This window comes from Pan troglodytes, chromosome 1 (genome assembly GCF_028858775.2).
Source record: "Pan troglodytes isolate AG18354 chromosome 1, NHGRI_mPanTro3-v2.0_pri, whole genome shotgun sequence".
Classification (NCBI taxonomy): Eukaryota; Metazoa; Chordata; class Mammalia; order Primates; family Hominidae; genus Pan; species Pan troglodytes.
Window position 1 is genome coordinate 79,601,598 of NC_072398.2, and position 422,226 is coordinate 80,023,823.

General features: G+C 37.8%; 5 protein-coding genes and 2 long non-coding RNA genes across 26 annotated transcripts; 4 read left to right on the forward strand and 3 right to left on the reverse strand.

The window, feature by feature from the left end:
* Positions 1-27,150: 27,150 nt before the first annotated feature.
* On the forward strand, positions 27,151-49,463 carry SLC19A2 (solute carrier family 19 member 2). Its single transcript, XM_524958.8, has 6 exons — positions 27,151-27,789; positions 35,616-36,218; positions 43,201-43,423; positions 44,559-44,751; positions 45,144-45,285; positions 47,418-49,463. The coding sequence occupies exons 1-6, from the start codon at positions 27,586-27,588 to the stop codon at positions 47,544-47,546; spliced, it is 1,494 nt and encodes a 497-aa protein (XP_524958.2). The 5' UTR covers positions 27,151-27,585; the 3' UTR covers positions 47,547-49,463.
* A 3,441-nt stretch (positions 49,464-52,904) lies between these two features.
* Positions 52,905-62,427, forward strand: LOC134808591 (uncharacterized). The gene is made up of 4 exons (XR_010151877.1): positions 52,905-53,152; positions 53,541-53,757; positions 58,797-58,877; positions 60,624-62,427. It is a non-coding gene; the product is annotated as an uncharacterized LOC134808591 (long non-coding RNA).
* Positions 62,428-86,320: 23,893 nt separating this feature from the next.
* CCDC181 (coiled-coil domain containing 181) lies at positions 86,321-119,060 on the forward strand. Of its 10 annotated transcripts, none has more exons than XM_009437656.5 (6): positions 86,321-86,589; positions 88,948-89,067; positions 91,557-92,507; positions 94,712-94,858; positions 116,538-116,692; positions 118,724-119,060. In XM_009437656.5, exons 2-6 carry the CDS (start codon positions 88,951-88,953, stop codon positions 118,881-118,883), a joined length of 1,530 nt encoding a protein of 509 aa, XP_009435931.4. In that variant the 5' UTR covers positions 86,321-86,589; positions 88,948-88,950; the 3' UTR covers positions 118,884-119,060.
* Positions 117,885-146,096, reverse strand: BLZF1 (basic leucine zipper nuclear factor 1). 2 transcript variants are annotated; one of them, XM_009437822.4, is made up of 8 exons: positions 145,710-145,921; positions 144,507-144,584; positions 137,022-137,461; positions 135,466-135,665; positions 133,344-133,472; positions 131,671-131,890; positions 126,731-126,943; positions 117,885-118,038 (listed from the first exon to the last, which is right to left on the reverse strand). In XM_009437822.4, exons 2-7 carry the CDS (start codon positions 144,532-144,534, stop codon positions 126,758-126,760), a joined length of 1,203 nt encoding a protein of 400 aa, XP_009436097.1. In that variant the 5' UTR covers positions 144,535-144,584; positions 145,710-145,921; the 3' UTR covers positions 117,885-118,038; positions 126,731-126,757. The 2 variants fall into 2 exon arrangements, with proteins under 2 accessions (XP_009436097.1, NP_001233389.1); NM_001246460.1 differs by lacking the exon at positions 117,885-118,038 and having other exon boundaries at positions 126,489-126,943; positions 145,710-146,096.
* Positions 146,097-146,105: 9 nt separating this feature from the next.
* On the forward strand, positions 146,106-375,720 carry NME7 (NME/NM23 family member 7). Of its 10 annotated transcripts, none has more exons than XM_063787333.1 (13): positions 146,246-146,344; positions 189,059-189,166; positions 190,266-190,432; positions 203,554-203,664; positions 210,419-210,469; positions 214,846-215,053; positions 226,182-226,287; positions 269,975-270,039; positions 273,667-273,735; positions 278,031-278,132; positions 300,769-300,872; positions 338,708-338,815; positions 375,434-375,720. In XM_063787333.1, exons 1-12 carry the CDS (start codon positions 146,342-146,344, stop codon positions 338,811-338,813), a joined length of 1,200 nt encoding a protein of 399 aa, XP_063643403.1. In that variant the 5' UTR covers positions 146,246-146,341; the 3' UTR covers positions 338,814-338,815; positions 375,434-375,720.
* Positions 375,532-404,503, reverse strand: ATP1B1 (ATPase Na+/K+ transporting subunit beta 1). The gene is given in 6 exon segments (NM_001098555.1): positions 375,532-376,948; positions 378,158-378,238; positions 383,916-384,100; positions 386,291-386,446; positions 399,729-399,857; positions 404,298-404,503. Coding segments are annotated over 6 exon segments (912 nt in total). The 5' UTR covers positions 404,395-404,503; the 3' UTR covers positions 375,532-376,684.
* A 1,847-nt stretch (positions 404,504-406,350) lies between these two features.
* On the reverse strand, positions 406,351-407,134 carry LOC134808595 (uncharacterized). The gene is made up of 2 exons (XR_010151881.1): positions 406,765-407,134; positions 406,351-406,548 (listed from the first exon to the last, which is right to left on the reverse strand). It is a non-coding gene; the product is annotated as an uncharacterized LOC134808595 (long non-coding RNA).
* Between the last annotated feature and the right edge of the window lie 15,092 nt (positions 407,135-422,226).

Genomic DNA, 422,226 nt, shown 5'->3' on the forward strand with positions numbered 1-422,226 from the left:
CCTCAACTTCCTCCTCTCTCTTCTTCCAGCAACTTCCCCTTTCATCATTCCTTTCCCTGGGGACTTGGCATTCAGTGATCCTGTAGACATTGCACAACTGGGGAACCTTTAGACATCCTTAAAATCACATGAGCTAGACAGTCATTTGGGGTGTCTGAAATAAACCACCCCAAAACTTAGTGTTAAAACAGCAACCAAAAAAAAATGTATGTGAGATTATGGATATGTTACTTAGCTTGATTTAATCATCCTGTAACGTGTACATATATCAAAATGTTATGTATACCATAAATATATAAAATTTTATCAATGAAATACATAACAATCTCTCAGACCACAGAGCAATCAAATTAGAACTGAGGACTAAGAAACTCACTCAAAACCACACAACTACATGGAAACTGAACAACCTGCTCCTGAATGACTACTGGGTAAATAATGAAATTAAGGCAGAAATAAATAAGTTCCTTAAAACCAATGAGAACAAAGAGACAACATACCAGAATCTCTAGGAGACAGGGCTTTGCTTTTGCTGCATTCTGTTCGTTGTGAACACAAATTACAGGCCAGTCTAGATTCAACGTAGAAGGGAACTGCATAAGGACCACATAACAGGAGGCATAATTCACTGGGAGCATCTTTAGAAACTACCAGAGTCACCTGTTGCCCATACCAGTAGGGTAAGCCCTATGAATGTATATGACAGTTTCAAACATCCACAAAACATTGGCTTTCTAATATTTGTATTCCCACTATTCCTTTCTTTTCATGATTCATGTCATTGTCCCATCAACATTTCTAAGATTTCCATTCCGTTAAGAGCAAAAGAGAATGTTGGAAGGTGGGGGGAAACATTTCTTTGTTTTCTACAGGGCCAGCTTCTTGGATGTGTGTGATCTGTTCAGTTGCAAAGCGTCCCATGCTCAGAAGGACCACATGCTAAATTTAATGCTTTGCAGTTACCCTCTTGAAATCCTTTATTTTTTAAGAAGGAATTCGACATTTCCATTTTTCAATGAGCCCCACAAATTATGCAGCTAGTCCTGGGCTTCTCTACTCTGAAATTGGGCAGGATCTCTCTTGATCTAGAATTTACTAAGGCATAATAGGGGCAAGAAAATCTTATGAAATGATGGGGGGTAGGGAAGAGATGGGAATGGAGCATGAGATCCAGCTTCGTTCTTCTCTACTTGAGAAAAATAAGGCCCCAAAGATTAAACAACTTGCCCAAGGATATTGCTTGTTAGTGTCAGAACTGAAACCAGAAACCAAATGATCATATCCCTAGACTTTTAGTCTGGTTTCTCTTCCATAAAATGAAAATTATAATGTTTCTAATCCATTGCTCAGACAGGTAGACATGAATATTAATTGATAATGACTATTAATTGATCTGGAAAATGCTTGTTTGGGGATCAATAATATGTTTGGGCTATTATCTAATGCTGTGTAGAAATATTAAAACCCCTCTTATTTTGAAATAAAAAAGATACCCACTTTTTATTTCTCTCTCTGAACTCACTTAGATGAAATTACAAGTTTGACTACATAGTACGTCTCCAGTGACATAATCCACTGTTTGTTATAACTGGGTGCTATGGAAAGAAGTTAAATGACTCACGGTAGAATCATGACTTAAGAGAAACCAACAGATAAAATTCTAAACATTATTAGTCATTCTAATTGCAATTTGGAAAAGAATAGCTGTGAATGTATCAAAAATATGAAAGGACTAGAAGAAACATGAAATTATTTCTCCAGAATTCCTTCAAGTTATTAAAAGAAATAAAAAACTTCTTGCCATTTTTATAATCATTTTGAATAAACACCATATTTTGAGTTCAGGGCCATTTTGGCAAACCCAGGGAAAAGCTCTTGCCAAATAGCTTGGATGTTCCCAAGAGCCATGAATATTTCACCATTTACTTCTCTGGACAGACCAGGAAGGAACAATTTACTAGGCAGTGAATTTTGGTTTTACAAAATATTGGCACATGCCCCAGTGCAGTGGGCCTAACACATACTTAAAAATATCTGATAGCTCCATGTTAGCATTTTTCTTGTTTTATATTTCCTAATGGAGAAGTATTTTATGGAAAATTCTGAATGCCTAATTCTCCCAAGTTCATATATTCTCATAGCCTAGAGATAAGGAAAGCTGTAGACAAAGACAAAATGATTATGTGTGGAATAATATTTACATGGTCAATGCCCAGATAACAAGGTTTTTCATTTCCAAGTACTTAAATTGTTGGGAGAGACTACAGAGCTTTAAGATTTTATTATCTCTGGCTTGTATGAACTGTCCCCACCAAAACATATACATGTATTTTACATTTGGTACATGTAAAGAAAACTTGATATTAACCTCTCTACATGTACTATCATTTTAATTTTTTAAAAAGTATTAAGCTCATTCTATCTACACAGCAAACCACTATGACAGGCATTGTAGGGGAGAGTATATAAAGGAAATAAAAGACACTTCTCTGGCTTATTCAAATACATCATCTAGTTGCATAGAGAAACAAACATAAGAAGCAAATAGACACTATGAGCCTATTAAGCCTAACAGATTACACCCTGAGTAGTAAAGAAAAAGACAATTAGATGAGTAGCCTTGTGGGATGGAATCAGACTGTGAAAACTTTTGGAGATGATTTAACCTAGGTCATCTGACATTAGATGTGTATGAAGGCAACCTGTGCAGAACTCCAAAGAAGAGACGACTGGGATAAGGATCAATAAAAACCAGGATAAATAAGAGCTTTATGCTCAAATTCAGGGCCCAGTTAAGCTTTCTCTGACATACCTACTCATTTTCCCTACCCTCTCTATACAGTCTAATAATGACTTATCCACCTCCCTCCATCTCCTGTACCATGCCCATAAATCCAGTGTATGTGCAAGGTCAAAACAAATAAGAATTACCTGGGTAGAACTGATGATGTGAGGGTGGGGAAAGACACAAAAACAGATACAATACATATCCCTAATCTCCAAATCGTGAATTACAGATGGTAATGACCAGATTAAAAGTGGGTCACCTTTGGAAATATTATAGAAGACGCCCATGAGGAACAGGATTCTGACTTGCTTAGGGTGATAGGAGAATGACACTGGAGTGGGGAGAAGACGGGTAAAAGTATGTTGTATGTGAGAAATTGACTAATGGAGAGATGAGACAATCATTGAGGATGTTTGGACAATGACAAGAGTTCAAAGTTCTTATGCGATGGTTTTATTTTTACCACTGGTCCACATCTAAACCACTTCTAACTCATCTGTACTTTCATGTTTTACACTTAGAAGAAGCTTCTCAATGTCTTAGGAATGGTGTGCAGTTAATTTCATACCCCACCTGCTTTTTATTGACAGGAAATTTGGTAATGGCTTTACCGTCTTAGTTATCTACACCTTGTATTGAAGTTCCTTCCTGCTGATTAAAAAGACTTTCTGAAAGTCTGGAATGTGGCAACCTTGTTTACAGATGTGACAAGTAAAAATGTTTAAAAAGCTTTTCTTTTATGAATAGACTGGGAGAAATAGTGACAAAGGCTATAATTCTATGATTGCAATAGTATTGGTACATAGTAAGCATTCTATCAGTATTTATTATTAGCATTATAATGAAAATATGATATACTATGAATATAATGGTATTAATTACTAATATCAATTCCTACTATTCTCTAATGCTTTTTAATACTGCTCATTACCTCTTTAGAAATTGTAGTAAAATACACGTAAAAGTTACTCTTTAAGTGTACAATTCAGCGGCATTAAGTACATTCTCATTGTTGTGCAGCCATCACCACCATCCACTGCTCATTACTTTTTATTGCAGCTCTATTTTCTACCCATACTTGATGCTCTTCCCAGTAGGTGGCACGTCTGGTTCAACTGTACTTAGCCAGAGTTCTGAAGACATTCACATAGAGGTCAAGCTTTAATTATTCAGGCTAAACAAATAATTGAACAGCTTGCATGGACTTTTTTCAGTGGGTTTAACTGACCTAATTATGTTTTTCTCAGGGGTAGGGACTATTGGCATTAGTTTACATCCTGATCCCACAGGCCTAGTATAGGATTCAGAAATTATCAAACTATCCACAAATTTGAAGATTTAAATAAAATCAAGTAAAAATTTTCTCTCCAAAAAAAAAAATCAATTAGTTGCCAATGAAGGAGTTTAAATGGGAGAGGTAAATAAATTGTGCCAGAAAATAAACTAGAAAGAACAGTCAGCATGCTAGGTTATAGTAGATATTGTGAAAACTGTACTTCTCTGCAATACACAAAGTAGGTTATTAAAAATTATTGGCTGGTGATGATAGTTTGGTTTGATATTTGCCAGCATTATGAATAATCTTCTCTGCACTCCTGACAGCTAGAATTTTAAATAAAAAGTTATCATATTTCTTCAGGTGGCAAAATAATTGTGAAACACAATGTTCTTAGCAGAAAATAAAACCCAAATGACTAAATACAACATATTTTTAGGCATGTGTGAATGAATATATTTCTCTCTCATCTTGTCCCCCCAAGACTTAAGGCTGCTTAAAAAAAATAAAAAATACTACTAGATGACATATGTTAGAAGTAGGGAAGAAAGCAAAACCGGAGGTAGAAACATAAACAGGAAGCAGAAAAAAGCTAACAGGAAAATGCATATCATAATGCTATCGACCTTGCTATGGGTGAACTTGGGTTTAAGTGAACTTTTTAAACAGCCAATGCACAAAAAAACCTTATCAGTTATACCATATGGTGTCCCCAAAAAATGTACAAAAGGAGCACACTTTTATTGAGACTGAAGTTAAAAATAAACTTCTCCCAAAGGTCCGCAGAAAGAGGTCACTATGTAATGAGCAGAATGCCTCTAACAAGAGCAAATTACATAGGCTGCTTTCTGTGTAGAAGGTGCTGAGAACTTCCCACCAAAGCACAGTTCAGTAAAAACAAGTCTTCAGAGGCCACTGCTGTGTGGTCCATGTGCAGGGGCTCTTTGCTGGTCTGGCTTAAGCCAAAGGTAGATTTTACAGCCTCTAAAAATCATTTTCCTTCAGGCAAAGGCTCATATCATAAATACTGTTTCTCTAAGGCATGATTTTGTTAGCTACTCTGTGACAATGAGCTCAAGATTGTGTATTCTGCAAGGTGTAACAACTGCATTTTTACAAAATTGTTATGTTCTTGCACAAGATTCTATCATAAGCAAATGGCAATAGAAGGCAAATGTTTCAGAACAATTAATGGAATAAAACGTAAATAGAGAAAATTATTTTTATTAATCTAATTTCTTTCCTGCTATTTTGGAAAACAGCATCTTTCTGTTCTGGGGGTAGAACACCTTAATCCAATTCACAGAATAGATGGCAAAGATATCAAGATTCAAACATATGTACAATCTAGTTCTTATTTATACTTCATTTAGCATAAATTAACTTTCTAATAATCATCTTTCTTAAAAGTGAACATAGCATGTTTGGAGTTTTTCAAGTCAATTAAACAAATATTTCTTGTTAATCATTTATAGAAAAGGAAGTTTTAGCTACTGCAAAGAACAGTCCCTGGCAGAGCCCTCAAAGATCTAACAAACTTATTTACACATTTTCAGTTATTAAGTCTTGGTTTGAATAATTACCTATTATTTTCTTCATAATTACTGGCTTCTTAATATTTTGTGGTTTGTTGTCATATTAACACTAAGTACAATGGACTCTAAAAAAAGTTTCTCTCAGATTTGAAATCGTTTGGACTATAACCTAGATTTTGAAACACAAATATGAGCTCCCTATATAAGATATTTGCTTTAAGAAGGTCCCGTTTATCAAGATTAAAGCTTTGCAAATAAAACCAGGTTTATATTTAACTACCTTCCCCATCCTCCTCCTCAATGCACTCATTTCCCTAATACTTTACTCATTATGCTTTTTCAACACTCACAAAAAAACACAACCTTTTCTCCTTTTTTATACTAAGATAACTTCTTTTTTATTTTATTTTACTTTAAGTTCTGGGATACATGTGCAGGTTTGTTACAAAGGCATAAATGTGCCATGGTGGTTTGCTGCACCTATCAACCCGTCATCAAGGTTTTAAGCTCTGCATGCATTAGGTATTTGTCCTAATGCTCTGCCTCCCTTTGCCCCCCAATCCCTAACAGGACTTGGTGTGTGATGTTCCCCTCCCTGTGTCTATGTGTTCTCATTATTCAACTCCCACTTATGAGTGAGAACATGGGGTGTTTGGTATTCTGTTCCTATGTTAGTTTGCTGAGAATGATGGCTTCCAGCTTCATCTGTGTCCCTGCAAAGGACATGAACTCATTCTTTTTTATGTCTACATAGTATTCCATGGTGCATATGTGCCACATTTTCTTTATCCAGTCTATCATTGATGGGCATTTGTGTTGGTTCCAAGTCTTTGCTATTGTAAATAGTGATGCAATAAACATATATGTGCATGTGTCTTTATAGTAGAATGATTTATATTCCTTTGGGTATATACCCAGTAATGGGATTGCTGGGGCCAATGGTATTTCTGATTCTATATCCTTGAGGAATCACCACACTGTCTTCCACAATGGTGGAATTAATTTACACCCCTACCCACAGTGTAAAAGCGTTCCTATTTCTCCACGGCCTTGCCAGCATCTGTTTCCTGACTTTTTAATAATCACAGTTCTAACTGGTATGAGATGGTATCTCATTGTGGTTTTGATTTGCATTTCTCTAATAACCAGTGATGATGAGCTTTTTTTCCATATGTTTGTTGGCTGCGTAAATGTCTTCTTTTGAGAAGTATCTGTCCATTTCCTTCGCCCATGTTTTGATGGTGTTGTTTTTTTCTTGTAAATTTAAGTTGCTTGTAGATTCTGGATATTAGACCTTTGTCAGATGGGTAGATTGCAAAAATTTTCTCCCATTCTGAGGTTGCCTGTTTACCCTGATAGTTTCTTTTGCTGTGCAGAAGCTCTTTAGTTTAATTCGATCCCATTTGTCAATTTTGCCTTTTGTTGCAGTTGCTTTTGTTGTTTTAGTCATGAATTCTTTGCTCATGCCTATGTCCTGAATAGTATTACCTAGGTTTTCTTCTAGGGTTTTTATGGTTTTGGGTTTAACATTTAAGTATTTAATCCATCTTGAGTTAATTTTTGTATAAGATGTAAGGAAGGGGTCCAGTTTTTGCTTTCCACATATGGCTAGCTAGTTTTCCCAGCACCATTTATTAAATAGGGAATCCTTTCCCCATTTCTTGTTTTTGGCAGGTTTGTCGAAGATCAGATGGTTGTAGATGTGTGGTGTTATTTCTGAGGTCTCTGTTCTGTTCCATTGGTCTATATATCTGTTTTGGTACCAGTACCATGCTGTTTTGGTTACTGTAGGCTTGTGGTATAGTTTGGAGTCAGGTAGGGTGATGCCTCCAGTTCTGTTCTTTTTGCTTAGAAGTCTCTTGGCTATACAGGCTTTTTGTTCCATATGCAATTTAAAGTAGTTTTTTCTAATTCTGAGAAGAAAGTCAATGGTAGCTTGATGGAAATAACATTGAATCTATACATTACCTTGGGCAGTATGGCCATTTTCACGATATTGATTCTTCCTATCCATGAGCATGGAATGTTTTTCCATTTGTTTGTGTCCTTTCTTATTTCCTTGAGCAGTGGTTTGTAGTTCTTGAAGAGGTCCTTTATGTCCCTTCTAAGTTGTATTCCGAGGTATTTTATTCTCTTTATAGCAATTTTGAATGGGAGTGCATTCATAATTTGGCTCTCTGCTTGTCTATTATTGGCGTATAGGAATGCTTGTTATTTTTGCACATCAATTTTGTATCCTGAGACTTTGCTGAAATTGCTTATCAGCATAAGGAGATTTTGGGGCTGAGACTATGGGGTTTTCTAAATATTCAGTCACGTCATCTGCAAACAGAGACAATTTGACTTCCTCTCTTCCTATTTAAATACCCTTTATTTCTTTCTTTTGCTTGATTGCCCTGGCCAGAACTTCCAAAACTATGTTGAATAGGAGTGGTGAGAGAGGTCATCCTTGTCTTGTGCCAGATTTCAAAAGGAATGCTTCTAGCTTTTGCCCATTCAGTATGATATTGGCTATGGATTTGTCATAAATAGCTCTTATTATTTTGAGATATGTTCCATCAATACCTAGTTTATTGAGAGTTTTTAACATGAAGGGCTGTTGAATATTATTGAAGGCCTTTTCTGCATCTATTGAGGTAATCATGTGGTTTCTGTCATTGGTTCTGTTTGTGTGATGGATAACATTTATTGATTTGCGCATGTTGAACCCAGCCTTCCACCCCAGAGATGAAGTCAACTCGATTGTGGTAGATAAGCTTTTTGATGTGCTGCTGGACTCGGTTTGACAGCATTTTATTGAGGATTTTGGATACTGGCCTGAAATTTTCTTTTTTTGTTGTGTCTCTGCCAGGTTTTGGTATCAGGATGATGCTGGCCTCATAAATTGTGTTAGGGAGGAATCCCTCTTTTTCTATTGTTTGGAATAGTTTCAGGGTACCAGCTCCCCTTTTTGTCTCTAGTAGAATTTTGCTGTGAATCAGTCTGGTCCTGGGCTTTTTTTGGTTGGTAGGCTATTAATTACTCCCTCAATTTCAGAACTTGTTATTGGCCTATTCAGGGACTTGACTTCTTCCTGGTTTAGTTTTGGGAAGATGTATGTGTCCAGGAATTTATCCATTTCTTCTAGATTTTCTAGTTTATTTGCATACAGGTGTTTATAGTATAAGAAAACTTCTTTTGAAGTAATCATTTTCATGAACTATTTTGCTAAAACACATCTTGTCATCCTGTTTAGCTCCCTTTAGCATCCTGGCCTATTTAACCTAATGCCATGCTTTTTAAACACCCTTTCTAATGATATTCTGCAGTTCCTTACAACCTAAATTTTCACAAATGTGGAGAGATGTTAAATTAGATTATGGCTTTTCCTAGAATATGTACTTAGAATACAAGGCCTCCCAGTGATTTCTTAAATCCATATCCTACTTCTTTATTTTCTGTCTCTGACCTTTGACCTGTCTCAGTTTTTGAACGATTAAGGAGCTAATAGTTAATTAATAATTAAACAGCAGCAGCTTTAGTTCTTCCTTTCTTCTTTTTTTCATTTTCTTTCTTTTTTCCCCAGAGGAAATTATCTTTTTTTTTTTTAAATCATGGCTTGTTATCCTTTTTCTTAGTATCTAAGCCCACATTCAATTAAAATTTTGCTTTATAGTCAAGGCAAATATCTTTTTTATTATCATTATACTTTAAGTTCTAGGGTCCATGTGCACAACGTGCAGGTTTGATACATAGGTATACATGTGCCATGTTGGTTTGCTGCACCAATCAACTCATCGTTTACATTAGGTATTTCTCCTAATGCTATCCCTCCCCCAGGCACCCCACCCTCCGACAGGCCCCAGTGTGTAATGGTCCCGGCTCTGTGTCCAAGTGATCTCATTGTTCAGTTCCCACCTATGAGTGAGAACATGCAGTGTTTGGTTTTCTGTCCTTGTAAGAGTTTGCTGAGAATGATAGTTTCCAGCTTCATCCATGTCCCTGCAAGGGACATGAACTCATCCTTTTTTATGGCTGCATAGTATTCCATGGTGTATATGTGCCACATTTTCTTAATCCAGTCTATCATTGATGGACATCTGGTTGGTTCTAAGTCTTTGCTATTGTGAATAGTGCTGCAATAAACATACGTGTGCCTGTGTCTTTATAGGAGCACGATTTATAATCCTTTGGGTATATACCCTGTAACAGGACCGCTGGGTCAAATGGTAATTCTAGTTCTAGATCTTTGAGGAATCACCACAGTGTCTTCCACAATGGTTGAACTAATTTACACTCCCACCAACACTGTAAAAGAGTTCCCATTTCTCCACGTCCTCTCCCGCATCTGTTGTTTCCTGACTTTTCAATGATTGCCATTCTAACTGGTGTGAGATGGTATCTCATTGTGGTTTTGATTTGCATTTCTCTGATGACCAGTGATGATGAGCATTTTTTCATGTGACTGTTGGCTGCATAGATGTCTTCTTTTGAGAAGTGTCTGCTCATATCCTTTGCCAACTTTTTGATGGGGTTGTTTTTTTCTTGTAAATTTGTTTGAGTTCTTTGTAGATTCTGGATATTAGCCCTTTGTCAGATGGGTAGATTGCAAAAATTTTCTCCCATTCTGTAGGTTGCCTGTTCACTCTGATGGTAGTTTCTTTTGCTGTGCAGAAGCTCTTTAGTTTAATTAGATCCCATTTGTCTATTTTGGCTTTTGTTGCCATTGCTTTTGGTGTTTTAGTCATGAAGGCTTTGCCCATGCCTATGTCCTGAATGGTATTGCCTAGGATTTCTTCTAGGCTTTTTATGGTTTTAAGTCTATCATTTAAGTCTTTAATTCATCTTGAATTAATTTTTGTATAAGGTGTAAGGAAGGGATCTAGTTTCAGCTTTCTACATATGGCTAGTCAGTTTTCTACATATGGCTAGTCAGTCACCCATGGCTGGCCGGGGACCTTGGCACAGCTGCCTCCTCCCTCGGTCACTCCTTAGGCAACACTCCAAGCTGAAAAGGCCCTTGGAGATCATCTCCTCTGATCCACGACAGTCAGCCAGATGAAGAAACTGAGGCCTGGAGAGCCCAAGATCCCATAGCAGTTCCTTTTTGGAGCTGACAATGTACCAATTATGCAGTACATTAGTCAGCTTTCTACATATGGCTAGCATCATTTGTTAAATAGGGAATCCTTTCCCCATTGCTTTTTTTGGTCAGGTTTGTCAAAGATCAGATGTTTGTAGATGTTTGGTGTAATTTCTGAGGCCTCTGTTCTGTTCCATTGGTCTATATATGTTTTGGTACCAGCACCATGCTGTTTTGGTTATTGTAACCTTGTAGTATAGTTTGAAGTCAGGTAGCATGATGCCTCCAGCTTTGTTCTTTTTGCTTAGGATTGTCTTGGCAATGTAGGCTCTTTTTTGGTTCCATATGAACTTTAAAGTAGTTTTTTCCAATTCTGTGAAGAAAGTCATTGGTAGCTTGATGGGGATTACATTGAATCTATAAATTACTTTGGGCAGTATGGCCATTTTCATGATATTGATTTTTCCTATCCATGAGCATGGAATTTTCTTCCATTTGTTTGTGTCCTCTTTTATTTCCTTGAGCAGTGGTTTGTAGTTTTACTTGAAGAGATCCTTCACATCCCTTGTAAGTTGGATTCCTAGGTATCTTATTCTCTTTGTAGCAATTGTGAATGGGAGTTCACTCATGATTTGCCTCCCTGTTTGTCTGTTGATGGTGTATAGGAATGCTTGTGATTTTTGCACATTGATTTTGTATCCTGAGACTTTGCTGAAGTTGCTTATCAGCTTAAGGAGGTTTTGGGCTCAGACAATGGGGTTTTCTAAATATACAATCATGCCATCTGCAAACAGGGACAGTTTGACTTCCTCATTTCCTAATTGAATATCCTTTATTTCTTTCTCTTGCCTGATTGCCCTGGCCAGAACTTCAAACACTATGTTGAATAGGAGTGGTGAGAGAGGGCATCCCTGTCTTGTGCCAGTTTTCAAAGGGAATGCTTCCACTTTTTGCCCATTCATTATGATATTGGCTGTGGGTTTGTCTTAAATAGCTCTTATTATTTTGAGATACGTTCCACCAATACCTAGTTTATTCAGAGTTTTTAGCATGAAGGGCTGTTGAATTTTTTCAAAGGCCTTTTCTGCCTCTATTGAGATAATCATGTGGTTTTTGTCATTGGTTCTGTTTATGTGATCAATTACGTTTATTGACTTGCGTATTTTGAACCAGCCTTGCATCCCAAGGATGAAGCTGACTTGATTGTGGTGGATAAGCTTTTCGATGTGCTGCTGGATTCAGTTTGCCAGTATTTTACTGAGGATTTTCACATCGACATTCATCAGGGATATTGGTCTGAAATTCTCTTTTTTGTGTGTGTCTCTGCCAGGCTTTGGTATCAGGATGATGTTTGCCTCATAAAATGAGTTAGGGAGGATTCTCTCTTTTTCTATTGATTGAAACAGTTTCAGAAGGAGTGGTACCACCTCCTCCTTGTACCTCTGGTGAATTTGGCTGTGAATCTGTCTGGTTCTGGACATATTTTGGTTGGTAGGCTATTAATTATTGCCTCAATTTCAGAGCCTGTTATTGGTCTATTCAGAGATTCAGCTTCTTCCTGGTTTAGTCTTGGGAGGATGTATGTGTCCAGGAATTTATCCATTTCTTCTAGATTTTCTAGTTTATTTGCATAGAGGTGTTTATAGTATTCTCTGATGGTAGTTTGTATTTCTGTGGGATCAGTGGTGATATCCCCTTTATCATTTTTTATTGCGTCTATTTGATTCTTCTCTATTTTCTTCTTTATTAGTCTTGCTAGTGGTCTATCAATTTTGTTGATCTTTTCAAAAAACCAGCTCCTAGATTCATTGATTTTTTGAAGGGTTTTTTTGTGTCTCTATCTCTTTCAGGTCTGCTCTGATCTTAGTTATTTCTTGCCTTCCGCTAGCTTTTGAATGTGTTTGCTCTTGCTTCTCCAGTTCTTTTAATTGTGATGTTAGGGTGTCGATTTTAGATCTTTCCTCTTTCTCTTGTGGGCATTTAGTGCTATAACTTTCACTCTAAACACTGCTTTAAATGTGTCCCAGAGATTCTGGTATGTTGTGTCTCTGTTCTCATTGGTTTCAAAGAACATCTTTATTTCTGCCTTCATTTCGTTATTTACCCAGCAGTCATTCAGGAGCAAGTTGTTCAGTTTCCATGTAGTTGCGTGGTTTTGAGTGAGTTTCTTAATCCTGAATTCTAATTTGATTGCACTGTGGTCTGAGAGACAGTTTGTTGTGATTTCTGTTCTTTTACATTTGCTGAGGAGTGCTTTACTTCCAATTATGTGGTCAGTTTTAGAATAAGTGCGATGTGGTGCTGAAAAGAATGTATATTCTGTTGATTTGGGGTGGAAAATTCTATAGATGTCTATTAGGTCTGCTTGTTGCAGAGCTGAGTTCAGGTCCTGGATATCCTTGTTAACCTTCTGAGTCAGGACAAATATCCTTACAGTCAATTCATTTATTGATTGCCTATTAAGTGCTAGGTACTGCTCAGGTACTGAAGATAACAAAACAGACAAAATTCCTACTTGAATGGAGTTTATTCACAAGTTGAAAGAAAGAGACAATAATCCATAATAAAAATATATAAGATATTAGATAATAAGTCCTATGGCAAAAATAAATCAATAGCAGGAGCTGAATATTTGTAGTAGGGAGGAAGTCAACATTAAAAAGGATGGTCAGGGGAGGCCCTAGCTTGATGTTTGAGCAAAGAGCAGAGGAAGTGAGGAAGTAAATACCACAGACATATAGGAAAAAAAAAAAAACTTAGAAAGCAGAAAGAACCATGAATAAACATTTTGTAGTAAAAATATGCAGGTAGTGATCCAGGATTGACAAGGAGAACCAGGTGGCTGAAGCCAAATGAGCAAGGGGGAGAGCAGAAGTTGAGATCAAAGAATAAAATGGGTGGGGAAAGGTGGAGAGAGATGGAGGGTGGGGAATAGAGTGGCTATTTAGGTCTAGCAGCCCTTGGGCTCATTTGCTGAATGAGATGGGAAGTTATTGGACAGTACTGAATGGAGAAGAATATCATCTGACTTGTGCTTTAAAAGAATCTTTGTGACAGCTATAACAAGAAGAGACTATAGGGGATCAAGGATGTTAGCAGGAAGTCCAATTTAGCTGCAATTACAGATATTCATATCAACTGTGGTAGCAATAAAAATGGTGAGAGTGGTGGAATTCCGGCCGTATTTTGAAGGCAAAGTCAATAGGATTTGCTAATGAATTAAGCAGTATGCAATGTAATAGTTGTCTCCCAAGACTATGGGTAAGAACACTACCCACTGAAACACTGGCAGTGCTTTTTAAAAGCCCAGTGTTGGGCCAGGCATTGTGGCTCATGCCTGTAATCCTAGCACTTTGGGAGGCCGAGGCAGTGGATCACCTGAAGTCAGGAGACCAGCCTGGCCAACATTGTGAAACCCCATCTCTACTAAAAAATACAAAAATTAGCCAGACATGGTGGCAGGCACCTATAATCCCAGCTACTCAGGAGGCTGAGGCAGGAGAATCGCTTGAACCCTGGGGGCGGAGGTTGCAGTGAGCAGAGATTGCACCACTTCACTCTAGCCTGGGCGACAAAGCGAAACTCCATCTCAAAAAAAAAAAAAAAAAAAGCTTAGTGTTGTCAAAATTATTCTTTCTTTTCTATCCATTATTGACAATTTAACTTTGCATTCCACTATATGTGAAGAGCTGATTTCTGTGAGCACAACATGAACTTTGTTATCTGATATGATTAGGCTTTGTGTACCCACCCAAATCTCATCTTGAATTATACTCCCCAGCTGTTGAGGGAGAGGCCTGGTGGGAGGTGATTGAATCATATGGGTGATTTTCTCCAGTGCTATTCTCATGATAGTGAGAGGGTTCTCACAAGATCTGATGGTTTTATAAATGGCAGTTTCCCCTGGACTTCTCTCTCTCTCTGTCACCTACTGCCATGTGAGACGTGCCTGCTTCCCCTTCTGCCATGATTGTAAGTTTCCTGAGGCCTCCCCAGCCACGTGCAATGTGTCAATTAAATATCTTTCCTTTAAAAATCACTCAGTCTTCAGTTGTATCTTTATAGCAGTGTGAAAACTAATACATCATCCTTCAGGATATGTCCTCCATGGAATGTTAAATCCAACTAGCAAGAAACTCCCTGTGCATCTCAGCTCGTGTGAACTCCCACCCCACCCACTCTCACATTTCATGGAGATACCCAGCTCTCTCAATCCCTTCATTACATCATACCTCTGGGTCCCCTCATGGCTTCCCTTCCTTCTCTAAGCAGCATACACCCATGGTTCATCAACAATACTTACAAACCCTGGGGAAAACTCTTGTCTCCAGCCTTCTGCTCCTCATTCTTACCCCCTGAGAAGTCCCCAACCTTGAATTAGTCTAGCACTCACACTCTCCATGCTACACCCAGGCTGTAACATATACACAGACCTAGCTGGGCAATTTCTATTCACATTCCTTGTCAGTCGCTCCCCACATATGCTATTTAAACTTTCATATTCTAAGGTAGAACCTGTCTCATCCTTGTTTACCTTTTCTTCAGCAAGTACCTTGCCTCTTATCACATAGGAGAAATAGATAACATTAGAGAATGTTTTCAATGTCATCTCCTACCCCCTCCTAGTGCCTATTTATCTACATTTTCATCCACCTTAACTCCTTCCCTGGGGTGCCTGAGGCCATTACAGGAAAGGGGTCCCAATCCAGACCCCAAGAAAGGGTTCTTGGATCTTGTGCAAGAAAGAATTCAGGGTGAGTCCTCAGTGCAAAGAGAAAGCAAGTTTATTAAGGAAGTAAAGTGGTGGAAGAACAGCTATTCTATAGACAGAGTAGGACATTCCTGAAAGTAAGAGGAGGAACGCACTCACCCTAGGTACAATGCTTGTATTATATGGGGAGATGTGTTCTGCTACTAGGGTTTGTGATAAAGGATGAATTTTCTTAATTACTATATTTTGCAAGAATTGATACTACTGTCTTTAAAGCAAAATTAGGAATGCCTTTATTCTCCAGATATCGGGATACCCGGACACTCCTAAATCTGGGTGTGTTTAGTAAACATTATTAATTTGTCCCCTTAACCATAAACATCTAAAAGCTAGGATTGCCTAACTTTTTTAGAATGCAGCCCAGCAAGTCTCAGCCTCATTTTCCTAGCCCTCACTCAAAATGGAGTCATTCTGGTTTGACCACCTGACAGGGTGAATTTTCCTTTCTTAGTCAGGTCACACCTTACATTTCTGTTTTGGATCCCAGTACCTCCATACCTCAGGGACTTGTTTCATATGTGTGATTACATATGTTTGTCAAAACTTATCAAATATATATTTAATATATACTTAAAATGGGTGATATTGGACAAAAATTATACCTCAATAAAGTTGTTTAAGGAAAATTTTGTATACTCTGGATCTCTTCTTTTTCCTCTGCTCATGAATATGCTCTAGTCTCTGACAAAATAAACAAAAGCCAAATTTGAAAATGTAACTGGCATTTGCTGCCTGCACAGTATTTAAAGAGCTCCTACTTTGTGCAAGGATCTTTCCTAAGTACTTGGAAGCTGGCCCACTATGGTACTTAGATAATAATAGATCTCCTTTTTTTAAAGATTAATTTTGTGCTAGGTACTATGCAGAACATTTATCATATATAATCTTATTTAATCCTCCCAACTACCCCAAGAAGTGGATATTATTATCTCCATTTTACATGAGAAAACTGAGCCTTAGAAGGGAACGATACCTTGTCCTAAGCTGCCAAAAGTTATAATGGTGGCTAGGTCCTAAACCTAGGTCAGCCTGATGTATCCCACCATTAAGCTCTTTATATGCTAAGCCAGGTGATGAGGTTTTAGATAGGGTGAGAGTGGGGAGGTAAGATATCAGAATATTCAGATGCTCACAAGTTTCATTAATTTCTCTTTCTTGTACAAAGTCCCTGTCCTCACTGATGGGGACATATCAAAGTATCCTTTGGAGAATAAAGAACTGAGGTTCAGAGTTCTTGGTGGACCTCCCAGACACAAAGTCTTGAATCTGTAGATCTTCTCTTGTATTTCACATTAGGAAGAGCTTCTGCTATGGAATGCCAATGGAAAGCTAAAGAAGAGGTTAGAAATTAAACTGATATGAGTTATATGCAAAAGCATGAATGTAGACCTCTCCTGAAAGGATGTTCATACTGTAATACAGATAGGTCTTTTTCACCCTGTGGTTCATGACAGACTCTAAAGATGGTTTCACCTAAAGATCTCTACACCACAATAGAAGAACTTGGCTAACTATAAGGATGGAATGCTTCATCTATAGCTAAATGGAATGTTATAATACCTGTAAATGAGCTGCAAAAAAGCATTAGTGAAGGTTGAAAGTATAATTCATGAGGACTCAGAAATGTGTCCACCAAACACTTACTGGACAACTCTTATATTTAAAACACCACAGGAGACACCAGGAAAGATAAAGACCACACTTAGTTTCTAATCACAAAAATTCCTACAGTTAGTGGGAGAGGAAGTCATGTATATAAAAACCAGAAATTGTTTACCAGGCAGGATGTGACAAGCATGCACACACACGGCTTAAATAGTCATGTTCTGTAATACCTGAATGCCTCACCAAGAACTGAAGATGTCTTCTCACTGTTAGCAAATATTCCAGCCAAGAACTCTCATCTTGAAAATCAGAATTGAGAAGGAGACAAAAGCTGAACAGCATACTGGGAATTTGCAGTTATGAGAACCTGGACGGGGGTCCTGAATCAGTATTGTATTCAGATTGAGACTTGGAAAGAATATTTCTTTACTAATCTCTTCTATCTGGGAGAATTTTACATAAAATTTTTTGAACCTTTAATTATCCACTGAAGAGTATTTTAAAATATCTCACCAAACCACATGGAGAACACATAACTGAGAGGAGATAAAATAAATGTGTGATTGTGTGTTTGAATGCATTTATACATCATTAAGAGGGAAGGAGGGAGGAGAGTGACATATCAGAAACATTCATAGATATGGCCTGTCTTTGTGGCTTTGAGAATTTCAAAGCACTTAATATCTGTGCCTTGAGTCCATTATGTTGCCAAAAATGAATATTTGATGAGAGAAATCAACATACCCTTATTTCAGATCATTCAACATTTCTTAGTTTATGACTCATTCACATGTGATTGTAAATGCTGCTTTGGAGATTACCATAAGAGGTGACATGCTTTTACAAATCAAGACTCATCACTCTTTCCCAAAAAAGTTCTGATACATTCTCTAAGAAAGATAAAGTATATCAGAAAATAAATTATTTCACCACCTGTCTTGGCTAAATATATAGTCCAGCCCCTTCTGGTCTCACATGAACCCCATTCTTAATGGAAGTCTGTCTGATGTGAGGAAACAAGGAGGCTGCTTTGAGTCACAGACAGGGCTTGCAGAACTGCCACCTCATAGGTAACTGTGACTGCTCCCAGTGTGCCTCTGGCAATCTCTGGAAGCCCCATGGGAACTCCCAAAGGAGACACCCTGAATGCTGGGCCACATTCATTCTCATTCTCAGAGAAAAATCCAACAGCAGAGCTTAGCCAATCACTACAATGCTGGCAAGTTTGCAGTCTCCTTCCTAAGACCTCAGCTAAACATATCTCTCAAATCCAGCTAGTGTCTCAAACCCTTTCCCTCTTCCATCTTTTTTTTTTTTTTTTTTTGAGACGGAGTCTCACTTGTCCCCAGGCTGGAGTGCAGTGGCGAGATCTCGGCTCACTGCAACCTCCGCCTCCCAGGTTCAAGCGATTCTCCTGCCTCAGCCTCTCGAGTAGCTGGGACTACAGGCACGTGCCACCACACCCAGCAAATTTTTGTATTTTTAGGAGAGACAGGGTTTCACCATGTTGGCCACGATGGTCTTGATCTCTTGACCTCGTGATCTGCCCGCCTCGGCCTCCCAAAGTGCTGGAATTACAGGTGTGAGCCACCGCGGCCGGCACCCTCTTTCATCTTCATGGGAGTCCAGTTTCTGCAAGTTTGGGAAAAGCAGTTGTGTCTATAGGAGCAGGAGTACAAACAGGATTTGAGACCTGGGTCCAGGCACTGCTAGGTGTCAAAACTCTGTAATCACTCTCACATTCAAGGTCATTGATGTTGAGAGAGAATACATTCCTCTTCCAGTACTCAGTCTGTTCCTGTTACTTAGGTACAGTCTCCCAGCTGAATCAATAGAGTCAGTGAACTTTATAGCTAGAAGGCTTATGGAGATCATCTACTCCTAACACCCATGTTAGAGGAACCTCAGATACAACATGCAGCCATTTATCTGAAGTCATGTAGCCTATTTATAGAAAAACCTGAGTGAGAATTTAGGGTTCTCAATTCCTAATCCAGTGACATTTTTGGATCACAACAAAATTTCCCCTAGATTGGCTCCTAGAGTCTGTATGAGGGAGGTCCACAGAACTCATGGCATCCAGATGGATAATGTGTTAAAGTCTTTTTTCTATGAACATCTATTTCATTTTCCTATTGAATTCCACATGTTATCACTGTTTGTGATATGGCCTTATGACGGAACTGTTACATATTAGCTTGTTTTTTTTTTCTTTTTGAGACGGAGTCTCGCTCTGTTGCCCAGTCTGGAGTGCAGTAGCACGATCTCGGCTCACTGCAAGCTCCGCCTCCCGGGTTCACGCCATTCTCCTGCCTCAGCCTGCCGAGTAGCTGGGACTACAGGCGCCGCCACCATGCCCGGCTAATTTTTTGTATTTTTAGTAGAGACGGGGTTGCTCCGTGTTAGCCAGGATGCTTGTTTTTAAAGCTTCAGCCACTCAAGTAGTTTACGGGATAATACCCAAGTATTTTCCTAAAGGAAATTTGGGAACTTGCAGACCAGTAAAATATCGTTTTTGCCTTGAGCATCTCTATTGAAATAAATGCCACATATAGTACCAATGCAGCCTCCTGAAGATGGGATTAATGAGGGCTCAAACATGTCCATCCTCGAATCTGCGAGTGGCTGTATTGCTATTCTTCTTCTACCTTCATTCACTCTACTCGTTTTCACCAAATTTGTGTTAGGAAGGATATGATAAGACATCTGCTTTTAAGGATTCTATAGACTGATGAGGAAAAAAAGTTACAATAAAATGTGATAGCTATAGTAGAGGTATATACATAGTTCCAAGGGAACAGAAAACAGAGCAATTGCCCAAGAGGCATCAGAGAAGTGTGCAGAGAGGAATTGACACTTACTTCATTCATTCAACAAATATGTGTCAAGTATGAGTATGTTGCCAAGCACTGTTCTAGAACAGTAAACAAAAACAAAGCCATTGCTTTTATGGAGCTCTTATTGTAGTGCTTATTCTCAGAAACAGGCAAAATAAATAAATATATAATATAGCAAGTGGGGACGAGTGCTAAGATGAAGAAAGCAGGGTAGAAGAATAGAAGGTGGCCAGGATGGGAATGTGTGCTATTTTAAGTAGAATAAGGTGATAATTAGGCAGAAACCTGAAAGTAGTGAGGGAGGGCATCATACTAATATCTAAGAAGAGACTGTTCTAGGCAGACAGAATAGCAAGGGCCAAGGTCCTGATGTAGAAGTGTGCTTTGTACATACAAGAAACAATGAAGAAGCCAGCGTGAATAGCCCAGAGTGGGAAGGTGGACAGTCATAGGAGATGAGATTAGAGATATACTGAGATGGAGTGAGTATATCAGGTAGGGCCTTACAGACCACAGTAAAAACTTAGGATTTAATTCAAAATTTGATGGGAAGCCACTGGAGGAATCTGAGCAGAAGAGTGGCATAATTCAATTTAGGCTTTAGGGAGGTCAATCCACCTGCTGGGCAAATAGACTAGTAGGGGAAGGCTGTGGTCAGAGAAATGGGTTAGGAGCTAGGGTAACAGCTCAGAAGATAAATAATGATGGCCTGAACTAGGGTGGTAGTGGTGAAGGAGATAAGACATCTGAATGACAATTTGAGAAACTGGTGAGCATTAATGGACATTAGTAGAAAATGAGATTGAAGCAGTTAGCAGAAGTCAGAAATAAGAAGTTTCTACTTTATTTATTAAGCACCAGAGATTCCTAAACAATCAGAGATCAGGGCAAGGGTAATATCAGATTTGAGGAAGATTCTTCTTACTGTGGTATAAAGATTGGCCTGGGCTAGGGTGAGACTAGAGGCAAGAAACTACAATCAAATAAATGCAAGTCAGAGGATGAAGATAGTGGTTTAATAATAACTGAATTATGGTTAATAACCAGTTTGTTCTTCCAGAGTGCACTAACTTTTCACATAGGATGACATTTTTGAGATCAATAGGTGATGACAGTTTTCCAATTTACACATCAAAGGATGGCAGAAGACAGGCAGAGTCAGGAGGGAGGAATGGTGCCACAGAGTGTTTATGGGGCAGGCATAGAGCTCTTTCCCAAAGGGTATGTGGTACCATGCAAGGGGGGGAATGCCTCCCCTGCATGGCACCACATTCCCAGCCCACACAGGCTGAGCAGGCTGATGAGTAGGCAGCCTTTTAGATGGGCTGGCTGTTCCATGACACAGCTCAGCTGTGGGGCGATGTCTTGATGACTACATGCAAAATTCTGGGTCAAGCATGTAAGAAACAAAGAAGAGAGTCACTTGTGAGCTGAACTAGCATTTTACTGGATGGCACAGCAAGTCATTTCATCTGTGATTATTGTCAGAACAGAACTTGGTTCTGTTTGTGAAATAAGTTATCAGTTTAGGAGCATTTCAGGGGCATAGCCTGGAGTGGTTCTTGGGTGACTGATTCACCGTATGAGCTCTCTGAGGTTGGGGACTGTCTTATCTTTGCTGTAGTACCAAGTGCAAGGCCTTGAACAACAGGCTGTCAATATACTCATGTTGAGGAAATAAATGTGACCTAGAAGGACTAAGATTCTTTGTCCCTCAGTGTTCCCACCTATAAATTGAGAAAAAATGTGTATTTGTACCTATCATACTTACAGGGATGAAGTAAGAATCCAAGTTCTAGTAAATATCTTTGAAAGGCGTTTCAATACTCTGTTTTTCCAGGAGAACTGCTTTGTGGTACCAGTATATTGAAAGTAAAGAAACATTAACTAGGCAAGCACTTAAGAGGTTACATGGCATGGAGGAATAGTATTGAATTGTAAGTTTGCATGACCAAAGACTATTTAGAATTTGCTGCTAACTCTCTAGGTTATTCTGGTAAGCTGATTTACATTTCTTGGTCTCAACTTCAATGTTTTTTTCTAAAATTAACAGTTTATGATTATAATTATTTTTTATTGAATTCCATCATTTCTAGAACAAAGTTCAAATTGGGCTAACCAGAATGTTTCCAATTTTAGCATATCATATGTCCCTTAACTCCTCTGTAACTTAGTGTCTTCCTCAGAAAAGTAATGCAATGGACAGACCGATCTTAATGCTTCTTTTTGCTCTAAAATTGTACATGTCACACAATAGGTATGAATCAATGCTCCTTTCTAGCCTGCACTAGTCCATAGATTAAAAACATCTGACTTGTACATCCAGTTGGAATTGTGTTAAAGTTACAGATTAACTTTAGGAAAAGGACATTTTTATGATGCTTCTTTTCTCATCCAAAGACACAGTATGTCTGACCATTTTTTCAGACCTTGTTTTAATGTCTACAATAATATTTTACCATCTAGCAAAGATACTACAAAAGTCAATAAAAAGTATATTTGAAAAATAAATGTTTTCGAATAGGAAAAATAAATGATTAAAAAATATAAAAAGCTTTTTAGAATAAATTAATGAGAGGGATAAGCCACCAAAAGAAAAAATGGACAAATAATATGGATAGGCTATTTGCAGAAGGGTAAATCCAAGTAGCTGACAAACATATGGAAAAAAGTGCTCAAACTCATTCATAAAGATTTTCAAATTGAAGATACAATGAGGTACCTTTTTTTTTTTTTTTTTTTTTGAGACGGAGTCCAGTCTCAGGCTGGAGTGCAGTCGCGTCGATCTCTGCTCACTGCAACCTCTGCCTCCCGGGTTCAAGTGATTCTCCTGCCTCAGGCTCCCGAGTAGATGGGACTACAGGCGTGCGCCACCACACCCAGCTAATTTTTGTATTTTTAGTAGAGACAGGGTTTCACCGTGTTGGCCAGGATGGTCTTGATCTCTTGACCTCGTGATCCGCCCACCTTGGCCTCCCAAAATGCTGGGATTACAGGCATGAGCCACCGCACCCAGCCACAATGAGGTATCTTTATACCATGGTTTCTTATCTTTCTCACTAGTGGCATTCTGGGATGGACAACTCTGTTGTGGGTGATGCCTCGAGTATATTGCAGGATATTTAACAGAATCCCTGGTTCCGCCCACAGAAGCTAGTAGCACTACCCGCCCCGACCCCACCCCGCCATTGTGACAATCAAAAATGTCTCCAAACATTGCCAAATGTCCCCTGTGGGACAAAATCATTACCGATTGAGAACCACTGATTTATACCTATTAGATAAGCAAAAATTGTAAAGTTTGATTATAACTGTAATCAAGGATGCAGTGCAGAAAGAATGTTTTCATATATTGCTAGTAAAAATGTAAGTTATTAATGTAAAACAATTGAGCAATATCTATTAAAATTAAAAACACATATACTCTTTAAACCAGAAATACTACTCCTCAGAATAAATCCTTTTAAACTGAAATTTAAAATACATAAACATATATTGTACAAGGATGTTAACTGCAGCATTGTTGGCAGTGGCCAAAAACTAGAAACAGAATGAATAACCATAAGTAGGGGCTGAATAGCACACCCATGCAATAGGATATTATGTAGGCATTAGAAAGAATTAGAGGTATACCTTAACACATGGAATGTTCTTCATGAGTTATTCCTTAGAGAGAAAACCAAGAGCCAAAGTGTATAACATAGTTGTATAATACTGTGTAATCTTACTTTTTGCAAAACACATCCCTTCATGCTTTTTTATATTACTATATAAAAAGTCTCTCAATATTCTATTTACCCCTACTGAATGGAAGAAAATATATTTGCAAATCATATCTGACAAAGGTCTAGTATCTAGAATTTATAAAGAACTCTTCTAACTCAACAACAAAAAGACAAACAACTGAATCAAAGAGGGGCAAAGGACTTGAATAGGCATTTCTCCAAAGAAGTTATATGATTGGCCAACAAATACATGAGAAGATGCTCAACATCAGTCATTAGAGACGTACAAATCAAAACCACAATGAGATACCACTTCACACCCACCAGGATGGCTACTATAAAAAGGAAAATAAGTGTTGGCAACGATGTGGAGAAATTGGAACCTTTGTACATTACTTATGAGAATGTGAAATCATGCAACCTGTGGAAAACAGTTTGGCAGTTTCTTAGATAAACACAGAATTACCAAATGACGCAACAATTCTACTCCTAGGTATATACCCCAAAGAAATAAAAATAAATATTCAAATACACACTTGCATACAAATGTTCATAGCAGCACTATTCACAATAGACAAAAGTAAAAATAATCCAAATGTTATCAATTGATGGATAAACAAAATGTTGTATATACACATATTACTTAGCCATAAAAAGGAACGAAGTACTGATACATGCTACAATGTGGATGAATCTTTAAAACATTAAACTAAGTGAAAGAAGCTAGACACAAAAGGTCACAAATTGTATGTAACCTCCAGAATAGACAAATCCATAGGCAGAAAGCATATTAGTGTTTCCCAGGGACTAAGGGGAGGAGGGAACAGGGAGTGACTGCTTAATGGGTATCAGTTTCCTGTAGGGTGGTGAAAATGTCTTGGAATTAGACAGAAGTGATGGTTTCACAATATTATGAATGTAGTAATGCCACTGAGTTGTACACTTAATTAATGGTTAATTTTATGTTATGTGAATATTGCCTCGATTTAAAAAATATATTCTATTTACCTTTGTGTTAGATTCCTATTGCTGCACAACAAATGAACAAAAATTTAGCGGCTTTAAAATATTACCACATCAGCTTAGCTCACAGTTCTGTAGATCCAGGTGGGCTTGAGTGGATTCTCTGCTTACGGTTTCGCAGACCAAAATTAAGATGGTGACCCGGCTGGGCTCTTCTCGGAAGAATCCCACTTCCAAGCTCATTTAGGTTTTTTAGCAGAATTCAGTTCCTTATGATTCTGGGACTGATATCCTGATTCTCTGCTGGCTGTCAGCCAGGAGCCAGTTTCAGTTGCTATAGGATGCCCACATTTCTTGGCATGTAGCCCCCTCCAACAGCAGCACGTCAAATTCTTCTCATCCTTCAAATCTCTCTGACTTCCTCTTCTGCTATTAGCAGACGGAAAATCTCTGCTTTTAAAGGGCCCTTGTGATTAGATTGGGCCCACCTGGAAAATCTCACATCTGTCATAAAATGTAACATAATAACAGGAGTATTGCCTCATCAAATTCATAGGTTTCACCTCACACTCAAATGGGTGGGGGTTATACAAGGGCAAGCGTCACTGGGGATCATTCTTAGAATTCTGCCTATCGCAATGACCTCTTAGACAAAAATAATAAGAAAACATCTACCCAATTCAAGGACAATTACTGTTTATACCCAACCTCATTGCCTATGTGATTTATACCAAGGAAAAGTTACAGAAGCAGTGATTTACAGATTAACGTGGTTCAGGTACCCAAGCCTCAGGGAAGGAATGGAAAACTGTTTTTGTTATTGTTGTTTTGTTTTTTGAGACGAGTACTTGCGAGTCTCGCGCTCCGCTCACTGCAACCTCCGCCTCCTGGGTTCAAGTGGTTCTCCTGCCTCTGCCTCCCAAGTAGCTGGGACTACAGGCGTGCATGCCACTATGCCCGGCTAATTTTTGCATTTTTAGTAGAGACGTGTTTTCGCCATGTTTGCCAGGCTGGTCTGAGACTCCTGACCTCAAGTGATCCGCCCGTCTCGGCCTCCCAAAGTGCTGGGATTACAGGAGTGAGCCACCGTGACCAGCCAGAAAGCTATTTTTAATAAGTAGGCTTCTCTTTCCGAGGCCTCTCTGGCTTGCTTTCTCTTTCTTTCTTCTCTTCTACTAAAGCACTGAATGTAAATACAAAGCAATTGTCAAGAAGACCACCTGTTTTCTCTCTGTAGTCCTGACAAGAAGGGTTGGAGTTTAGGGGACTAGACAATTGAATAATATCGATTAGCAGTCCTCAAACATTTTGGTCTTAGGACCCTTGTTAGAGGTGCCCCAAAAATCTGTTGGGTTTTGTGGGTTATACCTATTGATAATTGCCATATGGTAATAAATTAAACCTGGAAAGTCTTACAAACACAAGAATATACAAGCACGTATTCTCTCATCCTATAAAGTGATGATGTCATCAGACATTATATAGCCTCTGGAGTGGAAAAGGAAATAAAGACTTAGCATGGTTATGAAAATAGATTTGAACTCGTGGAACCTCTGAAAGGGTCCCAAGGACCCCCAGGGCTTCCTCGACCACACTTTGAGACTCATTGAGATATGTAAATACTGCCAGTTGTATTTCTTCACAGATTAATCAACTCACAGATTTGGGTGCATTCATTTGTGCAGTCTTAGAAACAAATCTTTCCCTTTACCAGTATCTTATTCCATCTGGTAGACTCATTTCTGCTGCTGATGCTTGAAAAAAGTGTCATTTGCTACCACAGGAGGAAAACGGCGCTAGATGGATCATAACATACAGAAAAGCAAGATAGTTCCAAAATGTTTCCAAGAGCTTCTGGCAGGATCTGTCATTCTACAAATACTGCACAGGAAAAATTGCTTTAAATGCTGCATCTTTGCAGTAGAAAGATTAGGATTGAGCCAGGCTGTGAGTCAGGCAGAAAAAGGCACACAGAGGGGGATGAAAGAAAGCACTGGAGAGTCTTGTCATGCTTTGCCCTTGAAAACTATGCCAAGACCTCTTTTTTGTTTTTAAATGAAGAAATCCATCATGTTTCGTGATTGCTGTAATGACTCAGGATCTTCCACCTTCCTTTTAACTATAAACCGTAGCGTAGTTAGGTGTTTGTTTTCTTTGTATCATGCTTGCAAAAAGTGACGAAATAAAGTTAAAACCCTTTAATTGGGACTCCATTACGGTTCCGCTGTTCAGTGACCAGCTTGTTCATTATTCTCACAATATTATCTACTTTCTTCATTTCAGTCTGTCTCTTAGATCCTGGGCTTCTGATGTCTTTCCATGGCGGATGAATACAATTTAAAACACGAAAGCTGCTGGAGGAAAGGTTTAACATTCCCCCTCCCCAAGGTGAAATCTTTGCCTGGCCTCAGTCACTAAGTCTCTCAGGAGCGGAAACTGAATGGACATTCCAGAGACGGTGAATAAGAATGATAAACGGTGGTTGGGGAGAACAGCGCGTTTCTTCCAGCGGAGGACTAGGCCCACAGGACGCATTCCCAACAGATGAGCGGAGCCGACAGCAAGTGTGACACGAACGCTAGCTGGCCGCCTGACTAGAGAGAGCTCCGCCGCAAGCCGCCGCTTTTGGAGTGGAGTTCCACATGTCCTCCGCGCTTGAGCCCTGGGACGTCAGAGGCCTGGCGTGCTGCCACCGCCCCAGTTCACGTCGTGTGACCCACAACCAATGGAAGAGCAGCCAAGTATTCCCGGCGTCCGCTGTGATTGGTTCCCGGAGTGGAGGCGGTGGCAGAGGGTGGGCCTTAGGACGGGTCTCCCTTAAACTGGGCGATCAGGCGGCGACCCTAGAGGCGTCTGTAGGGTAAAGCTGGGGGTTCTGTAGCTGGAGGGGGCGGCGAGTCCAGAACGTCCTGGCCTTACAGGGAGAAGGCGTCACTCGCGGTTACAAGTGCCTGACCCTCACTCCAGTTGGCGGAGGAGGAGAAGGAAGGGGCCGGGCCGGGTCCCCTCCCCTCGCGCCCCGGATGGATGTGCCCGGCCCGGTGTCTCGGCGGGCGGCGGCGGCGGCGGCCACTGTGCTCCTGCGGACGGCTCGGGTCCGTCGCGAGTGCTGGTTCTTGCCCACCGCGCTGCTCTGCGCCTACGGCTTCTTCGCCAGCCTCAGGCCGTCCGAGCCCTTCCTGACCCCGTACCTGCTGGGGCCGGACAAGAACCTGACGGAGAGGGAGGTACGCGCGGCGGACGCGGGGCGCGGGAAGGGCGGGCGACCGGCCTGCGGGTGGGCAGCGGAGGAAGAGAGGACCGAGAAAAGCGCTCGAGCCATTCTCGGCAGAGATTTCTGATTTTTCCAGTTGGAGGTCGGCTTCGTGCTCTTCTTTGTGTTCATGATTTTCTGTTTTCTTCGGCTCTGTAGGGCGAGTCTCCTGCGAAGGGCTCAGAACACGCGTCCAGAGGCCCCGTGCCTTGTGCGTCAGGCAGTATGCTGATCGTGTTGTAATGTGGCTTAGCGTGACTGCCCAGACTGGTCCAGCAGTTCCTGCTGGGGGCGAGGGGGCAATATTTTGACAAAGAAGTGAAAACAGCAAAGTGTACTTTGGACATGGCTTAGTAAATATTCATTGACTGAAAGTAGGCAACCACTGCTTTTCTGAAAGGATCTTCCCTCTACCTCCTTCACCTGCTTCCTGTCCATACCTTACTTTGTTTGCATTTGGCAGAATGGATGGGCTTAATCAAGTAAGGACAGGACAGAAGTACAGAACATCTTAATTTGTCTTGATTTTTAATTGGGTGAGGTTGTGTCCAAGGATATCCTGCCCCTCTCTACCTTAAGACCAACCTCCAGGGATAAAGGCAGATGGTGAAACATAATTGACTTTTAATTATAGTGTTTCTTGTATTGCGAATTGTTGCTTCACAGATGTTAGTTTTGCTTCTCAGATACAAGGTGATGTCTTTGAAGGCCTTCTGTGATGTTCAGGGTAATTGAGAGCACGTAGTCCATCAAGAGTTTCTTGCTGATTGATTTTTCCCTAGATGAGGGCTTACAAATAAAGTACTTCAGAAGCGCATAGTGTACTTTAGAAATGTGCTGACCTATTTAAGTGCATGGTCAAAACCAGCACTTGATTTTTGCAGAAGAAAGACAATATATAAACTGAGAAAGAAATTAAACCCAAAGTACTTCCACAAAACCGAAATAAAGCCGATTCAACACCCTCTTCCTTGAATACAACAAAGGGTGAAAGCTGAGGTCTCAGGTTCTTTTTCCTACTATCAGTCAAGGGGCCACTTGAGAGCTTTTTCTTTTTTCCTACACCTGTTCCTTCCACCCTGCCTCCTTGCCCCAGGTGCTGTAAAATACTCCTCCCATTTAAACCTTACTCTTCTCTATGTGGGTAGTAGTCAGTCACTTCTTTTGAGTAGCAACTCAGTAACCCTGCATAACAGGTCAGAACAAGAGATGGCACTACCGGAATCATTTGCACACTGGCGGGATATAGTTACTCACAGTTTGTTGTTTGCAGTTTGTTTGTTGCAGTGCTCCGTCATTTTCAAGGGCACTTGAGAGAGAATTAAGAATCAGTATTGACTTGCGTATTGAGGGTTTCACTTGAGAGTCTGACATTTGTTCACTTCTAGCAAGTATCACTGACTTTTTGCCTGGCCTTAAATTACCCTATTGACCTGCCAGTTGTGGGATGGAGTGGCTGGGCCGTTTCTCAGTCTTGTGGATCATTACATAAGCGACCGTAACAGTTATTCATAACCTATTTGAGTTTTAATACTGATTTAAAGCAATAATGTCAAAACAGCCAAATTTCATGACAGAATGATTTTACAAGAAAATTACTGCACTGATATGAGAAAGTATGATTCTGGAGACCCAAAACAACCACTGAATCTGAGGTGTAGCCACTGAGGCAGAATTGATACTGCTGTGAACAGCTGACCATTAAAGTTTCATGTGAACTGCCATGTGATCTGCACAGTTTGTGCGCCTTTCCTGATAGTGAAACACAGGGAGAGAAACATGTTCCCAGTGTTGATATTTGAAAGCTGATCTGTTTTGTCATGTGCTCTGGGTAGAAGGTTGCTGTGTGATGTGCTACCAAGATCATGTGCTCTGTCCTATCAGAAAGCTTTTCAAGGTGAGTGAAGTGTGTTCAGGGGGCACAGAAATAAAGCAGAGTTGCCAGGCGTAGTAACTATTTGCTGATTGTGTAACAAAAAACATAAGTGTACTTCTCTTATTGCAAATTAGTTGAGGAAAAGGGTGGGATTTGAAGAGAAATCTAGTAGTCTGGGGGAAGGGGTGTCTTCTCAGAGGACCACCAAATCATGGCTGATTCTCCTCTGCTTACCTTGTGGCAAACCCTACGTTTTTTGTATAACTAATAATTGAAATAAATAGAACAACTTATTCATTACTTACTGAATGCTTGTTTTTTGCCATGGACAGTTAAATAAAAAACATGATTTTTAAGCAAAGCTAATGCTAAGTCATATTCAGCGACATTTGTATTAAAGTTTGTGTTTGCTCTTAGAAGACTGCAGAAGGGCCAAGTTGGTTTGAATAGAGCTATTGTTAACTAAATCCTAAAACAAAAGGAGAGGAGAAAAAGATTTCTTCTGTCTACTCTCAACAGTTTTTTTCTTAGATTTCAGGAAAAGCATTAATTTTAAAACAGATACCAGTGTGTAAGTTTTAAGCAGGCTAAAATTTGACTGTAAGTTAATAGTTGAAGGCCAGACTTTCAGTAAAACAGATCTTTATCTCTAAAAACTTTTTTATCCTTTCATCATTGTAGCATGTGTTTTGACAGACATTTACTACCTTTCTTAGATTTTTTTAAACATTCCACCTATTTTGCCTAATATTCAGAGCCTCACAAAGTTTGGTTTTTACCTCCTTGACAGCCTTATATCCTACTACAAACCTTCTTCCCCTTACCACTTCCACATAACCAAGCTCCATTCATATTAATCTAATAGTCTTAAGTCCAGCATATCCACAGTCTGTCATCTGTTGACATGTACTCAAAGACTTATTCTCTTCTTGGAATAATCTTCCCATATATATCTGTTGATATCTTTGTTAGCCTTTAGGTTTCTCATCCTTCAAGGTCCATTTTGAAGAAACAACCCTGTATTTCCTATTTCCATTATAAATACTGCATATATTATATATTCCTCACTAGGTTCAATACTCCTGGAGAGCTGAGGATCTCAGTTTATTTATTTAGAGACAGTCTTGCTCTGTTGCCCAGGCTGGAGTGCAGTGGTGCGATCTCGGCTCACTGCAACGTCTACCTCCCAGGTTTAAGTGATTCTCATGCCTCAGTTTCCTGAGTAGCCAGGATTATAGGCTTGTGCCACTACACTCGGCTAATTTTTTATATTTTTAGTAGAGTTGGGGTTTTGCCATGTTGGCCAGGCTGGTTTTGAACCCCTGGCCTCAAGTGATCTGTCCAACTTGGCCTCCCAAAGTGCTAGGATTACAGGCATGAGCTACAGTGCCTAGCCTTATTTTATTCTTTTTTTTTTTTAATTTTTTAATTTTAATTTTAATTTTTATTTTTTGAGATGGAGTTTCGCTCTTGTTGCCCAGGCTGGAGTGCAATGGCGTGATCTCGGCTCACTGCAATCTCTGCCTCCCAGATTCAAGTGATTCTCCTGGCTCAGCCTCCCAAGTAGCTGGGACTACAGGCACACGCCACCATGCCCAGCTAATTTTTTTGTAATTTTAGTAGAGATGGGGTTTTGCCATGTTGGCCAGGCTGGTCTCGAACGCCTGACCTCAGGTAATCTACCCACCTCGGCTTCCCAAAGTGCTGGGATTACAGGCATGAGCCACTGCGCCTGGCCATTTTATTCTTTTTGTCACCTCTGTGCTGGTTGAAAACAATGTTGTGCAAATAACTGCCTATTAGTTGTTTAATTGAAACTTGATTCTAATTTAAAGCCTAAATCTAAATTAGAACTTAAAAATGAACATCTGTTTTCCCTTGACTTTGTAGCTCAAGAAAACACAAGCACTGATCCAAAGAGTTGTAAAAGGCACCTTGGTCATAATAAAATCAATTCCCGTTGCTCACATAGCAGATGTTACCTGAAGTGAGAAGTTGGAGTATGGACAATTAATAAGGGTCTGTAATTGGTACATTTTTGCCTGTAGGATGTTTCCCTTCAAGATTCAAAATATCAAGGAAGCATTTTTTGCTGTCATTGGAAACACTGAAAAAGAAAAGGATCTGCCTTGGAGACCCATTAGTTAAGTGCTGGAGACTGTAGTCTTTATCTCTTCATGAATGCCCTGTAAAAGCACCTCAGTGCAGATTGGAAAAGCTACTGCAAGCATTAGAATTAACCTGGAAGATAGTAGATGATTAATAGCAGTTTTCTGATTGAAGAAACCAGGCATTTTAGTGTGGCGGATTCAGAATGTATGAATTCAGATCCTTCTTCTGCCAATCCTGTGATAACTTGGGACAATTCACTTAACCTTTCTTTAAGGCCAAGTTTCCTTGTTTGTAAAATAGAGATGATAGAAGCATTTACCTTAGGTTTGTGGTTTGGATTAAATAGAGAGAATTTAGAGAAAGTGCTTAGCGTGGTGTGTAACACAGCAGTAGAGGTTTGTTATTATGATGCTGATAATAGTGTGAGTGGGGCATTCCCCCTGGGTTGATGTCTTTTAAAGGAGAAAATGCAGGTTTCTTATTTAGAATAAGTTAAAGAGAACCTGTCTGGTCTTCCCCCTCTCCCCTATTTGCCTTTCTTTTTGTTTTTAGTTGTTATTGCAAGGTTGGCAGTGTTACTCTCCTTCATCTTCATTATCTAAATTGTAGTTTTGTAATAGTAGAATTAGACTCATGAGTAAAGATACGTTAAATTGATCATTTAAAGGATGAAACTTAGACAATGAAAACTTAGCAGTTAATCATTTTGGGACAACTATGGTTAAAAGTTATGTAACATGTCTAAGCACAGACAATATTATTGGAGTGAAGAAGTCATCCAAAATCCCAAAACAAAGGAAGATGAACTATTGAAGGGAGCAGTAGAGGACATTTTTAAAGGAAAGGTTTAATGGCTAGTACTTCATGGTGCTATGTTGGGGAAATTGTGAAGGTGACACTTAGTCAAACAGAGGAGGCAGTTTCAAACTTTAGAAAATGGACAGGCTGGGCGCGGTGGTTCACAGCACTTTGGGAGGCTGAGGCGGGCGGATCATGAGGTCAGGAGTTCGAGACCAGCCTGGCCAACATATTGAAACCCTGTCTCTCCCAAAAATACAAAAAATTGGCCTGGCATGGTGACAGGCACCTGTAATTCCAGCTACTCGGGAGGCTGAGGCAGGAGAATCGCTTGAACTCGGGAGGCAGAGGTTGCAGTGAGCCGAGATCACGCCATTGCACTCCAGCCTGGGTGACAAGAGTGAAACTCCGTCTCAAAAAAAAAAAGAAAGCTGACAGATAGTATCTGTAAAAGTATAGGCCACAAAGGAATGACAAGTTGTTAATTAGAACACAACTGGAAATCTCAAGATTACCCTTACTTGCTTTGGTTTTCTACTTAGAGTTATCTAATGCAGCTAAGGGCACTTTTTTCCTCATTTGCTAAAATTTCCACAGTTTTGAATAAGAATCATTTCTACATTTCTTGATTATTCGTTTAGGCACATAGTCAGGTGCAACAAAATTTCCTGATCAAGTGGAGCTTGCTAACTGATTGACCAACACAAATTAGACCAAAATTCATGAAGGTGAGGCCATTAAACAGATCACTTTTGTCTGGAATGTATTTCAGAAAACAGGGATTATGTTTTACTTTTATAGCTATGCTCTGCACTGGCAAGAGATTTTGCAACAATTTTTTATTGTTTGCCTAAAACCTTAGAACCTTAGCTCATATTAGACTTGAGTGAACTGAGATGTACAGGAAAGATAAAAAGAAAGTTACTATTGGTCTCAGAATGTAAAAGTCTGGGATTAGGTTGCTTCATCACAAAGTATTCAGCCTTTTACCAAAACTACCTTGCAAAAAGCACTTAAAAGTTGAGGCCACTGACAAAAGGAAGGAAAAATCTCCTACAGTGATTGTTGTTGGAAGAATGGGAATGATAGCTCAATTAATTTAGCTATCATTAATTAATAATCTGGGACATACTGCCCCAGATGTCCTTGTCAGCTTGTCCTCTAGTCTTCAGACTTTGTGAATAAATCAGGTGGAGTAAGTAATTTACATGTTGTGTCTCATTTACTTTTTGCAACAAACAACCGCCCTTTACTGATAATGGAGATTAAGGCTAAGGGGAACTAAAAGAATGTTGTCTACAATCACACAGCAAGTGATGGAACTGAAATTCCTGCTGGGGTCTTTCTGGTTTAAAGTTTATTTTAAAGATCATTTCTACTATATCCCAATTTTAAAATATGCATTAGAAAGAAAACAGCAAAAACTTCTATTTTTTTTTCTATTTAAAAACAAGCAAAAAGAAGGACATAAAAGTTGCCTATATTCCTGCCATCTAGAGAGACTTAATTCCGTCAAGACTGTAGGACAGATTGACCATCTTTATTTGTTCCTCTGCCCCAAAAGAAACAAAACTTAAAGTCAGAGAAGCTTAATGAAACAGTAGGATAAAGGCTCCCTATCTTGTGTCTACAAGTAAGAATTGACAGTGATTCAGTTTTCAAAGCATTTATTGAATAGTATCTTCCAAACAGTATGCTGGCTTTTAGACAGGTTATACAGGTGAATGTAGGGGTCTATCCTTAAAAAGCCTATAAGGCAGTTGTTCTCAACTCTGGCTCATTTAAAACTCTATTGGGAAGTTTTTAGAAAATATCTGTGGCTGGGCTTTTTTTTTTTTTTAAAGAGACAGAGTCTTGCTCTGTCATACAGGCTGGAGTGTAGTGGTGTGATCATAAGTCACTGCAGCCCCAAACTCCTGGGCTCAAGCAATTCTCCCACCTCAGCCTCCTGAGTAGCAGCCATAGGCATGTGCCACAACGCTTGGCTAACAAATTTTTTTAAAGCTTCTTAGGAGATGCAGCCATGGTGAAGAGCCAGTATTATGAATTAATTGGGGAAACTGATGCATATAGATCAGTATTAGGAGAGTTTGAGGCTAGGCCAGATGGCTCACATGTCTGTAATCCCAGCAGTTTGGGAGGCTGAGGCTGGTGGATTGCTTTGAGCCCAGGAGTTTGAGACCAGCCTGGGTAACGTGGTGAAACCCTATCTCTACCAAAAAAAAAAAAAAAAAAAAAAAAATTAGCTGGTTGTGGTAGTACAGGCCTGTAGTCCCAGCTACTGGGGAGGCTGAGGTGGAAGGATCACCTGAGCCTCACCTGAGGCAGAGGTTGCAGTGAACCATGATTCTGCCATTGCATTCCAGCCTAGGTGACAGAGGGAGACCCTGTCTCAAAAAAACAAAAAACAAACCCCCCCCCCCAAAAAAAAGGGTTTGAATGTTGTAATACAAGTACTTTTGGCTTCCGCAAAGTCTTTCTGAATAAGGAAGTCTTTGAACTAGGCCTTGATTAATGGGAAGAATTTATTAGGAAAAAGATGATGGTATTGGGGATAGGAAAGGATATTTCAGGCTGGGCGAGGTGGCTCACCCTTGTAATCCTAGCGCTTTGGGAGGCTCCTCATTTGAGGTCAGGAGTTTGAGACCAGCCTGGCCAACATGGTGAAACCGCACCTCTACTAAAAATACAAAAATTAGCCAGGCGTGATGGTGGGTCCCTGTAATCTCAGCTATTCGGGAGGCTGAGGCAGGAGAATCACTTGAACCCGGGAGGCAGAGGTTGCAGTGAGCCAAGATCGTACCACTGCACTCCAGCCTGGGCGCAGAGCAAGACTCCATCTCAAACAAAAAAAAGAGAAAAGACATTTTCAAAGTTATCTGAACTGCTGTTGTCAAGGTTGAGATCTTTGAGGTATTTGTAGGTTGTTTTTTATGAATAAATTCTTTATGAGTATTCCAGGTCCTTTCATCACTAATGTTTTTTGTTTTTGTTTTTTTTTCTCTTTCTACCAGGTCTTCAATGAAATTTATCCAGTATGGACTTACTCTTACCTGGTGCTACTGTTTCCTGTGTTCCTTGCCACAGACTACCTCCGTTATAAACCTGTTGTTCTACTGCAGGGGCTCAGCCTTATTGTTACATGGTTTATGCTGCTCTATGCCCAGGGACTGCTGGCCATTCAATTTCTAGAATTTTTTTATGGCATCGCCACAGCCACTGAAATTGCCTATTACTCTTATATCTACAGTGTGGTGGACCTGGGCATGTACCAGAAAGTCACAAGTTACTGTCGAAGTGCCACTTTGGTGGGCTTTACAGTGGGCTCTGTCCTAGGGCAAATCCTTGTCTCAGTGGCAGGCTGGTCGCTGTTCAGCCTGAATGTCATCTCTCTTACCTGTGTTTCAGTGGCTTTTGCTGTGGCCTGGTTTTTACCTATGCCACAGAAGAGCCTCTTCTTTCACCACATTCCTTCTACCTGCCAGAGAGTGAATGGCATCAAGGTACAAAATGGTGGCATTGTTACTGACACCCCAGCTTCTAACCACCTTCCTGGCTGGGAGGACATTGAGTCAAAAATCCCTCTAAATATGGAGGAGCCTCCCGTGGAGGAACCGGTAAGCTCAGCCTTAAATATCTTGTAATTGCTACTATGGGGGCTGGACCAGTGGTGAAAAAAAAAGCAAACTCCCTCTTGGTAGATCTTGTATTTATTTGGATTCATGTTTTATCCTGAGTTGGTTTATTGCTTGCTTCATTCATTCATTCATTCAAGCTATGGTTTATTTATATTAGGGATGACACATTTATTTTTTCCTGGAGTGCGTGACCTCCAAAGTCAGACTGATACAGCATTATATTGTTCATGTCAGAGATGCCTTGGATTGCAAGGGCTGTGTCTTCATCTTTTGAGTGTTTGGCATATAAATAAAGCACTCAGAAAATTGTTGCTAAATGAGTAGATGAAATGATTCTAATAAATGATTAAGTATCTACTTCTAGTTTCTGAATTGAAGCCCAAATTATTATTATTATTATTATTTTTGAGACAGAGTCTTGCTCTATTGCTGAGGCTGGAGAACAGTGGTGCGATCTCGATTCACTGCAACCTCCGCCTCCAGAGTTCAAGCAGTTCTCCTGCCCCAGCCTCTCCCTAGCAGCTGGGATTACGGGCGCTCGCCACCACGCCCAGCTAATTTTTGTATTTTAGTAGAGATGGGGTTTCATCATGTGGGCCAGGCTGGTCTCGAACTCCTGACCTCAAGCAGTCCACCAGCCTCAGCCTCCCAAAGTGCTGGGATTACAGGCGTGAGCCACCGCACCCAGTCATGAAGCCCACAGTATTTAAGGGTAAGAAGTTATTTTCCTCTTCTGTGCTAGAAGGGATATCTGTTATTTATTTTTCAAATGACAATTTGCTGAAGTGAAGTAGTAATGAATAATACAGACGAGATCACAAGAGGACAGTTTGAGGTGGTGATGGAATAAATAGTAAAAGTGTGTTATGAAGCTGTCTCTTGGAAGAGAGAGGTATGGCATTAAAATAATTTATCCATCTGTTCTGTCTAGCCAGGAAGATGAATTCCTTTCCCTAGACACCCACCCTTTTTTTTTTTTTTTTTAATATTCAAGTGTTTTTTTTGTTTCTATTAGGTTATAAGCTGTGAGGAACAAAGTTAATTCCAGCCACACTGTAGTCTTAGTTTTCCTGGGACATGTTTGGAAATAAGCCTATTAACATTCCAGCTTTGTAGGTGGCCTCAGTCGGACTGAGCTCCATAAGCTTTGTAGGCTGGCTGATAATAAAGATCCATTATGAGTAAAGTCTTTCATTCTCTACTGAGAGTTAACTGAATTGTTTAAATGTGGCATCTAATGTCCTCATTGAAAATTACTCTCTTTTCTCTATCCCCGTTCTTCAGCTCTCAAATTACTACTTGAAATTTAGGTTATCATCCCAGAGAGCCTGGGTAGACTTGTAGAGCCTGGGCAACCCTCATCATGAAACTCACCTTGATTACCAGGGCACCTGTGAGCACCTTTTGTCAGAATGACCAAGGATTAAGTGGCAATGAAATGCTGATTTTTTTCATAGTTTGTTAGGTGATATTAGAGAGTCAACAGAGGGTTGATGGGGGAGGGAAGGAGGTGTGTAATCATTTCATAGATTTTATGAAGTGGAAAAAAAATAAAGACGCTTCTTTATCTGTTTTGAATGTGTTACAGTGGCTTTAGCTAAAATTAACGTATATACAGATAATATGTGTATAAATATATATTTTAGATATTAACGTATTGACCATAGTTCTAAAGATTTTTATAGACAGTTTCAAACTTTTTTGAATATAAGTAAGAAACATAGAAAACATTTTACATAGAAAACCTGTACATACATAGGTATGTATATATTTTATATATAACAGAAACAAGTTTTACAACAGTGTTTTATTCTGATACATTCTTTTATTTTTTTTAAATTCAGTTCACTGTCCTCTAAATCAATTTTATTGCCAACTTATGGGTGATGACCTATAGTTTTAAAAACTGTTCTAGATCAACTTGAAATACTTGTTTATAGATACACAGTGTGTCAGTATTTTATATACTGAAGAATTGTAGAATTTTAGAGTTAGAAATGACTCTAATCACAAGTCATAGAAAAAGCAGAGCATTTTAAAAAGAGATTAGATTTCATCAAGACTGTCCTTTTAGAGATAAGGATTAGGATCAGAGATTAGCAACTTACGCAGAATTGTACAAGTATACTCTTGAACATAATTTAAAAGTGTGTATGAGATCCAGTTCTTTCTAAACCTTTCTCGGTGAAGTCTTTTAACTAGGGTAACAATGTCAGAACCATCATGTCAGTTACACTGTTTTCAGAATTAGGATTCAAGTCAGTTCCCTAATATCCTACGCTCTGCTACTGATACCATAGCAGATGGGCAGTGCTGCTTGGTATTGGCACTGACTGGCCCTAAAATGCTGCTGTTTTTCTTTGGCAAGCATGAAGAAAATTCAGAATATGGATATTAGGGATCACAGAGCTATTTTAAGTTGACAAGACCTATAATTAAACCATAAATTATAATTGTGGTAATTATTGAAGAGTAGGTAGGTAGGTGGTTTTATCTTGATTTTTATAGAAAGAAAAAATGAAGTAAGAGGAGTCTAAGTGATAGCTCATTCTACAAGTTACCTTAGAGTATTTGTGAGTTATTTTTAAAGAGAGTCTATTGCATTGGGGCAAAGGGTGCTGATCTTGCAGAAAGAAGAACCAAAGCTGGTGACTTTCTTTTACAAGCAGAGCTGGATTCATTATATAGTTGGCTGATTGGTGAAACTGATTTATTTTGAGTTCTTCATCTATTAGAAATGACATAAATTAAACCACTTCTTTAGCACAGGTTCTGACATGTAATTAATACCTAGTAAATGATTCTCTTAATATAGCCATGCTTTTATTTGTAGTTTGATATCTTTTACTACTAGTAAGTGTTCTTTCTGTGTCTGCATGTCTAAGGTCTATAAACAATGACAACAGTGAAATTAATGCTTCCACTTTGGTATTAAATAATGTCATTTCTAGCAGCAGGGTGTAGTGAGTTACCACCTACCTCCCTCACCAAAACCCATAAAAATAAAAAACTACAATAAACCCTGAGAACCAAAATGAACGAAAATCTATTCGCTTCATTCATTGTGAGTTTTGAAGAAAGTGAAGTCCAAACCCTAGTTCTAATACTTGGGCGAGTTACTTAATTCTGTGAGATTTAGTTTCCTTATGTACATATCTACCTTATATGGTTATTTTGAGTATTTAAAGCTTTCAAATGAGTTTACATAGTAGGTTTCCAATAAATGGTAATTGCTATTATTACTATTATCATTATCATTACACGTGAATAATCCGGAACAGCTCTGTACTTTTATGGTAGATAGTCATGTATTTGTGAGGTTGTAAATAGAGCAATCTTTCCTTTTCTCTTTGAATTAATCACCCCTAGTCATCTTCATCATCATCATCATTATCACACCTCCCGTTTATTTTGACCTGGGTATCAGATACTGTGCTAAGAACTTTAGAGTCAGTATGTTATTTGATTCTTATTAAAACTCAATAATGTAGATATTTGCTCATTTTACAGAAGAGGAAACTAAATTTAGTTAACTGACTTGCGCAAAGGCACATAGGAAGTGGCACTTTAAAACTTTCCAACTCAGGCCGGGCATGGTGACTCACACCTGTAATCCCAGCACTTTGGGTGGGCAAGGCAGGCAGATCACTTGAGGTCAGGAGTTCGAGACGAGCCTTGCCAACATAGTGAAACACGATGTCTGCTAAAAAAAAAAAAAAAAAAAAATACAAAAACTAGCTGGGCGTGGTGGTGCATGCCTGTAATCCCAGCTACTTGGGAGGCTGAGGTAGGAGAGTTGCTTTAACCCGGGAGGCAGAGGTTGCAGTGGGCTGAGATAGTGCCACTGTACTCTAGCCTGGGCAACAGAGACTCTGTCTCAAAAAAATAAATAAATAAATAAAATTTCCACCCATATCTAGTTGACTCAAAAACCACCACTACAGTAGAAACTTCCATTCCCTGATAGAGGGAAGTAATTGTTAAAGATTTTTAAATTTATAAAACAGCGTCAAAATCTTATGTTCAAATGAAATCTGAAACTAGATGCCCGTTATGATAAGTAAATAAAAATTGAGCCTTTCTGATTGAAACAGGAATGCAGGTCTGATAATTTTACATACTTGAGCCTGTTATTCATCCCACATGAAACTCTTAAAGCTCCATGGAACACAGTGAAGGCCACTTATTAAATTAGAGCATGCATGATTAACTATGAGCAGCTCAGAGTTTTGATGTAATAGAAATAAACCTTTGTTTGTAGATGTAATTTAACAAGAAACATAAAAGGTAATATGTCAAATGCTACTTTATGAAGTGTGATTCATATAAGCTTAACATTTGAAGCCTAGAAAACAGCATAGAAGGAAGCCTGCAGATTATAGCAAGAGGTGCTGATTTTATAAACAGGACCTGCCATCTTTTCTTTTTGGCATGGCCAGATAATAGATTGAGTAGTTATTAACCTCTGTGTGCGGAATTCATTATTATGTAATAGATCTAAAGTTCTCAAATGCATTATACTGGGCATTATTTTATGTATGCCATGACTTTTTAAGCTATGCAATAAAAATAACACTAATTGAGCCCCTCTATAATAAATATATACATTATCTAGTGTAACTCTGTATAATCTTTTGTGGATAGGTTTTATTGTTATTTTCATTTTCTAGATGAGAAAAGTAAGGCTTTCTTATCAGTTTATGGTAGGATTTCTAATAGAAACTTGTGAATCCTTTTAATAGTTCCATTCTTCCAGGAATATACTTTCTTTTCTTACAATCCTTCCAGCATCCTTGAAAGTTTTAGATATCACAGTTGTTTTCCAAGTTATATTGGTTAAGCAACTGAAGCTAAATAGTAAAATTCTGATGTAGTTCAATAAAACTGGTGGATCTTGAATAAAGACTTATGAAAATGTGCTTGGTACCATTCACTCACTCTTAGCAAATTCACATTATATATGATTAACAATTGTCTTGTGATTTGTTTAAATTCACAAGGTTTGCTCTCATATACAGTGCCAAGAAATCAATCTTGTAACAGCAGTATTTTGTACTTCTAGGTGGTTATCATATGCAAATTCATCAAGTAGAATTTTCAAGTGTCAGCACTTCTTTCTCTGAGTTATTTTGATTAACCTCAGTACTCCTCCCTGAATTTTGGAAAGGGGCTGTAGTAATGGTACTTGAAGGATATCCCCCTCTGGGCTAAACAGCACAAAGAAGGAAGCACCACACTGGGGTTGCTTTGGGATGGTATGAGAAGGTAAAACAACGATGAAACTCGGATTCTCAGTCCAGTGAGGTTTTCTAGCCTCTGAGGGAGAAAATGGCCTTTATTTAACTAATGTTGATGGTCACTGTTACTGTATATAAGAGGAGAAAATATCTATTAATTTTATAAAAATGATATATATGGTGTGTGTGTGTATATATATATATATATATATATATATATACACACATACGTTTGTTTTTTGAGACAGAGTCTGTCTCTGTCGCCCAGGCTGGAGTGCAGTGGCGTGATCACAGCTCACTGCAGCCTTGATCTTCTAGGTTCAAGTGATCCTCCCACCTCAGTCTCCTGAGTAGCAGGGACTACATGTGTACACCCCCACACCCAGCTAATTAAATTGTGTGTGTGTGTGTGTGTGTGTGTGTGTGTGTGTGTGTGTGTGTGTGTGGAGACGGGATCTTACTATGTTGCCCAGCTTGATCTTGAACTTCTGGGTTCAAGCATTTCTCCTGCCACGGCCTCCTGAAGTGTGATGATTCCAGGTGTGAGCCACTGTGCCTGGCATCTACTTATTTTTTTAAATTAAATGTTACAGAAAGCTATATAAAAAATAAAAAATCACCTGAACTACTACCACCCAAAGATTAGTGAACTTCTTTTCAAACATCTCTTTTCCTATATACATATGTACGTATACATTTTATAGTAAATGAAATTGGGATCTGCATGTAGTCTTGTAACTTGCTGTTATTTTACTCAGTGGTATATCGTACTCATCTTTCCATGGCTCTCATTTTGCCTTTCCATGTTAGCCACAAAAGTAAAATTTTCTGTGGGGGTTTTTTTTTTGGTAGAGATAGGATCTCACTTTCTTGCCCAGGCTGGTCTTGAACTCCTGGGCTCAAGCAATCCTTCTGTCTTGGCCTCCCAAAGTGCTGAGATTATAGACATGAGTCACTACACCCGGCCTTCTCGTGTTCTGAGCAAGGCCCAGGGATTACAGTAACCTTTGGTAGATTAGTCCTTTCATACAGTTGAAATCAGAGATATCTCACAGAGTGTCTGACATCTCATATTGACTTCTTGGGATAGTGCGTAGCTCAGTAATGTCTTGCTTCGCTCAATTATAAGCCCAGTAGCTTTATTTATTACTTTATTATAAAATACTATTTCTCATTGTTTAAATATTAAGTAATATAAAAAGTTTAAGGAAGAAAATTTAAATCACTAAGAACCCACCACCTAGAGAGAACTGCTAATATTTTGGTCTACTTCTTTCCAATATTTCTATCTTAACTGTTGGATCAATCTGTCAATTATAACGATAGGAGGCCTTAACTGAATAGTGATTTATTAGGGTTGCTAGTCTGTTGCTTATTATTATTCTTGTTATGTTGTTTGCCAGTTTATGGGAGATGTAGATTACAGACTCCCATTGGCTGAAGCCTGCGGTCTCTTTTCATCATCTTCATTTTGTAAACAGTACATCTTTTGCTGGGTTGATTACATACAGCTGTGTTAATGCTATAGTGCATTTAAAGCAAAAATCCTATGAGAACATATTTTTCGCCAGAGGGGATAAATGTATTTGTTAATAAGTTTATGAAGTAAGCAGTTAGTTTTCACAAGGAAAAAAGTCTGTTAGGTAAGTAATTGGGCCTGTAAATTGCTTTACTATATAATTGCCTTCATCAGAGTTTGAGCATTGTTCCCTTTTGCTATGTAGGAACCCAAGCCAGACCGTCTCCTTGTATTGAAAGTACTATGGAATGATTTCCTGATGTGCTACTCCTCTCGCCCTCTTCTCTGCTGGTCTGTGTGGTGGGCCCTCTCTACCTGTGGCTATTTTCAAGTTGTGAACTACACACAGGGCCTGTGGGAGAAAGTGATGCCTTCTCGCTATGCTGCTATCTATAATGGTGGCGTGGAGGCCGTTTCAACCTTACTGGGTAAGCAATGCAGGATAATAGAGGGTCGTGGTGGGGAAGGGATTCCTCTGGTAGTTAAGCCAGCCATAATCAGATTTACTCACCCCTCCCAAATTTGAAATAGCCTCAAAAAATGATTTACTTATTTTGAGCTCGATTTTACAATTTAGGAGGACAACTTAGAAGTACTCAAGTGGAGCAGGACTATGACTAACAAACTGGAATTTTTTTATAAGCTTTGAGTAAACCTAATATAATAATTTTCAAGATTGTTTATCCAAGTTTCCATTATCTCTGTATTTACTGGGTAGTTTTGTCACTTGATGTGAAATTTTGAATAGCAATATATAATAGTTTATAACAATAGTATCTAATATTTGTTGAATGTTAATATGTGCTAGGTACTGTTCTATGGACATTATATACATTAACTCAATCCTCACAAAATTCCTGAGATAGGTAGAATTTATCCCCATTTTGCAATGGAAACTTGGGACTGGTAGGTTAATAACTTGCTCAAGGTCATATGGATGGTAAGTAGTAAAGTCAAGACTTGAACTCAGGCAGGATGGCTTCAGAGCCTGTGTATTTGACCATCTTACTCTATTGTTCATTTCTAATTTGTTGACCTACCTCCTGAGGTTGCTGGATGGTGTTATATGATTTCTGTAAACACTTATTATCTGTCTTGGCCCTCAGAAAACACTTCATAGATTTTAGCTATCCTTATCATCATCACTGTTTTACCAAAAGGCAGAGAAGCCCTTTTGCCATGTTCTAGACTGCTCCTTGGTTTGAAGGAGAGATGACTCATCCTGCCATGATGCCAAATTAGAAGCTATGGTTCTTTTTGACTCTTGCCTCTGCTTCAGCTGCAGCATTTTTTTTTCCTTAGCAATGTCCCTGTGTCTTTGTCCTGCATTTTCATCTCATTGCCACCTCTCCTAATTCAGTCTGTCATCTCAGTGGCTCCATTTTATTGATTCCATCAAGTTCAGAAATTTCTGTGTGAGTTTCAAGGCCCTCCGTAATCTTGAGCTATCCTATTTATAAGTTTGCAGATTTTAAAATTTAATAATCTAAGCTGAGTTTTTAATTTATTGCAACAGCATTTGTGTAGCAAAATAACTGGATTTTTTTTTTGTTTGTTCTGTAGGTGCTGTTGCTGTGTTTGCAGTTGGTTATATAAAAATATCCTGGTCAACTTGGGGAGAAATGACATTATCTCTCTTTTCTCTCCTGATTGCTGCTGCAGTGTATATCATGGACACTGTGGGTAACATTTGGGTGTGCTATGCATCCTATGTTGTCTTCAGAATCATCTACATGTTACTCATCACGATAGCAACGTATGTATTTTGGCTCATAGAAGCCTTAGGAAAAATTGTAACAGGATAAATTTTTTGGTTTCTTTACAAACCAAAATATTCAAGTTTCTAGTTAAATGAAGCAAATGGGAGGAAGCATTGTATTATATGTGCATTATCAGTTTTTCTCCTGAGGAAGCATTTAGGCGAGTTTTGTTTATTCCCATGTTTGTATGTTCCTACTGTTTTCAGATGTTTGCATGAGATTTATATCATTTAGTTGCAAAATGTTTTCATTTGGTTGGAAAGGCAATTGACAGTAGAAAGAAGGACTCTTCATGTTTAAAGATAAATGTTTACTTTTATTTAGAATAAATATTATAAGTACTCCAGAAGTAATTCTTATTTATTCACTCTTTTATTTTTTTTTTAAGTTTTCAAATTGCTGCAAACCTCAGCATGGAACGCTATGCCCTAGTATTTGGTGTAAATACCTTCATTGCCCTGGCACTGCAGACGCTGCTCACTCTAATTGTGGTAGATGCCAGTGGCCTTGGATTAGAAATTACCACTCAGGTAAGATCTCTCCTTTGGCATCGAAGGTAGTATGTGTGACTTGATCAGGGTGACAGAAGTATATGTATGCTTAATGAAAACAAATCCAAACAATAGGGAACAGATGTAAAGTAAAAGCATACCCTCCTTCCTTCATTCAACATCTTCTCCCCTATCCTTAGTTCTTTTCTCCTGGGAGGGTGTTGGGATTGTCAGGTCTTAGAACATTCCCGAGTGTAACTCATCAGCCCAATGGGGCTGTTTCAGCTGAGAGGTAATATTGATTCCTTACAGGCCAAGACCTTCTGCTTCCTCATCCATTATTTCCCTCTATACTTAAATCTATGCTTGGAATACTGTATCCCATGTTTGAGATTCCCTGCTTCATCTCACAACTCTTTAAGTCTCCTCCCTTCTTTATTTAAAACACCCCTCACCCAAATACCACGGTAATGCCTTGCTGCTGATGAACAACATTATGATTTGTAACATATGACTATTGAGAAACTTGCACCAACACCCAACAACAATGTGAATACTTTTTACGTTCAGGAATTGTATAGCTGTATATGCCTTCATGCATTGTGAGTTTTAAGTACATCTTGTTTTGTACTTTGGTAAAATGGGCAACTGAATGAATCAAGAAATATTTACTCCCACCCCCATCCCAACCCAAATGATTTCTTCCCAACATATTAGCCGTAATTAACTTTGTTTTTACTGAAGCGATCTAAGAGAGAAATAGTAATAATAGACAATGTGCATTGAGTGCCTCTACATGTCAAGTGCTTTATATAGGATTTGTAGGGTTGCTGTATTAGACGTGAAGAAGATGAGTCTGAGAGATGTTAAGTGACTTGTCCATACCATCACTAGTAGTGTTCCAGAGCTTAGAGTTAAACCAACATCTAACCCCAAAACTTATTTCAGGATGGAAAGTAGGAGAGAAACTTAAGTGCTTGCCATCCTCCCTGTATAAGGGAGAGTTCCCAGGACTATTACAGTTGAGGGAAACATGGCTGTCATTGGAAGTGGAAATTTGTCAGCAGATTCTTATAGAAATGGTGGATTTAAACACGTGGAATAATAGGATTTTATGGGTGGTGCTGAAACCCTAACTGCCATGATTGATTAATGGCTTCCTGCAGAAGTGTAGCCAACATTGAAAGAAACTGGCTCAGTGATTTAAGGCCATACTCTCATTATACTTTTGAACCAGTTTGTAAGTATTTAGTATGTTATTTTAAGAAGATGATGATGATGATGATGTTAATAAACCATATAGTCACATTAAAATTTGGCTTAGGGCATCATCCGCCGCAAACTAACACAGGAACAGAAAACCAAACACTGCATGTTCTCACTCATAAGTCGGTGTTGGACAATGAGAACACATGGACACAGGGAGGGGAACAACACACATTGGGGCCTGTTGGGGGGTGGGAGGCAAGGGAAGGGAGAGCATTAGGACAAATACCTAATGTATGCAGGGCTTAAAACCTAGATGATGGGTTGATACGTGCAGCAAACCACCATGGCACACGTATACCTATATAACAAATCTGCACATTCTGCACATGTACCCCAGAACTTAAAAAAAAAAATTGTCTTAGGGAAGAATTCTTACATTAAGTAATCCTGTAATGGAATATAGTTGACCTGCTGCTGCCCTCTTCTGGGGAAAAATAGAGAAGTTCTTGATCTTCAGAATTTGGCCTATTTGTACCCACCTATCAGCTTGAAGGCAGAGACCAGGACTGAATTATAACAATAACAGCAACAACAATAAAAGTAATACTAACAGCATTAGCATTGTGCTAATAAGCATTTATGATCTCACTGATGGGTACCAACATCGCTGTAAAGTGAGAACTACTATGAATTCCATTTTGTAAGTGAAGAAGGGCTCAGAGATGAAGTATCTCAATCAAGTTCACGCAGCTTGTAAGGGATGAAGTCAGGATTCACACTCAGGCAGTCAGGCTTTATTTAGTACCACCGTGCTGTGATGCTGCTTTGTGTCTTCAGGGTCTGGCACATGGTGTAAGTATGCAATATTTTTTGAGGCTTTATGGACAAATTCTGAATATACTTTATTATAGAGTAATCCTCTTGTCATTGATAATTCAATAAACTGCTTTTCCCCCTTCTAGTTTTTGATCTATGCCAGTTATTTTGCACTCATCGCTGTGGTTTTCCTGGCCAGTGGTGCAGTCAGTGTTATGAAGAAATGTAGAAAGCTGGAAGATCCACAATCAAGTTCTCAAGTAACCACTTCATAATATACTGCTGAAGGGCTTCTTCTTATAGCAAGAACTCTGCACAGCAACTGCCTGGATGTATTTGATTTTTTAAAGTGTAGACATATATTTATGAATGTGCATTTCTTGACTTCACAGCAGCCACTTGACTAATACCTTGTGTTCCGGGAATAACATGATACTATTCAGAGGAGCCAGAAGTAAAGTTTATTTCATGGATTATTTATGAGAGCTAATTTAAGGATGACTTTTTTTCTGATTCAAAAGTGAACTTGATTTTAAAAACCAGTCAAGAGCAATCAAAGCAGCACATGGTGTTGTATACTTCATTAGCAAGTGAGTTTGGTGTTTTATAGGTCGCATATGTCTGTATCTACTTAGCCAGATGCTTGGCCTGGTGGGACCAGGGCTTCACAGAGGCCACAAAATGTTGCAAGTCATGATGGATGGAAATATGTTCTAACAGCATCTGCCTCTATTCAATTTAATTCTTATTTCTGTGTTACTCATGTACATTGGTCTTTCTACATAGTTATTCTATCACTGGCAATATTTGTTCTGGTTTAGTGTTCTGTATTTTAAGGTGTACATATCATTTCTAATTTTAAGTTATTTTAAAAAATTCATCGTATGAATGTTCTTGGTTCCCATTGTGACGATTATGTATTTCTGTAAAATTTGTTTAGAAGTACGTTTTTGCATTATTCATATGCTTCCCAGAGAAGCTCATTTAGTTAGAAAATAAGGCAAGTTTTGAAGCCTGCTAAATGAAGAGACTTAAGAAAGCTTAAGGTACGCTTGCTTGTCTTTAAATCTTCAATATGAAGGACTATTAATTCCAAGATTAAAAGTTCATATATAGGCTAAAGATGTAACTAGGCCATTTGTATTTGTATTCCCTTTTATTTCCAAAATAAAATGAAAAATCTTTTTTTAATAATTTCATCCCTATTTATAGTTTTTATATTAATTTGTTTTTCTTATCCAAGTAAAGATGTCAATAGGAATTGCATTAGTCCAAGGCCTTTTTCATAAACTGAGCCTCTTTTCAATTATTTCAATGGGACAGGAACTAGGATAGATGTGATTCCTGCATTTTTTTACCTTAAATCTGCCTTTGTTTCTAAAGGTAGATCATCTTGAATATTTGCTTAAAATTGCTAGTGATTTCATTACCAAGTTACTTGAAAAAATGTTCTATATGCATTTAATTCTGAAATCAGTCTACCAAGGGGCTGCTAGTATATGTCAGACATGAAAACTATTTTAAAGCTGACTTTGTTGCCTTATCTTGAAAAGAATCTAGATAGGTGCTTTTAACTGGGGTATTAACTTTTTTAGAATGACACAGCTGAACAGTGTTAATAATAGTGTGTCAAGATTGCAAAGTCGACATACTCATTTGGTTTAAGCAGGAATCCTAGAAGCAAATGGATGGGGATAGGAATAGGTCATTTTCTATTCACCATCCTTTACTATTAAGGGAAAGGAAAAGAACACTAGCTAAGGAAGGGAAAGGGAAGTGATATCATAAAAGTAGCAACCTTCATTTTACATTCTGTCTGTTTTTCTTTTTTTGCTTTGTTTTGTTTGTGCTAATTTGGGAATTGTGTACTCCGAAACAAGTAGAAAAGTGCTGTTTGAGGGATTTTATTAAATCTTTTTTTAATGGAATGTGGTACAAATTGTTCATGTTACCAAAGCAATATTTCCCTGGAATTTAATTCAAAGTTTGTGGCATACAACCTGAGCCTTTTCTTATATAAGACAAGAATATGTTCACATCTTGGTATGTGGCCATATTTATAGAATGCTGAACTCAATGTGCAAGTTGTACTGTATGCAGTTTTGCAAATAAGTGAAAATAATTTGTTGTACTTTTTATTCAATTCTGTATAGATTATAAAATTATTTTTATTAAATAAATATTTTACAGTATATTTTCTCTTTTTAATCAAAATTGTTTTAAATTTATCTTCTATTTCAGTAGAAGCTTTAGATTATATCTTTAAATATTTTAATAATTTATCCTAGGACAAATTTCATATTAAGTCTTCCCCTGGTCTAACTTGCCTAGTTAACCTTTTGTTATCTTTTTAATTATTCCATTGCTTTGTGATTTTTACCTTTGACTCTTCCCCCTTATTTCAGATGTTTTCCCCCCTTTTTTTGGCACCCCGTTGCACTGTTTTTTGTTTTTTGTTTTTTGTTTTTTTTGGTTTTCATGTTGGCACTGCTCTTATCTCTTTTTAAAGCATTCTTCCTTAAAAAAAAAAAAAGACACTCTCTTTGATGTTAACTGAATTTTTACAATAAAGGAAATTAAAGCAAGAGCAGAAAATACCACCTTGTTCTGAAACTTCATAGCCTCTTTGTTCCACCTCAAATTATTCTGATACCCAGGGAGGAATCTTCTTGCCATGAGTTGAGAATCATTTGTCCATTATATCCCAGAAACCTAATCAGTATTTTCTTACAGTATCCAAATGAGTACCATTTTTTAATATACCATTTCAAAATCTACTTAAGGCATTGATTTCGCTGCTTATCACCAAAGTCCTGGAAATTTTTCATGCAAAAATAAATTTTTTTTTTTTTGAGACAGAGTCTTGCACTGTTGCCCAGGCTGCAGTGCAGTGGCAATCTCGGCTCACTGCAAACTCTGCCTCCTGGGTTCACGCCATTCTCCTGCCTCAGCTTCCCGAGTAGCTGGGACTACAGGCACCTGCCACCACGCCCGGCTAATGTTTTGTACTTTTAGTAGAGATGGGGTTTCACGGTGTTAGCCAGGATGGTCTCGATCTCCTGACCTCGTGATCCGCCCGCCTCGGCCTCCCAAAGTGCTGGGATTACAGGCATGAGCCACTGCGCCCGGCCAAAAATTTTTTAAAATATAGTTTTATAGCCCTATAGTTTCATTGCCTGTGTCTTATTACCTTTCAGATTGGAAGCCTTCAGACCAGGGACCATGTCTTATTTTTGTTTTTTGTTGCAAAACAGATTCTGGTGTCATGTGAACATTTAATTATATAAATGGTATGTGATGGACTCAGCCACCTGCCAATACAATAGTTAAATGCTCATCTTTTAAAATTTTTATTTTAAAGAGTCAGTGTTCCTAGGCTGGAGTAAAGTGGCACAACCACAGCTCACTGCAGCCTTGAACTCCTGGGCTCAAGCAGTCTTCCTGCCTCAGCCTCCTAAGTAGCTGGAAATCACAGGCGGGTACCAACACACCCAGTGAATTGTTATTTTGTAGAGATGGGGTCTCACTATGTTGTCCAGGCTGGTCTTGAACTGACCTCAAGCGATCCTCCTACCTTTGCCTCCCAAATTATTGGGATTACAGGCATGAGCCACCTTGCCCAGCCTTATTCTTACTGTATTTTTAAATGCAGCCTACAAAATTGGAGTTGTCATTTTTAAAAAGCACATCAGACTGCGGTGGCTCACGGAATCTCAGCACTTTGGGAGGCCAAGGCGGGTGGGTCACCTGAGGGCGGGAGGTCGAGATCAGCCTGGCCAACATGGCGAAACCCCGTCTCTAGAAAAAATACAAAAATTAGCCCAGCTATTTGGGAGGCTGAATCGCTTGAACCTGGGAGGCGGAGGTTGCAGTGTGCTGATATCATACCACTGCACTCCTGCGTGGGATAGAGAGACTGTCTCAGAAAAAAAAAAGCACATCAGTGTAAAATATTAAGATTAAAATGCCTGTTGATCTCTAGTCCACTGGATGCCTTATTCAAGGTACTGTTGTGCTTAAATGATAGAAATGGTATGATATCTATTTGTTTTACCTATTATGTCATATTCCCCATAATTAATACCTTATATTTATAATACTTTAGGAAGGGCATTTATTAACATCATCTCCTTTGATTCTTGAAAAGGACCTTGTAGGAATACTAGTTCCTCTACTTTTTTCAGTAAGTAATACTACAGAAGGGGGTTCAAAATGTTAGGTTTGCCACTCAAAGCTGTGATACGTTAGCAGAGTCACTCTATTGAGCCTCAGTTTTCTCATCTGTAAATGGTATACCACCTCACAGAATTGTGAAGAAATGAGCAAACATAAGTGAAAGCACCTGTCACATTGCAAGTACTGAGCAGGGATTTAAGAAATGAGTTTCCTTCCCCTTGCTCTCCATTTACAACTAATTTGTAGCTACCAATTTCAACATTGCACTCTCAAAAGAAACTTTGAATGTTTCAATCAAAATGAAAATGATCAGCAGCTTTCTAAATCCTCCCCTTATTTTTAGTTCATATTTTGGAAAGCACCTGTGAGGATACAGAGATGAAAAAGTCGTGGTTCTTTCCCTCAAGGACCCTAAGATGTATAATTGGAAAAGATAAGCAGAAAGGATAACAGAGGTACACAACTGCAATACAAGATAGGTATCATAACAAAAGGCTTCGGTCTGGAAGAGAGAATGAGGACACTGGGAAAATCAGGAGTGGCTTCCTGAAGATGGCATTTAAGTTGACCATGCAGGATGGGTAGGATTTTAACAGAAATGTGGAAAGGGGAACTGTGTAGTGGAGAAAGGGCCACAAGTGAAGATATGAATGCCAGAAAGTGCAGGAGATGGGTACAGTCAACAAGGAATATGTGTAGAAGAGTAGGATGAGATAGAGTTGGGAAGACAGCGTGAGTCATTTTGTAATGATTATTAATTGGAGATGGGGATGGGGAGTAATGACTAAGCTTATTTTTAAGAAATTTAATCTGGCAAAGATGGATATGATGAATTGTATGGGAAGATACTACCTAAAATTGCTAGCTGGATTGCCATTGCAATTGGCTGGTGTAGTAGGTAAGGAAGCCCTTTTATGACTTAAGGCAGTGGAAATAACGAAAACAGGACTGATCTGAGGTTGCTAAATTAACATTCTACAATGTGTGTTTACGTTTCAAAAAGTAGCTTAGAAAGTTTAAATAACCTGCCAAGATTACACATCTATGAAGCGGATAAACCAGGATTCTGATTCCCACCCTACCCGGCAAATTAATGGTCACTTTGGCCCCAGTTCCACTATCAAGTTTGTAAGATATTAACCGCAGTGGGGAAGGGTTGGGGGAGTAGGCCTTGCTCAGAAAGCAGAGCTCAGAAAACAATGCCAGGCAGGGCAAGAGCAGCCGTCAGATGGGTGTGCTGAGTATGTCCCACGATGGGTGGGTAAGTGGCAAAGGAGTGAGGTGTCTTGGGGTCCAATTTGTGCGCGTGGAGTGAGACAGAAAACCTGGAGCCCGATCTCCCGGCCAGCGACTCCCTCCTTCTGGGCGTGCGGCTGAAGACTGGAAGCAGGTTGCCTTGCCTGCTGCAAGCCCGCCGTACCTACCCCTTCTCCGCGCGCGCCCCTCCCTGTGCCTGCGCATTACCGGCTAGCCGGCGGCGGGCGCTGCAGCCCCTACGTGATTCTGCGGCTCACTCCCCTCGGATAGTGTTTCCACCCGAGTTTTTCCCGGGAAGAGGCTCTCAAGACTAGCCAGTGCAGGAGGAGGAGTCGAACTCTGGATAGCCTGTTTATAAAGCCCTAACTGTGCCGATGTTGACCGTTTTCTGAAACTCCTCCTCCAAAACCCACGCCAAACCACAAGATGAAGGAAATTCACACATCAGGTATTGGGAAGGGCGTTGGCTGCTGTCTGTGACGTTTTAAACGTCTTCAGTAAACGGTACTGACCGCTACAAATCACCCACTGAAATAGTTTATTATCGAATTGTCTTCCTTTAAAATAAGTAAATAAAAGGGGGTAACAACCCTTTCCAAAGGAAAATCTTACCCTCCAGAAAAGTCTTTCAGAGGAATCACAGGCCCAAGTGCTGTCCCAAATGCTGAAAAGTTAACAAAAACTATTTAATATTTAAATATTTAAAACCTCTAAGTTTGCTCATCTGTTTGATATAGTTCTATCTGCTCCTGCCTCCCCTCCGCCTCTTCCTTTTTTTTTTTTTTTTTTTTTTTTCCTAATTTCAAACTGCGTAACTTGACCATTATTCCCCACAGGATGCCAAAAACCATGGAAGACTTCTGATGTTCTGGGAGGGTTGACAAAGATGGACCTTAAATTCTAGGTCAGTACTAATCTCTAGGATCGAGCACTTGGAGAAAACAGCTACCTGGAAATTCTTGCTTGTGTCTTATGCTTGACTAAGTAAAAGGCCATATCCCAGAGAATAGCCATAGTGGGAAATTATCCAAGTAACCAACAATAGGCCTCAAGGTCTGTTTTTATCTCCAACCCTTGTAATTAACTCCCAGTTATAGTTTTTTCTTTTTTATTCTGTGCTCCTCACCCTGCTATTTTCTCTGCATTTTGGGCTCCTTTCCTTAGGTATAAATACCATACCTAAATATGCTTACCCGTAAGTCATGTCTCTATATCCATTTTAATAACAAGACATGGTTATGTCTAATGATGAAAGGATTCCAGCATTGAGCCAGGGATTCTGGACCGGGGCTAAGGTGCTCCCAGATGGGTAGAAATTCTAGCTTCTATCAGAAGCAATATTTCAAAAATCATCTCGAGAAATCATTTCCTCTTAAGCCTCTGCATTGATAGAGTTATCCACAGTGTGGAATAGGAAAGCACAAAGAAGGGGACACCTTAATTTTGAATAACTAGCCTCTTAGGAAGTGACCTAAAATCCTATTTCATAATGCAAATAAAATTTTGCTACTTGATTTTGTGTTTGGCAAATATTCTGGTTCCATGATTATTTTATTATTTCATAGTTTTAAAAGCATTATGTGTTTATGGTAGGAAATTTGGAGAAATAAAAAAGCATAATAAATAATTATTGCCCTTTTTATTTTATTTTATTTTTTACTCACTGCTGTACAAACGAGAATGAATAATTATTTTAATATTTGTCAACTGCAATCCCATATGCATGATTTTTATCCTCTTACAACCCCCAAGAAACCACAGTAGAGTATAAGAAGTTAATAGGACGTTTGGTGGACTATTACTCTCAGATCAAATAAATATGTAAAATATTTACTATTAGAAATTAATTATTAAAAATTAAAGATTATTAAAAATCACCAAAGACATAAATAAATAAGCAACTGCAAGTAAGAGTCAGCAGAACAACAAACAGATTAAGAGTCTAATGATTTCAGATATTGGAATTATAAGAGATATACAGTATAAAATAAATATGTATAAAATTTAGATACAAAAGATGAAATCACAGAAATGAGCAAGTACCAAGAAAGTAACAATATGACAAGACTGACTTGAAAAAGAACCTAAAGAGATATTTTAGAATTTAAAAATAGAAATGTTGGGAAGCTTCCAAATTGGTGAACACATCTCTGTGCCAGTAGAGTGCCTACCCCAACTCCATGGGGACAGGAGCTCCTGCACTCAGGACCCTTCTAGATTTCCCCTGTGTGCCTTTTTATCAAATTGTTCATTTATATCATTTATAAGAAACTGGTAAACATTTAAAAAAACAGAAATGTTGAAGTTAAAATTCCATGGATAAGATCTCATAAATTGCTGGTGGGAATGTAAATTGGTACAATCCCTTTGAATAACATGTTGGCATTATCCTTTAAAGTCAAATATATGCATTTCCTATGACCGAGCAATTCACCTCCTATTTATATTTATAGGTTGGTGCAAAAGTAATTGCGATTTTGGCCATACTTTTAAACGGCAAAAAAAAAACCCCAAAAAACAAAAATTACTTTTGCCCCAGCCTTTGGTTGGAGCAGCACTTTTCAATATGGTAGCCACTAGATGCTTGTGACTAGTGAGTACTTAAAATATGACTATACAGGAATGAAAATGAATAAGCCAGAACCACAAGCAATAATTTTAGTCAATCTTAAATAAAACAGAAAGACACAAAAGAACTAAGACACAAAAGAATCTATCAATACAATTTGTTCAAACTATTGTCTAAATATTTATATATAGGTGACAAAAATATAAAACAATTATCATAAAAGTCTAGCAAATGTTTATTTCTAGAAAGATGAAGAAAGGTATACTTAAGAAGGGGCACACAGATTTCTATGGTACTTGTGTTGTTGACTTGGAATATTGTACATGTATATTTACTATATAATTACATATTTATGTTCTTTTTTGTATATTTATTAAATTTAGCACTAAAACACTTTAAAAAGCTCAATGGCTAGGTTAAACAGCAGATTAAATACAGTTAAAGATAAAATTAGTGAAGTGGAAAGTAAAACTGAAGAAATTACCTAGTATAGTGATTCCTCAATGTCATGGATAGGTTCTTAGAAACCGCATCTTTAAGTGAAATGATATACTGTATGCTATAGGAACTTAACTCTTGTTTGTATCAATTAGCCTATGGTAAAATTGGTTTGATTATACAGTACATCATTTTTCTTAAAGTTGCAGTTTCCAAGAACCTGTTAATGATGTTAAGTGAGGACTTACTGTATGTAGCAATGAGATAGGAGATTAAAAAATATAAGAAGAGGTTAAGATATAAGGTGAACAGAATGAGAAGATCTTATAGCCTCAGAAGGAATGAATAGATAGAATGGAGGAGAAGCAATATTCTATGTTAAGAATGAGAATTTAGCAAAACTGATGAAAAACATGAATCCACAGATACAGGAATCAGAGTGTATCCCAAGCCAGATATCTAAAAACTACTAGACACATAATAGTTAAATTACAATTAACTTAGGACAAGGAGAAGATCATAAAAGCAGCCAGAGAGAAAAGACATCATATATAAAAAAAGAATCAGTTAGCTAACAGCCATTTCTCAAGAGCAACAATGGAAGCTAGAAGGCAACAGTAATGAAATTACTGAAGGAAAATAACTTCCTACCTAAAATTGTGTACCCAGAAGAGTGATCTGTTAAGAACTAGAATAAAAACAGTCACAGATTTTAAAAATGGAAAAAGTCCATGCCAGCAATGGATTATCCAGGAGAAACGAACAAGACCCTAATAGGAAGGTCTCACATACAAGAAGTGAGGATGAGATAAAAGGATAAGCATTTAGATAAATCCAGATGTCTGAGTCCAGTTTCTTTTGTTTATAACAGAATACCTAAAACTGGGTAATTTATAAAGAAAAGGGATTTATTTCTTACCATTTTTGACTGCATGTGGTGAAAGCCTTCTTTCCAGTGGGAACTCTACAGAGTTCAGAGTTCAGAGTTCCAAGGCCGTGTGGGGTATCACATAGCAAGAGGACTGAGCATGATAATGTGCTAACTTAGATCTCTCTTTTATTATAAAGCCACCATTTCCCCTCCCATGATAACTCATTAATCTGTTAATGGATACATTTTTTCATGAGTGCAGGCCCCATCTCTCAATAACTGCCACATTGGGGATTAAGTTTCAATATGGGTTTTGGAGGGAACATTGAAACCACAGCACCAAACAGTCATTAGCTTTACTAATTAATAATGATTATTTATTTTGTGGTTTATATTTTAAAATACTATACATGAAGAGTATACAAACTGGGCTTATGCGAGGTACTTAGATACAGCAACAATGCAACCTGGCTTTGTGAAGGGTTGCACAGTGCATCTGTGCTCCCCACCACAAACCACTGCCAGGAAACTCAAGATGATGATCACATTAGCTAAGTGAGAGTTAAGGAGGAGCTCTTGAATAGTTCGGCAAGGTTCCTAGCCACTTCCTACAAAAATTGAAACTAAGCTGAAAAGGGAGGAAGAAAGGATAAATCTTCAGCCAAAAAACTGCAAAGGAAAATGGGGAGCAAAAGGCAAACAGGCTGAAATGGCCATCTAAGAAACTAAAGACAACTTTCCTACAGAAAGTAGAGAAACTAAAACTGAGGAGGGTCTAGTCTTTAATTAAGGAGAGAAAAAAAATCAAATCTGATTAATATAGTTACCAAGTCTTATGGTTCCTGTATCTTCTTCATTATAATCTGGATAAATATTTTTATTACCTATGTTGTAAATAAAAGATTGTTTAAATAGCTCTAAAAACACATATTTTAGAAGGAAGTTGTGTGTATGCACAAGTGTGCATGTGTGAGTGCACACCTGCATGTATGTACTTTCTTTAAAAAAAGAAATGATATGCCTGCAATTTTTCTGTACAACCTAAAATGTGAAGATGTCAACATAAGGGAGGATTTGACAGTCTTGGGTGTTAACTGTATTGGCTGCTAGGAAGGGCAGTTTTTGTATCTTATGAATTTAACAAAATGGCCATTAGGAGTCACAATTATCCACTAATATCTCTGAATATTTTAAATTACTTAAAGCCTATCTCCATGTTCTTGCTTTAAAAACAAATAGAATTGCTCCTAAAGAAAAATGCTCCCTCATTTTGGCTCTCCATATATCAGAATTGTTAAAGTTTGGAAATTTTGAAGTATAGCAGTATGATACTAAATTGTTAATTAGTGGGGCTTTAAACCTAACAGTTTATCAATATTTGAAATTACTAGGGCCTGATATATTTTCTTAAGGAAAGTTTGCCTCTAGCTTTAAGTTGGAAAGTCACTACAATTACTGTTTAGAAAAGAATGGAATAATTAATACTTTAGAAAACTTACATTAGGACTTGTTTACAAATTATCCATAATGGCTATGTACTGATTGAATAAAATCTCAATTATGAAAGAAAAAATTTAAATGAAAACATACGAGCCTTGAAAAAACCCAAATATTCATTTTCCTGTCAATAGACAGGAAAATTAAAACAAAACATAAATGCAAATTAAATATATTACTAATTTAACTCTCATTTAGTCAATAGACAGGAAAATGAATAGAAAAAATTTGGTATTTTGTGATAGTGGAATGTTATACAGTGGCAAAAAACAAATGAATATAATTGCATACAGTAGCATTTATAAATTTTAGAGAATAATTAAACTGTTGAGAAAAAAACAAGTAGCTGTCTATGTTGTATTGTACCATTTCAAAAATAAAGCTCAAAATCAAGTATGTAAATCAAACAACATATTGGTTAAGAATAACACACATAACGGATAAAACTTTTTCTTTAAAGGTATGTAATAATATACTTAAAATTTGTGATAGTGGTTACCTTTTTTGGTAAGACAGGGAGATGGAATAGGTAGGTCATGAACTTTGGTAATGTTTTTAATTTGATAGGTAAGTTTTATTATTTTATACTTTTAAATTTATATGCCAATATATTCTTTTGTATGTATCAAATACAACATTTTTTAAAAGAAAAAGCAGTGTGAACGTCCTGTGAATTTTGATTAGTATTTCTATTATACTCCTGATTTCCCTGCCCAGAATTTAGGCATTCATGGTTGAGACCCTGAAGAAAACATTTTCTGCTGAGCAGAAGCAATTTAATAATTGCCTCCCTTCATTGTAAGTTTTTTATTTCTTCCTTATGTCTGATTAATCCCCCAATATAAACTTCAATTAATTGAGCAGGTCTGCAAAATATATGAATAAAACACCACATATTAAGATATTATATCTTTTGTAAAATCTTTTTTGAGTTGGCAAATAGTTTTGTGTTGAATTATCTATACATAACTTTACATTATTTAAAGAGGGAAAATGAGTGGGAGTATTTTTATTCCATGGCGTAATAAGGCAAGGAATAGCCATTCCACCCATGTTGCCTATATATATTCCAATAGTGTTGAAATATAGATTTCATTTTTTCCTTATTAAAAACATGAAGTGTTTAAAAAATACATCTAAAAGAAGGAGGCTGTGCCTTTGTCTGACTACCGCAAAAATAGCCTTGTTTTATAATGAGTACATTCTAAAAATGGGAAAAAGTCAGTTCTTGGTTTAAAATTGTTTCAAGAATGCATCTATTTGGTCCTGAAGAAGGAGGGGACATCAAAAGCAACAAGTTGATTAAGACTGTTGAGAATCCACATGTGTCATACAGATGGCAGTATCTGGTGTCCCTTTGAAAAGAAGCCCACCACAAGTAAGGTGGAGGTAATTTCAAAATTCATTTAACTGGGATTTGTCAGCTATGCAAGTGTCTTAATAGACTTGAAACTATTGTGGCAATTGTGATCCCAGGAACACATTTTCTCTCTGATGCCCACTGGTAGGGAGGGACATTCACTTTATGCTCTTTTAAATGCCTTTTGTTAATGCCAAAAAAAAAAAAAGAATTATGTGTAGATGTGTAGAGAATGAAAAGTGAGAAGTGTGGAGAATCGTTGAGGAAGGATGACAGCAAAGAGCAAAAACGAAAATAAAGGTGAACTTGGGGGCAATATTTCCAAGATGAGAGGCTCTGATCCATGTTTGTAGTCAGGGAGGTCCTTGCTGTATTATGAAGCAGAATAAACCAAAAAATATGGCCTCCCCATTAGAGTGGCAGATTCTGTGTCATTCACATTCTTCTAGGAGAGACTGAATGACCATATATTTGTATATTAGACTAGGAAAGGGTTGTATGAAAATCTAGCAGCTTATATAAAATCATTTAGGGGGTCTTGGGAAATAAAGAGAAGTTTCATATACATTACTATTTAGTGTGCATCAAGATGTAGTTACATTGTAGTGTCCATACAATATTTTTCAGACATGATGACTTGCTGCTGTTTCAGATTAATATTAATCAAATTATGGCTGTCTTGACATTTCAGAAAAGTCTAAAGAATTCCAATAGAAATACAATGTCCTTTTGAATTCTGTTTTACCCTGTGTAATAAGGAGGTTTTGTTCTTGGATATAGTAGGTATCTACTGTAAAAGAGTGCATATTTTGCTGATTCATCTTCCTATCTCATAGCGTTTCTTTTTTTTTGTCATTTCAATTCTTTCTGAAGTCTATTTTGCTTCACATTGATTATGTATTTCTTCAAAAAATGAAAAAAACAAGTAGACTACAGCCAAAAATAACTATATTAGTTCATAAATTAATGACTAGAAATGTATAATTATTGGTACTTTTCATAGTGCTTTAGACTTGAATGGGTCATATTTTGTCATTCCAGTTCTTCAGGATTTAAGAGAAAAAGGAAAATAATTTTTAATTCAATTTAATTATTTTTGTTATACTTGAAAATAATGTTTTGTTCAAAATTAAAACAAAACATAAATGCAAATTAAATATATTACTAATTTAACTCTCATTTAGTCAGAATCCAGAAGTGTCTGCAGCCAACCAAAGAGGGAATGTTTGATGGACAGAAGTTGGAATGGAAGGAGAAAATGGCTTATTTTAGTTAAAATGTTTTACTTTTGGAAATTTTTTTAAAAACTTATTTTCACATGTCACATAAATACATTGTTAGGACCCCTCCCAGGGCCATAGAAGTGGCCTGCACAGGTGAGAAGCCCTGAAACTTAGACTTCATTAGCTTCATGATAAATCCTCCTCTACTTGAATTCCTGTGCCATTCTACCTCCTGCCCCATTTCTTTTTTCCCCTTTAGAGTAAAACTCCTTGAAAAGAACTATCAGTACTGCTGTCTACTTTCTCTTCTCCTATTTAGTTTAGAATCCCCATCATTCCACTTAAACTACTGTCAAAACAGTGATTCCTAATCCTCTTTGTATTTCACCTGTCAACAGCAGGTTTGATATAGCTGAGTATTTTTTATTGAAACATGTTCTTCCTATGGCTTCTGGAACATACCCCTTTCTGGTTCTTTTTCTTTACCTCACTGGTTACTCCTGGATCTCCTTTGCTGGTTCTTCCTCTTCTTCCTGACAGCTAAACTTAAGTGTAACCTAAGGTGTAATCCTGAAGCTAAGTTCTCCAATCTCTCTCTTTTTTTCTTCTCATCTACATTTCCTCTCTGTCTTCACCCTGCCCCATGGCTTTATGAACCATGTCTACGCTGATCACTTTCAAATTTATATATATCTAGTCCTTTATTATCTGAATTCTAAACTTACATATTCAACTACCTAGTTCCATATTTACTTGATTGCTTAATTAATCATAACATAGTCAAAAAACAACTTATCGAGTTCCGGTCACCCACGCTGGTTCTCTTGGATCTCAGTAAACTGCCGTTCTTTCATTTGCACAAGCTAAAATCCATAAGTCATCTTTGACTCCTCTGTCCTTTCACTCACTCCTTACCCTATTAGCACATTATCTTGACAAAATTTCTCTACAATTTTCATGTCATCTTTTTTTTTTAATTGCGCCAGCTTGGGTATTGTATAATTCTTTGTGATGTTATTTATTTATGCTTGTTACCTGGGTATTGTTTAGCCTGGAACCAGGGAAAGGGGTAGAGTCTGAAACAGAACTATTTGTTCTGCTCTGCATTTTCCTGCTTCCTCAAAAAGAAGACAAAAGGGAGTGGCAATCATTATAACACTTTGCTGTCACTTTGTCAAAACATATTTGGTTTACTGCCATGTTAGACCAGATAAAGACAGGCATAAAAGTAGTTGTGATTTTACATGTTCAGCCTTTAGGATTTCTATTTATGTGCCACTCCCTATCAACCCCATTTACAAATTGTGCTACTATGGTTATCTTTGTGGCTTACAATGGTCCTAAAAGCAAATTTTATGCTAATTATTACCATTAAAATAAAAATTTTTTGGCAGACATCTGGTTTTAAAGTGGCAGTACAGAAGCAAGCTGGTTTCACTGTCCCCACAGAAAACCAAAAATATACAGAGCTGTGATTTTCCCCAGCAACAGGCCAGAACTCATATATGAGGATGAGACAGATCCTAGGGCCATAAAGAAAAAAACTTCTTTGGAAAAAAACTCCAAGCAGATGGTAAGAGAATTGGACTTCCACATCTGTAATGTTCCCCCAGTCATTCTGCCCAGCAACAATTGTATGAAAAGGAAATGCTCATTGGAGCATTTTGGATTTCAGATTTTTGGATTAGGAATACTTACGTGGTATGTATTCTGCAAACATTTAAAAACCTGAGAAAAATAAAAATCCAAAATACTTAGGTTCCTAGCATTTTGGATAAGAGGTGTTCAATCTGAATATGAAAAGTTCTTAACAGTATTTGTCATTCGGGAAATGCAAATTAATGCCAATGAGATAGCAGTATACATTCACTAGAATGGCTGTAACAAAAAAAGCGGAAAATACCAAGTATTAACAGCTGTAGAGAAACTGGAATTCTCATACATTGCTGATGGGAACATAACACGGTACAGCTACTTTTGAAAACAGATTGTTAGCTTCTTAAAAATTACGTACAAACCAACAATTCTATGCACAGAAATCTAACCAATATAAATAAACACATAGGTTGACACAGACTTGTATGCACATTCTTATAGCAATAATATTTATAATAGTCAAAGGTAGAAACAACCCAAATGTCTATCAGCTACTGAGTAGATAAATAAAATGTGGTATATTCATACAATGAATTCTATTCTGTGATAAAAAGGAATGAAATACTGATACATACCATAACATGGAGAAACCTCAAAAACATTATGGCAAATGCAAAAGACTCCATTGTTAGGAGGCAGGATGGTGGTTTCCAGGAGCTGAAGGGAAGGGAAAATGGGAAATTTGTGTTTAGTGTGCATAGTTTCAGTTGGGAGACATGAAAATGTTCTGTAGATAGAGGGGGAAAGTAACCATTATAAAAGTAGGCCTAGAACATTCTCATAACAAAGGCCTACTCTCCAGGGAAAAATACATTATCACGCCCTTATCCTCTGTAGGGGAAGGACAGTTTCTTCAACTCTAGCTTCCTCTTGAGCCCTTCTGTTTCACCTACTGGGATGGAGGGAGAACCTAAGAAACACTTGTAAAAGTCACAGCCCAGGGACACAGGCCAACTAAAAAATTGAAATTTAATCATAAGATTCTAGAATGAATGATTCTCTTCATACTTCACCCCCATATCAATCGGGCTCTATTGTCATAACTGAATTATAGCTGAAGGAGCTGAAAAACAGACTCTCTTGAAGAGGAGTCCTTAGGAAGTGTGATAGTTAATATTGAGTGTCAACTTGATTGGACTGAAGGATGCAAAGTATTGATCCTAGGTGTATCTGTGAGGGTGCAGCCAAAGGAAATTAACACTGGAGTCAGAGGACTGGGAGAGGCAGACCCACACTCAATCTGGGTGGGCACAATCTAATCAGCTGCCATCGCAGCTAGAATAAAAGCAGGCAGAAGAAGGTGGAAAGACCAGACTGGCTGAGTCTTCCAGCCTTCATCTTTCTCCCATGCTGGATGCTTCCTGCCCTCGAACATCAGACTCCAAGTTCTTCAGCTTTTGGATTCTTGGACCTACACCATTGGTTTGCCAGGGGCTCTTAGGCCTTCGGCCACAGACTGAAGACTGATATTGGCTTCCCTGCTTTTGAGGTTTTGGGACTCGAACTGGCTTCCTTGCTCCTCAGTTTGCAGATGGCCTGTTGTGGGACTTCACCTTGTGATTGTGTGAGCCAATACTCTTTAATAAACTAACTTTCATATATACATCTATCCTATTAGTCCTGTCCCTTTAGTGAACACTGACTAATACAGGGAGGCCCAAATACTATAGGAAGGAAAACGGATACTAGAGAAATTGGAAGCTTATGGCATGTGCAACTTCAGCAAACATCAAATACAACCCACCTCCTAGCCATATTAAAACAAAACCTCACACTTAAGGCCTATTTACCTCAGTTCCTATTATCTGATCATGTCTAGCTTTCAACAAAAATTTACAAGATATGCTAAAAGACAAACAAAAACAGTCTGAAGAGATAAAGCAAGCATAAGAATCAAACTCAGATATGACACAGACATTGGAATTATCAAACCAGGAAGTTATGGTTAATATTTAAGGGTTCTAGTGGAAAAATATAGACAATAGGCATGAACAGAAGGGGAATGTAAGCAGAGAAATGGAAACTCTAAGAAAGAATCAAAGGGAAATGCTAAAAGTCAGAGACACTATCTTAAATGTGAAGAATGCCTTTGATGGGATCATCAGTACACATGGCATAACAGAAGAAAAAATCCACTAAGCTAGAAGATAGGGAAACAGAAAACTCCCTAACTGAAATAAAACAGATAAGTGAATTTAAAAAAGGAACACAACACCCAAGAACTGTGGAACAATTTCAAAAGATGTAACATACACATTGTTGAAATACCAAAAGAGAAGAAGGAGTGAATGGGACAGAAGAAACATTTGAATTAATAATGGCACAAGAACATTTCAGAATTAATTATAGACAGGAAACAACAGATCCAGAAAGCTCAGAGAACACCAAGCAGGATAATTACGAAAAATCGACACCAGGGCATATCATATTCAAATTTCAAAAAACCAAAGGCAAAAATATATTGAAAGCCACCAGATGGGAGATTAAGGACAAGAATTGCAGCAGATTTCTTGCCAGAAACCATACAAAAAAGAATAAAATAGAGTGAGATATTTAAAGCATTGTAAAAGAAAAAAAAAAGCCCTGTAACCTATAATTCTACATCCAGTGAAATTATCTCTCACAAGTGAAGAAAAATTACTTTCTCAGAAAAACAAAAACTGAAGGAATTCATTGCAAGCAGATCTACCCTGTAAGAAATATTAAAAGAAGTTCTTCGGGGAGAAGGAAAATGACATAGGTCAGAAACTTAGTTTTATATTTAAAAAAGGAATGTTAGAGAAGGAATAAATGAAGATAAAATAAAATATTTTATTTTTCTTATTCTTAACACTAAACTTTAAACTGTTTAAAGTAATAATAGAAACAATATCTAGCATATGGATAAGTGGAGTGGATGACAACTGGGACAACTCTGTTATTAGGTACCTGCACTACATGTGAAACAGTATACTGTTATTTGAAGTTAGTTTTCAGTTAGTTTTAAGTTTGTTAAAAATATATATTGCAAACTCTGGAGCAACTAACTTTTTTCAAAAAGAGGAGAGGAGATAAAATGGATAGTATAAAATGTTCAAAAACAAGACAAGGCAGAAAAAGATATGAAAAAAGTAACAATGTTACAAAAAGCCCACTTTAAATATGAAGACATATATAGATTAAAGGGATGGAAAAAGATATACCATGCTAACACTTAACAAAAGAAAGATGAAGTAGCTATATTGATTTCAGACAATACAAAATTCAGAACAAGGAAAATGATCGAGATAGAGAGGCATTACATAATAAGGAAATCAATTCTCCAAGAAGATATAATGACTATAAATCATGCTGCTATAAAGACACATGCACACGTATGTTTATTGCGGCATTATTCACAATAGCAAAGACTTGGAACCAACCCAAATGTCCAACAATGATAGACTGGATTAAGAAAATGTGGCACATATACACCATGGAATACTATGCAGCCATAAAAAATGATGAGTTCATATCCTTTGTAGGGACATGGATGAAATTGGAAACCATCATTCTCAGTAAACTATCGCAAGAACAAAAAACCAAACACCGCATATTCTCACTCATAGGTGGGAATTGAACAATGAGATCACATGGACACAAGAAGGGGAATATCATACTCTGGGGACTGTGGTGGGGAGGGGGGAGGGGGGAGGGATAGCATTGGGAGATATACCTAATGCTAGATGACGAGTTAGTGGGTGCAGCGCATCAGCATGGCACATGTATACATATGTAACTAACCTGCACAATGTGCACATGTACCCTAAAACTTAAAGTATAATAAAAAAAAAAAAAAAAAAAAAAAAGAATCCTTAGCATGCATCTAACAACAAAGGGTTAAATTACGTGAGACATATAGGCAAATCTACTGTAATAGTTACAAACTTCAACACCTTTCAGTAAGTAATTCATAAGTCAAACAGGCAGAAAGTCAGTAAGGATATAGTTGACCTGAATAGTACTATCAATTTGATCTAGATGAACTTGATGTAATTGAAATTTATAGAATACTTCAACAATGGCAGAATACACATTCTTCTCAAGCTTGAATAGGTATGTATTAAAATAGGTTACATTTGAGCTACAAAATACAACTTTACAGGTCAGGCACCGTGGCTCATTCCTACATTGTAATCCCAGCATTTTGGGAGGCTGAGGCGGGTGGATCACCTGAGGTCAGGAGTTCGAGACCAATCTGGCCATTGTGGCGAAACCTTGTCTCTACTAAAACTTCAAAAATTATCTGGGTGTGATGGTGGGTACCTGTAATTCCAGCTACTCGGGAGGCTAAGGCAGGAGAATTTCTTGAACCTGGGAGGCAGAGGTTGCAGTGAGCCAAGATTGCATCACTGTACTCCAGCCTAGGTGACAGAGCAAGACTCTGTCTCAAAAAAATAAACCAAAAACAACTTTTAAGAGTATAGAGATTACACAAATTGTGTTCACAGACTATACAGGAATTAAACTAGAAATAAGTAACAAAAAGATTGCTCGAAAGTCTCCAAATATTTGGAGATTAAGCAAAATACTTCTAAATAACATGTGTCAAAGTCTCAAGATAAATTAGAAAATATTCAAAATAAATGAAAATGTAACTTATCAAAATTCGTGGGATGCAACAAAAGCAATGTTTAGAGGGAAATTTATAACATTAAGTACACATGGTCATTTCTCAGTATCCATGGGGATTGGTTCCAGGGCCTCCTGCAGAGACCAAAATCTGCAGAAGTTCAAGTTCCTTTTATAAAATGGTGTCATATTTGCATATAACCTACATACATTCTTCTGTATACTTTAAATCATCTCTAGATTACTTATAATATCTAATACACTGTAAATGCTATGTAAATAGTTGTTATAGAGCATTGGTATTTAATTTGTATTATTTTTATTGGTTTTACTTTTTCAAACATTTTTGACCTGCATTTGGCTGAATCTGCAGATGCAGAACCCATGGGTATATGGAGGGATGATTGTTTATTAGCAAAGAAGAAATACTCAAAGCCAGTAATCTAAGCTTTCATTTTAGGAAGCTAAATGAAGAAGGGCAATTTATTTACTTATTAATTTTTTTTTGAGACAGAGTCTTGCTTTGTCACCAGGCTGTAGTGCAGTGGTGCCATCTCACCTCACTACAATCTCTGCCTTCTGGGTTCAAGCAGTTCTCCTGTCTCAGCCTCCCAAGTAGCTGGGACTACAGGCGTGCACCACCATGCCCAGCTAATTTTTGTATTTTTAGTAGAGATGAGGTTTCATGATGTTGGCCAAGATGGTCTTGATCTCTTGACCTCATGATCCGCCTGCCTCGGCCTCCCAAAGTGCTGGGATTATAGGTGTGAGCCACCGCACCCGGCCTAAGAAGGTCAATTTAAACCTAAAGTAAGCAGAAAAGAAACATAAAAATTAGAGGAGAAATCAACGAAATTGATAACAGGAAAACAATAGAGAAAATCAATGACACCAAACAGCTGGTTCTTTGAAAAGATCAATAAAATCAATAAACTTCAAGCCAAACCAACCAAGGACAAAAGAGAGAAAACACAAATTACCAGTATCAGAAATGAGAGAGGAATCATGACTATTGATCCCATGAATGTTTTAGGATAATAAAGAAGTAATATGAACAGCTCTATGCGCACAGATTTGATAACTTAGATAAAATGCACTACCTCCTTGAAAAACAATCTGAATAGACCTATATCTATTAAAAAAAATAGTGTCACTAATTAATAACCTTCCAAGAAAGAAAGCACTAAGCCCAGATTGTTTCACTGGTGAAATGTACCAAATATTTAAGCAAGAAATGATGCCAATTCTCCACAATCTCTTCTAGAAAATAGAAGCAAAGGGAACACTTCCTGACTCATTCTATAAGGACATCATTATCCTAATGCCAAAAACAGACATTATAAGAAAGAAAAACTACAGACTCTGATCTCTCATGAACATTGATGCAAAACTCCTCAACAAGATTAGTGAATCAAATCCACCAATGTATAAAAAGGATTATATGCCACTACGAAATGAGATTTATTCCAGGTAGGCAAGGTAGTTCAACATTTCAAAATCAATAAATGTAATCAATGACATCCACAGGCTAAAGAAGAAAAAATAATGTGATCATTTTAATAGATGTAGAAAAAGCATTTGACAAAACCCAACACTCATTCATGACAAAATCTCTCAGCAAACGAGGAATAAAGGGGAATTTCCTCAAACTTTCTAAAGAGCATCTACAAAAACGCTACACCTAAAATCATAGTGAATGATGAGAAACTGGGCATTTTGTTCCCCCTAAGATCAGGAACAAGATAAAAATATCCACTCTCATCTGAATGATAGGAAGGAGCCAGCAATGAAAATATCTGCAGAAGATCGTTCCAGGCAGGAGGAAATATCAAACATAGGAAAGACCTTGTTATACTTGAGGAAAAAACATGGCTAGGATGATTGGTGCATAATGAATGAACTGGAAAGTGGTAGGAGGTGAGATCACAGGGTGAGAAGGGGCCTGATTATGTAGGACCTTGGAAGTAAGGTAAGGAGTTTGTATTTTATTCTAATAGCATTGGAAAGTCATGAAAGGATATAATCTGATTTACATTTTTGAGAATATTCTGGTTGCTGACACGAACCTCTCAATTGTGGCAATCTGTAATCTTGGGAGATAGTCTCTCTTTGCATCTGGATCCAGAGAAAAGATGTGCTCATTATTTGCTAATGCCAAAGGTACTCTTGCATATCTAAGTTTTGTAATTAGCTTAAGAAATGTGCCAAGGCCAGAGAAGAAAAATATGTAGCCACCACTGCTTTTGTATCGTCACTACAAGACATGAGGCATTCAAGAGGCAAAGGTGAAGATAAAATATTTGGAAGAATTCAAATTTTAAAAAATCCCAATTTTTAAAAGCATGTGGTTTTTGAAGTGTAGTTTGTCAAACTATTACCAAGAAAATGTGACAATGCAGAATCATCTTTACTGAGATTTACAGTTATGCTTTTAAAAAAGTTTAAGGTCATTGTAGGAAACAACCATTAGGAACGTGTCTGGACTTTGCTGTAAAAATGCTACTGAAGGCCCTGTCACTTACATCACTCACTACCCCTAATAAAAATGCCACCTGAGAAATTACTTTAAAAATTAATGCGAGGATAACAAGTTTTTCCTGAGGAACACCCGTGATTTCTTCTTCCTCGCGCAAGAGCTAGGTATTGTAGTACTGTATTTTCTTTTTAAAACTGGCTGCTTAAAACCTGAAGCTCTACACGATTATAGGTGTCAAATAAAAAAGCACTATCCTGATTTAAAGGTTCAAGAGAGGAAGTTTTCCCAATGAAGGGTGTTGGCACTTTTGCTGGATCTGTTTACTGCCTGGCTTTTTGCCATAAAGGTATCTTCAGAAACTGAGCAAACTTAGGGTTAGCATATTGACTTCCTCTTCGTCTGTATTTACCACTCATATCAATGTTACTGCAAGCAGCCTCAGATCTGTTTGAGAATAAGTTGAGTATAAATTTAACCACAGGCAAATTTTATAACTATGTCTATTACTGTTAATAAACCAAAATGTACTTTTAGTCTTTCTGTGAAGTGATATTAACAGTACAGAATATAAGTGAATATGAATATGAGAGACTTAAAAGAACTTTTATAACAACAGAGCAAATTGAAGAGCATTTTCCTTGTGTATGTGAGTCAGTTATTCTTTGCTTTAGCACAGCACATGAGCAGAAGATGATTATTCTCATCGCTAATCATCAATACTATTTATATACCTTAAATGGAGGCTTGATGATTAGCTTCCTTATTTCTTAATTTTTGCTTTTGATGTTAAATATTTTTGTCTGGATGAAGTACAGCTTCTGCTATTAATCTGCACTGAGAAAAGCTAAAACTATAGGACATCTTAGTAAATGGCACTTAGATTCAATGATATGGGTAGATATTTTCAAGGAGTAATTATTAGCCAATGAGGCACCACTTATAAACAGAGGGTTTTCTTATTGATAATTTAAAAAGTAAATTATGTTTGTTGATTTCTCAAAAGCTAAATTCTGATTCATTTCGTTTCTTTTCCATAATTTATTCCTATTAAATCCTTCTTCAGTTAAGGTCGATCACAAGACTTCTAATCACATACTGAGAAAACAAAAGCATCACTGCAGGAAATCCCTTTAAATTTTTGCCTTATGGCAAATGGACATATGCTCAAAGGTGCTGAACACATGAAATAAGTGCTGTAAAAATCTACTAAACAAATGAAAATAGTTACATTGCAAATGCTTTTTTCCTTAGAGCACTTGTTTTAAGAAATGTATTTCTGGAATACAAGCTAGAAGTGGTTTTGTCCTGCTGCTCAGGGTTAAAGGCAAACTTAAGGTCTCCAGCCTTTGGTGTGACACATGAGAGTGAATAACAAAAAAGAAGGTCTTGAGTTTTTTGATAGTTAGGCATATTTTCATTATAATGGTATCCAGATATGTGATATATCTGATATATAATACACATATAGACACATATATGTCTCTCTATATATTTGTATATAGGTAGATTTTATTATATGTGAAATCTGCATATAACTATAATGAAAGTCTCAACTGTTACCTCAATAACCTTTAACCTGACTACAATATTTAAAAGTTCAATCTCACTACCAGAACACACCCTGACACTTCTGATTCTATTTTGCTTTATGTTTTGCATATTGTTTGTCATCTTCTATCATATGACTTAGTATGTTTATTATTTATTGTCCTCTCTCTCCATTGAAGAGAATTTTTGATTCCTTAAAGAAAATATTTCTCACATGATCAGTTTTTTAATTTACAAAATATCTCAATGTCAATGTACCCATTTCAAATATATGTGTGTTAAACATTACAATTATAAAGTCTTTGTGTTCTATAAATGAATGTGCATTAACAATAGCATGTACAGGTGTAAAATTCGAAAAGTAATCTACTTAAAACATCTCACCTCTTTTCTTTCCCTTCCTTTCAAGTTATCACATTCTACTTTCTGGACTAGAAATTCAGAGATCTGAGCTTATTAGAATAAAGTAAATCAAAGGACTGTGAGAGATTTTCACAAAAATTGCTCAAACTTAACTCACAAAACTTTTTAATGGCTTCATATTATTGTTTTCAAGACATTTGTACTTTTTTTTTGCAACTGGGTTCTAGGTGGTTGAAGTAATTGACTCCTAAGGAATATATTAGTTTGCTGATATATTCCAAATATATAAAAACAGTGTTTTGCACATATGTGCTGAATAACTATTTTTAAGTGATTTAAAATTTCATGACTCTATGTAGAATCTGAACATTTTTTATAAAGTGTGTTACTTTGAACAGTTTTATAGGAGATGTGCATGGTCACATGTTCTCAATTCTTGGCACTCAACTTATTTAAATTTTCTTCTTGGTTACCTATATTAAATAAATATTGCTTTTCTAAGTGAAATCATTTATTCAAAACGTAGAGAGTTGCCCAACTTTATACTGTTCTCTTCCTCATATTGTTTACTTATTTATTTCTATACATAGTATAGTAAATGATGACAGATAATTGGGAAGATTATCTATTTCCGGGATCATATTTCAGACTATGCACATTTAAAATTTATACATGTAACTAGTATTAAACAGTGGAGAGGGAAGACACATGGCACTGTTTACATATATTGATCTTATATTTGTAAAATCTCATAGTCCTTGATGAGTCATAAATTCTAAATACATTTTTCAATGCCTATAGTTGAAATACAGTCATCTATTGATATCTAGTATCGTCAGAGTTTAAAAAGCATAAAGCCCATCAAAGGAAAAGTCCTTGAATAAGAACCAGCTTCCTTTGCTTCATGTACCTACTTCTTGCTAAATCACCCTGTTCTTACATGTTCTTAATTTTCTTCCCTTGTATAGTTATCGATAGCCAGAGGGTACTCACTTCAGAGGGGAGAAGGAAGAAGACGTTAAATGGAATGTGTAGGGAGAGGGAGAGGGTACCTAGAACTGCTGTATTCTATAAAATTGCAAAGTATGTCATTAACATCCCCTCATCATTCCTTCCTCACCTACATGCAAGTTCTGTGTTTTCATGGTGCCTCTCATTATCCTAATTTACTAGAGTTCTGCACTTTCCCAAAATGCCCCATTTTAGAAATTTATTCCTCTCTCTTCCCTGATCAAAAACACTAATTTCTTCAGTAACTTCCATTTTCGCGATTAAGTATCAGAAAAAGTGATGAACTTAATAGCATAAAGCACGTAAGTTACTCACAAATTATTAGTTCATGAGTTCAGTTATGTGAACTCAATAAATATTCATTAAAGACTTAAATATATATACTACTAAGTGTACAGAAATGCCTAAAATGCCGTTGCTGCTCTTAAAGAACTCACAGTTTAGCAGAAATATGCTTAACTAGCCGAAGGTTAGTATTAGTTTTAATGGAAACTTTTGTTCACAGATCAGAATTGCATTAGTTTTCACAGTATGTTTGTAGTATTTCAGAGGCTGCCATGGGCAATAAAAAATAGATTTCATGTTACGCCATACCTCATGTTACGCCTTGCCTTTTTTTTTTTTTTTTTAAGACAGTCTTGCTCTGTCGCCTGGGCTGGAGTGCAGTGGCATGATCATGACTCATTGTAGCCTCCTGCCTCCTGGGTTCAAGTGATTCTCGTGCCTCAGCTTCCCAAGTAGCTGGGATTACAGGTGTGCTCCACCATGCCTGGCTATTTTTTTGTTTTGTTTTGTTTCTGTATTTTTAGTAGAGATGGGGTTTTGCCATGTTGGCCAAGCTGGTCTTGAATTCCTGGCCTCAAGTAATCCGCCTACCTCAATGTCCCAAAGTGCTGGGATTACAGGTGTGAGCCACTGTGCCTGGCCCCATCTTGCATGTTTTGAGCCAGCAATTCTGAATTACCTAAAGATCCTGGAGTTAACTAGTTGATGCCTCTATGTCTTGGCAAATGCTATCATCTCTATGTACAATGCCTTATCCTTTTTGCACAATTCTTTTTATTCTTCAAAACTCAGCTCTGGGAGGCTTGAGTGATAATAAAACTCCAGTCTCCCATACAGCCGGCTCTGTGTGAATTACTCTTTCTCTATTGGAATTCTCCTGTCTTGATAAATCAGGCTCTGTCTAGGCAGTGGGCAAGGTGAACCTACTGGGCAGTTACAAATTTGGGGGCTCCTCTGGGATTACCCTTGTTGCTACCTGCCTGTGGTTTGGTATCCGCCTCCAGCGATGGATCCAGAGGTCAGCCCAAGTGGGCCTAGTTCTCTTGGACTGGGGGCTGACTCTGGTACTCTCTCTACTGGTGGGGTGCTGCCAACCCAACTGATATGGACAGGAGGCAAGGAAATAGCGGGTAGAAGAGAGCAGTTCCCCAGAAAAGGCCCCACCCTCAAGCCTGGAAACCCACGGCTCTAAATGGGAACAGGCATTCCTGTTTTCACATCCCAGTGTTGCCTTTTCCAAGACCACTCTTGCTCACCATGCCCCTATCCTGTACCCATAAAAAGCCCAAACCCCGGGATCCACAATCAGAAGAGCAGCAGAGTGGAGCAGCAGAGAAGAAGAGAAGAGAAGAGAAGGAGCATCTGAACGTTGAGAGGAGTTCGGCTGGGGATGGTCAGAGAGGAGATGGGATGGCTGAACTTCAGGGAAAGATCATCTTATCACTCTATTCCCTTTCCAGCTTCCCACCTATCCCTCTGAGAACCACCTCCATCACTCAATAAAATCCCTGCATTCACCATCCTTTAAGTCCATGTGACCTGATTCTTCCTGGATATGGGACAAGGACCCGGATACCAAGAGGGCAGGGTGTAAAAGGCTGTCACCCTGACTCCACTGAGCCGGTGTAACACTTAGCTGTCTGTGGATGGCAACTGCTAAAAGAGCATTAATTGTAACACACCCCGAGATGCTACTGTGGGTCCTGAGACCAAACGCGCTCACCCTGGCTCCTGCACCTGCCTGTCTGCATGCTCCCCATCCTGTAAGGTATTTGAGCGCAGTGGCTGAGCTAATGAGCTGCACCCCTGTCGCAAGTTCCACGAGGGAGGGGGTCAGGGAACTCTCCCATTTCATAATATGAATGGATTTAATTGCAAGAGAGAAATAGTTCTGGGGAGACATCTCATAACAGTAGCCCTATCACAGGGTGTCTCTCTGTAGCCCCATGGTGGGGTGTCTGTAGCCCTATGTATGGTAGGGTGTCTGTCTGCAGCCCCATTGTGGGGTGTCTGGGTTGGTGAGTATCCTAGGAGCTGCAAACACCTTCTTCCTTCTCCCAGCTGGTCTTGTAGCCCCATGGTGGGGTGTCTGTCCATAGCCCCAATGCAGGGTGTCTGTAGCTCAACCATGGGGTGTCTGTCTCAGTTCAGCTCCTTTGGGGGTCTTGGTTTGGATATAGCCCCACTGTGGGGTGTCTGTCTCAGTTCAGCTCCTGGGGGGGTCTCAGTTGGCTCTCCCTAACTAGTAGGAAGAGTGTTGGTTAAGGAGACTTCTCAATCAGGAAGATTTCGGGGAGATTTCTCAGATGGAGAATAGGAGGATAGTTTGGAAGGGATACTCTTGGAGTTGTTGGTTAGGGATCAGATTTGGAATCCTTCTGTCTGTCTCATCTTTGTGTGTTTTTGTATATGTGAAGGGGACCTCTGAAGAAATTGCTTATGGAAGTCCAGCAGACTTAACTCAGAAACCCCCCTTATTTATCTGGTCACATTTGGTGAGCCCTAAAGAAAGCTCAACAGGCCTGTCTCAGGGTGGCTATTCGCTCTTCACCTTGACCAGAGATCCCAATGTGAATTATCATCTGGAGGTGATCCCTTCCCATCTGGAGTGGATCAAAGACAACAGGGACCAACAGGAGAAAGTTTGGGCTTTGTCAGGTTGATATTGGGTGCTGAACAAGGTGACTAGTGTCTGTTTTGTTGTATGTATTTTGCTGGGATGAAAAATGTTAATTCGGTTCCCCATGCAGACCACTGGGCAGCATCTTGCAAAACTGAGAATCTTTTGCCTATGGCTTCATAAAACAGAAAAGGATGATTTTCTTTTGTTAAGTGGCTTGACCCTCACAGCTATGGCACAACAAGCAGGGTCATCAAAAACTGCTCCATTCTTATGGAAGCTGCAGAGAAAGGGAACCTGAAAACCTAGTATGCCGGCAGAAAGGGTAAGAAATTCTTACCACACAAGTTTCTGGTCTCTCTGTGTGAGTCTGTTTGTGGGTGTGTTTGTAAATGTAAGTGTAACTGGTTGTCTCCTCTGTAAGGGTTTGATTAATATATTAAAAAAAAAAAGGATTTGTGAGGCTAGTCTTAGGCTGTAGCAAATCTGGTACACTTTGTGCTAAAAATTTGTCTTTCTATAATGGAAAGAGGGATATCACAGGATAGAACATGGGTTTAGGACACCTACAAGCCTGCTTTTCAAGCCAGCCTGGCAGGCTGGTGAGGTACAAACTTTGCTGCAGGTCCGTGAAACCAATACCAGATGAATTTTCTCTATTTAGTTTTGTATCCTTAAGAGCTTAACCTTGTGACCATGTGGAAATACTTTCTTTTGGTCTCCAGAGGACAGGAATTTTGGGGTTCATGTCATAGTTAGCCCTAAACGTTATCTTGCAAATGTTTACTTTTAAAACTGGGCATTGCACTACTTACCCTAGTAGTCAGTATTTACCTTATAGTACACTGTTCCTTTAAATGTGGTACTAAAACTATACATGACAATACTAATGCCTTTGTCATGCAAGCCTTGGAACCACAGCCAGGTCTGCATGAGTATGCTCAGACAGTTGCAAAGTGGTTCCACTCCTCTCTTCTTGGGTCAACACCTACCACCACTATGCCCCTGATCAGCAGGAAGAAGTTAGAATGGTCTTCACCCCTTTTCCATCTTCATTAGCCAACACATTAAGGTTAACATGTTATAAAACCCAAAGGGAGGGATTGAAACTGCCATTGCAAAATTGTAACTGAGACAGTGAAAGGGATGTGACCTAACCAACTCCACCTTGTTTCTAACCTCCAAGCTGTCCTTGTTCATTCCTGGGCATAGGCTGAACTAACTTTGGGAGGAACTTAGTTTATAGTTTATCCCTTTCCCAAAACAAATTTCCTTCTTGCCTGGGCGCTAGACTGCCTTTGTAGGACTAACATTAGCCACAGGATTAGAAATTATGGTTTAGGAGTCATGCAGCTAGAGGCTACAATATTTAAGGATACACTGCCCTTAAGATCAGTACCTGAGACATTTTGCAGACCCTGCACTTGATGGATCAGCTGGCACCACCCAGATCAATAAACTGGCTCATCTGATCTTGTGGCTCCCACCCAGGAACTCAGTGCAAGGAGACACCTTCGACTCCCTATGATTACATCTCTGACCTAACCAATCAGCATTCCTGGCTCACTGGCTTACCCCCACCCACCAAATTGTCCTTAAAAACTCTGATCCCTGAACGCTTGGGGAGACTGATTTGAGTAATAATAAAACTCAGGTCTCCCTCCCGCCAAAAAAAAAAATGTCAGCTCTGATGTCAACACTTTGTAGAAATCATTTTATTGTCACTCTCCTCCTAATTAATTCCTCCATTTTTCAAGCTAAATCTGTACCTTGTGTGTCACACTGTGCTCCCTTTGTTTAAGCCTATTTTCTTTTTCAGTCTGTGAGCTCTTTCATGTAGAAGTTATGAATTATTCACCTCCCAGTGGGCCCAGAAGTTAAGGAGCTTAACAGGCTAAATTGAGTGAAATTATTGAAAACTAATAGTGCTCTGCCTTATTAAAGAGGTAATAGTGAAATCAACCTTTTTTAGAAGCTCAAGATTGTCACTATAGATGGTGAATTACAGATGGTGAATGATTGTACGATATTGCAATTTAATGTTTGTCTCTGCTTGCCGTTAGAAGAGACAAAAAAATTTTCTTTCAGTCTAGGTCGTCTTTGCTTTTCATTCTTTTTATTTTTTGTTTTCTGCATGTCAGTCTGTCAACCTTTGAGAATCACTTGAACTCAGGAGGCAAGGTTTCAGTGAGCCATGACTGTGCCACAGCACTCCAGCTTGGGTGACAGAGCCAGACTGCTAAAAAACAAAAGCAAGATGGGGTATGGCATAAGATGAAATCTATTCCTCACTGTGCATGGCAGCCTCTGAAATACCACAAACATACCGTGAAAACTAATACAATCCTGATCTGTGAACGAAAGTTTCCACTGAAACTTATACTGTCTTTGGGATAGTTAAGCATATTTCTGCTGAGCTGTGAGTTCTTTAAAAGCATTTTTTTTTTCTGGCGTCAGAGTACCTACTTTTAACAACACAACTGTTTTTCTTTTTTGAAATTATCACGTCCTAATTTCTGGGCTGGGAATTCAGAGACCTGAGTTTATGAGACTAAAGTAAGTGAAAGAACTGTGAAAGACTGTCCTAAAAATGGCTCAAGCTTAGTTCACAAACTGTATTAGCTTTGCATTATTGCTTTCACATCTTTTACACTTGTTTTTGTTTACAGCTTGGTTTTAGGTGGTTGAGATAACTGGAACTCTGACTTCCATTTAAGTGGGGATGTTATTATGATTTTTACACTATCCATTTCACCTTTAATGCTCAGTTATATCGCACAAGGTTTCTATAATTGTAATATTTAACATTTATTTGAAATTGATACATTAATATCTAAACCTTTCATAAGTTAAAAAATGTTTGATAATGTAGCAACTATTTTTCTTATAGAATTCCACACATAATTTAAAAAATTTTCTTATTTTCATTTTGGAATATCAATAAAGATACTCCAGAACCTACTTTCATCCTTTTGGAAAACTATGTAATGTAATAGTCCCTGTTAAGCACTTTGTATGCATCAGGCACTGGGCTAAGTACATGGATTAACTCACTTAATCTTCACAAAAATAAGGCACATATTATGATCTCTATGTTATTGATGGGGAAATTGGCCAGAAATTAAAATCTTCTACAGGCTAGTTAAACATAGGAGATATGAGCCATATATCAATCAGTCCTGGAAAACCCATTTTTCTTACATGTTCAACTCCACAGTTATGGTTTGCCCACCATTCCATTAATACTTCTTGTAACATCTTTTTTGTTGACATATAATTCATATACTAATACCATACAATTCAACTTTTAGTGGTCACACACCCATTTCCTCTCAACAACTCCTTTGTTCCAGCCCTAGGCAAACACTAGTTCATTTTCAATCTCTATAGATTTACCTATTCTGGACATTTCATATTAATGGAATTATACAATATGTGATCTTTTGTGTCTGGCTTCTTTCATAACATAATATTTATGTTTTCAAGGTTCATCAATGTTGTAGCATCTATCAGTACTTCATTCCTTTTTTTGTCTAAAACTTTTTATTGTGGTAAAAAAACACCTATCATAAAACTTATTATCTTAACCATTTTTAAGTGTACATTACCATGATATTAAACACATTCACACTGCTATGCAAACATCATTACCATCCATCTCCAGAACACTTTATTTTTTAAAACTGACACCTTGTACCCATTAAACAATAACCTCTCATTTCCCCTGCCTTAACAGGCTCTGGAAAACACGATTCTACTTTCTGTCTCTAAGATTTTGACTGTTCTGGGCACTTCATATAAGTGGAATGACACAATATTGTGTTTTTATAACTTTTTCTTGCCTAATTGCTCTGGCTAGGACTTCCAGTATTATGTTTAATAGCAGTAGTGAAAGCAGGCATCCTTGCTTTGTACCTGATTTTAGATGAAAAGCTTTCAGTCCTTCACTATTGAATATGATGTTTGCTGTGGGTTTTTCATACATGGCTTTATTATTATTTTACCTAGCGTAATGTCTTCAAAGGTTCATCCCATTGTAGCATATGTTAGAATTTCCTTCCTTTTAAAGGCTGAATAATATTCCATTGTGCATATATACTACATTTGCTTATCCATTCATCTGTCAATGGTCACTTGGGTTGCTTCAACATTTTAGCAATTGTGAAGAATGCTTCTATGAACATGACTGTACAAATATTTTTTTCAAGATCCTGCTTGTGATTATTTTGGGTATATGCTCGGAAATGGGATTGCTGGATCATATGGTAATTCAATTTTTAATTTTTTGAGGAATTGCCATACTGTTTTCCATAGCAGTTGTACCATTTTACATTCCCACATACAGTGCATAAGGGTTTCAATTTATCCACATCCTTGCCAATATTTATTTTGTCTTAATAGTAATCTTCCTAATGAGGGTGGTATCTCATAGTGGTTTTGATTTGCATGTCTCTAATAATTAGTGATAGCATCTTTTCATATGTTTCCTGGCAATTCATGTATTTTTGGAGAAATGTCTAATCAAGTTGTTTGTCCATTTTTTGAATTGGAGTGTTTGTTTTTATAACTGTTGTTGAGTTTAGAAGGTCTCTATTTGTTATGGATATTAATACCTTGGATACCTATGAACATTAGATATATCATTTGCGAATATTTTCTCCCATTTCATAGGTTGCCTTTTCATTCTGCTGATAATGTCTAGTGAGCAAAAGTATTTAAAATGCAATAGTACTTAATATTTGTGCAGTCCAATTTGTTTACTTTTGCATGTGCTTTTGCTGTCATATCTAAGAAATTATTGTCAAATCCAATGTGGCAAAGCTATTGCTCTGTTTCCTTATAAGAGTTCATAGTTTTAGTTCTTACATTTACATCTTTGATCCATTTTATTTTTGAATATGGTGCGAGGTAAGGGTCCAACCTAATTCATTTGCATGTGGATATCCAGTTTTCCCAGAACCGTTTGTTGAAAGATGATATCCTTTCCCCTTGGAGTTTCATAAAAATCTTGTGAAAAATCATTTGACCATATATGTGAGAGTTTATTTATGACCTCTAAATTTGATTCCATTGGTTTATAAAGCTGTCTTTATGCAGTACCACATAGTTTAAATTATTTTAGCCTTATAGTAAGTTTTGAAATCAGGAAGTATTAGTGCTCCAACTTTGTTCTTTTTCAAGACTATTTTGGCTTTTGGGGTTCCTTGAAATTACATACAAATTTTAGGATGGATTTATTTCTGCTTTTCTGAGATTTTGATAGGTATTACATTGAATCTGCATATCTACTTTGGGTAATACTGACATCTTAATAATATTGGCCTCCAATCCATTAACATGGGATAGCTTTCCATTTGTCTGTTTTATGGTTTGCATTGTATGCATCTTTCATCCATTTAGTTAATTCTTAAGTATTTTATTTTTTATATTATAAATTGAATTGTTTTCTTAATTTCCTTTTAGACTGTTCATTAGTGTATAGAAATACAACTGACTTTATGTGCTGACTTTGTCTCTTGCAATTTTTGCTGAATGTATTAATTCTAATAGTTTTAAAAATGATATCTTTAGGGTTTTCTACATACAAGACCTGTCATTTGCAAACAGAGATAATTTCACTTCTTCCTTTCTAATCTGGCTGCCTTATATTTCTTTTTCTTGCCTAATTGCTCTGGCTTGTACTTCCAGTACTATGTTTAATAGCAGTAGTGAAAGCCAGCATCCTCATCTTATACCTGATCTTAGATGAAAAGCTTTCTGTCTTTCAGAATTGAGCATGATGTTTGGTGCGGGTTTTTCATATATGCCTTTTATTAAGTTGAGGCAGTATCCTTCTATTCCTAGTCTGTTTGTTTTTTATCATGAAAGAGTGCTGAATTGAATGCTTTTTCTGCATCAATTAAAATGATCATTCAGTTTTTCTCTTTCCTTCTGTTAATGTAGAATACTGCATCGATTTTTGTATGTTAAACCATCCTTACATTCTAGGAATAAATCACTTTTGGCCATGGTGCAGTATCTTTGTAATATGCTGCTGAAATCAGGTATTTTGTAGAGGATTTTTGCAAATCCCTTGCATGTGATGAGTTGCTTCTTTCCTGTCTTTTGACAGTTTGATGGATAATATGCTTCAGTGGAGGTTTGTTTGAATTCATACTACTTGGAGTACATTGAGCTTCTGTGATGATCATATTCATATCCTTTATTAAACTTGGGAAGTTTTCAGCCATTATTTCTTCAAATTATCACACTACTTCTTTCTCTTTTCTCAAGGACTCCCACAATGCAGACTGTGGTCCATTTGGTGGTGTTCTACAGGTCCCCTAGGCTCTCTTCACTTTTAACTTTTTAATTTTTTTGTTTCTCAGATACAACAATTTCAATTGTCTTATCTTTAAGTTCACTGATTCTTTCTTCGGCCTGACCAAATATGCTTTTGAATCCCAACAGTAAGATTTTCATTTCAGTTGTACTTTTCAGCTCTAGAATTTCTTTGATTTCTTTTTTAGTTTTCAATTTATTGATATTTCCATTTTGTTTATATATTATTTTCTTCACTTTCTCCACATCTTTCCTTAGTTATTTGAGCATCTTTACGATTTAAGGTCTTCTCAGGTATTTTTCTGAGTTTATGCCTTTCTCTGGGTGTTCAATTTAACTTTATACTTTTCTCTGTAAATGTAGTTGCTTTTTAATGTCTTAGTTTTTAATGTTTGTCTTCCAAAAGGAAGAAAACAAGGAAAATTCCCTGGAAGTTGCTTCAGCTGGAGGAGTAAAAGTTACAATGGTGGGGGAAGGTGCAACAACAATGGTGGCTACCTCTGTGTTTGCATCTCCTTGATCAGAAGCAGTAATCGATTATCAGAACATAGACCCTCATCAATAGGAGGACAGGGTCCTTACTGCTCATTGACTCTCATGAACTATGTTCAAGCTGCTCCTGCAAGTAATACAGACTGCCTGCTAGGGAGCTGGGGTTTGGGGTTGGGTAGATGATACTGAACTAAGAGCTGAAATTCAACAAAATAAGTTCAGTTTTCTGTCCAAGCCTTCCCTTGAAAGTTGCAAGTCTTTAATAGACTCCACAGTTCCAAAATAGTTACAAGAGATAGGTTTTGACAGTGCAATTGTTTTTCCAGGTGGGGAGATAGATTCCTGGTGCTTCCTATTCCACCATCTTTTTAGAATCCTCCAGCAGTACTTCATTTATTTTTATTGCAGAATAATATTCCATTGTATAGATATATAACATTTATCCATTCATCATTTGATGGACATTTGAGTCATTTCCACTTTTGGCTACCAATCATGCTGCTATATCCCAACCAGGCAAGAGAAAGAAATAAAGGGCATCCACATTGGTAAAGAGGAAATCAAACTGTTGCTGTTTGCCAGTGACATAATCATATACTAGAAAACCATCCAAAAAGATTCTAGAACTGATAAATTAATTCAGTAAAGTTTCAGGATATAAAATCAATGTACACAAATCAGTAGTGAGGCAGGAGAATAGGGTCTGGAGTCGGTGAACCTAAGGCCATTTCACACTGACTTCCTAGAATGCAGTTGAAAGGAAAATCCTAACTTGCCATGTTTAAGTAACAAAAGGACCAGAGGCTACTTCCTTGGCAAATCCTCTTTCCTGCAGATGGGAAATTGAAAGTACCCCTGATTGGCTGCAAAGAGCATAGGAGTGTAATGTTTGCACAGGAGTGTAACTTTGTAACTTCACTTCAACCTCTGATTGGTTGCTTTCCACAACCAATCAGACTGATTGCGGGCCACCACTTCATTTACATGGGGTGAACCAATGTAAAGTGTCCAATGGGAAACCTCTAGGGGGTATTTGGACCCAAGAAGATTCTGTATCTGGAGCCCTTGAGCCACTGCTCATGCCTGTTGCCACATTGTGGAGTGTACTTTCATTTTCAATAAAAATCTCTGCTTTTGTTGCTTCACTCTTTCCTTGCTTTATTTGTGGGTTTTTTTTCCAATTCTTTGTTCAAAATACCAAGAACATGGACACCCTCCACCGGTAACAGTAGCACTGCTATATACCAACATCAACCAAGATGAGAATCAAATCAAGAACTCAACCCCATTTACAATAGCTGTAAAAAATAAAATACTTAGGAATATACCTAACCAAGGAGGTGAAAGATCTCTACAAGGAAAACTAAAAAACACTGATGAAAGAAATCATAGATGACACAAACAAATGGAAGCAAATCCCATGCTCATAGATGGGTAGAATCACTATTGTGAAAATGACTATACTGCCAAAAGCAATCTACAAACTCAATGCAATTCCCATCAAAATACCATTATCATTCTTCACAGAACTAGAAAAAACAACCCTCAAATTCATATAAAACCAAAAAGGAGCCTGCAGAGCCAAAGGAAAACTAAGCAAGAAGAACAAATCTGGAGGCATTACATTACCCAACTTCAAACTATACTACAAGGCTATAGTCACTAAAACATCATGGTACTGGCATAAAAACAGGCACATAGACTAATGAAACAGAATAGAGAACCAAGAAATGAAGCTAACTGATCTCTGACAAAGCACACACAAATATAAAGTGAGGAAAAGGACACCCTATTCAACAAATGGTGCTGGGATAATTGGCAAGCAACATGTAGAAAAATGAAACTGGATCCTCATCTCTCACCTTATACAAAAATCAACTCAAGATGGATCAAATACTTAAATCTAAGACCTGAAACCATAAAAATTCTAGAAGATAGCATTGGAAAAACCCTTCTAGACATTGGCTTTGGCAAAGACTTCATGACCAAGAATCTAAAAGCAAACGCAACAAAAACAAAGGTAGGTAGATGGGACTTAATTAAACTAAAAAGCTTCTGCATAGCAAAAGAAATAATCAGCAGAGTAAACAGACAACCCACAGAGTGGGAGAAAATCTTCACAAACTATGCATCTAACTAAGGACTAATATCCACAATCTTCAAGGAACTCAAACAAATCAGCAAGGAAAAAACGAATAATCTCATCAAAAAGTGGGCTAAGGACATGAATAGACAGTTCTCAAAATAAGATATTCAAATGGCCAATAAAGAGATGAAAAAATGCTCAACATCACTAATGATCAGGGAAATGCAAATCAAAACCTCAATACGATACCACCTTACTCCTGCAAGAATGGTCATAAGCAAAAAATAAAAAAAAAAAACAACAGATGTTGGCATGGATGTGGTGAACGGGGAACACTTTTATACTGGTGATGGGAATGTAAACTAGTACAATCACTATGGAAAACAGTGTGGAGATTCTTTAAAGAACTAAAAGTAGATCTACCATTTGATGCAGCAATCCCACTACCGTGTATCTACCCAGAGGAAAAGAAGTCATTATGTGAAAAAGACACTTGCACACGTTTATCGCAGCACAATTCACAATTACAAAAACAAAGAACCAAACCAAATGCCCATCAACCAACGAGTGGATAAAGAAAATGTGGTACATATACATACCATGGAATACTACTCAGTCATACGAAGGAATGAAATTGTGGCATCGTAGCTACCTGGATGGAAATGGAGGTTATTTCATCATTATTCTAAGTGAAGTAACTCAGGAATGGAAAACCAAACATCATATGTTCTCACTTGTAAGTGGGAGCTAAGCTATGAGGATGCAAAGGCGTAAAGATGATACAGTGGACTTTGGGGACTTGGGAGAAAGGGTGGGAGCAGGATGAGGCATAAAAAAACTACATATTGGTTAAGAGGCCCAGGTGGGCGGACTGCCTGAGCTCAGTTGTTGGAGAACAGCTTGGGCAACATGGTGAAAACCCATCTCTACTAAAAAATACAAAAACTTAGCCAGGTGTGGTGGCGTGCCTGTAGTTTCAGCTACTCTGGGGGCTAAGGCACAAGAATCGCTTGAACCCGGGAGATGGAGGTTAAAGTGAGCCCAGATCGTGCCACTTCACTCCAGCCTGGGTGACAGAGCGAGACTCTGTCTCAAAAACAAAACAAACAAACAAAGAAACAAACAAAAAAACTCTACATATTGGGTACAGTGTACACTGCTCAGGTGATGGGTGCACCAAAATCTCAGAAATCACCGCTAAAGAACTTATCCATGTAACCAAACACCACCTGTTCCCCCAAAACCTGATACTTAAAAAAAAAGCTGCTATCACCCATTATTTAAAAAATACAAATTTAGGAGGATGGTCAGAGGAAAAAACTATTAACCTAGGAGTTCTGAAACCTAGGGTCTACTTCCAGCTTTGGTAAGTAACTCTACAACTCTACATCCATTAAAGGAGATTTGACTAAAATTCCTTCAACCTTTAGCAGTGAATAACCTTTTTTGGGAGCGTCTTTTTTCAAGCGCTGAAGCAGTAGCAACATTAGGTCATTACAACTACACCACATCTAGGAAGTGCACTCAATATTACAATTCATTTTAACCTTCCATTTTAAAAGACCTTAAGTCTATAACTTGAAGAATATCTAAAAATTTAATTTTACATTGCCTCTCTTGGAGAAAAGGTGCTCTCCATCACATCAAGTGATAGAAATCCTAATAATAAACAATTTAAAAATAATCCGAACACACTGGATTGTACTGAGGAAATATTTTTACTTCTCCCAGTTCTTATTTATTTCTGGCTGGGAATGGATAGTTGTTAAAATCATCTCAACTTTCACCACAATCTAAATTCATCTTGCTTTGCCTTTATACATAAAGAGAAGCAGAATTTGAGAAAATTCTAGTTGACCATTTTGACGTGCCTCAAAGCTAGAGCAAAAATCCTATTTTCTTTGGCAACTCTCTTGGGTAAAGTTTTGGTTTTGATTAGGAAAAAAAGAAGCTGAGGGTCAAAAATATGGTAACTAATTAGCAATTTGCTTATCTACTAATGAAAACTAAAAACTACTTTTCTACGTTAAATGTGAAGCACATAACATATAGAAATATAGTTTTAGAAGTTGTCCTAAGAAATTCTAAATCTGACGAGAGACAGCTACAAGAGGGAAATTTCACAACCAACACAGCGGCACTTCGCGAGTCTCTATAACGTTAGTGATGCGTGGATTCCTTAGTCGTCCCCTTAGAAACCTCAGCTTCACGGGCCCTTCGCAAGCACCGGGATGGGTGCCGGGAGGGGTCGGTGTTCTGAGGATATTGCATGCGCCTGCGCGGGTTTTTGTCGCTCTCGTAGTTAGAGAGGCCCGGATGGAGGACGCAGAGGCACGCTGTTGCCATGGCAGTGTGGTCCTGGCTGCCGCGGAGGCAGGTGCCGGGGTCTCCTTTGCCTCAACGTGAAGAGCTTAGAAAGAGGAGGAGAGGAGAACTCCCCCGGCCATCTCTGTGATCCCAGCCGCCGCATTTTACACAGGCAGGAGGGATATAGAGGGAGAGAAGGGAAGGACGATGCGGAGATGTTAATGGTGGGATAGAGGGTAAAGGTATAAACGTCTGGTATAGCTGGGAGGGAGGGTAGGTAGTGAGGGAAGAAGCTTTCTGGTGGCGCCTTATCCTCTGGAGTCCGAGGTCCACCGAGTCTGGCACTGGTGGGGAAGTCTGGTAACACCTTGCTTCACTATGTATGAAGGATACTCGTCTGAGGGTAGCTTCGACTAAGTTTTTGTCATATTCTTTCCCCTCTCAAAGTTCTTGAACGTGGAAAGTAATAATTTTGTCCCTGGGAGAAAAAGTCACTCCCGAAATTGTAGCTTCCATGAGGAGGCAATGGTATTCATTTCGTTGGTGGTACCTTGGGATCCTGAATACAGATTAAAATTATCACCTAAAGTCCATAAAATATTTATCATCATACTTTGTGACAGTTTATGATTTTTTAAAAACTTACTTATAGGATCACAGTCTTGGCAGGATACACAGGAATAATGGGCCAGATGGTTTCATGATGTATGGATTAGTTTTTGCTTAAGTACTTACTTTATATTAAAAGGCATTCTCTTTGACATGCTTTCAGTTCTTAGATTTTTAAGCAAGCATATGTTTAAAACGCTGTAAGATGGGACCCAATTATTTAAACTATTTTTGAATATCCTGAATTCTGGAAGAAAGTTATCAAAATTATGTATACATATGGACTTGGTTTAAGACTCCTACTGAAAGATCAGCAGTTCACCTATCCACATGGGATTTACCAGACACTCAGGGAGGAAGGAATTTATTTCCGTCTCTTACTACAGTTCCGTATTAAGAGAGTAGAGCTGGTCTAAGCCGCTTACCTAGATTTTTACTGATGATAAATGTTGAAATTTAAATGTGTGAAACTCACAAGCATAAAGTAGGAAGTGTTAAGTGATTTTGTTTGTATAAGATGTATTTTTGTTCTAGCTTGTTGATTCTGTACCATATGGACAGTACCCTGGAGATGAAGATTAAAAGAATTGAAGGGGTTGAATATCCTGTGACGCATTTGAAAAAGGCTTAAGGGATTTGATAACCAGAGTTTGTAATTTATGTTCTTTGTTTACTTAAGAACCGGCCATGAGGGTTTTTTTTTTTGTTTTTAAGTTACAACAAAAGAATTGCACTTCAGATTTGATGCGACTTAATTTACTTCTCAGAGTTACCTTAACTATGGCTTTTTTTTCCTTTGAATTATGGCATAATAGTATGACTTAAAGACCCCTAACCTGTTAAATTTTTAATTACTGTGCTTTTATTATACAGATTTTATGTTTTCATTTTAAATTTTAGTTTTCATGTGTGTGGGATTCTCTGTAAACAATAAAACATATCTACTAAAGTCTTCAGGCAACCATTTATTTATAAGTTCAGAACTATGTTTATCATAAAATAAGGGAAAGCACTGAAGAGTTCCAAAGAAATAGTCTTATAATATTTATGTAACTCAAACATCTTAAAATAATAAATTTCAAGATCCCTGCTCTGAAAAGAAAACTGATTATTCCAAGGCATTGTGACTGTGAAAAGTACTATTTTTACTGTAAGTATTTCGGATTACAGTGAGTTTTATTCTGTATCATTCATGGTGCCCTTGCTTTTAATTGGTAGGTAGTTAGATATAATAGCTTAAGCAATTTAGCTTGTCTTGCAGTTAGGAAGTGAAACTCACTCTGAAGTGTTGACTTGGTTTCTCCAGATCACTTCAAAATTTGTGCTCAACCTGATTTAGAAATTATTGAAGGGCTTACTTTTGAGTCCTTTAGCAAATCTATTTTGTGTTTTTAGTTTAAAATAAATAAGTATCTGGAAAGAATTATAGTCCAATGAATAGTTTAGAAAAAACAATAATTATCCAGTTGAACAATTAACAGTTATTTTTGAATAATAATTAAGTTGAATAACAGTTATTATTCAGTAATAACTTAGTCTGGCCAAAGGTTTGGGGAGAACAAAGCGAAGCTAATGGCTAAAACAGCTGGTGGATTATTTATTAATTCGGCATACCTAAAGTGTACCAAAAATTAACTTTATCTTAAGAGGGAAAAGGAACCAACATCAATAACTATTTGGGGAACAGGGGGAAGGTGGGAGAGTTTTTAGGAATGTTTACCTATGGAAATGTCTTGCCATTGCAGATCTCTCTTTCATGGTGTATTCAAGTGCATGTTCATTTTGAACATTCTATTTTGTGTTTCTCTGTGTTAATTAGCTTACCTACAGCATTAATCTCCATACTCCATTCCTCCTCTAGAGCGGGCATAACATATACCTTATCTTTTAAAATCTTACAGCATATTTCCTTCACAAACAGAAAATGAATGAAAATAAAGATACTGATTCAAAGAAAAGTGAAGAATACGAAGATGACTTTGAAAAGGACCTGGAGTGGTTAATTAATGAAAATGAAAAAAGTGATGCCAGCATAATAGAGGTATATATTGCCAACAGCATTCATAATAATTATATTACAAAGTGCTTTGCAATTCTTTAAGGTTTTCACATTATTATCTCATCTAAACATCACAAAATTTCTTTGATCTACATTGGGCAAATTACTATTATCCTCATCTTAAAGATAAGAAAAATGAGGCGTAGATTGCTTAAATGTTGTATCCTAAGGCATAGGGCAGGTTAGTGAGAGAACAGTTATTACGCTAGCATTTAATAAACTAAAGTGACCATTATAAAATTATAATTTAAATAATATAAATAAATAGTAAAATCATGATTTATTGCATCGAAAGTAAAAAATACAGTTAATTCCTACTTTCTGTGAACTTGGGTAAAATCATGGGGTTATGCTATTAAAATAAATGAAAAATAAAGCAAATCCTCTAAACACATGACCTTTTAGCTAATATTTAAAACTTTAAGACTGAATTAGCTCTTCTTGGCAATGAATATAGAGAACAAAGTAAAGGGTCAAAGTCTGAGTCACAGGAATACTCCTAGGAAAAGTGGATGCATTAAGCATGGTCATATACTATTTATCAGAGATGAAGAAAGGAACTCCAGGAAAATTAACCAGTTCCTGCATCAAGGTAGGTTATTTCTCTCTCTCTTTACATGTGTATAATGTGTATATGTATTTCTGTAAAACATATATATGTATATATGCATATGTATGTGTGTATATATATGTATATACATAAGTTAGTGTCAATAAGTAGAAAAAGGAATAACACTGGGATATAAATAGGTGACTTTGGAGGGATAATGATCAGAGTTATAGCAGAAGCCAGTTTTAAAGGTGTTAAGGAAAAGACTATGAGGAAATGCAGGTTTTATATTACAGATTTCTTAGTTCCATTTTGCTTTCTTATATAATGGAAAAGACAAATGGAATACACAATGTTTGAAGATGGAAACAGAGTCAAAAGTGAAGATTTTTCTAAGATGGCTTTTAAATGGGAGTTTTATGCATCCTAACAGAAAAATAAGCAGAATGAGTAGAGGCAGATACCCAGAGTGGTAAGGTTGAACCAATTTCTCAAGACTGGAAGGGTGTGAGATCCAAAGCACAGTGTGATAGAATTAGAGAGGTAATAGGGATGATTTATTGTTTTATTTTCTAATTCAACAAGTATTAATGATCACCTATCATATCAGAGGCTGTTCTAGGTGCTAGGGATATATATAGCAGGAATAAAATAAAAGTGCTGTTATGAATCTTACACATTCCAGCGGATGATTATAATAACCTCTTCTTTTGAGGCTTTTGAGAAAAGGGGATGACTGAGCTAGAGACACATAAGAGGGTCAGGGGAAGATTTTTTTGTAAGAAGTGGGTTTTCAAAAGAAAAGAAAAGCTAAAGGAGAGTTGAGAAACAGAGACTATAAGAATGAACCAGAGATCTGCCATCCTCATGATATTGGAAAAATAAAAAAGAATCAACTAGAGAAACAAATAAGGCTAAAATGAACACTTGTGATACAGAGCTCTTAGTTAAATCATAGTTATTTGGCAGTCATTTAAATGGGCCAGGTTTATTTGCTTATTAGACATCTGACTATCAGACAAGATGACCTTCACTATCACACAGGATGACCTATGAGCAAATGAAGGAGGAAAGTGATTTTAAGGGGTTGAAGAGAGAAGCATGTAGTAGCTCCCATAGAACTGCTTTAGGAGGGAGAGAACTTTGACAAAGAGAAAAAAATATATATATATAAAATATTTATATACATTTATATATTATATCATATTTTTTATATATATAAGCTTTTAGTTAGATACAGCAGAAGTGGAGTTTTGTGCTGCACTGATACTGGTTTATGGTTCATGTGGAATTAACTTTTTTTAATTTAAGGCCAAGTTATCTGATGGTGGTTAGCATGGTTTTCTGAAATCTCTTGAGTATAGTTGAAGAAGGGAAATCCGATCTAGAGGTAAAAATTGACCTGGAATTTAGATAGGTCCTGCAGATTATAGTGATAATAATAGTCTGAAAAGATTAAAAGAACCTCAAGTTATTAGGACCTGACCAAATAATTCATCCTTGAAATGGTCTGGGGAGAAAGCTGTTTGATTAAAGAATGCAAATATTACAAGGAGGAAAGATTTTTGAACATTGTTTTTCTGAAAATGTAAAGAGAGGAAAATTTTATAAGGGAAGGAATATTAATATTGTTATTTGTAGTTACCTTTTGATACATTAGCATAAAAATGTTTAAAAATCAATGTAGCACTTAGCTACATCAAATTCAAATTTAAAGTTGAATTTTTCCTGCATTGCTGTCACATTATTTCCCTTGGATACTCATAAGTATGAATTAGAATGTTATGAGCAAATTATGAGCAATAAACACTTAAATTTTCCCATTCATAAAATAAATTACATGAACAGGAAAAATCCCATTTTGTATGTCTACTTATAAATGAAGAATCTCAATTTTGACTGAAAAATATCTTGTTTTTAGATGGCTTGTGAGAAGGAAGAGAATATTAACCAAGACTTAAAAGAGAATGAGACAGTAATGGAGCACACCAAACGACATTCTGATCCTGACAAATCTTTGCAGGATGAGGTCTCACCAAGAAGAAATGACATCATTTCTGTACCAGGTATTCAACCTTTGGATCCCATATCAGATTCAGATAGTGAAAACTCTTTCCAGGAATCCAAACTAGAAAGCCAGAAAGACTTGGAGGAGGAAGAGGATGAGGAAGTAAGGAGATATATTATGGAGAAAATTGTACAAGCTAACAAGCTTCTACAGAATCAAGAACCGGTGAATGATAAAAGGGAGCGAAAACTTAAGTTCAAGGACCAGTTAGTTGATTTGGAAGTTCCTCCACTAGAAGACACTACTACTTCTAAAAATTATTTTGAAAACGAAAGGAATATGTTTGGGAAACTGTCACAATTATGTATTTCCAATGATTTTGGACAAGAAGATGTACTCCTGTCACTTACTAATGGAAGCTGTGAAGAAAACAAGGATAGGACAATACTGGTAGAGAGAGATGGAAAATTTGAACTTCTGAATTTACAAGACATTGCCAGTCAGGGGTTTTTGCCTCCCATTAATAATGCAAATAGTACAGAAAATGACCCTCAGCAGTTGTTACCCAGATCTTCCAACTCCTCTGTCAGTGGCACCAAGAAAGAAGATTCTACAGCAAAGATTCATGCTGTCACTCACTCATCAACAGGAGAGCCGCTGGCTTATATCGCTCAGCCACCACTCAACCGCAAGACTTGTCCAAGCTCTGCTGTCAACTCAGATCGAAGTAAAGGGAATGGGAAATCTAATCACAGGACACAGTCTGCACATATCTCACCAGTGACTTCAACATACTGTCTTTCCCCTCGACAGAAAGAACTACAAAAACAACTAGAACAAAAGAGAGAAAAACTGAAAAGAGAGGTGAGAACCTAAGTGGGCATTATATTAAAAGTAGAGTATGTTTTACTGTTTTATAAATGCAATGGGAATTAAAACAGTTGTTCAAACCATTGGAGACTTTTTTTGATTGCTTTATTTATCTATTGTTAGATTGATTAAGTGTTAAGAATGTGCATTTATGGAATGAACACAGTGATGACTTTGGTCCTTGTAAGGATCACAAAGAATAGTAGACTGATCTGTGTTAGCGGAGATCTCAGTGATGACTTCATCTGATCCTTTCATTTTAAAGGTGAGACTCATGAGACGTTAAGTGACTGCTGAAAGTAATCTTGATATGATAGGTAAAAATAAAATGTCAGATGGAAAAATGAAGGCATAAAGTGTAGAGGTTTAGGAGGCAACAGGAAGACTTGGACTATAATTCTTTTATTTGCATGTGTTTCATGTTATGTTCTATGCTTACAATTCTTTTATTTCCAGGACTTTAGTTTCAGATTAAGAATATAGGCTAATATTCTTAATGAAATGTCTCCAAAATGCCATATAGAATCCCAAATTAATTTTTTTTGTTTTTCATATTTGTTCTTATGTGAAACTCTATGTATCTTATAATTGAAAATTCCAGGACTTAAACTGGTGAGTTTTCTCAGAATTACTTATGTCAGTGCTCCAATTCTTTGTTTTACTGGAAACCTAATGGTATTAAGCTGAGCCATACAAAATGTCTAATTCTAAATACAAAGCTCAGCAGATAATACATGAGAAGTGACCTTACAGATCATTTTGCAGATAAGAAAACCTTAGAAAGTTTAAATAACTTTACCAAGGTATATCTGTACTTGTTAGTAGCAAACTGGAATAAAAATTTCCAGTTCTCTGGCACCCTTGAGAAATGGTGTGTTATCTACTTTATATGGGAAATTATCAGGGAAATATCTGGCATTTAAATCAGGAATTGGCATTAGCAAAAAAAAAAAAAAAAGTGAAACATGACTTCGTAAGAACGTGTAACCTCTAGCACACTCAGATAAGAACCTAAAAGGGTGCAAGCTTATAGAGCTTCGTTCACTTGGTCACTAATAGCTCTAATAGTCAAACTAAGTTTACTTGATTCAGGTATAAAAACACTTGAAAGTATAGGAATTTGGTGACAGTACAAAATAATTTTTTGAGAATGACATCTATATGTTTGCTATACACAAATGTGTAGGTATGTGTGTATATTTTTACAGAAGTTATACAGGTGATTTTATATAGTTGTCACTGCCTTTTTATTAATGAACTGATGTTAGTCTTTAACTGGTGTGAAGGATGGATAATTCTGTTTTCATTTGGATTCTCTTTTCTGAATGTCACACACTCTTTGTTCTGAAATACAGTTTTATTGTATCCTATAACTAAGTTGGCTCAAGGCATGGTCTTCAAGTACTAAGGCTTTTAACATGTTTTAGTTGGTTTCAGGGGAAGGCTTTGCTTTTTTATGCCCATATTTTCTGGGTTGGGCTGCTATACTCTGTCTTTCTAACCTAAGTGCATCATTTCAGTGTTCTCTTTGGCAACTCCGTTATCAGTGCTTTGGCTGATAGCTTCTGTGTAATATACCTGAATGTTCCCCTTGGAAAGATAATCATCGTTTGTCATACTGTATTCATGCAAGGCATCCAAAGTCCTTTGTGTGAAATGGAAATGTATAAATAATGTAAAATTTAATTCTTAATAAATTCATTTATATTTCCTATAATACAGGGTACTTTAGGGCTCAGAAAATAGTATATAGATATTCTCAAATATATTTTATGCTGTTTGGTAGAATTTTCCTTTCCTCCCTTCCTTCTGTTCAATCAAAAGGAATTAGAAAGTCTTGCTATATTGTCAAAATGTAAGGAAAACACTTAGAATTCCATTATTTGAAGAAAATTTTACTATGAACTTGTTAAATTAGCCCAGCTAATTTTTGTATTTTGGGTAGAGATGGGTTTTCACCACGTTGGCCAGTCTGGTCTCGAACTCCTGACCTCAAGTGATCTGCCTGCCTCGGCCCCCCAGAGTGCTGGGATTACAGGCATGAGCCACCGTGTCTGGCCTAGAAGGACCAATTTTCTGATGGAAAGTTTTAGGGTCAGGGAATCCTAATTTCAGATCTCAAAATATATCTCTCTACTCTGATAACTCATACAATTTTATTAATCTTCCATTAATGTCTTTTCATATTCTTTTACTAGGAAGAGCGACGAAAAATAGAAGAAGAGAAAGAAAAAAAGAGAGAGAATGACACAGTATTTAAAGCGTGGTTGCAAAAGAAAAGAGAGCAGGTCTTAGAAATGAGGAGAATTCAGCGAGCAAAGGAAATTGAAGACATGAACAGTAGAGTAAGTAAAACTTCTCTGAAAAATAAGTTCATACAGATATGAAAGCTGAACTTATTTATAGAAGGGAGTCTGGATATCAGACTAACAGCCTATGGAAGAAGTAGAAAAGTTGTTCAAGAACTACCCTTGCAAAAGATGCAACATGCAGATAACTACAATTAGGTTCTAAGAGGTCTTGTGAAAATAAAATGATTCCTATTTTGTTCAGACTTTGATGGAACAGAAAACAGAAAACTATCAATTCGTTTTTTCAAGGTGTAACTTTGTTATTCAAACAGGGCAAAGATACACACACACCCCCCCACAAAACCCTAGAGACTGGTCTCACTTAAGACTAGACGTATAGAAATATTATGTAAATCTTTAGCAAATTAAAGACACCAAATTATTTAATTTAAAAGAATTAAAAAAACTAAAACAGAAAATACAGAGAAAATTTAAAAATCATCCATATCCTTACTAAAAAAAGATATATATGTAAAGTAAAGTCGAAAGTATAATAATAATAAAATTTAAAAAAAAAGAAAAAAAGAAAATTTAACCCTAAGCTCCTCCAGGCTCATCTCCAGTGATAACCACTTTTAACAGCGTGGTGCAAATCCTTTTATATCTTATTTATATTTATATATTTACATGTCAAAAGTATTATTCAGTTTTTTTTCACTTCATCATGGAACTCTTTCTAAGCCATTACATTTAAATCTCTCTTTTTCAAATAGCTGCGTGGTATTACAGTGTTAATTTATTAAGCCATTCTTCATTTGTAGATATTTAGGTTGGTTCCAATGTTGCATTAGTTAACAGTGCTATAGTGAAGAGGTACATTCTATGGGAACATCAGTAATCTGTAGGAGAAGTTCTTCAGAGGTGAATTTATAATGTTTGAAGGCTTAGAGTGAAATGTTTGGTTAAAGATGCAAAAGTAACCTCCCAAAAGATAATATGAATTTATAGTTCCTCCAACAGTGTGTGAGAGTAAATGTTATACCTGTTCCTCCAACGGTGTGTGAGAGTGAATGACTAACACTGTATGTGGGTTATCATCTTATTTTTCCTTCAAATTAATAATATACATGCTTGTATATGAGCATGTGTGAGAAATAATAAGAGATAGATATAGGTCTCTACCCCTAGTTTTTGGCACACAGCTCCTAAAACCTTTTTAATTTCTTGAGTGATGGGGGTTCTACATGTATCTCTTGTTCTAATAACTGAGCTTTTATCCTGGCTTCTGACAAACAGCTGCTAATTCCTTGGAACTTCTTAGGTGATAGGACTCTCTTTGTTCTAATAAGATGACTCTTGGTGGGCTCCTGGTTAGGTGCTGGCTGCCAGAAAGACTAAGCCATGATTAGAAGCCCGGAACTTTCAGTTCTAACTCCTTTCTTCTAGGAAGGGGGAAGGGGCTAGAGATTGAGTTAATAATCTCAATAACTATGTGATGAAGCCTTTATAAAAATCCCCAAGCTGCAGGGTTCAGAGAGCTTCTAGGGTATGGGAAATGTGGTGTTGGGGGGGTGGTGTGCCCCCAAGAGGGCATGGAAGCTTCACACCCCTTCCCAAATACTTTGCCTTGTGTAGCTCTTCATCTGTGTCTTTTATTATATTCTTTATTAATAAACTTGTAAATGTGTTTCCCCGAGTTATGTGAGTTGCTCTAGCAAATTAATCAAACCTGAGGAGAGGGTCATGTTCCCACCACTCCCCACCCTGGCAATATATAGCTGGTCAGACAGAAGCTCTGGTCACAATCTAGGCTTTTGATTGCTATCTGAAGTGGAGGCAATCTTGAGGGATTGAGCCCTTAACCCATGGGATTTGATGCTAACTCCAGGGATATATTATCAGAATTGGATTAAATTGTAGGATACCCAGCTGGTGTTAAACTTGTCAGTGTGGGAAGTGGGAACCCTTCCCCATTTTGGTAACCAGAGGTGAAGTATTCTGTGTTGAGTGTGAATGAGAAGGAAAAACAATTGGTTTTTCTATTTATATAGCGTGTGTATTCTTCTGTGAATTTCCTGTTTATAATCTTTTTCCTTTTTTAGTTTGGTTTTTATTATCGAAGTGGTATATGAGAGATTTTGATCCTTTGTCTATTATATATGTTATATATTTTCCTAGTCTGACAATATATTTTTTGTTACAGTGTTTATTATGCCATTTGTGGAAGTTTTTAGCTTTTTAAAATCTTGGGATGGGCAGTACTTTCACAGGCAAGGCAGAAAAAACATAAACTAAAAGAGGAAATATGGAGAAATTTGACTGATACCATATAGTAAAATAATAATACACTGAGTAAGATTTAGGAAGGAAATTGTGGATCAGTAATAACATGTACTAATATCATTCATCACATCAGTAAGTAGATAAAAGAATATTATCTTGAAAGATATAGCAAAGGTATAATTTCTTTTTAAAAATTCCTAATAAAATGCGGATTATAAACACTATAATGGGGAAATACTCTAGGCATACCTGTTATAATCAGAAACATGTAAGGTTCTATATTAAATAACTGTATTCTGGTGTTTCAATCCAATTCATTAAGAAAAGGAAACGAGGTAAAAATAATAGGAGTGACGGGGCCAAGATGGCTGACTAGAAGCAGTGGGGCTCAGAGGCTCCTATCGGAAAAAAACATAATAAGCATGTGAATCCTTCACTGGCAACCAAGGTATCCAGGTTCTCTCGTCAAACTTGACTAGAAGGCTGGCGTGACCCATGGACAGAAGGAAGAGCAGTGTAGTGCGTGGCCCACCTGAGAGCTACATGGGAAAGGAGAACCCCCTACCCCCAGCAAAGGGAGGCAGTGAATGAGCACGCTACCCAGAAGGGGAAACTGTGCTTTTTCCACAGAACTGTGCAACCCATGGATCAGAAGATCCCACTACAAAATCCAGGCCACTGGGGCCTAGCGTCCCAACCCTAGAACACGATTCTTACAGCTTCTCAGCTGGAATCTACTTAAGCCTACTGAAAACTCCTCGTGGGAGGGGTGACCAATTTAAGTTGTTGAGTTTCAGGTATGCACAAAATATCCAGATGAAGATATTGAAGATTAGTTGGAGAAATTTATCCAGTTTTCAGGAGAAAAGTTGGGACTGGAGATAGGAAATTAGCGATTTCAGAGGTGGAGTAGTTTGTGTGATGAGGATATGGCCATAGAAATACGTGGCAAGTGTACTGGAGAAAGACGTAGAAGATGAGAGAATCAAAGGTCTTTGGGGGTGGATGTTCAATGGCTCTTCTATGTAGTTATAAATATACCTTGGGACTGGCATGGAGAGGAATATTGAGTCAGGAGTGATCAGAGGTGGTTACATAACTATTTTTAATAGAGCCAAATGATACAAATATCAAAGGAGGATGGGTTTTCTCAGGAAAACAGAAATACAATTCAGAAGACGTATGGGGGAAGGAAGAGAATATTAATTTATTTGTCTGACCACCGAAGTACTTGAAGTATGGCAGAAAATGCAGCCTCTGTTTCAGAGAAGATGTGGCTTGGGGGAGAATCAGAATTTGCATAAGATAGGAAATTTAGGGCCAGATCCCTTTCAGTGACTTGGGAGGATGGATGTTATTTGGGAGTTTTTATATCATTGAGTAGGAATTACAGAGAACTAACAAGGGTTATGAAGGACAGGAGGAATGTGGGATTGGGTGAAGAAGCAGCACAGCATATTGCTGTAGTGATTACAGGTATAGAAGACAAGAGGAGTTTATGTTTCAGTCAGTGACCACGGAAAACACAGCTATGGCCATACTGCTGATAGCTTCTTGGACGATGATGGGCCTTCAGGCCTCATGGCATTCCGAGTATTATAATTTTTTAAATGGGGTATTTGCAAAAATAAATGTACAGTATATTGTGCAATATTTGTACATAATTGTGCTATATTTGTACATAGTAAATAGTAATCTTGGATTGTATTCTCAGAAAACATGAGTCATATTGAACATAATTTATTTCAAAAAATTTTATGTAGAAGACATCATGGTTATATATTTCCCTTTGAATATTTATTTTGAATATGTAGTATTTTTTTGCTACATTTCAAGTTTGTCTCAAAAATAGATTTTAATGAGAAATAGTATCACAAACTAATAGTATTCTGAAGTACTTTTATGAGCTTTGTCTCTACTCAAGCTGAAATATAGCACAATTTGGTAGTTGATTAATTTGGCTTATTAATACATTGCTATAATAAGTGCATTATGTTGATTATTTCTGTGGGACATTGTGTATAATGTGAGTCATAGTTTCCAGAAAATATCTTTAGATTTATAGATTGTGGAATGACCTTTTTTACATTAGATGAATAAAAGATCTTAGGTGATGTAATTTTTATTGCCATTTTTAGGAAAAATAGCTAAAAATGTCTTTCCAACATTGTTTTGAAATTTGCTTCTCTTGCTCAGTGATATATATGTATACACACACATGAAAATGTATGTATGTATATAGTCTATCTATGTTAACCGTCCATGGGTACTTGTGTACCTTGTGTATTCTGCATTGGATGTAGTGCTGTATTAATGTCAATATAGTCTAGTTGGTTGATAGTGTTGTTAAGATCTTCTGCATGCTTATTGTCTTCCCCCATTTTTCCTATGAATTACTTAGAAAATAGTGTTAATAATTTCATCTATCATTGTGCCCTTGCCTATTTCTCCTTTGGTTCTGTTGAGTTTTGCTTCATGTATTTTCAAGTGTTGTGGGTATACATTTAGGACTTTATGTCTTCCTGATAATGACCTTTTCCCATTATGAAATGTCCCTCATATCCTGAAGTCTGTTTTGGCTGAGGTTAATGTAGCCACATCAGTGTTGTTATGCTTACCATTTGCATGGTATAACTTTTTTCATATTTTACTTTCAATGTATCTGTGGCTTTATATTTAAAGTGGCTTGTGCAGACGTCATATATTTGAATCTTCCAGTCCAGCAGTCCACTCCTTATACTTAGTATTCACTTGTATTTAATTACGTTTTTAAATTATACTTTAAGTTCTGGGATACCTGTGCAGAAATTGCAGGTTTGTTACATAGGTAGACACGTGCCATGGTGATTTGCTGTACCCATCAACCCGTCATCTACATTAGGTATTTCTCCTAATGCTATCCCTCCCCTAGCCCCCCACCCTCCGAAAGGCCCCAGTGTGTGATGTTCCCCTCCCTGTGTCCATGTGTTCTCATTGTTCAACTTCCACTTACGAGTGAGAACATGCAGTGTTTGGTTTTCTATTCCTGTGTTAGTTTGTTGAGAATGATGGCTTCCAGCTTCATCGATGTCCCTGCAAAGGACATGAACTCATCCTTTTTTATAGCTGCATACTATTCCATGGTATATAACTGCCACATTTTCTTTCTCCAGTCTGTCATTTATGGGCATTTGGGTTGGTTTCAAGTATTTGTTATTGTGAATAGCGCCTCAATAAACATACATGTGCATGTGTCTTTATAGTAGAATAATTTATAATCCTTTGGGTATATAATCCAGTAATGGGATTGCTGGGTCAAATGGTATTTCTGGTTCTAGAGCCTTGAGGAATCACCACACTGTCTTCCACAGTGGTTGAACTAATTTACACTCCCACCAACTGTAAAAGAATTCCTATTTCTCCACATCCTCTCCAGCATCTATTGTTTCCTGACTTTTTAATGATCGCCATTCTAACTGGTGTGAGATGGTATCTCATTGTGGTTTTGATTTGCATTTCTCTAATACCAGTGATGATGACCTTTCTTTCATATGTCTATTGGCTGCATAAATGTCTTCTTAGAGAATTGTCTGTTCATATCCTTTGCCCACTTTTTGATGGGGTTGTTTGTTTTTTGTTGTAAATTTAAGTTCCTTGTAGATTCTGGATATTAGCCCTTTGTCTAGTGGATAGATTGCAAAAATTTTCTCCCATTCTGTAGGTCGCCTGTTCACTCTGATGATAGTTTCTTTTGCTGTGCAGAAGCTCTTTAGTTTAATTAGATCCCATTTGTCAATGTTGGCTTTTGTTGCCATTGCTGTTGGTGTTTTAGTCATAAAGTCTTTGCCCATGCCTGTGTCCTGAATGGTATTGCCTAGGTTTTCTTCTAGGGTTTTTATAGTTTTAGGTCTTCTGTTTAAATCTTTAATCCATCTTGAGTTAATTTTTGTATAAGATGTAAGGAAGGGGTACAGTTTCAGTTTTCTGCATATGGCTAGCCAGTTTTCCCAGCACCATTTATTAAATAAGGAATCCTTTCCCCATTTCTTGTTTTTGTCAGGTTTGTCGAAGATCAGGTGGTTGTAGATGTGTGGCATTATTTCTGAGTCCTCTGTTCTGTTCCACTGGTCTATATATCTGTTTTGGTACCAGTACCATGCTGTTTGGGTTACTGTACCCTTGTAGTATAGTTTGAAGTCAGGTCCATGATGCCTCCAGCTTTGTTCTTTTTGCTTTAGATTATCTTGGCTATGCAGGCTCTTTTTTTGTTCCATATGAACTTTAAAGAAGTTTTTTCTAATTCTGTGAAGAACGTCAATGGTAGCTTGATGGGGATAGCATTGAATCAGTAAATTACTTTGGGCAGTATGGCCATTTTCATAATATTGATTCTTCCTGTCCATGAGCATGGAATGTTTTTCCATTTGTTTGTGTCATCTCTTATTTCCTTGAGCGGTGGTTTGTAGGTCTCCTTGAAGAGGTCCTTCACATCCCTTGTAAGTTGTATTGCTAGGTATTTTATTCTCTTTGTAGCAATGTGAATGGGAATTCACTCATGATTTGGCTCTGTTTGTACTACTGCTGTATCGTAATGCTTGTTATTTTTGCACGTTGATTTTGTATCCTGAGACTTTGCTGAAGTTGCTTATCAGCTTAAGGAGATTTTGGGCTAAGATGATGGGGTTTTCTAAACATACAATAATATCATCTGCAAACAGAGACAATTTGACTTCCTCCTTTCCTATTTGAATACCCTGTATTTCTTTCTCTTGCCTGATTGCCCTGGCCAGAACTTCCAATACTATGTTGAATAGGAGTGGTGAGAGAGGGCATCCTTGTCTTATGCCAGTTTTCAAAGGGAATGCTTCCAGCTTTTGCCCATTCAGTATGATATTGGCTATGGATTTGTCATAAATAGCTCTTATTATTTTGAGATACGTGCCATCAGTACCTAGTTTATTGAGAGTTTTTTAGCATGAAGTGCTGTTGAATTTTATCGAAGGCCTTTTCTGCAACTATTGAGATAATTGTGTGGTTTTTGTCATTGTTTCTGTTTATATGATGGATTATGTTTATCGATTTGCATATGTTGAACCAGCCTTGCATCCCAGGGATGAAGTTGACTTGATGTTGAACTTTTTCATGTGCTGCTGGATTTGGTTTGCTGGTATTTTATTGCGAATTTTCACATCGATGTTCATCAGGGATATTGGCTTGAAATTTTCTTTTCTTGTGTCTCTGCCAGGCTTTGGTATCAGGATGATGCTGGCCTCATAAAATAAGTTAGGTAGGAGTCCCTCTTTTTCTGTTGTTTGGAATAGTTTCAGAAGTAATGGTACCGGCTCCTCTTTGTACTGCTGATAGAATTCAGCTGTGAATCTGTCTGGTCCTTGGCTTTTTTTGGTTGGTAGGCTATTAATTACTGCCTCAATTTCAGAACTTGCTATTGGTCTATACAGAGATTTGACTTATTTCTGGTTTAGTCTTGGGAGGGTGTATGTGTCCAGGAATTTATCCATTTCTTCTAGACTTTCTAGTTTATTTGCATAAAGATGTTTATAGTATTATATGATGGTAGTTTGTATTTCTGTGAGATCAGTGGTGATATCCCCTTTATTATTTTTTTATTGTGTCTATTTGATCTTCTCTCTTTTATTCTTTATTAGTCTGGATAGCGGTCTATGTATTTTGTTAATCTTTTCAAAAAACCAGCTCCTGGATTGATTTTTTGAAGGGTTTTTCATTTGTCTATCTCCTTCATTTCTGCTCTGATCTTAGTTATTTCTTGCTTTCTGCTAGCTTTTGAATGTGTTTGCTCTTGCTTCTCTAGTTCTTTTAATTGCGATGTTAAAATGTTGATTTTAGATGTTTCCCGCTTTCTCCTGTGGGCATTTAGTGCTGTAAATTTCCCTTTAAACACTGCTTTAGCTGTATCCTAGAGATCTGGTACATTGTGTCTTTGTTCTCATTGGTTTCAAAGAACTTATTTATTTCTCCCTTAATTTCGTTATTTACCCAGTAGTCATTCAGGAGCAGGTTGTTCAGTTTCCATGTAGTTGTGCAGTTTTGAGTGAGTTTCTTAATCCTGAGTTCTAATTTGATTGCACTGTGGTCTGAGAGACTGTTTGTTATGATTTGCATTCTTTTGCATTTGCTGAGGAGTGTTTTACTTCCAATATGTGGTCAATTTTAGAATAAGTGCAATGTGATGCTGAGAAGAATGTATATTTTATTGATTTAAGGTGGAGAGTTCTATAGATGTCTATTAGGTCCGCTTGGTCCAGAGCTGAGTTCAAGTCCTGAATATCCTTGTAAATTTTCTGTCTTGTCGATCTGTCTAATATTGACAGCAGGGTGTTAAAGTCTCCCACTATTATTGTGTGGGAGTCTAAGTCTCTTTATAGGTCTCTAAGGGCTTGCTTTATGCATCTGGGTGCTCCTGTATTGGGTGCATATATATTTAGGATAGTTAGCTCTTCTTGTTGCATTGATCCCTTTACGATTATGTAATGCCCTTCTTTGTCTTTTTTGATCTTTGTTGGTTTAAAGTATGTTTTATCAGAGACTAGTATTGCAACCCCTGCTTTTTTTTTTTTTTTTTTTGCTTTCCATTTGCTTGGTAAATGTTCCTCCATCCCTTTATTTTGAGCCTATGTGTGTCTCTGCATATGAGATGTGTCTCCTGAATACAGCACACCTATGGGTCTTGACTCTATCCGATTTGCCAGTCTGTGTCTCTTAATTGGGGCATTTATCCCGTTTACAGTAAAGGTCAATATTGTTATGTGTGAATTTGATCCTGTCATTATGATGGTAGTTGGTTATTTTGCCTGTTAGTTGATGCAGTTTCTTCATAGTGTCAATGGTCTTTACAATTGGCATGTTTCGGCAGTGGTTGGTACCTGTTTTTCCTTTACATATTTAGTCCTTCCTTCAGGAGCTCTTGTAAGTCAGGCCTGGTGGTGACAAAATCTCTCAGCATTTGCTTGTCTGTAAAGGATTTTATTTCTCCTTCACTTATGAAGCTTAGTTTGGCTGGATATGAAATTCTGGGTTGAAAATTCTTTAAGAATGTTGAATATTGGGCCCCTACTCTCTTCTGGCTTGTAGGGTTTCTGCAGAGAGATCTGCTGTTAGTCTGATGAGCTTCCCTTTATAAGTAACCCGACCTTTCTCTCTGGCTGCCCTTAACATTTTTTTCTTCATTTCAAACTTGGTGAATCTGGCGATTATGTGTCTTGGTGTTGTTCTTCTTGAGGAGTATCTTTGTGGTGTTCTCTGTATTTTCTAAATTTGAATGTTTGCCTGCCTTGGTAGGTTGGGGAAGTTCTCTGGGGTAATATCCTGAAGAGTGTTTTCCAACTTGGTTCCATTCTCTCTGTCACTTTCAGGTACACCAATCAAACGTAGGTTTGGTCTTTTCACATAGTTCCATATTTCTTGGAGGCCAACTTTGTGCCTTTTCATTCTTTTTTCTCTGATCTTGTCTTCACACTTTATTTCATTATGTTGATCTTCAATCTCTGATATCCTTTCTTCCACTTCATTGATTTGGCTATTGATAGTTGTGTATGTTTCACGAAGTTCTCATGCTGTGTTTTTCAGCTCCATCAGGTCATTTATGTTCTTCTCTGAACTGGTTATTCTAGTTAGCAACTCATCTAACCTTTTTTGAAGGTTCTTAGCTTCCTTGCATTGTGTTAGAACATGCTCCTTTAGCTCAGAGAAGTTTGTTATTACCCACCTTCTGAAGCCTACTTCCGTCAATTCGTCAAACTCATTCTCTGTCCAGTTTTGTTCCCTTGCTGGTGAGGAGTTGTGATCCTTTGGAGGAGAAGAGGCATTCTGGTTTTTGGAATTTTCAGCCTTTTTGTGCGGGGCTTTCCTCATCTTTATGGATTTATCTACCTTTTGTCTTTGATGTTGGTGACCTTTGGATGGGGTTTTTGTGTGGATATCCTTTTTGTTGATGTTGATGCTATTCCTTTCTGTTTGTTAGTTTTCCTTCTAACAGTCAGGCCCCTCTCCTTCAACTCTGCTGGAGTTTGCTGGAGGTCCTCTCCAGACCTTGTTTGCTTAGGTATCACCAGCGGAGGCTGCAGAACAGCAAAGATTGCTTCCTGTTCCTTCCTCTGGAAGCTTTGTCCCAGAGGGGCACCCTCCAGAGCTCTCCTGTGTGAGGTGTCTCTCGACCCCTGCTGGGAGGTGTCTCCCAGTCAGGAGGCGCGGGGGTTAGGGACCCACTGGAGGAGGCAGTCTGTCCCTTAGCAGAGCTCAAGCACTGTGCTGGGAAATCCGCTGCTCTCTTCAGAGCTGGCAGGCAGGGACATTTAAGTCTGCTGAAGCTGCGCCCGCAGCCACCCCTTCCCCCAGGTGCTCTGTCCCAGGGTGATGGGAGTTTTATCTATAAGCCCCTGACTGGGGCTGCTGCCTTTCTTTCAGAGATGCCCTGCCCAGAGAGGAGTAATCTAGAGAGGCAGTCTGGCTTTGCCGAGATGTGGTGGGCTCTGCCCAGTTCCAACTTCCTGGCTGTGAGGGGAAAACTGCCTACTCAAGCCTCAGTAATGGTGGACACCCCTTCCCACAAGAAGCTCGAGCGTCCCAGGTCGACTTCAGACTGCTGTGCTGGCAGTGAGAATTTCAAGCAAGTGGATCTTAGCTTGCTGGGCTTTGTGGGGGTGAGATCTGCTGAGCTAGATCACTTGGCTCCCTGGCTTTAGCCCCCTTTCCAGGGGAGTGAATGGTTCTCTCTCACTGGCATTCCAGTATGATGAAAAACTCCTGCAGCTAGCTTGGTGTCTTCCCAAATGGCCACCCAGTTTTGTGCTTGAAACCCAGGGCCCTGGTGGTGTAGGCATTCAAGGGAATCTCCTGGTCTCCTGGTTGTGAAGACCCTGGGAAAGGGGTGGTATTTGGGCCATAATGCACAGTTCCTCGTAGCACAGTCCCTCACAGCTTCCCTTGGCTAGGGGAGGGAGTTCCCTGACCCCTTGAGCTTCCCAGGTGAGGCGACGCTTCACCCTGCCTCGGCTCACCCTCTGTGGGTTGCACCCACTGTCTAACCAGTCCTAGTGAGATGAGCCGAGTGCCTCAGTTACAAACGCAGAAATCACCTGCCTTCTGTGTTGGTCTCACTGAGAGCTGCAGATTGGAGCTGTTCCTATTTGGCCATCTTGCCAGCCACCCCTGTATTTAATTATAATTATTGATCAATAGTTTTTAAATCTGTCATCTTGATATTTGTTATCTGTTCAATTACTCATCCTTTTCTGCCTTATAATCAAGTATTTAAAAAACAGTCCTTTTTCTTTTCTTATATACTTTTTAAGTATGCCTCTGCATGCTTTTTTTAAGGCGTTGCTCTGATTATTTTATATATATATATATATATATATATATATATATATATATATATATATACACACATACACACACACTGAATGTGTGGAAAATCACCGAAGAATTTTTTTTTCCTTTTACTTGGTATAGAATTTGAGGCTGACAGGTATTTTTCCCCTGCAGCATTTTAAAGATGATGTTCAATTGTTTTACAATGTCCTTTGTTTCTATTCAGAGGTTGGCTATCATTCTTATCATTGTTCTGGTGTATATAATAAATCTTTTTCCTCTGGCTTCTTTAAAATTTTCCTGGCTTTGGTTTTTAGAAGTGTATTACATGTGTGATTTTCTTTGAATTTACCTAACCTGGGTTTTGCTGAGCTTCTTGAATCTTTATGTTCATGTTTTGTACCAGATTTGGGAAATTCTCAGCCACTGTTTCTTCAAAGGTTTTTTTTTTTTTTTCTGCCTCATCATTTTTCTCTTCTCCTTCTGGAAATCCAATTTTACGTATGTTAGAAGACTTGCTATTATCTCATGTTACTAAACGTCTGTTTACTGAAAATTTTTTTCATTTGTTCAGTTTACATCATTTCTATTGATCCATCTTGAGGCATCAGTACTTCTGCAATGTTCATTCCACTGTTAAGCCCATTCAGGGAATTTAGGTTGTGTTTGTTTGTTGGATTATTTTTTTTTATTTTTTTGTGGTGGGTATTTTTTCTTTTTTTTTAATTATGCTTTAAGTTCTAGGGTACATGTGCCACAACGTGCAGGTTTGTTACATATGTATACATGTGCCATGTTGGTGTGCTGCACCCGTTAACTCATCCTTTACATTAGGTATATCGCTTAATGCTCTCTCTCCACCCCACAACAGGCCCTGGTGTGTGATGTTCCCCACCCTGTGTCTAAGTGTTCTCATTGTTCAATGCCCACCTGTGAGTGAGAACATGCGGTGTTTGGTTTTCTGTCCTTGCGATAGTTTGCTCAGAATGATGGTCTCCAGCTTCATCCATGTCCCTAAAAAGGATATGAACTCATCCTTTTTTATGGCTGCATAGTATTCCATGGTGTATATGTGCAACATTTACTTAATCCAGTCTATCATTGTTGGACGTTTGGGTTGGTTCCGAGTCTTTGCTATTGTGAATAGTGCTGCCATAAACATATGTGTGCATGTGTCTTTATAGCAGCATGATTTATAATCCTTTGGGTATATACCCAGTAATGGGATGGCTGGGTCAAATGGTATTTCTAGTTCTAGATACTTGAGGAATTGCCACACTGTCTTTCACAGTGGTTGAAGTACTTTACACTCCCACCAACACTGTAAAAGAGTTCCTATTTCTCCACATCCTCTCCAGCACCTGTTGTGTCCTGACTTTTTAATGATTGCCATTCTAACTGGTGTGAGATGGTATCTTGTTGTGGTTTTGATTTGCATTTCTCTGATGGCCAGTGATGATGAGCATTTTTTCGTGTGTATGTTGGCTGCATAAATGTCTTCTTTTGAGAAGTGTCTGTTCATATCCTTCACTCACTTTTTGATGGGGTTGTTTTTTTCTTGTAAATTTGTTTAAGCTCTTTGTAAATTCTGGATATTAGCCCTTTGTCAGATGGGTAGATTGTAAAAATTTTCCCCCATTCTGTAGGTTGCCTGTTCACTCTGATGGTAGTTTCTTTTGCTATGCAGAAGCTCTTTAGTTTAATTAGATCCCATTTGTCAATTTTGGCTTTTGTTGCCATTGCTTTTGTTTTAGTCATGAAGTCTTTGCCCATGCCTGTGGCCTGAATGGTATTTCCTAGCTTTTCTTCTAGGGTTTTTATGGTTTTAGGTCTAACATTTAAGTCTTTAATCCATCTTGAATTAATTTTTGTATAAGGTGTAAGGAAGGAATCCAGTTTCAGCTTTCTACATATGGCTAGCCAGTTTTCCCAGCACCATTTATTAAATAGGGAATCCTTCTGCCGTTTCTTGTTTTTGTGAGGTTTGTCAAAGATCAGATGGTTGTAGATATGTGATATCATTTCTGAGGGTTCTGTTCTGTTCCACTGGTCTATATCTCTGTTTTGGTACCAGTACCATGCTGTTTTGCTTACTGTATCCTTGCAGTGTAGTTTGCAGTCAGGTAGCGTGATGCCTCCAGCTTTGTTCTTTTTGCTTAGGATTGTCTTGGCAATGTGGGCTCTTTTTTGGTTCCATATGAACTTTAAAGTAGTTTTTTCCAATTCTGTGAAGAAAGTCATTGATAGCTTGATGGGGATGGCATTGAATCTATAAATTACCTTGGGCAGCATGGCCATTTTCACGATATTGATTCTTACTATCTATGAACATGGAATGTTCTTCCATTTGTTTATGTCCTCTTTTATTTCATTGAGCAGTGGTTTGTAGTTCTCCTTGAAGAGGTCCTTCACATCCCTTGTAAGTTGGATTCCTAGGTATTTTATTCTCTTTGAAGCAATTATGAATGAGAATTCACTCATGATTTGGCTCTCTGTTTGTCTGTTATTGGTGTATAAGAATGCTTGTGATTTTTGTACATTGATTTTGTGTCCTGAGATTTTGCTGAAGTTGCTTATCAGCTTAAGGAGATTTTGGGCTGAGACGATGGGGTTTCTAAATATACAATCATGTCATCTGCAAACAGGGACAATTTGACTTCCTCTTTTCCTAATTGAATACACTTTATTTCTTTCTCCTGCCTGATTCCCCTGTCCAGAACTTCCAACACTATGTTGAATAGGAGTGGCGAGAGAGGGCATTCCTGTCTTGTGCCAGTTTTCAAAGGGAATGCTTCCAGTTTTGCCCATTCACTATGATATTGGCTGTGGATTTCTCATAAATAGCTCTCATTATTTTGAGATACGTCCCATCAATACTTAGTTCATTGAGAGTTTTTAGGATAAAGGGCTGTTGAATTTTTTCGAAGGCCTTTTCTGCATCTATTGAGATAATCATGTGGTTTTTGTCTTTGGTTCTGTTTAGATGATGGATTACGTTTATTGACTTGCATACGTTGAACCAGGCTTGCATCCCAGGGATGAAGCCCACTTGATCATGGTGGATAAGCTTTTTGATGTGCTGCTGGATTTGGTTTGCCAGTATTTTATTGAGGATTTTTGCATCGATGTTCATCAGGGGTATTGGTCAAAAATTCTCTTTTTTTGTTGTGTCTCTGCCAGGCTTTGGTATCAGGATGATGCTGGCCTCATAACGAGTTAGGGAGGATTCCCTCTTTTTCTGATGATTGGAATAGTTTCAGAAGGAATGCTACCTGCTCCTCTTTGTACCTCTGGTAGAATTTGGCTGTGAATCTGTCTGGTCCTGGACTTTTTTTGGTTGGTAGGCTATTAATTATTGCCTCAATTTCAGAGCCTGTTATTCATCTATTCAGGGATTCAACTTCTTCCTGGTTTAGTCTTGGGAGGGTGTATGTGTCCAGGAGTTTATCCATTTCTTCTAGATTTTCTAGTTTATTTGCATAGAGGTGTTTATAGTATTCTCTGATGGTAGTTTGTATTTCTGTGGGATCGGTGGTGATATCCCCTTTATCAATTTTTATTGCATCTATTTGATTCTTCTCTCTTTTCTTCTTTATTAGTCTTGGTAGCAGTCTATCGATTTTGTTGATCTTTTCAAAAAACCAGCTCCTGGATTCATTGATTTTTTTGAAGGGTTTCTTTTGTCTCCATCTCCTTCAGTTCTGCTCTGATCTTAGTTATTTCTTGCCTTCTGCTAGCTTTTGAATGTGTTTGCTCTTGCTTCTCCAGTTCTTTTAATTGTGATGTTAGGGTATCAATTTTAGATCTTTCCTGCTTTCTCTTGTGGGCATTTAGTGCTATAAATTTCACTCTACACACTGCTTTAAATGTGTCCCAGAGATTCTGGTATGTTGTGTCTTTGTTCTCATTGGTTTCAAAGAACATCTTTATTTCTGCCTTCATTTTGTTATCTACCCAGTAGTCATTCAGGAGCAGGTTGTTCAGTTTCCATGTAGTTGAGCGGTTTTGAGTGAGTTTCTTAAGCCTGCGTTCTAGTTTGATTGCACTGTGGTCTGAGAGACAGTTTGTTATAATTTCTGTGTTTTTATATTTGCTGAGGAGTGCTTTACTTTCACCTATGTGGTCAATTTTGGAATAAGTGTGATGTGGTGCTGAGAAGAATGTATATTCTGTTGATTTGGGGTGGAGTTCTGTAGATGTCTATTAGGTCCGCTTGGTGCAGAGCTGAGTTCAATTCCTTGATATCCTTGTTAATTTTCTGTCTCGTTGATCTGTCTAATGTTAACAGTGGGATGTTAAAGTCTCCCATTATTAATGTGTGGGAGTCTAAGTCTCTTTGTAGGTCTCTAAGGGTTTGCTTTATGAATCTGGGTGCTCCTGTATTGGGTGCATATATATTTAGGATAGTTCGCTCTTCTCATTGGATTGATCCCCCATCATTATATAATGGCCTTTTTTGTATCTTTTGATCTTTGTTGGTTTAAAGTCTGTTTTTTCAGAGACTAGGATTGCAACCCCTGCTTTTTGTTTTGTTTTGTTTTCCATTTGCTTGGTAGATCTTCCTCCTTCCCTTTATTTTGAGCCTATGTGTGTCTCTGCACATGGGTATCCTGAATACAGCACACTGATGGGTCTTGACTCTTTATCCAATGTGCCAGTCTGTGTCTTTTAATTGGAGGATTTAGCCCATTTACATTTAAAGTTAATATTGTTATGTGTGTATTTGGTCCTGTCATTATGATGTTAGCTGGTTATTTTGCTCGTTAGTTGATGCAGTTTCTTCCTAGCCTTGATGGTCTTTACATTTTGGCATGTTTTTGCGGTGGCTGGTACTGGTTGTTCCTTTCCATGTTTAGTGCTTCCTTCAGGAGCTCTTTTAGGGCAGGCCTGGTGGTGACAAAATCTCTCAGCATTTGCTTGTCTCTAAGGTATTTTATTTCTCCTTCACTTATGAAGCTTAGTTTGGCTGGATATGAAATTCTGGGTAGAAAATTCTTTTCTTTAAGAATGTTGAATATTGGCCCCCACTCTCTTCTGGCTTGTAGAGTTTCTGCCGAGAGATCCGCTGTTAGTCTGATGGGCTTCCCTTTGTGGGTAACCCAACCTTTCTCTCTGGCTGCCCTTAACATTTTTTCCTTCATTTCAACTTTAGTAAATCTGACAATTATGTGTCTTGGAGTTGCTCTTCTTGAGGAGTATCTTTGTGGTATTTGCTGTATTTCCTGAATTTGAATGTTGGCCTGCCTTGCTAGCTTGGGGAAGTTCTCCTGGATCATATCCAGAAGAGTGTTTTCTAACTTGGTTCCATTCTCCCTGTCACTTTCAGGTACACCAATCAGACGTAGATTTGGTCTTTTCACATAGTCCCATATTTCTTGGAGGCTTTGTTCATTTCTTTTTACCCTTTTTTCTCTAAACTTCTCTTCTCACTTCATTTCATTCATTTGATCTTCAATCACAGACACCCTTTCTTCCACTTGATCAAATTGGCTACTGAAGGTTGTGCATGCATTGCGTAGTTCTTGTGCCATGGTTTTCAGCTCCATCGGGTCATTTAAGGTCTCCTCTACACTGTTTATTCTAGTTAGCCATTCGTCTAATCTTTTTTTCAAGGTTTTTAGCTTCTTTGTGATGGGTTCAAACATCCTTCTTTAGCTCGGAGAAGTTTGTTATTACCGATTGTCTGAAGCCTTCTTCTCTCAACTCATCAAAGTCATTCTCCATCCAGCTTTGTTCCATTGCTGGGGAAGAGCTGCGTTCCTTTGGAGAAGAGGCACTCTGATTTTTAGAATTTTCAGCTTTTCTGCTCTGGTTTCTCCCCATCTTTGTGGTCTTATCTACCTTTGGTCTTTGATGATGGTGATGTACAGATGGGGTTTTGGTGTGGATGTCCTTTCTGTTTGTTAGTTTTCCTTCTAACAGTCAGGACCCTCACCTGTGGGTCTATTGGAGTTTGCTGGAGGTCCACTCCAGACCCTGGTTTGCTTGGGTCTCACCAGCAGAGGCTGCAGAACAGCAAATATTGCAGAACAGCAAATGTTGCTGCCTGATCCTTCCTCTGGAAGCTTCGTCTCAGAGGGGCACCTGGCTGTATGAGGTGTCAGTTGGCCCCTACTGGGAGGTGTCTCCCAGTTAGCCTACTTGGGCGTCAGGGACCCACTTGAGGAGGCAGTCTGTCCTTTCTTAGATCTCAAACTCCGTGCTGGGAAAACCACTACTCTCTTCAAAGCTGTCAGACTGGGACGTTTAAGTCTGCAGAAGTTTCTGCTGCCTTTTGTTCAGCTGTGTCTTGCCCCCAGAGGTAGAGTCTACAGAGGCAGGCAGGCCTCCTTGAGCTGTGGTCAGCTCCACCCAGTTGGAGCTTCTCAGCTGCTTTGTTTACCTACTTAAGCCTCAGCAATGGCAGACATCCCTCCCCTAGCCTTGCTGTGGCATTGCAGTTTGATCTCAGACTGCTGTGTTAGCAGTGAGTGAGGCTCTGTGGGAGTGGGACCCTCTGAGCCAGGTGCGGGATATAATCTTCTGGTGTGCCGTTTGCTAAGACCGTTGGAAAAGTGTAGTATTCGGGTGGGAGTGTCCCAGTTTTCCAGGTACCATCTGTCATAGCTTCCCTTGGCTAGGAAAGGGAATTCCCCGACCCCTTGTGCTTCCTGGGTGAGGCGATGCCTCACTGTGCTCTGTGGGCTGCACCCACTGTCTGACAAGCCCCAGTGAGATGAACCTGGTACCTCAGTTGGAAATGCAGAAATCACCTGTCTTCTGCATCACTCACGCTGGGAGCTATAGACTGGAGCTGTTCCTATTTGGCCATCTTGGATCCTCCTATCAGTTTATTTTTTTAAATTTCCATTTCTTTACTGAGATTCTCTGTTTATTCATTATATTCACCTTTTCATTTCTTACATATTAGACCTTTTTTATATTCATCTTTTCATTTCTTAAATATTAGACCTGTTTGTATCTAAATGCCAATATCTATGTCATCTTAGGATCGATCTGTTGAAGGCCTCTTTCTCTGGATTATGGGTCACATTTTCTTGTTTCTTTAGATATCCAGTGATTTTTTTTAAATTGGTTAATAGACTGTGGATCTTTTCAATATAAAAGTTGTAAGGAAATATAGAATACACTGTTTTCCTTTAAAGGGTATTGAATTTTTTTCTTGTAGGCAGTTAGATTAGTAAGGAATACTCTTGATCCTGTCAAACTTTGTTTTATGCTTTGTTAGGATGGGTTTATTTTGCTTTTGTCCTTAGTCCTAGAGCATGGTCCTTACTCTAGGACATGACCCTTACTTCCAAAGCATGGCCTTTTTAGGGTTGTAAGTGGTTGACCAAGGTAAGCAATGAAGTATTCCCACTATAGTTGGATTGGAACTCCAATGTCTCCAAAACTATGCAACCTTTATTATCTTCTTCATTAACAGCAGCTACTCTCTGTTAGACCTTACAGAGCCTCACTCTACACATGTGCAGCCCAGGCCTTGCCAAGACCCAAGGGAAACCCCCACACAGACTCTTGGAGCATTCCTCCACATGACTGCTTCATTTCTAGTACCCTGCCCTGGAAATTCAGCTGTCTCAGCAGCCCCAGACTCCTATCTGTTTCATGAGCCCAGTGAGACTAGTGACTGCTTGATGCTATGACTCCTCCTTCCTATACCGTTGTCTGGAAAGTGTCACCAAGTACAGAGCCAGGGTGAATATGGGGGTTATATCATGTTTTTTCTTACTCTCAGTTATCAAGCTGCTGCATACATTTTGTCTAGCTTTATGGCTAATTAGGGCAGAAGGGTAAATCTGATACCAATTATGATATCATGGATAGATGCAAAAGTCTCCAATTCAGTCATTTATCCTTTTTTATAATCAGATAATTTAACCGATTACTAATTATGTGTATAATTCATATTTTATCTTTATAATTTTTTATTTTCCTCTAATTTTTTATTTTGGTTCCCTCCACTATTGAGAGTTATTTGCTATGATCTTATGCAGTGACATATTTGCATACCAATGCAGTCTATCATTCTGATGATAGTTCTGCTGTAATTTACCTTAAGTTTTAAAAATATATTTTCTTGAATTTTTATTATACTAATAAACCTGGAATAATTTAAAAAATAATCATTTAAAGCATGACATAAAACTATCCATTCAATTTTTGAGCAAATTATGTTGGTTCTATCTTCAGTGCATATACAGAGTCCCACTACCCTAATCTAAACCACTATTTTCTTCTGTTGGCTGGGCTGTTACAAAAGCCTAATAACCCAGCCCCCTTCTACCTTGCCTCTCCCTCATTCAGTTTTCCACATAGCAGCCAGAATGATATTTCTAAAATGGTGAATAAACTGTGTCACTTATGCTCAGAAACCCCCAATGGCTTCTCATCTCAAAATGAAATCCAAAGGTCCTACCACGGCCAGCAAGGTTATACATTACCTGATCCCTGCTACTTCCCTGACTTCATCTTCCACTCTTCAGCTACTTTGCTACAGCTTCACTTTGACTTCTTTGCTATTTATTGATCATGCCAAACACAATCCCTTCTTAGCTCCTTTGCTCTTATTGTTACCACTGTTTTTCTCCAGATATCCCATAACTTCCTCCCTTTCTATTTAAATACCATCCTTTCTCCTCACTGCTGCGTTTATTACCCTCCTTCCCATATTTTCTTTTGAATCAGACAGATCAGTCAATCAATCAGTCAATCACTTATTTTTATCCTGTCTGTGCAGAACACTGTCCAATAGAACTTTCTGGGATGACGGAAATTTTCTGTATTTGCACTGTCCATTAGAGTAGCTGCTAGCCATGTGTGTCTGTTAAGCACTTGAAATGTAGCTAGTATGACTGAGAAACTGAATTTTAAATTTTATTTAAATAGCCACTTATGACTTGTGGCTACTGTATTGTACAGTACAGAATGTGTGAGAGAGGGAACCTTAATTTTATTAATGCAACCCAGTACTTTAGTGCCTGCTATGTAGTAAATACTATGAATATCTGTTGAAAGAACAAAAGAATGGGGATACCCATGTATCCTGTTACTCCCTGAATCCTTGACTCTTTAAAAATATTTTAACTTTAAAATTGTATTTAATTGACACATAATTTCACATATTTATGGAGTACAGTGTGATGTTTTGATACATGTACACATTGTGTAATTAGCATATTACCTCAAACACTTGTCATTTCTTTATGATGAGAACATTCAAAAATCCTCTCCTCATTATTTTGAAATATACGGTATTGTTAACTGTAGTCACTCTACTGTGTAATAGAACACCAGAACTTATTCCTCCTATCTATTACTTTGTATCTGGACTCTTTTGATCTGTAACTCCCGATTGAACATTTTTATGTCATCTCTAGCAATTCCCAGACTTCCAGGTGTTTGGCAATGATTCTTTAGATCCAGGGGTCTTCTCCACAAAGTTCAGTTGTGCATCAAAGATCCTGAATAATCTTCTAAATTAGACTAGAGCATATTTGGCAATGTGGGTTACAAACAAGGGAAAAAATGCAAGATATAGGAAACAGATGAGGGAAATCCAAGATATAAGCTCGATCACAAAGCTTATATTTGGGGGAAGTATTAAATGAATGTATCTTTTCCTTTTGCATTCTAGCCAGGAATCCACATGAGGTGACACTTTTCCCAAGGGTAAAGAGTACCAAATCTGTCCTCTTTCTCTCCTTTATTCCTCCAAATAAGAGCTCTTTGAACTTTTGAAAATTCCCTGAAGATACTATCCATCATGAACTTTGAGGGACCACGAAATAAGCCACTCCTAGTAGCTTTTTCTTATGTTAAAATTATCATGGCTGCTATCTTTATAAGAAAATTCTTATGACTGAAAATCCTTATGGCCACCCTTTACAATAGGAACTACAGTTTTGAAAAATGGGCTTAGCCATTAAGTAACTGCTGAAAGATATTCTTAAAACTTAAGCGTGATGTATTTGGTTTGGATACTAGGAATGCAGGTAATGAGGCTGGCATTATTATGAAAAATTGAAGAGTAGGAAATATATTCTTGTAGGATCCCATAAGCAGGGCTTCAAAACGTAGTTCTTGTTTATCTAAACTAAGTAAAGCTTGTTTTTCTAATCAGCAGGAAAACAGAGATCCACAACAAGCTTTTCGATTATGGCTTAAAAAAAAGCACGAAGAGCAGATGAAAGAAAGACAGACAGAAGAACTAAGAAAGCAAGAGGAATGTTTATTCTTCCTTAAAGGAACAGAAGGCCGGGAAAGGGCCTTTAAACAGTAAGTTAAAGGCAGGGCATTTCCCCCCTCCTTCTTCCTCATGTTCATTTTAAAAGTTATATGATCAATTAAGATTGGAAAAAAAAAACCCTCAAAATGTTTTCTCTTACAGCACGTACCTATTCAATTTTAAATTCATGCTTTTAAAAATGTATAATTCTTTAACTCTATTATATATATTATATATATGGAGTTATATATATATATGCATACCAATTTTTCTTCAAGATACTTTTCAATACTTAAATTATTTCTTATGGCACCAGTGTGATAGCCTTTGATACCTTATCATTTATTGTTTACTTATTTCTTTGAGAAATGGGTCGAAGATTGGTTACAGCTTCTCCTACATAGCCCTCAGAAAAACTGAATTTACAAATAAATGCAACCAATAAAAGTTGCATTTACCAGTAAAAGGAAGGCAGGTGGACTAAGGAGGAAAATCCGTATAGACCAAAGGAGATTTGGGTACATATTTTGGTAATTTAAGGCAAACCTGGTATTTTTTAGTTATTTGGGTAAGACACTGCATTGCCTAATTCTGACAATACAGATGTGGCTTCATATTTTTGCTAGCAAGTGTGGGGAGAGTTGGGGGACCAAATGTGAATATTGAGTCCAATTGTTTGAAGTTCATTTCATTCTTTCGTCTCTTTTGCTCTTTCCTTCGTTTTTCTCTTCCTTCCTTTTTCTTTTCCTGTCACCCAGGCTGGAGTGCAGTGGCACGATCTCAGCTCACTGCAACCTCACCCTCCCAGGTTCAAGTGATTTTCCCACCTCAGCCTCCCAAGTAGCTGGGACCACAGGTGTGCACCACCACACCTGGCTAATTTTTATATTTTTTTTGTAGAGATGGGGTCTCACCATGTTGCTCAGGCTGGTCTCAAACTCCAGACCTCAAGTGATCCGCCCACCTTGGCCTCCCAAAGTGCTGAGATTAGAGGCGTGAGCCACCATGCCCAGCCTCCTTTTTCTTTTTCTAACATACCCTTTTATTATAACAGAAACAGTAAATGTGCATTGTAGAAATGGAGCGGTTTCAAGTTACATTTTCATCACCCAGAAATTGTGACTGTTAACACCAGTATGCATACTGTCTAAGTATTTGTCTGTACATGTATTTACAATTTCAAAATACTGAGATCATACTGTATTTCTGCAATCTCCTTTTCATTAATGATATTACCGAATATCCAGCCCATATCCATTTATTCCCCAACTAACCCATAAATGACTTACAGTTTATTTGCTTAAACTAGTAGCCAATTCAGGACCACATATCATCAGATTATGATATTTAGTAAGTTTCTTTTTTTTCTAATACAGTTATTTAGTTGTTTAGATTTCTGAAAAAAAAACAACAACAAAACCAGGTGTATGTATGTGCATACACACACACACACACACAAACATACCACATACACACTTACATACCAGGTATATATGTATATGCAGTTATTTTTGCTATAATTTAAACAAGGTTTAAGACTTGAATTTGTTAGAATGTGGACTTTTCCTTTCCTGCTTTTGACATTTTCATGTTTGGCTTACTTTTCATTTTAAGAACTATTTTGTGGACTTAAAAGCTCTATAATTTACCTATAAGAAGAGTAAGGCAGCATTTCTGCATGATAGTATTCTTAACCTAGCTAAGTAATGTTTTAGAATACAGCTAGTTACAAAGAGTAAGTTATTTGGAATCTACCAAATAGTAAGAAATCCTGTTTCTAAAAAAAGAATAGGATCTACAGCACACATAAAATAGTGTTTATTATTAAAAAACCAATTAAGTTGGCAGTTTCATTGTAAGACAGACAATTTCAAACATTTGACCCCAAATCTAACGGTCCTTTCTTGTATGAGCCTTGGGTGTAATCTTTACATTTTTCAGTTAATACTTAAAAATTTGTGTTGTGACAGTATTTCATTGTAAAGAAATGTCCATTTGTTTTGTCTATAATAGTAACTTTATAGCATGAAGAGTGTATTCAGGTTGATACTCACCAAATCTGATCATGCCTGTTTCTACAGATGGTTAAGAAGGAAACGGATAGAAAAAATGGCAGAGCAACAAGCTGTCAGAGAGAGAACTAGACAGCTCCGACTAGAAGCTAAGCGTTCTAAACAGTTACAGCACCACCTATATATGTCAGAAGCCAAACCTTTTCGTTTTACTGATCATTATAACTGAAAGTTTCTATTAAATATTTCAGTGGGCAGCTGCTATCAAAATTTTGGATATGATTTCTTATGGTCTGTGTACTTTGGTTGTATTCTAAATTATGGAAATGGTATTTATCTTTTATTGACAGTGAATTTGTTTTCTTAACACTAGAACAAAATAAATTTTTTTCTCACAGTGTTGTAATGTGTTGTGCCATCTCTTAGTCTGTGCAACAAATTGAACAACGAATGAATTCTATGTCCTTCTACTTCTAAATTATTTTATTAACGTTTCTAGCAGAAAACACAAGAAAGGTACAGATTTCTATTCATACTTCCTATTATTTTAAAAAATTACAATGGAACATTTCATAAGGCTGAAGGAGTGACTCTTTAACCAAGCCTGGTTCAAGGCCTTAAAGTCCTATTTATGTCAACTTTGGATTTGAATAATCACGGCAAGCTAAGCAATAGGGTAGGCCTAATTCCACCCGTTAGTACCTTAAAAAATACACCCTATATGTGAGAGCTAAACATTGTGTATTCATGGACATAAAGATGTCCCCAGTAGACACTGGGGACTCCTGGGGGTGAGGGAAGGGAGCAAGGGTTGAAAAACTAACTATTGGGTACTATGTTCTCTACCTGGGTGATGGGACCAATCATACCCGGACCCTCAGCAACATGCAACATACCCATGTAACTAACGCACATATGTATCCCCGAATCTGAAATAAAACTTGAAATGATAAAATAGCAATTATGTGTAATACTATTTTAGGTAGGTATGTTACAAAATTAGCCAACTTTTATTGAGAGCTTAAAACATTTTAAAATGTATTATAAATGCTTTATATAAATAATGTAATCATATGACAACCCTATTAGTGTCGTTCTGCAGAGAAGGAAACTATATAGACATGAACATTTTGTTCACATAGACTGATCTGTATGGTTGCAAAATCCTTTCTCACAGTTATATTATAAAGATTACATTCCTTGGTAGAATATGTGATATTTAAGAGTATACAAGAATCCAGTGTGTAGAGGAATAGTACTTCTGATACATGTAAGAGCATGTAAGGGGTGAAGGACAAAGGTAAGCATACAAGTGTGATGGAGAATGGACAGTCACTGTAAGCATTCTGGCAAAGTTTAAAAGACAAACTTCTGGCTGGGCGCGGTGGCTCACGCCTGTAATCCTAGCACTTTGGGAGGTTGAGGCAGGAGGATCACTTGAGGCCAGGAGTTTGAGACCGGCCTGGCCAACATGGCGAAACCCCGTCTCTACTAAAAATACAAAAATTAGTTGGGCATGGTGCCATGCACCTGTAGTCCCAGCTACTCAGGAGGCTGAGGCACGAGAATCGCTTGAACCCCAGAAGTGGAGGTTGCAGTGAGCCAAGATTGCATCACTGCACTCCAGCCTGGGTGATAGAGTGAGACTGTATCTCAAAAAAAAGAGACAAAGTTTTTTTTTTTTTTTTTTCCTTAGACAGTCTCACAGTCACCCAGGCTGGAGTGCCGTGGCACATCTCAGCTCACTGCAACCTCCACCTCCCGGGTTCAAGTGATTCTCCTGCCTCAGCCTGCTGAGTAGCTGGGATTACAGGCACCCGCCACCATGCCCAGCTAATTTTTTTTTTATTTTTAGTAGAGATGGGGTTTCGCCATGTTGGTCAGGCTGGTCTCAAACTCCTGACCTCAGCTGATCCACCTGCCTCAGCCTCCCAAAGTGCTGGGATTACAGGTGTAAGTCACTGCACCTGGCCAGTTTGATTCATTTTTACTTAATTTTTATATATGGCGTGAGGTAGAGTAAGAAAAAACAAACTTTTTCCTTGTATACTCTCAATACTCAGTACATCACTTCTGACACCAGATGTTTAGGTTGTTTTCCCCAAGACCAACCAATTTCCCCATTCTCTGAAGACACCAAGTAGGTATTCTACAATTCAATTCTGACGCTAACCAGAGTTAATGCAGACCATACACCCAGGCTCAGTCCCATGAAACTGCCCCCCACTTCAGACATCAATTGCAAATAATAGGCCCCCTGGTTACAGTTCCCACAGTACTTTGCTAGAATCGCTCACAGAACTCAGAGAAACACTTCTGTTTCTCTTTTTAAAAGGATACAACTCAGGAATAGCCAGATTGAAGAGATTCGTGGGGCAAGGTATGGAGGAAGGGTCGTGGAACTTCCATGCTCTCGGTACCTGCACATGTTCAGCAACCTAGAAAGCTGTCTAAACCTTTTGGGTTTTTATGGAGGGGCTTCATTATGAAGGCATGACTGATTAAATCATTGGCTACTGGTAATCAACTTAACCTTCAGGACTTCCCCCTCCCCTGGAGGTCTACTCTCTAATTACTTGGTTGGTTCCTCCTGGCAACTTCCCCCCATCCAGATCCCCCAGACATTAGTCATTTCATTAGCATACAAAGATACTCACAGCTTGGGGACTTGGGATGTTGCAAGGGTTTTAGGAGCTATGTGCCAGGAAACTGGTACAAGACCAAAATATGTATTTCTTCTATCGCAATATCACATAGAGGTTCAACTTTTTTTTTGCATGTGTACATTCAGTTATTGCAGCATCATTTGTTGAAAGTCAGTTGGCCATAGATGTATGGGTTTATTTCTGAAGCCTCAATTCTATTCTATTGATCTGTATGTTAGTATCATCTGTACTTGTGCCAACAGCCCACTGTTTAGATCACTGTAGCTTTATAGTAAGTTTTGAAATTGGGAAGTGTCAGTCCTCCAACTTTGGCCTTTTCCGCATTGTTTTGGCTATTCACGGCGTTTACAATTCCATATGAGTTTGATGGTAAGCTTTTCCATTTTTCAGAAAGGCTGTTGGAATTTTGATAGGGCTCTCAGTGAATCTGTAGACTGCTTTGGGTAGTACTGCCATCTTAATAATACAGTCTTTCAATACATGAACACAGGATTGTGGCAGGCCAGGTCTCACTAATGCAGGCCTCCATAATGACTGTTTCACTACTGACTGAAGGGTTAAGTTAAATATTGAAAGTCAGTCTCCTTATACAAAGGCTGGGATGCCACATAAGCCCATCAAGAGTTTTGCTTGGGTCTTTCCTGGGCCTTAAAGCATGACAAAATAATACAGGAATTCTTAACAGGGCCCATTTAGGATTGAACAAGTTTTATTGTGGGTCTGAAGAAACTCCCCAGGCCTCCACAAACAAGTTTATTGGGGGTCTGAAGGAACTCCCCAAACCTCCGTGATTTAGCAGGAGACAAGGGTAACTGCCCCAGCACCTGGACCCATTTAGATTAAGTAAATTTACTGAGGCTCCAGAGGAAGGCCTTCAGGACTCAGACCTTAGTTATAGATTAAAAGAAGTTAATCACTTACATCCTTAGATGAATGCACACTTACACATGGACATATAGCTTAGAAGGTATATAAGCTCTGGAAAACTTTGTAATTTTGAATTGGTCTGGTGATAATTTCCAGGCCTTCTCCCTGTAACCGGTTGCAGAAATGAAAACTCCCTTCCTCCCCAGTTCATTTGCATCTCGTTATTGGGCCACGAGAAACAGCAGCCCGAACCTCAGTTTGGTCTGGGAACAAAATTTGGCGTGCCAGCCAGGAGAGACTGGAATGGTGCTGCATTCAGTGGCCAGTGGCTTGCAAGGAGACAGTCTTTAGGGGGATCCCAGCAGCTGCAGGTGAGATTTTCCCAGGGACCCCCTTGAAGGCTGTCCTGTGCTCAAAAGTGCACAACCCTTACAATGCTGGGTTAGAATGGAGATCAGGAGTGGACGAAGTCAAAGGGTGAGTTAACTGAATGGTATGCTGGGAGCCTATTGTTTTCCCATCTAGGCTTGTTAAACCATTTGTCTGGCAGTGCCACGGGAAGCAATAATAAGGCTTGGTTATACACCTGCTTTGCATTTTGATTGAGATCAGGTTTTGAATCTGTTTTGCCCGAGTGCACTTCCCCTTGTGTTGTCCAAAATTTGTCTCCACTTGTTTTGAGTATCTGTCTTACTCCTTTTGATACCATGTAAACTTAAAAATGGAAGGTATTGGGTCCATTCCTGCTGAGAGGCCTCTGGGAAGGAAAATATAATTTTTAGGAGCTCAATGGTTAAGTCAGCTTAATTAAAAGCTAACATCCAAGATATGTAAATGTATGTGTGCATGTGTGCATGCTTGTATTTAAAAGGCCTTTATGTTTTTGTTTATTTCTTAGGACCTTGTCTTTTTGAGCAAAAGTTTTTTTCTTCTCAGTTGACTGAATTCTGTTTTCTTCATTAATAGCTATTGCAACAGAAGCTACTCTGGGTTTTTTAAGAAAAAGTGTAATTTAGACACTTAGAAATCTCTTGTGTGGGAAAAAAAATTTTTTTTTAAGTGCACTGTAAAAGCATCACATGGTCTAGCCTCAGAATAATTCTCCCTTTTTGAAAACCTCTTTCCTTTATAAATTACTCAGGTTTCTTTGTAGCACCATGAGAGTGGACTAATACATGTCTTTCTAGGAATTTGTCTGTAAACTAGTTTACCTAGTTTATTGGTGTACAGTTTTTCTTTATGTAAGGTGACTAATAATGTCCCCACTTTCATTTCTGATTTTAAGTTTTACCTGTTTTATTTTTCTTAGTCAGTATGGCTACAGATTTGTCAATTTGGTCTTTCTTTTTAAAGAACTAACTGTTGACTTTGATTATCTCTCTTGTTTTTCTATTCTCTATTTGTCTGCACTCTAATCTTAATTTCCTTCCTTCTTCTCACATTGGGTTTAGTTCTTCTTTTTTTATTTCCTTAAGGTGTTATGTTAGATTGCTGATTTGAGATCTTTTTTATTTTTTAAATTTAGCTCACTAACTCTTATCTTTATTATTGTTATTGACACTGTTAAACCAACAGTTGCAGAAGTGTGCCACTAGTTTGTGGTTACAAAAGTGTATATAATTTTTTTTTAGTTTTTTAATTGTAACGTGTAAAATTTACCATTTTAAATATTTTTTAAATGTACAATGCAGTAGCATTAAGTAGACTGACATTGTTGTACAACCATCATCACTGTTTATCTCCAGAACATTTTTGTCATCCCAATCTCTAATTCTATACCCACTAAATAAAAACTTCCCATTCTACACTCTTTCCAGTCCCTGATAACCACTATTCTGCTTTCCGTCTCTACAAATTTGTCTCTTCTAGGAACTCATATAAATGGAATCATTTGACATTTGACTTTTTGTGTCTGACTTATTTCACTTAGTATAATATTCTAAAGGTTCATCTACATTGTAGCATCAAATTTCATTCCTTAAGGCTGAATAGTATTTCTTCACATGTATATACCAGATTTTGTTTATCTATTCATCCATCGATGGACACTGGGTTACATCCACCTTTTGGCTATTGTGAATAATGCAGCTGTGAACACTGTTGTACAAATATCTATTCTAGTTTCTGCTTTCTTTTGGGAATCTACCTAGAATCAGAATTGCTAGGCCATATGGTAACTGTATGTTTAATATTTTGAGGATCTGCCACACTGTTTTCAACATTTTACATTCCCACAAACAATGCATAAGGGTTCCAATTTCTCCACATCTTTGACATTTATAATTTGCTTTTTTGATAACTGCCATCCTAATGGATGTGAAGTGGTATTAATTTGCATTTCCTTAATGAGTAGTTATGCTGAGCATCTTTTGATGTGCTTATTGGCCATCTATATATCCTTTTTGGAGAAATGTCTATTCAGGTCCTTTGCTAATTTTTTTTGTTTTTGTTTTTGTTTGAGAGGAAGTTTCACTCTTGTTGCCCAGGCTGGAGCACAATGGCGCGATCTCGGCTCACTGCAGCCTCCACCTCCCGGGTTCAAGCAATTCGCCTGCCTCACCCTCTCCAGTAGCTGGGTATACAGGCGTCCACTACCACACACGGCTTATTTTTTGTATTCTTTTTTTTTTTGAGACAGAGTTTCGCTCTGTCACCCAGGCTGGAGTGCAGTGGCGCGATCTCGGCTCACTACAACCTCCGCCTCCCAGGTTCAAGCAATTCTCTGTCTCAGCCTCCCGAGTAGCTGGGAGTACAGGTGCCCGCCACCATGCCCAACTAATTTTTTGTATTTTTAGTAGAGACGGGGGTTTCACCATCTTGGCCAGGCTGATCTTGAACTCCTAACCTCTGGTGATCCACCCACCTCGGCCTCCCAAAGTGCTCAGATTACAGGCGTGAGCCACTGCGCCAGGCCAATTTTTTGTATTCTTAGTAGAGATGGGGTTTCGCCATCTTGGCTCGGCTGGTCTTGAACTCCTGGCCTCAGGTGATCTGACTGCCTCAGCCTCCCAAAGTGCTAGGATTACAGGCATGAGCCACCATGCCCAGCCCCTTTGCTAATTTTTATTGGGTTGTTTTTTGGTGGTTGAGTTGTAGGAGTGCTTTATATATTCTGGACACTAGACGGTTATCAGATATATGATTTGCAAATATTTTCTCCCATTCTCTGTGTTGCCTTTTCACTGCATCTTTTGATGCACAAAAATTTGAAATTTTGATGAAATTCAATTTATCTATTTTTTCTTTTGTTGCCTGTGCTTCTGTTGTCATATTCAAGAAATCATTGCCAAATACAATGTCATGAAGCTTTCCCCTTATGCTTTCTTCTGAGACTTTTATAGTAAGTAAACCTAAAAGAAAAGGCTGAAGAATCAATTGGAAGTAGTTAAGCTAGACAAAGACCTAAACCAAAGCACTAATTCTGGGGGAAAAAAGGAATAGTCACAATAAAGAAGGTAGATAAATTTATTGCCACTTGAAAACTAAATATAACTCAGATGAGTCAGACAAAAAAAATCATTGACATTAAAATTATTATTATTTGACCAGGTTTGTCTTTTGAAGATTTCTCTGACAGGCACTTCTGCAACAAATTTGTATAATTTAATATAAATATTTTGTGATTATTCTTAAAGGCCAAGCAATGGGCATTTATGATGGCTAATCATAAATACACAATAATATATATTACATAGTATATATTAATTGACAGGTTGCATTTTTTCTTTGAGCTTATACACTTTTGGAAAAAGTCCACCTTTTATAAATATCAAGTTGGATATTCTTGTCTGTTGCATTTGCTAAATAAGAGTCAATAGTTAAGAATCTGTTTCTTTTATATATGTCGGATTGTGTCCATTTGGAATACAGAATCCCCTGCATAAAACTAGCATGTTTTGCTGAAGTACTTGTTAACTTGGCTCTAAAATATTTTTTATTTTCCTAATATATAGCATTTATTTTTAAAAGATTAATCCCTTCACCCATTTCTGCAAGGCCCTTTTGTAGCTCAAAAAATTACCATAAAGGGAAAGGAAGTCCTCCAGCTCCCTACTACAATTACTTTAGAGTTGAGGTCAGAAAACTTTTTCTGTAAAGGATCTGCTGCATCTATTCAACTCTGCAGTTGTAGTGCAAAACCAACTTAGACAATAGCAAATGAATGGGTGTGGCCATGTTTGACTCATGGTTGTAGTTTGCCTACCTTTGCTTTAGTGCATCTAAATTAACACTGTTCATATAAAATATCCAGCAAGATAAACAATAATTTGGTGCTAAAAGAGAGTTACAGAATCTTTTTCTTTTAGAGTCTTTTAGGAAAAGTATCATGTATTGCTTGGAAAGTATTCTCTATTTTAAATATATCTATATAGTTTCTTTCTTTCCTTACCCTGAGATATTGATTAAGAAAGGGTAATCTGGAGTCTAGTACATAAAATATCTTTGGGTGTATACATTATGGAAATAGGAAGTGATATTACTTCTAGCATTGTAAGAACCCCAGCTCCCAAATAATAATGACTCTTGGGTAATAAGGAAGTACCTTAGCATGCCTCCAAAATATTGACTGTTAAAGGGCAATCAGTTCTCCCTGGCAGTGATTGCAGCAATTGAAAGTTATATTTTCATATCTAGTATAGGGATGAAATCGTCCAATATTTTTCTTTGTAGCAAGTAAGGTGGTTGGTGAAGACTCAAAAAATGGATTATCAGGTGAACTCTCTGTACAGGTAACTGGATCTAAAATTCTTAGAACCTAAGGAAAATAAGATATAATGTCAGAAGTATGCAATATAGATGGTAAAAGCCTGAGATTTCATTGATGTATACCTACCTATAAAGTTTCACTTCATCAATATGTAACTATTACTAAAAAAACAGAATGACTAATCTGATTGAAAAGACAACTTACTTCCTTAAGCTGTAAATTTAACAATGATGTCTGATTACTATATTATCTAGGTTACATATTTTTTTAAATAATGACGTTAATGTTTTACAGATATTGGTAGGAAAGCAGGAAAACATAGAAGAAAATGAGGTTATATCATTATGTCTTTTTTTTTTTTTTTTGAGACGGAGTCTCGCTCTGTGGCCCAGGCTGGAATGCAGTGGCACGATCTCGGCTCACTGAAAGCTCTGCCTCCCGGGTTCACGCCATTCTCCTGCCTCTGCCTCCCGAGTAGCTGGGACTACAGGCGCCCGCCAACATGCCCGGCTAATTTTTTGTATTTTTAATAGAGATGGGGTTTCACTGTGTTAGCTAGGATGGTCTCGATCTCCTGACCTTGTGATCTGCCTGCCTCGGCCCCCCAAGATGTCAGTTTTTTAATATGTCAATTATATCATTAAGTGATGTCAATTTCTTTTCCTTAACCAAAATGGACTTACTACTTCCCCTCTTCAATCTTTCATTCAACTGCTCAGAATCAGGATTTTGTTTTTATTCTTCTATGGAAACGATATTTCAAAATCCTTGATAACTTTTTATTTGTAGTATCAATGGCTTTTCATTTCTCTTTTTCTAATTTATATGCAGTATTTTATGATTACAGCCACTTTTTGTTTCCTGGGTTCCACAACACAATGCTCTCCTAATTCTTCTTCTGCTCTGATTTTTCCTAATCTGTCTCCTTTACTGAGACCCAAAACAGGAACTCTTGAGCTGAAAAAATTTCTCCAGTTAAGGGCAGGGATAACGTGCCTGGCTCACAGCTCTTGATTCTCATGTTCCTATTTTCCCAGTCATCACCACATGATGTGTTTGGGTTATGGTACAAAGGTAGCAAGCACTGCAATTGGAAAGAATTCTGAAATGAATTGGGAAAAGTGCTTTCTCTATTTCTTATATAAGGCTTGTTCAAAGCAGCTTTCTGGAATGGTTGGTGATGCCTGTTTCCCTAGCGGTCATGTGGTCCTGCAGATTTTTTTTTTCCCTTCTAAGTTACCACCAAACCCAAAGAGCCATCACTACTCTAAGAATGTCCTGGCATCATTTAAGAGCCATCAACTTACTTTATTACTTTAGCACCTCTATTTTTCAACTAGACTGCTTTTTCAATTTAGTTTTTGAGATCCTTCTATTTTTATGGAAGTTTGTTTGGTGTTAGAGGATAAGCAAAGATGAAGGGCTTACCTTAACATTGCTTATAAATTTAGAAGAGAAAATAAGTTCTCAAATACTATAAAGATGTTATTACATTATAGGTCTTTACAGAGCGAGAAACAAAATGCTAAGGGAATTCAGGAGCAGGAGACTGACTCACTAATATGAACAGAAAGGTTTCTGTATTTTAGCCTGAAAGTGATGGGGAAGGATTTTATGCAGGGTGCCTTTCAGAGAGATCATTCTATACACAGTGTGGGGGATGGGGGAAGCAGTATGCATAAGCAGACATAAGAACAGGAAAAGGGAGGTTATTGTAATAATCTAGCTAAGAAATGATGGCACCTTGAAGCAATGGGACTGAAAAGTTTAAGAGACACTAAGGAAGAAGGGCTGTCAGTTTTGTTAAACAGGAGAATGTGGTGGATAAAGGTCTGGGAGAAGAAGGGGATCTAAATCAAGCCCTGAGGATACCTAACATTGTATAGTGAAATAAAATGGTTGGATAAAGGGAAAAGCCTGTAAGCTATAAAGTTATATAAACCTCGGAAAGAGTAGTTCGAGAAAGAGGGAGTGGTCAACTATACCAAATGCTACTGGCAGCAACTAAGTAGGCAGTGACACAATTTCCCAACAAAGAGAATAGAAAAGGAGAAACAAAATTTTGGATAAAAATGATTAATTTTAGGTACTGACTCATTCAGTAAATAGCTGAGCACTTAGTATGTGCAAGGGATTATGCCAGACCTTGAGGAAACATAAAAACACAAAGTCCCCAGCCCTTTAGGAGTTTACAGTTTGGGAGAGGGATGGAAAATAAAACTATTATAATTTAATATGGTAAAGAGCAGTTATAGATATAAGTGCAAAGTACAATGGAAGGATGGAGAAGGAACACTTCAGATTGCCAGCAAGATTCAGAGAAGGCAGGTTCTTAAAGGTGGTACAGAGGTTGGGCAACAAAAGAGGTGTGGGGAGGGCAGTCCAGACAAGAAAAAGTATGTACAGAGGCATGAGATACAATGGCCTATGTGCATCATGAAAAGTGGTTAAACCCTGCTGGAATGTGAAGTGCAGTGGGTAGTGACACTTGGGAAATGATTCTTGAGAAGGGGAGATGGAAGAAAGATTATAAAAAGCCTTCTATACAATATGAATGAATTCTGATTCAATAATGAGGGAGACTGGGAACTGTTTGATGACTGAATTGGCCTTCTGAAATAACTCTCTGCCAGTAGTGGGTGGGCAGGAGCAGCTAAGAAGGAGGGCAGGGATATCAGTGAGGGAGCAACTGCAGTGGGCTAGGCTGGAAGTCAGGTGTTTGAACTTGGGAGGGGATAAATTAGAAAAAAACTGGTAAGATCTGTAAAATCAACAGGACTAGGGGAATGAAGGAAATAGTAAAAATGATAGCTACCATTTATTGAGAAATTACAATATATTGGAAACTGCTGCAGGCTTTATATGTGTTTTTTATCGAAATCTGAAAACAGCACTATAGAGTAGGTATAATTCATCAAGATAGGGAATACAGGAAAAGGAGGAGATTTTTAGGGGAGGGGGGTTGTACAAATGCAAAAGCAAGGAGAAAAGAGGTTATATTTTTAGCCATCTGTGGAACAAGTAGATGGAAATACCTGGCTGGATATAAATCTCTCAGACTCAGAAAAAAGTCTGAGATGGAAAAGTCACAAGCATAAAGCTATGGTAAACAGAATAACACCAAGAGAATAGAGAAAGTATGTTATGTAAAGAAAGCTCAAGAGGGGTCACAGGAAGAGGATGCCCCTCCCCCTCAAAAACTTAGAAACAATGGTCACAAAAGTAGTGAATCGTTGCAAGAGTATGGTGTTTAGGAACGAAGAGATTTTGAAAAGGGGAACACAGATTCCTATAAAACATGAACATCTAAAGGAGGAAAAAAGTCTATGAAGAAGAGCTCAGAGAGGTAGCATCAGGGCCAAGAAAGAGTGATGTTACAAAGGTCCAGGGAGTTTCCAGGAAGGAATGCTCGATACAGTATAATATGATAGTAAATGTTCATGACCTTTTTAAGAGTACTTACTGAGAATAGTGGGGCGGGAAGTCTACAGATTTAAGTGACGGTAGGAATTGAGGAAATGGATGGTGTTTAAGTACAAACATGTCTGGACAACTTGTCCAAGATTCTTGGATGTGAAAGGAAGGTGATAAAGCCATATCCAGACATCTTATAATAGAGGGAAGATTTTTCTTTTTTAGATGAATGATGCTTGGACATGTTCTTAAGCCAAAAGGAAAGAGCCAACAGAGAGAAGGAATAACTGTTGAGGGGGAAGCCAGGGCCTAGAGGGGAGGTATGCTTAGGAGAAGAGGAAGGACACCTTTTCCTCTGAGAGAAATGTATGCTGCCATGCAGATAGGCTTCTAGATATCAAATGAGACCTTCAGGCAGTTTTCTGCCTCTGTCGCCTTTTTCTTCTGTGGATTAGGAAGGAAAGTCATCTGCTGAATGTGAGGTAGTATTTGATGGGTACTGAAATAAAAAGGCAAACAGCTGAACTGACACAGGACTGGGGTTTGCAGCATACTCGGAGAGGAAGATAAGGCAATAAGGCACTTATGAATAGAGTCTAGGAAAGCTATGTGGGAAGAGAAACTAAAAGAGTGAGCTGATGAGATACAGAAAAAAATATAGGGACCAAGGGAATAAAAACAATTATATGATCAAAGATGTGTTCACATCCAGGGAGTCAGAATGAAGAATCAGAGTTGGAAAGAAAAAAAGTTGAGATCACAGATCACAGAGACAGAGATGTTGAGTTGAAGATTTTAATAGTGCAAGAGTTATGGCGACAGGCAGGGACCCAGATGGACACATGGGAGTTGTAACGAAGGTGAACTTGGTTGTTGTCAGAGAAATGTGAGATGAGTATTTGACAAGCCAGCTGCATGGACCCTGAATTCATCCAGGACTATACTATCTGTACTGTAGTATTTGATACATTTCCATCTATATGTGGAAATTAAGTAATTTCTTAGATCAGAAGTAATCTAATCTATGAATCTACTAATTTAATCTACATTAAAAATTCTACGCAGTGGTTTTTATATCAACATGAACTCATGAAAAGGATTATCAGTGACTCAATAGCTAAAACATAGGACCTCTTTCAAAACAATTACTTTTTTTGTCCTTAAAAATAGAACAGTAGTGTTAGAAAATATTAAAGCGCAGAAGAGGAAATAATTTTCTCCAAGATAACACACTCAATAGCATCAGTGGTTTAGATCCCACATTTCCTAATTCCTAATGCCAAACGCTTTCCATGATATGTCACCTTTCAGTAAAAGGACAGTCTTAGAAGTTCCATAGATCACAAAAGAAAATATTTTACCGTTTCAGCCATTTTCTCAGCTGGGGTGCTGCAGAATTCAACTGTTGATGGAATCTTTTTTTGATTGTTAATGCCAACATTTCCCAGAAGATGAGAATTTACTGCTTTTGCCAACTTGTGATTTGTTAATGCTAGCTCTGCTGTGCTGTGGGGTTGTACACTAGGGGAGTAAGTTTGCTCTCTTCCCCATTGCAAGGAAACTAAGAGCTCCTCCAATAATCTGCATAGAACACACATGAACACCGGACATTAGTAAGAGAGCAAAATGTAAAAATTAATAATAGTAAATAGGTAATACAAATATTTCTGAAATTATATAACATCTTTCTCTGATCCCTTTCTCTCTCAGAGTTCCATAAATTCGGATGTCTTAGTCAAGTAAGTTAGACTACAGAAAGCATATGTTAACCTACTAGGTTGTTGTCTGAAAATCATTTAACAAACAGTACTTTTCTTTGTTCTCACCTTTTAGTATAGGAACTACTTACATAATTTGTGCAACTATGGGGATATTCATACGGTTTTTCTTTTTTGGTGAGTTACATTAATTGATTCTTGAATGCTAAACCAATCTACAATTCCTGGGATTCACTTTACTTGGTCAAAATGTATAAAACTTTTTCTGTATTGTTGGACTTGATTCACTGAAATTCTGTTAAGGATTTTTGCATTTATGTTCATTAGAGATATTAGTTGGTGGTTTTTGGCTAATGGTTCTGATATCAAGACAATGCTGGTCTCATGAAATGAGTTGGAAATTGTTTCCTTCTCTTCTGTTTTCTAGAATAATTTTTGTAAGTTTGGTTTTATGTCTTCCTTAGATGTTTACTAGCATTCATCAGTGAATCCATCTAGACCTGGAATTTCCTTTACTGGAAAATATTTAATTTTTAACTATAAATTATATTTGCTTTAATAGGTTAGGGCTATTCAGGTTATCTACTTGTTCTTGAGTAACCTTTGGTAGTTTGTCTTTCATGGAGTTTGTCCATTTCATCTAAATTACTGAATTTATTGACATGGATTTGTTCATAACATTTCTGTATTATCTTTTTTATGTGTATAGAGTCTATATTGTACCCCCCCCTTCATTCCTGATACTGGTAATGTATATCTTCTCTTTTTTTCCTGATTAAACTGGTTAGACGTTTCTTGTGTTTTCATTCTTCTAATTTCCCCTATAATTTGCTCTTTGACACTTACTGATTCTATGTGTAATAAATCAACTATATAAAAATGCAAAAGGCTTTTAAGGAAGACCATCAATTTTGATAGTTCTGGAGTATATGGACATGAAAACAAGCTCTAATACTGTAGGAAGTCTTCAAAAAGATCTCTTTCCACAGGAGAGACAGGTACACTCCTTGGCTTCTACCGAAAACCGTACGACTACAACTATAACCAGCAATTGCTTTTAAATCCAGAGAATCCTTCTACTACAGATATAACTAATTATTTCCCCAATTAAGAATGTGAAAAGCATGCCTTCTATTTTTTCAGTCCTCTTCCCTCCCAGAGCATCTATTTTAAAATGCTACTAAAAGTATATGCTCAGTAAGTTATCAAATGTAGACACACCCAAAACAAAAACAAACAAACAAAAAAACCAAAACTACAATAACTTAATTTGCAGGAGAAAGCAGAAGAGTTCAGAATGTAAACAAGTGCCATACTTCTGGGTAGCTATCATTTCTTGACGAAACTGTTCCCGTTCACTTAGGAGATCTTGTATAGCCCCGTGTGCATCACGGTTTTGACGCTGTAAAACTGCTCTTGAGTTGGTTAACTCATCTGCCATTACCCTGAAAAAGATTAAAATCTTACATATAAATTTGCTGACAATAATACAGTGTAAAAAATTGAATATACTACTTTGTGACTGTCACTTTCAGAAGCTAACAAAGATTTAACATAGTATAGTTACTTCACAGTTTTTAAATTTTGGCTAAAGAACATTAAAAATGCTTATTAGCTTAGAGTTCATTAAAGGGATTCAGTTAAAATATTCATTTAGACAATGACAAAGGCAAGAGTTATTCAACTTTCCTATATAATGACTTTTGGAGTACATCTCAATCTTACTCTAGATTGACCAAAATTTGAAAGAAAAAATTATTAAATATTTTTAAATACAGAAAAACTTAAAGAGACAAACAAAACTAAATTATCTTCTTCACTCAATTACCTCTTTGCCCCCAGAAAAATATTAATATAAAAAGATTTATATAGTCTTTTGTCATGCCCAGCATCCCTATCCTCTTATATGCAGTCAACAAAGTTTTTTACACTTCTCAAAAAAAAATTTATATATATTTCAACATATACATATGTGTTAAAAATAAATTTATCCACTTTATTTACAAAAAGAGATACTGAATACGAACTTTTCTAAATCTTAGTTTTTCATTTAATAATTTATCTTAGAGACTTATCCATATAGTTTTTCATTTAATAATTTATCTTAGAGACTTATCCATATTAGCACATATACAGCTATCTCATTCCCTTTTTTCAAAAATTAGCTTCATGTTTTCTACTGATTGGATACACAAAATTTTATTTAACCAGTTTTCTATTGATGGAATTGAAGCAAAATGTTCAAGTATGGTTAATCGGCTGAAAAATTTAAAATTAAAATTTAAGTCTGAGACTGCAGTTACTACCAAATTCCTCAAAATGAAAACAATGTTGACATTAGAAGATTACATCAATTAAAATACCAATAAAGTCATATTTAATTTTTATTTAAAAATCGAATGAAATGTTACTATTGGTGTTGATCAGGATGTTAAAAAGTTGCATATTGCAAAAATTTGTACAATATATTCATGATTTGCCTCTTAAAATGTACAATGAGAATTAACTCAATTAACTTTCATTCTAAGTGAATAAATAGTTCATTTTTCCAAATAGCATAATGAACTAGCACAATTAGGAGAGAAACAAAAGACTGTTAAAGAGAGTGAACTACTACTACAAAATGTCAGAGATATTAAGACATGAAAAAACATTTTCCTAAAAATGTATTCATCAAAATCAATGGTTCTTCAAATACAACCTGTAAACCTTTGGTTGTTTTATGAGAAATCTCCAGATGATTCAATTTAAATCAACAGTTATGAAACATACTCTATAAAGTATTTTGCTAAGTTCCAGAAATACACAGATGGATAACATCCAGATCTTGTTATCTGGTAACTATCAGTTGAGGCAGGGAGGGGATAAACAGACAAAGAGTCATACTATATAGCAGTTTCCCAACCACCAGTGTGTTGAGAGGCCTGGATGAGAACCCCAGGGTTTTTGCTGCCATATGAGAGTAGCCTCATCCAGTATGTCATAAAAATGTTATAATTTTCTATTTGTGCATAGAGAGAAAAAGGTTGGGAAGCTTTATTATATAGTTAAAAGAACAATGAGAAAAGCGCATTTAGAATGAATAATATTATCTTGGGGAGTCCAAATATTTGAATGGGGAAAAATAATTTAGTTTGGCTTTTTGTGATTTTAATGTTTACTACATGTCTGAGTTTACAGTTTTGTTTCAGTCTTAAACATTATATTTTTACTATACAGTAAACTAGAACTCAGGAATAAGGGATGATCCTTATATCACTTCTTCATTTAGGGAGACTGTGTGACTATCCAGATGAGAGAGAGTCCACATCTTAAATGAAGTACTCTGATGACCTTAGTCAGAAATTTTCACACTACAATCTACTTTCTTGTGTTATAGATCAAAAACCTGATGGAGCAAAAACTAGGAAGTGAAATACTATTTGCTGTAGAAAATACCTGCTTGCAAGGAATTTACTTCGCCATACATCACACTGTATTGACATACGTTCTAACTGTTCAGAAAGCTGAGCTGTGTTTCGACCTAGGGCTTCATTTTCTAAAATAAGCTGATTTTTCTCACGGGCTAGACGTTCAAAGTGATACTGAAGATCATCCCCAACAGAAGCCACCAGTAACTTTTTTAACTCACGATTTACCTAGAAGAGAACGTAATCAATACAACAAGCTCAAAGTAATATCACTAACTTTAATGTAACAAAATTAACAAAAAGAGACTGTGTTTCTGTGTAATTTTGGACCTCCGTGACTTAAAGTTTCTATCAAAAAGTAAAATTAAATATTTAAGTTCCATACGATATACAAACCATCTCTCTCTACTTCTCTCCATACATCTATATCCACAGTCCATGTGGTAATAAACTGAGCCTCTTGTAGTAAGAGTAAAAAGAATTATGAAAATAACAAATTGCTTCTAGTCAACACTTAAAGGAAAAAAAATTAAAACAAAACCAATATATTTTGATAAAAAATATGACAGAGAATGTTTTATGTTTTTTATTAAACATTTATAAGTTAGTGTATTGCATCCTAAGAATTTACTTTTAAAAAATAAAGCAAAGTAAGTAATCCAGTATGTTTCTAAGTATGTTCTTTACATCATTACTGAAAAGAGCAAAAAATTAAAACAGATATCCAGTAACAGTTATTGGTATATGGTATAGCTATTGAAGAACACTGTTGCTATTAACAATGACACTGTAATAGAATATTCTGTGACATGGCAGAACATTAATAACTGAAAAAAGTGGGTTGTGACACTAAATGAACTCAATGTATATGGTTATGCACGTATAGCTGGATGAAATGATTCAGGTGGCACTATTTTCATTGTGTTTTTCTGTATTTTCTAAAATTTTTACACATAAATTTGTACTACATTTTGTAATGAGAAATTAGTTATTTAAAAATATATTTGTATAAAAACACTAACCATGGTCTCACTTATGAAGACTTGTATCTAGCCAAAAGATGCATGGTCTAATAGAGAAACAAGGGAAGGGGCAAGGCAATTTTTACTAAGATGCAAAGATTAAAGCAACACACTTAAGGGCTACAGATTTTTTTCATTTACAATGAAGACACAGTAAGTTATACCACCATTCTCTTTATTCCAAGTATCCCGTATACACAAGCAAAAATACTTGGAATTTACGGATCCTTAAAACAAGGACTGCTGGTCAATTACTATGCCTGACTTGGTCAATCTTTGGTCTGGCAGTTTATAATTGTAACCTACTTTTACAACTTATTGGTGGTCTTGTCCAAAGCACCTCACACCTCCATCTTCAATGAGGTTTAGAGTATAAGTTCCCAATATAAAGTATCCCTAGAGAACTGAGAAAGAATGAGAAATTTAAGAGGAAGCATTTTAGAGAACTGACAAGCTAGGATGAATGACATTCCCATAAAGAAATGTAGTTTTCTAACAGGCAGGTTTAAAAGGTCCAGACGTAAAGAGTAGTACTCATTTTATCAATTAAGGCTCTTCTTACCTCTGTCTGTACACGGAGCTGGTTTGAAAGACCTTCTTTGTCCTGTAGTAACCTTCTTTCAGAATTCTTGAGCTTTTCCAATACATTCTTTACCTCTGAGAGTTCCTTATTAGGTTCTATAACTCCCTCTGACTGACCAAGGAATTCTCCTTTATGATGTCCCAGAGACTTAACCTTTGTATTTTTGTTGGGGATATCATGAGTTATAGCAGCTTTGGGAACTAATATTCTTACAGCTTTAACTTCCATTGCTTTTTCAGTGAGCATTTTCCCTAGCTGAAGAACTCCTGGGCTCTCTGATGGAACTGCTTTCTTCCATGGACTCTGAAGACTATGATGCTTTCTAGATTGGACTCCGGAGGTAACTTCAACAGATTTAGGTGGTTCCTCAGTTTCCATTCCATCTCCTGCTCCTCGGATTGGGGATGAAGTAACGGTGACTAACAAAAAGGAAACAAAACAGAAACTACTTACCAAGAAGAAATGCCAAGAAAATGCTAAGACATGCTATACCCTATATTCAAAATTACTGGCACTAAAAAGAATGCAAAAAAAAATCAGAGAAAAAGTAATTTTCAAAACAATCATGTGTCAACAAAAGATACATGTTTAAACTTTCCTTCAGTAGACAAGAGATTTGGAATCAGAATATTTGGTTCTGACTTTTACTTTCTAGTATAACCCTGGGTAAATAATTTAATCTTCCATGAATCTCTATTTCCTAATTTGCAAAACGGAGATCATAACAACTTTGGTATAGAATTTTGGTAAGAAAAAATGTAATAAGATGAAATGCTTGGCATACTGTAGACACTCAATAATGTTAGTTAAAAATAAATGTCAGCTATATAGATGCATATTTGAAACCATCTACATCATAAGAGATTCATCTGTTTTGTGAACTCTTGGAGTAAGAGGAAGCAACATATATGTTACACTGAAAAATTTATTAAGAAAAGATTCAATCCTATTCTTAGGCCTAACAGTTTATGTCCTGCTTACACAAGTGAAACTACACTGGATTGTCAGATTAAACATCCTTATACCTCACTTTTACCATATCATACCCAAATTCTTTTATTGTTCTCTCATTCCCTCTAGTGGCTTTCAATTTATTTTGAGTGCACTGTATTCCCAATAAAATGCCTTGCATGTAGTGTGTGTGTATATATATATATGTATATATGTTATAAACAATAAATGAATGATAACAAGGGGAGGGACAAAAGACGAGCACACAGATCAGTAACAATGGTTATAATGATGAACTCTGAGTGGTCACGGGCAGCAAACATGGTGCTGGGTACCTAATGAAGGCTAGACATTCTATGAGGTAAGACCACTATGCTTAAGAAATTTACTACCTAATTTAGGGGACAGAACATACATATAAAAAGATAAAATGTATTACAGGATAATATATAATAAGTGTGCAGGTAAGTGGTATAAAAATATTTCAATAGAAATTTTATGTCTATAGAAACATTAAGGACAATCATGAACTACTGATTGGTCTTCAGTGAATTCATCACTGTCCAGCCAGACCATATATATATATATATATATATATATATATATATATATATATATATGTTTTATATATATGTTTTATATGTATATGTTTTTATATATATGTTTTATATATATATGTGTGTGTGTAATGTAATCTCCTAAAACAAAGACTTAAAACAGAATTCCTTTTATACTTGTAACAGTAATAAATTTCATAAGCTTAACATATTTTTTATTTTATGGCTAGAATATATTCCCTTCAAGTTAATATAGCATTTACTTTCTTATTATTCTACTGTTGAATATTTAGACTCTTTACAATTTTTCACTATAATAAATAAGGCTTTATTGAACACTTTTATGCCTACATATTTTTCTTAACTTCTGAGTTATTTTTTCAAATAAATTCCCAAGCATAAAATTAATGGGTTTGGTGAAGATCTGTACGGCCGAAATGCCTTCGAAAATCACTCTACCAGTGTATCTGTGGATCTATGCCTAATATCCTTACTATTTATTTATTTGCATGCTCAATACCTATGATTTATATGGTACTTAAAAATAAATAAGAATACATGTAAACTGTTTAGAATGGTATTTGACACAGTAAGCACTCATTAAATGTTAGGTCCTATTGCTTTTATTATTCTTTAAATAAATTCCTAATAAACTTTGGATGTTGATATGGACAGAAATAAAGTTAATTTATTTAATGCCATAAAATACAATTCTGACTTTCATTCTGTTATGTAAATCTTAAAGTTATATTGCTAGACTATAGGACTATTTATTCAAGTAACAGATTTACTTTTTTCAAATTTTTCCCATGTAGAAATGTTCTGGGAACCTCGAGTTATGTTAATTAGACAGGAGGTGGAAACATAGCTGAGGTATAATTAATGTGTTCTATTTTACAAAACATTTTACATTAGAATAAAATCGTGTCATTTCCATATGAAATGTAAACTAAGTTTAAACACCCCTTGGGCCTTGGGATTGACTCTACTTTTAAAAAGATAAACAAAGGAATACTTCAGAAAGTGAAATAAAGGCCTAACATGCTGGGTTTGGTAAATTAGTTAAAACAAAGCATGGTAGCACTGACAAGGAGAACTTCCACTGAATCATTTAAAAACAGCTTACTGCAGCCTTGACTTCCTGGGCTCAGGTGATCCTCCCACCTCAGCCTCCCAAGTAGCTGGGACTACAGGCATATGCCACCATGACCAAATAATTTTTTGTATTTTTTTTTGTATTTTTTTTTTTGTAGAGACAGGGTTTCATCATGTTGTCCAGAATGGTCTTGAAATCCTAGGCTCAAGCAATTCTCTGGCCTCAGCCTCCCAAAGTGCTTGGATTACAGATGTGAGCCATCACACCCAGCTACCTGTATTCTTAAAATCTGATTTTAAGTTTGTCTAAACTTAACTAACTTGTCTAATCTTGTCAATAAGACATTCTGGCATTTAAGAAGTAACACAGAATCATGTATTAACTATAAATTAATAAAAACCATCAACAATAAAAATACACACTACAGCCATGGTTCAGGCCCACTGAGGCTGAGGAAATAAAAAACAGGTGTGATACTTCCATTATGGTCAAATAAAATTTCTAGGCAAGCTGTAACATTTTTGAGTTGGAATTTTAAGTAACAGAGATTCAAGAACAAATTACAAAATGATTAAAGTTAAATTTAAAAGGCAAAGAACCATTAATAGGTATTTAACAGAAATCTCTTTTTGAACAAAATACCTTGTTGGAAAATCAAGAAGTTCAACCAACTTGTTTCCACCCCAATTTACTCTTAACTTTATTTAAACTGTTCTACTTACTCAAGCATTTATGAATATCAAAGTATTATATATTATATATAATTATATATATAAATTATATATTATATATAATTTATATATATATTATATATTACGTGAGAGCTCCCGCTCAGTAATAACTATGATTCTAGCTAATGTGCATAGGTAAACAGGCCGTAAGAGCCAGAGCTTAACATTTTCTCACCTGGTAACTTTCGTAATTCTATTTTTCCTTGTGACATACCTAGAAACCTTTATTACATATGCAGTAGGCACAATCCAGGACACATTTACGAATAATTACCTTCTCTCAATTGGGAAGACAAGGACCTATGGTAACAGCTCCATAATTATGAGTAACGCTTAAGTCAAGAAAAACACCAATCCTTATTCTTCCCCACTATTTGAAGGGAACCAACAAAACAATCCTTAAATTATTCATCATCATTACTTCCACCTGTGATCAATTATCAATGAATTAAAACATATCTAAGGTTTGCTCATTCGTATTGCCTACCAGGATTGGTGAAATGTAGGGAAAGAACAAAGAAGGTCACTAGTCTAACATTCTAGAATGGGAGCTGGCAAACTTTTTCTGTAAAGGACCAGAGAGTAAATATTTTAGGCTTTGTGAACCAAAAGGTAAAATTGAGGATACCACGTAAGTATTTAATAAGAGAAAAAAAATTTATTGATGAAATTCAAACTATAACAACAATAATTGAAAACAATTTTTGATAACATAGGTCTAATAATGGGAAGAACAGATTTTTTTTAAATTCAGGATAATGTTTGGCTTAAATAGTGTTAATGTCCACTATTATCAAACTGATTGCAGATATTCTCAGGAGGCTGAGGGCCACAATTTGCCAACCCTTGCTCTAGAATATTGAGGCAAAAAAAAATTTATTGTCTGTCATTGAACAAATATTTCTCTTTTATTCATAAAACTTCAATCTATGATGAGAGGTACTCTAAGTCAGCAGAATGGGGTAGTGAAAAGAAATCTAACTCACTAGAGCCTGAGTTAAAATAACTTAAGTCCCTACTGCCATGTATTGTGTGACCTTGGACAAAGCACTTAACCTCATCCTCCTCCCATCCCTTGGTGCTTTCAGAGTAATGCAAACATGGTAGTATATATTTTAAAAATAATTTGTTTCTCTTGTAGACTAGACTGTTGGGAGCTCTTCAGGGTATGGACCACCTCCTAATCTTTGTGTCATGAACTAATAAAATGGTCCTTGTCACAGAGAAAATGAATAAATGCTTACTGAAGTTCATTAGTCTGTTAATACACTACCTAGAGTGTTTCATTTTTAACATCCAAAAACTAACCCATTTAAAAACTGCTTTATTTTTTTTCCTCTACCCTAAATCATTAATTCCTAACTTGGTTATAGTCTGAAAGACTTTCCAGAACATATACAAATTCAGCTACGATACAGTTAAACAAATTAGGGATTGTCATGTGGTAATTTTAAATCAAGAGTCTTTTTAAATGTCACCCATATCACCTAATAAAGTTTAGTTATTATTAAATTAGTAAAATAAGTTACATACAATGGACTTAAGAGTAACATCAAGATTTACTGAAGTGGAATCTAAGCATTCTTCTTACCACAGGCTCTATGGATAGCGTTCCCTGGTCAAATAAGTGTGGGCAATGTTGCATACTGCATCTCTACAGAGTTTCAGTGTACATTAGTATTAAAGTTATACTATAGGACTCTGAGAGGTCCCATAGTATAGCCTCTCTTTTAATACAGCATTTCTCAAATTTATCTGCTCATGGAATATCTTTTTTACCTAACACTTATTATTCTACAGAACTAGTGTTAGACTATCTTATGGAATCAAAAATATTTAAATGTCTCAGACCTTTCTATTTGGTCTACTATTACTAAACTATTTGACTTTAATAGCTTTATTTTCAATTTTAATCCCACTTCCAAGAAAAGCTTTGGATTTTAAGTTTCTAATTGTTACTATTTACTGTATGTTTCCTTTTCAGAAACAGCACTAGCAGCCATGATACAACCCTCTTATGATGACAGTGCTGCTCAAATGTCTTCTGAGAGGAAGTTCTGTTGCTATACCAAACAACTGTACTTATCTCCTGAGGCAGTTACAGGAAGCACAGACAACTGACAAATGTCAACCAAGTACACCTTTTCACAGGCCATGCAATACAAGTAACTTTTGTTCACTAACATCAGATGACAGATTAAATAGAAATATGGCTAATAGAATTATTTTCCTTACTGGATAATTAAGATCACACAAAATAATGTTTGTTAAAGTGCCTTATAACTCTAATCCTCATTAAAAACAAGTAATAATAAATATTAAAAAGTAATTTAATTTCACAGAGAACTTGCCAGTACTTCTAATGACTAATCATAATATTGTATTTAGTTTTTGCTTTTTGACAAGCACCATGTTGGTTGCTTTCACATTAATTATTTAACTGCTCTTATTTCCCATTAATCCCCAGTTTATTACTTTCATTACAGTCTCTGACTTGCTTATCTAATGGTATAAAAGCCTTCTGGTGACTTATGAAATGCTGTTGCAAAGCTGAATTAAATTCAATTAAATATTTATTAGCATGATCTTTCTTCCTTGTTTCTTAAACTTATTTCAACCTGCTTTTAGAGAGGGTTTGTGGCTGGAGGTCAGTTTGCTGAAAAATTGGCATCTAGAAAACAGTTTTCCATCTTTAACTGATGGTTCTAGCATGCAGAACTCAACCCATCCAAAGAATAAGCTGGGTCAGGAGAAGTTCACTATGGGACATGTTAAAATTGTTGCCTATAGCTACGTGAAGATGGCCAGTAGGCAGTAGTCTATAAGGGTATGAATCATAAGGAAGGAGATTAGGGATATAGATAGATTTGGAAGTCATTTATATAGATAATTACTGAAGTCATGAGAGTAGAAAAGAAACAGTGGTGGAAAGTGTTGATACTTAAAAGATAAATAAGAAGGAGAAGAGGCTGAAAAAGAAAGAGAGAAGATACAGCTACAGCAGGGCTGTCCAACAGAATTTTCTTCAATGATTGAAATAGCCACTAGCCATATTTGCCTACCGACCACTTGAAGTTTGGCAAGCGTCATTGAGAAACTGAATTTTTAATTTTTAAAAAATATTAATTTAAATTCAAATAGCCACATGTAATTACCGCATTGGACAGTGAAAGGCTACAGAGTAGACTGAAAATAAAAGTGATGTCATGGAAGTCATCAAAAGAACGTATCTCAAAAGGCAGGGAATGGTCAACAGTATTAAATATTAGAGAGGACAAATCAGCTAGGACTAAAAAGTGACTACTGTATTTAGCAATTTAGGGGTTGAATTGTGTCCCCCAAATCTTTATTTGTTGAAGTACTAACCCCCCACTACCTCAGAATGAGACTTCATTTGGAAACAGGATCACTGCAGATGTAATTAGTTAAGATGAAATCATACAGGAGTAGACTGGGTTCCTTTTTTCAATATGAGTGCTGTCTTTATAAAAAGGGTAAATTTAGACACAAAAACATGCACATAGGGAGAATGCCATGTGAATACGAAGGCGGAGATAAGGGTGGTACGTCTACAAGACAAGGAGCACCAAAGACTGCCAGCAAGCCGCTGGAAGCTAGGAGAGTGTCTCTAATGCCTTCCGAAGGAGCATAGCCTTGTTGACATTTTCATCTTGGACTTCTAGCCTCCAGAACTGAGAGAATACATTTTGTTGTTCAAGCCATGCAGTTTGTGGTACTTTGTTACAGCAACCCCAGCAAACTAATACAACATGAAAGAGATCTTTGATACACCCTAGTTGCTTTGTCTATCTACTTAAATCTTTAAAAGGTGTATTCTTATTTAAATCGTAATCTTCTAGTGTATAGGGAATATAGCTGTTAAAAACTTTGCATTAACATTAAATGTTTAAGAGTAGTCACCTAATAAATTCTAACTAATGATGTTAAATTTCACTTGTACATCTAAAGTACTGAAATATAAACACTGCACTAAAAAATAAACATAAAGGGATCTGAAATAACAAATGATTCCCAAGGGGATCCATGAGATCTAGTTATCTGGCTCAAACGTTCCTTCACATCGTCATAAATGTCATGTTTTAAAAACAATTATAAAAAAGCCACTTACCTTTGGTTTCTAAATTTTTAGTAGTCATTTTTTCACCTTAACCACTGAAAATGCACTCCAAGACTTCTGCTGAACAACCTAGAAATATATGCATATGAAATAATTTTTAAAATATCATATAAACACATAGAGTACCTCCAATTTAAAAGTTATGATATTTTAATTGCTTCTGTATTTAGTACGCATGCATTTAGAAAGAGAAATGTCCCTTATATCCCATTCTCACAGAAGGCATTGTTATGTCTACTAAAAGTCTCAAAAAAAAATTAGGGGTGGTTTACTTCTAAATACTCCGTTTCACCATCCTCACCAATACACTCTAAATTGTCAGAAGTATGTCCTGAATTTTAGCCAAGCAAAGGGAATGAAGTTACTGTGGTGGTTTTGTCATCCATATGACAAGAGGAATTTTAAAGTAATTACTTTCTTAGGAGACATACCGACACAATTTGTATACACACACACACATATCAAAAAGGAGCTTCTGTTTAGATGTTTAACAAACGACAAAAAATATTACTCAAGATAACATAATTTATACTTTTTTGGTAATAAAAAGTTAAAATAGTGTAGCTCCAAAAGTAAAAAGAGAAACATATCGAGCCCATGCTTTCAGAAATGTATACATTGTCTTACAGTACAGACTCAGATTTACCAGAGAACATATAAGAAGGTGATGCTACTGCAATGATATAAATATGACAAACTGTACACTAGATGACAACTGGTTTCACTACAAAAAAAGATCGTTCTCAGTACTAGATACAACTCAGTTCAATTAGTGAACCCGACGACTAACTTTCTTAACAGTCACAAACTTTTCTACACTTACACTCTACTGCTCCGAAAAGAGGTATCCAAAAAACCCTTCGTAAGAGTAAGGATCCCTGAAACTGCCCTTGATAGCTGCTCTGCGAAACGTACAGGCACAGCGAGTGCCTGCTGGCAAATGCCAAATGAAGCGGAGGGGGTGAAGAAGTAAGTAGGGGGAGTGAGCAGGTATGAAAGCGATAGGCTGGGAAGCGACAAGCCTGTCAACTTTGCTGTCCGGGGAAGTCGAAACCTAAGTTTCATCCCTGTCTGAAAAAGTCTTCCCGGAACAACAATCTTTCCCTAAATCCAAAGCTACTGGCCACCGAGCTCCAGCCAGACCTCCGTCCCTTTCCAACATCCTTAGTTATACCTGCTTGTCCTCGGATTTACCTCTAAGATTCTTATTCTCCGTATTTCAGGGGGCTTCACTTGATAGGCTCTTCGGATCGGTATCACCAGGTTAACTTCTCACAGACCTCTTCCATTCAGAAGCCGACCCGCCCAGTCCCTCCGCATATCCAGCAGCTCTCTCACTCCTAACCACTTCCGATTACTCAGGGTTTCGCTTCCGGAATACGTTTCCAAAAGAGCAGGGTAAACAAATTCTGCAGTGCGTATAAACTCAAGTAACACAGAACACACACTGTAAGGCCTCCGTAAGTGAAAAGCGGACAGATTTCTACTTTAAAATAAAATACCGTACAGCAACTTTTAGAGCCCAAGCCGCATATTCACTTAAACTTCCGGGCCAGCTGTTAAACAAACGGAAGTAAAACTGCCGGAAACAGAATAATGGCGTCTCGTAGCCCCAGGCGACAGCGTGGAGGGGCGGGTCTGTCGATTGGATGAACGCAGCTGAGATTACTCCCAGCCACTAAGGACGAAGAGGTGGGGCGGTGGCGTCCCACGCCTCGTGCGACAGTGGGCGGGGCTTTGTTGCCTGAGTAACCGTATGATGGTGGTGGTGGTGGTGTCTTCCTGTCTCAACGATACCTATTTTCTAGTGCTGAGATCCTGAGACAATGGTGAGTGCCAGGGGATGCCCCAAGAACGGCTCTGGGGTCCTACTTACTTAGCTTTCCAAGTCTTCGGGCGGATGGGCACTTAAAGTTGTCCCGTCCTCCCGACCTTCTCCCCATTATCTCTTTCCCCCTTCCCACGGGCTGTTCCTGCAGTCTCCTCGCTCTCCGTATTTCTTACAGCACCCTGAATTCCACTAACGTTACTAAGTCTCTAGAGTAATGAAACAGAACATTTAGGGTAAGGCATCGAATCTAATAACCTGTTTTGAACAAACATTATGTGTTTGCATTGTTCATCATGGCATTTTTCATGTTCACAGATTCACATTAACGCGCTTTATTAAGAATATGGGGTGGTGTGCATGTGACTGTCTCAACACTGATCTGAATCTCCCTAGATCTTGGAGTCTTTTTGCTTTTCTGAGTGGCAGAGCACTGCCCCACGCCCCCACGAGAGCCATTAACAGGTGTATGTTGGATCAGCGCTCTTCTATCCAGTTGGTTACCTTCTAGGTCTGTGCTTGCTTTTCTTTTCTCTTTTCTTTTCTTTCTTCTTCTTCTTTTTTTTAAACAGAAATTTCTCCTGGGATTGCTTGGAGAGCTTCTGGAATTCACTGTTTGGGCTTCACCCCTGGAAATTCTGAATGAAAGGAATGGAGCTCGGTATTTGCATTTTAAATAAGCCTATAGGTTATTTTAATTCACCCCCATGTTTGAGAGGGTTCTAGTTAATTCACTTAACTACCATATCTTTTAAGCACTTATGGATAACGGACTGGAGGATAGAAAGATCTTTAGATAGTTATAGCTATGAATTTAGAAACAGAGCCCTCACCCACCACCCCTTGTTTCTTCATACTACTCAGCAATCCTTTTGGTTACCCCAGTTTTCCCCTGACCCATTCTCTGTAAAGACATTTTCAAACCTTCCCTTTACAAACCCTGTCTTTTGCCCTCTTCATTTCTCCTTTCTAAACATGATGGAGTATAACAGGCCATTTCTTCAACCTCATGCCCCCAACCTACACATTGCTCTATATTTTTGCCGAGCCTTTAGTCTTGTATTTCTAGTGTAGAGAAAGGGATATTAAAGGATAATCCATCCATCTTTGCTCTTGATCTCATTTGCTTCCATCTGTTACATTTCGCTTCCAGTTGTTTTTTTTCTTTCCTGTGTGTTCAGCCTTTTCCTCTCCAGTTTCTTCTCTTCAGTGCTCAAGTCACACATCTTATGAAAATTAAATAAAGCAAAACCATGTCCTCCATCCTGTGTTTATCCAGTTATTTCCTAGTCCTCCTATCTATCAGTAAACTTCTTGAAAGGATATTATTTTTACTTATATCAAACAGACCAAAGTCTTTTGTCTGGCTTCTTTAATGGCTTCAAGAAAGTTGTTCTTGCTTAAGTTTCTAATGGCCTTTTAAATACCAAATACAGTAATTACTTCTCAAAATTTACATTACTTAGTCTCTTTGTGACAACTGAGGTTCATAGTCATTAATTCCTTTTACTGGCTGTGCCTGGTTTTTGAATGTCATTCTTTGGAATTAACTCCTTGATTACTTTCATTTCTTAGTCTAGACATTTTCCTTGGGTGATTTTGTCCACTCACATGGATTCTACTAACACCTTTGATTTTGCTTCTAAATTTCAATTTTCCTCTCAGATCTACTAATGCCTAACTCAGTTGCTTCCTGGACACATCTGTCTCAAAGGTCCTTCAAACTTAATATGACCAAAACTGAACTTGCTATCTTTCCTCCTGGTTTCTCCTATTTTCACCAAGTTAAATAATACTACTACTATATTATAACCTAAACTAGAAATCAGAGTTATCCTACATTCCTCCCTCTTCTATTTCTCCCATATTCAGTTGTTTGCTAGATCGAATTTTAGTTTGTCATCTCCTCATTTCGTGATTATTTTAATAGTGACTTTTACAGTCTGGTCTGGAAATTCTCCAATCCATTATTTTCTCTGCCACAAGAAGGAATTTTTAAAAACCCAACCTGTTGATTTACTCACCTCCTTAAAACTCTAGATTCCCTATTTCCTACAGTAAAATGTCTAGAATGGCACACAAGTTCCTCCATGAACAAGCACTTTTCTGTCTAGCTTTTGCCTTTCCCTTTCCATACTTAAAAAAAAAAATTCTCTTGCCTTTTAGCTACTTGCTTTTCATTGAACATACCAAGCAACTTCAAACTGGTAGTATGCCTCCTCTTTCTACTTTGCACTTGCAATTCCTTCTACACAGAATACTTGCACCCTCTTGTTGCTTGCCAAACTCTTATTTATTCTCCTATTACAGGCCAACGTGTTCTTCTTGCCCACTTCCCAGAAAGGCCAAACATTGAGAATGCAGGAGTTGCAGCAGAGAAAGAGTTTAATGGAGGCAAGGCAGTTGAGTGGAAGGATGGGAAATATTTCTAAAATCCGCCTCCCTGACAGCTTGGAAGTTGTGGTTTTCAAGGATAATTTTGTGGGCAGGTTGGTAGGGAATGGGCGCTGCTGATTGGTTGGGGATGAATTTATAGGTGTTTCCAAACTGTCTTCCTGTGCTGAGTCAGTTGTCTAGGTGAGAGTCATAGGACTAGTAGAGTCAGTTTCTTGGTATGAGGCATGTATCTGGGTGGCATCAGGAGGTTTGCCAGAATGCAGAAGCCTGAAAAATATCTCAAGACCAATCTTAGGTTTTACAATAGTGATGTTATCTAAAGGAGCAATTGGTGAAGTTACAAATCTTGTGACCTCTGGCTACATGACTTCTGAATAGTAAGAAATTATAGAAAAGCAAGGAACAGTAGCTGGTTATTGCTTACCTATGCCTATATTTTAGCAGATTTTAGGTCCCTCCCATAATCCTAACCTTGCGGCCTTCTATTAGTCTTACAAGGCTGTTTTAGTCCCTAGAGGGGGTCAGTTTTGGAAGGGACTATTACCATCCTTGCTTCAAAGTTAAACTATACATTTCTCCCATAGTTAGCTTGCCTATGCCCAGGTATGAGCAAGGGCAGTTAGCTTTGTGAGGTTAGAAGCAATATGGAGTCAGTTAGGTTAGATTTCTCTCACTGTTATAATTTTTGCAAAGGTGGATTCACTTCCAGACCCAGTGTAGGTGTCTCTTCTGTGATGCCTTCCTTCCCTACTCAAAGAGGGTTGAGTCGAGTCAGGTGCGGTGGCATATGTGTGTAGTCCCAGCTATTGAAGAGGCTGAGGCCAGAGGATTGCTTGAGGCCAAGAGTTCAAGGCCAGCCTGAGCAACATAGCGAGACCTTGTCTCTAAAAAAGTATAAACAAATACAAATTTAAAATCTATGCAGATATTCAGAGCTTTCCCCTCCACACTGTGAAATCAAGAAAAAAAGAAAAAGAAAGAGGTTGGTTGTTCATTCTTTTTGTCACCATTTTATGTAGTATACATCTCTCCTATTGTACTTGCCTCATTCGGTTGAAATTATTTGTTTATAGATCTGTCACTCTTACTAAAATGTGAACTGTTGGAGGAATTCATGCCTATGTTGTTCACAGTATTGCCTAGATCATATTAGGCACTCAAATGTTTGCGGAATGAATACAAAATAAGAAAGAATGCGCTAAGTGGTCTGAGAGAATACAAAGTAATTGGGGGCAGATTGTACAATTTAGTCCCTGCTTCTCAGTCAGAGTCAGAAAAGTTGTCATGAAGAAAATGGAATAGAATTTCAATAGTTAGAATTCTATGACCTGTGCAATGGCATAGGGAGGTAGAAAGTGACATTTGCTCAATACTGTTTTTGTTTTTTGCCTGTCTTACATTATGTTATCAAACTTCCCAGGAATGCTAAGGGCAATGAATGAACTCCTGTTCCCACTCCTCCTGCTGGGATTGCAGGCTGGGGCTCTTTCAAATTAGGTGGTCAATGAAGGCATCTCTGTGGAAAGAACTTTTATATTGAGACCTGCATAATATAATACAAAGTGCAGTTATCTGGAGGAGTCCAGGCCACGCTAACAACAAGATCAAATACCCTGAGGCAGAAAAGAGATTGGTATATTTTAGGAACTTATGGTTCAATGTAATAAAATAATAGAAACTGGGTGGTGGGATGGTGCAGGGGTGGCTGCAGTAGGGAAAATATGGTACAAAATACCATGAAATGTGGTTAGGGAGGTAGGCAGAGGCCAGACCACACGTATACATATAGCAGTGTTTCTCAAACTGTACCTGATGACTCATTACTCAAATTTGTGGTATGTAGCCAGCATTAAAAAGATGACATAAAATAGCAACTTAACATATTCACTACATGTTGTAAGGGTAACGTTCATGAACTTTTGTTTAATTGTATATGTATTGGATGTGTACTGGATTCTGATGTAAAACATATTTCTTACTGTGAGTCCTGATCCACAAAGTTCAAGACACAGGGTACTTTGAATAATATATACTTTATTTGTTTTATCTTATTATTATTTTTATTTATTTATTTATTTTGAGATAGGATATTGCCCTGTCACCCAGCAGGAATGTAGTGGTGAGATCATGGCTCACTGCAGCCTCAACCTCCCAAGTTCAAGTGATCCTCCAGCCTCAGCCTTCCGAGCAGCTAGGATAATAGGTGTGTGCCATGATGCCCAGCTAATTTTTTTTTTTTTTTTTAGAGACAGGGTCTCACTATGCTGCCCAGCCTGGTCTTGGACCCCTGGGCTCAAGTGATCCTCCCACCTTGGCCTCTCAAAGTGTTGGGATTATGTTTATGTTAGCCACCACGTTCAGCTAATATATAGTTCAAAAGGCAAAATAGTTGAAATCTCAAGGCCTGCAGATATTCTTATTCCTCTTTTGATCTAGTGAAAATGTTCTTGTTGTGTGGAAGATACAGCTTTGAATTAACAAAAGCCTAAAATTGGCTAGAATAAAATTTTCAAGTTTCTTTGTGCATCCAGATCACTCTCCTCCATATTTGCCATCAATCATTTATGAGAAAGAACAGGCCTAAGAAACAGATGTCCCTTCTCTGTGTTCAGTCTAGCCACTGTTGTATGTATTGCAGCAAAGGATTATGGCCTCTCAATAAGCAGCTGAAGATGGAGGTTGTTTGCTCTGTTGGTGAGGCTTCCTGAGCACTGCAGTTTATCTAATCAGCTTCTGTCTTCATCTAGTTTGTTACAGTTGAGGCTTCCAAATTCTGGAATCACCTTTATATTGTGAAGCAGAGATAGGGAACCATAGTTTAGCATGTTTCTCATACACCTCATTTAAGATGAAGCGTATGCTGGACTCATCAATTTCTTTTATGTATTATAAAGAGGACAGAGAAGGTAATTCTAAGATACATTTGACGAAGATATTAATATTATATATCTTCTAAAATATAGCATTTATTGGAATATCATTACTCCAGATGAACTGTTAGTGTAAGAAAGGACTTGAAAGATTATTAGCTATGTTCCATAAGAACTAATCTAAACCTTTGAAGTAAAATGTCTCAAAGTTGTTTGTTTGTTTATGTATTTATTTATTTTTGAGACACAGTCTCACTCTATCACCCTGGCTGGAGTGCAGTGGTGTGATCTCGGGTCACTGCAACCTCTGCCTCCTGGGTTCAAGCGATTCTCCTGCCTCCACCTTGTGAGTAACTTGGATTACAGGCATGTGCCACCATGCCTGGCTAATTTTTGTGTTTTTAGTGGAGACAGGGTTTCACCATGTTGGCCAGGCTGGTCTCGAACTCCTGACCTCAAGTGATCCACTTGCCTCAGCTTCCCCAAGTGCTGGGATTACAGGCATGAGTCAAAGTTGTTTTTAACAGAGCTTTCAAAGACAGTTTCATAATTACTGAAGAACAAAATTTTATTCCATGAAATGAAATGCTTTTCAGTTTCCAACTTTATGACGTTTCTCCTAATAGCTTTTCTGGTTTTGTTTTTAGCACCTGCCTTTTTTTTTTTAGACAAGAGTTTTGTTCTGTCGACCCGGCTGTGGAGTGCAGTGGCGCGATTTCCACTCACTGCAACCTCTGCCTCCTGGGTTCAAGCAATTCTTGTGCCCCAGCCTCCCGAGTAGCTGGGACTACTGGCGCATGCCACCACGCCTGGCTAACTTTTGTATTTTTAGTAGAGACGGGGTTTCGCCATTTTGGCCAGGCTAGTCTCAAACTCCTGATCTCAGGCCATCCGCCTGCCTCGGCCTTCCAAAGTGCTGGGATTATAGGCATGAAGCTTGGCACCCAGACAGCATCTGCTTTTTATTCATCCAGAATTCCTTTTGTTACTTGAATTGCTGATTTGGAAGAATTGCAGTTCCAAAGATCCACAGGATTTTATTTACAAAAAATGAATCAGAAAGCACAGGGCATAAATTGCAGATATGAAACTCTTAAAAGTTTATTTTCCTATATATTGTATTACAAATGCAGTTTAGAGCCTGTTATATTCTTGTTTAGTAGGAAACAGTGGTATTTGGAGAACGGAATAGTAAGTGGTTAATATAATGCCATAATTTTTTTCATGTAGCTTTTTATTTATTTTTGCTTTCCTTTTTCTGCCTTTTTATTCCCAATTCTTTCTCATTCACCAGTTATTCTTCTATTCGAGAAAGTATTTATTGAGTACTTTCCATATACTGGTAACTGGTGGGTATACATTGATTAATAAGATAGCACACAGTGGCCCCTACCTCATGGAATTTATGGAGAAAAACAGATATTGGAAAATAAATTACAAGTATAAGTTGGATTACAAAAGAAAAATGACAAGGTGAGGTGGAAGTTAGTAATAAAATAGAGTGATCTGAACTAGCCTGGGGTGGTGAGGGAAAGTCTCTTTGATGATAAAACTCTTTAATTGTTTTTTTCCTTAGTTTGAGAGAAAAACAGTTTACATGAATAAATAAACGAATGATGACCTTATATGATGATAAGTACTATGAGGAAAATTAAACTAAGTAATGCAATATTGGTTGGTTCCAAGAGCAAGTAGCCTTGAGTAGGACAATCAGGGACGGTCCTCATGAGGATGTGACCTTTAAGCTGAGATGTCAATGATAGAAAGCAGCTTGCCAGGTGAAACCTAGGAGAAGAGCATTCCAGGCAGAGTCAATAGTGAGCACAGAGGTGCATTAGAGGAACAGGAGGGAGCTAGTGTGGCTGGGGCCTAGGGAATGAGAGGACAGCTGGAGGAGAAGAGATCTGAGAGGCAGGAAGGAGCCAGGAATACTGAGACTTATGGAACTTGGGAGGGATTTTGGATTTTATTCTAAATGCAGTAGTATTATACATCTTATATATTTTACCTATTCCATCAAAATATTTTATTTTCCTTGGATTTGCCTTAAACTTTTGCCATATTAATTTGGTCTCTTGGTGCTTATTTTTATCTTATCTATAAAATTTATGATCTTATAAGCTTTGGGAAATATTTTTCTGAGCTTCTTTTGTCTTTGAACTTCAGAGACTCCTAATTTCATCCCTTATAGTTGCCATTTCATAATTTATTTTCCCATTTCTGGACTTATTTTTTGTTTCTATAATATCTACTCTAAGGTGTGGCGAGCAGAGCTACATATTCCAAATGGGTATGCATTATAGTTTCAACATGGGAATTATGTTTGCTGCTGTGATCTTCACCTAGTACCTTTCTTGATGCTGCTATAGCATATGATTGAAGTATCTTACTTTCCAGAAGTATCTCCAGCATTCCCAATGAACTTTGTATTCACATTTTTTTTCAAAAACTGCCTAAACTTGTTCACTTCCAAAGTTGTCAATATTTAAAACTTTCTGTTAATTAGATGTGAGAAACTGTAGCTATTAAAATGTACTGCTTAATTCACATTTATTTTCTGATACTGGACACTTTGCCTTAATAAGTTGCTGTTGTTCTCTCTCCTGACTCATCTTATGTGCTGTGCCTTCTTCATATTTCTATACTCTTTAAAATGTATCTTCATATGCACACATAATGGCTCTAGAGCTCTCTGATAGATGTAAATTCAACTTTTATCCTTTGTTTTCCATAGTTTCAATATTTACATGATAAATATATATGCTATATATGTTTTATATATATTTATAAAGATATTTAACTTATTCTGTTGTAGAAATATAGGGAAATTACTTAGTCATTTTTAGAAATGAGAAAATATAAAAGTAAAAGTAATAAAATTACATTTATCTATAATAACACTGCCTGTATACAGTCGCTATTAATATTTTTGTGTAATATCCTGGTCACATATATACTCATACATATATACACACACACACAGAGATACATATCCTTTAAAATATGATTCTATTATATTCATTGTTTAGAAATCTGTTTTATCCCACTAATATATCTTTTGCATTTTTCCAGAATAGTTTTAAGAACTACAGCCAGCCCTGGGTAGCCATGGGTTCTGCATCCAGATTCAACCAATTGAGGATTGAAAATATTTGAAAAAAAAAATAACAATACAATGATAAAAAATACAAATAAAAACAAAGCACTATAACAAGTATTTACATAGCATTTGCATTGTATTAGGTGTTGTAAGTAATTTAGAGATGAATTAAAATATACTGGAGGATATGCATAGGTTATATGCAAATGCTATATCATTGTATGTAAGGGACTTGAGCGTCTAAGGATTCTGGTATCTGTAGGAGTCCTGGAACCAATCCCCTGCAAATACTGAGGGACAGCTCTACGTTTTATTCTTTCATTTACTCTGATTTAACCAATCCATTTATTAATTTGTTCTGTTAACACAATACTAACATATTTTTGGGAGCACATTTTTATAGACATCCATAATTATTTCCTTACAATAAATTAAAAAGGAAATAACTAGGTGTGAGAGGTCATGTGCATTTTTAGGCTTTCAATATACATTGCCAGACTACTCCCAAAATAGCTTTGCCAGTGAATACTCTGCTAGCAGTATACCATGGTGCCTGTTTCTTCTAAACTCTAAACTGGTATTTCTGTACATTACATACATATGTCTAACAATAGATTTGAACTTTTAATAAAACTGTCACCTGCTTTGCTCAGAATATTGAGAGAAATATAAATTACTGTACGTTCTATAGATGAAAGGCACTGTTAATACTTACCTACAATATTTCTTTGTAATTATTGTTTTACATCTATTATAAATTGTTAAAATTCAAGGTTTATTGTCTGACTGTAGTGAAGAATATTAAGTTGGCCTTTTTTAAACTATTATTTGTAGACAGATTTTCCAGTCCTCTCTTGTGTACTTATTTTCAAGATGTAGCTTGTTGAAGTACAAAAAACTGATGTAGAGCTAGAAATCTAAAATTTCAGTCTTTATTCCAGTCCTGGCTTAAGCACTTATGAGCTGTGTGTTATGTAATCTTTTTGGATAGTTATTTTCTCATCCATAAAATCAAAATAATACTTTCTGTTTAGATTACCTTAAAGCATTTTTTGTGAAGATCAAATAAGTTAATATGAAAGTAATTTATAAACTGTAATATACATATGAAATGTGTTATTTTCATATTAACCAGATTGCTGCCTAATGAGAAGATAGTTGAGGAAAATGGAAGAGATTAAAATATCAAACTTCAAAAATAAATATTTGAGGTTAATGGTGTTATGCAATTTTGTGGCTATTGAAAAATTTACTTTTATATATTAAATTCCCTCTTCCTAAATTTCTCTTATAGATTCATTTTCCTAATGGAAATAAGAAAAAGCTGGTAAAAGGGAGGGAAATGGCAGAGATTGGTCTAGAGACCAGTTTCAATAATTGTCATATACTTTTGTGGATAGGGGCAGCCAAACATCTGTGATATGTATTAAGCAGTTATTAGGTGTGAGATCCCTGAATATCTACTCAATTTAAATGGATTAGCTGGGAACATTTACTTTTATTGCTGGTCATGTGAGATTTTATTATTCAGTAATTTGACTGTGAAAGTACAATGAGACCGTTCAGGCCCAGTCTGTTTCTTGCCACTTAGACTCAGAAATTCGGCTCTGGAAAAACTGAAAATCCCTTCATCTAGTGGCAAGTACAGTTTTATCATTTATGTTAAACCATATTGCCTTTTAGGTACCTTATTGGATTTTACTGCATGCACTGAAATCTCTAAAAGGTGAATATCTATCTTAGATATCTGAATATTTTTCATAATTAAACATTTTCAAGTTTTTATGCAAAGAAAGAATGGCTTCTATAATATTATGATCACTTTTTCTAGCATTTCCACATAAAAATTAGTATTGGCCTGATGATTTTATCTTGTCTCCCAATACCCTTAACACCTAGGTTGTGGCATGCATTATTAGAACACTTTTAGAATCAAACTTGACATAATAAGCATTTATATTCAGATATAGAGCAGAGGCTCTTGAACTCATCTTTCTGCCCACTTTTGGGTTCTTGCAACATGCTATATATATGAGATACAAAGATGAACAAGACTAGATTTCTTCTTTAAAAAGCTCACAGTCTTGGAGGAAGAAAAAAGACAAGAAGAGAAATACATGATACACTGTAACATTGTAATACTAACTTAGAGAAATTCAATTTCTTCATTTGTAAAATGAGGATAATAATAATAATAATACTAGTTCCCTTATAGGGATATTATTATAATTAAATGATAAACTGTTTAGCCCAATGCTTTATACACTGTAAGCATCCAATAAATGTTTGCTGTTATTGCTGTTACTACTGCTGTTGTTATTTCCAAGTGTTAAGATAGAGACCTACTGAATGTGGGAACACAGAAGAGAGACTAATGACTGAAAGAATGCTAATTAAAAACAAGATTAGTTGACTTTACTGCTTTTTCTCTGCAATTTTTCATTCAGTGAGCTTCAGGTTTTCTTTAACATGTGAATATGTATAAATCCAAAATTAAACTTATGCATATTAATGTCAACATTGATTCCCTAAAGTTACTGGAACGCATTTGGAAATGAAGTAGGAAACTCCGTCATTGTGGTTCATTCTTCAGGGTTCAGCCTAGTGTCCTGTACAATTAAGTGCTTCACAGATGCTGCCCCCTACCCCACTTTCTTTTAAACATTTTTGTTCATTGACCCAGATGTCCCTTTGGGTGAGTTTTGAGAGGACACAAGATACACAGAGTTGGTGACTATTCAGAATTATTTGAGGTAGTTCTTATTCATATAATTTTTAAGCAATTCTTTTTGGTTTAGCCTTCTGAGATATACATTTTCAAAGTTTACATCTTTTTTTCCCCAATTTTACATACACTTCAGCTGCACTTGCTATTCCATTTGCCTGAAATGCTCCTCCACGTTTTTTCAGACGTATGTTCAAATGACGCCTCATCAGAGAGGACTTCCTTGTCCACCTTTCTAAAGTAACACCTCCAGTTGCTCTCTGTCCCCCTACCAGCTTCACCTTCTTTTTTCACTTTAGCACCTGACAAAAAGCTTTGCAAATCTGCTATTGTAACGATAGTGCCTGACACTTAGAGAATGTTTTCTATTTTTAAAGGTATTTAAGATTCTTAACTAATTGATAGTGTCCTTGGAAGTAGGTATTGTATTTACAGAGAAAAGATATCAATATCATCAGGGAGCAGAAAGGCACAAACATCCAAGGAAGAAAGATAATCCTCTGAAAAGATAGTTGAGAAGAAAGAAAGGTAACTTTCCACTGAATTTCCCTGCTAGTTACTTGGTAGAGACCAGGAGTGGACAAACAGTTTTGATCAAGGGCTGTTCACCTCTAGAGAAAAATCTAGAATTCTGGGTCAAAAACAGTGGACTCTTATTCTGAGAGAGAGCTCTAGCTTCATTCATTCAACAATTATTTTTAAGTTTCTCTTGAGTGCCAGGCACTGTTCTGAGCAATCACTGACAAAGTCCCACCCTTATGGAGCTAAAATTTCTGGGGAGATGCAGAATAAACAAATATGTAGTATAATTTGAGGTTTTGGTAAGTGTTATGGAAAAAAAATCAAACAAGACAGAGAGTGAAGAAGTTGGTATTTAGTTGGCTGGTCAGAGAAGCCTCCTTACATTGCTGACATATGAGTGGAGACCTGAATGAAGTGATGATGTGGAGAGCCCTGGGAATCCTAGCCCTAGAGCTGTCTAGGTAGAGGAAATAGTACATCCAAAGACCCTGAGGTGGGAGCCTGCTTGGTTTATTTAGTAACCAGCAAGAAGGCCGGTGTAACTGGAGTAGAGAAGGTGAGGGAGAGGGTGGCAGAGGCAGGTGAGGCAGATGAGATAGAGGTAGCCTGAGACCAGATCATACAAGGCTTATGTGGCATGAAGTCAGTCTTTTTTAAACAAAATTAAACAAAATTTTTGTGGGTACATAGCAAGTATATGTGTGTGTGTGTGTATAATATAGATCTAATATATCTAATGTATATTATATATAAATATATAATATATAATAGATATATAATATATACAATATATTATACATTATATCTATAATATATCTATAATATATAATTATATTATATATAAAACATATAATATATAATTATATATAAAACATATATAATATATAATTATATTATATATAAAACATATATAATATATAATTATATTATATATAAAACATATATAATACATAATATACATAATATATAATATATATTTTATATTTATTTTATATTATATTTATTGTATGTTATATTTATAATTATATATTATATTATATCTATTATATATAATAGATATGTGTACACACCCATATATATATAACATATATATACACACCCGTAGTATACTAGGTATGTGTATGTGTGTATATATGTATACATTTATATATACCCACTATATATAATATTTATAAATATATAAGTATATATTTAATACTTTAATATATAAGTATGTACATCAGATATTTTGGTACAGGCATGCAATGCATAATATATTATGGAAAATTTGGTATCCATTTCCTCAAGTATTTATCCTTTGTGTTAACAATCACGTTACACTCTTTTAGTTATTTTAAAATGTATAATTAAATTATTATTGACTATCGTCACCCTGTTATGCTATTGAATACTAGGTCTTACTCACTCTTTCTGTTTTTTTCATACCCATTAACCATCCTCACCTCCACAACCCCCTACTACCTTTCCCAGCCTTCTACTCTCTATCTCCATGAGTTCAATTGTTTTGATTTTCACATCTCACAAGTAAGGGAGAACATGCAATGTTTGTGTTTTTGTGCCTAGCTTATTTCACTTAACATAATGACCTTTAATTCCATTATGTTGTTGCAAATGACAGAATCACATTTTTTTTATGGCTGAATAGTACTTCATTTGGTATATGTACCATATTTTCCTTATCCATTCTTTTGATGGACACTTAGGTTGCTTCCAAATTTTGACTGTTGTCAATAGTGCTACAATAAACATGGGAGTGCAGATATCTCTTTGTTGTACTGATTTCTTTGGGTATAGACCCGGTGGTGGGATTGTTGGATTATAAAGTAGCTCTATTTTTAGTTTTTTGAAGAAGCTCTAAACTGTTCTCCATAGTGGTTGTACTAATTTACATTCCCAACAACAATGTATGAGTGTTCCCTTTTCTCCATATCCTTGCCAGCATTTGTTACTGCCTGTCCTTTGGATAAAACTTTTTTAAAATGGGGTGAGGTGATACCTCATTGTAGTTTTGATTTGCATTTTTCTCATGATCAATGATATTGAGCAACTTTTCATATCCCTGTTTGCCACTGGTTGTCCTCTTTTGAGAAACGTATATTGAGATCTTTTGCCCAATTTTTAGTCAGATTATTAGATTTTTTTCTTGTAGAGTTGTTTGAGCTCCTTGTGTATTCTGATTATTAATGTCTTGTTAGATGGTTGGTTAGTTTGCAAATATTTTGTCCCATTCTGTGGGTTGTCTCTTGACTTTGTTGATTGTTTCCTTTGCTATGCAGAAGGTTTTTAACTTGATGTGCCCCAATTTATCCATGATTGCTTTGGTTGCCTGTGCCTGTGTGGTGGTGTTCAAGAAATTTTTGCCCAGACCAATATCTTGGGAATTTTCCTCAATGTTTTCTTGTAGTAGTTTCATAGTTAGAGGTCTTAAATTTAAGTCTTTAATCCAAATCCATTTTGATTTTATTTTTGTATATGGCCAGAGAAAGGGGTCTGGTTCCATTCTTCTGCATATAAATACCCAGTTTTTCCAGTACCATTTATTGAAGAGGCTGTCTTCTCCAATATATGTTCTTGGAAACTTTGTTGAAAATGAGTTCATTGTAGATGTATGGATTTGTTTCAGGGTTCTCTATTTTGTTCCATTGATCTATGTGTCTGTTTTTATGCCAGTACCATGCTGTTTTGGTTACTATAGCTCTGTAGTATAATTTGAAGTCAGATAATGTGATTTTTTTCAGTTTTCATCTTTTTGCTTAGGATGGTTTTGGCTATTCTGAGTCTTTTATAAATTTTAGGATTGTTTTTTCTATTTCTACTCTTTGAAGAATGTCATTGATATTTTGATAGTGATTGCATTGAATCTGTAGATTGCTTTAGGTAGTATGGACATTTTAACAATATTGATTCTTTCTATAAACATGGAAATCTTTCAATTTTTTAGTGGCTTTTTCAATTTCTTTTATCTGTGTTTTAAAGTTTTCATTGTATAAATCTTTCACTTCTTTTGTTAATTCCTATGTATTTTATTTTGTTCATGACTATTGTAAATAGGATAACTTAAAAAAGGTTTTTACAGATTGTTCACTGTTGGCATATAGAAATGCTACTGATATTTGTATGATTTTGTATCCTGCAACTTTACTGGATTTATCAGTTCTAAGAGTCTTTTGGTGGAGTCTTTAGGTTTTTCCAAAGGTAAGCTCATATCATCTGCAAACAAAGATGCTTTGACTTCTTCCTTTCCAATTTGGATGCCCTTTCTCTCACCTGATTGCCATAGCTAGGACCTCCTATGTTGAATAACAGTGGTGAAAGTGTGTAACCTTGTCGTGTTCCAGATCTGAGAGGAAATGCTTTCAGTTTTTCCCCTTTCATTGTGATACTAGCTGTGGGGCTGTCATATGTGGCTTTTATTATGTTGAGGTGTGTTCCTCCTATATCCAATTTTTTGATGTTTTTAACAAGAAGGGATGTTGAATTTTATCAAATGCTTTTTTGGCATCAATGGAAATGATTGTATGGTTTCTGTTCTACATTCTGTTGATATGATGTATCACATTGATTGATTTGCATGTGTTGTACCATCCCTGCATCTCAGGGATAAATCCCACTTGGTCATGATGAATGATATTTTTAACGTGTTACTGAATTAAGTTTTCTAGCATTTTTGAAGATTTCTGCATCAATATTAGAGATATTGTTCTGTAGTTTTCTTTTTCTTTCTTTCTTTTTTTTTTTTGATGTGTTGTTGTCTGGTTTTGGTATCAGGGTAATACTGAGCTCATAGAATGAGCTTGGAAATATTACCTCTTCCTCTATTTTTTGGAATAGTTTGAATAGGATTGGTATTAGTTCTTTATATGTTTGGTAGAATTCAGCAGTGAAGCCATCAGGTCCTGGGCTTTTCTTTACTCAGAGACTTTTTATTATGGCTTTGATCTTGTTACTCATTATTGGTGTTTTCATGTTTTGGATTTCTTCCCAGTTCGATCTTGGTAGGTTTTATGTGTCTAGGAAGTTTTTGATTTTTTACAGATTTTTTAATTTATTGGCATATAGTTGCTCATAGTAGCCATGAATGATCTTTTGAATTTCTGCAGTATCATTTGTAGTGTTTCCTTTTTCATCTCTGATTTTATTTGTTTGGGCCTTCTCTCTATTTTTCTTACTCTGACTAAAGGATTATCAATTGTGTTTATCTTTTCAAGGAACCAACTTTTTGTTTCATTGATCTTTTGTATTTTTTTTCATTTCAAATTCATTTATTTCTGCCATGATCTTATTATTTCTTTTCTTCTAATTTTGGTTTCAGTTTGCTCCAGGTTTTGTAATTTTCTAAGGTCCATCATTAGGCTATTTATTTGAAGTTTTTCTCTTTTTTTTTTTTATGTAGGCACTTAGAGCTATAAATTTCCCTCTTAATACTGCTTTCACTGAATTCCCTAGCTAGTACCATTCCATAACTAATACTATATTGTGTTTCCTTTATCGTTTGTATCAGGAAAATTTGCAATTTTCTTTTTAATTTCTTCATTGACCCACTGGTCATTCAAGTCATAAAGTCTTAGATCTGAAAGAGACCTTTGATTTTTGTTAACATCAGTGATTATGAAATTGAGGTTATGATGTATCACTGGATTGTAGGCGCTAAATTGTAAGTAATAGACAGCTTTTAAAAAAAGGTATAAAAATATCAGTACATTTCACATATTGAGAATAAGAATTGTTTTTGAGAACTTTTTTCCAGTTGTAGGGCATATGTGTGTGTGGTTGTGGGTGGATGTGGGTGTGGGTGTGTATTGGTCCCAATGGAAACTGTGGTTCTTACTATAGGTTAAGAAATAGGGGAAAAAGAAAAAAAAAAGGGAACAGGAAAATGTTTATGAACTATTGATCTAGTCTTATTCCCAAATTTTATAGCTAAAGAAACTAGTTGGGACATACTGAAAGGCCCACATGTCTTCTACCTCAGTGTGATGATCCCATTTACATGTGATGTGCATGTCTGTATGTGTATATGACTGTTCCACACTGAAGTAATTCTAATTTCCAAACGAAGGAAAGAAATTACAAAGTTTATTTAGTTAATACCATATCAGTAAGTGCTCACATCACTTCTGTATTTTTAATCTCTTTTATGTTTGTCTTATTTTTCTTTTTTCCCCTCTTTTCTTAAATATCCTTCTATTTCTCTAGGAAAGAAAGATATACAACGTGAAGCTAGAGAGAGGGAGAGAAAGAAATCCAGGACCAATAAAGAGGGAGAGGGACAGACATCCAAAATCTAGGAGACAAAAGAGAGAAACATCCAGGGCCAAGCAGAAGTAGAGGCATCTCTGCCCCTATCGCTCCTGCTTTCTTCAAGATCCCCTCTGCATCTTGCACAGGGTGTAGTCTTCTGGGAAGGCAGTGCTAGTGAAGAATGGGTCCATCTACTTTCAAAGACATGCATTGGGAATTTATTAATACCTCTATATCCTGCTGTCTGGCTCTCTGAGTTGGGACTTAGTAATGTACTAAGGAGAGTGAGCTCCTTGAGAGCAGGGCTTTCTTGCTTGCTTGCTTGCTTGCTTGCTTTTCTTTCTTTTCTTTTCTCTTTCTTTCTTTCTTTCTTTCTTTCTTTCTTTCTTTCTTTCTTTCTTTCTTTCTTTATTCCTTCCTTCCTTCCTTTTCTTCCTTTCCTTCCTTTCTTTCTTCTTTCTTTCTTTCTTGGCACGATCTTGGCTCACTGCAACCTCCACCTTCCAGGTTCAAGTGATTCTCCTGCCTCAGCCTCCTGAGTAGCTGAGATTACAGGCACCCACCACCACACTCAGCTATGTTTTTGTACTTTTAGTAGAGGCAGGGTGTCACTATGTTGGCCAGGCTGGTCTCGAACTCCTGTCCTCAGGCAATCCACCTGCCTCGGCCTCCCAAAGTTCTGGGATTACAGGCATGAGACACCGCAGAGGTAGGGCTTATTTCTTACTCACTCTTGTAGTCCCTCAGTAATAGTTTCCTTAGAAAACTATCCTAACTAATACACTGAGCTTTTGAGATACTGTTCCTTTTATACAGTTACATTCTTACTAATACAAATGAGAAATCTGTAGCCTTAAAGAAAGGATTAGGCTAAAAAGAGACTTAATTTTGGAAAATTTGTAAGGAGCTTGATAAAATGAATCCAAGGTTTTAAAAAAAGAGGTTCTGTTACACACACAACACACACACACACTAAATAGACATACATCGTGGATTAAACCTTTTTTAAAAATGTCATGAGAAGGATATTCTTGAAATGATTTAATAGCATTTTTTAAATTATTGTTTTTAATTGTTTAAGATACTGTTATGTAATTTGTTAGATGTTAGAAAGCAAGCGAAGGGAATTTATTAGATGTTAGAAAGCAATGGAAGAGAATTCACTGAATGTCACGCATATTCCGTAAGAGTGGCTGTTTGAATCTGATAATTTCACCAATAAATTTTAAAACTTTAAACTTATTTGGGGCTGACTGAGCAAAGGATAACCCCCCCACCCCAGATTGGGTCCTCTTTTATGCAAGGAATTAGAGAGAAATGAAATTGTTGACCTGGCACAAGCTATCCTTTCATTAAAATGTTTCCTAAAGTCCTGATGACTGGAGGGGATATATTAAAAACAAAAGGAGGCTGCTCTTCCTATGGAGTAGGCATTCTTTTATTCCTTTCTTAATAAACTTGCTCTCGCTTTTCTTTTAAAAAAAGAAACTTATTAACTTATTCTTTAAAAAAGAATGGGAAATCTCTTTTTCTTAATAGTTAATATCTATCACTTATTGAATGCCTACTGTATATTCTTTTCACATAAGGAAACCTCAGTTTTTTAAAATACCCAAGATTATACGCTAGAAAGCGGTAGGGCCCAAATTTGAACCTATTTAGCCTAGAACCTCATGTTCTTTCTAGCCTACTACTTAGGGTCATGATGTTTAAATTTTTTTTTTTTTTTTTGAGTAACTCTTTTTTTTGCTTTTATGTAGCTATAGAAATTTAACTTCCTTTTCAAAAACTCAGTTTCTAGTGGATATAGGTGATATACATTTTTTTCAGGAATTCACAATTCATATTTTGATACTTGACTAGGGCTCTGCAAAATTACTATGGTTTAATGAATAACTACAGGGCTAAAATTGAGGGTATTTGTGAAATGGCTTTGTGAAATGGCTTTGTGAAATGGCTTTTTGGGCAGGATATGTTAAATCCACATTGAACACTAGGTGGCACTCTTCCATCATTGGACACTTTCAGGAAAAGCTATCCTTTATGGATTTTATTAGTTGCTTATTAATTTTAATCATATTGAAGTGGCATTCGAATGCTGTTCATCTAGAAATCACAGATGTACACAGTATCACAGATTATTTCTCATAAAGTCAAAGACACACGTTTTTCTTTCCTAAATTAGAAAACTTTAGCCTAAATGATGAAACGAATGGTCATCTTTGGGATTAAGCTTGAAAATGTGGGTTTTTTTTTTTTTTTTTGCTTTTTTTTGGAATCTGTTACTTTACCAAAATATCCTTTGACTTATTTTTAAAAACTTATTCAGGAAACTACAAAATAAAAACAATGTTTGAATTACATGAGGTAATATAGGCAAATGCATTCCAAAGAAAACACTGTCTTAATATCTTCTTCAGATAGACTGTCTGATGATCACTACTTCTAACACTTGTGGATGTATTTAAGACTTTTACCACTTTTATAAAGGTACATTAGTGGTTACAGCCACTTAAGTCTGTATCACTTTACTGTAAACACAGTATTTTCTCCATTGACTAATATTCAAAAAGACTCATTCTTTTTCTCATGATGAAAATGCTATCAGAATCAGTAGCCAACTGTAGCTAATGCAGAATAGTAGTAATTTGCAATGCATGTAAATCTATATGTATATTTAGCATCTGCAGCATTTGGTATATGACATACAGGAAAAAATGGAACCATTTTGGTTTGCATATTTTGCATAGAGCTACTTTTCTCTATCTCTGCAACCAGGGCTGCTACATACTACATATAGGACATTGTACAATTATGAGTGAGTTGCTGATATTCTTATTTATTACGTATTTTTCTAACACGTGGCAGTAAAATGTTCTGAGGAAGGCACAACTTTTTCTGTTTGCACAGGAGTACTAGATGGACTAAAGAATAGTCTTTTCAGATTTCTTAGCAATGATACTGCTCGTCTATGCCATTGGCTTTTATTCTTGAAAGAAAAAAGAATACGAGAGGAGGGAGCACGGGAGAGAGAAGGTGATATAAAAGTACCATTCCAGGATGCATCTAATTTACTACAAATGTCAGGATGGGTTTAGGGCCTCTACAATGGACAGATGCCACAGGATGCCATCCCACTGTATCTTCTCCTCATACTCTACCTTCAAATCATACTGGCTTTGTTTGTTAAACTTGCCAAGGTCCATCTTCCTCCCAAAGCTTTATACTTTTTGTCTACCTGGAATGTTTTTTTACCCCAGGTTTCTGCATGACTGGCTTTTCCTCATCCCGTTTTGACATCTCAGATCAAGTGTAGTTGTTATTCTAGTTGAAGGGATACTCCCTAGCTCACTACCCCAATAACTGGCATGTTTACTTATTTATCCTATTTTTGTAACACAATTTATTTATTTACTTACATTTTTAGAGATGGGGTCTCACTGTGTCGGTCAGGCTGGAATGCAGGGGTATGGTCATAACTCCAACTCCTGGGCTCAAGTGATCTTCGTGCCTCAGCCTCCTGAGTAGCTGCAATTACAGGCACGAGCTATGATGCCTGGCTATAACACATATTATTACAAGAATTATATATATTTTTTATTTTTACATTCTATAAGGAGAGACAGAAAATTAGTAAGTAAGCTCCATGTCAACAGGGCCTTGTCTGTCTTCTGTCTTGAATATCCCCAGTGTCTGTTGCAGTGCCTGGCAAAGAGATGCCACTCAGTATTTGTTGAATGAATGAAGGCATGAATAAATTCAACTTTTAAGGCATAACTAATATTTCAATTGATGATAGCTAGTAGAGTTCTGCTTTCTAAATTTATTCATTCAACAAATACTTAATAGATATCTGATATATGCAATGCATATACCTAGTCCCTTGGGATGCATCCATAAATAAAACAGACAAAAGTCTCTGCCCTAAAAGGGCTTGCATTCTTTTGGGGCAGATATGCAATAAGCAATAAACATATGAAGTATAGTATACATTATATTTGAAGGTAAATAAGTGCTACAGGAAAAAAATGAGCAGGGTAATGAATGTTGGGGGTACTGATAGTGGCGTTGAATGTAATTTAAAGGGAAGTGGCCAGAGTTAGTCTTGTGGAGAAGATGATGATACCTGAGCAAGTCTTGAGGGTGAGAAAAGATAAGCCCTGTAAATATTGGGGAAAAAGTATTCCAGGAAATAAGACAGTCAGCGGACAGACTTTTTTAGGTGGGAGCATGCCGTATGTTCAAGAAACAGTGTGGCTAAGGCAAAGTAAGCAAGAGTGACAGTTGTGGGAGATGAAGTCAATCGGATCCCTGGAGGCCAGATCTTGGAGGGCTATGTGGGCTATTGAAAGTGGGTTGACATTATTCTCATAGGCTGAGTTGGCAAATTTTAAGCAGAGGAATGAGGTGATACAATTTATATTTTTACAGAATCCTCTCTGGCTGTATTTTTTTGAGAGAAGCTGTAGGGGGCAAAGATGGAAGTAGAGAGGTTAGTTATGAGGCTATAATCTAGGTGAAGGGAGTATGGTGGCTTGGAGTAGGGGGTTTGCAGTGGAGGTAGTAAAGTGGCTAGAATGTGTATATGTTTTGGAGGTAGATCTAATAGGATTTCCTGATGAATTAGATCTATGCTCTGAGAGAAAATGAGTCAAGGATAGAGTTAAAAGATGACCCTAGGATTTTGTCCTGAGCAATGGTAAGGATAGCGTTGCTGTTAACTAAGATGCGGAAGACTGGTGAAGAAGCCAATTTGTGTTAGGGGGCTGGGAGCAGGATTTCAACTTGGGGCTTGTTAAACTAGAGCTGTCTAACATCTAAGATAAAAGGCAGTTGGATAGATATATGCAACTAAAATTTAGAGGGAGTGGTCTGGCCTGAGCACTGTCAATATGTAGATTATATTTAAAGCCATGAGACTAGATAAGATGATAACAGAGTGAGTGTAGCTAAAGATTAAGTGTCCAAAGACCAAGTTGTAGAGTATGCTGACACTCTAACATCAAGAAAACAAGGAGAAATGCCTGTGCTGGAATAGAAGAGAGGTTTCAAATCAGCAACTTAAGGTTCTACCTTAAAACAAAAAAACAAAAAAAGGCAGAGTGTGATGGTTCACTCATGTAATCCCAGCACTTAGGGAGGCAAAGTTAGAGAATCACTTGAGGCCAGGAGTTTGAAACTAGCCTAGACAACATAGTGAGACCCCCTCATCTCTACTAGAAAATAAAAAGAGAACAGAAAAAGAAAAATAAGAACAAATTAAACCTAAAGGAAATAGAAAAGAAAGGAAATAAGTATTGGAGTAGAAAACAGTAAAATAGAAAATGGAGAAAATCAGTGAAACTAAAAATTAGTTATTGGAAACAATTAACACAGGCAAAACTTTGGTTAGACTGACCAAGAAAAAAGACTGAAGATACAAATTATCAAAATCGGGAATGAAAGAGGAGACATCGCTCCTATCCCTGCAGAAATTAAAAGGATTATAAGGGAATACTATGAACAACTTTATCCCATTAAATTAGACAGCTTAGAGGAAATGGGCAAAATCATTGAAAGACATAACTACTAAAACTCAAGAAGAAATAGAGAATCTGAATAGAGTTATACTAAATAAAGCAATTGAATTAGTAACTCAAAATCATTCTACAAAGCTCATACCCAGATGACTACTCTCATGAATTCTATTCAACATTTAAATAATAAATAAAAGCAGTCTTTCACAAACTTTTCTGGAAAATAGAGGAGGAAGTACAACTCACTCAGCGAAGCCAGTATTGTCCTATACCAAGCCAGATGAAGACATTGCAAGAAAAGAAAACTGCAGACCAACATCATGAATAGAGGTGAAAAAATCTTCAGTAAAATATCAGCAATATTAGCAACACATAGAATGGATTATATACCATGATCCAGTGGGATTTATGCCAAAAAGATTTAACATCAAAAATCAATGAATATAACACAAAAAATAGTGAAATAAAGGATAAAACACATATAATTATCGTTAGACACAGAAAAACACTTTACAAAATCCAATACCATTCATAATAAAAATTCTCAACAAATTAGAAGTAGAAGTGAACTTTGAACTAAGGGGATTCATGAAAAAGCTGCAGCTAGCAACATATTTAAATGGCAATTGTGAATGCTTTCTTCCTGAGATTGGGAACAAGGCTAGGATATCTGCTCTCACAATTTTATACAACACTGGACTGGAAGTTCTAGCTGGTACAGTCAGGCAAGAAATAAATGAAAGACATCTAGACTGGAGAGGATAAAACTGCCTTTATTCACAGAGGATGTGACCCTGTATATAGAAAATCCTAAGGATTCCACAAAAAAGTTACTACAACTAATGTGTTCATCAAAGTTGCAGAATACAAGACCAATTGATTTCACAAAAATTAATTATATTTCCATATACTATAATGAACACTCTGAAAAAGAGATTAAGAAATTAACTCCACTTACAATGACACCAAAAGAATACTCAGGAATAACTGAAAGAATTGTACACTGAAAACTACAAAACATTGCTGAGTAAAATTAAAGACCTAAATAAATGGAAACATTCAACCTTCATGGATTAGAAGACTTAATATGGTTAAGGTGGCGATTCTCTCTAAATTAGTAGATAGATTTAGTGCAATTCCTATCAAAATCCCAGTGGGCATTTTTGCAGAAATTGACGAACTGATCCTAAATTTGATATGGAAATGTGAAGGGCCCAGATTAGCCAAGATGTTTTAAACAAGAACAACAAAACTGGAAGACTTATACTTTCTGGTTTCAAAACTTACTATAAAGCTACAGTAATCAATTCAATGTGGGCCAAGTGCAGTGGCTCATGCCTGTAATCCCAGCACTTTGGGAGGCCAAGGCAGGAGGATCACTTGAGGTCAGGAGTTTGAGACCAGCCCGGCCAACATGGTGAAACCCTGTCTGCTATAAAAATACAAAAAAAAATTAGCCAGGCATGATGGCATGTGCCTGTAGTCCCAGCTACTCGGGAAGCTGAGGCAGGAGAATTGCTTGAACTGGGGAGGCAGAGGTTGCAGTGAACCAAGATCATGCCATTGCACTCCAGCCTGGGCAACAAGAGTGAAACTCCATCTCAAAAAAAAAAAAAAAAAAAGAGACAATGTAATGGCATAGCATAGGGATAGACATATAGATTAGTGGAACAGAATTGAGAGTCTAGAAATAAACCCTTCATGGTAAATTGATTTTTGACAAAAATGTCAATACCATTCAATGAGGGAGTAGTCTTTTCAACAGATGGTGCTAGGGCAATTATATATCTACAGGTAGAAAGAGCAATTTCAACTAATCTCACATCATGCATGAAAAGGAATTCAAAATGGATCATAGACCTAAATGTAAGGGCTATAACTATAAAGCTCTGAGCAGAAACTATAGAAATATATATATCTCTGTATCCTTGGGTCAGGCAAAGCCTTCTTAGATATGACACCAAAACACAAGTGACCAAAGGTTGCCATTCCCTCCCCAACAAAAAATCGTGTGGAACTGGCAATGTGAGACAGGAAGGACCTCTATCCCAAAGGATCATTCTGAGTCCTAGCTGGACACAGGTATATATATATATATATATATGCATATATATATACTAATACAAGTATATATATGTACTTGTATTAGTCCATGTTCACACTGCTATAAAGGTACTACGTGAGACTGAGTAATTTATAAAGAAAAGAAGTTTAATTGACTCACAGTTCCACATGGCTGCGGAGGCCTCAGGAAACTTACAATCATGTCAGAAGGCAAAGGGGAAGCAGGCATCTTTTTCACAAGGTGGCAGGAGAGAGAGAATGTGCAGGGGAAGCTTCCACTTTTAAAACCATTAGATCTCATGAGGACTCCCTCACTATCATGAGAACAGCATGGGGGAAACTGCCCCTGTGATCCAGTCACCTCCCACTGGGTCCCTGCCTCAACATGTGGGGATTACAATTCGAAATGAGATTTGGGTGGGGATACAGAGCCAAACCATATTATTCCACCCCTGGCCCCTCCCAAATCTCATGTCCTTTTCAAATTTCAAAACCAATCATGCCTTTCCAACAGTCCCCCAAAGCCTTAACTCATTCCAGCATTAACTCAAGAGTCAAAGTCCAAAGTCTCATCTGAGACAAGGCAAGTCTCTTCTACCTGTGAGCCTATAAAATCAAAAGCAAGTTAGTTACTTCTAAGATACAGTGGGGGCACAGGCATTGGGTAAATGTACCCATTCGAAATGGGAGATATTGGCCAAACCAAAGAGGCCACAGGCCCTATGCAAGTCCAAAACCTGGCAGGGTACTTGTTAAAAAAAATTTTTTTTAATTCATTAAAGCTCCAGAGTGGTCTCTTCTGATTCCATGTCTCACACCCAGGGTATGCTGATGGAAGAGGTGAGCTCCCAGGGCATTGGCAGCTCCTTCCCTGTGGATCTGTAGGGGACAGTCCCCATGGCTGCTTTCAAAGGCTGGCATCGAGTGCCCCTGGCTTTTCCAGGCACATGGTGCAAGCTGTAAGTGGATCTACCATTCTGGGGTCTGGAGGACATTGGCCCTCTTCTCACAGCCCCACAAGGCAGTGCCCCAGTGGGGACTCTGTGTGGGCACCCTGACCCCACATTTTCCCTCTGCATTGCCCTAGTAGAGGCTCTCCATGAGGGCTCTGCCCCAGCAGCAGACTTTTGCCTGGACATCCAGGTGTTTTCATACATCCTCTGAAATCTAGGTGGAGGCTCCCAAAGCTCAGCTCTTGTCTTCTGCATACCTGCAAGCCCGACACCATGTGTTGGCTGCCAAGGCTTGGGGCTTGCACCCTTTAAAGCAATGCCCCGAGCTGTATCTTGGCCCCTTTTAGCCTCAGCTTGAGCTGGAGTGACTGAGACTTAGGGTGTCATGCCCCAGGGCCACACAGAGCAGTGGGGCCCCAGGCCCAGCCCACAAAACCATTTTTCTCTCCTAGCCTTCCAGGTCTGTGATAGGAGGGGCTGCCATGAAGATCTCTGACATGGCCTGGAGGCATTTTCCCCATTGTCTTGGTATTAACATTCTGTTCCTCATTTTTTATGCAAATTTATTTAGCCAGCTTGAATTCCTCCCTAGAAAATGGGTTTTTCTTTTCTACCACAGGGCCAGGCTGCAAGTTTTCCAAACCTTTGTTCTCTGCTTCTTTTTTAAACATTAAGTTCCAATCTCAAACCATCTCTGTGAATACATCTGACTGAATGCTTTCAGAAAATGCCAGGTCACCTCTTGAATGCTTTTCTGCTTAGAAATTTCTTCTGCCAGATACCCTGAATCATCTTTTGAGTTCAAAGCTCCACAGATCTCTAGGGCAGAGGCAAAATGCCGCCAGTCTCTTTGCTAAAGCATAGCATGAGTGACCTTCATTCCAGTTCCCACTAAGTTTCTCATCTTCATCTGAGACCACCTCAGCCTGGACTTCATTGTCCATATCACTGTCAGCATTTTGGTCAAAACCATTCAACAATTCTTTAGGAAGCCCACAACTTTCCCACATCTTCTTTTCTTCTGAGCCTTCCAAACTTTTCCAACCCCTGCCTGTTACCCAGTTCCAAAGATGCTTCCACATTGTCAGGTTATCTTTATAGCAGTACCCCACTCTGCTGGTACCAATTCTCTGAATTAGTCCATTTTCACACTGCTGTAAAGAATACCTGAAACTGGGTAATTTTTGAAGGAAAGAGGTTTAACTGACTCACAGTTCTGCATGGCTGTGGAGGCCTCAGGAAAGTTAACAATCATGGCAGTAGGCAAAAGGGAAGCAGGCATCTTCCTCACAAGGCGGTAGGAGAGAGAGAATGTGCAGGGGAAACTGCCACTTTTAAAACCATCAGATCTCGTGAGAACTCGCTATCACAAGAACAGCATGGGGGAAACTGCCCCTGTAATCCAATCACCTTCCACCAGGCCCCTGTCTTGACACATGGGGATTATAATTCAAGAGGAGATTTGGCTGGGGACCCAGAGCCAAACCATGTCAATACTCAAATGGGATAACTGAAGAGTTTACTGAAGGGACTAGTTACAAAGGTATGGGCAGAGTAAGAGAAACTAACAAGGGATGGTACAGGAAGCAGAAGTCAGGGTTAGTGACAACAGGGAGCCTTTACTACTTCTTGACCTATCAGGGAAAATGGAGAGAACTACCAGAGAGCAGCTGTAATGGAAAGGCTGATATGAGCTGTGGTCTTCATTGCAGAGGAGAAACTTAACCAATGTGATCTGGCAAGGAGGAGGAGGTAGAATAAATATTTTGGCCTCTCTGTTCTTCCTTTGATTTGTAGCCACTGGCTTCTACTGGCCAAACCCATGTAAAAGTCCAAGGGCAAGGGGGTCCTTTGATGAAGTTCATGGAGGTCAGCTGACCAGGCTTAAAACAGGATGGAGAAGAGCAGAGTGAAGGTCTGGAGAGACAAATGGAAAATGACAAATGGAAAATATCTAGCACATCCACTTTCAGACCAAGTAGTACAATAGCTATGGGATAAAGGAATAACAAGACTTGGCTCAGTGTGTTTGTGACCTTGACAACAGTTGCTTTTTTGGAAAAACTCAAGGTTAGCATTTATATTGTTATTTTCTGTGTTATCATTTGATTTCTAGCTCAATAATAAAGTCAATTTTCTAGCTGAACATTGAGTAGTTTATAATTGCTTAAATATTTTCATGCCATTATAATTAGACCCAGAATTTATTTATTGATTAAGAGCCATCTCTCTTTTTGGAATATTGTGGTTCAGTTAATTGTTGGCAAGTGATCTCTCATGGGTAACTCATGTCCTGGAGTTACTTAATACTTTATCAAGTATATTCTTTTAAGATGGTAGTCAGAGAAGCCCGTACTTACCAAAAAAGTAAGAAAAGATGTCCTCTTTGAGAATCTTTCTGGAAATATAAGTAAACAGACTTACAAACAAATATTAGAGTTTGGGGGGGAGTTTTTTGAATATGGAAGGGTGGATTTTTGCCATTTTGTCAAGATCTATTGCTGTGCACATTTATTTACTCCTTTAGATCTTTATTTTGGTAAATATTTATTTGAGTATTTTATGGTCCCAGAACTAGGAGAGCCACCTTGAAGTTTCAAGAGAAATAAATGTTACAGCTTCTGTCTTTGAGAATTTCATAATTTTATTAGAGAGATAATTTGTATTGTATAATACAAAATTAGATGACAACCCAGTGTTCTACTGTGGGAACATCAGTCTGCCTGTGAAGAAACAAGGGTCCTTGTTAAACTATGCCAATTAACAAGTCAACATCATTTTTGCCAAGTCATTTAACTTATCTGACCTTCTGTTTCCTCATTGTTAATGTTCCTTTGATCTCTGAAATTCTGTGAAAATCAAATTCCAAGTAACAGAAATATACATTGGCTGGGGTTGGTCTGGGAAGACTTCATAATAACTGTGTTTTCTTTGAGATGTCTAAAGGAAAGTTCAACCTTGCTTTTTAGAGAGGTTTCCCTTGATAGATGGTGTGTGGCATTGTTTTTTCACTGGGGAGTGATCTGCAGAAGTCAGAGAGCAAAAATTTTCAAGATTATGGGGCCCAAGGTGAAGAAGTTTAAAAAGCTGTTTCTCCCCTGAAACTGGATGTGTGCCTTTTTAAACGATTCCATCTTGTTTGACCAGCTTCCTGCTATATATTCATACTGTGGAAATGTTTCTTTTCTGGCATTTTTCACTAACAAAATTTAGCAGGAGTTAAGTTGAAAGTGCATCTTAAACATCACAGTTGGGGAAATACAGGTGTTTGTGTTCTGTTCATTGCATCACTGACTTTTTTCTGTAAACACAAAAACAATGCATTCTATTTCTGAGATATTGTCTTGAAGTAACATTAAAAAACACAATCTTGGAAATATGTGGAATTCTGTTGAAAATATTTTTTCAAAAGGAATTTTAAACTGTAATTTTTTAAAAGCAAAAAATGATTGCAATGGTATACTTAGTGTTTAAAGAATTTAAGTGAAATAGGATAGCTAACTAAATTTAATAATTCACCTAACTTTTCCTTCTGTTATAATTTGTTTTCCTTTATTAATGAGAAATGCTAAGTTGGAGTTGACAAATTAGATTCTTCACATGTGAAGAACCGTTTTACTTGAGTTTGCCTTCTGTCTGTCTTTACAAGACAGATTTATGAAGAAGGAATAGGTCTCTGTGAACAACCTGGACAGGCTCAAAACTAGTTATGGTCACACTAAAGTAAGGTTAATATTTGACACTATTCAATGTAAGAAAATTTCTTGGTCTTTGAAGGAAGCCCTGGAGGAAGACTATTTGATAAAGGATAGGTACAAAACAAGTTAGTGCTTAAAATCTAGCCTCTGGCAATGGGATAATATAAACCTTTTCTTTGTGTTTTTATTTCTATTGTACTTATCACTGTGACATCTAAGTAAAGCAATGTGAATTACTATGCTTGTTTGCCTACTGTGTAGATAATACATTTTTAATGATCTGCTATTGAGAGGTGACAGCATGCTGGCAGTCCTCACAGTCCTCAGTCACTCTCGGCGCCTCCTCTGCATGGGCTCCCACTTTGGCGGCACTTGAGGAGCCCTTCAGCCCACCGCTACGCTGTGGGAGCCCCTTTCTGGGCTGGCCAAGGCCGGAGCCCACTCCCTCAGCTTGCAGGGAGGTGTGGAGGGAGAGGCGTGAGCGGGAACCAGGGCTGTGTGCGGCACTTGCGGGCCAGCTGGAGTTCCAGGTGGGCGTGGGCTTGGCGGGCCCCACACTCGGAGCAGTCGGCCAGCCCTGCTGGCCCCGGGCAATGAGGGCCTTAGCACCCGGGCCAGCAGCTGCGGAGGGTGTACTGGGTCCCCCAGCAGTGCCAGCCCACCGGCGCTGCGCTCGATTTCTCACCGAGCCTTAGCTGCCTTCCCGCGGGGCACGGCTCGGGACCTGCAGCCTGCCATGCCTGAGCCTCCCACCCACTCCGTGGGTTCCTGTGCAGCCCGAGCCTCCCTGACAAGCGCTGCCCCCTGCTCCATGGCGCCCAGTCCCATAGACCACCCAAGGGCTGAGGAGTGTGGGCGCATGGCACCGGGACTGGCAGGCAGCTCCACCTGCAGCCCCTGTGGGGGATCCACTGGGTGAAGCCAGCTGGGTTCCTGAGTCTGGTGGGGCCTTGGAGGACCTTTATGTCTAGCTCAAGGATTGTAAATACACCAAAATCTAGCTCAAGATTTGTAAACACACCAATCAGCACCCTGTGTCTAGCTCAGGGTTTGTGAGTGCACCAATCGACACTCTGTATCTAGCTGCTCTGGTGGGGCCTTGGAGAACCTTTATGTCTAGCTCAGGGATTGTAAATACACCAATCAGCACCCTGTGTTTAGCTCAAGGTTTGTGACTGCACCAATGGACACACTGTATCTAGCTGCTCTGATGGGGCCTTGGAGAACCTTTATGTCTAGCTCAGGGATTATAAATACACCAATCGGCACTCTGTATCTAGCTCAAGGTTTGTAAACACACCAATCAGCACCCTGTGTTTAGCTCAAGGTTTGTGAATGCACCAGTCGACACTCTGTATCTAGCTGCTCTGGTGGGGCCTTGGAGAACCTGTGTGTCCAAACTCTGTATCTAACTAATCTGATGGGGACGTGGAGAACCTTTGTATCTAGCTCAGGGATTGTAAACGCACCAATCAGCGCCCTGGCAAAACAGGCCACTCGGCTCTACCAATCAGCAGGATGTGGGTGGGGCCGGAAAAGAGAATAAAAGCAGGCTGCCCGAGGCAGTATTGGCAACCTGCTGGGGTCCCCTTCCACACTGTGGAAGCTTTGTTATTTGGCTCTTTGCAATAAATCTTGCTACTGCTCACTCTTTGGGTCCACGCTGCTTTTATGAGCTGTAACACTCACCGCGAAGATCTGCAGCTTCACTCCTGAGCCCAGCGAGACCACGAGCCCACCGGGAGGAACGAACAACTCCGGAGGCACTGCCTTAAGAGCTGTAACACTCACCGCGAAGGTCTGCAGCTTCACTCCTGAGCCAGCGAGACCACGAACCCACCAGAAGGAAGAAACTCCGAACACATCTGAACATCAGAAGGGACAGACTCCAGATGCGCCACCTTAAGAGCTGTAACACTCACCGCCAGGGTCCGCGGCTTCATTCTTGAAGTCAGTGAGACCGAGAACCCACCAATTCCGGACACACTATGTTCTCAGAATGTTCAAGGCAAAGTGAAAATTTCCTTGTTTAGAAGCCGCTTTTCACTCACCCTTACTGGAAGCAGCTGGCTTGAGGGGGCAGGTTCTTAGATGGTGTTGATTTCTTTCTATATATATGTGTGTATATATATATATCTTCTAAAACATATATATATAATATATATTTAATATATAAAAGTATATATAAAATATATATTTAATATATAAAAGTATATATAAAATATATATTTTATATATAAAAGTATATATTAAATATATATTTTATATATAAAAGTATATATAAAATATATATTTAATATATAAAAGTATATATAAAATATATATTTATTTTATATATGAAGAATATATATATATTATAAATATATATATATAATATATATATTTCTTCTAAAAAAATCAGGATACATGTGCAGAACGTGCAGGTTTGTCACATAGGTACACGTGTGCCATGGTGATTTGCTGCACCTATTGACTCGTCCCCTAAGTTCCCTCCCCTCATCCCCCACCCCGCAACAGGCCCTGGTATGTGTTATTCCCCTCTCTATGTGTTCTCATTGTTCAACTCCCACTTATGAGTGAGAACGTGTAGTATTTGGTTTTCTGTTCGTGTGCTAGTTTGCTGAAGATGATGGCTTCCAGCTTCATCCATGTCCCTGCAAAGGACATGATCTCATTCGTTGTTATGGCTGCATAGTATTCCATGGTGTATATGTAGCACATTTTCTTTATCCAGTCTATCATTGATGGGCATTTGGGTTGGTTCCATGTCTTTGCTATTGTAAATAGTGCTGCAGGAAACATATGTGTGCATGTGTCTTTATGGTAGAATGATTTATATTTCTTTGGGTATATACCCAGTAATGGGATTACTGGGTCAACTGGTATTTCTGATTCTACATCCTTGAGGAATTGCCATACTGTCTTCCACAATGGCTGAACTAATTTACATTCCCACCAACAACGTAAAAGCGTTCCTATTTCTCCACAGCCTTGCCAGCACCTTGTTTCCTACTTTTTAATCGTCATTCTAACTGGTGTGAGATGGTATCTCATTGTGGTTTTGATTTGCATTTCTCTGATGATCAGTGATGCTGAGCTTTTTTTCATGTTTGTTGGCCACATAAATGTCTTCTTTTGAGAAGTGTCTGTTCATATCCTTTGCCCACTTTTGGATGGGGTTGTTTATTTTTTTCTTATAAATATGTTTAAGTTCCTTGTAAATTCTGGCTATTAGACCTTTTCAGATGGGTAGATTGCAAAAATTTTCTCCCATTCTATAGGTTGCCTGTTCACTCTGATGATAGTTTATTTTGCTGTGCAGAAGCCCTTTAGTTTAATTAATTAGATCCTATTGTCAATTTTTGCTTTTGTTGCAATTGCATTTGGCCTTTTTGTCATGAAGTCTTTGCCCATGCCTATGTCCTGAATGGTATTGCCTAGGTTTTCCTCTAGGGTTTTTATGGTTTTGGGTTTTACATTTAAGTCTTTAATCCATCTTGAGTTAATTTTTCTATAAAGTGTAAGGAAGGGTTCCAGTTTCATTTTTCTGCATATGGCTGGTCAGTTTTCCCAGCACCATTTACTGAATAGGAGATCCTTTCCCCATTGCTTGTTTTTGTCAGGTTTGTCAAAGATGAGTTGGTTGTAGATGTGTGGTATTATTTGTGAGGTCTCTATTCTGCACCATTGGTCTATGTGTCTGTTTTTCTACCCATACCATGCTGTTTTGGTTACTGATGCTGTTGATTTCTATTATAATGTCATTCAAGGTGAATGTGGGTTCATGGAGACTCAGACTAAACTTTAGAAGCTTGTTGAACTGTAACCTTTATCATCTACATAATTTACTCCAGAATGTCTTTGAAGTCAAACAGAAGCAGATATTTGGCTTGAAATAGATTGAGACTAGTTACTGACCCTTCAACATGCAAATCATGAAAATAAGACTTCCAGTTAGTTTAAGATATTTCTCCATCATGCATTATGTAATCCATTTAGTATGATTTAAAGAAGGGAGCACTTTTGTATGAACAAAAATGTTTTGCTGCCTATTGTGAAGTAATTTTTCCTAAAATACAGCATTACAAAAATGCAATGTACATTTTTTTCAGTGCACTGTTAGAATTACAAGTCTGATAAGTATGGCCTGATTTTTATTGTTGTGGTTGTGTTGGTTTTTAAAACCTGATTTGTCTTAATAGGGGGTTAAATTGAAAGAATATATTTGCTCTTTCTAGAAATCGAGCAAACACTGCAGCTTATATAGGCTGCTTAGTCCAGTGTCTCTCAGAAGGGAGTTTCCATCCCTTCTTGCCACAGTTAAGGAGAGTGGCTAAGAGCAGAAGATCTGGAGTCAAGCTGCCTGGGTTCACCTCTGTTTATAAGCTGTGTGATCTTGGCAAATTTTTTTTTTTAAATATTAAATGTTTATGGGTACATAGTAGATATATATATTTATGGGGTTCATGAGATAGTTTGATACAGGAATGCAATGTGAAATAAGCACATCATGGTGAATATGCTCTGTCCCCTCAAGCATTTATCCTTTTGATACATTTATGCTTTTGATATCCTTTTGATATCCTTTTGTTACAAACAATGCAGTTACACTCTTTAAGTTATTTTAAAATGTACAATTAAGTTATTATTGGCTACAGTCACCCTACTCTGCTATCAAATATTAGGTCTTAGTCATTCTTTTTATTTTTATTTTTTTGTACCTATTATTCACCCCCACCTTCCTTACAGCCTCCCACTACTCTTCCCAACTTCTGATAACCATCTTTCTACTCTCCATGTCCATGAGTTCAATTTTTTTTCATTTTTTAGAACCCACAGATAAGTGAGAACATGCGATGTTTGTCTTTCTGTGCCTAGCTTATTTCACTTAACATAATGATCTCCAGTTCCATCCCTGTGGTTGCAAATGACTGGATCTCATTCTTTTGTATGGCTTAATGGTACTTCATTGTGTATATGTACCACATTTTCTTTATCTGTTCATCTGTTGATGGACATTTAGGTTGCTTTCAAATCTTAGCTATTGTAAACAGTGCTGCAACAAACATAGAAGTGCAGATAACTCTTCAATATACTGATTCCCTTTTATTTGGGTATATACCCTGCAGTGGGATTGCTGGATCATATGGTAGCCCAATTTTTAGTTCTGTGAGAAACCTTCAAACTGTTCTCCATAGTGGTTGTGCTAATTTACATTCCTAACAACAGTGTACAAGGGTCCCCTGTTCTCCACATCCTCACCAGCATTTTTTATTGCCTGTCTTTTGGATAAGAGCCATTTTAATTGGGATAAGATGATATCTCATTGTAGTTTTGATGACATTTCTCTGATGATCAGTGATGTTGAACACCTTTTCATATGCCTATTTTCCATTTGTATGTCTTCTTTTAAGAAATATCTATTCAGATCTTTTGCCCATTTTGTAGCCAGATTATTAGATTTCTTCCTGTAGAGTTGTTTGAGTTCCTTAGGTGTTCTGGTTATTAATCCCTTGTCACATTGGTAGTTTGCAAATATTTTTCCCATTCTGTGAGTTGTCTCTTCACTTTGTTGATTGTTTTATTTGCTGTGCAGAAGGTTTTTAACGTGATGTGATCCTGTTTGTCCGTTTTTGCTTTGGTTGCCTATGTTTGTGGGGCATTGCTCAAGAAATTTTTGCCCAGACCAATGTCCTAGAGATTTTCTCCCATGTTTTCTTGTAGTAGTTTCATAGTTTGAGGTCTTAGATTTAAGACTTTAATCCATTTTTATTTTATTTTTGTATATGGCTGGAGATAGGGGATCTAGTTTCATTCTTCTGCATATAGACATCTAGTTTTCCCAGCACCATTTATTAAAGAGGCTGTCTTTTCCCCAGTGTATCTTGTTTGCACTTTTGTTGAAAATGGGTTCGCTGTAGGTGTGTGGATTTTTTCTGGGTTCTCTATTCTGTTCCATTGGTCTATGTGTCTGTTTTTATGTCAGTACCATGATGTTTGGGTTACTATAGCTCTGTAGTATAATTTGAAGTCAGTTAATGTGATTTTTTCAGTTTTGTTCTTTTTGCTTAGGATGGTTTTGGCTATTCTGAGTTTTTTGTGGTTCCATATAAATTCTAGAATGGTTTTTTCTATTTCTATTCTTTGAAGAACGACATTGGTATTTTGATAGGGATTGCATTGAATCTGTAGATTGCTTTAGGTAGTGTGGACATTTTAACAATATTCATTCTTTCAATTCCATGAACATGGAATAGCTTCCCATTTTTTTTTTTTTTTGGTCTTTTTCAAATTATTTCGTTAGTGTTTCATAGTTTTCATTGTAGAGATCTTCATTTCTTTTGTTAATTCTTAGGTATTTTATTTGATTTGTGGCTATTGTAAATGGGATAACTTTTTTACATTTCTTTTTAAGATTGTTCACTGTTGGCATATAGAAATACCACTGATATTTGTATGATTTCGTATCCTGCAACTTTACTGAATTTATCAGTTCTAAGAGTCTTTCAGTGGAGTCTTTAGGCTTTTCCAAATATAAAGTCATATCATCTGTAAACAAGGATAATTTGACTTCTTCCTTTTCAATTTGGATGCCCTTTATATCATTCTCTTGTCTGATTGTTCTAGCTAGGACTTCCATTATTATGTTGAACAACAGTAGTGATAATGGGCAGCCTCGTCATGTTTCAGATCTCAGAGGAAAGGCTTTTAGTTTTTCCCCATTCAGTATGATAGTAGCTGTGGGTCTGTCATATGTGTCAAATATGCTTTTATTATGTTGAGTTATGTTACTTCTATATTCAGTTTTTTGAGAGTTTTCATCATGAAGGTATGTTGAGTTTTATCAAATGCTTTTACAACATCAATGGAAATGATTGTATGGTTTTTATCTTTCATTCTTTTGATATGACATATCACATTGATTGATTTGCTTATGTTGAGCCATGCTTGCATCCCAGGGATATATCCCACTCGGTCATAATGAATGATCTTTCTAATGTATTGCTGAATTCAGTTTGCTAGTATTTTGTTGACAAGTTTTGCATCAATATTTATCAGAGATATTGACCTGTAGTTTTATTTATTTATTTATTTTGATGTGTCATTGTCTGGTTTTGGTATCAGGGTAATACTGGCCTCGTAGAATGAGTTTGGAAGTAGTCCCTCCTCCTCTATTTTTTGGACTTTTCTTTACTGGGAGACTTTATTATGGCTTTGATCTCATTACTTGTTATTGGTCTCTTTAGGTTTTGAATTTCTTCCTGGTTCAGTCTTGGTAGATTGTATATATCTAGTTATTTTTCTGTTTCTTCTAGAGTTTTCAGTTTATTGGCATATAGTTGCTTGTAGTAGCCACTAAAGATTTTTTGAATTTCTCCAGTAACATTTGTAATGGATTTTATTTATTTATTTATTTAGAGACAGAGTCTTGCTCTGTCACCAGACTGGAGTGCAGTGGCGCGATCTCGGCTCACTGCAATCTCCTCCTCCCGGGTTCAAGCAATTCTCCTGTCTCAGACTCTCAAGTAGCTGGGACTACAGGCGCCTGCCACCATGCCTGGCTAATTTTTGTATTTTTAGTAGAGATGGGGGTTTCACTATGTTGGCCAGGCTGGTCTTGAACTCCTGACCTCGTGATCCTTCTGCCTCAACCTCCCAAAGTGCTGGGATTGCAGGTGTGAGCCACCACGCCCAGCCATTTTGACTTCTTAATAGCCATTGTGACTGGTGTGAGATGGCACCACATCGTGGTTTTGATTTGCATTTCTCTATACGCCACAGTTACAGTGTTATAATATCCTGTGTTTTTCTGTGTACTTACTATTACCAGTGAGTTTTGTACCTTCAGGTGATTATTTGTTGCTCATTAATGTCTTTTTCTTTCTGATTGAAGTACTCCCTTTAATATTTCGCATAGAACAGGTCTGGTGTTGATGAAATTTCTCAGCTTCTGTTTGTCTGGGAAAGTCTTTATTTCTCCCTGATGTTTGAAGGATATTTTAACTAAATATACTATTATAGGGTAAAAGTCTTTTTTTCCTTCACCACTGTAAATATGTAATGCCACTCTCTCCTGGCCTGTAAGGTTCCCATTGAAAAGTCTGTTGCTAGACGTATTGGAGCTCCATTGTTTATTTGCTTCTTTACTCTTGCTGCTTTTAGAATTCTTTCTTTATCCTTGACCTTTGAGAGTTAGATTATTAAATGCCTTGAGGTGGTCTTCTTTGGATTAAATCTGTTTAATGTTTTCTATAATCGTCTTGTATTTGGATATTGATATCTTTCTCTAGGTTTGGGAAGGTCTCTGTTATTAGCCCTTTGAATAAACTTTCTACCCCTATCTCTTTCTCTACTTCTTCTTTAAGACCAATAACTTAGATTTGCCCCTTCCAGCTTATTTGCTAGATCCTATAGGTGTGCTTCATGTTTTTTATTATTTTTTTGTCTCCTCTGTGTATTTTCAAATAACCTGTCTTCAAGCTCACTAATTCTTCTGCTTGATCAATTCTGCTATTAAAGGACTCTTATGCCTTCTTCAGTATGCTTTTTGCATTTTTCAGCTCCAGAATTTCTGCTTGATTCTTTTTAATTATTTCAATCTCATTGTTAAATTTATCTGATGGAATTCTGAATTTCTTCTCTGTGTTATCTTGAATTTCTTGGGTTTCCTTAGCAGAGGTTTTTTTTTTTTTTCAGGAAGCACAAATTTTCATGAAATTTGAAAATTCAAACCACAGCATGAGATTAAGAAAACACAAATATTACTTATCCAGAAGAAAAAGTGTTTTGAACTTTTTCATAAAATATTTAGGAACAAAGAAGTTGAGGCTTGGAGCGGTAGAGTAAGAAATAAGGAATATGTGGGAGAGAAAGTAAAGTGAAAAAAATTAGATCAGATTTTTTTTTTTCTTTGTTAGCACTAAACTGGTTTGCTTCAGGCGCCTAGCCTTGTTAGCACTAAACTGGTTTGCTTCAGGTCCCTAGCCAGGGTTGATTTTGAAACCTATAGCAGAGCTATTTTGAATACTCTGAAAGGTCACATATCTCTGTTTCTTCAGGATTGGTCCCTTGGGCCTTATTTGGTTTATTTGGTAAGTTCATATTTTCCTGGATGATCTTGATACTTGTGGATGTTCATCTGTGTCTGGGCACTGAAAAGTTAGGTATTTACTGTAGTCTGCAATCTTGGCATGTTTGTACCCATCCTTCTTAGGAAGGCTTTCCATGTATTTGAAAAGACTTGGGTATTATGATCTAAGCTATATCTGCTTTAAGGGGCACCCTAAGTCCATTATAAAACTAATGATGAATGTGCAACAGATAGTGTTATAAAATTTAAAAAGAAAATTGTTACTAAAATTTTTATTGACAAAAACAGATCTATAACTGTTTGAACTCCCCAAAACGTAAGAATTGTACTTTGGCTCTGATTTATTAATATGATATATCCTTTACAAAAAAATTTACCTAGTATTATATGTTCAATAGTTTTTATTTTCATTTATAAATATAATTTTAGTCATTTTCTGTCCATCATAAATCCCTTTTTCCTTCATACTGATTTTTTTCTGCAAAGACCTTTAAAAAACTATTTACCTAGGATTAGTTGCAGCTGAGGCTGCATCATCACAAATCCAGAGTTGCTCCTCTTGTCTGTCAGAAAAAGATCAGTGAGGGAGATGAGTGTGTGCAATGCAGTTCTAAAGTCACAGGTGGACCTATAAGCCACCATCATTGCTTTGGGAGACATAGGCAACAGAAATCCTAAGTGCTTCATGTAAACTAAGTCATTTAATCCCCAAAACTACCTTATGAAGAAAGTACTGTTTCCATTTTTCAAATGGGGAAAATGAGAGTTAGAGAGATTAAGTCTTGCCCAGGTCTTTCGGACTCTCACAAATATTCCTCCATAATCCCCCCCCAAAAAACCCCTTTATAGTTTCCTGGATCTTCTCTTTCAGCAACACATTTCAGGGCCATGTCTCTTGCTGTAGGCTGCCAGCAAATGACAACAGCAGTAGCACCAGCAGCAGCAGACTTATCAGATTGGTGTGCTCGTTGCACTCAGCTTGCTAGTAGTACCAGGCCCAGTTGGCATTTGTTGATTGATGATCATAGTATCATCAGGAATGGAATAGCTTTCTGATCAGTATCATTGAAATGAGGCCAAGGTACAATTTTGCTTGGTAACATAAGCTTAAACTTACCCTTGAACTGAGAGATTGGATTTTTAAAAGTATATCTGTATGGAAAAGATTGTTAATTTCATATGATCCACTGTAAAGCTGGACCTTCCTTTAAACAGTAGCAGAGAGAGGTGGTGGTGTGATTTATTTCTCCAAAGACTTGTTTAATCTTCAAATATAATTTCACTTGCAATTCCAATATTGGTCAATATTTCCATAAAATCACCTATTTTATGTTATAAAACTTATATGAACTTTACATTCCACTCAATAACATATTTATATACACATATATGCATGTTGCAATGTAAAAATTGTTTACATTACTTACCATCGAGTAAGACTGGTGCTCTAGGAAAGTTCTCTCTGTATAGACAGAGACCTTAAGACTTTAAGATACTAAGGCTTCTGGGTATAATAATACCACATTGTCCAGTTCAAGTCACTTCAAGACTTCTGGGTATAATAATACACATTTTCCTTTAAGACTTTAAGATTTCTGGAACAAAGTGTGATTATGTGTGAGGGATCAACTCTTTTATTATGTATAACTTATATTTAAAATGTTCAAAAGAGGAAAAATGATTTGGCTTCTTTAAGAAAGTCTCTTTTTGATGCAGTGTAATCTTTAAATGCTCCTCATAAAGTACTTTTGATAGAAGTTGGAATCTTCAAGGAAGAAGGAACTAATGATTGTCTATGTAATCATTAGGTTGTGGCATTCTCATCAGAGCATCTGTGACAGACAACTCAAGGTGTATCTATGTGCTACTAAAGTGTTAGTTTCTCTCTCTTGAGTTGGCCCTGGAAGGCTAGTGATATGGAAATATCTGAGTCATAGGAAATGTAGTTTCCAGTTTTGGCTCAGTTATTAACCAGCTCTGTGACCTTATGCTAGTCATTTATATTATCTGGAGTTCAGTTTCTTTATCCATAAAGTGAAGAGTTAAAACAAAATGATATATAGCTTTAATAGCATTTGAGGAAGGAAACCAAGTTCCTCTTTTTTTTTAGATTTGGCTCAACAAAGCTGAAAAGTAAATTTTCTTTAAATTTTAAGGGTGGCTTTTGTCTGGATGGTGTGTGTATGTGCATGTGTGTCAGGCAGGTAGCTGAAAGGCCAACCTCACAGTGATGTTTTATCCCAAGTCCAGATGTACCACTGTTATATCTCCAGGTACATCTTTTAACTCTAAGAAGTAAACACATTTTTTACTGTAAAGGTAAACCAGAAAGTTAAGTTTAAATCAAGTTTGAATATAATTTGTACTTGGAATAATAAACCTTTTCCCACAGAGGAAACAGCACTGGCTTGGGAGTTCGTTTCCAAAAACTCTACTGAACAAGCACAGGTTTCAGCTCACTTTTGTACCTGTTTCTCTGTCCCTTGGTGGGCTCCCTCTACCAGCTTCTTAGGCTTCTCAGTCACTTGTCTGCTTGACTTGAGACTCAGCACATGTCTTACGAGTAAAAACAACGCAATGAATGTTGGTTTCACTTCAATAGGCTTCCTGTCTTTCTGGATCTTGGATCCTCAGATCCTGGCTGCCTTAAAAGCTCTCCAAATCTTTGATATCCTACTTTTCTAGTTGTTCTTAGAAGTAGCATTGGTTTGCTATGAGCTACTTTGTCATAGCCAGAAGCAACAGTTCCTCAGTTTATTTTCTTTGTATTAAAACTCTTTTCTGGATAGAGTATAGTGCAAAATTCTGCTGCCCAATTCAGAATTAAAGAGTGTGGTTGGCAGGTTTGGTGGATAGGCTACATGGATAAATGGAAGTACCAGGTTTCGTGGATTTTTCATTTGCTTTAGTTAGATGTGTCATTTCTTCTATTTTATTTCTATTTTATATTTATTTTAGTGAAGGCAACATTTCAATTATGTATTTAAATAAATATTTTATTATGGATAGTAAAAATTTTAATAATCTACTAATATTTAAATTTTTATTTGTAGGTGAGTACAATACTAGAATGCACAGTGAAACCTAAACTCAAAAAAGCTGTATTGTTATAATCAATATGAAAAATATATATGACGAAAGGCTTTTACAAATGTCATAGTATGTCTCTTATTTTACATTTATTTTCTCTTGAGTAATCAGCATGGTTTAAATATGTCTTTGGATGATTGTGGGAAAAATAAAAGTGTCTTAAAAATAAAAGTGTCATCTACGTTATAGTTTATGGATATATTATAAACATAATTAGACACAACTTCTACCATTAGAATTTATAAGTCAATTATTAACTTAAAAAGAACCCCCAAATTTTCCCTAACCAGAGCATCAGATGGCAAATCCAGAATTAGCAATAAAACTCCTAGATTCCCTTCTTCCCTATACTTTTATTTGCTTATTATAATGAAGATCTTTGGGGCGAGGGTATTTTTACTAACATATATGATGGGAAGTCCTGCTCAATAGTCAAGGGAAAAGGACCCATCTTTGACTTATTTTTTTTCATTTTTAGCTCTCTGTGGTAGCCCTAAGAGTGTACTTCACAGACCTCCAACTACAGGCAACCTAAGTGACCAAGGGTCCCAGCTGCTGTTCTCTGAAATCCACTGCTGCTTTTGTGCTGAGCACTTGCTTCCCAAAGGCTGCTCCCAGCCAGTGATTGAGAGGAGCAGGGATACTAAAGCTGGCCCCTCCCTGTCCTTGGGAGTCACCTGGCTCTAGCACTTCCTGATGGGATTACTGAACCTTCCTTAGAGGGTGTAGCAATGTGGGATGATTCCACTTAACCTTCCTTGCATCTCTCCACCACTCTGTGTCAAACTTCTATTGTTTTTGTCGGCTTTTCTAGTCTTCCTTGGCTCCCTCATCATTTTATATTACGGGAATTTTCCTTAATGAAATTCTTGTATGTTCAATCTTGGCTTCACATTCATTTTCAGAGGTCCTAGACTAACACATTCTCTATTTCTATAAAAAGATACTATCATATGAAATTACTAAGGAAAAAAAGATGTTTGCTATAATTTTAATGGTAATATTCTGATACTACTAGATTCTCAAATTTAGGGAAGTCAAAACTTCATATAATTGAGAGCTCTCCTCAGAAATTTATTCTTATATTAGTTTATTGATAGTCTGTATGTAAACTTGCTTTCAGAAGGACTGAATTGTTACAGTAGTAAAATCAGGAGCTCATGTTCTCAGAAAACGTTAATTTACTCAGGATGATTAGATGGCTGTAAAGTAAAAAGCAATCCATAAGTCATCTTTGAGATATCTAAGGGTATTTAGTGAGAAATTAAAAGGAAATATTTCTGAGGGTGTGTTGATAACTGATACTTTGTTGAAAAGCAGAAACATTCAATATAATAGGTAGAAGTAATTTTGTTTATTTCATATTGGTAATTTCATTTTGTGTGACTTACAGAAGAGTGCTTGTTCTTTATATGTTAGTGTTAAAATTCTTCTGTCTTTCTTTGCAGAATCATAGTGAAAGATTCGTTTTCATTGCAGAGTGGTATGATCCAAATGCTTCACTTCTTCGACGTTATGAGCTTTTATTTTACCCAGGGGATGGATCTGTTGAAATGGTAAATAAGCCTTTCTTTGCTTGAATGTTGGCAAAGGGGGTGAACATGGGAACCATTGCCTTTTATATAATTGCTTTTTAAAAACACATTTATATGTGTGTGTGTGTGTATATATACATATGGAAATTCTTTTTAAACTTATTCATTATAATTCCAATATAAGAAGTTAACTTGTGCCTTTATTTTTAATGTCAAAAATAGGAATTTTTTATTGTTGTTGTTAGAAGACTGAAGTGGGGGCTGGGCGCGGTGGCTCATGCCTGTAATCCCAGCACTTTGGGAGGCCGAGGCGGGCAGATTACTTGAGGTCAGGAGTTCGAGACTAGCCTGGCCAACATGGTGAAAACCGATTTCTACTAAAGATACAAAAAATTAGCCGGGCGTGGTGGCACATGCCTGTAATCCCAGCTACTTGGGAGGCTGAGGCAGGAGAATAGCTTGAACTCAGGAGGTGGAGGTTGCAGTGAGCTGAGATCACGCCACTGCACTCCTGCCTGGGCGACTGCATGAGACTCTGTCTCAAAAAAAAAAAAAAAAAAAAAAAGACTGAAATGTGATTATTCATGTTTTGGATAAGAAATAAACAATAAGTGATTATAGATAAGGATTATTATGGTCATAAATACGTCCTCATTATTGAAAGCTGTTATTGCTACAAAAAGTCAAATTGAAGAGGCTCAAGCTAAGAGACTTCTGTTTCTTTGTGTTCTTTCACTGGCAACACAATTTTAACAAGTAGATCTTTTTGGTATTGGGATTTTGTGTACACAAGAAAGCAGAAATTTGGGTGTATGACTCTTTCTTTAGCATTTTGTAAGGACTACTTTGCTGAAATGATTTGGTAATAAACAAATCTTTCTATTCAGGTTTTTAAGAGTATTAAATTTGTAATAAGAAGCTTTTATGTTATTACCAGATTGGATTAGGAAATATGGAAGTTATTAAAAATTATGATTTATATTTGTAACAAAAAAGAAACAGAATATAACCTATCTTTGATAAGACAGAATTAAGAATTATTTCTACCTTATGATAAGATTAACTTTCCTTATTCATAACTTTTTTTGTTTGTTTGTTATATTGTTGTGTCTGGTTCTAGCATGATGTAAAGAATCATCGCACCTTTTTAAAGCGGACCAAATATGATAACCTGCACTTGGAAGATTTATTTATAGGCAACAAAGTGAATGTCTTTTCTCGACAATTGGTATTAATTGACTATGGGGATCAATATACAGCTCGCCAGCTGGGCAGTAGGAAAGAAAAGTAAGAAAACAATTATATAATCTTTTTACATGCTCTAACTTTGGGTTCAAAGTCAATCTGAATCAAGACTGGGAGTATGTAACCATATGAGGATGGATAGGACCTGGAAAATGGTTGTCTTCATTCTGTCTTTTTCTTTTTTTCAATTAAAAAAAAATTGATAATACCATAGTTGTGCATGTCTCATCTGACTTAATTCATGTTTATGTCTCCTGTGGCACTTAGCACATCTCCATCCACACTGCAAGCACCTTGTCTGTATTAGCTGAACGAATTAATGAATCACAATTTAAAATCTATGATCTATTCTTTCCTTTTTCCATTTTCTCCCTGTTTTCAAATGATGATCTTTGATCTAGTTGACCAGGAAGTTTTTGCCTAGATTGTTTGTAACTAATGCTGCCTATTCTCAAGTTTTGTTAACAGATATATATATATATATTTATATCTAATAGATGTTGACCAACGGATCAATTGAAAAATGACAATGTGAGTGTTGTAAAAAGGAAAAAAGAAAGAAACCATATAAAGAAATTGTGATACAGGGAGACTGATGTATCTTATTCATAACTGTATCCCTAAAAACTGTTGTAGTGATACCTCAAACAGTAAATTATTCACAGAATGTGACCCACAAAAGTTTGTTAAATATATGAATGAATAAATTTATGTCATCGAAATGTCTGGAGGTACGGTATGTCTAAAGGAAGAGTTTCCCACTGGCTGGCATCCCCGCCTCCCTATCTTCCTCCCACTGCATGTAGCTCTTTCTGTGAGAGAAACTGTGACATGGTGCCTCCACATGTGTCCCTGTTCTTCTCTCTATTGTTTGTCAAAGCTGCATTCATCATTCTTTTTCTCAGTTTTGATTTAGAAGAGATACAGTCATCTGTAAAAGAGGCTAAGAAAAAAAATGGAAGAGAAAGAACAACTTGTAGATACAGCTGAAAATTAGACTTATAGAAAACAAGAAAACAAGGATTTTTGATGTTTTCCTTCTGAATACTGATTTTCAGTATTAGCAAGATGACATTTTAATTTTCAGTCTCTACATTTATGAATTTCAACTTTCTGAGACTAGAATTAATTATATTTGAAATGAAATTTTAATTACTTTGTCATCTTTCTTGGCTCTAGTTTCTGTAGCTTATATTTTGTATGGTTTGGGGAGATTTTTTTTTCCTGTAGAGTGATTGGTGCTGTAATTAAAATAGGGATTATTTGTAGAAGTTAAGGCTGTATGTATAAAAGGCCCCAAAAATGATTTAATTCAATAGGGAAAACAAATCAATCAAACTGTTTTTTGAGATCTACTACTCAAATGACTAGCTGATTGCCTAACGTCTGAGTCACTCTTATAGTAATATGATATCTCTTTCTGTGACTTCCATAGTCTTTCTATATAAGCACTTTATAGCTCTTGAGGTGATTGGATTCTTAGTGTGGGTGTTAGTACACAAATGGTGATGGATCAGAGGGGTGGTGAATGCCTCATTAAAAAGGAAGACCAACGACTCTCTTTGAAATAGGACAGAAATTTCAGGTATTAGATAAATAAATAGGAATCTTTTAATGTTATGAGATCTTATGTAAAAGTCTTTGGGATTAAAGAAATGCCAACCATAATTCCTTTATTTAAAACTCATAAATATGTGTAGCATTCATTTATGGAGCACATACTATATGCCAGACACTATGATATGCACTTTACATACACCTCAGTTCAAGACTACTTTATTTTATTTAATTATTATTATTTTTGAGGTGGGGTCTGGCTCTGTCACGCAGGCTGAAGTGAAGTGGCATGATCATAGCCCACTGCACCCTTGACTTCCCACGCTCAAGTGATCCTCCCATCTAAGCCTCCCAGGTAGCTGGAACTACAGCCATGCACCACTATTCCTGGCTAATTTTTTGGTATTTTGCTAGAGATGGAGTTTGGCCTTCTTGCCCAGGCTGGAAGACTGCTTTAAATTTTTATTTAAACTAGCAAAATAAGTGAGTTAGGGAGTCAGGGTTAACAGTCTGACCTAAGAAAAATAAAATAACAACCATAAAAATTATAATTTATGTATTTTAACTATGATTTGACTGAAGCGAATGTTGTTAAATCTATTTTATAGAATGGGTAAGTAACTTGTCCACAGTAACACAGCTAGAAAGTAAAGGGAAACCAGAAAACCATGTTTTGTTTTTCCCTAAAATTCATTCTCTTTCTACTAAACCTCTAATTAATATGCTGGCAAATACTGTTGAATGGGACTGATTTTAAAACAGGATGAACAGAAGAATTCTATTTTAATGTAAAAACAAATTGGAAGTATTTGGGCTTTATATAGTTAATGAAAATGAAAATATATGTAGTATATATTTTACTGACTCAAATTGATTCACCATTTTCTCTTCTTATTCTTTCTTAATTGCATATGGGTTAGTAAATCCAACAACCATTTGGGTGATTTAAATAAACTTCTTCCAAACCAAAGAGTTTCAAAAATTTATTGTTTTATTTAAATGGCAAAAAGTAAGCATATGGAAATATGTGTGTATGTCTATCAGCGTTCCACAGAAACACCTTCTGTGTAACAACTGATTTAGTCTAGTTCTCAGTTTTGTATAGTGTTGAGAAAAATTTATGAACCAATTACATTTTCAACTCTTTTCTTTCTATAGTAAAGCCTGTAGTGGGGAGGATGAGTGAAATTGATCCCCATGGAACCTATCAGCTAATTGGGGAGCAGTTATCCAGATAATTTAATATAATTCAGCTTAACTCATAAACTAGCTTCAGCTTTCCAATTCCCTTTGACTGTAGATAGAAATCTGACATTTGATTCACATTTTTATCCTCTCTTTATAAAGATCCTCTAATCAAATGGATAAAGGTTACAAGTTGTCAATGAGTCAGTCTTTGATTTTAATTTTAGCTAGTAATTAATTGATGCTTTATGATTGTTGTTTAGATGTAGAGACACGATACAATTTGTGTCTTTCTAAAAATTTATTACCTCAAACCAGAAATAATTAAAGTTTTCATATGATGAGTCAATATGTATATGTATGCATGTGTATGAATGATAAAGGAATTTTATATGAATAGACAGCTATTCCCCATGTGATAAGTGAGGTATTAAATGTTTACTTTGATAGCTTATATCTTTAGTAAGAAGTTTATAAAAATCAATGAAAAATAATGCCAGTATCCTATTTAAAAATCCATTAATTTTAAGTACTGAGCCACATATTTACATTCAGCAATCCTCATTCCTTTTGAGTCTCAGCCAGAAAGCAAGCCATCTAATCAAATTAAAGGGAGAAAGGCATCAGTAGGTTGGGTGAACAACATTATAGTAGATGTTAAATACATGAAATTCTTGTGCCCATCTATTAACTTTCAGTGAAAGGAAGACCCCACTGTTTTTCAGAAGAAAAATTATGAAGTCAACTGTGTGTATAATCTTTGATCCCAAGGTCTAAGCCCAAGTTATTTGAGGCTCCATCACAGCAGGAACTCAGTCACAGTATGCATTTTCCTGTCCTCTTGGAGATGTACTGAAATGGTATGTGGATAAAAAAACAAGCCATATTTTAGGTGAGACCTGTGCTTGGAAGGGGCTTAAGAATACTTCTCCCTGGAGGTAGGGAGATTGACCTAAATAATTTTGAACTAAATCACCTTTTGAATTTTTAAATACAGCCCCAAAATTCCAAGCATTTGCTTAATTGATAATTTTTTAAAAGCTACTGAAATAATACTTTATATATTTTCTAGACTTATGTAGTTTAACAATTCTTATGGATGAACATACATTTTCTAATATTAGAATTTGACTCATATGAACTATACATTTTTTATACGTGAAGATTTGGCAGTATCATCAGATATATGTTTGAAGAAATTTCATTGGAAGGAAATGTCATAAAATCTTGGCTATATCAAGTTTGAAATAACTTCAGTGTTCAGGTATTATATAGTTTAGCAGGATTACAGTATTGGGATATCATAATGTATGAATGACTTAAAAGACATTTTAATTTTAATTAAAATTAAATTTAAAAATTTAATTTTAATTAAAATTAAATTTAAAAATTTAATTTTAATTAAAATTAAATTTAAAAATTTAAAATTTTTAATTTTAATTTCATTAAAATTAGTTTCAATTAAAATTAAATTAAAATTAATTTTAATAATTGTAATTTTAATAAATACAAAAATGTACCTCTTCTGTTCTTCCATCCCAACTGGAATAAATTAAGTTTAGAATACTTTAAAAATTATTATTCTGTCTTCCTCTGGTTGTTATGGCACTTCACCACCGCTACCCCCACCACTGCTTCCATCTCTATCTCTCTGGCAATTTTTCTGAGTCATTCCTTCTCAGAGGCAAAAAAGACTCCTGGTATTCCCCAGGGTTCTGTTCACGGCCCTTTTTTTCTCATTCTATATACTCTCCCAGGGGATTCTATGTACTCCATGACTTCAACAATGTGTTGCTTTCCAAATTTATGTCATCACCCCAGCTGTAAAACCATATGTTTAAGCTTTTTCCTGAACGTTTCTATGTAGATTTTTCACAGGAACTTAAAAATCAAAAATTGAATTAATTGACAAATTCAAAATTAAATTAATTCTCTTTCATTGAAAAACCTACTTCTGTATGCACTAACACAACATTCACCTAATTATATACTTACAAAATTGGTGGCTGTCCTTGAGTTCCATATGTATTTTATCCCTAAATCCACATGGGGACCTAATCTTACCAATTTACTTGTCTCCTTCATAAATCTCTCTTATTTCTCTTCTCTTTTTTATCTTTTACATTCCTCCTTAAAACAGCTTCTTGTCATCTCTTGAGCTCAGTTAGTCTCCATTCTTCCCTCCAAATTACTAACTGATGAAGAACTAACACAGGAGACAGATGTAGATCAAAATATTAAGTATTAATTTTACTTAGGCTGTCTTGTGAAAGCTGTGTTTGAGAATGGTTGAGGCTTTCTTTCTATTCCTATTTCCTCTATCCCTTACACTGATCTGGAACTTGAGGCCTGCCTGAGGAAAAGTTGGATCTACAGAACAAACTAAGGGCATACTTGCCCAGGGTTCTCATCCTGCCTCCCAGCCCATGGAGCACAGGAGAGAGAGCACTAGAGAGAAACAGGCTTCCACTGCAGGTGCCGGACTCTGATTCCAATGTGCTTAACATGTGAAAGCAGGAGAACAATACGCTATCCCTTACTTGTACACTATCCCCTACTTGAGGGCCTGCAGGTCTGAGAAAAAAGAGGTAGGGCCACATATAACCAGAAACCCTTAAATATGGCCAGACATGGAGAAGCAAATGGAAGAAGTAGAGAGAGAGAGCACTTTCTTATGGGAACAGGGATAGAAGTTACTTTACTCATGAGGAGCAAGGGTACACATTCCTAGTTGTTTTCTGGGTTTTATACCTTTAAGCCAATTGGCTGCCATGCTCTAGTAGACTATGGCTACTTCTCGGGGAACAGACCAGATGAATATTAGTTTAGTCTTGCTCTCACCTTTGGGAAACCTTTCCCTCGATACCAATTACTGTTGCTTTGTATATTGTCCTAGGACCAGTGGTGAGCAGTTGAGTTTTGGCTGCGGAAAGGCCCTCTAATGCCTTAGAGGAATACCTTAGTTCAGTAACAGAGGCCTTGCTAAAAACTCACCCCCAATCTTTCTCTCATCTTTACTTATCTATAGTATCATTGTCTAAGATGGCATGCTACTGATTATACGATAGACCCAACAACAGTGTAACTGCCTCCCAAATAATACAATGAAGAATGCCTTCTCATTATTAAATTCCCAGGGAGAAATTGATATTTTTTTCTGTAAAATAAGAATTCTGCCTTTCCATTCTACAATTCTCAGTCATATGGTCCTTGGTCAGTTAACAGATTAGAATTGGATTTCCTTTTCAGCTCCAGCTTGAGCCATCTTTCCTTAGAAAGGGTTTGATTGATAGTGTATTTGGGTTAATTAATATCTTTTTGCCATCTCTTTTATACTTGCCCTGTTATGCTTTAGATATGTCTCTTGTAAATAACATATAGGTTTTTTTTCAATTTAACCTGGAATGCTTATATTTTCATTGGTAAAGTTAATACATGTACATTGAAATATGCTGTGATTATTGTTATTTTTGTATATGTTTCTATTTTACTGTTTTCCTGTTTTTCTATTTTTTCTTCTTGCCTTTTCTTTGGATTAGTTGAAGAAATTTTTCTTCCTCTCTTCAGTTTTTTTTCTATTATATGGTTTTCTATTGAAGTTATAACAAATTACCACCAAGTTAGTCACGTAAACAATACAAATTTATGATCTTACAGTTCTGTCAGAAGTCCAGTCAGATCTCATCAGGTAAAGATCAGGTGTTGATAAGACTGCATTTCTCTTGAGGCTCTAGGAACGAATCAATTTCCTTGCACATTCCAACATCTTGAAGCCATCCACATTCCTTGGTTTGGGGCCACCTTTCTCCATCTTCAAAGCCACCAATAGCAGGCTTGAGTCCTCCTCACACTGACATCTCTCTGGTTCTCTAAAGCTAGGAAAGATTCTCTGACTTTAGGGACTCATGTGATGAGATTGGGCCCAGGGGAATAATCCAGAATAATCTCTACTATCTCAAGGCCTGTAATCTTAATCACATCTGTAAAGTCCTTTTTGGCAGGTGAGGTAATATATTTATACGTTCTGGAGATTATAATGTGGACATTTTTGAGGGGTAGTGTTATTCTGCCTACTATATTCTGTTGCTTTAGAGGTTATGTGATTTTTATACTTGTTCTTTATTGGTTAGGCTTGAAATTTTTTCATATATTTAACTTACAGTTCTATAAGAATATGGCTCTCTCCCAAGTCATACAACAAGATTAGGACACTTTAGCTCTAATCTTCTCTCTTAAATCTTACATAGTTTTGTTATTATTGTTGTTTTTGGACATTCAGTTTTTTTGCCTGCATGTTAGACATTCTTTTATTTATTTATTTATTTATTTTGATAGAAACAACATTTGCTTAGATTTACCTAAACATTTGTTCACCAATTTTTCTTGCATATCAACCTGTCCTTTTAGAATATTTTCTCTTCTTGTTATTCTTCATTTCTTCATTGTAAACTACCTGTTTCTTTTTAATCTGCACGTTTTTTATTTTACCCTCTTTCTTTAATGATACTGTTGCTAGACACACAATTCTAAGTTGATGGTTATTGACCAATTTTCTTTATTCCCCTTTTCTGCTATTAGTAGTTACAGAATTATATATTCTATCAATTTTTAATATTTTTAATATATGCAATTAAGGGTATAAATTTCCTTCTAACTGCTTATAACTATATCCTATTATTTTTGATATGTAATTTTTATTCAATTTGAAACATTTTTTACTTTCTTTGTGTTGTCTTCTTTGGTTTATTATTTATTTAGAATTATGTTTATTTCCAAACATATGGAGATTTGTTTATTCTCTTTTTGTATTGGAATCTAGCTGAATTGCATGTGTCTAGAGGACATATTCTTCATGATTTTTGCCTTTCAAACTGGTTAAGATTTGCCTCTGGCTTAGAATAGTCAATTATTAATGATCTATGTGTGTTAGAAAAGAATGTTTAGGCCAGGTGTGGTGGCTCACGCTTGTAATCCCAGCACTTTGGGAGGCTGAGGCGGGTGGATCAGTTGAGGTCAGGAGTTGGAGACCAGCCTGGCCAATGTGGTGAAACCTTGTCTCTACTAAAAAATTACAAAAATTAGCCGGCCGTGGAGGCGTGTGCCTATAGTCCCAGCTGCTTGGGAGGCTGAGTGGGAGAATTGCTTGAACCCGGGAGGTGGAGGTTGTAGTGAGCTGAGATGGCACCACTGCACTCCAGCCTGGGTGACACAGCGAGACTCCATCTCAAAAAAAAAGAAAAAAAAAAAAGAAAGAAAAGAAAGGAATGTTTAGTCTGCAGTTGTTTTGTATAGTTTTATATATTTATTCATTAGGTGAAGTCTGTGAATTGTGATGTTCAAATCTTTCACATATTTACTAATTTTTGGGCAGCTTATTCTATCAATTGCCAAGGTTTTATTAAAATTTTCTAATGTAATTATCATTTGTCTATTTCTTCTTGTAGTTATGTTAGTCTTTATATTATAATTTTAAGGGTATGTTACTAGGTGATTTAAATTGTTATATCTTCTTGGTAAGTTGAATCTTTTATTACTATGAAGAGACCATCTTCATCTCTAGCAATGCCTTTTACTTTAAACTGTACTTTCTCTGATATTACTATAGCTGCACTGGCTTTCTTTTAGTTAACATTCGCATGGTATACCTTTTCCATTCTTTTTACTTTAGATTTTCAGTATTCTCTTCTACGTGTGCCTTTCATTAGTTTTTGTTTTTGTTTGTTTGTTTTTTATATCTTTTTTTTTCTTTAAGTTCCGGGATACGTGTGCAGAATGTACAGGTTTATTACATAGGTATACATGTGCCATGGTGGTTTGCTGCACCTTTCAACCTGTCATCTAGGCTTTAAAATCCAATCAGATTATCTTTTTAAAAAAATTTTTTTATAAATACAGTTTTATAACCTGCATCTACTGTAGAGCACTTATTTGTAACGTAACTACTAATATACTTGGCTTTAACTCTGACAGCTTATCCTGAGCTTTCTTCTCCTGCCTGTTTTATTATCTTATTTTTGATTGTTCGGATTGCTTGAGGATTTTTTTCATCTATTTTTTTTCTATATACAGTTAGTATTTACACTAGAAACTACAACATATGTACTTAACTTGGTAAAGCTTAAATCTAATTAATATTTTCACCTTCCTTCTTTAAAATCTAAGAATCTCAGAAGACTTTAGCTCAATTTTTGTTGGGATTTTTGCTGAATTATATGCTGTTTTTGTTGTGTATTTTTTTTGTTTTTTTTCCATGAACCTAATGATTTACTATTATTGTTTTATGTAATGAGTATTCATTTAGGTTTCTTCACTTTTTGCTTTTTATCCTTTCTTTTATCTCAAACATTCTGTTTGGGATTATTTTACCTTTGCTTAAATTACATTTTTAAAAAATATTTTCCTTTTGAGTGTGTTTACTAATAGAAAACTCTTCCAGTTTGCACTCATCTGAAAATGTCTTTATTTCACTTACATTCATGAAACTATTTTCTTATCTCTGTTGTATCTTTTTGTTTCTCTGTGCTTCATTCTGAATTTGCTTTCTTCTGTCAAACCCTTTATCTAGTACTCATTTTCATTATTGTATTTTCATCACAAGATATTCTAATATATTCTTTTTCAGATCTGCTTATTCCATTTTGTAGCTTACAGTTTTCTATTACCTGATAATGTTTTGTAGCTTGTCTTTTAGTCCTTTAACCATAGTTTGCACAGATATTTTACAGTTTTTCTCTGATTATCCTAGTATCTGAAGTATTTGTGGGTCTCTCTCTTTTCTTGTTTCTCCTGGTTTTCCCTCATGTTGGCCTTTTCCCTCTATGTGTGTATGTGTCTGTGTGATTATCTTTCTGTATGATTGCCATGTGTGTATGTGTGGGTGTATTGCATATATGTAAATAATATATGTGAGATATGCATTTTCATATGAATTATTTGAGGTACAGGATGACATTACTTTCCTACTAGGAGGGAATTAATTGTCTTTGCTTCTGTCTTTTTCCCATAGGCATTAGCAGTCTGTATGATTGGTAGTTCAAAAATTCTAAGTTTTGAGACTGCTTAGATGATGTGAACTTGTATTGCCATTCAAGACCTGGTTGTTTCTGATTCACCTTAAGCGGGGGTGGTGTAGCCTTTGGGTCCAAATTGTTTTAGGAAGGATCATCTCTTGGGTTCTGTTACCCTTTCCCAATGATGTACTGCAAATCAAAGTTCAGATTTTCCAGATAGGCAATGCTGTCAAGTCAAAAACAACTTTCATTCTTACTTTTCATTCTTTTGGGTTTTTTTTTTTTTTTCACTTTTGTCCCAGTAATTATTTATGATCTAGTCAATTTATCTTTAATTTTTAAAAGATTTTTAAAAATATCAACTTTTTTAGTTTTTGGTGGAAGAATTGTTCTGAATAATTTTGCTGTTGTTGCCAAGCAAAAGTCTTGATCACTGAATTTTCCACCAAATTACAGGTGCCTCATTTGAGACAGTTTTCCTTTATCCATGGGGCAGATACACACTTTATGCTTGTAAACGAAGTATGAGAAAAACCAAAAATTTAGCCTTGATGTTTAGAATAGGTTTACTTTTAGAATAGGTTTAGAATAGAATATTTACTTAAGACAAATATGAATCCCATATAGATTAAAGTTTACATATTTATTCTTTTTGGTCAATGGCATTTAAAGAGTCCATAGCACTGCACTATCTAAGATGTTTAATAGCACTGTACTATCTAAGACTTTATTACATAGCAATAGCACTATACTGTCTGGGACATTTATTGTACTGCAGTCAGTCATCTTTCTCAGAAATATATTTGCTGCAATTTTTGCTCAGAACCTGATGGTATATGAAGACATTTATTGCATAGCTCTGTGAGAATTGTTATTTTCTGGAAATCTATATTCTGGGTTCGTGAAGGCTGGCCATACTGTTTTTTCACAAGAAGTAGTTACCGTGTATTGCTAAGAAGTTTTAATCTTAAATAGTGGTTTTTATAATGTTTTGTTTTCTTTTGAGAATATCTCACGCTGCATCTTACAGTGCTTGCCTCAGTGCAGGCAAGAGGATTACTAAGTGGTAGATTGTTACACTGATGGTTCTCAATGAATCATACCTTGTGGTTTTCTCTCACAATGACTCTGAGCTTGACCACGTGACTTGCATTGGCCAAAGAGATGTCAGCAAAAATGACTCAAGGGGACACTTGATAATTGCCTGTACATTGGTTGATGTGTGGTGGTATTTGAAGAGGCCTGCTCTAGCCTCCTTAAGGACCACAGGAAAGAAAAGCCTAGTTGTCTCAGCTGAGCACAGCCCCCAGCTGGCCCACTAGCTGAATACAGCTGTGTGAATGATCCTAGGTGAAACCATTGCACAGCCTACCTACAGAACCTTGAGAAATTGTTGTTTTACGCCACTACATATGTGGATGGTTTGTTCTGCAGTTACAGATAACAGAGATACTACTGATATATCTTTGTCACCCTATTGTTTCTTCATGTGCTATCTTTATTTTTAAATTAACACATATGATGCCGATCTCTCTCTTATTTTCCCTCCAAAATACAATTTACTATTACTTACTGAAAAATTAAGCAGCAAAGACATGACAGAGGAATTTATTTAGAGTTATTTATCACATAGTCAATCCTTTGTCTCTTGTAGGCATTTAAGAGAAAATCAGATTACATTTTAAGCTGTTTGTCAATTTTAGACTTTTCACATTGCTTCTTGTTTATAGACATTGATGACTACTGCCATGTTTTATTTTTTCTTTAAGAGCCATGGTCAGTGAAATGTTCTTCCAGAGTTTAGCATAAACAGTTTATAGGTTAGTCTGGATTAAAATATTTAAATAATATGAATTAAAAAGTGAAGAGTTTTAAGAGTGTTTTCAATGAAGCCAGACAATATAAAGTAATATAACTGACTCATCTGCTTTAAAATAAAGAAAAACATTATCTGGTATAATTTGTAATAAACACACTAAGATGAACAATTTCTTTTGTTATTACAGTTTTAAAACTCAGCCATAAGCTATATCCAATTTAAGTAAGGATATTTGATTTTTTTTTTTTTTTTTTTTTGAGATGGAGTCTCGCTGTCGCCCAGGCTGGAGTGCAGTGGCGCTATCTTGGCTCACTGCAGGCTCCGACCCCCGGATTCACATCATTCTCCTGCCTCAGCCTCCTTAGTAGCTGGGACTAGTAGTAGCCCGCCACCTTGCCCGGCTAATTTTTTGTATTTTTAGTAGAGACGGGGTTTCACCGTGTTAGCCAGGATGGTCTCGATCTCCTAACCTTGTGATCTGCCTGCCTCGGCCTCCCAAAGTGCTGGGATTACAGGCGTGAGCCACCGCACCCGGCCAGGATATTTGAATTTTATCCTGAGCTAAGTTTGTCTTATTGGTGAAAAAAATCCAACAATGAAAAGACCAACCTTTCTCCTTTTATGGATTCCTTGAATTAATGCCAGTGTTATAAGAACAATTGGAAATGCAGAGGGGAAAGTAGCAGCAATTCTTTATCACAAAAGCAGAATTACTCCAGCTAATATAGTTTTTATGTTGCATTTGCAAATAGTATTCTTGAGGATTTGGTGATGATGCCCCTTTTTAATAATATTAATAGTAACATTATTTGTGATGTGGAAGGACAGACCTAGGAGTCTGGTAAACTGGGTGTTTTGTCCTGAAAATGTTGCTGAGCAGCTGTGTAACCTTTGTCATGTTACCTTGGTAGGCCTAGTTTCCTCATTAGTAAAATGAGGACACTCAGGTGATCTTCATCTCCAAATTTCTCTTAATTCTGAATCTTCAGAGGGGGAGAGTGGAGAGTGCATTGTTCTGATGTGTCCTCCTGGAGAAGAACATGATTTTAAAAGTTAGCATGTTGTTACGTATTCATATACACTGTTGTATAAGAAGACATTTGATTCTTCATGCGGTCACCCATGTTATGAATAAAGAGTCAATAGAAGAATTTATAATTATTTCCAAATCAATGTTGAACTGACTATATAGCATACATATGTTGAAGTCTAAGAGACCAAAAACCAAGCTCATAATATATTTAATGCAATGTTTTAGAGATTAGTCCCTTGTATAAAATGTATTCTAAGAAATGGAGATTCTAAATGCCTGTGTTTTCTCATTTGGATATATTAAAAATAACAATTTTAGTGCTTTTTTTCCTAAGCTTCTCCCTCCCCCAAGTTTAGTATCTAATTTTGATGTTCATGGGAAAAATACTAAGCTTACTTTGTGTAAGTTTTTAAGGGATGTCTTTAATACACTTTTCTATACAATTAATTTCAAATTTTGATGATCTAGGATGATTGTTGAGAATACTGCTGCTTGGGAATTATAAATAAAAACTGTTGAACTATTTTTATTTGCAAACTTATTTTTTGTTTCCTTATAGAACGCTAGCCCTAATTAAACCAGATGCAATATCAAAGGCTGGAGAAATAATTGAAATAATAAACAAAGCTGGATTTACTATAACCAAACTCAAAATGATGATGCTTTCAAGGTAATTTTTTTTTATCATTTTCAGTTATGTAATGTCTGATTCCTTTTTAAAAAATCATTTTCTGTCTTTCTTGTCATTGTTTAAAATTAAAAAACCTCCTATTGAATGACAAAGAATAGAATAGTAACTTAACCAAAATGGGAACTGACAGGAGTTCATCTAGAATGTTACTGACAAAGCCGGCCCCCTAAAAGATTTGATCTTTTCCTATTCAGTGTCATGAAGCCCATATACAAAACCGAAAGTGAGTATTAAGCAGTGCAGGCTTTATTCAGTGTCTGTGGAATTGAGAAACAGGAGCGTGGCTCACAAATCAACTTCTCAACTAGTGAGGGGTGAGGGGGTTAAAATAAAGGATTTCTCTAATAAAGGACATGGAAAGCAAGAGGAGCAATATGCATGTCTTTTCTGGAAATTGGTGGTGAACTTCCACCAGTTTCACAATTGATGGTGAATCGCAGTGCTGCTTTCCTTTTTGTCTTTTTATGGCCTCTTCCGGTCATTGTCATGGCGATTTTCAGCTGTCATGGTGCTGGTGGGAGTGCCATATAGTATGAAAATGAGATTATAATGAAGCCCGAGGTCTTTTTGATGTCATTTGGTTGCATATCTTGGTTCTAACCAGTCTTAACTGGTCTGGTTGTAAAGGGAACCTTTTATTGCAGAAGTCCTGTTTCTTAAAGATAAGCAAAGTTAGGACAGGGTAGAAATTCAGCTGTCATGTAGGCATTACACCAGGCAACAAAAAGAAAAAGAAGAAAGAAAAGAACAATAAGACACCAAGTAATCAGATGCATAAATAACCACTGAAGTCTAAGTAATTAGGAGTTGTCAAATTATGCATGCCTCATTTAATTATTATTGTCTTTCAAAACCCCATCTGCTTTTATAACACCAGTGCTTGATAATTATAATCATTTCTTAATATATAAGGATAACACACTGTATAAAATTAATAGAGGAAATGATGTCTGATTATTTTTATTTGACAAGAGGATTTACTGTTGAGATTTCCAAAGATGATGCATTTGGAAATGTTTACATTTAGCTCTTCTTATTATAAATAATAGGCAAATATACCTATTTATTTTTTACCTAGATAGGTAAATATACCTTTCTAACAAGCAATCCAACCTGTTTGACCAGATATTTTCTAAGTTATTTAGTGAAAATAAGACTTATACATTTACTTATCCCTTTCTATCATGAAGTAAGTAACTCTAACCCCATAAGAATGGCAAGGAGAATATTAACAACGTACAAACAAAGGATAGGGAAAACCTTCTCTTCAGTTTTTTTTAGAGATCCTTTAGAAAAAAAACTAATGATTTTTCCATGATATTGGACATTTGTTTTTAAAAAATTTCCTACCAAATGGACAAAGCAAAGACTGAAACATTCTGGAAGATGAAGAAGGGAGATGAGTATAGGACAGAGGCCTTTGTTTCCTGGGATCACCCTCTGGTTGGCTGAGTGTAACACAGAGTGTCTCTAGGGACAGGAATGTAGCAGTTAGGCAGATCTGGCTCCAATAGTGTTCTTATGTTTCTCCACTAGTTTTTGTTTGTTTTTGGTCAGATATCTTCTTAATGCTTCAATAAATCATTCATTTCTGGATTTATTCCATGGGTCAGTTGCATTTTTGTTTCTGTGAGAGCAGGGACAATGGGGAGCAGTAGACATTCAAGTCAGCTTCAATACATCTGATTCCGAGAAACTTTAACACAAAACCCTCCATTTTACCCTGACAATGACATGTTTAATTGGAATTTTTCTCTTATGTATGATCTCCTAGTTTACATATTTTCTAGAGAGACAGGAGGCTTACATTTCAGAGCACAGTATTTAGACCAGATTGCTTGTAACTGTGCTACTTACTAGGTGTGTGACTGAACAGTTGACCACTGTGTTTATTTCTTCATTTGCAAAATGGGATTTTTTTTTTTTTTGAGGTGGAGTCTTGCTCTGTTGCCCAGGCTGGAGTGTAGTGGTACGATTTCGGCTCACTGCAACCTCCACCTCCCAGGTTCAAGCAATTCTCCTGCCTCGGCCTCCCAAGTAGCTGGAACTACAGGAGCACGCCACCACGCCCGGGTAATTTTTGTATTTTTAGTAGAGACGGAGTTTCGCCATGTTGGCCAAGCTAGTCTTGAACTCCTGACCTCAAATGATTCACCCGCCTCAGCCTCCCAAAGTGCTGGGATTACAGGCATGAGCCACCGCGCCTGGCTTAAAATGGGATTTATAATACTACCTATCTCATAAAGTTGTTGTGAGGGTTACATGAGTTTAGTGTCTCTATACTTCTAGTGTCTAATGACTTGGTATCTAACTTCCTGTGGTAAAGATGCTACTTGTTTATCATAATGGCCCTATAGCACATGAAGAAAGATGCTAAAACCAGCAAACACTTCAAGAGCACCATAGGGCGTACATTTGCTAGTTTCTTTGAAACCTTAAGTCTTGTTAATTCCACCCATGCCTTTTGAAATACTTCATTCTTTGGAGTACCACAGATGCAAGCCCTTCTAATTACTTGTTGACACACCTGTTCATTTGTAGTTATGCACTTCCTTTTCCCATAGTCTTCTGAACACAAATCTCTTACCAAACCATTTTCACTGGCCCCTCTGGAAATCAAGTTTCATTGTGAACAAATATCCCTATGTCCATAGTGTCTTAACAGAGTGTATCTTTGCCCGCACATTTTTAGTTTAGTTGAAATCTGACCCTTCTCCAGGGATATTCCTTTCCTTTTAGCCCTGTAGGCTGCTCACTCACAAATGTTTCTTGTGTCACAGGGTCATGATATAGCGTATTTTAGCTCTCTCCTAAAAATCTCTACTCTTCTTCATCCTTGGAAATTCATGTTATTTAGTTGTTTTACCATCCACTGAGCCTCATTGCCATTCTACAGTTCACAAACTCCACATTTGTTAAAGATTTGGGCACTTTGTTTATAGTCTCCTTCTATTCCAGTGTCTCCTGACAGTTGGGATGACTTCAACATCTCTGTCAGTGATCATCCAGGGCTCTACTCTATTTGCTTTCCCATCTCAGTGACGGTCACTATGATTTCAATTAGGTATTCCTCCAGATCCTTGCTTTTTGTTTTTTAAAAAAACGTGGTCTCGCTTTGTTGCCCAGGCTAGTCTCGAACTGGCCTCAAGTGAGTCTCCTGCCTTGTACTCCCAAAGTGCTAGAATTATAGGCATGAGCCACTGCATCCAGCTTGTTGTATGTTATTTTCTTTACAACTTTACTTGAGTAGTCCCATGCATGTCCATATGATCACCTACCACTTACTTATAGATGAATTCCAAATACATCTTCAGCCTTGACTTCTCTCTACAACTGTCAATCTGAAAGTGATCCTAGATTCATCTTGCTGCTCCCCCATTCCTCATACCTACCTGATATATAAATATTTTTACTTCTGCTTTCTGTATATCTCTGGGAGCAATTCTCTCCTTATAATTCCTATTGCAGCCCCTTAGTTTAGGCATCTTATAGGCTCATATTCAGACTTTCAACGTATCAACATAGGCTACTGACTGATTTGTCTACTTCTTGACTTACTACCTTCTATTCCTTGATGGCTCATTTCCTACCTCAAGATTGCTCCATGCTATTTTCTTATTGCCATTAGAATGAACCTCATAAAATGAAAATTTGAACATGTTACCATTCCCTTCCTTAAATCCGTCAGTGGTTTCCCATATGCAGGAAAATATGGTCAAGCAGACAAGCTCTTTGATAGAGTATACAAGACTCTTAGTCATCTGTACTCACCTACTGTAATAGCTCTAAGAGGATACTTAGGTTTCAGTTCCCTAAACATGTTGTGCTTTATCGCATCTCAGTTTTCTTGTACATAATATTGTACTGTCTTGAATGCTCTGCCTTGTCTTCTGTCTCATCCATTCCTATTCATCGTTCAGAACCAACTCAAATGTCTCATGGAAACTAATTCCCAAGAAAACTTAACTGCTTATCTAATCATTCATATCACTTCATATATTTTTATTAGTATGTTGAGCTTGAGATTTCATCCAATTTATAAGCTAGGAAGTTACCTGTAACTCTTCGATGGATGTTAGCAGATGACATGAGACTTCTGGGTCAGAGACAAAAGACTTTATAATGGTAGAGCAAGCAGCATGAGCATTGTGTTTATATTGGTTCTCCTTGCCTCCATATCCTACAGGAATAAAATGACCAATGCCCAGGTGTATACTGTGTATCTAGAGGGTGGCATCACAACTGAGGAGGAGTGAGCTTGGGTTACCAGCTGTTCCATTAGCAAGCAATAAACAGGCCTACTCTTTATACTGAAGAGAGGCTTTACCTTATCCCTCAAGGTTTCTTGTTGCAAACACAATCCTGAGAAACGACACCGATGAAGATCAGTCAGGTCCTTGCATTCTTGGCATACCCGATAAGACAAGTTAGAAGAGAGAAACTCACCTGGAGGAATTTCTCACAATGTATGCATCTTTTCTAAAATTGTTTGTTCAAATGTTGGTTCCCCCATGATGACAATATCCAGAAGATAGCTGCTGAGTTCTGTATGACTTTGTATTTCTAGTTCTTGGATCAGTGCCTCAATCAAGGTTGGCATTAAGTAAATATTTCTTGAAAGGGTTAACGGATAGATCTTTGTGAAAGAATGGTTAGTTTCTTCATAAAAACACAACAAAACATAACAAAACAACAAAAAACTTCTCTAGATAGTGATTCGCTTGTTAATACCTATTTCCTTCTAAACCTTTAAAGCAAAGAATTAGATAAGAATGATGGGAAAAAATTTATGAACTCTCATCGTGGTTTCAATTTTAGATTTTGAATGGAGATAACTATGGAATCAGGGACATGTTGGATGAAAACAATGAAACATTTTTAGTAATGGATTGAGGTTTTTCTTTTCAATGATGTTAAAGATTATGATTGCTTTTTCCTTTCTTGTAGTTCAGTTTTTTGCGTTTGAAAAGCTTAGAATTGGTTGTTTTAGTATTCTTCTGCTAACTCTTCTAATTTACTCTCCATGTAAGTTTTTCAGTTATTCAGTTTTACCCCATTTTAGGCTGTAATGCAGTATATACATATCTCTTTTTTTGTGAGTTTTTCTCTTTACCCTCTAGAATGTTGTTCTGCAGTTAGTAGTAGCAAGAGCATAAGCAGTCAGAAATTTGCAATCAGAGAGCTTTGGGTTCAAATCTTCTTGTCTTGTCCTTACTAGCTTTGTGAACTGGACAACTTATGTAACCATGCTGAACTTTATTCTTTTCCAATGTAAAAAAAGGTGATCACACCTATTTCAATATATTGTTGTAAGGAATAAATATAATAATTTAATCATGGCTATAATTGGCTCTAGAAAAATTTGATTTTTTCTCCTTTCCATGTCTCGGGATGAATTTTATTCTCTATATTGGCATTACATATTTCATAATCTCTTCATAGCCAAATGAATGTTTAAGTACATTTGGTTAGAATGAGAGTATGCATGATATAACTTGTTATGTAAATTCATTTTGTAATATCCTGATAAAATCTTAAAAGCATTGCATATCAAATGAATTCTCAAGCCTGAAAGGTTGATTCTTTGCTAGGGAACAGTTTCCAGTTTTAAAAGTAGTTAATGTTTACATATATTTGTCACATACTGTGAACCCAGTTCAAAGCCTTTAAGAAAACTACACAGTGTTAGGAGAGTCATCTGGTTTGCTTTTAAAAAAAGCTTTTTAGACTTTTTAGCTAATCAATTTGAAGTGCATTCTTTTATTGCCGCTGTAGATATTCTTTAGTGGTGATATAAATGTAAAAATAAATCCCTGTTACAATTAATAAACTCTGAATTCTAAATGTTTCCATATTCTCCCCTTTTTTAGTGATGTCAGTTAAAGCATTAGTAACCAATAAAATAAAAACATATTAAGATACATAATTTCTCAGGCAGCTTTTAAAAACATGACTGTAGTCTTTCCTTTGGAGAGACCTAGCTAAGAAAAAAAGCTATAAACATTAAATTAAAATTCTAGCCTAAGCTCTTAAATTTAAAGCCTGTGGAAAAAAGTGACAAATTTTTAATTAGAAGATGGCTTTGCATTTTTTTGATGCAACTTATTTAGACTTTAAAGAACAAATATTCTCACTGGTCAAATATTAACCTTTGTTTCTAGAATGTTCAGGATGCTGTGTAAAAAGATGGATAAGGCCAGGTGCGGTGGCTCATGCCTGTAATCCCAGCACTTTGAGAGGCCGAGGTGGGTGGATCACCTGAGGTCAGGAGTTTGAGACCAGCCTGGCCAGCATGGTGAAACCCCATCTCTAGTAAAAGTACAAAAATTAGCTGGTCATTGTGGCACACGCCTGTAATTCCAGTGACTTGGGAGGCTAAAACAGGAGAACTGCTTGAACCCAGGAGGTGGAGGTTGTAGCGAGCGCCAAGATCGTGCCACTGCACTCTGGCCTGGGTAACTCAATCTGAAAAAAAAGAAGAAGATAGACGATATATAACATAAGTAGAAAAGTAAATATTGCCTCCTACATTAATTTTTATTTACATTGATATTACTCATACTTAAAAAATATTTTGAAAGAGTGGCTTTGACAGAATATTTGGTGAAAAATTATTAATTAAAATATAAATTAGTATAAATTGAGAGGATTTTATCTTAATTTTATTAATGTAAGCTAAAATAAGTGTTTTCTTTTATAATTCTTAACTATTGTCATTTTGATTATTTTATAGGAAAGAAGCATTGGATTTTCATGTAGATCACCAATCAAGACCCTTTTTCAAGTAGGTCCTTAATTTGGGGATTAGTGGTATGTAAAGGAGGATATCCTAGAAAACTATGGAGTTACATTTGTAAAATTTATTACATGAGAATAATCTGTCAAAAGGGCCATAGCAACATCTTGCAACTGCGCAGAATTCTAAGAATTACATTCTCTTTTTATTAAGTAAGAATTCCTATATTTTATCATTAAAAATCTTAAAGTTTAATCAGTTGCAAATAGAAAGATTTGTTTACATTACAAGAAGGATAACTTTTAAAATTTTTGGTTGATTAAAAATGGAGTGATAATTATATTTGATGTTCAATATTTTTATTATGCTTTTGTGTTTGTGGGGCTTTTAATTTTTTTAATTTTTATTTTTTATGTCAACTTTTACTTTAGATTCAGGGGGTACATGTGCAGGTTTGTTACCTGGGTATATTGTGTGATGCTGAGGTTTGGGGTACAATTGATCCCATTACCCAGGTACTGAGCATAATACCCAATAGTTAGTTTTTCAACCCTTGCTCCCTTCCCTTTCTCCCACTCTAGTAGTCCCCAGTGTCTGTTTTTGCCATCAATAGATATTATTGTCCATGAGTAGCCATTATTTAGTTCCCACTTATAAGTAAGAACATGTGGTATTTGGTTTTCTGTTCTGCGTTAATTTGCTTAGGATAATGGCCTCCATCTCCATTCATGTTGTTGCAGAGGCCATGATTTCATTCTTTTTTATTGCAGCATGGTATTCCATGGTGTATATGTACCACATTTTTTTAATCCAGTTCACCACTGATGGGCGCCTGGGTTGATTCCATGTCTTTGCTATTTTGTATAGTGCTGCAGTGAACAGGCAAGTGCATGTATCTTTTTGGTAGAAAGGTTTGTTTTCTTTTGGATATATAGCAGTAATGGGATTTAAGGTTCAAATGGTAGTTCTGTTTTAAGTCCTTTGAAAAAACTCCAAACTATTTTCTACAGTGGTTGAGGTACTAATTTGCATTTCCATCAACAGTGTATAAGTGTTCCCTTTCTCTACAGACTTGCCAGCATATCTGTCGTTTTTTGACTTTTTTTAAAAAAAAAATTCAACTTCTATTTTAGATACAGGGGGTACACATGCAGATTTGTTACGTGGGAATATTGTGTGATGCTGAGGTTTGGAGTATGGATCCCATCATCCAGGTAGTGAGTATAGTACCCAATAGGTAGTTTTTCAAACCACCTGCCTTCTCTCCTCTAGTAGTCCACAGTGTCTATTATCCCCAAATTTGTGTCTATGTGTGTTTAATGTTTAGCTCCTACTTGTAAGTGCGAACATGCAGCATTTGGTTTTATGTTTGTGGATTAATTTGTTTAGGATTATGGCCTCCAACTGTGTCCATATTATTGCCAAGGACATGATTTTATTTTTTTATGGCTGTGTAGAATTCTGTGTTATATATATATACCACATTTTCTTTATCCAATCTGCCACTGATGGGCACTTGAGTTATTTCCATGTATTTGCTATTGTGAATAGCACAGCAATGAGTGTATGAGGGCATGTGTCTTTTTGGCAGAATTTCTTTTCCTTTGGGTATATACCCGGTAATGGAATTGCTAGGTTAAGTGGTAGCTCTGTTTTAAGTTCTTTGAGAAATATCCACACTGCTTTCCACAATGGCTGGAGTAATTAATATTCCCACCAACTGTGTACAAGCATTCTCTTTTCTCTACAGTCTTGCCAGCATGTTATTTTTTGACTTTTTAATAATAGCCATTCTGACTGGTGTGAAATGGTATCTCATTGTGGTTTTGATTTGCATTTCTCTGATGATTAGTGATATTGAGCGTTTTTTCATATGCTTATTGGCTGCTTGTATGTTCTTTTGAGAAGTGTGTATTTATGTCTTTTGCTCTTTTTTTAGTGGGGTTGTTTCATGCTTGTTTGATTATTTAAGGTCGTTACAGATTCTGCATATTAGTCCTTTGTTGAACGCATAGTTTGTGAATATTTTCTCCCATTCTGTGGATTGTCTTTTTACTCTGTTGCTAGTGCAGAAGCTTTCTGTGCAGAAGCTCTTTAGTCCCACTCGTCAATTTTTGTTTTTGTTGCCATTACTTTTGAGGACTTAGTCATAAATTCTTTCCCCAGGCCAATGTCCAGAATGGTGTTTCCTAGGTTTTCTTCTAGGATTCTTATAGTTTGAGGTCTTACTTTTAAATCTTTAATCCATCTTGAGTAAAGTTTTGTATATGGTTAAAGTTAAGGGGCCAGTTTCTTTCTTCTGCTTATGGCTAGACAGGTATCCCAGCACCATTTATTGAATAGAGAATCCTTTCTCCATTGCTTATTTTTGTTGACTTTGTCAAAGTTCAGATGGCTGTAGATGTGTGGCTTTATTTCTGGGTTCTCTATTATGTTCCAGTGATCTATGTGTCTGTTTTTGTACCAGTACCATGATGTTTTGGTTACTGTAGCCTGTTTTACTTTTAAACTATTTTGGTAGTCTTGTATACATAAAGCAATGTTCATGGAACCTTTCTATTTTAACTAGTTTGATATATATTTTGTTCCTTGACATGGAACAGATAATATATGTTACACTTTATATATTCTAAATATTTGACATGTAATTAAATTTAAGTGAATATTTTGCATGCTCATATTACTATTACTGTTGCCAAAGAGTGTTTACACTTCTAATAAGAAAGAATGTTATATCAACCAAACTAAATGGCCACAGTAGACATGTTATTTGATATCCTGCACTGAGTAGTGGGTTTTTAAAAAACGTTTTATGTAAGAAAATTATTATGCTATAGATTATTTCAAATCAAGCATTATAAAATATTCCTAAGCCTTCTTAGAATAGCTATATACACTTTTCTAGAAAATTGGTGGAAATTATCTTTTGGTATAAACTTTGTATATGTTTACAGCATTAACTTACAACTCCTAGTCTAATGATTTATGTGTGATTTGCATGCAGTAAATTTTATTAAAGGAATGAATTAACTAGTTGCCTGTTAATGAGAATGATGTAACAAAAGACTAGGTGAAGTAATTAAATTTTCATGAAGCAGTATCTATGATCAGGCACATCCTTCCCTATATTGTTACATGCCATATTCATAGGCTTATTCGATTGTGTGTTTTGAGAATTTTGTATTAATAGGGCGTTAGATTGTAAGTGTCTTGAAGGGGGATCTTTTTTGTGGCACAGACGCTGATATGTTATAGGCAATTATTAAATGCTTATTGAGTGAATAAACATGGTTTGCTCCTTTGATTTGGGTTTTTTAAAATCTAATGGTTGGTCTTGGGGGTTTTGTTTGTTTTGGCAGCAAAGGTCTGGCAGAAAATGTATGAGGAGGTATTATAGACCTCTTAGGATAGAAGATAAGAATACTTTTTTGTACATGCTGTTTCTTAGAAATATTCTTCAAAATGAATGGGAGTGTTTTAAAAAGGAAGTACTGAGGGGAGCTGACATATAACATGCAGGGTGGAAGGAAGTATGTAAAAAATAGTCATAAGTTAGGGGGCACAAAAGAGCCTGTCACACCATGCTCCTTTCTCCAGGAGGATCTCTTCTCTCTACTTTGGATGAGAGAAAACCATGGGCTTACTCTAAAAAGTACTGTGTCCCTGCTTAATACAGTCAGAGGGAGGATGCCACTTATTTCATAGTTAAACTTGTCATTGCATCCTGTGCACATATAAAAGTAGAAAATAAAATGAAGTATTATTTTTTATACCTTGGGGGACTGTGACTCAGTGCTGGATTTTTAATCAAGAACCTGTGCGTACACTTTAATAATTTAATACAGAAATAACCCAGAGTAGTTTTTACACTAATAAAAGGATATTTCTTGAAGCCTGCTGGGGATTTTTTTTTTTAATCACCAAACCAGCTCAGTGTTTATTGATTAAGAGAGTTCTTTGTCAGTCTTTGAATTCTAATAGTTTTACACAAAAATAAATAAATTCTTACTAAAAATATGTTACAAGGCATCCATCCCTATATATTGTGAAATTGTACTTGACTGCAGTGGTAAACACATGTAAACAAAAAGGAAAATCCTCTGTACCTGTTAGAGCACTGGGAAAAGCATAGGTCAACAATATGCATTTTAAGTCATGAAATAGTCTTAATTCAACAGAACAGTGATTTTTCTGGTAACAGTAATTTGACATTACTAGTGATTTGAAGTGAATTGAGCCACTGCAAGACACTCAATTTATGAAAAATTTCTCCTGCCCATGTAAAACTAACTATGCTTAATGGTTCTAAGATTATAATATTCATGTCTATGTTGAAATAATCCAATTTAAATATATCCTGTGGTTAAGACAAATACCTAGTTGACAGAAAAAAGAAGCAAACTAATCTTCTATCTGTTTTGTAGTGAGCTGATCCAGTTTATTACAACTGGTCCTATTATTGCCATGGAGATTTTAAGAGATGATGCTATATGTGAATGGAAAAGACTGCTGGGACCTGCAAACTCTGGAGTGGCACGCACAGATGCTTCTGAAAGCATTAGAGCCCTCTTTGGAACAGATGGCATAAGAAATGCAGCGCATGGCCCTGATTCTTTTGCTTCTGCGGCCAGAGTAAGGTGTTTTAAAAATATTTTAATGCTCTTCTAGTTCTGTTAAATGTTTTATATCAAAGGAAAGCATTTCTATCACTGGTGACTTAGGGTGGATTTATGCCACTGCTCTAGTAGTAGAGAAAACCTTTGACATCTTGCCTACTATCAAACAGTGATTCAGTGTGTCTCCTTTGTGAACTGGTAACCTGATCATGATCAACATAAGTTTTCTCCAATTAAAACACTTCTCATCCTGTTTCTTCTTCCCAAGACTTAAATTACTGAGGCTCCTAAATGTTTGAATTATTGAATTCATGTAAGAATACCAGTTTATGGCTAGTAGATATTAAAAAGAAGATATAATTTGAGATATTTCCTTTTGATTCAGACCTAACACTGTGCTTTCAAGCTTAACATCCTATTATTTTCCTATATATAGCTAGTGTTTATGAAAGTTTCTCTACTCCTTATTTTTAAATCCATATAAATAAAGCATTTATTGGATTTATACTGAGGTTGAATTAAAGAAGTGTAAGTTTATTTTTAGCATCGTGAGAAGTGTCTCACTTAAATTAAGGTAGTTTTTAATCTGGTTGTGTTTGCAATGAAACAATATTAGACAGTTTTATAATTGATTTCTTTCTTTTTCCTACCATTTCATCAGCAAGTCCCTTCAGCTCTTTCAAAATAAACCCTGAATCCGATCATTGTGGTCTGAATCACTATTATATTTTGCCAGAACTGCTACAATAGCCTCCAAATTCTTTTTTCCTCTTTTCTTACACTCAATTAATGAAAATTTTACCTTACCCAAGTAAAATCAACTATGCCCAGTGATCTTTTAAAGACAAATCAGATTAACATTCACCTGCTGAAAACCCTTCAGTGAATTTCTGTCTCTTCTAGAATAAAATCTAAAGTCTTTATTGTGGCCTCCAATGCTCTATCTAGTCTGGCCCATATCTATCTCTAACTGTATCTTTGATCAATCTCTATCTTAATCATTGTGTTCCAGGCACACTAACCATCTCGCTATTCCTTGAATAGCATATTTCTGTCTGGAATGGTCAACTAACAGCAAAGAGGACAGTGTGGTTGGATAGGAATGAGAGAGGGAGGAAGAGGGAGATGAGGTTACAGAGGTAATTAGGGGAAAGATTATATGGTCTTATAGGCCGTAGTAGTACTTTTAGATTTTTCTCTGAAAAAATAGAGAGCCATTTTAGGGTTTTGAACAAAGGACTGATATCTTCCACTTGCCATTTAAAAGGATCATTCTGGCTGTTGCATTAAGAATGACTATAGAGGCTGGGAGTGGTGGCTCACACCTGTAATCCCAGCACTTTGGGAGGCTGAGGCAGACAGATCATTTGAGGCCGGGAGTTCAAGACCAGCCTGGCCAATATGGTAAAACCCTGTTTCTACTAAAAATACAAAAATTAGCTGGGTGTGGTGGCGCCCACCTGTAATCCCAGCTACTCCAGAGGCTAAGGTGGGAGAATTGCTTGAACCAGGGAGGTGGAGGTTGCAGTGAACTGAGATCATGCCACTGTGCTGTAGCCTGGGTGACAGAGTGAGACTCCATCTTGGGGGAAAAAAAAAAAGAATGACTATAGAGGGCAAAAACAGCAACAGGGAGCCTAATCAGGAATCTGTTGGAATAACCCAGTGAGATGATGGCTTGGACCCAGGTGGTAATAATGAAAGAAGTATACAAATATATTTTAAAATATATATTAACGGTTGAAGATTTTCTGCTAGATTGAATGTAGAGTATGAGAAAAAGATACCAAGTATTACTCCAAAGTTCTTAGCCTGATTATCAGAAGGATAGAATTTACGTAAACTGAAATGAGGAAAACCGTGGCTAGAGTCAGAATGAATGGACAATCAGGAGTTAACGTTTTGGACGTTTATAAACTTAACCTGTTTGTTAGTTTTCCAATTAGACTGATGAAAAAAATTAGTATGACAGCTTAGAGTTATCAGCACATAAATGGTATTTAAAGCCGGGAGACTGGTTGAGATTACCAAGGAGAAGGTATAGATAGAGAAGTAAAGAGGACCAAAGATGAAGCTACATCTTGATAAAAGGTTAAGGAGAAGAAGGCAGCAAAGGAGGTTGAAGAGGAGCCACCAGAGAGGTAAGAGGAAAAACTGAGAGATAATTATGTCCTGGAGGCCAAGTGAATCAAATACTCTAAAATGAGAGAATGACCAGTGGTGTCAAATAAGGCAAGTAAGAAGAGGACTGAGAATGGATTGTTAAATTTTGGAATGTGGATATCATTGGTGAACTTTGTAAGGTGAATGTTGATGGGGAGGTGGAGGCAAAACCCTGTGTGGAGTAGACTTAAAAGAAAATTGTGGGACAGGAATTGTAGTTAGTGAATATAGACAACTTTTTTTTTGAGGAGTTTTTTTGAGGAGTTTTCCTGCAAAGAGTTGAGGTGGTAGCTGTCAAGAAAAGTAGTATCAATTTTTTTTAAGAGGAGAGGTATTGGGTAAAAAATTGATGATGTAGGAAAAAGAGGAAGACTTATTGGAGCAATTTCATTAATTAGGCAAAAGGAAATGGAAATTAGAACCCAGGTGGAGAGATTAGGCAGGTGTGCCTCTCAGGTACTCGTCTATAGCAACAGATGGGAAGGGAGAATATGTGAACACAGATGCAGATTCTTAAGTAGGAAGCAAGATCAAAACAGCTGAAAGTGAGGATGAGGTATAAGGTATTGGTTGGTCTGAAGGGAGAGAAGAATATGTGAAATGGTGATCTGGAAAAGGAATAGATCAGGGAAATGTGGTGTGTGATTGCTATACTGAATTAATGGCCCATCTAGTGTTCATGGCCATGAATTATGGGTGTGGTTCTCCAGCCTGTTCAACTGCATGGCTGAAGGTAAGGAGTAGGTGGAGAGCTGGCTTTTAACCATGGCTGTGGTTTTGTGAAACAAATGTGACGAAAGTGTTAAGGAAGTTAAAGATACATGCAAGAGAGCAATTATAGTCTTTGACCATATCTTAGTAGTAGACATTTATTGTAAATGTGGTATTGTTTTGTATAGTTAAATTTCCAATCATATTTTAAAGCATTATAAAAACAATAAACATATCTAATTAATGAAGGAAATAATTGAGGCTGAACTGAAAGTCACTACCATGTTTACTGATATTTCCTGCCTATTTCACCCTATTACCGCCTTATGCCATCCATTTCTTTTTTATTTCTACTAGATCATTTAATAAATTTGAGCATAAATATACTTGTTGGATTTTAGCATATCTTGTAGTGGAGCAATTTTTGTTAAGTTAGCTACTGTCTCAGTCCATTTTGTGTTGCTGTGAAGGAATACCTGAGGCTGGGTCATTTATAAAGGAAAAAGGTTTATTTGGCTCATAGTCCTGATGGCTGGGACATCAAGATTGGGCATCTGCATCTCGTGAGGGTCTCAGGCAGCTTCCACTCATGGTGGAAGGTAAAAGGGAGCCTGCGTGTGCACAGATCACATGGTAAGAGAAGAAGCAAGCCACCGGGAGAGGTGTCAGGCTGTTTTTAACAACCAGCTTTCAGAGGAACTAATAGAGGGAAAATTCGCTCACCTTGGAGGGAGGGCATTAATCTATTCATGGGATTTACCCCTACTATCCAAACCTCCCATTAGGCCCTATCTCCAACATTGGGGATCAAATTTCAACGTGAGATTTGGAAGGAACAAACATCCAATCCAGAGCAGCTACCATTGCCATTTCACCTAAAGAAATGTCTTAAACATATTCGTTTATATTTTGTGCATTTAATTTTTTTAACCTCTTTCTGCCGTTAGTTCCTGAAATATCCTATTATTTGTATGAACCCTTTAGGATATATATTTTTTTACCCTTGTCTGGGGAAGAGTGAGTGTTGTTGACATTATGTTAGGTGGCTCTAGGAATTAAGGAAAAATATTGTAGCTGGAAAATGAGCTTATGTGAAGAAGCAAAGACCATAGGTCTTAAAAAATTGAAAAACATCACAGCCCCAAACTTATGCAGCCCCAAACAGCCTCTTCTTTACCTTGAATTCCTATTAGTTATTGTCTAATTTTTCATTCCATCTTTCCAGATTTTACCAAAACATAGACTTATACTCACTATTTTCATTCCTCAGCTATCTTTGACTACTCATTTGTGAGCAATTGTTAAAATTTAGCATTATTTTCATCATTCCTGAAAATACTGTCTTTGGAGACCATGACTTGTGTCTTACTAATTGGTTTTTCTTCCTTCACTTGTCCTTTCAGATGCTGGTATTGTGCAGGCTTCTTTTCTTGGTTTACTGCTTTTCTTGCTCTAATTTTCAGTTTCCTAGTCTGTAAAATAAGATAATGATTGAACCTGCATTATAGAGGTCTTTGAGGATTAAATGAAATTATTTCAGTGCTTAGTATAGTACCTAGAACATAGTATTTAATGAATGGATGTTATCTTTTATTATTAATATTTTACTTGCATGGTGCTTCCCAAACCTGTATCTGTAATTTGTACTGGATGTAATATTAATATACAAAAATCAATAGTAATCTTGATATACTTGAAATAACCAGTTAGAAAATGTAATTTTAGAAGAGATTTCCATTCATACGGTTAAAAAAAAGTCTATGACACCTAGAATAAATTGAACAAAAGATGTGGGAGATCTTTATGGAGAAAATTATAAATATTTATTGTAGAGAATAAGAAAAGACATAAATAAATGAAGATATATGCCATGTTTATGAATGGGAAGAGTCAGTATCCTGAAGATATCAGTTCTTTCCAAGTTGATCTATAAATTGGGTAATTTCATTCAAAATCTTAGCACAGATTTTCATGAAGTTTAACAAACTTATGAAACAGCCAAGGGTCCAAAACAGTTAAGACAGTTTTGAAGAGGGAGAAAAAGATGTGGTGATGATAAGGTGAGACTTATTTTAAGGATATCATGACTTTTTATAAAGCTTTAGTAGGAAAAACTGTGGTATTAGCATGGGAGTAGGTAAGTATATCAGTGTAACAGTCTAGAGTGCTCAAGAGATGACCCAAATATAATGAGAAGTTGGTGCCATTATAAATCAGTGGACAAGGGATAGATTGATTAGTCAATAAATTGTGTGAGATAATTTTATATGGAAAAATGTAAATTAACTTCTTAAGTTTCTATCTAGGATTCTCCTTAGAGTTTCAGACTTATATAGAAATAATACATTTGAAACTGAACTGACTACAGTTTTTTTTTTTTTTTTGGAGACAAGAGTCTCACTCTGCTGCCCAAGCTGGAGTACAGTGGTTGGTGTGATAATAGTTCTCTATAACTTTGAACCCATGGGCTCAAGCCATCCACTTGCCTCAGCCTCCCAAGTAGCTAGGACTACAGGCATGTACCACCATGTCCAGCTATTTTTTTTTATTTTTTCTAAAGACAGGGTCTTGTGATGTTGCCCAGTCTGGTCTCAAACTCCTGGTCTCCAGTGAGCCTCCTTCTTGGCCTCCCAAAATGCTGGGATTACAGGCATAAGCCACCATGCCCAGCCTGCACTGATTATAATTTACCAAAGTATTCCTTTTGTATTCTGTACATCTCTAGGAAAGAAATTTGGGAGCCAGTATTCTTTCTTCTGCCCTGTTTATCCCCTTAATAGAATCAGCAAAAGATCTTGTAGGTTTTTCCTTCTGAACATTTTCTTGAATTATTCCCTTTCTCTCTATTCCTACCATCACTCTTCTAGTTCTGACCTGGGCTGCTGCAAGAGTCCTGGAATATACTTTTCTACCTCAAATATATCTTCCACATAGGCTTCAGAACAAGTTATCTAAAAATATTAATCTGTCAATCTCATGACTATTAAAAATTTTTAAAGTACTCCATTATTCCCAGAATCAAGTTCAAGCTCCTTGACATGGTTTCCAAGGCGTTCCACTGATCTGTCTCCCAGCCCCTCCTCCAGCCTTATATCCTGCCTCACCTTCTGTATACTGTGGGATTCTTACTTTGTTGCTTTTACTCATTCTACCCCTCTGCCTTGGAATTCCAATTCTGCCTTTGCCCAGGTAATTTTTATTTGCCTTTTAACACTCAGCTCAGAGTTCTTTATATTATGCATACAAATTCTTTATCCAGAGATATGATTTGCAAGTATTTTCTCATGGTATGTGGTTTGCATTTTCATTCTCTTTAACAATATCTTTGGATGAGCAATTTTTACTTCTGATGAAGTCCAGTATCAGTTGTTCTTTAATGTATTGTGCTTTAGGTGTCAAGTCTAACAAACTGTTCCCACACCTAAGGTCACCAATATTTCATTATTTGCTTCTAGAAGTTTTATAGTTTTAGTTTTTATACTTAACTCTATGATGCATTTTGAGTTAATTTTTATGTAAGGTGCAAGGTATGATCACAATTTGTTGTTCTTTAGACATATATTCTTCTAGCATTATGCTGAAAAGACCTTATTTCTTTAATTAATTGCTTTTGCACCTTTGTTGAAAATGTATTGAATATATATATCTGGGTCAATTTCAGCGATTTGTTGTGTTCTATTCATCTACAAGCATACCTCAGAGATAATGTAGATTTGGTTCAGACCACCACAGTGGAGTGAATATGGCTATACAGGGAGTCCCATGAATTTTTTGGTTTCCTGGTATATAAAAGTTATGTTTATACTGTAGGCTACTAAATGCAATAGCATTGTGTCTAAAAAAAACTATGAATATATCAATTAAAAATACTTCATTGCTAAAAAATGCATGCTAACAATCATCTGAGCCTTCAGCGAGTCATAATCTTTTTGCTGATCTTACTTTGGTGTTGATGTCTGCTGATTGATCAGGGTTGTTTTTGCCAAAGGTTGAAGTGGCTGTGTCTATTTCTTTTTATTATTATTATTATTATTATACTTTAAGTTCTGGGATACATGTGCGTAACGTGCAGGTTTATTATGTAGGTATACACGTGCCATGGTGGTTTGCTGCACCCATCACCCCATCATCTACATTAGGTATTTCTCCCAATGCTATCCTTCCCCTAGCCCCCCACCCCGCAACATGCCACGGTGTGTGATGTTCCCCTCCTTGTGTTCTCATTGTTCAACTCCCACATATGAGTGAGAACATACAGTGTTTGGTTTTCTCTTCCTGTGTTAGTTTGCTGAGAATGATGGTTTCCAGCTTCATCCATGTCCATGCAAAGGACATGAACTCATCCATTTTTATGGTTGCATAGTATTCTATGCTGTATATGTGCCCCATTTTCTTTATCCAGTCTATCACTGATGGGCATTTGGGTTGGTTCCAAGTCTTTGCTATTGTGAATAGTGCTGCAGTAAACATACGTGTGCATGTGTCTTTACAATAGAATGGTTTATAATCCTTTGGGTGTATATCCAGAAATGGGATTGCTGGGTCAAATGCTATTTCTGGTTCTAGATCCTTGAGGAATTACCACACTGTCTTCCACAAAGGTTGAACTAATTTACACTCTCACCAACAGTGTAAAAGCGTTTCTATTTCTCCACATCCTCTCCAGCATCTGTTGTTTCCTGATTTTTTAATGATCATCATTCCAACTGGCATGAGATGGTATCTCATTGTGGTTTTGATTTGCATTTCTCTAATGACCAGTGATGAGCTTTTTTTCATATGTTGGCTGCATAAATGTCTTCATTTGAGAAGTGTCTGTTCATATACTTTGCCCACTTTTTGATGGGGTTGTTTTTTTCTTGTAAATGTGTTTAAGTTCCTTGTAGATTCTGGACAGTAGCCCTTTGTCAGATGAACAGATTGCAAAAATTTTCTCCCATTCTGTAGGTTGCCTGTTCACTCTGATGATAATTTCTCTTTTGCTATGCAGAAGCTTTTTAGTTTAATTAGATCGCATTTGTCAATTTTGGCTTTTGTTGCCATTGCTTTTGGTCTTTTAGTCATGAAGTCTTTGCCTATGCCTATATCCTGAATGATATTGCTGAGGTTTTCTTCTAGAGTTTTTATGGTTTTAGGTCTTACATTTATGTCTTTATCCATCTTGAGTTAATTTTTGTATAAGATGAAAGGAAGGGGTCCAGTTTCTGTTTTCTGCATATGGCTAGCCAGTTTTCCCAATACTATTTATTAAATAGGGAATCCTTTCACCATTGCTTGTTTTTGTCAGGTTTGTCAAAGATCAGATGGTTGGAGATGTGTGCCTTTACTTGTGAGGCCTCTGTTCTGTTCCATTGATCTATACTGTTTTAATTTGGGACATTTACAGAAATGATATTCATTTTAAATTACTATTACAAGTAAAAAGTTTTGGAGAAACTTTTAACTTGCCACCATTTAGCCATACTTTTTTTATCATAATAAAATTATTAGTATAGATTAATTACAAATGCTTTAGTGAAATTACCAGGAAATCCTATCAGCGTGAAAATTTATGAAGTAGTACAACTATATACTTTATAATATGTTTAAAAATTTAAAAATTATATACCTAAAGCTTTCGAATTCAGTCTGAATTTTTAATTTTTTGTAAAGCTATAAATATTTATTCTTTCCTACTAGGGAATTTAGGAAAATGTAAAAGGCCAAGAGTAATAGCAGGAATCTTTGGAAGAACAGGATCTTTATACAAAATATTTTAGCCCCTCAAATCCCAAAGAAGCCTGGATATTATTTTTGTGACTTTGTTTTATAAAGACTTTGAATTAATTGCCATAACAATGACCTAGTAAAAGCGCTCTTATTCACGTTTCACTAAGAAGATATATTTATGTAAAATCTTTATGCTTTATAAATAAATATTTATTCAGCATAGGTAAATATGGTACTTGAAAATCTGGGTACTTGGAAAGCTGGCATTTTTATTTTTAAAAATTGAGCGAGAAAAGAAATCAAAGGAAAGTTGAGACAAAAATAATTGGTCAATTAATTGTTAAATAATTTGTTAAACTAGAGATAGAACAATTTAGCACTGCTTTTTACTTTGGAAAGACAGATAATAGAAAAAGTACATGGTTTTTGCAGCTACAGTCACTTGGATTTGAATCCTGGCTTTGCCACTTGCTAACTTGTAAGGGCTTGTTACTTAAGCTTTCTGAGTCTCATTTTTCTCATTTGTACACTGTGGATATATTTATTTTGTTTAGCACATGCAGAATTTATTAGCTGCTGAATTTCAGTCATTCCCAAATATTCATTGAGAAACTGCTAGTGAACAAGTAATAAAGATGGACTAAGCCCTGGTGCTCTCCAACACATAGAGGTCAGCTAGATAGGAGAAAACCATCGAAGGAGACTGAGAGGGAGTAGCCAGTGAGGTAGGAAGAAAGGCAAGTAATGAAAGCATTCCAGAGTGTAGGATGTGACAAACTGTGTCAAATACTGTTGGTCAGGTAAGGTGAGGGCTGAGAATAATTAACCAGTGGACTTAGCAACATGGAGGTAGTAAGGGATTTTAATGAGCAGCTTTGGTGGAATGAAAACCTAATTGGTTATGGGTTTAAAAGAGACTGTAGGAGAGGAAGTAAAAATGGAAATGGAAAAGAAAGACATTTCTTTTGAATTTTGTTGTGAAGGGAACAGATCAATGGGAACTCTCGAAAGAGCATGCCCTTTCTAGTTTGCTACTCTATCATATTCTCTTGTCACACCACTTCTACTTCATTCCTTCATTGATCATCTGCCAGGTCCCTGTAGGTATTTGAATTTTCATCTGTACCATAAAGGTTCTCTCGGACCATGCAATCAAAGCATCTGGTATAGGACTAAAAGGGGTAGTTGCTGTTGTTATTGATTAAAAAGAATAATAAATAATGGCAGCAATATGATAGAAAGGCACTTGGTATCTTAGGAATAGAACACTTTTTATTCTAGTGTCTTACCACTGGAAATGCTCAGGTGTATACACTACTATTTGAATAATTCCTCATCATCCTTGTGTTTAAAAAAATGCTCATCAGTGTGGCACATTAACACATTCTATAATCTTTTCATTTTAAATGTAATGAAAAATAAATACAGTTGATCCATAAACAACACAGGTTTGAACTGCACGAGTCTACTTATATGTGGATTTTTTTCAACAGAAGGATTGAAAATGCAGTATTTGCAAGAGGTGAAACTCACATCTACAGAGATTTGACTTTTCCTATAAGCAGGTTCCACAGGGCTGACTGCAGGACTTGAGCATGCATGGATTTGAGTACACACAGGGATTTGAGTACCAATCCCTTGTGTATACCAAGGGCTATTTGCATTGAGCCAGACATTGTTTTAGGTGCTAGGGGTCCTACAGAGCTATACAACTTAGTTCCCTCTTTTTCAAATTTATGATTTGATGGAAGATAAGTACCCAAATAACCATAACTTTGGGGGAGCAAAGGTTGCCGGAAGGAGGCATCAGGAAATGCCTCCTAGTGGAAAGTGGTATTTGAGGTGGCTCTTTACACATTGGTAAGATTCTTTGGAGCTTGAGTCAGAGGGTTTTATAGGAAATAGTAGAAATAATAGCAGTGAAAGCTTAGAGACAGGAAAGCATCTAAATAATTAAAAGAACTGATTAGCGTGAACATCTTTGTGGCTAGTTCAAATTGTTGTGTTGTCATTTTAGTGAACCACATGCAAAGTGAATAACACAGCCTGAATCTGTTTATAAAACATGGTTCATTTGATTTTATTTTATACTAGGCCTATAGTTAGTTTTAAGTAGCTGTAGTTCTCAGATTCCTGATATTAATCTCTGTTCCTATAAAATTTCCTAGTTTTAAATTTTATTTTACATATTTTAATGAAAAATTTTAAATTAAATTTGTGTCTAATTAACTAATGCTTTGGGGAGAATAAGAACTTTATATTGGTATTTCCAATATTCAAAATTTATTAAATCTTTGTCCACTATATTCCTGGAACAAAATGACACATATTCTCATTGCTTTGATTGATACTTCTTTATATGCTCTTCTGGTTCTAAGTCTTGAAACAGGATTAATTTAATCAGTGTGTCTTTGTAAAACTCATTTTTAGAAAATCTGAAACAAAAAATTTATATGATGAAACTCTAAAAGTAATTGCATGATTCTCCTCCCCCACAGAAATATCTTGTAAGTTAAAGATAAGAGATCACATTTGTCAAAATCATTTCTCTCTGTCTTTAGGAAATGGAGTTGTTTTTTCCTTCAAGTGGAGGTTGTGGGCCGGCAAACACTGCTAAATTTACTAATTGTACCTGTTGCATTGTTAAACCCCATGCTGTCAGTGAAGGTAAGTGCTATGTTGAATACACTATATTCAGTACATTTTGTTAATAGGAGAGCAATGTTTATTTTCTTGATGTACTTTATGTATAGAAATTAAAGTATACTTTTAGTATTTCCATTTTTTTTCTTTGAAGGCACTTGAGTAAAGGTGACAAAATATAAGGGAAAATCTGTCTAAATCTCTATTTGTCTTTTTCTTTGTGCATTTTTAGGAGGTGTTCTTTGAGTTGCTGATCATGCTCAGGCTCAGTCATACTGTTACAGATCTTGGTTAATTGACTTTTAGTCTGCCTCCTCTCTTTCTAATCACAAATTGTGATTCACTTAATTTACTTCAATAGCACTTTTTTTTTTTTTTTTTTTTTGAGACAGAGTCTAGTTCTGTTGTCCAAGCTGGAGTGCAGTGGCATGATCTCGAGTTACTGCAACCTCAGCCTCCCGAGTAGCTGGGACTACAGGCACATGCCACCATGCCCAGCTAATTTTTGTATTTTTAGTAGAGACAGGGTTTCACCATATTGGTCAGGCTGGTCTCAAACTCCTGACCTCAGATGATCTACCCACCTCGGCCTCCCAAAGTGCTGGGATTACGGGCATGAGCCACTGTGCCCAGCCAATAGCACTCCTGTTGTACAAATTAAAACAACGTCTGCCATACCTCTAGTATACCCTTTCTGAGAAGGCTGGAGAAATTTCCTTCAGTTCTTTGTATCTGAAACAGTTCTTTGACATATGTATGTATATACATGTTTGCATATATATACATATATAAAGAGAAAGAGTTTGCAAGTTCTTTTCTTATTTTTGTCTCAATTTCTTTATTTTATTTATTTTAGTCTGGTATATATATTTTTGTTAAGTATCCCAAATCTTTTTGGAAGTAAGTTGGGGTATGGTTAAAAAGATCACCCTTAAAAAACTAGAATATACTAAATAATATACAGAAGTGATTGGATTTTAAAATTTTATGTCTCCTAAGTATCCAAGTAATCCATGTATATAGTAGAAAATTGGAAATAAAAAACCATTAAAAATGAAGTAAAAAAATACTGAATTCCCATCACCTGAAGATAGTCATTGTTAATGTTTTGATGCATTTCCTCCAAATCATTTTTTTCTGCATTTGTATGTGCATGTGTGTACACTGCTACACATGAATGTAATGGTTGAGATGTAGGTCTATAGGCTGTTGTTTAAATATAATTTTTGTGAGCATTTCTGGCTGCTGTTAAGTCCTCATTAATATTTTAATAGATTCTTTAATATTTAACAGCAATTGTATAGATGTAGTATGGTATTTGGATACTTAGGTTGTTTTCAGTGTTTTGATATTAAAATTAAAACTTTGAAGAATATCTTTATACATAAATATTTGATGATATCTCTAATCTTTTCCTCTGGCTAGTTTCCTAGAAATAGAATTACTTGTTGGAAGGATATGAGCCTTAAAGATCTTGCTGCATAATTAATACTTCTTTAATTTTTTAGGAAGTATTTTAGTATATTGTAAATCCTTAGGACCATGATTATAAGTAACTAACATGCAGCATGGATAACAAACACTTATGGAGAATATACCATTATGTGCCAGGTGGCAGACTGGTTCCTTATACATTATTTTTAATCTTCACAGCAAGTATGTCAAGTAGGTAAATTTGTTGCTCTTTTCCAGATAGGCAAGCTAAGGTTCCATGAGATTAAGTTGTTTATCCTAATTTGGAATGGAAATTGAGAATGCAAACCCTGTTTGTTTGTTTGTTTGTTTTTAATCTCCATTCTGTTCCCTCTATACTCTATTGCCCCAATAGCAATAGCCACAAAAAAGTCACATGGCACATGATTAGTAACAATTCCATAGGAAGTGATAGTAATATTTGAAATGGCTGGTGTTGAAAATTTATGGAAAAAAACCTGGGATTTTATGTTTCACTCATTTTTCTTAGCTGGGGAGATTGTGTATGTGTATGTGAGTGTCTACACAGGTGTGGTATCCCTAATCCAAAAATCTGAAACCCAAATTACTCCAAACTCCAAAACTTTTTGAGCACAGACATGAAGCTCAAAGGAAATGGTCATTGTAGCATTTTCAACCACTGGTTTATGTTTATTGGATTTTTGAATTGGGGATGCTCCACAAATACGTATCTACAGATATTTCAAAATAAAAAAAAATTGAAATCCAAAACACTGCTTGTCACAAGCATTTCTGTAAGGAATATTCAACCTGTACACACACACATGCACATACATACACCCGTGTATATTTGTGTACATATACATATATACATAAACACACGTAGTACACTCACATTTTGAAAAATTCTTGTTTATAGGCATCAACTTTTTAAAAAGCTTATCCTTGACACCCTAAAATGTTTTATTCAATTTACCTGATCTAATCCTTTTCAAGGAAAAATATGTTGCAAGGAGAGTGAAATAAAATAAAGTGGTACTAGAATAAATACTAGTTGTATACCTTAATAATTGCACATATAGCTGGGAGAACTGATAGCCACATGGAGAAAATTGACACGGGACCCCTTCCTTACACCGTATACAAAAATTAACTCAAGATGAATTAAAGACTTAAATGTAAAACCCAAAACTATAAAAACCCTAGTAGAAAATCTAGTCAATAGCATTCAGGACATAGGCATGGGCAACAATTTCGTGAACAAAATGTGAAAAGCAATTACAACAAAAACAAAAATTGCCAGATTGGATCTAATTAAACTAAAGAGCTTCTGTACAGCAAAATGAACTATCATCAGAGTGAACAGACAACCTACAGAATGAGAGAAAATTTTTGCAATCTATCCATTTCACAAAGGTTTAATATCTGGAATCTACAAGGGACTTAAATTTACAAGAAAAAACAACCTCATTAAAAAGTGGTCAAAGGACATGGACAGACCCTTCTCAAAAGAAGACATTCATGCACCCAACAAACACATGAAAAAAAGCTGAAGTCAAATTGCTAACTAGAATAACCAATGCAGAGAAGAACATGAATGACCTGATGGAGCTGAAAAGCACAGCACAAGAACTTTGTGAAGAATACACAACTATCAATAGTCAAATCGATCAAGTAGAAGAAAGGATGTCAGTGACTGAAGATCAACTTAATGAAATAAAAAGAGAAGACCAGATTAGAGAAAAAAGAATAAAAATAAATGAACAAAGCCTCCAAGAAATATGGGAATATGTGAAAAGACAAATCTGCGTTTGATTGGTGTAACCTGAAAGTTATGGGGAGAATGGGACCAAGTCGGAAAACACTCTTCAGGATATTATCCAGGAGAACTTCCCCAAACTAGCAAAACAGACCAACATTCAAATTCAGGAAATACAGAGAACACCACAAAGATGCTCCTCGAGAAGAGCAACCCCAAGACACATAATCGTTAGATTCACCAAGGTTGAAATGAACAAAAAAATGTTAAGGGCAGCCAGAGATAAAGGTTGGGTTACCCACAAAGAGAAGCCCATTCAGACTAACAGCAGATATCTTTGCAGAAACCCTACAAGCCAGAAGAGAGTGGGGGCCAATATTCAACATTCTTTTTTCTTTTTTTTTTTTTTTTTTTTTTGAGACGGAGTCTCGCTCTGTCGCCCAGGCTGGAGTGCAGTGGCGCGATCTCGGCTCACTGCAAGCTCCGCCTCCCGGGTTCACGCCATTCTCCTGCCTCAGCCTCCCGAGTAGCTGGGACTACAGGCGCCCGCTACCACGCCCGGCTAATTTTTTGTATTTTTAGTAGAGACGGGGTTTCACCGTGTTAGCCAGGATGGTCTCGATCTCCTGACCTCGTGATCCGCCCGCCTCGGCCTCCCAAAGTGCTGGGATTACAGGCGTGAGCCACCGCGCCCGGCCTCAACATTCTTAAAGAAAAGAATTTTCAACCCAGAATTTCATATCCAGCCAAACTAAGCTTCATAAGTGAAGGAGAAATAAAATCCTTTACAGACAAGCAAATGCTGAGGGATTTTGTCACCACCAGACCTGCCTTATGAGAGCTCTTGAAAGAAGCACTAAATATGAAAAGGAACAACCAGTACCAGCCACTGCAAAAACATACCAAATTGTAAAGAACATCGACACTATGAAGAAACTGCATTAACTAATGGGCAAAACAACCAGCTAACATCATAATGACAGGATCAAATTCACAACTAACAGTATTAACCTTAAATGTAAACAAGCTAAATGCCCCAGTTAAAAGACACAGACTGGCAAATTGGGTAAAGAGTCAAGACCCATCAGTGTGCTGTATTCAGGAGACCCATCTCACTTGCAAAGACACATATAGGCTCAAAGTAAAGGGATGGAGGAATATTTACCAAGCAAATGGAAAGCAAAAAAAGCAGGAGTTGTAATCCGAATCTCTGATAAAACAGACTTTAAACCAACAAAGATAAAAAGAGACAAAGAAGGGCATTACGTTAATGGTAAAGGGAACAATGCAGCAAGAAGTACTGACTATCCTAAATATGTATGCACCCAATACAAGAGCACCCAGATTCATAAAGTACATGCTTAGAGGCCTACAAAGTGACTTAGACTCCCACACAATAAAAGTGGGAGAATTTAACACCCCAGTGTCAATATTAGACAGATCAACGAGATAGAAAAATAACAAGGATATTCAGGACTTGAACTCAGCTCTAAACCAAGCAGACCTAATAGACCTCCACAGAACTCTCCACCTCAAATCAACAGAATATACATTCTTCTCAGCACCTCATCACACTTATTCTAAAATTGACCACATAATTGGAAGTAAAACACTCCTGACCAAGTGCAAAAGAATAGAAATTATAACAAACAGTCTCTCAGACCACAGTGCAATCAAATTAGAACTCAGGATTAATAAACTCACTCAAAACTGCACAAAATACATGGAAACTGAACAACCTGCTCCTGAATGACTACTGGATAAATAACAAAATAAAGGCAGAAATAAAGATGTTCTTTGAAACCAATGAGAACGAAGATACATCATACCAGAATCTCAGGGACACATTTAAAGTAGTCTTTAGATGGAAAATTATAGCACTAAATGCCCACAAGAGAAAGCAGGAAAGATCTAAAATTGATACCCTAACATCAAAATTAAAAGAACTAGAGAAGCAACAGCAAACAAATTCAAAAGCTAGCAGAAGACATGAAATAACTAACATCAGAGCAGAACTGAAGGAGATAGAGACACAAAAAACCCTTCAAAAAATCAATGAATCCGTGAGCTGGTTTTTTGAAAAAATCAACAAAATAGATAGACTGCTATCCAGACTAATAAAGAAGAAAAGAGAGAAGAATCAAATAGATTCAATAAAAAATGATATAGAGGATATCACCACTGATCCTGTAGAAACACAAACTACCATCAGAGAATATTTTAAACACCTCTACGCAAATAAACTAGAAAATCTAGAAGAAATGGATAAATTCCTCGACACATACATCCTCCCAAGTCTAAGCCAGGAAGAAGTAGAACCCCTGAACAGACCAATAACAGGTTCTGAAATTGAGGCAATAATTAATAGCTTACCAACCAAAAAAAGTCCAGGACCAGACAGATTCACAGCCAAATTCTACCAGAGGTACAAAGAGGAGCTGGTACCATTCCTTCTGAAACTGTTTCAAACAATAGAAAAAGAGGGAATCCTTCCTAACTCATAAAATGAGGCCAGCATCATCCTGATACCAAAACCTGGAAGAGACACAACAAAAAAAGAAAATTTCAGGCCAATATCCCTGATGAACATCTATGAGAAAATCCGCAATAAAATACTGGCAAACCGAATCCAGCAGCACATCAAAAAGCTTATCCACTACAATCAAGTGGCTTCATTGCTGGAATGCAAGGCTGGTTCAACATACACAAATCAATAAACGTAATTCATCACATAAACAAAACCACTGACAAAAAACACATACCTCAATAGATGCAGAAAAGGCCTTCAATAAAATTCAGCACCCCTTCATGCTAAAACCTCTCAATAAACTAGGTATTGATGGAACATATCTCAAAATAATAAGAGCTATTTATGAGAAACCCACAGCCAATATCATACTGAATGGGCAAAAGCTTGAAGCATTCCCTTTGAAAACCGGCACAAGACAAGGATGCCCTCTCTCACCACTCCTGTTTAGCATAGTATTGGATGTTCTGGCCAGGGCAATAAGGCAAGAGAAAGCAATAAAGGGTATTCAGATAGGAAGAGAAGAAGTCAAATTGTCTCTGTTTACAGATGACATTATTGTATATTTAGAAAACCCCATTGTCTTAGCCCAAAACCTCCTTATGCTGATAAGCAACTTCAGCAAAGTCTCAGGATACAAAATCAGTGTGCAAAAATTACAAGCATTCTTACACACCAATAACGGACAAACAGAGAGCCAAATCGTGCATCAACTCCCATTCACAGTTGCTACTAAGAGAATAAAATACCTAGGAATACAACTTACAAGGGATATGAAGGACGTCTTCAGGGAGAACTATAAACCACTGCTCAAGGAAATAAGAGAGGACACAAACAAATGGGAAAACATTCCATGCTCATGGGTAGGAAGAATCAGTATCACGAAAATGGCCACATTGCTGAAAGTAATTTATAGATTCAATGCTATCCCCATCAAGCTACCATTGACTTTCTTCACAGAATTGGAAAAAAACTACTTTAAACTTCATATGGAACCAAAAAAGAGCCCGCGTAGCCAAGACAATCTTGGGCATGAAGAACAAAGCTGAAGGCATTATGCTACCTGACTTCTAACTATACTACAAGTCTACAGTAACCAAAACAGCATGGTACTTATACCAAAACAGATATATAGACAAAAGTAACAGAATGTAGGCCTCAGAAATAACACCACACAGCTACAACCATCTGATCTTTGACAAACCTGACACACACAAGCAATGGGGAAAAGAGTCCCTATTTAATAAATGGTGTTGGGAAAACTGGCTAGCCATATGCAGAAAACTGAAACTGGACCCCTTCCTTACACCTTTTACAAAAATCAACTCAAGATGGATCAAAGACTTCAATAAGACCTAGGACCATAAAAATCTTAGAAGAAATCCTTGGCAATACCATTCAGGACATAGGAATGGGCAAAGACTTCATGTCTAAAACACCAAAAGCAATGGCAACAAAAGCCATAATTGACATATGGGATCTAATTAAACTAAAGAGTTTCTGCACAGCAAAAGAAACTATCATCAGAGTGAACAGGCAACCTACAGAATGGGAGAAAATTTTTGCAATCTATCCATCTGACAAAGGGCTAATATCTAGACTCTACAAAGAATGTAAACAAACTTACAAGAAAAAAACAAACAACCCCATCAAAAAATGGGCAAAGGATATGAACAGACACTTCTCAAAAGAAGTGCAGCCAACAGACATATGAAAAAATGCTCCTCATCCCTGGTCATTAGAGAAATGCAAATCAAAATTACAATGAGATACCATCTTACGCCAGTTAGATTGGTGATTATTAAAAAGTCAGGACATGACAGATGCTGGAGAGGTTGTGGAAAAATGGGAACGCTTTTACACTGTTGGTGGGAGTATAAATTAGTTCAACCATTGTGGAAAACAGTGTGGTGATTCCTCAAGGATCTAGAATTGGAAATACCATTTGGCCCAGCAATCCCATTACTAGGCATATACCCAAAGGGTTATAAATCATTCTGCTGTAAAGACAGATTCACATGTATGTTAACGCAGCACTATTCACAATAGCACAGACTTGGAACCAAGCCAAATGCCCATCAATGATAGACGAATTAAGAAAATGTGGGGAGGAGCCAAGATGGCCGAATAGGAACAGCTCCAGTCTACAGCTCCCAGCGTGAGTGACGCAGAAGATGGGTGATTTCTGCATTTCCATCTGAGGTACCGGGTTCATCTCACTAGGGAGTGCCAGACAGTGGGCGCAGGACAGTGGGTGCAGCGCATCGTGTGCGAGCCGAAGCAGGGCGAGGCATTGCCTCACTCGGGAAGTGCAAGGGGTCAGGGAGTTCCCTTTCCTGGTCAAGGAAAGGGGTGACAGACGGCACCTGGAAAATCGGGTCACTCCCACCCAAATACTGCGCTTTTCTGATGGCTTAGGAAATGGCGCACCAGAAGGTCATATCCCGCACCTGGCTTGGAGGGTCCTATGCCCACAGAGTCTCATTGATTGCTAGCACAGCAGTCTGAGATCAAACTGCAAGGTGGCAGCGAGGCTGGGGGAGGGGATCCTGCCATTGCCCAGGCTTGCTTAGGTAAACAAAGCAGCCTGGAAGCTCGAACTGGGTGGAGCCCACCACAGCTCAAGGAGGCCTGCCTGCCTCTGTAGGCTCCACCTCTGGGGGCTGGGCACAGACAAACAAAAAGACAGCAGTAACCTCTGCAGACTTAAATGTCCCTGTCTGACAGCTTTGAAGAGATCAGTGGTTCTCCCAGCACCCAGGTGGAGATCTGAGAATGGGCAGACTGCCTCCTCAAGTGGGTCCCTGACCCCTGACCCCCAAGCAGCCTAACTGGGAGGCACCCTCACAGGAGGGGCAGACTGACACCTCACACGGCCAGGTACTCCTCTGAGACAAAACTTCCAGAGGAACAATCAGTCAGCAGCATTCACAGTTCACGAAAATCTGCTGTTCTGCAGACACCGCTGCTGATACCCAGGCAAACAGGGTCTGGAGTGGACCTCTAGCAAACTCCAACAGACCTGCAGCTGAGGGTCCTGTCTGTTAGAAGGAAAACTAACAAACAGAAAGGACATCCACACCAAAAACCCATCTGTACATCACCATCATCAAAGACCAAAAGTAGATAAAACCACAAAGATGGAGAAAAAACACAGCAGAAAAACTGGAAACTCTAAAAAGCAGAGCGCCTCTCCTCCTCCAAAGGAACGCAGTTCCTCACCAGCAATGGAACAAAGCTGGACAGAGAATGACTTTGACGAGTTGAGAGATGGCTTCACATGATCAAACTACTGCGAGCTACAGGAGGAAATTCAAATCAAAGGCAAAGAAGTTGAAAACTTTGAAAAAAATTTCGACGAATGTATAACTAGAATAACCAATACAGAGAAGTGCTTAAAGGAGCTGATGGAGCTGAAAGCCAAAGCTCGAGAACTACGTGAAGAATGCAGAAGCCTCAGGAGTTGATGCAATCAACTGGAAGAAAGGGTTTCAGTGATGGAAGATGAAATGAATGAAATGAAGTGAGAAGGGAAGTTTAGAGAGAAAAGAATAAAAAGAAACAAACAAAGCCTCCAAGAAATATGGGACTATGTGAAAAGACCAAATCTACGTCTGATTGGTGTACCTGAAAGTGACGGGGAGAATGGAACGAAGTTGGAAAACACTCTGCAGGATATTATCCAGGAGAACTTCCCCAAACTAGCAAGGCAGGCCAACATTCAGATTCAGGAAATACAGAGAACGCCACAAAGATACTCCTCGAGAAGAGCAACTCCAAGACACATAATTGTCAGATTCACCAAAGTTGAAATGAAGGAAAAAATGTTAAGGGCAGCCAGAGAGAAAGGTCGGGTTACCCACAAAGGGAAGCCCATCAGACTAACAGCGGATCTCTCGGCAGAAACTCTACAAGCCAGAAGAGAGTGGGGGCCAATATTCACCATTCTTAAAGAAAAGAATTTTCAACCCAGAATTTCATATCCAGCCAAACTAAGCTTCATAAGCGAAGGAGAAATAAACTCCTTTACAGACAAGCAAATGCTGAGAGATTTTGTCACCACCAGGCCTGCCCTAAAAGACCTCCTGAAAGAAGCACTAAACATGGAAAGGCACAACCAGTACCAGCCGCTGCAAAATCATGCCAAAATGTAAAGACCATCAAGACTAGGAAGAAACTGCATCAACTAACGAACAAAATAACCAGCTAACATCATAATGACAGGATCAAATTCACACATAACAATATTAACTTGAAATGTAAATGGACTAAATGCTCCAATTAAAAGACACAGACTGGCAAATTGGATAAAGAGTCAAGACCCATCAGTGTGCTGTATTCAGGAAACCCATCTCACGTGCAGAGACACACATAGGCTCAAAATAAAAGGATGGAGAAAGATCTACCAAGCAAATGGAAAACAAAAAAAGGCAAGGGTTGCAATCCTAGTCTCTGATAAAACAGACTTTAAACCAACAAAGATCAAAAGAGACAAAGAAGGCCATTACATAATGGTAAAGGGATCAATTCAACAAGAAGAGCTAACTATCCTAAATATATATGCACCCAATACAGGAGCACCCAGATTCATAAAGCAAGTCCTGAGTGACCTACAAAGAGACTTAGACTCCCACACATTAATAATGAGAGAATTTAACACCCCACTGTCAACATTAGACAGATCAACGAGACAGAAAGTCAACAAGGATACCCAGGAATTGAACTTAGCTCTGCATCAAGTGGACCTAATAGACATCTACAGAACTCTCCACCCCAAATCAACAGAATATACATATTTTCAGCACCACCCCACACCTATTCCAAAATTGACCACATAGTTGGAAGTAAAGCTCTCCTCAGCAAGTGTAAAAGAACAGAAATTATAACAAACTGTCTCTCAGACCACAGTGCAATCAAACTAGAACTCAGGATTAAGAAAATCACTCAAAACCGCTCAACTACATGGAAACTGAACAGTCTGCTCCTGAATGACTACTGGGTACATAACAAAATGAAGGCAGAAATAAAGATGTTCTTTGAAACCATCGAGAACAAAGAGACAACATACCAGAATCTCTGGGACACATTCAAAGCAGTGTGTAGAGGGAAATTTATAGCACTAAATGCCCACAAGAGAAAGCAGGAAAGATCCAAAATTGACACCCTAACATCACAATTAAAAGAACTAGAAAAGCAAGAGCAAACAACATTCAAAAGCTAGCAGAAGGCAAGAAATAACTAAAATCAGAGCAGAACTGAAGGAAATAGAGACCAAAAAACCCTTCAAAAAATCAACGAATCCAGGAGCTGGTTTTTTGAAAGGATCAGCAAAATTGATAGACTGCTAGCAAGACTAATAAAGAAAAAAAGAGAGAAGAATCAAATAGATGCAATAAAAACTGATAAAGGGGCTATCACCACCGATCCCACAGAAATACAAACTACCATCAGAGAATACTACAAACACCTCTACACAAATAAACTAGAAAATCTAGAAGAAATGGATAAATTCCTCGACACATACACTCTCCCAAGACTAAACGAGGAAGAAGTTGAATCTCTGAATAGACCAATAACAGGCTCTGAAATTGTAGCAATAATCAATAGCTTACCAACCAAAAAGAGTCCAGGACCAGATGGATTCACAGCCGAATTCTACCAGAGGTACAAGGAGGAACTGGTACCATTCCTTCTGAAACTATTCCACTGAATAAAAAAAGAGGGAATCCTCCCTAACTCATTTTATGAGGCCAGCATCATCCTGATACCAAAGCCGGGAAGAGACACAACCAAAAAAGAGAATTTTAGACCAATATCCTTGATGAACATTGATGCAAAAATCCTCAATAAAATACTGGCAAACCGAATCCAGCAAGCACATCAAAAAGCTTATCCACCATGATCAAGTGGGCTTCATCCCTGGGATGTAAGGCCGGTTCAATATACGCAAATCAATAAATGTAATCCAGCATATAAACAGAACCAAAGACAAAAACCACATGATTATCTCAATAGATGCAAAAAAGGCCTTTGACAAAATTCAACAACCCTTCATGCTAAAAACTCTCAATAAATTAGGTATTGATGGGATGGATCTCAAAATAATAAGAGCTATCTATGACAAACCCACAGCCAGTATCACACTGAATGGGCAAAAACTGGAAGCATTCCCTTTGAAAACTGGCACAAGACAGGGATGCCCTCTCTCACCACTCCTATTCAACATAGTGTTGGAAGTTCTGGCCAGGGCAATTAGGCAGGAGAAGGAAATAAAGGGTATTCAATTAGGAAAAGAGGAAGTCAAATTGTCCCTGTTTGCAGGCGACATGATTGTATATCTAGAAATCCCCATTATCTCAGCCCAAAATCTCCTTAAGCTGATAAGCAACTTCAGCAAAGTCTCAGGATACAAAATCAATGTACAAAAATCACAAGCATTCTTATACACCAATAACAGACAAACAGAGAGCCAAATCATGAGTGAGCTCCCATTCACAATTGCTTCAAAGAGAATAAAATACGTAGGAATCCAACTTATAAGGGACGTGAAGGACCTCTTCAAGGAGAACTACAAACCATTGCTCAATGAAATAAAAGAGGATACAAACAAGTGGAAGAACATTCCATGCTCATGGGTAGGAAGAATCAATATCGTGAAAATGGCCATACTGCCCAAGGTAATTTATAGATTCAGTGCCATCCCCATCAAGCTACCAATGACTTTCTTCACAGAATTGGAAAAAACTACTTTAAATTTCATATGGAACCAAAAAAGATCCCGCATCGCCAAGTCAATCCTAAGCCAAAAGAACAAAGCTGGAGGCATCATGCTACCTGACTTCAAACTATACTACAAGGCTACAGTAACCAAAACAGCATGGTACTGGTACCAAAACAGAGATATAGATCAATGGAACAGAACAGAGCCCTCAGAAATAATGCCGCATATCTACAACTATCTGATCTTTGACAAACCTGAGAAAAACAAGCAATGGGAAAAGGATTCCCTATTTAATAAATGGTGCTGGGAAAACTGGCTAGCCATATGTAGAAAGCTGAAACTGGATCCCTTCCTTACACCTTATACAAAAATTAATTCAAAATGGATTAAAGACTTAAACGTTAGACCTAAAACCATAAAAACCCTAGAAGAAAACCTAGGCAATACCATTCAGGACATAGGCATAGGCAACGACTTCATGTCTTAAACACCAAAAGCAATGTCAACAAAAGCCAAAATTGACAGATGGGATCTAATTAAACTAAAGAGCTTCTGCACAGCAAAAGAAACTACCATCAGAGTGAACAGGCAACCTACAAAATGGGAGAAAATTTTCGCAACCTACTCATCTGACAAAGGGCGAATATCCAGAATCTACAATGAACTCAAACAAATTTACAAGAAAAAAACAACCCCATCAAAAAGTGGACAAAGAATATGAACAGACACTTCTCAAAAGAAGACATTTATGCAGCCAAAAGACACATGAAAAAATGCTCATCATCACTGGCCCTCAGAGAAATGCAAATCAAAACCACAATGAGATACCATCTCACACCAGTTAGAATGGCAATCATTAAAAAGTCAGGAAAGAACAGGTGCTGGAGAGGATGTGGAGAAATAGGAACACTTTGACACTGTTGGTGGGACTGTAAACTAGTTCAACCATTGTGGAAGTCAGTGTGGCGATTCCTCAGGGATCTAGAACTAGAAATACCATTTGACCCAGCAATCCCATTACTGGTATAATATATACCCAAAGGACTATAAATCATGCTGCTATAAAGACACATGCACACGTATGTTTATTGCGGCACTATTCACAATAGCAAAGACTTGGAACCAACCCAAATGTCCAACAATGATAGACTGGATTAAGAAAATGTGGCACATATACACCATGGAATACTATGCAGCCATGAAAAATGATGAGTTCATGTCCTTTGTAGGGACATGGATGAAATTGGAAATCATCATTCTCAGTAAACTATCGCAAGGACAAAAAACCAAACACCGCATGTTCTCACTCATAGATGGGAATTGAACAATGAGAACACATGATCACAGGAAGGGGAACATCACACTCTGGGGACTGTTGTGGGGTAGGGGGAGGGGGGAGGGATAGCATTAGGAGATATACCTAATGCTAAATGACGAGTCAATGGGTGCAGCACACCAGCATGGCACATGTATACATATGTAACTAACCTGCACGTTGTGCGCATGTACCCTAAAACTTAAAGTATAATAATAAAAAAAAATTGAGAAAAAAAATAAAAAAGAAAGTGTGGTGCATATACACCATGGAATACTATGCGGCCTTAAAAAATGATGACTTCATGCCCTTTGATTGGACATAGATGAAGCTGGAAACTGTCATTCTCAGCAAACTATCACAAGATCAGAAAACTAAACACTGCTGTTCTCACTCATAAGTCTGAGTTGAACAATGAAAACACATGGACACAGGGAGGGGAACATCACACACTGGGGCCTGTCGGGGTGGGAGGCTAGGGGAAGGATGACATTAGGAGAAATACCTAATTATATGTGATAGGTTGATGGGTGCAGCTAACCAGCAGGGCACGTGTATACCTATGTAACAAAACTGCACAATCTGCACATGTAACTTAGAACTTAAAGTATAATAATTTTAAAAAAACTCAACATCACTGATCATTAAAGAAATGCAAGTCAAAACCACAATGAGATACCATCTCACGCCAGTCAGAATGGTGATCATTGAAAAGTCAAGAAACAACCGTTGCTGGTGAGGCTGTGGAGAAAAAGGAACACTTTTACACTGTTACTGGGAGAGTAAAATTAGTTCCTTCATTGTGGATGACAGTGTGGTGATTCCTCAAAGATCTAGAGGCAGAAATACCATTTGACCCAGCAATGCCATTACTGGGTATATACCCAAAGGAATGTAAATCGTTCTATTATAAAAATACATGCACGTGTATGTTCATTGCAGCACGGTTCACAATAGCAAAGACATGGAATCAACCCAAATGCCCATCAATGATAGACTGGATATAGAAAATGTGGTGCATATATATGATAGAATACTATGTAGCCATAAAAAGGAACAAGATCATATCCTTTGCAGGGACATGGATGGAGCTGGAAGCCATTATCCTCAGCAAACTGACTCAGGAACAGAAAACCAAACACTGCATGTTTTCACTTACCAGTGGCAGCTGAACAATAGGAATACATGGACACATGGTCAGGGAACAACACATGCTGTGGCCTGTCATGGGGGGCGGGGGGAGGGAGAGCATCAGAAAGAATAGCTAATGGATGCTGGGGTTAATACCTAGATAATGAGTTGATATGTGCAGCAAACCACCATAGCACACATTTACCTATGTAACAAACTTGCACATCATGCACATGTGTCCCAGAAGTTAAAATAAAAGTTGAAGAATAAAAATTGCACATGTAACTAAAACCAAAAAATAATGTATGTAAGTGAAAGTTGATATCAATATAACTACTAATAATTTTAATATATTATTTTTCTGTTTATACAGGATTTAATGGTTTTTAGAGCTATTTATAGATTATATTTTATATATTTATATTTGATATATAACATTAGGTCATATAACTTAATTAAGGCAAAGAAATTTTTGTAAAAATCTACTCAGATGGCAGAATAAACTTTGGCAACCCAAGGCTTTTTTTTCCTTTTATTTCTAAACCTGTATTTTTGGAATAATTTAAGACCATTTTGAAGTATGTAATTAACCCAGTTCAGATTAAACTGTCATTTTAATGAAATATAGTTTGAAGTCTCATATTGAATTTATTATTAGGTTCACATGGCCCCCTTTCATTTGCTGGTTTATGTTTATCTGTTTCTATAATAATCCCATCTCCTGGTATTAATATATTTAATTTTACCTGTAATATAGTATAGGCATGAAAGAAGATTTTTATTTTTATTTTTAAAGATTTTTATTTTAAAAAAGGAGTTGCTGATAAGAGAGCAGCTGAAATGGAATAGGATTATCCCTTCTGTTGACTGCTGACTTCCCAAAAAAAGGCCAGAATATCCTGCTGATGAAGCAAAGCTAAGTTTATTCCTTAATACAATAAAGGGCAAGCACAACCTTGATAGAGCCTTAGTAGACTCTGCAAGGGAGAGTTCAGGGGTAGATATTGCAAAACCTTGAGATGTTTAAGAGCTTTCAATGCAGTCGTCTGATTGAGACGACAGCGTTCATGATATAATAATGGTTGAAGGTTCGTAGCAACAGCAGGCTAAGGATCTTAACCAAGTCTTGTAAATACACAGTTGTTTGATAAATGAGTTGTTTGAGCAGTAGAGGGAGTACTGTAAAAGGGTACTGTTTGAGTACTCTATTGTTGGGGTAAATGGATTTTTGGGAAGTTCCTGAAGCCAACAGTGAAGTTATTTACTGATTTACTGCCTTATCTTTCTGGGCAAGAAACTTCTTGGCACAAGTAGTAGTCATGTGTATGTAGGCGGCCTTAGTTCATAGACCTATAGTTAATCTATGTGGATGCAGTGGTTTCACTTCTCATTTCTAAGAGAGCTAGAACATAAAGAGTTCTTGGTCTGTGAGATAAATTGTGGGAAAAAATAAGGTATATTTGAGGCATCTGTGGTCTTTTTAGATATGCAGATTAAAATATATTGTCATTTTAGGACTCAGGTTTTAAAAGGAAAGAAAAACAAGGTGAATGTTCTTGTGTTCTTTTTACTTTAAAAATTATGCAATGTGTTTATTATGTTCTCAGTATTGTTTATAGGTTATAGTTATTAATTCCATCCATAAAATAAATTACTTTTACTCTGAAATCAGACTGTTTAGGTTTGAATTCTGGCTCTGCCACTTACTAGCCATGGGATATTGGATTAATTACTTCATCTCTTTCTACCTTGTTTCCTTATTTCTAAAATGAGAATAATTCTATACATTTTTCATGGGGTAACTAAGGATTAAGTGCATTAGTGTATGGAAGGTGCTCTAGACAGTTCCCAGCACGTAGTTTAGTGCTGTATAAGTGTTAACACATTTTTAGTATTATGATTACTACTCTATTACTACTACTACTGCTGCTGCCACTAATATCATTATCTTTTAATTTTTAAGCAAAGTTGAATGACTGTCTTGTAACAAAGTAATAGTTTTATAATGCTAACAAAAATCCAACATTTACATTCATCATCTACAGGGAGAAAAATGTCGTCATTGTTAAAGGAATAAAGTGCTTTAATTTTTTTCCCCAGTTAAAGCCTAGGTCTGATTTAAGTGCATGAAGTAGGTTTATTGCTTACATCTGGTTGATTCAGTAGCTATTTTTTGATTGCCTATTATGGTTGACACTGGGCAAGAGGAGGTAGCCAAATCTGGGAGAGTGGCTTTTATACTTGTAATGGCGAAACAATTTAGTCTTTTTATTGAGTAGTAGAACCCTGAAATTTTGTTAGAAATTTTCCTTATAACAGATTTATGCATTAAACAATTTTACTGCATTGTTTATAACAGTCCTTTTTGAAGTTTAGTTTCATCAGTAAAATGAGTTAAGATTGTTTTAAAGTTTTATCTGAGCATTTAAACCCAGTTATTCTATTATTCTGTGAAACTGTGTAGAAAATTCTTATGAAGGAAAATTTTGGCCAGGCATGGTGGCTCATGCCAGTAATCCCAGTACTCTAGGAGGCCGAGGTAGGAGGATTGCTTGAGGCCAGGGGTTTGAAATCAGCCAGGCCGGCATAGCAAGACCCTGTCTATATTAAAAAGAGAGAGAGATAGAGAAAAATAAATAAATTGGAAATTGTATTCTGTATCTTGATGTTGTGTTTTGGTTGTAAAAAATAATTCTATTTTCATGGAGAGTGTTTCAAAGAAAGTTTAGATATTTTGTGGTTGTCTGCATTTAATTTACTAGGAAGCAAATTATTTATTAGAATATTGACCAATTTGTAAATTTAACATCAGAATTGGCTCTGGTATAAGAATTAAAATGAGACTGGTAGGCACTAGGTCTTATTTATCATGTCCTCACTTTTAGAAATTGGGTTATTCTTACTCAGAGCCTCTTTCAGAGTTTTACTATCCACTGTAATGGTAGCTTTGGTGCTGTGTAAGCCAAGAGCCCTGGTAGATGCATGCAACCTCCTAAATTTGGGCCGATTGAATCAGTTAAGTGCTCAGCTTTTTCATATTTGATTTCCTTCATGCAGTTCATCCTCTAGGATACTGTGAAAGAGGCATGACATTTTTTGGTGTAAAGAGAGCTAAACATTGTATATTTAACTCAGTTTTAACAAAAATTCCAGAAGTGGTCCCAGTTTTGCTTAGAATGTCACCATTTTGGAGTTTTGTGAATGTGTTCTGTTCTATCTGAAAAAGTAAACAGTTGGACGGAATTTTATCAATTGCACCAAGTACACTGAACTACATGTTAGGACCCTGACTTTGAATGCACAGAGCTTAGCATACATTTTTGAAACATAAAATTATAGGCAGTGAAAATATCCTAAGGATCTGTAAGTTTTAGGGACTTTAAATAAAACTGGTGATTTATTGATTTAGAAGGAATCTCAAGAGTTCTGTTAGTCCCTACAAAAGAATCCTAATTTTGAGGAAGGATTGCATTTAATGGCCCTGAAGAGGTAAGTATGTATTAAGCTTAAGAAAAATCATTTACAAATAGTGAAATTTAGATATTATTGCTGTATAACAAACTATCCTAAAATATTTTTTAAATTTAATTTAACTCAAAAATATTTTAACTTTTATTTTAGGTTCAGGGGTACATGTGCAGTTTTGTTATGTAGGCAAACTCTTGACTCGGGGTTTAGTTAACAGATTATTTCGTCACCCCAGTACCAAGCACAGTACTCTGTAGGTATTTTTTTTCTTCCAAACCTATCCCTTCTCCAATCCTCCACCCTTAAGAAGGCTCCAGTGTCTGTTTTTCACCTTCTGTCCATGTCTTTTCATTATTTAGCTTCCACTTGTAAGTGAGAACATGTGGTATTTGGTTTTCTGTTCCTTCATTAGTTTGCTAAGGATAATGGCCTCCAGTTCCATTCATGTTCCTATAAAGGACATGATCTCATTTTTTTTTTAATGGCTGCAGAGTATTCCATGGTGTATATGTACCATGTTTTCTTTATCCAGTCTACCAGTGATGGGCATTTAGGTTACTTTTATGTCTTTACTATTGTGAATAGTGCTTCAGTGAACATTTGCATGCGTGTTTATGGTAGAATGATTTATATTCCTCTGGGTATGTACCCAGTAATGGGATTGCTGTGTCAAATGGTATTTATGGCTTTAGGTCTTTGAGGAATCACCACACTGTCTTCCACAATAGCTGAACTAATTTACACTTCCCCCATATAAGTGTTCCTTTTTCTCCACCACCTAACCAGCATCTGTTATTTTTTGACTTTTTAGTAATAGCCATTCTGACTGGTGTGAGATGGTATCTCACTGTGGTTTTGATTTGCATTTCTCTAATGATCAGTGATATTGAGCTTTTTTTCATGGTTGTTGGCTGCATGTGTGTCTTCTTTTGAAAATTGTCTGTTCATGTCCTTCACCCACTGTGTTATGGGGTTGTTTTTATTTTTTTCCTGTAAATTTGTTTAAGTTCCTCATAGATTCTGGATGTTAGACCTCTGTCAGACGTATAGTTAGCAAATATTTTCTCTCATTCTGTAGGTTGTCTGTTTACTCTGTTCATAGTTTCTTTTGCTGTGCAAAAGCTCTTTAGCTTATTTTTGATTTATCAATTTTTGCTTTTGTTGCAATTGCTTTTGGCATTTTTGTCATGAAATCTTTGCCAGTTCCTATGTACAAAATGATATTTCCTAGGTTATCTTTTAGGGTTTTTATTTCGGTTTTAGGTTTTATTTAGGTTTTAGGTTTTACATTTAGGTCTTTCATCCATCTTGAGTTGATTTTTGTATATGGTGTAAGGAAGGGGTCCAGTTTTAGTCTTCTGTATATAGCTAGCCCGTTATCCCAGAATCATTTATTGAATAGGGAGTCCTTTCCCCATTGCTTGTTTTTGTCAGTTTTGTCAAAGATCAGATGGTTGTAGGTGTGTGGCTTTATATCTGGGCTCTCTATCCTGCTCCATTGGTCTGTGTGTCTGTTTTTGTACCAGTACCATGTTGTTTTTGGTTACTGTAGCCTTGTACTACAGTGTGAAGTTGGACAATATGATTCCTCCAGCTTTGATCTTTTTGCTTAGGGTTCCCTTGGCAATTCAGGCTCTTTTTTGGTTCAATATGAACATTAAAATAGTTTTTTTCCAGTTTGTGAAGAATGTCACTGGTACATGGAAAGGAATAGCATTGAATCTGTAAATTGCTTTAGGCAGTATGACCATTTTAATGATATTGATTCTTCCCATCTAAGAGCATGGAATGTTCTTACATTTGTTTGTGTTATCTCTGATTTCTTTGAGCAGTGTTTTGTAATTTTCATTATAGAGATCTTTAACCTCCTTGGTTAGCCGTATTCCTAGATATTTTACTCTTTTTGTGGCAATTGTAAATGGGATTGTATTCCTGATTTGGCTCTCAGCTTGGGCGCTGTGTAAGAATGCTACTGATTTTTATAAATTGTTTTTGTTTGTTCGTTTGTTTTTTGAGACACAGTTTCACTTTGTCACTCAGGCTGGAGTGCAGTGGCATGATCTCGGCTCACGGCAACCTCCACCTCCGAGGTTCAGGCGATTCTTTTGCCTCAGCCTCCCAAGTAGCTGGGATTACAGGCACGCACCACCATGCTCAGCTAATTTTTATATTATTAATAGAGACAGAGTTTCACTATGTTGGCCAGGCTGGTCTCGAACTCCTGACCTCAAGTGATCCACCCGTCTCGGCCTCCCAAAGTCCTGGGATTACAGGTGTGAGCCACTGCACCTGGCCCTGATTTTTATAAATTGATTTTGTATCCTGAAACTTCGCTGAAGTTGCTTGTCATCTCAAGAAGCTTTTGGGCAGAGACTAATGGGGTTTTTTAGATATAGAATCATGTCATCTTCAAACAGGGATAGGTTGACTTCCTTTCTCTCTATTTGGATGCCTTTTGTATCTTTCTCTTGCCTGATTGCTCTGGCCAGGACTTCCAATACTATGTTCAATAGATTTGGTGATAGAGGGCATCCTTGTCTTGTTTTGGTTTTCAAGGAGAATGCTTTCAGCTTTTGCTCATTCAGCATGATGTTGACTGTGGGTTTGTCATTGATGACTATTATTATATTGAAGTATGTTCCTTCAATGCCTAGTTTATTTGAGGGTTTTTAACATGAGGGGATGCTGAATTTTATCAAAGGCTTTTTCTGCATCTGTGGTTCCTGTCTTTAGTTCTGTTTATGTGATGAGTCACATTTATTGATTTGTCTATGTTGAACTAACCTTGTATCCCAAGGATAAAGCCTACTTGATCATGGTGGATTCGCTTTTTGATGTGCTGCTGGATTTGGCTTGCGAGTATTTTGTTGAAAATTTTTATATAGATGTACATCAAGGACATTGGCCTGAAGTTTTCTTTTTTTGTTGTGTCTCTGTCATATTTTGGTATCAGGATAATGATGGCCTCATAGAATGAGTTGAGGAGGATTCCCTCCTCCTCAATTTTTTGGAATAGCTTCTGTAGGAATGATCCTAGCTCTTCTTTGTACATCTGGTAGAATATGGCTATGAATCCATCTGGTCCTGGGCCTTTTTTTTGATTGGTAGGCTTTTAGTGATTCAGTTTCAGAGGTCACTATTGGTCTGCTTGAGGATTCAATTTCTTCTTGGTTCAGTGTTGGGAGGATGTACATGTCCAGGAATTACTCATTATTTTAGATTTTCTAGCTTATGTGCATAACGGTGTTCATAGTAGTCTCTGATGGTTCTTTGTATTTCTGTGGGGTCAGTGGTAATGTCTCCTTTGTCATTTCTGATTGTGTTTATTTGTATCTTTTTTCTTTATTTGTCTAGCTGTCAATTTATCTTACTTTAAAAAAAAAAAAAAACTCCTGGATTCATTGACCTTTTGTATGATTTTTTTGTCTCTATCTCCTCCATTTTAGCTCTGATTTTGGTTATTTCTTGTCTTCTGCTAGCTTTGGGGTTGGTTTGTTCTTGGTTCTCAAGTTCTACTAGTTGTGATGTTTGATTGTTAACTTGAGATCTTTCCAACTTTTTGATGTGGGTGTTTAGTGCTATAATTTCCCTCTTAACACTGCCTTAGCTGTGTCCCAGAGATACCGATTTGTTGTGTCTTTGTTCTCATTCGTTTCAAAGAACTTCTTGATTTCTGCTTTAATTTCATTATTTACCTAAGAGTCATTCAGGAGCAGGTTGTTTAATTTCCATGCAATTGTATGGCTTTGAGCAATTTTCATGGCCTTGATTTCTGTTTTAATTGCACAGAAGAGTATGGTTGGTTATGATTTCAGTTTTCTTGAGTTTGCTGAGGGTTGTCTTATGTCTGATTCCGTGGTTGATTTTAGAGTATGTATCATGTGGTGATATGGTTTGGCGTGTCCCCAACCAAATCTCATCTTGAATTGTGGTTCCTATAATTCTGACATGTCATGGGAGGGACCTGGTAGGAGATATTTGAATCTTGGTAGCAGTTACCCCCACACTGCTGTTCTCATGATAATTAGTGAGTTCTCACGAGATCTGATGGTTTTATAAGGGGCTTTTCCCTCTTTTACTCTGCACTTCTCTTTGTTGCCGCCATGTGAAGAAGGACATGTTTGCTTCCCCTTCTGCCATGATTGTAAGTTTCCTGAGGCCTCCCCAGCCATGCTGAACTGTGAGTCAATTAAACTTCTTTCCTTTATAAATTACACAGTCTCAGATATGTCTTTATTAGCAGCATGAGTACGGACTAATACATGTGATAATGAAAAGAATATATATTCTGTCTTCTTAGGGTGATGAGTTCTGTAGATGTCTATTAGATCCATTTGGTCAAGAGTTTAGTTCAGATCCTGAAACTATTAATTTTCTGCCTCAATGATCTATTACTGTCAGTAGGGTGTTGATGCCTCCCACTATTATTGTGTATGAATCTAAGTCTCTTCATAGGTCTCTAAGAACTTGTTTTTTGAATCTGGGTGCACCTGTATTGGGTGCCTATAGATTTAGGATAGTTGAATCCTAAATTTTTAGGATTTAAGAATTGTTGAATTGGACCCTTTACCATTATGTAATGTCATTCTCTGGCTTTTAAAAATCTATTTGGCTTAAAGATTGTTTGGTCTGAAATTAGGCTTGCAACTCCTGCTTTTTTCTGTTTTCCGTTTGTTTGGTAGATTTGTCTCTATTTCTGTTTTGAGCCTGTGGGTGCCATTGCATGTGAGATGGGTTACCTGAAGACAGCATACCATGTATCTTGCATCTTTATCCAACTTGCTACTCTGTGCCTTTTAATTGGGGCATTTAGCCCATTTATATTCAAGGTTAGTATTGATATGTGTGAATTTGATCCTGTCATTGTGTTCTTAGCTGGTAATTATGCAGACTTCTTTGTGTGGTTGCTTCATAGTATCACTTGTCTGTGTACTTAAGTGTGTTTTGTAGTGGCTGGTAATGGTCTTCCCTTTCCATATCTAGTGCTTCTCTCAGGAGCTCTTGTAAGGCAGGTCTAGCATTAATGAATTCCCTCAGCATTTTCTTGTCTGAAAGGATCTTATTTTTCCTTTGCTTTTGAAGCTTAGTTTGACTGGATATGAAATTTTTGGTTGGAATTCCTTTTCTTAAAGAATGTTGCATATAGGCCCTCAGTCTCTTCTGGCTTGTAGGGTTTCTGCTGATAGGTACACTATTATTCTGATGGGCTTCTTTTTTTAGGTGACCTGTCCTTTCTCTCTAGCTGCTTTTAACATTTTTTCTTTCATTTTGAACTTGGAAAATTTGATGATTATGTGTCTTGGGGGTGATCTTGAAGTATCTTGTGGTGGTTCTCCACATTTCCTGAATTTGAGTGTTGGACTCTCTAGCTAGGTTGAGGAAATTCTCATGGATGATATCCTGAAATATGTTTTTCAACTTGTTTTCTTTCTTCCCATTTCTTTCAGGTATGCCAGAGAGTCATAGATTTGGTCTTTTACATAATTCCATATTTCTCAGAGGTTTTATTCATTCCTTTTTGTTCTGTTTTCTTCCTGTCTGACTGTATTATTTCAGAAAGCCAGTCTTCAATCTCTGAGATTCTTTTCTCCACTTGTTCTATTCTGCTGTTAATATTTGTGGTTGCATTATGAAATTCTTGTAGTGTGTTTTTCAGCTCTATCAGATTGGTTGTATTATTTTCTATATGAGCTATTTTGACTTTCATCTCCTGTATTGTTTTATTGTGATTCTTAGCTTCCTTGGATTGGGTTTCAACATTCTTCTGAATCTTGATGATCTTCATTCCTATCCACATTCTGAATTCTGTTTCTGTCATTTCAGCCATCTCAACCCAGTTAAGAACCCTTAACTGGAGAACTAGTGTGGTTGTTTGGAAGAAAGAAGGCACTTCAGCTTTTTCCATTGTAAGAGTTCTTGTACTGGTTCTTTCTCATTTGTGTGGGCTGATATTCCTTCAGTTTTTGAAGTTGATGTCTTCTGGATGGATTGTTTTGCTTTTTTTTTATTTGATGCCCTTGGGGGTTTGATTGTGGTATAAGGTGGGTTTGATTGTCTGGCTTCAATTCTAGTCTGCTCCTGGGTCTTGCAGGAGGCCCCAGTTATTACTGCCTTTGTGTCTGCATTTCTTTTGTTGGTTATTCTGGTCCAAGGGGGCTCCCTCAGACTGGGGCTGCAGTTGAGTGACAAGCCCTATCCTAGCCAAGTTGCCCTAATCTACTATCTGTGTGCTTCCTGGGGGGACATGGGAGTTGCCTCTGCAAAACATCTGAGTGGCTCACTGCCTCAATCTAGAAGTATGTTGGGGAATTGTGGGGAAGCCAGGTTGATTCTCTCCTTCTCAGTCTTGCATGGGTCCATGTGGTAAGGGTGAGTCCCCTTGGGGGCTGTCACTCACTCACCCTTTCCCGTGTTGAAGAGGTTCTCCTGGCTCTGCACTGAGCCCCGACAGACCGGTGCCCAGCTTTGCCCCTCTTTGTTCTCTGTGTTCCCCTGCTGCCTTGATGTATCTCATCATGGTTTCTCAGATGATCAGCCTGCAGAACCCGTGTTCACTAGCACTTTTGTTTTCTCCCCCTGGGAGTGGCACACATGAACTACTTCCAGTCTACCATCTTAGCCCTGCCCCCAGATATCCAGTCAAAAACTTAGTTTCTTAAAAACAATGATTTATCTCATCATTAAGAAATAGAGTCTAAAAAGAAAAAGGGAAAAATGATGTATTATTTTTCACAATTCTGTGGGTTATCAATTGATGATTCTTCTGTGCTATGCCTTGCTTGAGTCATTCATGTGGCTTCATTCATCTGGGAGCTGTACTGGAGCTGGAGTGTACAAGACTGAATCTCATTCTCAAAAGACTCTTTCCATGTGGCCTCTCATCATTCAGTAGTATAGCCTGAGCTTCTTTACCGGATGGTTTCTGGCTTCTAAGAGTAACATTCCAAGATAATCCTCAATGGAAAAGTGCTCATCATGTCTCTGTTTGCATCACAGCTAAGGAAAGTCACATGGCCAGGTCCAGAGTCAGTATAGGAGGAGACTCTACAAGCACATGAATACCAGGAATTATGGTTCACTGGACCACCAATGTATCATTCTACCTCAAGTGGTATAAGGCATCTTAAGTCCTTCATGTGGTTGGGATGTGAGACTAGAACCTGAACCAGTAGTATTGTGACACTAAGATGCTAGATAGTGCTTCTCAAACTTTAGTGTGCAACAGAACCACTTGGGGAGACTGTTTAAAATTCTTATTCATGGACCCTAATTTTAGAATCTTTTTTCAGTATATCTGGAGTAGAGCCCAAGAATATGCATTTTTAAAAGAATCCCTGGGTTTTCCCAATAAACACCCAGTACAAGAGCTACTTATGAGAAATTCTGGGCAGGGACCATCTTGCATTTCCTCTAGTAATCTGCCATCATCAGAGTCAAGCCTTATAAAAGTTGATACATGATTGAAGATTCCTAGTTTGTTCACTATGGCAGGTCAATAGCAACCAAGGAGATGGTTAGGGAAGAGTCACCTTTTGATTTTCAGCTGTTCTTATAACTCAGATCCCTGTGCTGGATTTTAGGTTGGTGAGAATTTTTTGGAATAATGGAAAATGTGAGTAATTGGGACACTCTGCTTTACACAAGTAGCTTCTGTAATGCACGTTTACTTCTTTATAGCAGTTGTTTAATGAAAATAACGGTAAATCTTGATCTGTTGCTAGACAGTGCTTAGATTGATCTTTCTCTAGTGAGATTGGAATGAAACCCAGTTTCATGGAAAGAAATAGCACTGGCAAAAATGTAACATGGGGTTTTCTCAAAAGTCATAGCACAGTTTTAAGCTTTAATAACTTCAGAACTATAAATACCACAAACAATAAATATCACTTATAAGCTTAATTATCTAAATTTCTTTATACCTTTTCAGTTTTTTATTTTGAATAATATTTAATTTCAGTGTTTTGTTTCAGTAAACATTTATAAAAGAAATTTAGATAATTCCTATTTTTCACTTTTTTTTCTCTATTTTAAGATTCAGAGTCACGGTGATTCAGGGAATGATGTTATCGAGGCAACCTGACACACATGCCTTTGGAATATTCATTTGTTGACCCAGTAGGTTCTATGTATGCACAGATACTTCTAGGAGGAACAACATTAATGTAAGCTTTATGCAGAATTTTGATGACAGTGCCACTCCTCTTGCCTGTTTTTCATTCACTTGTCTGTTAGAGGACCATGCCATTTTAGAACTCATGGTAACTAATGCTGAGCATAGCTACACATGATTTAGACCTGAGGAAAACATATCTTAAAAAAGAGTTTGTAGCAAAGATAGAATGTGCCCACTCCTCTGCTTTGGAGGATCCTCTGGTACTGGTTTTCTATGTCTCCTCCTAACCCTTTCCTCTGCAGATTAAACATCTGTGTAATTGCACAATGACAAAAGGAAGACAAGAGTTTCCTCCTACCATGCTGTGGTTCTGCTTTTCAGGCTTTTTTTTTTTTTCTTCTACCCACGAGCTGGGCTAATCTTTATGAATCTGTGATCCAGGATTCAGGACACATGATGTTGCTTTATCAAGATATGTTTTAAAACATGAAAACCCAAAGTAGCATGATCTCATTTTATAAGACTTTAAAAGATGATTCAAGTTACACGGCAGATTATAAATGCTGACATTCTGGCAAGATAATTATAATTGATTCTTAGGAGGAAGAAAGAGGGACGATTTCTAAAGAAAAGGTAGTATCTTTCAGAAAAGTCTATGAAAAGCTTGGGCTTCCAAATAATAAGTTAAAACATGGGAGGAGTTGACATGAAAAATATTGAAGGGACATGGTCAGTGTAATGGATTTTTGAATGGATTAATAAATGGTACCCTTCTTTGCTTTTCTATATATTCACACATCTTACTTACTCTAGAAAACCTATGGTTCAAAGTTCTAACTTATTTTAGTTATTAGTTCTTTTCTAAACTATCACCAACTTACATCTACTACGTCTCTTTTAACACTTAGCATACGTACTGTGACTTCTATGTGTGCAAAATAGGAAATGAGTTACTCCTCCCAGTTATTTCACCAGAGCAGTTTCATGGTGGTTATTGAAGAACAGCCTTGTTATCAAAGGGAGGGTAGTCTCTAGGATAATGTTAAGGATTTCAATTTAAGCAGATTGGAAGGAACTAAAATGACTCTAGTGTGCTTAAAAATGACTCTTGAAATTGTGGTTACAGGTCTGTACCACAGACTTTCTTCTCTGTTTTTAAAAGTTATTCTTCAGAATATCCTGAATTTGAGGTCAGAAAATCTTTAAGCCAAATCTTATTTAAGTATTGGGCTCAATCAGAATATGAAGTTTCATATATGAAATGAAAGTTTCATAAATGAAACAAGGTTTGGCTTTGCATCATAGATTTTTATTTAATCTGTTAATGTGATTCAAAACATGCACCTCAAATTATTTGATACAGAGGTGGGAAATGCTAAGTTTTACTCAGGAATTCATCTTAGTAGAAAAATTTAGAAATACAGACAAATGTCTATTTTAAAAATCACTTACTCCTACCATCCAGAGATTCTGTTTACATTGTTGCATTTTCTTCCTTCCCTTTCAAATAGAAGGAAACACAACAAAATGAATGAATTTCATAGTAATGAACTTGAGCAAAATAAGAAAGACATGAAGCATATGTGCTGTATTACTCTAATCACATAAAGTTCAAATATAGGCAAAAATCAACCACATATTTCAAGAATTCATATGTAGGTGGTAAACTATAAAGAAAAGGTTATTCCAAAGTCAGGTAGGTGTCTCCCCTAAGAGGAGAAAGGGTCATGATTGGGAGGCATATAGAGAGGGCTTCGAGGGTGGGCTTTTGATGTGGGTGATGATAACCGTAGATGTTCACTTTAAAATTATTTAATCTGAGCATATCTGTTATATATTTTACCATAAAAGTATATTTTATATTTTACAATGTAAAATGTATTCAATATTTTACAATTTAAAATATAAAAATTTTCAGCTATATCACCTTTTCCATGGCCAAAGGAGTAGTTGTGATGCTTTGTTGTTCTCAGAGACCTTACTCGCAGTAATGATTCTGAAACGTTAGTGTGCATCAGGATCACTTGGATTAAATATAGATTCCTGGGCCCTGACTCCAAAGTATCTGATTTGGAATATCTGGTTTAGAGCCTAAGAATCTGCATTTGTAACAAGTTCCCAGGTCATGCTAAAGATATTTTTGCATGGACCACACTTTGAGAACCACCAGATAGCAAAGCTGTACCTATCTATAGAACCATGCTGGGGAATAGCAGAAGAAAATGGAGGCCCATATTCAGTGTATATAGTATATGCTTACAACAGAAAAGGAGCAAGAATTATATACCTTGTGACCCATGTTGTGGTATTAGTCTATTTTTAAGCCTATCTATGAATGGCAATATAAGCCTTGCCAGTGCTGAGGGAATCAGAGCCATTTAAAACAAACAAAAGAAACAGTGTTCTTATAATAAGATGTCTAAATTTGTGAATTTCCTTAACTGTGACTTTGGAAAGTTAGAATAAGTAAAAATCAACGTACCTGTTTATTAAAAAAAATGTTGTGCAAAGGCTAACTTTGAGAATGAGAAGATATATGTGTGTGTGTGTGTGTATGTGTGTGTGTATATATATACATATATATTTTTTTATTTTATTTTATTTTATTTTATTTTTTTTTGAGACAAGGTCTTACTCTGTCATCCAGACTGAGTGCAGTGACCTGATCATAGCTCACTGCAACCTCAACCACAACCTCCTGCAGTCAAGTGATCCTTCCACCTCAGCCTCCCAAGCAGAGCAGCTGGCACTACAGACACGTGCCACAACATCTAGCTAATTTCTTATTTTTTGTAGAGACGTGATCTCACTATGTTTCCCAGGCTGGCCACAAACTCCTGGACTCAAGGAGTCCTCCTGACTTGGCCCCTCAAAGTGTTGGAATTATAGGTATGAGCCACTGTGCCAGGCCTATGTCTTTTTAAAATAGAAACAAACACTAGAACTAATTATAGGTAAGGAACAACATTTATTTACTTTGTGCTGTTCATGTTAAAGTTAATGGATCCATGGTTTTGAATTATCATTTCAGTCTTCTTTCATTTTGTTTGCTTGAAAAACTAAGAGATTTCCTCAGCAGAAACCTTTTAAGCCAGAAGGGATTGGAGTTCTATCTTTAGCCTTCTTAAAGAGAATAACTGTCAGTCAAGAATTTTGTATCCAGAACAAAACTAAGTTTCATAAATGAAGGAGAATTAAAGTCATTTTCAGACAAACAAATGCTGAGATAATTTGTTACTACTAGACCAGCTCTATTGAAAATGCTAAAAGGAGTTCTAAACTTTAAAACAAAAAGGCCATTATGAACCAGAATAGAACTTCTTGAAAGCATAAAACTAATGGGGCCTATAAAACAATAACAATAAAGAAACCAGAGTATCTAGGTAACAAGTAACAGGATAACTGGAACAGTACCTCACATCTCAATATTAACATTGAATATAAATTACTTAAATTCTCCACTTAAATGATACAGATTGGCAGAATGGATTTTAAAAATCACAAACCAAATATATACTGTCTTCAAGAGACTCACCTAATACATAAAGATTCATATAAACTCAAGGTATAGGAGTGCAAAAAGATATTCCACTCCAAATGGAAACCAAAAGTGAGCAGGAGTAGGTAGTCTTTTATCAGATAAAACAGATTTTAAAGCAACAACAGTGAAAAAAGACAAAGAACGTCATTATATGATGATAAAAGGATCAATCCAACAAGAAGATATTATAATCCTAAATTTATATACACTTAACACTGGAGCTCCCAGATTCATAAAACAATTACTATTAGACCTAAGACATGAGATAGACATGACATAATAATAGTATGAGACTGCAACAGTCCACCGACAACACTAGACAGATCATCAAGACAGAAAGTCAACAAAGAAATAATGGACCTAAAGTGCACTCTAGAACAAATGGACCTGACAAATATTTGCCAAACATTCTACCCAATAACTGCAGATTATACATTCTTTTAATCAGCACACAGAACATTCTCCACAATAGACCATATGATAGGCCACAAAACAAGTCTCTATAAATTTTTAAAAATCGAAATTTTATCAGGTATCTTCTCAGACCACAGTGGAATAAAACTACAAATCAACTCCAAAAGTAACCCTCAAAACTATACAAATACACAGAAATTAAACAATCTGCTCCTGGATGATTTTTGAGTTAACAGTGAAATCAAGATGGAATTTTAAAAATTCTTTGAAAGGAATGATAATATTGACACAAGTTATCAAAATCTCTGGAATATAGTAAAAGCAGTACTAAAAGGAAAATTTATAGTGCTAAATACCTACATTTAAAAATCTGAAAGATGATAAATTGACAACCTAACGTCATACCTCAAGGAGCTAGAGAAAGAACAAACTAAACCCAAAGCTAGCAGAAGAAAAGAAATAACAAAGATCAGAGCAGATCTAAATGAATTTGAAACAGCAGCAACAACAACAACAAAAATACCAAAGATCAATGACACAAAAAGTTGGTTTTTCAAAAAGATAAACAAAGTTGATAGACCATTAGCTAGATTAACCAGGAGAGGTTAAAGTAAGTTCAATTAGAAATGAAACTGGAGACTTTACAACCAACCCCACAGAAATAAAAAAGATCATTTGAGACCACTGTGAACACCTCTATGCACACAAACTAAAAAATCTAGAGGAAATGGATAAATTCCAGGAAACAGAAACACTCCTAGATTAAGCCAGGAAGAAATAGAAACCCCGAACAGACCAAGAACAAGCAGTGAGATTGAATCACTAATCAAAACAATTGCCAAGAAAAAAAATAGCCTAGGGCCAGATGGACTCACAACTGAATCCTACCAGACATTCAGAGAACTGGGACCAATCCTACTGAAACTATTCCAAAAGATTAAGAAAGAGGGATCCTCCCTAACTCATTCTATGAAGCCAGTATCATTCTGATACCACAATCAGGAAAAGACATAAGAAAAAAAGAAAACTACAGACGAATACCCCTGATGAACATAGATGCAAAAATCCTCAACAAAATACTAGCTAATTCAAGCAGCACATCAAAAAGATAATACACCATGACCAAGTAGGTTTCATTCCAGGGATGCAGGGATGGTTTAAAATATGCAAGTCAATAAATGGGATACATCCAATAAAAGGAATTAAAAAGAAAAACTCTATGATCATCTGAATAGATGCAGAAAAAGCATTTCATAAAATCCAGCATCCCTGTATAAAAAAACTCAACAAACAGATATAAAAGGAACTTTACCTAAAACTAATAAAAGCCATATATGACAGACCCACAGCTAACATCATAATAAATGGGGAAAAGTTGAAAGCATTCCCCTTGAGAACTGGAACAAGACAAGGATGCCACTTTCACCACTTCTATTCAGCATAGTGCTGGAAGTCCTAACCAGAGCAATCAGGCAAGGATAAGAAACAAAGGGCATCCAAATTGAAAAAGAGGACATCAAGCTCTTGCTGTTCATGAGTAATATGACTGTATACCTAGAAAACCCTAAATACTCCTCCAAAAGACTCCTGGATTTGAAAAATGAATTCCGTAGTCTCAGGTCACAAAATCAATATACACAAATCAGTAGCAGTGCTATACACCAACAATGACCATGCTGAGAATCAGATCAAGAACTCAGTCCTTTTCACAACAGCTGGAAAAAAATAAATTACCTAGGAATATATTTAACCAAGGAGGTAAAAGATCTCTACAAGGAGAACTACAAAACACTGCTGATAGAAATCATAGATGACACAAACAAATGGAAACACATCCCATGCTCATGGATTGGAAGAATCAATATCATGAAAATGACCATACTACCCAAAGCAATCCACTGATTCAGTGCAATTCCTATCAAAATACCAACATCATTTTTCACAGAATTAGAAAAAACAATTCTAAAATTCATATGAAACCAGAAAAAGAACCTGAATAGCCAAAGCAATCCTATGCAAAAAACAAACAAACAAACAAAAAAACAGACGTAGAGACATCACATTACCAGATGTTAAATTTTGCCACAAGGCTGTAGTTACAAAAATAGTGCTGGTATAAAAGTAGGCACATAGACCAGTGGAACAGAATAGAGAACCCAGAAATAAATCCAAATACTTACAACCAACTGATCTTCAACAAAGCATAGAGAAACACAGGCTGAGGAAAGGACACCTTATTTAATAAATAATGCTGGGAAAACTGGATAACCACATGTAGAAGAATGAAACTGGATGCTTATCCCTTACCTTATACAAAAATCATCTCAAGATGGTTCAAAGATGTAAATCTAAGACATGAAACTATAAAAATTATAGAAGATAACCTAGGAAAAACTATTCTGGACATTGGCTTAGGCAAATAATTCGTGAGTAGGACCCCAAAAGCAAATGCAACTAAAATAAAAATAAATAAATGGGACCTAATTAAATAGAAGAAACTTGAGTACATTAAAAGAAATAACTATCAGAATAAATAGACACCCCACAGAGTGGGAGAAAATATTTGCAAACTATACATCTAGCAAAGGACTAATATCTAGAATCTACAATGAACTCAAGTACATCAACAAGAAAAAAAAATCCCTTCAAAATGTGGGCAAATAACATGAATAGACATTTCTCAAAAGAGGATATAAAAATGGTAAAGAACATATGAAAAATGCTAAACATCACTGATCATCAGGAATATGCAAATTAAAAATACAATGAGATACTGCCTTACTCCTGCAAAAATAGCCATTATTAAAAAGTCAAAAAATAATAGATGTTGGCGTAGATGTGGTGAAAAGGGAACACCTATACACTGCTGGTAGGAATGTAAATTAGTACAAACTGTACGAAAAACAATATGGAGATTTCTTCTAAAAGTAGATCTGCCATTTGATTCAGCAATCCCACTACTCAGTATCTACCCAAAGGAAAATAAGTCATTATATTAAAGACACTTGCACGCATATGTTTATTGCAACACAATTCACAGTTGCAAACATATGGGACCAACCTAAGTGTCCATTAACGAATGAGTGGATAAAGAAAATGTGATATATATACACCATGGAATACTACTCAGCCATAAAAATAATGAAATAATGTGTTTTGCAGTAACTTGGATGGAGCTAGAAGCCATTATTCTAAGTGAAGTACTCAGGAATGGAAAAACCAAAAACCGTATGTTCTCACTTATAAGTGGGAACGAAGATACGGGTATGCAAAGGCATACAGAATTCTATGATGGACTTTGGCGACTCAGAAGAGGGAGGGTTGAGGGGGGTGAGGGATTAAAAAACTACTTATTGGGTACAATGTACACTACTTGGATGATGGGTGCACTAAAATCTCAGACTTCACCACTATATAATTCATCCGTGTGACCAAAACCACTTGTACCCCAAAAACTATTGAAATAAAAAAATTTTTTAAACTGAGATTTTCATATAATGAGAATAGTCCCTGCATAATAACATTCATGAAAATCTCCTAGAAACATGGATTTGGCTTCTAATGGGACATTTGCTTACTCCAACCACATAGAGACTGGCCTCTTAAGATTAGGAAGCAGCTCACTCTATCCATAGCTGGCAGTACCCTGTGCTGTAGAAACTTAATTTTACTTTGTGATTGTGTGGTTAACTTTTCTGTATTAACCTGGCTTTGACTTTAGACTTCATATGATCTATTTACCCAGTCTTACACAGTTTTCAGTTTCCAGCCTATCTACTCAGTACCCTACTTTATTTTGTTTTTCTTAGACTGTCCTTGTTTTAAAACTGTGATCTTATTTCAACCAAGGTATAGCTGTTCTTAGCTTCCTTTGCATGCTGAGCCTGTCTTTCTTCACAGTGAGGAGGAACCCCTGACTACTCTTTTTTGGAAATCTTCATTCCCATAGGTCTTCTCTGCTGTCCCTATGATGGTATGGAGCCTGTTTTTATTATTCTCTACTCACTTAATTGCATCTTGATGAATTTCAGTACACAAAGTCACCATACTGTAGGTATATCTACAAAGCTGTTGTTATACTGGACCAGATGCAGTGGCTTATGCCTGTAATCCCAGCACTTTGGGAGGCTGAGGTGGGAAGATCACTTCAGGCCAGGAGTTTGATACCAGTCTGGGCAACAGTGAGACCCTGTCTCTACAAATAATTTTTAATAATTAGCTGGGCATGGTGGCACATGCCTGTAGTCCTAGCTGCTTGGGAGGCTGAGGTAGTTGAATCACTTTAAGCCCAGGAGTTCAAGTCCAGCTTGAGTAACATAGCAAGGCCCCACCTCTAAAAAAAATACAAATAAAATAAAGTTCTATTGGTTACTCTTTTTACTACCTTGTAAGGAATGTACAGCTTGTTCTTGTTAGGAAATTGGTAAGGAAAAATGTGAATTTCAGATTTGGGTATGTGGTGTTAGTGGAGGATCAGAAATCTATTGGATGAATTAAATCTGTCTTTTAAAAGCTACTTTCTACTAATGTGGGTTTTATGATCACCTGATGGATTAATTTGAGATCCATTAAGACCTAAGTGCCTTACTGGTTCCCAATTTAACAATTCTGTGGAATCCAAACTCTTATTTATTTTGATTTGTTTTTACTTTTTTGAGACACGGTCTCGCTCTGTCACCCAGGCTGGATTGCAGTTGTGCCATCTCAGCTCACTGCAACCTTGGCCTCCTGAGCCCTAGTGGTCCTCCCACCTTAGCCTCCTGAGTATCTGGGACTACAGGCACACACCATCATACCTGGCTAATTTTTTTTTTCATATTTTTTGTAGACATGAAGTTTTACCATGTTGCCCAGGATGGTCTGGAATCCAGACTCTTGTCTGCAATTGATTTAATATAATTCTACAATATTTTTCCTTATTGCAAGGCAGAAAACCATAGACATTTGTAGCTTAAACCAATCTGAGTGCTTCCATTAAAAATTACAGGAAGATTATCAGTGAAGTGGTATTGCCTAGTAACATATTGCTCTCTAGGAGACAGAAAGCTTTTCCACCTGGTTTTTGTGCCTAAGGTTATTTGTTATGCATGTTGGCCAAGATTAGTATTAAATTCCTTCTGTTGACTTTAGTAACACTTGTGATTTCTTTTATACGTTAGCATTGAACATTAAACTCTCATAATCTCTAGTTTTTTTATTTGTCTTTACACTAATCATATTTTAAAGATACACGTCTATTTTTTAGTTAAAATGGCTTTGAATTTTATTTCACTAGATTTAAATTTTAAAGGAAATCATATCCTTCCAATTTGATTTAAATTGGTTATGGTTATTAATATTAAACATGTCTATTTTAGGCACCAGTTTTATTAGTTCGTGTACTGTTGGCTACATCACGATTAAAACTTTTCTTTCAGTTTCTTTCCAAAATAAACTGCAAGATTTCCTTGTTGACATTTTTTCATTTTTAAAAATCGTTTCGTTTTATTTCCCACCACCCCTGTTTATTATATGGATTGTGAAGCAAAGCATACAGGTGATAGTGAATTATCTTGTACAACAGCCTGGTCGCTTCTTTAAATTTCAGTTTTGTAAGTTGTTTTGCTCACCAAAGTGTCCTTTTCATGGGCTCTCATGCTCGTGGGTAGGGTTTTGTTGTCTTCTGTATCTTGCTGTTACATCCAGTAAGTTTAACATTCATGGTAACGATATTTTTCAAGTGTTTCTACAGTGTAAGGGGCTCATTGGCTGCAAGATTGCTGTGAGGTATACTATAGATGATAGATACTATGATTTTCTGTTTATTTGTTTTATTTTTGTTGTTGTTGTTCTAAGACAGAATCTTGTTCTGTCACCCAGGCTGGAGGACAGTGGCATAATCTTGGCTCACTGTAAGCTCTGCCTCCTGGGTTCAAGCAATTCTTGTGCCTCAGCCTCCCAGGTAGCTGGGATTATAGGCATGTGGCACTACGTCTGGCTAATTTTTGTATTTTTAGTAGAGATAAGGTTTCTCCATGTTGGCCAGGCTGGGCTTGAACTCAGGACCTCAAGTGATCCACCCACCTTGTCCTCCCAAAGTGCTAGGATTACAGGCATGAGCCACCGCACCCAGGTGGTAGATATTGTGATATCAAGGGAAAATATTGATGCCAGGAAAGACCTTAACATCAGAATAAGTTATTTTCACAAGAAATATTTTTGATATAGATACATGTGGCAAAATAAAACTATTAGATTATTAACTATGAAAACCAATTTTGTTAGAATTTTGAAGAATACTATGCATCTACTTTTTAACAACTTAATTTTTTTTTTTTTTTTTCGAGATAGAGTCTCGGTCTGTGGTCCAGGCTGCAGTGCAGTGGTGCAATCTCGGCTCACCGAAAGCTCCGCCTCCCAGGTTCACGCCATCCTCCTTCCTCAGCCTCCCGAGTAGCTGGGACTACCGGCGCCTGCCACCATGCCCAGCTAATTTTTTGTATTTTGTTTAGTTGAGATGAGGTTTCACCGTGTTAGCCAGGATGGTCTCGATCTCCTGATCTCATCATCCTCCCGCCTTTGGCCTCCCAAAGTGCTGGGATTACAGGCGTGAGCCACCGCACCCGGCCAACAACTTAATTTTTAATGATGTTCTCTCTATTAAGCAGTTTTCTACAACTATTAATAAACAATAAAGTGATCTTTTTTTCCTCCTTTTTCTGCCAAATTGATAAGAATCAGAATGGTAAGAAGGAAAGAAATCTTAAAGTCTGAATAATCAGTAAGTTAAATTAAGTGATGATCTTCTGAACAATTCAGAATTTACTAGATATACATTCTATAACCATCTCTGTTAAAGATTTTATGGTATATATTCAGAAGATCAAAAAGATGTTTCATAGCTGTGTATATACATATATACACATATGTATATTTTTGCATATACATAAATTATTTGATTATTTAATTGAGGTACATACATATGCCAACTAAATATTTTGATTATTTATTTTATTATAATATAATCTTAGGCTCTGGGGCAAGCAAAACTGGGTTTGAAATTCAGTTCTATCACTTACTAGCTATTAAGGCATATTGTTTAATCCTTGAATATAGATACTCAACGTCTATAAAATGAAGATTATAATAGTACTTTCCTCGTAGGCATTATCTTAGTTCATTTGAGCTGCTACAATATAAATACCATAGACTGGATGTCTTAAACAACAAACATGTATTTCCCACAATTCTCCATAGTGGGAAGTCCAAGATCAGGTCCTGCAGGTTCAGTTTCAGGTCAGGGCCCATGGTTTTCTTCATAGATGACACCTTCTCACTGTGCCTTTACATGGTGAAAGAGGCAAGAGAACTCTCTGGAGCTTCTTTTATAAGGGCACTAATGCCATTCACATGGGCTTTGTTCTTGCTGTCTAATCACCTCTTCCCCACAAAGGCCCTACCTTTATCACATTGGGAGTTAGGATCTTAATTTCAGAGGGTCACAAATACTCAGTCCATAGCAGCGTTGTGAGGATTATGTGTAATAATATGTGACTAGCTTATACAATGTGTAGATGAGAAAAAACTAGCTGTTTCCCCAAATTTGTGTTATCCTTTCATTGTGTAGACTTCCTTCTGGGAAGTAACTCTTTTTTCTTGGAGACTTTATTTCCTAACTTTACTGAGTTTGTTGAAAAGTTATCTCTCTAATTTGAATTGCTTTTGCACTTTTGTAAAAAATCAGTTGGACATATTTGTGTGGTTCTATTTTGGGTTTTTTTTTGTTCTGTTCCATTGATCTCTATCACTGACAATACTACACCATCTTTTGGTTATTGCAGTTAATAATGAACCATGAAATTGAGTAGACTGATTACCTCACATTTTTCTTTTTTGAAATTGTTTTAGTTATTCTAGTTCCTTTATCTTACCATATAATTTTAGAATAATCTTATCTATTGCTACAAAAAAAACCTTGCTGGTATTTTGATAACAATTTTGTTAAACTTATTTGTCAATTTAGGGAGAATTGACATCTTTATTGTGTGAAGTATTCCCTGAACACTGTATGCTCTTCATTTATTTAGCTCTTTCATCCAGCATTTTGTAGTTTTCATACACAAGTTCTATGCATTTTTGGTTAGATTCACACCCAATTTTATTTTCTTTTTGAGTGATTATAAATGCTATTATATTTTTAGTTTCAGTGTTCAAGTATTTATTGCCAGTGTGTAAAAATACAACTGATCTAGTATGTTTACCTTGTTATCTTTCAACCTTGCTGAAATAATTAGTTCTAGATTTTTTTTTAGGATATTTGGGATTTTCTATATAGACAGTCATGTCATATGCAAATAGAGACAGTTATATTTCTGCCTTTCTTGTCTGTATACTTTTTATCTCCTTTTCTTGTCTGGTTGCACTGACTTGAATTTTCCAGCACCATATTGAATCAGGGCAATGAGAATGGACATTCTTGCCTTGTTCACTGTCTTGCATGGAAAGCATTCAGTCTTTCACTATTATGTTAGTTGTAGGTTTCTGTAGATGCTGTTTATGAAGATGGGGAAGTTGCCCTCTATTCCTATTTTTTTCTTACAGTTTTTTTTATTTATGAGTGTTATATTTTTTCAAATGTTTTTTTCCGTATCAATATATGCAGATATATATCTATAGACAGATATGTGATCAACATATATTGATGTGTTCATGTGATTTTTCTTCCTTAGCCTGTTAATATATTGGTTGATAGTTTGAATAATGTACCAGGCTTGCATATCTGAAATTAACATCTCTTGGTCATGGTGTGTAATTCTTTGTATATGTTGCTAAATTTATAAAATTTAAAATTTATTGGAAATCATAAAATTTCTAAAATTTTAACATTTGGAAATAATTTTTATGTTTAGCCAGACACAGTGGTATGTGCCTGTAATCCCAGATATTTAGGAGGCTGAGGCAGGAATATTGTTTGAGCCTAGGAGTTCAAGACCAGGCTAGTCAACATAGTAAGACCCTTTCTCATATTAAGTAAATAAATTATTGTTTTAAAATTTTTTAAAAAGAATTTTTATATTTATATTTATAAGGGCTATTGGAGTGTAGTTTCGTTTTTTGTACTGTCTTCGTATGATTTCAATATCAGGATAATACTAGTTTTATAAAGTGAATTGGGAATTATCCTATGTATACAATTTTGAATAGCACTAACATTGTACTTTGAATTTTTTTCTATGCAATTAAATAATATTTGAAAATGTGATTTTTAAAGTCTGAGTAAAAAGTTAGTTGTAGGAACTTATTCTTCTTTATCTAACTTTTTCCTGTTTTTTATTATTTAGAACTTAAAATTTTTTTATTACTAATAATTCTATGGTGAGCATCTTCCTATATATCGTGTGAACTTGTCCTATTTATTCTTAGAATTTGTAATAGATATAGATTATAAATTTCTTTTCATATTGATTAAAGCATAGTGTTTAATATTTAGATTAGATTAAATTTCATATTTAGATTAGGGTTAATATGTAATCATTTTTTTATTATCATTAATGAGACCCTTTTATGGATCTGCAAGACCAAAGCTGATTTCATACTTAATTGCCTTTCTTAATGTGTTGTCATTTGCACTGATGGTGCAAAAGCGATGGTGAATAAAACTGCCACTGCCTTAGAATGAATCAAGGCAGTGGCACCAAACTGTGCTAGTAGTTATTGTATTTTTAACCATCATGCATCTGCAGGGGGAAAAAAAAAGCCATACTTAGTTAAGAATATCTTAGATGCAGTAAAAATAATTTTATTACTTTTTGATCCTCAAATATAGGTCTTTTTAATACTCTGTGTGAAGTAATGTGAAGTACACATAAAGCTCCATATAATGGTTTTAAGGAAAAGCATTTGTGAGTAATCCTATTCACAATTGTTTGCACTGTCAGCTCAATTAGATGCTTTTTCTTTTATGGAATACCATTTTTACTTGAAAGAATGACTGACAGACAAATTGTGCTTATTCAGACTTGGGTATTTGGCAGGCGTTGTCTTTCAAATTAAGTAAGCCTATCATATCAAAAAAAAACAACTGACAATAGCCTTTGCCAAAGATAAAATCCAAGTGAAGATAAACTACAAAGGAAAACTAAACTTAGAACCTTGGAAAACTGTATTCACCACTTTCAGTTTGACAACTTCCCAATACATTGTATAACAGAATAGAAAGACTATTCTGATGAAATTGGTGATGATATTAACAAATTTTTAATTGATTTTTGACGTATAATGAAATGAATCAGCATTTGGAAAATCTGCATAACTCAGTGAGCTGGTATTTGCCAAATGATTAATGTGTGATGTTAAAAATCATGTCTGAGTCATATCATAGTTTCATTCGAAGTACATACAAGATAGACCAGTGGATTTTAATGTAACAGGGTAAAAAAAAGTTTATTGATAAAGGTTTTAGATTATACATTGCAACAAACTTTTAAGAAGCTACCACTTATCAAGTAAAGGAAAATATACACAGTTATTGTAAAAGATTATTAAAATATTCCACTATTTTTCAACTAAATATACTCCAACCAAAACAACATATGGCAACAGATTGAAAGCTGAAGTAAATGTGAGAGTCCAGCTGCCTTTTATTAAATGAGACATTAAAGAGATTTTTTAAAAATGTAAAACAATATCTCTCTTCTCACTAATTAAAAAAAATACTATAATCTCTTCCTGGCCTTTTGGCTTAGATCACATTTTTAAAAAATTATAATTTTTTCCTCACAAAATGTTATTTATGTTAACATTTAAAGGATTTTTGTTATATTTAAATATTTTAAAATTTTGTTTTAACTCATATCATAATAAATATGGATAGAGATAACCTATATAAAGGCTAAGAAACTACCACTTGTCAAATAAAGGAGAATAAGCACACTTTAACTTATATTATAGTAAATATTGATAGAGATAACCTATATAAAGGTCTTCAGTACTATCTAAGAGCTAAAGGGTCTATGTGACCAAAATGTTTGAGAACTTCTGGCCTACAGGATAAAATCCAAACCTCTGTATATGGTCCATAAGTCCTTCTATCATGGCTTCTGCCACCTCTGCTCCCTTCTCTTCTGTCTCATTTCCTTTCCACTCTATTATTCAGTAAGATGAAGATACTTTTATTCCAGAACTATGGTGTTTTACATCTCCTTACCTTTGCTTAATGTTCCTTTTGCCTTGAATATGTATTCTTCTCCAGCTCTTTATATAAAGTACTGTCTCCAAATGCCTCTTGGCATCATTTCAGTTCTAACCTCTCTGTACCTCTTATTCTGTCTTTATAACTCTATCTGTTGGTATGCAATCCCATGTCACTAATTTTGTGCAGGGAGTTTATTTTACTCATTCAGCCATTGGATATGCCGCATCCTCAAGATCTGATCAGTTTCCTACTCTATAAATGCTATTTAGTGTGTTTTGGGTTTCTATGTCCAAAATAATTCAGTGTCTTTCCCCTTATTAATTTGGTTTCATCATTATTTGTTTTCTTCTTAAAAGTACTGTCATTCTTCCATTCACTTGGATTCAAAATCTTGAAATCATCTTTTATCCTTCTTTCATCTTCATACTCTGTATCCAGTTTAATCCCATTGCTTCTTGTTTGAAAATATCTTATATTCACTACCTCCTTTCTCTACTGCTGCCATCCACGCTTTGAAGTTCAAAATAAGAGAGAAAATATTTAAATATATCATGGCCTATTTTTTTCCAATCAGCATTCTAAATGATTTCAAAAGCTTTTGCTATTCTTTCCACTACTTATTCTTTTCTTCAGACCAGCTTGCTCATCACTATTGCATTAGTGACCTTCCTAAAATACTACTTTAGTTTTGTATTTTCTCACTCAACATTTTTGTTGACTTCTCATTTCTTTTGGCAGTGTTTCTTTTTGAAGGAAAACTATTCTCATGGATGCTCAGTGTTGACATAAATTATTTTAATTTTTAGTAATACAACTTAAATATGTCCAAATATAAAACTAAATACAAACTTTTGCACATACAAGTGCATAGCTAAAATAATTTGCAAATTCATAGCAAGGAAAATATAAAACAGAATTTAACATAATAGCATTAATGTGACAGAAGATGTTATTTGCCATAAAAACAAGCTTAACGTGAATATAGTACAGACTCCGAGTTAGGCATGAGCCTGTTCTACTGTGATGACTCAGTTAATCCACCGCTTTTCTGTCTTCGAGCTTCTGAGAACCTTTGTTTCTACAGCATGCTATGATATCATTCCTTCATTTGGTACAGATGTATCATTTGAGAAACAGATCCACCTCTGGCTTTTTCTCACCCCTCAGCCTGCTACAATTAAAATAGCACTACTTGGCTATGGTAAGATAGTAAATACAAATGCACATTCAGACACTAATAGTACATGGTGATTTAGGGTCACTCGGTAAGATCCAGATGATCCAGAATATGGTGTGTGTGTGTGTGTGTGTGTGTGTGCCTTTGTGCATGTATGTGTAAGAGACAGAGTTTTAGTTGACTTGAAAAAAAGAAACTTAGACTTCTATAGGAAACAAATGGAATCTCAAAGTCAGCCCCATTCGCCCAGAGACTATAGACTCCAATATAGAAATCACTCATCTGTAGGATAAAGACTATATTCCTCATGTTGGTATCCAAGGCCTTTATCAATTTGAATTCAATCTCTTTTCCTTTTTTATTTGTTTTTCTTTTCTGTCTTCTTACTGTCTTTTAAATATGCTCACACTTTCCCAGATGTGTGCCTTCTCTCCTATCCCTGTATAAGCCCATCTGTCCTTTAAGGACAGCCTTTAAGGACCATTCATGCTTTTCATTTCCCCTTGAAGCTTCTTCCTATCTCTTCAGTTACAATTTGATTTTTCTCCTTCTTTGAACTCTTGTTTGAATTCCTTCTGTATCTGGTACTTTGGCATTTCGTTTCTTTGTATTAAATAATGCCATTTATAATTGCTTGATTTTTATGTTCTCTATATCACCTAGACTTCAGGGGCTTTAAAGGCAAAATATTATCTTAAAAGTTTTTTGCATAAACCTCAGAACCATTGTTGATATTCCTGAAGCACTTACTAAGGAAATCGAATGATTAGATTTAATGCTCAGTATTAGGGATTTAATTTAGTTTCTCTTGCAAAATATGTGTTTTTTTAAATATAGAGTATAAACAAAAAGTACTTTGCTGTAAAAAATTTGCATTTCTAAGAAACTAAAATGTCTTAAAATTTTGTATTTTTTCACTCATTGTCCTTCATTTTCAGGACTGTTGGGAAAGATCCTGATGGCTATCCGAGATGCAGGTTTTGAAATCTCAGCTATGCAGATGGTAGGTAGTTTACAATGAACCATAATATTTGTGAGGATTTTTTTCAAAAATAGTTATAAAATGCTTTACATTGAATGTTCCCTGTGTACTCATGAACCACATTAAAAATAAAAGACATACTTACTGAACTCAGTAACCTTCCTGTAGTCAAAAAATGGTTTTTGAAATGATTTTTCCCATATAATATTTTACTGAGAGAAGTAATATTCAATGATACACCTAATTTAAGCTTATAAGGTAAGTTTATACAATTCTGGAAACTTTAGTTGCAAAATAAATAAGGACCAAAAACTGTATTTTGTTCTTATAAACAAAAAGTAGAATCAAAGTGAGAAATTGTGATGAGTTTTCTGTCTTCTGGATTCTTCACTAAACAAATAATGAAGGAAGAGAATCAGTTCAGATTTTTTTTCCCTAACCAGTGCCTTTTGCTGGTTTTTGGACTTCCTCTCAAGACTGTCTTTGGAGTTAGTGTATTCTAGCAACTCTGTTGGCACTTGTACCGCTGCACCTTCAGAGCCCATGCTTGTTCAAAATTGCATTGTTCATACATTCCTAGGAAACCTTTCAGTGAGAAACAACACCCACTTTGGTAGAGGTCATACCTTTGTGCTGTACTCATCGGTACATTTGACTAGAAATTGGGCAACAGATTATTATATAAATCAGATAAACAATTTGGTTTTTACAGTGTTTGAAGCCCAGCAAGTTTATGCTTTTTTGATAGTGAAATACCAAAATAGCCATTTTGAAGCTGAGAATTTTCTTACTGGTATTATTTGTATTTTATTTTCTGAAAAGAAACAGCTTTCTAAAGTCTTAAGATTACCCAAAATCAAGGACCAGGACACAAACTGGAGTTTTATTTTGTGCCAATAAGCCAAAAAAAAAAAAAAAAAAAAAAGGGAAATAGTTTACAAAGTCATTGAGCAAAACTTAAAGACTAATGAGAAAATTGATATTTGAAGAATCTTACCTAGAATTATAAAGTAATTGTCAGCCAAAACTTTCTAAAAGTATTAGCTTGGTGATATATTAACAAGATTGTAGGATGACATGTAAGCCTATTTAAAAAAATATAGAAATGTTAGTTTTAAACACTGACCTAATTCTAGATCTACAGTTTAGCATAGTGATTGGTGATTGGGTATAGTTTGTACTAATGAAAAAAATAATTTTAAAAATGATTAATTGAGCCTATAGGTAAGGCATGGTAGTGTAGTAGCAAACACAGTCATGGACTTGTGGAGTCAGAAAGATCTATTTCTGAATCTTGGGTCAGCTGTTTTCTTTTTTTTTCTTTTTTTTTTTTTTTTTTTAAGTTTAGCATGATTGAATAGGACCAGTACTTTATTAACACTGTTTACTGCTGGATTCTCTCTGCTCACCTTTGCATCTTCACAGTATTGCATTTTCACTTTCTTTTTATTTTTATTTTTTATTTTTTTATTTTTTATTTTTTATTGATCATTCTTGGGTGTTTCTCGCAGAGGGGGATTTGGCAGGGTCACAGGACAATAGTGGAGGGAAGGTCAGCAGATAAAACAAGTGAACAAAGTTCTCTGGTTTTCCTAGGCAGAGGACCCTGCAGCCTTCCGCAGTGTTTGTGTCCCTGGGTACTTGAGATTAGGGAGTGGTGATGACTCTTAACCAACATGCTGCCTTCAAGCATCTGTTTAACAAAGCACATCTTGCACCGCCCTTAATCCATTCAACCCTGGGTGGATACAGCACATGTTTCAGAGAGCACAGGGTTGGGGGTAAGGTCACAGATCAACAGGATCCCAAGGCAGAAGAATTTTTCTTAGTACAGAACAAAATGAAAAGTCTCCCATGTCTACCTCTTTCTACACAGACATGGCAACCATCCGATTTCTCAATCTTTTCCCCACCTTTCCCCCCTTTCTATTCCACAAAACCGCTATTGTCTTCATGGCCCATTCTCAATGAGCTGTTGAGTACACCTCCCAGATGGGGTGGTGGCCGGGCAGAGGAGCTCCTCACTTCCCAGTAGGGGCGGCTGGGCAGAAGTGCCCCTCACCTCCCGGACGGGGCGGCTGGCTGGGCGGGGGGCTGACCCCCCCCACCTCCCTCCCGGACGGGGCAGCTGGCCGGGCGGGGGGCTGACCCCCCACCTCCCTCCCGGACAGGGCGGCTGGCCGGGCAGAGGGGCTCCTCACTTCCCAGTAGGGGCGGCCGGGCAGAGGCGCCCCTCACTTCCCCGACGGGGCGGCTGGCCCGGTGGGGGGCTGACCCCCCCACCTCCCTCCTGGACGGGGCGGCTGGCCGGGCAGAGGGGCTCCTCACTTCCCGGTAGGGGTGGCCGGGCAGAGGCGCCCCTCACCTCCCGGACAGGGTGGCTGGCCGGGCGGGGGGCTGATCCCCCCACCTCCCTCCCGGACGGGGCGGCTGGCCAGGCGGGGGGCTGACCCCCCCCACCTCCCTCCCGGACGTGGCGGCTGGCCGGGCAGGGCGCGGGTCAGCTGTTTTCTAGGCATGTGGCCTTGGCCAAATGTCAAGCATTCTTATTCTCAGTTTTCTCATCTAGGCAATGAAAGCATTATTATTTGCCTAAATGGGTTACTCAGCAGATTAAATAAAATAATCATTTCTGGCTCAAATTCTAAGTATTTAATAAATGATATCTTCTATTAGTATTTTGTTGCATTTAGCAAAACATATGTGAATGTTGGATAAAACACTGAAATCCAACAGAATTTCCGCCCTATGGTAGTAATGTTGCCCATAAAAATAAATCCTCCTAGCTTAAATGGTTGTCCATATTGGCAGAAATTTCTCAGTGGGTCTTCAACCCTGACAACAATAAACAAGCAAAATGGAGGGAAAATAAAACTGGGAATTCTGAGGCTACTTTTTTTAAAAAATAAGGTCTTAGTTTTTGAGAACCTTAGAATTTAACGAAATTTTATTCCTAACTAAATTTAAATTCAGCCTTGATAAGAATAAGTCCTTCTAGACTTACTTTGTAAGCATACTTTTACAGTTCTTTTTGAAGAGTAGCAGGAAGTCCACATGACTTGTATAAATGCTTTAACACAAACCAGACTAACTAGGGATTTTTCCAAATGCTTGGGAGGAAAATGGTATTGTTTTCTGTTTCCTCTAAAAGTCTGAACTACTTTTCTTTAGTAATATTTCTTTCTTGTGCCACTAATCTATCAATAGTATAATTAATATTGCATATAAATCTTCTTTTGTATCAAGAATGAGGTTTTATTCAGAGAGAGGTGTAGTGTAGTAGGTAAAAGTATGATCAATGGGGTCAGACTGCTTGAGATAGGATGCCAGTTTGAGGAAGTTGTATGACTCCTCTGAGTCTTAGTAGTCTCATCTGTAAGTTGGAGCCATTAATACTACCTATGCAGTAAGGTGGTTGTGAGGGCTAAATGAGATGATGCACGTACAGAACCTAGAGTGATGCTGTTATCCATTATTATTCTTGATGAGTTGATGTTTAATAACACTTTTTCTTCAAAGAGTAATCTATGTAAAGTTTATGTTTTAGAGTAAAGAAGAGATTACAAGTGTTAAGTGCTAAGTGTGGCTTATTTATTTCCCTTTTGTTGGTTGGTTTATGGTTTTGTTTTGTTTTATTTTTTAATATAGTTCAATATGGATCGGGTTAATGTTGAGGAATTCTATGAAGTTTATAAAGGAGTAGTGACCGAATATCATGTAAGTATAAAAGTAAATGTAAAACATTTGTACTGTTAAGTAAAAAGTATAGGATGCAGTGTTTTGGACTAAGCTCCTGTACTAGGTCCCAAATGGCCAGACTGAAAATCAATACAGAGTCTTCATACTAAAGTTCTGTGTCAACGACCTAGGTTGTTATCTGACCTTCTGAGAAATCAGGAGAGAGCGAGCCAAATTTCCCAAACAGGCTAATTTTGTTTGGTATAATAATGAAGTTTTCTCTGTCTTTCATCCATACAACAAAAAGTAACCTGAGGTAACCTGATGTTAACCAGTCAGTTATTTCCACATTACATTCTTCAAACTGTATACCTTTCATATCTCCCAAAATTCATTGCAACCAGCCTGCAGCTTCCTAAATTCAGTTCTCTTCTTTTTTCTTCCCCCTCTGTAGAGTCAGATGCTAGGTTCAGATCTTAAGTCTTCTAGTTATATGACCATCGACAATTTATTTACCTTCTTTAAACCTTGATTAACCCATTTATAAAATGGGAATAATGCTATTACCTACCTTATGAGATTGTTGTGGGAATTAAATGAAATAAATTATGTAAAACTGTCTCACATATTAAAAGTACTCAGTAAATATTACCTGCTATTATTGTTGTTTTTATTATTATTTAGTCTGACATAATTCTTTGGTAGGAGATTCCATGTTGATTATTTACACCTGTATTTTCTGCTTCAACATGTACAGTCATAAAAAGGTGATAATTCCTATCTCATGCTGTTACTATGATCCACACTTATTGTATATATTGAGTATCTGCTATAAGCCAAATAATCGGTGATGAACAAAAAACATACTGCCTGCATTTATGGAGCTTATGCTCTGGAGAAGATAGACATGAAATCAAATGATCCTACACATAGCTACTTAAGGACAGCAGTCAAAAGGCTGTAAAGGAAACAGAAAGGTTGTTTTTTTGTTTAAAAAATTTGTGACTTAATTAAAAACTAGGGTGACTTAAAAATTCTGAGTCAATTTTTGAAGGAACATGTTATGCTTTTGATGAAGTTCTTTGTTTAACATGTTTTTTCTTTCCATTTTATACATTTTGACAGCCTTGTATGTCTATTTTCAGTGGTATCTGTAATCAACACTGAAAGAGAATGAGTGAGAGAGACAAAGAAAGGAAAAAGGAAGGAGGGAGAGAGAAAAAGAAAGAAAGAAACAAAGGAAAAAAAGGAGGGAGAGGAAAAGGAAGGAAACAAGGAAGGGAGGGAGAAGAGCAGACAAAATTTACTCTTCTGTTTTTGGAAAACTTGTTCATGCCTTCTGCTCCTTCTGAAAATTTGGCTTTGACATTTATATGTAGGCAGTACTTCAATATCAGAGACAGAAAATCAGACTCAATATAATTATCCATAAAAAATCAATTACATATGACCTTTGTGAAATAGCAAAATGGCTTTGGGGGATACACTCAGGAACTCTAATGAGTAGAGTTATGAGTACCGTATAAATTTTGAAGTCCTTTTCCTCCTCTTTTAGCTTCTGTAGTTTGTATTAGCTGAGATGACTGCTTTTGGATCAATATTCAAATATATTCTGTAATAAATTATTTTACTTTGATGTTGTGTATCGTAAATCCTCAAAGTCATGAAAATGGTTTACATGACCCTGCATGGTCTGGCCTCATCTCTTACTACTTTGCCGTAGTCTCACTCAGCTCCTAGCCTCTAAGCTGATCTTCATATATCCCTACTGTACTTCTGCCTCAAAGTCTTTATATCCATTTTCACTTCTGCCTAAAGTATTCTTTCCTATTCAAGAGGGTGAAAAAAATTATTTTTGAGTGTTCTAGACACTGTGAGAGGCATTTTTCTTGGATCATGTTTTTCATTATACAGCTTTATATAGAGAGCTAAGAATCTTAAAACAGTATACTTATATTTTTCCCCTATTATTCTGTGTGCTGTTGTTCTCATACATTTTACATCTATATATGCTATAAACCCAACAATACACTGCATTTGCTTTGAACAATTATGTTTGAAAGCAACTGAAAATACAAAAATTAGCTAGATGTGGTGGTGGGTGCCTGTAGTCCCAGCTACTCAGGAGGCTGAAGCATGAGAATAGCTTGAACCCTGGAGGCTGAGGTTGCAGTGAGCCAAGATCGTGCCACTGTGCTCCAGCTGGGCAACAGAGAAAAACTCTGTCTCAAAAAAGAAAAGAAAAGAAAACAACAGAAAGGAAAAAAAAGAAAAATAAAGCAACTAAAAATTAAAAATGCATTTTGTGTTTATACTCGACATGTTTACTGTTGCTTTGTATAGATTTATATTTTTGTCTGGCATTTTTTTCCTTCTGCCTAAAGAACTTCCTTTAATATTTCTTATTATATAATGCTTCTGATGGTGAATTGTATCAGGTCTTTTTTGTCTTAAAACATCTTCCTTTTTTCTTCATTTTTGAAAAATGTTTTCCCACCTGGGTATAGAATACAGATTTACATTTTTTGGTCATCGTTGTTGTCATCCTTATCTTTTTCCCACTGTTATATAATGTTCTTTCCCCCGCCCCCCCCCCAACACCCTGGCTGCTTATAAAGCTTTTTGTTTTTGTTTTTAGCTAATTTTATTATTATGCATCCTAGTGTACTTCTCTTTACATTTATTATCCTTGGGTTCTGTTGGATCTATAGGTTTATGGGTTTCAGCAAATTTGGAAAGTTTTTAGCACTTATTTTTAAAAATATATTTTATGTTTATCACCTTTTCTTCTCTTCTGAGATTCTAATTACACATATAATAGACAGCTTGACATGGTTGCACAGCAGGGCTTTTTTCTTCTTCTTCATTTTTCTTTCTCTCCATGCTTATATTTGAATAGTTTCTATTGAATGTCTTCAAATTTATTGCTCTTCTGCAGTGTCGTATCCTGTTCACCCCATTCAGTGTATTTTTAAATTTAGATGTCTTAGATTATATCTCTAGACGTTGTATTTGGATCTTTTAAATATTTTTTATTTTCTCCTCACCAAGTTTATATTTCCTTGTATAATTTGAGGATGTGGAGCTTATAATAGCTGTTTGGATATCCTTTTTATGTCATTTATTTAATTGCTGGGTCTATTTATTGAGTTTTCTTCTGGTAATGGTTAGTATTTTCCTACATATTTGCCTGCCTGGTAATTTTTTTACTGGATACTGTATATTGTAAAATTTACATTGTTACATGGTAGATTTGTAAAGAGTGCTCAATTTTGGTCTGGCACCTAGTTAAATCACTTGGAATCAATTTGAAACTTTTGAGTCTTGCTTTTAATCTTTGTAGGATGGGTATAGAGCATCTTACAATCTAGGGCTAATTTAGGCCAACTGCTATGGTGCAGTACCCTTCTGAGGACTCTCCTTGATGCTCCATATATCATATAAAAAGGCCTTTCACTCTGGCTGGTAGAAACATAAACTCTTCTCAGCCTTGTGCTGTCTCTGAGTTGTTTGGTCTACTTTCTGGCAATTCTTTCCCCAGCCTCAAGTAGTTTGCTGTACACATGTGACAGATTAGTAGCCAAAGACTCATGGGAACTCCTCTGCAGATCCTGTAGCTTATTTTCTGCATACTCCCCTCATCTCTCCAGTATTCTTTCCTGAAAATAAGGCTACATTGGCCTCCCCGAAGTGCAATCTTTGTCTTTTCAACTCAGAGAACGTTGGGCTCTGTTGTGTTTCCTCTACCTGGTCTACTGGTCTGGAAACTGCCTCTAGACAGTAAGACAGAGCAATTCTACAGCTCACCTAATCTGTTTCCATACTTTCAGGGGTCATAGACCTGTGCTGCCCATCACCCAGTGTATGAAAACTATTGTTTCGTGTATTTTATCTAGTTTCTAGATGTTTAATATGGGAGAATAAATCTGGTCCTATTATTTCTTGTTGCTAGAATGCATTATGATTTTTAAAAGGTTTTTTAGGATAAAACCTTTGAAATTTATATATATATATTTAGTAATGTGAATTCAACAACATTGTATTCAAGAAGGCCTTTGCAAGGAAGATATACTAGAAGATCATTCCAAATAATGAAAGTGTCGGATGATAAAGCATTACATTAAAATGTGATAGGAATGGAGAAGAGAGAGCATATCTAAAAAATATTCTTCAAGGAAAAATGGACAGAATTTGGGAACTGCTTGATATGTGGGATATGAGTGGGGAAGAAGTCACAGATGACTTTAAGGACATTAGTGGAACAGTGAAACAATTAAAAGAGGAGAGTTAAAAATTGTTAAATTCTTTTCATTCTTTTATATTACATATCATAGAACATGGTGACAGAAATGTATTCTGGCCCTTGTGTAGCAATGGAGATTCAACAGAATAATGCTACAAAGACATTTCGAGAATTTTGTGGACCTGCTGATCCTGTAAGTTATTGTTTAAAATATTATCCTAGTTTGTGTTATCTATTCACTATTTTAACAGGTTTAAAATTTTTCGTTTGTTCCTTTAAGTAAATAATATAAAAATGAATATAATATACAAAGTTTTAATTCAAAATGGCACTTCACAAAATTTATTTTTACATAACATTCCAAGAAAGATAATTTTTTTTGTTAACTTAGTGACAATATAGAATAGGCAGAAGCATTTACGATCGCATTTTCTTTTTTTCTTTCTTCTTGCTAAATTGTCCAGGTAAATACATTTTGCAAGCTTCATAATAGAAATTATCTAAGGTATTACATATCCTTTGACATAGGGGGGCCATAAATAAAGCTCTTATAATACAGTGGCAACATACCAATACATAAATAAATATGGGCAATGAGACTTATGTGAAATTTGGTATTCACTAGTATACCTTTCAGTTTCTTTGGGTTTTCTTCCTAAAGCAAACTACTTTTTCTTGGACATTTAACAGTGCATGTATGTATGTGTGTATAGGTGTAGGGGGGTGACAAGTAGAAGTAGCATTAGAATGCTATGATAAAGCTCTATGCAAATATTAGAAACTTGATAGGATTATGGGAAGTATTAATGATTTAAACACTAACCTTAATGTAAATGTACTGTTTCCTGTACTTTACTATTATTTATAAGTAGTTTATTGAAGATGAGCAGCCAATTCAATTTAATTTTATTCAGGGCATTATTTATTATTTTTAAATTTTTTTTTTTTTTTTAGTTGGAGTCTCACTCTGTTGCCCAGTGTAGAGTGCAGCGGTGCAATCTCGGCTCACTGCAAACTCCACCTCCCAGGCTCTAGTGATTCTCCTGCCTCAGCCGTCTGAGTAGCTGGGACTACAGGTGTGTGCCACCCTGCCTGGCTAATCTTTTGTATTTTTAGTAGAGACAGGGTTTTATCCTCTTGGCCAGGCTGGTCTTGAACTCCTGACCTCAGGTGATCAGCCTCTCTCGGCCTCCCAAAGTGTTGAGATTACAGGCGTGAGCCGCTATGCCTGGCCATTTATTGAACACCCTTAGATGTAAGACAATAAATCCACAGCATCTATTAAGAAATCATCTTGTGTCAAAGTGCTGCTAGATTAAGCCCAGTAAGGGAGAACAACACTCCTGTTGTCAGTGATCTAAAAGTATATACATAAAGATCTTTTAGAACACTTACAGTGCCACATGCAAATAAGGATATTGTTATTTCAGTAAAATCCAAATGTTGGATTGTGTAGCAACAGAGCAGTTAATATGACCTGAAAGTAGTTAAGAAAACTTAAAGGAAGAGAGATATAAGCAGGGGTATGAAAGACAAATTAGGGCACAAAGAGAATGAGAAAAGATCTGAAGCATGTGCAAAAACACCAATGAAGGAATTTGCAAATTTACTGTGGTATACAGCAAGAATATTTTCTTGACTTCAGTGGGAAATACATAGCTGGAAGCATAAGGAAATACATTTTCTTAGATAGAGGAAATATGGTAGAGAATTCTGGTAGAGATGGGTGTGATTTTAGCCTTAGAAGCCAGGATAAAAATTGTAATTCTATTTAGTTTGAATCCCATATCATAGGAAATTGGAATTCCTTGTATGCAGCTTAATTTTGACTATACTGAATTGTTACTTTGATGCAACTAGGTCAAACTAAATTGGAAGAGATTAAAGGCAGAGGCTCTAGAAATAGAAAGAGACAGACCTGATGACATCAATAGAGAAAGTCGGCAGGACCTCCTTTATATCTTTTCAGGGAGAAAGAATAGATACTTAAATAATACATGTGGTTGTGATAGAGTAATGATTACAAGGTGACTCTGTTGCAAAGGCCATTGAGAGAAATTGGTAATGATGCTGTTTACTGAAAATTAATTATAATAAATTAAGAAGGGATTGCTTTTTGGCTAGATGAGTAAAGGTAACAGTTTTTGCCATTTTTAACATTTTAAATTTCTGATTTCTGTTTGATGGGCAAGAGGGGTTTTTGTACTTTTTTTTAAGGTAAGTAAAACTGTGAGTGATCAGCTTGACCTAACAAACAGAAGTAAATTAAAGAGATAAAAACTAAAACAAAAAAGGAAAGAAATAAGATGATTCATTCTTTTGTTCTCTCATTTATTCAATAAATATTTATTGAGCCCATGTCAGTATTTGTGAATATATAGAAGCCCAGGCTGGGCATGGTGGCACACACCTGTAATCCCAGCATTTTGGGAGGATAAGGCAGGAGGATTGCTTGAGGCCAGGAGTTGGAGACCTGCCTTGGCAATATAGTGAGACCCTATTGCTATAAAATTACACGTATATGTGTGTGTGTGTGTGTGTGTGTGTATACACACATAATTATATATTTTTTTCTATCTTTATTTTTGTTATATATATATTATGTAATAAAGTTGATATAATATAATCCTCAAAGATCTTAGCCTGTGAGTAAACAACTGTAAGTGGCTAATTTCCATGCAATATGGCAATTGCATTGTTAGATATCTGCAGGTACTCTAGGAACCCAGAAATATAGCACTTAGCTCAGCCTGGGAATGTGTGACACAGTGGTTTGAATGTGTCCCCGAAAAGTTCATGTGTTGGAAACTTAATCCCCATGTGTATATGTTGATGGTATTTGGAAGTGGGGCCTTTGGGAGGTAATAGGATTAGATAAGGTCATCATGGTGAGGCCCACATGGTGAGACTAGTGGCTTTATGAGAAGAGGAAGGGAGACCTGAGCTGACATGCACACTCTTGCCCTATCACCATGTGATATCATGCATCATGTTATGACACAGTAAGGCCTTCACCAAATGCTAGTGCCATGCTCTCAGACCTTCCAGCCTTCAGAACTTAGTTATTTCTTACAGAAATAACTTTTAAAAAATATTTTCAAATGCTCTCACCCAGCAGAAATACATTTATTTTCTCCATAAATTGCCTAGTCTCAGATATTGTAGCAAAAGAAAATGGACTAAGATATGTGACAAATGTCAGGGGAGACATGGCTTCTGAGCTGAATTGTAAGGAATTAGAACTTATCTTAGTGATGAAGGTGGCAAATGATATGGTTAAAGTTTTGAATGCCTAAAACAACAACACTTTGGGGCTACAGCAAGCTCTTTATTACTGCTGGAACTAATGTTCAGCGCAAGGAATGATAAAGGATGGGGTCATTCGGGAGGAGCTGGGGAGTGAGCAGGTTCACGATCATAGAAGAGTCCCGAAAAGAAAACAATGCTGATTCCCATTTTTTTTCTAGGTATTTATTCAAGGAACATTTATTGAGTGAATAGTATGTGCAAGGCTCACTCCTGGGTCCTATTGCTGGGGCATAAAAAAGATGACTAGAATACGTTATATTTCCTTAAGGACCTCGTAACCTCATGATAGCTCAATCTTGAAACTCTTTCAGGGCCCTGAATCTTGTCTCATTAAGTATGGATGGCATTACTCTACTGTGTTTTTTTGGTTCATTTTAGTTGTCTATAAGTTCCTCATAGCATTATAGAAAGTTGCACCACAGGGATTTTAAAATTTGGAACTGATTTAACGTGTAAAATGTTAACAGTGGTTATCTTTAGGAGGTGGAAATATGATAATGTTTCAGTTCTGTTTTCCTATATTTTGCAAAATTTCTTTAAAGTACTTATATTACTTTTATAATAACAAAAATACTTTTTATCTTAAAACCTGAAAGTTAATGAACTTTTGAATGAGGAGGCATATACTTCTAAGAACTGATTATCTTGTGTCTCAGACTCCTGAGTTACATTCTGTTTCTAAGTGGAGATCCAGGATGTCAGGCAGGACTGTATGCCTTTGATGGGGGTTTTCAAATCAGAAGAAATACTATAGTAGTTACAATCAAGCTATGTTTTGAGGGCAATAAAATGGCTCTTTCCCTTTGGTCTCAGAATTTCAAAATCCATTTGATTCCTTTTCTCCATTCTTTTCTTTCCCCCTTTTCTCTCCACCTCACCAACAAATGGATATTGAATGCTTACTGCATGCCAGTAACTGCTAGGTGCTACTAGGTTTATATTAATGATCAAACCAATACAGGTTTGTTTCTTGAAGAATGTATGATCTAGCTCTAGGAAGAGATAGAATTGATAATTAAATAGTAATCTTACCTTAAAGTGCAGATGTGCCAGTCTATTCATGTATTATATTATCTTAAAATAATTTAGAAATTCATTTCTTCATTGCCTAGTCACTCCCATATCTAAAGAAAGACCCTTGGTGATGAGATGTGCAAATATAATTAGTGCTTGGAAGATGGCCAGGTACCTAATGGCCATGCAATAAATATTTGATGAACTAATGAATAAACTGGCTATATTATATATATATATACCTAACATCTGGTACTAACTTATTATTTAAATATTTTTTCTATCGAAATGGGTCCTGCTTCTTACAAATTATTTTCTAAGATATAGAGCTATTTTATAAAGTGATTCACAAGAAAGTTCAGCCTAACAGTGACCATTAAATCAGTTTGTAACTATATATGTTGCAGATTGATATGATTTCATCATTGATGTCTGTGCTTTTGGCATATTCTTCCCCTTCCAGTTCTTATAGCTGGAAGGAATGCTCATTATGTATTAACAAAATTTCTTTCGGTCTCTCTAGAAGTGGTGTCCAAAGAGGAGAGGGTGCACAAGACAATTCATTAGGGAGGGGGGAAATATTAGACTTGCAATTGCTATTTACTATCTACAAAGTAATAATGAGATTAAGTTTTAATAAAATATAATGTGTGGACTGATAAGACTGCATTTCTATAATTTATTTAAAATATCTGCTTAAAGCCCTGCAGTGGCTCCCTATTACCTTCCATAGGAAGGCTTTCAAAGTCCTCCATGAAACAGCCATTCCTACTTCTAGCCTCATTTCTTGCTGCATTTTGTGCCTTTCCTCTGTCCTCTGCATTTGCACTTTACCCTCCACTAACGTCAAACTGGACCGGGCAGGGTGGTTCCACCTGTAATCCCAGCACTTTGGAAGGCTGAGGTAGGCAGATCACTTGAGGTCAGGAGTTCAAGATCAGCCTGGCCAACATGGCGAAACCCCATCTCTGCTAAAAGCATAAAAATTAGCCAGGCATGGTGGCGGGCGCCTGTAATCCTAACTACTCAGGAGGCAGAGGCAGGAGAATTGCTTGAACGGGAGGTGGAGGTTGCAGTGAGCTGAGATTGCACCACTGCACTCCAGCTTGGACAAAAAAGTGATACTCTCTCTGTCTAAAGAAAAAAAAATTATATATTATATCACATTGTTTATTCTTCCTTAATAAACCAGTGTCTTTCTTCTTTCTTTCTTCTGTTTCTATATCCTTCTCTTATTGTCTTATTGACAGAGAAACTTCCTCAGCTATTGAAACTTTGCCCAAGCACCTGAGAATTAAATATTGGTCCCACCACCCTCAGACAGAATGGCTACTTCCTCTTTTGTGGCCTCATTTTACCCCATATATACTATTTTTATATCACCTGTTAAATTTTACTGTACTTATTTATTTACCGTCTGTCTACTTCCTGAAATTGTTCCCCAAGATCATGTTTTATTCATCTTAGTATTTCTAGCATGTAGCAGAGTACCTAGAATGTGGAAAACACTTGATAAATAGTTGATGGTGGAACAAATGAATGGAAGAATACATCTAGAGTCATGTACTGGACAAATGAATAGATTTTTCGAAATAGAATATGGTCCTATTAAAAAGTCCAGGATTTCCCCCAGACTTTTGAATTTGCCTTGTTTTCACCACTCATATTGTAGTATGACATGATATGTAAAATATTACAGATCTGTTAAATATATATGTATAAACGTGTGTATATATGTATATATTCATATATCTATATTCATATATACACATATATGAATATCCAAAATCTATTAAACAGGAAATCTCAGAAGAAGAGAGCATCCACACCTGAAGACAGCTTAGCGTAAGATGAGGAAGGTTCAGACTTGGAAAGACAACCTAGTATGGGGTTTTAGAGCCCAGGTGGGGTAAGCATGGTTTCCCTGTAGAAGGAATGGCCCGGCATAGGGTGCCTGATCTTATGCACAGAGAGGAGGGCCTGTGATCCTGGGGAGCAGCCTGGCATGGGCAGTCAGAACCTGAGTGAGGTAAAGAGAGCATTCACACTTGGAGGCAGCCCGGTGCCAGATGGGCATTGATACAGAAGGGAGATCTGGCCTGGTGTGTCAGAGCCTGATTGGCATGACCAAGGCATCCAGGTGAGAGGCATCGCCTCGGTCAGGATATTGAAGCCTGTGTGAGATGAGAAGAGCATCTTCATGGGGAATAGGTGATGACAGATATGGGAGGTTGGTTATATGTGGTAGAATTCATCAAATAACTAGATAAATTAAAGACAATAGGAGCCAGATTTCTCTCAGAGGAGAGATATACAAATACAGAAAATGAGAAAACTGCAATGAACTTTGTGTTCGAATTGAAATTGGAGATATGATATGAAGGCATGGCTTTCAATATACAGAGATTAAATGTAGAAATAAAAGATATAAATGTGTGTATGTGTACACACTCAGAAAAATACATCTCTCTCTCTCTCTGTCTCTCTCTCTCTCTCTATATATATATATATATGCATGTATTCCCATACACATATTCCATAGCGAAGAACATACCTAGTTTCCAGATCTTGACTTCTAAATACCATTCTTCACTCTAGGAAATGAAGATCCTCAGAGAAGTGAAATGGCAAATTCCAGAACTGGGGGAAGCAAAATACAATATGATCTTGGAAAATCTTTTTATGCTAGAGTAATGGTGACATGTCAATAGGACACAGAAGCCAGCTTGAAGGGGTTCCACTAGTTGAATCGAAACCAATTTGAGCATCTAAGTAAATCATGATAGCAACATGTTATAATCTATTCATTGTTACTAAAATAGGAAACCAAGACTTTAGACAAATAGTAATTAATTAATCAAAATTTTGTTTAAAATGGGATATGTATAGTTTCAAAATCCCTTCCCACAAAATATTTATTAATTTAAAAAAAACCCTTAACATTATAGTTAATAATGTTAACGTAGGCTGGCAGACAATAAGAAATATTTTAAAAATGTAGTGATCAAAGTGAATATCATAGATTGGAGGAAAATTAAATCATATACCACAAGATAGGATGAAATAAAAAGAATATAACATTATTTCTGTGATATTCCTGCCAAATATTTATAACTGAATTCAATTATACAGAAATATGACATGCCCATGGCCTCTAATCTTTAGAAATATAAAGGTCACAAAGTTGAATAAAGACTGAGGAACTGTTCGGGACTGAAAAACACTGAAGAGACATGATATCTAAATGCAGCATGTGATTCCAAGTCAGGATACTTTGGCCATAAATGACATTATTGAGATAATTAGTGAAACCTCACCAGGGTCTAAGTATGAAGACTGTATCGTGGTTATATAGGAGGCTGTAGTTGTTGGTAAGAAATATAAACTAAAATATTTGGAGGTAGTGGAGCATCAGGTTAGCAACTTATTTTTGAACGATTCATAGCAAAAACAAATTATCTGTAGTCTATTAGTAACTTTTCTATAAATTTACAATTCTTTCAAAATAAAACTTAAAATGTCAAGTTTTTACAACTCAAAAATAAGTAAATAAATAAAATGTCATTGTCTGTGAAGTCAAGGCCAGCTCCACTGAAAATGTGAAAGAAATAGATTATATTGTTTAGCTCCTTCCTCTCCTCACCATAGTCCTGAGATCTCAGCCCTGGGTTCCTCTATTGTCTTAACAGAACAAAGTCTCTAAGCAGGTCTGGTCAATTTGGTCACACTGAGACACAAATTACTATTCAGAATCAATATATTACCATTTCCTTGGGGATTTTTCCTTTTCCTTTACTTTTTAAACAGATTTCATTATTTTTATTTAAAAAAAATTTCAATTTTGGAATTTTAGTTTCCAGGAAGCTAATAAAAGCTGACTTACAGGACTTCATAGTTGCCCTTCAATCATTCATGCATTCATAAATGTTTGAGTGCCTACTGTGTGCCAGGCAGTATTCTAGGCACCAAGGATACACCAGTGAACAAAACAAATGAGAAAGTGAGAGAGACAGAGAGATAAAATCTCCTCACAGGGCACCAAGCTTACATTCTAGTTGGAGACAGATAATAAACAAATAAAAAATAGAATACGTAGTATTTCATATGATGGAAAATGAAGAAAGGAAGCGACCTGAGTTAAGGAAGTGTAGATAGGATTTGATTATAAGTTGGAGTCATCAGAGAAGGGCTCACTAAGAAAGTGATATTTAAGAAAAGATTTAGCTAGGGACAGTGGCTCATGCTTGTAATCCCAGCACTTTGGAAGGTTGACGTGGGAGGATTGTTTGAGGCCAGGAGTTCAAGACTAGCCTGGTCAATATAGCAAGACCCTGTCTCTATTTAAAAACAAACAAACAAACAAAAATAAAACAAACAAACAACAACAACAGACCAGACTGGGCAACAAGGTAAAACTTCATCTCTACAAAAAATACAAAAGTTGCCAGGCATGGTGGCACATGCCTGTAATAGGTTAAGGCTGCAGTGAGCCATGATCGCACCGCTGCACTCCAGCCTGACTGACAGAGTGAGACTCTGTCTCAAAAAAATTTGGGTGTGTGCACATGTGTGTTCAAGTTTATGTGTATATAAATATATATAAATATATTTATATATTCTACTGGCACATATACTACCTGGCACACAGTATATAGGTATACAAATATATTTCCATATATTTGTATGCATATAAAGACTTGAATATGTATAAATATATGTAAACATATATACATATAAAGCTCTTGAAAAAGCCAGCCATGCCGATTTCTCAGTGAAGAGCATCCTAGGCAGAAGGAACAGCCAGTGCAAAGGCCTTGGGAGAGGAGCTTGCTTGAGGTAATCTAAAAACACCATGTAATGAGCAAGGTAGAAGATAAGGTCAGAGAGATGAGGGACAGGGCAGATCTCATAGGTCCTCATAATGACTTTAGCTTTTACTCTAACTGGGACCATAAGTTATTGAAGAGTTTGGAGAGAAGAGTGACATAATTTGATTTTAAAAGAATCATTGTTACTAGTGTATTGAGAATAGTCTAAAGACAAGAGTAGAAGTTATAATCCAGGTACAAGATGATGGTGAGTTGGACCAGGATGGTGGTAATAGACATGGTGAGAAATAGTCGGGTGTTATTTACCATGTGTTTACCTTTTTTCTGTTTATCTCAAGTGGATGAGTAGATGAAGGTTAAATTGATGAAATAGAAAAAGGGAAATGGAAGAATCCTTAGTTCTACGGAGTACAAATGGAATAAAACAGAATTCTCTCTACTCTGTTATGATTTTATCTCACTCTATTGATGAGAAAATGGAAGGTGAATTCATATTCCTGCCTGTCAATTTAGTACATAACAACACTTAGAGAAGGCATTTATACCTAACCAGAGATAAAAGGCATATCCACAGATTAACATGTGCCAAGCATTTCTATTACTAGTTTATAGTAAAAGAAACATTTTTTCTTAGGTAATCAACTTAATTTATTTTATAAGCATTTTGTTAACTTTAGCAAATGTAAAAATAATTTAAAAATACATTTTCAGGAAAGTATTAAGTGGTTTAAATGCATTTTAACATAAGAAAATTGAAAGTAATCCAAGTACAGTGAGTATATATAAAAAAGGTTATGTGTTAGTAATTTATTTTCTTTGAAGTGATTTGCATGCAATAACTTGTAATACCTATTAAGTGATTCAGTGATTACAAAATAATCCTGGAGAAAATGATCATGTGTTTAATGAAGAAACATTTGTCTAACCGAGAAAAAGGAAGAAAACCCTCATCTCAATGTCATATATTAGTTGGAGTGACCAACACCGTTCCCAATTTGGCCAGGACTGTCACAGGTTTCACACTGAAAGACCAGCATCCTGAGAAATCCCCCAATCCCAGGAAAAGTGGGATGGTTAATCACTCTAAATAATTTACCTTTTAATTGTATACCTCTTAAAATTGAACTGTAATAAAGTTTATTTATATTCACTTATAATTTTTAAATAGATGTTATATTAAGTTATAAAAGCTTAGAAGTACAGTTAAACTACTTCCACCCACATCCACAAAAGGTCAATTAGATTTATTTTTTAATTAACTTTCCATTTGCTTTATAAGTTATCCTTTCATTGGAATTATTTACAGGTAGGGGTATTAAGTACAGGCCCACTTCTCAAAACAACATATGGGTTGAAAGCTAAAGTATAGAGGTTGGGGAAAACATGCGTAACTGAAATGTAAGTCCGTATTCAAACTCATGATTTGTGAAAATCTTTCATGAAGGAGGCAAACCAAAATGATAAAAAAATGAGGAAAAGCTGTCTTGGAAGGTCTCCTTAGCCTTCCTTCCATCAAGTTTCTGTAGCTTCTTCATCATATAAGGTATATTGGAACGCATTTCAGAATAGGAGATTTAGAGTAAATATTTATTTATTTCAACTGTCGTTATCTATTCATAAATTCAGGCATTTATTAAAGACTTGCTATGAACCTGATATCATGTTTATTTATTGGGGATTCAAAGAGGAGTTGAGACCCTTAAGAAGCTCTCAGTATACTGGGAGAATCAGACAAATAAATTGCAATAATGTATTGTAGGCTGGGTACAGTGACACATACCTATAGTCCCAGCTACTTCAGATGCTGAGGTGTAAGGATCACTTGAGCTCAGGAGCTCGAGACTAGCCTGGGCAACACAGTGAGATCCTATCTCAAGTCATAATAATTATAATAAGATATGATAAAGGCTATCTTAGTGAGAAGTACAGAATGCTCAGGAAATACAGCCATCCTCTGGTATCTTGGGGGCTTGGTTCCAGTACCCCCTCAGACACCAAAATCTGAGCATAGTTAAGTCCCTTATATAAAATGGTATAGTATTTGCATGGAACCTATTCACATCCAGATTACTATTACTACTTAATACAATGCCTACACATCACTTAATTTGTGTGGACTCAATGTAGTACTTAGCACATGGCAAATTCAAATTTTGCTTTTTGCAACTTTGTACAATTTTTTTATTTTTCCAAATATTTTTGATCCGTGGTTGGTTGACTTTGCAGATGCATTAACTCATGGATATGGAGGACTGATTTTACTCTGAAAGAACCCAACCCAGTCTGTGTTGAGTGGGGTGGGGCTGAGGCCTAGGGAATAGGCTATTCAGAAAAGGCTTCCCTGAGGAAATGATGCCTGGAGCTATAATTTAAAGAAGGAGTTAAATTTGGCTTGGCAAAGAAGGAAAGTTCCAGAGAAATGAAGAGCTCCTACTTATAGCAAATTAAAGCTCCTCCCATCTGCCTTCAAGTTTCCCTAAGGAAAGTCTGGATCTTTAGCAAGAAGTTTCACCCTTATAGGAGAAAAAGTTGTATTTAAGATCCAGGGCATTTATCTTAAGGATGGAGTTGCATTCAAAAGTGGTATCTCACATCATCTGAAATCTTAGTCTCTTATTTTTGTTGTTTTTTCCTACTTCCAGTGAAATTAATGATAAACGCTGAGATTACTTCTAATGGGAACGGGTATTTTCTGCAAAGGATTTTTCCTCTTTCCCAGGGCTACTGTAGATGAAGACTTTTGGCAGGCTGCATTGATTTGCATTGGGGTATATTACTAAAAAAAAAAAAAAAAAAAAAAAAATTCAAAATTGGAAAAAAATTTTAAATGCCTTAACAGGAAATACTATTATTTTTTCTTTGCTTTGCTTTGTTTGTTTGTTTTTCTGTTTTTCTGAGACAGGGTTTTGGTCTATCACCCAGGCTGGTGTGCAGTGGCAGCCTGAATCTCCCCATCTCAAGCAATCCTCCCATCTCAGCATCCCAAGTAGCTGGGACTATAGGCATGTGCTACATGGCTGGCTAATTTTTAAAATATTTTGTAGAGAGGAGGTACCACCATGTTGCCCAGGCTGGTCTCCTGAGTTCAAGTGATCCTCCTGCCTCAGTATCCGGTGTGCTGGGATTACAAGCATGAGTCACTGCACCTGGTCCAGTAGTTCTTTTCAAGCAGGAAAAGTTTTGTATAGACAAATGTAGGCAAAGTCATTTAGGATACAGAGGGAAGTAGGTGAGGCTCTAGGGGAATAAGTTGTACTAAGGTAAGAAACTAAAAGTGTAGCTAAACTGTTCTACATAAGAAATAAAAGGGAAAAAAGCAGTTAAGCCACCAGCAGAGGCTGAGCCTGGGGAAAGAGAATTTAGCATCTGGGTGGGTGAAGGAATTTTCAGAACATAATTTCTAAAATTTAAGTCTGAGATATTTGTGTTTCTGGGGCATAAATCCTCTATATCCCAAAACTTTAGGAAATTTAGTACATATTAAAGCTTTGGGTGGTGGTGGTGTGGGTAGAAAAGGGAAGTATAAATGTGTAACACATTTACCACTACTGCTGGTGCCTAGAGGAAGGAGTGGCATCATATTGAAAAGCATAGTGCAGCTTATAGTGCTGCTTTAAGCTGTGGCAGGTGAGGGAGTAAGCAGTGAAGCCGCAACCAGCACAAAAAGGCTACACCATGCAATTGATTCCAATGTACATAACAGTCTTGTTTTCCTAAATATATCAAAGCGGAGAAGGCAATGGGGTAAATACTTTTCCTTTCTTTGACTTTTTTCTTATATGACTTTTTATCCTACTGTTGTGTTAAGTTCTGAGACTAAAGGAATACAATGGAAGGGGGGCTGCAAATAGAATAGATTTTACAATTTGGATAGTTTTCAGTCAGCGCTATCCAATACGAATGTAATACAAGCTACATATAATGTAATACATTTGAAATTTTCTAGTAGCCACATCAAAGAGAAACAGATGGCATTAATTTTAACAATATGTTAATTTAATGTATCCAAAATATTTTAAGGATATAATCAATACAAAAATTATTAATGGAATATTTTATAATCTTTTTCCTTTTTTGCACTAAACCTTTGAGGTCTGTCATGCATTTTACACTTGGAGTGCATCCCAATTCTAACTAGCCAAATATCAAATGCTTAATGGCCACATGTGGCTACCATATTGGACAGTGAAAGTCGAGACCATTTCAACAGACATTGCTTAGGAATATAGAAGTCTTCTCCATTGTTTATTATTATTGGAGTGCTATACTTGGGTTTGTTGTCAGAATAAACAATAAAGTATAATATTGCTTAGTTTTGATTTCTTTGCATATATTTCTCTCTGGTTTATTATTATTTTCAACTTTATTGACAAAATTGACAAATATAACTATAAAAATTTAAGGTGTACAAATGATGATTTGATATACATATATTGTGAAAGGATTATCACCGTCAAGTTATTTAGTACATCCATCACCTCACATAGTTACAACTTTTGTGTATGTGGTGAGGACATTGAAGAGCTACTCTCTACAAAAACAAAAACAAAAACAAATCTGTTATTCTTCTGCTTTTATATCACAACAGTCAACAGAAAAGACCTCTGTGACTTTTGGTCACCAAGAAGTGTGTGGGGATTTTTCCCTACCAACAACAACCAATCAGTTCTATAGCGGATTCTTCAACAGACACCAGCTAGGTGCCCTCTAATTCAATTCAATTCAATTCAATTCTTACATTATCTACGTAGAGATCCCATAGGTTGAGGGTTCAATTCCACAAGACTGCCCCCACTTCCTGTGCTAATTGCAATTCCCAGATTGTTTTGCTTGTGCTTCTACTGACTTGCTATAAATAAATTGGAGTTTCCACAACCCCCACTTTGAGTTTGATTAATTTGCTAGAGCAACTCACAGAACTAAGGGAAACACTTACGTTTACTGCTTTATTATAAAGGATATTACAAAGGATATAAAGGTGCAAAGGAAATGTATAAGAAGGGGTGTGGAGTTTCCATGCTGTCTCTGGGTGCACCACCCTTTAGGGACTTTCATTTGCTCAGCTATCTGGAAGCTCTCTGAACCCTGTCCTTTTGTATTTTTATGAAGGTCTCATGACATAGTCATGGTTGGTGAAATTATTGGCCACTGATGATTGACTTTAACCTTCAGCTTCTCTTCCCTCCCCAAAAGTTAGGAAGTAGAGCTGAAAGTCCCTTCTGATCATACATTGATCTTTCTGGTGAACAGCTCTCATTCTGAAGCTACCTGGGTGGTGTCAGCCATCAGTCAACTCATTAGCATACAAAAAGGTACTTATCACTTTGAAGATTCCAAAGATTCTAGGAGTTGTATCCCAGGACTAAGACCAAATGTGTTTGGACAAAGATCAAATGTATATTTCACAATATCACAACTCTTTTAGCAAATTTCAGGTACAGTATGTATGCTCTACTTTAGATTCCCAGAAGTTAGAACTTTTTTATCTTATACCTGAAAGTTTATACCCTTGACCATCATCTCTCCATTTCCTCCATCTGCCAAGCCCTGGCAACTACTATTCTACTCTCAATTTCTATGAATTTGACTTGTTTAGATTGCACACATAGGTGAGATCATTTAGTACTTGTCTTTCTCTGACTTATTTCACTTAGCATAGTGTCCTCCATGTTCATATTGTCACAAATGGCAGGATTTCCTTCTTTTTATGATTTAATAATATTCTCTTGTGTATGTATACCACATTTTCTTTAACCGTTCATCACTTATCCATTCATCTGCCTTAGCCTACCTTTAAAACTAACTGTTTTCTGGCTTCCCAGGTGGGCCTTGCTTTCTAAAGCTCAAATAAGATGCTAAGCTAGTATTTAGCAACCTTGAAAAAATGAGTCACCTCTCTTTTTTGTTTGTTTGTTTCATTTTGACATTAGTACCTGTCACTTCTCTTTACAACAAAATAAATAATAATAGAGGTAGGAGGCAGAGAAACTCTAGGCAGACAGGGGTGAGTCCCTGGTGAAGCCTCACCTTCAAGCCAAAAAACCTGAAACCCGTGGCCCAAAGTGAGAACTTCTATCCCTATTTGCCTGGTCTTTCCTGATTGGTTCTTTCTGAATAATGTATTTTTACAAATTGAATGTTGCCTTTTTCAAAACTACCTATGGCTTACCCTGCCCCCCATCCTGTGCCTATAAAGACCCCAGACTCAGCAGTAGAGGGGAGAAGCAGCTGGATGTCTAGAAGAGGTGAGTTGACTTCAGAGATGATGGCTGGATGTCAGAAGGAGGCAGCTTGACTTCAAGGAGAGAGGGAGAGAGGCAACCTGACTTCAGGGGAGAGACCTGCCCTTCCCTTCCCCTCCAGCTCCCCTCTCCACTGAGAGCTACTTTCATTGCTCAGTGAAATTATCTGCATTCACCATCCTTCAATTCATTTGTGTGACTTCATTCTTCTTGGGCACCAGACAAGAATTCGGGGCCCACCAAGTGTGAATACCCAAAAAGGCTGTCACACTGGCCCTTTGCCCTCACTGGCAGAGGGCAGCTGCCCCACATAAGGCAAAGGGCCCACTGAGCTGGTAACACACTGCTGTCCACAGGTGGTGGAGCTAAGAGAGCATTGTAACACACCCTCTGGGGTCTTGGCATTGCAGGCACCCCCACTTGGATGCTGCCACAGGGCCTGCATGGAGTTTGCTTCTGCCGGTGCCAAAGTGGCCAGCTGGTTCCTGCATTTGCTCACCTACGCATGCCCTCCCACAAGGCATTGAGCATGGCAGGCTGAGTAAATGGGGCACCCCTGTCATGGGTCTCATGAAGGGATCAAGAAAATATCCTGCATTATCAATACCTTCGTTTCTTGACATGGTCCTGGAGAAAGTTACAAAGCCTTTTTCTTTTCTCTTTCCTCTCTTTTTAAATAAAGTTATCCTAAGAAGGAAATTATACCAGATGTTTAGTGTCTTCTAGTCAGAAAATCTTTGATGTTCTTATGAGAATTTAACAATAACTTGGACCTATTATCATTTTTTGAAATGGCAAAAATTCAAACAAAAGCCTTCATGGTTTTGAAATCAATAAAGGAACTCAGGGGACTCAGAAGAGCCACACGGGTTCTATAGTCATGTTTCAAACAAGGCTGTTCCCTTCTTTTCTTCAGCAGGCTCAGAGAGCAGGTTAGGAAAGGAAAGACCAGTCTTTTCAAAGGGGCTAACAATGGAGATCAATATTGAGACTTTTTTCTCGGATGTCTACTCATCTAATTTTAATCCATGATATAAGCTCCCTTTTCAAACCACTTGCTTCTAACATGTCTTCCTACGTTTTATCTTGAAGAGCATTTTCTCATTCTTTATACTTGGTTTGTCCCCTAAACTACAAAGCCTGAAGAGGACTAAGGTTTTCCTTTCTCATAATTCACTTTTGAAATTCCAAGATCAGTATAATTAACTGTATAGATCTTCAAAAGATATGCATACTAGAAAGCTTACTGCTGTGGACATCTGTGGGCTCATTACCACCAATCAATATGTATTACAAAGAGAATGAATGTATAGCACTGGGTAATCTGGAGCATCTATTAACTGGAAATTAGCTCAACAAGCTTACACCCTGTATGTGTGTGTATGTATGTATGTGTGTATATATATATATATATATATATATATTTATTTTATTTTTATTTTTTTCCCCAAGATTATTGTTTTTATGAGACAGCTCAACTGCTGTCTGACCAGGATGGGTCTCTTTTGGCCAGAGCTAAACACTGACCCAAATCTCTTTGGACAATCAACCAGCTAAAGACCAGGAAAATTTTTCAGTTCTTGTTCTCTTCCTTCCTTTAGCATTTGGCATGTTTAAAGATTAGTTGGTTATAATTCTGTACTTAAGAAAGACAAAAAAGAGAAAAAATTAATGGGGAGTGATACACAGGAAAGATGCCTATTTCATATATGTTCAGCCTTATTGATCAGGGAAATGCATATTAAAGGGGAATAATACAACTTTTTAAACCAGTGAGGTTGGCAAAATTTAAAAAAATAGATAAAATCCAGCATTGGCAACCATGTGGTGGAAGAGGTACTCGAGGCTGTAGTACTATGGGTGAGATTTTTTTTTTTTACTCCTTTGCAGTTCATTCTCATTATTTACAGTAGTTATGTTCTATAAAGTTACCATGAACACTGACTTGGTGAATACTGAACTATTGTTCCTAGGAGAAATACAGAGTTAGGTTCCTGTGAGCCTGTGGTCACAACATATATATTAATGATCAATATGTAACCTTGTTTTATGTGTATTTCTGTTTAAAGACACTATACTTAATAAATATCGTTGATCTAGTAACATTGAACTCATGGCCAGCATGACTGTAACTCATGCCTGAATGATGCCTGCATTACATATATATTTTCTTTATAAGGCACATCACAGCACTGTTACACTTAGGACTCTTGACAGCTCTTTGGCACTATGCTCAGGGACTGTTTTAAATAGTAAAGTCACCAACAGAAAATACAAAAATGCAAAAAATGTAACACCAAGTACACTGCAAAAAGGACACCTGTATAGCCAGGTATAGTGGCTCACAACCTATAATCCCAGCAACTTGGGAGGATGAGGTGGGAGGATCACTTGAGGCCAGGAGTTTGAGACCAACTTGTGTAACATAGTGAGACCCTGTCTCTAAAAATATTTAAAACAAAAACAAAAACAAAAAAACCTTAGGCGGGCATGATGGCCTGTGCCTGTAGTCCTAGCTACTCAGTACTCAAGAGGCTAAGATGGAAGAATCACTTGAGCCCAGGACTTAAAAGCTGTAGTGAGCCATGATAGTACCACTACACTCCGGCTAGGGCAACAGAGCAAGACCTTGACTTAAAAAAAAAAATAAATAAATAAATAAGACATTTGTTTTAAAGTGTGAAGTGTGAGAGTTAAAATAAGAAGGCAGAGAGTGTCACCTTGTTCACCCTCATTTGGGAACTTGTACTCATTTGAGTGACTCAAATTTTTGCTGCTCTGCACATGTCTACCAATGGCCATACATGTGCTATTAATATTGATTTTGGGGTTACAAATAAATTTCAGTGAGTAGGTAAATTCACAAACATGGAATCTACAAACAGTGGGGATTGACTATATTTTCTATGTTTTTTAACAATGAATTTAAATGACTTTTTAAAAAGTATTTAATAGCAATTTATTAAATAATTTATTAAGTAAAGTTATTAAGTAAAACAAATTTATTAAGTAAATAGCAAAGTAAATAGCAACTAATTTTTAAAATAAATATTTTCATTTAATAAAATATTCTGGCTAAAGAAAAGAATTTCTCTTGAAGAGGAGGTGGCTGAAAGGGGTTTAATACAATTATTAAAAATTACATACTAGAAAATACTTAGATTTCAGAATAACTGTGTGTCTTGGATTTCTTTTCCTTTGGTGTTAAATAATGCTCAATCCCCAAATTTGTTGAAAATAATTACTCTCTTTGTGAATATAAAAAGAAGAAACATTGCAACCTAATAAGAGAGTAACAAACAGCAGTTGACATTAAACTACTGTATAAAACAATATTGTATCATATTTTTCTATGAAAATTAAAATTTTATTCAAATATAATAGTATTGAATCAACGGCAATCTTTTCCTGAAAAAGCAGAAGATGTAATTCAAATTTACAAGTCAGAGGTTTGGAATTTTATATATCCTTTTCTTGTAATGCGTGGATTTTTTAACTAAATTTTTTAAATGAAGATTTTTCTCTTTTCTGTTTGTTCCTGCCATTAAGTATCATAACTGGGATTCAAATCTTCACATTGTTGCTCTCAACTGCATGCCTTTAACCATTATATCATATTGTTTTATTACATGTTCATGATCCTATCACAATATTACCAGGGCATAAAACATGTGCAAATCTAATGACTTTTGAAAATTAAATAGAAAAGTATTCTCTGTTAAGTTTTAAAAGTAGAGATTGCATAATATTTTTTCCAGGTGATTTAGCTGTAAGCTGATCCAAAAGCAACAAGATAGATGACAGTTTTTACCTTATATTTCCTATATCATGATTACTTGTATTATGGATAGAAAGTCAAAACCCAGAGAAACATTAACTGATTGGATTAAAGGCAAAAAGACCTTTATACTATCTCAGCCTCCTAGGTATGACATACTGTAAATATAGGAACAAAATAATGTTTTCCCCTATAAAACCATTTAAACAGCATTTTTAACAGATACATGATAAATAGTGCTGTGGTACATTATTTAACAAAAATGTTTATTATGTTTCCAGATTTATTTTAAACATTACTTCATCATATAGTTCACCAAATATGGTAATTGTATCCTCTCATACAGTCTTCCAAGCAAAACATTATGCTTTGATAAACTGGAATTTAAAAAAGAAAGGGAAAACATGAGATATGTTCTTTGATCTGAAAGAACTAATGATCTGGAGCTGAACTGGAGCTTGCAAAAGAAAAATTTTAAAAAAAAAGCTTATGATCTATATGAGGGATTCAATAGACTCTGGTAGGAATATGATAGTCCTGTGACCTGGAATATACCTAAAAGTCTTATTTAATGTGGCCTGCAAACAAAGGGGAAGGAAGCCCCGATGAGGCCAGGGGAATGAAGCAGAAATGGGAGAGAATGATTGGGGCAGGGTAGCTGATAATTGTTCAGTGTGTGATTCTCTAAAGGTATTATATTACCTCTGATTACAGAACCTCCTCCCCATCCCCTGCTTTCTTTTTTCCCCATTTTATTTGTGATTATGACGTAACTGGCAAATTTGTAGTAACTGTCATTTTGTAGTAACATATTGTTCTTGTTTTGGCACATTGCATTTACAGTGTACTCCTTCATTCTGATGGAGTGTGTGTGTGTGTGTGTGTGTGTATTTAAATATTATGAATGATTTGTTCTAGATCATCTGAAACTACCACAGAAGGACTATCTAAACAACAAACTTAGAACATAGTTTCTAGATGAATACCAATGTTCCAACCCCCATGGGGCACCAACACATCTGATACAGAATTATTTTGCCACAATAATGTTTACTATTACCTCACTTAGGAACCAAGCATTGGGATGCTCTCTAGGTTCTAGGTTGACACATACATTTCTGGAATGGAGGCTTCAGTCTCAAGCAATAATTGGAATAATATCAACAATACTTTCATATATTCAGGCATATCTTCTAGTGTAGTGGAGAATATAGAAAAGTCTTAGGAATAAAACTCTCAGAGATTCCCTATGGTATACAGACTTGGGTAAACTAGAAATAAATTTCACTTTAAGGGATTTTTGCCCTTTTACCTCCATTTTTGTTAGATTGGGATTTACTCAGTTTTATTTGACTAAAATTATTAAATACACTGTGGGTGTTGGGTATTGAGGACTGAGCATGATAGACATTGGCTCTGTCCACATGGAATTTATAGTCTAGTGAGGAATATTGTTATTAAACAAATGATTACATAGTTGTATATATTACAACTATGCCAAGTCTTTTAGAAGAATCTGATAATTGTGCAAGAAATTATATTAATAACAGGAGGCTCTAGCTTAGCTGAAGTAGAGGAATTCCTGAAAGATTTTCATTTATTCTGAAACCTGTAGAGGCCCTAAATCTGGGGAGAACCTAGCATATTCTAGGAATTCAAGGAAGTCTAGTTTGGCTCTAGCCTACAATGCAAAGAAGAAAGTAGCCTACAAGGTAACTAAAGAGATTGTTTAGGCCAGAGTATGAAGGCCACATTAACTAGTTTATATTTACTCTAAGTGCAACAGGAAGCTCCATGGAAAATTTAAATAAAGGATTAATGACATCTAGGTTGTATTTTTAAAAAGCTCTGTGGCTATGATGTGGAAAATTTGTTGGAGGAAAATAAAGGAAATCAGACTAGAAATAATGGGACCTTGGGCTTGGATGGTAACAGTGGAAGGTTTTGAAATATATTTTGGAAGGAGAACTGGAAGAACTTGGTAATTTGGACATGGGCACAAGCAAGTACATAGTTTATTTACTATAGATGAAGAAATTCTTGATAGAAATGTTTGTTTTATTTTGGAATATATACAGTAACAGTAATTAAAACACCAAAGCCTTTATTCATTGTTTCAATGTTTCTCTGGAGCTTTTCCAGAGATTTAAATATTACGTACATATAAATAGTGTTTACTCTCAAAAGCAGGAGGTAGAAATAGCAAAAATGCATGCAATCTTGAATTTAAACTATTTTAACTTTGGCATCTATTAGGTTTTAGTAAATTTGGACCCCCTAGTCTTTGATGAAAAAGGTCTTGAGTATGTCTGGTTTTGTTCTTAAAGTAGTGGTGTGGCAATAATGAGGTCTTATGCTGCTCCTTCAGTGTTAATTTTAATTTTGTAGATTTTTTAAAAACTCAAGTTTTGTAAAAACAAAAAATGCTATATTTCACCCTACTATAACCAGCAGATGTTGCTTTCTTATTAGTTCTGCTGTGGAGATTCATGTGTGGATGGAATTAATTGACTAAAATCTAAAAACAGATGGACTATGGAAACACATTCTTTATAACCTTACAGGATCGAAATCCAACCAATATATATGTATTTTTCCAAACCTGTAAATCTATGGATCTTTGTATTACTTTATTATCACCCATAAACTTGATCTAAGTAATTAAAGGTAACATTTAGAGACTTTTTGGGATTATTTCCAGTTTTGGCCTTTAAGCCTTCCTACTAATTAATTAACATAATTTACTTCTAGGAATTGTGACACTTGCTGAGATGTTACACTTATTACTACACAGAATGCAAATGAAATGGCTCTTTGAATTATTAACACTATAATCTCTACTTTCAGAGCTACAGAAATGATTAGAATAGAAATATACCTTTCTTCTGTAAAGTTTTACTATTATTTTGGTTTAAATATAAGTATGTATGTAGATTTCCACTGGGGAGTTAGCTGATAACAGCCATTTTTTCTTTGTTATCCTTTTCACTGTTAAACTTACTTCAAAAGGCTTCTAAAGGTTCCTGACATGTTACAGAGATAATATACACAGTAAAGTTGGCCTGAAGTATTTTTGTCTCTGATTTATTCATTTATTCAGTCAGCCAACCCACCAACCACTAACCAACCAAACATTTACAGACTTTCAAAGTGCATATGAAGTATTAATAGTTCTTAGAACTAGCAATGAAAACATGAACAAGACACCTTTGCTGAGCCAGAGGAATTTATGTCCTAGTTGAAGAAAAGAATTATATTGTCAATAATTGCAATAAAGTCTTATAATTGCAATAATAGACATATATTAAATGGAAAAAAATTTACGATCAAATAAGATTGAGAAATACTGGTTTAAATGAAGTTAAGCAGATTTGTGTACTAAAGGACTCTAGAACATGTCAAATGCTGACATGCATCGTGAATCTCCAAAAGAGGGCATCTGGTATGAAGTATTTTCCAATTTTGTTGCCAAAAGTTACAGATGACAACCAGGATAAGGAGAAATTCCTGACCATAATTCTTGCTAAGCTGCTTTCAGGGACCTTGAAGAGAACATAAAGAACTTTGAAACATAGCTTTTACTTTTTAGGGAAGAGAAAAAAGATAAACAGGACTCCATAAATCTAGCCTTCATTATTTTGTTTTCTTTATTTCCAGCCTATTCACTCCAGCACCCTCCCTTCCCCACCGCATCAGATCTTTGCACTGATTTGGAGGCTTCTATGCTTTCCTGCTTTTGAATTTCTCATCAATGTTAGAAAGTAACATTGTCCTGTTATTAAAACTTATTCATACTGATACACCAAAACTCATAAATACTTGCATTTTTCAGACTATTTTCTAGTTATAAGGTGAAAAAGATTGCCTTTAGTTAAAGGAATTTGGAAAAAAATCATTTTGTTTTGTTTTTCTTTGTTGTCTCTTTTTGTCCTTCTGCTTCCGTGATAGTGAAGGTGTAGTTAATTTTGATCCTCTTCCCCCTTGGGTGTACCCTGAGACTAATCCTAGAGCAAGGTTCTTATCCTGATGTCTACAGACCCCTATGGCTTTTGGGAATAGAATTCAGGGGTGCTCTAGTTTGGTTTGCTTGACTCCCCCAAATCTCATATTGAAATGTGATTCTCAGCGTTGGAGGTAGGGCCTAGTGGGAGGCATTTGGGTCCTGGGGGCAGATCCCTCATGAATGGCTTGGTGGCATCCTCAGGGTAGTGACTGAGTTCTCACTGTGTTAGTTTCCTTGAGAACTGTTTGTTAAAAAGAGCCTGGCATCGTTCCCTTCTTCCTCTTGCTTCCACCCTTACCCTGTGATCTCTGCATGCCACTTCCCCTTCACCTTCCACCATGAGTAGAAACAGCCTGAGGCCCTCATCAGAAGCAGATGCTGGTACCATGCTTCTGGTATAGCCTGCAGAACCATGAGCCAAATAAACGTCTTTTCCTTATAAATTACCTATCCTCAGATATTTCTTTATAGCAATGCAAACGGACTAAGACAAGGGGTCTGTGAACTTGGATGAGAAAAAAAGAATCGTGTTTATTTTCACTAATATCTGACTGAATATTAGAATTCCATAAATATAAACAACTAATCACTGTTATAGCTATGTAAGTTAATATAGTAGTTAACTTAGCAACCACCAGAAATTGCAAACATTTTCACATTGCATTACAATTGTACATATCTTAAAACATCATTTACAGTCATTGCTATTTTAAAATTATAAGAGTTATTAAATCAGCTGCTACATTTTAATAAATATGCACATTATATCACAAAATGTAAAATATTCTGATAATTTTATTTTAGAGTAATTAATTTCCTGCAATTCTATGTATTTTATGCATTTAAAAACATTGCTTTGAGAAGGGTTCATAGGCTCCATCAGGCTGCCAAAAGAGGTTCTTAACTTTGTCTTTGCATAAGACAAAATTATGAACCCTAGTCCTAAAGGAAGATACACAAAGGTCAAATAAGAATCCCTGGAGTTGAAGACCAAGCATTAACCCAAGACAGCTTCTTCCTCTTTATTCCTTGTCCTAGTATTAATCCTCCCTACCCTCCATGTTCCAGGCCTCTGAGGTATTCCTCCTTGTAAGACTTGTAGTCATCCATTCTTTTTAGTCTCTCAACATCAGCTCCAACTTCCATATAGATATTTGAATTAATTAATTAGTTAATTCATCAAATATTTTCTGGGGACTTACTACATACTAAGTACTATTCTAGATACAGTAGAGATACAGTGGCAAAAGAACAAACAATAAAATCTATCTTCACAGAGGACGTTCTAGTTGGGGGGAAACAGATCAGGAGCGGAATAAATAAGTAAAATATATAATATGATGGTAAGTGTGCAGGGGAAAATAAAGCAGGGGAGGGAAATAGGGTTTTCCAGAAAAGGGAGGGATTTATAGTTTTTAAGTAGAATGGACAGAGAAGGCTGCACTGAAAAGTTAACATTGGATACAGACTTGAAGGAGGTGAGGGTGAGAGTCACCTAGCAATCCAGGCTGGAGGAACAGCAAGTGCCAAAGCTGGAGTATGCTTAGTATATTGGAAGAAGTCAGGAGGCCAGTGTGGCCAGAGTGGAGTGAATGTGTGAGGTGAGGTCAAAGAGATACAGGATGGGAAAGAAGATCACATAGAGCGTGGAAAGCTGCTGAAAATACTTTAGCTTTTACTCTGAGTAAGAAGGGGACCATTGCAGAGTTTGAGCAGAGGGCCAACATAACCTAACATGTTTTAACACAATAATGCTGGCTTCCATGTGGTGAATAGACAAAGTGGGGCCGGAGTAGAAGCAGGAAGAATGAATACTGAATGCCAGTACTTGACATGTGGTGCTTTGCAGTGGGCTCTAGAGCCAGGCCGCCTGAGATTCTTCATCTGTAAAATATAATCTGTTTCTTCACCAATAAAACGGAAAAAGAATAAGCCGGATGTGAGGATTATATCAGCTAATATGGGCAAACTTCTTAGAATATTCCATAAATATGGATTTTTCTTACTTTTCTCAGAGCCTAGGATACATGCTGTGAGGGTACCACACAACTATTTGACACATAATGGGCAAGATGGGAAGACTTGAATGAGTTTTGGGCAACCTTGTTCCTATGTCTTGATTTTAGGAGAGTAATTGGGGAAAGGAAGCACCAGATGTTGCCTTTAGATATGGAACCTTATTCTTTTCATACGTATATGTGATGATGGTGCTAAAGCTCAGATTACATAAGATCATGGGAAAACAATTGACACTGACTCTGATTATAGAAAGTAGTGAATTAGTAAATGAAAAAACTAAAAGTGTGGTTATAATAGTAAGTATTGTTTTTTAAGTAAACTGCAACATTACATTGTCAGTTTATCCTAAAGAACAGTAACATAAGCATACTATTTTGCTAGACTAATTATTAATGTGACAATAGTAAATATATATTTATAGGCTTCCTGCTTTGGTCTTATAGAATAATCTTATAGTTGATCAAAAAATTAGATGGAAAACTGTTTTCAGTATGAGATGTTGGGCCATCCTTGTTTTATGACCTTCAAGAAAGAAAAGAAACTTCCAATGGAATTACACCATCTGTAAAGATAGTAAGCTTGCCCAAAGAACACAGATACCAAATTTGAGAGCTTTGATAAGAGTTCAAAATTGAATAAAATTGAGTCAATAATTATTTATTGAAATGTAGTGGTAGTCAAGGCATTACTAGATTTTGCTTGCAAACTGTTGTAAGAAAAGATAAGTTTACAGACAATGGCAAAATAAATCTGACAGTAAGATAAATGCTTTAAGAGAGGTACAGGTTGTGAATAAGATTTTCAAGGAAAGTGCTTACATCTCTGGAGTAAGTGCGTAAGGTTTCAGAGAGTGTGACATCTGAAAGAAGGTGAACCCTGTGGAATACTTAGAATTTCTATAATCTGAAATGGGAATCTGTACTTTTAAAATGAGAGATTATGTCACATAGGCATTGAGATTGCAAGGCTGAGTAATTTAGTTTGAAGCATTGGATATAGTAGATTGGATATAGTAGTTTGAAGCATTGGATAAAGCTAGAGAGATATTAGCATCATAATGAGTCCAAGGCTGGGAATTTTGTTATTTAATAAACATGAAAAACCATTGAAGGTTACTGACAAAGTAGCACTGTCATGTGATCAAAGTAAGAGTTATGTGACAATATCTAGTATGGATTGAGTGAAAGTTTAGGAGGAGAGGCAGCCAGTACTAAGGCATTTGAGAAATAAAAATAAAATCCCAAGCTCCCTACTGACTGAACAGATCCCCCACTTGGACAAGGGGACCCCAGAGAAACCTTAAAAGCTAAATTCCCTGGCCTGGTGTGGTGACTCACTCCTGCAATCCCAGCACTTTGGGATGCTAAGGTGGGAGGACTGCTTGAAGCCAGGAGTTCAAGACAAAACTGGGCAACATTATGAGATCTTGTCTTTTCAAAAAATAAAAAATCAACCAGACATGGTGGTGCATACCTGTAGTCCCAGCTACTTGGGAGACTGAGGAAGGAAGATCACTTGAGTCCAGGAGGTCAAGGCTGCACTGAGCTTTGATCAAACTACTGCACTCCAGCCTGGTTGACAGAGCAAGACCCTGTCTCAAAAACAAAACACGAAAATAAACGAGTTCCCAGCCATGAGGGGATGCGGGATCAGACACATCTCATTATACCTACTCCTTTGCTAACCATCATTAGCCTTCCCTAAGGGTTAAAGAGAAACTAGCCCTTTTGAAAAACTTGCTCCACTGCTGATATCAACCATATAAACCATTGCTGCCCTCCCTTCTGTAGTTTTGACAGGGCAACCCACCAGCATTCCTTCCTGATTAGAGACCACCAACCACAGAGTGGTTCTGGCCATTCTACGGAGACTGAGCACAGAGGGCTTTTATGTCCTCTGCTTTACCTTTTGATTTATAAGGCCTAATTGTAATACATTCAAATGTTAAATCTTCACCCTAGAGTGAACATGGTGTTGCAGTCTCACCAGTGCACCACAGTGTAGCAGTCTCTCATTGTGAGGTATCACCCAGAAGTCTTTGTCTCACAACCAAGAGAATTAAGGAGCGTGGACACAAAGAGTGAGGTTGGAGTGAAAGTTTAATAAGCACAAGAAGAAAGCTCTCTGACAGGGAGAGAGGGCCCAGAAGAGGGTTACCATTTGTACAGTTGAATACAAAGACTTTTATAAGAAAACTTTGAGGGCTGGGTGTCTCATTTGCATAAGGCATGAATTTCTGGTAGCTCCAGCTCATCCTCCTAATGTGCATACAGTCTTTAGCTTGAGTTACTCCATATTTCTTTGTTCCCCTTACTGCACATGTGTCAGGGGATGGAATTTTCCATTGCAGGCCTGACTGGGCAAGTCACTTGTGTAGCCTTTCTTATCAGTGGGGCTGTGGGCATGTCTTAGGCAAGCCACCCTGTGCAGTTCCCTTACCTGTGCCTGCAGGCTGTTCTTTTGTTTGAAAGGATTCAACTGAGGACCCACCCTCCCTGCCCGCCTGCCTGACCAGCTTCTTCCTTTCTCTTCTCTCAATGGGACACATGTTTCATACACATTGGCCTACTGTGCATACCCATGCCATTACTTCATGAATATTCATAGCTCCTCCTATAACCCATTGAATATTTATACTTAGCCAAACTGCTCAGCATAAATTTCTGTTCCCTTTACCCCTCCCTCCAATTGCCTGTTTCTGGCTTCTGGCCAGAGATTATGCTTCCTAGCCTGTTGGTATGGCCACCCTTCAGACTACAACCCTTAATGAGAAATAAGCTCTCCTTTTCAAAGTTATTAACCTCATCATTCTTCAATGGACACATTATAGCAGTTTAAGAAGCCATGCTTTAGAGAGATTGCAAAGGAGAACAATTTTATAGGCCTTACTTAACTTCTGTAGGCCTATGTCATCATCTCTTAAACCTCACTGAGTTACTGTGTTAGGCTGTTCTTACATTACTATAAAGAAATACGTGAGACTGGGTAATTTATAAATAAGAGATTTAATTGGCTCATGGTTTTATAGGGAGGCATCAGGAAGCTTAGTGTTATGTCAGAAGGCAAAGCAAGAGCAGGCATGTCACATGGCAAAAGCAGGAGCAAGCAAAGGAGTTGGTGGCGGGGAGGGGGGTGCCATACACTGTTAAGCCACCAGATCACCTTTGAACTCAGAGTGAGAGCTCACTTATCACCAAAGGGATGGCCCAAGCCATTCATGAGGGATCTGCCCCATGATTCAAACACCTCCTACCAGACCTCACCTCCAGCGTTGGAGATTACAATTCAACATGAGATTTGGGCAGGGACAAATATCCAAACTATCAGTTACTATGTGCAGCAAATGAACTATACATCTAAAACACATGACATAATGTGGGAAACATAGTAATGCTGAAGAAATATTAGCCATCTGGTGATGATGCTGATGATTATGCCATTGTAGCTGCTGCTGCTGCCAGACTCCCCAGATTATCTTACCACATCCATTTTCTTTTGCAAACACCATTTCCTTACCTGCCTTTTAAGTTATGGTGTTTCTTGGAATTCTGTTTTCAACCTGAACTTTGATATTTTTCTGCATGTCTTCCTTTGATAATTCTATCCATTTTTATGACCTTAACCACCACCAGTAGGCTGGTAACTCTCAAATCTTGTTTCCAGTCTAAGAACACCTCCTGAGCACCAGATCCATGTTTCTAACTGGCTGTTAGTATCTCTACAAGAACAATCCTACAGGCAAGCAGATCCCATTCTCCTTCCTTGCAAACTTGCTTCTGTGCTTCTTATCTCCATAAATTCATTACCAGCCACAGTCAGCTAAGCCAGAAACCTTGAAGTGTGTCTTTACTTTTGCCTTTCCCCAACCCATTATAGTCAATCAAGTCCTTCAAGATACCTTCTCACCATCTCGTAAATATTCCTTTCTGTCCATTTCCAGTTCCCCTACCTTAATTGAGATTTTCATCACTTCCCGACTGTTTTATACCATAACCTCCTAATTAGTCTCCATACCTTCAGAATTACTTCACTGCAATTCTGTAACCACACTGCTGCCTGAGTAATCTTTTTAAAATGTAAATCTAGTCATATTATGCCCCTGCTTAACACTGTTCTGTGGCTTCCAATGTCTCCTGAGTAGTTAAAACTCCTCAGACAACACTTTACATGGTCTTGCCCCTTTCTGTCTATGTAGCAGAATTTACTGAATCTTTGTTTTATTTAATTATTTATTTATTTATTGAGACAGTCTCGCTCTGTCACCCAGGCTGGAGTGCAGTGATATTATCATAGCTTGCTACAGCCTCTACCTCCTAGACTCAAGTGATCCTCCTGCCTCAGCCTGCCAAGTAGCTGGGACTACAAGTGCGTGCCGCCACACCTGGCCCATGTTTTAAATTTTTGTAGTGATAGGGTCTCCCTATGTTGCCCAGGCTGGTCTCAAACTCCTGAGTTCAAGGGATCCTCCTGTCTCAGCCTTCCAAAATGCTGGGATTACAGATGTGAACCATGGCACCCAGGCTTGAATCTTTGTTTATAATGTCGGTTTTATTATCATTCAGGGATGGTGAGGCCAATGCATCAGATGATTGCCATTGAAAAGATAGCTACAATCCCCAAGAGGACAGTGCACACTGCACATGCAGGGCCACACAGGGAAACATGAGGGTGGGTCAGAAAACAGAAGAATAGGGGGAAATATGGGCAAGAGCTTCTATTGTGATTTCCTTGGGAAGGAATGGGTGAGGAAGGGCTAACAAGTTCAGGATTGGCTAGTTTGAATAATTTCAGTGGACTGTAGGGTGTACAGGGCTGTTCTAAGTTGTCTGACCCTGTCCCTGAGGAAATTAGGGCAGGGGAATATTGATCCAGATTGTAAGAGCCTGATAGAGGAGGTTGGAGTGGATGGGGTCTGACCTGGTTGGTTTGCATATGAAAGGCAATCTCACAGGGGAGCCCTTTATTATCTCTAGAAGATGGCTGGCCTTGGGAGGGACAGTCTCCTCAGGGTCAATAAGGCCCCAGATGTTAAAACATCAGAATAAAAAGATGTGCTTAACACAGTCTCTTACCCTCACTGGCTATGCTCCAAGCAATTCTAAATGACTTGAATTTCCAACCACTCAAGGCTAAATTCCTCTACCCTCTTCCTGGAGGGAAGATATCTTCTTGGAAATAATTGCTTATCTCTTAATTTAATGATATTCTTGGTAAAGCCCTCCCGGATGTTTCCAACAGAATAACTCCCTGCCATGTTTATTGAGTATTGCTTATCACGTTATATAGTGATATATAAAATAAGAATTTTTATTTTACACCTTTTCCCCCACCCCCACCAGTCCAGACCATAAGCCCCTTGAGGAATGGGACCGTCATACTCATTTTTTACTTTCTAGAGTTTGTAGCCTAGCAGGGTGCTTGGTGTGTAGTTGACTTTCAGTATATATTTGTTGACTGAGATGAAAAATAACTAATGAATAGGTGAATGAATTAATAATGAATTAATAAGTTCTATATCAGTCATACCTGTGGAAAACTCATCATCATTGAATTTCCTTTATTTCCTAAAACCTGAAGAGTTAGGCCAAAGTCTTTCAGTTTTATCATTTGCACTAAGTTGTCATCAAACTAAATGATTTATGCTTCTCCTTCCAACTCTAAAATTCTGAATTTTGGCTGAGTAAACTTTTAGTACTTTTGGTGAATTATACCTTTTCCTTTTACCTTTATATGGCTTAGAGGTATAATGTGCAGTTTTGAAAGTTGCAGCTCTGGGAAATGTGGTACATGATTTTCATTTTTGTAGATAATAGGAACCAACAAGTATAGCAAAGTGGTTAAGACCCTGGGTGCTGTTGGGCATGGTGAAATACACTTTAGTCTCAGCTACTTGGGAGGCTGAGGCGGGAGGATCACTTGAGCCCAGGAGTTTGAGACCAGCTTGGGCAACATAGTGAGGCGCCATCTCGATTTAAAAATAATAATAATAATAATAATAATAATAATAATAAAGACCCTGGGTTCTGTTATCTATCTAAGTTCAAATCCTACCTCCACCACTCAGTAGCTTTGCTCTTGGCAAGTGTGGTATCCTTTGAAAACCTTAGTTTCTTTATTTGTAAAATTGTAATAATAATGATATCTACCTCATGGAATTATTATTGTAAAGAATAAGTGAGATAATTTATGTAAACTTTCTAGAACATAGTGAATACTTAATAAGTGTTAGCTAACATTATTGTCACTCTTGTAATAGAGGTTATTATAATTATCACTATTTAATGATACTCTGCACTCTTACAGTATGATACTGGCCAAGGTTTCAAGGTTCAGTGGCCTTATTTGTGATAAATGAAAAAAAGACATAATATGATGTAGACACATGTAGCTTTAAGTACGTTTAAGTATTATTATTATTATTATTAGTCACATTTTATGAACTCGAAATACAAGTCAATGTAAGAACATCTTTTTTGTTTTATAATTACCTAGGTGGCCTGTCTGGTAATTTAATTCTTTCAGAGAAGTCTTTTTAAAAAGGAAAATAAGAAAATCTTTGTGTAAAAATTGAGCAAGGTCTATACATGTGATTTGTAACAGCTTTATTGAGGTGTAATTCACATACCAATATGATTCACTTGTTTAAAAACATATAGCTCAGTGGTTTCCATCACCACAATTTTAGAATATTTTCATCACTTCAAAAACAAAGCCCTATACCTTTTGGCTATCATTTGCCTACTTCCCACCTCACCCTCAGCCCTAGGCAATCACTAATCTACTTTCTATCTCTATAGATTTTCCTGTTCTGGACATTTCATATGAATGAGATCACATAATATGTGGTCTTTCATGACTGGCCTTTTTCATGTAGCATAATATTTTTAAGGTTCATCCACATTGTATCACGCATTCAGTACTTTATTCCTTTTTATGGCAAAATCATAATCCATTGTATGGATATACCAGATTTTGTTTATTCTTTCATCAAATGATAGACGTTTGGGTTGTTTCTATCTTTTGGCTATTATGACTAATGCTGCTGTAAACACTGTGTACAAGTTTTTGTGGGAATATATGTTTTCAATTATCTTGAGTATATTCTTAGTAGTAGTATTGCTGAGTTATATGGTAACTGTGGTTAATCATTTGAAAAACTAGTAGTTTTTTCCAAAATGGCTGCACCATTTACCATTTTACATTACCACTAGCAGTATTTGAGGGTTCTCACTTCTCCATATTCTCACCAGTATATGTTAGTATGACTTTTTAATTCTAGCCATCTCAGTGGGTGTGAAGTGATGTCTGATTGTGGTTTTAATTTGCATTTCCCTATTGACTAGTGATATCGAGTATCTTTTTATGTGCTTGTTGGCCATTTGTATATCTTCCATGGAGAAATACCTATTCAGTTCTTTGCCTATTTTTAAATTAAGTCATTTTTATTATTGACTTGTAAGAGTTATATGTTATCAATAAAAGTCCCTTATCAGAGATATAATTTGCAAATATTTTCTCCCATTCTGTGGGCTGTCTGTTACTTTTCTTGTTGGTGTCCTTTGAAGCAGGAAGTTTTTAAACTTAGATTAAGTCTAATTTATCTATTTTTTGCTTTTATTGCTTATACTTTTGGTGTCATATCCGAGAATCCTTTGCCAAATCCAGCATCATAAAGGTTTTACTCCTATGTTGTCTTCTAAGAGTTTTAAAATTGTAGGTCTTGCTTTTAGGCCTTTTATTCATTTTGAGTGAATTTTTGTATATGGTGTGAGGTAAGGATTGAACTGCATTTTTTTGCACATTGCTATCCAGCTGTTGAAACATTATTTGTTGAAAAGATTATTATTTCCCCCATTGGTTGGCCTTGGCAACTTTGTTGAAAATCAGTTGAAAGTAGATGTATATATTTATTTCTGAGCTCTCAATTCTACTCCATTAATCCATATGTCTATCTTTGTGCCATATGTACATTTGATCTTTAGGTATTTTCTTGTTTTGTCTTATTTTTCTCCTAGAGAATGTTGACATCTAAGAATACACACACACACAGAGTAGTTTTTAATTAATACACAGTTTTTAGTCATGATTATAGAGCTAACTAGACATCAGAAACGAATCATCCAGAATTACACACTTAAGTATGAATATGAATAGAAATTTCATAAATAAATTTCCTAAACCTGAAATTTTTCTAAATAAAATCTAAAAGTATAGTTTTTATTTTGACAAGTATTATGTTTTTCCAAAAATCTTTTTCAATTTATAAAGCAGTTAAATATAGAACATTTCATTTTGGTCCTGAGGCTAATATGGTGAAATATAGGTACTCTTATTTGCTTATATTATTGTAACTCCATTTTATCTATGAAAAAACAGAATCATGAAAACATGAAGTGATCTGTCCAGGTCACTCACTCAGCTTAAGACAAATCTGCACAAATTTCCTAACCCCGTTCTGTACTCTGGCTACTCTATCAGGCTACCTCTATACTGTTAGATTAGGAATCAGCATCTTATTATATAAAATATTTTCTCTAATTATAACAAGTATATCAAAGGCTTTTATATACAAGAGGACTGCATCCTGGGATCTTGAATCTCCAGTTTTCATACCATTCTAGCAAATAACTTGCTGCGTAGCAGTATGCTCAGTCGTCAGTAGAGAATGACAGAGCCTCATGTTATGTGAGCAGCTTGGTAGGATGCACTCACTAGCTGAGTGATTTGCTCCCACTCACCAGCCTCTGCAGTATTACAAATTAGTGCACATCACATACTTTTAGAATTTCTCTTAAGTAGTTGAAGTTGCAAATATTAAATCTCTAAATTTCAAGCCTTTATTAATTGTGAAAGTATCCTAATGATTTTCTACACTGTGGTTCTTTTCTAAAACTAATTTTTACTTACCGCTTTTATTTATTCAACCATGTATCAAGTGCTTTTTATGTGTCAGACAATGCCAAGCATGCGGATACTGCAGTAATGGCACAAAAAAAATCCCTTTTCTCACAAAGTTTTTGTTCTAATAGAAAGACAGACAACAAATGAGTAAAATAAGTACTGTGAGAATAAGGAAGCAATATGAGAGATGGGGAGTGCTTTGAGAAGGAAGCCTGTCTGAAGATTGATAACCTTGAACATGGCATTAATGAGTGCTGCTGCTACATGGTCAAAAGAAATGGTTGTGCTTTAAACAAATACTGTTCTGTGATAGGCCAAAGAGAAGTTAAGAATAGCGTGAAGAATAGAATATAGTTGTAAGAATATTTCAAGATAAGATTCTTCCAGCAAATTTAGCTTTCTTATGCCTTTGGATAACAGTAACAACAATGAAACACCATCCATATAGCATCCACAATTTATTCTCAGAAATCCAAATTGGTACTTAGTTACCTCAGTTATTTGTGCTTAGTAGTATTTGTGCTTGAATGTCTCATTCTCAAAGAGATCAAAGCCTACCTTTTCCCACCCACATTTATAGTTGTAACAGCCTAACACTCAATTACTTATCCTACTATATTTGGTTTTACCTTCTTCTGTAACAAGTAAGTATTAGCGTCTAAACATACTATACCATTTACTATTGAACACATTTATTTTTTGTTTCCTTTCACTAGCATGCAAGCTCTTGGAAGGAAAGGATGTTTGGTTTTTCACTGATATATTCAGAAAAGTGTCTGGTACATAGTAAGAACTCAGTATATATATTTGAAAGAATGAGTGTTAGTAAAAGATGAATGAAATGTCCATTCTGTACTGTTTAAATACACATCTCATGAACTATTTGTTATGACTGCTATATCCAGTTAATGACCCAGAAACTTGATAACGATTTGCTCTAATCCTCAATTCCCTTCAAAGTAAACTTTCTGATGTTCATCTTATAGTTGGAGAAATGAGGCTCAAAGAACCTAATTTTAAAACCTTTTTAAAAAAGTATCTTTTGACCAGACATAGTGGCTCATGCCTGTAATCCCAGTACTTTGGAAGGCTGAGATGGGATGATCACTTGAGGCCAGGAATTCAAAACCAGCTGGGAAAAATAAATATAAAAATAAATAAATAAGTAGATAAATAAATAAGCCAGGTGTGGTGGCACATGCCTGTGGTCCCAGCGACTCAGGAAGCTGAGGTGGGAGGATCCCTTGAGCTCAGGAGTTTGAGGCTGCAGTGAGCTATGATTGTGCCTGGGTGACAGAGCAAGATTCTTGTCTCTAAAATAAAATTACAGAATTTTAAAAGTATCTTTTTATTGTTTCCAAAAGACATATTCTTATTAAAAAGCCAGGATCTTAACTCTGTTCTACCTGATTCCATCTTGAATTGTTTGTGTTTTAAAATGTCAAGAATATATTTCCAAATTATAATTGCATATAATGCAAAAAACATGTTTTGAATGCCCTTAAAGCATTTAAGAATATAATTCTGCTGCTGAGTTAGTCTCTGGTCTGTTTTCCATGATTTCTGTCTGTGATAATAGTACTAATATATATGTTGTAGATGAGAGTGGTAACATTCTAAACACCAACCTCAAAAGATTAGTTGTATGATATTCCAGTTAACTTCAGTAACCAATCATGAAACTGTCACCCATGGAATTTTAACTCTTTGAGGATATTTGCCTAAGTATCTTTTTGAATTAGGTACTTTTTCTGACTCTGCCCCTAACATTTTGAATTTAGTTTTGACTTTGCCTGCTTCTCTGTCCTTAGCATCTTCTATTACAGCTAAGAATTGTCAAAAGACAAAATTACAACAAATTTAGTTTAAAGATCTTAATTGACTTTTATTTATGATACTAGAATTGGGCAACACCTCATTCTGTAAAATAGAATGAGTGCCCCAATAAGCTGAGCAGTTGGTTTTATAGTCACAAAAGGACTGAGGAAAGCAGAAACAGAAAACAAAAAGTGGGTTGGTTATTTCAAAATTAATTTCCTTGTAAAGGTTAAAGCAGAGAGGATTTTCTTATCATGCCAGCTAAAACTTGAAGATTTTACTATTATCTCTCACTCTCCTGATCTCTCAGAAAGTCAGATAAACTGAGTTTTGGCTTGGTAACATGGAACTTTACGATCTGTGACTCCATTTTGGTTTGGTATGTTGGGCCTCTTGCAGGAAGGAGTTCAGTCCAGACCAGTGGGCTCCTATCAATATTATTTAAACAGAACTATGTCGCCCTGTCTACTTCCAAACCCACCTTCTTGTCCCTTGCCTTCCATTCCATGTGTGCCACCTTAGTCCCCATAGGGACTGAGAAATTTTGATAGCTATCTTCTTCCATAGTGTACTTTTTCTTTTTTTAATCTCTATGTTTTTATTTCATTTTGGAATTCAACTGGTTTTTGTTTCCCCATTCCTTAACTCATTTTCATTTCCCTGCTCCTTGTATCAGTCTTTTTTGCCTCGCTATTTTTCAGTATGTTTATCTGAATGATTCTCATAAAAAGTGCCTTTCAGTTCCTTCATTTTTTCTTTTTTCTTTTTAAAACTATTCTTCCCTAGTGATTTTTTTTTAACTGCTCTTTGGCTGCATTCACTATTTTTCTTTTTTTAACAAGTGATACTGTTTTCTTTAAGATCTCAGCTTAACATTTTACCTCTTTTATTTCTTTCCACTCTCTTTTTATTCTTAGAATAAATATGTTCGTTGTTCTGAATATCTTTAAAAATAACCCTATTCCAATCAGACATGTCCCTATCACAGTCAGAAGGAGGGGCTCAAGTTTCCCTAAAAAGTGCACATTAGGAATGGAGCATAGCCACCAGCTGGAGCTGCTAGCATTTCAAAATCTCAGGAGGCTGCAGCAACATGTGCCAGGCCTTATCTCCATAATACACATGTGCTGCTTGTCAGTTTCAAATGTTAACCCTCAGCAGCATTACTTAAAGTCAGTAGGCTTTGTGTTGTGATGGAAGGAAAATATTTTTAAATCTTCTTGAGACCCTGGGAAACTACCGCTTTTGGACATGAAAGAGCCTGCCACCTTACAAATCCATCAATAAGTAAAAGCCACTGACACCAGTGCCATGTTTCAGTTCAGTTAAGTTGGCATGAATAGTACTGAGCCATGGTGTTCTCAGGATGTAGTTACTAAGGCGTTTTATTTATATCCCAGTGAAACAATCCTACCACTTGCAAGGACAAAAAGAGAGACTTTGGGGGCCCTTAAATGTAATCAGCAGACATGTGCCACCCTTTCACCTTTGTATGTTGATTTTTGTTTAGTGACACTGTAGCAAAACAATAACCATTAGCTCCATATAGTAAGTATGTACAAGCATGATCTTTATTATTATTATTATTTGTGGAGATGGGGTCTCACTGTATTGCCCAGGCTGGTCTCAAACTCCTGGCCTTAAGTGATCCTCCTGCCTCAGCTCCCAAAATGTTGGGATTACAGGTATGAACTACTGCACCTGGCCAAGCATGATCTTTTTAAAAGCACTTAATTGAAATATAATGAAAATATTAACTCACGGTATATATATTTCAGGAATTGACTATTCATATTATAAAAGAATTCTATATTTTCCAAAAGAATTCCTTTCAGGAGTGCTTCAAAAAGGAGTTTTCCTGCATTCTAAATAAATCCTAAATTTAATATATTTGTTTAAAAAATGAAATACACACAGTTTGGGGAAAACAGCCTGGCCTTATTCACAGAAGGTTGTATATTTGTACATCATGCATACTGTTTTCAAGTTACCATAACTAAGTTGTTCAGACCAAATAGTTTTTCTCAGCACAATAACCATACCAAGAGCTCTAGGTATATAAAATTTACAGAACTGTTACAGAGTAAACTTATGCAAAGGAGGGTTGAGTATACCATACTCCCTTTTTTCTTATTTTCCAAGTAAAATACTCCTCGGTATTTGAGGGAGATTGGTTCCAGGACCCCTCAGATACCAAAATCTGAGATGCTCAAGTCCCTGATATAAAATAGTGTAGTAATTGCATATGATCTATGCACATCTTCCTTTATCACCTCTAGTTTACTTATACCTAATACAATGTAAATGCTATGTAAATTTTGTTATACTATATTGTTCAGGGAATAATAAGAAAAAAGTTTGTACATGTTCTATATAGGTGCAATTTTTTTTCAAAATATTTTTTGATCCCAGATTGTTTGTGTTCACGGATACAGAATCTGCGGATACAGAGGGCCAACTCTACTGTCTTTCCTTTAAGATGTCTCCAGCTGCCCCAATCTTGAGTGACCTTTGCCTTCCTTCAAACTCCTATGCCGTTAATTGTCTACACCTCTCACCTGGCGGTTGTCATATGCTTCTTGTATAGTTTATCTTTTATGTATATTTACTTCCTAGTCTAGGAACTAACTAGAGAAGTCTCTTTACACCTTTTTGGTATCTCCAATACTTGAAAAATGCTCTTAAAACAGTGCTTCTCAAACATCCATGTACTGTGCGTAGAAAACACCTGGGGATCTTGTTGAATTGAAAATTGTGATTCAGCTGGTCTGGGGTGGGGCCTGAGATTCTACATTTATGACAGACTCCCATGTGATGTGATGCAGCTGGACCACAGACCACATTCTGAGTGACCAGTGTCTGTCAAACCTTCAGCAAATGTTTATTGATGATGCCATTTTTTTTTCAGAAAAAGGATAAGAGATTTAAATTTGTTAAGTGCTGCATTTTTATGTAATATGCAAATAGCACTAAGACTGAACTGAGATATTGATTGAAAAAATACGCTGAATGATTGAAGATGTTAGATGTCTTTTTTTCTGATTTCTCCATCTGATCAATAGGAATGGACTTTAGCTTATCCATTTTCATTAATACCAGACTGGATGAGATTATACGTGAATAACTTCTACTTCTGTCTTCACTAGATTCAGGCTGAAAAGCAAAAGTCTTTATAACACATTTCTAGTCACGTAAATAATACAAACTTTTTCTAACTTTTCTCTGATTTGGGACACCTAGCTTTGAGAAGCAGACGGTTTTCCCAGTAAACTCTTAGATTCCATAGGTATCACATTTCAGGGTCAAGAATTACGCATATACCCAGTATAAACTCTGTAAAGACTTTTTTTCTCTTGTTTGATGGAACTCAAAAATGGAGCAATAATAGTTATCAACAAGCAATGAGTCTGAGTCCTCAGGCTTTAATGGCAACCAACAAACCCATGCTCCTTATTGCAGAGGAAGAGTGCATTGTTGATTCGCTTTATATCCCCAAATAGAAAACACATTAAGGGTAATCCTGGGAAATTATGCTTACTTCAAACCTTGATTGCCAACACTGAAGTGTCTAAATAGCACTTCACCATTTTTCTGGTTGTTTTCTTAGAAACAGTTCACTTGCTTCCTTCCTGTGATAAATGCCATATTTATTTTAGTATGAGTCAACCTACACTTTTTTTATATTGCCTCTCTCCCCAGACCCCCAAATCTCCAATTTCTCACAAGTGAATTTAGGCAAACTAAAGAAGACATCTCTGTTCCACGAGTATTAAAATAAAACATTTTAAAATATAAGTTATAAAAATAACACTTTCATTGTTTTCTTCCTAATTACTAAAGTAGTCCATGTTTATTACCCCTATTCCACCTCCAAAAAAAAAAGAAGAAAAATTATGGAAAAGAGTCAAGACCTAATAGACTAAAAATTTTAAAACTATTCTTGTTTGCCTACTTCTCAGAAATAAACACTGTAAAATAAACATTTTGACCTGACCTCAAACCATTGTCTTTTTATATATATTATAAAAATAAAATTAAGATTATACAATCGTTACTACTTTGTAACATCCTTTTTAAATTAAAAAATATATTGTGGTCTTCTCTAATATCATTAAATATATTTCCATAACATGGTTGTTAACAGCTGCATAGTGTTCCAGCATATGGATTAACTAACCATTCCCCTACTGTTGATTTTTTTCTAATTTTTATATAAGAGGATGTTGCAGAGACCAGACTTATACATAAATGTTTGTACAAGTTTTTACCTTGGAACTAATTTCTAGAGGTAAAATTGCTAGGTCAGAGGATAAAAGATGTTCATTTATAATTTGTTTCATCTTGCCCTTTCTAAAACGACAGAAGTAGTTTAATAGAACTTTGACTTATATTATTTCATAGTTTCTTTTGAAAATTATTTTCTCTCAATAGCAAAACTTTTGTTGGCTCCTGACGTACATTAATATACAAAAGAGCTACTTAATATTTGGAACACGAATTAACCTGAGGAGTTCATAAACAGTAGGCATTGCACTGAACAGCATTTATCAACTTGACTTACCAGCTTACACTGCCATAGTTCTGTTATAGTCATGTCACATTTGAGACATTAGTTGTGCAAACAGTACATAAAGCAACTCACCTGAATTTTAATTGAGAATTAATATTTGCCAAAACAGTAATTTGTCTTTTTAAGTCTTTGTTTCATATGCAGAGAATTTTATTTGTTAAGCATACTGTACTCAGAGTCAGGCCAATCAAAAATAATATGAGAAAAGAAAAACTGGTTAACTCTTTCTATCTATATTAGTCTAAGGAGTACCAGGGCTAACAAATCTTGATAGTATGTTAATTTGTTGTGTTTCAAAACTTGCTCTTTATCCTGTTGCGAAAGCTGAATTCAATAGAAAAATGATTATATTTTTAAAATAAATGAATTACATGAGCCCACAGCACTGATTTTAAAGTAGGACTTGTATTGATACAGTTTATTGAATAAAGCAAAAATTTTTACAAGTATCTTATAAGTTTAAATAGCAAATTGAAATTGTGCGAAAATAGTGATTTTGTGATTATTAAACATTCATTGTTTAAGAGTGCCTGTAACAAAAAGTATCTGTAGTTACCTAACACTATAATAGTTAAAATACCTGTTAATATGTATAAGTGAACTCTACATTTTTGTAAAAGTTTACAACATTGTCATTGTTGTGTTCATTTATTTATTTTAAACTTCCTTTTTTAGTAAAAATGTGAGGCCATTTATAAAATTTATGCAATATAATAAAATAAAGTGAATGAGGAAATCAGGACAGAGAGCAAATGAGGCTCTAAACAATAAAACGCATGCCATGAAATCCTGTACTTTTGTTATGGGTAGCCACATTATTACTCAGCTTTTAGACTTCCACCCAATCAAATTATATGACTGACAGTGTCCATGACAAGCAAATTAGTTGCTCACAAAAAGCCCAACTTTTCCTGATACCTAATAGAAAATTCCCTCATGGATCTCAAATGAAGACACTATGTGATCCAGCATTCACTGTCCTCAATAACTACCAGTTTCTTAGAATATTCCTTTTAAGATGCTTATGGTATCACCTCAGTGTGTAACAATTATATGAGAAGTCAAAATGATCTGATCCCACAGCTGGTGCAATATAGGAAGAGAGTTTTAAAGGAAAAGATGTGTTTGTTGTGTTCCCTTAAGCAATCTTCTATACCTGTTCTTTAAGTCAAGGTTTTGATTAATACCGAATGACAATAGGTTCAGAGTTAAACTTTCTGAAAAATAGCTGGAATGTGGTTATTGTATGTCCACATGCAAGTGCAGAGCAGTGTGCTTCACCTCTTAGCCAAGCCAGGTGTGCTCTTTGTGGAGATTCAGAATAGCATGGACGTTCAGTTGAATGGATGGATACCCGTAATGAGGGAGTACCCAGGCAGGACCTGAACTCATTCCCAATAATTTGTTGCATAGACGTGATTGAACAATCAAGTTTCCAAAGCTCTGTAGTATAGATCATGATTGTACAGCTTTAGCCTGAAATTTATAAAATAAGCAGGTGTGATCAGTTGCTTGCCCCATGCCATGAAATAAAACACCCACACATTCAAACAAAGCAAAACAAAAACCATCAATAAAATACTTATAGACATTTGTCTTTGAAGCTGTTATTTTCTGATGTACTCTCCAAGATGAACTTCGTACAAAATATACCTTAAGGGCAGCCAGAGAGAAAGGTCGGGTTACCAACAAAGGGAAGCCTATCAAACTAACAGCGGATCTCTCTGCAGAAACCCTACAAGCCAGAAGAGAGTAGGGGCCAATATTCAACATTCTTAAAGAAAAGAGTTTTCAACCCAGGATTTCATATCCAGCCAAACTAAGCTTCATAAGCGAAGGAGAAATAAAATCCTTTTCAGACAAGCAAATGCTGAGAGATTTTGTCACCACCAGGCCTACCTTACAAGAGCTCCTGAAGAAAGCACTAAATATGGAAAGGAAAAACCAGTACCAGCCACTGCAAAAACATACCAAATTGTAAAGACCACTGACACTATGAAAAAGCTGCATCAACTAACGGGTAAAAACCCCAGCTAGCTAATGACAGGATCAAATTCACACATAACAATATTAACCTTAAATGTAAATGGGCTAAATGCCCCAATTAAAAGACATAGACTGGCAAATTGGATAAAGAGTCAAGACCCATCAGTGTGCTGTATTCAGGAGACCCATCTCACATGCAAAGACACACATAGGCTCAAAATAAAGGGATGGAGGAATATTTACCAAGCAAATGGAAAGAAAAAAATAAAAAAGCAGGGGTCGCAATCCTAGTCTCTGATAAAACAGACTTTAAACCAACAAAGATCAAAAAAGACAAAGAAGGGCATTACATAATGATAAAGAGATCAGTGCAGCAAGAAGAGCTAACTATCCTAAATATATATGCACCCAATACAGGAGCACCAAGATTCATAAAGCAAGTTCTTAGAGACCTACAAAGAGACTTAGACTCCCACACAATAATAGTGGGAGACTTTAACACTCTACTCTCAATATTAGACAGATCAACGAGACAGAAAATTAACAAGGATATTCAGGACTTGAACTCAGCTCTGGACCAAGCAGACCCAATAGACATCTACAGAACTCTCCACCCGAAATCATTCTTCTCAGCACCCACATCGCACTTATTCTAAAATTGACCACATAATTAGACATAAAACACTCCTCAGCAAATGCAGAAGAATGAAAATCATAACAGTCTCTCAGACCACAGTGCCATCAAATTAGAACTCAGGATTAAGAAACTCACTCAAAACTGCACAACTACATGGAAACTGAACAACCTGCTCCTGAATGACTACTGGGTAAATAACAAAATTAAGGCAGAAATAAATAAGATAAATAAGTTCTTTGAAACCAATGAGAACAAAGACACAGCATACCAAAATCTCTTCAACACAGCTAAAACAGTGTTTAGAGGGAAATTGATAGCACTAAATGCCCACATCAGAAAGCTGGAAAGATCTAAAATTGACAGCCTAACATCACAATTTAAAAAACCAGAGAAGCAAGAGCAAACAAATTCAAAAGCTAGCAGAAGACAAGATATAAGTAAGATCAGAGCAGAACTGAAAGAGATAGAGACACGAAAATCCCTTCAAAAAATCAGTGAATCCAGGAGCTGGTTTTTGGAAAGATTAACAAAATAGACTGCTAGCCAGACTAATAAAGAAAAAAAGAAGATTCAAATAGACACAATAAAAAATGATAAAGGGGATATCACCTACTAATCCCACAGAAATACAAACTACCATCAGAGAATACTGTAAACATCTCTACTCAAATAAACTAGAAAATCTAGAGGAAATGGATAAATTCCTGGACACATACACCCTCCCAAGACTAAACCAGAAAGAAGTTGAATCCCTGAATAGACCAATAACAAGTTCTGAAATTGAGGTTTTTAAATGAATCTTAAGTATGAAATGTATTGTACATAGTCAAACCCCTCAGAGCAATAGAGCATTCAGATCCTTAGCCTGTGTGTTCCTATGAAGCCTGTCCAAATAAGTTGCAAAATAGTGTCTAGAGCCTGCAATCCTGTCCGTGGTGCTATTTTGTTATTTGTGTGAGTCTCAGGTTTCAATTCTCAACCTAATGAAGTACCATTTAAAAGCAACAATTAGAGAAGCAGCCACATCTCTTCCCTTTTGCAGTAGAAATACTCTAATTTTATTACAATTCCCCAATGTAAATTCTGGTTGGTCTTCCTGTATTGCCTAGAGTTCATCTTTACCCATTTTGCAATTCAATCTGTTTGGTGCATTTCTACTTATATATTTTTAAAAATACGTGTATTTTATAAATACTGGTGTATAGTTTTTGAATGCTCAGAAGATTGAAAGGCCTAGAGAAGATTCAGTCCAATGCAAACATCATATATTAAGTACTTCCTTGGTCAGAGGTACTGAATGCTGTAAGGGATACTAAGATGAGTAAGACACAATCTCTAATTCTAATGTATTTATCAACTCTAGGAAGAGACATTCACAATTAAGTTTTTGCATGCTAAATAAATATTAATTGAACAATTTGACACCTATTATGTACCTGGCACTGTTCTTGGCATCTGGATATAGCAGGGAATAATACAGTTCTGATCTGTGCTCTTACAGAGGGACAGACAACATAAAATTTTAGTTACAATATAAATCACTGTGCTAAAATACCCTTTGTAGCACAGAGGTTTATTAACTCTAGCTATGGATTGAGAAATGCTTCATGGAAGTGACAATTTTTCTAGAGTCTTAGAGTTTCATTGACCAGAAAAGAAGAGGAAAAACAAGCTAAGGGAAAGCACAGCATAAACACATAATGGCAAGATGTGAAAGTATTAATAAGCTTCACCCCATTCTGTTTGACAGGGATTTTGAGTATCACAGAGAAAATACACAGGACTCAGTGGAAGTTTTGTAAAGTGGTTTACTGTTATGACAAATGTGTATGTTCTCTTTTTTATCCTGGGTCAAATTTCATCTGCCTTTTTCACTTCTAAATATTTTCTAAAGCATAAATCATGTAGAAGTGTATGAAGGAATGATGAGGCTGAAAGAGTAGCTCAAGCAAGATGAAAAAGTTCCTTGAATTGTCGTGTCTTATTTTGGACTTATTAATTGTTGGACTTACAAACAGTGGAGGCCCATCAGAGGTGTTTGAGTCAGGAAGAAATTGTATCATGCTGACTCTCAATTGCATTTTGCTGAACTAAAGTAGTAGCTTTAGTTCAGAATGGAAAGAAGTTCACAGAACCAAGAGGATCCTGTGAAACGTTGCATGGGTACCCTAGAGTTCCCTCTTTTGTGCTCCCCTTATAGCACTTTGCATATATCTCTAGTAGAGCTCTTGTTACACTGTGAGTGCTTTTAGAGTGTTGTGTTGAAGTCAGCTTGCACCAGCTTGCAAGATCTAGTTGTTAGTATCACTTTCCAATTCTGTGCTCTGCCTTGGTAGGAATATTTACACCATGAAAATGAGCAAACAATACAAATCCATTTTTTATTGTTGTTTTTTGAAAACTGTTAAACAGTTACTAGCACATCACCGACTGTTTATTAACATGTCTGACTTCTTATAAGACTGTGACCATTTAGAATAAAAATACCATCTTATTTTTATTTCCTTATTTCTAGCCCAGTACCTCACAAATTATAGGTATCAATAAATATTTATTGAATACATAGAGGGACAGATTAACAAATGAGATCAACAAATTAGGTAATGACCAATTGATTTTGGGAATGGATGAAATGGTTGGAAATAGCCCTATATTATGTAGCCTGAACATTTGGTAATAGTGATATTACTAGAAACTGAAGAAGAAAAACTGAGTTGAGAGGGAGAGGCAGAGGGAGGGATCATAGGGGAAGATAATTGTTTTGATTTGGGACATGTTGTGTTTGAGGTACTATCAAAAGACCAGGATTAGAGATGCCCAGCATTCACTCCAGTTACTATCAAATGACAGTTTTGAAATTACTTTTCCTGTGACTTTCTAAAATACTTAACTATACAGACTAGTTGAAGTTCAAAGTTATTTATTTTTTTAAAAGATTGCCTCATTTCAATAGTATAAGAGAAAATTGCATTTTTATAATACATTCTGAACACTACGTTTGCAGGGAAAAGCAGAGATCAGATAGCTTAGAAGAGAATGACTAAGGAAATGGAATGTTTTTTTTTTTTTGAAAAACAATGTAAGTGTGTTTCAAGATCATAGTCACAGTTTACAATTCTATTAGGAAGAGAAAAATGAATTTTGGGGGAGGATAAAGTTAAAGTTACCTTTTAGAATATAACTCCTAATAAAAAGTTTTTCTTTTCAAAAAAGCTATTATAATGAGACCATGAGAAAAAAATCTTTTTACAATAAAGTGTTAGGGAAGTAAAAACAATATACTTTCAGAAGGCAATAACTTTACATTATCTAAGAAATGGCATATTCTGATTTAGTAAATGTTCTCATTAATAGGATAATACAGTATAATCTGTACACATAGGGCTTTTCTTTTTTTTTTTTTTCTTTTTTTCTGAGATGGAGTCTCGCTCTGTCGCCTAGGCTGGAGCACAGTGGCGTGATCTCGGCTCACTGCAAGTTCTACCTCCCAGGTTCACGCCATTCTCCTGCCTCAGCCTCCCGAGTAGCTGGGACTACAGGCGCCTGCCACCATGCCCGGCTAATTTTTTTGTATTTTCAGTAGAGATGGGGTTTCACCATGTTAGCCAGGATGGTCTCAATCTCCTGACCTCGTGATCCGCCCACCTCAGCCTCCCAAAGTGCTGGGATTACAGGCGTGAGCCACTGTGCCCGGCCAGGGCTTTTCTTAAGAAATATATAACCAAGAAAATATACTTGACTTGCAACTATAGTGAACAGAGTTTATTCTTTTCTTTATAAATGGGAGTCTTGCCTCAAGATCATATATAAAGATGTGAGTTATTGCTTATAGAGGTGTATATATTTAAAATATAGTAATAGACGAGTCTAACATAAGATGAAAGATTATTTATTATATGTGATCTCTCATGTTTAGAGTGAATTGGTCTTTTCTATGCTATGGATATTCACCAGAAGATTAAATAGTTCTTTGGGGAATAGTCTTAATATCTCAACTGGAAAAGTCATTTATGAGCATGCACTTATAAACTTAATGCTATTCTAGTGGATTAGTCCAATTCCACATATTTGTCACATGGCATTTTATATCTGTGATGAAACAGTAATATTATCCTCAATCAAAGTCACAGAGCAAGTTACTTTCAGAGCTATGGATTAGAGCTTAGAGTTCTCATTTCCATTCTCAGGCAGGTGTGTCCTAGTTTGAGAAAATGTGATATACAAAACCACCACCTCACAAAATAGATAAATGGTGGTTACTTAGATTTCAAAAGGATGTTCTTCGGGGTTCCTTAAAATAGGCACTTCTGAAGGATCTAATATAGCCTAAGGAGCCCAGACTATTGGTAACCAAGAGGCCTAGTTTCTCTACCCTATCATTAACAAAGTTAATGGGGTATATAAATTTGAGCATGTTAGTCATTCCATTCATCCATTCACTTATCCACTAAATCATCAATATTTTATTCAATGAATCTTTCATGAGGATTCTGTGTGTTGGATATAAAAAGGTTGTAGTCCTTGTTTTTAAGGAGTTAAGACAGAAGGGTAAACAAACAGTACATTTTTAATGGTAGAGGTAATGCAGCCTGTTAGCAGACCACTAAAACCTAAACAAGATGTGAAGGTGAACTGTGATAGTAGGAGTAGACTTGGAAAGTAAGGAAAGAATGCTATGCTAAAGAAATAGAATCTGTGTGACTTGGTAACAAATTAGGTGGGGGGCCCAAAAGGGAGAGAGAGGAGTCTTAGGATGACTCCCAAGCTGTTGGCCTAGGTAACTTGGTGTAAGAGTGGTGCCATTTATGAAGAGAGGGAATTTAGGAAGAGGGGGAGTTTTGGGAGGAAGACAATGAGGTTAGTTTTGTGCAAGCTGAGTATAAGAGCCCTGTGGGGGCCAGGCACATTATAGCTCATGCCTGTAATCCCAGCACTTTGGGAGGCCAAGGCAGGAGATCTCTGAGGCCAGGACTTCAAAACTAGCCTGGTTAATACAGCAAGACTTTATCTCTACAGAGTTGTTTTTTTTTTTTTTTTTTAAATTAGCTAGTTGTGGTGGCATGCACCTGTAGTCCGAGCTACTCTGGAAGCTGAGGCAGGAAGGTCACTTGAGCCCAGGAGTTCAAGGCTGCAGTGAGCATTAGGCAGTTGTATAGTCCAGCCTGCAACTCAGAAAAGAGAACTGGACAGTAGTTAAAGAGTCGTCTAAAGATATATGATAGTAGTGAATGAAATTGCCCAGGGAGAGCCAGAAGATAAGAGGAGAATATGGAGTGGACCCTAGGCAGTAGGAAGGTGGAAATAAAGGAGCCTGAGAGGAACAGTCAGGAGGAGATCCTGGACTGTGGTATCATGTGGGCTGAGTAAATGGAGGGCTTCAGGAATAATGGAATGGTCCAGAGTAATAAATGCTGAAGACAAGTCACAAATTGAGAGAATCTATGGGCAATTAGGAGAATATCAGTGTCCTTTGCCAAAGCGGTTTAGATAGTGTTGTGAGGCAAAAGGCTGAAGAGTAAATGAAAGTGGAGCTTATTAAGACTTCTAAAAAGGAGGGGAAGAGGTAGGACAGTAATTAAAATTGTCTATTTGTTAAGTGATGGGAGAGACATGAGCATTTTGATAGGATGCATAAAATAAACTATTGAAAAGAGAAAGGTTGAAAACACAGGCGAAAGGTAATTATAATGAAGGAAGTTTCCTGACCTAGAGTTGCAAAGAGATGGGAGGGTTAATTATCAAAAGAAGAAGAAATGGCACTTTCTTTGGCACTGAATGGAAAGGGGGAAGGGAAGGATAATGTGTGTGTGTATATATGTGTGTGTGTGTGTGTGTGTGTGTGTGTGTAGGAATTTGAGGGAGCTGAATCTCTTGATATCAGTCTTAGTTTTTTTTTCTGTGAAGCAGGAAACAAAATTGCTGAGAGAAAACATGTAATTGAGGATGGAGCCTTGAGGATAATGACGAACATTGGCAATGCCAGCTGTGGAGGATAAGTGGGCAACAGACATGATAAACTATAGATAGGTAGGTAGATAGATGATAGATAGATAGATAGATAGATAGATAGATAGATAGATAGATAAATAGGTAGGATTATAGCCTAGGATGGCAGCATGAGAAACATGGTTAGATTGACTGCCCTCAAGCTTATGCTCAAGGTTTCCATTAGCATGAGAGAAGTTAATACTGCGGATATTATTAGTCTTGGCTCAGCCCTTAACGTAGAATGTTGCTCAGAAGTTAAACCTCGGTCCTGGGAGAGAGCTACTATTCTCTAGGTCTCTACTGTCCAATATGATGGCCATTAGCCGCATATAGCTCTCCAGCACCTGAAACATGGCTGGTTCTAACTGAGATGTATTATACACAAAATACACACCCAGGACTTGAAAATTTAGCATAAATTAAGAATGTAAAAAAGCTCACTAATAATTTTTATTAAGTACCTACTGAAATAGTATTTTGAATATATAGGGTTAAATAAATTATTTTGTTAAAATTAATTTAACTTCTTATTAATGTGGCCACTAGACAATTTTAAATTACATAGGTGGCTCACATTACATTTCTTTTGGACAACATTGCTATTGGTAATTATAGGAGAAGATTAGATGGTTTCAAAAAATGCTCACCTTGGTCTGGAATCTTAGCTGCTTACTGCAACTTTAAAGGGAATCATAGAAGACATGCGGCAGTTTAGGAAATTAACCTTTAAAGAGAGTTTGCCCCAAGTGGTTGGATCTTTGGATATCCTCTTTCTTCAGTGCTGGATAGGAGGTCTGAGACTGTCCGTAGAACCAAGTTACCCATATCTGTAAAAGGCAAAAACTGTCTGCCTCGTCAGCAATTGTGCTGACAAGGGGATTTGTGGGATTCCTGTGAAATAGTACATGCTTTTAAAAACACAAGTACTATATAAGTGCCTCATTGTTAGCTATGAGTTTATTTATAATGTTATGAAGACAATGATTATATCTACTAAATGCCTCCAGTTTGGCCCAACACCATTAGACATTTTATGGGCATTATCTTAATTAATTCAGCCAGATAACGCTGAAGCTAGGCCTTTAAAGGCACCAAAATCTTTCTACTAACTGCTGAGACTAATGTTGCTACTCTAGGACAAATAAACCTAAATTTTATAAAATCTCTGTGTTATTTTATAAATTGGATATACCTGTACTAAGATCAGTTTGTTAGACCCACTGTTTCTTTCTTTGACTGACATGCCTTTTTTTTTTTTCCAACTTTTATTTTAAGTTCAGGGGTAAATGTTCGTGTTACATGGGTAAATGTGTTCCATGGTGGTTTGCTGCACAGATCATCCCACCACCCAGGTATTAAATCCAGCATCCACTAGCTATTCTTCCTGATCTTCTCCCTCCTCCCACCCCTGGTCCTCTGACAGGCCCCAGTGTGTGTTGCTCCCCTCCTCCCCTCCATGTGTCCATGTGTTTTCATCATTTAGCTCTCACTTATGAATGAGAACATGCAGGTATTTGGTTTTCTGTTCCTGCATTAGTTTGCTAAGGATAATGGCCTCCAGCTCCATCCATGTTTCTGCAATGGACATGATCTTGTTCCTTTTTATGGCAGCATAGTATTCCATGGTGTATATGTACCACATTTTCTTTATCCAGTCTATAATTGATGGGCATTTAGATTGATTCCATGTCTTTGCTATTGTGAATAGTGTTGCAGTGAACATACAGGTGCATATGTCTTTATAATAGAACAGTTTATATTCCTTTGAGTATATACCCAGTAATGGGATTGCTGGGTCAAACGGTATTTCTGCCTCTAGGTCTTTGAGGAATCACCACACTGTCTTCCACAATGGTTGAACTAATTTACATTCCCACCAACAGTGTAAAAGCATTCCTATTTCTCTGCAACCTCACCAGCATCTGTTGTTTTTTGACTTTTTAATAATAGCCATTCTGACTGGTGTGAGATGGTATCACATTGTGGTTTTGATTTGCATTTCTCTAATGATCAGTGATGCTGAGCTTTATTTCATATGTTTTTTGGCCACATGTATTAGATCCATTATTTCTGATGGTACTTTTATAACTTCACTGCTATACAAGAGGTTTTAGGCCAGGTGCGGTGGCTCACGCCTGTAATCCCAGCACTTTGGGAGGCCGAGGTGGGCAGATTATCTGAAGTCAGGAGTTTGAGACCAGTTTGGCCAACATGGTGAAACCCCATCTCTACTAAAAATACAAAAATTAGCCGGGTGTGGTGGCACATGCCTGTAATCCCAGCTACTCAGGAGACTGAGGCAGGAGAATTGTTTCAACCCACGAGGTGGAGGTTGCAGTGAGCTGAGATTGTGCCACTGCACTCCAGCCTGGGTGACAGAGCAAGTCTCTGTCTCAAAAAAAAAAAAAAAAAAAAAGAAGAGGTTTCAGCTAGAAGTCTAATTGATTATAGGTTACTTTGGAGGGAGCAATTTCAATAGAGCGGTAAAGCTGAAAACCAGATAGCAAAAAGGTACTTACTAAGTGGGAACAGGGAAAACAGCTTTCTGTAGAGATGAGGAAGAAAGATGGAGCCTCAGAATATCACTGAGAGTTCAGCTCAAGAAACAGAAACCAGCTTAGGGATGTTTTTTAAAGGAGTTCGATTCAAGGAAGTAGCTATTTACGAACTTAAGTTTCTTAAGTGTTGCAGGGCCTTAAGTCAGGAGTTGCCACTGGAGCTATTGATTTCAAGAGTACCTTCCCATACCTAGAATCCTGAAGTTGCTGCTGCCTCCACTGCTACTACCATGGCAGTGACTTAGGCATTGAGTCTGCCACAACTCAAACACTTGTGTCTCCTACCTTGTCTGCCTGTAGCAACATTAGCAAGAAGGTAGCTTCTGCTTTGTCCTGTCTTCCAAATCTCATTTAGGACTTCCACATTGCAAGAACTCTAGCCAAAAATGTGTCTGGGGAATGTAGTTTTTAGATTTCTAATTTCCATCTAGAAGGAGGATAGAATAAAGAGTTGAGAGAGTCACTCTGTAGAATCGATCACATCTGATTTCTGTTGCTTATTGTAAGCCATTTGTAAGGCAATTATTAAGAAAGAGGAGAGGCCGGGCACGGTGGCTCACGCCTGTAATCCCAGCACTTTGGGAGGCCGAGGCGGGCAGATCACGAGGTTAGGAGATCAAGACCATCCTGGCTAACACGGTGAAACCTCGTCTCTACTAAAAATACAAAAAAAATTTAGCCGGGTGTGGTAGCGGGTGCCTGTAGTCCCAGCTGCTGAGGAGGCTGAGGCAGGAGAATGGTGTGAACCTGGGAGGTGGAGCTTGCAGTGAGCCGTGATCACACCACTGCACTCCAGCCTGGGCGACAGAGCTAGACTCTGTCTCAAAAAAAAAAAAAAGAAAAAAGAAAAAAAAAAGAATTGCCGAGCCAAGGGAAATACTGTGTGTTTTCATGCTTGAGGTAGGAAAGAGCTTGGTGCCTTTGAAAAGTTGGAAGGGGTTGATGTGACTAGTTTGAAAAGTTGGAAGGGGTTGATGTGACTAGTTCATTTCAGGTGGGGTTGGAGAGGTAAGCAGGAGCCAGAGCATGCAGGACTATAGGTTATGTTGAGAAGTTTTTCTTTAAGAGATAGGGTCTTGCTGTGTTGGCCATGATGATCTTAAACACCTGGCCTCAAATGATCCTTCCACCTTAGCCTCCCAAAGTGCTGGGGTTATAGGGATGAGCCACCACACCCAGCCCAAGAATTTTGCATTTTCTCTTAATGAAAGCATCAGAGATTCTGCAGCAGGAAAGTGGTATGATTCAACTTATGTTTTTTTAAAGCTTATTCTAACTGCTTTTTGGACAATATGTTTACTAGGAGTAGAGGTATCTAGGAAACCAGATAGACCAGCAAGTATAAAATCTAAAAGCCCAATATTCTAGGCAGGAGAATATGGTGCTAGAGTGGATATAGAAGCCGACTGATACAGGGTATATATCAGTAGTTGTATTGACAGGATTTGCCAAGAATTGGATGTTAGAAGTGCCAAGAGTGGGTCCCAGCTATTTCATTATTTTATTCCTTTGGGGAAGTTTCTGAGCATTGAATTGTAGGATTCTTTAAAATAGTAAAGCAAGACTGGATAGTAATTATGTTATAGGGGTGGAGTAGAATGTGGAACGATTCTTTTGCAGGGAGATATTAAGAATGCCTCTCTTGCTTTCAGGTCCATGGTGTTAAAAAAAAAGAATGCCTCTTAAATTTTTTAGTAGTAATGTGAGTATACATTAAAGGTTAAATGTCTTAAAATGTATTTAGAAAAAAAGAAATAGGAAAATATTTACCAAAAAACCCAATCCTCTATGCTAATGTTTATGTTCTTAAATTTTACTTGTATATGTGAATCTTTGTAGTTTTTGCTAAAATACTAAGTAATTTATATAAAAGTGAGTTAAGAGATTTTTCTGACTCTTCTTTTTTAGTTGAGCTCATCCTTCTGAAGAATGCCCAATTCTTTTAAAAAAGGAGAACCAAGAGATCATAATTTTTACTTTTAAAAGTAACACCTGTGTCAAATAAGACTTCATTTTCACTTCAGCCAGTTCCTATTGTTGGCTGAAACAGCAAACAGATCAGTAAGAGGCAATAGTTAACGATGCCATGTGGTCTATTGAAACCTAATGAAAAAGACAGGATTGAATTATCTAAATATTTCACCTGAAATAACATTTAATTGTGACCCTCTTCAGGTTCTATAAATTTACATTACAGCTATTTTTTATCTAATGAAAAGTGAGATGTGAAGCCTGTCAGAGTCCACAAGCCTGATGTTTTAGTGATTCCTCATATACAAACAATTTATGTATTTTCCAGTGCCAATAAGTGTATTTACCGTGAACCTGCAAGTGGCTCATTCAATGAGATTAGTATTATATAAATAAGTAGTTGAGTTTAATTTTGCAATTACTCTTTCTAAAGCCTATGCATAGGTTCTAGAAGGATCCTTAGACTTAGCAGAAAGTAGCCTCTGGGTCTCTCCCTGGCTTCCTTTTCTACTTCCAATTCCTTCCCCATCTTTCATTATCTCGTTTTAGTTTGAATTCATCTGACATTGCTTATCTCCCAGGAATATAAAACTGCATAACTGTATTAGTACAAAGTTGCATACTACTGGGAAAAGCTGTTTGATGCGTCAGTTTTGGTAAGATATTTTTGAAGTGCCGGAGGAGTCAAGAGAGCACTTAGCATGTGCTGTTTAGTATTACAAGACTTGTTGCAGAAGAATACTAGTAATGGATAGAAATGAAAATATTTGCTGTTTTAGTTATGGTGGTCCCCTCACTGGCACTTGATATTAAGTTTTATTACCCTCATTGCCTGTGAAAGGAGGACAATGATTGTAACATTGTTTCACAGCTATTTTAGGGTTACTAGGACTTGAGCTATACTAGCTCCTCTTTTAATGTTTATCCACATATGTATATCACTGCTAACATAGTTATCCTGTAGTCTAGAGAATATTTTTTTCCTTGTACTTAGATTTTCCTGGAATTAGACTAGTGACCTCGTGATAAACCACCATATGCTACTCATTACAGTCATGCACTGCATAACAATATTTCCATCAACACCTGACTGCATATAGGATGCTGATCCTATAAGATTATAATGGAGCTGAAAAATTCCTGTTGTGAGGTAGTCACACAATGCATTACTCACGTGTTTGTGGTGATGTTGGCATAAATAAACCTACTGTACTGCCACTTGTATTAAAGTATACTACATACAATTATGTATAGTACATAATACTTGATAATGATAATAAATGACTATGTTACTGGTTTACATATTTACTATACTTTTTATCGTTGTTTTAGAGTATACTTTTTCTACTTATTAGAAAAAAAGTTAACTGTAAAAGAGCCTGAGGCAGGTCCTTCAGGAGGTATTCCAGAACAAGGCATTTTATCAGAGGAGATGACAGCTCTATGTGTGTTATTGTCCCTAAAGACCTTCCAGTGGGGCAAGATATAGAGGTGGAAGACAGTGATTTTGATGATTCTGACCCTGCGTAAGCCTAGGCTAATGCATGTGTTTGTGTCTTCCTTTTTAACAGAAAGGTTTCAAAAGAAAAAAACTTAAAAAATAGAAAAAGCTTATAGAATAATGATGTAAAGAAAGAAAAGATTTTTGTACAGCTGTACAATGTGTTTGTGTTTTAATCTGTGTTATTACAAGAGTCAAAAAAAGTTAAAAAATACTTAGAAGTTTATAAAATGAAATAGTTACAGTAAGCTAAGGTTAATTTACTATTGAAGAAATAAAAATATTTTTATAAATTTAGTGTAGCCCAAGTGTACAGTGTTTTATAAAGTCTGCAGTAGTGTACAGTAATGTCCTAGGCCCTCACACTCACTCACCACTCACTCACTGACTCACCTAGAGCAACTGCCAGTCCTACAAGCTCCATTCATGGTAAGTGCCCTCTATAGGTCTACATCATTTTTTACCATATTTTTACTGTACCTTTTCTGTTTAGATATGTGTAGATACACAAATATTTATCAATGTGTTACAGTTGCCTACAATATTCAGTATACCAACATGCTATACAAGTTTATAGCCTAGTAGCAAATTATATAGCCTAGATGTGTAGTAGGCTATATCATCTAGGTTTGTGTAAGTACACTCTATGATGTTCACACAATGAGGAAGTCACCTAATGATGCATTTCTTAGACTATATCTCTGTTGTTAAGCAATGCATGACTGTATCTGAATATATTCTATAGTTGATCTTTTTCTGTAATTAGTAAATCTCATAAATCTTTTTCTAGTTTAATTTGTTTCTTAAATAGAAGGGCATTTTCAATTCTTACATATCTTTTCTGTGTTGTGGAGAACTGAAACTGAGTGGCTTTATTATGGAAGTAAGTTATTCTTTGTCCAGACATATTTTATCAATCTGATAGACCTATTCAATAAACAGTGACATTCTTTACAATAACACAGCCATAGAATAATTAAATAAATATTCCCTTCTTTATTTTCAGTATTTTGCCAATCACTATTCTATATTTGGTGCATTTTTTTGATATCTTAGATTTAGAAGTCATTCTATAAGTCAGAATTCTTCCTCCCACAGCAGGATTACCTGAGCAGAATTTTTAGTACTTATGATGAGCTGTAACATAGCCAAGAATTTGACTTGATGGGACTCAGCATGCAAGGTTTTAGGGGAGGATGAATATGCCTGGGATTTTGTGGAATTTGAAAGACTGCTGACCCTCCAAGTACAAATAAGTATCGCTCTTTAATGAGTCTGATTTTCTCAGCATAACCTGTTATTTATAAATACTGCAATAACTTTTTAAGAATTATTTATGGTATTAGATGAAATTATATGTTGGTACTTTGTGTTGCTTTTATGATCTCATAATTGCTTCTGCTCCTTGAAGGGAGGGGAACTATGCGTGGTAGTATGGTCTTCACCAGAGTTTAAGCAGCAAGAGGAATGTAAATCTGTTGGAAAAAATTAGGAGCAATCCATCAGGAAATGGAGGGGGGAAGTGCTGTTATTATTTCACTCTCACTTTTAGTATTTTTTAATATTTTTGTATTTTTTAGTATTTCAGTATTTTTCACTTTATAAGCATATGTGATATTTTATACTAATCAAAACTAAAATTAATTTATCAATACCTTTTTTAAAGAGGATCTAACATGAAAGCCTAGATTTTAAGAGCAGGTATGAAGAAAATACCTATTGTTTTATATCTTTAACTTTCATTGTTATCATTTACCTAAATAAAACATTTTATATCAGTAAAAATACTTCATGTTTTCTGAGGTTTATTAATGGATAATAATAGGTCATAATTAGCTTATGATCTAATCTAAACTTATACCTTTATTCTAAAACTATGACGATTACAACTCTTAAGAGATGTTATATATTTATTTAAAGATAATATAATATTTGGTTAGATTATCTTTGATATTTGTCAAAACATACCTTTCTGTCTCTTTAAGAATTGTCTTAATCTCCTTAAGACAGATTCTATTTTATCCTTGTCTTAACAAATAAGAACATTAAAGCAGGCACAGAGAGGTTAAATAATGTGGTGTGGTCACACAACTGTTAAGTGGCAGAGGCAAAATTCAAATCCAGAGAGCCTTTTTCCACAGCCCCCACTCTTATTTGCTACTCCATCCTGACACTCTGAATAGAAGTACTGTCATTTTATATCAGTCAACAAATATTTACCAAACATTTACTGTGTGTTCATTAGTAAGATACAGAATATAAGGGAAGTTTTATATTGTGTTCAGGGATTGAAATCTAATGGGATCTTACTAAAATAGGCTCACAAAACAACTATATAAATTGCAAGTCAAGAAGGCCTATATTGGAAGTGTAAACTACTGTAGGAACATTGAAGAAGCAAGGATTACTCTGATTGGGAAGGCTTAATCTGCTTTTATAGAGGAAACAGTGTTTTCACTGGGATGTGTAAGCTTTCAAGGCAGGTGTGAGTGAGGTAGATTTAGGCAAGAGTGGGGAGGACCTTGAATGCCACACTGAGGAGTTTAGACATTTGGCCATAGGCAATTATGAGCCTTCAAAGATTTTTTGAGCAAGTAAATAACATGATCATATTGGCATTTAGGTACAAAATTATAGCAGCATGAAAAATGAATTAAAGATGGTTTGTTGTGTTGGAGAAATAGAGAATGTCAGTAAGATGAAGTGTCATGAAGATGGCAGAAGACCATATGTGCCCATCATCCCCTTGCTTACCAAGTCCTTACAGGAATTTACAGGAGATACTGTTTCACTGTGTGTTGTTTTAAAGAGTAAATCTCCAGTGATGCTGGAAAACAAGGAAGAGTACACACATACACACACACACACACACACACACACACGTATGTTTTTGTTTTTGTGGGTTTGTTTTTTTTTTTGTTTTTTTTTAGTTTTGTTACAGGCCATAAACTTCGAAAGACTCAAAGCAGATAGGATTGTATCGTTGAGGAAAACCAACACTCTAAAACGTGCAGGAGAGAACTGCTCCAGAAGGGGTAGGGGTACTGGGTGGGCTGCACATCAGACATATGGATGCAAGGCTGAGGAAGGGCATGGGGCCTTAAGCAGGGTGGTTAGTTGGAGGGCTGCATGAAGAGCCGCAGAGTAAATCAGCGCCTTCACATTTGCTTGCTTACATTGAGCAGAAGGCAGTTGATACTTTCAGCCACAGCCTAAGGCACTGAATGTGGAGCTTGAGCTAAAGAGGCAGAGCAATGGGAAGGCAGCTAATAACACTCGGGAAAAATGGTAGCACCCCCTTCTGAAAGGAAGGCAACCAGAATACCTCATCTAGCAGCATGTGCCTGGCATCTATGACAAGCAAATAGAGAACTCATAAAAAAAAAAGAAAAAAAAAAAAAACAGCCAGGAATTACCAACCATTTTTGTTGTTGTTGTTGTTTTTGAGATGGAATCTCGCTCTTTCACCCAGGCTGGAGTGCAGTGGCGTGATCTCGGCTCACTGCAACCTCCGCACCGCCGGGTTCAAGCCATTTTCTGCCTCAGTCCCCCAAGTAACTGAGACTACAGGTGCGTGCCACCATGCCCTGCTAATTTTTGTATTTTTAGTAGAAACAGGGTTTCACCATGTTGATCAGGCTGGTCTCTAACTCCTGACCTCAGGTGATCCACCCGCCTCGGCCTCCCAAAGTGCTGGGATTACAGGCATGAGCCACCGCGCTAGGCCAACACACATGAACCTCTTCAGATTTCAAGTGCTGTAGCAGACACTTATATGAAAGTAATCTTTTAATGAATGTAGTGCAAGTTAAATAAAATTTTCTTTTTTTGAGACAGGGTCCTACTCTGTCTGACAACCCAGGCTGGAGTGCAGTGGTGTCATCTTGGCTCACTGTAGCCTCGACCTCACAGGCTCAAGCCATCCTCCCACACAGCCTCCCAAGTAGCTGGGACTACAGGCGTGCACCACTACACCCGGCTAATTTTTGTATTTTTTGTAGCAACGGGGTCTCTCTGTGTTGCCGAGGCTGCTCTCAAACTCCTCCCAAAGTGCCGATTATAGGTATGAGCCTGGCCATCAAACAAAATTTGATAGAGAATAGGTTCTAATAAAACAGTTTACTGAAACTGAGTAATTTAAAAGTGTTTTTTTCCCTGACCGGAAATAAAAAGAACGTTAGTACTCACTTTTCACAATTTCATAAATTACATCTTATGTCACAAAATGACAGCTTCCCACTATATAAGCAGAGTAAGGCTTCTGCTTGTTTTCTGAGATGGAGTCTGATCTGTCGTCCAGGCTGGAGTGCAGTGCACAGTCTCGGTTCACTGCAACCTCCATCTCCCAGGTTCAGGTGATTCTCCTGCCTGAGCCTCCTAAATATCTGGTATTACAGGCATGCACCACCATGCCCAGCTAATTTTTGTAGAGACAGGGTTTCACCATGTTGAGACACGGCTTCACCATGTTAGCCAGGCTGGTCTCAAACTCCTGACCACAAATGATTCACTCACCTCTACCTCTGAAAGTGTTGGGATTACAGGTGTGGGCCACCACGCCCAGCTGAGTAGGTTTTTAATATTGGATACTTACTTGCTAGAAAAATTACGGAGAACAGAATGAAAGTAATAAATATGAAATAAAATTTAAAGACATTCTTATTTTCTACTTTATCAAAATGTTTTTCCTAAACATAATACATTTATAGCTGACATTTGATGGAAACCTGGCAAATAAAACTTAAGTAATTAAATAAATGCATGTCTTTAAAACATCCTTAAGTGATGGAACCACAAATGTGAGTGCTGCTCAGAATCTTTGCACCCTAAGCTACACCTGTCATGATTCTTTCTGATTTCCACTTTCATAGAGGTGATCCACTTACGACCTTGGCGTCTCAATCTGTTGTTCTTCTTTCTTCTAACATTCTTGCCCTCAAACTAACCTTAGCCATGGTTATGCCTTAAAACTGATCATTATCAATCACTATAGCCCCCTCTCCTCCCACCCACAGTAATCTCAGTCTCGAGTATCTTTTAACTTTCCAGCTCTCTTCTTCTAACATGCTGATCTCAATAATTATCCCATACCACTAGGAGCTCAAATTCATTGATCCACCTTTTCATTGTCAATTACCTCTTTATCCCCTAGGTCCTCTCTTCCTGTCTTTCTCAATTTAAATGTTTTTGTACATCATTATCATTCCCTTGCCTCTCTCTAACCCTCATTAAATTCAGGGCTATTTGTGACCATATTTTTTCTCTTAAAGATGAACTACCATTAAGTTGATACAGCTAACATTTTTTTAAAAGCTTTTGAAATCAATAGCATCAAATTGGTTCATTTTAAATCAAAGTTGTTAAGATCTCTACCGTCTTTATAAAATACAAGTCTTTCACAGTAATGAACTAGCTTCACATTTTGTGTGATTCCCATAATCTATTGATAAAAAGAAATGCAATTATTATTTTTCCCCGATGTAGATGAAAGCAGACTTTACATTGGGCCACAGAAAAACCCTTATAAGCACTGTCTATATATAACATATATTTCATAAATAAGTTAGCGTTTCATATAGCTAGTGTTTTTCTTATTTATACCATATGACTAACTTTAATCTATATGTGAATGTATGTTTAATAGGAAATTGCCCGGCATTTACGCCCTGGAACTCTCAGAGCAATCTTTGGTAAAACTAAGATCCAGAATGCTGTTCACTGTACTGATCTGCCAGAGGATGGCCTATTAGAGGTAAGATAAAGAAGGTAAACATCCTATTTATATTTCAAGCTCATAAATTATCTCAGGAGTTCTGATGTGTAAGAAAACTTTTTGTTTTATTGTTATACTTCAAGTTCTAGGTTACATGTGCAGAAAGTGCAGGTTTGTTACATAGGTATACACGTGCCCTGGTGGTTTGTTGCACCCATCAACCCATCACCTACATTAGGTATTTCTCCTAATGTTATCCCTCCCCTATTCCCCCCACCCCCTGACAAGTCCTGGTATGCGATGTTCCCCTTGGATGACTCTGTTACTTGGCCATCTGATGATTTTGGACTGCAACTTTGAAAGACCAAATTGTAGCATGCTGCATAGCTTTCAAAGAATTTAGATATTTTTTTCTGGTTGGCATACATTTTGATTTTAAAATAATTAAATTCTGTGAAATTTGTTTTTATATCAGGTGACTATACCATCACCATAAATTGCTAGTCATGAAAATACATACAGTTGACCCTTGAACAATGTTTGAACTGTGCTGGTCCACTTATATATTCATTTGTTCAATAAATATATTAGAAAGTTTGAAGATTTGTGACAATTTGAAAAAACTCTTGGGTGAACTTTGTAGCCTAGAAATATCAAAAAAATAGAAAAAAATGTGTATTATGAGTGCATAACATATATATAGATACTAGTCTATTTATGTGTTAATCGACTTTTTGTTATCGATGAAGCTCCCGGTCAACAGCATTAGTAGTTAAGCTTTTGGGGAATCAAAAGTTATATGTAGATTTTTCCACTGTGCAGGGGATAGGTACCCCATACCTCCACACTGTTTAAGGGTCAACTGTTTTCCAATGAAATTAAGAAGTCTAGCCAGGCTCAGTGGCATGCACCTGGAGTCCCAGCTACTTGGGAGGCTTAAGTGGGAGGACTGCTTGAAGCCAGGAGTTCAAGGCCACAGTATGCTATGATTGCATTTGTGAATAGCCCCTGAACTCCACCCTGGACATCATAGCGAGACTTTGCCTCTAAAAAGGCGGGGAAGGAGTCTAATATACAGTGTGATAGTGTAACCCATGGCAAATTCATATGGGTCTGCAGCAACCTCAGTACCTGCCTCTTCAGAAGAAAGAATTCAACTGAGGAAGCATAAGGCAGAAGGAGAGACTGAGGCAAGTTTTAGAGCAGGAGTGAAAGTTTACTTAAAAGCTTTAGAGCAGGAACAAAAGAAAGGAAAGTACACTTGGAAGAGGGCCAAGCAGGTGACTTGAAAGACAAGTGTATGGCTTGACCTTTTGACTTGGGGTTTTTATATGATGGCATACCTCCAGGGTCTTGCACTACTTCTGACCACTTGCCCAACTCCTGAGATCTTATTGAGAAGCCGCTCGTCACCAGTTTTAGGTGTTTTCTATTACTAGGAGACTGCCTTTCCCTGGCGCCAGCTGTGACCAGTTATTACTTCAGAGAGACAGTTAACAACCACCTGACCATCACCTGATGGTCTCCCAACACTCCTGGTGTGAGGTATGGGAGCGCTTTCCTGCCCTGCTCATACCCGACTAGCTACCAAGTATAACAATAGCACTCAAAGTGATAGCTAACATTTTGGTCACCTTTATTAACCAGATTCTACCATGACACATGTGTTGTATAAATGATTTCTTTTCATTGCCATAGCAACTCCAATAGGCTGGTATTCATTATATCTGTTTTTTTAGGAAACTGAAATTGAGACTGAGAGAAGTTAAGTAACATCCCCAAACCAGACAGCTAATATGAAACAGAGCCATATTTGATCTCTCATCTTTTAAATTAACATAAAATATGAAACGAAAAATTCTGAGAAAATATAAGTGAAAATGGGTCTGGTTTAGGGTTAAGAAAGTCATTTCTAGGCCAAAATCCAAGAGGAAACTGTAAATAAAAATTTTATTTTTTTAACTTCTTATAGATTTTAAAATTTTTGTGTCAAAATAAGCTAAATGAAATTTAAAAAGAAATAATAAATTTAAGTGATTATACTATAAATGAAGAAAAATGGTTGATATCCTTAATACACATTTATTTTGTATGTTTTATGTGATCAAATCTATTAGTCTTTTAAAAAAAAATTATGTCCTGGAAGTTGTACATAGAAAAGCCTTCCCCAAATATTTTGTTTTCATTTTCATACATTGAAATGTTCAATCCACCTGGAATTTATTAGACATATAGTGTGAGGTATGGATTTAGCCAGCTATCACAATATTGTTTATTAATAATAAACAATTTATTTTATTTAAATGGCTAAATCCATCCATCCTTTCATTGTTCTTTCTCATTTATTGAATACTTATATACATCCTTGCCTGTTTCTGAACTTCCTGTTTTATTCCATTGATCTGTACCAGCAAAATACTGTTTTTATTATTGTAGGTTATTTATACTTTACAAAAGTGTTCTTGGTTAGTCCCTAAAATGTATTCCTCCAAATGAACTTTTTATTTATTTATTTATTTATTTATTTATTGAGAGGGAGTCTCACTCTGTCGCCCAGGCTGTAGTGCAGTGGCACGATCTCGGCTCACTGCAACCTCCGCCTCCTGAGTTCAAACATTTCTCCAGCCTCAGCCTCCTGCATAGCTGGGATTACAGGTGCATGCCACCATGCCCAGCTAATTTTTTGTATTTCTAGTAGAGATGAAGTTTCACCATGTTGGCCAGGCTGTCTCCTGACCTCAGGTGATCCACCCACCTCAGCCTCGAAAAGTTCTGGGATTACAGGCATGAGCCACCACGCCTGGCCAACCTCCGAATGAACTTTAAATGACTTTTTACCGAGGTCTTTACTCCACCCCTACAAAATGCAAGTGGGACCTTCAGTGACATTACAATATGTTTATAAATTATATGGAAATGTCATATCTGTAATAGTGAGTTTCTCCAACTTCATATGTGGCATGCCTCTCCTTTTATGCAAGCAGTAGAGTCACTTTTTTTCATATAGTTCTTAGTAATAGTCTATTAAATTTATCACCATAAGTTTCTTTGTTGTTGTTATAGAAAATGACTTTGTTAGCTCCATTAAGATTTTCTGTTATAATCCAAGATATTTGTAAAACCTTATCTATTAGGCATCTTTGTATGAAATTTAGACATACTTGTGAAATGTAAAAATGTACCAAGCTTTATTTTTTAATAACCAAAAATATTAAATGTTTATTTTAAATTTTAACATTTTATAAATAAAAATTTCCTCACTTTCTGATAGCTTGGACCTATCAACTAGGTTTGAATAGAGACTTTTACTTAATGAGACTGAAATGTTATTAACCATGAAATTTATACCCATTAAAAATATTATCCAAGAGAGCCTGAGGGGAAAAAAAGGAAAAAGTATTATCTAAGGTATGCCTATGATTTTGCTCATATTGTTTGAAATAGATTATTACTGCCTGTAGTTTGCAAAGCCATTTACTAAATGATTGCAATTTTTCTGATCTAACTTCACTGGAGATTTCAGTGTACATTAATGACTGTGTGGTTTAAAGAATTAATCAAAAATCAGAAGTTAGAGCATCAGTAGCTTCCTCTTATATGGCTGATTATTTTCTTGATATGAACTTGAATAAGTCACATTTTTTTCCATGCCTCACTTCTTTTATCAATAAAATGAAATAAAGAGTGCTGATATAGTCAAGGATGCCCTTATCAATTAGCTACTTTCAGATTATTATTTGGCTTCAGATGATAAAATATTATGAAAGTACATTAAGGCCAAATGAGGTATCTGGCTATAGGTCTTCAAAGTGAAAATCCGAGTGACACAAGACAAGTTGTCTGATCAGTGAGCACTTTGTTCCTAGGATCACCTCTTCATTAGGGGGACATCCTTTAGATGCAGAGTGACCATAAAATTTATTGCCCAATTAAACACCCTTTGAAAGGCAGCTCTAATCAGAAAAGATGTTCGGACAAGAGGCATAAACCAGAACTGTCACACGCAAACTAGAATATATTGTTATCCTATTTATATGGCAAGAAGAGAAAGAGGGGAACATGCTACTTCTCTTTAATCTTTCCCTAATGTGATGTTTACTGAGCTATGTGTCATGGGTATAGAGCTCAGAAAGTATGGCTTCGGTTTATATTTTGTCATTATCCATTATTTTATTTATTTATTTATTTATTTTTATAGCAAACAATTATAGAACATGTTTTACTTGCTGGATTGTGATAGGATCAAACAATTCATTTCTACTGTTCTCCTAGAACTCATAGTAAGTTTGAGAGGTCAAAGATCTTAGCATGAATACAGAAATTTGTTTTCTTTGAATATTGCCAATTGTGACCCAGTCAATTTTGTGATTATAGGAATAAATTATGGTATTTATAATATGAGACATTCTAGAATGTTCTGTCACTGTTAATGTTCTCTTATACTCTGCTGGTTGTAACTACAATGATCTTAAATTTGTGTGTTAAAGATAGCATTGATGGTAAAATGTTCAGCTGAGTAATCAAATACTAGTTTTCTATTAATGGCAAAGAATTTTTAAAGTAATAATGCCCACTGCTGGCAATGCTACAGTAAAGTAGATACCCTCATATAGCTGGTGACAACTATGGGCAAAACATATTGAAAGCCTTGGAGTATTTCTATAACTTTTGTCCCAGAATTCTGCTTCTTAGGATCTAAGCAAAGGAAGAGAGTGGCAGCAGGACTACAAAATGGAAAGTTATCTGCACAGATGTTCATGGAAGGAGTATTTGTGATCATTAACAATGGAAATAATATGCATGTTTACAGATACATCCCACCTTACCTCCTCTAAGAAACCTTCCATGGCACCCATAGTCTGCATCAGTCCGTATGTGTGTTTTCATAGCACTTTGCCTTCCTATACTATAGTGGTGTAGCCGAGTCAAAATAGCTCTGTACTCCTGGGCAAGTTACTCATCTCACTATGCGTAGGTTTCCTCACTCTGTAAAACGAAGATAACAGTACCTGCCCTATCAAATATCATTGTGCCTAGCAAATAGTAATTGCTCAACAAATGATAGTAGTTATTATTATTATTACTATTACAGCACAGTGTCTGTTTGCTCATGTGAGACTGTGAGTACACATAGTAGGGAAGAGATTTTTTCTTGCCTGGCATATAAAAGCTCTTCAATAAGTGATTTTTGAAAGAAAGGAAGGAAGAGTTTAGTTAAATAAATTATATTTTTTGCACTTGGTGAAAAAGTATGTCACACTTTATAGAGAAGACTCTATAACAGTGTTTCCTAGCCTTGGTTGCACATCAGAATCACCTAGCCAGTTTTCTAAATACTGACGTCCAGACTCACCCCCAGAGATTCTAATTTTTTTTTTTTTTTTTTGAGACAGAGTCTCGCTCTGTTGCCCAGGCTGGAGTGCAGTGGTGCAGTCTCGACTCACTGCAACCTCTGCTTCCCGGGTTCAAGCTATTCTCCTGCCTCAGCCTCCCGAGTAGCTGGGACTACAGGTGCATGCCACCACGCCCAGCTAATTTTTTGTATTTTTAGTAGAGACAGGGTTTTGCCATGTTAGCCAGGATGGTCTTGATCGCCTGACCTTGTGATCTGCCCGCCTTGGCTTCCCAAAGTGCTGGGATTACAGATGTAAGCTACCACGCCTGGCCAAGATTCTAATTTTTTTAAACAACTTTAAACTTTTAGAAAAGTTGCAGGTACAGTACAATAAATTTTTAATGAACATTTGAGAGTAAGTCACCAACATTATGTGCATACTTCTGAATCCTTTAGTGTGTATTTTTAACATAAAAGGGCATTTTTTTTTACATAATCACATTACAAGCATCCAAATAAGGAAATCAACATTCATTTATTACTACCATCTAATCCTTAGACTCCATTCAGATTTCACCAATTGTCTCAATAAGGTTCTTTGCTAGCAAAAGGATCCAGGTCAGGACCATGCATTGCATTTAGTTTTCTCCTTAGTCTCTTTCAATCTGGATCATTTCTGAATTTTTCCTTGACTTTCATGACCTTAACACCTTAAAGATAACAAGTAGAGATTCTAATTTAATTGATCCATTTATCCCTTTGCTCATCAGAAATTTTTCTAGATGGCTTCCACCTACAGTTCTAACAAGATACTGGCAAATTTATTTTGCTGTATGGCATACATTACTCATACGAGATGTCATTTGTTGGCTCCCCCTTGTCTATGAAAATGAATGATGCCTTTGTGATGTTATGACTCAACCTCGTGTACGCCTCCCCTCTTCTCCACTTCAGTGTTAGTTGTCATCTCATGTCACCAATGATACTTGTGAGAGGCAGTTTTACTTTCTCCTTGCTTCCTTCATCTTTCCCCAGGATTCGTTGAAAAACATCTTTGGGAATCATTGTTATGTGGGGAAAATAATATCTACTTCTTTGCCTTTCACTTTACCTTTAAACATGTGGTCTTTTCCAAGGATCTTCTTTTTCTGATTTTCTCTTACAGGAACAACCAAAACTTTGCATGTACTAAAATTGAGAACCTCAATGTTGCTGAATGGGTATATGGTAGAAAATTCAAGTATGCTCGAATTTTAATTCTGTATACCAAAATGATAGGTCAATCATTCATTTAGGTACTTTTATTATTATTATTATTTTGAGACAAGGTCTCACCCTGTCTCCTGGGCTGGATTGCAATGTCGTGATCATGGCTCACTGCAGCTTTCACCTCCTGGGCTCAAGCAATCCTCCTGCCTCAGCCTCCTGAGAGGCTAGGACTATAGGCTGTGTTACCATGCCCAAATAATTTTTTTTTTGTAAAGATGGGGTCTCATCATGTTGCCCAGGCTGGTCTTGAACTCCTGGATTTGAGCAGTTCTCCAGCCTTAGCCTCCCAACGTTTTGGGATTATAGGTGAGAGTCACCATGCCTGGCCTGTATTTATATTTTTTAAACATTAAAACACTTCACTGAGAACACAGCAGTAAACAGAATACATGTGGCTCTTATCTTCACAGAGCTTACCTTTCAGGAGACAGTTATGTATAGCAAATATTTTATAGGATGATGAAAACATAGGTCTTTCCTGTTTTTTTTTTTCTAAATGTTCTGTAACTTGGTGATACCACTTTTGTGATTATAAAATTTTAAGAAGCATATAAAATATTTAATTGTATGTATAAGTGTAATTGCCCAATGGGTTCTTCCTGCCCCCTGCACAGAGAAAATCAGTTCACCAAGACTGTGGTATTGAAGTTACCATTTTAATTGACAAGAGGCTGCCCACATAAGAGATGGAATTATTACTCAAATCAGTCTCCCCAAAGGATCAAAGGTTAAGGTTTTTATGGACAATTTGGTGGGCAAGGGCTAGGAAGTGTGTACTGCTGACTGACTGGCGATGAAATCATAGAGATGTAGAAAACGGTCCTCTTGTGCTGAGTCTACCTCTGGGTGGGGCCACAGGATCAGTTGAGTCATAAGTCAGGGTCAAGGTGAGGTCCATCGGTTGCCGGAATGCATATCTAAAAAACATCTCAAAAGACCAATCTTAGGTTTTACGATAGTGATGTTACCTATGGGATCAATTGGGGAGATCACAAATCTTGTGACCTCTGGCCCACATGACCCCTGAGCAGTAAAGCATTATAGAACCTAGGTCTACATTTTAGCAGCATTCAGGCCCCTCCCATAATATTAATATTGTGGCTTTTCATTAGTTTTACAAAGACAGTTTTCAGTTCCCGAGCCAGGAAGGGGTTAGTTCTTGTTTTCAGGTTAAACTATAGACTAAGTTCCTCTCATGGTGAGCTTGGCTGACACCCAGGAATGAGTGAAGACAGCCAGTCTGTGAGGCCAGAAGCAAGATGGAGTCAGCTATGCTAGACTCCTCTCACTGTCATAATCTTTGCAAAGTCAGTTTCATAAGTAGTTGATCAAATCTGAATTTGGATACATAATTATTTCTGCGTGGATTCTTATTCTGGTACACTCTGGGGGAAAAAATAGTGAATCAAGGATTAATCAGAAATAAACATAGGTGCATGGTGACTAAGATGATTGGACAGGCCCCAATTTCTTGGCCATGATTAACACAGGCCTCTGCACATACTGACACTCATAATTTATCTTTAGTTTTAGCTTCTATCTTGAAAGAAGAAGAGTTGTGATTTTTAGTAGTACATTGTCAAAGAGGGAACAACTTGTACAAATACAAAAGCAAACAGCTTTCTCTTAGAGATCTAAAAATAGTGCAGTAAGACTGGGGCTTTGACCAGGAGGTAGAAAATGGCAAGAGATAAAGCTGGAAACATCAGCAGGGGCCTCGTAAAGTCATATTAAGACAACTGAACTTCATCTTGAGGCCATTAGGGATCCAAATAAATGTTTTACTCAGGGGAATAGCACAATGATACCTGTGTTATAGAGGTCACTCTGGCTGCAGTGTAGAGAACAGATGAAAGGGCCCTGGGGTCAGGCAGGGAAACAAGTGGGTGGAGTCTAGGGGGACAGAGACTAGGTAGAAGTCTATTAAGTAATTCAGGAGAAAATTCTGGTTTCCTGAATTGCTATGGCAGAAGGGATAGCCAGAAGCAGTGAGCTTCAAAAGACATTTAGTGGGGTAGAACAGAAAGCCTCAGAGACTAATTGGATGTGAAAGGTAGCCTGTGGGAATGAATCCAGATTAATGCCTATCCCCAAGCAAACGTGATAGTACCATCTTTATCTGTGTTACCAAAATCTAATAATCTAAAAATGTCTGAAAACCAAAGTTTTTTCATAAGTTTAATGGTAAAACCTAACCTGATCTTATATCAAGTTGTGTATCATTAAACAGTTTTGTTTCAGTAGCTTGACAAAACATTTAATGTATATCATTTTTATTTAACCTATTTAGTGTGACTCTTCACACTGCTGTAAAAATATTAATGTATTTGATGATGAGTGACTTCCCAGACCCCTTGGAGTATTATATAATATATACTATATATTCCAGATTATTATTGTAAATTCCAAAACATCTAGTACCAGGAGTCTTGAATAAGAGATAGTAGACAAAGTTTGAAGTGGCCATGGAGAAAGTGCTGATGACAGAATATATATTTATGTGTTGTATTTACAATTCAGTTGATTTAGGAGATTACATGTATTATGGTGTTATTATTTTCTGGTGAACAGTTTGGCCCAGGGGTGAGGTTTTTACAGGAGGGTACGATGAGGAAAGATAATTGAAGATGTTAGCAACTATAGTTGAAGTTATAAACAAGGAAAGATGTGATGGCAGGAGGTGCTTGAAGAAAGGGATAAAGTAGATGGGCCAAGGGACCGAATGCTCTTCTAAGGTACCTACAGAGACCCCAGGAATAACAGGGAAAGAGCTGTGTCACTGTACACTTCAGAAGTGGAGCTTTCCATGGTAATGGATGATATGATTCAGGGTGTGGCCATGGAAGGAGGTAGCCAGTGTGGAGTGGAGATCAGTATCAGTCACTAGAGATATGTAAGTCTAGGAATTGAGAGAAGCTTTCATGTTGAGTGGCATTGAAATCACCTAGGATCATGGTTAGGAGGTAGGGTGGAGAGGAAAATGGTGACTCAAATTCTGAAGTCTTTCACAAACTAGGGAAGTTTGTGAACCAAAGGTGTGACAGCAACAAGGAGAAAAGATCTAGCCAGATGGCATAAGCCTCAAAAAGTCAGGAGTTCATATATAAGGGGAGGAGGTCTTAAAGTAGCACTGGGACAAAGGATAGAACTACTCCTACCCTCCTGGCCAGAGATTCTTATCCTGCGGACTCCAAGGAATTGATGCCCTTAGGGGATATCCAAGTTTCATTTAAGGCTAAGAGGCCTATGAAGAGATTCAAGTTTCAAGGGAGTTTACAATGGCACTGAAGTTCTGCAGAAAGCAATAGGAATAGTTAGAGATTGGGGAAGGGAAGAAGAATCTCAGAGCCATGTGAGAATAGCAGGATGGGAGAAAAGAGGTGAATATAATGGCCTCCATGTTGGTGGGTTGGGGTGTGACAAATTAATAATTAATTTTCTGGTCACTAGTAAATAGAGACCCTAAAATCATCTTTAAAAATGAGAACTTTTATTTTTCCGCCCCATAATTTGAGATCTGAAGGTAGGCATGTGGGACTGGTATGGCAGCTCCGTAATACCATCAGTCACCCAGTCTCCTCCTCCTTGGTACCGTCATCATCTTTAGTGTGTGCTTTTTGCCTTGTTGCCACAGAATGGTTGTCAGAACTCGAGTTATCACTTCTTTTTTCCAGGCATAAAGAAAGAAGAGTGAGGGCAAAAGGTGAAGAATGCCAGCTGAGCTAACACTTCCTCCCTCGCCCACCTTTAAGCTTTTCCAAAAACCAGAGCCCTCACCCAACAGCTTCAGGTTATGATTTTTGTTGTTGCTGGGATTTAGTACTGTGGCTGCCCCTTTTTAGAAAGGAAGTGAGTAAATGTAGTTCTGTTACTTGGGAACATTGCTCCCACTAGCAAAAATCAAGATACTGTTAGAAGGAAGAAAGGGAGAATGAATGTTGGAAAGGTAAAAAGCAGTATCTTCTCCAGGTGGTCAAGAGGCATTTAGCTAGTAAACAGGCTTCCAATGGAACTGGCCCTAGCTAATCCCTAGTGCAGTGGTTCTTATGTGTCCTCCCCTGCTCCAGAACAGCTGCATCACCTGAGAACTTAGGGGAAATGAAATTCTCGGGGTCCACTGTAGGCCAGCTGCTTAGCAACTCGGGGATTTGACCCAGAAATCTGTGCTTTAACAAGCCCTCCAGGTGCTTCTGATGCCCATGAAATTTGAGAACTACCGTCCTAGTGCAGCGGTTCCCAATCAATGGCATGCATTAAAATCACCTATAGAGTTTTTTTTAACTATGTAAGCCTAGAGCCCTATTATAGAAGATTCTGGTTAAGGAGGTCTGGTATGAGCTCCTTATATCTATAGAGTAGAGCCCCGTTATTCATGGTTTCACTTTCCACAGCTTCAGTTACCCGTGGTCAACCATGGCCCAAAAATATAAAATGGAAAATTCCAGAAATAAACAATTTATAAGTTTTAAATTGTATGGTACCTTAAAGAGCAGGGTTGCAAAAATTAAAAAATAAAAAGTTTTAAATTGTATGCCGTTCTGAGTAGTATGAGGAAATATTACAGTATATTGTTATAATTATGCTATTTTATTGTTAATCTCTTACTGTGCCTAATTTATAAATTAAACTTTATCTCTCATATATATGGAAAAACGTAGTATAGATAGAGTTCGGTACTATCCACAGTTTCAGGCATCCACTGGGGGAACTGGAACATATTCCCCACTTATAAGGGGGCACTACTGTATTTTATGTTGCAGGTGATTCTGATATTCTGATATGGCTGATAGTTAAACTAGCATTTAGAAACCACTGTCCCAGTGAGCAGGGGCACACCAGACTTTTTTAAAACTTGTAAAAGAACCTATCAACATAGTAAACAGACAACCTATCGAATGGGAGAAAATTTGGGCAAACTATGCATCTCACAAAGGTCTAATATCCAGCACTTATACAAAACTTAAACAAATTTACCAAAAAGATAAAAAACCTCCATCAAAAAGGACATGAACAGACACTTCTCAAAAGAAGACATACACCAGACTTCTTCGAAGTCGGCTTTGGTTCTGCTTTTGAGGAAAGCCTAGACCCTGTGAGCAGGCCAGCAAAGGGATTGTTTTGCTTTCAGGACTTAACTGACAGTTGGAAGCAGCAGCAGCCTCTTAACTTTGAAGGGATCAATAGCCTCTCTAGATGGATTTAATTGTAGCCAAGGGTTGTTACACTTCCAAGGGAATCCCAGTCTCTGAATGGGGGAATCTGTGGCTTCTCTGGAAGGAGCCAGCCATGACCTGATTGATTACCCAGATTTTTCGGGGGGAAGTCTCAATGTGAAGGCTGCCATTTGCCCTCCCAGGGAGGAGGAGAGGCCTGAGATATGTGGTATGCATGTATTGCATGGATGCTGAGGGTAACAAGGGCAGAGGCCCTGGGTTTCTTGCAGCTTAAAATAGTTATCTGCAGGTTCATCAAATCTGCACTCACCATTTGGCATGGTCATGTGGCTCAGAGGTGTACAGGAGACCAACTCTTGTCATTCTCCCTGTGGGTTGTGTAAGTGCCTTGAGGGCCTGGGCTTATAAGGGACTTTTGTATCTCCAGCTGCTAACATATTGCAGGCTTTTAGTCTGTTGAGTAAATGCATGTGGGAATATATCATGAATGGGGACAGTGCACCTCCATACCCTCTCTCTTTTTATGTGGCGGAAATGTCTCAATGACCTGATGAGAGTGAGCCCCACTTTCAAGTACCACATCTCACCATTCCCTCCACCTGCCAGTTGCCAGAAAAGTCCACTGCAGCATCCCAAAAATGTGAACAATTATTATGTATCAATTAAAAAGGCCACGTCCACCAGCATCTTCTTTCATTGCTGTTTATTCAAGTAAAACCTGAAATATGTGCATGTGGCGAATGGTTTGCATGGATTCTTTTCTTCCTTCTCAAACCTGATATTTCAGAAGTCTCTACATTCATCATAAAAACATCATGAAAATATAAGAGGCCTTAAGCTATCAAATTGTAATTCTTTATGGCCCAGTTAGTATTTCATCAGCATTGGTTGTTTTCTCAGATAAAAGAATCTTGGATAAGGAGCAATTTCACATTCCCTCCTATATCCCGTCATAGTGGGGCATAAGTTCATTGCTAGATTCAAAGGGAGTTACAGGTTCATAGGTCTTTCTGTTTCTCAAGTACAGTGCCAGCTCCACCTTTCTTCAGATAGGCTGCCTTCTGAATCTGAAAAGTAACAAGCTTAATGACTTAAGAACTGTATTTAATATAATTTATCCCACTTTATGTAGGCACTTATAAAATCATTTGCCGAAGACTCTAGGATTATTTTAGATTAATTTATTTTGGATAAATTGGTTAATTAATAACTATGGAAAATCCATATAAAATAAATAGACACAATCATTGGACTAAAAGTGACCTTACAGGGGGCATTTAAGAATCTCCAGGCATTTTGTCTCAGCACTTTTTGCATCTTCTCTACCTATTCCCTGGGAAATGGTTCTCAAACAGTAGCACAATTCCTGGATGGCTTTTTAATTTTTTTTTAAATTTTTTTGAGACAGAGTCTCACTCTGTCACCCAGGCTGGAATGTAGTGGCATGATCACAGCTCACTGCAACCTTGACCTCCCAGGCTCAAGTGATCCCTCCTCAGCCTCCCTAGCAGCTAGGACCACAGGCATGCACCGTCATGCCCCACTAATTTTTTTTTTTTCTTTTTTTTTTGTAGAGACAGGGTCCCCCTGTGTTGCCCAGGCTCCTCTAGAACTCCTAGGCTCAAGCAATCGTCCCACCTTGGTCTCTCAAAGTGTTGGAAATTACAGGTGTGAGCCACCATGCCTGGCCGGGCTTTTTAAAAATACGGATTGCTGGGCTCTACCCCCCAGTGTCTAGTTCAGTAGACCTGAGATAGAGCCTGAGAATTTGCATTCTAACAAGTTCCCAGTTAGTGCTGATGCTATTGGTTTAGAGTACCACACTTGGAGAGCCACTGTTCTAAGCCAAAAAACACTGTGCACTCTCCATTAAGTCAAGTTGTTCTCTTGATTAATTTTTGTCAAGCTGTTGTCAGATTTGACATTTCACAGACCTGGAACATTTCAAAAAAAAAAAAAAAACTAAACAGTAACAAAACCCACTTCAGGGATAGACACAATGATAAAGTTTTTAAAATTTAACAAATGAAGACATTAGAAAAATTTGTTTCCCATCATCATCGTTTTGTTTTAAAAGGACATTTAATCACCAACAGCATTTTATCACAGAATAATGGACTGTCTCTTCAACTGAATAAATTCAGCTTTACCTGAAGCTCACTTTATTGCTATTGCATGCCAAAGGCATGATGGTCGAAGCAGTCCACTTCAGGCACAGGCAAAACAGCATTGCATCTTCTGTAGATCATTTTAAAACAATAATAGAATCCACTAATAGTTTGTCTGCTTTTCGTTATCACCATAAACAGGCAGTTCCAAACAATGTCAGTGAGAAAATACTGCCCCTTCCCCAGGGTGGACTACTCCTACCAACCCTTGCTTCATCACTGCTTTGTTGCCCTCATTTTTCCCATTTTGCCAGAAAGCAGTGAAATGTCATCCTAGACCCTTACCATCTGGTGGTTGGGAGCAACTGGGCTAAGTTACACATGCTTATGGAGTCTTTGATTGATAATTTTATTCAAACTTGATATGGAAAACATATATCACATTTCATAGGTCAAAGAGGAATGTAAACTAGTTGAGTCCTGCGAGTGGTGATTTTATCTATGTTAAAGAAAATTGGGACAGGCACTGTGGTAATCCCAGCACTCTGGGAGGCTGAGGCAGAAGGATTGCTTGAGCCAAGGAGTTCAAGTCCAGCCTGGACAACACAGCAAGACCCTGTCTCTATCTTAAAAAAAATTTTTTTTTAATTATACAAATTTTAAAAACATATTTTAAAAATAAAGAAAAAATCCTTTATAATTATTTGGAGAAATAGAGTATTCTTTAACACTTATACATAGGCACAAATATTTTTAAAAATATTTATTTAACTAGGACTAATGGACAAAGGTAGAAAATTCTGATTTTTTTTTTTTTTTTTTTTTTAGACAGAGTCTTGCTCTGTCGCCCAGACTGGAGTGCACTGGCTTGATCTCAGCTCACTGCAACCTCCACTTCCCGGGTTCAAGCAATTCTTCTGCCTCAGCCTCCTGAGTAGCTAGAACTGCAGGTGCACGCCACCATGCCCATCTAATTTTCATGTTTTTAGTAGAGATGGTGTTTCACCATATTGGCCAGGCTGGTCTCAAACTCCTGATCCGCTCACCTTGGCCTCCCAAAGTGCTGGGATTACAGGCGTGAGCCACTGTGCTCGGCCTCTGATTTTCAAATTCAAAATAAAAAGCCAGAGATTTTTTTATAATATTGAGTTCTTCAATGTAACATGAGGAATTAAAAATTAATTTTATCTCCTTAATCCATGGCTTAATTTTAAGTTAACTACCACGTGTTATTTTATTTAAATTTCATTCATTCATTGATATGAATCTGCAGTCATTTCACCAGGTGTTGTTTTGAAGATACACATTTCTGCCCAGCACAGTGGCTCACACCTGTAATCCCAACATTTTCGGAGGCTGAGGTGAGAGAATCACTTGAGCCCAGGAGTTTGAGACCAGCCTGGGCAACATGGCAAGACCCAGTCTCTAAAGAAATACAAAAATTAGCCAGGTGTAGTGGCATGTACCCGTGGTCTCAGCTACTCCAAAGGCTGAGGCAGGAAGATTGCTTGAGCCTGGGAGGTCAAAGTTGCCATGAGCTATGATCATGCCACTGTACTCCAGCTGGATGACAGAGTGAGATTCTGTTTCAAAAAATAAAACGTGATTATCCCTATTTGACTGGGCACAATAGCTCACACCTGTAATTCCAACACTTTGAAAGACCAAGGCAAGAAGATCACTTGAGCCCAGGAGTTCAAGACCAGTCGGGGCAACAGAGGAAGATGTCTCTACAAAAAATAAAAAAAATAAAAAAAAATTAGCCGAGCATGGTGGCAGGTGTTTAAAGTCTCAGCTAGTCAGGAGGCTGAGGTGGGAGGATCTCTCGAGGCTGGGAGGTTCGAGATTGCAGTGAGCCATGATCACATCACTGTACTCCAGCTTGGGTGACAGAACGAAATTTTGTCTCAAAGAAAAAGAAAAGTAGAGAGTTTAGATGGAAAAGATAAAAAAAAGTAAAATTAAATTGTAATATAAAATTAAACACCAGCATAAGAGAATGTTACCAGATAGTGTATGATGAAGTGTTAGAAACAGTAAGTATGAGAGTTCAATGGAGAGCAGTATGAGTGTGGCTGAAGGGGGTCAGGAAAATTTCATGAAATAAATTTCATGAATTTAATGAAATGGTATTTGAAGAATAAGGCAGATTTTTATACACACAGAAAAAGAACATGGCAGGCTGGTTTTAGGAGACATTGAGTTCCTCTGGTTGAAGTGGAGGGTTCCTTTGGTAGAGTATGGGAGATAAATTTGGAAATGTAAATTAGAGCTAGATTGTGGAGACTTTGGAAAGCTTTCTGATGGCAATAATGAACATTATGATAACGGTGATAAAATAATAACTTTAATTTACTAAGCAATATATACCAGGTACTATGCCAAATTGTTTACCTGCATTACCTAAAAACTCTGTTGAATAGTTTCTATTATCTCCATTTTATATGCTAAGAGAGTGAGGCTCCCATAGGTGAAATGACTTGGCCAGGATCACCCCACCAATGAGTGGCAGAGAGCTGAAATTTGAACCCAAGTTTGTCTAAGTCCAAAACCAATGTTTCTATACAGCAAACTAGGTCACCGATGACAAAAGTGTTTCAATTCAAGTGCCAGTTTTTGATTTATTGATAAAACTACAACCAAATAGAAAAAAAAATCACCATGATGGATTACTGATGTTTGCTGTAAATGTGGGATGGGAGTTTCTTGATATGTATGACACACAGTGGCTACTTAGGCTCTAGAAAACTGGAAGCCATCAAAGGTTTTTGAACAGGGCAGTGACTTGATAAAGGTTCCAAAACTTTAACCAAGCAGCAGAGTTTAAGGTGAGTAGATAATAGGAGTAATGGACGCGTATACTCTGATCATCCAGTAACAAGTCTTAAGGACCTGGTAGTCTAAAATAGGACCATTCAGAAATTTTCTTCTCCTTCAAGTGATCTATTTCTACTATCAAGGTGTAATTCTTTGAATAGTATCTATCTCCTCCCCTGACCTCTATGATCCATGAGAACAGTGACCTTGTGTGTTTTGTTCATTCCTCAGTTCTCCAGTGGGTAGGCATTCAATATAGTTTTCTTAAATCCAGTAATAATAAAAGCAATGATGATCATAGAAAGCACTCACTTTGTGCCCAGACTGGGTTAAGTACTTTCAGTACAGCAAATGCATATGGAATCAGACTACCTGGGTTTGAATTCTAGCTCTGCCACTTACTAGCTGTCCAAGCAAGCAGGTTAAACTCTTGTGCCTGAATTGCCTCATCTTTATGGTGGGAATAATGATAGTACTTACCTCAGAGAGCAGCAGCAAGAAATAGATTAGGTGATATAGGTAAATCAATAAGAATAGGAAGTATTCAATTAAATATTGGTTATTATTATTATCTTTTTAAATTATTATCTTTACCGTTCTATACTTAACTTGTCCATTAGAAAATAAATATAGTAGAGTCAAAGGAAAAGCTATATATAACTTCTATGGCAGGCCTGTTTCGTGTCAGGCCTGTTAGGCTCTTTTATAAATGATATCCCAGCTAAGTTAAAACTCTAATTTCACTGTCAGAACTTACTTAATTATCTTTTTACCAAATATAAAACCCACACAAATCTGGATTTTTTTTTCATTTCAACTGATTATGGGCTTCAACAAATCTGGTTTCAAATAATGTATTTTTAAAGATAAATTGGAAATTTATCATGGGAGGGCTCCCATGAGGATGCAAGGCAGGCTGAGGAGGCAGGCTTCAGATCAGGTCATGTAGGGGCAATGAACCCGAGGGAGGAGGCAGATGGACAGAGGACTCAGACAGAGGGAGGGGGTCTGCAGAGGGAAAGAGATACTGACCGAGGTCTGGAATGACCATCTCTACCAAGAGGCCCTCTGCCTCCCACAGGGTGTCCAGACACTGGTGCACACATTCTTACCCAAGGGCCTGGGCTGGCACAGCCCTGAAGAAGGTGGCACCCACTCTGGCAGTCAGTGGGTCTGGCCTGGTGGAAGGATCATCACAGGCTTCAGGGGGCTGGACAGCCTGTGGGGACTAGCGGAGGTCATCTCTTCCAGCCTCCTGCCCTCAACCAAGTCCAGCTCTGAGCCCTGGGTCACCGAGGGCCACCCTGGATTCATTGGCATCCCTCCACCACCAGTAGGTCAAGTTCTGTAGAGGTCTGAGGATGGTGGTCAGCTGGTGAGTCAGGAGCGGGTGAAGAGGGTCACAGTTCTACCAAAGCCTTGTCCAGTCATCCTCCATCCCCTCGAGGCCTCTTCCCTGATCTCCCACTCCATCCTGCCACTTCACTCATTTCATCAGCTGCCCGTGAAGCACCCGGGACTCAGGACTGGTTTTATCTTCCAAGGCCTTGGTGAAGGGCTGGCCCAGGATCTACAGCCACACCTCATACAGCACCAGCTCTGCCTTCCCGCCTAGAGCAATGAGGGTGGAGATGGCATCAGCCTGGGCCCCCTCTCCTGGAAGCCCTGGGGTGGGACTCATACCCAAGCTCTAATGCTCCAATCCAGCAGTCAACCAATGTTAGTCTAAGGGCCCATCCGTTGCTGCCTGTTTTTGTGCAGCCCATGAGCTAAGAATGGCTTTCACATGTTTAAATGGTTGAAAAACATCAAAAGTAGAATAATATTTTGTGACACATGAAAAGTATGTGATATGCAAATTTCGATGTCCATAAATAAAGTTTTACAGGAACATAGCGGGGAAAAGGCTTTTATTCTTTTAGTGTAGCCTTTTATGTTTGAAGAGCAAATTATATTGCCTTGCAAGAAATTCAAAGGTCAGTACCCAGGTGCTAGCCTCTGTACCTATCTGAACTTGCTCCTCTTTTTTTTTTTTTTTTTTTTTTCCTTTTCCAGCCTCTCTTCTCATCATATAAACCCTCTTGTCTGTCACCTAGCAGTACAATTAAACTCATGGATGATTCCCTTTTGTAGCTGAAGTTTGAGAGGCAAAAGTTAGCTGGTTAATAGAAAGGAAGTGAGAATACATGTTTTTTCTAGACAACCAAAATATCCCTTTGCCTACTGTTTATTAAAAACAAATAAAATCAAAATCTTGTTCCATCACCACTAAGCAATGCTTGTCTCTATTTTGTAGGCCTTTACTATGATGATCTTCAGTAATGTTAATATATTAAGTGAGTTTGGCCAATTCTTGACCTTTTATCATAATGGAGAAATTAAGGGGTTAGCAAGGGCCCTTGAAATCCAGAGAGATACTAGCAACTATTTGTCCATTAAATGCAACGTATTTACAATACACCTTACCTTTTTTATAACAAGTATACAGATAGACTAGCTTGCCCTTAGACTCTTAAATATATTTTTTCTCAGCTGTCTTATAGAGCACAAAAATATTTGTTATGGGCTTAATATGCACACACACACACATACAGACATACAGAGTAAATTAGAGACAATATATATACATATTGTAAACTAGAGACAGAGTCTCATTCTGTCACCCAGGCTAGAGTACAGTGGTGCAATCATAGCTCAATGCAGCCTTGAATTCCTGTGCTCAGGCAGTCCTCCACTGTCAGCCTCCAAGTAGCTGGGACTACAGGCATGCACCACCATGCCCAGCTAATAAAATAAGTATTTTATAATTGAATGGAAGTGATTAAGAATCCTGAAGGGACCCAAAGTCATAAACTAGAAAGATGTTAAAAGACTGGCTCATATCAGAACTGTATAATCCGAATTCAATAAGTCAGTATCACCGTAATCTCCCCTTATCCACAGTTTTGCTTTCCATTGGTCCCAGTTACTTTCAATCAACTGTAGTTCAAAAATATTTAATGGAATATTCCAGAAGTAAGCAATTCGTGAGTTTTAAATTGCACACCATTCTGAGTAGCATGATGCAATCTCATGCTGTTCTGCTTTGACCCTTCTTCATCACAAGAAGGATGAATACAGTACTTAAGATGTTTTAAGTGAAAGACCACATTCACAACATAACTGTAATTACAGCATATTGTTATAACTGTTCTATTGTATTGTAAGTTACTGTTTTTGATCCCTTAACTGTGCATAATTTATAAATTCAACTTTATCATAGGTATGTTTGTGTAAGAAAAAACATAGTATATGTAGGGTTTGGTACTATATGTGGTTTCAGGTATCCACTGGGGGTTTGGGATGTATCCCCTAGGGATAAGGGGGAAATACTGTAATAACCAAATATAATCCTCTAGCAGTAGAGAGAAATGTGTAACTAAAATATTAACTTCTCTTAGTTAAATATTATTTATTTATTTTTTTTATTATTTTTGAGATGGAGTCTCACTCTGTCACCCAGGCTGGAGTGCAGTGGCAGGATCTTGGCTCACTGCAACCTCCGCCTCCCAGGTTCAAGCAAATCTCCTGCCTTGGCCTCCCGAGTAGCTGGGACTACAGGTATGCACCACCACGCCCGGCTATTGTTTGTGTTTTTGGTAGAGACAGGGTTTCACCATGTTAGCCAGGCTGGTCTCAAACTCCTGACCTCAGGTCAGCCACCCACCTCGGCCTCCCAAAGTAGGATTACAGGCGTCAGCCACTGCGCCCTGCAAGTTAAATATTACTTAAAACTAACAAATAGATATGCTCACTAGTGCTCTTATTTCTAGTAATCTTGAAGTTGAAAGAACTTCCAGAAGAGCATTGGTATAGAATATATTGTGTGTATGGGCATCTTGTGAAAGAGAAAACTGAGAAAAGATGCCAAGGACAATACATGTATGGGTACATGGCTTTGATCCACATATCAAGTAAGGGAGACAAAGTGCCCTTTTTAACCTGTGACTTTTGTGTCTACTCACCTAAGACAGCTGGTATTGTGTTCACATTACCAACCACCAACACTGTCCAGTCCCTTCATTTTCCTAGCTCTGGAAGACTGAGGAGAAAGATGAAACCAATCCACTCATTGTGCTTTGCTCTCTGCAGTTTGACCCTGAACTCTTGACTTTGGTCTGCTCCCTGCCTCATTTTTCAGTCAGTGACTAAGCAGTTTTTGAGTTAATAAGTAACTCTTAGGTGACTGATTAAAAATTCTAGGAGGTGACTTAGAAAGGAGTCTAAAACATGGTTGCCCTAATCGAATTCATGCTGTTTTTCATTCATAAAATATTACAGCTACTCCCACTTTGGCTTTAGGGTGAAAATTGTTAAACCTACTACTGTTCTTTGTCCTTTAGAAAGTTATGGGCTTTCCTGTTTTAAGAGGAAACAGAAGACTAGTCTAACAGGAAAATATTAGGCTCAATGTTTTCAAGAGCACATGTACTGAGGTTTTGCAGGTTATGGAAAGCTTTTAAAGAAATGAGTCTGGGCGCAGTGGTTCACACCTGTAATCCTAGCACTTGGGGAGGCCAAGGCAGGTCGATCACTTGAGGTCAGGAGTTTGAGACCAGTCTGGCCAACGTGGCAAAATCTTGGCTCTACAAAAAATACAAAAATTAGCCAGGTGTGGTAATGTGCACCTGTAGTCCCAGTTACTCAGGAGGCTGAGGTAGGAGAATCGCTTAAACCCAGGAGGCGGAGGTTGCAGTGAGCAGAGATCAAAGCACTGCACTCCAGCCTGGGCAACAGAGCAAGACTCCGTCTCAAAAAAATAATAAAATAAAAGAAACTTGAAAGAAATTTTCTTTCAAGAAATTGAAATTATTTCTTTCAAGAAATAATATTGTATGAGCAATTTTCTGTGAGATAATTGTGAAAGAAGTTATAACAATCGCTATATCCTTCTCACCTTTAATCTGAATGTTAATTTAGCCACAAAGATAGCAATAAGACAACATCTTGAAAGTATCTTATCCACAGCAAAGTCACACTTTCTTAAGCATAGATGAAATCCAAACTACTATAGTCGTTACTTGTAAATCTCATATTGGGCAAATGCTTACTTGATATAGTTAGGAATTTGATACAGTCATGCTCTTGATGAAGTTTAAAAGATAGCTCTGCTATTAAATTTATTTGCATTAACTCTTTCTTATCATTGCTTATTGATTTTTTATTTTTATGTATATGGTAGGAATATTAACTAGCTTGTAGGGAGTCCTGGCCATATGCCAAGCATTGGTCTAAGTGTTTTATATGCATTAATTGACGACTTCATTTACAGATGAGTAACTGAAACATAGAAGAGTTAAGCAACTTCCCCAGAGCCACACAGCTAGAACATAACAGAGCACAGACTTGAACCCAGGCAATCTGGGTCCAGAATTTATACTCTCTAACCTCACTGCCTTTCTGTGTGATCTTAAATGTAACAAGTATTATTTCTTTAGAGTTCATAATAGGATGGGGAATGAGACTAGAAAAACTAAGCATGAGGGAAGATATAATAGGAAATAGAGTCAGAATATTTGGCCTCCCTCAAAAGTAATTAGAATGATTAGATATTTACTTAGGTTTTATCCTTATTAACTGATATTTTTATTCACAAACTTGTCCAATTCAGTTTTAGATTAAAAATATAAAGTTATTTATTCCTTAAAAAATTCTTAACTATCAGGCTGCTGTATTGTCAGCAGCAAGAGGCCTTTGAGTTCTTGAGGGGGATGAGAGAAGGTCGCGTGCCCCTGGAATTCCAAAGGATTATTCTGATCTCACTGTGATTTCACTGTGCTTACCCATGAGAGGGGCATAGTCAGTATTTGTTGAATGACCAAGTACATAATTCTCATCTCCCATTCTAATAATAATGTGTCATATGAGGAACAAAATCACAAGTACTTTCTCCTCTTTGTCCCCACTGTCCTTATACATACTTCTGTTAACATACTTGGTGTATTGTTAAATAATTATTTGTTTCTGTGTAGTTCACCCCTTAGTGTGAACTCCTTGAGGGCAGGGGCCATGTCTTACCTTTGTATCCCAAGAACCTAGCCTCTGTTTATCAGTAACTTAGTTGATTATTGACAAATGGCTGTGGAAGGAAGGGAAGGAGTAAGGCAGACCTAGAGCTGATATCCTTGTGTATTTATTTTACATTTATTAAAAGGTCATTGGGTTTAATCATTTGAGGCTTTTGAAATATATTCAAAGATGATATTTCTTGGATTTGATATGACTCCTCTGATTTAACCCCTGGGAAGAGGTCACTGGGATTTAAAGAGTATGTATGTTATAGTCTGTCCCTTAGGTACACCACCTGATTTTATTGCAAAATTATGTCATACTCCAAAGGGCTTTGGCTGTACTTTTGGTGAGTTTATCTGTAATTATTGATAAATACATTCATTTTTGCTTAATTTCTACAGAATGCCTGTGTGAATCACCCCAAATCACTGTAGCATTTAAATTTCCATCTCATGGTATAGCTATGGACTAGGAAGTCTGCCTTGGAAATTAGGGCTTATTCTTTGAAAAACCACAGATGTATTTATTATTTGAGACAAATGTGTAGTATGGGATCTTTTCTCCCTCCGATAATATTAAATGCTGTGTTCTCACTTGTAAGTGGGAGCCAAACAATGGTTACACATGGACATACACAGGGAAATAATAGACACTGGGGACTCTAAAAGCGGGGAGAGTGAGAAGAGGATGAAGACTGAAAAATTGCCTATTGAGTACAATCTTCACTATTATGGTTACAGGTATGCTAGAAGCCCAAACCTCACCATCACACAATATATCTATGTAACAGACCTACACATGTACCCTCTGAATCAATAAAAATAATATGAAATGCTGTATCGCTCCACTTTTTACTTTCTTCTTCAGGCCCACTATACTCTCATATTATACCACATTTAGCTCACATCTCTTGTGGTATGCACTGTGCACTCACAATTGTGCTGGATGCTGTTTTTGTTTCTAGGGGTTATAACAATTCGATTTTCCTCCATAATTCTATTTCTTGTTTTTAAATTCGGGTCAACATACATTGTGAATGCCATCTTTGTTGTAAGCACACCCTTATTTACTGCTTTTACTGACCTTGTCATCTTACAGAATAGTCTACTCTATCAGTGAGTGATGTCTCCCATTCTGTCATTACCACTATGGTCTGAGCAAGAGTAGGGGCTGGAATGAGGCTACAGTGAGGCTACCTATGGATTCTCAGTGGGTAGTTTTAAAAACTGTGCCTCCATGGAAGCTTCTGATAATGCTTCTGTCCTCACCTCCACCCCGCCTCCCACTGTGCTTCTATAACTGGCCTTATGACAACAAATGAATCTGGCATAAGAGAGAAGAGCGCCAGAGTAAGTGAAACAGAATTGTGTGAATTAGCCACCTCGTTGGATTCTACCCAATCACACTGTGAAAGTCCATTATGCATTATGCTTATATTCCATTGTGTAATGAATGGTAATTCTTCTAATGATAAATACTGGTCCCCTTTGGTACCAACCTTAGAGTTAGAAATAGCTTAATCTGTTGAGTAAATGAATAAAAACCGCAAGTTTAAAACAGCAAAAATAATTTCTTTGCTTGGAATATCAGTGTACATATCTTTCCGTGCAAAGTTCTCCACTTTTCTCATTACCCATTAACTTGTTGGTTACTCTACAATCTCCATCTGAGAGCTAAAATCTGCTGCTTACTATTCACAAGGCAGAGAGAATTATAAAACGTTATACAATAGTAGCACACAGCATAGCTTTGAATCTTTCCATAAAGTCATCATAATGGTACATTTTCTGAGTATTGCCTTCAGTTTGTTTTAATAAAGAATTAATTGTTCTAGTGTTTACATGATGATTTTCTGTAACAGAAACTGATACTGACATTGATACCTTAGGCTAATGCAATTTTTAGTCATTTTACTGGGGTAAAAATAACTTCGTTGTATAATAAACAAATTGCTGAAGCAATCCTCCTGCTTCAGCTTCCAGTAATTGGGATGGCAGGTGCACGCCACAGTGCCTGGCTTCTTCTCCCATTGATAATTTTGGTCCTTCTCAGGTTAACATACATTTATTGAAGGCCTGTTTGTGCCATTCACTGTTCTAGGCACTACGGCTAAATAAGACACACTCCTCATTCTCAAAGAATTTAACATTCTCCGGGAAAAATTGTTATCGAAATTGACATCAGAAAGTAAATGCTAGGAGATTGATCCTTCCTGGGTTTCATGAAAGCCCCTATCAGGAAGTAAATGCTAGGAGGTTGATCCTTATTGGGTTTCAGCACAAGAATCAGATGAGCCTCCTGTTAGATATGAAATCTGCTCCAAGTATTGGAGGATATGTTAAAAAAACAAAACATAGAATAGTATTCCAGGCTGAAGAAATAGTGTGTATGTTGTATAATATATTCTCTTGTAATGGCCTTTGTGGATAATTACACATTGCAAGTATTCAATGTTATTTGCTAGTATTCCAGTTTGTCTTCTCATTTGAGGGATATTATGTATCCATTCTCTTAGCTCTTTACCTTGGTTTTTTGTTTTTGTCTTTGTTTCCCGAGATGGAGTCTCACTATGTTGCTCAGGCTACAGTGTAGTAGCTACTCACAGGAGCAATCCCTAATTCCATGTAGGGAAACTACATGGAATTTGATATAGCATAGTTTAAAAAGACATTAGAGAATTGCAGATGAGCATGGAAAGGTAGCTAAGGCTCAAGTCATATAATTATTTTATGCCAAATTTAGGAGTTTGAAATTTATTCATAGGGTTAGTCCATGGACTGACTGGCTGAAATTGTTTGCAAAATGTTGTGGATGTATTCATTCTGGGGGGGAAATGGTCCGTAGCTTATTAGATCTCAAAGTTGTCCACAATAAGAAAAAATTGTTGAGAATATTTGCAGTGAAAAGTTTAAGTAAATGCCCATACTGTTCACTAATTAGAGTGAAGTAAGGCATAACCATATCCATGTTTCATATTATAAGAAATGTGATGTACAGAGCTGTCAGTGCAATGAATGGAAGTTGCCAGGAAGACTTCTGTAGCCAAAACTAAACTGTAAATTCATTCATTGAACATTTCACTGAACTTTTCCTATACACCAGAAACTGGTAAGCACTGAGGAGACAGTAATGAACAAGAGCTCCTATTCAGACACACATTCCATTCAGGGCTCATAGTCTAATGAGGAAGGCAGACATTAATCAGATAATCACAAAAAGAAATGGACAAGTATAAACTCTGATTATTGCTGTGTAGTAAAAGACAGGATGAGTTGTAATCGGGGAACCTGGTGTAGATGGGGGATTAAGAAAGGTTTTCTTTAGCAAATGGCATTTGAACTGAGGCCTGAAATGAGTGTCAGCTGAGGAAGAAGGTAGATGACTCCAGGCCGAGAAAATAGCACTTGCTAAAGCCCTTATGCGGGGAATTGGTTGGTGTGTTTTAGAAAAGGAAAGAAGAAATATAAAATGCAAAAAAAAAAAAAAAAAGCCTGAGATGACACTGGAGAAATAGAGATTGGGCCATGCAGGGCTTTGTGGGCTATTTTAAGAATATGGATCTTTATCCTCAAAACATCAGGAGGCAACCCTTGAGGGGAATGGGCATTGACATAATCAGGTTTATAGTTTTTAAGAGGTCTCTCCAGTTACCATGTGGAAAATGGACTGAAGGGGATCAGGTTGGGATAGATTTGTTAAATAATAGTGTAGCAACTGAAAATACATTGATACCATGTACTTTAATTTATGAGTTGTTATAAATTCATAAAATGTGTCTAGGCATTAGTTTCTCCACGTGGAAAATGATGAGGCTGAACTTGTAATTCTCAAAGCTTGGACTGCCCCACAAATGAGCTGAATAATTGATCCTCTGAGACCTGGAGGCAGCAGCTCCAATCCTTAACCACTTCCTGTGCCGGCTCCAGGATGCCATGCGAGAATGAGCATTTTCTAGGTGCACCATGAGGTGACAAAGATTGAGAGGCCCTCCTCTAAACCCCTTTCCTGCACTAACATTCCATGATTCTAGGTTTTGAGGAAATCAAATTCTAATCCGACACCTTGGTTTTACCATTGAGGAAAGTGTTGCCCAAAGAAGGAAAATGGCTCACCTATGGCTTAGTGTATAGAACATTACTCTCCTAACTAGTAATCCTGGGTTTTTCTAGTTTGCCATACTGTCTCTGTATCCTTTGTAAGCAGTATAATGAATTATTATAATTATCAAATTGCAGTTGCTTCTTTTTCTTTCCTCTATTTATGAACAGAAGTACCGTTTATTCTTTTTTGATTACCAGTTAAGAATGTATTGCTGTAAGTCATCAAGCATCGTTTTACTAAAACTTGAAGACTAGAAATGGAGAAATTAATTCCTAGGAAAACAACACATCTTATCTTATTCTGGCTTAGCTGAAAATATTGCAAGACTAGCATTTCTATTTCAAAATCAGTCCAAAGGCTGTGAGCATACAGAAGTGATGAATAGAAAGATAAGTTAGCTGAGCTCTTAATGACTTTTACTTGATTTGAACTTGAGTTCAAAGGTAAATCAAAAGTTTAAAGTTGAACTTGAATCTTACTATGCCATATAGGCTTTCCTTAGCCTTCTCGAAAATCTAAAGTATAAGGGAGGTCCAGGAGTATAGTGATTCTGGGCACAGACTCTGGAGTCAGGTGGTCTGAGTTCAAATCCCCAGCTTCTCCTCCTACCAACTTCATGACTTAGGAAGAATTACCTTTCTCAGACTCATTTTATCTACTTGAAGAGTAGAAATAATGACATTTCACAGTAAAAATTAAATGAAACAATATATGAAGTAATTTTCTCTTAAATCTTAAATTACCTCAGCATATGCTTTCACAATTTCTTTCCAATTTTAAGTGACAAAGTCCATCCCGGCTATTCACTTCATTATCTCATGAATTCTGATTATGTATTCTCTCAGCTTTTATCCAATCTAAGAGCTTTTTTACTTTTCTCATCTGTCCTTATTAAAAAAAAGGCATTCCATCTTCTAAAAAATTTTTATTTCTATTTTCTAACTCTATTATTTTTGTCTTGGAGCTTTTCTAACTGAAATGTGTATGAAGTATAGCAATAGGAACTTCCCAATAAATAAAATATTCTGTGGTTTGTTTTTCTTGTAAAGAGTACTGTAATTCCTTGGGTTTAATTGACAACATCCTTTATGAGGACACTCAGCATCTCAGCATTGATGGCCTCCTAGACAGCAGTCTTGGCCCAAGTATTCAGGGAATGACGAGGACATACTCCAAGATCCCTTTCCTGAATCACTGTTTATTGTTTATAAAACTCATCTTGTAAGACTGCTTTATTTCCTTATCAATACCCAAGGTAATCCTGTTGAAGTTTACTCTGCTTTTCTGCCCATATTCCCCACTTCATCTTTTGAGGCCTACCTGTCTCCTTGGCACATTATCCATGTTAAGTGCCTCCAAGGTACTGTGGATACTAGTAAATGCCAAATTAAGTGAGGGGTTTTATTCTTTCCCCAGATCACATATAATGATATCATATGGGCTTGGTTTGGGCTCTGATTTCTGAGGCACCTACTTTGACTAACTATCTAGGACAGTAGTTTTCTTTTTTTTTTTCTTCATCCAGAAACTTTATTGTAAATCATTTGTCAACAAGATCTGCATTTCTAATTTCAGTTTGTCATTCCTCTGAGGCACAGAGAAAGGAAAAGATGAGATTAGGGTTAATGTTTATTGAGCACGATGTATAAAGGATCTTATTTAGTCCTTATAAACAATACTAGGGCAGTGGCTTTCAACCCCAGTGGACATCAGAAGTGTCTGTGAAGCTCTTTGAAAATGTGGACGTCTAGGACCTACCCAAGACCTAATGAATCAGACTCTCCAGGGTGGGGGTGTAAGCATCTACTTTTTGGTTCTTTAAAGATCCATAGGGTGACTGTGATGTACAACCAAGTTGAAAATCACCAATCTTGAGAACTGGTCATTATATCTACAATTTCTTTTATTTGAATTTTTTTTTTTTTTTTTTTTTTAAGGATAGACTGTTCCCTGTCAAAATCTTTTCTTCTCTGGGAGCCACAAAATGAATTTCTAAGAGGAAGTGTCAAGGTCACCTGAGTTTTTCCCCTCTGCTTGCTTGGCATTCATAACTGAGAAAACCCATCCCTGAAGCTTTACTGTAGCTGATTTGTAGCAGAGCCCATCCTGGGCTACTAGTTTCAGAGTGGGAACATGGGGCCATATGTCCTTTTTAAAAAAGTATTATTTGTATAATGTGCTACAACTTTATAAATCCACCCAGAAACTTACATGCCCACTAAATCCAATGAGGTAGGTTTTATTATCTTCAATTTTTAGATTAGGAGACAGGCTCAGAGAGTCTAAATGATTTGCCTAAGAGCACTAGGAAATAGTGGCTAGAATAAAACTCAATTCTTCCAACTCCAAATCTAGTACTCTTTCTGTTCTTTCTACTGATTAATATTTTTATCATTCCATTTTGAAATAATTTCAGACTTATAGAAAAGTTTAAAAAAATACTTTCCACAAGCCCTTTACCTATATTTGCCAAATGTTAACATTTTACCATGTTAATCATCCTTTCTTCTGTCTTTCTGTACATATGAATTTAATTATTTGTAATATTTAACAGTATATTATAGATATAATTCCCCTTTATCTCTCAATACTTCAGTGTATATTTCCTAAAAACACTGATATTATCTGCAGTCACCACAGAAAGTGATTGCGAATCAAGAAGTTAACATTAATACAATACTATTATCAAGGTACAGACCTTCATTTTTTACCCACAAATGTCTTCTGTGGCAAGAGAAAAAAAATAGTTTCTGGTTCAGGATCCAATCAGGGATCACAATAGCATTTGGTTCTCACGTCTGTTTACTATCTTAGTTTTCAAAGTTTTCTTAGTCTGCCTCTGCTGTTCATGACTTGAATAATTATGTATGCTATCATCTGATAAGCTGGAATTGATAGTTCTGGCTGTCAGCACTTGATGGAGTTATTCAGAGATACTTGGGTTCAGTGACATACAGCAGGATGGGCCATAACATTAGGAGAATATTTGGAAACCAATAATAGTGATATTTATTATGCAGTATTTATGCTGGACACTATTTTAAATGTCTTCCATATAATTCCTCATTTAAACTTCACAACAAACCTACATAGTAGGTATTGTTACATTATAGATGTGGAATCTGAGGAACAAAGAAGTTAAGTAACTTGCTCAAGGTTACCTGGCCAGGAGATGGCAGGGCTAGGAGTCAAATTCCAACAGCCAGGCTACATCCCTAGTGTGAGCTCTGAACCAGCACAGGCTGAACCAGAGACATTTAACAGAGTGATATGTCTTTAGGCAAATTATTAGCTCAAAAAACTTGAGTCTCATGAACTGAAAATGGGACTAATAATACCAACGTCATAAAGGTGGTTGTAAGGATTACACACAATAATCTGTTAAAGCATTTGGTATGTAGCAAGAACTTCATTTTTTAAGAGTAAAATTTAAAATATAAATATGGAAAAATTGACCGATAAGCATATCTGAAGAAGATACTGTTATGACTAAGAAGATACTGTTATGACTAAGAAGTTACTGTTATGACTAAGTTCACACTGAGATGAGAAAACTCTCAGAGAATACCTTTTTAATCATTACAGGTAGGGAGGAGAAGGGAACAGAAGCAACAAACATCTGTTCATATTTGGAGAGACTGGGGAGATACCAGTTACAACCAAAACCATCTTCGAGGCAAAAGGGGCTAGATAATGATGAGTCATGAAACACAATTTTACGATGAATTTATGGAAAGTTGTAGCCTTTAGTTATATTAGCAAAGAAGGTAAATATTTTCCATAAAGAGAAAAGTCAGCACTACTCTACTCTGGGCTGAGATATAATTACCTTCCAGCTTTTAAAAGGGAATTTTCTCCTTAGTGGGTGGCAGTCAGAGGAATCAGGAGGTTTTTATCTTTTGAGTTTTTAATTTCATATATACATATCTATATATATTTTAGAGACTGGGTCTTGCTCTGTCACCCAGGCTGGAGTGCACTGGCATGATCTTAGCTCACTACATCCTCGACTTCCCAGGCTCAAGTGATCCCCTCACCTCAGCCTCCCAAGCAGCTGGGACTACAGGTGTGCACCACCACACCCAGCTAATTTTTTTTGTTGTTAATTTTTTTGTAGAGACAGAGTCTTTCTATGTTGCCCAGGCTAGTTTCGAACTCCTGGGCTCAAGTGATCCTCCTGCCTTGGCCTCCCAAAATGCTGGGATTACAGGTGTGAGCCACTGCACCTGGCCTTGAGGTTTTTAAAAGAGAACTTTGAAGACATTGGGTTTCCAGAATTAGAAAAATGTATAGTCATTTTAATGTGACATTTTCATTTAGTCTTTTTTTTAATTTTTATTTATTTATTTTTTTTGAGAAGGAGTCTCGCTCTGTTACCCAGGCTGGAGTGCAGTGGCACAATCTCAGCTCACTGCAACCTCCACCCCCAGGGTTCAAGCAATTCTCCTGCCTCAGCCTCCCTAGTAGCTGGGATGACAAGCATGCAGTACCATGCCCAGCTAATTTTTGTATTTTTAGTAGAAACGAGGTTTTGCCATGTTGGCCAGGCTGGTCTCAAACTCCTGACCTCAGGTGATCCACCCGCCTAGGTCTCCCAAAGTGCTGGGATTACAGGCATGAGCCACTGCACCCCGCTCATTTAGTCTTAAAACATTTCAAATATGTCAACAAAACCTACAGAGAAGATAAGCATATCTGAAGAAGATACTGTTATGACTAAGTTCAACTTAATTTTTTAATTAGACCATAAATAGATTTGTGGGGGGTACATCTGCAGCCCAAGGGCTTTTGGGGCTCTGTAGCTACAACAATAGGCAAGGATGGATTTTTCATCTCCTTTCTATCAAGGTTTGAATGTTTCCTCTGAGTCTTTCCACCCAGAGAACCCTAGACTTCTTTCAGTTACCACTCCTTTCCTCACTGTTGTCCACTTCTGAGCCCCATATTTTGGGAGCTGAAAAGTCAGTAGTGCCTTGGAGAGGGAAGACAAAAAGGGAAAGGGAGCCCAGCAAAGGTTCATTCAAGGCTCACATGTGCATCCCCTACTGGTAGCTGCCTCTTGCCATCCCCACAGCATAAGCCCTCCCCTCCTCACCCCTGCCCAAGGCTGCAGAGCGCCATCCCAGGGCCTCTGTTCCATGCCCGCTGAGTCTGCCAGCTCACACCTTCCATAATCTGCCTCACCCTGCACCTTCCCCAACCCGCCCAACTCTCAACCATCGATCTGTTCATTGCTTATTTTAAAAGCAGCCTTTTCAACCACATTTTTCATTCAGTCATTAAGACAACCATGCTAAAGCAACCCTACAGTAGACGCCCTTGGCTTTAAGCAGAACTGGTGCAGAATAAAAATGTCAGGCCTTTTTTTCAAAATTCATTAAGAATTTCAAGACAGCAGCAGCAGAGCATTAAACCAAACACAAGGCTCTTCTAGGCATGTGGCCCCGTGCACAGACTGCAGGCCCATGCAGCCAGCCTTGGCTGTAAGGGGCCCAAGTGAGTTGAAAGTTGGTCATCTACTAAATACACCGATATATTTAAAACTCAGTATCATATTATTGGAACACTAACAAAATTGCACTTCAATCAAACTGACTAGATTTTATCCAAAAATCTAGTGTAGTGACACAGGCACACATATTTTAATTTGGTGCTGGAATTCCACAACTGTGCGATAGATTCTCTAAGTGTTCAAGCACATCTGTACTCTTATTTAAAAGAAAATATAACTCCATAGGCATTTCTGATACTCAACCAACATTAAAAACCATTGGAAAATAGATGCCTGCATTCCACCTCTAAAGTGTCTGATACACTAATGAAAGAATAACAAGCTTCACAAAGCTATTGGGAAGGAAATGAGATTTATATGTGAAATTAGACTATGCACTATAAAGTAGTAAATAAATGTAAGCTATTGTTCTTATTTAAATTTAATGGTGATAAAGACAGAACGAGCCTTCAACTTAATCTTATAGGTAGTCAAGTATCATTATCCGTTGGATATGTTGAATATGTTAAATGAATGGCAGAAGAAGGAGGGGAAGGAAGTGGTATCGATGAGAATACTTTAGACCATGTAAGACGTTTAGAAGTACAAAAGTAAACATTTCATGAGGACCTAGTGTGTTTGGACACTCCCCTGTGACCCCCTACCTCTACCCCACCCCAACATTTCATTGTCAGTGCTGGGTACATAGTAGGTGGCTCAGGAGAAATTTGCAAATGAAAGAAAAGAAAGGCCTGCTCTAGGCAAAGGTTTCAAAGGTTTATGGTAGGCATGGACTTCTCCATCTATTATGTTTCATTTTCTGCAGTATAACCTGAGTTGTATTATACTATTATACTATTCTCTTGCTGTCTAGAGGCTCCAAAGCAGACTCATCAGAACCTCCCCAAGGCCTAATCTTTACCTGCTGGTTATTTCAGAACCCCTGCTCCTTATCAAAAGGAAAGGATCGTATGTCCTATTCCTGCAGGACTGTTCCATACTCCTTGAAGCACTCCAAAAGACAGACCAAGTAATGACTATATCAGGCACTGTGGCTGGCTGTTTTAAATTAACCTGTGTCACCTCCTGCCTGGTCTGTATAGGGTCAACACTAAGGGGGAATATATGTGTCTCCTTGGAAAAGATAGCCCTAGAGGCCGCCTATGATTTTATGAAATCCAAGTTTTTTAAAGGCTTTGTGATAAAGCTAGCTACAGATAGTATGCTTTATTACAATATGGGCATTCTCTTAGGGTCTAGGATGCCTTTGTGACTAAATGAAAGAGCTGAATTCTGTAGTCAATAAGAGTCAACACCTTAGTAAGATACTTAATCCCTCAGAAAGGACTGATGCTGAAAGTCCCTCGGAGAAAAATAGAGAATTAAAGCATGAACCAAGACACCCGCCTTGTTTCACCCCTTTGTTTCACATGACTAGGATATGGGTGCTCATTGGAACCATCAGTTGGAAGAATAACAGGGTTATCTATTTCTTGATCATCTTTCTCAGTGTAGAGCCCAGGGGACTACAGATAACATGTCTGGTTAACAGTAGCCCCCTCTTAAAGAAAAAAGGAGAAAGTCATGTTTTCTCAGTTGAATTTGAAACCAAGATCACTTTATTCACTCAATTAAAACTGCTATTGTCTGTTCCTTGTATAGTTTCCCTCTGTATTCATAAGGTCCCTTAGTCCTAGATTTTCAAGGTAATGTTATTTGGTTCTTCTCTGTGAGCCAAATATACACAGATATCAAAGTGTTACTAATCCTTTAAGAAGCCAGGAGTTTAAGCTATTACTGAGCTTTGAAAGGTTCTCATAACGGAACTTTTGTTTCTGATCACTGATAATGTTTTTAATTTGGAGTTGGAGCAGTTCCCTCTGGTATTAAGTGCAGCTGGAGCAGACAGGGCATGCTATTGTTCTAAAGTAGATAGGTTCTGGGTAATGCCGTTTTTGGTTGTTTTTTTTGTTTTTGTTTTTCAAGACAGGGTCTCACTCTGTTGCCCAGGCTTACCGAAGCCTTGAAGCCTTGAACCTCCTGGACTCAAGCTGTCCTACCACCTCAGACGTCCAAGTAGCTGAGATCACAGGCGTGTACCACCATGCTCGGCTATTTTTTTTTTTTTTTTTTTTTGTAGAGACGGGGGGATCTCCTTATGTTGCCTAGGCTGATCTTGAACTCCTGGGCTCAAGTGATCCTCCAGCCTCAGACTCTTAAAGTGTTAGGATTACAGGCATGAGCCACTGTGCCTGGCCTAAAATGCTATACTGTCAAGCAGAGTCCTAAATTTTAGCCAACCATTTATCACTTCCATGCTTTTTATCATATTTACCACCTGAAATTTTACTATTTTTCTTTAAATCCATTCAGTGCTATACTTGAACAAATTTATTTTACTGCTATAAATGGAAAACTACTTGTTTTAAACTATTCTTAATTGAAGGTAATAAAATACAATGAAAACCAGTTTAAAAATCCTAGCTAGGTAACATCTTATGGCAAAGCTTCTGACACCAAGGCCTGTCCCTCTTTATTTGCAAGGGAAATTAACCAGGGTTGAGGACATACTAACTCGGTATTTCAGTTTTCCTTCCGAGAATATGAAGGGTTGAAAAGAGAATCCTTTTTCTCTCTTCAGTATTTCATTCCAAGTAGTCAGCCTATCTTTGAAAAACTCAGTCCCTTTATATTGGGTAAGGAATTAAGTATTTGACAGGACTTGTGTGAAAACCCATTTCTTGAATGTAAGAACACCCCAAGGGAGATAGATGGCACTGTCCCTACACCCATGAAATATGTCATCTACTGAGGGTCAGAATAAACTGATTAAAAAGAAATAATAAATGTATTGAAGAGTCTGAGAAATATGCAAATGGTTAACACTAGAATATGAGCAGCAGAGGAAAAAAGATGGAGTTTTGTCTGTTTTGTTCACTGATAGATCTCTCACTAGCTGTTAGAAGAATGCTTGGCATATGGTAGGTATCTGTTGAGTCTAAGAACACAAACCACATTCCCCAGTCTCCTAGTGGTGATATAACACTAAAGATCAGGAGTGGGAAATAGGTTGGCACAATCTGGAGAAATTAAGAGAAGCAAGATTTGGAGAGAATCTTGGAGAAAGTTAGACACACACAATGGCTTAGAACAGAAAGTACACAATACATACGAAAACAGGTTAAGTCTCACCAAGGTCGTGACCTTATAGCAGCCTTAAAAATGCAAAATACCCTCCAGTTTGAATGAATGCTCCCCTTTCCTAAAGCCCCATTCCCTTATTCACAAGCATCACAAATTTAAATATCACATACACCTTACAAAATGAGCTGACGTTTCTGCAAGACAAACTTCTATTTCCATAAATGTGGGTTACTTTGAGAAACTCAGTTTCATGTAGGCATGTTAGTTTGAGGATTTTTCTGTGTCATTTCAACTACTGAAGTCTCCTAAAGACTTCAACTATTAAAGTTAAGCAGTTGTGCCATTTTTCATCGTTCCCTTGCTATTTTTTTGTTAAGTGGAGTCATTGTTCCTCTGGTACTAATTTCGCATCACACAATTTGTTGCTCTAGAAATAGCAAAACGAGAAATAGATTAGTGTGATTATAAATATGAAGCAGTAGGTGGGAACTGAAGCTGTTTCTGGCATTTCTCACCAAAACGGCTATGGCCTCCAGGTCTCTCTGTAAGAGGGCAGCACCCCTGAAGACACAGTGCCACGTCAAGGATGTGTGTGAGCTCCTCTGCCTGCACAGGCTTTGCAAAAGGTTTCCGTTTCAGAAATACAGTGACCTGATTTTAGTGTGGGCATTTCCCATGTTAGTTAAGTGTTACTAAATCTTTAATAATTATAGCTGGAAAATGTTTTTTGGAAAGCTGATTTTTATCTTCTTTCACACTAAGGCTAATTTTTAAATACAGCTAAATAAGGACTTAGGCCAATCCCTGAACCAAAAAGCAAGGTATGAACCTTAATTTACTGAACCACAAACCTAACCTCATTTTTTAAAAACTGAAGTGCTAACAACTTTTTTTTTTTTTTAACACATATGTCTAGTGAAGCAATAGCAGGAACCAACACTTCATGTTTTCTAAAACTGAGTGAAGTAGCAGTAGCACTGCAAGATGATATTTTTTAAATGGAACTTCAAACTGGAGCTTCATCGATTCTCTGCCTCTGATTAACTTTTAGTGTCTTTGGGAAGGGGTATGCCAGTGTCTGAAGTCCTGACCAACCTCTTGGACTCTGTTAAGTGGAAAAGACCAAAATTTGTCTGAACTAAGAAATTATGTGTTTCTCCGTTTCAGGTTCAATACTTCTTCAAGATCTTGGATAATTAGTGGTGTGGAAAGTAAAGAAGTCACAGGTTGGGACATTTAGACAAGAGTGAATCACACACGAGGAATGTGTTCATTCTTTTATTGTCCATTGTTTTAACCTGACTGAATACAAGATCAACAAGAGCACTGTACTCCTGGCAATTATTACATATGTTAGAACATGGATTTTGCACTGTAGACAACATTTAACACCAGTCTATGGGGTACTGCATTGCTTTTTATAAAGTTCAAAATAAAGATTTATTTTCAAACAAGTGACTTTGGTTTATTTCATACATTACACTTTTTCTTGCAGAAAAAAATAAAATTGTACAACTGCATAAATATAAAATTCTTCCACCATGAAAATGGTTAAAACATTCATAAAGACACAGCACCAGCATGTGATGCCTCCAGAAAGGAAAAAAGGAAAGTAAAAGAAAATGTATAAAGCAAATTAATTAGCCCTGTCACTAGCCAAAGTGATGGGCAGATCCAGATCTCAGACACAGCTTTAGAACATACCGGAGGACAAGGCAAGAGATGTCAAGACAGCATTCAATACAAGCATAACACAACCCATCACCTTTTTGTGTTTTTCTGTAGTGTCACTTAAAATTTAAAGGGCAGTTCCCCCATGACAAACCCCCACCCCAGCCCCCAGGAAAAAAATAAAAATAAAGACCTAACACCACAGGAAAAGACTATGGAGTATGTTAAAAATGCTCATCGATGGGCCATTACCTTTGAAAGAGCCAAAAAAAAAAAAAAAAAAGTACCATGCCAGTTTTATTCCCGTTGAATATTTACACCTCGGACAGCAAACCTTGCTCACATAAAGTAGAAAACAGATACGATAAAACATGGCTTGAAAAATGACCAGAGTATGCACCTGTAGTACTGTACACTAAATAAAATACACAAGGCAGCAATACTTAGGGGCCAGAAACACTGCTTACTACAAGTCAGTTATGGAATCATAATTTACAGTAAAAATGGGCACGTCCCAAGGCTCAATTTTTCTTTTTCTTTTGTCATTTACAGTAGAATAAATATTTTGTTGCTATTGCTACACTTTAATTTACATTCTAACCTATTAAATGCAGAAAGCTAGTGTAAAGCATATAGATTAAGTGTAGGTCCCATACGTATGACAGTTTGTTCAAGACTAGTAGGTTTTTGTTTTTGTATCTTTTTTTAACTTATTAAATGGCTAGTGGGAAAGATTTGTGCTTGTGATCAGCTCTTAACTTCAATTTTTACATCAAAACGTCCCTGAAAACGGTCTTTCTCACTGTACCCAATGTTCTCACCGTACGCCTTACACTCTATGCGAATTTCAGTGTCCATGGTAAGATTGGTGAACTGTACGGCCAGCAGGGGTTGCAGGTATTTGGGCTGCAGGAGTTTGCCATAGTAGGGATAATACTGCAGAGGAAAACCAGGGGAGTTGCCCAGTCCAAAATACTCCACATTTCCAATTTTATCCTTATCTTCATCTCGCTGAAATCCAGAATGAAATGAAATTTTAATGGCTCACATCATGCATCACTATGTGTACTCAAAAACAAGACTCAATCTACACAGTAGTTTGCAAACTACTGAGAGAGGAAAGAACATCTACTCAGTCTATTCCACTGCAGCCTTGAGAAATGGTCATAAGAAGAGACTATTCTCAATGTGCAAATGGATGGGGAAGCTGAGTCAAATGCCAAATAAGCATTCTTCAAGGCTCCTAGAAACAAGGCCAACATTGAAAAGCAGAAACACCTTGCTGTTGGCCCAGTAAATGATCTTTCTAGTGATATTATCTCCAAAGTTTACTACTTGCTTCTCATTTTCTTGTTGAGAAACCAATCTCCATTTCCTTTCTTGGTGCTAGCACTGTCTGGGAACTCCCTTTCTTTGTTCTGCCTTTCTCTCTAAACTGTCCATTAGTTTTTGGATCCAAAGGAAACATGCACTAATTGTTACCTTAGTCTTTCAATTTTTTTTTTTTTTTTTTTTTTTTTTTTGAGATAGACAGTCTCGCTCTGTCCCCAGGCTGGAGTGCAATGGCGTGATCTCAGCTCACTGCAACCTCCGCCTCCCGGGTTCAAGCGATTCTCCTGCCTCAGGTCCTCGAGTAGCTGGGATTACAGGCGCGCGCCGCCACGCCCAGCTAATTTTTGTATGTGTAGTAGAGACAGGGTTTCACCATGGTGGCCAGGCTGGTCTCAAACTCCTGACCTCATTATCTGCCCATCTCGGCCTCCCAAAGTGCTAGGATTACAGGCGTGAGCCACTGCACCAGGCGATATTTCAATATTTTTTAAAGAGAAGCCCAAACCACAAATTTTTATGTGACATTAATTTTTTTTAATGTTGGCCCCAAATTTTTAATACATGCTGTGGGCCAGAAAGAAGTACTTCTGTGGGCTAATTCACCTCTCAGTTCTGATAAGCAAATATCCCAATGTATTAAATTCAGATATTTGAGTTTCTTATGCCAATGGAGAAACCGACATCAGTCTTATTCTGATTACATCTTTGTTCTTTTAAAAAGTTTTACCTAGTATAGCTACAATTCATCTCACTGAGACTTATACTTGAAAGCAATGTTTCTTATTTCTTCTATTAAAATTTTACCTGTCACTTAAACAGTCTTCTTCATTCTCCCCTCTTCCTCTGCCTACCCTTCCACCACCCCAGTAACCCTAAATTTGTCTTTACCTTGCCAGTGCACTGAACGGGAAGGACATTTGGGTTATACTTCATCACTGGGTAAGTCTCCAAGGACTCATTCTTGGGAGGCTAAAAATAAAACCCATTATGATCAGTAGATTGTAAATGATTTCTTAAGTTTCTGAAAAATAAAACTACTCCGTAGTCCAAACAAGTACACACTGGTCACAGTAAGTCAACCAAAATAACAAAAGACATCAGGACAGCAGAATGAATGACTCCCCTAACCAATTTAAGGTCATGTTTGTGATTTCGTTGAAATGAAAATAAGTGCCCAAGTTTATAACGACTACAATTAAGCTGTGATGCAAACCAGTACTAAATGGAACTTTTAATAGTAGCCCATTATAAGCTTTGCTTAAAGACACTGAAAACTAAGTCAACCCAAAATATAATGCTCGTTATTTGCTAAGATTAGATTACATGAGAAAGATGATTGACATTTCTGTTTTTATGAAGCGTGGGCTTTCCTCCTGAGTCATGAATAAATAATGTCATCCTTTTCCCTCAAGCATGACTTCAAGTAGGCTTTCCTTTTTTGTTGTTTTAATCTCCAGTCGGGGAGACTGCCATTTAAGGAGCGTTTCTTTGCAATTTTCTTAGGAAAGTCCAATATGTAAAAAAGGTAGAGGTGTCACTGCCCTAAGAGGAAGGGTGGTCTTGAAGGGGTGAATCCACTGAAGGGACCCAGAGGACAGTCTGAAAATTACTGCTGTCATGAAATATCCAGAGCCGCCTCTTCTACACCCATGGCTCAAATCTATCTCAGAAGTGTGATGAACATACATCGCTGGAAGACACTTGCTTACTCAGATCAGCACAGCAAGTGAGTCTTGATGTGAGATGTAACACATACATAGTCTAATCAAAGTCAGATAAAATATTAGTTCCATATCAGGAAGGAACTACTATTTTGGTACTACTCTGTTTTGGATGCAAGAAAATGATCGTCTAGATTTGACTCTTTGGGACGTTTCTGCCAGCAATGTATTTGTCTTTAAAAATATGTAGAGAAAATGCTCACTAAGAAGTTGCCAGAATCTATCCTCCAATGGTGAGGATAGCGAGATGCTGGGATACTCTGATCTCTGACAAAAATAACTCCAGAATAGTTGGAGATTTGGGTGGAGGTGATGAATTAGGCAGTGGCAATGGATAACCAAGTAGAGACCAAAGAAAAAAGAAAAGACTGAAAAGAAAGAGTAGCTGAATTTATCACCGAACCAAGTAACTCTAAAGATGTGGGAAGAAATCAATCACAATAGACTAGACTGCCTCTGTGGGGTCCAAATGTCATTCAGTGTCTACGATGAGTAATGTCAAAAGCAAGGTACTCAGAAAGTATGGGATGAGTCTTCTCTTGGCCATGCCACAACAATTTCTTTTGCTGCTAAATAGCTGATTGATCTCAGTGAAGTATTCCCTAGCAATATGAATATCAAACACATTTTGGCATAATGGTTCTCACCGTTTTTCTTCCATTATATCCTGTCTATGTGGAAAGAAGCTTAAAATCCTTTTGAGAGGTACATTAATTTCTGCCAGCAATCCATCAAACTAGCCAGCCAGGCAACCATCCATCCCCACCTACTCATTTTTGCCTCTGATGGCAATAAAGGAACTTTGATGCATCCTTCAGTTAACAAAACTTTTTATCTCTATGTTGATTTTCTTTTGAAAATATTATTCATGGGTAACAAGCATTGTAGAAATAAATTAATAGCATTCAATAGAAAATTAATGAACAAAAGTGCCAGATTTCAGAAATGAAATGAGTTTGTTCACATAACTCAATATACTGCAGTCAATTTCTATCAAAATTAGAAACAACACTCATAATGCCAACGCTCATATACGGGTGATTAGGGGGAAACCTGCCAGAAGAAGCCAGGCTTAAGGGGAAAGGACAGCATTAATTCATGATCTGGAGGAGAGGATGAAATGACCAGCTTTACAAAAGCAGACAACAACGATAGATTTTCCATTCTTATGGAGAATATAATCTCACCAAATGGTGAGCAATGGCAATTTGCTCATTTTTCAGTGATCCAGAGTAATGTTTATCCATTATAAGTTGCAGTAATACAAAAAGCCAACAGCATGGCTAGCAAAGTTCAGCCTAGATGACGTTAAACTTCTACTTTCGCAATAAAATTCAGAAAAAATATTTTTTCAGATTATCAATTTTTTTGAAATGTTCTTGTGGCTTCCAGAGGACCAAAACCAGACTATACATGCAGGTGGGTTAAAAAAATTTTTTTCAATCCATTCTTTATGAAGTAAAAAAAAAAACTTTTTTTTTCTCTAACCACTAGACCACCAGGGAAAAAATATATTTTTCCATTTTTACTTTTTTAAAGAGTTTATGTTATAGAAACTGTTAGCTGGATACTGAGCAGGAGTATTAAGAAAAGGGCCACAGACTCACTTCAGAATGCAGCTTTGCCTCTCAGAATTCCTTTAACTTTAGAAAATGAGATTAATGTCCTAACTACAAGAATTGCAGGTTGGATATAGAAGTTTTTGGGTGGCCTGCAAAGCTGAAAACATTTGTCACCTAACCCTTGATATAAAAAGTTTGTCACTGAGCCTTAAATCTGCCAAGATTGCTCTGAGTGTGAGTCTTATCATCTGTAGAGAAAAAGTTCCTCTCCCCTCTCCCCTCCCCCCTCCCCCCTCTCCCCTCTCCCCTCTCCCCTCTTTCCACGGTCTCCCTCTGATGCCGAGCCGAAGCTGGACGGTACTGCTGCCATCTCAGCTCACTGCAACTTCATTGCCCGATTCTCCTGCCTCAGCCTGCCGAGTGCCTGCGATTGCAGGCGCGCACCGCCACGCCTGACTGGTTTTCGTATTTTTTTGGTGGAGACGGGGTTTCGATGTGTCGGCTGGGCTGGTCTCCAGCTCCTAACCGCGAGTGATCCGCCAGCCTCGGCCTCCCGAGGTGCCGGGATTGCAGACGGAGTCTCGTTAACTCAGTGCTCAATGGCGCCCAGGCTGGAGTGCAGTGGTGTGATCTCGGCTCGCTACAACCACCTCCCAGCCGCCTGCCTTGGCCTCCCTAAGTGCCGAGATTGCAGCCTCTGCCTGGCAGCCACCCCGTCTGGGAAGTGAGGAGCGTCTCCGCCTGACCGCCCATCGTCTGGGATGTGAGGAGCCCCTCTGCCTGGCTGCCCAGTCTGGAAAGTGAGGAGCGTCTCTGCCCGGCCGCCATCCCATCTAGGAAGTGAGGAGCGCCTCTTCCCGGCCGCCATCACATCTGGGAAGTGAGGAGCGTCTCTGCCCGGCCGCCCTGAGAAGTGAGGAGACCCTCTGCCTGACAACCGCCCCGTCTGAGAAGTGAGGAGCCCCTCTGCCCGGCAGCCACCCCGTCTGAGAAGTGAGGAGCGTCCTCCCTCCTCGTCCGGGAGGGAGGTGGGGGGGTCAGCCCCCCGCCCGGCCAGCCACCCCGTCCGGGAGGCGAGGGGCGCCTCTGCCCGGCCGCCCCTACTGGGAAGTGAGGAGCCCCTCTGCCCGGCCAGCCGCCCCGTCTGGGAGGGAGGTGGGGGGGTCAGCCCCCCGCCCGGCCAGCCGCCCCGTCCGGGAGGGAGGTGGGGGGGTCAGCCCCCCACCTGGCCAGCCGCCCCGTCCGGGAGGGAGGTGGGGGGATCAGCCCCCCGCCCGGCCAGCCGCCCTGTCCAGGAGGTGGGGGGCGCCTCTGCCCGGCCGCCCCTACTGGGAAGTGAGGAGCCCCTCTGCCCGGCCAGCCGCTCTGTCTGGGAGGGAGGTGGGGGGGTCAGCCCCCCGCCCGGCCAGCCGCCCCGTCCGGGAGGGAGGTGGGGGGGTTAGCCCCCCGCCTGGCCAGCCGCCCCGTCCGGGAGGTGAGGGGCGCCTCTGCCCGGCCGCCCCTACTGGGAAGTGAGGAGCCCCTCTGCCCGGCCAGCCGCTCTGTCTGGGAGGGAGGTGGGGGGGTCAGCCCCCCGCCCGGCCAGCCGCCCCGTCCGGGAGGGAGGTGGGGGGGTTAGCCCCCCGCCTGGCCAGCCGCCCCATCCGGGAGGTGAGGGGCGCCTCTGCCCGGCCGCCCCTACTGGGAAGTGAGGAGCCCCTCTGCCCGGCCAGCCGCTCTGTCTGGGAGGGAGGTGGGGGGGTCAGCCCCCCGCCCGGCCAGCCGCCCCGTCCGGGAGGGAGGTGGGGGGGTCAGCCCCCCGCCCGGCCAGCCGCCCCGTCTGGGAGGGAGGTGGGGGGTCAGCCCCCCGCCCGGCCAGCCGCCCTGTCCGGGAGGTGAGGGGCGCCTCTGCCCGGCCACCCCTACCGGGAAGTGAGGAGCCCCTCTGCCCGGCCAGCCGCCCCGTCCGGGAGGGAGGTGGGGGGGGTCAGCCCCCCGCCGGGCCAGCCGCCCCGTCGGGGAAGTGAGGGGCACCTCTGCCCGGCCGCCCCTACTGGGAAGTGAGGAGCCCCTCTGCCCGGCCAGCCGCCCCGTCCGGGAGGGAGGTGGCGGGGTCAGCCCCCCGCCCGGCCAGCCGCCCCGTCCGGGAGGGAGGTGGCGGGGTCAGCCCCCCGCCCGGCCAGCCGCCCCGTCCGGGAGGGAGGTGGGGGTATCAGCCCCCCGCCCGGCCAGCCGCCCTGTCCGGGAGGTGAGGGGTGCCTCTGCCCGGCCGCCCCTACCGGGAAGTGAGGAGCCCCTCTGCCCGGCCAGCCGCCCCGTCCGGGAGGGAGGTGGGGGGGGTCAGCCCCCCGCCGGGCCAGCCGCCCCGTCGGGGAAGTGAGGAGCCCCTCTGCCCGGCCAGCCGCCCTGTCTGGGAGGGAGGTGGGGGGTCAGCCCCCCGCCCGGCCAGCCGCCCCGTCCGGGAGGGAGGTGGGGGGATCAGCCCCCCGCCCGGCCAGCCGCCCTGTCCGGGAGGTGAGGGGCGCTTCTGCCCGGCCGCCCCTACTGGGAAGTGAGGAGCCCCTCTGCCTGGCCAGCCGCCCTGTCCGGGAGGGAGGTGGGGGGGGTCAGCCCCCCGCCCGACCAGCCACCCCGTCCGGGAGGTGAGGGGCGCTTCTGCCCGGCCACCCCTACTGGGAAGTGAGCAGCTCCTCTGCCCGGCCACCACCCCATCTGGGAGGTGTACTCAACAGCTCATTGAGAACGGGCCATGAAGACAATGGCGGTTTTGTGGAATAGAAAGGGGGGAAAGGTGGGGAAAAGATTGAGAAATCGGATGGTTGCCGTGTCTGTGTAGAAAGAGGTAGACATGGGAGACTTTTCATTTTGTTCTGTACTAAGAAAAATTCTTCTGCCTTGGGATCCTGTTGATCTGTGACCTTACCCCCAACCCTGTGCTCTCTGAAACATGTGCTGTATCCACTCAGGGTTGAATGGATTAAGGGCGGTGCAAGATGTGCTTTGTTAAACAGATGCTTGAAGGCAGCATGTTGGTTAAGAGTCATCACCACTCCCTAATCTCAAGTACCCAGGGACACAAACACTGCGGAAGGCCGCAGGGTCCTCTGCCTAGGAAAACCAGAGAACTTTGTTCACTTGTTTATCTGCTGACCTTCCCTCCACTATTGTCCTGTGACCCTGCCAAATCCCCCTCTGCGAGAAACACCCAAGAATGATCAATAAAAAAGAAAAAAAAAAAAAGAAGTTTTTGGTGTTACTCTACTGGCTAGGTTTCAAAGTCAGCACTGAGTATACTTTAAAACTATCTTACGTGGTCTTCTCAGATCAATTAAGTACTTAGTGTAAATGACTCATCTAAATTCTATCATTTAAAATATTACTTGCCTTAGGTTTGAAGCCTAGCACTCGGTTGAGCTTTATAATAATGCATGGTTTGCCCTCTTTGTAGCCATAAGTTTCATCATTTAATCCAGAGCAATTTCCCAGCCATTCAAGCTTGAATCTGCAGACCTTTCGCTCTCCTCGTTCATGATTAAAGTCTCCTCGTTCTTTCGGTTCACTGGGCACATCTAAAAATAAAAACACAACTTTTATATTGTACCAGCAATTCCCTTAGCAGTTCTAAGAAAAAGAAACTGTCTTCCTTGTCATAGTTACCTATTCTGAGAGTACGCTATTCTGCATTTAATGCATGATCTGAATTAAGCAAGATCTCCAGGAAAACCATCTCTCACCTCTTCACTCATATTAAAAGATATTTTACCAAAAGGAATAGCTGGTATATGGCCCCACACCAAAGCTTCATAGTACTTGATCAGCACATAATATTTAGTCTCTGGCAATATTTCCCTTCTTTTAAATAATGGATTATTTAGAAGCTATTTAGAAGACTGAAAGGAGACGGATCACACTGCATGAGTAGCATCATTCACACTGTCAACACTGGCTTAGCTCAGTAACAGGGATATTATAATCAGAATACAAAAGGACTGTCAATAATTTTCAGAACTAGGTTTTTTTTTTTGGTCAGAATTTTTAAGAAGGAACTGGTATTTTCCTTTTCAACCACCACCTAAGGGTTTTTTTGAGACAGGGTCTCACTCCGTGGCCTAGGTTGGAGTGCGGCAGCATGATCATGGCCCACTGCAGCCTCAACCTCCTGGGCTCTAAAGATCCTCCCACCTCAGCATCCTGAGTAGCTGGGACTACAGGCGTGTGCCACCCTGTGACTAGTTTTTTTTTAATTTTGCAGAGACTGGGGTCTTGCTATGTTGCCCAGGCTTTTTTGATTTGAGTTTCTGCCTTTTAAAGCTATGCATTAAGCATTTGCTGGACTGAGAAATTTTATTCTGGCATTTTTAATTCAATCCTCATATAAAAGCCAGAAAAAGACCAAGTGAATATAGAATTCAAAGTTAATTGTATAGCATGCTGGAGGAAAATAATGCAAATACCATAATTTATGTATAGTTTTTAAATTCACAAATGAAATATTTTCCCTTCAAATAGCGAAGAGTCTGAATTTAGACTATCTCCTTGAAGTGATTCACCCTGATTATCCCTCAGGCCTTTTAATTACTGCAAAGTAAGATGAAAACCTCATTTAAATTCTAATGAGAAAAATTCACACTGAACATGTTCTTTTAAGTTACTAAATATTTCCAAAATAACTTAAAATGGCAATTCGCTCCATACTCTGACCAAGCCACAGCCTGCCTTATAAAGAACTGGAGTTGGTAAATGCTTGAATTGAATCAGAAGGGATGATATTACCTAGTAAAACTCAGAGAGATGTTTTATGTTTGTTTTTTTTTTAACGTTTTTGAGACAGGGTCTCACACTGGTGCCCAGGCTGGAGTGCTGTGGCGTGATCATGGCTTATTGCAGCCTCGACCTCCCAGGCTCAAGTGATCCTCCCACTTCAGCCTCCCAAGTAGCTGGGACCACAGGCACACACCACCACACCCAGCTAACTTGTCTTATTTTTTGGAGAGATGGGGTCTCACTGTGTTGCCCAGGTTGGTCTCGAACTCCTAGGCTCAAGCAATCCTCCCTCCTCAGCCTCCCAAAGTGCAAGGATTACAGGCATGAGCCACTGCACCCAGCAAGAGTATTTTTTTGTGGAAAGAATGAGAACATGGACTGGAAAATTCACAGTCCAGGTAGTAAGAGTGAGGACATGTATTCATGTCAATGACTTAATGAAACTAAGAGCCTCTCTTTACCCTTCATAAGTCATTTCCTTATCCAAAACGATCAGCTGCCTAACACATATTTCATTATCTATCCCAACCAGGATCAATAAAAGTATACCCTGACCATACATCCTCCTTCATGAATGCCAGTGCAGTGATAGCTAATCACACCAAAAGGTCTTTCTGATGAGAGAAGGCCCTGTGCACTCTTCTATAGGGAGAACTTTTTGGGGGAAGATAAGGAAATAAGTAGCTGTACTTTTCAACGGATGTAAGAGAAAGAAAACCGGAATTGCTGTCTTGGGTCTGAATAGTAAAAAATAGTACCTAGGAGTGTTTTAAAGTAAGACACCTTTCCAGTGCAGAAAACAGTCATACTTGAGGCTGTACTGTTTTTCATTGTGTCTTCCTGCTTTTTTAAAAAAAAGCGTCTAAATATGGCCAGAGTTCAATCTTTCATTATTTCAGGATTATCTCTCGACCATTAAACAAAAAATAGAAGTGGGAAATAAGAGTTAAAGAGAAAGAAAACTAGCCACAAACATCTACAATGAGTCTACTTACCACCACAATCTTCAAAAATCATGTCATCCCTCTGGGCTGAATCTTTGTACTTTTCCAGGAACCTAACTATGTTCAGCACATATGCCTCATAGCTCTTGGGATCATTAGGACGAAAGGAAATTTCAGTCTTCTGGATCTGAGGAATCTGTGTTAATCCTAGACCAGGCAGAGAGAAAATGATTAGTAGGAAGGCAGAAACCAAGACAATTCAAAAGTAGACTTTCCACATACAAAACATACTTTGCTAACTCCACTTGGCTAAAAAGAAAGGGTCTTGCCTCCCTTGTTAAATCACTCCTCTGGCATTTAGATTAGGTAACCCCAAGTACCAGTGACTATGCTTTAATATCACAGATCAGTTAATTTCCATAGCAACACTTCATGGTAGGCATCACCTCCATTTTATGAATGACAACACTGCTTGCACTGAAAGATTAACTACCTGGGCCAAGGCTGCACAGAAAGTGGTAGAACCAGAATTCCAACCCAGGTGTGCTGTACTCCAAAGCCCATTATGTTTCTAGTACCCCAACGTGCACAGTTTTTTAAAATACCCTGCTAGCTAGCATTGTGTGCAGGTGGCTTTACCCTCCCTAATTACATGTAAGCCTTGGACACAGAGGTGTTCTTTTATAATCCTTATTGTCAGTAAATGTATAACCATTCCAAATTCTCTAGACTCAAGCCTACCTAACCAAGATATTTCTTTGGATCTTTTAACCTAAACGGGAAGAATTTGGGACATACATACAGTAACCACAAATGCTTTCCAATCTGAACGTCTCAGCATGTCAGTGCTGGTCAGATAAAATTCAAAGTCCATATGCCTTGGGTTTGCACTCCCTAAAACTCTGTTACATTCTTTAATATCCAAAAGCCTCTGCCTTCATGAGACTTCCTGGATGGGTATGTGAACCACACTACACAGCACTACTCAGGAGCAATGGTTGGAAAAGTCCATCACAACTGCATTTTATTGTAGGACTGCCAAATAAAAGATGCCTGGTTACATTTGAATTTTAGATAAGCAAAGAACATTTTTTTAAAAATATATATAAGTATGTCCCAAATGCTATGTGGGACACACTTACATTTAAAAATTATTGTTTATCTGAGGCCGGGCATGGTGGCTCATGCCTATAATCCCAACACTTTGGGAGGCCAAGATGGGTGGATCACCTGAGATCCAGAGTTTGAGACCAGCCTGGCCAACATGGTGAAACTCCGTCTCTACTAAAAATACAAAAATTAGCCAGGCATGGTGACACACACCTGTAATTCCAGCTACTCAGGAGGCTGAGGCAGGAGAATCACTTGAACCCGGGAGGCGGAGGTTGCAGTGAGCCAAGATCGTGCCACTGCACTCCAGTCTGGGTGACAGAGACTCTATCTCAAAAAAAAAAAAAAAATCTATATATATAGATAGATAGAAAGAGATATATATAAATATATATATATAGCGAGAGAGATATAGTTTAACTGAAATTCAAACTTAAGTGGGCACCCTGTATTTTTATTTATTAAATCTGGCAACTTGATTCTACTCCTCACTCCCAGATCTCCCCTCTCTGTGTGGGGCCCATAAGGGGGCACATCATCACTATCCTTGATAAGTGACTCTACCCTGGCTTCCCACCCCCACCTCCCAGCAGGTCAGGAAAGCACCTATGTCACTATCATTTAGGGGCTTGTCAAACATGCAGTCTCAGAGACTCCCCTCCAGACCTACAAAATCCTAATCTCTAAGAAAGAGATTTGAGAGTCTGTTTAATAAGTACGAAAAGATCTTTAAACACCCTTGGCTTAGAACTGCTTCTCTAGGGAATTATAATCTGAGAGTGGCAACAGTGACTCAGATATGAAGACAAGACGTTAACGAATGTGGAAGTGATAACTAGAGTGCGGCACCATTTGTAGGGCTTGAGACGCAGGCATCAGTAAGGCTCGACTAAATGCTATTCTTTCTAGTGATTGAGGATGCTTTAAAAGTGGTTACATAATGAGGTGGGCTCAGGGGGTTGTATAGATATGCTTTTTCACACATGTCGTTCCCTAGAGGAATGGAAGGGATAGAGAGGAAGACAAGTAATCACTGGAGCAGGGCACAGGGGTGCCCAGGGCAAAGGACTTAAGGACATTAACAATCATCTTCAGGCCAGGTGCAGTGGCTCATGCCTGTAATCACAGCACTTTGGGAGGCCAAGATGGAAGGATCGCTTGAGCCCAGGAGTTCAAGACCAGCCCAGGCAACCTAACAAGACCCTATCGCAATTAAAAAAAAAATCATCCTGAAAAGGATGATGTAGAACCTGAAGAATTATGGGGGACAAAAATTTCAACAGTGATAGAAATGAATCAAAGGGGAAGTAGCAGAATTTGCTCATAAAAATCTTCAGTTTAAAATAAACACAGATTACAGTTTAAAATTTTGTAAAAATGCCTACAAGCCATAATTTTTAGTATTTCTAAAGCAATTTAAATATACCCTGAACAATCTTTTTCTATGTTAAAATTGGCATTGTGATCATTTATGGTGCAAAACAGCAGTATTGTAAAGAGAAGAGATACCTGCAAAAATAAAGGTGAGCAGAAGCTTCCACAGATAGTTAATGCTTGAGACAGCAATGGTAAACAGAGTTACCCAGTGAAATGGGGAAGTCGGGTAGGGAGGGTCACTCCTGGTTTGAGTTGTAAATAAGACACTTAAGTCAAGGTGACTTGCCTGGACCTGGGGGAAGTACACCAGCAGACCCAAAGCCAGAGGCTCAACAAAATTCAGAATGGGAGAATCCTGGAGTCAGGAGAGAATGGAGCCTTGAGGGACAGTCATGCTGAGGGGCCACCGGAAGAGCCAGTGCATAGGCAGCCAGAGAGAGAGACAAATGCCTGTGCATCGCTCAGGCAGGAGGTCTGCAGGAACCTCCTCCAAGTATTCTGTGTGATGTCTGGGAGTCAGGAACAGAAATGGACTTATGTACACAAGGTTAAACAGTGTTTCCAGGCTTGGGAAAGACAAGGCAGGAGGGTGGTGGATGGCTAGACAAGTGAAGGAGAGCAAATGTCAGAAACCAAGGAGGGATCTCATCTGACCTTCAGGGAAGGTCAGGGGAAGAACCACACCCAGGGGACCATAGGGACATTGGTGTGATAAACAACAATTATGCAAGCTGTGGTCCATCAGCAGAGGGCGGGATGCAGCAAAAGCCAAAATATAAACAAGCCTGATACTGAGATTTGGAGAGTCTCACCTAACAAGCTGAAAGGAGGAGTGACCCTAGAAGGTCATGTTGAGAGTAAACATGGTAAAACCTGGATTGCGAAGCAAGTGTCACAAACATCCTTGTTCTCCCTGGCCTGGCTTCAGTGAGCCTCTCCAGTGGTTTGCCTCTCACTTTCTGGCTGCTTGCATTCTCTCTTCCAGTGGCTGCTCAAGGTTCCATTACTTTGATATGAGTATGAGGAATAGTGATGCCACTTCTCAGATTCTCCCACACAAAAAAAAAGGAGAGTAAGAACAGGAGGAGGTATTATGCTGAGGGCTTTTCATTCCTTCACGATGTCAAGTCCACAGTTTCCACTATTAAAAGTGACCAGGGGACATGTGTCAGACTCAAAACATCAGCAACTCTCACTCAGTCCTCTGGGCTCTTTACTAACAAAATGATAAGGCTAGTGCATTCCCCAGGAGCCTAGGGGCTATGACCAAAACTAAGTTCATGTTTACTGATAGACTATGACAAATCTTTCTTGTAAGTGCCTCTGTTGTAAATCATCTAGGATATGGCCGGGAATGGTGGCTAATGCCTGTAATCCCAGAACTTTGGGAGGATGAGTTGGGTGGATCACTTGAGGCCAGGAGTTCGAGACCAGCCTGGCCAACATGGTGAAACCCCATCTCTACTAAAAACACAAAATTAGCCAGGCATAGTAGCACATGCCTGTAATCCCAGCTACTTGGGAGGCTGAGGCACGAGAATCGCTTGAGCCCAAGAGGCAGAGGTTGCAGTGAGCTGAGACAGCACCACTGCACTCCAGCCTGGGCAACAGAGCGAGACTCTGTCTCCAAGAAAAAAAAAAAAAAAAAAAAAAAAGAAAAAGAGAAAGAAAAAAAAATCTAAGGTCACATTTGTGAAAATAATAGGTATTACTGTTACATGAAGTGGTACTACTGGCCCAGAAGAGAGTTATATACACAACTGGCCTCATGTCTCTCTAGACGGGGCAAATAAGAAATAATGAAAACCAAGTAATGGAATCACATCCCTTTCAACCTGAAAGCCCAAATTTTTCAGTAAGCATAGCTCATGATCTAAGCCAGTCAAGTTTATAATTACTTTGTGAGGGAAACATAGATGCAGGCTGCTTGAAGAATCTTGACTTTGCTCTTACAGAAGCATCAGAAACTAGTGAAAACAAGAAAGCAAGGGGTGAAACATAAGACAGCTAAGCACGGAGTCTTAGAACCCTGTGACTTGCCCAGCTGGATTAGACCCTAGGCCAAAGCCTCTGCCCTGTCCTTTCCATTTTAAGTAACAGAGAACCTTGGTAGAAGGAGCCGAGGAATGACAGATAAACCCCAGAAAGCTCAGTCATGTCTTACTCTGTTTTGTGAGCTCATGTTTCCCTCTGGAGTCTGAGGGGTCTTAGACGGTGGTAACTAACATAAGCCTCAATGACCATCCTTTTAAGATACAGAGCTTTTGATCCAAACGTCATTTCCAGTAAAAAAACAGATGGTCTGGGTTTAGGTCATGCAATCAGCTCACACATGCTTACTACATAAACAAATGTCCAGGAGGCCACGCCACAGTCAAGTGGCCGCTGCCTCCTTAGTAGCTCTTCTGCTCTCTTTCCTCACATTTCCACAAGGTCTCTCACTCCATCACCCACTATCTCTGCCTCCTCTCTTTTCTTTATCCGAAGCCTGATGGCCTGAGAACTTCTCCTGGAAATTACCACAGATCAGCCGCCGGGTCTGTTCTGTTCTGGATAGTCTTAATTAGGACAGTTTTTGATGAGGTCTTCTCCAAACATTAGAAAAATTCCTCTTCTCAAGTTATTTCTCTAAAGCAACTAGATACTCACAAGAGAAAGATGAAAGACCTTTGAAATGATGTCCAAATCCTTTAAATCATTTACTTTAGAATTATCAGACTGTTAAGAAGAGATAGAAAGCAATGGGATTGGATTTGGTAATTATTACAGACAGTTCCCAACTTACAATGTTTGCCTTATGATTTTTCAGCTTCACAGTGGGTTTAGCAGGGTTAGTAAATGCATTTTTGACTCACAGTATTTTCGACTTACAATGGGTTACTGGAACATAACCCCATCCTAAATCGAAGAGCATCTGCATTTTGAGGCCACACCCAAATTCTCCAACCATGACATTCTCCAAGGGCTGCACAAATCCCACCTTGCTGACTGGAGTTCTCATGAGTCATTTCACACTAGACCAGACGCTTTCTCCCATCATGCCCCTCTTTCTACTGCCCACTTCTGAAAGTTGTTAGTTATGACTCTGGACAAGGATGAGCTCTGTTTGCAGTGGTAACTCCCAGAGGGCCAAAGACAGCAGAACACCCAATCGCTGGCACGCAATTTCAAGTTATATTCCAGGAAACAAATCTAACCTTTTCCCTCTCCAGTCTTCTAAACTTGAATTTACATTAACCACCCTGAGCTCTAGAGACAGCTTTGTTCTGATAGGATCATTTGCCTTAAGCTATATATCATTAATTAATAAAGCCACTTGAAGAGGCAGAAATCATAATCTGGGTATGTAAAATTCTAATATTTGGTTTTCAATGAGTATTTCAACTTTACATAAGATTTAGATTTAAAAAAAACTTCTGGCTTCCCACTTGCTTTTCAAAGACACATTTACCTGTCTTTGGTCCCCACCTCTTGAGAAATAAGGAAGATCCTCCATGTTTAGCTTTAGTAAGTGTTGATAGCACAAGGGGGAAAAGGCTTGAGGGAAAGGATTTTGTTTCTTTAGGTTTATAATGTAGCAAGTTCATCATTTCTCAATCTACATGTGAGTTCAAAGTATTTAAACTAGAATGTAGCCATTTCAACCTTGTAAGTTATTCAAATGCACAGCTGCTTGCACCTGTCATTTAATACATCTGATGAATCACTAGATCAAATCTCTAAATAGGAATCATTTCCCATGGAAACCTCCAGGAAGGTACCCATATGACTGAGAAGGGCACAGGAAGCAAAGAAATGCTTTTAAATGTAGCCATGCACAAATCATGTGTCTCCTATACATTCCGAGTTGAAAAGTAATTTCCAATTAAAAAAAAAAATACAGAGAGGTATGAATTCATACATACTCACATCCTTTAAGTGCCACTCTGTAGGACCTAAGATATTTCTGGATTTTGTTTGTTTATTTTTGTTTTATATCTGTGGGTTGGTATCAACTTACCTAGCAAAGTAAGGGGAGAGGCACAGAAAAAAGGCACCTTTGCACTTTCTGGAAACTAGCCACCTTTGACTCACCTTCTGCCTCCAGCTCCCAGACTCAGGCTCTGAGATTAGCAAGGAATTAATCTCCCTGCCTGCAGGCAGGGTCACATTCACACCCTCCGACACTCAGAATCTGCTCCCTTTACAAAGTCTTAGAAAATTGAATCCCCGGACTGTCTCTACAGCCAATCTGGATGTTTACCAACACTCAGGGTAAAGAAATCATTCCTCCTGTCTAAGCTAAATGCCATGAACTCTGATTTAGGCTCTTCTCTGATCCGTCCTCTTCTTCCTGTGGCTGTATATTCACTTTCAGGCAAGCAGGGAGTTATTTAGTTCAGTTGACCTATCTTTAAAAATGCATATTCCATAGGGGCAAATCCTTGGTATTTTGTATAGCTCATAATTGTGCTTATTCTCAATACAATAAAGGTGCCACTTTTATAAAAGAATAACATAAACAAATAGATAAATCCTAGTATTTTACATTAATTATGCTCAAGGCCAAACTGAAGAGCAAGTACATACAGTATATTTGACATATCTAGATATAAAATATAACATTTGTTAAGTAATATCCTGAAACAAGACACTGCATTCTACATGACATTTGATAAGATCTACTCATGCATGTATGTGGGAAAAAGCTGGATGATACATCCCTGTTCCCTTCATCTCCCCAGCTTCTCACTAGTCTTGACTGCATCCGACAGACCAGCTGGTCATCAGATTACTAGCATGAGAGCACTGACCAACAGTTAAGAGCAACCAGTCCAATAACCCCATCAGATTTTATGGTAAAAGTGGACCTGTCAGGCTACTGCTCTTTCCACCCCACTTTCTATGACCCTTGGGTGAATGGAGCAAAAAATCCTTAAATGACGCTTCACAAATCCAGCTTTTTTTTTTCCCCCACCATCACTCCCACAGACTTGTTACCTGGTCCTTCCTACTTATCAGGTCTCTGTTCTGCTTACTCATCATACAATGGGCATACAATGTAAGATCTGTTTTTCTGTGGCTCCAAGAACATTTTAAAGTAAATCATTAGGTTTCCTGTGTACCCAAGAGATGACTTACTAGTTGTACCCTTGTCTTTAGAAAGAAATCACCACCTGGGTAGTTGAGTTGTTGAAGCCAAACAGGGTTCCCCCCACAAACCCTTTACCAAGTCATAAGGCTGTGCAGTAGCTTTTGGAAATCTAATTGCCACCAATGCTAACTCATCCACAAATTCTGGGACCAGGTAGACAGGATCCATTTGAGGGTGGGAAGGGAGGAGGAGAGGGAAAGTGAGAGACAGCTGGGTGTATACAGATACATCGCGTCAGCTGAGAGATTACAAAGCAGTGTATTCTAACTGGAAACACCTTACTGGCACTTTGCACTAACAACCCCTCCAAAGTATAAGGAAGCCAAATGTTTCTAATTTCCCCTTATTTCTCCTTTGAAGTGTGAGTGAGAGATAGTAATACAAGTATGAGGTAGTTTGCGGGAGGTGGGGGGAAATTAGGTATTCTGAGACTGACATAATGACTTCTCAGGAATTTTACTTAATCAAGCTGAGATAGAATGATAATGACTTGAACCCTAATGGGTTTTTTGTTTGTTTTGTTTTTGTTTTTGTTTTTTTAGATGGAGTCTTGCTCTAGTTGCCCAGGCTGGAGTGCAGTGGTACGATCTTGGCTCACTGCAACCTCTGCCTTCCGGGTTCAAGTGATTCTCCTGCCTCAGCCTCCCAAGTAACTGGGATTAGAGGTGCCTGCCATCACGCCTAGCTAAGTTTTGTATTTTTAGTAGAGATGCGGTTTCACCATGTTGGCCAGGCTGGTCTCAAAATCCTGACCTCGGGTGATCTGCCTGCCTCGGCCTCCCAAAGTGCTGGAAATACAGGTATGAGCCACTGCGCCAGGCCCCTAATGAGTTTTAAGATTAGATATTTCCTCTTTACAATCAAGATGAAACTGAAACTGCTGGTGGTGCCAGTGTGGTCAGCTGGTCTGCATCCACCCCACTTCTCCTGCCCGATTCTGGTTACCAACAAGCCAAGAATATGACCCTTTGAAAATGTGTCTGCTAGCACTGAGCCGTCTATACTTCAGAGCTAAACAAACAGCCACCCACAACCTTAAAAGAGAGAACAGCAGCATACATTCATACCTGCCTACCAGGAAGCAAGCCAGCTGGGAATCTCCCGGACCCACCGATTGACACACAGTGACCTTCATTTCACTCCACTGTTGCTAAGTGAGCCTGAGGTGGGGGAAGGGCAATGGCGGATGTGAAGAAGAGACTTTTCCATTACACCACTGGGCAGGCAGCAAGGCAAGCAGGGTCAAATCAGGGCCAGGGCTTGGTAAGCCTGAGTGTGTGTGTATATCCATGAGCATGCGTGTGTGTGCACGCTTGCATGTCCGTGGGCATGCACGTGGGTGTGCGTGCCTGTGCCTGCTCAGCCCTCTCCAGCACAGCTAATTGCTGTGTCTCTCCCCAGATCCAACTGCATCAATAGATGAGAAGCGATGCTGCAGAGCAGCACTGCAGGACTGCCTAAGGGGGTCTCCTCTGGAGAAAAGCTTGGCAGGGGCTAACCCAACAAGCATGGGTTTGTTAAAGGGAGAGACTGCACAACAAATACAATGCCATTTAAATTCACTTTAAAATTTTTAAAAACATGTTTCCCAAATGTCTCTTAAACATTTCCATGGAAAGCTAAGGTTTTATTGACTCCATGAAAATCTAAGTGTGCAAAGCATCCCTGTCATATCTGGAAATTTAGTGTCCAAAAAGAAGAAACTGCTGCTTCTAGTAGAAAGATAGGGCTATACAAACCCTGGACCAGGTGCGGTGGCTCACGCCTGTAATCCCAGCACTTTGGGAGGCTGAGGCGGGTGGATCACCAGAGGTCAGGAGTTTGACACCAACCTGACCAATATGGTGAAACCCCATCTCTACTAAAAATACAAAAATTAGCTGGGCATGGTGGCGCACACCTGTAGCCCCAGCTACTCGGGAGGCTGAGGCAGGAGAATCGCTTGAACCCAGGGGGCAGAGGTTGCAGTGAGCCAAGCTCATGCCACTGCACTCCAGCCTGGGCGACAGAAGACTCCCTCTTGAAAAAAAAAAAAAGAAAAAAAACAGAAGTTGCTCTCAACAGCTACCCTACACTTAAATACCATTGGTTTTGCCACCATAAAGTACTATTTGCTTTATATATGTTTATCATCTCATTTAGTTCTCACAGAGCATATGATTCCCCACCCCCCTTTTTTTTCTTTTTTTTTTTTTTTTGAGATGGAGTCTTCGCTCTGTCACCCAGGCTGGAGTGCAATGGCACAATTTCGGCTCACTGCAAGCTCCGCCTCCCGGGTTCACGCCATTCTCCTGCCTCAGCCTTCCGAGTAGCTGGGACTACAGGTGCCCGCCACTAGGACAGGCTAATTTTTTGTATTTTTTAGTAGAGACGGGGTTTCACTGTGTTAGCCAGAATGGTCTCAATCTCCTGACCTCATGATCCGCCTGCCTCGGAAGTGCTGGGATTACGACGTGAGTCACCACGCCTGGCCCCACCCCTTTTTTTTTAACAGGAGACTTAAAAAAATTTTTTCTGTGTGTGTGGATATGGGGTCTTGCTATGTTGCCCAGGCTGGTCTTGAACCCCTGCCTTCAAAGGATCCTCTTGCTTCAGTCTCTCAAAGTGCTGGGATTACAGGCATGAGCTACCACACCGGCTGCAACACGACTTTGTAAGGAATATCATGTGCATTAAACGGCCACCATTGTTCAGGGCCAAGAAGCTGTACACGTTCACCATTTTTTCTTACATTTCACTTCCATTCTGTAGTTTAGTCTCTCCTCTCAGATTTCATGTTTGGCCTCTCAGTTTATCCAATATTATCGCCATACAGGCCCAAATACACTCACTGCACAATTGCCACTGCTTGATATGGCCACATTCACATGTTATTGAGAAGAGATCCAACTACAAGGTATGCCAGTGTACAAAGGGCAGTCAATACCCAGTCAGGCTGGATTTGCATTCATGCCTCAAATTCAGCTGATAATATTATTAGTAAGTCTTTATATCTTTAAATCATATGCAAACTTTCACACCCACTAGGTGTATCTAACTCAAATTTACAATTTTCCCTCTTTAACTAAACATGAAAATGGAGGCTTTAAAGATACTAATGTGAAGCCAAAAAATTGTCAGGGTATTCTTAAACACATTGTTTGTCTGCATACTTAAGGAGTTATTTCCTATGCAAAATACAAACTTCTAACACGTACTCTGAAAAATGCCAAGGAGGGTCCAGTTAGGATCCCTCAGGCAACACAGGGCCACAAGGGGTGGCCCAAGAGCTGCACTTTGTGGCAGCCGGCACTCTGCTGGCCTGGCCTGATCAAGGTTCGGCACTCTGCTGGCCTGGCCTGATCAAGGTTACTGTCATTTTCATATGAATGTCATGTCCCTTGGTAAAGGCCCCCGAAAAACCCCACAGGGTAAGGCAGGTGAAGAGGAGGGGCCTGGCCTAGACTCTCCTGAAAGGTGATGGGGGAAGGGATGAGGAAAAGAAGAGACAGAAATTACCAGGCCAAAGAACAAGGAAGATGGAGGACTGAGGACTTTTCCTGTGACTCAGACCACAGGACAGGAATGCATTTTTCCAAGATGAGCCACCAGCATTCCTTTGGAGAAGTCAGGGTTTGTCAGGTCAGTCCAACTGCTGTGAGCACACTAAATATAGGTACTAAGAACATGTCTTTTAGGAAGGGGATGGAAGGAAGGGAAGGGAGGCACGGTGAGAGGGTGTTGGAAAGGACTGAGCACTTCAGCCAGTTGATTTACAGGCAAGGTCATTTCCAAGTCCTTACTTACAAGGTTGGGCCCTTTGGCTATTTCTTTTCCAAAGTTAAATTTTCCTTTCTGCAAAGGGCACAAAGAGAATTTTTAGTTTTATTAAAGGCTGACTCCTCAAAGTTTATATAGTCAAAGACCATTTTTTTTTTTAATCTAGGAAATGTCCTGAAGAAAATATTTGACTTTGTAGTCGTATTTGGCTTTGAGTATAAGAATTATAAAACAGCAGCAGGCCAGGCATGGTAGCTCATGCTCACACCTCCCAGCACTTTGGGAGGCCGAAGTGGGTGGATCACCTGAGGCCAGGAGTTCGAGACCAGCCTGGCCAACATGGTGAAACCTTGTCTCTACTAAAAATACAAAAATTAGCCAGGCATGGTGGTGCATGCCTATAATCCCAGCTATTTGGGAGGCTGAGACAGGAGAATCGCTTGAACCTGAGAGGCGGAGACTGCAGTGAGCCAAGATTGCGCCACTGCACTCCAGCCTAGGTGACAGAGCAAAACTCTGTCTCAAAAAAAAAAAAAGAATTATAAAATCACATCATGATGGAAGAATAACTTTTAAATGGCATAACAAAGAACAAAAACAAAATATCCGCACCAATTAAAATTACGACTAATGGTACCACAAAAGTTCTAGCAGAAGAGGACATGAAAAGACACAATGCTTCCCTATCACCAAACCCAACGTAAAACATGTTTCAGCTTCTCTGCATACTCCAGAATTCTTGCTTCGATCTTTCCACAGACCCACCTCTTGTGGAAAACAGTTGCTGGAAACTGGATTATTAAGCAGGTTTAAGTTATGTTATTTACTTACGTGATTTTTTTTTCCACTTCCCCAATCCCTCAGATCTAAATTTATCTGGAAATATTTTGAGTTTTTCTTACAGTGGAGAACTATGTGACTTAGGGCTACACAACAATGCTTGCCACCTCCGTATTTTGAAGATCTTCCTCTGTGAATCCTTCCCACATTCAAGAAGGTGCACATGAAAAGTCTGTGGCAGGCAGTGGCCCTTGATCTAGGCTGCTCAGGGCCACGTAGATCATCTGAAGATTGTCACCTAAATACAGCTGTTACTAAACCTTTGCCAAGGGAAAGCAGAGAAGGGACAAGTCATTGCCACCCCTCAGCAGCAGCTTCAAGGTCATTCGTAAGTGAGAGCCCGGAAGTTATGCAACACTTTCTCTCTAGGTCCTCCAGACAATGATTTTTACAACAGCCAGATGGTAAATTCACGTTTGTGGCTATTCCACTGCCTTGTCCTATCAGCATCAGGCATGATGGCCGTGGGCCTTTCACGACTGGTGTGAACACACATAGCTCTACACTGATGGCACCCAAGTCACAGCAGGGACTCGTGTGGCAGTTTGCATTTTCTTATAATAATCTTTTTGTTCACCCAAGTTTTTAAGAGCTAAAGGAGACAGTTAATTAAACTACAAAGTGGGACCAGAAAGCTGGCAAATGAGATGCTTATTAAATCAATGGGTATAAATATTGAGAAGTAAGAGTGACTTTGTTCAAGCTCAAACTGCAAATTAACAGCAGGTGGGACAATAGACCCCTAAAGTCATGGCTCCTCTCCCTGTGAGTAGCTGCCCATTCCACAGCTTCTTATCATCTCTAAAAATAAGTTCACCTTTTAAAACAGGAGCCCAAGTGACTTTTTAAAAAGAATTTATCTGAGTCATAGCCCCCCTCAAGAAGTAAAAAAATGTCTGTTAGAGTTGAAAAGGTCTGGAAAGGATCCCACTAACCAAACCCTAGAATATGAAAAATGAGAAGACAGGGGCCCCCATCAGAACTCAATCTGTTCACAGTCACATAGCTGGTGGGTAGCAGGCTGGTCAAGAACCAGGACTCTTCACCCTCACTCTAGAACTGGGCAAATAAGATGTCTGCAATCCGTGGGAGCTCTGCCTGCAATGCGGGTAGGACATCTGGCTGCAGCCGAGAGAAGTTTCTCTTTTCCCTTTTCATGGTTGCTTTAAAACTACATTATAGAGTAATTTTCCAAAGAATTTTTTCTCAATAGAAAAAGTGACACCCATGCTATCTCTGAAGGAATGAAGCTATTCATGTGGATTTTACCTGGCGGGGCCACTCGGTCCTGATATGTGGGCTTAAATTCACTGATGGTGAGCAGCATCACTTGGATGGTTCCGATGAAGATGCCAGCCAGGCAGCCATAAAATATTACGTAGAATAGAAGGATCTTAACTGCAAGAAGAACAGAAACAAAAAGCTGTGATGCAGTCATATGCTCAGAATGAAAGTTTAATCTTCCCACGGATGAACAAGCTTCCTTCCTGGTTCCCCCGGTCCCATGATTTCTTCCTTGTCCAACGTCAAGAGTGCACCTCACCCCACTGACACAGGGTGAAAATCGAGAGGCTGGGCAGCCCTCCACTTGCAGTGTGTATGGGAGGTGGTTAAGGGTAGGAGGAATGTTCAGCTAGAACTAGGATCCTTATATTTTTTATTCCCTAAATTTTAAAAAAAGTATCCATATTTTTTATTCTCAAAATTATAAAAAAAAATCATGAAGATCACCAATAAAATCTAGAGGTATGTTTGGATGCTTATGCAATGAATTTAAAATATGACAGTATACTCCCTTAGAGACCTATGTTTTCTTTGCTTGCATATCCCTTGACATTTAAATACTACAATCCAAGCTCTGCTGTTTCTCCAAATGCTCAGATGCCTGAGGGTTATTTTGCTATGGCAGAGCAATGAATCCTGAGAAACCCAGTGATGATATCCTCCTGTTTTTTTTACTATCACTCTCCCTTTGGTTTGTATTATCAACAAAGCACACTCTTCCCCTCGGAGGACAAGACAAGGGGAAAAAAAGAAAATTCTATAGTGAAAATGACCAGCACATTTTAATTCCATCTTCTGGAACTGGAACAAGAATAATGACTGACTTGCTGGGCTGCATTTTCTTTTTCCCATAGTTAACAAGACAACAGGATGGAGGCTGAAATAGCTGCAAAAGCAAAAAAAAAAAAAAAAAAAAAAAAAAGACTCAACACATAGATGGGAATGAGGGTGGCTATCAGTTACTGGTTTACAAGGATTATCTCCCTGATTAGCCGCATAGTAACAGGCTGTACTAGGCATTGCCTGGCAGCCCTGTGCCAGCCAAACAACTCAATGTGAATGCAAAACAGGGAACAAGTGAACTGTAAGGTTATCGAGTCAGAAGCACGACTGCACAAAGGAGCCTTAGGTGACTGCTAAAAAGGTCCAGATCTCATGCATTAAATGCCAGGGTACTTGGGGAAAAGCCACTGAAAAACAGTATTATTGAAAAGAAGTATATGTGGTAGGAGGGGGCCAGAGAGGGAGTGGGTACACAACTGCAGGAATTAGCCTTGTTGCCCTGTCCATACATTTAAAAGCCCAACTTTCCTGTCAGGCACTAAACAGTTAAGGGAAATCAGGCTACAGAGCTGTTAAAACAAGCAAAACACACAAAACCACAGCAAAATGCTTAATCATAATCCTTTTTCTCCTCTATCAAAAGCAAATAACAAGGAAAAAAGCAAAGACAGAAGCAAAGATAAGGAAGAAAGAAAAGGTTGTGTAATCCAGAACTACAGCACCCAACTCAATCACTCCCTCCCCGCAGGACAAGGGTTAAGTGCTGCATTCTGTATCCAAGCAGCAGTAGGCAAATGGCAACGCTGTGACGTCAAGAGATCTGGAAAATTTTTCCAGTGAATGCTCCTAAGAGGTGCAAGAGTTGGTGTAACAGTCAGCAAGACAGCTATCGTAGCCCTGATTCAAGTTTCCTCTTGTTGCCCCCCACCCCCACCTCATCTTGGTGCTCTTAGCTTACCTCCATGTGCCCCTTCGAACAACTGAAACATCTCTATACTCATTCCCTGGACTCCAGATGCCTAATTCTAACAACATAAGAGGGTACATAATTGAGGCTACAGTTTAAAATACAAATAAGAGCAATGGAAAAACAAGTCATTTTGCAAGTACGCCGATTAAGCTCAGAAACAGACAGCCTTTCTATTCTGCCCACACGATATCCTAAGAAAAGTGAGGAATTTTCCCTTTTTGCTCTGAGATGTTAGTTGATAAAATCTCCCTAGTTACTGCCGTTAGGTCACTGGGAGAGAGTGGAGCTACTCAGGACTAGAGGGGCCTATGCAGTGGCTCACTCAGACACGGGCCACCAGGGGCTCCCCACTAGCCAAAAAAAAGGCTAGATAAGTCACACCAACTATCTGGGGTGGCACTGTGAGGGGAGCTGAGAGGCTTCAGAGGCATCTCCCTTTCACGCAATTTTTCTTCTTTTAAAAAAAAGTAATACAGAGGTTTTTTTGGAAAAACAAACAAATGAACAAACAGTGTGTACCCTTCGAAAGGTCACAGGCAGGCATCCAGGCCTAGCTGTAAATATAAAACCTACCAATGTCTGTATTAACCTAATAAAAAGGTAGAAGGCACAAAGTGATTTGCATGCTGTGATTTCTCCAGCAGGTGACAGGCGAGTCTCCTGCGTCCATCTTGGTGAAAATCTACCTATAAGCAAAATCGAGCCAAGGGCATCCTGCCCTCGCCCCAAGGGCATCCATGTTGGGCCCAGTGCTGGAAAAGGGGCATTTTCTCCGTAGGAGACGGTAATTGCTGCCACCTTTTCTACCTAAGAGAGGCTCTGACAGTTTTTACACTGCCAGAAAGGGGCAGACATATTAGCACAAAACAAAAAGGGGATTTTTAGCCCAGCACCTGTACCGTGGAACATGGAAGGGAAGAGGAGGCAAGTACAGCAGTCCTTGGTCTACATTCACAAATCAGCATACTGATAGCTTGCTGGATAGGATATCAAGACATAAAAATTGACACACACGGTCTCTCTTTCTCTCTCTCATGGAGGTGCTGCCCATTAAATGTCGGCTTAAAAATGAGTCAGTCCATACTGCCTTACCCTCTAAAGCAAGTATTATTCTGAGAAGCATGAAACTGGAATGAGGAAAGATACATATTATACTAAGGGGAAAAAGACAAGAAGGCAAATTTCACAATGTGCCTAGAGTCAATGCAGCCCCTGCCCCTGTGACGCAGCAGGGTCAGACCACCAGAGAAGGAAGCCCCAGCTAACCTGGGGAGAAGGGTGCCCATACCGCAGTGCACCTTCCAGGCCTCCCTCAAGTTACAAGGAGTTGCCAGGGAGCTGTTCATTCTACACACACCCCACAGTTCTTCAGGTTTTCCTTTCCACAGTAAAACACAGGAAACTACCTTTATGCCTGAGACACTATGACAATAATCTCAATGAAGAAGTCTCCCCAAAATAAAATATAAAACAAAAGCTAAAAGCCATTAAAGAACTACATTTTCCATGGCTCAGGGATACCTATGCTTCCCAGTAACACCTTGGAAAGAGGCTTCACCTTGACTAACCTTGAAGTGTGATGCATTATTAACCCTTTAATTTTCAATCAAGAGAGACTCACAGGCTGCATTTTTTTTTCTTTACAAAAATTCATATATTCCAGCTTCTTCCATTTCAAAATGTCAGCTAAGCACTATTTCCCTGACTCATTCTCCTGCCGATTCCCACAGATCCTCCCAAGCAGGAACACCAATCGGCCTCTGTTCAGGACTCCCTGAATGACTGCAGTGGTGGTGCCAGTGGTGTTGGTGGTGATGGTCATGATGATGATGATGATGATGATGTTGGAGGAGGAGGGGGCAGTGATGCAGCAGGGGGAGTTCCCTCCCTCCTTCCCTCACGCAGTCACGACTCATAGATTCGCCTACAACTCTGCCCTTCAAAATGACCTTTTTTAAAAAAAAAAAAAAAGTCACCTTTCCGGAGAGGCTGAAAACAAGAAATCTAATTTTCGATGGAAAAAAGTCTATCCAACCAAGCAACAGGCTGCACAAAATATTTTAAGATCAGCTGCTCTGCGTTTATATTCCCTTCACCATAATCAACCCAACCTACTGACTGATCCACAACTGTCTGTGTAGACCTTGAAAACAACCAGACTTTGCCAGGTTTCGGGCCAAAGCTAAGAATCAGAGTCCTGAAATGGAGCTTATTGAACCATTTCTGGGTGGTGATGACTCCAGGGGAGGTCATGGAGGGAAACCCTTAGCCATCGCTGTGAAATACTACAGTGTGGATGGATTCCTCTCCACCCTTCTCTTTCCTCTCTTTTGAGATACGTATTTAGACTAGAAGAAAGATGCTGTAACACACAACCTCGTCTGCATTAGATCCCATCACCTCACGAGGTTCTCTCAAGACCCCAGATCTCATTTTTTTTAAGGACTCAGGACACGGGAGAGACAAATGTAGTCTCGCAGAGCCTGACTATTCCCAGGAGTAAAAGGCTCAACCGATGCACGGTAGGAAAGACTGCAAATTACCAAGCCAAGATCGCTACGATATGCATAATCTTCCGCCTGTCGTGTTCCAGTCCCGACCCTGCGCCCCACTCTGGGGACACCGCATTCCGCACAGGACTGCGAGCCCAGGCCGGCGCGACCCAGCAGCGTCCACCACCCTCGCCCCCGCCACCCCGGCCAGCGCGGCGGGTGCGGAACCGGCCGCGGACCCTGCGCAGGGGATGCGCCGCCCGGGAAAGATCAGACGCGGCGGCCGGGAGCTGCGGACCCCGTACTTACACCAACTGCCACCGGTCCTGCCCAGAAACTCCTTCTTCTCTGAGTTCCAGATGAATTTCTTCCAACTGCCCTCCTCCTTGGCTTTCCCGCGGGCCATGGCGATGGCGGGTCAGCAGCTGCCGCGGTCCGGAGGGTGGGTGGCTGCGGCGCGCGCCCTGGCGTCCTCTGCGCCGCTCGGCTTCTCCGGCCTGGCTCTCTGCAGGCAGGACGCGCCGCTGCCGCTGCGGCTCTCGGAGTGCGAGACGCGCGGCGGAGGAGCCAAGGCAGGAGCAAGAGGAGGGGGAGGGGGAGGCGGCGGCAGCGGCGGCGGCGGTGAGGCGGGGGCGGAGGGAGGGACGGCGCAGGCTGCGCGGCTCCGAGCCCCGCACCTATTGGTGGGCGCGCAGCCGCTCGCGGGCTTTCTTTGGTCCGCCGAGCACTCCTCTAGCCCTTGGGGGGTCGGGGGCTCCGCGAACCCGTAGCTGCCGCTCCCGCTGCCACTGGGGACGTGTGCTGGGCCCCCGCCTCCCCTGACCTCTGCAGAGACAGGCCCGGGGTAGGAGAGTCAGAGAGGGAAGGACGGACAAGCGGACTGCGGGGCGCCACCGGCACTCCCGCCAGGAGCCGAAGAATTGACTGCGCCAGCCCTACCTTTACTATATACCGCGCCCCGGCGGCCGTGCGCCCCGCCCTCTAGCGGCCCGGTGGCCAATCGCCGGCGCGAGGGGCAGGGACTCGGCCCGAGAGGGCGGGTTCGGGGCCGGCACAAAGGAGCCGCCGGGGCTAGAGGGGCCGCTTGGATCGCTGGGCGCGGGGCGTTGGGCGCGGGGCGAGGAGGAGGCGGGGGCGGCGGTGAGGGACGCGCAGGCAGCGCCGCGCAGCCCCCTCCCAGCTCCCGGCTGGGCGTGAACCGCCCCTTCCGTGGCTGGGGGATCCGCACCTGGGTCGCCCGGAGCCTCGAGGACCCCAGCCCGGCAGTCCTGGCCCAGCCTCCACGCCTGCCTGCCCGCCCGCGCTTTCGGCCTCCCTGGGCTGTGGGTCCACCCCTCCTGGGCGCTGGCGGTGGGGGGGAAGGTCACTCCGGGACGCCGGACTGGCGAGGACTCTGCCCAGCTCCGCCCCGCCTCCCGCTCCTGCACCTGCCGCCCCCTCGCACTCCCCGCCACTGCGGTTGCAGTTCCGGCCCTTCCCTCTTCTTTGCAGGCCAGCCCAGCCGGCAGCCCCGGTTCCTGACTGCCCGGCTGTGCCCCTTGTGGGCGGCCTGAACCACCTCGAGCAGGACAATTGCCAAACCCACCCAGGGCGGTAGCCCGGAGCTAGGGCTCGGGAGGGGTAGCCCGCAGTGAGTTGTCCCGTAGAAACCAATTGAGACTCACGCCAGTCTAGACCCCAGGCAACAATATCTGCACGTGACCCAGCCACCGAGGACTTTCTTGGTGCCCGGTCGGCGGCGGGTATTCTCATTGGCATGCTTTTATGCCCCCTTGGGGGTATCGATCCCTTTGTTCTGCTGTAAAATTCTTGGAGCCAAAGGACCTTTGGGAAAACCTAGCGCATAGGGCAAGATGTTGCAGACCTGGGGCATAGAGTACCCCTTCCCACTCTTTGTCCGCTGTTGCTGGAAAGCCAAACTCTTGGTTTCATCCCTCTCCTATGAGCCCCCAAGCAGCTTTATACATCCCTCTGAGGGCAGTGACACAGCAGAAAACACCGGGATGCTTCTGCTTCCACTGCAGAGAAGCCCTATCCCCAGGGGCCATCATGGCCCATCTTGACGTCCCAGCCCCATATCAGAGAATTCCCCAGTACCAGGATGCTTGTCCTTGTCCTGGCCACCCTTCTGTCCCCAAGGTCAACCTCGCTGGCATAAAGACAAGCCCGAACTGATTAAGAATGAGCATTTTTCTAATCCTTCTCCAAGCTCGCCTGCAGGACCTGTGCAAACCTAAACATTCCTGAAATTCGGAGGAGAAGCGACCACCTATCCACCAAGCCCCAGTGGGGGAGGCTGCAGGGCTCTGTCAAGGGCATCCGAGAGAGAGAACAGCTTATTGAGAAAGGAAGCCACCTCTCGTTTAGCCCCTGTAATGTTTATGTTGGAAAAACCCCAGCTTGGTAGTATGAGAGCTGCAGGAAGATGCTGCACTTGCGGGTATGATGACCCTGGTCCCCTTCAGGCAGAAGTTACCTTATCGAGTAGTTTTCCAGCGGGACAGGTTGCTGGGAAGGGTACGTGTTGTTGAGTGTCCATTACTGTAACAGGAGGGAAAACCTGTAGGCAGAATCAGCAAAAAGAGATGAGTGGGGGAAGGGTAGCATGGGAAGGGATGAGGCGGTTCTGGGAGGTGGTGGTGCCCTTACTTGTGCCCACTCCGTTCCTGTACCTTGATTCCCAACCCCCCTTCCAAAAGAAGCATATGGTAAGACAAAATATATAAAGAGAGTCTCCAGTGACAGATTTTCTTTTTTCCTAAAACAAGTGTCCTACCTTAGCTCTTCAGAGGTGTAGCAAACACCCAGTAGACTGATGCTTGGTCTCTAGTCTTTGATTTACTGTCTTCCACTGGGGAATATCTTCCCCTCTCAAATTTTAGGTCCCTAGCTCTACTCATCCCCCCTTCCCTGCATGGAAACTCTTCACAGGTTCAGATGAAGTCCTGAGGGTCACGTCTGCACAGCCAATGCAGCAGCTCATTCTAAGCCAGCCTCCTCCAGCCTTCCTGAAAACCTCCGGGTTTCCACCCAGACCTGGGATTGCTGCTGGAAAACATGATCTCAGCCCTGTAGGAACCAGATTTATCTCAGTAGCTCATCTCAGACTCCACTTGCCCAGCCACTCTAGACCATCTGGAATTGTACCACTCATCTAACCACTTCATCACACAGAACAAGCTGGTAAAGACCTACATTCACCTTCCCAGCTTCAGAACATGCATGCTAGCTGGGTGACCTTGGGCAAGTCACTTGTTCTCTCCAGGGCTGTTCCCTCAGTCATAAAGTTGAAGTGATACATTATTGCAAGGATAAAAGGAGCGATATGGGAAAGTGTTAAGCACAGTGCCTGAGGCATGGCAAGAGCTAAGTAGCTAGCTTAATTCTAATCAGCTGTTTCCATTTGACCTTCGCTAACCTTGGGGCTGTTGCTATGACTTTGTCACCTTCCCACTCTGATACCCACCCCATACCAGGACTCTGAGTTCCCATCAGCCCCTAGAAGGTCACCCTGACGCATTCCCCACCCTCTCTGCCACCTTTCCCCTTGCTTTCCAGTGTGCTTCCTGCTCTGTGACCTCCTCCAACTCAAGTAATGAATAACTCAAGTACTTTATGTCCCGTTGGGCTGTGCTGAGCTGGGCTTTTGTTCCAAGGCCCCTTCTGTGAAGGGTGCTGTAGCAGCAGGTTGAAAGCCGAACATGTGTGGTTCTCCAAAGGGAGGGGTGCCCCGGCAGGTGGAGTGTGTGGCTGGGCGTGGAAGAGGGTGTGGACCATGGGGAACTAAGACAACTTTTCAGTCAATGCCTATGGAAACCCAGTGTTTCTCTGCAGAAAGGAGAAAGAAATTATTCAGTTCAGTTTAAAGGCTCAGGAGGAAGAGAACAATTTTTAATCCCTTTTTTCAGTGCAGGCTGGGGGAGAGGCATGGTTCTGAAGTCCTGTGATTGGTTCTGCCCAAGGTTAGTGCTCTGTGGGTGGATGAGGGGAAGCGCAGAGCAGGAATGGCAGGAGAGCGGTGAGAGACCTCCGTCCCAGTGAGGATGACAAGTTCTAACTCAGGAAATGAATAGATGCTGTTGCGATTGAAGAAAAATCTACGCTGGAGGCAGACAGGCTGGCAGGTAAAAGCAGGACAGAGCAGTCCTGTTTGTAGCAAGGTGGCCAGTCAGAAGCTGGGCTGGGAGAAGAGGCAGGACAAATCAACCCCTAGCAGTAAGATCCTTCTGTTCAGAGAAGCTAAAGTGAGGGGTGCCTGCAAAAGAGAGGGCGCAACTTGGCAGGCTGCATGAGGTCGAACCAGATTTGAAAAACAGACCTTCCCCTCTCTGCCCCTCCCCAAATATTGGCTCTCTGAATCTCTCTGCCAAACACAATGCAGACTGCTCTTCAGAGGGCTCCGCAGGGCTGAGTTGCCAATCCCACCTTCACACACGTGCTCACTCACAGTGGGGTTCTGTTTGGCCAGCCCTAGAGTATTTTAAGTACAGCGTGGAGGGGATGAGGGTATGTGTTGCATGGTGACTCATCCTGGCAGCAGAAACTATGTGCAGTGCAGAGAAAAATGGCTCAATGGCAGGCTCTGTTTGCAGTGGAATGCACAGCTCTGCAATGGAAGACAAAGAGGGCTGGGAGAGGACGAGCTCTGGGAAATGCTGCTGGACTTGCCCCCTTGGCCAGGACATGCATAGATAACTGGGTTGCACCTAACATGGGGCTGGGCTGAGTGCCTTACCATCACAGAAGGATGCCGGATTGCTCCGGGGCTTCATTCTGTGCTGCACAATGGACCTGGCCTGTTTGACAGAAAACCAAATCATTCTCCAAAATGGTTCTGGTTTCTAACAATAATTTAGCACCCTATCCCTTCACTTCTTTCATCTGAAGGCATTCTGTTCTGGCACTTTCCTATTTTACTGGATCTGGAATCGAATCCTTGTGTGAGGACATAGTATGGAAATAACAAAAAAGGACTTTTTTTTTTTTTTTTTTTTTGCTAGGGATGTTGGTAAGCGGACCATTCGTGTCATCAGTGGGAGTGGTAGGTTACCCGCTCATCATCTTGGCTCCCAGGCCTTGACTAGCAGACTCCCAGAAGTTGTTTTCTGCTGTGCTGTTTCCTGTTTCCTGAGAGGACGTCCAGAAAGCATCCCTGATATAGTGAGAATACTGGGATTTCTCTCCACCTGCCATGTCCTTTGCCAAATTATTAAACGTGGATAGTGGAGGTGACCAAGGCAGGCACAGAAAAGAAGACACACAGAGAATGATTTTTGTTTGGTTTGTTCTAGCAGGACTGCAGAGGTGTCCGGTCTTTGCAATAATCTGAACTTACTTCCATGATTGGTAGGTGGTAGGCCTGAAGGCCCATGGATAAGTGGTGCTAAACCATTGTTAGAGCTTTCAGACTTAGCTTGCCTGCTTTTTTGTACTCCCCCAGTGGGGGGTAAATTAGTTGAATTTGGTTTTTATCCTTGGAAAATTGGCACCAACCAGCACCTCCTCTAAGCTTCAAAAAATAAAGTTCCTTTCCAGAATTTTCCATCTGCTTAAAAGGCAATGAGCAGACACCCTTCTGAGAGGCTAATCTCAATAAGAGGAGGTCCCACGACATCATTCCCCTGACAGAGGCATGGTCTCGACAGCCCCAGAGACAAATGTAGATGAGAGAGGATCTGAGGTATTTCATGACTCCTCTCTTGCTGGACCACTTGGAGTCTTCTAGAGATAAGGAGGAATATCTATTTTATGGTCTGCTTGATCTTCAGCTTCTTTCAGCAGCGTTTGTTTAGAGCCTAGAGGTAATATACATAGTCATTATAGATAAACTCATTGTGTATTAACACTGAAGATAGTATCAGATATTCTCTAGTACAAACTCCCCTCTCCTGGGACAAGGTAGCTGGTCAATTGGCCTCTTGTTGAACACCTCCAGAGGCTGTATACTCCCTATCTTGCAGCTCTCATTCCATTGTTGGGAAACTCTGGGCTAAATCCTAGCTCCTTATAACTTCTGTCCAATCCTAGTTCTTGCCTTTAGAGGAACAAAATGCAACCCTGGTGTATCTTCCACATGGCAGCTCCACATATATTAGAAACATCCTTTGTCTCCCTAATTTTCACTTTTTCGAGTAAAAAATCTCCTATTTCTTCAGTACTTGTGTGAGAAACTTTCCAACCCTCTCATTATACTTGCTGCCTTCATCTGCATGATTTCTCATTGGCTCATGTCCCTTTAAAGCAGATACTCTGGTTCTGAGGAGATCAGAGTTCAGTGGAGCTAATATTTGTGTATGATCTGGACATTATCATCTTGCCAACTACTGTTATCACAAAGCTACGCCTTCATGGCTTTTTTGAGCCAACGCCCCTCTAACACTGATGCCAAGTAAGTGTTTTAGAAAAATCTCTTGTACTTGCAAAAAACAGAGATACCCCCCCTCCCTCAAAATCTAACACAAGTGAAATGGATACCTATGAAGCAGTAAGGCCAGGGGGCCATCCATCCCTGATCTCCAGGACAAGGTACTGTAAATGCTGTCCTCACGAGGACTGTCCTGGGATGGTGCTGGGCCAGGGTCCAGAGAGCTTGGTTCTGGCTATTCTAGCATTTACCCACTGAAATGACTCAACTGAACTCTAAATGCTGCTTCTTCCTTCTAACCAATCCTGACTTTCTCTGCTTCTTCAGCTCTCCCAGTGCCCAACTTTGTTTTCCATGCAGGTCAATTGGCAGAGGTTCTTGTGGTCCTGCCTTTCTCATGATCCTGCAGCTGCAGTTCCCATGGCTAACTGGCAAAGCTTACCTTGCTTCTAGTCTGGATTCCAGGCAAAGGGAATCGGATTGGCACAGTTCACATTTTCCAGCCAGGTCACAGGTTGCTGGGAAACCTAAGCCTGGACTGCCTTGGTGTAGGTTCCTCCCTGTGATGTGGTCAAGATACAGAGGAGGGAGTCATGCAGGATTAAATGGCTGCTTAGCTGTTGCCTGGTGTAATGCAGACAGGCACTTTCAGATAAGCAGGATGACAGGTAGGTGAACAAACACACAGAATAAAAAACCTTTTATACCCCATAAAATATACCAACTTTTCTTATTTCTGGGGTGCTGTACCTTTCTACATCTTTCTAGAAATATTGTGTTTAGTTCGTAGGGATCAAAACAAAGGGAAGAAATGAAAAAAGACTGTTTTGCATTTATTTTACTTTTGGGAGGAGCTGGGAGGCAGGAAAATGTAAAATAATTTGCATAAACTAACTTACAACTTAATTTATACTCATCTCTGTACTTAGTAATGAGGAGGTTTTATGATCTGAAGGAGCAAATCCTTTAGGCAAACCAGCTGTTTGCAGTATCTGTATTCTGGCTAGCTAACAGCATGTTTTTTGATGAATAAATGATAACATTCAGTCTTTCATACGTATCATGCACATGTCATTGCACCCAATCATCCCAGCAGAAGGCACACTCATTTTACTAAGACGTTACTGAAATGCATCCTGCGTACCTGATGGGCCTCCTGTCCAGTTACATAGCATGACACGTCCCACTGGGGAATTTAACTTCTTAGTTCTAAAAGTCGTTGCTGTAACTTTCCTTACAGTGATACCACCAAGGACACTGCCCACATAAATAAGTGCAATAATGAAAAGACCAGTATGATTGAGCCCTGGCTTCTCTAAGAGTTCTTGTTCCATTTAAACCTACTGTCATCATCTTAGAAGCCACACTGATAACTGCATTTATCAGACACTTACTGGAAGCCAGACACCACGCCAAGTATTTAATGTGGATTACCTTCCCTCCTCCCCTGTTTTCTGCTTTATATTACCTTTCTTACAACGTAATGAGGTAGGTCCTATTAGTATCATCTTCATTTTACAAATGAAGCAGCCAAGTCTTTTATAGACTAAGGCTAGCAAGAAGGGAGGCCACCTTCAAACCCAGGCAGTCTAGCTCCAGAGACCAAGCCCAGATCCACTAGGTATAACTGCCGCTTCAGGGGGAAAATGTATACCCACAGAAAGTGCAAGCATAGCTTATGGCACCAAATGGGTGCTGTCATGTAAAGGCTGGTTTATTTTTTATGGTAAAAATCTCTCCAAGGTCATGTAAATCTTCATGGAGGTCACTATTTAAAGAAGCATTTTTTTGGATTCATGCACTCATCCATCAATCATTCATCGATTGCCTACTCTGTGTATAGTATTATATTAGAAACTGCAGGGGTAACAAAGAACATGACATCTGAGATGTAGTCTGGACATTTTAGCAGCAAACATTCTGGTTTGGGAGCAAAATACACAGAAATGAGTGAACAACAATGCAAGGTGCTAAATGATTGTGTTTCACAATGAATATCACAAACAAGAGATACAATGGGAATTTAGAGAAGAGATACCCTTTGTGCAAGAGGTAAATCCTGTACAGAAATATTGATGGTGCCTGAGATAATACCAGGCAGGAAGGAACATTTGTTTGCTAATTCACTGCATATTGATGGACCTCACAGTGTGCTTGTCACTGGAGAGTCAAGACAGTCAAGCAGTTTATTCTGTCATGTGGGGACAGCCTGAAATTTGCTTAGGGTGCTAGGAGAGCACACAGGACTTATTCCTCCTGAGAGTTGATATGACTTCTGAAAGATGGGGACATTTGGACAAGGAAGAATTAGCCTGTGTGAGGAAGTGAGAGGAAAGGCGTGGGCAGAGGGGAAGCATGTGCAAATGCACAGAAACAGGATACATTTCATTAGGGTAGAATGAGAGAACTCCTTTGATTGGGACAAAGGGGGTTTGTTTTTGCTGTTGTTTTGTTGTTTTTGAGACAGGGTCTCTATTGCCCAGGCTGGAGTATAGTAGTTTGATCATGGATCACTGCAGCCTCAACCTCCTGGGCTCAAGTGATCCTCCCAGCTCAGCCTCTAGAGTAGCTGGGACCACAGGAACATGCCACCACACCCAGCCAATTTTTTTTATTTTTTGTGGAGATGAGGTCTCACTGTTTTCCCCAGGTTGGTCTCAAATTCCTGGGCTCAACTGATGATCCCACCTCAGCCTCCCAAAGTGGCGGGATTATAGGTGTGAACAACTACACCAGGCCTAGTTTCTTTTTTTTTTTTTAACAGGGAAAAGATAAGACTTATAAGTGCAGGGTCAAGACTGCCCTTTTTTTTTCTCTTCCTTCCTTTCTTTTCTTTTTTAAATGTTTACCTGGGAGCATAAATTCAAGCTGCCCTGAGTATACACTCCCTAAACTGACCTTTTTTTTTTTTTTTTTTTAATTATACTCAAGTTCTGGGATACATGCACAGAACATGCAGGTTTGTTACACAGGTATACATGTGCCATGGTGGTTTGCTGCACCCACCAACCCGTCATCTTCATTAGGTATTTTTCCTAATGCTATCCCTCCCCTAGCCCCCCACCCCTGGACAGGCCCCAGTGTGTGGTGTTCCCCTCCCTGTGCCCATATGTTCTTATTGTTCAACTCCCATTTATGAGTGAGAACATGCAGTGTTTGGTTTTCTGTTCCTGTGTTAGTTTGCTGAAAATGATGGTTTCCAGCTTCATTCATGTCCCTGCAAAGGACATGAACTTATTCTTTTTTATGGCTGCATAGTATTCCATGGTGTATATGTGCCACATTTTCTTTATCCATAGACAGTCCTTTCTAAAAGAAGAACTGGAGTGAAGCAGATCCAAGTTCATCAGGGAATTGTGACTTCATGCCTATCACTCCCCCATTCATAAGGGGTAGGAAGGAGAGATGCAAGTTCCTCTAGCATAGGAAATCAGGTTCCCTCCTCACTGTTTCTCCACTGCTGCCCTCCTGGGTTGAAGTGGGTGACGCTCAGCTCTATGCCACAATGGCCAATGGGAAAAGTCAAGTGTAACTGTAAAACACCATTGTCCTAAAAGACAGCAATCTTCCTCCTTTTGCTTCTCCCATGGCTTCTGCATAATGTTTGCTTAAGGAAACTTGGACATGCTCAGAAAATGGCCTTTCACCTACAGGACAATATTTCAAATGAAGTTAGAATTAGACTCAAGGAAACCAGGCAGTGGTCTCATAGGATATTTGAAACATATCAAGACTCCCATTTTCTTAGCTTTCATGCACATCTAGATGTGAAATGGAAGTGTTGTTACTTGGAGGTGAGAACAATGTTGTTCTCACCTCCAAAACACAGGGCTTCCCCTCTGCCTGCCATGCCCTTCCCCTCAGTCCTCACACAGGCCTACTCTTCCTACCCCTTGTGGGAAAAAAGTGCAGTTACTTGGAAATGATTATTCTCGCCTCCAGGACACAGAATACAGGTATTGTTCTCAGCACCAAACGCAGCTTCCTTCTCTGCCATGGGTGGAAGAAAAGATGCTTCTACCCCTTCCTCCAATTTGAAATTGAGCACTTTACTCCCCAATGTCAACCTTTTACAATTTATTTTTTTTTGGTTCTGTGAACCTCCCAGCACTATAGTTTAACTGTGCGTTAATTAAATATCTTTTGGGAGTGTGCTTGCAAAGCTAACCTTCATGTATGTTATCGACCTATAGAAAAATGTGTTGCAAGTTCCAAACAGGTAACATATGGATTTTTAAAATGTAACCTGTTGGTGAGATGCAAACACTTCATCCTAATAATAATTTCCCTTCATTGGCAGATTGGTGCAGGGGTTGGGTGAAACTGAGCATGCCAAGTCGTAGAAACTATCAGATTTGTATGAGAACTTAGAGGCGATTTTTCATATGACAAAGTGAAAACTTAAGAGTGGAAAAATAGCTGGTGAGCTTGGGGCAGGGCTGGTCTCTGACTGAGACCTCTTTCTTCCATTCCATGTTCATTTCCCATCTCACGATTCTGCTTGGGTTAAACCACACAGCCACACATGAAGGCGGAGAATATCATTGCCTACATTTGAGGGACTCCAAGGAAAAACTTCACTGTGATCCTCCGTCAAAAAAGAAAAAGAGAAAAAAAAAATCCCCATGATAGCTTTATCAGTTAGGGTTAGGTTTGGCTGTAACAGAAACCCAAAATAACAGCAGCTTCAACATCATGGGATTCTATTTCCCTGTGACTTACAAGTCCAGAGGTAGGTAGTCCAGGACTGGGATGATGGCTTTATTCCAGTAAGTCCTCAGGGAGCCAGGCCCCTTCCAGCTCATCTTTTTACATCCCTTCTACATGGTCCTTGCATTCATGGACACCAGTCATCACATCCAGGGTGGAGGAGGCGAAAAACAGAAGTGCCAACCACCCTTCAAGGCAACATCCATCCTAGATGTCCTGCACATCTGCTCCTACATCATTGGTCAGAACTTGGCCTCAGGACAACACTTAGCCATATGGGATGCTTGGAAATACAGTCTTTACTCAGGGTACTTGTCCCCTGTTAAAAATTAGAGGTTCTATCACTGCTTATGCCACAGTGATGCAGAGAAACTTGACACATATGGATGTGCTCTTTTGTGTTAGTATTGTCAAAGCCTTTTTCCAAGACGAATCCTAGGAGGGGGCCCATTGTCTCATGTTTTATTCTCCAATGAGAAGATCAAATCACTTTCTTTTGTGGTAAGAAAGACAAGCCATTCGAAGAGCAAACCATTAGAAGAGTTCAGGCCACTGGGGTCGGGAGACATGGCTGTGGAAATGACAGGGGCATAGAGCTGGAGAAAAATCTTAAAAAGAGTGCACAGAAACAGATGCATGCCTTGCCATGGCACAGTCTGTGACATTGCCCAGTTGGCAAGGGCTGGCTCTGTTAATATTCTGCCCACCCACCACCCTTCTCTACTTCCTGTTGCAATCATGGCTGCAATATCTGTCAGCCTCTTTGGGGGCTTGTGGGATTTAGACAGCTATTGTCCATTCTTAGTACAAGTTGCAGCCGGGAAGGGTGTGGTTACTCAGCCCCAGCATGCCAGCTGGGTGCCAGTTTCAGCATGTTAACTGACAGTAGGGCTTAGTGCAGTTCCCATTTAGCTGTAAATTAATAGCTACTTTCAGCAGATCACTAGTCCTTCAATTTCACTAGCCTTCCAGAAGGATGGAATATCACAGCGACACTTGGAAGCTTGTATAAGAGTTGACCAGCACTGGACTACATATTATTGAGGACACTAGGTTGCTTCTCCGACTCTGTAAACTCCCCATGGCCACAAGACCTTTGCACATGCTATTTCCTCTGTGTCTGGAATGTTTATCTTTCCCCTCTTGGCAAGATAACAACACCTCTGGAGTCTTTAGGGGAGACTTCCTTGACTTCTAAGAAAAAAAATGCCTTAGCCACAGGTTTTCCTGTCATTGTATAACTCTTCCTTGTGCCATTTGTCACAGATAATAATTTTTCATTCATGTGATTATTTGCTGAGACTTTAATTTTATGAGCACTAGCTTTTGCCACCTTGGCATCCCCTGTGTCTAGCGCAGTGATGGGTACATAGTATGCACTCAGTGAATTTAGGTGAATCTATGAAGTCGCTGCACCTGCACATTTGTCTCCAACCCTAATGCAACTATAGGGTTTATCAATATATTGACGTGAACTGTCTATATCAGATTTACCTTCTTAGCTCCATTAACATGCAGATTCCTGGACTTTATCCGAACCCTATTGAAATAAGGTATCTGAGGAGGTACCTGGGATCCTCATGTGAATAAGCTTCCCAGGTAATTTGCACACACCACAGTATTTGAGAAGCCCATTGCAGTTGGGAAGACAGTACAGTATAGGTATTATTAAGAGGCCCATGCTGCACACAGGAATGAGCCTTCAGGATAAGACTGTTGTATTTAAGAGCTACCTCAGTCTGCTTACATTTAGAGAGAAGAAACTTATAAAACAACTTTCTCTTTGAGATCTGAAAATGCCAAGGAAAATTTGGAGACAGCTGTTAATTGAGCTTAGGGAGTCCAGATTATGTGGAATGAAACAATGTGTGTTCACGGTAGCACCTGTGCACAGACAATTTTAAAGAAATAAACCAAGACTTGATTGTCACCCGGTAGCTCACTGTCTGCCCTCCCCCCAACCAACCTCCTCTCTTAGGTAGAGTAGCAACAGGAAATCCTTGTTGAGGGGCTTCTGAAGCAAAACCTAAGTCCTCCACAGAACCTTAAGTCTGATTTCCAGCCTCCAAATTTAATCACACATATGGTCACCTATTAAAGTGAGCTGATGCACTTTAATCCTTGTTTTCTTTAAAATTAAAATAATTGGAGTATAATTGTTCTGAAGTTAAAAATCCACATGGCCAAGCACACTGAGTGAGGTCTAAACATACAATTTAATAACAAATGGTGTGAAAGTCCTTTAAAACAAGAGTTATACTGAACATTTTGGTCTTTCTTTCTTTCTGCCCACCCAGTTGCTTTTTAAACTCAACACCAAAGGCCTCTTCTTCCTCTTCTATGATTCTTTCCTTCTCTGCCTCATCTTCAGGGCAGCTTCCTATCTTTCTTTAAGGATCATAGATACTTTACCTTCCAAGGATTTTGTCCTTTCTCCCATTGCCCTGGGTTTTACTTCCTCTTTTTAGTATTTTAACAAGGTTTTGAATAATCACTGTCATTTCTCTTTTAAAAATAATTCATTATACTATCTTGCCAAATATCCAACTCTTATATATTAATAGCCCCACTAAAAAGAAAACAGAATGAGCTGATGTATGAATTGGGGTTATGAATAAAGATTAAAAATTCAAACCATGAAGTATTCAAAACATAAGAAAATATCCCTAAGAAGGACTCAAGCACAGTACCTAGAGAACAACTAAGAAGAAGGGCTATATTCAAACTGTGAACTCCTAACTAAGAAGAAGGGCTATATTCAAACTGTGAACTCCTTAAAAAAAGAGACGAAGTATTATTTTACCTGTGAATTATCCACAGTTTCCAGCACAGTGCCTGGAACATAAAAGTTTCAAGAAATATATGTTGAATAAATCATTGAAGGAGGAATCTCCAGTTTTAACCAGGGGACTTGCTAGTTTAATGTAAGGTTGATATTCAAAGTAAACCTCTTCTGAACCCCAAAAGTTTATTGCAACCTAGCAGTAACTTACCTGGCCAGATGGTTTAGAAAGTGGGTTGTTGGCAAGAGGTATAAACTGTTCCCTTCTTGAAATCTGTGATCCTCCCATCCCAGCACTTGAGACCTTACACTTCAAGGTCCTCAACTTTTCAGGGATGTTTCTGGGTTATGGTAGTAAAAAAAGAAATTTTTTGATGACAAAATTTAGAGGATTTTATCTAAGAGCCCCTTTGTAGACTTAGCCAGATATATTTAATTGTGGTGCTGTGGAAAGTGCATGGGTTTCCAAGACAGAGCCATCTGAAGCTGTGAAAGTTATCTAACTATATGAGGCTCCACGTTCTCATCTTGGAAACGGAAATAACGCCATCTATATTTTATTTTCATTGTGGGAACTTGAGAGAATTAAGGCCTTAAGACCTAATAGAAATCAATACATGATAGCTTTTCCCTTTTGAATTTAAGCTGAATAGTGTCTGATATCTTTGTCTGTTTCATCATGGCTAGCTTCCAGTGCCTGACACAGAATAAGTACTTACAATATTTGTTAAATAAATTAGATTTTTGTTTAGTTACCAAGTCACAGACTGGAGATGCATCCTTGTATTTTGAATATTCTAAAATAGTAGAATGTCTGGTGTTCCTATTAGCATCTGGCTTTAAGATGTTGTATACTATGCCAGTGGCAGCTGTGTGCGTTCCCTAATGGGGCAGTAGTACATGCAGTGTATAAGTGGGTCTTACAGTGTGGTCCCCAGACCAGCAGCATCAGCATGACCTGGGAACTTAGCAGAAATGTAAATTCTCTGGCCCCATTCTAGAACTACTGAGTGAAAAATTCTAGGGGTGGAGGTCGGTTGAGTCTGATGTGCACCAGTGTTTGAGAAACAGAACTACAGGTATATATAAAACTCCCCAGTGCTGTAATTAGACATGATCTGAGCACTGGATGCCGGAGAATTGATGACTTGCACTGAGAAAACATAATCACTGAGGATTTTAGAATATGATGCTTCCAGAGCTAACATACTCCTGGTAGAGGATTTTCAGGAACCTGACAGATTCTGAGTTCAAATGCTTCTTCAGTGAACTGGCCTCATGATATGATCTATAGACATGTGCCAGAAGCATTACCTAAACTGCTGTTTTTACTACGGTGCCCCTTCCACCCAGCTATAGCAGAGTGGACTGGAGTGAGCACTGACTCAAGGGAAGCTCCATCTATAAGCTAGCCCTCAATTCTTGTGTCAGGCAAGATGTAAGCCAAGCTGCTGTAATAGAGACCTAAAAATACAGGGAATCAAAGAAAATAGCAGTTATTTCTTTCTTTTGTAACAGCCTGGTGGTGAATAATCCAGGCTGGAATGGTGACTCTGCTGTGTGGGTATTGAGAGAGCCTGCTCTCCTGTCTTGTTACTCTCGCATCCCCAGTGGTGGTGTCCTCCTTTGCTTGACTGAGCCTGAGTCAACATTGCATCTGCATTCTGTCTTACTGCAAGGAGAAAATCCAGGACAAGTGGCTTTGTCTTTAAGAAGATGATGCCAAATTTGTACATCTCACTTCCATTTATACCTCATTACTCACATAGTCATACCTCGCTGCAAGGCAGGCTGGGGACTGTAGTGTGCAACCGGCAGCCATGTGCCCACATAAAGCACACAGGGTTCTATTACTAAGAAGAAAAGAAGAATGAACACTGGAAGACCACTAGCAGCTTCTGCCAGAGTTCTGAACATCTTCTCAGTTCCTCTTCTCACGGGGCTCTCTGTACCAAGCAGCCCTGTCCTTGGATTCCTGTGAGATTTCTGTATCCCGACATTAAAACCCTCTTTTCTAGAATTAGCCTGAATGGGAACCTGTTCTTCGTAACGAAATGCTGGGGATTAGAACGGTGTACCTCAAATCCCTCCTATCTTAGTAAAGGTTGAAATAAACAGAATTTTGATGGGTGGTAGGCTCAGAACAAGCACAGAATGAGAAGGATTGTGCAGTCCTGACTATAAGGATGGTCATAAGATGAGGTTGGCTGAGAATTTCCCCCACACGGCAGTTCTGAGCTGTCTTGAACACTCTGTAACCTCCATGAGAGCCCCAAGCCCAGGCCAGACAAAGCCATGGAGTGCGTTAACTTGTCTTTGGCAGCTTTCAACCTCTTTCTGCATTTTCAGCCAGTGAGATCCCTGCCATCAGAACTCCCATGTCCTGTGCTCATTCCCTCAAAATTCCGTGTTCTGTTGTGTGCACAGGCACTAGGGACTCCTTGGGGATCAGTGCCTTATTTAATGTGAAACTAGTAATGGGGAATTTTAGGTCCGTTTAGTTTATTAGGGGCTTTTGGTGTCCTGCAAATAGCACCCAGGCAGGGTCCTTTGGCCATGTTGCAGCAGCAGCTGTCTGCATTCCAGTATAATAGACTGTGAGAGAAATAACATCTCTCTTCTTCCTTTAGGTTCAATCTGTCATTTACAATTGCCAATTCTATTTCCTGGAAAAACAAAAACAAAAACAGGTAGAACTCTTAGGTCTCTTCTTTCTCCAGCCTTGTTTATCTCCCTTCCTCTTTTTAAGTTGACCGTTTTGATTCTGCTGTTCAAATGCCTGGATCAGATCAAATGCCAGGATTGCTCACGGTACATTCAGTGAGGGATTATAATAAACTAAGGGGAACCAGGAGAAACCCACAATGATGGCATTTAGCACATTCAAAGTTGAAAATAAAGTCAACGTTTATCCTTAATCAGCTCAGTCTTGATCTTACTCATCCTGGGTTTCTTGACTCTGTCTCTGGTTAGTTTACTCTTCCATGGGCTGTATCTTGGTACTCCACAATTTTCAGTGAAATACATTACAGCCCCATGACATTCTGTTTACAGTAGGTCTTATAGAAGGAAGGTAAGAAGGTGTGGGGAGGGAGTGAGCACATTACCAGGTGAATGGTCGCTGTGTGCCAGCCACAGCTAGATGCTTTTAATCCTCAAAACAAAATGAAACAAAACTGGAGAGGAATTAATATTGCAATTTATGAGAAAATGGAAGACTATGCAATTTGCCCAAGTTACTAATACCTAATAAGTGGTACACTCAAAATCTGATCAAGGTTGTCTGACTTCTAAAGCCCCTGCTCCAAAATTGGCATCAACACATTTATGTAATCTTTTACTAATGCCATTAATTGTTATACCTTGGAAAAAAGGGGAGGCATATAGCTTATTTAAAGCACATTCTTTATTAGTGAACCAAGGATGGAGAGGGGGATGGAGAACCACTGTGAATAAATTCAGTAATTTATCAACAGGGGACTTTGTTTTGCCACAGCTTTATTGTTTGACTCCAGAAGAACCCATTGTCTATTCTGTGACTTAGTTTTACTATCAGATTAAAAAAAAAAAAAAAAAAAACGAAAAACAATGTTCTCAGTGTTTGAAGAGCTTAGTAGAAATCTAGATTTTTATATGGTGTTTTGCCTAGATTTCCTTTTGATTGTAGGATTTTTATATAAATTATTTATATAAAATAATAAAAATAATATAAATATATATTTATATTAATATATTATTATAAAATAATATAAATGTATATTTATATTAATATATTATAAAATAATGTAAATGTATATTTATATTAATATATTATTATAAAATAATATAAATGTATATTTATATTAATATATTGTTATAAAATAATATAAATGCATATTTATATTAATATATTATTATAAAATAATATATATTTATATTCATATATTATATAATAATATAAATAATATTTATATTATTATATTATATAATATATAAATAATATTTATATTAATATATTATATAATAATATAAATAACATTTATATGCTTATTTATGCAATCAGTTATAAACACCCCATACAGAGCAATTTCATTTTAATTTTTTTGTTTTGGAGTGCAGTGGTGCTATTTCAGCTCACTGCAACCTCCTTCTCCTGGGTTCAAGCAATTCTTGTGCCACAGCCTACCAAGTAGCTGGGATTACAGGTGTCTGCCACCACACCATGCCGATTTTTGTATTTTTTGTAGAGACGGTGTTTTGCCATGTTGGCCAGGCTGGTCTCAAACTCCTGGCCTCAAGAGATCTGCCCACCTTGGCCTTCCAAAGTGCTGGCATTACAGGCGTGAGCCACTGTGCCTGGCCCATTTCAGTTTCTGCTACAGCACTAAACTTACGTTTCTTAA

Bases quoted from the DNA above. Each gene is read 5' to 3' on its own strand.
- SLC19A2 (XM_524958.8), top strand. From the start codon at position 27,586: ATGGATGTGCCCGGCCCGGTGTCTCGGCGGGCGGCGGCGGCGGCGGCC. The intron at 27,790-35,615 runs GTACGCGCGGCG...TCTTTCTACCAG, and splicing joins AGAACCTGACGGAGAGGGAG to GTCTTCAATGAAATTTATCC. The intron at 43,424-44,558 runs GTAAGCAATGCA...TTTGTTCTGTAG, and splicing joins GGCCGTTTCAACCTTACTGG to GTGCTGTTGCTGTGTTTGCA.
- CCDC181 (XM_009437628.5), top strand. The intron at 92,508-94,711 runs GTGAGAACCTAA...TTCTTTTACTAG, and splicing joins GAGAAAAACTGAAAAGAGAG to GAAGAGCGACGAAAAATAGA. The intron at 94,859-116,537 runs GTAAGTAAAACT...TTTTCTAATCAG, and splicing joins TTGAAGACATGAACAGTAGA to CAGGAAAACAGAGATCCACA.
- BLZF1 (XM_009437822.4), bottom strand. From the start codon at position 144,534: ATGACTACTAAAAATTTAGAAACCAAAG. The intron at 135,666-137,021 runs GTAAGAAGAGCC...GTTCTCTTCTAG, and splicing joins AGCTCCGTGTACAGACAGAG to GTAAATCGTGAGTTAAAAAA. The intron at 131,891-133,343 runs GTATGGCACTTG...TGTTCTATGCAG, and splicing joins GAAATGATAGCTACCCAGAA to ATTATTGGAGGAGCTCTTAG.
- NME7 (XM_063787333.1), top strand. The intron at 226,288-269,974 runs GTAAGTGCTATG...CTTCATTTTCAG, and splicing joins ACCCCATGCTGTCAGTGAAG to GACTGTTGGGAAAGATCCTG. The intron at 278,133-300,768 runs GTAAGTTATTGT...CTTTATTTCCAG, and splicing joins TTTGTGGACCTGCTGATCCT to CCTATTCACTCCAGCACCCT.